Source organism: Papio anubis, chromosome 3, assembly GCF_008728515.1.
Source record: "Papio anubis isolate 15944 chromosome 3, Panubis1.0, whole genome shotgun sequence".
NCBI lineage: Eukaryota > Metazoa > Chordata > Mammalia > Primates > Cercopithecidae > Papio > Papio anubis.
In genome coordinates, this window is record NC_044978.1 from 23,387,790 (window position 1) to 23,964,505 (window position 576,716).

Genomic DNA, 576,716 nt, shown 5'->3' on the forward strand with positions numbered 1-576,716 from the left:
TTCAGAATGTCCATTTAGTTTTACAGAGGGCTTGCATAAATGTCACTGGGGAGCTTGTCACGTTTTTACCATGTCCTGTAAGTTGTATAGAGACAATAAACTAGAGGCTTTATTCGTAAACTAGAACCTGCCTGAAAATAAGAGAGATCAGAAAGACTAACTCAATGAAAGGCAGCTACTAAGAACTGTCAGAACTGACAGTGAAGAAAGTTCCTGAGAGCTGCTGCTTGCTTCAGCAGACCTTGGAACTGAGGGGAAAGGAAGAGACAATATTTGAAATAGTTGTTAAAAGATGGCCTTCCAACTGGGAGCTCTCAAAGATGGCAGGCATCAGGGTCAGCTGACTTAACTTCATCCAATAATGGCTGAAAACATGACACCAAGAAAGACAATATACATTGTCAATTTTTTAAAAAACATCTCTTTTCTTGGAGAGAAAAGAAAACGTTTCCTCCAGTAAACTTGTGGGTTTCAAGGCTTTGTAACTCTGGATATATAACTCTCAACTCAACCATGGAGATTTTGATTTTAAACACTTCCATTGCATCCTAATATAGAACATCGCCTAGGAAAATAAAGTCATTTTAAAATGCAAGAGCTAATTAAACAGCTCTGTAGACGGCCATGGAGTCCATCTGTGTTAATTTGAGACGGACTTTGGAAGGTAATGCAGGTCAGTCTCCTCAGCTGTCAAAACAACATGTCATATATACCTCCTGTTCATCTGGAATGTAAATCACATGGATACTTCTATAATCAACAGTGGGAGAAGAGCTGTACTTCAGGCACTTGTCAGAGGATGCAGCTATAAATAGGCTGTGATGCCGCACTTGCCTGAGGCTTACTGGATAGAGCTGATATATGATAGGCACAGTCTAACGACAGGCTAGCTCTTTATTCCTCAACTTTCTCCAAACTCTTTCCCTGTATTAAGTCAAATGTCAGATTATACATAGAAAAAAAATAAGAGCTAGATCAGATTCCTTATAATTCCCTGTAGAAAGAATTTTAGTGAACTAAAATTTTGATGTTATATTCTCTATCTTGCTCAGAGTCGTAATTTAAGGAATTCAATTTGAACAATCATTACTTTCCGTTTTGTAAGGTTAAATTGAAGACTTCAGAGAAATGTGATTTAAATATTCACAATCTGTTTTTCATAGAATTCAAAGCCAGTAAAATATTTGTTTTTCAAAATCAGAGTTTACAATATGGTGTGTAATACTCAGGAGTCCAGTGGGTTTAGATTGCGGCTCTTCTACTTACAGGATATTTAGCAGGTTACCTCCTAGGATGAAATCAGAATAATCACTGCACTGGCCTCCTAGGGTAAGGGTTAAATAAGTTAATATACATAAAGATTTGGGGTGACTGGTACATAGTGAACTATTGCAAAAGGGCAAAAAACATGACTGTTACTTGTACTAGGTAAGTAGCAATAAAGATGGGGCGAAGTGCACAGATTTTAGTGATTTAGGAGATAATATTGACAGGACTTGGTATGGAATTGGAGATACGGAATATAAAAAGGAAAAAGGATATCTAATATAACACCTAGGTTAGGGCTTAACTACTGGAGGAGAAATTGCATCATTCATGGAGACAGAGTACATTGAAAGACAATTACATTTAGGGGGTAAGATCTTAACTTCAGTTTATATGTCTTGAGTTTGAAAGGTTTTTGAAATAGATGGTAGTTTGATATTCAGATCTCAAACTTCATAAAGCAGACTAAATTGGTATACATGTAGACATTAACAGTTTCAGGTCAGGATAGGAGGAGAGGGAAAAGTTTCAAATAAAAATACACCTCGGACTGAGACCTGAGGCACTCTCAAAGGCATTATCACACTAATACACTAATCCATACTTTTAGAAACTAATACCAATTACTTAAAGATATGTACTTCATATCTTTTTAAGTCAACTTTTAAAAATCCTTGTTAATAGGAAGTGAAGATTGCAGACACAGATAATCCCAAACTGAAAGAAGCAAAATGAGACATTTCAAAGTATGTTATAAAATAGCTTTAATATAAATGCTGTTTAATAGTTAAGTATAATATTGAGGAATCAAACACATTTGATAATTAACAGTAACCCTGTTAAGGATAATATTCTTGACATATTCCATTATACCAAGTGACCTCAATTTAGTGAACCTATAATGAATACAGAATTATCTGATTATTCACAATTGAGTTTCATTTAGTTTATTATTCCCAAATATATTTTAAAATAAATTCTGAGTTCCTTAACACTCTTCTCAAGCTTATTTGAACATGTCTCTTAAATAAACTTTAATTGGTTAATAACCAGAAGATCAATGCAGATGTAGACTATCAAAGCAAGTAAGTCTCAAGAAAAAAAGAAAATAGCACCAAGTTAAGTGATTATTCTAAACAAAATTGCTAAATTATATTCTGTGAAAGATTGTGGAAGACTCAGAATGAATGAGGTGGTCAGAACTTTTTATTTTAAATATGCCACAATTTTTCTATTTGTAAAAATTGATAATATAATAGTATTTATCTTGTGGACTGTTCTGAGAATTGAAAGAGTTAATGCAACTAAAGATCTTAAATTAGTACCAGGCACATGGGATGAGCTTAATAAATATTAGTATAAATTATATGATTGAGAGATTTGGCACACTTTTGTGTAAACTAATGTGTACTTAATTATATTGTTAAAATTCTTATTTACTTAGAAATTAATTTTAGAAAGAAAATAGTCAAGAAGCAAAGTTGGCTCCAATTCATTAATACTTAGAGATAGCACTGAACTTTTTAAATATAAAATATTAAGTAAAAAGTAAATTATCATGAGTAATTAAAAAAATTAAATTCATTTGTATGACTAAATGCATGAGTGATCGTTAATATGAGAATTTATTGAGGAAGCAAACGAGACATAATAGACCAACTGCTTTATAGGAATAACTTATTGTTCATAAATTATATATAGATTAATACATGGTTGGCTACATAGTGTACAGACAGATATCGAGGTAGGTGTAGATATTTCTCTCGTGATAACCAGCTATAATAATAGATATAATTGGGGGAATTTGAACACTGACTATGTAAAATAATGGCATTGTATAAATATTACATTTTCTGAATAATGGAATTGTGCTGTAATCATTATAGGAGAATGTCTTTGTCCTGTAATCATTATAGGAGAATGTCTTTGTTTTAAGGGTATAAATTCTGAAATACTTAGGAATGAAGTGTCATGATGTCTGTAACTTACTCTGAAATTACATACGCCAATACATACACAAAGAAAGAGAAATCGAATGTGGTAAAACGTTAACATTTAGTGAATCTGACAATAAAGCAAAGTAAAACATAATAAAACAAAATAAATGGCACAATTTTATTCCAAAAACTATGCCAATCAGTCATATTCTATTACTTCATTAAATTATTTGTATTAACAACCCTTTAATATTTCATACGGGACAATATCTTTTCTCTTAGAATGTAATTTTCTTCTGTCTATACATTACATCTCCTAGTACAATGCAATACAATGCAAAGTAAAAGCCTAAGAAACACTCTTTTTTTTTTTTTTTTTTTGAGATGGAGTCTCGCTCTGTCACCCAGACTGGAGTGCAGTGGTACAATCTCTGTTCACTGCAACCTCTACCTCTCGAGTTCAAGTGATTCTCCTGCCTCAGGCTCCCTGGTGGCTGAGATTACAGGCACGCGCCACCGTGCCCAGCTAATTTTTGTATTTTTCGTAGAGACAGGGTTTCATGATGTTGGCCAGGCTTGTCTTGAACTCCTGACCTCAGGTGATCCACCTGCCTCAGCCTCCCAAAGTGCTTGGATTACAGGCATGAGCCACTGGGGCCAGCCAGAAATACTCATTTTTGTTGGTTACCATCTGTTACATCAATACCTATTTAAGAGATTCGTGTGGGATTTAATTAGTTACATAAAAATCTTATGGACACTGCTGATTCTCTGTCTAAATCCCCTTGAATCACTTTTACCCGTTCTACAGTCTTTTCTCTTGTTTCTGTGGGCCTTTGCTTCCATGGTCCATACCTGCTACTATCTTCCAAGAAGTGGCCCTTGGCTATAGATTCACTTGTAAACAAGTAAAGTCAGAAAATCAAGAGCCAGAAGTGCTTGGAGTTGATCCTTCCATTACCACCACGCTAGGATGGCCTTTACCTAATGGCTAATCAATGGGCCAGTATGGACACACAGCTCCTTTGACTCAGAGTGAGAACCACTATGAAATGTAATTTATATTCCACAACTTCCTTGAAGTCATATCTATCACTTGTTCTCTTCCCCTTCCCTGTTCAGTTTCCCCTACTCTCTTTCCCAGGCTCTTCCTGGAAACACGTTCTTAATACAATACTTGTATCCAAGCCCTTGTCTCAAACTCTACATTATTCTAAAAAAATATATTTTGTTGCAGAGTTTACCTTCTTTTTGGTACTTTTGTACTAAAATGAGCATTTTATATATTCCCTAAATCGATTATAAATTAGTATTCTTCTTCGATTACCATTTGTTTCAAAATAGTGCATATGAGTATACATAAACTTTTCTACTCTCACCTTAAGTTTTATTTTAGCAAAATATTGCCTGCGAAAATCACAAATTCAAATTTAAAAGCGTAAACAAGAGAAACTCTTAAAAGGTAGCAGATGGAGAAATTATAATTAAAAAATACTCAAACATTAAAATAAATCTCCTTTACTCATGAATATTCCAAAACTTTATATTTCAGGGGATTCTCTTACTCTCAACCACTTTTTTCCATCTCTGCCCCGCAAAACTAATGTACAATGATTCTGCTGTCTCAACTCTTCCCTCCACTCCTCTTCTTCCAAATTCCAGATATTTTATATGAATGTATGCACATATAACCACATGCACCAACAGATATTTTACAGATATACATATAGAAATAAATACAGATATAGATATATAAAATTTTATTATAATTTATATATACTTTTTTTTTTTTTTTTTGAGGTGGAGTTTCACTCTGTCACCCAGGCTGGAGTGCAGTGACATGATCTCGGCTCACTGCAACCTCCGTCCCCAGGGTTCAAGTGATTCTCTTGCCTCAGCCTCCCGAGTAGCTGAGATTACAGGCATCTACTACCATGCCTGGCTAATTTTTGTGTTTTTAGTGGAGACGTGGTTTCTCCATATTGGCCGGGCTGGTCTCATACTCCTAATCTCAGGTCATCCGCCTGCCTCAGCCTCCCAAAGTGCTGGGATAACAGGCGTGAACTACCACTGCCCAGCCTGTATATACTGATTTTATTGCAATATTTGTTTAACTTAACATGATGCACATTATAATTTCCAGCCATAATAGCCTAGCATTATATCTCCATCCTGAAAATTTGAAATTACTTATACTAAGAAAAAAAAAATCTGAGGTTAACTCTTTTTCTGTCTTCTAATATTTTCTTACTTACTCTTAATTCAACCACAAAAAATAATCTGCTTACAAAGATACACAAAATAGGGAAAAATAAACAAAAGAGCAATTGGTGATAAAATGAAAATAGAATATGAGAGAAGAGATATAAAATGGAGCATGGAAAGGAGTTAATTTTATTATAGACAAAGAAATAACAAATTAACCTTGGCCAGGGCCAGGGAAAGGAAGGTGAGTGTAGCAAGCATTCTACATTGCACCTGCCTATCCCCATTTTTCTTTCCAAGTTCCCCTTTGGCACCAGGATGAAAACTGTTGCAAAACTCATTGTTCCTTCAGTGACATCATTTTTAAATAAGTATTTCTAAGTGTTTTCTATTAATTAAATTGGCATAACTCAAGAAAAGAGACTATGAAATGAAATAATAGCCTTAAAAATGATACTAATAAGCTGGATTTTACCTAGTACCTAAGATTAAAAACAAAGGTAAATGTTGTAGATTATATAAAATTAAAGTATTTTAGCCACATTTAATTAAAGGGTATTTCATAATATTGTGCCATAAAGAAATGTAGTTAGTGTGAAAAAAATAATATTTTTCAAGGATGATTTTTTTTTTTTTTTCTTTTTTTTTTTTGAGACGGAGTCTCGCTCTGTCACCCAGGCTGGAGTGCAGTGGCCGGATCTCAGCTCACTGCAAGCTCCGCCTCCCGGGTTCACGCCATTCTCCTGCCTCAGCCTCCCGAGTAGCTGGGACTACAGGCGTCCGCCACCTCGCCCGGCTAGTTTTTTGTATTTTTTTAGTAGAGACGGGGTTTCACCATGTTAACCAGGATGGTCTCGATCTCCTGACCTCGTGATCCGCCCGTCTCGGCCTCCCAAAGTGCTGGGATTACAGGCTTGAGCCACCGCGCCCGGCTCAAGGATGATTTTTTAAAATATTCTAAATATTTTTAAATTATTTGAAAAGTGAAACGTGATAGTTGCTTTAAACATATATTTTCTTATGTATTTCATTTCAAAATATTTTCTTTAAAATCTCATTAGAAGTTTTCAGAAATGCTAGAAATTACACAAACCAGCTAGCAAAACAAACAAATGAAAAACAGCTACAAAAAACACAAAACAACAAAAAACCCAAAAAACAAAAACCAAACAAGTGCCTGAAAAGGGATGTCCTTTCTTACTTCCTCCACCCACTACTGCCCTCAGCTGTTTGGAATTGACCTAACATTTTTCAAGGGATTTGCTTTCTCACTGTATTAATTAAAATGCTTATTTTTCAGAGGATTATTTTTGATTTTTTGGGTTTTTTTTTTTTTTTTTTTTGCTTTTGTGATATTAAAGACAGCTGGCGTGAAACGGTCTCATAGCAAGAATTAGCACTTAGCTACAAATTGTATGATAACAAATGCAGTGTTTCTCTTGTTTCTATTTGGCTCAGAAACATGTTAAGGAATATTTAAGAAAAGGTAGTGGGAAAAAAAACTAGAAAACATGAGGATCTTGGCTTTAGACTTGTGCTAGATGGCAACAGCATGTGTTTACTACTAAAATTTCTCTCTCATGAACCCTGAGAAGCAAGTAGGAAAGGAAATTTAAATCCTACCACTATGTCATTTTCCAGGTCCAATATATGGTAAACATCTATATTTAGTAGACCAGCCATAAGCAATGCTTTCAAACTTTTATTTTGTTTTCATTGTTTCCTGGGATTGTGCCACAAAGGATATCTTCATTTGGTAACTTCCACTTGAAATACATCAATATCCCAATTAAAATAAAAAGAAAAAAATGCCAATTACTAAAATTAAATCTAACAATTTGAAATTCAACAGCTCTTTTTGTGTTGAAAGTTCTTTAGAAAATTTAAGGTGATATTACAGTAGTGAAAGTCACAAAGATAGTGTGGTAGGCAACCATGATTGATGCTTACCTGTATAATCCCTTTCTTTTGAGTGTGGGCTGGACCTAGTGAATAACTTCTAGCAAATAGAATATGGCAAAAGTGATGGAATGCCACTTCTGAAATTGGTTATAAAAAGGCTGTGATGTATATCTTGATTGTTGATGTATATCTTGATTGTTCTCTTTCTGTCTCTTGTTCAGTCACTTCTATTAAAGCTACATGTTGTGAACTGCCCTTAGGAAAGATACTCATATCTAGGAACTGAGGAAGGCCCCTGTACAACAGCCAGCGAATAACTGAATCCTGCTGACAACCACATGAATGAGGCTAGAAATGACTTTTCCCCAGTCAAGCTGTCAGATTAGATTACTGGCTCAATAGACACCTTGATTGGGGACTTTCAAGAGACCTTAAGGCAGAGGCACCAGGTTGTATCACCTTATTTCTAATCCGCAGCATCTTTGAGGTAAAAAAAAAAAAAAAAAAATACTTCTTGTTGCTTCATTTCAGGGTAATTTATTACACAGTAATAGATAACTAATATAGATGCCAACTGCAAATGTATTTGGTATTTTAGGTGGATATCTGTTTAGAACCTATTCTCATCTCTTTTCATAACTTAGCATACTTTCTGGGCTACAAAATTTAAAACTACATTTCCTAGAATTCCTTGCAAGCTGAGGTTTTGATTGAACATAATTAAATTCTGATAGAAGCAAATGTGTGAATTTTGGAAAACAAAATGAGGTAGAAGTCATCTCTCTGCTACTGTTTTCAGCTCAGCAGCTTGGTCATGGGTCTGTGATGATTTTCTCCAGCAGTGTTCCTGGATCTACTCTCCAGTTCTGAGGGTATCAGGAGGCACTAATAGCCATGAAAATCTCTTTATATTTGCAACAGCCATGTGTTCTTGAACCTAAAAACTCAACAGACAGTCTTCTGAGTTTCTGCCTTTCAGACTGTGGCAGTAGCACATTCTGTAGCAATTCTCTAGTAGGTTACTTTTGTGATCTCACAGAGACAATACTAGTAGCCCCTCTACTCTTTTCACAAATACATGAATTAATTCTATTTTTGCTTAAGATATCATACATAGCTTCTAATTATTATGCTGAACTCAGACTCATGCTTTTCATACTTATAAAAAGCAGGTGCTTTATCTATTGGGTTTTTTCCAATATCTCTTTATTTTTAATTTTAATACAGTTTATTCAAGCAAGGGACAATTCATGAATTGGGCAGCACCACGAGCCAGAAGAGCTTCAAGAGCTCTGTTCAGTAGTGTGAGCAGCAAGATCTGATAGTCCAGAAACAAAAGCAAAGTAGAGAAATCACCTGACTGACTACAGCTAGGCATTGGCCTTATTTAGGCATGGTGTGACAAGGCATTTACTTTACCTGGGCATGGCCTGATCAGGTGGCTTTTAAAAATTTGTATTTTTTAATTGTAAACTGACAAATTATAACGATATATATTTATGGAGCATGAATTGAGGTTATGATTTATGAATATGATGCACGTACAATTAAATCAAGCTAATTAACATATCCATTACCTCAATTTTTCTTATTTATTCATGGTGAGAATATTTGAAATTTACTCCCTTAATGATTTTGAAATGTACATTACCTTACTACCTACTATATACACCATGATGTGCCATATAGCTCAAAAAAAAAACTATTTCTATTTCTTCTGAATAACTGAGATTTTGTACTCTTTGGTCATAATCTTTACATTCTGCCCATCCCATCCCACTCCAGCCTCTGGTAACCATCATCCTACTATTTTTTTTTTAGTTTGATTTCTTTAGATTCCACATATAAGTGAGACTATGTGGTGTTTGTCTTTCTTTGCCTGGTTTGTGCCACTTGGTATAATATTCTCTGATTTTACTCATGTTGTCACAAATGACAAAATTTCTTTTATAAGGCTGACTCGTATTCCATTGTGTATATATACCACATTTTCTTTATCCATTCATCTGTTGATGAATATTTAGGTAGATTTCAAACTTGTCTATTCTGAATAGTCCTGCAATAAACATGAGAGTGCAGATATCTCTTTGACATAGTGATTTCAAATATTTTGGGTAAATACCCAAAAGTGGGATGACTGAATCATATGGTAATTTTATTTTTAGTTGTTGAGGTACCTCCACATAGTTTTTCATGATGACTGTACTAATTTACATTCCCACCAACAGTGTATAAGGGTATTTTTTCCTCCACATCCTTACCAACACTTCTTATCTCTTGTCTTTTTGATAATCACCATTCTAACAGATATAAGGGGCTATCTCATCATAATTGTAATTTGCATTTCCCTAATAATTAGTGATATCTCAAGAAATTAGGAAAAAAAAATGTACCTTGATGCAATAAGGGTCAGTTATAATAAAGCCACAACTAACATTATACTCAATAATGAAAAATTAAAACTCTTTCCAATAAGATCTGGAGCAAGACAAGGAGGCTCACCCTCACTACTTCTATTCAACACAGTATTTGAAATTTGTGCCAGAGCAAATAGTCAATAAAAACAAATAAAAAGCATCCATATAGAAAAGGAAGATGCAAAATTGTTTCTGTTTGCTAATGATATAATCTTATATAGAGAAAACTCTAAAGATGTCAGTAAAATCTTGTTAGAACTAACAAACAGGCCGGGCACGGTGGCTCAAGCCTGTAATCCCAGCACTTTGGGAGGCCAAGACAGGCAGATCACGAGGTCAGGAGATCAAGACCATCCTGGCTAACACGGTGAAACCCCGTCTCTACTAAAAATTACAAAAAACTAGCCGGGCGAGGTGGCGGGTGCCTGTAGTCCCAGCTACTCGGGAGGCTGAGGCAGGAGAATGGCGTGAACCCAGGAGGCGGAGCTTGCAGTGAGCCGAGATCTGGCCACTGCACTCCAGCCTGGGTGACAGAGCAAGACTCCGTCTCAAAAAAAAAAAAAAAAAAAAGAACTAATAAACAACTATGGTAGTGTTACAGGATAAAACATCAACACAAAAAATAGTAGCATTTCTACACAGTAACAACAAAGTTTCTGAAAAAGAAATCAAGAGAACTACTCCATTTACAATCACTACAAAAATTAATATACCTAGGAATACATTTAACCAAATAGATAAAAAGACCTTACACTGAAAATGTTGATGGAAAAAATTGAAGAACACACAAATAAATGAAAAAATCCCACATTCATGCACTGGAATAATTAAAATTGTTAAAGTGTCTGCATGACCCCAAGCAATCTATAGATTCAATACAATCCCTATCAAAATTCCAATACCATTTTTTATAAATTCATATGCAACCATGAAAAAACCTCAAACAGCCCAGACAATCATAAACAAGAGAAAAAAAGCAAAACTGAAGGCATCACACTACCTGATTTCAAACTATATTTCAAAGCGATAGTAATGAAAACAGTATCATACTAACATAAAAATGGATCAATCAACCCAAAAATAGAGAGCTGAGAAATAAACTCACATATGTGTATAGTCAATTGATTTTCAACAAAGTTTCCAAGAACAGACAAAGGGAAAAGGACAGTCTCTCAATACAAAGTATTGGGAAAAGTAGTTATCTACATGCAAGGAAAATGAAATTGGATGCTTATTTCAACCTGACGCTATCAAACTGCTAGAACAGAAATATATGTGAGAAACTACACAACATTACATAACATTGGTCTGGGTAATGATTTGTTTTAGATTTGATAACCAAAGCACAGGCAACAAAAACTAAAATAGGCAAATGGGATTACACCAAAATAAAAAGCTTCTGCACAACAAAGAAAACAATTGAAAGATTGAAGAAATAACCTATGGATTGGTAGAAAATGTTTGTAAGCCATATATCTGATAAAGAGTTAATATCCAAAATACATAAGAAACTAAGGCAACTCTATAGAAAAAAATATAGTTTGATTAGGAAATGAGAAAAGGGCCTGCATAGACATTTCTCAAAAAATATATACAATATCTATTTATATTTTTATAACAGACTTATGCATGGTCACCTTTATGTAATACTCTAGCATGCAGTTAATTTGGTTATATTAATAACACTTAGTAGCACTAAAAATGTGTATTAATTGCTTCCTTTTTATCACTAATAATCTCTTTTTCTGGCACAGTTTTCCACCTCTAGACAAAATTTTAATTGTTAGTCTTTTCATTTGACTTCACAAAAGCAAGACTTCCTCCAATATTATTCATTTCAGATGAATAGAGGTATTTAATAGCTCTCAATCTATGATAAAGTAGGCTCAGGTTTGCTGAAGATTAAGGTAGAATAAAAATGGAACTTATTTTCATCTCAAACTTCGTATCTCTGAATTTGCAATCTTACCTGTTATACTGAGATCCTTATCATTCTTTTCAGAAATTTTAAAGGAACAAAATGCCATTTTGAAAAAACAAATTATTAAGCGGAAGTAAAATATGTACACATTTAGCATCATTCTTCCGTATTAAACAAACAACTCTTACATTTACAGATTAAATTATAGGTTGATAAGCTAGTCTTTTTAAGGGCTTAAAAATGACTTATCTTTTCATACAGGTAGCTTAGGGTAGTTAAGAAAAATACTTGCTTAAAAATTGAAATATAAGTTTTCCTTATTGCTGAAAATTTATTTGAGTTGCTATAAAATGACCTTAGCATCTTAACCCAAATTTGTTTAAAATACACATGAGACAAATTGGAGAGAGAGAGAAGAGAGAAGTCTCATTTTTATTCTAAAAAAGTAATTTCACAGTTTTGTAATGTAACCAAACTAAACATACTTATAAAGAAAGAAGGATAACGATAACATATTTCATCTTCATTATTACAAATGACAATCTCTTTCTGTATTAGTCATGTGGTTTATTAACTTCATATCAGTGTTACTCAGAAAATATTCCAGATCTTAAGGTGACAAGTACTCATTTTTTGAATTATATAAATTTTAGCATATTAGATTAGTTCAACTTAATTTAATTCAATCCCATTTCAATTCAATTCAATTTAGCCAATCTATAAAGGAGGTCTTTTTAGTGTGCAGTTCTGTGTAAGTACAGAAAAAAAAAATAGCATCTACTTGCTTTTGAAGATCTCAAATCATTGCACAGAAAAAATATCAACGTAAGAATAAATGAAATCAGCATGACAAGTAATTTGGGAGTATCCTGAGAAGTGCACTCAAGATAATTTGCAAAACCTTTTCTGTAGTGCTTTCTAAAGCATATTATCTCATAACAAAAGCTATATATTTGACACACAATATAGTGCAAAATTGATTTACCTTGCCTTTCTCCACAGAATTACTTAGAGGAAACTGTAGCGTAAAATGCATATTATCTTTATAATTCATAGATCACATACTAACAGAAATCTTTTATAATAGCTGGCATTTGGGATATTTTTCTCATATTGAAGTACAATCCTGATCTCATTAAAATTAATAAAACAGAAAAATCATGATTAAAAATGATTTATAAATTTATCAGTTTAATAATGTTCCTTGAAGTTAGGACAATCCTCTGTAGAAGGCTAAAACTAAGAATAACTCAAATACATTTTTATTTCTGGATTCTCATTTGAGTTGTTAACTGTATTGATCGACTGAAAATTATCAGGTTTTTAAAATCTTTTTTGTATCTTAGCAACTACATCATTTGTTGTCTTTTTTCTTCTAATACACGATAGTGCTTTTAGGATATGGATTTCTTGTAATTTTTCAAAAAATAATTGTTTAAAAATATTTCCAATTTTCCTACAGTGTTCTGTAATTAGATATTTAATTGAATTATGGATTCAGCATTTTCTGTCAAGTACATTTTGGCAAAGATTAACAGTCAACCTCTGCACAGATTCACAGCCCCTCACTTTGCATCAAAAATGATCTAATACTTGGATAGTAAAAGTGCAACATAAAATGTTGCTTCATTTTTAACAGGTTCCTTTCTATCTGAGCATTTGATCCCTTAAGTCCTGGCTCTGTTGGAAGTTTGAGGATACCTTAAACACAGAATTATTTTCTTTTTAAAAGTTTTAACCCACTTTTCTGTTTATTCCTGATGGAATATATTAGTTTTAGGCAAACTACTCTATTATAACTCTAAATAGAAATCAACAAAATTTAATCAAACTGCATAAAATCATGTACTTAATGGGAAAGCGAATGGCTTTCCTTGCTTTTAAGGTAGACAACTTTGAACATATTAGCATTTAAAATCACACTATAAAAAGCAAAATGAAAATCTGAATTTATGATTACTTTTTACATTTAAATACAATTTATATATCTATCCCTCTTTAAAGGGAGTCTCTTCATCACAGACACCGTGTGATCTTGGAAGTTATGTGTTTTATATTCAAGATTCCCGTCTGTAATATTGGAATAATAATACTTATCTCACAAGGTTATTGTGCACTCTATAAATGCTGAATCTGAATTAAAAATATACATACACATGAATTATAATATTTTATTTTAAAATCTCTTGAAAACGTATTTTTAAAAAATCATAAATCATGTTGTAAAGAAGCTAAAGGGGAAAAAAGAGAAAGAAGAGAAGGAGGAGATTGGCATTCCTAGCTGGCAATTTTTTTATAATTTATGGTACATACAAATGTTTGTTTTTAATATAGCCAAATATTTAATTCTTATGATTGTGGATTTATTAAAATTGTGTAAAGGTCATAAATACATAATGTACATTTATATTCTAATATTATATCATATTATATACACCAATTGTCTATTTATTGCTTCTCAATTCTAAATATGTTTTTCATTGCCTGCTGTAGAAAATGGAGCTGGTCCCTTTGAACAATTGTCCTTTGCTCTCCTGATATGAAGCTGCATCAATACAGAACAATGCAGGATGTTGCTGGAGGAAGGGGCGTCTCCTCCTAGTTCTGGTGTGCTTCTCTGTTTCTCTCAGCAGGCTCTGGAAGACTGCACAGCTTCCCTGTAGCCCAGCTACTGGAGTTCAGGTGACTTCCTAAAACCAGTTCTAAACGAGTTTTTCTATACCAAGGAATTAAATTTATGGTCAATGAAAAAGAGCATCTGAAAATCTTAGAGTCAAATAGTTATCCAGAATGTTTGCATTTTGGATGCATCACTGGTTACATTCTTGTCAGCAGTGTATAAAAGTTTCTGTGCTACACATCCTTACAAACACTTGATAGTGTTTAAGACTTTAGTTACTAATGCAATAGATATAAGATAGTATAGTATTATTTAAATTTGAATTTTCCAAATAATAGCAATGTCAAACATGTTTTCATCCATTTTTTTTAACCATTCTGCCTTCATCTGTGAATTTCTTGTGTGTATCCTTTGCACATTTATCGATTACATTGGTTGCCTATCTTCTTCTTTAAAGGATCAAGTGGCATTTTAGGATTTCTAGGTCAACAGACAATGTCTTCAAGTCTTAACTTTTCTTGCCAAAAGGCTAACAGTCATTTTATGTATCATTCTTAGGTCGTGGAGTGGACGCAAACAGGCAGTGAGCTGAATTTGATTCACAGGATGTAGTGGACGCAAATAGGCAGTGAGCTGAATTTGACTCACAAGATGTAGATTGCCAATTCCTGATCCAACAGGGTTGTTTTGGCCGGGCGCGGTGGCTCAAGCCTGTAATCCCAGCACTTTGGGAGGCCGAGACGGGCGGATCACGAGGTCAGGAGATCGAGAGACCATCCTGGCTAACTACGGGTGAAACCCCATCTCACTAAAAATACAAAAACTAGCGAGGCCGAGGTGGTGGGCGCCTGTAGTCCCAGCTACTCCGGGAGGCTGAGGCAGGAAGAATGGCAGGAACCCGGGAGGCCAGAGCTTGCAGTGACCAGATGGGCCACTGCACTCCAGCCTGAGGCGACAGAGCAAGACTCCGTCTCAAAAAAAAAAAAAAAAAAAAAAAAAACAGGATTGTTTGTATCCTACTGAATTTGAGGGTTTTAAAAATAATCTGGTTTCTAATCCTTTGTCAGATATATATCTTGCAAATACCTTATATCACACTATCTCTCTTACCAAGATCTTAATATCTTCAGATTATCATCATGAATTATATTTTTATGATTTTGATAATTGTATATGTTTTGAGGCTCTAGATTTACATTAATCAAAAATTTTTAAATGTTATAGATGCATTGTTTCTTTTATCATTGGAGTTGCTAATTTTATTCCAAATAGTCTCTTATGCCTAAAAAACATCAGCTATCATTAGTTTAAAATATGCCCAATACATTTTTTCACTTTCAGCTTTTCTCATGCTGTTTCACAAGCATCTTTTCTAAAAGTTTATAGATGACACTTTAATCCAATCTGAATATACCCTTTCTTAAATTGGAAATTTTAGTGTACTTACATTTATTGCAATTACTAGTGTATTTTTTATTTCTCACTTATAAAATGGGGACAATAAATTCTAACTCACATGTCTGTGAGAATTGTATGAATATCTCAGACACTTAGTAAAATGCCTGGAAGATGTGTTTTACATTTTAAATATTACTTATTACTGTCTTTTTACCATCTTATTTTGTGCTGTCCATGTTTCTCACTTTTTCTATGCCTCTTAATCTTCCTTTTATAAAATCCTCAAGATTTATTATTTTTACGCTATCTTTCTCTCTACTCGTTTAGAAGTTATATATCCTACTTTTATTCTTTTGGTTAGCCTACCATTTTACCCTGAACATTTAACAAAACATTAAAGTAATCCACTTCTTAAACACTACAAAGACCTTAGAACTTTTCAACTTCAATTAATCCTCTCTAGTTGTACATGATATTATATTATTGTTTTATATGTACTTCCACTTTCTTTTAAAAATATTCACTAATATTATAATAACATTATAGCAAGATAATTAACATTATTTTATAGTAGTAAATATCTTAAATTGACACATAATCACCAATCCTTGAATAACTAATCCTTCTTGCATATCATATAGTTCGTATTTGTAAGTAGTATTTAACAGGGTATAAAAATTTAGGTTGACAATTATTTACTCTTGATATCTTGAAGACTTGATTTCACTATAGTCTGTATTGGAAAGTCTGCTATATTTCTATAACTACCTTCTTGATGATCTGCCTTTTTCTTTGACTACTTTTAAGACTTTTTAACTTTGTATTAATCACTTTCAGTACTATGTGTCTAATCTTTATTTTTATGTATTTTTATGTATTTAGCTTTAAGGGCAGCTTTATTTTTATGTGTTTTCTAAGTGCAGTCTTATTTTTATGTATTTTGGGGGGAATTTTTTTTGTTTCCCGAATGTGAGGATACATGTCTCCCAATAGTTTCAGGGCATTTCAGATATTTATACTGAATATTTTATTCTCCTCCATTCTCTATATTGTCTTCCTCTATAACTCCTAAAAATACATATTGAACATTCACATCTACTTCTCATGTCTCTTAAAATTTATTTTTTCATCTGTTTGTTTCTCTGTTGTGTCCTGTGATTCTTATGTGCTTCCACTTCATAAATGATATCAACCATATCAACTATATTTTTTATTTCAATTACTGTATTTTTTCATTTCTGCAAGTTTAATTTATTTAAAAATCTACTCGGTATTTTGAAAGTGTCTATAGCTTTTCCACATATTTCCATTTCCTTTCCTTAATCATTTTAATATACTTTTCTTTTTACTCTACATTTGATCATTTCGGCGTTTAAAATTCTTAAAAGTCTAATTCTGTTACTTATTATTTGGGATTACTCTTACCTGATCTTTCCATAGATTTTTCTGAATTGTGGCATCATATTCTATAAGCCGTTATCTGTGTGCATAATATGTTGCCTAGGATGCAGTTATGTGCTTCCAAATTCTTTTGTATATATACACGTGTGTGTGTGTATGTGTGTGCATGTGCATGCATGCATGTGTATGCGTGCTTTTCAGAGAGCTGGGTATTCTAGGGACTTTACTCATCTTTAAAAAAATCACTCATTGACTTGGAAGGGAAGCAAATAGTGAGACAGTGAGGCATTTTACTGTCCTGCAATCACACTATTGGTAAAAAACCTCCTTTTTCCCCACCAGTTAGGTCTCATTGATTGGAGATAGTGGGTTAAATGTATTTCATATTTAGAACTACAATTTGTCAAGTGCTGCTGGTGCTAGTATTAGGTATCTCTTTTTATAAAACATATTGTTTACAAAAAGCCCCAATTGTCCATCCTGAGATTCAGTAATTTATAAATTAAAAATAAAAGTAATACATGCAGAGAAAAACTTATTTTTATAGGACAACTGAATTTTTTAAAATGCTCAAATGCAGAACCAAGGATGTTTAAGCTGATGCTAGTCTCAAAATACAAACCACACAATTTGACAAAATGCCCCCAAAAGGCAGTAGAATACACATGTATGTTTCGTTATTGAAATTTCAACTTTGAGAGGTTACTTTACATTAGTGCTTATCTCTTTAGTATGTAAACTTCACGAGAGCAAAGATTGCTGCTTTTTTCTTTTTTATCTCGAATTCATAGTACTTAGCATGGTATGAAGTATATTAGCAGGCATTAAACAAATATTTCTTCAGTGAATAAATAAAATAAATGAATGAGTAAAATACATTGTTGTACTATGCGTTTTGGTTTGAAAATGGCAAAACTTATTATGAGTGACCTTTTAGTCCCAGGGAATTCAAACACAACTAATACACATATAGTAAGTATAACAATTGAAAACTTTATGAAAAATTTTTCATAAAGAAATGTTTCATAAAGAAACATTGAAAAAGTTATGATTCCCCAGGAAAATTTTCCTGTAATTTACTTTTAGTCTCAATTGTAGTTCCTTCAGGAATATCCACTAAATAATTTTTAGGGGAGGCTTCCATATTGAAGGCTTATTATCTATAATCCTTTCACTTTGTACTTTCTGGGCAGTCTTTCTGTTTAAATATTCTTAATGTCATTCCTTAAAGTAATTCCTCTTACACCCCTATTACCACTGTGACATCACCACTGTTTTTAATGTTAGCTATCACTTTTTTGTGGCACTAATTATAACATAAAAATATTACAAGGGAATATAGATGCACTTTTATATTTTGATGGAAATTTATTGTATTTAGCTAAATTTTTACAGTTGCTCTTCAAAAAAAAAAAAACTAACAGAGCTTTCAAATGATAATGCAACTTTTTCTTTGTTAGATTTGTTGTATAATTAAATATTGTGGCTAATATAATCATCCTATAATATTATTCAATAGAAGAAGCACCATTGAATCTATTTTTAAATATGTAATTTGCAAAATAGACTGAAGCATTGAGCACATGTTTAAAATAGTGTAAATCAGTTTAGTAACCTTCATTGCTATTTGTTTTCAGATGCAAGTATGCTCTCAAAATTTGATAGTTGAGCAAAAATAAAATGTTATATAAGTAACTTTCCAGATATGAGGACAACACAGACAGACAAAACAAGGTCAGAGGGACTGGTGAAGCTGTTAGCTTATATTCATATAGAAATATAACAACAGAAGCAATGTCAGTATTTACTCATATACCTCCAACCTGGCAATAAATAAAGATAAGTCCTGATGTTGGACCTTCTAAGTGCCTCAATCTGCGTAGAGTTTAATAGATCTCTTTTCAACTGCTTTTTATGCAGATACATTTCCACCTACAAGTTTTTTGAAGTTAGAAGTTGATATTCATGGTATTCATTTGCTGCTTAGAATATTGGATGAGAAGGAGGTCATATATAGTGAAGTGTGTTCACAGCCTTACAATTCCTTTGTTTTCATCCTGCATGGGTACTTGCATTAGGGTGTCATGACTGGAACTAGAGTTACGTGGCCAGCTTGGATTCAGGTTCAATATACTGGAGTGAGGGAAAGTTAGGCAAGTTGGAAACTTGACAGTGAAAATGTAGATGTCAGAAGAAAGTTTGGAGACGAATAATGCTATTTCACAAAATATCAGAGCCAGCATTCCCACTACTTGGTTCCTAATCTAATGACAAAGTTTCTCAGTTTTATAACAATAACATAAAACACCAAAAGCTAAATATTCATTGGAAACCAATTACCATGCATTGAAGGATAAAAACTTTCAATTCATTCACCGGCCACCTTTTTTCTCTTTTTGATAAATTCTTATTACACATTTGTTGTTGTAAAATAGAAAGCATTACTGCAACTCAAGTTATACATCTTTAGGAGGCAGTTATATTTTCTGCTTTCCTCCTTCCATACCTGATTTAACAAGTGGCCTTAAAAATTTTCCATAAGGCAAGTCTTATTCTTATTAGTAAATAATAGTTTCCAAATATTTGATAACTGTTTTAAGTAATTTATAATTTCACGCAGGGTTATACTCCCTCTAATTCTACATAAATATATAATTTAATGTTTCTTTTAAAAAATAAATTTTAACCTTACAAAAATAAAATTAGTTACTTGATGCTTTTAGAGATTTTTCTATATGGCAGAATGAAATTTGATATTTGAAGCTTATCACCAAAAATACAGCAGTATCACAAACCAAATAAAAGAGGCTAAGATATCTTAAAACAAAGTTAAGCAGAATTTGAATCTCATACTGTGACATATTAAAATGAGTCATACATAGCAAAAATCCAGCCATATAGGAATGGGATACTTGAGGGTTTTGGAAACACAATTGCTTCTCATCCATTTCTTTTAAAAAGTTATTTTGTCCATTTATGTTAAGTCACTATCTCCTGAATAAACTACAGTTATATTCAAAATTGACTTTTAAAAATAATTTAATAAAATCCAGTGAGAACAGTATTTTTTTTCTATGTATAGTCAGAGAGGACAATATGGGAGTTAGGATTTTGGCAAATATAAAGCACAACCAATATACTGATGTAGGGTGGAAAATAATTTAAAAAATTAATTTAATAAAATGTCTGGAGCAGTAACTAACAATTATTAACAACACAACAATGAAGCTGTCTGTATTTTCATTTAACAACACATTTAAGGCAAATGTTGAATTAATATAAAAATAATATGCGGTAAACTGATATCTGACATGATACAATAAAAATTAATTTTCATGTTGAAGACCTAGTTATGACAACATCTCTGTGTGCCTTCTAAATACCTAATTTCTCAGTGTGCAGAGCATAGCTCACCATGGCGTAATAAGATATCAATCAGAATATCCAGAATATTTCTTAATATAGACCAATACATTTCCCCTATCACATCAGGCAAAATAATTTAATATATTTATTTTCACAAAAGGTTCATACTAACTCCAAACTATAGTTTATTTTAAATTTCTAGTACTAATTCTGATTCTTAAAGACAGCTATCATTGATATTCTAAGTTTCATGCTGTTCTCGAAAAGAACAAAATGCCTATCTTGAGAGTTTTACTCTAATTCACCCCTAAAATTTACTTTATGTGGGAAAGTTTCACCATAAAAAATCTACTATTTATGTAGGTCAAGATTGATTCTACTACTTTTGTAGAACAAGCAGAGACTCTTATATAAGATAAACTGGGTTTCAACATCTAACTTTACACTGTGACTCTGGGAAGGTTAAATAAATTCTTTGAGCCTCACTTTCTGAACTACAAAACGAGAACATGATGGCAGTCCTCAGAGTGTAGCATGGAATTTAAAAAGAGCTAGTGCACATTCCTAGCACAGGGGTAGGAGTAGTATAGAACAGTATAGGTGTTAATGTTAATGATTTTTTCTCCTCTTCCCATTCCTGGCATATTTTGGCTAACTGGAGATTAGTGAGAAAATATGGAAGAAGTTACTGGAATGAATCAGCTCTACTAACAGGCTCATCTACATTGCAGGCAATAGTTATACATTTTCAAAGTAACATTCAATAAGATCAAAACGTTGGTTTTAAAAATGTATTTACATTTTACAATTCATATGCAAGAAATATTTTCAGGGCAACAATTTAAGAAAAAAACAGATAAGCTACATCTGTGTGTATAGTTTAATTTTGTAAAACTGAAAGAATATACCCAATTGTACTCAATGTTGTATGCTCATGGACAGGTAACAGAAACAAAGCTACCTCATACAGTAATCTATATTGACATCAAAATAGAGTTTCTCTAAAGGAAAGAGCCTTTCTTTAATGGGATTGATCATAATTAGAAGTTCCCATTATTTGTCCATGAAACCTAAGGAAGGTGCTATTTCAAATGGAATTCTAGTAGAACTTGGCACATACATTTTAACTTTTCAACCACCCATTACTTTTTACCTCTTGTAGTGCCACTCACTCAGACAATCACACATCTACATTCATTAATTTTAAAAACACACATGCCTTTAAAGCAGAAAATTCATCCTCAAATTACATTTTCTACAAAAAAAAGCAGGACACCTTATTTATATCCAATGCTTCAGTCATGGAAATGCATTTTCTTCAGAGAGCTGTTAGTTAACATACACTCTTATGTTCAACATTTCAACAGGTGTGTTTTAGGAGGATCTGTTTGATCATGTGCAAGAATTCTAAGGCATTATAAGTAGTTGTTCCACAGGACAAGGGTTACCCTTGCAATGATATACTCTTGATACATTTGACAAGTCGTTAGTCTTCAAATGCCACCAGCCATAGGGAGACATTCGTAGTCTACAGGTGGGTTGGCTCAAAGGTCAAAAGCTTGTTTAAAAAAAAGTTTATGGAATAGCACCATAAGAAGTCTTTCAGAAACAAACATTTTTTTCCAGCATTGCATTTTGAAAAAAATGAATCCCAGGAAGAGAAAAATGAAAGAGATCTTTCAGTTCTCACAAGACCTACTTCTGCTTCATTTCATTTTTAAAAAATAGATTAACCATGACAACATCAACAATAATAGCTACAACAATAACAGATCGACAACAAAGGAAAGACAATAGCAGCAGCAGTAACTTGAGTAATGAACCATCCAGACAGTCATTCAGAAGAATCCTGCTCACACCTCTTCGGCGTTTTCTCATAAGGTTCATAAGACATCACAGGCTTCTTGGATTTGGTGTGAAAGGCAGCACTTCCAAAAAAAAGAACTAAGTTTACCATTTCACTGGACATTTTCCGAGACAAAGAACTGATGTCTAGAATTTAACTGCAATAATAGACACCACTGACATTTCAAACTCATCAAAATGTAAGTACACTAAAGTGGTCTCAAGATCATTTGTGTTTCAGAGGTTAAGCTGGCCTGCAAGTGGAAATAATGAAGCTGAAATATCCCAGTTTCCAAACACCAGACACACACATACACATGGAAAGTACAAATCACCCTCAAAAGACTCCCATTTCACATCACCTTACATGGATCTGGTTTACACTGTATCCAAGATACAAAGTCAGCAATTATCCTAAGACAACCAGAATAGTGTTTTCCAGTTTATGACCTGCAAGATCATTTTATGTCCCCAAATCTTGACAAATTGTCAAAAAGAACACTGCAGGGTCACAACTCCTGAATTAAACTGTCTGAATTGTGAGGCATCGATTTCAAGCTGTGAACAAAAGCTTGTAGAGTCTTCCTTGAAGTATGTGATGCCCTTTCACCAGCTTTACTAATACCATCAAGCACGGAGTTCAAATATCCTTGTAATGCTGATGAAGGTTTCGCTGGAAACTTCTCTTTTAGTACAAAGATAATTCTGGTCTTACAGGGATTTTTTTTGTTCAAACTCTTTATATAAAACATTTGTGCCAATATCTTCAGTTTTTTAAAAAAAATATGTCTTCTCTCCATTATGCACATTCTTTTGTGTTCTGACAGAGGTTTTGGTGTTATTTTTTGGTATGTGTGGTATCTGGATATCTTATGCTTTTGTATCTTATATGAAATCCCTTCTTGTTGATTGTGTCATCAGTGTGGAAATGAATTAAAACTGCATCTCCAATTGAATAAATCTCTTCTGGGGGCTGAAGGAAAACAAAAACAACAAGCAAGTAAACAAGCAATAAAACGAATCACTTTTTCTTCAGTGTAATGCACGTTTGGGAATACTTTTCTTTGGAATATAATTTATTCCTCCCAACAACCTTGGAGAGTAGGTGTAATCTACTTCTTCACTTTATAGAGGAGAAAATGGGATTCAGAGAAGAAAGTGACATGCTAGAGCTCACACGGCTAGTCGGTGATGCAGCTGAGCTCTGAACATACATTATATTTTCTAAGTTCTGGGTACTTTTCTCTCTAGGACTTGAGTGTTTTTTCCCTAAGCTTTTAAGCCAAGTTCTCTTGATTTGCAAATCAGTAAAGTGAGGTTTAGAGAGTGTAGAGATACTAAATGCGTTTCAGAAGCTGCTCTGAAGCAGAGCCACTTCCAGAATCCACATCGTCCAGTATTTCTTGTTTTAATAATCTAAGCACCAAGAACCTTTTTCGTTACATTTCGGTTGTCATTTGGGCAGGAGTTCAACAGTATTACTGAAGCAATAGCTACTGGTAGACATTTGAAAAACTGGGACCAATATCTTCAGCACAAAATATGTATTCAGAAGACTATAAATATATAAATATTCATGCAGTGAGTCCTGGGGGAAAAACACAGAGAAAACCTTAGGTTTTTCTTTTCCTTATTTCTCATGGTGACCTCTTCTGACGTGTACCTGGCACTCCGCACCTGCACAGGTGACACTCTGCAATGGAACAGTATCTCTGTAGCATTGCCTGTGTACACACACCAGTGGCTGACCTTGCCACTGCCGCCAAATATATTTGTTAAGAAGAGAATGTGAATTAGAATGGTGTGCATATTCTTTGTTTCCTTTAAGCTTTAATTTAGAAACGTGACAGAATTGTCTATGGTGTGTGTTTAAATACGCTGCTGTTAGATTAAGTATTTAAATATTTATTGCATAATAAGAAATTAGAACACGGAAAAGTGATAAGAAATTATACCTACTGATTTCATCAGTTTCACCTGATATTCAGGCAAATTCATTAGAAGTGGAGAATTGATAAGGGAAGAGACATGTTATAATTTGTCAAGCCATTTATAGTACGATGTAACCTTATTTATTTTTTTTTTTGTAAAAGCATTGCCAACTTGTGAATGGTACATATATCAGTCATGAATCAATAGGCATCTTAATGGTGTCTAGGGTATCCTATTGGTGGTATATTTACCCCGGATCCACAGAATCGACCAAGCCCCACAGCTGTTGAATCGAGACCATCAAAGAGCTCCACATAGTCATAGCCACAGTCTGCTTCTTCTTCCACTTCAAACGTCTGGAAGGATAATTCAAGTCGAGAGCCCCGTTCTGATACTAACAGCCATTCACAGTCAACCTGCCCCGGGTAGTTGTTATCCCCAAACTGAGCATGTGAGTACAGATCTCTGGGTTTTGATTCTGCTTTCAATCGGCCACCACACTCTGCCCAGGAAAGAAAAATAAAACGAGTAAGGTCAATGGGCTTTAACGGGTCCAATTTAAATTTCAGTGTAGTTTCAGTGTAGCCCAGCCATTGTCTAACTTCTGTTTCTACTTCCAGTATCAGTTATGTTTTCCATAACTGAAGAGTCAGATAGTGTCATGAGTGCCCACCCAGGCCCCAGACATGGACGGCCTGGATTGGAATCTCAGTCCCAATGCCTGCGGGCCCTGTGACTCTGGGTAAGGGATGTCTTTGAGCCATGTTTTTCTCAAGGGTAAAATACAGATGAAAATAGTGGTACCAATTTTAGCGAGGTTTCAGAATTGACAACATGAAAATCACTTAGAATCTACCACTTAGGAACTCAATAATTTTTAAAATTGTAATACCTAACACTGTCTCTAGTCTCAAATAACTATTTTCATAGAGGAGACTCCAGAGTATTAACTTAAGTTTAATCGTAACAATTTAAGAAGCCCAAATGCAAAGAAGTGAGAAGTAACTTAAAATTCAAGAATAGATACAAAACTCCTCAGCGTGTGTTTGTGTTATATAGAACTTTCTATATAGAATATATACAATAGTAGTATTTTACTTCAACAGAAATATTTATCTCACTTGATGGGGAAAACCCTACATATATCATTAATTATAATTATCTTTGCAATTCTCGAATCTATCCAATGATAGTCTGTGTTTATTACAAGAAAAAATAGTAAATGCTCCTCACAGCTCCTTTAAAAAAGATAAATTAATAAGCACAGGCTCTACCAGTTATTATTGAGTGACCTTTGTCACTCAAGGTAAATGCACCAACGAAATAAGCAAGTGGGCATAAAATGTTTTAGTTAGTATAATTTAGAAAATAAAAGGTTTGAAACACTCTTCTCAGGAACAATTTGTAGTCAGAGCCCCAAAACTTTTCCTTTTTTTTGAGAAGAGCTCTCGCTCTATCATCCAGGCTGGAGTACAGTGGTGTGATCTTGGCTCACTGCAACTTCTGCCTCCCAGATTCAAGCAATTCTCCTGCCTCACCCTCCCAAGTAACTGGCACTACAGGCGCTCACTACCACATGTGGCTAATGTTTTGTAGTTTTAGTAGAGGCAGGATTTCACTGTATTGGCCAGGCTGGTCTTGAACTCCTGACCTCAAGTGATCCACCTGCCTTAGCCTCCCAAAGTGCTGGGATTACACACATGAGCCACCGCACCTGGCCAGAGCCCTAAAACTTTTTAATTACTGGAGATTAAATAAAGGCGGAGAGTCTACAATGCCCCACCAACCTATCCAAGCAAGTATGGTGGTTAGGAGGGAGATAAAAGAATGGGCTATGAAAAGTGTCAGGAGAAAGTAGAGTTTCTTTCTGTCCCTGTTTGTCAAGGATTGAAAGAGTTTCTGGGAAGCAGGAGTTTCACTGCTAAAATAAGGAACATCCCAGAAGAAATCCAATGTGGTAAAATCTGGAGAAGCAAAACCACTGGACAGCCAAGTACAACTGTAACACTGTCGTGGTAGTCTGTGACCAGATATTCCTTCGTGAAGATGGTTAGGCAGCTGAAATTCTAAATTGGACTTTTCAGATTTGTATATAGTTTACCCATATTGTGGTTTGGTGATTTTTAAAAAACAAAATGTTTCTGAATTATGGGTATTGAACCGCTTGTCTGAATTCATGTGTGCCCAAGCAAATCTATGGGCGTTGTCGTAAACAACAGCAAATTCAGAGACCTTTATGTGACTAACATATGAAGGAACTTCCAGCTAGGGTTCCAGTTACAAGAATGACTTCCCCATTGGGCTGTGTTACACGGTGAATGCAAATGTCCCTCCGTCTTCCAAATGATAGATGAGTATCTCACACAACCTACTGATAGAAGTGCCACTATTACAAATGTATTTATGTGAGGAAATAGTCCTGAAAGCTGGAATACCAATTACCCTTGGGATTTTATCTCCCAAGTCCCACAAACTGGAAGCCAAGCATCCTCCCTTTCCCAGTATGGAGCTTTTCTTATCTCAGTAACTCCAAGAATTATTTGCCCCTTCATGGGATGGAACTCCCAGTCAAATTGCCTGGCTGCAAATCTGGCTCTGTTCTTTACCAGCTGGGAGACTTTTTCCCACACTTTCATTTCTAAAAAGGGAATCATACATAGTACTCACATCATAGGGTCCAGATGAAGAGTGCATAGGTTCATATATGAAAAATGCTTGAAAGGTGCCTGGCATAGTAAAACCTATATAAACTTAAGCTACCATTATTATTGTTATTATTTTCCTATGAGCATATGCAAATGCCATCATCTGTACTCTAGGATCCACTCAGGTATGAAATGAAAAACCCAGAAAAATGAACAACAATTTAAAGCACTATTAATATTCTATTAGGAAGGAAAAATTCTACTTTTGAAGGCCAGTAAAATATTTTGTGAAAAATATTTCTGAATTCAACATATAAATATGTAAATCAGTGTAATCTCATTTACAGATTTTTAAAAATTCTACCTCTTCTCCAAGTTTGAGTATTGACTGATATATTTTGTTTTCAGCTTTTTAAACTAGCTTCGGCACTTGCATTACTTTTATTCCACGGCCCAGGAAGAGCAGCCGGGGAGGACCTGGCGAGCTGGTGCAGGCAGCCTTTTGTGTGCCTGCCTCACGGATATAAGGTAGCATTACAAGGACCAGGATCCAGAAGAAGCAACACTCTGCCAGCCACAACTTGGAACAAAAATCAAGGAAGAATTAAAGAAATTAAACAGAAGAGGAAAAATGACTTCACAGAGGCTTTATGAATCTGAAAATCACAGGAAGGTGTCTTTATGGGACTTTATTAAAAACTTCTAGAAAAACGACCTATATTTAAAAACAAATGCCTTAAGCTGCATTTAAGGACAACAAGAAGTTCTGCGCCCCCCGCTTTTGCGTCCGTTTTCTTTTATCTGTTGCAGTGCACACCCTCATTTCTGTGGATCACTGCTCAAACTAATAAACCTGGACTTAATTTCTAACCGTGACACACACACACAAACACACACACACCCTATGACAGAATTCAGTCCACAGGAATTAATGTTCTAACCATCATTCACTCACACACACACACACCCCATGACATAATTTAGTCCACAGGATGAATTTGTAAAGAATGAAATGAACATTTGAATGCTATATGCAAAAGAGGTGTGATTTTATTAAACTGTAATTACTGTTGCACCAACCTATAATATGCCCTGAGAAAATTCCAGAATACAATAGGCAGCCTGAGGGCAATTGCTTCTGGGTGTTTTCCAGAATCCTCCTGGCCATTCAAGCAATGGTCAATAGGTCCTTTATTGTAATAGGTCACTTTAAAAGATGACTTTTAAATACGGTGAACACATTTTCATCGAAACTACCTATTCATTTACCAAGTCAGAAAAATATAAAACCAGTTATTTACTATGTTGGCAATAGCATTTTTATATCATCTAAAGAACAGCTGCCAAAGCAGTTCTTACAGAATTCTGAGAAATGGAAAATGAAGCTGAAAAGGAAAGGTAAAAAGGAGGGAAGAGAAGCCTATGGTGAACTTCATTTTAATTTGGAAAGACAAGTTTGTTTATTTCCTGGTAAAGTATTAAACTCCAGGAGAACTCTTGTAATTTGACCTATAAATGCTTTTAGTGAGCAATCCAGTTTAATTGATTTAGATCAAAATAATTTCCTTTCCAAAGAGTTTAATAATATATTACTTTATTTTTAAATGTCATTGACACAGAATATGATGTTTTATATCACAGAAAAGAAGTCCCAAGAGACAATATTTTGATTTTAAAAATTATTTTCTCTCCATGTTTACCCCGTTTTTGTGTTTTGTAGCCATATCCTCTTAGAACTAAGACACAGGAATTTTTTTTTTTTTTTTTTTTACTAAAGATTTGCTTCCTTTAATTAAGTTATTTAAGGCTGGAGGAATATCATTTGTTACCTATTAAAATAAATTTGGAATTCGAATTTGAGCAAACTGTCAGAGGAAAAAAGAACTCTTTTCAATTAAGTCCATTTTCCGTGGACTTGTTTTTTTAACTTCTAAAGAAAAGCAGCCATAATTACATATTACATTTCTAGTCACCTAGTTTTAAAATTCATAGTGTTAGAAATTTCTCTTGGGCATAAAATTAAAATTGTATACAAAAATATAAATTTATCTAAGCAAATGAAACTATATACTTAAAGGATCCATCAAAAATAGCCATCCATATTCTAGAAGACAGTAAACAATGAATAAATGCTTTATACGTGTAGCAAAGGCTGACAGATATGGTACTGGACTTGGCTGTCTTGTCAGCAGAAATTGAAAGATAAACTGAAAATCCTAAGTTTAACTTATCAGACTGTAAGCTGTCAGTAGACAAGAATTCCTTCTATTGTCTTAAAAATTCCCACACATTTACATTGTCCAAAGCAGATGCAAAATAAATATTTGGTGAAAGAGTAGAATAAATGAACCTGTTAAAGAGACTTTGAGGAGAAACAAAAGCAGACTTAAATAAGAGTATTTCAACATGTATGATTACTAGAAAGTAATAGAAAAAAAGAGGTCTACCAGAAAAATTCCAACCTAGCTGAAAAAACAAACAAGTGATATCAAAAATTTTCAGAATAATAAAGGAACAGGAGTTGGGAAGTTGGGACTCTAATTTCAACTATTACTAACTTCTTGTGCTATTTCAGTTACCATTAAATTTTTTAGCCTTAAATTTCTCATTTCTGAAATGACAGGGCAGGCTTAAAGAATATCCATGGCCTGTTTTGCCTAACAAATTGTGATTGGGGTTCCTCACATGGTATCTGAATGGTTGTGAATGAAACAGGGAAATAAAATGAGCCTAGTCACTTCCATACTTTGAAGAGATTTGCTTAATATTTCTATAAAGAAGCATTCAATCTTCACCTTATAAGAATGATACTTTTATATTCATTTTCTTCCTAATCCAAAAGTTTTACATGAGAAAATATTACTATAGTAGGAAGTACATTATCTTTGGAGACAATCAGAATTAGAATAAAACCCAGGCTTTGACACTATTTTAGAAACTGCAAATTAATCGTCCAGATTTTCACTGGCTTCATCTGCAAAATGAGGATGATAGTATCTATGTCACACAGTTCTTTTGAGGATGCAATCTATGTAAAGTATGTGTGTAAGACTAAAATGCCCAGTGCATTCTCTACCATTGGATCATAATACATGACCTCCATTAAGATAAAATTAGATCCTCTTAGTGGAATGTTCATCACAATACAAACACTGCAAATGGCGTGCATGGGAAGAAGTCATGCAAATTAGGGAGGTATGGAGTTTTACTGCTGTAGGTAACCTTGGGATTATTATTTTACAGATGAGAAAACTGGGATTCAAAGAAATCTTTTCAAAAGTTTCCTGCTAGCTAAGGGTTCACTTGTAGCAGGAACCCAGATGTACTGACACACTGAGACATAATAGAACCTCAGTTATCCTGCTTACAAGGGGTAAAAAGAGACAGCATAAAAGTAAGTTTTTATAAAAATGAGTAAGAAAAAATAGATAATCTTAAAATACTGTATCATCAATTATTTAAACAGTTTCGACAGCACATTTTCACACTACATTTTTGGAACCTATGATGACGATGTTTTCCAGAATGTGATGAGCTCTGTGCTATCAGTGAAACATTGATTAAGTAATAGGATTTTATTTTTCCACCCCTTCATTAGGTGACAAATTATAAGAAAAATATTGAAAGAGTAAATGCCAAATGTGTGGAAAATCTCTCATTAGCATGACATTTCTCTGGTCTATGTAAGATTTTCCTCGTGTGTAATATTTATATTAATCATAAGAAGTAATTAATTTGTATTATTGATAGAAGACAAATGATTACTATTATTAATCAGATTACTATTCTGACAATATCTTTATCACGGACTTCAGTATAAATCGAATGTTCATAATAAAATGAGTGGAAAATAATGTTGGATAATGGAATAGCTAAAATTATGAATTACAAAACAAAGTGAAAGAATAAAAACAATCAGCAGAAATTCATGACAAAATTTCACTAAAATTATTTCATAGATGAATTTGTACGTTTTTATACTGTGTTTTCCAAGACAAATTTCTCCCATGTATCAATCTTTTATGCATCAGCAATACCACTAGGTGTCAGTACAAGCTAAATGACCAGTTAATATCTACATTTAACTGATACATTGTCTTCACTGAATGAAAAGGGGACATTCTATAGATATTTTATGGAACATATAATGAAACTGTCTCCAAACTATAAATAACATTACTCTATATTTTTGTCTAAAATTTTTCATATTTTTTCTAAATTAAATTCTATTTCTTTAAGATTCCCAGAACAGTTAGTTGAAATGTGTAAGAGTAAATTAGATTGTAGGATTAGGCAAAAGATCATGTTGCCTACCAAATAAACAAAGGAAAAATAGAGGCTCTGTCAAACATATCAGTCTTAAACTTATTTATAAAAATATATTAATGTAAAATCTAGCTGATCAGATAGGTTATTAGCTAAAACATACATTTTTAATATCAAGCCATAGATTTCTATCTGTTAAATATAACATAAAAATCAAACTGCTAATGTTAATATGAAATACATTATATGAATATTTCGGTACAGTTCTACTTAAACAAACTGCACTGATCACAAATCAGGCAAAAGCTATTGGGTCTTCCTAAATGCTCAAGAACTGCGAAGATCTTTAAGAGAAACACAACTCGAATTTGCTGACCTGTAGAATGTGTGGCTTGAAAGCCTTTTCTTTGAACGGATGCATCAGAAACAAACCGAACAAACATTTTATTTCCAGTAGCCACAAGCGGATCTGGTATCTTGTTGCCACATAGTCGTCCAAGAATTGGTGACTTTTCTGTTTCTCCATCAAATACTTCTAAGTGGTCATAAGCACATTCTTGATGCTGCTCAATCTCAAATTCACTAAATGCCTTTTTTAAAAAGAAGAAATAAATTTTTTTAAAAAAAACAAATCACTCAAAATGAGATAATTTTTGGGACAGAAATACATATTAATAAAATATGTTCAGGCCATACTCATAATTTAATACATTTAGAGCATTATTGAGAAAGACGTGAAATCAATAAAATACGTAATATCTGAAAAGACACAATGAGGAAAACAATGTAATAACTTCATAAGAAATTCCACTATTTGGCTATTAAAATTCTACTATTGGGCTATTTGGCTACTATTGCAATTCAATCTCAGAATTTAAACAGATTATTAAAAAATGGTATTTTATTCTGAATTTAATCCAAAGGATTCATCAGAAAATTTCAAGCAATCATATTAAAAGATTGGTTCCTTCTGGGTTTGATAATCATAGAACCCATTGGCCATTATCCTACCCTTGGGCACTTAAACTAAACTCAACAAAGTATTATCATACTTTTAGAAAACTTAAATGCAACAAATCTTCATAGTATAAATGAAAGGAGAATAACTTTCACTATATATTTCTTTATTTAGCTCTTACAAACCCTGTCATTAGCAAACACTGATAATACTTAATGCTAGAATATTTTTAATTTACTTTTCATGTAGATGGTACACTTATTTTAATATTGGACATCTTGGAGAGTTTGAATGTTTGGCTCTTATTTATGACATTTAAAAACTATTCTAATTTACCTGTGTCGTAATTTTCATCTGTGTGACTTAGCAAATTTAAAATAAAAAATAATTAAATGTATAGCACACTGTAGATCACAAAGCAAAGTTTAATTGAGATGGACTGAAAATAACATTGTCCAAACTATTAATAGTTACATAAATTACAGATTATTTTCCATTTCCAAAGGCTCTTTTCTTTCCCCAGAAAAACCATCATACCTTGAAGAAATAAAGCTGTGATTCCTACTTAAGTCTATAGAATAAAACTAAAATAATATAAAGAAAATAAACATGAAAAAGTATGAAATACATTTCAAACTTTCTTAAAATGCTATAATCCCTACAACAAAATATTGGCACATAAACTTTTAATAAACTTATTTTATTTGATACAGTTTTGCTGAAGTGATCATAATATTCAGTCTATTTGAATACATATCAAAAAAAAAAAAAAGACTACAAATTGCTCTGTCTCAGTGTGAACCCACTATCTATTCCATACCACACTACATCACCCACTATCACTTCTGACTTCGGAGGAGTGAAGAAAGAAATGAAAGAAACAATTCATGTTAACTAGGGAGTAGAAGAAAGAAATGGAGTTACTTAACAGAAGAAAGAAAAGGGGGAAAAAAGCTGATCTCTCTTTTGTCTCTTTCCACTGCACTCTACTTAAAAAGTAGAAATAAAACATGTTATAACCAACAAGTATTAGAGTAATTGTTTATTATAATCATGATGGATGAAAAGGAATGCTTACTTCATTTGAAGAAAGACGCTGGCTAGTACAAAAAGACTGAACATACCACAAAGAATCTCACTGGAAGGAGAAGACAGAGTAGGGAAATATAGTGAACAAGGAGACGTCAGTAGAGTCCATCTATCCTGAAGCACAACACACAAAGCAGGCGATAACTGAAGGAATGTGTCAACTTGTTACTCTCTGTAACCCAGTAGAGTACACACATTGAGTGGGATGCAGAAGATCCTGAATAAGTATGTGGATGTCTGCGTAAATCTGTCAATGTATTTACCCAAAAACCTAGCTGACGTTTATGGCCAACCTCAAGTATGAAAATTCTACAGACAGGGCCTACTAAATCTCATTTTCTGCCTCTCATGAAATAGCAGTCTGCTCCTATTACCATTGCGTACATATATACATTCCTAACATCGGTTTGTAATTGATAGGAAACCACTATGAGAAAATTGGCTTAACCGCACCTAGAGTTCTTTATTAAATATGAAACTAAGCTTCTGAATTATAAATGTAATGTAATTTCAAGAGGAAAAACATTGGTCCAGGAAAAGAATATCTAAAAACCACTGCATGTTGAGCAAGTATCTCTTTCGATTGTGATTTAAAGTCATTTATCTGTAAATATACAGATCAAATAACCAGGGAAACCTGCTGTGTAGAAGAGAGTATTTTAAGAAAGTTGGAGGTCATGGCATTCTAAAGTATTTACTATAAGTAGTGGCTAAAGCTGGGATCAGAATTTACAGACCACACATATTCAGTCCATTGATTGGTCCATTGAAGACTGAATGAGTGAGATAAATAGGTGATATTTTTCTTCCTAATGAAATGCAGGATGTCTAGCCTAAATCATAACATCTGTTTAACAGAACCAAGCAACACCACACAAAGTGGCATTGAGCTGGTGGGCTGGGGGCCATAGTGACAGCTGGTCTGGTGCCAACTGGCTACAGCTCTTTATCAAATTACTAATGGAATCAGACTGAGTCTCTAAGAGTCAAATTAGTCAAAGGTTCCATAGTGACATATACTCTAGTGATGCAAACAACTCTCATTCATTAAGGTATTAATGAATTTTCTTTTTGGAATAGGTAGCAACTTGTTAGGTCAAATGCCAAGGCTGGGTGGTTCTTTTCCAGAAATCGGTCTGAACTGAAAGTTCCACCACACACAAGCAAAGTTGTGACTAACTCACAGGCTGAGATCTCGGAAGCCTGCTCCTTGTATAGTAGAGATACCCACACAGAGAACCTTCCACACACAGTGACTTTATATCAACAGAAAATATTTCCAGGCCACAGAAATGTATTATAGGAACTCTTTGGAGAGGAAAAACTTCTAAAATATTTTTCAGAGTTCATAATGATAAGGCGTGATATGTCATGTATCACTTTATTCTACAACAGAAGCCGAACCATGAATCTCAATATCTAAATAATAAAGAATGTGCACATTTCCAGCCACCAGGAACCAATGCCGCAGAAATGTCCCCAGAAGACACTACTTAGGTTCCCGAAAAGCCCTGTAAGTTCACAATGGAGACAGGATAGCTGGCAAGGATGAATGTATAAAGCTGTAAGGAACTCAGATTTCCACTCTAACACTACCTTCCTTTGGTAGACTTAAATATTTTTCTTAAGTGTTGAAAACTTTGCAAGTATTTGGGTATTAAAAAACTTTAAAGCATACTCATTCCATGACTATATTTCTATAATTTTAGGTTACTAATCTAGGTTTTAGAAAGGCCAAAAAAAAAAAAAAAGTGACTAACCATGGGCCCTAGTCAGAAATCCTAATGCATTTCCCACAAGACAAGCAAGCTAAGAGATTAAGGAGTCCAATTCAAAAGAAATAAAATTGAACTCTCGATATAGGCTGTGGAAATAATAACTTTACTTCTGGAACACCCAAGCAAGACTAATTACCTGGCTGGCCCCTGGCCAGGCTTCCAGACGCTGTTCACTCATATGAACATCTGTAGAGGTTCTTTTATTAAAAATACTGGAGATGGCTAAAGAATGAGGCCTTACAGAGTAACTGCATATATTCACAAAGGACGAGATAATAAAATGATAGCACTTAATGCAGAAATAAAATTTAGCAAAGGTGAACATTTAAACTAAAAGCATTAAAGAGACTGTTGCAATTTGAGCAACTGTAAGATAAGCTTTAGAGGTCCCTAGTCCCAGCCATCTTTCACCTTTTCCTGTTTTTGGTAAAAACTGGCATTTGGTTTCCCACAAAATATGTGAAGGATTAGAGGCCACTGGAAAAACATGGCATCATGGAGTACAAACCTCAGTCTCCTGATTCAAAAGAACCTTTCTTCTCCATGAGTGCTCTATAACTGTGATCAAATATATTTTTATGGATTTATGATGGATAATTATTTAACAGTTGTAGATGTTTGTGTTTTTTAAAATCCCATATATAAAGCTATAATTTGTAACTGTATGTTATTTAGCAAAACTCAAGGATATGATAAATCAACTAAAAATGATATAAGCACATTAGCTTATTGCAGTATGCTCGGATGCCTAGAACTTTGTTTGTTAGTATTTTGTTTTGAATGAACATTAATTCAAAATATAAAAAGGTACTACCAAATTTAATGATCAGTTGAGTCTTTTAGAACCAAGACAGGATAAAAACAGGGATAACAGATACTTGTGACTGCAATTTCTTTGTACTTTAAAGCTATAATCATTCAGTCAGTACCTCATGATTAAATAAACACACACATGCATAATAAAAACAAAGCAAATGTGTCTTTTGTGTGTCTCTGCTGTAGCAGATTGCCAAACTCAATGCCTTAAAACAACACAAATTTATTCTTCTACAGCTGTGGAGGTCAGTAGTCTAAATTGGGAAGGCAAGGCTGTGTGTTTCTAGTTCAATTCTCCTCCCCTCGAATCCTGGCAGCCTTAGTGATTTGCTTTACCAACAGAATGTTCCGAAGTAATGTTCAAGGGCTTCTGAAGCTTCCACGGCCTCTTGGGACACTTTGGGGATCCAGGATTGACAGAAAAGAGTCTGGTTCCTTTGAGACCGCCATGTTGCAATGGTCACGTGTGGGTGCTACAGTTGTCCCTGCTGACTCAGGCTTTTAGCCCTCCACATCAGGATGACAGACATATAATTGCAACCACCTCGACCCTTCAGATATGCTTCCAGGTGAATCAATCAATGTCACATGCAACAGAAAAATTACCAGCAAAGTACTACTTGAATACTGATGCCACTCCCTCAAACTATGAGATACAACAGTGCTTGCTTTAAGCCATGAGGTTTTGGGCTATTTTGCTATGCTGCAGTAGATAACTAGATCAGTGCATAAAAGGTAATAACTGCATTATAATGCCTAAGTCTCAATATAAATCTACATTAAACTGACTCTGATAGTTCAGTTCTCATGTTAATGTACAATAATATATACTAGATTTAGATAATCATACTGTAAACTGAATATACATATGGTGAATGAACATCATGCACATGAATGCTCCTATCTCACAAAGGGCACATAGGAATTTTATTGTAATTCCTGTTATCTATAACTGCTAGATCATCTAAGTGTCTTTTTGAGATTATAGCCTTATAACCCAAATTAACCAAAATAATTGTGATCTCAGACACAGTGAAAGAAGGCTTGTTTATACCTATCAGCCACTACCTACATGTCACTCGACAAAACCATACATCAAGTTACAGGACAATTTGGGTTAGAAAGTACAGTAGGCTTTCAAAATTCATAAACTATGATTTAAAAAATTATCTCATAAAATTGTCTTCAGTGACAATTTTCTTTTCCTTGCTTCTAAACTGAATAGGGAACATGTAGAAATCTTGTGTTATCCTGATACCAAAACCAGACAATTACCCAACAACAGCAACAAAAATCCTGAAGACCAGTATCACTAATGAACATGGATGAAAAGCCTTCAACAAAATACTAGCAAACCGAATTCAACAGCACATTGAAAAGATCATTCACTATGATAAAGTGCGATTCATCCCAAGGATGCAAGTATCGTTCAACATATGCAGATCTATAAACATGAGGCAAGACATTAACAGAATGAAGGATAAAAATGATCTGATCATATTAATAGAAAAAAACATTTGGCAAATTCAATGTCCTTTCATGTTAAAAAAAAAAAAACTCTCAACAAATTAGGCATATAAAGAATGTGCAACAACACAATAAAGACTATGTATGACAAACCCACAGCTAACATCATAATCAACTGAGAAAAGCTAAAAGCTTTTCCTCTAAGATCCGAAATAAGACATCAATGCCCACTCTCACCACTTCTATTCAGTATGGTACCGGAGGTCCTAGCCAGAGCAATTAGGCCATAGAAATAAAAGGCATCCAAATTGAAAAAAAAGAAAAGTTAAATTATCCCTGTTTGCAGATGACACAATCTCATGAAGAGAAAACTCTGAAGACTCCACCAGAAACCTATTAGAAAGTAATAAATAAATTCAGTAAAGTTGCCAGATATAAAATCAATAGGCAAAAATCAGTCACATTCTTATTTACTAGCAATAAACTACCTGAAAAAGAAATCAAGAAAACAATACCATTTACAACAGCTCCAAAAATTATAATACCTTGAAATAAACTTAACCCAGTAAGTAGAAATCTCTACACTGAAAACTATAAAACATGGATGAAAGAAAACACAAATAACATTTTTTTTCAAAGGAACAGAAAAAAAACACTAAAATGTGTATGGAACCACAAAAAGACTGCATAGCCAAAACAGTCTTGAACAAAACAAAAACTGAAAAACAAAAAAACCAAAGTTAGAATCATCCTACTACCTGACCTCAAAATATACTACAAAGCTATTGTAACCAAAACAGCATAATACTGGCATAAAAACAGGCACATAAACTGACAAAACAGAATAGTGAGCTCAGAAATAAATCCACACATTTACAGCCAACTGATTTTTGACAAAGATGCCAAGAACACACGATAGGGAAAGGATAGTCCCCTCTTATCGTGTTGGGAAAACTGGATATCCACATGCAGAAGAATGACATTAGAACCATATGTCACACTATATTGAAAAATCAATTCTAAATGAATTAAAGACATAAATATAAGATTCAAAACTATGAAAACTACTAGAGGAAAACATAGGGAAAAGTTCCATGACATTGGTCTGGGCAATGACTTTTTGGATTTCACCCCAAAAACACAGACAAGGAAAGCAAAAATACACAATGAAATTACATCAAACTACAAAGCTTCTGTACAGGAAAGGGAGCAACCAACAGAGTGGAAAGACAACCTACAGAATGGGATAAAATATTTATGAACCATACATCTGATACCATGCTAATATCCAAAATATAAAAGGAATTCAAACAACTCAATAGCAAGGAAACAAATAAACCTATTTATGGGCAAAGGGCTTGCATAGACATTCCTCAAAAGAAAAGACACAAAAGACCAACAGGTATTTGAAAAAAATGCTCAACATCACTAACCATCCAGAATATGCAAATCAAACCCAAAATGAGATATCACCCCACACCTGCTAGAGTGACTATTATCATAAACACAAAAGATAACAAGTGTTGGTGAGGATGTGGAGAAAAGGGAATCCTTGCATACTGTTGTTGGGAATGTAACTTAGTACAGCCATTTGAAAAAGTTGCAATAGAATTATTCGGCCGGGCGCTGCGAAGTTCGCCTGTAATCCCAGCACTTTGGGAGGCCGAGGCAGGTGGATCACGAGGTCAGAGATCGAGACTATCCTGGCTAACATGGTGAACCCCCGTCTCTACTAAAAATACAAAAAACTAGCCGGGCGTGGTGGCGTGGCGCTTCAGTCTCAGCTACTTGGGAGGCTGAGGGGAGAATGGCTGAACCCAGGAGGCGGAGCTTGCAGTGAGCCGATCACGCCACTGCACTCCAACCTGGGAGCACAGCGAGACTGCCCAAAAAAAAAAAAAAATAGAATTACCCTATCACCAGCAATTTCACAACTACTGAGTTTACATCAAAAATAAATGAAATCAGGATGTTGAAGGAATGTCTGTTGATCCCATGTTCACTGCAGCACTACTCACAATAGCCAAGATATGGAATGAACCTAAGTGTCCATCAGTGGATGAATGGATTACAAAATGTGGTATATATACACAGTGGAGCCACTAAATGAAGGAAACCTTGTCATTTGTAGCAACATGGATGAACCCGCAGGACATTACATTAAGTTAAATAAGCCAGGCACAGAAAGATAAATACTACATGGTCACACTTATATGTGGAATCTAAAATGATCAAACTTAAAGAAGCAGAGAGTTGAATGGTGTTGACGAAAGGCTAGGGTGGTTGAGATGGGAAAGGGTTGAGTAGATTTAAGTAAAAAATACAAAGTTTCAGTTAGATGGAAGGAAAAAATTCAATAGAACTATCATACAACATGGTGACTTACAGTTAATAATACATTATACTCTTAAAAAATGCTAAGATAGTGAATGTTAAGTGTTTTTTCCCCCACAAATATGATCAAAACATGAATAATACATATATTAATTAGCTAAATTTTGTTATTAAACAATGTACATGTACTTCAACATATCACATTGTACATGGTAAATACATGCAATTTTATCTGCCAATTAGAAAACATAAATTGAAAAAAGAAAAAAAATTCTTTCTTATTTTCCCACCCTACCTATAGAAAAAGGAATATCAATCCATGAATTGTGAAGAAAGCTCCACTGTAAACATAAGGACCCAAATGTTTTCTTTGCCTTTCATCCCTGCCCTTGCCCATAATGAAGCCAGTTGGTAACCAAGTATCTACCAGGAGCTCTTGACCTAAGAGGATTAAAATGTTTCATAATTGTTCAAGTTTCATTGAACTCGTTTTCTAAATTTCAGTTTTGGTTGAAATTCTTCCATAAAAATTAAAGATCTATCCAGGCATGGTGGCTCACTCCTGTAATCTCAACACTTTGGGAGGTTAAGAGGGGCAGATTTCCTGAGGTCAGGAGTTCGAGAGCAGCCTGGCCAACATAGCAAAACTCTGTCTCTACAAAAATACAAAAATTAGCCAGGTTTGGTGACAGGCGCCTGTAATTCCAGCTACTTGGAAGGCCGAGGCAGGAGAATTGCTTGAACCCCGGAGGTGGAGGTTGCAGTGAGCCGAGATTGCACCTTTGCACTCCAGCCTGGGTGACAGAGGAAGACTCCAATTCCAAAAAACAAAACAAAACAAAAACCAAAAAATTTAAAGATCCTAAAGAAATCAGGCAAAATGCTTTTATTTTACATATTGTAACATCTTGATGAAATTTCCTGTATTATAAATGTCAAAGTACATGGGTCGGTGATTGAATGGTTTGAACTGTTATTATAAAGTATTGTTCACTAAATGACTATTGGCTGATATCTGCAATAATAGTGATTTCAGTTTTAAAGTAGATAACACTAGATAACAGTTACATTACATGCAGAAAGGCAATCAGGGAAAAAAAGCAATTATAGTGTGAAAATGGCAAGAGTTAAAAAATATAGAACCAAAATGTTACTTGGAGTGGGTGGCTAATCTGTTGTGACACACTTTCTACTAACCCTGGCTCTTAGGATGCTATTGAGAGTCTGGCTTTATATGAACATGATCCGTGGGATAGGATGGTGGCAATCAATATTATGCTATGAATCAGAAGTTCTGGTGTGGCAGCAATGTGTGTTTTCACAAGCCTTCCAGGTAATTCTGACACATGCTAGCATTTGAGAAAACCTAGCTTACACTATAACTACTTCCACAAAAAACACAAATTCCAATTCCTAAAATAAAGTTTAATACTTGCGTTAAAGCTCTCAGTTTGCTTCTGAATATTACCTTCTTAGGATACCAGCAGGTATGACCATGGTTGAACAGACATGCTTTATGTCCTAATTCTCAAGTTGAATATTGGCAAGAAAAATAAATCCTGCAATTTGTGAAGGAACAGATTGCCCTTGAGTTAGATGGGATGTTTCAAGCTGAAAGATATATAATTGAGAATGGATTGAGTATTGCTATGTTTAAAACCGGGGTATATTAGGAGTTCTACTTCCCCTTGGATATAGAAAGCTGGAACTAGTTTTACTTCTATCCTGACAACAAGAAAAAGCCATGATGTAAAGTGTAAAAAAAAAAACAAAAAACAAAATCACGACATTGGTTGAACACACCAAAGCATGGAAATCACAGTAGTCTGAAGTCTACTGAATGTCAGGCCCTTCCAAGGAAAGATGTGACAGTGGCAGACTACAAGAGGAAGAGATGTTGGTATCATACAGCCAGCTGAAAAGCATTCTGATGAAATTGGTGATGGCTTGGTGAAGGTCATGTGTGGATGAGGGGAAGAGGAAACTATAGACACGAGGGGAGCTTGTACACACTTGCGGATCCTTTTCCATGGACCTCCATCTCCTGCTCACAAGAACATTTGTGGAAAAAGCAGGAGGTGGGTGAGTGCCTTCCCTCCTGTTTCAGGCTTGAGAAAGGGAAGTGGTCACTGCCACGAGAAAAGTCTGAAGCCTCATTGTATTTCTTCTTCAGAAAACACAGCCTTAAGTCTCTGAAGGAGAAGCAGAAAACCCTGCCACCCCTACGACAAAGGTACAGAGCCACTGCAGGCAGAGGAAATGTCAAAACAAAACAGACACAACAAAATAAAACCAAAACCAAAACCTACTACCCCTAGGGGAAGTCCTGGATTCAGGATCAACTACCAGTAACATTAGAGATCTTCTACCACTAGGAGGCTGAAAAGAAACTCTCTCCCAAGGAAGATTCATAAGATATATAGACAGAGTTTCACTGCCATGAAGAGAAGAAAAAGGATCACTGAGAAAGCTCAACACCAAGACCCGAACATGCAGGGCCTGCCCAAGGTGGAGTCTGTACTGAAATAATAAAGAACCCTTTGCCTTCACCACCAGACTAGCAAGCACCAAGTAACAAGCAACTGCCATCTATCACTGATAAAGACAAAAAAGGGTGGAGAGGAACGATATTTGCGCTGGGGATGAACAGAGAAGGTACGAGTGAAACAGAAGCATTGAGAAAACACCTCTTAAATCCCAACCTCCACCCGAAGAAAAAGGAATTTGAAGCCAGTGGTGCAATGAAGATAATAATAGAACAAGAAAATCCAATCTTGGCTTAATTAGATCCACCTAACACCCTTCTTCATACACACAAATACACTAATAAGCTAACACAAGAGATGCATCCGTTTCCAGACATAAAGTCTCTACTATTGCACACATAATGTCTTCTTTTAATTAAAAAAAAAATGAGACACAAAAGGCAAGAAAAATCAAACACTGCTAAGAGATGAAACAATCAACAGAACAGACCTGAGCACATGGCCCCTATGTTTATATCAAATGGAATTTAAAGGAACTACGAATTTAACGTTGATAAGTTAAAGATCCTAGTGAAGATGCACAGAATATGCAAGAACAGATGGGAGATTTCAGCAGATAAACGGTGTTATGGATTGAATTGTGTTTTTCTAAAATTAATGTTGAAGTCCTAACCCCCAATGTGATATGTTTAGGGACGTAAGAGACACTGGAGCTCTGTCTCTCTCTGTGAATACACAGAGAAAAGGCCATGTGAGTATACAGTGAGGTGGAGGCCATATACAAGTCAGAAAGAGAGGCCTCACCAGACACTAATCCTTGTTAATTACAACTTAATCTTGGACTTCTAGCCTCCAGAACTATGAGAAAATAAATTTCTGTCGTTTAAGCCGTAAGTCTGTGATAATCTGTTACGGCATCCCAAACAGACTAACATAACTGGAAACTATAATAAGTGAAACGTAAATGCTAGAAATAAAGAACATGGTAATAGAGATAAAGAATGCTTTTGACAAATTTATCAGTAGATTCAAGACAGCTGAAGAAATAATTACTGAATTTGAAGATAGGTCAGTAGAAATTACTGAAACTTAAACTCAGAAAGAAGGGCAAAAAATGAACCGAACATCCAAGAGTTGAGGAATAACAGCAAACAATCTAGCCCATAAGTAATTTGAATCCCAGAAGAGAGACAATGGCACAGAAGAATTATAAGAAGAAATAACAATTGAGAATTTTCAAAAATTAATGACAGACCCCACAATACAGATGCAAGAAATTCAGATAATTCTGAAAAGGAAAAATACCAAAAAATTATTAAACGGAAACATACACACACATAAACACATACACCTGCATACATTATATTCAAATTGCTGATAAAAAGAAAATTTTGAAGACAGCCATAGAAAAAATAATCACGACTTATGATATAATGATAAGATTTACCAAAGAAGTATGGAAAACGATGTAAGCCAGAAAAAAATGGAATCATTCAAGATGGAGAAAGAAAACTGTCATCCTAGAATTCTATATGCAATGAAAACAGCTTTCAAAAGTGTTAATGTACATACTTTATACCAAATATAAAAATAAGTTATTCAGAAAGAAGGAATATGATATCCAACAAAAATTTGAATTGAGACAAAGAAATGTCTTCATGAAAATCAATTTTTCCAACTCTCTTAAGAAAATGAACTCCTTAAAAGAATGCAGCCTCTATATTTCAGCCCATAAGGCTCAGGAAGTTACCATAAGGTTCAGGGAATCATCCTCTCAATCAGGACCTTGGACAGGACTGGAGAGCAGTTGAGTTCCTCTAGTGCTGTCTCTCAGCATTTAGTATCCTTCAACAGTGTGGCTGAAATGAACTGATATCTCTGTCTGGGAAATCACTTACAACTATGGAGATTGGAAGGACCTCCATACTAAGAATATGAATTTCTTGGCAACTGTCTCTGATTTTATTATAATGTATATAAATAAGGCCTTTTTATTGGCCAATAATATTTACTGAGGGAAGAGTCAACACAAGAAATTTTAAAATTAAGCTTATGATTGGACTCATCTAGTGAGCTACCTTGGACTGGTAGCCTCACTCCTCAGACAATTTTTGTCATTATAGTGCCTGCTGGGCTCTTTCCTGAGCCTTGTTAGTTGGCACTGCCTTTTGCTTCTAAAAACAACATATTGCAGGAAATTGTTAACATTTCTACATTTCTATATTTTTATTTCTTTAGACTATACTCTTCAAACACTCTGTGGCCTATAATGAAATTTAACATTTATTATCAGGTTATTATTTATGACCAGGCCAGAATGCAAAATGCGAAGAATGCAAGAGAGATGAGACATTATACTCATATTTGAATTACTCATGCCCGATAAAATGTGGGCAAAATCCAAGGAAATCAGTATCTTTGTACAGAGGGCAATATATCATGCAAAAATAATATTCCGTACACCACAAGACAAAATTGATTCTATTATGAAAAATACATATGTATATGGAATTGGTATAACCAGTAGAATATGTTATGCTGGGTTTAAGTGAATTATTATTCTGTGCTTTCTGGCAAATTTCTGATTCTTTTATTTCTTCATTTATTTTCCAAATTTGAAAATATAATTACCAGTAATATATTAGGAAATAAAGACTATTGTTTTGAAGCAACTTTGGTAATGCCTTATAAAACATCCAGAATAAGAAACACTAGAGGAGAACAACGTGGCAGTCACCTTGATCTAGGAAGTCAAGTCAAGGATTTTAGTGTAAGGAGGAAAGCATGAGACAAAAAGTCTTTTCCAGCTGCCTATGATTCAATTCAATTAGATAAACTTCCATTTTATTTCCCAGTGCTTGTAATGCAAGACAAGGGCAGTCAGCTTAATGGAAAGTAAAAGGATGTGCTCACTTACTAATTTGATTCGGTGGCCGGGAGTGGCGCTGATCTCCCAAGTGCATTCTTTCCTGCTTGGGTACTTGTCTGGCCAGTTGGGACTGGTGATGAGGCCACTTGGACTGTGGATCTTCTGTTCACACTCAGCTGTACCAATAACCATAATATCAGACAGTGTGGCAATCCAGCCCAGGTTTGAGGCAGAAAGCAAGCAGCCTATTTGCCCACTGCCCTGCTGAAAGATTTTCCTGAATACCAGCTAATTATCACTTCCGTGTCGGTTATCATATTCATCCGCTCTGGGAAATCTGTTGCTGAGTATAATCGGCCAATGTTTGTTGTCTGCCTCACATGAAATTAAGTATTTACCATAAATCAGATAAATGCCTAAAATAAAATGAACTTTTATTTTAAACTGATGGGTCTGTGGCTCAGACTTTAACAGTGCAACATATATTGACAGTCAAGAATATCAACACTGGGTGTATTTAATCCAATGTCACAAACAAACATCATTGGACTATGCCATTTGCAACTTTTTTCCTATTAAAAGAAACATCATTTACAGCTAATTAACATCATGAAGGCACCTTTTGAATCACGTATTTACATTTTCTCTCTCCCTTAGTTAAATATACACTTGAATACCTGTATCATAATTTTAGCTCCTAAAATAAATTAGCCCTAATTTTATCAAAACAAGTGGAAGCACTAAGAGGAAAAATAAATGAACAGCTATTAGCCCTGGAGATGCTTCTGAACTTCAAAGGATACCTCATTCAATCAGTATAATTATTTAATGGTTTTTTTTTTTTTTTACAATTAAAATAAGCTCATTTTAGACAAGATCTTTCCACATGGTTAATGTTAAATTTCAAAAACACTTATTATCCTCAAGCTGTGTTCTTTCTATATAATTTAGGAAATTTTATAACATACATCCTTGTTTAGACTGGGATTATTTGTTATGTATTGTGTACATATAACTTTCTAAAATTTCCTGAGCAATACATTTGGTGAAATACTTTATTCAACGGAAAACACACCGGTTATACCCTTCGGGGCCACAGGGCAAGGGTAACATGGCCCAACATTAGTTAGTAGCACTTACTGTAGTTGCTGTTGGCCCCGCTGCTGCAATCATTCATACTAGACCTTCACCTTAATTGTGCTAGGTTTCCATAGGGAGATTTGTATTTGCAACAGAAGATTACAATAAAGTGGAAGGTAAAATTCAGTTCCTGTCTGATAATCTATGATTATGGTAGCAAGACATAGCCTTGAAAGTTTGGATCCAGTCATGACAAGGGTTTTCTAAATTTCATCGTCCCTGTCTCAGCCTTGCAATGTGAAATGTGATCTCTGCAGGACGTGGCGATGACACTGAGACTAGGTTGAGAGGCTCGTTGCTAAAGTGTACAAGGAGCATGTACTATAGTGAAGGTAAAAGATGATCCAACCCCTTTCCTGGCAATAGGACAAGTTTATTAAGGTGCGTCTGCATGTTGTTTTATCTATAATGAAGTTTCCTATATCATTTATGTAATGAACAGAGACATATTTGCTACCTGTGATCCACAGACTACATGTATAATCTATAATCTATAAAAGCTGTCTTGTTTTTTTTCTCTGAATTACCTTCAATGTCTGCAAAACAAAAAACAAAAACCTGGGCCAAGTGCGCTGGCTCATGCCTGCAATCCCAGCACTTTGGGAGGCCGTGGCCGGTGGACTGCTTGAGCTCAGGAGTTCGAGACCAGCCTGAGCAACATCGCGAAAACCCGTCTCTACAAAAAATACAAAAAATTAGCCAGGCATGGTGGTGTGCACCTGTAGTCCCAGCTACTTGGGAGACTGAGGTGGGAGAATTGCTTAAGCCTGGGAGGTCGAGGCTGCAATCAGTTGAGATCACCCCACTGCACTCCAGCCTCAGCAACAGAGGGAGACCGTGTTTCAAAATAAAAACAAAAACGAAAACCCCCAAAACCCACAAAAACCTGGGCCTATTTCCTAATCTATTGATTTAATAGCATATCGTATCTTACCAAGTTATAGATATTATGCTTATACATGAAAGGAGAGAAAGAAAAATTCCTGCTTGTATATGATTCTGCACAATGTCATTAGCTCAATGAAAAAAAGAAAATCCTCGACTTGTAACCATATTTCAAAGGAGCTGAATGGAACAAGGGTCAGCTCAGGATATTCTCTATTATTCCAATGTTTACACAAAACATTCTTATCTAACTGTGGTTAGAGTCAGGTACCTTCCAATGTACATATGGTGACTAAAGTTATAAAATTTGCCTTAGTAATTCTCCTCTCAAAACATGCATAAATCCAACTTAAGTAGAAAATTCGGGAACAGACTGTCAAAGGAAGAAATAAGAGCTGAATAACTATTTATTGTTCTTGTCTAGTTCATAGTGGCTAAGGGGATTAAGATTACTACTTTTAAAAAGTTGTGGAATTTTGTAAGGCCTTGGGGACAAAATCTGGTAGGGTATGATTGTGCTACTATTAAGCTTTTCTGGACCAACACCATGACTTCAAACTTTAAATGACACAGTATCTACCATTTTCAAATGTCTTCCTTTTGGTAGGCATTTGAGTTTGACACTCCTGGTATTTAAAGGGACATCACTTATGTAGCACATGCACAAGATATACAAGATATTTTTGGGAGGAGTATTACATCAAATGCAAAACATTTAGCAGAAGTTAAGTTTAACTATGCATGCTGTTATAAGGTCTGTTCCACAAAGACCTGGGGAGAACGTGGTGCTTTTCTGGCTACCAGATGGTATCCTAGCAGCTACTATGTCTGTTATACAAAGCTACTCTAATGCCACCTATATGCAAAGTACAGATCCAGTCATTTGCCTTGGATCTTTGAACATTACACAGAATTTTGTTTTTTGACATTTCGGTAGCCCACCATGAGATCACTCATTGAAATGATTAACTTTACTTGGAAGCAGTGCTTTATCCAAACCACATGCAATTCTACATGTTGTCAAGAAAAGTGTATTCCTTTCCATACCTTCCTTGCAATCATGTTTATTTTCATGCAGCACAAATCCATTACGGCACTGACACATGTAGCTCCCCATCGTGTTGACACATTCGTGCTGACATCCACCATTATCCTTAGAGCATTCGTCTTTGTCTAGCAAAGAGATCAATCCCATGGTTTAGTAAGTAACTTTAAAAACAAAGGATATCAAAGGGAGTCATTTAGTTGTGGTTAACACTGCCAAAGGGTAAACTAAGTCATGGTTTCTCCTGTTCCCAACATAAAACAAACAAAAATGTATGATCTCTTAGTTGTACCCTTTCCTTGTTTAGCTTGTAGCCTCGTACCATGAATCAAATTTCCAAGACCATTAGTACTATGATAATAACTTGTAACCCTCTTTTATTCCTATGCTGGAGTAGAAGTTTTAGGTAGGAGAAAGAGGGAATCAGTAGATCTTTCTTTCAAATTAACCCTAAACATTTACTGCTAATTTTAAAAAATAAATTTAAAATTGTGCATAGTTTGAATAGGGGCAAGAAATAGCATTTAAGTAGAGGGATATCCTTCAATATATTAACCATGGTATACAGACAGAGGCTAAACAAGGTTCCAAGATTTGTATGTAATCACTTAAAAAAATCACTCAGTATAATTACTGTAGTTGATTTTTTTTTCCCCATTAACTTTGCGGTTATGCTTAGCATTAATGAATTTGGACATTTCATAGCATTCCAAGCAGAAAAAAGGCATAATTAAACTATTCTACAGAAGAAATGAAATTTATGTATTTTAAACAAATATACTGTGGCAGACAAGTTTATTAATAAGTCATCCCCTAAAAGGGCTTTTAGTGTGCTAGAAGTAAGGTAAAGATTAGACTAGGAAATATGAGCCCCAAAAAATAGCCAACAAATTCACTACAGGGAAAAAAGCCAAACTAGATTAACAGGCAGTCAATTCGGTGAGGCATGAACCATCACTCATGTCACTCAGCTGTCATTCCATAGCTGGCCTGTCCATTAACGTCAAAACTGGCAGATTGTTCCTGACACACATTCATGATGGCACGTCACTCAGACTTTCATCACTCCCACACATAGAGAATGAAAAGGACGAGTTACATCATATGAGGAGTTAGGCTGAATTCAAATTGGACACTCTCAGCTGATTTTGCTAGTGAGCACTGGCAAGCTCTTGGTGGCATAGAAATTATACTATTTTTGCTTTTTTATCAAATCTATATTCATTCCATGGAAAAAATGTTTAGGGAAGGTATTTTTATCAAAGAATCTGATGATAATTTTTAAAGGTGCATCTATTTTGTCACATTTGAAGATTGATTACATAACACACACGCTTACAGGCGATATGAATGCATTGGCACTATCTGAATATTTTAAATACACACAGGCAATCTCAGTTTTTAAAGGATATATCATAATTAGTATATTTGTGAGTTATGTGTTCTCCACCTATCCTTGACACTTCCATTATTCTTTCAACACTTACTATGGAGAATAAGCCAAAAGCAAAACAAAATAAAAGCAGAACAAAGACAATCATTCTGTGAAAGAGCATCAAACACTGAAATGTAGAAAAAAGTAGCAGTTAATAGAAAATTAGATTTGTATAATCAATTTTAGAGAAATTTAACATAATTTTGAACTCTTATTCCATTAGCTGTATCGACAGTGAGAATTATAGTTTATGAATTACAAATGACTTATACAGAACGGGTGGACAGTAAACCATACTTCCTACCACCGTGGTATCAGCTGCCTGCATTTTCTAATGCAGACGGTTAAGCAATGAATTGCTTAAATTTGTTTTTCACTCTTACTTTCCAGAGGCTCTTTCCCTTACGAAGCTTCAGAAAAACGCTTCCTTACGAGTGAATGTAGAATTTATCTCTGCTAAATGGAAGAACCAATTAAGAAAATGCTGGTGACAGAATTATTCTGAAATAGACACATATTTCCTTTGAAAATGTTTATATAATGATGGTTTTATATACTTAATATAAGACCTGATAGAGTGAACTTTAGTTGTACCCTGGGTCAACCAGACTTTTGAGAGTAGCTTGGAAACCTAACAACTGTATGCAAAGTAGCTTAGAGAAAATTAGTTCACATTTGCAATTGACTGATAAACAGATGAACTGCTCAGAGACAAACAGTGAAGAGGCAGAGATGGCCTGAATCTCACCCTTTTATTGGTACCTATTTGGATTGCCATGCATGAAAGATACAAAAATGTTAAAATTCAAAGGTGAATACAAATGTTATTCAATAACACATGCATTATTGCTGTGTTTAAATCCAGTCATTTTATAATAAAAAGAATTCCAAAACATAAAATATCCCTAAAATCCAAACTTCATTCTAGTGGAAAGGTCATATTGCTCATATTTCGGAGTATAATTAATTTCAAGATCTGTTAAAAAATAAACTGACCTATAGTAATAGTAACTAAAGAGAGATAAAATACAAAATGAAACCAATTATATTTCCATGATTTTGTAGCCAACCATTCATACTCTTGCTGTGCTAAAGATAATAATAATAATAATTTCAGAATAATTTTTGGAAGAAGAGAAAGCAGAGGAGGAGGAGGAGCAAGAGGAAGAAGAAAAGAAAGAAGAGGAAGAAGATGAAAGACAACAAGTATAAGACAGGGAAGAAGAAGAGTTATTATTATTTATATAGTCATTATTCTCTAAGTATCTGTTATTTTTTACTTTCCCAATTTATCAGAGTTTCCTGCCTTCATTCGCACATCTGATATAGCATAATTTAATTTAAGGTTGCATGAAAATGAAAAGTTATCAGTTAGGTAGCTAGAATATACTTATGAGTTAGTCTAAATTTTAGCTAAATTCAAAACTGAACTAATCAAAATAGCATCTAAAGGCAACAGAAGAAAGTTATTATGTCCTGAAAAGTAGCATATAAAACTGTACCTCCATGTGTCAAATAGTCATATGAAAAGAGAAAATTTCAGGAAATCATTGGAATACCTAAAATTATCCAGATGTTTTACATCATTCAGACAAAAAATATTTTGGTATTTTGCACTATATTTTGAAAAATATTGTAATTCATCTGTGGAGTAGTAAATATGGTGTGGTTGTTTTAAAATCACTTGTTTGAACAGGAGTTAATAGAGTATTCTAATTAAAGTGAATGCAATTTTGGATTTCTTATGTTGATGAGAAATGGCAACTTCATACAAGATAAGTTCTGCAAATATATCATAGATTTCTTGTTTATGAAAGGCCATCAAACTTGGAAAAAAGCTATTAGCAAACACAATTAACTTCTGTTTTCACTTTCCATTTCTCCTCTTAGGACAAAAACTCTGTTTTGAAGAATACAAATCCAAGGAAAGAGAAAAGGGAGGAGGAGAGACATTTAAACATTTCTCATAATGTCTGCGTAACACATTCAATAACTGAAATTTCTATCAATAATTTATTTGAAATTTTCTGGCATTTTCATATACTAGACACAAAATAAAGAAAAAAGTGTTTTTCTTAGTGCTAGAAATAAATGTTTTATTGAGGAGAAATAAAAGCATTTATTTTCTGCAGATGGAAATTAGCCCCCTTCTCTGGAATGGACATGTCTGCTTTCCATTCCTTCATGTCAGATAAAGACAAGGCCCATCATTAGGAAAAAGGAAGGGGGTATTCTTCCATCAGAGGCCTGCAGCGAACCTCTGAGACTATCAGAGGTCATCAATCTATGAATGATACATACTGGATGGAACTGAAGTTGCAACCTGTATCAAGTTCTTGCAATATTCAAAAATAAAAATTTTCTCTTTGCAGAAAGCTTCCTTATCTGTAGGAAAAAGAAGTCAATTGTCCAAGCAACAGAACAGAAACATACAAGAGCAGGTATTCTCAAATTAAATGTTCAGGATCTGAAATAAATGGACACATGCACAGCACACACAGGCCTGACATAAAACTATCCAGTAAATAATCACCTACAAAAAAGCACCAATAAACACTAGGAGAGCTACAACAGAGATAATTTTCTGTTTCCATAAACATGCAAATATTTAAATATCATTAATGATGAAAACTTGGAAGCAGGATTCAAAATCATACAAGAAAGTTGTGTTACTGTGTGTAATTAATCACCTTAAAATTTTGTTAGAGTAGTATCATGTCGAATTTCATCTGCAAATGTCAACAACCATTCCATGAGAGAAACAGTGGACAAGAAGGACACTTACAAATATCAAGACACACTCACAGGAAGATAAGATGAGGAGCATGTCAATTGAAATTACTTGAATTTAGAGCTAGAAAGATTGCAATGCACACATTATTTTAAGTGACTCCTCCATTTGTTACAGACAGATGAACTGGGAGTCGGAAAACGAGTTTTAGTCCATTTCTGTCCTTGAGCAAGTCCCTAGGCTTATCAGCAATAGTTAGATCACATTCCTAATAGATTTTTCCCTGAGGGAGACTGCTACTATTCTTCACATTTTCTGTTCTCAGAATCGCAGAGTCATAACTGAATCTTTTCATTAACAGAGGGTTGCCTATAAAAGGCAAAATGCCTATGCTCAACGCTCATTGCCTGAAGTCATTTTTATATTATCTCCAAATAATGCTATAATTAAAATTTTAAAAGATGTCAAGTTCCCAAATGTGCTAATTTTTTCAGGTATAAAGTCCTACTAATATTTCTGTTATGCTTAACTCATTTAAAGAAAAGAAACTCTTCTGAGCGGAATACTCTTAGCTTTGCTTCCTCACTTAAAATTAAGTAAATTGCATCGTGTATACCTATGCAGACTTGCAGACTTGTGCTCAAATATGTCATATAAAATTAAGTTTGGTTTTACTATCATATAAACTAAATCATTGTGGTTAATCTAGTAACAAATCTCATTTAGTCCAAGAAAATAACACCAAGCTATCGTTGGACCATATATCTTCTAGAAAATGTCTATGCCACTATATTCTGAATTACCTGAAAATAAATAAAGCCACACATAATTCTATATAATGTTCAAATGGTCTTATGTTGGCTTCCTAATTTCTTTATTTGCTTTAATATTACTTCATTGTATTGCTCTTTAAATATACCCTTGAATAAGTATAGCATATTACACTGATTTTTACAGAGCAGCTTATAAATTATTTTGCTATAAAATCCAACGACTTCTTAATTTTTAAGCTACGGCATTTTCATGACTCATTTATGATATTTAGTCAGAATTGATAGATGAGAGTTTCTTAATTTTATGAGCATGGAAGTGATGTGAATTATTCTGCTAAAAAGTTCTTAGAGACATCCTTTCAATGTTATTTCTTAAATCTAAAAAGTGTTTGTTTTAAAAATGTGAGGCTATGTGCAAGGAAAGCTAAAATCTCTTATGCAATTATTTTATTAGACAATGATATGTTGAAAATAATACTATAAATATATTATTTCATTTTATGTTAAAACTTAAATATATTTGTCTTTTTCCTGATGTATCACTTAACTGAAAGAAAGCTAGAGTTTTATTTTTAATAGCTTTCTTTTCCAAATACTATAGAATCACTTATTACCAAATATTATTTTTTACTATTACTGAGTTCCTTGAAAATTCTTAGAAGTTCTTGGAAAAAGAATGTGGAACAAATAGCTGAACATGTTATATTCTGTGTTAAGGTTTCATAAAGCCACAACTACTTCTGAAATTTTTAGAACACTGGCTATAAACATAACCATTTTAGACTACGTGTTTATAAAATATCTCTTGATTGATGTATATAATATATTAACATCTTTATTAGATTGCCTGTAATAAAATATTTGGGAATTTAACTCAATTCGATACACTTGTATTAATATTAACTTGTAGTAATATTTATTAACTAATGAAGAAATAGGTGTCTATCAGGCAATGTTTGCAAACTAGAAATATTTGGCTAACAGTAATAGGTGGAAACATGATAGGAGTTTTTTTTCTTTTAAATTTATTTTTATATTTTAATTAAAAGAAAACTCTGAGAAGAAAATGGAGAAAACCATAATGCATCGTCTTTCCACCCTAACCAAGCATTCTTGGTATTTTCATATGGCAAATTTCAGGTTTGTTCCAACCTGCATTCTTAGCTATCTAGACAGTGCATGCACTGTTTTATGCCTAGATTTCCATTAACATTTTACCACCTACAACATTTTACACCATGGAATGGCTGAACCTTCTTTGTAGCACAGAAGAGTCCACAAAGTGCATTTGCCATAACTTATTTATGATTTTCCTGTTGTCGCAATATTAGGTAGCTCCAAATTTCTGTCACTATCACATCATTTTGAAATTCGTTTTCCAGATTTCGAGATATTTCTTGATGAAAGAATCCCATGAATGGGATTTCTGGGGCAAATGGAGTAGTAATTTTAATAACTCTTGAAATTTCATTCTGTAGAATTTGTGACAATAAATCCAGTAACACACTTTGTCAAAACCCCCCATAGTGAGTTTTAACATTTAAAAAAACTTAGATTTTGTTTGTGAAGTATAGTATCTTTATAGTTGGCATACTTACTTTCTAATAATGTAGTTACAGTGAATTACTTGGCTTTTGATATATGATTATATATTATCACACTGAAAGCATTATCAGAACTCTAATATTTGCAATGTGAACAGGCATCAATTAAAATGGATAATCTTCTGTAAATTATGACTTCATAAGATCATCATAATGAGGACACTTATTCACCTAAACTCATATTTTCTGCCATCTCTTGATAATACAATAGCAATTTATTACAAACATGTATTTAACCTTCCCTTTTCCTGGGTAAACATCTTTCCCTGGGTAAACTTCTTTCCTGCTAACAGAAACTCCCAGGAAATTAAATGTGAAAGAGATCTAATCACTCATCCAGAACCACAGTATTTTAAATATCAATCTGACAAACAGCCAAGACTTTTTAAAAAGTGAACCCTGAAAATTTATACTTAATAATAATTGTCTTGGACTTTACAAAACAATAATCTAATAAAGAAGTGAAAATTATATCCGCTGTTGTTTTCCAGGTCATAAGGAAAAGAACTAATGCCATTTGCCAAGGTCATGACCAGTTCTTATGGTTAAGAGAATGGTCTTCATACCAAGAGATACTAGGTTTAAATGTTCTTTGACACCGAGCAGCTTACTTAACTCCTCAGCTGCCTCATCTGTCATATAAATATGTGAATATAACAATATAAAATGAAACTTTGGGGTTTAATTTCTTCATGAACTTCATTGTTCAGTTTAGTTAACTAATCATCAAACAATCTAGGCTAGACTCTTTGAAAACTATTGTCATGTTAATTGATTTATATATATATGTATTTTAAGTGCACTGATAAATACTTAAAACATGGATGATTGTATGAAATCAATCATACAATCATCCATGTTTTAAGTATGCATCAGTGAACATGATTTACAGCAAGTTACCTGTTATTGGCTCAAGTACTACCAAGGTGCTCAGTTAATTTTACAAAGCACAGTTCCACAGAGATAAACAATAAAGACCATATATGCTCATGTGGTAGAGAACAGTATCTTCTGCACAAACCTTCAGAGCTGTATTTCAAAGAATTAAGGAAGCATCTCTTATATTTCAACAGTACTGTTTCTAAGGACATGAATAATCTGTTTTTATAACTTGGAAATTTTTTTCTTACCAAAAATATCAGAAAGCAAATTTTAAATTTTCTCAGTAACTAAATTTAATCATACTTTGTAGTCAGTATTTGTAGCATGTTTCTTGTCTTAAAACAATTTAAAATTAAATATAAGACTAAAGTAACATAAAAAGGATCCTGAATACATTATTTTTAAAAATTATTTTAGATTCATGTGGTACGTGTGCAGGTTACATGAGAATATTGCGCAATGTTAGAGTTTGGGGTTTCTACTGAACCCATCACCCAAATAGTGAACACAGTACTCACTAGTAACTTCAATTATTATGACAAAATTCATTTACTTCGTAATTTCAATTTTTAAAATAAATATTTAGATAGTGCTAAGTAACCTGTCTCTACCTAAACGTTGGGTCACTTAAACTTCATAAAACACATAATATTTATAAAATAGTGAAGTCTTAAAAAGTCTCATTTTCATTAAAATATTAAAACTGTACTTTGAATAATATGAAACTTAAATGAATACCTGAGAGGCATTTGTAAAAGGTCATTTAAACTGGGAATAAAGAAGGAAATGAGAAAACGGGAATCGAGGTCCATTGTATTCTGGAGGCACTTTTCTGTATGACTTGGAACTCAATGGAGCTTGTGAACCATTAACTTCAATTACACTGAAAACCCCAAACAAACCCTGGACATTGTAAATCTCATTAATTTTAAACACATGAGGACCAGAATAAATGGCCTTTGAATTAACTCAATCCAAATTACTAATATTAAAACATAATTGGAATTCAGTTGCTCTAAATTGCTTGCTAGTTGCAAAGACAGAATAGATTGCTATACTAAGGTTTGTTACAATTTTATCTACTTGGGAAGTTTCAAAATAATGTTTTTATAAAGTATGATGCTGAGATTGAGAAAAAAAATTCTTGTTTTTTTTTTATATATTTCCATAAAATCTGGGGAGTTTTATAAAATTTCAGATCTTTAAGAAGGAAATTTTACTTTGAGTTGCTTAAACTAAATGTTAAATTCCGAACACAAAAGTGCAAACCATTAAATACAGCTAACAATATATTATATTTAGTAAAATTATAATTTCCGTGTTTCTAGGTTTCTTACCGCAACCATTTCTATAACGATGAGGCTAAGCACAATTTTAATATTAGCCTAATAATAATGAAAATATATGAAAATAGGAAGAAATACATTGCTAAATAAAAAGATATAAAAGTGTTGCTAAAATGAGACTACATTTTCCAAACACAAAGAAAAATTATTTTGAAAAATCCGCCCCTTTTTGGAGGTCTTGTATCACTATTTCCATCCACCTGTAGAGAGCAAAGTCACTGTATAAAAGTATTACTATAATTAAAAGTGTTGTTTGTACCAGCCTTTATAATATCTGACTAGATTTTATGTAAGATTTAATTGTTTGCAGGCAACATTTCATCAGGGCCCCTCTTATTAATATCCTAATGTTAAGTAAAATATTACTAAACCTATGTCAAATGGTAAGGTCTTCTTCTTCAAGTTACATTTGCAGAAAACGATGAAAAATAGATCACATACCACTTAATCCAATCCACATTGAAAATCTGTAATATACACACACAACATGTGAATACTTATACCTGAGAAAAAATGTGCTTTGAAGCCCTTCTTGGATACAGTATTGTCAGATTTGAATTCGATTCTCATATTGTTGAACTGGGATGTGATCACCTCAGGCACTTCAGCGCCACAGAATTTGCCATGCAATTTAGACTCAGAGGAAAGACCACTCCAGATCTCCACATAATCATATTTGCAAACCTAGAAAAAAATGTAGTTATCAGTTGCCAGATGTGTGAGTACAAGATGATTGACATTTAGCTTAGAAAAATGTATCTTGTTTTTCCCATTTTACTCTTATGGTAGTCAAACTAGAACTAACAGGTAAGGAAAGAAATCAGGCCAGACACGGTGGCTCGCTCCTGTAATCCTAGCACACAACTACTATCAATAGAAATAGCTCTTTCCATTATAGAGATGAGAAAACTGAAGTTCACAGATTTTTATACAGCTCGTCCAAAATGATGCTTGTCATACATACATGGCACTGTGGTGATTAACAACAAGGAGTTTGGCTTAGTCCAGTGCTGTCTCCCAGAAACACCACATTCTAGTGAGAACAGTACCATTAGTAACTTTAAAAGAGAAAGAGGGATACTTGATGTATAATAATAAAAGTTATTTGCCTTTTAAACTTACTAACAGGACTGATATTTCTTAATTTCTTTTTGTTGCTGAGTGCTGTGAAGTTACTCTGTAGGACTGCTGCAGGACTGCAAACACATAGGAACGCTATTTCGTGCAAAGGAGGTAAGAATTTATATTAAAATAAGATAGCCTTATTCTGATTTATATATAATATACCAACACCACCAAAATGGAAGAAGCTAAATGAATACCAGGTATTTTTAAGCAATTTTACGGCCACTAACAGATGTTTCCATAATACACTTTTCCAAAGTTCCAACAGGGCACACGTTCAAGAACAAATCTTGCATGAATGACCTTATTACATAAATGTGTAATTAGCAAGGTTTAACAATGCATATGATTGAACCCTGGGGCATGATCTGTGCTTTGAAATATGTCAACTCAAATTACTGGTTCTTGTGATATTAATTAGGTGATAAATAAGCAAAATGCTGCTAGGGAAAATGAAATAAGTTTTCTACTGACTTTGTTACAATTGCAATTTTTGTTTGGAGAGTTCCAACATAGTATAAAAGACTGTTTCCAAGGCTAAAGATGTCGCCATTGACTTTCCTTTGCAATATCAATATAATGAATAAAATAATGATGTTTTAAGCCTAACCCATTATTCTGTAAGTCAAGTTTTTGCTCAGGCCTTTTATTTTAAATAGCTAAGTTGTCAAACTATGAACATACAGAGAATTCTGTAACAGCTTTCTACACAGTAGCACCATTATAAATTAAAGAACACAAGAATATGTGAACAGAGTTTGTAAAGAGAACTTCTATGAATGGTGACCCTATGAGAATAATGCTTAAAGAACACAAAACCTTAGTTACATAAAGCCATCTCCCCTGCTTTCTCCTGAAAGCAGACCTCTAGACTTACTACAAATATCTATCGATTAATAAATCAAAATGTCACGCCCAACACAGTAATAGCTTAAGGGAAAACGATGGGAGTAGATGTGATTCAACACTAAATTCATATCAAATTGCAGAATTGGTAAGGACATTCCCATTTTCAAAAGGTGCATTTTCAAAAGGTGTAGCTCAAAAAAAAAACCTCTCTAAAAATAGTATAAAAATTATTTTCTTTACTTATTAAAAGAAAATGATATTTCAGGTGGATAAAGTATGTTAAAATGATAAATTGCAGTCTTATTATAAAACTTACATATAATGTTAAAAAGAAGCTCAAGTGGCCCATTAAGTTCCAAGATTCTACAATTCCTTGAAATATGTAAGTTTATCCCTTTCCTTTTTCTTTTTTTTTTTTTTTTTACTTTTTAAAATTATACTTTAAGTTCTAGCATACATGTGCACAACATGCAGGTTTGTTATGTATGTATACATGTGCCATGTTGGTGTGCTGCACCCATTAACTCATCATTTACATTAGGTATATCTCCTAATGCTATCCTGCCCCTTTACCCCCACTCCACAACAGGCCCCTATGTGTGATGTTTTCCACCCTGTTTCCAAGTGTTCTCATTGTTAAGTTCCCACCTATGAGTGAGAACATGCGGTGTTTGGTTTTCTGTCCTTGCGATAGCTTGCTGAGAATGATGGTTTCCACCTTCATCCATGTCCCTACAAAGGACATGAACTCATCCTTTTTTATGACTGTATAGTATTCCATGGTGTATATGTGCCACATTTTCTTAATCCAGCCTGTCACTGATGCACATTTGGGTTGGTTCCAAGTCTTTGCTATTGTGAATAGTGCCACAGTAAACATGTGTGTACATGTGTCTTTATAGCAGCATGATTTATAATCGTTTGGCTATATACCCAGTGATGGGATAGCGGGTCAAATGGTATTTCTAGTTCTAGACCCTTCAGGAATCACCACACTGTCTTCCATAATGGTTGAACTTTATGGTTTACGGTCCCATCAACAGTGTAAAAGCATTCCTATTTCTCCACATCCTCGCCAGCACCTGTTGTTTCCTAACTTTTTAATGATCACCATTCTAACTGGAGTGAGATGGTATCTCATTGTAGTTTTGATCTGCATTTCTCTGATGGTGAGTGATGATGAGCATTTTTTCACGTGTCTGTTGGCTGCATAAATGTCTTCTTTTGAGAAGTGTCTGTTCATATCCTTCACCCACTTTTTGATGGGGTTCTTTGATTTTTTCTTGTAAATTTTTTTAAGTTCTTTGTAGATTCTGGATAATAGCCCTTTGTCAGATGGGTAGATTGTAAAAATTTTCTCCCATTCTGTAGGTTGCCTGTTCACTCTAATGGTAGCAAACCAATAAACGTAATCCATCATATAAACAGAACCAAAGACAAAAACCACATGATTATCTCAATAGATGTAGAAAAGGCCTTCGACAAAATTCAACAGGCCTTCATGCTAAAAACTCTGAATATACTAGGTATTGATGGGATGCATCTCAAAATAATAAGAGCTATTTATGAGAAACCCACAGCCAGTATCATGCTGAATGGGCAAAAACTGGAAGCATTCCCTTTGAAAACTGGCACAAGACAGGGATGCCCTCTCTCACCACTTCTATTCAACATAGTGTTGGAAGTTCTGGCCAGGGCAATCAGGCCGGAGAAAGAAATAAAGGGTATGCAATGAGAAAAAGAGGAAGTCAAATTGTCCCTGTTGCAGATGGTGTGATTGTATATTTAGAAAACTCCTTCATCTCGGCCCCAAATCTCCTTAAGCTGATAATTAACTTCAGCAAAGTCTCAGGATATAAAATCAATGTGCAAAAATCACAAGCATTCTATACACCAATAATAGACAAATAGAGAGCCAAATCATGAGTGAACTCCCTTTCACAATTGCTTCAAAGAGAATAAAATACCTAGGAATCCAACTTACAAGGGATGTGAAGGTCCTTTTCAAGAAGAACTATATGCCACTGCTCAACAAAATAAAAGAGGACACAAACAAATGGAAGAACATACCATGCTCATGGATAGGAATAATCAATATAATGAAAATGGCCATACTGCCAAAGGTAATTTATAGATTCAATGCCATCCCCATCAAGCTATCAATGACTTTCTTCACAGAATTGGAAAAAACTGCTTTAAAGTTCATATGGAACCAAAAAAGAGCCCGCATTGCCAGGACAATCCTAAGCCAAAAGAACAGAGCTGGACGCATCATGCTACCTGACTTCAAACTATACTACAAGGCTACAGTAACCAAAACAGCATGGTACTGGTACGAAAACAGAGTTGAAGATCAACGGAACAGAACAGAGCCCTCAGAAATAATACCCCACATTTTCAACCATCTGATCTTTGACAAACCTGACAAAAACAAGAAATGGGGAAGGGATTATCTATTTAACAAATGGTGTTGAGAAAACTGACTAGCCATATGTAGAAAGCTGAAGCTGGATCCCTCCCTTACACCTTCTACAAAAATTAATTCAAGATGGATTAAAGACTTAAATGTTAGACCTAAAACCATAAAAACCCTAGAAGAAAACCTAGGCAATACCATTCAGGACATAGGCATGAGCAAGGACTTCATGACTAAAACACCAAAAGCAATGGCAACAAAAGCGAAAATTGACAAATGAGATCTAATAAAACTAAAAGGCTTCTGCACAGCAAAATTTCATCATATTTCAAACTTTAATTATCTTTAAGGGAACATAGAAGTCAGCTACCTCTTTTTTACCCAAAAGCCACTAGTAAAAAGCTAAAACTTCCTTGGTTACTACAGGTAGAATTAAGAGGAAAAAAAATTAAAAGGAAAGAGGCCAGGCGCTATGGCTTATGCCTGTAATCCCAGCACTTTGGAAGGCTGAGGCAGGCAGATCACTTGAGGTCAGGAGTTCAAGACTGGCCTTGCCAACATGGTGAAACCCAATCTCTACTAAATACAAAAATTAGCTGGGTGTGGTGGTGCATGCCTGTAATCCCAGCTATTCAGGAGGCTGAGGCAGGAAGAATTGTTTGAGCCTGGGAGGTGGAGGTTGCAGTGAGCCAAGATAGCACCACTGCTCTCTAACCTGGGCAACAGAGTGGGACTCCATCTCAAAAAAAAAAAAAGGAAAGAAGGAAAAGTAGGCAGTAAAAAAGGAAGAAGCAAAGATAGACACACAAAAGCAAAACTATGATATAAAACCCACAAATACTACCAACAATTATTGCTTCAGTGGCACAGGTACATTACATTTCTGTTCTCTGATATACATCAGAGACAAAAGTGTCCAACTGACATACATCAAAGACAAAGTAATTTTTGTGGGTTAATTTTATTTTATAAATGGATAAAAATCATGTTCATTTAATAAACATCAAAAACTTTGTTCAGAGAAAGGATGCAAAGGAAGTCAGAAAAAGAAGAGAACGTACAGAAGATTAAACAAAACAAACGTTTATAACCTTTCCTCTGGAATTAAACCAGTGTTGACCAGTCATACAAAGGACATTTTTCTAAAAGTTCCCATTTCAGGCTTGACATTCCATTTGAATTTGATGTGTGTGTGTGTGTGCACTAGCACAAGGGAATTTTCAAATAAATGATTTCACTTGTTTAAATGTAATCACCTGACAGAAACTGTACCTTTAGTAGAGTAAACTATATTCTGTATAAAAAAAAGGATAACTTTAGATAAATACATCTTTTACTGAAATTAAAAAATTAATCTTTCTTTCTTTGTGAACTATGAGCACATTCATAATGAAAAGCTATGTATATAATGACAATATACCCATTTCCATAAGTAAAATATGCCATGTTCTTCCAAATGATATTTTTGTTATGACTCAGCCAGAGGGTTTTGGTTATTTTTTCTAAAAGTGTCTATGTGACATGAAGGTGATCCTAAACACTCCATAGTTATTTAAGAAATCAAGAAAATGGTAAATATTAAATACACTAAATAAAAACTCCCTCTAGGTAATCTTCAATCTTCCAGAAATAGTCTAAATTATCATCCAATGCCAGCAAGATTCATAAGCAGTTGCAGAAATGAGCAGTAGGACAAAGAAAGAATACAATGTCTATACTATTTTACTGCATCTTTCTTTTTCTTCTTCTGTTTCTTTTTTTTTAAATTTGACAGTTTGCCTTCAGAGAGTTCCAAAACATGATTTTTAAAAATTACAGTTATTGTTCACTTACTTCATTGCCTTCCAATTCAAAAAACTCAAACTTCACAGAAATTCTGTACTGGGTTGGTGCAACCACTTGCCACACACAGTTCTTATTAGGAGGATACTCCTTGGGCCAGCCAGGGGTGGTTATGGTGCCGTTAAGTTTGGTAAGAAGTCCACCACAAGCGGCTAGAAGAAAAGAAAAGAAAAAGATATATTCTCCCCATGAAGTCACCCACTTCTTAGCACCTGTCCATTAATTAATACCAAAACACCTCAGCACTAAATTTCAACCATCTTCTGGATTTTAATATCCAGAAATGGCAGTCTCTGTTCCTTGGTCTTTGTACAAGTACTGTACTCATAAAATCTCATTTTTAAAGTGTTATTTTGTAGCTTAAGAGCCGAGAATATTATGGCCGTACTAAATTTTAGTAGCTTTAAAGTAGGGGGAGTAATTTAAAAAGATGAAAAAAACCTGGATCTCAGTTTTCTTATCTTTAGAGTTGGTCTAAGAATATCTTGTAGTGCCTTGGCCACTGTAGAATTAAGGAAAAAATAATATTTTTTGTCAGAATTGAGAAGGGTGTTAGGAGATTTAAGGAAAATATACATGTAAAGCATGATATAGGCTGATGTAATAAAACCGAATCAATTGTTCATTTCCTCAAACTTTTTTTCCAAGACAAGTAATTCAATATTACCTGAGTTACCAGACAAGATAAATTAAGGTAAATAGAACATACTTGTTATTCCAAAAAGTCCCATTTAAATACTGATTTTCTTTTGAAATAGATCTATGATGATTTACTTTTAAAAGGTTCTATTTAAATTTCTTCTCTTCCTTATTGACAGTGAAATTAGCAAAATCATGGTATCCAAAAGCAAGCTGAGTGAAAAGAACATACACTGTACACTGTTCATAATTAATTCCTAAGGAGTCAAGAGTTACCTAAAATAACTGGTCCCTTTTTTGTCTTTGTGCGTGTGTGTGTGTGTGTATACACATATACATATATGCTATATTTGAGTACATACAAACACTACCTGTACATTTACCACTTTCTTGGTAAATTGCGATAAAGTTAGTATTTCTAGTTGCTCCACAAAAACAGTAGTCTTGTTATTTTTTGATTGTCTCATATACAATACAATTGTCCTCTTTTAAAAATATACTGCTTCATTACTAGGTCTTTTTTATTCTGGTAAAGGGGGAAAATTAGTAGTTTAATAGGTGGGATAGAGAATTCTGGAAGTCAAATAGGAAAGTTCAAACTTTTAAAAAGAAACAGGAAGTCTCTGATTTTTGCTGAATAGGTCAGCAGAGGGGTATGCATTAAGCAAATAATGCTTTCCCCTTTGCCACTTATTATATCCTCTATTACAGGTACAGTAGAAAACAGGTGCTCATTTTCAGAGGACTAACATTTTGGAGGGAGACACCAACAGTAAACCAATAAATACATAAATATAAATAATGTTAAACTGCTACACATTCTATGAAGATGAACTTTGCTGAAATTTTTAAAGAGGAATAAAGGAGGAATAGACTGGAGGAAGAAAGATCTTCCAATTCATCCTGCCTGTAATAGCAGTATGGGGCCTGTAATAGGATGGCAGTAGGGAAAATAAAAAAGAGTTAGCTTTAAAATCTGAAGGAAGAGATCATAGGTAATGATAACAAAACATTGTACAAGGAACCTCATCTTAGAATGTAAATAGGATATGCAGATAACCATGACAAATATGTCTTTTAAAAAAATCAATCATTTATTGATAAAACGCATATTTATATCCTGCTTTATGCCTGACTGTGCTAGATGTTAGAGATGTACAGATGATTCTGACTCAGGACTTCTCATTTTAATAAGGGAGACATACCTATAGACTATATTAAGAAAAGATAAAAATAAATGATGGATAGATGGATGGATGAAGAAATGGGAGGATGAATAGATAGATAGATGGGTGAATGAAATTCTAGATCTAGATAGAGACGGAAATATATCTAGATATATTAACGTACATATACATAGTGGGCTGGTATGACAGACGAATGAATGAATGATGGTAGGATGGATAGATAAAAATCTAGATCTAGACAGAGATAGTTACAGATATATTAATATATACAAACACAGTGGCCTGGTGAATGGATGGATGGATGGATGAAAGGAAGGATGGATATAAAACTAGGTCTAGATGTAGATTTATGTATAGATGAATCTAGAGAGAAACAGATATAGATAAATTTATTTATATATGTGTATATATGTGAAATGGTTTGGCTGTTTCCCCACCCAAATCTCATCTTGAATGATAGCTCCCATAATTCCCACATGTCATGGGAGGGATCTGGTGGGAGGTAACTGAATCATGGTGGAGGGAGTCTTTTCCATGCTGTTCTCACAATAGTGAGAAAGTCTTACAAAATCTGATGGTTTTATAAAAAGGAGTCCCCTGCACATGCTCTCTGGACTGCTGCCACATACGACATGCCTTTGCTCTTCTTTCGTCTTCTCCCATGACTGTGAGGCCTCCCCAGCCATGTGGAACTGTGAGTACATTAAATCTCTTTCCATTATAAATCACCCAGTCTTGGGCATGTTTTCATTAGCATAATAAATATGCTAATGTGTCTGTATTAGCAGCATGAGAATGGACTAATACAGTGTGTTTTACATATGTAAACAAGGTGGTCTGGTAGTCAAAGGAGGAAAGGATCGATTCTATAACAAGAATCCAGGTGAGGTTTCACATCAGCTGTGACTATGAATTGAGTCTTACTAATTGAAGAAAGAGGTCACTATAGGATAAGGATAAAGGGAAGGAAAGAGGAAAACAGATAGAGAATGAGAATATAAGAAATAAAGAATTGTGGGGGGTGGGGGTCCAGGAAGGAGTGCAGTCATACCTTCACAGCTCCTCCTGTCTGGGCCCAGCTCATAGCCAGGCTCACAGGCGCACTGGTAACTGCCCAGGGTGTTCAGACATCGCTGCTCACAGCCTCCACGGTCAGGTTTGGCACACTCATCTTCCTCTATGAAAATGACCATAGTTACAGAACAACTATACAGATATATATATGTATGTATGTGAAATGGTTTGGCTGTGTCCCCACCCAAATCTCATCTTGAATGATAGCTCCCATAATTCTCACGTGTCATGGGAAGGACCTGGTGAGAGGTAACTGAATCATGGTTGGGGGGTTTTTTTCCATGCTCTTCTTATATATATATATATGTGAGGGTGCAAATCTTTCTAAAAAAACTACCATGCTTAATGGTTCCAAATAAAATGGAAACAATTCTTTGCTTCCATTGCTTCCATCAACAAAGGAGCAGGAACAACGTATCAGCCCCTAATGGATAATGTATAAATTTCATGTTGCTGCTACCTAAGCATTGTCAAAGAACCCAGAGAAGGCCTGGAAACCTATAGCTGGGCCAACTGAAGATCACTTTATCTCAGACTCAGTGTGTGTTTTTCTGAATTTGAAGTCAAACGAGGATAATGAAGCCTAGGCTTTTTTCAGAATGAAATTTAAAAACTTACTAAAAAGCATAGCTTCAGCAACACTGATTTTACATTATAACTTGATAGAAATATCCACAAAAATTATTGTAAAGAAATATCATTATTAAGAAATAGATTGTAGTGAACATAAGTTAAAAAGTATAAAATTCAAAAATTGACTGGATCTCTTTAAATTTAAACATTGTGTTTCTTATATAGACATTTTGTTCCAGAAAATATGATAACTCCATATTTTAATAAATATATATACTGTATAATTGTATACTGAAACACAAAAATATACATAAATTATATATATATATATAAAATATATACTATTTTTAAAAATGTATGTGACAGGATACTCCATAATCTCACTCTTCAGGAATAATCTAATGTGAGACTAATAGTAAACATTCTCTGAAGAAATTATGCATCAGCAACACACTAAGCATTTTGATAAATAAATATATGAATATCATATGAAAGAAGCTTAATAGCATGTTTCTTCTATAAAATATATCACATACAGAAAATTTCAAACACGTAAATGGAGATTTTAATGAATTCTTTTAATGCCTGTAGTAAAAGTGCCAAGTTTTTCTACCTTGCAATTCCTATAATGAATAAAATAGCTCCCAGGGAAAAATCTACTCTACTGTTCTTCTTTGAATTATGGCAATATTTGCATATCTGTCACTCTAAGTTTTGCAATACACAATTGAATCCTTTATCCTATCCTATATCATTTATCCTATAAAAATCAATATGGAGGAAAATTTTGTTTTCTCTTCCCATAGAAAAATTTTATTCTATAATGACACACAACATAAGTGTCAATGAATTTCCTAAATCCATATGTGATGTTAACATTTTCACCAAAATATTTGCTTTCTTTTCACCTCACAATACATACAAAATATGGAACATAAGAATAAATTGAAATGTAGTTATGCAATTCAAAATCAAAGCTGATTAGAGATAATTGTTTGTCAAAAAGACATTTTAGATATCAGAATATTCTACTAAGGGGGCCATAAATTATTTCCAATGTGGGGGAAGACTAGTCTGAAAGGGAGTATGCTGGCACCTGGAAACAAATAGATAAACTTCATGTCAGTAACCTTCTTCTGTTCATGAATTCTTGGTTGGTTATTTGCATTACAAATATTTTCTTTCTATCTGTATATTCTTTTTTGGAACTTGTTGTTTTGACTATTTCATAAAAAACAGATGGTAGAATATCCTAATGGAATTCCTACCCTGTGCTACAAAGTTCTAAACTCTAGTATTTTGTTAATAACCTTTTGTATCAAAACTCTCCAAAATACCCTTATTCATATTCAACTTTCAATACAACTTTCTCTAGTTCTCCCCTAACTCAAAGCTAAACGTTATAATTATCCTTGATAAAGAAAATCTCACATTTGAAAATTATTTCAAATTACCTTTAAAAAAGTTGGCAGCAAACCCTGCTTTGTTCACAGTTCCATCAGAAACAAACTTCATCCACAAAGTATTGGAGGTAGATCTTATATCTTCAGGTTTATCATAACCACAGAAACGCCCTATCAAAGGGCTATTTTCACTGGTTCCATCTCTGACTTCCAGGTAGTCATAAGCACAGTTGTCATGCCTTTCAATCTGCAACAGAAAATAATATGTGAACATATATGTTTATAGATAAAATATTTTCTGTAGGAGGTTAGATGTCTTCTCAGTGCCATACTTTTGATTTATTAATGTAAAAAGTTATTTGTATCAAATGAGTATGCTTGAATGTTTCTCATGAGTGTACATTGTAATAGCCACGAACAAAGAATGTTATTCTAGTAGACAGGGAAGGATAAAAAACAACTATGAAACAGTACATTCACATGAGTCAGGATCAACAGAAATTAATTGCCTTTTAAAAGAAAATTAAACTACAAGTAGGAATTCTTCATTTAATAGAGGCTGAAAAAAATCCAAAATTAAAAATTATCACTAAAAATCAGGGCCAGATATGCTGCTACAAGTAATATATAATTTCTTCTGAATCATAATTATAAAAATTGCTCCACAGTCTTTCAATAAAATCATTATTTTATTCCTAGAAAATTTGGATTCAAATTCTCTGCACAAATGTAGCACTATTTTTGGTTATAAATCTCTTTTTGAAAGGAAAATCTGATAATATGGGATTACTGTTCTTCCTTAGTCTATTGAATTCTCTCTCCATAATTAACCTGGTTGTGTAGAGAAAGACTACTACATAGTAGAATCAACAGTGGTTTTCTCTTTCCCAAGGAAATATGGCCTTGTTTGGATGAGGCTTTTTACCTCAACACACTCCTCTCAGCCCAGATAATCAGGGCAAACTCAATCTCTTTCTTTAAAAACTGAATGCAAATATTAGGTCAGACTATTGGCCTATGACACTTTATGAAGGAACTACATGTTCTTGGACCCAAGTTTCAGCCCTGAGCTTCTAAAAACAAACCAACAAAAACAAATCAAAATTTATAAATTGTTTTAAAAATCGTAAGACAATTTTCATGTAAAATTCTTGCTTTTCACCTTTTACAGAAGTTGACCACTAGAGTTAAGTCTTCATAGATTCACCTGCTTATTAGTTATTTAAAACTAGAAAGCAAAGACATCTACAATTAAAACACCATGAAAAGTATCAAACGTTGTCAATTATCACTCAACATACAATTCACTAGTTTATGGAACTCTGTTACTAGTGTTAAGGAATACACAGAATGTCATGAAATATCGGGGAATGTCCACGGAACTGCAACTTGAACGCATGAAACCATGAAACTGCTGGTATAGTTGGTGGAAAAATCTGTTTTCTGCCTTATCAATACACTAACAATAATAGTCTTCAAATTAGATAGTATAAAGACAAACAAACAAAAACTCTTTGAAGCACAGATTTAGTTAGAACTAGGTACTACATTTGCTGCTTCCTAGTCACAAAATACTCAGTGCCTAGTCTCCACTAGGCACTCTCCCTGCTTGGTATGCATCATTCAGAAAAATGTCAAATAACCTTGTCCTCCTGGTGCTTGCATTCTACTGATGAGTAGCCAGAAAAGGAACAATAAACAAAATAAATAATTAAATCATAAAATGTTAGAAAGTCATCAATTCAATGGAAAAACAGAAAGCGTAGCAAGATAAGAAGTGTGAGAAGATGTCTATGGCCTTACCACTCTGAAGCTTCCTGATATGATCTGATCTCAGAAATTAATTAAGAACAGGCCTGGTTAGTATCAGGAGGAGAGAAGTATGAGAAGTTGGGTTGGGGAGAGAAGGCTGTAATTTTAAGTTAGGTGCTCACTGGGTACCTTTCATAAATCCATATTTTTCCTAAAAATAAATTCTTTGGTGTGTGTGCAATTATGGGAAAAAATGGAAAATATTTATATAAAGAATATCTAATTTTAAAAGCACTTTTTAAAACTGTAACTCAATTGGTCACCGGGGTGACAAGCCCAATTTGGCCAAATATATATATATATAAAATATATATGAATATATATAATATATGTATATATTATATATACACACACATATATTTTATGCACACACACATATACACACATATATATTATACATATATAATATATACACACATATATATTATACATATATAATATATACACACATATATAATACATATATAATATATACACACATATAATACATATATAATATATACACACATATATATTATACATATATAATATATACACATATACATATATAATATATACACATATACATATATAATATATACACACATATTATACATATATAATATATACACACATATTATACATATATATATATATAAAACCTCTTATCTCAGTCTTTAATAGAATCCCTTCAAAACCAGGGTTTTCTGTAAATATGAGAACATTTCCAGGTGGCCAAAGGCTGTTCTTGGTCAAGGGGACAACATAGAAAATAATATATCCGATTTCAAGTTGTAGAGTTTGATAACAGAATAAACGACAAAAGCTGTAGACAAAATAAGCAAAGGTCTTGGCAAACCAAACTATCCTCCCCTGCTTAAAGCAGCACAGAATGAACTGCACCTGATTCACAAATCATATTGGAAGAGGGGAGAGAAAGAATGAGATAGAAAACCACAAGAATTGAGAATACACAATGAAGGAAGCAACATCTTGTACTAGAAGGTCCATTAATAAAAATAATATTACAGCCAGGTGCAGTGGGTCACCCCTGTAATCCCAGGACTTTGGGAGGTCTTGGCAGGTGGATCACATGGTCAGAAGTTCAAGACCAGCCTGGCCAAGATAGTGAAACCCCGTCTCTACTAAAAATACAAAACAATTAGCCGGGCATGGTGGCGGGCACCTGTAATCCCAGCTACTTAGGAGGCTGAGGCAGAGAATTGCTTGAACCCAGGAGGTGGAGGCTGCAGTGGCTGAGATCGCGCAACTGCACTCCAGCCTGAGCAACAGACCTAGACTCCATCTCAAAAAAAAAAAAATAATAATAATGATAATATTACATTGCTTCATATTAGAAACCAGGCTACAGTGTAAAAATTAAAAAGGTTAATTACAAAGGGTTTCAATTACTATTTAAAGAATATTATTATTAAAAATTATGGTACTAACAGGGAAGACAGCATAGCTACCACTGGAAATGAAACTCAAAATTTCAGATTTCTTCAATGACTAAAAAAAGAAATAGGATAATTTATATTGCCTGGTCTATAAAACTCACTCTATTCCTTTAATAGATATGCAATCATTCACTTTACATTTTAATTTACAGTGAATTCACTGGTTACTTAGTAAAAATTGGAATTTTAACTATTTTATATGATACACAAAGAGTAAATATTTCACAGGTAAAAATAGCTAATTATAGGGTTAAATTCACTAGTATATATTTATGCATTACATATTATTTACATATTAAATATGTACCTGGTATTTGGGGTAACAACATTTTCACATAGTGAATGCCATAGATGTTGAGTTGCCTAGAAAATAATATGTGCCTCATCTACACAAATTTATGATATTTGGAAATACATTATATCTTTACAACAACAATTCTAGACATCTCATCAATTACCTGAATGGTCTTCAGTTACTTATTTTTCCAGTTTAATCCTAATGCAAGGCTTGCACAGTGAATTTGCTCCATTTTTACTAATTATAATTATACTTCATCAGCTACATCAACACATGAGTAATAACAATGAGCACAAATGAATGTTTGAGTTACTTTATTTGTGTCATTTGTGCAATAGTCTCTTGAGCTATATCAAATTACTTCATCAATTAATATATGGAATGGATAGAAGTAAATATGGTTGAAACTAAAATGTGAAACAAGTCTGTTGATGTTATGCCAGTAACTTTAAGCTTCATCAGTAAAAGAACACCAAAAGCAATGATTTATACAAAGAAAGAATGAAAGAGAAAGAAACAAAGAAAAGAAGGAAGGAAGGAAGGAAGGAAGGAAGGAAGGAAGGAAGGAAGGAAGGAAGGAAGGAAGGAAGGAAAGAAGGAAGGAGAGAAGGAAGGAAGGAAGGAAGGAAGGAAGGAAGGAAGGAAGGAAGGAAGGAAGGAAGGAAGGAAGGAAGGGAAGGAAGGAAGGAAGGAAGGAAGGAAGGAAGGAAGGAAGGAAGGAAGGAAGGAAAGGAAGTAAGTTAACCAAAAGTGATCAACTTCTCATTCTAAACCTGCCAACCTGTACGGAGTTTAGTGGTCAGTGCAAGTGGGTGAGCTCTGACACTGAAGGAAAGCCAGCCTGGAGGTAGGGGTCAGGCCCAGGTTTGGGACCCACTCACATGCTTGCCTTCATTTGATAACCAAATTTCCAAATCAAAATACCATTGCACAAATATCTATTGCAGTATCTACTTATTTATAAAAATATCTGAACACTTAGAAATTTCTAGATAATAATTTTTAGTAAAAGGTATCCCATGCTCCCTAAAAAATTAAAAATAGAATTACCATATGATCTAGCAATACCACTTCTGGGCAAATACCCCAAAGAATTGAAAGCACAGTCTTGTAGAGATATTTGCGCACATATGTTCATAGCAGCATTTTCCCAGTAGCCAAAAAGTGGAAGCAATCCACAGGTTCATTGATAGATGAATGGATAAATAAAATGTGGTATACACATACAATGGAATAATATTCCACCTTAATAAGGGGTACCTAAAGTTCTCTAGTTCATACAGACAGAAAGAATGGAGGTTGCCATAAGGCGTCAGGGGAAGGAGGAAAAAATTAGAGTGTTTTTGTGTGATGGAGATAGTGTTTCAGCTTTGCAAGATGAAGAGTTCTGGAAATTGCTTGACCATTTCTAATCTACTTAACACTACTGAACTGTACACTTAACAACTGGTTAAGATGGGAAATTTTATGTTATGTATATTTTACTATAATTAAATATAGCTCTCATGACTGTTACAATGTAGCTTTACAACATAGCTAATGTAATCAGATATAATTAATGCAATGTAAATGATACAACTTGTAGAGATAATAGTATTTTAAATGATACACACTTGGAGCAATGTTAAAGCTGTTTTATGCTTTGGGGGAAAATGTTAAACTGATTAATAAAAATAATGCAAATAAGCATTTATCATTAAAAATTAAAAATAATTTTTATAATGAGAAAAATCTAGTAAAGTCTAGCAAATAATAGTATAAACAAAAGGAATAATGAGTAAAAAGGTGAAAAGCTTAATACATAATTATTTTAAATTATGTTATCTTATTTAATGTTTATTAGCAGTAAAATTTAATATTTAAAGTTGACACAACACATGAATAATTACAGCTCAAAAAAAAGTTCAAACATGTTAAAAGCAACGTCACAGGTCTTGCTTAGGTTTATTTTCATGTGAACGGTTTATTTAACTGCTGCCACTTCATTTTTTCTCCATGATACAAGTATTTTTACTCATAAATTTAATCATTTTATTGTAAACCTGCTATGGCCAAATAATCTTCACTTGACAGTATGTGAACATTGGTGAATAAAACAGACATGCCCTGATTGACACATAATAATTAAACAACAAAAATGTACAAGAGAAGATAGTTACAAAAGGAAAGAATTGAATGTCATAATATTATATTAATAGAACACTGATGCTTCTCTTTACTACTAGATCCGGTGACATAAATGCACAGAGCCAGGCCTTGGTTTCGATCATAGTGCTACCAACTGTGGAACCTTGGGCAAGTTTACTGAAACTAACAAGTGCTAATCTTTCAGATACAATGATAGCCTAGGCCGTAATTCATGAAGAGCTGCATTACTCTTCTGTTTTACAGTCATTACCAAAATATATTCTCAGCTAAGCTCCCAGAAATAGTACCTGGTAAGCAGAAAATCCTTAACTAATTAAAACCTCCTTATCTCGGCTTTTTAGTTCATTCACAAAGACTAGCCTACTTATCATAAATTAATAAAAAATATTTAAAGGATTTAAAGGATTACTTTCAGACAAGCAGTCTACCAAGTACCAAGATAAAAACGTATGTACATAGTTTAGAATGTTTCAGCTCGCTGCTGTGATTGTTAAGGGTATTTATCAGTTCTGGTTTTCGTAAGGAAAGTATCACCAAATCAGAATGTGTAGTCATGTTGACAAGTACCTCAAACTTAATACCATTTGAACTAATGTATGTGGTAATTTCAATTTAAACAAAAGTAAGCTCCAGGTTTATTTCACTTCTTGTCTGCTTTGGTGACATTCCTTTGAAGTTATTACTGTAAACATTTCCAGCCTTCCAAACTTTTTCTCTTTTTATTTCTTCTTACTGAAAAAGTTCTCAAAATAATAGTACCAGAAGCTTCTTTACAAGTGACTCTGCTGCTAAATAGAAAACAAGCTTTCCAAATTACTTTCAGAGGGGATCTATATTCATATACAAACTCACTTCAGTATATTGGTCTTAAGAAATAATGTATCCAATGACTACCAGAGGAGAGAAAGTTTCCTATATTAGTCCATTCCAGATGCTATGAGAAAATATCATAGATAGTGTGGCTTACAAACCATGAAATTTATGTCTTATAGTTTTCAAGGCTGCAAGTTAAAGGTTAAGGCACTATCAGATTCAGTGTCTGGTGAGCGCCCTCTTCACAAGTGGTGCCTTTTCATTTTGCCCTCACATGGTAGAAGATTCCTAGGCCTTTTTTGTTTGTTTGTTTTGTTTTGTTTTTCGAGACAGAGTTTTGCTCTTGTTGCCTAGGCTGGAGTGCAATGGCACGTGCGATCCCGGCTCACTGAAAACTCTGCCTCCCAGGTTCAAGAGATTCTTCTGCCTCAGCCTCTCGAGTAGCTGAGATTACAGGCGCATGCCACCATGCCCAGCTAATTTTGTATTTTTGGTAGAGATGGGGTTTCACCAGGTTGGTCAGGCTGGTCTTGAACTCCTAACCTCAGGTGATCCACCCACCTAGGCCTCCCAAAGTGCTGGGATCACAGGCGTGAGCCACAGCACCCAGCCCCTAGGTCTCTTTTATAGGAGCACTGATTCCATTCACGAGGGCTCCACTCTCATGACTAATCACTTCCCAAAGACCCCACTGCTAATACCATCACCTCTGGAATTAATGTTTCACCATATAAATTTTGGGTGGACACAAATATCCAGACCACAGCACTTCCCAAAGGGTATAAATACAGAAGCATCAAGATTCTATTACCTCCCAAATAGTGATCCTTCCTGCTCAAAGATTCCTGAAACTCATTGACAAAGGCACATAGACTTTGTTTCAGCACTTTCATGAAAATCCAAATGGCACTGGCAAAGGTGCCATGACATAAATTCACATAGAGGTATAAATGATGGACAGCTAAGAAGTTCTTTAAAGTAGATTTCAACAGCATGATAGACAAGTTTATCTTTATGGTCCTTATATCTGAAGAGGAATACACTAACATAAAGAATAATAAACAAGGCCAGGTGCGGTGGCTCACGCCTGTAATCCCATCACTTTGGGAGGCCAAGGAGGGCAGATCACGAGGTCAGGAGATAGAGACCATCCTGGCTAACATGGTGAAACCCTGTCTCTACTAAAAATACAAAACATTAGCCGGGCGTGGTGGCACGTGCCTATAGTCCCAGCTACTCGGGAGGCTGAGGCAGGAGAATCGCTTGAACTCGGGAGGTGGAGGTTGCAGTGAGCCGAGATCACGCCACTGCCTTGCAACCTGGGTGACAGAGTGAGACTCCATTTCAAAAAAAAAAAAAAAAAGAATAATAAATAAAAATATAAACAGTTTTTGAAATAAGGCAAAGACTAGAATCAGTGAATAAAAACTGGACTTTGTCAGGTAAAATCAGAGTATTGGAAACACAGGTAAACAAAAGAATTGATATAAACAGATAACTGACTAAATTAAACAACCACCTAATGACTATTAGAACAAATAAGAAAATATATAAAGCTGATTCTTGATATTCATACTAGTTACATTATATTCAGTTGCTCAGAATACTGAACTAGCAAGTACTGATTCATTGCTCCCAGGGTTAGAGTTCCTGTGAGATTCTAGTCACAACATTTTGTTTTTGTGTGTTTCTGTTTAAAGACGCATTAATACAGGTTGCCCATTTATTAATACTGAACTTTCACCCAACAGCACTATATATACACCATACATGTCTGAACGAAGATAATCTGACACACATATTTTCTCAGTAAGGCACATGACAGCTGGCAATGGGCACATTAGGTGACTCAAAATTTGCTGCTGTGTACACATCTGTGAATGATCCAGAAGGCACTGCAAATATTAATTTTAGGCTTCCAAAATTTTAGTAAATAGGCAAATTTGCAAATAAAATCAGGATCAAATGTACCTGGGTTTTAATGCTCTTTTAGTACTCGCCTGTGTGATACTAGGTTAACGGCATAAACTCAGTTTCCTTACCTAGAAGATTTAGATGTTTATTAGGTACCTTTAAATCCTGTTACTTGTGAATTTCTTGAAACTCAGCACCTCTAGTCTAAATTCAGTCTAACTTCAGCATACCAGGTGCTCCATAATCTAAATCTTTCTTATCTATCCAGGCTTGTTTCCCTCTGCATGGAAACTTACAAGCCTTTAATAAAGGAAGGATATATTCATTTCCATTCGCCAACTGTCACACACTCAAACATTGATTTACGTATAATCTATCCATCCATTTATCTCGTCTATTATCAAACATTATCTCACAAACAATGTTGCTGGAGATAAAATGATCAGAGACACAGGTAAGAACCCAACCCGGTGGTGGACATAATCTAGTGAGAGAGCCAGATAATAAACATGTACATAAAGAGATCTGTAGCATACATTCCAGTAGTTGGAAGTGCAATTAACTAAAAATAAAACAGAGTGATGATTTAGAGATAATTGTAGGTAAGACAATATTTTAAGTAGTGTTATCAGCCAAGAACTTTTTAAGAAGGCAGCAATTAAGCAGAGATCCAAATAAAGCAACAGGAGAGTAAAAGCAAAGACCTGGGGCAGAGGAACATCAGTGGTAAACGCTGTGATATGGGAGTGAGGTTGGTGTTTCTGAGAAAGAGAAAGAGGGTGAGACGAGCTGACACAGAGGAAGTGAGGAGGTGCCAAAGACCAAATCACAAGTGACGTGGCCCATGATAATTGAGTCTAGGTGTTATTTTAGGTGTGATGGAAACCCCCTGTAAGTAGAGCAGTGTCATAATCTAACGTACATTGTAAAAGCATCACGCTGGTTGTGAGGTGACGAACGGGATATGCAGAGCAAGAGTAGAGACCCGAGATTCTCTCTGTGAATTCCAAGCAAAGAGGGGGACGGTGAGAACAGTGGTGGTGTAAAGTCATCGTGTATGGGGTATAGTTTGGAGACAAAGCAACTGAAATATGCTGATAGGTTGGCTGCAGGGCTTAAGAGAAAAGGTACAATTAAGGATGTTCCTTGGATAAGTGGTGACAAAAAGTACTGAAATAGTACTGAAATAAATAGAAGAAGAACAGGCTTAGTGAGTGAGACAAAATAAGCAAGGGTTCAGTTTTGGTCATTTAAAGACAAGAGATCTACCAGATATCAAAATATGTCTAACATATAAATGAGGGAGGCAGAAACATATAGAAATAAAGTAATATGAAGATAGGACAGGAAACTAGAGACAATAAATAAAATGTACTCTCAGCCATCCTATGACATGATTTTTCCCAGGTCGTGAAGTATAGTCATCACTGATTCATCCACTCAGTAAGCAAGTATTTATTAAGTGACTATTTTGTGTCAGGCATAATTATAAGTGTCTGAGGTACAAATCTTTTTCATTTGTCCTTATGCTATCTTATTTTTGAAGACTATCACTGTTATTGCATTGATAAATAAAAAATAAAGTACGAATCAACTAATGTAGGAATTTCATGCATCAGTTTTCAAGTTGATGGAATGAATGCATTTCCTGGCATCATGTCTATAATAGAATTCCACAAAAAAACCTGAATTACGTATTAAAAGATAGTTAATCTCTTTATTCTTGAAATATCACAAAACACAGCAAATACAGGCATTGGTTAGATAATTTTTATCAGCTTTTTTTTTTGTCTAAATCATGGGTGAAATTTTTCTACTCAATTTTAGTTCACTGTCAACCATAAACTGGTCTATTTGAACAGTATTTGCACATCTATTAGTCCATTAAAATAACAAAGTTCTGGCCGGGCGCGGTGGCTCAAGCCTGTAATCCCAGCACTTTGGGAGGCCGAGACGGGCGGATCACGAGGTCAGGAGATCGAGACCATCCTGGCTAACACGGTGAAACCCCGTCTCTACTAAAAATACAAAAAACTAGCCGGGCGAGGTGGCGGGCGCCTGTAGTCCCAGCTACTCGGGAGGCTGAGGCAGGAGAATGGCGTAAACCCAGGAGGCGGAGCTTGCAGTGAGCTGAGATCTGGCCACTGCACTCCAGCCTGGGTGACAGAGCGAGACTCCGTCTCAAAAAAAAAAAAACAAAGTTCAACTGTCAATCAAATAATGGCAGAATCAAAGATTCCAAAGGTACAAAAATAAATAAATAAATAAAGTGGTCAGGAGCATAAAATACAACATGATGATTAAAGTAGAAAGTATATATTTTTTGGTAACAAAAGGAAATACATCTGGGTGGTACATGCAAGGAGACAGAGACAAGTACTGAAGAAACAGAATGCACAGGCTTGCAGATGAGGATGAGAGATTCTCTGGGTTTACTGGCAATGCCTGGATTCTCCTGGTGCTCCTGCTGCAGGTGCAGACACATAACCATGACCATGATCACTGCCCTCAGTAGGTAGTGTTCACAGTGCTCATTACTACCCAATGGGTAGTAGAGCTCACTACTGCCTTCTGATCACTTAGTGAATGAATCTTCCAATCAGTAAAGTCTCCATCTCCAACCATGCATCTAAATTTCTAACCCTGGCTGGGACCTACCACCAGGACCTCATTGTTCCTCTCCACTTCAGCTTGAACTCTCCATTTCTAGACCAACTCTTTCATTTAAACATACTCTGGAGTTCCTGAGAAATTCCCCTATTTCCTGACTTTAAATCTTTAACTCAGTCCCTTTCATCCCGCAAAAATGACCCATGGGCCAGTGTGTTAATTCTGGATCCGGACTTTGATCCAAAATTTCTGATTGGACTTTGATTTCTTCTGGCCCTTCCTCTAATAACACAACGATGCTGCTGATCTCCCTGACGAATATTTTTAAGGAAGTTGAAAGCTCATAAGAACACTTAAAATCCCTATTTTTGATATAAACAATGATCTGTGTAATGGTAAAAAAAAAAAAAAAAAAAAAAAAAGTGAAAAATGTTTTGTTCCTCTTACAAGGAAGACTGTCTACCTTTTAACCTCTTAGTTTAGAAGAGAAATAAAACTTCTATTACTTAATGGACCCTCTTGTGAAATCAGCCTGTGCATTTGTCAAAAGAAACTATTGTCAGTACTTCAAACATTCTAATTCAAATAGCACAGATAATGTAAACTCACTTTAATCTTCTTGAAAATGTCTGCGAACGAGGAAAGAAGAAAAAAAAAACTCTTAGGCTCTTGATGTTGCATTTTATGAGCGATCCTTTGCTTCTTTGCTGATTAAAAGGCTGACTCTCTGTTTCTTTGCGGATTTAATGAGGATTCTCTTCAATGCCATTGTCATTTATGGAGAATATGTGCCAGGAAGATAGCCTAAAAGACTTTACCTCAAAGGACTGAAAGGTCAGCCCGACGTGGTAGCTCTCAGACACTGTTATTTTCCACACACATTCTTTCATCGGGCGATAGTCATCAGGATAATTAGGAGACTGAATCTGTCCTTCATTTTTACGTATCTCACCTCCACAGATCGCTGAAGAAAGCCAAAAAACAAACAAATAACTAAGCCTAGACATGCCATTTCGTTTTCATTTTCTTCTAGGTTAACATTGAAGTTCAGCTCCTGTAGTTCAGTACGTAAAGACCAGGCTATAAAAATCAAAGTTGACTGATTGTAATGTAGTAAATATTTGTATGGTAAAAAAAAAAAAAAAAAAAAAAAAAAACCTAGTCAAATAACTACAAATATTAGATAATGGTCAAGGAATAAATAAATTTTAATCCTATCTTAACCAAAAGGTATTTTTTAACCTTTAAAAACCTTTAGTGGCTTTGTGAATTTATTCTCTGTGAGTTTGTTCTGTGATCCTCTGAGCTGCTTCCTTTGGTCTTTCGACTGCAGGTAAAAGAGCTCATCAAAACAGGAGTCTCATCCTGAACAGAACTCACTGGGTCTCTGGCAGTGAGTTAGTGTCATGCGCGCAGCGTCTGTGACTCCCTCCAAATAATCCTCTTCACTACTAGGCAGTTAATCCTTAAAACAAAATGCTTCCATTTACTGAAAAGTTTAAGGGAAGCAGAAATCTTCTGTCTTCAAAATTACATAAACTGCTGCACTAGGAAGTGTCTCCTCCACCCACAACCTGGCAAGAAAGGAGCTTGGTTTTAAAGCCAAGAAAGCACAATGCCAGTTTATTGTTTTAGAGAAGGATAACACAAAGCGTTTTATAAGTCCTTCCTCAAATGCTGACTTTCTTATTTAGATAAAGCATGCCACAGAAATCGCCACAATTACTTTCTGTGCAATTTCCTCTAATAAAAAGTATTTCAGGAATACAGGGACCAAACAGACACAAAATCAGTACAAAGGAAAATGATAATTTCTTCATAATGTTTTAAAACTATCAAGAAACAATGAAACTTTAAGAATGCTTCTGCCATTTGCTTTTTTCTCCACACATCCTGAACACATTTAGATATTATTACATCACTGATACTAGAAAACAGGTTATTCTTGCAATTTAAATTTACTGAGTATTTTTATTAAAATGATCTGTATGAATATAATACAGATTCAGAAAAATTCATAATTTTAAAATATGGTAATAATGTCATTGTAACGAAATTAAGAAATGAACATTTCTGTTGAGGTATAAGATGAACTACTCTCTAAAATTCAATGTGACTTGCCTTCATAGACGGCTGCAAAGCCTTTTCCTACCCAATTACTGCTGCTACGAAACTCAATCCACATTCTGCTGTCTGTAGAAGTAAGAACTTCAGGCACTTTATCCCCACAGAATCTACCTAAAAGAAATAAAAGAATAAAGAGAAACTCCTAAATAGGACTGTATATTCTACGTTCTTTTCGTACTAGCCACAAATAATATGTAAACACTGATTTGGTTAACATTTCCATTCCAAGTGATTACAGCCACAACTATGCCTTAATATTTACTTACTAATGGTAGATAAACACAACAGTCTTTTCATATACATTTATAAAGCATTTGACTATCAGCCTCAGAGTAACTGACTGATGTCAGTATTGTTACCATATGTAGAAGTAAGATGGTTACTCAAAAACAATATTTGAAAAAGGTCAAATGATACATTAAGGTGGGGAATATTATTTAACGGGAAACAGAAAAAGGTTCAAGTCACCCTAAGAAAGTGGTTTCAAATTGTCAACCTGGCCAATAGCAGGGAAATGACTTGGTTAAGAATGTGCTCTCAGTCAGGCACAGTGGCTCATGCCTGTAATCCCAGCACTTTGGGAGGCTGAGGCAGGTAGATCACGAAGTCAAGAGCTCAAGACCATCCTAGACAATATGGTGAAACCCCGTCTCTATTAAAAATACAAAAATTAGCTGGTCGTGGTGGTGCGTGCCTGTAGTCCCAGCTACTTGGGAGGCTGAGGCAGGAGAATCACTCGAACCTGGGAGGCAGAGGTTGCAGTGAGTCAAGACGGCAACACTGCACTCCAGCCTGGTGACAAAGCAAGATTCCATTTCCAACAAAGAAAGAAAGAAAGAGTGTGCTCTTGGCTCGGAGGGGAGTTCTTAATTCACCCAGGTTCAGTAGCAACTCCTTAGGAAAACCCTGAGGCCGCTCTTGGTATCTTTTATCACTGCACGCATTCCATGTCATCACAAAGCTATAATCTGTGGTGTTATAGGCAGAATAACAAATGCTATCAGAAGATTTGAGCATGATTTCCAAAGTCTTCTAATTCTGTATCCAGAAATATGAATTACAGCAAAGGAATATAATACCTGTCATTCCTTCCTTTCTTCCCCATCTTTCCACAAATATTTATGCTTACTTCTGCCTCTATGCTCTAAGCTTTCACATGATCACAAAATGCTTAAATATGATAAAGCACATGCAACAATTCTACAAACATATTACAATGTTAACCATTCTAATGTGTCTCTGGAAATGGCATACATAGTTTTAGTGTATGAAAAATGGTAGCCAACTTGCATAAAGCAAGTTCATGCTAACAGCTAACAGGTGAAGACATATTTTCCTAAATTGCAAAGCAAATTAGAGGCAGGTAACACAGAGCAGTATGTTTTAAACTATAATGTGCATCTGAATTTCTAGGAAATCTATTCAAATGCAAACCCTAATTCAGAGGATATAGAGTGGGAGCCAAGTTTCTACAATTCTAACAATTTTCCAGATGATTTCGATGCTACCAATCTAAGTGCTGCACTTTTTGGAGCAAGGTCTTAGAAGAAACGGTAGGGAAAGCTTGTCACATAAAAACCATGATTACACTGCCTCACTCTGGTGGTCCATTATACATTGAGCCATGTAATGCTGATGGTGCTCTAAAAAGAAGTATTGTTCAGAATTTTAGCTCTAGGTTTGTTTATCTAATATGAATTTAATGAAATATTTTCTTTGGCCTATGCATACATATGTAAAAAATTGCCTTATCTAGGCTAAGAAACTAAATATAGAAGACAATGTTTTCCTCAATCTGACTTACCACATTCGTTCAATTCTTTATTTTTAAACATTTCTACAGATCTCTTGGATTTACTGTGGCTGCTGTCACTTTTAATACAATTGTGCCCATTCAGTAGGTGTTAGATGTTAAAAGAGCTGCACAGTTCATCAACTCGACTGAGCAAAACTACTTCTAAGAGTAAAGAAAAAGTTACAATCTCGGAAAAAGATCAATATAGAGTTATAGAGTGGATGCCTGCATGCTCCAAACAGCTCTCACCTTTGAGTAAAACAGAGGGCAACAGTAAACTGCCTATGCAAGTTACTAGTGTGGTCTGTGGTTAAATGTTGGCAGCAGACTTTCATGAGCACCAAATCTGACTATAGTTTATGACACAAACTGCAAATGTCTCTTCTCAGCCACAGAAACCTCTCTGAGAAGCAAAATTGTGACATCTATAATATAATAAGAGTGAACATGCTTGACATAGGAAGCCAGCTACCAAACATGTACCTAACAGTTTACACCACTGGCTTAGCAACAAAACAAAAACAAAACACACAAACACACAACATGTACACCCAAAATTAGTTTTTTTTTTTTTAAGTTGAAACTGATTCTTAAAGCAAAAATACAGAAACATTGTGATGCGTACTCATGATAGGCACAATACATGAGAAAGCTATTCTCAATCATTATGTTCAAATCCTAGCGGCCACCTCATAACTTAAGCTAGCTCAAATTAGTTGATCAGTGAATGTATTTATCCATTTGTCTTCGAATATTTTTGGTATGGTTGAAAAAAGTATAATTAACATAAAAATAATGTTAGTCACACACATTTTTAACTCTAAGATGTCTCTTGAAAGAATCAGTTGGTTTTCTTTGGACAGGACAGAATTAATACATAGCAACATAAGATGGAAAAGATATCTTACCAAGAAGAGGTGATTTTCTCCAGTACCCATCTCTTACTTCAATGTAGTCATACCAGCACAAACTACTCTTGTAAAGATCCATCGTTGTAAAATTTAAAACAATCTGAAAAATGGAGGTAAACAACCCACAGAGTAAAAATGATTGTATCTACATATAGTGATTTGATTCCTAGAGGTAAGGAAACCTGGTTTACAGTAAAAATGCATGTACAGCTAATTCTTTTTCAATGTTATAATTATCCTAATATTTTTTTCTGAACCAACACCTTGAAACCATGTTTTCCCATTTTCTTTAACTGTTTTACAATGACAGGAGAAGTACAATATGAGTAGTTGAACAAACTAAATATTTTAGCAATTAACAAAAAGTTTCTGTAAAGTTAATCTGGACAACTGTAAAGCAAACAAAGTTTTATTTAAATAGTTTATTTTGAATTTTCCCAAGATAAGCATGACTTGAACCATGAAGAATTCTAATTTTTCCATGAAAGCCTTTTTAAAAATAATTTCTTTCAAAGACGACCAGTCAGACATCTATAATTACGTTAAAAATAACCACCATGTGCCACATTCCCAGAACATATAATATCATTGTGTATGTTGAAATGTTTTAAATACAGTCCTAGAATTAGAATTTATCCATCTAATGATAATCAAAGGCAGATGTCACTATGTTTCTCTAGATCCAAAGATGTGTATACAAAGACCTTTCAATTTAGAGCATCTTGTACATGATCCTTATTTTGTGCTTTGTTTCAAAATGATGCTGTTGTGTAAAGATAACTCAAGAGACAATTCTAGGAAAGACGACTTTCTTACTGCTTTATAAAAGGACTTTACTTTTCAAACAACTCTTTTCTTCTTACTTGATTACACCGAAAGTAAAGCCAAACTTACACGAGAAATGTGCTTATCTGAGGCAATGAAATTCATTTGGATTTTTTTTTCACATTCAAAAACTCATGCTAACTCTATTCTACTTAAAACATCTGAGATGCTTACTGTTCATAGTACGCCCGTTCTCTACTCTAGAAATTGTGATGGACTTTGGTCAAAAGCAACAAATTATGAGTATTCGAAATGTTCCTACCACAAAACTATAGTTTGTAGCAATATTCAAAAATCTCTTTTGTGAAAATACAAAAGGCTGAATGTGAAAGAAGTCTCAAGGAATAACAAAGAAAGGAAGAAAAAATAATAAAGAAAGGGAGAGAAGGAGGAAGGAAAGAAAAAAGGAAAATAAAAACATAATCAATACTGAATCCATATTCCAGAAAAGTATTACCAATTCTGTGCTGGAAAGTATATGCTTCTCCCCTTTCTTGAACACAATATTTAACATAAAGGTAAGCACTAATTACTGCAAATCAGTGCTGAATGAACTTACTTCTTTCCCAAGTGACACAGGATAACTATAAATATTTCTCATGGCATCTCATATCTAGGTACCACAGTGATCAGTGATGAAACTGTACACTAAAGTTGGTTTCAAATATCCATATAAACTAACATGTACTTTCCTAGTAACAAAGAAAGAAATCTGCCAAGGATAAGAAAATAGGGATGTAATTTTACAAAAATGTATAACATTAAGTTGTGGAATAAGTTTTTGGTTTTTTTTTTCATTGGAGACGGAGTTTCGCTCTTGTCGCCCAGACTGGAGTGCAGTGGAGCAATATCAGCTTACCACAACCTCTGCCTCCGAGATTCAGGTGATTCTCGGCCCTCAGCCTCCTGAGTAGCTGGGATTACAGACACCTGCAACCACATTCAGCTAATTTTTGTATTTTTAGTAGAGATGGAGTTTTGCCATGTTAGCCAGGCTGGTCTTGAACTCCTGACCTCAGGTGACCCATCAGCCTCGGCCTCCCAAAGCCCTGGGATTACAGGTGTGAGACACTGCGCTTGGCCATAAGTTAGTTTTAATAGAATTGTTCATTTATTTTTATCTTCCTTCTTTGCAGTTTATCTTTTTTTCTGTTTTTCTTTGTCTTCACCTCATTGTAAGGTTCCGTTTTTTAAATGTTTACAAAAATTTTCAAAATACCCAAAGGCAAAGCATTGATCATTTTTTCCCAATAATCCTCAACACTTGATTTTCAAAATGCTTTAGTATCTCATTTATTTTTATAAACTTCCCAAAATATTTTCTCCTACATCTCTAAAAACCAATGTAACATTAGACTATATTCAGGATATAAGTAGGAAATAATATCTGGTTTTTGCCTTTAACTTTGTGTTTACTTTAAGTCTGCTCCAAACGGAGAATACTATCACTGCCTGATACTACTTTTCATTTTATATTTCCCCTATAGCAACCACCAAGATTTCAACTCTCTATGATTATATAAGAACTCATTTATTATAGCAGAGACAGCAAAACTTGAATATAGACACAAACAGAGACTCCCCCAAGGCTCACATTCTGGCTTCCTCCTTAGATTGAAAGAGTAGTTTTATAATGACATGCAGATAGCTTCTACTGCCTTCTTCATGAGGAAAAGAAAAGCTAAATTAGAAGTATGTGTATTAGCAGTTTCATTCAAAATTAAAAAGTGTGTTTGGATTGCAAAGAAATAGTTAATATTTGATCTCTTGAAACACACACACAAACACACAAACACACACACAGTTGGATGGGGATAACTCTAAGCAGAAAATTTTTCTAACTTGTTTTTAATCTTCTGGTTTAAACACCACGCACCGTGGAGGAACATAACTGGCCTGACATTAACATAAAACACAGAGCCCTCTAAAAGCAGAAAATGTAATAAAGATTGGTTTTCTAAAATCAAATCATAGGGCTCTGACTATAGACGTAAAATTCTGGCCTTCGACTAAGGTTGCTAGCAGGATTCGTACTTGAATAACAAATCAAACACACTTGGAAAATATCTGGTTGTTTTGCATTATGTTATTTTATGTAAACATATTGCATCTTTCCCCAAAGAATGATCAAATGAAAAATACAAAACACAACTTTATAAATATTTTATTTTTGACTTAAGTATAAGTAACAACTCAAAATTAATTATAGCTCCCTTGGAGTATGAGATCGAGGGAACAATTTTAAGATTTCCTGTGACTGTTAGGAGTCTAAGTTGCAACGTTGAATAGATGCCACTGCTGCCAATTGTGCTTATTAAAGACTTTGTTTTCCGATGCTGCGGAGTGAAGAATCCTGAAGAAAGGCAGATCAACATTTCAAGGGACTGTATGTCTGCGAGTCTCCAGAGAAAGATATATATAATCAATGAACTTTTTTCAGCACAATTAAACAAATTCCATGAGCACCACAAAAAGGCCAATTAGCATAATATTTGCACCATACCTTATAAGGCTGAGGATAGAGAATGTACAAACCTTGCCAATTAGATTTAAAAAAAAGCATCAAGATTAAATAGATTGCTATGCTACAGCCAGAAGAAACCTGGACAAGTCTAACAAACTTTCTAGAGTGACAATATTTTTCTTTCTTCAGAAATAAGGCACAGAGAGAGTAAATCAGGGATCAGTAAACTATAACCCATGGATCAAATTCTGCCTGAAGCCTGTTTCTGTAAAAGTTCTATCGGAACCATTCCTTTACCACACATTGTTTATGTCTGTTTCAATGCTACAGTGTTAGCAATCAGTATTTGTGACAAATACTGTGTAGCCTGCAAAACAAGTATATTTACTGTATGTTATTTCCAGAAATGTTTGCCAGTCTCTGAAATAACTGATCATTAAGGTTTTGTTCAGCTCTGAAATTGTATCATGTTATAGGAAAAAAAATACAACTTTTTCTACATCTGGAAGCTATTCTTGATTGGGAGTCAGAAGACCTGGGTTCAAGTTCTAACTTCTCAGTTTGCTGGTTTACTTAAACATTCCGAGGTTCAACGAATCTTACTGCTGTAAACAGAAGGTCACGATATCAGGCTTATCTCACCAGAATTAACTCGCAAGACTTTAGTTGAATGATGTGGAGAAAAATACTCAGGTAATCCCAAAGCACTTAAGATTCTTACATATTACTATTTCATGGTATATATTCAGACATTCCTCACAATATAAACCCTGAAAAAATTCATAAAATAAAGTATTACTCCATTTCCTTATTCTATCTATGCTCCGAAACATACAAACATCAGTTTGATGACAGGTGGAAACCAGGAGTCAAATTATTCTATTAAATATTTTTTCTGCTTAAACCTATGTGATAACATCTGACTTTGAAATTTTGATGAATCATCACTCACTATTCATCAGAACATTATTTATACCTCTCCCTTGAATGTGTATGTCCCTCCAAAATTCATATGTTAGAAATTAAATCCCAAAGTGATGGTGCTAAGAAGAGGCCACCGGAAGCTGATTAAGCCAGGAGGGCTCTGCCCTTAGAAATGAGATGAGTGCCCTTATAAAAGGGCTTGAGGAAACAAGTTCATCCTTTTATCCCTTTGTCCCTTCCAACCCTTCAGCCAAGTGAAAATGCAAGAAGTAGAAAGTGAGAACTAACCAGATACCTGAATCTACAGACACCTTGACCTTGGGCTTCTCAGCCTCTACCTCTGCGACTGGGAAATAAATCTCTATTGTCCGTAAATTACTCAGTCTTAGGTGCTTTGTTATAGGGGCATTAATGGACTAAGACTTGTTTTTCCTAAATTCCCACTGCACTCCTACATCTAGTTAATTGTCAAATTCCATAGATGATATTCTATAATATCCCGTCTTTTTCCTCTTTCGCCATCAATGCTGGCTGTACTTCTTTTCTGAATATAATGTAATAGTTTCACAAGATGTACTTTGGCTTTTAATTTTACTCTTCTCCATTTCATCCTATACTTTATGGCCACGGTAATCTCAATAGAGTTTGCTTCCCATCAGGGTTTTGGAATCAATGACTCTAGTAATAACCCAACTTTGCTGCCTCATCTTTCATGATCTCAAGCACATAAGCTTCATCCCACTCATCCCTAACTTCTTGCTATTGTGCTCTGACAAAGTATTCCAATCTCAGCTCTATTCCCATTCCTTTACTTAAAGTGAACATAATTCTACGTGGATTCTACTTTCCCCTTCCTTGTTCCTTGAAATTCTTCATGTCGCTCAAAATCTTTATGGAATGCTACCATCTCTTCAGTCATGCATGGATCTTCCAACAAGATTTGAGCTTTCCTAAAGTCCGTGAAAAATTGTATTTTCTTTTTTCAGTTATTTTTCAAAGTTGAACCATTATATTACTAGGTTATAAGTTTATAATAGCAAGAACTTATTTCACACATCAAAAGATACATCTATTTTAATAGAATAAGAATGTATTTATGCAGTAATTGCTAAATTGAAGCAATGTCTTTGGCAATATAAATATACTATTGTGAATTGACTCCATATGTGTAAATCATAGATGAGTGATTACAAAGAAATATCTGCAAAAAATAATCAATAGCTTCTAAATGGGTTATACAGGAAAATAGAAAGTATTAAGTCTATTCAAGACATAGTATTGACTGACCTTGTTCAAAGGTTAGTCAATTTTAAGGGATGCAAGAATCAATACTGTGCCCTTCTATCAGCTCAACACAGCTACCCTCTTAGCTGCACATTCTGAATTGTTGCCAGCATGAACCACGCGACATGAAGAATAGCCTTAGATTGAACAGAAATCCCTCTGTACCTTGGAAGGCTCAATCTGAGAAAGATATGCATGTGAACTGAAACCCTTATTTTTAAATTGTGGTATAATATGTGTGCACCATGTAAAAGTTACCATTTTAACCATATTTATGTGTACAGTTCTGCACATTAAGTACATTCACATTATTGTTGAACAATGACCATATTTACTATAGAGAATATTTTTCTCTTGCCCAAAATAACATATGCTTATTGCAGATAATTTTTTAAAGGAACAAAGAAGACATAAAAACTATTTGCAAACTCAGCAAGTAGAGATAAGCATCATTTTGTTATATATTCTTCCATAAATTTGTCTCTAATGTACATAATTTAAAATACAGAACTTCTCATGCCACTACCTTTTGATTTGCCTTAAATATTTCATAATATATTGTAAACATTTTCTCAAATCAGAGTTTTCTTTAAGTTTTCAAAATTTATTTTGTTTCCAATTTTCACTATTATAATAATCAGCTACCTTTGCACACACTCAGATAATTGCTCTAGGATAAATATCTGGGCAAAAGTGCAGGTACATTTTGTAAAGTGTAATACAAATTGCTCAATGTCCTTCTGAAAGGTTATTGTAATTTCTACTTTAAGAAGTTGCATATCTTTATGATCACTTGATGTTAACATTCAATTCCATCTTTACCAATATGACAGGTGAAACATGCCAAATTATTGTTAGTTCAAATAGCATTTCTCTGATAAAGAAAAAGATTAAAGAACTTGATATACTAATTAAATATCTATTTGCACTGATACTTCACTGAATTTTCTACTTTCTCAGTCATTTTCTGCTGGGGGGTGAATCTTATCGGTTTATAACAGCTCTTTACATATGAATGACTCAACGGTCCCTCAACCTTATGTGTTATAATAGTCTTCGTTTTCATTTTTATTTGTGCTTTTTGTATTTTTATAAAAACAATTTTATGTGGATAATCTGAACAAGTTATTTTAAATTTTCTTATTTTCAACTCATGTATTCAACATACCTTTTTCAGAAAGAAAATAAAGCACTGTTTTCTTTAGAAAAATATGCAGTATGAAGTAAAAGTTGTTTAATTTTTCACATATCCTTTAAAATGATTTAAGTATTATTTACTGAGAAAATCCATTTTCCCAATTTGTTTGAAAAATGATCCTTATAAGTATATGACAGAAGTCTTCTATGCCCTCAGGCATAATTCTGGTCTTTTCAGTTTGTCCATTTATACAGAAGACTTTTTTGACATTGCCACAGAATTTGAATTACTGAGGCTTCATAATGTTTTTCTGATAGTGCAATCCACTCCCCCACATTACCATTGTTTGTGAATTTTCCAACTATTTTAAGATAAACTCTAGAAAAATTTGACCTGGTACAAAACAAAAATCTGTTGGAATTTAATTTGGAATTATTATATGTTAATTTGACAAGAACTGATAATTTATAATACTACACTTTTACATTTCAGTTCATGATGTGTTATTCCATTTATTTTAGTCCCACAGCAAAGTTTCTAGTTTTCTAAAATATGTTATATTTTAATGTATTTGTTTTTATTTGAATACCTTTAGTATTAAATTAAGCAATTTTTGGTTGATTATTTTGATTTTAGAGAAAAGAAAACATATTCTCTATAACTAAAGAAAAAATTAATAAACTAGCTCTGCCAAATGTCAGATGCCACTTGTGTGATGTTAGATAGGTTACTCAAGCCTTTCGCAACTTCAATTTCTTTGTAATATGAAGATAATTCGAGTACTAACCTCAGTAGGGTGCTGAGAAGATTAGAGAAGCTTGGCACAGCACCTAGTATAGTGTAGGCACTCAAGAAACACTAGATTTTTTCTATTTATTGTATTTTTTAAAAATTCCTTCTACTCCTAATTATTCAATTCTTTATCATCAAACATACATTGAATTCTAATTCATTCAGTATTTGTGGAAATTTTGAGACAGGTTTTTGTTAAATTTTGACCTATTACTTTTCAAATTAACATATTTTATAACATTGAAATGCTCTCATATTATTGGAATCAAAAGAACCTAAGGCCAGGCATGGTGGCTCATGCCTGTAAGCCCAGAACTTTGGGAGGCCAAGGCAGGTGTATCGCTTGAGCTCAGAAGTTCAAGACCAGCCTGGACAACATGGTGAAAGCCTGTCCTTACTAAAAATACAAAAATTAGCCACGTGAGGTGGTGCACGCCTGTAATTCCAGCTACTCAGGAGGCTGAGGCACAAGAATTGCTTGAACTGAGAAGTGAAAGTTGCAGTGAGCTGAGATCATGCCATTATACTCCAGCCTTGGTGACAGAGCAAGGCTCCATCTCAAAAAAAAAAAAAAAAACAAAAAACCAGACCTTGCAATTGCCATAATTTATAAAATTTATAAATGATACAGCTTGATTTAACTTATTTATATAATAGCCATGTGTTTATATTCATATAATGAGCTATATATAGTTCTGTTTTTTTGGATTGTATGAGATGTGACTTTCAGAATTTTACTTGTTTAAAAAATAAATGAATAGACTTCACATTGATTTATAATACGTTTAAGATACATTTTACTACATGAGAGGTATCCAAGAATTTGGGAAAACTGCCTTGAGAAATCATCTTAAGCAGCTTCATTTTATGAGTAATTCTTTGTTCATTCATTTTATATGGGTATTAACTTATTAAATTTTTAGTGCTCGTTAAATCTCTTTTGATAACTTTAATGTGCAAAATTGTACATCAAAAATGTTTGAAATGAAGTTATTTTTGCAAGCTTTATTTACAACAAAGGAAAATGTGCAGCCAACTATATCCAGTGAAACTATACTTTTATAAATTCAAGTAAAAATTCCACATTTTCAAACAGAAAAAACAAAATGTTAATTTAAAAAAATCTATAATGTAAGCTATAGGCAGGACCAAAATAAGCCATAATGGAAGTCAGAAACATGAGCAGGAATGCTGAATAAAAACATTTAGTACATCTTTAACAAATGGTGTTGAAGAAACTGGACATCAACATGTACAAGAATGGAGTTTGACCCTGTCTCACACCATTAAAAGATTAACACAATATTGATTAAAGACCTAAATATAAGACTGGAAAACTATAGAACTCATAGAAGAAAATATAGGGTAAAAACTTCATGTCATTACATATGGCCATGATTTCTTGGCTATGATGCCAAAAGCACAGACAATAAAACTAAAAGTAGACAAGTAGTATGACATCAAATTTATAACTTATATTCATCAGAGGACACAATCAACAGAGTGAAAATACAACCTGTGAAAGAGGAGGAAATATGTGAAAATCATATCTCTAACAAGTGCTTAATAACCAGAATATATAAAAACTTCTACAGTTGAAAGATAAAATCAAATAATCTGATTTAAACATAGGCAAAAGACTTGAATAAACGTTTCTACAAAGGCGATATACAAATGGCTATTAAGCATACAAAAAGATGCTCAAGTTATCACTAGAAGATGTTCACTAGTCATCAGAAAAATTCAAGTCAAAATCATAATGAGATATTACCTGACACCCAGTAGGATGGCTACTATCAAAACAACAGAAAATAACAAGTGTTGGTGAGGATGGAAAGAAATTGGAACCCCTTTGCACTCTTAGCGAGGACTTTGAAATAATGCAATGACTATGGAAAAGAGTATGAAGGTTATTCAAAAAATTAAACATGGAACTACTGTATGATCCAGCAACCTCACTTCTGGATAGATAATCAAAATAATTGAAAACAGGGTCTCTGAGAGATATTTGCAATCCCCGGTTCATATCATTCATATCAGCACTATTCACAATAGCCAAGAGGTAGAAGCAACCTAAATGTCTACCAATGAATGAAAGGATAAAGAAAATGTGGTGTATTCATACAGCAGAATATTATTCAGGCTTAAAAAATAAATCATGTCACATGGATGAACCTTGAGGGCATTATGCTAAGTGAGATAATCCAGTCACAAAGGGACAAATCTATGATTCCAATCATACGAGGTTTCTCAAATTCACAGAAACAGAAAGTAGAATGATGATTGCCAGGCGCAAAGGGATGGAGGGAAAGGTATTTGTTTGGTTTAATGAGTATAGAGTTGCAGTTTTGCAAGATGATAAAGCTCTGGAGATCTGTTTCACAACAATGTGAATATACTTAACATACTGAACTGTACACCTAAAAATGGGTAAGATGGCAAATTTTATGTTATGTAGTTTTTACCACAATAATATTGTAGTTTATTTTACCACAATAAATAATAAAAATCCATGATAGTATTTGCACATGTAAAACTAGTGTAAAGTGCAAAAGGCAAGAGTATCTCATTTGTGTGATTAAAAAAAGGTATCAACAAACATGCAAACCAATATCTTACAAAAAGGGAATAATCTTATATGTTTTAAGATCCTTTTTTGAATTGGGATAAGATCCTTTCTTGAATTGGGAAGAGGCTAAAGATACAAATGAAATATAACTTGATTAAGAAAGAAAGCTGGTAGAAAGAGAGTACCAAATGATAGAGTATACGTTTAAAACTTTCAAACCAGTAGAGAGAAAAATATGAAATGAGAAAAAAACAAAACGTAATTCAATGCATAAGAAGGCAAAGGGGGAGAACAAAAAAAAGGATGTATTAAAATGCAAATAAGAAATAAAAACACACCAATAGTTACAATAAATAGAACTGCAGTGAGCATTCTGACTAAAGACAAAACCTGCCATCATGGACTAAACAAAAAATAAACTGGACTGTATACTGCCTAAAACACACCAATACTCACAATAAATAGAACTACAATAAGCACTGTAATTAAAGACAAAACCTGCCATCCACTGATTAAATAAAAATAAACTGAATTAGATACCTGAAACAAAAGGTTGGAAATGATTGAATGTCTAGATGTCTAGAGCAGGACAAAGATATACCTGACAAATATATTAATTAAAAGATAATTATAGAACTTTATAATATAATAAAGTACAGCTTTATTAATAATAGACAAAATAGAGTGTTAACCTGAACCATCTCTAGAAATAAAGAAATTCATTATACAGTGATAATAGTTTAATACATCAGAGGATAAAATATTGTAAACATGAGTATAAAATGATATAGCATAAACATATATAAAACAAAAATTAAAAAGGCTATAAAGAGCAATGAACAAATCTACCATAGTGACAAATATTTGTAAATATCCGATAAATCAAACAGACAAAACAATAATATACAGAATATATGACCATCACAATTAAGATGAATGCACCCAACCATTGCACAAAACATATTTTTAAAGCAAAGATTAGTCTTATGAATACTAGTCACTCTGAAGGTCCTATCAGCCTGAAGCTATTGCAAAAACTGACACACAAGGATAGCGCTTTACCTAAAGGTGACTCAAGGAGGGATAAATAAGAAAAGGATGATTGAAAAAATAATGTTTGCAAAGAAGAAAAACACATTACTGAAAAAAATATGTGGGTTAAGAAAAAATAATAGTAACAAAAAAGTAGAATTGAAACATAACAAATTCTCTATTTTAAGCTGGTGGTATTCAGGTAAAGTAGTTCTGAGGGGAAAATTACAGCCTTCAGTGTTTACTTTGGAAAATAAAAGATGCTTGAAATTAATGAGTTAAATTCCCAGCAGAATGAAACCAAATATTAGGAGAAAGAAAATAAGAAAATAATAAATACACAAGGACTAAAATGAGTTAAAATTGCTCACTAGATTCTTATAACACTCTAATTTATTCACTAATCATCATAAATAATATTAAGAAAAATAATAGATAATATGATAGATTTTTTCTTCCTATTTACAATATTTTTGGAAATATAGTTTTATAGATAATCACACATACAAGAAAAATAAATTAACTCTGAATGCTAATGGTGAGAGTTTTGGAATTGGACAGGAGAAATGCTTTTCCCAGATATTAACTTGCTGTTATGAAACAATTTAATTCGATTAATCTTGTTCCCAAACGTTTCATATTCTATGAGGTTTTCTTTTTAAAATCATGTATACTTTAAACTTGTTCTCAAAATTTGTATCTTTTGAAGTTCACTCTTCAGTGATTTTGTAAGAATGACCTTCATAATATATTTTCTGACTCTTATTAAAAGAACTTAAATAAAAAATGATCAACACGTATAACCATATTACGACAGACTTATACTTTTTAAATTAAAAATAACTATATCAAGAACTATGCATGCATTCATGTATTCCAAGTCAGTTGTAACTTTTTGCATCTAAAAATTATTTATGTTACATAAATGTTTCATTCAGAGTTTCCACTGTGAATATTACAAAAATCTGGACAACTCCATATGCATGATTATCTCCTCTTACCATTCAGTTATCATCAAGAACATCAAACTTAAAAAAAAAATTGCAATTGCATGACCACCACAGCTAATGAGAGAACTTAAGTTCTTCCAGGCAAATAAGAAACAAAGACAAAGTACAAACTACCCATAGGTCGTTTTTAACCCATTCCCCCTTTCCAGGCTCCCCTACCTAGTAGCCTTCAGTGTCTTTTATTCCCATGTTTGTGTCTATGGGTGCTCAATGTTTAGCTCCCACTTATAAATGAGACCTTGTGGTATTTAAATTTCCATCCCTGCATTGATTCATTTAGGATTATGGCCTTTAGCTCCATCTATGTTGCTACAAGGACATGAGTTCATTCTTTTTTGTGGTTGTATAATATTCCATGGTGTATATGTACCATATTTTCTTCATCCAATCCACCATCAATGGGCATCTAGCTTCATTCCATGTCTTTGCTATTGTAAATACTTTTTAATTTCTTCTTGAATAAGAACTTAGTTGTAATATTTTAAAGAAATTTGCCCATTTTATTCATTGTTTTTAAGTTATTGATGTCATGTTCAAAAGATTCTTTTATTCTCATTTTGTTGTCTAAAGACTGTATGGTTCTAATAATCTTTTAAATTTTTTCCCCAAATGTTAGATAATTGTGTTTTCTCTATTAGTCTTCATCTTTCTTTATCAAACATGTTTTCATCTTTTTCCCTGGGGTTTGTTCTTTTTTTTTTTTTTTTTTGGGACAAGAGTTTCACTCTTATCATCCAGGCTGGAGTGCAATAGCACGACCTAGGCTCACCGCAACCTCCGCCTACTGGGTTCAAGCGATTATCCTGCCTCGGCCTCTGAGAAGCTGGGATTACAGGCACGTGCTAACACGCCCAGCTAATTTTTATATTTTTTGTAGAGACAGGGCTTCTCCATGTTGGCCAGGCTGGTCTCAAACTCCTGACCTCTGGTGATCCACCCGCCTCGGCCTCCCAAAGTGTTGGAATTATAGGCGTGAGCCACCGCGCCCGGCCTTGCTTTTGTTTTTGACAGAGTCTTGCTGTGTTACCCAGGCTGGAGAGCCGTGGTGGGATTTCAGCTCACTGCACCCTCCCCGTCGGGGTTCAAGTGATTCTCCTGCCTCAGCCCCTTGAATAGGTGGGATTACAGCTGTGTGCCACCACGTCAGGCTAATTTTTGTATTTTTAGTAGAGATGGTGTTTCACCATGTTGGCCGGGCTGGTCTCGAACTCCTGACCTCGAGTGACCCACTCACCTTAGCCTCCCAAAGTGCTGGGATTATAGGCGTGAACCACCTCGCCTGACCCATTTCCTTTTTCTTTTTTTTTTCAAATCAATTCAAACTATGAACTTTGTTCATACTGCCTATCATATGTTGTTTTCATGTTATTAACTTTATCTTTTACTATTTACTTTAAAAATATCTTTTATTTTATTGCTCTTTTTCTAACCTCTTCATATGGTCGTCTAGGCTCATTAGTTTGGGGTCTGAATTTCATATTTCCTAACATAAGTATTTAAGTCTGTGAATTTTCTTTCAACTAAGTACTACTCTATTTGCATTTTACAGGGTTGGTATTCAATATTTTTCTGATATTACAGTTGAAAATAGTTTACAATTTTCATTATAACTTGTCCTGGTTGAACTGGACATCTAGATATATGTTTTTAAATTTTAAAATATATGGGGATTTTTCTAAGCGTCTTTCTGATACTGATTTTTACCACAATTTCATTTGTGTCTGAGAATATAATATGTATTATTTCAACCCTCCTACTGCATTAAAAATTTTTAAATTATATATTTCAAAAAAATTCCTGGAGTTTAAGAAATTCCCATTATGAATTTTCTGAACTTTTTAGTCTATTTGAAAAATCAAACAAGAATAAAGAAAAAAGCAAATTTATGTTTGAAGGATGATGAACCTTTGTACTTATATGAGAGTAAAATAGTGGGCTTGACAGTATAAACTACCTTCTCCCCTGGGGTCACAGAAACTCTCCAGATGCAGTGTGTGTAAGAAGGGTAGCCATTGGGAAATCCTGGAGAGGAAAGGTTGCCATTGGATTCTTGCAGGGTTTCTCCACATGCTGAAAGGAAAAAAATATAAGACCATTGGTTAATTTGCATAAAAGACATGAATATCATAAATAAAGCCTTGAAGGGTTTTTTTGGTATTAGACAAGACTAAATGTTTGTATTTTATAGAAGATGTTTCCTTTCTAAGTAAATTTCTTTTTATGTCCCTTACTGGAATTCCAGTATATTTAATGGCATCCCTATGACGAATCACCGAATAAGATTATAAGATAAATAATGTGACATTCATAAAATTCTTCTTCATGGAAACCTTTCTTATTCATTTCCAAGGAGCCAGTAGCCACTCTAAAGCACGCTCATGTTCAGATTCAGGCCAGTGATACCCGGATGACATGGCTCTGGGACCACATGAAACATTTCACTAATATATTTGATTTAAATTGAGGCTAAGTGTAAGTGAATACCATATCAAATTTTAAAAATATTAAGTAATAACTAATGAGTAGTCAGCAAAGATAATATCAAAATGTCAAACACAATAAACTTTTTTTTCAAAATAAGAAAACATATATATAAACATCATGGAAGATTCAAATTTTCCAAAAAGATGCAAACATTTATTTACTTTTCTCAGTTGAGGTTAAATTAAAAAAAAAAAAAAAGCAATTTATGTATTTTCCTCTTGCTAAGCTTGTCTAATTCCCTGGAACCAATTTTCAGTCATTTGAAATAGCAAATTATTAGCTGCACAGCATGAGGATCTGTGTTCATCCAAGGCCAATTGTCAGCACCATCCTATAATGGGCTTCCCTGTTGCTCTTGCAAGACATGCTATGTGCCACGAACCTAGGCTGCTTGAAGTATCCTTAACTTAAGAATAATTCCTCCACTGCAGCCAGTCCTCTTTATAACCTTCACTTAACAATTTGAAAGAACGGTTCGTTCCCTCTGAAGGACACTGCAATCAAAACGGAGCTATTATCATATTACAAGGCCTTAGCTACCAGCAAGTGAACTCTCATCTCATCAACTTCTTAATAAATTATAAATGGATCTGTATAGCTTGTGTTAAATAAAGAAAGATAGTGAATATGAAAACAAAGCATAGAGCTCTAAAAATAGATATGATATAAATATTCAGAAAAATAGGTATTATGTTTGTACAACACAATAAATTTAAAGTAGGAGTAATGTTTAGTCTGATGAACAGAGAGGTAAAAGCAACTTTAGGACAAAATTAAAAAGCTCAAGGTCAAGAATACATAAATCCACACTGTTCTATAAATCATCCAAGGCACTTGATACATGTAAGGTTAAAAGAAGTCTTAGAAAAATGAAAATGTATTAAGATTTCATTAATGCAAACAATGTGCTTCTAAGTAGGATCAGTTAAATGCTAAACAATTATTTGGGAGTTCAGTGTGTTTCTATAAAAAAAAAAACCCTATAATTAACAGCAGTTTAAAAATAAATTCTGTAATAATTTAAAACCCCACTAAGCCACAGAGAATGCCAGTATTGAATTTCTTCAAGTGCAATTAAATAAATTACATATACTTAATCCATAAATGTATGCATACAATACTGTTCTGATTAAGAGATAAATACATGCTAAACAAAATACAACATACACTAAAAATTAATAAGTCGATAATACAGTGTTTGATTATAATGCAAGAAGTAGAAACATGTTCATTCAAGTGGTGGTAATTACTTGTGAATTTTCTTCAATAAATGTGATTGTCCCAGGCTAGCTGACCCCTACTACATGTTTCAGAATTTGTTGATTTATTCTCAGATATAAAAGTCAAACTTTATTATTTAAAAAACTAAAGGAAAATTAGCAAAAAAAAAAAAAAAAAAAGTGGACACTACTAAGTCCAAATGCTTAGACTGTTCATTGACAGCAAGGTGAGTGGATGAGATGACATAAGTTTTTTTTATTTTATTTTGGGGAAAGAGTCCCAATTTGTCACCCACGCTGGGGTGCAGTGGCTCAATCTCAGCTCACTGCAACCTCCACCGCCCAGGTTCAAGTGATTCTCTTGCCTCAGCCTCAAGAATAGCTGGGATTACAGGCATGCACCAACACTCCCAGCTAATTTTTGTATTTTTAGAAGAGATGAAGTTTCACCATGTTGGACAGGCTGGTCTCGAACTCCTGACCTCAGGTGGTCCGCCTGCCTCGACCTCCCAAAGTGCTGGGGTTAAAGGCGTGAGCCACTGCTTCTGGTCAAGATGACATGTTTAAATGCTGTCATTGTCACTTCACTTGTTAATTACATTATCACATGCAAAGCTCAAAAGCTTTACCCCGGTTTTCTCTTCTGTAAAATGGCTATCATGATAATATAAACTTCATAATGGTGTTTCTTGTGAGAGTAATAATGTGTGTGCAATACAACTACTTCTGCAATAATATTAGGGAAAGTAAAAGCATAAAGGACGATTAATGTAAAGAGGCATACGAATGCTCTAATCACAAGAAATTTAAAACAAAACAACTGAGAAGTTAAGCTTATAAAACCTTTTATCATGTGAATCATCTCACTTTTAAATTAAGTAATCCATATGTATGTTCCTTCTAGCATACAAAATTGTGTTTGAATTGTGGAAACACCACTTAAATTGTGTGTTGTTAAGGAATTATTGTAATAAACTCTCATTCTTTTAATTACGTGGCTACTTTTTTGTTTTGTTTTTGTTGTTGTTGTTGTTTTTGTTTTGAGACAGAGTCTCGCTCTGTCGCCCAGGCTGGAGTGCAGTGGCACGATCTCGGCTCACTGCAAGCTCCGCCTCCCGGGTTCACACCGTTCTCCTGCCTCAGCCTCCCAAGTAGCTGGGACTATAGATGCCCGCCACGACGCCCGGCAAACTTTTTTGTATTTTTAGTAGAGACAGAGTTTTACCGTGTTAGCCAGGATGCTCTCGATCTCCTGACCTCGTGATCCGCCCGCCTCCCAAAGTGCTGGGATTACAGGCGTGAGCCACTGCGCCCGGCCTATATGGTTACTTTCATAGCTGTCTCCATACTGATCTGCAAATATTTTTGCTGTCTAATGTCTACAGCTCCCATCATATCTCAAAGGTTGAAAACTTCCCCTTCTCCATATTCGGCAGGAACACATTTATATAATTTTACTAAGGGTAATGATAACGTAAGTAGACACACAATAATTTGTATTAGGTAAATCTCCAAAGAAACAGATAAACTTGGCTGGGCACAGTGGCTCATGCCTGTAGTCTCAGAACTTTGGGAGGCCAAGGCGGGCTGATCACCTGAGGTCAGGAGTTCGAGACCAGCCTGGCCAACATGATGAAACCTCGTCTCTATTAAAAATACAAAAATTAGCCAGACGTGGTGGTGGCAGGCACTTTTAATCCCAGCTTCTTGCAAGGCTGAGGCAGGAATCATTTGAACCCAGGAGGCGGAGGTTGGAGTAAGTCAATATTGCATCACTGCACTCCAACCTGGGTGACAGAGCAATACTCCCTCTCAAAAAAAAAAAAAAAAAGGAATCTTTAGGGCAAAGAAAGAAATAAAAATATGTTGAATCAACTTAGTAGTTGGTTAATTTAAACAATTCATAAATCCATAGTTCCTTTCCATTTTAAATATCATAAATACAATTTTGGTTTAAAATTATGTTTAAATAAGCAAATATTAAAAGAGATAAATTACGAGAACATTTTAAAATACATTTCTGTTATAACTGCATAGCCAAGCCCAAACCATCCTTTAAAACGAAGCAACTTCAGGAAGCTTTTCTCATCCAGTATGCAGCCCAGACAACAAGCAGCATAGCTGGAGAACAGGTAGGATATAAAAATAAAGGCAAGAGACCAATGAGTCGTCCAGAAAAGAGAGGATGCCACCTAGACAAGAGATTCACCACAGGAATGTGAGATACTAAGAGGGCAAAAATAGACCAGGTGCAGTGGCTCACGCCTGTAATCCCAGTACTTTGGGAGGCTGAGGCGGGTGGATCATGAGGTCAAGAGATCAAGACCATACTGGCCAACATGGTGAAACCTCGTCTCTACTAAAAATACAAAATTTAGCTGGGTATGGTGGCACACACCTGTAGTCCCAGCTACTCGGGAGCCTGAAGCATAAGAATTTCTTGAACCCGGGAGATGGAGCTTGCAGTGAGCTGAGAGCACACCACTATACTCCAGCCTGGTGACAGAGTGAGACTCCGTCTCAAAAAAAAAAAAAAAAAAAAAGGCAAAAATAATAGTAATAACCCAGGAACTCATTAAGCATCAGGAGAGAAGCAGAGGAAGGAAGGAGGCAACAATGTTCCCCACAGTTCTGGCTTGTGCTGTTGGATGACCCTGGCTACCATTCACTAATTGAGGGAATGTCTGCTGGGTAGATGAATAAACAGATCCATCAATAAATTAAAAGGAATAGCTAAATGCATTTTTTTGCATCTTGGCAATATATTTTAGCCATGAATCATATACACAAAAGCAGCTATATAAAATATATTCTATTTGGAATCTAGGAGAATTCTCTCAAAATATAAGTAACTATGATTTAAGTAATTGAAAAGAAGCTTTAATTCATTTTAATGCTAAATTAAATGAAGCAAGTGTTTAAAACAATGCATTCAAACTCCATGCATGTTGAAACTGGCCTTCCACCCTACAGCCTCCACATAAATGTGCATCCATAGATATGTACATTCCATATAAGTATTGTTTGTTATTAAAAGTAGAAACACTTGTTTATTTGGGAACATAGGTGGTACATATGTTCCTGTGGGAATAGGCAACACTTTTAGATAATGATAGAGATTCTAATCCTCAAAATCCCTTTATTTTTAGATTATCAATTTATGTTATACTTTTAAAATTTTCACTATGTTACTTGACATAGTTAAGGAAGACTTACTGAGAGAACAGTAGGGCCAATAGTTGGTCTAAATACTAAGTAGTTATAAGCAAAAGATCATGGGATTATAGAAAAACTAAATTAAGACAAAAAGCAGACAAAGACAAAAGAGTAGCTAAATTAAGCATCTTAGTAATAAGAAGGGAAAGTAATCCTATGAGTAGGGTAAAGTGGAGGACAATGCATTTAGAAAATGAGAATCATAGAAAAAGGAGACCCCAAAAGAGAGAAAATATGAGAACAAATCAATCATTTAAGACAAGAGAAAATACGTTACCACTCATGTACCTTAGAAATCACCTCCTTCCAAATAAACTGCTAATTATTGGGTTAATGGGAAGATGAAGTGTTGTAGTAATGGCCATTCTCCTCCCCATGTGGACTTCTGTTGTCTTCACAGTATATGGAATACAAAGGATTACAAGACAGGCAAGTAGCATTAGCTACTAGGTGTCCTTTAAAATGCCTTAATGCTTGAAAGGCTTGGAAACCATCATAAAGACAAAGGATTTGTCTTTTGGAAGCAGTGTCCAGAAACCTGTTCAATCCCAATGTCAAGCAGCTCTACCTTCCTTTCCCACGCCGCTTGTGGCTACATGATCTGGCAATGAATGAGGGCGTCTTATAGTAGTAGAGTGCCAGAGCTCTAAAGGATCATATTCTTTCTTAACACAACAATGCATAAAGAGACTTCACTCTCCTGTCTCTAAAGCCAAGAGCAAGAAATAGCAATGAAAGCAACTGTAAACTGAAGGAAACATCTCATACTATCCCCTTCAAAATCTAACCTTATTTCTGTATTTAGCTTTTTCATAATGAGTATGCATTGACTGTACAATACAATAACTAATGTGGTTTCATATACCAACCTAATTTATATTTTTGGCATATATAAATAAATATAAGAATAGATTACAAGGTATTTATCAGCTATAAATTTCACAAAATGATAGTATTATTTTAAGGAAAATTAAAATAGATACATTTTAATGCCATCACTCTTCTGATACATTAAAAAATTTATATATCATTTAGTAAAGTTCAGCACTATTTATAGTCTTTCTGTGAGAAACTTGCCCTTTTGGACTCAAGGCCCCACTTATCACAGACCATAAAACCCACAGTCTTGTATAGCTAACTATATTCTTTACCAGGTCAGTATTTTTTTCAAGATTAACCTCTACAAAACAATGCCATAAAATGCAGATCTAATAAAGCTGGGAGCAAAAACTGATGAGAAAAAAAAAAGCTGGCATTAAAAGTAACCAAATATATTTTACTGGCTTCATTTGCCAGCAGGTCTTTCATTTTTTAATTTCAACTTTTATTTTAGATATAAATAGTATATGTATAAAATAGTTGCATAGGCATATTGCACTCAGGTAGTGAGCATAGAACCTAGTTGGTAATTTTTCAACCCTTGCTGCCTCCCACCCTTTCCCATCTAGTAGCCCACAGTGTCTCTTGTTTCCATGTTTATGCTCATGTGTGCTCAATATTTAGCTCCCACTTATAAATGAGGACATGTAGTATTTGCTTTTCTGTGCCTGTGTTAGTTGATTTAGGATTATGGCCTCCAGTTCCATCCATGTGGCTAAAAACGACATGATTTCATTCTTTTTTTATGACTGCCTAGTATTCCAGGTCTATAGGTACCATATTTTTAAAAATCCATCCCATCATTGATGGACACCTAGATTGATTCCATGAGTTTGCTATTGTAAATAGTGCAGCGATAAACGTGAGAATGCATGTGCTCTTTTGGCAGAACAATTTACTTTCTTTTGGATATATACACAGTAATGGGGTTGCTGGGTTGAGTAGCAGTTCTGTTTTACGTTCTTTGAGAAATATCCAAATTGCTTTCCACCGTGGCTGAAGTAATTTAAATTCCCATCAACGGTGTATAAATATTCCCTTTACTCCACAGCCTCAGCAGCATCTGTTGTTTTTCATCTTTTTAATAACAGCTATTCTGACTGGTGTGAGATGGCATCTCACTGTAGTTTGGATTTGCATTTCTCTGATGGTCAGTGATGATGAGCATTTTTTCATATGTTTGTTGGCTGATTGTACGTCTTCTTTTGAGAAGTATGTGTTCATATCTTTTGCCCATATTTTAAATGGGGTGATTTGTTTTGCTTGTTGATTGGTTTAAGTTCTTTATAGATTCTGGATATTAGACCTTTGTCAGATGCGTAGCTTGTGGATATTCTCTCTCATTGTATAGGTTGTCTGTTTGCTTTGTTGATAGTTTCTTTTGCTGTGTAGAAGCCCTTTAGTTTAACTAAGTCCCACTTGTCAATTTTTATTTTTGTTGAATCACTTTTGAGGACTTATTCATAAATTATTTCCCAAGGCCGATGTCCAGAATGGTGATTCCTATGCTTTATTTAAGTCTTCTTATAGTTCAAGGTCTCACATTTAAATCTTTAATTCATCTTGAGTTAACTTTTGTATATGGTTGTATATGGTGAAAGATAGAGTCCAGTTTCATTCTTCTGCACATGGCTAGCCAGGTATCCCACTACCATTTGTTGAATAGGAAGTCCTTTCCCCATTGCTTGTTTTTGTCTGCCTTTCCACCAGGACTTTCTAACCAAAGAGTAAGAATAAAACAAACTCCAAAGGAATATGCAGATTTACAATCCCCGCCTCTCTGTATGAAAACCAAACACAATCAGAACTCAGTTTATAAACTCTTACTGTCTTCTGGGTCATTCACAGATAAGTCACCCTATTTAGACTTATATGTACAGTTATGAATCTTTAACTCTATTCCATAACTTGCAGTTATTGGTAAACCTACTGCATCAGTGTAGCTTAATGTCATTTGGCTTGCGGTAAGTACATTTATGCCAGTATCATTGTCCTTATCCTGATAAGTCATGAGTGCACTTCATTTAAGGAAGAGAGAAGAACCTTAAACATATAACTATATGCAGGGCTCAAAGCTAACTACTTCAGAAAGAGAAAGAAACAAAAAGGGAGATAGATATATCCACATGCACGGAGTGGCTGAGAGGCACAGAGAAAGAAACAGAGGAAAAGAGAAAGAACAAGAGGAAAGGAGGGGGCTATTTGGTGAACATTAAAAAGTCCAGCTTATACCTGTCAAAATGGCTATTATTAAAAAAATGAAAAACAACAGACACTGGCAAGGCTGTAGAGAAAGAGAATGCTTACACACTGTTGTTGGGAATCAAAAGTAGTTCAGCCACTGGGGAAAGCAGTTTGGAGATTTCTCAAAGAACTTAAAACACCACTACAATTCAACCCTGCCATCTCATTACTAAGCATATATCCGAAGGAAAACAAATCGTACCACCAAAAAGGCACGTGCGCTGGTATGTTCATCGCAGCACTGCTCACAACAGCGAAGCCATGGATTCAACCTGGATGCCCATCGATGGTGGACTGAATAAAGAAAGTGTGATACATATACACCATGAAATACTACACAGTTATAAAAGGAATGAAATCTTGTTCCTCGTAGCCACATGAATGGAGCTGGAGGTCATAATGTGAAGTGAATTAACTTGGGAACAGAAGACCAAATACCACATATTCTCACTTGTAAGTGGGAGCTGAACATAGAGTATACTTTACATAACAATTGGAAGAATAGCCAGTACTGACTACTAGAGGGGAGGGAGTGGGAGGCGGCAAGGGTTGAAAACTACCTGTTGGGCTCTACGTTTAGAACTGAGATGACAGGATCATTTAAAGCCCAAACCTCAGCATCACACAGCATTCCCATGTAACAAACCTGCACATATAACCACTGAGTCAAAGATAAAAGTGAAAAACAAGGCCAAGATAGAAGAAAAAGTCATTCCCAAAGATTTGGGGAACTAAAATTTAACACTAAAAGATATATGTGTGTGTGTGTGTGTGTGTGTGTGTGTGTGTGTAGATATATAATGTGTGTGTATATATACATATATGTGTGTAGATATATGTGTACATATATGCGTATATATATGTGTAGATATATATGTGTAGATATATATATGTATATTTACATATCTCTTTTAGTTTTTCCTATTTGCTTTTCATACTGTTTCAGAAATACAAAATATCTTTTTCACAGATCATAGTGCTTTCTTCAATGTGGTTTTATTGTATTAAACAAAATAGTGTACACATTATTATTTCTATATTTCAAGTAAGAAAATGACCCATTAATGTGTGTTACACAATTGAAATCTAAAGTAGAAACTATACTTCTAATTATCTTCCTGTTTATAACTGAAATATCCAAGAATTTTAGGCTAAAAATTAAATTACAGTATCATAAGCTTAGTTTTTTATTCTTCCTGACTTCCCTACAATTCCGTGTGCATACAAATCTCTAGTGTGTTTCTCAAATGTAATGTATGTAGACATACATTTAGAGATATAATCAAGATACTTTTATACACAAAGTGGCCATTTACTTAGTTACTATTAATCAAATAATTTTCACTTTTTAAAAGTTGAAAAGTATATGCCCAACGTTACTAGACATTAGTCAAGGATCATCCATATCTTTTGTCGTAGTGTTATCATTCTCTTATAAATTCATTTTCTCCTATAGAAATTTGAATTTAAAAAATATACCACATATACATGTGTATCTAACATACATAAAATGTTTTCAAGGCATTTATGTAAATATGAATGCAACTTAAGTAAACAACACGAAGTAAATAAATTAATGAATATTAAGTAGAAATGTCTTTTGGTACATGGAAAAATTAGAGAGGCAGACAGATATATTTATACACAAAAAAATGTTGAAAACCCACTTTCATTATTGAATCATTATGATGTAAAACGTTTTATACACAGCTTTAAACTCCAAAAGTACCAACTGCCCTTTTAAAAACTTAATAGTCCTAAATTACAAGAAAGCTAACAATTACAGTAAAATTGAAAAAAAAAAATCATAATTTCTTACAATTTTCCTTAGCAAATCTAGTATTAAGGAATAGAAAATCCCTTCTCTCAGCAGGACTGTCAACAGAATCCACTGGGTTGAATCAATGACTTAAGTACCATCACATTCTGAATCATGAACTTCCTGGGAAGTTCCCAGGTATTTCCTGGGATTATTCAACCAACTCACTTTTTCTTGCTTGCACTTGAATTTTATCTGTCCAACAGAAGGGTTCTATACCATATGTCAATAAGCACATATTAAATTTTTATGAATGAATTAGCTAGCCCTCGTCTATAGCCTAAAAGTACCCTGGACTGACACCAGAAATCATAAAAATTTAATTAATATAAGAATTTCCCAATAACAATATATAAATAAACATAAGCAATTATAAACTCCAGTGATTAAGCTATTCATCAGTTCTCTGATTTTCTGCAAGCATTATCAGATTTGCAGCCAATTAAAACTTTTATAGTTATTGTTTTATTATATCCGCAACCTTAAGTATCTAGAACAATACTTCCAAAAGTGAATTCTACAAGTAAATATTGGGTAAAAGGAGGTTTCCTTGGACAAATAATTTGGAAAAGACTGTGTTATGCAAAGTTAAGCATGTTTCTTTGCTGTAGGTATACTGGAGATGCATAGAATCTAGATTTCTAATGTGGAAAACAGAATCTTTTTCTTTCTTGGACGATTAAGGCATAGTGTTCCCTTAGAATATTAAGACCTTTCATGAAACTTTATTTAGGGGCAAAACATACAGTAGTTCACTTGCAACTGGTTAGAACATTTTTTTTTTTTTACAACAAAGTTATAAATTCCTACTGATAAAATTGTAATTTATATGCCATCAATAATGGTATTTGTGAGAAAAGATCATCCAGGATCCAATTCTGAAGTTCAAATAAAGGATATTCTTTTTATGTTAGAAAGGACTATGAAATCATGCAACTATTTAATCAATGACTATCAAGCAACCATTCTATTTTGCTCTTTCACTCATTAAATTAAAAGAAATAAAACATGCTATCCCTGTGCTTGAACTTGGATTTCAACAACTTGTTTTTATTTACAGCAATTGGATGTTCCATAGTTCCCTCCTGTCTCATTTTATGATTATTGACTTTGAACTGTACACATCATTTGCCAACGGGGAGGGAGACAAATAAATGCTTGAGTAAATCATGGCTTATTCATCTGGAAGAGCACAATCAAGTACAATCATGCTCTTGTGTTTGTGTAGTGCAATACCTGGACATCTATACAGCTTTCTTGCCTGTGCGATATCTCCTTTGCTTAGACGGGTTCGCTGACCAATTGCAGGACGTATGCCATTATCATCACGGGAGGGGAGAATGGTATCCAGAAACATCCCCCTGAAAAAAAGCAGAAGCAAACCACACCTAAGTCACCAAATAAAAACGCATGAATTCCTTACATTTATAAGGTTATTTATTTCAAACTCAAGTCAATCAAAGAGGAACTACACCTTGTGTGCTTTAAGCAGTGTATCAGGCTTTCAAAACACTTTCATCAAAGTAGAAAAGAAAATATGCACATTAAATGTGTATGCCTAGTATAAACTCAATGATGTCATTCATTTTTTTCCTTGAAACACATATGTTCTTAAAAATATGGAATACCTTATAATCTTCCACAAGGTACATTACACCATGACATTTGTTTTGGTTTCCCAAGCAGATCTAAGAATTCCTTAGATTACCAGGTTGTAAAACAATGATTCCTCATAGAGGTCTATTTCCCTAATAGCAAACTACAATAAACTATGTTGAAGTTACTAAGATTGTAAGAGTAAAACAAAATATACATAGGTTAATTTTTCTGAATTAAACTACTAATTTAACCTAAGTATTCTTAGAAGTCCAAGTATTACAGCATATGTTTAAAAAAAAAAAAAGAATGTCAAAACTTAGGGCAGTTTAAAGCAATTTTTTCAATCTTTCCATCGTAAAACTAGTAAATAAGAAAGCCTAATCAATGCCCTGATAATGTTAAACTACAGATAGTGAGTTGTTTGGGATCAAGATTGTGGTAAAAGATTCACGAATCTTTCCTAATATGCATGACCTAAAGTTCTGAATATAATGCCCTAAAAATACTTTCTAATTTTTTCTTTAATGTATGTCAAACATTTAGAGCTCTAAAGAAGTGGGAGCTTAAAAGTTAAATGAACTGGGAGGCTGTTCCAAGGGTTTGAGGAGTATGAGTTGTGTGTTTGTGGATTTACCAAAAACAAACAACAACAACAATAAATCTTTATATAAAAATATCTTAAATTAAGAAATAAACTTGTCTAATATCTTTTAAATTGAGATAATGATGGAGCACTTCTTTCCAAAATTTATAAATGAATATAATGAATTTAAACTAACATTCGCATTAAAAGAACAGCATTTTCAGCTGTACTTAGCTTCCATTAGGAAACAGTTCCTAGGTACTGTTCTAGGTATGGATTTATGGCAGTAAATAAAACAAACAGAAATTCCTTCCTTTATGATTCTAATATTCAAATGCAAGGAAAGAGACATTAAACAAATGATTAATAATCCAGGTAGTAATAGGTACTATGGAGAAAAATAAAGGTGAGAAAATGGATATTGATTGTGCAGTGATAGACTGCTTTTAAATAGAGTGATCAAAATGAAACTCACTTGAAAGTTGACATTTTAGTCACACATGAAGAAAGTAAAGATCAGAGAAATATGGGTAACTGGCAGTAGAGTATTTCCAGACAGAAAGAACAAGAAACACAACAGCTCAGAAATGAGAGGACCCCTAAAATGTCTGAGTACCAGTCAGATAATTTAACTTTTACTCTCAGGACAACTGTTAATTTACAGGAAAATAGTAAGCAGATGAGTAATATGATCTACAAGCAATTTTATTACTAACTGCCCTAGCTGCTAGGTAAGGGAAAGGGCACTGATCTTTAGATACAAGTAATTCAAATAGGCAGACTGGAACTCTTTACTACAAGATCTAAACATCTACAGAACTCCATATGTATACTGTCTGAAAAGAGAGTAGAGGAGAAATAGAGCTAGTGATTTATGGGAATTGAACATCAAAAGTGAGAGTTTGTGCATATTTCAAAAGAAACCACTCTGGGCAGGCCAGTGTAATCGAAAAAGAAACAAATTATAAGGTAGCATTGAGAAAAGCTTTGTAACTTCAGGCATGAGTCAACAGATACATTAATTACGTAAACCCAAATTAATGGAGTATTAGATTTCTGTAGTATTTCAGTACTAACAAAGTATTCACTATTTTCTTTTTCTATTTTTAAAAACAAATTTGTGGTCCCTGGGGTTTGATTTTTTCCTAACTTTCAAAAAAAGATTCAATTTAAAAAGGTCAATGACATCTTGGAGAGAATATATTCAATTTCAGACAACAGAATTATGAATTTTGTTTCATTCTGTCTACTAAGGTAATCTCCCTTCCATTTCAAGGGAGTTAGTCACTCATTCTTTACTTCTTCTTTGTGGTCAGGAAGTTAACAATTATTTTTCTCCATATTCCAACAAGTAATACAAGATCTTACTGAACCTCCTCAGTGAGCCACTATCAATAGGCAGAGACAGATCATATCATGGTTCACTTACTGTTCCTGATTTGTTCTTACTACATTGAAAGAGCAAACTAGCTATGCCTTTAACAAAAACTTGTAAAATTTTACAACTTTTTTAATGAAAAATGGGCAGTCCACAGTTCAGAAGCATGTGTATTACAAAATAGTCACTCATAAAAGACCCTATATATCCATTCCTATTCTTCCCATAAGTGATTTCCTAAATATATTTATGGGCAACATCATAAAAACAACTGGAACTTCTATAGACTCTGTGGGTTCAGAATTTTTTAAACTAAGAAACTTCAAACACCTACATTAACAGAATAAAGAACAAAAACCATATGATCATGTTAGCTGATACAGAAGTATTCGACAGATTCAGCACGCTTTCATAATAAACACACAAAAATCTAGGAATAGGAGGAAGCTACCTCAACATAATAAAAACTATATATGAAAATCCCACACCTAATATCATAATCAATGGTGAAAAACTGAAATATTTTCTTTTAAGATAAGGAACAAGGCAAGGATGCCCACCCTTGTCACTTATATTCAACACAGTACTGAAAGCCCCAGCCAGGGCAATGAGACAAAATAAAATAAAATAAAAGCCATCCAAACTGGACAGACAGAAGTAAAATTCTCACTGTTTGGAAATGACTTGATCTTATACATAGAAAATTCTAACTATTACACACACACACACACACACACACACAAAACCCTGTTAGAACCAGTCAATGAATTAAGCAAAGTCATGGGATATAAAATCAAAATGCAAAAATAGCTGCATTTTTATACATTTATGGCAAACAATCCAAAAGGTAACTGATACCATTTACAATAGCATTAAAAAAATACTTAGAAATAAACTTAACCAAAGAAGTGAAAGATTTTACACTGAAAACTAAACACACTGCTGAAAGAAATTAAGGAAGAGATAAAGATCCCTTGGTTCCTGAATTGAAACACTTAACACTGTTAAGATGTTAATACAGCCAAAGTGATCTACAGATTCATTGCAATTTCTATCAGAATCCCAACAATTTTTTGCTGAAAAAGAAAAATTTATCCTAAAAATCCTATGTGATTTCAAGATACACCAAATAGTTAAAACAATTTTGAAAAAGAAAAAATATTTTAATATTCACAATCCAACTTCACAGAACTGATTTCAAAACATATTACAAAGATACAGTAATCAAAACAGTGCAGTACTGGTATAAAGACAGACCTATAGACCAGTGAAATAAAATAGAGAACACAGAAATAAATCACCATGTACATGATCATATTATCTTTGACAAAGGTGCCAAGATTCCTCAATTAGGAAGTGACAGTTTTTTCAACAAATGATACTGAGAAAACTGGATTATCTACATATGGAAAAATAAATTGGGCTCTTTTTAAAAAACACTTTTAAAAAATTAATTCAATGCATTAAATAAATAAACACAAGACCCAAACTATACAACTCCTAGAATAAAACACAAGGGGAAACCTTAATGGTGTTGCATGTGACCAGGATTTCTTGGATATGACACAAAAAGCACAGTCAATAAAACCAAAATAGACAAATAGGATGACATCAAACATACAACATTGTATACATTAAAGGATTCAGTCAACTGGATGAAAAGGCAACGTATGAAATGGAAAAAAAATTTCCAAATTACATATATATATGTAAAATAAGTGATTTAATCTGAATATATAAAGAACTACTACTCAACAACGAAATAATCAAATAACCTGATTTAGACATGGATATAGGACTTAAATAAAGATTTCTCCAAAGATGATATGCAAATGCCACCAAGCATATAAAAAGATGTTCACTGATCATCAGAGAAATGTAAATCAAAACCACAATGAGAAATGACATCACACTCAGAATGGCTACTATTCAAATACAAAAAATAACATGCTGAAGAGATATTTGCACACCTATATTCATATCAGCATTATTCATAAGAGGCAGAAGCTACACAAATGCCCACTGATGGATGACAAGATAAACAAAATGTGGTATATACTTACAATGAAATATTATTTGGCCTTAAAAGTGAGAAAATACTTTCACATGCTACAACATAGATCAACCTTGAGGAAATAATGCTGAGTGAAATAAGCCAATCACAAAAGGACTAATACTATATGCCTTATAGTATATGCATATGTATATGTATAATATACAATTATATGTATAATATACAATATCAAAAGCAGTCAAATTTATAAACAGGAAGTAGAATGGTGATTGCCAGGGGCTGAGAAGAGGTGGAAAAGGGAAGTTGTTTAATAGGTATAGTTTCTGTTTTGCAAGATGAAAAAGTTCTGGACATCTGTTTCACAATAATGTCAATATACTTAAATAACACTACTGACTTTTATGTCTAAAGTGGTTAATATAGTAAATTTGATGTTTTGTGTTTTTCCATAATAAAAAAAAATTCAAAAACTTTGAGGGAGTAGCAGAATGAGACCTGTGTCAAATTTTTCTTTTCCTGAAAATCATTTAAATATAAGTTAATAAACAGCTTCTTTAAAGACTCGAAAAATAAAATAATGTGAATGAAACAATGAGGCTATCCTCTAACAGGTGGATATGATCTCCTGTACTGTAGAAGTGTTGAGTTTATTTATGACAAATGCATAAGATGGTTTTGAAACAATAGGATCAGTTAATAAACAAAGGCTGATTGGCATTCAACGCATAAGCAGGTGTGGGTTAGGCGGACTATGGGCAACAAGAGCAGATTAATTAATGGGAAAATATGCAATGTAACATAGAAAAAGAGTATAGAATAAGGGGAAACATACATTTAGAACTTTGCTAAAGATTTATCAACTGTGAAGGACAAAAAGAATAAATCGTTTTTCTCTACTCTCCAGTACCTTCTCTGTTCCAAGGAACCAAAACTCAGGTTAGTTCTAAATAACATAATTCAGTAGCAGAAGAGAGGCACTTGGACTGAACTGGACCCTAAATACCCATTTATTACATGTTTTATAGAAAACGCCATTCCAAGCATTTACCAGAAAATAAAATTCTGTAACTCTTTATGATTAATTTCAGGTCAAATTACTGGGTAGGTATTTCTATCAAAACTTAAATTCATATTCTAGAAGAAATAAGCATTTGGATAGTTAATTATATTTTAACAAATGAATATGTATGTCTATAAAATAATGTACTTTAGAAAACAGTAATTTTAAAAACACAGTTAACACAAATTTTTTAAATATTAAACTTTGGTTTGGAAAAAATGAATAGTTAATGAATGTGTCCAAGTATTAAGGTTTCATTTACACACCCTTCTCCACTTTTTACCCAAAAAAGTTTTATAAAAGCAGCTTAATAAATTTGAATATTTTTCCCTTTTCCTGACCTTGCCTTCAGAAATAGATGTTAATGAACTGTGAAATGGACATAAGTGGGCACAAAAAAAAAAAAAGAGTTGAAATAACACAAGGGCATAAAATGGGCATAAATGGAAAAAGGGGGTGAATTCAATGGTTTAACAGTTCCAAATTCCTTACCTGGGAACTATTTGCTCGATGACATCATCTTTAGAATCAAGTAGATCAAAACCCAAATTTATTGCATTCTTTAAGAGTAGCTTTAAGTCATTAATGACATAATTTTAAGGTTAATGAGTGATGAACTATAATTCTAAATTATATGAGGCAAAATATCTTTCTAATCTGTTATTTGACAATTCATTTAGTAACATCAGTTTTTGAGTGTAAGTTGTACTTGAACAGTAGAAAATACACAGTATAAAGCACAAGTCGCCTAGACTGTAACATTCCAACTGAGATGCTAAATAACCTATTTAGCTTATGAATATCCAATTTTCATTAAAAAATGCTTTGCCAATTTAACATGCTGATTGGTTTGGTAATGCTTTTAATTCAACTTTTTAATGATTTGGAAGTATAAAATTGTTTACATAATTTATACCATCTTATCACTTTAAATTCACATTTTTGGTAGAGAATGTAAAAATGTATTTTTAAAATGCCTTTTAAATACTTGCTCTTAGCTATAAATGTTCATGAATTATTTTTCTACTTTCTGCAGTGAGGTAGCAATATTTGAAAGCAATTCTAGTTCTAATGTCAGGCATAGCTTTGTGAGGAGCCACATGGAGGAAAGGAATTAAAAGTCAAAAGGTATAACCTGAGACTCCAACCTTGAGAAGGTGTTCCTGGCATAGTGCATGATACTGTCAAAATCATATCTTTCTCCAAGTGAGTTTACTTCTCCAGGCTCCATCTTCAGAAAATTGTACTCTTGACCTAAGAACCAGGGATAAACAAAATCTCAGAAGCCTTTTAACGGACAGAAAATAGACCAGAAGGCCTTTCCCACACCTGCATCTGTTCTTTGTGAAATGACTGATCTTGCTGATCGAATTTACATACAAACGCACAGGCACATGCAAAAAGCATCTGTCTTCACTCTACCATCATGTTGAAAAGCGATATTGAATTGGAACAAAGTGTTAATTTCCGCAAAAAGGTGGACTACCAAAAATCATACTTGGACTTTGTTTCATACATATGCTCTTTTACCACCTCATAATATTTATTTCTTTAAAATCTTACTGTGTTTTTGGTAATGGACAAATAATTACAAAAAGTTACGTTTTTATCTAATGAGTTTCCCATTTTTATGACTAGGTCTGCCAGGTCCCACAAAAATTATCTTCCTATTTGGTTTAGATACCTTCTATGAAACAATGGGAAAAGATATAAAAGCAATATTAGTTAAACAAAGCTCTGCAGGCTTTAGCTCCATGATTTCATCACACAAGATAAAACAATAGCAGCCAATTCTCTACTTTCATTTAAAAATAAAACAAGTTTATTCTTGATGAAAAGGCAGCTCGCCTTTGAGATTAAAAAGAATATGCTTCAGAACTTGAATGTTTTTTTAAATCTCCACATCTGTTAGTTTAACTTCTGGACATCTTCATTTTTAATAGATTTTTCTTTTTTTTTATAATTATATTTTAAGTTCTAGGGTACATGTGCATAACGTGCAGGTTTGTTACATATGTATACTTGTGCCATGTTGGTGTGCTGCACCCATCAAGTCGTCAGCACCCATCAACTCGTCATTTACATCAGGTATAACTCCCAATGGAATCCCTCCCCCCTCCCCCCTCCCCGTGATAGGCCCTGGTGTGTGATGTTCCCCTTCCCGAGTCCAAATGATCTCAGTGAACAGGCAACCTACAGAATGGGAGAAAATTTTTGCAATCTACTCATCAGACAAAGGGCTAATATCCAGAACCTACAAAGAACTCAAACAAATTTACAAGAAAAAAACAAACAACCCCATCAAAAAGTGGGCAAAGGATATGAATAGACATTTCTCAAAAGAGGACATTCATACAGCCAACAGACACATGAAAAAATGCTCATCATCACTGGCCATCAGAGAAATGCAAATTAATAGATTTTTCAATTGCCTGTTTGTATCTCTATTGTAGTATTATTTCTCGAAATTTGAAAAGAACACAGACCTAAATTCAATGGTTCCAGAAAGAAACATTTCTTAAAACAGAGTTTAAGTTTTAGTGATTTCACAATTTAAGTACCCAAAGATTGTGCAAATCATACCACTTATGTAACAAAAAGCTTTGAAACATCAAAAGACAGAGAAAGATGAGCTATAGGAATTCCAAATTCACTTTTGGAGCTAAAAATGGAACTATTATGCCATTCATCTACTTAGGTTTTTAATTCCAATAGCCATATTTCAATTAAACATAAAAAGATCACATTAATAAAGAGTTTTCTAAAGGCAATAAAGAAATTGAGTTACGTCTCTCCTACATGTGATAAAGGAAATCTGGGGTATTTGCTTGAGAATTAAGAATGAAGAATCAACCTGGAGTTGAACCCAAGTCCCAGACCAAAGTGTTTTAGTCTGTCTTTAAATGAATTTAAACAAGACATAATTTAAAATTAACTAACCAGACCTTGTAATGAAATACGTGCTCCACAAATCTCTGATACATCTATTTATGTTATAACCATTCTTGGGAAATATTCAACATTCTCTTCAACCCATGATAGAGGCAAATGTTAAAACTCTTGTCTCATAAGGAATCTGAAGTCTAATATAACAAATCCACAATCAGATTCTCAAAAAGCTGTGGATCTAATTTTATACTTACTAACCTGTAAGATTTCAATTTAGAGTATAATATGGGACCAGATTCTCTAACTAAGGCAAAATGTTTCATAAAAATTTCTGAAAGTGGAACATTACGCAACTTCAGTAATATATTTCAATGCATCTAACTTGAGAACATAATGTGTATATGACACAATTTTTTTTTTTAGTTAAAAACAACATAGCCATACATAGCCCAAATAACAGAAAAATAGACTTATTACATTGAAAGAAGGAAAGAGAAACAGAATACATAGCACTAAGGGAAACCACATTTGACAATTTTAAAAATGGCAAGCCTCCTTCTTGAAATCATATTCCAACATGGATTAGATCCTTATACCAATTTGGTTCCTATCAAAATCACTGATTTTGCATACAAATGCGAAGCCAAAGTGTGTGCTTATTAGACATCACCCTCGACTAAGACTTGATCTTAAGTTTCTGAGTGACAGCAAATCACAAATTTGTTGAAGATTAATCTTCAACATGAACACTTTCATACTGGAATTGCTCTGTTGCAGTGGTTCCCATCATTCAGGAAATCTCATCCAATAAATTATTTTTTTCTGTTGGCTAGAAAACACCAATAACTCTTTTTAACAGCAAAGTTCTCATTTATGTGGTAGTTGAAATAACTTTCAGATTTATTTCTTCTTTATTTCCCTCCTAGTGATATATAGGATGAATCTTGGTAGTCGGTTCATGCATTAGAGTCTTCTATATAGAGAAGTATACTTTTTTAAACTAATTTTTGATATTTAACTCTACAGATCACTTTGCCATTCTTCAAATTATTTATTTCCTTGGCTTCCAGGACACCACAATCCACTGATTTTTCTCCTACCTTTTAGGCAACATATTCTTAGTCTTTTAGGACATTCTCTACTAAATATTGCTTAAATATTGTTTTTACCCATTTTATATCCTCAACCTTTTTTTCTTCTCCCTCTAGTTTTTCCCTAATTAGTCAAATCTATGTCAAATTTTTATCTTTAGATACATCCTGAAGTCCAGACTCACCTTTCCTTTCTCTACAAAATAAGGATCATATAAAGACTTTTTAAATTCAAGGATATGCTAAATTGAATCATTATTTGTCCTTCTCTTTCTCAAAAACATGCTGTTTTATCAATATTTCAATATCTCAAATGTTCCATGTGACAGTACCAACATTCATCTTCTGGCTTAAAAAGAAAACTTTTGAAGATTTCCCCTCACATGATATTCCTCTTAAAATATTTTTGAAAGACTATTTCCTCTTCTTCCTTTTGACATGTACTACCCTAACTAAGAAACTAGTCACCTCTCATATCTACTTATTTAGGTTTCTATTAGGTTTTCTGGACATCAGGCACATCCCACCACACCCAGTTAATGATCGCTGTAAGTCTGACTGCGAAAATGAGTTCTCTTTATTTTAATCTGAACTTTTCCTGCTTATAATCCTTTAATTATTCCCCACTAGCTAGAGAATAAAACCTGAATTTCCTCCCCAGGTTTACTAAGTAAAGGATAAGATACCAACTAATCTCCCACTTCTAACGGCATCAACCATAATGGTCACATAAAAATAATTCAATTTTCTGTAATTGTAGCTTTGCTCATGAAGTTCTTTTTGCTTGAAATTTAATCACTCTCCTGTCCGCCTGAAATACTTCTACTTTACTTCTGAATTTCCATTCCTTTACAACTGCTTTGACTCACTAAGGCACTTCTCGTCACGCCTTGCTTGGACGCTACAGTATTCTCAACATATATTACTAACTACTGTCACTTTTCTCACTCATTTGCAATCATTTATACATATGCACATATCCCACACTAAATTTTGTAGTTTTCATGACAGTATCTTCAATGCCTAAAATTGGCTCAATAAATAATTGGCAGCAAATATATAATGAGCAAATAAAGAGGTCAGTACTGCTAATTACAGAAGGAATTCAAGGTCTAACAAAACTGATCATGAATAAGAAAATAAAAACACATTTTTACTTTGCTTATGCTTAAAATACATACTTAAAATACCTTACGAGAAAATTCCAAACAACAGAATATTTTTTGGCAACTGAAATATACTAATGTTTATGTACATAAAAGTTAAACAAATAAAAAGTCTTACATTGAGGCCATTATCAAATATCAATTATCAGAGAAAAATGGATTTTAAGTAGAAATTATATTTCAATTACTGAAAACTTTCCTAAGAATTTGTCTTGAAGGTAGTCAAGTTTAAGAGGAAAATCTCAGAAAAAACTATTTATATTAGCTTGGAAATGACTCATTTCACTGGATTTTCTCCAGAAATTGTACCTGGTATAACACAGATTCCTATGGTAGCAGCACGTTTTATGGCAAACCCTGGGCCCTTTTAAAATCCTTATAACATAAATTACAGAACTTAGTACAAAAAACGTTTAAGTAAAAAAGAAATATTTAATAATATTAATTTATGGTTCAATAGCTCACACCCATTCTTGGAAAGCACCAAAGTTTAGAAATAAAACAGCTAAATCTTAAAAAAGAAAGCAAGTCTAAAAATGCATGAAATCACACAGTCTCCAGGAAAAAAATTAAAATATAAAATCATCATGGGTAATTTTAAATCAAGTAAAATGTTACTCTCTCATATCAAAAATATAAGTTTACATTTTTGGGAAAGTGAAATAATAAACTGCATAAATACGATTCAAAGATACCCAGTCAGCCTTAAACCCAACACATCCTATGCCTCTCACCTGGCTGGATGTTTTCTCTTATGATAGTTACATGGTTATCTCGATCTGGTCGTGTATGTTCATGCCAAAAGCCTATCACGTGGCCCAATTCATGAACAACAATTCCAAATTTATCACAGTTCTTGCCGATAGAGATTGCCTGAGGTCCATTTCCCCGCCGACCTACATAGGAGCAGCATCTGGAATAAAGGAGAAAGTGGAAATAGTGGTGGAAAGGTGGTGCCGGACAACTGACAATACGGTGAATTTTTTGTAAAGAATAGTGATGAGCTATGAAGTCCAATACATTCAGGAGTACAACAACCTCTTATTACTACATGTGACTAGTTTCTGGTATCCTTTCAAATTTAAGTTCAACAAAAGTTTCCAAATAATCAGTTCAAGTGCTTTTGTAATTATCTATATATTAGAAAATATGCTTACATCATTTTTAGAAGCATTCAGAAATACATCAGAAAATAAAATAATTATCATGATGATGACAATTATATCATGATGATGATGTTGTATTTCTGAAGACATATAGTTCAGCTGAAGACATCAATACACACTTATTTCTTTTCCTTCTTTTTTTTTTTTTTTTTTTTTTTTTTTTTGAGACGGAGTCTCGCTGTGTCGCCCAGGCTGGAGTGCAGTGGCCGGATCTCAGCTCATTGCAAGCTCCGCCTCCCGGGTTTTTACGCCATTCTCCTGCCTCAGCCTCCCGAGTAGCTGGGACTACAGGCGCCCACCACCTCGCCCGGCTAGTTTTTTGTATTTTTTAGTAGAGACGGGGTTTCACCGTGTTAGCCAGGATGGTCTCGAACTCCTGACCTCGTGATCCGCCCGTCTCGGCCTCCCAAAGTGCTGGGATTACAGGCTTGAGCCACCGCGCCCGGCCAATACACACTTATTTCTAATATAATTTTATCCTCAGAATTCATATTAATTACTTAGGTTACTACTTTGTCAGTGTGGTTATCTGATGATAATGCAATATTATTTCAGCATTAAATGTAAAAGTAAGGAAAGTTTATTTTTCCTCTTTGAGAAAAACAGGAACTTATTTATGAAATATGTTGGTTAATCAAAAAAAGAAATTACTTTTTCTACTCATGGAATAATTTTTTTAATAAAAGAAACGTTTCAAAGAAGACGTTAATTAAAGAAAATTATTTGTGGCTGGTTGCAGTGGCTCATGCCTGTAATCCTGGCACTTCAGAAGGCCACCCTGGGAGAGCTGTTTGAGGTCGGGAGTTTGAGACCAGCCTAGGAAACATAGTAAGACCCCCATCTCTACAAAAAATTCAAAAATTAGCTGGGCATGGAGGTGCAAACCTGTAATCCTAGCTACTTCAGAGGCTGAGGTGGAGGGATGACTTGAGCCCAGGAGTTTGAGTCTGCAGTGAGCTAGGATCATACCACTGCACTCCAACCTGAGCAACAGAGTAAGTCCCCGTCTCTTAAAAAACAAAAACAAAAGAAAGAAAAGAGAATTATTTTGTTTCTTTTTTTGTTTTTTTTGAGATGGAGTCTGGCTCTGTCGCCCAGGCTGGAGTGCAGTGGCCGGATCTCAGCTCACTGCAAGCTCCGCCTCCCAGGTTCACGCCATTCTCCCGCCTCAGCCTCCCGAGTAGCTGGGACTACAGGTGCCCGCCACCTCGCCCTGCTAGTTTTTTGTATTTTTTTAGTAGAGACGGGGTTTCACCATGTTAGCCAGGATGGTCTCGATCTCCTGACCTCGTGATCCACCCGTCTTGGCCTCCCAAAGTGCTGGGATTACAGGCTTGAGCCACCGCGCCCGGCCAGAAAATTATTTTCAAAAGATGAATTAACTAAGGTTAACGGTTAACTGGTGTTAAGAACTGAATATTTATGTCCTCCCAAAATTCATATGTTGAAACTTGATCTTCATGGTGATAGTATTTGAAGGCAGAGTCCTTGGAAGGTGATTTAGGGATAATGAGGACTCTGCCTTCATAAAGAGATCACTGCCTTTATAAAAAAGGCCCCAGAGAGCTCCCCTGACCCTATCCACCATGTGAGAACACAGCAAAAACACATCTCACATCCGTCTATGCACCAGACACCAATTCTGCAGTGCCCCGTCTCCAGAACTGTGAGAAATAAATGTTTGTTGTTTAAAAGCCACCCAGTCTATGACATTTTGTTATAACAGCCTGATCAGACGAAGACAAGTAGTACAGAAAAATCAACAACTGGGAGTAGTATAATGAATGATATTTCTGTGATTTGTGTCAAATGAGCATTCTAATAATTGAGATTAATTTTTTATTTCATCATCTGAAAGAATCTCCTTGACTGTCAAATAGAATGTGAAACATCCAGGAATGTCTTTCTGCAAATTTTCATCAATTGATTGATATTTATACATATTCAATGATGTGATTCTCCTGACTCAGCCTCCGGAGTAGCTGGGATTACATGCACCTGCCACCACGCCAGACTAATTTTTGTATTTTTAGTAGAGATGGGGTTTCACTGTGTTGCCCAGGCCGGTCTTGAACTCCCGACCTCAGGTGATCCACCTGCCCTCGTCTCTCAAAGTGCTGGGATTACAGATGTGAGCCATTGTGGCCAGCCTCAATGGTGTTTTTCTATCCAAATTATAGAAATTCCATCTAGTCATTGTGTGTGTGTGCAAGTATAAGTGTGTGAGTGTGTGACAGTCCCAAATACTCTTGGGACACAGGGTGGGAAAGACTGAGTACACAGGATGCCCACTTTAAAACAAATTTTAAATGGCATAATATTATAGTAGCTACAATTATAAATGCATCTAAAATGTTAATAATTAGAGTTTAAATTAAAATAGCATCAACAGCACAGCAACAGAGGGCACTAAATAGTTAGCTTCAAATAGTTGGGATCATGATGCACCAGACATTGCCAAACACCTTTTCTGATTTATTAAATTGGAAGAGAAAATTGCCCAAAACTAATTGACCGAATGATTAAGAGGAATTTCACTATTTCAGTTTCTGGGGTAAGTGCATTTGACAGCCCTTTTGATTTTCCACAAATATAAATCCCTATCTCCCTCTCCCCTTGCCCTTTTTTTTCATCTTCAAATTGTTTCTGTAGGCTTTAAACGCCTAAGAATTTTCATCCACACTATGCCAGTTAGATGAATTGATTTGTACTCATCATTTATAAATTTATTATAGCAGTTAACTGAGTTTAATAAATCAGTAGTAGAAAGAAGAAAGAGGTAACTGGTGGGTGAAAAGAGGAATCAATGAAATTTGTTTTTGCCCCAGGTAGTTGTTTTTATTTTTTTTTTCAAATAATATGCTTTACTTCATATATGGGTACTTATTATATATTTGAATATTATTACATGCCTAAAGATATATTAGATGAAGAAAAAACACAAAATTTTCAAATTTTGGAGATATTTAAACTAAAATATTTGCTACCTTAAGTCAATAGTAATGAAAGTGAAGCATCTGATAATTATACAGCAACTAAATTACCCCTATTGAGTCATTCTTGCTGGCTTTATTCAGGGAATAAAGTTCTTTGCAAGTCAAAATGTGGGAGACAGTAAAGCAATGTGGTCAATTTATTTCATCTAAAACATCCTTTTTAGCGTAATTGCACTCATAGCAATTTCCTATAAGATGGGGTTTCATAATGGAAAGGAAAAATAGACTTCACACTGCCTTATTCAGAGATATTATTTTACAATGGTCCTGTGAAAAAACAAAAATGTGGTGTTTTGATCCCTAACTAATTGAAGGTCTTGGGGACAGATGAATTCTAGACTCTCAAATTAAGAAAATAACTACATATATGCTTAGACAAATATTAGTCATGGAAAGACAAGGGTAATATGTATTTTTAATGTGATTTTAAAATGTCTGCATATTATCTTAGTTTCTAATGTCATCCAGGTTTGATGCCGTTTTCTCATATACAGCTGTTGGATTTTTGTTTCTCATTTGTATGCCACTTTTAAAGTTTGGATATTTTAAGGTCTACCTGTAGCCCCGAGCAAAACTTTCCCTATCAACAGAAGAGCCTCACCTCTCCATCAGTCATAGATAGTAATCAGGTAAATCAAAATCTGCTACTTCCTACTTTTGCCTTGGTTTGGTAGACCAAAACCCCTTTGGAACATTATTTGGTAGACCAAACCCTTTTGGAACAAAACCCCTTTAGAAGCTAATCTATTAGATTATCCATGAAGGTGGAACTGGTTCTGCCTTTTCATGTGCCATATTTGAAATAGTTTCAATTATTTAGGTTAATCACCATATACCTTTTCATTAAAATAACTGTTTCTTTTTTTGTTTTGATTTAAGAAGTTTTCCAGGGCTGAGCATGGTGGCTCATGCTTGTAATCCCAGAACTTTGGGAGGCTGAGGCAGGTGGATCCCTTGAGCCCAGGAATTTGAGACCAGCCTGGGCAACATGGTGAAACCCCATCTCTAAAAAAAAAAAAAAAAAAAAAAATTAGCTGCACTTTGTGGCTAATATGGTTTGACTCTGTGTCCCAACCCAAATCTCATCTCAAACTGTAATCCCCACGTGTTGAGGGAAGGACCTGGTGGGAAGTGATTGGATCATAGGGGTGGTCTCCCTTATGCTGTTCTGTTGATAATAAGGGAGTTCTCACAAGATCTGACGGTCTAAAAGTGACAATTTCCCCCGCACTCTCTCTCTCTCCTGGTGCCTTGTGAAGAAGGTACTTACTTTCTCCTTTGCCTTCTGCCATGATTGCAATTTCCTGAGGCCTACTCAGCCATGCAGAACTGTGAATAAATTAAACCTTTTTTCTTTATACATTACCCAGTCTCAGGTAGTTCTTTATAGCAGTGTGAAAACAGACTAATAAAAAAAAAATGGTACTGGGAGTGGAGCACTGCTATAAAAATACCTGAAAATGGGGAAGCAGCTTTGGAACTGGGTAAGGGGCAATGGTTGGAACAGTTTGGAGGGATGAGAAGAAGACAGAAAGATGTGGAAATGTTTGGAACTTCCTACAGACTTGTTGAATGGTTTTGATCAAAATGCTGATAGTGATATGGACAACAAAGTCCAGGCTGAGGTGGTCTCAGATGGAGAAAGGACTTTCTAATAAATTATTTTTTTCTGCTTAAGTTAGCCAGTCTCTGTTGTTTGCAAAGAAGAATCCTGGCTAGCACACCCCTCTGCCTAACTATATAACCTCGAGGAGAGAAAACACCTTATGCTCAACATTACATTCCCAAAACGTAGTATGGAAGTGGGACAAAATAAGAATTCAACAAGTATAGGAACAAGTGTCTCCTTTTTTTTTTTTTTTTTTAAGACAGAGTCTTGCTCTGTTACACAGGCTGCAGTGCGGTGGTGCGATCTCGGCTCACTGCAAGCTCCGCCTCCCGGGTTCCCGCCATTCTCCTGCCTCAGCCTCCCGCTTAGCTGGGACTACAAGAGCCCGCCGCTACGCACGGCTAATTTTTTTTGTATTTTTACTGGAGACGGGGTTTCACCGTGTTAGCCAGGATGGTCTCGATCTCCTGACCTCGTGATCCACCGCCTCGCCTCCCAGTGTGCTGGGATTACAGGCGTGAGCCACCGCGCCCGGCCTGAAAGTGTTTACTTTTATAACCTGAATAACCAAATAGACCAAAGTTAAATACCATTTAATCATTAAATTTAAAGATTAAACATAAATCTTTAATTTGTGTTTAATCTTTTAACACATTAATTTAAAGGTTAATCATAAAAATTAGTTAATTTTTATGTAATTTTTTAATTTTTTTGGCAATCATTAAAGATAAGTAGATTTAAAAAGTAAGATTGTTCTACAAAAATTATCTAATAAGAGAAGTCATGTAAATAGAATATATTTAGCTATAAAAGACTACCTAATAGACTGAGGTAATACACGTAGTTACATAAATCTCTCACAAAGAATGAAATCAATCTGTCATAAAATAATCTCACATTTTGCAAATAATAATCAATCATCTTGCAAAATAAATAAATACCGCTGATGACAATAACTATTCATTGAAAAATACTTCGTTGAAGAAAAAAATAAGGAAAAGAAGAAATAAGAAGGCAGTTAGAGAACCTCCTCTCTTACCTGTCTCTATAAGGATAAGTAGCTGAGAAAGTCTGATGAGCAGCCTGCTAATCAGCTACAACCAGAGTTCTCTCATATTGTTATACTAAGCACAAATGTAAATGAAATACTTATAGCTCAGTTCAAACCTTTTACCAATATAAGGGTGAAGGTTAAAGCATATGTCCCACTGAAGATGAATCAAAGAGATCATATATTTAGAAACATGCATGTGTCTATATGTACAAACATGCCTGCAGTCATACATAAACTATACTTGTATACAATTTAAGAAGAGGAAATGCGCTGGAGATAAGTGGCAAAAAGTTCCTACCTTCACCTTTTGCTTATTATATTTTATTATTTTCCCATCTACCAAAGGCCTGACATGGAAAATGTACCAATAATGTTAATTGAATAAGAGCTGACTATAGTGGAATAAGGTGGGAAATAATATTTAATGTTCTAAAAGACACAGGTAGTTCCATATATAATAGTCCTTCCTACAAATATGGGCAAGATTATTTTAGCTCTTATTTTAAAGAATTGCAAGAGTTACCAGTTGTCTAACTTTGTAGGAGAGCTGAATGAAAGTGATAAAAGCATTATTAAATGGTAAGATGTGTTTCTTATCAGATTAAATTCAGAAACAGAACTGATGTATGTTGGCATCAATATCAATTACACTACCTTGCAGGCTCTCAATGAACAATTACACTAGATATTGTTAAACGCTACACTTTTATTGCCACATTGTTGTCTTTTATTATGAGATGAAAGACCCAATATTGAAGCCCAATGGGAGTGTTAATGTGCTTGACTTGACAAGTATCTTATTCTAGTCGAGCTGAAGTACTTTGTGCACACCAACTCCCAAACTCTTAAACAATTTAAATGAATTTTTATGAGATTTAAGTGAAGCATTATCATAGAAAAATCATCATGAAATATGATGTTTTATGAAACTGTGTCAACAATGGTAATTCCAAATGAAGTTAGAATGATTATAATGTTTTGCCAGCCAGTGATCAATTCCTATACAAGTATAATCCTTCCTAGCACCAAAAACACAACACAGAGAAAACTGTGAACTGTAAAATGAGTAGCGAGATAAATTACCAAAATTCAGCATTACTGAATCTTAAGAAATAAATCTTACCTATGGACATTTAATTTTGCTTCTTTTAATTTATTTTTCCTTAAGTCAGTCCCTAGTTCTACTTACCCACAAGGCCTATAGGTGAATACAATGTAACTTTCTTCATCACTTCTTTCTATGAAAGTCACACATGTGTGCTTTTCCCAGTGCCTCATGGCCTGTTTGAACATGGCTCTCTGGCTGCCTAGAAAAAATGTGTGATGTTAATGAAAAGTTGGCTGCCCCAGAAAGAATGCTGCTTGCTGGATCCTCTACCTTAAGTCTGGCTGAGCAGTGTAGAATGCCACCACTATCATCAACCAAATAATACTAGTTTATGGCACCACAAATGAGTCATTGTTAAGAACGGACACTCCCTTTATAATCAGTGGGCTAAAGCTCACTATCTCTACAAATATGTGACTACAAGGCTCTATAAATGAGGCATACATTCTTCCTGTCAGTTGAACGAGATCAGCTTCCAAATTTGATAGGCACATCTGAAACTCTGTTTAAAAACCAGAACAGTGCTTTAAACTCTTAGAACACAGACCAAATATATTTTTTCAATTTCAAAGACACTCTACACTAATAACCTAAGTTAATGAAGTAGTTTTCCAACCTTGACTTCATACTATGTATCCTATGTTAATGTTCTATAAAAACAGACACTTAATCTGTGTGATAGTTTTTATTTCTTTATGAAAACAGACATTCTGGGAGTATCTTACCAGTGAAGTTGCCTGCTATAACATAAGGAATAACGCCTCCAGGCCATATTCTTTCCGTTCTTGATGTAGCGGCTCTGGGAACTCGATTTTTCTCATTTTGCCCTGAGAATTGTAGAGGTACTTTACCCTTAACTGTGTTGTTTTGCTCCAAGCCTGCAGTGACATTTAAAACATTCTGTGAAACAGAAGTTCTTGGTCAGGGAATCATTTACCTCTTAAAGGAAAAAAGTTAAAATGTCTTATTTACATATTTTTTGTATAAATGCCAGAAGTCAAAATGCATTAAAGAAAAACTTCAGTTGTATTATACTTGAACAAAAGCATTAAAATATTGAAGTCTTTCGTGTCAAAATACTATTTCTTAATGTTCTGTGAGTGAATTTTGATGAATAGCCATACAACAGCCTAAAGCGGACAGAAGTCAATCAGGCTTAGAGGACATAGAACATTTGTTTTCTGTTTCCTGTCTTGCTAGCTCACTACCAATTCACCAACAGTTAAAACAGATATTGTTTAATAAAGTCCCATGATATTTAAGATTCTTGTTACTCCTGCTAGTTTCCTAATCCTTCAAATCTGAACTGATAGTCTACAGTACAGTCTAAAATTAAGAATATTATATTATACAGATAGTAAATGAAGTAACATTAAGACAGATATGAGCTCAGTCTCCCATACAACAAGCTCTCTCCATTCCAGTTTGCTCAAGATTCATATTAAGGCATGCAGCACGATTTAGAGGTCGGTACACAACACGAACAAAATGCATTCTATTCTGGAGCAGCTTTCAAGTCTATAGTCTTTTCCTTTTCATAATGGCCTTTCATAATATTTTTGTTGCTGTTTTTGTTTTTCCTAAATTTACATGATTATTCTTTTTTATCTGTCACTGTCAATATGAATATCCTGCCACTGGTATATACTTTGACACAACAAATAGGGACTCTGTCTCTAACATGTCTATCTTTTCAATAGCCTGGAGCAAAGCATCTTTTCTTGGGAAAATTATTCCTTGGAAATACGTACTTCAAGATTTAATTAATAATCCATCAATTTAAGGAACGTTAGAATATGAGCTATGCATATGGGATTTTAAACCTCTAAAATCTACAAATAGTTTTTAATACATTCTATACTGTAAATATTAACTAATTATGAAACCAGAGGCAGCTTTTCTAAATGTTTATATATATTTGTAACTATTTTCTATTTTTTGAATGGTCAAAACATTTTAACTTTTTAAATCCAGCAATTAGTTTTTCATTTTACTTAAAGTAGATTTTATTTCAAAACAAATAACCATGATATTTTTTCATTGGATTAAAATTGATATAACTCCAGGCTTTATAAAAATGCCTTGGTGTGATGCCCAATTGCCTAGAAATAAGTATCAACAGTAAAATAAACACCTGATACATGTTTCAATAAAGCAAAGCTTAAAATAAAGGAACATTTCAAATTATTCCAAATGAGTTCTAAAAGGCTTTGAGTAGATATGAGCTAGCAAAATAAAAATTTTTAGAATATATCCTTTACATACTTCACATCATAATGGCACACTGATTTTAATAAACTGAACTGCTATGAGTATAATATTTACTGTACATCAAGTCAAGCGTCTGCAACTTTAAACATTGATATACCAAAGCCAATTCTTCTTATCCTGTCTATAAGTTGGTAGAGGGCCCCTCGCTTCTTTGACATAGCATGGTCTCCAAGTCCACCTTAAAGAATAAAAGGAAACAAGTTACACTCAAAATATGTTAAAGTTCTTGCAAATAAAAAACAGTCATAGGCAACAATGATTTCTTTTTGGTGTTTTTTTATATGGTCTTAAAGTGTTGAAATTATGAATATCCATGAATCTATGAAGAGGGTAAAAACTCTACAGTAACCAATGTTGGTAACTAAAATCAGGGGATGGGGAGACTCAGAGAGCAATGTAAATGACTTTATTTGGACATCATGACATTTGAGTCATCTATTGATAATTTGAAACATTTTTCTTTACTGTGACCTTGACATCACATAGTGCTATATAGAATGACAGCAAGTTGTTCTGCCCTGTTGATTGCATGCCAGCCATTTCCCCAATGCAAACTGAATATTTTTGGAGGCCAAATCAGCAAATGGAAATAAAAACATTAGAAGAGCAAATGTGTAATGCACGTTTTCTTCCAAAGCTTCCATGAATTTCAAAAACTTTTTAAAGCATATCACATTTTAACAATATATTCAACTACATTTTGAAATTTTAGTTGAATTTATAGAAATCAAAAACATAATTTGGAAAAAAGCCACAGGAATCCAAACGAATGTTCAGCTGCAAAATATATTGTTACACTGTGTAATCTGAAAAATTTATAAAAAACAGAGTGTAAAAAAGTCTGTACTGCAAAAGGAGTAGGAAATGGTAGGAATAAGAAAATGTGTGTTCTTGCAGTTTTACCAACAAAACCTGGAAAAGGTAGATTAGTGTCATAAGCCAGAAAGCAGAGCATTTGGCAAAAATCCAAGTCTCCAGATTCTCGTTTCAGGGCTTTCATAAAATGCTACTCTCAGTTTTGTCACCTATTTTCTCTATTCTTCTTGAATTTTTATTAGACAAATAAGAAAAAGTTTTCATTGAGCAAACAAGCAATATAACCACTAATGACATCTTAACAAGTGCCTATGAATTTGCAGTAACAAGGACTGTCTATGGTTCATAGAGTATCTTTGGGCTAACACAAAGAAAGCCATAATTCCATGAAGACAACAAACTATTTATAAATCACTTGAACTATTTCCTTCCAATATCTATTTTTTATTTAAAATTAGTACTGAACCTAATTACCTAGACTGAAGCTAAAATATAATGATAAAATCTATTGCTATATAAACCTCTTAAAGGAAAAATCAAACAAGTCCTTATAAGGCAGATAAGTTAGAGTGCTTGTTCTCTGACTAATAATCTACTTAATTACTTGCATTACATGGCCACATTTTTGCTGTGCATCTGAGAAACATTTTTGAAATTTTTTCATTGCACATTTTAGAAAGATGAGGTAATACTTAAACACACTCATTCCTAAGCAATTAGGAGAAACATTTTAAAAGTATGATGGCATCAATGATGTTTGAAATGACCATTATGTAACAACTATATTTATATTACATTGTTTGAAATTCAACTGAATAGTGCAAGTTACTATTGAACTTTCAAACATGTACCTTCCACAGAAAAATTTAGAATAAACATTTTTATTATTGTCATTATAATCTGTTTTATTCTATGTCTAAAATAGCACTATTTTTCTTCCACTTATTATGGTGTCAGAGCTTAACAATAACTAAAAATTAAATAACATTTAAAAAATTTAAAATCATAGAGAATTAACGTCTTCAAAATAATGGGAGAAGGGAGGTCAAAGAAGGGATCTAAAGATTAGAGCTAATGAACATTTTAATAAAATTTGGAAATGCAACTTATAATAAATCTAGCATTTTATTGTTGCATCATTGCTCTACTGTCTGGAACGCATTGCCTCTGTGACAGTGTTACAGGTGATACAGCAACTGGAGATTTGGCCAATAAACATAATCCACATGGACGCACTATCTGTGATGACGCTGCACAGCAATATTAGCACCCATATTGACATATGTTTCAGAAAAGATTGTCACTATGCATAACAAACACCAAAGCACACTCTTTTTAAATAGTATGTGTTATTATTTTAGGTGAATTCCTTAGGCTTTCTCTTATATACTTCCTATTTTAAATAAAGGTTTATATCTGATAATGGTATTTTGATTTAATCAGATTAAAATTTTACCAAATATTAAATATTAAATATACAGATTAAATATACAGATTAAAATATTAAATATACAGATTAAAATTTTACCAAATATTATTCTTACATAAAAATATTTATAGAATTTCAAGAGTATATTTTCTCCAACATAAAGACAAATTTTCTGAAACAATCAACGTTACCTGTGGTATGTCCAAGGTTTCCAAAGGGATTCTGCGTAAGGTCAATTGTCCTATCTATTTGAAAGATACTTAAGTCTTCATCATCTAAGGCAATATCGCCCCAAAATACAGCTACAAAAAGAAAAGTTGAATTAAAATGTAAAATATTTCCATGAAATCAATACAAACAAAGCTAATTAGAAAAACATTGTTAAAATATGGGAACATGGTCTGGATAGAGACAGATCTTTCAGAAAGTAATCATAACTGAATGCATTGGACCTGTTACAGGACAAATATTAGGCACCTATAAAGGGCATAACTCCATTTTTTTTACATAGTTGTTTGTAGAGGGGGGGAAATAGTTTCCTTGAATAAGAAGCTTACTGATTTATGGGAATTCTAAAGAAAAAGTAGGCAATCATGAGCTAATTCGCAAATATGTGAAAATCGGATAAGAATGTCTGCATCTTCTGTGGATTCTTATGACCAGCAGCATGACAGGATAAAGGAAAGGCAGTAACAATTAAACCATGTGATATTTTATAAACTAAGATAATTTTATAATGCAAGGTGCAATCAAGACAAAAGAATATATATAGTGCTATCGTACCAATTCATTCACCACATTTCATACAACTTATAATACACTTTAAAGATGGCATTGCCTCTGAGTCTCTGTAAAATGGATACATAACTACCAAAAGTAATGCTTAAGTCAACATTTATTTAGGCAACAACTAGATGCCAGATTTTTTTATCCTTAATGACAAATATAACATGGTCCATATTTTCAAGAGCCACCAAGTCATTACCCTAAAACCTGAAAACACTCTGATTCTATTTTTTTTTTTTTTTTTTTTTTTTTTGAGTTAGGGTCTCTCTGTTACCCAGGCTGGAGTGCAGTGGTATGATCGCGGCTCACTGTAGCCTCAACCTCAACCTCCCAGACTCTAGTAGTCCTCCTACCTCAGCTTCCCAAGTAGCTGCAACTACAAAGACACTCCACCACGCTGGGCTAATTTTTGTAATGCCTGTTAATTTTTGTTTTGTTTTTGTTTTTGTTTTTGTTTTTGTTTGTACAGAAAGGGTTTTTCCATGCTGCCCAGGTTGACAAAGAACTCCTGGTCTCAAGCAATACTCCTGCCTCACCCTCCCAAAATGCTGGGATTACAAGAGTGAGCAACTGCCCCTAGTCTGACTCTATGTTTTATACCTACTGTTTCATGCTACTTAAAAAGCAAAGCTCAATAAACCATTGTGAAATCATGGAAGAGTTCACTGATAACTAGTGTGTGAATTTCTCTTTTAAAGTTGGTCTTATACATTAGTGTAACAATAAAATAGTCTCCCTGTTTATTTGAATACAAGCTAGACCAACTAATCCCTTAGTACTGCCAGAGTCAAAGCACAGTAACTTTAGGAAGCACAAAAAACTTGAGAAATAGTATATTAATCATGAGAAAGTAGAACATTGAAAAATGCTTGGAAATACAGGGATATTTCTTTTTCACAGTTTTACCACTTTTCTTTATTTTTAAAACTTTCTTCAGATTTTCTTCTGTGAAACCAAAAGGAAAAGAAAGAAAATACGTTAAAATTGTAGAAAGTAACAAAATCCATGCTTTTCAAATTACTGTCTTTTATTGGATTTAAATCTTAATATTTATGAAGTTTACCACTACAGAGAATAAGTTATTTATGAAGTTTAAATTAGCTTATTTATGAAGCTTAAACTTCAGTCCTAAAAGCTGTGCAATGTTTTAGGCTTTGATCAAAGGTATATTATATAAAATTATTCATCCAGTGCAAAACTGACATGAGATAAGAAGGAAGGGGTTAGATTTACGTGTGAATCTAGAAAGGAAGAAAATAGAATTTAGTAAAATGTAGGTTATCACTTCAACATATGGAAAAATCTTTATTATAATTAGATTCATCTCTTAAACCCCTCATTGGCCCTATTTCCAATGGAAAGGCAGTCTAAAGAAGCAAAGAAATGCTAACTTTCGTTTACTATCATAGCAGCAAAGCCACAAAGAGTGTACAGAATAGTTTATAACACTGGCTAAGAGGGTGGTTTTGATGCATGAAATTGAATCAGGATTCTAATCAGCTTCATGCAGATGCAGCAGTAAACACTAATGCTCCAGCATCCCTAAAGCCAGACCCCCCAAGAAACTTACCCAAGTTAAATATTTTACCAATTATAATATAACGCTTGTTGGTTTTCATAAAAATACACTTTACACTTTTTAAGATTGTAAGGTAAATCCAAGTCGACTACTTATTTGAAACTTCCATCAGGTGTGTTTACAATGCAAATAGCTGTGGGCATGCACTGGCAGGGACTCTCAGCCTCTCTCTTCCTTTCTTAGTGCTGGTGATGTGGTGACCACTAGACACTGAAGCAGTGCTTCACTAACTTTAATTTGCATAAGAATCATAGCGAATCCGGCCAAAATGCAGACTCTGATTTGGTAGGTCTGGAGAGGAGCCTCAGATTCTACATTTTTAACAAGCTCCCAATCACTACAAATGATTATCATTGTCATCATCTTTATTGGTATTAATTTTTTCTGCAAGAATAAATTCCCACTCTTCTTTGAGTCAGATGGTTGACCTGAAAACTGAGGCACTCAACTAAGCAAAATGTACTTTGTCAATACTGCATTTCAAATAAAAGCAGTACACATAAAATAAAATCCAAATGTGTTTTAGATTTTATTTTCTTGTAAAGGCTTTTTATATACAGTAGGATTCATGTCTTGGTGGATTATATCAAACACAGATCAACAGTCCAAGGATAAATCACATCACAGAAGCAAAAACATTACTTCTGGGGAGAAGAAAGGGTACCAGGCTAGATGATACTTAAAAGGAGAAAAAAACAGTTCTGGAGGACATAAGCTCACTTATTTATAGGTATTTTTTCTAATGTTTACTTATGCATTGGTATAGTAAGTTGGACCATGACAATTTATACTCCTATGTATTAGAATACATTATAATCTAATATATATTTGATACTTAGGTGCAAAAATACATATGAAATTCTCGAGTCCACTGTGGAATTTTGTTTCGTTTTTATGTGGTATTTTCTATTTATTTTACCTCAGAAAACAAAGTTGGAGAGAAACAGTCTTAAAAGTATGAATTATTGTTCATTTGGCCCATTTAATACATGATTTGAGGTTAGTGAGATCAGAACAAAAAAATGGGAAAATGGTTATTGGGACAATACGAGGAAAATACCCAAGTGCAATTAGAATATTTACTATCTGTTTGGAATTCTGCTTGGATTCTTATGGTCAAATAGGGGCTTGGAGCTAGCCAATAGGCCAAAATTAAATGTCAGAGAGAACAATTTTTAAGCTACATGAAAAACCGCAGGGTTTGTTTTTCTCCTAAAGGTTATTTGCCGCCAACGCACAACAAACTTTAAAAAAAAAAAAAAATCAGAGACTAAAACAGAAAGATTGTTTTTATTATAGTATGCAGAATAAGTGCATTTTATAAAATAATGTATGACGAGAATAAGCAACTCAAGATTGTGATTCCCTAGGCCTTAACTTTAAAAAATGCCACTTCCACCCATGTCCCCAGTTCCTCAGTGAGCTCTAACTCTTCAGTCTGAAGCTGAGGTTGTCAGCTTTAAGGAGGCTTTAAGTTTCTGATTTCTAAAAACTATATGCAAAACTATGTACGAATTTATAAACACAAACACCATCTATTTTTCTGGGAAAAGTCCACAGTAGATTATCAAAAGGGGTCACACAAAGTAAAGAACCACTATTTTTGCCAAGGGTGAAAAAGAAAAAGAAAGTCTTTTGCCAAGACTTTCTATCCACTCAGGAGAACATACTTGTAAACTAAATACCCTCAAGAAAATGAATACATTTATTTGAATTAACACTAAGATATCTGATAGCTGGTTACCAGTCGAGAGCACACTGACAAGAAAATTGAGTCTCCTTAGGCTTTCCCACAAAAATCTTCCCAGAAACCTGCTCTTCCCATTTGCCCTAATTATGTGTCTCTACTTTCACGTCCTGGCTATGCTTCTGCCAATAATAAGGCAACACACAAGATTTCATAATTGTTTTCAATCGGCTTCCTCAATCTAATTTTGAAAATACTGACAACAGGAAGTATGTATTGCTCACCTTAAAATCCTTAATGCCATAGGACCAGAAATAAATAGGTCTTCAATATACACCTTTTGAGGCACAAAATTGTGAATGAGAATATACCATGAATTGGAGTATAACTTGTGTATAACAAGAGTCCATATAAGAGTTTATGAGGCTGCATGTGTTACCTATTTGACAAATTTACCTTAAGAACCAAAATATTAGATATTTAACTATTCCAAGAATAAATATTTCCAAGCTCCTCAATCTCCAGTGGATTAGTGTTATAAACATTTTTAAAGCAATTAAAAGACAACTGCCTTTCTTTTTTTATTTTAGTAGCATATATTATTAAATGTAATTACGGGAATTGTGTCCCCTTTACTCCAGACACCACACTTACATGCCCAGGAAATACATGATTGAGCTAGAAGATTCATTATCTTGAGATTTATGGGATTGGAAGAGATAGCTCAAAGATTCAACAATAGCCAAGAGCATTTGTTCATTACACTTTTTCCATATACAGTTTAAGCTTCCTGCTTTTATTGATATTGGATTTGGGAGGAAAGATGATGTCATGTGAAGGTCTGAGAAGGCTGCTCTGACTGTTCTTGCTCACAATGAAGGCATAATGAAAATTTTCTCAGACAAAGGCAACAGTGAAGTCTCAAAAGTCAACTATTTTTACATAATTGACAGCCACTGAGCAAATTCCCGAGGAAAAGTAAGACCTGGCAAAAGTTCTAAGACATACATTTTAGCTAATCTTATACCAGTTAAAAGAGAAAATAATTTTCTGGTGGCATTTCATGTGCGTAGAATAAATTACCCCCAACATGACACACAAAGTTATTATAAATCCAAATTTGAGAAACAATTATCAAAAATTTTAAAATCTCTTGATATAATAGAAAAATAAATACAAAAATGTTTTATATGGAATCAGAAATATTCTTCAGAAAAAAGACATGTTTTAAGGTAGTATGTGTCTTTCCTAAATTTCTAATAGAAAAGAAAGTATTTGCAGTCCACTTATTTTAGTGTTTGTTCACACAAAGGCATCCCATGCAATGTTTTATTTAAAACATTACCATATTTTTTTCAAAATCTACTTTTCCACTTTTACCATACACTACCACATAAAATCAACCAAATCATCTAATCTACAATTAAAAAGTGTGCTTGCAGTAAAGTACTAATGAGTTAATTTAAATTGTTTACTCATCCTTTCCTTGCACACTGGATTGGAAGGTGCATCTAGGTAACCTGATTTTTACCTGGCCATTTGAAAACAATATGTCTTTTCCCAGTGTAGAATTTTTGAAGGATGGTAGGAGTACAATATAAGAAAACTATACTTTTGATCATTGACTCTCGGAAGAAACAAATAAAGAAAGAAACTGTCCAAACATACTTCAAATTTAGAAGTTCCTTCAAAGAGCATAGAACTGCTCCTCGAGTTAAACACAGTCTTCTTCAACAGACACATGAAAAAACGCTCATCATCACTCGCCATCAGAGAAATGCAAATCAGAACCACAGTGAGATACCATCTCACACCAGTTAGAATGGCAATCATTAAAAAATCAGGAAACAACAGGTGCTGGAGAGGATGTGGAGAAATAGGAACACTTTTACACTGTTGGTGGGACCGTAAACTAGTTCAACCATTGTGGAAAACAGTCTGGCGTTTCCTCAAGGATCTAGAACTAGAAATACCATTTGACCCAGCCATCCCATTACTGGGGATATACCCAAAGGATTATAAATCATGCTGCTATAAAGACACATGCACACGTATGTTTACTGTGGCACTATTCACAATAGCAAAGACTTGGAATCAACCCAAATGTCCATCAGTGACAGATGGATTAAGAAAATGTGGCACCCTTTGTAGGGACATGGATGCAGCTGGAAACCAAAAACCAAACACCGCATGTTCTCACTCATAGGTGGGAACTGAACAATGAGATCACTTGGACTTGGGAAGGGGAACATCACACACCGGGGCCTATCACGGGGAGGGGGGAGGGGGGAGGGATTGCATTGGGAGTTATACCTGATGTAAATGACGAGTTGATGGGTGCTGACGAGTTGATGGGTGCAGCACACCAACATGGCACAAGTATACATATGTAACAAACCTGCACATTATGCACATGTAACCTAGAACTTAAAGTATAATAAAAAAGAAAGAAAGAAAGAAAGAAAGAAAGAAAGAAGAAAGAAAGAAAAGAAAAGAAAGAAAATGTGGCACATATACACCATGGAATACTATGCAGCCATAAAAAACATTGCGTTGGTGTCCTTTGTAGGGACATGGATGCAGCTGGAAACCATCATTCTCAGCAAACTATCACAAGAACAGAAAACTAAATACCGCATGTTCTCACTCATAAATGGGAATTGAACAATGAGATCACTTGGACACAGGAAGGGGAACATCACACACCGGGTCCTATTGTGGGAAGGGGGGAGGGGGGAGGGATAGTATTCGGAGATATACCTAATGTAAATGACAAGTTAATGGGTGCAGCACACCAACGTGGCACGTGTATACATATGTAACAAACCTGCACGTTGTGCACATGTACCCTAGAACTTAAAGTATAATAATAAAAAAATTAATATAAGCATCTTAATGAATTCCAATGAAAAAGCCAAAAAAAAAAAAAAAAAACCAAAAAAACTGTCCTCTTCAATTACTTTTTAAATCAGGAAATAGAATATAATCTCAATACACAATCAGATGTGAATCTGAAGTGTAAGAGAAACAAATCTATATACATATACAGATACAGACACATTCTGTTAGTACAAAGACTGTTCTGCCAGAAAATGAAAATATTTGATAATAAAGACATTTTTCATGATATTTATTAGTTTCAAGGCGAATCAAAATTGATCAATCCATTCTGAACTTAGACACAAGCAGCATGTTGCCTTTTTCAATCCTTTTCTGTTTTAACATAATTTTACATTGTGGATATGATTAAATGCTAAATTTCCAAATAAACATATCTTTCTATTTAGGTCAGAAAACAAAGTTGTTCCCCTAACAAAAGATCCATTGAAATATCATATCAATCTGCATTTATAGCCCACGATGTCTGTGGATAGGATTTCTCAGGACATTTTTAAAATATCATCCATACCACAAATATTCATTCTGAACTCTTTGTCTCAAAAGAGAAAACGTTGACAGAAAAGTGCTTTGATCCAGAAATGTAAAAATAAATATTGGAACTTTTTTGTGTGTATGGCCTAATATTTTCTCTCCTGAGCTTTAAGAAAATAAATTATTGTATTTCACAAGTTTTTTAAAACTTCCATTCTTGCACTGCTCAAATATTAAGTATACAATCAACCACTAGCAAGACTTGGTTTATTTATATTTCCCACGTCATACATTTTGTAAGGACAGGGCAAACATTTGTTTTTTCTTCCCTTATGCCTGTAATTGTTTACATTTGTGGCCAGGGTGGGAGTCAACCCTGATATGTCTTTTTGAATTAAATTTCCTTATTTTCTAAATATTGACACTAGGTCTTGGAGTAAATCTTGATCTCTTTCTGGAAGTAAGACTGTTCACACAAATTTGCTCTTTTTTATATATATGGTTCTATGGTTTACCCACTGGATGGTCATTTCTTCACACAAACACGAGAATCTTTTTTCTCATTTTTACCCATTTTTATTTAGTCTATTTTTATGATAGGTTGAGAAAAACTGTACTACAACCTTTCTGGTCATTATTGTCTTTGTAAAAGATTTCCCTTTCGGCAGAAATCAAAGTCCGGAGTCCTTTCTCTTTGGTTAATACCTCACACTGCACAGCCATAAAACAACATGGCCTCAGTGAAATAATCTCCCCAAAATTTAAAAACTCACCGATCCTCTGAAACTTGACTTAAATATATTGATTTCTATTTCTTCTTTGCATAGTCTTAGAGACGTTAAACAATAGGAAGAATATTTAAAGAGAATTTTACTCTAAAACAAGCACCTAATTGGATATCTATGAAGTATTCCTCTCCATATTATTTGTAATGTTTTACAGCTTTACTTTAGAAGTTTCATAGTGTCAGTAACACATATTGTTACTAAATGTATGATGCTTAATATTAATAAGGCACCCTCACTGACATTATTCTATTTGAGGCACAGAAAACGCTGATACCAATTAATTCTATTAACTTGCTGATATAATTTACATCTCAAAAAACTTCCCATTCTCTTATTGCCTATCATAGTATTTGGTCTCTAGACTTTGCTTAATATAGCAGAGTCTGTTAACTCTGATGACAGGTCATTTCTTAAAGTAAAATTATTCCGAGTCAGAAACATCGTCTATCTAAGAGTTTCCCTTTGAAATCACGCTGATGATCTATCTTAAACACAGCAAAGTCTCATATAGGGAATGAAGATATAGATGATTCTTTTCTTTTCGGGTTTGCAGAAACAGGAATGGTGGCTGCAATGGCAGACAGATATGATACACTTCATTGAAAAATGAAAGTGATGTGCAAAGCAAACATTTGCTAAAGGAAAATGGAGTTCATCATAATTTGCATACTGGTAGCAATAAAACCACCTAGGGCTACGCCCATGTTCTAGGTGTAATTTCAACGTTGAGTAATCTGCCAGTGTTGTTTCAAAGCTTGGTTGAGATAATAAAGGAAAAGATGTTGGAATCCAGATACATACGAATACTAAGTAAATAAAATCTTCATAAATAACTGCAAATCACAGTCCTTTGTATGTCCTTTTAAATTTTACATATTTAGAACTGACATGATAAGTTTCAGCTAGTAGATATAAATTGGAAATTTGGCCCATCCAAATTTCCAATCTCCCTGCAGCATTACTGATTAACTAATTTAAAATGCATACTTTTACTCAAAGCTTATCAACTCTGTAAATCTTGGACTCAAGATAGAACTGTATTTTTCCACTTAAATTATTCACAGCAAAAAAATTGTTGAAGGAATCCTTTTGTAATCTTTGGAAAACAAACAAAAAATCCACAGGTTTCCATGCATTTTATTTTGCTTGTAACAATGTAACATCCAAAACATTTCAGTAATCACTGTCTCTTGGGGAGTGAATGTCAAAATCTATTGACCTATCTGGTTAACTGAAAGAAAACCTCCTTTTCAGTAAAACGAGAAGAATCATGGGGGAAAAAACTCTGTAGAGGATGTAGAGGATCATCTGCTGCTGTTATTAACTGAGTTTCAGATAATTATATTGGTTACTCTCTCGTGCAAAATTTTAGAAATGCAATAGTTTACCAATTGGGCCTAAAATTTTGTAAAGAGCTCATTTATATTAAGTCACTTAAATGAAGCCATGGAGGCTTACAAAACGAACCAATGTCTAAAATGAAGCCCTCCAAAAAGAATAGAATTAAAAAAAAAAAAACTGTTTAAAACATTTTATTTTACTCAAACATTGAGACAATTTAATTATCTTTATAATGTATTGAACTTATATTTTGTGTCTGATATTGTGCTAGGCAACAGGAATTCAGAAATAAAGCAATGGCCCTTAGAGATGAGTAAGTTAGAACATTACGTAGGCTCTCTTAACGACTTAAACTCCATTTTAAATTGACTATTTTGCCTTCTATTTACCATTTTAAAAATTCCAGTAGGCTCAGGTATTTGACGGCTACTTTGAATATTAAAAATAGACTTCTCTGCCAAAATTAATCATCTTCCCGTAGCAACTGCTCACAAGGTGTCTAGGTTTACCAGTTCTGTACACTTGGTGCTAACTACACAGAATCCTGAGTTATTTCTGAATAACAGCCTATCACTACAATTGGCTGCGCATTTGAATTACTTTATTTTCTTAGGCTGTGTCTGCAACAGCCATTAATTTTCTACTTCACAGGAGACCACTAACTTAAATTCAAGAAGAATATGCTGTAGCGAATAGAAGGATGTTTCCAGGGAGATGCAAACTTTTGATGAATTTGCTTGAATTTAAGGTTTGGGTTGAGCCTTGCAGAGTCAGAAACTCGGTCTTGTCCATGTTCCAGAATCCATTACACTTGGAAAGACGGACATCCCTGAAGCAGCGCATATGACATTGCTATCGTGAAAATAAAGTGCCGGTTCATGATAAGAACCGTAAAGCAGATTGGACACTCAGAGTGTCTGCTCAACATATTCTCAATATCAATAAGAACATGTGAAGAAAAACCATACTCACAAGGGTGCTTGTTAAACATGGAGCCAGAACAAGGAAGATTACTTACATGCTTCCAATGTTTAATGATAACATGGATACAGTTCGGATAGGCACTTTCAACATTTGCCTCTGAAACTGTCTTTTTATCCTGGTTTTCACATCTAACCAAACCTTTCTGATTGTCACATTCATCATCCATGTTAATACAGTCAGTCAACCAGATGGATTCTCCCTCTTTATTTAGAAATCATGATGTATTTCAACTGTATAGAAAAGCATATTCACCATGCAGTTTTGCAAAAATCTGAACAGCTTGCAAAATTTGCCTCAAATCTTTGTTTATTTATTTATTTGTTCATTTATGTAGAAACGGGTTTTCGCTTTGTCACCCAGGCTTAAGTGCAACAGTGCAATCATAGTTCACTGAAAGCCTGAAATTCCTGGGCTCAAGGAATTCTCCTGCCTCAGCCTCCTGAGTAACTAGGAGTACAGGTGCACACCAACATGCCTGGCAAATTTTTTATTTTGTATCTTTATTATTAGAATAGTTCTTACACTATCTATGTTTCCCTTCTAATTACAATGACCCCATGTTCTCTCAGAGTAACCAGTATCACAAATACAGTATTTGTCACTCCTGTACATGTTTCTCTTCTTCCAAACTCATATGTATCTGTGGAAAAGTATAGTACTTCTTTTTGCTTAACAATTTTAAGTTTTATTTAAATATCATTAAACTCTATGTTTTCTTTTTCATCTATATGATTTTGCACAATATTGAAAATATAATGTTTGTTATACATATTTGACTATAGTTTTCCTGAACTTCTAAGTTAGTCTTTTATACGAAAATAACATTTATTTGTATCTTTTTCTATTCATATAAATTTACATAGCATCAAACTTTTCCCTAATACAAACAATGCTCTAGTAAACACCATGTATTGCAGAAGACTTGTCTAGGAAAAATAGGTAGTAGTTAATCAGCAGGTCATAGGATATGCACGTATACACCTTTTTTAGAAATTGCCTAGAATTTGAATACAGAGTAATAATGGCAGCAGCAATAGCCACATAATAATGGAATATTCTCTGATTCTGCTATAGAAACACAAAACAGCAAGAATTTTAAAAAAACCAAAGACCCTTCGACAATATATAGCACAGATCTAGGTTACAAAGTATCACCTCAAACTTTCAAATACAAGTGGATGGGAACAAACTATTTTACAACTATTCCTCTGTGAAAACAGCTACAAGAACCACACAGTATCGGCACATGAGTAAGGAAAAAAAGGATGGCAAGTAGGTTTCTGATGGGCTTGGGGACAGAAAAATGTCAAAATCGCTGACAAGATACTCATTGGAAAGCATAGCGGACCAACCTGAGAACAGCTAAAATTGGGAGAGAGTTTTGCATAATCCAATGTACAACCCAATGCAAAGAAACAAATGAACATATGCACATATTTGGTGACATAGCCACAAAGACAGAAACCATTCAAAGTTCTTTGGAAACAAACAAACAAAAACAAAAAACAGCAACTTAAATATATATCCTCACTGAAATGTATCCTAAAAGCAAAAGAAGTTTAAAAAGTAAACTTTTCAATAATCATATTATTGGTGGTAGGCAGTGATGGTGATATTATTTTGAGATTGCTTATGTGTTATAAGATAAAGTGTAAAAAGCAAAAACTGTTATCTTTAAGAACCCATATTTTTACTATGTTTGAAGAAGGTTGATTCTGAAATCAGGGAGGTTAATTAAAAGCTTTGGACCCCAAAAATGAACTGGAATTATCTATATAAAATTATAATTAATTTCATAACTAAAAATTATATGTACATATATTTCCTCTTTCTCACTAATAAAAAAAGTCTGGAAACAATGAACAACCAACACAGTGGTAATAAAAACCACTGGCACCCAGAAAACTCCCCAACTAAAAAGATCAGAGTTTTTTGGAAAAAAATGCTTTCAGCATTGAGGTAGAATCTGAGTAAAATAAGCCTTGGCTATTGTAATGCCAGAAAGCAATAAGGCTTCCAAAGATGAAAATGTTATGTTAAAAGATTTAGGAACAACTGTGTAAACGCCTGCTGTCCAAAATTGGGATAACGAGTATCAATAAAGAGAATAAGTGATTGGACTGAAACACATTATCAAATATGTTTAAACCCATTAGTTCATAGTAACACTAAAAACACAATTAGAGGATGCAAGGAAATCGACTCATCTGTTCTGCAAACATGTATATAGAGAAATATATTTTAAACAACACATTGCCTCATAACTAGTGAGACTGACATTTGTATTTATGCTTTGGGGATCCTTCCTTTTTGGTGAATGACCTATTCCTATCCTTTGGGATGTATTTTCTTTGTAAGATTTGTCTTATGCTTATTGATTATAAGCTTTGCTAGATATTAATTTTCTCTCATTGAAGAAGTTTTTCCCAGTATGGGTGTTGGGTTACACAGGATGTAGTTTATTTAGTGCATTCAACTTAAATAAATGTGTTTAATTTAATGCAATACATTTTATAACCATTTCTCCTTTATATTTTGGGCTTCTAAGTCCCATTTAAGCAACACATCTTTTCCTGAGACCATAGAAGTAGTTTACTATTCTATTAGTCAATTTTCACACTGTTATAAAGAAATGTCCATGACTGGGTAATTGACAAAGGAAAGAGGTTTAATTGACTCACTGATCCACATGGTTGGAGAGGCCTCAGGAAACTTACAATCATGGTGGGAGGGAAAGCAAGCACATCTTACATGGAGGCAGGCGAGAGAGAGTGTGTGTAGGAGGAACTGTCAAATATTTATAAAATCATCAGATCTCATGAGAACTAACTCACTCTCATAAGAACTCACTCAGTAAACTTTCAGCATGGGGGAACTGCTCCCCATGATCCAATCACATCCCACCAGGTCCTGCCCTCAATACATGAGGATTCTGGAGATTACAATTCAAGATGAGATTTGGGTGGGGGACACAGAGCCAACCATATCACCTATATTTCTTAAAACTCCTAAAATCTAACTTTTAACATTTATGTCTTTAGTCCGCATTAATCTATTTTTTTTCTTTTGTTATAGTTAAAGATTAAATATCTTTTCATTCAGGGATATCCAATCTTTTGGCTTCCCAGGGCCACACTGGAAGAATTGCCTTGGGCCATACATAAAATACACTAACTATAGGTGATGAGCTAAAAAGAAAAATGCAAAAAAAAAAAAAAAACCCATAATGTTTTTAAAAAGTATACGATTTTGTGTTGAGTTGCATTCAAAGCCGTCCTGGGCTGCACCAGCCCACAGGCCACAGGTTGGACATGCGTGATCTACATGGATAACTAACTGTCCCAGTTCCATGTAAAGAACCTCTATCCCTTTTTCAAATATTTTAAATACTGTCTCTGTCATATATCTAAGCCTTTTATTCTGTTTCATTGGTGTATAGCTTTAATACCCTACTATACTGGTAACAATCACTTTATATGACTCTTTATATCTAATAGAATTATTTCCATACCTATGTTATCAATTTTTCTCAGTTTTTCTTAGCAATATGATTTTCTACACAAATTTTTAGAAGCAGACAGTCAAGCTACAAGAAAACACCATTGAGACCTTGATTAGAATTGCATTATCTATGTAAATTAACATAAGAATAATTGTCATTTTAAAGATTATAGTTCAACTTATTTTGATTTTATTTACATCTTCCCATAAAGGTATAACTTTTTCTTCCTAATGTATGCCTTATTAAATTCATTTCTAGGTAAACTTGAAGACTCTATTTCTTTAACAAACATTAACATGTTAAATTATATTTTCTAAGTGTTCCTTATATGTAATAAAAGAATTGTTATACTTTGATCCTGTATTCATCAGACATCCTGAGCATTTCCATTGGCTCCAATGGATCTCTTGCATTTCCTGTGAAGTCACCTTTACCATCTGAAAGTAGTATTGTATTCATTCTTTTCAGTTGCTCTGTACATGTGTGTTCTAGCTAAATACTAGAATCCAAACCATAATAGTGAATATAAGTAGTGATGGCAGTAATACTTGCCTTCTAACCATTTTTTTTTTTTTTTTTTTGAGATGGAGTCTCACTCTGTTGCCTAGGCTAGAGTGCAGTAGTATGATCTCGGCTTACTGCAACCTCTGCCTCCCGGTTCCAGCAATTCTCCTGTCTCAGCCTCCTGAGTAGCTGGGGTTACAGGTGCACACCACCACACCCGGCTAAGTTTTGTATTTTCAGTAAAGACGTGGTTTCAGCATATTGGCCAGGCTGGTCTCGAACTACTGACCTCAGGTGATCCACCCGCCTCAGCCTCCCAAAGTGCTGGAATTACAGGCATGAGCCACCACGCCCAGCCGTCTTATAACTTTTGAAGAGGCTTCTAATAGTTTCTCACTGACTATGGTTTTAGCTAAAAGATTCTGGCAGTTACTTTATCAAGTAAAAGAAACCCTTTAGCTCCCATTTTGGATTTTAGCATTTAGCTTTATAAGAAATCTAACCCATAATATTTTTTCTTTTATTTTCATTGTCCAGTTATAGTATCAAAGTTATACTCACCTTATAAAATGAGCTGGAAGACATTATTTCCTTTTTAGTCATTCAGACAATTTGTATAAATTAGAATTATTTTTTCCTTAAACAGCTGGCAGAAATTGCTTGTAAATGTATCTAGGCATAGTATTTTATTTAAGGGCAGATTTCTTTTCCTATACAGTATTTCAGATGTTCCCTGCCTCTACTGCCCCTATAAATATGAAGAGGGTTTGGGCGGGGGTAGGGTGGAGAGGGGTACTACTACTAGTTTTTTCCATGGTGTTTTTTAGAGGATGCTTTGATGGTCTGCCCGGTTCCAACCTCAAGATTGAATAATTTATTCCCAGATTCTGGGAAGGCTGTTGACTGAAAGACTTCAGCTGTCAGCTCTCTTGGCTGAAAAGCTGCCTCATCCATAGCCAAACCCACTTCCTGTGGGTAGCCAGCATCTAATGACTGGTCCAGAAGGGTATATAAGGGCATAGCTCCTTCCAACCAACATGAGACATCTCTGATGGGTCATACTAGCATCAGGGTTTCAGATTTGTCTAAGACCTGCACTGAAACTACATTGCATCCAAATAAATTCCTCTTCCCACACCTGCATCCTTCCCTTCCTTTTCACAAGTGGTGATCCTAAGAACTGTCCCTAAGAACTCCCAACATAATAATCTCTATCACAGGGTCTGCCTCCTAAGCAACACAACCTGTGACAGTTGGTGCCAATACTGGTCCACATAAGCAGGCACTGCAATGGTATTTTCGCAATGAAGATTTGGAGCTGGCAATGGGAATCCCATCCTGGGTTGGAGCTTGAGTAAAAAACAGTCTCTGGCATATGATGTGAGTATAATTATTAAATCTTTCTCTTGTACTGATGGTAAATTGTAAAAATAAATGCTGGTGTTATATATCTGGTGTTTGTGCAATACAGGGAAAATAGTAACTCTAAGGATAGTAAATTGAGTAGCTAATGCTAAACTCCATTGACGCTTGTTAAATGTTAACAAAAGAATGGCCACAATTAATGAAACATTAAAAGCTATGAGTGAAAGCCAGATAACCTTCTCGGTAGTATATAAAAATACTGTCATCTCCTACAGCTTGATAGCAGAAAAAACTAAAGATGAGGTCCAGGACTTAATCCTAAGAGTTACAGAGTGCCCAGATAGGGTCGGCCTCTTGATCTCAGGAGGTCAGCTATGCCAGGGTACAGTTCTACTTGGAAACCCAGACACATGGGATGAAAAAATATAATCTTGAAACTCCACACTTCTCTTATCCTATTAAGAACTGACGCTGGTTGGGCACAGTGGCTCATGCCTGTAATCCCAGCACTTTGGGAAGCCAAGGCAGGTAGAACACCTGAGATCAGGAGTTTGAAACCAGCCTGACCAATATGGTGAAACCCCATCTCTATTTAAAATACAAAAATTAGCTGTGCATGGCAGCTTGCACCTGTATTTCCAGTTGCTTGGGAGGCTGAGACAGGAGAATTACTTGTATCCAGGAGGTGGAGGTTGCAGTGATCCAATATCATACCACGGCACTCCAACTTGGGCAACACAGCAAGACTCCATCTCAAAAAAGAAAAAAAAAAAAAATAGAAGAACTAATGCTTACTCCCTTGTTAAAGATAGTGCAATATTTTCTCTTCTGAAAGACAACACGCACCCCTCAAGATCTGCCCTTACTTACCCTTTCCAGCCACTAAACCAATAACAGGGTTAAATCACAACATAACCTAAGCAGAATGAATTGCGCCTGAAACAGGAAGCAAGGGACTGTAGCCAAAAGGATCTACAAAACCTTGCCTACTCATAGCCCAGAGAATACTCAAGGACTCAATTCCAAAGGTAGAACATGAAGTTGCATAAGAGTTTATTTATTTGATAGCACCATCCTGGGATACAGGATTTGATGCCCTTAAAAGAAGACTGAAAGACAATGCAAACATGCTTTAAGATGGTGAAGGCTGCACCATCAGCTTCCCTTCTTTGAGGCTTTTGGACTTGGACTGAGCCACTACTGGCTTCTTTCATCCCCAGCTTGCAGATGGCCTATCATGGGACTTCAGCTTTTGATAGTGTGAGCCAATTCTCTCTAATAAACTCCCTTTCATATATACATATATCTTATTAGTTCTGTCCCTCTAGGGAACCCTGACTAAAACAGATGTCTCCTGGAAGAAATAATAAAGCACGGACCGGCATTAAGTAATAGAGAAATGCCAGGGAGATTAAAAGGCTCAGAGAAGTAAGCATGCTTGAAAAAATATACTATTCTCAGCCAGAATGCCCATTAGATGACTATACTTCATACAAAGGCCCTAAAGATAGACCATTTACCAAGGCTATAAGAAACACGCTGGTAAAAGGAAAAACAGCATCACTAAGAAGTTCAGACTTGATGCTCCTCTGAAGGCCAAGACTGATGGTAGAAGGTGGTGTTATGGAATGGGCTCACTGACAACAATGGACATGATGGAATCCTGAAAAGCTACAGAGGGTAATATCCAATTCTTATAAGCCAGGTAGAGGCAATTATAATGCCTGTCAAGGTTGTAGTCACATGTAGGAACACTGACCCTTAGAGAGTTATGAGATAGTTAACAGAACATGGTGTCCAAGGAGCAAAATAGATGGACAGTCAACCAAGGGTATTATTCAGGGTGCACAATTAAAAGAATGGATGCTGGATGATCAGAAGATAGAGTGTATTTACTTCCCACCCCACCACCTACCATCCAAAAATATCTTACTGAGATTCAGGATATGAGCCAGTTTTCAAACCTGGAACCCATATGCTGAAGTAAAAAAACAGATTTCTAGGAGGAACAACCCTGTAGCATCATGAAAAGAATACATGATAATGATTCCTAAGTCCTTCCACAAAGGTGCCAACAGTCATATCTTTGGATAACCATATACAGGCATTTTAAGGACTGTTGGAAACAGGGTCATTGACACCGATATATGGAAAATCAAAGAGCTTTCATGGGTTCTCCTGGAACTAATAAACTGAGTCCTGTCCCTGGATTGACTCATAGTCTGTCCACTAGGTCTGTGATCTACCTGATGGTTATTTTCCGGGTCATAAAATATATAAGTATGATTCACACAGGTAGCTGGCACAACTTCCAGACTGCTTCCTTAGCTCAAGCAATCTGTCCTAGAGGGAAAGCCTCTTGGACTGCAATCCACATTCCCCACCCCAGGCAAGATATCAACTTAAAAACAATTATCCTGATGGTTCTACTTATATGTAGGCTACACAAAGCTGGAATAGAATGTTGTTCTCAATCTAACCATGCAAATGAAAAACAAAAAACAGATCACTAACAAAACTGTAATTTTTCTGGAACCCAGAGAGCTAACATTACAAAGGCCAGCTGAATTCCATCTAGTGGCAAGCCCCTCCAAAAAGAGACAGGACACACCAACTATTTCGCCTCTGGCAGAGCTTGAGAGGAAGAGGCAACACCCTTAAAGTGGACAAGAAGAAAGCATCTAAAGTTTTTAAAAAATTTTAAAAGGCTGAGTGTATACTTGCATCACAATAAAAAGCCAAAGGGAAAAGCCAGCACTCGCAGTGACCCACTGAGATATTTGGGCTTCTCATCCCCCACGTTTCCGGACTCTCAGCATTCACAGATCCTGATTCACAGAAAAGTACTTTTCTACCAGAAGCCATGGCAAGAATGCCACTGAATTTTAAGCTAATTCTGGGCACTTTGGGATCTTTGTGCAAAATGAGCAGCAGGCAAGATAAGGAGTCACCATCTTGGCAGAATCCTTTAACCTGATCATCAGAGGACTTGGGGTGCTGTCACACAACAATGAGAATGGAGTAATATGTCTGGCATCAGATGAAGGCCTTGGGAACCCTCATGATATTCTTGATCAATTTTGATTGTAGATGCAGCACCTATGGCCCGAAGGACCATGGGAAGCAGGGGCTTAGAGTCCTTAGGGACATGAAAGGGGGTGATATCACTAGCTAAGCTGCCTAGGCTGGCCAAGGGAAATCTAATACTGACAACACACACTGAATAATCTTGGGTGGGAAACCCCCATGAATTCCAGTTCCTGTTGTACATGATAGATTACCCGTGAAGAATAATTATAATCACTTAAAAAATGTGATTGATTGATTTATTTTAGAGTATGCTTCTTAACAATGTTAGGAAGCATACTGTAAAATGGGAAATCTGAATAGGTTAAAAAAGTAAAGGGAAAGACTCCTTGAGTCCAGTCATACGTGGTCAAAAGAATAATGTCTATTTTAAATGCTAGCATTCTTACGCCTCCTGTGAAGAAAAAAGGTTTTAACCCAACCTCCTCCTCCACTTCCACTTTCCAGGAGAAAATAAATATTGAGTATGGGAATTGACATTCTCAAACAGAGTTTAAATGTCTCAAATAAGTCACCTGCTTTGGAATATTATATACAGTCATATTTCAGTTAAACACTGTTGTGGTGGATTCCCACTGGTTCATCATTTCTAAAACCACTGTGAATGTTTATGTTTATATTCCTTCCTGATTTTGTTAGAAATAAAAAAAAAAAAGGTTCCACAAGAAAACAGCAATGTTTACAATATTTTAAAATATGTTTAAATAGAATAGAGCATCTCTAATCACAAAAGTAAATAATAAACATAAATATCGTCTGATTAGTTACAAACAATAGACAAAAGCAAAGACTAAAACATTCTTAACAAATTTAATTCAAAAAAGAGGTCTTCTACAGCCTTGGAACATTCATTAAAGCTCAATGTTTATGTCTTATAAAGTAACGAGACTTATTTAGCATCCTTTGTAGCATGTGTATTTCAGGCTAGTGAATTTCCTTAGAGTTATGTAGGATGAAAACCGGTGTAGGAACTACAAATTTCTGTAAAATTATACATACAACATTACACAGATTAAGACTCTACCTGGGAGTAACAACTTCTAATATACTTGATATGATAAGAATATGTCCAAGTGCGAGTTGATGGGTGCTGACGAGTTGATGGGTGCAGCACACCAACATGGCACAAGTATACATATGTAACAAACCTGCACATTGGGCACATGTACCCTAGAACTTAAAGTATAATAATAAAAAAAGAGAATATGTCCAAGTGAGAATGCATACAAGATTCTTCAAATGACCAGTTGAACTTTTAATAAGTTAATAAAAATTAATCAGTTAACACTTTAATAAGAAAAAGTCCATTCAAGTACAGTGATTAATAATTCCAACCTTGTGCTCTATTTTCATGACATCAAGAATGCTATAGATTCCTCAAGGGAGAGAAAAGCAGGCCCTGAATAATGTGCGTTAGGTTATCTCTAAAATAATAATCAAAAAACCCCACAACCAATTTATGACATTCTCTGCTATCATAATTTTTATTGGTTTGAAGAAAGAGAAGATTTTTTCATATCTTTTTTCTCAGAACTTGCTTTAAAGCTAGAACTGTTGACACTGGAACCCATTCGAATATAAACAACATATATGCAGCATTTTTCAAAAATGTGTGTACGTATAAATACTTATAATGTTATGCACTCCATCCCCATCAAATAAAAGATACAGCAATCCTGATGCTTAATGGCTTAGAGTTGTAAACTCTTTCTAAATGAATGGCTACTGAAATACATAAAGGTAAAACTACATTTATAATGATAAGATAGACTACTTAAGCATTTCAATAAAATTAAATACATAAAATGAATGACTGAAGATATCTGGTCAACCATCAAGAAACAAATTAAAAATTATAAACTGATCTCAGGGTTTCTGGAATAGAATACAATTTAATATTGGCAAGATAAAATTTCCAGGTTCAAAGAAAAACATCCCATGGTTATCAAAAATCTCTCATAACATGTTGAAAATAACTCAGAAACAAAAATAATATTACTTAAAATACTCAGAGGTATAAACTTAAGGGAGAAAGCAGTTTTCAAAATATGTTTTGAGTTTTGCTAAATGCAAAGCGTCTGAATGTGAAATTTAATTTTTCCCAGCTCAAAACACTTTGAGGTTCTACAAGGCTTAACACATACACATTTATATTCTTTCTTTTCACCACTCAGGCAGCAATAAAAGTAGCTTTCTAAACCACAATCAATATTTATTTGACTCAAGGTAACACAGTTCTCTATGTAGGTCATCATAACTATTGCTACAATCACAGGGTGGGAGAAACTCTGACTTTTAATTTAAAAGATGAACTACTACAGCAATCCTATCTCACAGACAGAAAAAAATGACATTTTGGTAGAAAACATTATGATTGAAATAGTTTTCTTTAAAAGAAATTGACATAGCGAAACTCATCATCTCCCCCTTTTAGGCCATTGAATGTGGTAAAATTGACTTAGATTGTTCTCTGGGATAAAGTTAATACTTCCACATTCAGTTAAATATTCATGTACCTAACTATTTTGGCAAAAATAGTCCTTAGCCCAAAAAGAGTAAGGTTTGAACCTTCAACAGATAACTTTACTCTATAGAATAGTGGGGGAAAAAGCGTTTTCACCAATCACTTGCTCAGTCTGTATTCCTATGCAGAGAATTGATGCATTAGGAATCAGAGATAAGAATTCAGAACTGGCAATAGGAACAGAAAAAGTGTATTCTGAAATCCTTTGACGACAAGCAGTTTGTTTACTATTACAAGAATGGCAGTCCTTTAGGTATATCATATGATGGCTACTACTGTAATATTTCTTCAAAAACAGTCAAAACAACCTCCGAAATTTAGATATTTACTTCTTGTTTAGAAATGTTACGTTGTAAAAGAAAAAGACATGTAAACATAAAACTCTTGTTCAGGGAACAAAATTTGGAGACCAAAGACAGGTAAAATGCTCATAGAAACTTTTCTCTGATGTTTACATGTTAGAGAAGGGATGAAAAACAGCACTGTATGTGCACTTATTTTCCGTAACAACTCCGCAATGATGGTTCTCCCCTTGTAAAGATAACTGAAGTGCAATGCAGTGAAGAAACTTGTCTAAATTAGAAAGTGGAATTCTAACTTAGAATTCTAGGCATTTTATCATTAATATTAAATAATAATAGTATCATTACTAATAAAAATCTAGGCATTTTATCATTATGTTATGTAAACACCCAAATAAAACTTAAATAGGCTAATCATGACCAGATAAAGGATAAACTCAATATAAAGTCTATCTATTGCCTTAAAATTGTTTTTCTTGCTAGTTATATCTTAGTACATCAGCTTTGCATTGCTCTACTCCTCTTCTCTAGCCAATGTTCAGTGTGAATCATCAAATTCCACTGACTCTGCCCTCTACACACCCCTAGTAACTTTTCTGCCCTTCTAATGTTCCTGTCAGCATGTCCCGTCACGCTCTCACCACCTCTGAGCTGAACTAATTAGTAGCTTTCATACTGGCCTCTGGCATGCCACTCAACCAGATTAATCTTTCTGGAACGCTTTTAACATCACTCTTTTGCAAAATCGCCAACAAATATCTCCATCTTCCCTGGTAAGATTTCTGAGTGTGAACATTAGAGTTAATGGAAAGTTGGAAAAAAATGTTGATTCTTGAACCTAACCTGTTGCCATTGGAACATATTCCCTGAAGACAGAACCAACAAATCTGCATTTTAACTGGAATGCTGGGTGATTTCTATAAGCCATAAAGTTGAGAGGTCCCCACCCCTCAAAGTCTGGTTTGATCCTTTGCTCCAGTCTCGTCAGCTTTCCAATCATCCAGTGATCATGGCTTTGTTCTACCCTTTTGTCTTTATTCAGGTGGTTTGCTAGTGCTCCCTGTCCTCTAATCCTTCTTCTTCTTTTCTTTTTTCTTTTTTTTTTCTTTGAGATGTAGTCTCTCTCTGTTGCCCAGGCTGGAGGGCAGTGGCATGATCTCAGCTCACTGCAACCTCCACCTCCCAGGTTCAAGTAATTCTCCGCCTCAGCCTCCCAAGTAGCTGGGATTACAGGCGCCTGCCACCACACCCAGCTAAGTTTGGTATTTTTAATATAGACGGGGTTTCACCATCTTGGTCAGACTGGTCTTGAACTCCTGACCTTGTGATTCACCCACCTCAGCCTCCGAAAGTGCTGGGATTACAAGCGTGAGCCACCGCACCCGGCCTAATCCTTGTATTTTCTAAGTTCAACTCAATATCCTTCATGCTACCACTCTTAATACTATGATGTGCTCTAGTATTTCAGGTAAGTGAGCATTCCACATCAAATTCTTAGATGGCAATATAGTAAAGTATGAATAGAAGATACATGTGCCTGTCTTCTTAAATAGTGGTTAACACTCTTTCTCAGTGACTCATTGTAGGCAATGTGAACATTATTGGAAACTGCAGGAATACGTATCTATGTTGACATGAAGGTCCCCATCTCCTTCTCTGATCATGTAGGGTCACTTCTCTCCAGCCATTGCTATTTACCTCCAAAACCTTTTCTCAGTCCTTTTCTAGTTCTCAGACTCAATATGATGTGGGTTAATACAGTTGATAAGTAAGCTTGTTAAAAATACTATGCTAAGAAAGAATCAATAAGACTGATAGAAAACCCAAGAAATAAAGTGCCCAATTTAACACAGGGTTTTGGGACACAGATTTGTGTTGGATATTGGAGTCCTACATGTATTGTAAAATTCAAAGTTGTGCTTTGAAATAGCTCTAAATCTGACTTTAAAGGGGAGTTGATATATAATCTTTTGTAAAAAGATTTTTGTATGTAGAGTTTTTAAAGTAAATATAACCTCATCAACATTTATCTAAATTTATCTACAAAGAAACATATTATATCTTTTCAGAGTCTAAATACTATCCCAACATGATATACCTATATTTAGAATTTAATTATTCTAATTTAACATAGAAACAAAGTTAAGGACAGACTAAAAATGCAGTTTTAGAAATCTAAATGATTTGAACATAACCAGATAACATCAATCAACATAATTTCATATATTAAAAATAAAAATATATAAATGCTTAAAATTATAAATAGGTAATTAAGATAGAGGAATCTATTTAATTTTATTGCATTTATTTATTTATTTATTTATTTATTTATTTATTTATTTATTTTTGAAACAGGGTCTTGCTTTGTCACTCAGTCTGGAGTGCAGTGGTGTGATCATGGCTCACTCTAACCTCTAACTTCTGGGCTTAAGCAATCCTCCCACCACAGCCTCCTGAATAGCTAGGACTACAGTCATGCATGACCATGCCCATCTAATTGTTATTGGTGATTTCTGTTTTGGCGGGGAAGAGGTTTTCTTTTCTTTCTTTCTTTTTTTTTTTTTTCTGTAGAGACAAGTTATCTTATTGTTTCCCAGGCTAGTCTTGAACTCCCGGCTTCTGGCTTCAAGCTAGCCTCCCACCTCAGCCACCAAACATGCTGGGATTACAAGTATGAGTCGTCACACCTGGCCTTGACTGTACTTTTGGAAAGTATCTTGGATATCCATACGACAACCTTCAGAGGTAAGAATTGCAACATATGAGACTAAATATAAGAGAGATTTAATGACTCTCCAGAGTTACCTCTCAAGCGTCAAGGCTGGAGGAACCCAGATCTGCGTGATGAATTTAAAGTCAAAGCTCTTAGGTGCATCTTGCCCAAACACATGCAGTCACAGATATACATACATAGAGGTATTAAGTTTGGATACCTTATAGCTTGTACATTACAATGTTGCTGTCATAACATTTTATGCACAATTGTCCTTGTAACTAACTTACTATGTGTAACTAGCACCAAAGTTAGTATGGTGCAAATAATTTTACACAACAGCCTATTAAATCATTCAGTTATTTTCCCCTGATTTTGAAAAACTGATGAAGATAATAATTAGTGATGCTGAGAATTTTTTCATGTTTGTTCACTACTTGTGTGTCTTCTTTTGAGAAGTGTCTGTTAATGTCCTTTGCCCACATTTTAATGGAGTTATTTATTTTTTGTTTATGGATTTAAGCTCCTTATGCATTCTGGACATTAGGCCTTTTTTAGATGAACAGTTTGAAAATATTTTCTCCCATTCCATAAGCTGCTTGTTTACTCTGTTGACAGTCACTCTTGTTGTTCAGAAGCTCTTCAATTTGATTAGATCCCACTTGTTAATTTTTGTTTTTATTGCAATTTTTTTTAGAACTTAGCCATAAATTTTTGCCAATGGCAAGAAGAACATTTCCTAGCTTTTCTTCCAGGATTTTTATATTTTGAGATCTTACACTTAATTCTTTAATCCAGCTTGAGTTAATTTCTGTATATGGTGGCAGGTAGAGGTCGAGTTTCATTCTTCTGCATATGGCTAGCCAGTTATCCACACACCATTTATTTAATAAGGTGTCCTTTCCCCTCTGCTTATTTTTGCCAAGTTTGTTGAAGATCAGATGGTTATAGGTACGCAGCTTTGTTTCTGGGTTCTCTGCTCTATTCCATTGGTCTTTGTGCCTGTTTTTGTACCACCGTGCTATTTTGGTTACTGTAGCCTTGCAGTATAGTTCAAAGTTAGGTAATGTGATGCCTCTGGCTCTGTTCTTTTGGATAGGACTACTTTAACTATTTAGGCTTTTTGGGGTTCCCTATGTATTTTAGAATAGTTTTTTCTAATTCAATGAAAAATGACATTGGTTGTTTGACAGGAATCATGCTGAATCTGTAAATTACTTTAGGCAGTATGGCCATTTTAAGATTATTTCTTTCAGTCATGAGCACGGAAGGTTTTTCCATTCATTTCTGATTTCTTTCAACTGTGTCATTTGTATCATTTCCGATTTATTTCAACTGTGTTTTGTAATTCTCCTTGTAGAGATCTTTAACCTCCTTTGTTAGATGTATTTCTAAATATTTTATTCTTTCTGTGGCAAATGTAAACAGGATCATGTTCTTGATTTGGTTCTCAGCTTGAATACTGTTAGTGTGTAAAAATGCTACTGATTTTTGTATGGTGAGTTTGTGTCCTGAAACTTTACTGAAGTTGTTTATCAGTTCTGGGAGCCATTTGGTGGGATCTTTAGGGTCTTCTAGGTATTGAGTCATATTGTCAGTCAAGAGACATAGTTTGACTTTATTTCCTACTTAGATGCCTGTTATTTCTTTCTCTTGCCTGATTGCTCTAGCTAGAACCTCCACTACCATGTTCAAGTAGGAATGGTAAGAGTAGGCATGCTTGCCTTGTTCCAGTTCCCAAGGGAATGGCTTCCAGTATTGGCCTGTTCAGTATGATGTTGGCTGTGGGCTTGTCAGAGTTGGCTCTTATTCTGAGATATGTTTCTTTGATGCCTAGTTTGTTGAGGGCTTTTATCCTGAAGTGAGGCTGGATTATATCAAAAGATTTTTCTGCATCTGTTGAGATGATCATATATATTTTTAAATTGTGTTTATGTGGTGAATCACATTTATTGATTTGAAAATGTTAAAGCAACCTTGCTTCCCAGGAATAAAACCTACATGATTGTGGTGAATTAACTTTTTGATATGTTGCTGGATTTGGTTTGCTAGTATTTTGTTGATAATTTTTGCATCTATGTTCATCAGGAATATTGGCCTGAAGTCTTCTTTGTTCAGTGTGTCTCTGCCAGATTTTGGTAACAGGATAATGCTGGCTTCCTAGAATGAGTTAGGGAGGAGTCCCTCCTCCTTGACATTTTGGAATAGTTTCAGTAGAACTGATACCAGTTATTTGTAACTCTGGTAGAATTTGGCTGTAAATACATCTATTCCAGGGTTTTTGTTTGCTTGTTTACAGTATTTTTTTTTTTTTTACTATTGATTCAATTTCACAATTCATTATTGGTCTGTTCAGGGTTTCAGTTTCTTTCTGGTTTAATCTTGGGAGGTTGTGTGTTTCTACTACATTTTCTAGTTTGTGAACATAGAGGTTTCATAATAGTCTCTGAGGAATTTTTTGTATTTCCTTGGGATCTGTTGTAATATCATCTTTGTCATTTCTAATTGGGCTATTTTGGATCTACTTTCTATTTGTTAATCTAACTAGTGATCTAACAATCTTGTTTATTCTTTGAAACAACTAACTTTGATTTTGTTGATCTTTTGTATGGATTTTTGGGTCTTAATTTCATTCAGCTCTGCTCGAATTTAGTTATTTCTTTTCTTCTGCTACTTTTTGGGTTAGTTTGTTCTTGTTTCTCTGGTTCCTCTGGTGTGATATTAGATCATTAATTTGACATATTTCTAATTTCTTGAGGTAGGTGTTTAGCACTATAAACTTTCCTATTAACACAGCTTTTGCTGCATCCTAAAGATTTAGATACATTGTGTCTCTGTTTTCATTAATTTCAAATAACTTTTTAATTTCTGCCTTAATTGTGTGTTTCATCCAAGTCACTCAGGAGCAAGTTGTTTAATTTCCATGCAATAGTGTGGTTTTGAAAGATATTCCTGTTATTAGTTTCTATTTTTATTGCACTGTGGTCCAAGAGTATGCTAGATATTATTTCAATTTTTTAAAATTTATTGAGACTTGTTCTATGGCCAAGCATGTGGTTGATCTTTGAGTATGTTCCATGTGGAGATGAGAAGAATGTATATTCTTTAGTTGTTGGGAGGAATATTCTATAGATGTCTATTAGGTGCAACTGGTCAAGTGTTGAGTTAAAATCCAGAATTTCTTTGTTGGTATTCTGCCTCAATGATCTGTCTAAAGCTGTTAGTAGAGTGCTGAAATTCCCCCACTATTATGTGTGGCTAAGTTTTTTCATAGATCTATAAGTGCTTGTTTTATGAATCTGGGTACTCCAAAATTGGATGCCTATATATTTTGGATAGTAAAGTCTTCTTGTGAATTGAATCCTTTATCACTATGTAATGCCCTTCTTTGTCCTTACTGACTATTGTTGGTTTAAAGTCTGTTTTATCTAATGTAAGAACAACAACCCCTGCTCTTTTTAATTTCCATTTGCTTGATAGATCTTTCTCCTTCTCTTTACTTTGAGCCTGTGGGTATCATTACATCTGAGATGGATCTCTTGAAGACAGCAATTGGTTGGGTCTCATATTTTTGTCTAACTTGCCACTCTGTGCTTTTAAGTTGGGGGGTTTAGATTGTTTACATTTAAGGTTAATACTGGTGTTTGAGGTTTTGATCCTGTCTGTTGTTAGCTGGTTGTTTTGTAGATGCAATTGTATAGCTGCTCTATAGGGTCTGTGGGCTATGTACTTTAGTGTGTTTTTGTGGTATCACGTGTGGTGGGAAGTCAGTGACCCTGAATGGAGGGACTGGCTTGAGCCGTGGCAGAGGAACATAAATTATGTAGATTTCATGGACATTTATCAGTTCCCAAATAATACTTTTATAATTTCTTATGCCTGTCTTCACTTTAATCTCTTAATCCTGTTATGTTTGTAAGCTGAGGATGTACGTGACCTCAGGACCACTGTGATAACTGTGTTAACTATACAAATTGATTGTAAAACATGTGTATTTGAACAACATGAAATCAGTGCACCTTGAAAAAGAACAGAATAACAGCAATTTTTAGGGAACAAGGGAAGACAACCATAAGGTCTGACTGCCTGCGGGGTTGGGCAAAAAGAGCCATATTTTTCTTTTTGCAGAGAGCCTATAAATGGATATGCAAGTAGGAGAGATATCACTAAATTCTTTTCCTAGCAAGGAATAGTAATATTAATACCCTAGGAAAGGAATGCATTCCTGGGGGGAGGTCTATAAACAGCCACTCTGGGAATGTCTGTCTTATGCAGTTGAGATAAGGACTGAGATATGCCCTGGTCTCCTGCAGTACCCTCAGGCTTATTAGGGTGGGGAAAAACTCCACCCCAGTAAATTTGTGGTCAGATCGGTTCTCTGCTCTCAGCCATGTTTTCTGTTGTTTAAGATGTTTATCAAGACAATACGTGCACCATTGAACATAGACCCTTATCAGTAGTTCTGCTTTTGCCCTTTGCCTTGTAATCTTTGTTGGACCCTTATCAGTAGTTCTGCTTTTGCCATTTGTCCTGTTCCCTCAGAAGTATGTGATCTTTGTTCAGCTTTCTGTCCTTTGAGGCGTATGATCTTTGTATCTACTCCCTGTTTTATAACCCCTCCCCTTTTGAAACCCTTAATAAAAAACTTGCTGGTTTGAGGCTCAGGTGGGCATCATGGTCCTACCAATATGTGATGTCACCTCTGGCGACTTAGCTGAAAAATTCCTCTCTTTGTACTCTTTCTCTTTATTTCTCAGCTGGCTGACACTTATGCAAAATAGAGAGAACTTACGTTGAAATATTGAGAGTGTGTTCCCCCAGTAGTGTTCTTTCATTCCCATATTTAGAACTCCCTTAAAGACCTCCTGAAAGGCTGGTCTAATGGTATCAACTTCCCATAGCATTACTTTTCTGGAAAAGATTTTATTTTTCCTTCACTTATGAAACTTAGTTTGGCAGCATATGAAATTCTTGGTTGAAATTTCTTTCAATAAAGATGCAGAATATAGGTCCCCAGTCTCTTCTAGCCTGTAGCCTTTCTGCTAAGAAGTCTGCTGTTAGCTTTACGGGTTTCCTTTTGTAAATGGCCTGCCCCTTTTCTCTAGCTTCCTTTAAGAATATTTTATTTCTCATGGACCTTGGAAAATCTGATGACTACATGTCATTAAGTTAATCATTTTTGCAATATCAGAGTTTTCTGAATTTACTGAATTTTCATGTTGCCCTCTCTAGTAAGACTAGGGAAATTTTCATTGACTATATCGTTAAATACCATTTTCCAAACTGCTTACTCTCTTATCTCTCAGGAATGCCACTAAGTCATAGGTTTGAGCTCTTTAATTTTATATTTCTTGGAGATTTTGTTCATTTTTAAATTTTTTTCTTCCTTTTTATTTTTATTTTAATTTTTTGGTCTGATTGGGTTGATTTGAAGGACTGGTTTGCAAGCTCTGAGATTCTTTTCTCAGCTTGCTCTATTCTGTTGTTACTGATTCCACCTCTATTATGAAATCCCTGCAATGAAATTTTCAATCCCAGAGTTCAACTGGTTTTTTCTTAAGATGGCTATGTTGTCTTTCAACTCCTGTATCATTTTACTGGCTTACATGGATTGTATTTCAACTTTCTTCTGAATCTTATGGAGCTTCCTTGTCATCTAGATTCTGAATTCTGTCTATCATTTCAGTCATTTCAATTGGTGGGGAGCTAGTGTGATAGCTTGGAGGTAAGGAGGCACTCTAACATTTTGAATTGCCATTGCCAGAGTTCTTGCATTCATTATTTCCCATCTGAGAGGGCTGATGTTCCTTTATCTTTGTGAAGTTGCTGTCAGTTGCATAGAGTTTTTTGTTTCTATATTCCTTATTTATCTTTGAGGTTTGACCATAGTTTATATTGAGTATAGTCAATTGGCTTTGTTTCTGGATGCTTTCAGAGGGCCAAGGCTCTGTATGGGATATTTACTTCCAGCTAGATTTCTGACTTGGGTTTCATAGACAATGTGTGCATTTTCTGGTTTCCAGAATGTCCTGACATCTTAGCTGTGACTCTCCCAATACCTGCAGGTCACACGGCAAGAGAGGTCTGGCAAAGTTACATAGGCATCCAAAAGCAGAGGACACAAAGCCATGAAGAATAACCCAGAATCCAGTTCTTTTCTTTCTTTTGCTCTCACACTCCTAATGCTGTGCTTTACTGTGTTTTCCCCTAGTACTATTATTAAGCTTTTGGTCATAATTTTTGCCAGTTATCTTTTTATAAGTCCATCAATATTTTCTCAAATCATAAAAAATCTTCCTTTTGGAGAACCGAATTACTCCTTCTAAGTGTATTTATCCCTTCCACACCTCTCAAGGGTGTAGGTGTTCCGGTTATTTCAGACAAATAGTTATAGTCAATCTCACCCAAAAACATTATTAAAATCCTCCTCTCCCCATATCCTTTTGTTTCCCTTCTTATTATTGGGTAACGTTGTGTAGCCCTTGGCAATATTCTGATATCCAGCCAATTAGCGAATATTTGAATGAAGCCAGCCACTACTTGAGGAGTTAAATAAAGATATCAAAAAATACATAATAAAAGTAAATCTTGAATTTAAAAGTAAAAACAGTAAGATAATATCCAAATTAGGAATTCAGCTATCAGACTAAAATTGAAAAGAAAGATATAAATTAGGTGAGTACCAATGTTTGAAAACAAAGATCACTTTTGAAAAGTAAAAATATACCAAAATATTATCACTTTTTATTACAAGAGAATTTGCCACCGGATCCCTTCTTGGGCTTAGAACCTTATGTTTCCAAAGTAATTATATTTTCAATTATAAAATGCTAACATTCACATAATTCCATTTCAGAAACACCTTCTCCCTTAAAAAGCTGCAAAAGGAGATTTAAAGAAAATTATACTCTAGTGTTAAATAAAGAGGTGTGTAAATGGCATTTTGTCCTTGACTAGACTGAGTGAAATTCACTCTCTTCATTTGTACAAAATATTTATATATATATATATATATGACAGAGCAAATGGATGACCTATCTCGAAGGTGTTTCTTTCTTTCTTTTTTTTTTTTTCTAAATGAAAAAGAAAGACCACTGCAGTTAACATCTCTGCAAATGGAAAGCAACAACAACAAAACCAGCTGGGTGCTGCAGCATGAGGTGATATATAAATAGATGCTCCGTCAAGAGAACATAGCTGAGGAGAGGCAGGTAGAAATTAGCTCCTGGTGCTGCAGTGTTGGCAAAGTCCACCAGACTCCAGATGGAGAGGGAAGCATGGGGGAGCTGCAGCATGTGAAAGCACAGGCTGTCCATCTGGCTGTACCTCACGGTTCCTGAAAACTGCAGGTTGGGCAACAACCCGAACAACAACAATAAATACCAAAGGACAAATACTATACACACTCACTTGGACCCGCCTCCCACACAATGACCTAAAGCCATAGTTTAGTTTCAACATGTAGAAGTCACTCATCCTTTCACCATGGCACTCTGATATTCATAATGTCAAACCTAATACTTTTTGTACTATGCCTTCAACAGGACAACAACTGCTTTTAACATCTTATTTTAACCTTCATTTTGATTTTATATCTTTAGCCTTGTTTTGTGTTTGAAAACATCTGCCAAAAAAAAGTTTGAATCCGCCAGGATTACAAGTAAGTAAATGTACATAAGTGATGTTGGAAATTGAAGCAAATAATGTCAGCAATGAAATCTATATAACACCTCAAGTTTTCTGTTTCTTTTAAACTCACTCTTGCTCTTTAGTGGGGGATGCTTTGTCCATTATAATTTGAAGGAAAAATGACATTTTTTCTTTAAATTTTTTTATTTTTTTGACTTCTGAAAACATTGATTACCCCCCCAGCCACCAATAATATGAAATATAATGAATGAATGAGGCCAATTTTATCATGCCTTCCACTGACTGCTAATACATTAGAATCGTGAAAACAATCCCTATTGGTGTCCTTAGAAGGTGTACACTATTCTGGGACTATAACTTCATTTCTTCATTTATATTTTCAAAACTTTGAATCCATCCATTCTCATCAGTATTAAAAATAAATCTGTGAGATGCAAGGGAAATTATTAAGTGAGGGGTCCCAGTTCATAAACTGAAAATCAATAGTGAAAACCCACGATTTCCTTCCCTGTCTACTTTATCCCATAACTATTCAAACCATTGTTTAATATATTCAAGTTAATGCACAATTTAGAATTAACTCCCAAGCAAGTTTTCTTCAAAACCACAATGCAATATAATGTAATATTCCAAATGCTTTCTGGAAGCTGTACAAAATTGTATAAAAGTTATATTGAATCCATAATATTTTGTAATTTTAATAGGTCAACAACATGGACAAGGAACTATAAAGTACTGTAGAAATTTAGTATAATCCTTTAGTATTTTTCAGATTTAGAAGAGCATCATTTCACATTTTCCTTGACTTGGCCAAAATTGTGGAGTTTGTAAGAATAATTTGATGAGCAGGAAATTATCCATTTTTAATCACACGGGAAATATTTGTACCACAAGTACTATTTATAATTTTGAAAAGTCAATTTTTTATTTCTATCCCTTAAGAGCTACCTCAACATAAAACATAACAGAACAGGCCAGGCCCGGTGGCTCAAGCCTGTAATCCCAGCACTTTGGGAGGCCGAGATGGGCGGATCACGAGGTCAGGAGATCGAGACCATCCTGGCTAACACAGTGAAACCCTGTCTCTGCCAAAAAAAAAAATACAAAAAACTAGCCGGGCGAGGTGGCAGGCGCCTGTAGTCCCAGCTACTTGGGAGGCGGAGGCAGGAGAATGGCGTAAACCCAGGAGGCGGAGCTTGCAGTGAGCTGAGATCCGGCCACTGCACTCCAGCCTGGGCAACAGAGCGAGACTCCGTCTCAAAAAAAAAAAAATAAAAATAACAGAACATTTTTTCAGATTTATAACAAAAGGGTAAAAATAAGTACAATGCCACATAAAGTATGGTACAAAGTAGATTAGCAGTGCTCTAGCATCATGCTCTTTTAAGATCAACAACATTGCTATAAAAAGAAAGAAAATGTATCAACAACTAAAATTAGATTAACTTGGTAATAATAGACCAATGATTACAATAGAGTTCTGGAATATAGCAAGATTGCCTGGAATCTTGCTATATTCCTGGAAAACTTCACTCTAGTATCTACTCAGGCCCACAGGAACTGTCTCCACTACCAGTAGCACCAAGACCTGAAGTCATACACAGCTTAGTCAAAATTCTTCTCCTCCACGTAAGTACTGTGTCACTAGGGTAGCACACCTGATATGGTTCTTTCTTTTTAACATGATATGGTGCCCTCTTGAGACTCCTTCTCTTCTTCAAAGATCACCTAGACCTTCTTGAATGTAGCCACTGACCACATTCACTGCCCATGGCATTAACTGTCTATATGAGGAAAATAACTGGCATTAGCTGTACACGGGCCAATTATGACCAAGACAGACTTTTTGTTAGGTGTTCCATTCCATTCCTGCCAGCAGTCTGCGTCTAAGAGTCCCCTATGTTTCAGCACTATACCACAGACTGCCCAGACCTCATCTGGCCATTATTTTTCTCACTCCGATTCCTTACACTAATCCCAACCCTCCTGCATCAGACATTTTCTCTGTTTGAAAGATTTTAAACAGTAATTCAATTTATTTAATAGGTGTAGGCTATTCAGGTTATCATTTCTTTATGGGTAAGGTTTTGTAGTTTATATCTTTCAAATAATTTGTCTATTTCATCTAGTCTGTCAAATGTATGTGCATAGAATTTTCATAGTTTTCCATTTTTTGTGATGCTAATATCAGTAATTACATCCCCTCTTTTTATTCCTGGTATTTGTAATTTGTGCATTATTTTTCACTTGGTCAATCTGGCTAGAACTTTATCAATGTTACTGATTTTGTTCCCAAAGAATCAGCTTTTGGTTTCATTGATTATTCTCTAATGTCTGTCTCTTTCAAGCTTAAATGACTTTTGCTCTCATCTTTATGATTTTCTTCCTTGTGCTTGCTTTAGGTTTCCTGTTCTTTTTCCAGATTCTGTAGGTAGAAGCTAAAATTATTGATCTGAGAACTTTTTAAATGTAAGCATTTAATGCTATAATTTCTCCCCTAAGAACTGTTTTAGCAACATCTCAAATATATTGATGTTGCATATATATTTTCTTTCAGTTCAAAATATTTCCTCATTTCCTTTGATATTCTTTGACCATTTGAATGTTTATTGATATGTTATATACATCATTAAATATTTCCAAATGTGTGAGATTTTGAACATATCCTTCTGTTGTCAACTTCTACTTTAATTTTATTATTGTAAAAGTTGAATAATTTCAATTTTTAATTTAGTTTTTTTAACAAACAATGTCATCTGTCTTGGTGAATGTTCCATGGATACTTGAAGGAATGTCTGTCCTGCTGTTGTTGGGTAAAATGTTCTATAAATATCAACTGGGTCATGTTGAATGATAATGATGCTCAAGTTTTCCAAATACATTTGTTCATTTCTTGTCTATTTGTTCTACCAAGAAGTGACAAAGGGAATGCTAAAGTCTCCAAATGTAATTGTGTATTTCTCTCTCTTTTCAGTTCTTGCTTCATATCTTGTGATAATTTGTGGTAAAAATAAATAAATAAAATAATAAACAAACAAACAAACAAACCTACATAAATAGTTCTAACTTGCTAAGTTGACCCTTTTTACATAATATTCCTTCTTCTCCCTGGTACTTATCCTGGTTCGGTAGTCTTCTTTATTTGATATTAATATTGACACTCTAGCTTTTGTTTTAATTTGAGTTTGTTGGTATATTTTTTCCATCCTTCTATTTTTAAGTTAATAGTAAAATGATAGTTAAGTTTCCAGTAGAAAGCATACAATTGGGCCTTTCTTTTATATCCAATCTGATCATCTCTGCCTTTTAATGGTGTGGTTACATCATTTACATTTAATGTAGTTATTAATATGTTTGGACTTATACCTGCCATTTTATTATTATTTTTCTACTTGTCATTTATGTTTTGTTGTTGATATAATTTGGCTGTGTCCCCACCCAAATCTCACCTTGAATTGTGTCTGCTGTAATTCCCACATGTTGTGGGAGGGACCCAGTGGGAGATAATGGAATGGCAGTGGTTACCCCAATGCTGTTCTTGTGGTAGTGAATAAGTACCATGAGACTATATTGGTTTCACAAGAAGAAACCCCTTTTGCTTGATTCTCACTATTCTCTTGTCTGCCACTATGTGAGATGTACCTTTCACCTTCTGCCATGATTGTGAGGCTTCCCCAGCCACGTGGAACTGGCTGGGGAATAAATCTCTTTCTTTTGTAAATTGCTCAGTCTCGGGTATGTCTTTATCAGCAGCATGAAAATGGACTAATACAGTTGTCTGAGTTTTCTAGCACTGCTGTAGCAAATTAGCAGAGTGGCTTAAAACAATACTCATTTATTATTTCATAGTTTCTGTGGGTCAGAAGTCTGGAGACAGTGTGACTCAGCTAGTGTCTCTGTTTAGAGCTTCATGAGGCTGAAAGCAAGGTGTTAGTAGGGCTACATTTTTTGTGAAGGTTCTGGGAAAAATCAGCTTCTAATCTCATTCAAGAGAATTGCAAAAATTCAGTTCCTTGCATCAACAAAGCTGAGGTGCCTGTTTCTTCACTGGCTGTTAGTTGGGAACATTTCTCAGTTCTTTATATTACCTGCATTTCTCCTCACCTTGCCCTCCAGTAACAGTGGGTTGGGTCTTTCTCACATTCCCAGTCTCTCTTACTTCCCCTTTTGATGAATTTTTCTAACTCTTTGCCTTGCTTTTCTACTTTTAACAGATCATTTAATTACAGTGGGTCCATTCAGATAATCCAGGATAATCTTCCTATTTTAATATCAGTTGATTACATCTTAATTATATCTGAAAGGTCCCTTCACACCTATACCTGTATTATCACTTGATTGAATAACTAGAAGAGAGGAAGCCTGAGGAAATATCTTTAGAATTGCGTCTACCACGGTCTTCCCTCTAGCCCCCAAAGATTCAAGACCCTCCCAAATGCAAAATACCTTCATACTTCTTTCAGTGTTTCCAAGAGTATTGCTATGCTTTGGATGTTTGTCCCCTCCAAAACTCTTATTGAGATTTAATCACCAATGTGGTGGTATTGAGAGGTGGGGACTTTAAGAGGTAGAGCCCTTATGAATATATTAATCCATTCATAGATTAATGCAGTAATGGACTATCACAAAAGTGGGACTGAAGAATATATAAAAAGAGGAAGAGAAGCCTGGGCTGGCATAATCAGCCCCTCACCATGTGAGGCCCTGCACCGCCTGTGACTCTGTAGAGTCTCCATCAGCAAGAAAGCCTTCATCAGTTGTGGCTCTTCAACCCTGGGTTTCTCAGCCTCCATAACTGTAAGAAACACATTCTTTTTCTCTATAAATTCCTTAGTTTCAGGTATTCTGTTATAAGAAAAAGAAAGTGGACTAAGACAAGTCTTATTCCATTACAGCAACAACTCAAACCATAAGAATCTCATTTAAATCTCATTTGCTCAAAAGTCCAAAATCTCTCAACTAAATCTAGTTTAGTTGAATAATCCATTGGGTATAACTCCTAGGAACAATTTCTGTCCATCTGTGGACCTGTGAAATTAAACAGACAAGTTATCTGCTCCTAACATACAATTGTGAGACAGGCATTGGATATCAGTTATAAATACACCAGTTCCAACAGGGGGAACATGGACGGTAGAACAAGCTGACAGGTACAAAGCAGTATCCATGTATAGGTCAGCAAAATACATTAGGTTTCTAGGCCTGGGAAAACTCCTCTGTGGCTCACAGCTCCATCCTTTAGGCTCAAAATTCTATGATTTGGGCAAGGTACTCTGCCCTCTGAGTCATCTTTTTTTCCTGAAAGGTAGCACATATTGGCAGCTAAGAGTTTCATCAGTAGTTTTATTTACCAGTAGAATTTGAGGGATCAAACAGCCTTATTTCATTTTATAGCCTCTTTCCCTTTCTGTCCATGCTAGCAGTGTTTTACTGGCATAAAATTCTCAACAATCTTGTGAGTTTGGCATTAACAGGGGTTCACTCCCTTAGACAAGATGCCTTCCTACAGATTTTTCCTAGATAATCTTTCTTGTTTGTATTCTGCAGAGATGGATAAGTGACAACACCCTTTAGATTTCTAGAAGCCCCCTGGTTTGAATGAGGGGATTCTGTAAGTCACATCCTTAATCTCTTTGAAGAGTCTTTTATGTAACTAAATACTCTGATCTTTTAATCTCTCTGAGATTTCACAGAAGAATCATACAATCGCATCATTAGCCTTTTCTCTAGTGCATTCTTTGCTGACAATGAATCTCTTAATTTTAGTCTTTTGCTGGGCAAAGTGAAAATTTCTAAAATCATTAAGTCTTTACTCCTTTTTGTTTGACAGTTTTCCCCCTCAGTTTATCTCTTTCCTCTCACACATTTCTGTAAGTTGCAAGAAGAAGCCAGGTGTTACAGACTAAATATTTGTGACTCTTCATCCATGCCCCCAGCCAAGGAAAGTGATATGTTGAAGCCCTAACCTCCAATGTGGCTGTATCTGGAGTAAGAAAGTAATTAAGATTAAGTAAAGTCTTAAGAATGTGTTCCTGATTTGATAGGATTAGTACCCTCAAAAGAAGACACATCCAGGAGCCCCCCCATCCCCACCAGCTCACACAAAGAAAAGGTCATATGTGTACATGGCAAGATGATGGCCACCCACATGCCAAGACAGCAACCTCAGAATGAACCTACTTTGCCTACTTGATCTTGGACTTCCCAGCCTCCAGAACTGTGAAGAATAAATTTGTTATTATTCCACCCAGTCTGTGATATCTTGTTATGGCAGCCCAAACAGACAAATATACTAGGTAATACCCTCAATATTTTGCTTGGAAATCTCAATATCCAAGTTCATCACTTAAAAGTTCTGCTTGCAACATAACTACAAGACATAATTTTGCCAGTCTCTCTTCATCATATAGCAATAATCCCTCTTTCTCCAGTTTGCAATCACATGTTTCTCATTCCCTTTTAAGTCCTCATCAGAAGCATTCTAAATTTCTACTATTGTCCTGTTCAAGGTAATCTAGGCTTTTTCTATAATGTTCCTCAAAGTTCTTCCAGTCTCCTCCCATCGTCTGATTCCAAAGTCACTCATGCATTTTTAGGTATTTGTTGCTGAAGCACCCTACTTCAGAAATGAAAATCTGCATATGTTTTTATTACTTCCTTAATAAAGAATGACAAATTTTGATGGGCACCATGGCTCACATCTATAATTCAAGCACTTTGGTAGAATAAGGTGGGCTGATTGCTTGAGCTCAGCAGTTCCAGACCAACTTGGGCAATATGGGAAAACCTCATATCTATAATAATAATAATAATAATAGTAATTAGCTGGGTATGCTGCCATGTGCCTGTAGTCCCAGCTACTTGGGAGGCTGAGGTGGGAGGACTTGAGCCTGGGAGGTCAAGGCTGCAGTGAGCTATGATCATGCCACTACTGCACTCAAGCCTGGACGACAGTGTGAGAAAAAAAAAAAAAAAACGAAAGGAATGACAAATTTAGTGACTTAACACATTATTTATCTCACAATTCCTGTAGGTCAGAAGTCCAGGCACAGTGTGGCTCAGCTGTTTTCATTGCTTAAAGGCTGATCTTGAGGTGTCAGCAGGGCTGCATTCCTTTCTGGAGGCTCTGAAAAAGGATCAGCTCCCAAGCTCATTCAGAGTGTTGGCAGAATTCAGTTCCCTGCAGTTAGAGTGAAGTCCCAGTTCTTTGGCTGTCATCTGGGAGCCTCTCTCAGCTCCTTAAGGCCACATGCATTCCTCCTCACCTTACCACTCCAGCAACAGCAAATTGAGATCTTCTTGGGCTTCAGTTCTCTCTGATTTCTCTCCTCTTCTGCTACATCTTTCCAATGGACCCTTCTGTTTTCTTATGCTTTTAAGAGCTTATGTGATTACAGTGGGCTCACCCGAAAAATCTAGGGTATTCCCTCAATTTTAATGTGTGCTGTTTAGCAAACTTAGTTCCATCTGCAGAGTCCCTTCAGAGCAGTACTGTACCTGGATTAACTTGACTGAACAGCCTATAGACAGGTATCTTGGAGTGGAGATGGGAAGACATCTTTAAAATCTATCTAACACATTTATGTTCCTGTTTTTCATTCCCTGCCCTTTTTTGAGAGAGAGATGTATATATATATTACATTTGCTTTTTAATTTTTCTGTTTTATTATAATCATTTATGCAGTTCTTTATATAATCTTTTTAGTTGTTGTTCTAGTGTTTACAATATACAATTCATACTTTATATCACCTATTTAGAATAACCTTATCATTTCAAATTTTAAAAAATGACAAGTACATAGCTCCCTTATCCTCTCTCATTATGACGTTGTCCTATACATCACCCTGAAAGCCCTACCATTATCTCTGCTCTCTGATGAATCTACAACAATTCTCTATTAGAGAGCTCCTGTCAACATACAAATTGCTCCAATATGTATCATTCTTTTTAAAGTCATCCCTGATTCCAAATGTCCCTAATACTTCTATACCATTATCTGCTAATCATTCAGATAAATTTTTGAAAATTGTCTAGATATGCTGCCATTCGATCCTCCTCTCCTACTTAATAAATCCTACACAATTTTTGTCCCATTCACATCACTAAAACTTCTCCTGCCAAGATTAGTAATATTTCAGTGGCATCAGGCAAGGCTGACCACTCATTCTCAGTCCTCACAATCCTACTTTTTCTCCTGTATCATCAGCTATTCTTCATCAGTCTATTTGCTGACTCTGCAAAATTCTATTTCCTAAATGTTTGAATTTCTCAAGCTTTTTCTCTGGACTTGCTTCCTTGTCAATACTGCCTCCCAGATTATTATACCCATGTCTGTGTATTTGAATAACAGTGATATATCAAAGATTGTCAAGTTAATTTCTTGAATTAAAATCTCTTTTCTGAGTTACCAACTCACATATCCACTGCCTAATTGATATCTCTACTTGGATGTCTAAGACATCTTCCACATAGCATATCTAAAATCTTTTGATCTCCTACCCCTAATGTGTAGCCTTAATGCCAGAATTACACATCTGCAGAAATCTCACAGATTTTATCTTCTCCCGGTTTCAATCTTATTTTTATTCCACTAACCACCACCACAAGAGTCACTGTCTTCTTCCCTGGATACTGCACAAGCCTCCTACTGGGTTTTTCCTGGTTTCACTCTTGCCCACATCTAAACCAGTCTCCAAGAACAGCAAATTTAAACACTCTAAAACTCACCTTGTCATCCCTCTGCTTAAAACCCCATAATTATTTCTCCTTATACTGTGAAAGAAATCCAATTTTTTAAAAGTACGGCCTGAAGTCCCTGATAAAGTTGATAATCTCACCTCATGCCATAGTCCTGCCACCCATTATGCTCCAGACACACTGGTCTTCCTTCAGGTGCAGTAACACATCACGCTTCTTCCTGCCTCAGGAACTTTGCATAAGGTGTTATTTATGTGTGAAGGAATATACTCTTAACCTCTCATTCTTTCTTTTTCTTACATTATTTGAGTATAAATCATGTGCTAATCACTGTGTTAGATGCATAGACTGCTGTTAAAAATACAGATAAATTCCAGGTCTTCAAAGTCTGCCATGTAGGGCAGAGAAGACAAATAATTTCGACTCTGTTGCTTAAAAGAACAATAGAGTGACAAAATTTGATGTATAAAAATAAGCTTAATGCAATACATTTTTTAAAATCTTTTCATCAGACACAGCTTAAAACCAGCTGTTGGGAGTACCAATAATCAAAGCATCTTCAAATGTTAAATGTACCCCAAAAGGGGCATTTCATTATTTCATTATAAAGATAAATCAGAAGATAGCTTATTCTCAAATAGCTGAGCCCATGAAGCATAAAACAAGACTTTATTTGAAACTACTAAAAATGTGTATGTACAAAGAAAAGAGATCAATTCCCAAAAAGAAGGTGGAATCGAAGAACCTAATAATATCATGACGAGCCGAAGCCAATATACACTGTGCACATGTAGCAGCAATAAAAACATCCTAACTACAAATGGTCAATTCTCAATAAAATAGAGAGCAAGAAGTCAGAAATAAAAAATAAATCCAATCTAATTTAGCAGCTTTATTTATATGGTACACGCATTTTTTTTTTTTCATGGCTTTTAAGTGATGAGGTCAGTAATAAGTATTTTGCTTCACATTTTCCAAAGAGTACATGTGGGTTAGGAAGACGATAGGAAACAATTTCCAAATAACCACAGCTAGAACTCAGACTCATGAGTTACTTAATACTCCCTGGCATGAGTATTTTAAAGGTTCAGTTTTTAAGGAGATAAGCAGTTTTATTTCAAGGAAGCATTCTCTTTTACACGCATTTAATCTATGCTTTAAAAAAATCACGTTGAAGAGTATAAGAAAGAAATCAAAAATATAAAATATTACCAAAGAGGAAAAACTTGTGATCTTTAAAATTTGGAACTCACAAAGCTCTCTAAGATGGTTTATAAGAGCATAAATAAAATTAACATTAGAGTACATACAAATAACGAAAAGAGTTTTTCTATCTTATCGTGGAGATGACTTTTAAGAAATTAAACATTTTGCTTTTTTTGCATGAAAGCTTAAAATTTTCTGTTTTGAATATAGGTTTTTAAATCACTAAATAATTAGCCTGCAAAGAAGAAAAATCCATTTAAGCAATGATTCTATTTGAATGAGCTAGCAATCTTTACTTATATGCTGAGTAAAGGAAATGAATAATGGAGTTAATCTTGCAATGCAATTAATTTTGATTTAAGGTCCCTAGACAAATTTTGCAAATTTAAAGGTGAATAAAGGGAACTTGAACATCCTATTCACCTTTGGTAACTGAAGAATGATTTTCTGCTCTTTTCAATAATTAACTGAAATATTCTCAGTGAAAATATCTAACGTGAAAATAAATGGTGCCCATGATCCAGGACCAGTGATAAACTACACATTTTGGTTTCCTGCGAAAACCTCTACATATGATTATATGAAAAGTCTCCATATAATCTAAGACACTAATAATGATCATAAAAACAGCTCTCACTTATTAAGTAAGCATTCTAATGGCATGTATGCACTTAACATATATTATCTTTATTCTTACAGTTATCCCATGAGGGTGGAATAGTATTGAACCCATTTTTATAATGGAAGAAGCAGAGGCTAAAAAAAAAATTTGTTCAAATTCTACAGCTTATAATTAATATATATATAGTATATACATAATGATGTAAAATATATACACACATATACAAAGACGCACACATTCTGCTCTCTATTACTTCCCTACGACTTTGTACTGGAAGGTATTCACTTAGGTTACGTTCTGGTTATACAAAGACAGATAGGAGGTTACTTTTGCCTCAACCCAATCATGGAGATAACAGTAATTGCAATGCAAAATGAAAGATAAAACATGAAGAATGACATGGGAGCCCCCATTATTGTTCTTAGCTCAGCCTAAGGTGGACAGAGAAGGAAGGCTTCCTGCTGTAAGTGATGCTGTTGTTCAAACTGAGTCTTGGGGGAGGATGGAGGGTTAGCTAGGAAAAAAAAATAAGGAAGGTGGTGAGAAGTACCTTGGAGGCAAATGTATGACAAAGCCATGCAGATATGAAATGGTCATTTCTTCTAGCAACCGCAAATGCCAATGTTGTTGGGAGCATAATGCTTGTGGAGAGAAATGGCAAAATAAATAAATAAATAAATAAAAATATATCAGCAAAATGTTCCTGATGAAGAAACTATGATTTGAGTTCTTTTGGGAATGCAACTTAATCTTTGTCTGAGTGCCCATTTCCATCTGTAAAATGGGTTAATAATATCTAGAGTTTCTGTGAGGAATAAAGGAGTTAATATCCAAAAATTAAAACATAAGAATGACCAGGACACCTTACACATTGAATCCTTTGCTATTACTAACAGAAGGAAAGTAACTGGGTCCAGACCATATACCTAGTAAGTGTAGTAGCCAGGACCTAAAGTCAGATTGAAGGAACGCTACGGTTGTTGATTATCGTACTACCTGAAGCCTAGTGGCCTATGAATGCAGCAATTATGTTTTATAATCTAGAAAAATAAACACTAATAAGCAGCTATTGGTTATAGGATTTAGTCCTTGTATGTGGGAGTGCTTTGTTTAGATAATTATTTCCTATATTTAGATTAATTTTAAGTTTTTTTCGAATGAATATACTTCAAATCAGGTACATTTTTATGTTGACACTGGGCATTAAATATCCAAACAATTTGTTAAGGAGTAATGCCAAATTAGATCAATTACTAAATCTCAGCAACAATGAATTATCAAACTATGTTAGTTTTATCATCCATTCAACAAGCTTGTCCTCCCTCTCTAACCTTCTGCATAAATTCTATTCTATGCTATCATGGTTTGCACTTTTGGTTCATCCATTCATGGTACATGTTATCTATGCTTTCAAATGATTTCTTCTCTTCCACTTAACTCTAGACTCTTCCCTAAAATGGGATTCTTGCCTCATCATTACAATGAATTCAATTTGTTCTCTAAGACATCAGAAAAATTACCCTTTCTCAAAGTCTCTCTTTTATAAACTGATAAATAAGGAGTAGAAACCATCTCTGCATCATTCTTTATGTTCAGAAGTAAAGGCAATAGTGCAAGAGTCATAAACAAATCATGCCTTTCAAACTTAAACACCAAGAAGGTATCTATTTTAAGTTTTATATAGGCTTGACACAATGACAAAGACCTGAAGATAGAGAAAACCTATCTGTCTCAAATCTAAATGATGTAAAATGATCATAAAATCTCTGATGTAACACAATTATGTTAAAGTCTGAGTTATTCTGTACAAATAATAAAATAAGCCATCTAAGAGACAGAGTTGAGCAAATGTATAGCATTTTCAGCTAAATGGTAGAATGTAGAACAGCCTAGGAAGAAATAACCCCCAAAATGGTGAAGGCTTACAAAATGAAAACAAGTCTGGCTCTGCCCAATATCATATTCTGTCCAGAAATTAAATAACAAAAGTTGGCCATGTGCATTCTGCTCTCTAATAAAATTGACGGTATAAGGAAAAAGTCACATATTCTCATCATATCTTTCCTAACAATAATATAGGAAGGAATATCTAGGAGGAAAAAATCTCATGGTAGTTTGCTTGGAACCATTTCTACTTTGCATATGTGCATATTAATGAGAAACTTTATTTTTTTGAACAATTAAGAAATAAATTTCTCCTTTTCATGTAATGAATTCAGCCACCATAAAATTACCAACCTCTTTGATGAATTTTATGCCTAATGAATGTATATATATATATGGGTGTGTGTGTGTATTGAATTTAATATTAATACATGTATGTATTTTTAAGTTCTTAGAAATTCCAACTTCCTTACATCAGTTTTATGAAATTTACACTCAGTAGATTTCTTTAGTATATGAATGTGTACTGTGTAGCTCTTATTAGAATAAAGAAAAAATAGCTCAAATTGGATTCAAGCAGCAGTGATGGAATGGAAACATTGAAAGCAATCACATACAATTTTGAAGAAAGAACCAGATTGATTTAATTGCCAATTAAATATATAAGGTATAGTTAAAGGTAATTCCAAAATGTCAAGCCTAATTACATAGAAAAAATGTGCTGTCATGAAAACAGAAAACTAACATAAATGAAAATGTCCAGAAAGAAGGTAGATATGTGGAATTTTAGTTTGGTCAGTGCTAGATGTGATAGTAAAAATGATCACTGATGAAAAGACAGAAGAGGGACAATAATAAAAATCTGAATTGTATCCATGTATAAGAGGTAGAATAGATTAAAAAAAAGTGGCACCATAAAAATAGACAAAAGAGAATGCAAAATTTAAAAGAGAGTAATGAAAATCAAAGGAAAAAGAATTCTAGCAAGAAAAATACGTTGTGTTGAATGCTGCAAAAGACTGCAGTTTATGTATAAGAATTCCATAGGAATATTTAAGTAAATAGCTGCTATAGACTTCCCATTTCAAGACTGATTGAAGACATTTCCATACCCTTCTACTCTCAAAAATCTGCCTTAAGCAATGAATAAAACAAGAAACCAAAATCTAGACACTGTCTTGAATGAAACTAAAAAAATACCTGTGACTCAGAGAAAAAGTAGATAGACAATATAGTGGCCTAGTAGAGGCGAAGAATTAAACTTATAGTAATAATGAAGAAGAAACAAACCAATTTGCCCTGTAGAACTCTAGAAAGCTTCAATAGCTTGAGGCTCCAAGGGTAATGGAAGGCTGGGATGAGGCTGGCTCTCAAAAACGGTGGGTCATTTGAAAATCTGTTGAAAAAAATGTCTGTGTGCCCAGATTTTACCCTATTCAGATCTATTAAGCTACATAGAATAAAGAAGTTTTATAGATGTCAGAGGAAATGCACTAGTCAGATGCAAGATATAGGAACACTAAGTATAAATGAACCTGCATGAGGTATAAGAGTCACAACAAGAGGGTTAAGTGGTATTCTGCATAGTCATCAATAAGATTCAAAGCCCCCTTTTCCTGCCTCATATCAATAAGGTTGGCAGCTTATATAATCAAGATGGACATTGGTGGCTATTTCTCTGAAAGTAGAAAACCACACCAAGAAGAACATTTACAGATAATTTTGGAGTCACGAATCAATGACCAGCTAGTTATTCAATCACTCTACAATGAAGCTTCAGAGTTTGCAAGATCCACCCATGCACATAGAGCTTCTGATCAGATTTTCTGCACTTCAAACTTAACGTGATTGTATTGTTAAGAACCATCAGATAGCTGAGAAACATATCCAACTTAAAAAAAAAACACACAGGCAAAACAAAGAGAGAAAAAGAATTCTGAGGAAATACAGAAAAAAATCTTCCAGGAAATCATAATTAATATTTACAAAGAGATACAATGACATTGCAATCATGAAGCAAGAATAGATGTTTAAAAAGGTTTAAATGTAACTTAAAGTAAAATACTTATTAGAGGGGTAGTTTTAAAACATTATCTACAGGTTGAGGAAACCTACAGAAAGGAATACAAAACAACAACAACAACAACAACGATTTTAAGGGGAAATTGTAGGAACAGAAAACAGTGGTTGGCAGGAGCCAAAAGTGGGGAAAGGGACTGGCTGCAAATGAGCACAGGGAATTTTTGCAATGACTGTGGGGCAGTTAAATGACTGAAATTTGTCAACATATCAAACTGTACACTTAAAAAGGGTGATTATACTTTTTAAAAAGCTGTCAAGATGGAAAGTAGAAAAGTAAAGATAAAAATAATAGAAAATTCATCCAGAAGACCAAGCATTCAACTAATGAGTTGTAAAATGAGAAAATGAAGGAAAGGAACAGAAAATTTCAAAGAAATAAGGGAAGAAAATCTCTCAAGCTGAAGCACCAGACTCTCTAGACAAAAATGGTTCACCTAGTGCCTAGTCCATTGAAAGAATGAAGACCCGCACTAAGCCACCTGTTTGAGAAATTTCAGAACACAGGGAATAAAATCAAGATACTGAAGCCTCACCAAAAAGAATCAGAAATAAAAGAGAAACATACAATAAAACATGACTCAGTATGGCTCCTGAAGTTTTACATATGACGCTAAAAAGCAGTGGGATGGTACTTTCAAAATAATTAAAGAAAAATGCATCCATTCTATTATTCTATCTAGGCCCTGAAGGGAACCAAACAAATACTAAAATTATAATTCAAAAAGTGTTTTTCTAAAATATATATCAAATTGTGTATCCAAAGAGCACATGGTGTACCTGAAAGTATCAACCCATAATGCCAACATTAATACACAATCTAGGAAATTCTGAAAATTTTTAAAATAAAATTTAAATTTTCTTTAAATTTAAATGAAAATTCTTTAAAGAAAAAATAATCCCATTGGTAGCTAGATAAAAGGAGCATATGACATATAAAAGAAAAAAGAAATCATTTTCTTTGAGAGCAATGCTTTTTTTGGGGGCGGGGGGGAACAAATCAGAAAGCATAATTAAGATGACCAGAAAAATAAAAATGTGAGTCAAAGATTTTAGACCTAGTAAAACAGCCTTCAATATAAAGGATAAAAACTGCTCATAACATTAAGTAGACCAGTAAATGTGGTTTCTGTTAGTCCTTCTTCAGGAATCTACTGAAGAACAAATTTCAAAAAATTAAAATAAATTGCATAAAAAAACATCAAAATGACTATAGGAAGATCAACAGAAGAAACTGTGCAGAGCATTCAATAAAAAAAAAAAAAAAACACTTGCAGAACAAAAATAAATGAAGATTAGAGAGAGAAAATATTGTATGTGACAGCTACAAGCTCTGACAATTAAAAAGTAGTAGGAAATAGATGTAGCATATACGAAGACATTTTGTTTTGCTGTTTTCAGTAATCAGAATTGGCAGTAATAGTACTAGTATAGTTATTCTGAGAATGTGTATGCAAAATGTGGGATAGAATCATTATGGAATATTCTAATTCTAATGTCCCCTGTGTCCTTGAGAGCCAAAGTGAAGTAAAGAGAATAACTAAAAACCCAGTAATCCAAAATTGGAATTGGAAGTATTTGAACAAACACATCAGGTATTTTTATTGTTCAAAATAAATAGATATGTCCTACTTCTTCCAGTATAGACTAAGAAACAGTAATAAATGATAAATGAAGGGATCTTGGATCATGAATAAGGAAGAAAGAGGAACAGAAGTAGCAGAAATTTGGGTGTACATAATAGTCTATTCTTTTCCTGAGTTTTATAAATCATACTGGATAATTGAAACAAAAATTGTAACACCATCTCTGATACTCAAGATAATGATATTTAAAAGTAGGCACAATAAAGAGACCTAAGTGGAAATAAGGTTTCTACATTTCTGGGTCTATTTTGTTTTTTGTTTTTTGTTTTTTGTTTGAGATGGAGTCTCGTTCTGTCACTCAGGCTGGGGTGCAGTGGGGACATCTCGGCTCACAGCAACCTCCGCCTCCCATCTTCAAGCTATCTCCTGCTTCAGACTCCCGAGTAGCTGGGATTACAGGTGCCTGCCACCACGCCCAGTCAATTTTTTTTTATTATTATTATTTTTAGTAGAGACAAGGTATCACCACATTGGTCAGGCTGGTCTTGAACTGCTGACCTCAGGTGATCCACTCACTTTGGCCTTTCAAAGTGCTGGGATTACAGGCATGAGCCACCACGACCGGCAGGTTTCTACATTTCATTCAATGTTGTAAAACGTGGATACCAGTAGAGTGTGATAAGTTACATATGCACACTGTAGTTGCTGTGGGCATTATATTGTAACTATACAAACAAATACAATCAAATTATACAAACAAATACAATCAAAAACAATATAAATAGGCTGTGCACAGCTGTAACTCTAGCACTTTAGGAGGGCGAGGCAGGCAGATCACTTGAGGTCAGGAGTTCGAGACCAGCCTGGCCAATATGGCGAAACTCCGTCTCTGCTAAAAATACAAAAATTAGCCAGATGTGGTGGCACATGCCTGTAATCCCAGCTACTTGGGAGGCTGAGGCAGGAGAATCACTTGAACCCAGGAGGTGGAGGTTGCAGTGAGCCAAGATTACGTCACTGCATTCCAGCCTGGGCAACAGAGTGTGACTCCATCTCTCTCTCTCTCTCTCTCTCTCTATATATATATATATATACATATATATGAAGCAAAATGAATTTCCAATTATTTTAATTGTAGTGGGCTAGAACACATCAAACATTTTAAATTATACAAATGAAAAACAATGATAGAGTATCATCATTTTGCAACTCTCAAGGAATCAACAATCTTTCTAACCATTAAGAATCAACAGCTGCTGACATTAAAAAAAAAAAAAGTTAACACCAGACATTATGTGTGTTCTGATAAAAGAACACACCACCACTCAAGAGATTAACTCAAATCTGATTACATCTCTGTATCCAACTGCCAATTGCTGGAAATGTAAAAGAGGAACAGGTTGAACGCATCGTAAGTATCCAAGTCAGCAACATCTAGATTAAGGTAAATTATACTAGTTAAAGGGTACAAGTACAAATTCTCCCTCAGATAGATTATAAGGAAAAGAAAGAGATTGAAGGAGAACCTGTAGATTAAAAGACTTAAAAGACATCAGATTTCTAAAAGGGGCCGGACTAAACTATAGTGTGTAGGAATGCACTGTTAGCTGATACAACCATGGAGAAAAATGGTATTATAAAAATCAAGATTGCAGTTACATATGAAAAATGGAAAAGGCCTATGATCATGAAGGGCACATGGATGGCTTTTGCGGCCAGTGGAAATGCTCTATTTGTTGACTTGGGTGGTAGTTACATGGTTATTCAGCTTGTAATTCGCTAAGCGGTATGTTTTTTATTTTTTGTCTGTTTTCCTCCATCTGAGTTTTATTTTATAATACTAAGGTCTAAAACGGTTAAACATAGATCATGTGCATTAAATTAGTACTACATTAAATTTATATACTGCTAGAGCAAAAGAGACAGATGCCAGACAGGTAATACTGACTCTTTCAGGATAACTTCCCAAGTGTGTTCCTAAGGTAACTAAGCAGTAAGCATTATTTATTTCTCACAAGGTTTTCTGTCACAGAGGTATTTCTAGCATGATTTATTTGCTGAGGCTTATTAACTTGAAAAGACATGGATGTTGATCTTAAACAGGTCTACATTTTAATCCCAACTCCACTTCCTTTTCGTTTTGTGACTGAGCCTTTCTGATTTTCCATCTCCTTATGTGAAAAATGAGAGGAACTCTGCATATGATTATTATTTTTAAAATATTTTATATAAAGTGCCTAGAAAGAGTTAAGGCACTCAAGAAATATTACCTGCTATTCTGATTACAGAAATTCCTTTTATCATTCCAGTACTCACCGTAACAAAATAACAAACCCCAAAATACTGACTCTCCACCGCAGTATTCTATAACAGAGAAAATACAGATCTTTGGTTCAGGTTAGTTCATCTTAATATTTTTACTCCAGTTTCTATGATTGGCTTGCAGGTATTTTTAATCAATAAGAAATATTACAGCTATCTTTTTATTATGGAATCCTATGGCCGTTGTGACAAACATGTTAAAATGTATCAGTTCCCTGGAGCCACTAAGGAACCACAAAGACCACCAGGAGATGGGTTAGAAATGATCCAAGGAGTCTGTTGGAATCAAATCAACCCAGGTGTTAAAGAAAGAACGTGGTAAAGAATATGAAGAAAATCTGTTCCTTTACCTCTGCCCCTTTCTCTTTAAGGGAACCTCTTCCTCACTGCCATCAGCACACTGGGACATTTCTTTAAAGGGGGATGTCAGGTCTGTGTGTCTGATTTGTAAACACCACTTTCTGTCATCTTTACAAGGTATTTTATCCCCACTTAACACAGAGGCCTCCTCTTCCAACTTCTAGTTGTCAGGATAAATGAAGTCAGTTTAAGTCACATATGAAAGGCCGGAGATTAATATTTAAAAACATCATTGTATTTTTTTTTAATTTCTTCTGTCATAAAAAGTGTATCCCAGCAGGCACTGAGAACTTAGGAAGGGAGAATGAGGCCAGGCATGGTGGCTTATGCCTGTAATCCCAGCACTTTGGGAGGATGAGGCAGGTAGATCACCTGAGGTCAGGAGTTCAAGACCAACCTCCTCGTCTCTACTAAAAAAAAAAAAAAGAAAAAGAAAGAAAAAAAAAAGAAAAAAAATAGCTGGGTGTGGTGGTGAGCACCTGTAATCCCAGCTACTTGGGAGGCTGAGGCAGGATAAGTGCTTGAACCCAGGAGGCAGATGTTGCAGTGAGCCAAGGTCGTGCCATTACACTCCATCCTGGGCGATAAGAACAAAACTCCGTCTCAAAAAAAAAAAGAAAGGGAGGATGAACATCACCAATGGAAGGGGGATGAGACACACAGGAATTTCCCGTAAAACAGAAAGGAGAACTAAAAGGAGCTCATAACAATTTGAGGGATAAGAGGAGCATCAGCGGACTCATTCAAATATGTCCCAGCTCCCACATCAAGTGATGAAATGGTGAAGGTTGCAGCGGAGGGGAGCTGTTTGGACATGCTGGAAGAACAGCTGAAGTGGAGAGCGCTTGAAAATCTGAGAGGGAAGGGTCTGTGGGGCGGACCTGCTCTGAGGTGGTGTGGTCATGTCAGAATAAAAAGACAGGGCTACTGTTCTAGGTAAGAAGGGATCCAAGTTAGCACTCCAGGCCTTCCTCATCTCCCATGAGGCAACGATGACATTAGGGATTCTTCTCCAAGCCCTGTGCAGGAGGCAGAAGGTAGCTGATGTGGCTAGATAAAATTTCTAAGGATGGTCACTGCAACAGAGTCAAAGTGGTTCTGAAATTAATAGCTGACTGACAGGCTGCCAGGATGGAACGGACTGCAGACCTCGAGATGCGCCATGATGATGAGTCTGTGCAGTCTGCCTCAGTTGGGACACACACCCATCATCCCTGATTTCCATAGTGAACAGTACTGGCCTCAGGGGAGGCCAGAGAGAACCTGGGGAACAACACTCAGATCCAAGGCTTCCTCTGCCCACAAGACCATGATGTCACAGGACAACACTGCGCTCTATGCACCCAGATAACATCTCAGGGAGTGTATGGGGGAAATTAATCTGACAGGGAAGTGAACCTACTGAACAATTCTGCAGAATGAGGCAGAGATAACTCGATGCTTTAAGCACCCGTTACTGCAGTCACCACCACCAGCAGCAAACAAAGTAAGCTTGAAAAATACCTGTGATAGGCTAGAGTATTGGTTTTGCACATATAGCACAGTATAAAGTTGTGATGCCTCATACAAAATATGATGTCTCATATTTTGAGAAAGTTCATATACTTAAAGATGTTTTAACTTTCTAATCGGAAGCTGTAAATGTACCCAGGTAACGTAAGTGTCTTATGTATAGTTGTTGAGAGTGGTATTATGTCCAACTGGAATTTACACTGCAGCTTTAACAGTTCTTTTCTGTATATTGAACTATTGAATATCACAATTTATTCCACAGTTCAGCAAGTTTATTGTCTCGGAGGAAGTTTAAATGGTCAAATCAATGCATACAAAGTAGAAGGCCTTTTTTGCAGAGTCAAGAAAACAAGGAATGCAACTGACTTTAAGGGATGTTTTAAAATACTTTTCTGACAGGTAATTCCAAATCTCCTCAATAACAACAGATTACAAATAAACTCTAAAAATAAGAAGGAAATCTGAAGCTTAAATGTCACAACACCCAGTTAAAAGCAGTACTAACTTCCCATTCTGTCTTCACTTCTAGCCCCATGCTGAGCTCCATCCTCAGTTATGCACAGTTATTGCAGACGCTGATGGGCATTACCGATCTGAAAGATTTATAAGTCATCCTTATTCACTAGCCTGCCTTTGGCCTTGATGTAAACAGTTGCAGTGGTAGAACTTTGCAAAAATGGTATTAATCAGGAATGAGGAATACTTTCTATTAGAAATACTTCCTATTCACACAACATTTTTTAATCAACTGAGAAACGCTCAGTATAAAGAAACCACTCAGAAGAGATGGTGCTATGTGGAACAAGTCAAACAGTGTTTTCAGAGTTAAAAGCATATAATACATGTCAAATAGCTGAAACAGCGGTGCTATGGGTTCAAAAAAGCAGAGTAGGGTGAATCTCATGAGTGTGGACTGCCTAACTAACTAGGAAATCTTCTGATTTTGAATGTCTCTGGGGGTGTTTTTTTACCTTTGCTTCTCACCTCTTTTTATTGTATACCTTGTGCTTTCTCAGGACAAATTCCAGAGTAGGCGAAGAAGTGGTGTGAAATACAGAACTGCAAACATCTGCTCATCACCTACTCCCAAATGTCCAACCATCACCTGGCTTTCCAGCAAAGGAAAGTCCCCACTAGGGCTTCTACTCACAGCCAAACTCCAAGTCACTTGCCTGACCTCCTTGCTAATCAACGTAGCATAGCTTCTACTTTACTACTAAACGCCATTGTCTGCTTATCAATGATCAAGCCGTCTGCTAAGAACTCGTCTTTGCCTCAGGCCACTTCCTCTTTGTGCAACTGCGGTATCTTGAAATGAGCTGCTCAGTGGAGAACTACCCTGTGCAGTATCTGAAGTTAATTATTTCAATTTCTAATCACATCTGAATGTTTTTAACTTTAAAGAATGAGAAGAGTAAACCCAAAAGAAACCTAACTGTATAAAGTTAAATTAGGCATAGAAGAAGCGTGAGAAAATTAAATGAAGCTCAGAACTGAAAACTATCAAATTACTATTCAAGATAACTCTCCTATGCAATTAAAACTATTCTCTATCATTTTAATGCTTTAATTATGGAATATAGTCAATGCCTTGACTTTATGATCTTAATAAATATAATTATTTTTGTGTCCATAAACCTATGAAATCCATTACAAATGACATTTTGTTAGTTGTTTTTCTTACCAATTATATTCTTCAACTTTATTTACAACAACAAAATGCATAATTTATGAAAGAGAGATAACAATTTATCCTACTTTAAATGGTTGCTGAAAAAGAAACGTAAAAGTTCTTAGTGCTTGATACCCAAGGAGCACTTTAGAAGCATTTGCTAGTGTTATTGTTATTTACTCATTTCCCTAACACAACCGATAACATACTATTCAAGATCACTTTACAGTCACTATACTACATATATGCATTTTTTTTTCTGGAGTGCTTATAAATCGTAAGAAGTGTTTCTTTTGACATTATTTAAACAATTGCATTTTAAAATAATTTCTCAAGTATTATAAAGCAAATACGATGCGAAAAACGTATTTGTTATCACTTTTTCAAAAGAAGAATTTCATTTGTCTAGGTGAATAATGACCCTGAGAGAATTGATCTCAATTGTAGAAATTCATTTTTGTTTTAAAAGGTGTTTATTTAATGCAGGAGTCAGTAAACTTTCTCTGCAAAGAGCCAGATAGTATATATTTTATTTTTGTCTTTGTGGACCATAAATTCTCTGTTGGAGGTACTTCACTCTGCCTTTGTGACACAAAAGCACAGAAAATTTTACTGTATTTCGGTAAAATGTCAGCTATCCCTGCTCTAAAGCATGCAGTAAATGTTTATTCATTTAGAAAGCAAAATCTAACAGAATAAAAGAATGTAAGTTATCACATATTATATAAAAGTCTTTAAGAACTCAGAATACTTTAAATTCTCCTATATCATACTTAAGATTGATCATCCATTAATTGTTCATTATAACCCCTCTACAACTACCGCCAAAGGTCTATACACATACCAGAGGAAAAAGTGGTGTCTGCTATGCATTTATTTATACCTCCCCCTCCTCTCACCAGGCTAATAAAACCAGCTGAGCTCCAGTGATTTCTGGGAGAATGCACCCAGACCTTGATTTCTGAACATTCCCCCTTAGCTCAATCCAGATTAAAAAGTATGGGCTTAACTTAGTGGCCAAATCAGTAAAGCTGTACTGATTCAACTCCGGCCAAGTCTGCTCTTTCAGGGATATTTATTAGGTTAAGCGAAGTTGTGACAAATTCATAGCGAGCAGTGAGTTAATCATGAATTTTAGCTTCTGGTGGGAAAAAAAAAAAAGAGTTTGCGAAATGTCAGGCTACTTCAAATTTAATCATATAAACAAGGAATGAGCTGATATCAAGAGTGGAAAAATACTTTGTGTTATAGAACCTTTTTCTTCCCGCATAGCCTGCAGATATGACTTCAGAAGTCCTAAGCAACAAACAGCAGGTATACTAGATTGATTTCTAGAAAGAATCTCAGACATCAACGAATAATGTATCCCAAAAAATCATCTGCTTGGCTGGAAAGAGAAGTCAGATTTCCTGAACTTTCTTTAAATCACAGTGATATCTACTACAAAACTTCTTTTTGTAGCTGGATGTTTCTAAAAGAAAGCAATAGAGTTATTCCATGTAAATCTCTTCTCCTGAGAAAAGTCAGATTTGCTGAGGGAAAACTCAGGCAAAATTTATCTACTTTCTTTTCTTTCTTTCTTTTTTTTTTTTGTTTTTGATATGGAATCTTGCTCTGTTACCAGGCTGGAGTGCAGTGGCGCGATCTCGGCTCACTGCAACCTCCGCCTCCCGGGTTCCAGAGATTCTCCTGACTCAGCCTCCTGAGTAGCTGGGATTACAAGCATGTGCCACCACGCCCGGCTAATTGTCTTTGTATTTTTAGTAGAGACGAGGTTTCACCATGGTGGCCAGTATGGTCTGGATCTCTTGACCTCGTGATCCGCCCACCTTGGCCTCCCTCTACTTCTTTAAACAATAGAAAGATGAATTTCCCTCAGAATACACCATCTCCTTTTGTGACATTCTCTAAGCTGACTTTCATAGTTACCAAAGAAAATCGTGTTGGTGGCTTAGTTCACACTAAGAACCTCTTGTTAAACAATGCTGAGCAGCATTTGATTGCCTGAAGCCAAAAATTAGTGCTGCCTGTCATCAGATTGTGCCAGAAGTCTTGGCACTATTTCTGCCATCAACCTCTCCACTTAGCGTAGAAGGGTTCAATGGGATGGTCCGACACTTGCTTCTCCTGAGTTTGTGAATTAAATTAGCATGTTTAATTACCCAAATCCACTGTCCCAAGGGGGCTATTAAAATTCAAAAGTACTTCAAGAGAATTTGATGAGGAAAAAAAATCAGACACTTTTTAAAAAATTGGATTTGTTGTACTTGAACTTGTCTGAATCACAAGTCCCAGTATAAGCAATGAGGTACAAGACAAGCAAAGTAGGAGAAGGAAACTCGAAGGAATCTCAGGACTGTAACTGAGGCTATTTGTGCTTGTGATGCACACACTCTAGAGGAGTGAACAGCTAAAGTCTAAGAGCAATGGCTAGATGGGAATATTGTTCCTGGCTTTAGACTCTTTTGGAAATTTTTGATATGTTCAAGCAATACAAAAAGAATATTTTTATTCATTGATCTTCGTGTTCCAGACATACAGAAGTTTTCAACATTCCAGAACATCCCAGGGCTTTTTGTAATTCTAAGCTTTTGCTTTTGCTGTTCCTTTTGCCTGAAATGCTCTTCCTCCTTTTCTCCTGGCAAATCCCTACTCTCCTCCAATAGCCAATTCAAATTCCATCGTCTCTCAGAGGACTTACCCAAGTCTCCTATAGATAGTGACTATCCTACCCTGTTCTACTGTAGAACTTTCATTGCAACTATTATAACAGTATATGGTTACTTCTGTTTACATGCCTGCCATCTCCCCAACTAGATTCAGGCATTTAGAAATTAGGAACCATGTCTTCTGTATCATATGAGTCTTAGAGCACATTGTTTGACAAAATAGGGCTCAAGTCCGGTTGAGTCAATGATTTTGCCAAGTTTGTTTGAATTTGTTGCTCTAAAAGAAACCTTGGATCTCATTTAATTCTGATTTTTAGAAATAAAGAAATGAAAGCATGAGTGACATGCCCAAGGTTATATAGGTCCAATGTATGGCTTTCGACTCCCTTTCCACTCTGTACAAAACCACACCCTGAGAAATCAGTCTGAAAATATTACATTTAGCATAAACCAGAGAGACACTTACTCATCTCCATACCAAGTGACACATACCTATTTAACCAAGAGGAAGGGAAAAAGAAAGAAAGGAAAGAAAACAGAGATAAAGAAGAAACCACACTGGAAATATGCCTAGTACAAAGGGGTCTCAACCTCAGCTCTAATGTTATTTTGGACAAGATAATTCTTTGTCGTGGAGGGCTTTCCTTTGCATTGTGGATTTTTTAGCCACATCTCCAGGCTCTATTCCCTAGATGCCAGTATCAACACACTCCGCCCCCAAATGTAACAACCAAAAATGTCTCCAGACATTGCTTTAGGTCCCCTGGAGGCAAAATTGCTCCTGGTTGGGAATAACTGCCCCAGATGAACAATCTTAGAGGAGATAATCTTCTACATTACTTCAAGTAAAGTAGCAATCAATTAGCATGTATGGTACACTGGCTTCAAACCAATATTCTCATATTAAGCATAGAAGCCAGAACCTGAAATGCTTAATCCTCTTACATTTTTATTAATCTGTTTTATTAAAAACAACGATGTTGTCACTTGGCCTATGGCTGCTAATACAACAGATGAAGGGAAGAAAACTAACTAAAACTTTCAGTTCATAAAAAATTTAAACACATTTAACAAGTTCTGAAGATAATCTTAATAATTTTTACTTTAGCTTGACTTTAAACTTGCTTAAAGTTCCTTGCTCAGTATTAAACATAAGAACCACCAATTCAGTATTACTACACAACATCGCCTAAGGAAATAAAATTACTAAGAGAGTAATTGAATGTCCTTCACTTGCTTTTAGTGTATATCTTCCAAAAGCTATCTCTTCTTTTATGGTACATAAAGCTTTTTAATTGAAATTTTTATGCATACATGTGCATTTTAGGAATTTGGGATTTCCTCTCTTTAACCCTTAAAGTTGCTTCATAGTTTGTGGAGTTCTACTCTAGTTTCTAAATGTGCAGCATAACATCAAATTCACATTTCAGGACTATAGGAACAAATATAAATAGTCAATGACCAGAGCTAGTACTTTTTATTTTTGAAAAAGAAGCTTAGATTGTTTTTTGAAAAAATGGGTAACATTAACCTACCATATTTTATCCACCTAGTGCAAATAAACTTCATCATTACAAGTAGATACAGTCCAAAACCACCGTTGTTGAATTGCACAAACCAGGAGGTTCCATTACTGCAAAGTTAATGAAATGACAGAGTTACCAGTAAAGCTAGCTGGCTGGGAATTCTTGGAGTCTGGCTTCCAGCTCCTGTCTTTGGTATGGCACCACTAGGTGGCAACTGTCCACTCTGGCTTAAATATCAATAAATACGATACCTGGCACTAATGCCAGCTTTGATGTCCAAGACAGCAGCAGGGATACATGGAACTCAAGTGATTTTATCACTAGACTTTGCAAATTAGACCCAAAAGGTACTTAAGACAGAGGACTTGCCCCCTGCCTTCTGCCTCCTGAGACAGAGTAGGATCCCATTTCCTATCCACATCACCCTCCTCTGTAGAATTCCTGTCCCCACAAAATAAGAACTTTAACCAGAGATGAGAATAGACTGAAAATCGTACTATATCCAAATTTCAGTTCTCATGGAAGTTTTAACAGTCACTCATGTGTTTAAAATGTATTTAAGAGAAGTATCACGACTTCAAGTGTGAAGTTTTTAACCAGAATTCGTCCCCATCCTAATTTCTACCTCCTCTGTATTGTCTTAAAACTGAACGAATGTGCCAAAAAACAGACAGATGGGCAGAAACATTATTTGGTATAGTAACTTCCATTTCAATCCATACTTTCCAAACTTTCAATCTTTTGTTTAAATTGAATTGTTTTTCTAGCCCCAAATCTCATCAAAAACCATAGAAACAATTCTTATACAGGCATACCTTGGAGATGTTGCAGGTTTGATTCCAGATCACCACAATAAAGTGAAGGTCACAATAAAGTGAGTCACACTAATTTTTTGTTTCCCAGTGCATATAAAAGTGATATTTATACTGTGCTCTAGTCTATTAAGTGGCAATAGTATTATCTCTAAAAAAAATGTATATGCCCTCATCTAAAATTGCTTTATTGCTAAAAATGGCTAACAGTCATCTGAGCCTTCGATAAAGAGTAATCTCTGTGCTGGCAGAGGGTCCTGCCTCAGTGTTTATAGCTGCTGACTAATCAATGTGGTGGCTGCTGAAGGTTGGGGTAGTTGTGGTAATTTCATAAAATAAGACATGGAATTTGTCGCATCAATTGACTCTTTCACAAGGAATTTCTCTGTATCATGTTATTCTGTTTGGTAGCATTTTACCCACAATAGAACTTCTTTGAAACTTGAAGTCAATCTTCTCAAACCCTGCCACTGCTTTATCAAGTAAGTTTATGTAATATTCTAAATTTATTGTTGTCATGTTGACAATGATCAAAGCATCTTCACCTGGGGTATGTTCTATCTCAAGAAACCCCTTTCTTTGCTCATCCATAAGAAACAACTCTTTATCCACTCAAGTTTTATCACGTGATTGCAGCAAATCAGTCACATATTCGGGTTTTACTTCTAATTCTAGTTCTGTAACTATTACCACCACATCTGCAATTACTTCCTCCACTAAAAATCCTGAACCCCTCAAAGTAATTCATATGAATGGGAATCAGCTTCTTCCAAATCCTGTTACGGTTGATATTTTGATCTCCTCCCATGAATCTCACTACTCATAATGGCATATGGAATGGTGAATTCTTTTCAGAAGGTCTATGATTTACTTTGTTCAGACCCAAATCCATCAGAAGAATCACTGTCTATGGCAACTATAGCCATACAAAATGTATTTCTTAACCAATAACACTTGAAAGTCAAAATTGCTCTTCTGTGAGATGTAGAAGGGATGTTGTGTTAACAGACGTGAAAACAACATTTATCTCCACGGACTTTTCTTTCGGAGCTCTTGAGTGACCAGGTACATTGCCAATGAGCAGTCATATTTTGAGAAGAATCTTTTTCTTGGAGCAGTAGGTCTCCACAGTGGACTTAAATATTCAGTAAAACATACTGTAAAGAGGTGTTCTGTAATACAGGGTTTGTTATTCCATATACAGAACACAGGCAGAGTAGATTTAGTATCATTCCTAAGGGCCTTCGAATTTTCAGAATGGTAAATAAGCATTGGCTTTAATTTAAAGTCATCAGCTGCATTCGTTCCTAACAAAAGAGTCAGCCTGTCCTTTGAAGCTTTGAAGTCATGCATTGACTTCTCCTCTCTAACTATGAAAGTCCTAGATGGCATCTTCTTCCAATAGAAGGGTGCTCCATCTGCACTGAAAACCCGTTGCTTAGTGTAGCCACCTTCATCAATGATCTTAGCTAGATTTTCTGAATAACTTGCTGCAGCGTCTACAGAAGTGCTTTCTGCTTCACTTTGCACTTTTAGGTTATGGAGGCTTCTTTCCTTAATCTTTCTGAGCTAACCTCTGCTAGCCTCCAACATTTCCTCTGCAGCTTCCTCACCTCACTCAGCCTTTGTAGCCTTGAATAGAGTTAGGTACTTGTCCTTTGCATGCGAAACTTGGCTAACTCTGTGGTCCAAGAAGCCTTGCTCTTGGCCTGTCTCAGCTTTGGACACACTATCCTCAGTAAGCTTTATCATTTCTAGCTTTTGATCTAAAGTGAGAGATGTGAGACTCTCGTTTTCACTTGAACATATAGAGGCCACCGTAAGGTTATTAACTGGCCTAATTTTAATACTGTTGTGTCTCATGAAATAGAACCAAGGAAATGGAGAGAGACTGAAAAATGGTTGGTAAGTGGAACAGTCAGAAGACACACACAACAATGATAAAGTTCTCTGCCTTATATGGGCATGGTTCATGGTGCCCAAAAAATTCCAAGAGTAGCATCAAAGATCATCGATCCCAGATCACCGTAACAGATATAATAATGATGACAAAGATTGAAATATTGTGACAATTACCAAAATGTGACACAGAGACATGAAATGGGCTCATACTGTTAGAAAAATGGCATTGGTACAGGGTTGCCACAAACATTAAATTTTGTTTAAAAAAAATGCAGTATCTGTGAAGCATCATAAAGCAAAGTGCAATAAACCAGGTATATAGGTCTGGTGCAGTGGCTCACGCCTGTAATCTCAGCACTTTGGGAGGCCGAGGCAGGCAGATCATGAGGTCAGGAGATCGAGACCATCCTGGCTAACACGGTGAAACCCCGTCTCTACTAAAAACACAAAAATTAGCCGGGCGTGGTGGCGGGCACCTGTAGTCCCAGCTACTGGGGAGGCTGAGGCAGGAGAATGGCATGAATCCAGGAGGCGGAGCTTGCAGTGAGCCAAGATCGCACCACTGCACTCCAGCCTGGACGACAGAGCGAGACTCCATCTCAAACAACAACAACAACAACAAAACAACAACAACAACAACAAAAAAAACAGGTATACCTATATTTCCAATGTACTTTCCTACTAATATCATATTACTACAATATTACTTTATTTAAAACTTTGAATATCTGACAGATAAAATATTGATAATCTCTTACTTACAAAAGTCAGCAGTGTCTGATTATTAACTAAGACTGAAAAAATTTTGCTGTGGTTTGAAGACTTGATAATTTATAAAGCACCATCATTTTGAGAGGAAAAAAAAAAATCACATTTTTCCCTAGGGATTACTTCATATGATTATATTGTTTATTTATGTGCAGAAGTTCCTGGGTGGCATGTGGGGGTCTAAACTCAGCTCAATTTCAATGCCAAGCCAAACTGAAAAGTGGTTTATAATTCTTTGGCTCAGAAGAGGCACTTTTTTTGTAATGTTTCCAAGACAAGTACAAGCCAGCTAATGATATCCCTACTTGAGAGAAAGAAATACACTACAGGAGCTCGATAACCACTCAAATGCAGCAACCAGGTAAACGAAGAAATCTCAAGGAATCACACACTGATCTTCCCAAATCCTGTGCTGGCTACCAGATACTAACCTTCCGTAAGATTAGGCTCTATCTAAATATCATAGTCCAAAATTCCCAGTGTTTACATACGTATAAATTCTGAGAATCATAAGCTAATGCTCACAAATAGCCCAAATTTCTGAATATTCTGTTTTTAACTTTTATGTTTTTCTCAAATACTAGTCTCTTTTCACAGTAGGAAAAATCTGAGAATTCAAAGTGACACATTAATCTTCCTTCTTTGAGTTGATATTACTTACGATTCATATGCCTGAAGAAAAATATTTCTGAGATTTTACAGTGTCATGTAAAGACTTGTAAGTCTGAATAAATCATTCTAAAATTCTGGAGTAGGGGAACAGAAAACAAGTAAGCAAAGGAAGAACAAAGAGACATGGGAAGAAAGGCAGGGAAGAAAAGGGATGATTACATTAAAGAAATGAAGGAAGAAGAATAATAGAGAAGAAGCAACCCCAATTTTCTGCCTTAGGGTAATAACAGGATTGCAAACCACGGCTACGGAAATATTGAGCTTTCTAAACCATTCTTTCAACTAGAGGTTTCAAAAACAAACAACCAATAACAAAGAATCATAGCAAGTATTTGATACTAATAAGTTTCAATAGTTTCAAAACAGATACTCCTCCTAAGTTTATGCTGTTTAAACTACGAATGCCAGAATAAATGAGTTCTTACCTTCTATTACCCATTCACTCTGGCTTTTTCTCCCTTCCCAGTGTTCTTGGCAGAGGTCAGCTGGGGAGCCCTGATTCCCTGGGTTCCAGAGCCCCAGTCAGCTTTTCTGAAATAAGCCCTGAAAAGCTAGAGCAATCCTGGTAAAATCAGTTTTCTTTTCTTTCCCTCTCATCCAAGTCTTCCCCTCATCTCCTAAGCTAAAAATTCACCTTTGCTATTTTCATTCTATAATTCAGCTTTCTCTGTATTTCTTCTCATGCTCTGTTTACCTTTCTTTGTATGCATTACTTTTCTATGTTTCTGCTCTGAGTTACTTTATTCTAAACATGTAGTGATGCAATTTTTAAACTTTAAGAAAAAAACTGTAAATGGTATGGCAGATACAGCTAAAGAGTTTCAAACCACAGAACAGTCTCAGCTGAAGTGTGACTATACACACCTGTCAGAACTACCTGTAGTTTCATCACTCCTTGGGGACCAAACACTGCTTTTCCTGTTTCCGGTCCAGCAGCTTAGAACGTCACCTTGTCTAACTATAAGACATCAAGGGAAGGGTGTCAAAAATGCCTTATACAAAACCTGCCAGAATAACTAAGTGGTATAACACTTTGAAAGAAGAGTCCCCAGGGTATAAAGCTTAAGGTCAGGAGACAAATAGAAAACTCTTTCCAACTTTGGAAAGCAGGAAAAGATGGAAGAAACAATGTTGAGAAAGAAAGAGAAGAAAGGAGGAGAAGTTAAAGAAAGGGGGATGTGGCCGGGCGCGGTGGCTCAAGCCTGTAATCCCAGCACTTTGGGAGGCCGAGACGGGCGGATCACGAGGTCAGGAGATCGAGACCATCCTGGTTAATACGGTGAAACCCCGTCTCTACTAAAAAGTACAAAAAACTAGCCGGGCGAGGTGGCGGGCGCCTGTAGTCCCAGCTACTTGGGAGGCTGAGGCAGGAGAATGGCGTGAACCCGGGAGGCGGAGCTTGCAGTGAGCTGAGATCCGGCCACTGCACTCCAGCCTGGGCGACAGAGCGAGACTCCGTCTCAAAAAAAAAAAAAAAAAGAAAGGGGGATGTGTGACTAATAAAAACAGTTTGAATCCAGGATATGCATGGTAACTGAAGCTACTTTACATTTTGATGTTGCTGTGTCATGCATTTTAGCCCATTCTATATGAATTACTTTGTTTCTGCTTTAACCAAAATACACATATAAAAAAGACAACCATCTCTAAGGCTGTTGGATAAAATATCCTGATTTTTGTAAAAATTTTGTTCTAAATGTTGCATCCAAAAGAATGACGAATTTTATATAGCTTGTTATACTTAGCAAGGCACTTTCGCATATGCCATATGTCATCTCATTTGGGCCCCATAAGAACCCAGGAGGGTAGGCAGGACAGGTTATCAGGTCTGATGCTGAGAGAACTTAAATAACACTGTAGTAAACAGGGGAGTCTTAACTTAGAGTAAACCTGAAGCTTTTGAACTGTATGTTCCATGCTCTTCCCAATACACATGATTTTAATGTGTTTACAAAATAGATTCAATTAAGGAAAGTACTATTTGTAAAACATTTGTTTGTATAATATTCATTGCTCAAATTTATCTAGGTTAGATCTAAGCCATGAAAAAGGAAAAAAAAAATAAGCTAATTTGAACTTTTACTTATTGTAGACCTTTGTTTTCCCTCCTGTTCAAATTATCATAATTTTATGCAAAATGTTCTAAAGTTGAACTGTACTAGATAAATGATCTTCACATGATCTCCAAACACCGTTACCATATAACTTATAAACAAAAAGAATATTTGAAAAGAGATTGAGATCCTCAGGAATTGATGAGAATGAAACTTGATGGGATTGTAATATTTTCTATTCTTTCATCACTTTCTCATCTATCTCTGTTTTTAATGAAAATTCCATCTAAATACAAGCATCAAATTATTACTTCATTATGTTGTCTTTTAGGAGAAACCTAACTCTATTCACCTATAATTTCTCCCAAATAAACATTATTTCTACCATTCCTATTGTCCATTTGTGAACATGGTAAGTATTTTCTGATAGAATATTTACTGAAGTGTTACTTTTGAGAATCATTACATGATTGGGAGTTCCTGAAGGAACATCATTGAAATGATACTAAGCTGTATTAAGCAACAATGCTCAACAATTCTCTAACTCTAGCAAAATTAAAACTATTTTCAAAGTTATAAATGTTTCACCTTTGCCCACATATGCATTTCTGCCTGACAAATACAGCTCTCTACTTAGTTATAAAATCCAAGACATTTTAAAATTAGACTTTCTAAGTTTTCTCTTAATTGATGCCAACGTTCAAAGCAACTCCAATGTCTTCAAAGTAGTATTTTCATGGAATTAAAAATATCAATGGATAACTCTAGGGAAATGATGCTTTTCACAGGAGACACATGGCATTTATTATTTGAGAAACACTTCTGAAGTTTTATTTTAGGTCAATGGCAGCATTTTGGGGTATGATGCTGACATAAAACACATTGGAAATAGCTATTTATATGGCTGACTTCATACAGACCTCAATCACTGAAGGGATTTAGCCCCCCAAATTAGGAAGTCACTTACATTGACTCTGACCTGCCCTCATGAGAAGTCCAGGTGCTTCTTCTTGAACTTCAAGGGCTCGGGCAGCCCAGGCATTGCCCCAACACTGCTTAGAGCAGTGGTCAGTCTGGAAGTAAAGAAGCACAGTAGTATCCCAGAGTGAGTGTTTTAAACAAGGCCTGCAAGAGGCACTAATACTGCATCCACGTCTGGCCACATGCCATTTCAGACTACAACATTATCCCGCCACAGCAAGAAATGGTGATGAAAGTCTAGAATAAGCTGTATTTATCCAAAGAATCTATCATAAGTGAGTTACAAACACATTTCTCCCTATTGCCATTCATTTGGAGGTTAGCCTTGATGGCGTGATAATATTACAACTCCATATTCAAAATAATTATGGAATACACAGAAAGTCAGTTAATTATATATATACTATTTGAATTATATTATCTGTAAATAAGAACAAAATTGTAATAATATCATAAAATAGATAAAATTATTTTAATTAAGTAATTAAGTTGCAATTACAAAATATATTGATTTTTGTTTATTCTTCCTTTTTTTTTTTTTTTTTTTTGAGGCAAGGTTTCATTCTGTCACCCAGGCGGGAGTGCAGTGGTGTGATCACCACTCACTGCAGCTTTGACCTCCCAGGCTGAAGTGATCCTCCTGCTTCAGCCTCCCAAGTAGTTGGGACTACAGGTGCATACCAACACACTTGGCTAATTTTTATTATTTTTGTAGAGGTGGGGTCTCCCTATGTTGCCCAGTCTAGTTTCAAACTCCTGGGCTCCAGTGATCCTCCTGCTTTGGTCTTCCAAACTGCTGGGATTACAAGTGTGAGTCACTGTGCCTGGTCTATTCTTCCATCTTTTCAAAAAAAACCTAATATACGCCTGAAACTAAAACTAGTCTAATACACATATATTCCATTATTACTGAACAAAGTACAATATAATTTAATTAATACATAGTGCATACGATTTAGAGTAACCAACTAGAAACACCACAGGGTTTTCTCCCTACCACAAAAGAACTCCATTTACACAGCAGTTTGACTAGTCCAGTTGAGGTACACTGGAGCTACACCAGGATCTTCATTTACTCTCCAGTGTTTCAGGAAATGCAAATGGGTGATTCCTCTGGGGGCATCCACCAAAATCAGGCTTAGCTACACCCCAATGGTTTTGGGGACCCTCACAAACTCAAAATAAAAAACACAAACTGGAAGAAATGAAAATGAAAGCATTGTGGGAGAGAGGAGAAACCACTGTTTAAGAAGAGACCAAGATACTATTTCAATTCTAAAGATAAATAGCTCTACGACTTTACCAAGATTTAGAGCAGGGATCTGTTTCCTCTTGAAACAGTGGCAAAGAAAAAAAACCCCAGAAAACGGTTTTTATAATTGATATGATGGTAGGATCACCAGATGAGCCTTTCAAAAACTAGGAATATTCAGGACCCCTCACAGAGATTCTTATTTCATGCATCTGGGATACAATCGAAATATTAGTTTGTTTGTTTATTTATTTATTTATTTATTTATTTATTTATTTATTTTATTTTATTTTGAGACGGAGTCTCGCTCTGTCGCCCAGGCTGGAGTGCAGTGGCGCAATCTCAGCTCACTGCAAGCTCCGCCTCCTGGATTCACACCATTCTCCTGCCTCAGCCTCCCAAGTAGCTGGGACTATAGGCGCCCACCACCATGCCCGGCTAATTTTTTGTATTTTTAGTAGAGACGGGGTTTCACCGTGTTAACCAAGATGGTCTCCATCTCCTGACCTCGTGATCCACCCGCCTCGGCCTCCCAAAGTGCTGGGATTACAGGCGTGAGCCACCGCGCCTGGCAAATATTAGTATTTTTAAGACTCCCCCAAATAATTTCAATGTGCAGCAAGTGTTAAAAGCCACAAATCTGAAATTCCAAATGATCTCAAAGCATCTTCCTTGACTCCAGAGATTCTTAGCCTGTAAGTGTTCTATGACTGTGTGCCTCCGAATTCTATGATGCTGTACCTTAAGCTCATTCTGTCACACTTAAATCTAAGAAGTACCACATTATTTTTAAAAAGGATTTAAAATGATGGGCCAAAAAAGGCATTACACAACTACTGAACTATAATAAACATAATCTTGACGTTTTTTCCTTCAAATGGTATACTATTATCTTATATGTATATTACTTATTATACTATCATCTTACGCATGTGTATATGTATGCTGTGGTGGGTAAGATATGTATCCAATAATCTTCCAACTAAAATTTCCATTTGTCTAAAATTACATCTTCAAATAACACCAATATTTTTATCAACTTAATAAGAAAAAGTAGGATCTTTGCACTGCAAATTTTTAAAGTTACACTAATGATAAAAAAATTTAATCACTCACTAATTTGGCCTTATACATTTCTCACATTTTGAGTTATGCAAGGCTACAATTATATAATTCTTACATTTTGGATTCTAGAGAGGAAGTTGAAAAAGCAGTAATCAATGCCAAAATCTAAGAAGGCCAAAAGAGTCATTTAAAGGACAACAGAATTAGGAAATAAATACGCCCAATCTTAACTAAAGTGTGCTTTGTAGATGACTCATGCTTCGGGGTAAACAACTGTAAGAGCGAACACTGCACAGGCAAGATGTAAATCCTGTAAATATACAGAAGCACAATCCCATGTAGAGGTGAATATCAACAATAAAAATAAGATAATAAAATATAAAAATATAAATAGATGTTATAAGTACAAATATAATATGACAAAGATATGTCATTCACTAGCAAAGTCTAAGTTTACTTCTAATAAAAGTTACACCTAATACCTATTAAATACTAAGAATCATAGGATACTAGTATTATTCCCATTTTGTACCCAAGGAAAAAAGGCTCAAAGAAGTTTAGTAACTTCCCCATGTTCTCACATCTGGAAATACCATAATCAGAATTCAAACCTAAGGCAGCCTTGACTCCAGAGATTCTTACCCTGTAAGTGTTCTAGAACAGTACAAGACTAACGGAGAAATCACTTTTAGGTTGTCCTTTATCATAACGTGCTAGTCAAACACTAGAAGCAAGACCATTTTTTTTTTTTTTAATTTCAGAAAGACATCAAAAGAATCTGCAGAACGTTCATGGACCTTTTCGAAGACGTTACCTTCATTTCTGTACTTTCAAAGGAAGATATTCATCATAAAATATCATGCATTTATGTGCTTGCGAATTGAAAATGAAAATTTAAGCCATAAATGCTATATAATATATAAATTCACAATAAACTCTAATGTATTAAACTACAAGAAGCACAAAAATTGCCTCAATGTTACCAGAATAAAAATTAACAAAAAAAGGTGGGGGGTGGGCATGAGAAGATAGCATCATGAAAGTAAGAGTTCCAATAATCCTGCAAAATGCCTTTTTTCATCATTAATAATACTATTATTTCATCAAAAATACATGATTTTTCTGGCATTCATGCAAAAATTCTTGGGCAAATGCTCAAATTTGAATGTACAGAAAGGCAGCAGAATCAGTTCTCTGAGGATTTTTTGGTACTAGGTCTTACTCTGCCAATGATTTAATCATATTCTCCTTGAGCATCACGTTCCTTATTTATAAAAATGAGAGGGTTAAACAATATTGGTGAGTTTTTTTTCCCATATAATATTTTAAGAAAGTTTTCAGCCATGAAGCAAAGTTGAAAGAATCATACAATAAGCACCCCTACATATATCTTTCACCTACCTTCTACCATTACTATGTTACTATACTTGCTTCATTGTGTATCCACCCTATATCTATCCATCACTGCACCTTATTTCTGGTTCACTTCAAAATAATTCAGTCACTGATGTACACCTTCCCCTAAATAGTTCAGCGTGCCATAATTGAGTTCAGTAATTTTTTTCATCTTTTTATATAAAATTTATAAATCTTAAGTGTGCACTCAATTAGTTTTAATAAATGCATGCACCCAACACCTATCAAAATATGAAATATTGTATTAGTGTGTTTTAAAATTTGTTTTCTAAGTAACAGAGACCAAGATATAAAACAGGTATAAGCAAAATGGCTTTATGAGAAGTAGGTAAAAGTGAAGACCTTCACCCTCAGGGGGTCCTTCTACCCTGACTCAGGGATTCCAAGAGCTCCAGTTCTTCAAAATGGGGAAAATCATCTGATCAGATGCTCTCAAAGATCCCTTCCAGCTCTCTATGGAAATGCCTCTGACCACAGACGAAAGTAATTAAACTACTCTGCCTTTCACCAAACATGAAACAAGGCCAACTTCTCAAAGCTTGCAAGTTTTACTGGTAAGTTATAATTGGTTTAATTATTTGTTTATTATGCTTAAGGCAATCCCGGGTTTGTGTCTTGGATAGTCATCTTTTTTTTAAGTGATTTTGAATAGTAATTAATATTTTTCTATACTAGAGCCAAGCTCTAGTCACAAACTGGAATACACCTTCATACATTATGGCCAGTTACCAAATACAATACTACTATGGGTAGGTATTTACAGTCAAGAGTGGAGTTTTCTATACATAGAGGAATTACAATTCCTGCTGAGATCAATCAGTCTTGGGAGCATGCACGCTCCCTCTGTCTCTCTGACCTTAACATAAGCTGTACCCTTTGAATAAACAAAGCCCCTCCAGGGAAATGAGAGCGGCTAGCCCTGCTCCTCCCTCACGTGTAACTTTAGGCAAGTCTCCCAGCCGTCCTGGGCCTCAGTTTTATGGTTGGTAACACTGAAGGAGGGGTGACTAAATAATCCTCGGCATTAATAACTTCAATCATATGAACAGTGAACACAAAATTCACTTCAAAAAAGCCAACTTCCTGCAGACAATTAAGTACCTGGAAAAGAAAGCTATAAACCTGTAATTCATCAGATCACTCAATCATCATAAACATTCAGTCCTAACCACAGATTTGACTCAGACTGCAGGAAGACTTAATCCTGTTCTCAGTATTTACATAGATATTTTTAAACAGCTCAATCTTGTTTCTCCGACACAAAACTTTCTCTTTTTTTCCCCAGATTATCTTCCTTAAAAAGAATTCCAGTTTGAGCTATTAGTATTTATTGAATTTTCTAGAACTTCACAAAGGTCAATATTACTTATAATATAGTACATATGTATGAAACGGGGCCCAATGAATGATGAGCTCTCCTCTGTACTTCTTGTTATTTATGTTTTAGCCAGTCTATTGATCATCAATAATGCCTATGATAAAGGTAATATAAAAAGACACACTCCATGGGTAACTCAAGTAAATCAGAATTAGTAGACTGGAGAGACAATTCTGGTGGGAAGAGTTTGAACCATGAGCATATTCATTGCTCAGGACTGTTGGCAGACATTCTCCATGGATCTCTTGGGTTTCTGCACATTTTGTCAGTAGACGTACTGATCTGATGTCCTTTGTTCTAGATTATATTTTTAAACATTTTTCTATAGGGAACAACCTAGCCAGATACAGCAGAGGACAAATTTGTTTGCTGATCAGTGTAACAGCTCTTTCTGGGAAAAATCTTGGACAGGTTTGCTTGCAGCCTATTATAAAAGAGTTCCCTAAGTTCAGGGTCCTCAGTTGTGACAAGGGTCCTCTGCATTCACAGTATCCACCTTCCCACTCCACATCACCCCCAAGGGACTTAGGGTGCAAGAGGAACTCATCACAAAAATGAATTTCATACTGTTTGCTATGCTAGACATAATAAAGGTCTTCATCTCTGAAGAAAGAGCTACTGTGAGCATCTATGAAATTGTGGCAGCCTGACAATTAAATGTCACAGTTCTTCACAAGGACATTGTCATTATCCATGCTTGTTATCTGGGTGCAACCTCTGTTCATCTAAAGAATCACTCAGTCTTTCAGGTAACACTGAACTGGCTTAAACATCATGCCTCTGCATAACTTTCCTGACAGACAAATTGCAGTTCATAGAATCAAAAAATTGTTAATGTTTATTTAGAAAACAAATTCTGGGGGAAAAAAATAACATGAGTAAGTTCAAGACTTCTTTATATCTATATAAATATAACATTTTTAGTAGAGGCTATTGTTTTCTGGGGTAGTGATGGATAAACAAACCCTATGAATATTTTTCACATGGGAATAGAAAAAAAGCCAAACAGGAAATACTACCTAATGAAGGTAATGATCGTAAAAAATAGGTAAACATTCCTGAAAGAGTTTAAACATCATTTCTTGAAGGTGCTAGAAGCAACCAAAGAAGGCAAAGAATGAGAGGATTCCAGAGATTTACTACATTGCCTTCTCTCTCTCTTTTTCCTTTTTTTTTTTTTTTTTTTTTTTGGAGACAGGGTCTCACTCTGTCACCCAGGCCTCCAGGCTGGAGTGCAGGGGCCATCATGGCTCACTACAACCTCGACCTTTCCAGCTCAAGAGATCCTCTAACCTCAGCCTCCTGGGTAGCTAGGACCACAGGCACACACCACCACACTCGGGTCATTGTTTGTACTTTTTGTAGAGATAGGGTTTCATCCTGTTGCCAAGGCTGGTTGCAAACCCCTGGTCTCAAGCAGTCCACCTGTGTTAGCCTCCCAAAGTGCTGGGATTACAGATGTAAACCACCGTGCCCAGCCTACGTTGCCAAACTTCCCCAGTGGATGCTATAAATAGTACCCAAACTTCCCCAGTGGATGCTATAAATAATTATAAACTAAAATATAAGTGTTTTACATAGTATCTCAGTTTAAATGGCTATTATAAGACAGCTGTTAAATTGTATGACTGCAAATTAAGGGCAAGATGCAGAATGGGAAGGCTCAGTGATATAGGATTCTGTTTCGCAACACAGTACTTGCATATTTTCAACTAGACCTTCACACTTAAAAAGCATCAGCTTTGCCCTGAATTTCTCAGGTGAGTAAGCTACATATCATTGATTTGCTTTAAGCAGTTCTTTCTAATTAAGCCATATTTCAAAAAGTAACATCTATATGCTATCTCTGAGAAACAGTATGAGATACCAAACAAACACTCAGCTCTGAAAAGGCTTTCTCTCACAATAAAAACAGACAACATTCTGCAACATGAGGATATAAACTATGTTTCTTTCTAGAATCTATTAAGATTCTTAGAATTTCAGAGACACATATTAAAGATTCACTGAGTTAATTAGCATAAATAATTTCATTTTCACAGAAGACTTTAATCATAACAAACTATCATGTACTAAGGGAATTTCGTTGGTATTTTTTAAGTCAATGATCTGGACTTGTTACTTAAATAAGAAAAGTATCCATTGGGAAATTGGCCGAAATCTCTTATTTCAAAAACTGCTTGGAATAAACATGTAATTACTTCATAGTTCATGTGGCATGGTGATGATTTTTTCAAATATTTGCTCGTGAACTCCAATGCATAATTAAGGTATTTTATATTTGATTAAAGAAGAAAAACAAGAAAAAGAAAAGAACTCAATCCAAAAGCTTTTTTTTTTTTTTTTTTTTCATTCTATGGTAAGATAAGCACCTCTATGGGAAATGTGATTTCAAATGTAATTTTCTATGATGTGCTTACACAACAGTAAGTATAAACAGATACTTTTTTTAAAAGGGAATAGAATGCAGTCTTGTAATAATTATCTCTCAATAAAAAAGTCCCTAATGAAGATACCCTGACAGAATGATACCTGAGTCCCTAACTTCTCACATTCTATTGAACAACTATGGAACGAGGAGGAAATCTACTTGGCAACCTGCTTCCAGTGAAGCTATCTCCTGGGCAGGGATTCTAATCAGGCTGTGCCTGAAAGCTCTCTTTTCAATATAGATTTCCAGATCCCAACCCAAGCAACTGGTTTTGCACTTCTGATTTGTACTTCAGAGTCTTTAATTTTAAGAAATGTCTCCAGGTGCTTCTAATGCTCTGGCAGGTTTGAGAGCTGTTGACATGGGTCACAGACACTGAGTAGGAAATCAGAACAGTAAGCAAACCAAATCAAGTTTTAGAATGAAAAGTAGGAAGCAACAAAGGAGTGGATCAGATCTGAGAGGGCTCCGGGGCTGACAATGAAGACAGAAGTGGAATTCTGACATCTGAATAAGACAGTGTGTTAAGACCAGGAACACAGTCAGGAAACTAGGTGTATGGGCCCCTAGATTGCTAAACAAGGCAACAGTGCTTCCAACAGAAAGTCTATTGTCTTATTTTCTGGATCCAGGGACAACACCATGTTTAAGAACACCATTACTTTGGGAGGCCGAGGCGGGCGGATCACGAGGTCAGGAGATCAAGACCATCCTGGCTAACACGGTGAAACCCCATCTCTACTGAAAAATACAAAAAATTAGCCGGGCGTGGTAGTGGGCGCCTGTAGTCCCAGCTACTCGGGAGGCTGAGGCAGGAGAATGGCGTGAACCCGGGAGGCGGAGCTTGCAGTGAGCCGAGATCATGCCACTGCACTCCAGCCAAGGTGACAGAGCGAGACTCCGCCCCCCCCCCCAAAAAAAGAACACCATTTACTTAATTTTTCCTGCAGCATGAAGAAATACTGTCACATTAAACAGATCCATTAATTACAAGACATTTGGGTTTCAGGAACATTCAAGCTGGGGCAATGCATTTTATGAATGAAATACATGAAGGCAGGGTTATATGAATATGAGGCACTGGAAGAACATTGAGCAGTTTACTTAGTTAACTTAAAAAGTCAACTTGAAAATTAAAAAGAGGGGGTTCAGAAATGAGGGCACTTGACAAAATCAAGCAGATTCTGGTTTCTCTCTTTGTAAACCAAAATAAATCATTGCTTTCCTATATCAAGGAAGGTGTTTACCACCAAAAAGACTGAGACAGCAGATGTATTTAGTGATTATGATTTCAGGCTTAGACTACTCTCCACATCAAAGATATGAATCAACCTAAGTGTTCCTTAATGCATGAACGGATAAGGAAAATGTGGTGTATACACAAAATGTAATACTATTCAGCCATAAAAAATAATGAAATCACATCATTTGCAGCAACATGGATGGAACTGGAGATCATTATGTTAAATGTAATAAGTCCAGCACAGAAAGACAAATATTGCATGTACTCACTCACATGCAGGAGCTTAAAAAAGTTGATCTTATGGAGGTAGAGAGTAGAATAATAATTATCAGAGACTGGGAAAAACATGGGTGTGGGAGGGATGAATAGAGACTGGCTAATGGGTAGCAAAACACAGATAGAGGGAGTAAGTTCCAGTGTTTGATAGTAGAGTAGGGTGACTATAGATAATAATAACACATTATATATCTCAAAATAGCTAGAAGTGAGGACTTGAAATGCTCTGCACATGTAGAAATGATCAATGCTCCAAGTGATGGATATCCTAAATGCCCCAAGTTGATCATTACACATTCTATTCATGTAACATAATATCACATGTACCCCACAAATATGTACCAATATTATGTGTCTATCAACAAAAAAAAAGATTTCAGGCATAGCACTCAGGCTTGGGTTTCATCACTTAGCAGCTATATAATCATGGGCATGTTATTTAATCTTGATAAGCCTCAGTGTTCTCATGTATAAAATTGGATAATGGGCTATAATAATATTAACTGATTCAGGTGATGGCCATAGTTATTTGACATAATGCATTGTTTTATTAAATTACTTAGTACTGGTCCAAATTCCAATTTTAGCCTTATAGTGTTACCAGAGCATTTCAGTTAACTGATTTTCATGAAAACATCAGTGCAAAGATTGTCTTCTATATACTAGTTACAAAAGGGCCCCACATCTTGAAATGTATGGCTCTACGTAGGATTACAAGATGCCAGAGACGGAATTGGTTTTAGGGACTCTTGAAAATTCCCTAATTTTATAGCAGAAGAAACTAAGACTTAGAAATCAACAGATATCAGCCACATTTTTCTGCTGGTGTCTAGAAATTGCTTAACTGAATTTTGTCTTACAGTTTTTCCCATTTTCAATTTTTGATTAAACTAAAAAAAGTAGCACATACACATTATTAATATTATTAATAATTCAAATAATAATGAAGAGGAAAGTAAAATATCCTCCATTTGTTGCCCCCTCTAAGCCCATCTGCTCCCAAGAAGTTACTGCTGGATCTAGGCATCCTCCCAGACCTTTTTAATGAGCTTACATCCTGTAAGAAAGTCATGTTCTCAGAAACAAACTAAGCCTTAAGAAACTAGTTTCCAGGCTTTCCGAAAGTGAAACAGCCAGGACTGGTGTCCAAGTTTCCTGATTCTCAGCTCGTGCTTTTCACCACACCATGATTCCTCCTGTCCTTGTAGGTCATACTTCTGTTTGGGTTCCAAGTGTTCTCTTATTTTCCTTAATGGCAGCTCCTTTTCTCTAGTTTGTTCTGGCCTCTGTTTCCTGCTTATAAAATACATCACCCTAGAAATTCATAAAGATCTTTGTAAGTAGGTATCTGGGGAAAATAAAACTGTGCTACTATTCTTGCAAAACTACATGTAACCCTCTCACCTCTAGTCTCAGTTCCTTTATGTTAAAAATGAGGATAATGATCCCTGTTACATACTTCTCACTCTCTTGTTATGAGAACTAAATAATGGCTTAATCCCATAAATAAAAATGTTTGATCACTATAGTCTTTTATTACAGACTTTTGTTGGACAATTCAATGCCTATCGTACCATGAGGCCCACAGCATGGTCTACAGACAAAACTCACTAGGTTGCTTTGAAGTTACATTTCATCAAACTCTCATAGCTTTTCCCACATTCCGTGGCCTCACTTCAGCTCATTCTAAAGCAATTGCATTAGGATCAGGCTCCTTATTGGTTCCTCCTCATTTTCAAGAACTCAAAACGCTGAAATTTTCCAGACCTAAGTCCTTGGAACTCTTTTCTTTATCTACAATCATTCCCCTAGTGATGCCACCTAATCTTACCACTACGAATATCACCTGCATTCTGACGGCTTCTAAATTCATGACTCTCCTCTGAACTTTAAACCTGTGTCCACCTGCCTACTTCAACTTACTGTTTGAATATTTGACTGGCATCTCAACTCTACATGTTGAACTCAACCCTTACCTCCTCCTTTCTCAGTTGTTTCCCATCTCATTCAACCATAATTTTATGCTTCTAGTTGCTCAAGTTTTAAACTTGGCAGCCGTTCTTCTCTTTTTTCTTTCTTTTTTTTTTTTTTTTTTTTTCCTGAGACGGAGTCTTACTCTGTCACCCAGACTGGAATGCAGTGGCAGAATCTCTGTTCACTGAAACCTCTGCCTTCTGGGTTCAAGTGATTATCCTGCCTCGCCTCCCAAGTAGCTGGGATTATAGGCATGTGCCACCACGCCCGGCTAATTTTTGTATTTTTATTAGAGATGGGGTTTCACCATATTGGCCAGGTTGGTCTCAAACTCCTGACCTCAAGTGATCTGCCTGCCTCGGCCTCCCAAAGTGCTGGGATTACAGGCATGAGCCATTCTTGATCCCTTCTCTTAAAACCCAACAATCAGTTCATCAACATATCCAGTTGGCTCTACCTTCAAAATACATGCAGAATCCACACACTTCCCTCCAACTCCATAACTAACACTTTGGCCCATGCCACAACCGCGCCTGGCCTGGATTACTGCAAGGGTCTATCACAGTCTCTCCTGTCTCTGTGCTTGACCTACCTCTTCCCATCACAGGTATTTTCTCAGCCATTTAAAAAGCTAAATATCGAGTCCCTCTCTGCCTCTGTATCTCCAGCCTCCTTTACCTGAATTCCATGCAGACTGATATTAGTTTAGTGCTTTCCACTTTTCCTTTTCTTTTCTTTTTCTTTTTCATAGGGTCTCACTTCCCCTGTCACCCCGCCAAGGTTAGAAGTATTGCAGCACGACTACGGTCACAGCTTCTCTCCCAGGCTCAGGTGATCCTTCCTCACTTTGCCCCGTGTAGCTGGGACTACAGGCACATGTCACCACACCTGGATAATTTTTAGTACAGATAGCTTCTGTCGTTTTCTCATGATTCAGCAAACCCCTAACTAGTGATCCTCCTGCCTGTCCTCCAAAGTGCAGGCATGAGCCACCGCGGCTCTGACCCATCCTTCGACAGTGGTGCTGCACCGGTTGATTTTGAGTTGGAAGACTCTAATGGTAGCACCTCCACCACTTACCAGCTGTGTAAGAAAGTCATTTAATTCTTCTAAATGTCAAATTATTTTTAAAATGAGAATAACAATTACTACTTATTCTATCAAGTTGCTGTAAAATCAAATTACATATTTTAAATTGCTTTGAAAAACATCAAGTGCCAGAGAAACATTTAGCATTCGTTGTAATTTTATCCTTCCTATCTACTCAAAACCCAGCTCATAACTATTGTGAAGCACTTCCATGGTGAACTGGTAAAGAGTATCTCTTCCTTTACAGGCCTATAGCACTGTTTGTTGGAAACATTTGTTATACTTTGTATCAACTGATATAATTGTCCTGAACATGTGTTTCAATATTGGAATGCTGCTTATCAGAAGTTTATAAAATTGTCTTATATGGCCGGGAGTGGTGGCTCACGCCTGTAATCCCAGCACTTTGGGAGGCCAAGGCAGGTGGATCACTTGAGGTCGGGAGTTCAAGACCAGCTGGCCCACATGGTGAAACCCTGTCTCTACTAAAAACACAAAATTAACCGGGTGTGGTGGTGCATGCCTGTAATCCCAGCTACTCAGGAGGCTGAGGCAGAATTGCTTGAACCCAGTGAGCTGAGATCGCGCCATTGCGCTCCAGCCTGGGTAACAAGATCAAAACTCCATCTCAAAAAGAAAAAAAAAAAAAAGTCTTGCATTAAGTTAATCTTACTCTACATTTTATTAAACTAATCTGTATACTTATTGTGTTACTCCTGACCAGACTCTCTTTGCAGGACAAGACGCCTTCTACAAGTTACCCTTTTAATTCCTCACATATTCCACACATACCTAGTGAAATAAAATACACACGTTTTTATAGCTGTTGTGTGTACTTGGATTCAATGAACAAGCTGTTTAGATTCAATGTATCATGATGAGCAAAATCATGCTTCCCGTGTTAAAAGAAATGTCTACTACAGCCCTAAAAAAAAAAAAAAAAAAAAAAAAAAAAGACTTGAGTCCAAAGACAGTCTTTTAACAAAAACATTACTATGACATACTCTTAAACTATGAACATAGTTTAGTTCATGCTAAACTGGGGTCACAAGTGTACTCTTCATGAGGACAGACACAAAACTGTATGTTTTTAATTTTTAAACTTTTTTGAGACCGTTGATATATTTGTGTCAAAAACACAAACTGAATTTTCAAGAAAAATATGCAAGCTGTCAGAATCTCTTGAGCCTGTTTTGTTTCACGTGTTTTCATTGCAAACAATTACTGAAATAAATGTTGACTGATAGCTCTATTACAATGATGCAGAAAATAAAAAACAGGTTTCAAGAAAACTCAAAGTTATGAAACTAAAATTTTGGAAATGATTCTGATTCTTTGGTGGAACAGTTCCTTGGATATGACACTGAACCAAACAAACAAACAAACAAACAAATTGGAGAAATAAACTGACAAAAGGATCTGTAGTCTGCTATCCTATAAAATCACTATACTAAGATACGGGCCTAACTCAAACAGATGACTTACCAAGAGCCAATAATACCAAATTTAAAAAAAATTACCTACTCACAACTCTTTCATGGATGAGCCTGAAAAACTGCAATAATTAATCTAAAGCTAATTAAATATATCTCATCTCCTTTCTTATAATCTAAATAATTCCGAGATTTTCACCTAAACTGGTTGGTTGTATAATTTCACCACTTATTAAAATAGTTTGTATTTCCTCTATTTCTCCAAATGGAGCAGCAGTACAAGAAGCTATTAAAAGCCCAGGCTTGGAGTCAAGCCACTTTTGTTCAAATCCTAGCCCTCGTATTTCTTAACTTTGTGACAGGGAAGATTAACCTCTTTGTGTCTCAGTTTCCTCATGTGTTAAGTTGGTATTGGAACAATATCTACCTTATAAGGTTATTATGAGTATTAGAACTAATATTTTTACTTAATATATGACAACACCCTGGCACATAGTATATACTATGTGTTTGCTATTATTAATTTTGATTAACTATAGAGGTTAACATGCATTTTCTTAAAGGGCCAAAAAATAAATATTTTAGGCTTTCTAGAGGCTCACACTATCTATAGTGGCTGCAACTAGTCAAATATGCTGTTGTAGCATAAAAGTAGCCATAGACAATACAAAAAAGAATGAACACGGCTATGTTCCAATAAAACTTTTTGAATGAAAATTTTATTTGCCAAAACAGGCATCGGGCCTTAGTTTGCTGACTCCTGAATTATAATATGTACAAAACTGCTCGTATCCTAGAAATGAACTATGGCATTATGACTCTCAAAAGGCAAGCAGAGTCATTCCTAGAACGTAATGATGGTATCTGCCTCACCAGACATTTGTGGGGGTGTCTCACTGGTGAGGGACTGGGAAGTGAGTCAGAAAAGCAACCGATGATGCTTTTCAAAAATAGATTAGGAATCTTAATGTTTGTTTTAACACACTCAGACACTTTCTCTTCACTTCAACCCCTAATCCTAACCAGTTCCAACATTATCACTCTTAATTGTTCTATGCTCACTTCAAAGTTGTATGTGATGCTAATTTTAACCAAATTTCACCTCTATAAAAGTAGGAGTGTGTGTAATTCCAGGGAAGAGGTGCAAGCAGGGCATGGCAGTGAACAGGAAGACAACAGGAGGAGAAGATGACGAGGTAAATAAGGCCCAAGAGATAAGATCTAAACAGGGGTCAACAGAACGTCACAATAACCAGGAAGAATTTAGTACATGAAATCTTTGTGAATCGAGACATTATAATACAGGGCTAAAGGAAAGTGTAATATGAGTTTAATCTGATGAGGGAAATATTTAAATTTTTGTTCAATTAAAATCCAACATAAGTTGAATTTCAATCTCAACAACTTTATTGAATAAAATCAACATAAAGTAATCCACATTCTAAAGTGTACATTTTGTTGACTTATTCACCTAAGGATGGGCATTTTGGTTCTTTCCAATTTGGGACAATTACGTATAAAATTATTGTGAATAAAGGTTTGTAGGGACATATGCTTTCGTTTCTCTTTGGTAAATGTATGTGAATGGGATAGCTGGATCACATAGCAGGTGTAAGTTTAAATTGTTTAGGAATTGCCAAATAGTTTTCCAAAATTCTATTGTTTTACACTTCCACAGTATTGTATGAGCACTGCAGTTACTTCACCAACACTTGGTATTTATTATCAAGCATTTTGAGGGGTACTGGTCCAGTATTTTGTAAATTGCCCTTCATTTGCCTAATGGTCTATTGGAGCCATTCTAATAGGTTAAAGAAGTATCTCATTGTGGCTTTAATTTGCATTTTCCTCATAGCTGATGTTAAGCTTATTTCCACGTGCTTATTTTCCATCAATTTCTCTTTTTGATAAAGTGTATTTGGTAAAGCATTTAAATACATTGCTTATTTTTTATTAAGTTGTTAGTTTTCTTATTAGATTTTGAGAATGCTTTATAGGTTGCATATGCAAGTCTTCATCAGAGATGTGAATTGAAAAGATTTTCTCTAAATCCATGGCTTATATTTTCATTTATTGAAATGATTTGTGAAATTAGAAAATATTTACTATTACACAGGAAAACAAAACATGGTGCTTTTATTAATTAAGAAGTAACTGATTTGGTGATAGATAAATCTACATATCAGAAAATATTCTACAAATTATAATTTATGATAGAATTATATAAGGGTTCAAATGAGACAGAAGTCTTCATTCTGTCTCCTCTAATTCCTCCTTCTTCCCTGACTGCTAATAAGGGATACACACTTTGGGCAAAATATCCTGCCCATCATATTGACAAAGTTTATCAACTTCACCTTCACAGAACTAAGAACAAATGCCAAGAGAGCTAGTGTAATACCAAGACTGAATTAGTCAAACAAACAGGGACAGAAACCAAATTAGAAACCAAGAGACCTGGATACAGGTAGGAATGGGTGAATGAGAAAACATGGCATTTTTCCAGGAATAATGAAGTAATAATCTTATTAGACTTCAGAGCAATTAGTCGGCTGAGTAATCAATGTAAGATTGTACTCATAGGCAAGTTATTCCATTTTCTAGGAAACGTTTCATGGATTTAACTGTTCTAGACTTCAGAGCACAGAGAATGAAGGAAAACTTGACTGCAACATTAATACAGACTTTTTTGAAAAAGATGCCATATAAAAAAAAAATCACAAAATAACGAAAGATACATGCAAAATTCTAACATATTAACAACAAGAAACTAGTGTTTGTTAAACATGTAACATAAAAAGACTAAATGAGATTTTTTCCTGAAATATAATGGCGGTAAATGTATTTTATTTACTTTTATATAAAAAAACTACATATTTTATGTATACCGCTTGATGAATTTGGAGGTAAGCATCCACCCATGAAACCTATGCCATAGATTTTACCACAATACATGCCATAAACTTCTTGTCATCACCAAAAGTGTCTTTCTGCCCTATTATTTATTACTATTATTTTGTGTGTGTGTGTATGTGTGTGCGATAAGAACTTAAGATCTACCCTCTGCCAGGCGCAGTGGCTCACGACAGTAATCCCAGCACTTTGGGAGGCCAAGGCAGGCAGATCACAAGGTCAGAAGTTTGAGACCAGCCTGATTAATATGGTGAAACTCCGTCTCTACTAAAAATACAAAAATTAGTTGGGCGTGTTGGTGCACACCTGTGGTCCCAGCTACTCAGGTGTCTGAGGCAGAAGAATCGCTTGAACCCGGGAGGCAGAGCTTGCAGTCAGCCAAGATTGCGCCACTGCACTCCAGCCTGGGTGACACAGCAAGACTCCATCTCGGGGGGAAAAAAAAAAAAAAAAAGATCTACCCTCTTAGAAAAAATGTTAGTATCCAATACAGTATTGTCACTTTCTTTGTTTTGTTTTTGAGAAGGAGTCTTGCTCTGTTGCCCAGGCTGGAGTGCAGTGGTGCGATCTGGGCTCACTGCAACCTCCACCTCCTGGGTTCAAGCTATTCTCTTGCCTCAGCCTCCTGAATAGCTGAGACCACAGGCATACACCACCACACCCTGCTAATTTTTGTATTTTAGTAGAGATGGGGTTTCCCCATGTTGGCCAGGCTGGCCTTGAACTCCTGACTTCAGGTGATCCACCTGCCTCAGCCTCCCAAAGTGCTGGGATTATAGGTGTGAGTTACTATGCCAGGCCTATTGTCACTTTCTTAAAATTATCTTTTGATGAGCAGAACTTATTAATTTTGATGAAGTATCATTTATCAATTATTTTACACACAGTGTTGTTGGTATCTTAAATCTTTGCCCAACTGAAAGTCACAAAAATTTTCTCCAATATTTTCTTAAACATGTTTTAAAACTTTATTTTTTACATCTAAGTCTTTGATTCATTTTCAATTAATGTTTTATATGGTGCTGTATATGTATCAACATTTTGGGGGTGGGTTTTACACAGAGATATCCAATTGTTCCAGCCCCATTTGTTGAAAAGACTATACTTGGTGTGTGTCTAGGAAGATGGCCAAATAGGAACAGCTCCAGTCTGTAGCTCCTAGCAAGATCAACGCAGAAGATGGGTGATTTCTGCAGTTCCAACTGAGGTGCCCGGCTCATCTCATTGGGACTGGTTAGACAGTGGGTGCAGCCCACGAAGGGCAAGCCAAAGCAGGGTGGGGCGTCACCTCACCCCGGAAGGAGAAGGGGTCAGGGAACTCCCTCCCCTAGCCAAGGGAAGCCATGAAGGACCATGAGGTGAGGAACGGTGTATTCCGGCCCAAATACTGCTTTTCCCACAGTCTTTGCCTATCTGCAGACTAGGAGATTCCCTTGGATGCCTATGGCACCAGGGCCCTAGGTTTTAAGCACAAAACTGGGCAGCCATTTGGGCAGACACCGAGCTAGCAACAGGAGTTATTTATTTAATTTTTCATACCCCAGTGGCACCTGGAACGCCAGCAAGACAGAACCACTCACTCCCCTGGAAAGGGGGCTGAAGCCAGGGAGCCAGGTTGTCTAGCTCAGCGGATCGCACCCACATGGAGCACAGCAAGCTAAAATCCACTGTCTTGAAATTCTTGCTGCCATCACAGCAGTCTAATGTCAACTGGGATGCTCCAGCTTGGCGGGGCAGGGGGTGGGGGTGCCACCATTACTGAGGCTTGAGTAGTTGGTTTTCCCCTCACAGTTTAAATAAACACGCCCGGAAGTTCAAACTGGGCAGAGCCCACTGCTGCTCGGCAAAGCCACTGCAGCCAGACTGCCTCTCTAGATTCCTCCTCTCTGGGCAGGACATCTCTGAAAGAAAGGCAACAGCCCCAGTCAGGGGCTTATACATAAAACTCCCATCTCCCTGGGACAGAGCACCTGGGAGAAGGGGTGGCTGTGGTCACAGCTTCAGCAGACTTAAATGTTCCTGCCTTCTGGCTCTGAAGAGAGCCATGGATCTCTCAGCACAGCGCTCCAGCTCTGTTAAGGAACAGATTGCCTCCTCAAGTGGGTCCCTGACCACAGTGCCTGCTACCTGGGAGTCACCTCCCAGCGGGGGTTGACAGACACCATACAGGAGAGCTCCAGCTGGCATCTGGTGGGTGCCCCTCTGGGACGAAGCTTACAGAGGAAGGAACAGGAAGCAATCTTTGCTGTTCTGCAGCCTCCACTAGTGATACTCAGGCAAACAGGGTCTGGAGTGGACCTTCAGCAAAATCCAGCAGACTTTCAGCAGAGGGGCATGACTGTTAGAAGGAAAACTAACAAACAGAAAGGATTAGCATCTACATCAACCAAAACGACATCCACACAAAAACTTCATCTGAAGGTCACCAATATCAAAGACCAAAAGTAGATAAATTCATGAAGATGAGGAAAAACCAGCACAAAAGGATTGAAAATTCCCAAACAAGAACACCTCTTCTCCTCCTCCAAAGGATCACAACTCCTCACCTGCAAGGGAACAAAACTGGGCAGAGAATGAGTTTGATGAATTGACAGAAGTAGGCTTCAGAAGGTGGGTAATAAAAAAACTCCTCTGAGCTAAAGGAGCATGTTCTGACCCAATGCAAGGAAGCTAAGAACCTTAAGAAAAGATTAGAGGAATTGTTAATGAGACTAACCAATTCAGAGAAGAACATAAATGACCTGAAGGAGCTAAAAAACACAGCATGGGAACTTCATGAAGAAAACATAAGTATCAATAGCTGAATCAACCAAGCAGAAGAACAAATGTCAGAGGTTGAAGATCAACTTAATGAAATAAAGTGTGAAGACAAGATTAGAGAAAAAATAATGAAAAAGTATGAAGAAAGCCTCCAAGAAATATGGGACTATGTGAAAAGACCAAACCTACATTTGATTGGTGTACCTGAAAGTGATGGGGAAAATGGAACCAAGTTGGAAAACACTCTTCAGGATATGATCCAGGAGAACTTCCCCAACCTAACAAGGCAGGCCAACATTAAAATTCAGGAAATACAGAGAACACCACAAAGATATTCCTTGAGAATAGCAAACCCAAGACACATAATTGTCAGATTCACCAAGGTTGAAATGAAGGAAAAAATGTTAAGGGCAGCAAGACAGAAAGATCGCATTATCTGCAAAGGGAAGTCCATCAGAATAACAGAGGATCTCTCTGCGGAAACCCTACAAGCCAAAAGAGAGTAGGGACCAATATTTAACATTCTAAAGGAAAGAATTTTCAACCCAGAATTTCATATTCAGCCAAACTAAGCTTCATAGGTGAAGGAGAAATAAAAACCTTTACAGACAAGCAAATGCTGAGAGATTTTGTCACCACCGGACCTGCCTTACAAAAGCTCCTAAAGGAAGCACTAAATATGGAAAGGAAAAACTGGTACCAGCCTCCACAAAAACATACCAAATTGTGAAGACCATTGACACTATGAAGAAACTGCATCAACTAACAGGCAAAATAACCAGCTACAACCATAATGACAGGATCAAATTCACACATAACAATATTAACTTTAAATGTAAACAGGCTAAATGCCTCAATTAAAAGACACAGACTGGCAAATCGGATAAAGAGTCAAGACACATCGGTGTGCTGGAGACCCATCTCATGAGCGAAGACACACATAGGCTCAAAAGAAAGAGATGGAGGAATATTTACCAAGCAAACAGAAACCAAGGAAAAAAAAAAAAAAGAAAAGAAAAAGAAAAAAAATACAGAGGAAACAGGGGTTACAATCCTAGTCCCTGATAAAACAGACTTTAAACCAACAAAGATCAAAAGAGACAAAGAAGGGTATTACATAATGGTAAAGGGATCAATGCAACAAAAAGAGCTAACTATCCTTAAATATATATGCACCCAATACAGAAGCACCCAGATTCATAAAGCAAGTTTTTAGAGACCTACAAAGAGACTTAGACTCCTACACAATAACAGTGGGAGACTTTAACACCCACTGTCAATATTAGACAGATCAACAAGACAGAAAATTATCAAGGATACTCAGGACTTTAACTCAGCTCTGGACCAAGTGGACCTGATAGACATCTACAGAACTCTCCACCCCAGATCAACAGAATATGCATTCTTCCAAGCACTACATCACACTTATTGTAAAATTGACCACAGAATTGGAAGTAAAGCACTCCTCAGCAAATGCAAAAGAATGGAAATCATAACAAACAGTCTCTCAGACAACAGTGCAATCAAATTAGAACCCAGGGTTAAGAAACTCACTCAAAACTGCACAACTACATGGAAACAGAACAAGCTGCTCCTGAATGACTACTGGGTAAATTACAAAATTAGGGCAGAAATAAATAAGTTCTTTGAAACCAATGAGAACAAAGACACAACATACCAGAATCTCGGGGACACAGCTAAAGCAGTGTTTAGAGGGAAATTTATAGCACTAAATGCACATAGGAGAAAGCGGGAAAGATCTAAAATCGACACCATAACATCACAATTAAAAGAACTAGAGAAGCAAGAGCAAAAAAATCAAAAGCTAGCAGAAGACAAAAAAGTAACTAAGATCAGAGCAGAACTGAAGGAGATGGAGACACAAAAACCCTTCAAAAAATCAATGAATCCAGGAGCTCGTTGTTTGAAAAGATTAACAAAATAGATAGACCACTATCCAGACAAAAGACAGAAGAATCAAACAGACACAATAAAAAAATGACAAAAGGAATATTACCACTGATCCCACAGACATACAAACTACCATCAGAGAATACTGTAAACACCTCTACGCAAATAAACTAGAAAATCTATAAGAAATGGATAAATTCCTGGACACATACACCCTCCCAAGACTAAACCAGGAAGAAGCTGAATCTCTGAATAGACGAGTAACAAGTTCTGAAATTCAGGCAGTAATTAATAGCCTGCCAACCAAAAAAAGCCCAGGACCAGACAGATTCACAGCCGAATTCTACCAGAGGTACAAAGAGGAGCTGGTACCATTCCTTCTGGAACTATCCCAAACAATAGAAAAAGAGGGATTCCTCCATAACTCATTTTATGAGGTCAGCATCATCCTGACATCAAAACCTGGCAGAGACACAATAAAAATGGAAAAATTCAGGCCAATATCCCTGATGAACATCGACGCAAAATCCTTAATAAAATACTGGCAAACCAAATTCAGCAGCACATCAGAATCACAAAAATCTCATCCACCATGATCAAGTTGGCTTCATCCCTGGGAAGCAAGGTTGGTTCAACATACACAAATCAATAAACATAATCCATCACATAAACAGAACCAGTGACAAAAACCACATGATTATCTCAATAGATGCAGAAAATGTCTTCAATAAAATTCAACACCCCTTCATGCTAAAAACTCTCAATAAACTAGGTATTGATGGAACATATCTCAATATAGTAAGAGCTATTTATGACAAACCCACAGCCAATATCATACTGAATGGGCAAAAGCTAGAAGCATTCCCTTGAAAACCAGCATAAGACAAGAATGCCCTCTCTCACCATTCCTATTCGACATAGTATTGGAAGTTCTGGCCAGCGCAATCAGGCAAGAGAAAGAAAGAAAGCGTATTCAGATAGGAAGAGAGGGAATCAAATTGTCTCTGTTTGCAGATGACATGACTGTATATTTAGAAAACCCCATTGTCTCAGCTCAAAATCTCCTTAAGCTGATAAGTAACTTCAGTAAACTGATTTTATACAAAATCAATGTGCAAAAATCACAAGCATTCGTATACACCAATAATAGACAAATAGAGAGCCAAATCATGAGTGAACTCCTATTCACAGATGCTACAGGCAGAATAAAGTATCTAGGAATACACCTTACAATGGATGTGAAGGACCTCTTCAAGGAGAACTACAAACCACTTCTCAAGGAAATAAAACAGGACACAAACAAATGGAAAAACATTCCATGCTCATGGGTAGGAAAAATCAACATCGTGAAAATGGCTATACTGCCCAAAGTAATTTACACATTCAATGCTATCCCCATCCAGCTACCACTGACTTTCTTAACAGAATTAGAAAAAACTACTCTAAATTTCATATGAAATCAAAAAAGAGCCCATATAGCCAAAACAATCCTAAGGGGTAAAAAAAAAAAAAAAAAAAAAAAAAAAAAAAAAAAAAAACAAAGCTGGAGGCATCACACTACCTGACTTCAAACTATACTACAAGGCTACAATAACCTAAACAGCATGGTACTGGTACCAAAACAGATATATAGACCAATGGAACAGAACAGAGGCCTCAGAAATAATGCCACACATCTACAACCATCTAATCTCTGACAAACCTGACAAAAACAAGCATTGTGGAAAAGATTCCCTATTTAATAAATGGTGTTGGGAAAACTGGCTAGCCATATGCACAAAACTGAAACTGGACCACTTCCCTACACCGTGTACAAAAATTAACTCAACATGGATTACAGACTTAAATGTAAAACCTAAATCCATAAAAACCCTAGAAGAAAACCTAGGCAATACCATTCAGGACATAGGCATGGGGAAAGACTTCATGACTAAAACACCAAAAGCTATGGCAACAAAAGCCAAAATTGACAAATGTGATCTAATTAAACTAAAGAGCTTCTGAACAGCAAAAGAAGCTATCATCAGAGAGAACAGGCAAGCTACAGAATGGGAGAAAATTTTTGCAATCTGTGCGTCTGACAAAGGGCTAATATTCAGAATCTACAAGGAACTTACACAAATTTACAAGAAAAGAAAAAACATCAAAAAGTGGGTGAAGGATATAAAAATTTCTCAAAAGAAGACATTTATGTGGCCAAAAAATGTCTGATGAAAAGCTCATCATCACTGGTCATTAGAGAGATGCAAATCAAAACTACAATGAGATACTATCTCACATCAATTAGAATAGTGATCATTAAAAAGTCAGGAAGCAACAGATGCTGGAGAGGATGTGGAGAAACAGGGATGCTTTTACACTTTTGGTGGGAGTGTAAATTAGTTCAACCATTGTGAAAGACAGTGTGGCAATTCGTCAAGGATCTAGAACTAGAAATACCATTTGATGGCCAGGCTGGTGACTCATCCCTGTAATCCCAGCACTTTGGGAGGCCGAGGCGGGAAGATCACGAGGTCAGGAGATCAAGACCATCCTGGCTAACACAGTGAAACCCCGTCTCTACTAAAAATGCAAAAAAATTAGTTGGGCGTGGTAGTGGGCACCTGTAGTCCTAAATACTCGGGAGGCTGAGGCAGGAGAATGGCATGAACCCAGGAGGTGGAGCTTGCAGTGAGCCGAGATCATGCCACTGCACTCCAGCCTGGGTGACAGAGCGAGACTCGGTCTGAAAAAATAAAAAGAAAGAAAGTAAAAAGAAATATCATTTGGCCCAGCAATCTCATTACTAGGTATATTCCCAAAGGATTATAAATCATTCTACTATAAAGACCCATGCAAACGTATGTTTATTGCAGCACTATTCACAGTAGCAAAGCCTTGGAACCAACCCAAATGCCCATCAATGATTGACTGGATAAAGAAAATGTGGCACATATACACCATGGAATAATATGCAGCCATAAAAAATGATGAGTTCATGTGCTTTGCAGGTACATGGATGAAGCTGGAAACCATCATTCTCAGCAAACTAACACAGGAACAGAAAACCAACCACTACATGTTCTCACTCATAAGTTGGAATTGAACAATGACAACAGATGGACACAGGAAGGGGAACATCACACACCGGGGCCTGTTGGGAGTAGGGGGTTAGAGGAGGGATAGCATTCAGAGAAATACCTAATGTAGATGATGGGTTGATGGGTGCAGCAAACCACCATGGCACGTGCATACCTATGTAGCAAATCTGCAGATTCTGCACATGTATTGCAGAACTTAAAGTATAATAATAACAAAACAAAAAAAAAGACTATACTTTCTCTGCTGAATTGTCTTTGCAACTTTATCAGAAAGCAACAGAAATGGAAGTATACACCTATTTCTGCATTCTCTATTTCATTCTATTTGTGTATCTGTCTCTCTTGATGCCAAAACATGCCCTGTCTCGAGTACTGTAGCTGTAAAATAAGTCTTGAAGGTAAGAGTTATAAGTCCTCTAATCTTCTTCTTCTTTTATAAGATTATTTTGCCTATCCTAGGTTTCTTGCATTTCTATATGAATTTTAGAATTACAGTGTCATTTTTTACAAAAAGTCCTACTGAGTTTTTTGGGGGATTGTGTTGAATCTATAGATCAAGTTAGAGAACATTGCCTCTAACATCTTAACAATATTGAGTCTTCCAATTGATGAACAAAGTGTATCTTCCGATTTACTTAGGTTTTCTTTAAAATCTCTCAGCAATATTTTGTAGTTTTCAGTGTACTGACCTTGCACATACTTTGAAATATTTATCCTTAAAATCAAATATTTTAATGCAATTATCAATGGCAATTTTGGCAATTTCAATTTCTGATTAATCACTCTTATTATATAGAAGTGAAACCAATTTTTGTGTGTGATCATATATCCTGCAATCTTACTAAACTCACATAGCAGTTTATAAGAACCGTTCTATTGGGAATTCCATTGGATTTCCACATAGACAATCACACTGATGACAAACAGAGTTTTACTTTATCCTTTCCAATCTGTATTCCTTTGAGTTCTTATTCTTGGCTTACTGCATTAATTAGAACTTGACTTATTGCACTGACAAGATCAGGTGTGGTTTTTCCCAGGAATGCAAGCAGGCCTTAACAAATTAACATGTGAAAAGCAATCAGTGTATTTATCTCATTAATAGATTACATATAAAACATGTAAATGTGGTAAGTTATATTGAATAATGATCATACAATCTGTTTATTGTATAATTTTAAAATTATATTGTCAATTTTTACAGTAGGCATGTGCATGTATACATCACATTTTACATTTAAGCTGTTAATGTCACACATGTGCACACACACACACACATCATTTGACAAAATCTAGCATTCCTGATTAAAAACTTTAGAAAGGTAGTAACAGAAAAGAACTTCCTCAACCTGATGAAGGTCACCCATGAAAAATCTCCAGCTAATACTACCCTTAGTGATGAAAGATTGAATGCTTTTTCCCTAAAGATCAGGAAATAATAAGAATGTCTGCTCTCACAACTTCTATTCAACAATAAATTTGATTCTAACCTATTTAACATCTACATTAATCTGTTATTTGCCACAACTTAAGGGACTTCTTTTAACATTTCTCATAGGTTAAGTTGGATGGCAACGAAGTCTTTCAGCTTTTGTATATCTAGAAAAGTATTTATTTCACTTTCATTCGTGAAAGATATTTCTGCTGGGTTGTGAATTCTAAGTTGATAGTGCTTTTCTTTCATTATTTTAAAGATGTTACTCTACTATGTACCAGTTTGCATTGCTTACAATAAGAAATCTGCTGTCATTCTTATTCTCCATGAATAACTCTTCTGTATGTTCCTCTGTAGTGTGTTCTTCCCTCTGGCTTCTTCTAATATTTTCTCTTTATCACCGAATTTAATTCAACTTGATTGTAATGTGACATGGTGCAGTTTTCTTCATGTTCCTTGTACTTGGGGATTTGTTGAGATCATTAGATCACACAGATCTACTGTTTTCACTAAATTTAGGAATTTTTGGCCATTATCTCTTCAGACATTTTTCTATATTTTGTCCTCCCCTGCTCCAAACTATCTCCTCTCCAGCAACTTTGATTACTTCAATGTTATAATATAAGATATTCTAGCAACCATTTGTCTAATGATAAACATTTCCACTCTTTGCAGGATTTTTTGACTCTTAAAAGAATACTACAATACTAATTGGGTGCAAGACAACAATGACTGAATTTCAATTTGTTGGTTGCAGGAAATATTTATATTTCAATAAATCTTCTTCAGTTTTATCCTAGGAAGCATTAAAGTTGCTTGGATCCCTTCTGGGTTTTTTGTTTTGTTTTGTTTTGTTTTTCTTCTAGCTTTTTAAGGCAGGACCCAAGTGTTTAGATTAGGGCTAAGATTTCCTCCTTAACTGTGGCAAACTCTTCTCAATATTCTATGTGATGCTCAATAAATTATGAAGTTGTACAAGTGTATTGCATGAGAATAGGTACCATTACCTGCTCTGGGTGAGCCCCAAGGAATTTTTTTCTCTCTCTCTCTTTTTTTTTTTTTTTTTTGGTAGTTATTTCCTCAGCCATAGAGAGTGTTCTCCCATTCAGGTACTAATCAGCAGTGAGGTTAATCTTTGGGTTGGAAATTCTGAATACAAGGTAGGGATTCTTTACGTGTCTCCAGAGTTCTTTCTCTATGCAGCTTTCTCTACTCTGATGCTTCACCCTGGAAATTCTAGCTGCATTGGATTCTTTGCATTTCCAGCTCCACCTCTTCAACAGAAGGAGACTCTGGTTTCTGCCTGGATTCCTCAACCCTGTTGTATAGACAGTAAACTGAGGCAATCACAGGGCTCACTTTATTTCTTTTCCATCTCCCAGCAATCACTGTTCTTTGCTGCCTGATGCCCAATGTCTTAAGAACTATTGTTTCATATATTTTGTCCAGTTTCTTAGTTGTTTCAGTCACAAAGATAAATGTAGTCCCTGTTACTCTATTCTATACAGAAACAGAAGTTCACATTGCTTGAATTTATTAAGATTTTATGTAGTCCTATATCAAGAAATATAACTCAATTTGGACCAAATATCTTTAAGTAGCAAACACTCAATTACAAGCCCTTATTAACGATAGAGTTTTACAATTATCATCATTCTTTGGGAGCTAATTTGGCTATAGAATGATAGTCTCACTCAAATGCTCACTGCTGACTTACATGCAGTCATTAATGACTCAGTGCAAGCACAATTTGGATTTATGTCAAAGAATGACATTGAGGGAAATAGCTACCATCTTGAAAATGAAATCTAATATAAGGTCAGAATAATTTCTTTACAGAAAAAGAAAATCTCTGTAACCAGATAAAGGCTAACAAAGAATGAACGTAATGCAAAGGCATCCAATATAAGGAATGCAAGAGTTTAAAGGGTAAGAGAGTCACTGAGGTGCTCAGACTATAAGCTGCCCCAAAACAAACATGTGAAATAGGCTAGAGTAATTATCAGGTTTGCTTTCCCACCTTCCTAATGAATATGTTCTTAGCGCATTTATGAAATGGGCCTGATCTTTCACATTACTGATTTTCAGGTTAAGGACTTAATAGCTATTCAGAAAAGAGTATTTGAATTTTAAAAGAAAAGGGGCATAAAGGGATCAATGCTTAACTCAAAAAAAAATCATTAATGGCATATTTATAGGAAGCACCATTAATTAGTGAATGGCACCTTGTAGGGCAGTGAGTGATCATTGTAATCAACCTCTATTCATACATACAAGTCAAGCATGATAATTGGAATTTGCTTATGACTTCAGAATAGCATTATGGTGCCTCTTACATGAGGAATTTGGGGTTATAATCTCTAGCAGTCCATTAAAAGATACATTGCCATAAATTAAACCATAAGATTACCTTTGAGGCCCTGTAACTGAAAGTTATTAGAGGAAATTTTGAGTGGGTGTTGATATGGTTTGACTGTTTCCCCATTCAAATCTCATCTTGAATTGTTCTCATAATCCCCATGTGTCATTGCAGGGACCAGTGGGAAGCAATTGAATTACGGGAGCAGTAACATCCATGCTGTTCTCATAATAATGAGTTCTCATGAGCTCTGATAGTTTTATGAGGGGCTTTCCCCCCTGCTTCACTCTGCACTTCTCCGTGCTGCTGCCATTTGAAGAAGGATGTGTTTGCTTCCCATTCCACCATGATTGTAAGCTTCCTGAGGCTTCCTCAGCCATGCTGAACTGTGAGTCAATTAAACCTCTTTCCTTTATAAATTACCCAGTCTCAGGTATGTCTTTATTAGCTGCATGAGAATGGACTAATACAGTAAATTGGTACTGGTAGAGTGGGGTACTGCTGTAAAGATACCTGGAAATGTGGAAACAACTTTGGAACTGGATAACTGGCAGAGGCTGGAAGGCTCAGAAGAAGATAGGAAAATGTGGGAAAGTTTGGAACTTCCTAGAGACTTGTTGAATGGTTTTGACCAAAATACTGATAGTCATATGGACAATGAAGTCCAGGCTGAGTTGGTCTCAGATGGAGATGAGAAACTTATTGGGCTGGGGCAAGGGTGATTGTTGCTATGCTATAACAAGAAGGCTGGTCCACCAGCCTAGAGATCTGTGGAACTTTGAACCTGAGAGAAATGATTTAGGGTATCTGATGGAAGAAATTTCTAAGCAGCAAAACATTCAAGAAGTGACTTGAGTGCTCTTAAAAGTACTCTGTTTTATTCATTCACAAAGATATGGCTTGGAATTGGAACTCATGTTTAAACAAAAGCAGAGCATAAAAGTTTGGGGAATTTATAGCCTGATGAAAAAGAAAAAGAAAAAAGAAAAAAGAAATGATGATAGCCTGATGAAAAGAAAAAGGAAAAAACCTCACTTTCTGAGGAGAAATTCAAGCCAGCTGCAGAAATTTGCATAAGTAACAAGAAGCCAAATGTCAGTCTCCAAGACAATGGGGAAAATGTCTCCAGGGCATGTCAGAGGTCTTCATGGCAGCCCCTCCCATCATAAGCCAGAAGGCTTGGGAGGAAAAAATGGTTTCACAGGCCAGGCCCTGGGCCTTGCTGCTTTGTGTATCTCAACACTTGGTACTTAACATCTGAACCACTGCTAAAAGGGAAAAATATGCAGCTCGGGCCATTGCTTCAGAGGGTGCAACCTCCAAGCCTTGGTGGCTTATGTGTGGTGGTGGGCCTGGGGGTGCATAGAAGTCAAGAGCTGAGGTCAAAAACCTCTGCCTAGATTTCAGAAGATGTATGGAAATGCCTGGATGTCCAGGCAGAGGTGCGCTACAGAGGCAGAGCCCTCATGGAGAACCTCTGCTAGGGCAGTGTGGAAGGAAAGTGTGGGGTCAGAGCCTCCCACACAGAGTACCCATTGGGGCACTGCCTAGTGGAACTGTGAGAAGAGAGTCCCCAGACCCCAGAATGGTAACTCCACTGACAGCTTGCACCTTATGCCTAGAAAAAGTGCAGACACTCAACACCAGCCCATTAAGGCAGCCAGGAGAGAAGTTGTACTCAGCAAAGCCACAGGGGCAGAGCTGCCCAAGGCCATGGGAGCCCACCTCTTGTATCAGTGTGACTTGAATGTGAGGCAGATGGTCAAAGGAGATCATTTCAGAGCTTTAAGATTTGACTGACCCACTTGATTTCAGGCTTGCATAGGACATGTAGCCCATCTGTTTTGGCTAATTTCTCCCAGTTGGAAGGGGTGTAATCACCCAATGCCTGAGCCCTCACCATATCTAGGAAGTAAGTACCTTGCTTTTGATTTTACAGACTGATAGGCAGAAGGGACTTATCTCAGCTAAGACTTTGGAATGTGGACTTTTGAGTTAATTCTGGAATGAGTTAAGACTTTGGGGGACTATTAAGATAGCATGATTGTGTTTTGAAATGTGAAGACAAGAGGTTTGGGAGGGGCCAGGGGCAGAATGACATGGTTTGGCTGTGTCCGCACCCAAAACTCATCTTGAATTGTAGTTCTCATAATCCCCATGTGTCATGGAAGGGATCTGGTGAGAGTTAATTGAATCATGGGGGCAGTTGCCTCCGTGCTGTTCTCATGATAGTGAGTTCTCATGAGATCTAATGGTTTTATAAGGGGCTTTCTCCCTTTTGCTCTGGACTTCTTGCTGCTGCCATGTGAAGAAGGATGTGTTTGCTTCCCCTTCCACCATGATTGTTAGTGTCCTGAGGCCTCCCCAGCCATACTGAATGAACCATGAGTCAATTAAACTTCTTTACTCTATAAATTATCCAATCTCGGGTATGTCTTTATTGGCAGCATGAGAACAGACTAATAGAGTGTAAACATTAATTGAGGTCAAAGCTGTATTATTAAAAGTTTCAATAACCATACAACAAGTTAAATCAATTCAACTTATTTTAAATAAAGAAAAAATGGAAACCTTATTAATTGTTTACAAAAAACTGAAATGACTAGTGATGGTGAGCTGCTTCTCTATTAATATCAATAAAACTGAATGCAATGAGTATCAAATAAGCATCAAAAGTTGCACAAACATATTTCCCAATCCACCTCACTGACAAAGAAAAGCATAATCCTACCTAGCTGTTCTACAAAGTTAAAGAATAACCAAATCTGCCTGAAGGCAGCACGTCAGTACAGGTAACTTGTGACACCACTTTAGGCAAACACCGTCTTTCCTCCGCAAATCACAATGGGTAGTTTGAGTTACATTTGGATGTTCTTCCCATGAAATTTGAATTGAATCTTTTCAATTGAAAGGTACAAAAATTTTTACCCTTACAGTGAAATGTTTACAAATAATTCAAGAAACTTCTGGATTTATCACACATACACAGGACTGAATGAGTATCCTCAAAAGTCAGCTTAAACAAATGGTGGTTTGATTATTATAAAATCCCCATGTTTAGCAAATTAGATATATGATATATTTTCATAGAGGACCTTATGATTATATTTGATATATAATGATAAATGAGTTTCGAATAAAGCCATTTAATCATAAAATCTAAGTTCTGTAAGAAAATGCCCTGATGATGTTTAACATTTAAAAGTCCTTGTTAATGACTGCTGTTTCTGTCACAATGACAGACTAGGTACTGGTACCGAGCTTTCTGCATAACTCAATATGCTAGATGAAGTATTTTTTTAAAGCACTGAATGTATCAATAGATGACAAAAGAGTGAAATACATTCATTGCTGGGAGAATGAGAGAATCCAGAGAGATAAGCAGAAGACTAAAGCCAGCTTTCAACTGAGGGCATTTGCCAAAATTTGTTGGCATGACCATTGAATTTTGATGTTTCATGGGGCTTTAAGGATAGAAGACATAGTGCAAGGTCCACCCAAGCTGGAAAGTGTAATACAATAATCCCCCCAAAATCTGGGATTCCCATATCTGGGGCTTCTAAGTATAAGGAAGAATGAAAATTAAACTCATACCACCCCAGGTACTTGCACACAAGAATTTTCTGGAAGCTTGAAACTAAGTAGAGCGGAGAAAAACAAATATCTTCTGAGACCACATAAGCAAGAACCACACCTAAAATAGGTAATAGGTCTGCATTCTGAATTGATATTATGACAGAAGCCTAATACACTCAAGCAGAGAATTTAGTTTAAAGTGATCTTGTGCTGTGATGGAGGAAAAAAAAATCTTTTCAAATGTACTAAAGGAATGAATGAAACCCAACAGGAATAGCAGAATGAGGAGAGTTTGAATCTAGAGATGTAAAAAAAAAAAGAATAGATTATGCCCAAATTGTCTTCATCCCAGGAATGCAAGGTAGGTTAATATTAGTAAATTAATTATTCTAATTTACTATTTAAATGGTGAACTAAGGATAATTATATCATTTTTAGTAAACACAGAATTCCTAATTTGATAAAAAGTGCCTATGTTTAAAAAAATACCAAATAGAATAACTGGTAAATAATTGAAAGCATTCCCTTTAAAATTAAGAACAGAGCAAACTAGCCCTCAGTCAGCACTTCTGTGCAACACTGGGATGCTGTCAGCACAGCAAAAAAATAATTAAATTAAATTAAAAACATAGGGACTATAACGGAAGAAATAAAACCACATGTTTATTTGCAGATAATCTCATTACCTGTATGAAGAATATATATATAAATTATTAAAACGCACAAGACTGTTAATGTTGGATAAAAGGTAAAAATATAAAAAATCAAACATATTTCTACACAATAGCAACAAATGGTCTTAACAATAATTTTTAAAGCTACATTATATCATCAAAAAATAAAAATATATGAATAAATCTACATCAAAAGCATGCACAAATTACAGATAAAAGTATTAAATATTAAACAGTATTTAAGGAGGCCCAAACAAATACAGATATATACCATGTTAATGGATTAGAAGGTTCAATGTTATAAAAATAATTCTCTTTAAAATAACCCATACATTCAATGCCATGGCAATCAAAATGTAAATGTTGAGACTTGACAAGTTGATTTCAAAGTTAATATGGCATCACAAAGTCCAAATTTAACCAATATACGCCTGAACAACAACAACATGAGGGGACCTGTAATACCAAATAAAGGATTATATGCAAGTCAAAGGGTTCTCAAAACCAAATTCAATTGCTTTACAAAACACAAACTTGTTTTTTTTATTGTTTTATACTTTGTTCATCTGTATCACTGTCTACCCAGTCACTAAAGTATGAAACCAAAAAGTCATCTTTGACTCTTCCTTTTCTTTACTTTTACTTTCTTGACCTTCATCCCAAGGTCATCCAGCTGGTCACTTGTCTCTTACCTCCAATCCCTCTTTTCTGTGGCTACTGACATGGTGCAAACGCAAGCACTCATCCAGTGCTTGCCTGTACTTGTACTATAATCTAACAAGCCTCCCTCCTCCCACTTTCTCATTACTTCTTCCACCAACTACATACACCAGCTCACTCTTTACCTCCTAACATCTCTTTACAACATATGACTATAATCAAGCCAATGATCTGCTTTAAATTTTCAGTAAGTTCACTTCTCACCGCCAACAGGATCAAGGTCACAACCCAGGCTTTAAAGATCCTTTGCACTATCTTTCAGAATCATTTTTTGCCAAAGCATTAACCCTTACACATCTTTTGCTCTGTCCACATTAGACCATTTGCCACTTCCTATATTTTCATAAAATTGAAGAACTTTCACAGCTTCAGCTTTTATCTTAGTTATTTGACTCTAAAGTTTTGCCCCGTCTTTTCTCCAGGAAGAAAATTACAGGACTTCAAGATCCAGCTAAAATGTCACCTTCCCTGAGACGCATAATTAATGCATTCCCTCCTCTGTGCTACCATAGAACAATCAGCCCTCCATATCCACAGATTCAACCAACTACAGATGGAAAATATTCAAAAATAAATAAATAAATGCAATGGTTAAAAAATATGAATTTTTAAAATACAGTATTATTATTCCCATAGCATTTATATTGTATTAAGTGTTACATGGAATCTAGGGGCGATTTCAAGTATATGAGAGGATTGAGTGGTTTATATTCAAATACTATGCCATTTTATATATGGGACTAGAGCATTCTCAGATTTTTGCTATCTGCAGGGGTGCTGGAACTAATCCCCCATGAATACCAAGGGAGATTGTACTTTGTTTACTGCATTTTTATCTTGATAGTTAAAGTATTTGTTACTTTTGGCCGGGCGCGGTGGCTCAAGCCTGTAATCCCAGCACTTTGGGAGGCCGAGACGGGCGGATCACAAGGTCAGGAGATCGAGACCATCCTGGCTAACACGGCGAAACCCCGTCTCTACTAAAAACACAAAAAATTAGCCGGGCGAGGTGGCGGCGCCTGTGGTCCCAGCTACTCGGGAGGCTGAGGCAGGAGAATGGCGGGAACCCGGGAGGCGGAGCTTGCAGTGAGCTGAGATCTGGCCACTGCACTCCAGCCTGGGCGACAGAGCGAGACTCCGTCTCAAAAAAAAAAAAAAAAAAAAAAAAAAGTATTTGTTACTTTTTTCTAGTAGATTTTGAAATCCTTTTAGGAAGAGAACACATCTTATTTGTGTACCCCCCAAGCATATTCCTGAAACATACCATGTGCAAAATAGTGCTTTTATTAATTTTAGTCTGTGCAGTGCATCATAGTTTACCAAGACCTTACACATGTAATCATTCCATGTTTCATAGACTAGGGATCACTATCCCCACATTACAAATGTGTGAACGTAAGCTCTGAAGCATTACGTAGGTAGACCAAGATAATATAATTAAACAAAACAGCCAACACTTGCACCTAGGTCTCCTACAGAATATCCAGCGCTCTTCTAATTCAATTACACTACCTAGATTCATGTTATCGATTTCTATTGGGCTTCCTTCTTACTATTATAAAAGCCACAAAAGTGAAACTTGCTTTGGTGATGATTTGTTTGACAATTTAAACTCATCAAAAAAAATACGTAAAATGAGTTAACAAGAATAGTTCCTTACTAGACACTTTAAAAAAAACAGAGGTTTGTGGAGCTGAATTTTACGAAAATAAATAACAATATCCAATTATGCCAAGTAGAAGTATATTTTCAAGGATATATTCAAGTAATTAATTAATATAAGGATATATCTGTTAACATGTCATGTACTTGGTAAAATGCTTTCAGTCAGAACAATTTTCCTGCGGTTTCGTTGCCTGTAGTTCTTGTTCTCTCCATTATGAACACTGATCTCAAACTTGACAGAATAGGCTTTCCTCATCGCAATATACCAATCCATTTTTTCCTGTGAAAACAATCCGACTGAACAACCTTCAATTCTGATGGTAATGTGACACTAACATGTTCTGATACATATGTAAGATACCTGCTATTCTCACACACCTTGATACTCTTTTAGTAGTTTTTTTTTGGCGGGGGGAAGTCATGAGGTAGGAAGAGGGAGGGAAATTTAGGCATAGATTGCTTTCAGGGTTAATTCTGGCAGACAAGTCATGAAATTGCATGGCCTACTTCAGGGCCTACAGTGGCTGCCATGATATGAACAAAACCGTCAGAAACCTGAGGGTTTATCAAGAGTGACCCCTGGAGAGATGTGAAAAACTTCCCCTTCCTCTCGGTGTACAGCATTAAGCCCCCAGCACTGCAATTTCTTGGTACCACTTGAGAGGAGCTCTTGCTTCCAATGTCAGAGACACCAGGATTCAGATTGCTTTAGGCCTTGAACAGCCTTAGAGACTTCCAAACCTCAGAGGCTGAGGCCCAGTAAAACCAAGGGATGTCCTGAGGGCAACACAAATACAGCTACAGAGCCAGTACTGGAATTTACATTTCTTGACTACCAGTCTAGTTTGTTTCCAGTTTTCATACCACTACCCAGATAAGATTATTTTTTAAAAAGCAAAACTTACATTTACTTTTCAAAATCACAGTAGAACAGGAGAAATAAAAAGAGTAAACATTCACTTCATTCATTTTACTGTTTATTTTGGCTTCTACTGACCTATAAATGTAGAAAAAGTGAACCCGGTAACTTCAAATGTATTTAAGAATAAGGATATAGTGTGAAGAACAGAATTGTGCTCTGCCAAATAATGTGGGAGAACATGAGAAACAAGTTGACATTTATTTTATTTTATTTTATTTTATTTTATTTTATTATTATTTTTTTGATACAGAGTCTCACTCTGTCACCATGACTGGAGTGCAGTGGTACAATCTCAGTTCACTGCAACCTCCACCTCCCAGGTTAAAGCAATTCTCCTGTATCAGCCTCCAGAGTAGCTGGGATTACAGACACTCACCACTGCACCTGGCTAAATTTTATACCTTTAGCAGAGACGGGGTTTCATCATGTTGGCCAGGCTGGTCTCGAACTCTTGGCCTCAGGTGATCCATCTGCCTCGGCCTCCCAAAGTGTTGGGATTACAGGCATGAGCCATCGCACCCGGCCACAAATTGAAATTTTAAAATCAAGTTGTGTGATTTTAAAACCAAGCTGCTTACACAGACTACTTCCAAATATCTGCATAAGTAATTATTGGTTACACTCATACTAGTCCTCTGTCAAATAACAAAGCCTACAAAGTACTTACTTAAAAGTTGCAGTGCTCTCCACAAAGCATTACATTGATATTATATTAATCTTCATTTATCTTGAGTAAAGAAAAATCCAGCAAAAATGTGTAAGAATACATATTCAGATTATCATAATTTATAGCAGTATCTATTTTCTAATGCTAAATTAAAATAACTTTAGCATGCAATTGTGTTATTAATACATAAACAACTATTTATACGTGAGTAATCATCCACCTGCAAATGGCAATGTGAAGACTATACTAGGTGAGGCACACTTCTGTAAACCCCAAGGATAAATCTGTTTCCTTCATAAGAATGTTGAAAAACTGTTTAATGAATTAATGAATATTTGTAGTTTAGAGCCATGTGCTCAAACTTAGCTCTATGTAAACATAGATTGTGAATATCTAAGCTCTTCAAATTGATCCAGATGGCAAACACAATCTGAACCAGAAATTACCGAAAGACTATATATATAGCCAAGATTCTATTCACACTTCAGTCAACGTGAATTGAAAATTGTCAATATATTTTGAGTGTATTAGGCATATGAGCAAATAGCCAAGAGAACAACATCTGAAAAATCTTTCTATTGGTTGCCTCTGGTATCTTTTCAAACAAGGTCTACTTGGGGGATTTATCTTCTCAGTTGAAAAGTTCAGAGGACTTGAGATATGAAAGTGTTTTAACACATGGGAAGAAACAAAGACCTTTATCCCACAAATGGTTTCATAAAGATCATCTCTCCACAAATGAGTAGTTGTGATTAAAAATCCTCCACATCTTACACATTTATACTACTGTGAATAAAATAATACAGTGTTTTTTATGTTCCAGAAAAATTGATATGTGCTTTACAATTACTTAATTGTTATAACAACATCATGAGAATTATAATATCACCTTTATTTTATAGCTCAGAAAACAGAAATGTAATGGGGTTAAATAACTTGCCGAAAGCCACACATGGTTATTATGTGGGGGGTTTAGTATTGGAACTAATGGCCCTGTCACTCCAAAGCCCACATTTTTAATAGATTATTATTCTGCCCCCTTGAAACCTGAAAAAAATAATTTTTAAACCAAATCCAACCTGCAAAAAAGTACCCATATAAAAAAAGAAAGAAAATGAAAGGCAGATCTCGGCAGCCCATTGAGTCCAGAGTTTTGAATTCAAAATCTGATTCTATCACTAGGAGATATAAACCAAGTTACCTTAAAACACTCAGCTAAAAGTGCCATTCAATACAAGAATAAGATTTAATATAGGACACTCGTTTTTGAAGCATACAGTTTTGTGTATGAAGCCCCATGCTATTTCTGAGTTCCATTGTATACACCAGAGATCTGTTCTTACTATAACTATTTTCATCGTGGAACAAACTGGAAGTATATCCTATAATCAATATCTTCTTTCTGTGCGTTAACTCTTGGTCACTAGTTCATCTGTTCTTACTGTACTATTTTCATCCTTGAACATGTATCTTCTTTCTGTGTGTTAACTCTTGGTCATCAGTTCACCCAGCAAACTGCTCACAAATATCTTTCTAAATAGAAACATACAGTAACTTGGAAGGCTGGGGCAGGCGGATCACCTGAGGTCGGGAGTTCGAGACCAGCCTGACCAATATGGAGAAACCCCATCTCTACTGAAAATATAAAACTAGCCGGGCTTGGCGGTGCCTGCCTGTAATCCCAGCTTCTCGGGAGGCTGAGGCAGGAGAATCCCTTGAACCCGGGAGGCAGAGGTTGCAGTGAGCCGAGATCACACTACTGCACTCCAACCTGGGCAACAAGGGCAAAACCCATCTCAAACAAAAAAAAAAGAAACATAAAGCAACACAGAGGCCCTGATTTAGGTCATTATTTCCTTTACCCGTTCCAGCTACCAAAACCCAATTATTCTGACCCTGGTGACTGCCTGCCAGCTACAATGCATTCAGGTTTAGTGATATACTATTTCTTCTCTTGGGACTAAAGAATATACATATATAAAAGAAAATTTTCCCCTAGGTCTTAGGTAGAAAAGAAGGAGGCAAGAAAAAAATGAGAAGCCTGTTTTACCAGATTTTGTTCTACCACTTGTTAGGAAACAAGTACAAGCAGGAATTCTTCATCCTAGAAAATATGATAATTTGCTAAATAATAATATGTTTCCTTCAAAAAAACTATAATACCCATATAGTAAATATTACATATGGTATACATTTTGAATTTGCCAGACTTCCTCCTCTTAGGAAACCAGGCCAGAGTTCCAAGAAGTTTATTTGATCCTATTATCTCTAAAAGTTTTCAAGCATTTGACCTTAGGCTTTTAGACAAGTTAAGCTTGAATAAGGTGAAGTTATTTAAGTAACTTCACACAGCATATTTGTTTTCTCAAAAGCATTCACACATCATTTACATACATAGTGTACACTGTAAACCACTTTCCTGAATTTTTTTCAACTGCATTTGAAAGGATGTTCTTGCACTCTGTATGGGCTCATAATCATGAATTCAATGAATACTCAGCAAATTTAGAGTGTGAAACAACACATTACCACACAAAATGTCAGAGCCTGTGCCAGCAACAGGGCACTCACGACTGAATTCTACCCACATCCAACCCAGCCCCTGTCTTAATGGACATGGAAGGCCTGCTTTCACAATGCATATACTTGAGGCTACACACAGCATTGTCTCCCCTACACTATTCACCCTCAAACATGTCTCTAATCCTGTTAAAATTAGTCATTTGCATTTTTGTTTGTTTCATCCATAAGTAGGTGTTTCATTCGTAACTTCTCACGCTAAGAGAACACTCTCGAGAGGGAGGAGGCCATGCACCACACTCCATGTGATTATAAAGTTCTGGTCTTACTCTGACAATACAGTACGTGGCTTATAAAAACGCAAGAACACTAAAAGCAAGATGCATTCTCAACAAAGAAATCACAATGGATGGATGTCCACCACCATGTACACTGACAGTCTCACTACATTTGCGCTGGCTGCAGAGCCAAGTGTGAGAAATTTGAAAAAGGAAAGTCATCAGAAATATAGAAACTCGAGTTCAAGCCCTCACCACTTGTCCGTTTTCCTCATGTATCCAGAAGGAGCAATAATGTTAATTGATGGGAATACGGTGAAGACAGGAGACTAGATTTTTTAATGCAAAAATGTAAACTATGTTATGATGACGTGAGCCATGAAGATACTTCCTAGATATGCAGGGTACTTGAGATAGGTGAGGACTCCTTCCCTTCTTTAATAGTCTCCATTTGGTGTTTCCGAATTATTCATGGTGTTCCTCCCTGGGATATTTGAAAGGTTTTAACTTCCATGCAATGAGGCATATACTTAATTATCTTTAATTTGAATATGAAAAACAAAATACCATAAGCCCCAACTGTTAGGTATTTGTGCTCTGAAAAGAATAGGGCAGAAGAACAAAGTTCCATCTTTTCTGAATGGTCAGTCAACTGAGCTAATGCCAAGGTGGTTTCCAACACTTTACAATAAACTGAGATTATTCCAATAAACTCTTCAAATACACTCAGAGCCAAAGAAGATTGCTCAGAAGACACTTACAGCAGCAACCGGTCCAGGAGCTACCAGAGGTGACTGTGTGGTACACAATCCATGTGCTGACAGTTTAACACAGATGAGAAATGTAAGGAATGAGGGAACTATTCCACCCTCTACCCCTCCAACTCTGCCTCACCCATCACACAAATTAAATGTCATCATTGGAAAGCTCAACAACGCAGAATATTTAAAACGCTGAGCGTAAATATATGCCTTTTATCTCCACCTCTGTAGCAACTCCCCTGACTTGTAAAATGGTACAGTGTGTTAAAAACTGTTGAAGTCTTTTTTAAACACTGAGTTGAATGTTTTGAGTAGCATACCAATACATAAAACTAGATTTGAGTTGGGAAAAAATAATATATTTAGAGCACTTCTGACCCATTTAATGTATGGTTTCAACTTTTTAGAATTATCATTCAAGGAAGTTCTTTTAAAAAATATAGTGGATAGCAATTTTTTAAGCTTAAACTCTAAATGTAAGTTGCAGGAGAAGAGTTGAGTAAGATAAACACCACCTTGCTTCACTTTCTGGATTTCAGTTAACACCTAATTTAGTAGACTTCTTAATACAAAATATGTAGTTGAGCTCTTTAGAATAGCTTGACAGGATTAGCACACATTCTATAAAGAACTGACAAAACTAGCAGTCCATTAGCCAGTCCACAATATCTCCAAGTCCAATAGTCAGTATTCCATTTTTAGGGCTCACAATGGCAAGAATGAAATAAATAAGCAAGGGATTCCCTCCTCCTGCTTTCTGGAAAAGAACACAATCTATGTCATTCATTCCATAGCTTTGAGGTTATATACATTTTTAAGTTTTCCTCCCCAAGTGTTAGTATTCAATAGATAACTAAAGACAAAAACCACGAAAGCCATATTGCTAAATCATTCTGCCATATCCAGGGTTGGGGAGAGGACTCTGCACTCCTCAATTTAGGAAGGATAAGTCCACAATTAATTCCAGATCCTGGAATATGAAAGAACTGTAAGAGGTTTCCAAACTCCCCTCATCCTGAGGATGAGGAAATCCTACATCCTCAGGAACCTTGCCAGGCCCCTGAGTCCTGGCCTAAGTCTGAGCTCAAGATGCTGCAGGGGGGAGTTCTCACAGTTCAGGGGAGCAACATGGCTCCCCCACCCCCACCACTTCCCTAGACACCAGATGGTCTCAGCAGGATGTGCAATGCCTCATTTTAAATGGATTATTTGCCTCTGTCTTCTCTAAGTGTTCTTAGAAAAGCTTAAGGAGGGTCCTAGTTTTACGTACTTTAAGCAGATGGGTCTAAGGCACTATTAGAATAAATAATATTCTAAAATGAATGATGGCAAATTATCTGCACTTGATACTACCTACCTGAGTTCCAGAAGAATCGCTTTTCTATAAGCGATCACGTCAAGACCTCAATGATTGAAAGGTGTGAAGGATGATTAAGGTGACTAATAACCATAAGAAGGTTTGCAAAGAATATGGTTTTAACTATTGGCAAGTAAGTCTCAATTTCACATGAGAGAAAAATGCTAAGATGTTCAAAAATAGGATTCCTGCATACACAATAGAGGAAGACAATATGGTTTCTGAAGGAGGAACCATACATGGCTTATACTAGGCTTTCATAGAAAAGGAAACTGTCAGTCGGGTGCTCACGCCTGTAATGCCAGCACATTGAGAGGTTGAGGAGGGTGAATCACTTGGTTCAGGAGTTCAAGACCAGGCTAGGCAACATGGTGAAACCCTGTCTCTGCAAAAAAATAAATAAATAAAATACAAACAATAAAATTAGCTGGGCATGGTGGCATGCACCTGTAGTCCCAGCTGCTACAGAGGCTGAGGTCGGATCAATCGGATCGGATCTTTCTTTCTTTTCTTTCTTTCCTGCGTTTCTTTCCTGCCAGGCCTTTCAGACGCCGCCATTTTCTGTTTTCTTTCCGTTTCGCCATTTTCGTTTTCTGGCGCTAATTTTCCGTTTCTTTTCACGAGGAGGAGGAGGAGGAGGAGGAGGAGGAGGAGGAGAAGAAAAAGGAAGCCATCATCAGGGTAAGAGGGAAAGCTGTGGAATTATATGTTAACTTTTCCATATGAACTGTTTCACCTTGATCTAAGGAGGCCTACATTGAGTCAAGTAGGGTTGACTGGGCACCTACTTGAAATAAGAATTCTATGCATTATTACACCAACTAGCTAAGAGAAGGGGTTCCACTTAGGTTTTGAATTTGTGAATGAAACTATCCAGAAGCAAAACGTGGGAGGATCTCAGGAGACTATGTAAACAAACAAAAAGGATGGAAAAGAAGAGCTTTTGACTTCGCTCAGTCTGAGGGAATATATTTAAGGAAAAAAAAAATCTATCTTTTTCATACCTAATAACAGTAACTGCCATTGTGGACCAAATATGGATGTAGGCCCTCAAGACAAAGACTAAGGAATTACTGTTGACAAAAGAGGAGCAGAATTCAAATATACAGAATATAATGCCTTATTCATCCCTTTTGCAAACAGCGTATTTTGGCCACTTCTGAGTTGGCACCCAAGGCAAGAAGAGAAAAAAAAAAATCAAGATCTGAGGAATGAAAATTAAAACAGAAGAAACTGACTAGGTGAGGCAGCTCTATGAAACACATTTGTAAATGAGAGTGCAGCAGTCTAGAGAGGCACCGACTAAGAAATAAATGTTTGGACATCTAAAACTACGATGGAATAAAGATATGGAATAGGACATCAAATTCGAAAATGGCCAGTTCAGCTGGAAAGTACAACACTGAGGGCCAAAAGAACGAGGCAATGTTACCTAGAAATTATAAACTGAGGAAAATTATCACAAGGCCTAGCATACTAGGACACTGGAGCACCGACTATAAAGAAAAGCAAAAAGAGTTTTCTAAAACACCAAAAGCCTATTTCTATATAGACAGGCTTGCAGATGCTCCTCTACAGGCAAATTTCACCTTGCAAGGCAGTGACCTTTAATCATGCTTGGGATTTTTTTTTTTTTTTTCCAAAATTAGGAGTCATTTACTCAGGAGCTTCTAGGTAGAAAATCTTTTGTCAAGGTGTTCACAAATGTCTACAGAGAGTAAGGGTATCATTCTGCATACACATCTTACTCCACCAATTCTATATGCCTCTACCCAAGATTCAAAACACTAATTTCTTCAATTTCTCCTATTAGATATTCTATTTGCAGTTGCCTGAGCTTTCCTAATATTCTCTTAAATATACATAAAAAAAGATGGAAAGAAAGAAAGAAGAAGGGGAAGAAGGGAAGGGAGGAAAAAAGCAAGGAATGGAAGGGAGGGAAGAAGAGAAGGAGAGAAGAGAAGGAAGGGTATGTGCTAATACACAGTTACTTCATCAGGTATCTGCTTTTCCATGTAATCTGTACACATACTTGGCAGAAGATTAACTTACAAACTAAATTTGCCCAGCTCTTCACAGATATTAATACTCAGATTAACACTTATTTCTATAGTACGACAATGAAACAGGACACCTCAGTCTCTGCTCTGGAATGAGCGCCTGCAGCATCAGCTTCCCAATGTCCCTTGGGACCTTCCTGACCTAGAGAGTAAGAGCAATGTGATTACATATTCAGGTGATTGTGTACTGCACTGATGAAAGACAGCCAGACATTCTTTTGAATTATCTGTATCTTTGTGTATATCTACTCACATAGAGAAATAAAATACCTCTATTTTATCCTAATGGATTTGGCTACATAAATATATCCGCAGTTGTGTGGGTATATTTACCTACTATCACTTATACCTATAATGTCTTTCTGAGTAAAAATTCTATCAAATTAACACAAGGATTCCTTTCTACCCTATCGTTTCATGAACTTGAAATCAGAGTTCTGATAGGTAAACAAATTGCATTCTATTTCACAAATGTGTTGAGGATAGTACAATTTTTAAAGTTGTAATTGAGAAGCAAATCTCATTGGGTAACATACATTTGATCTTGTTTAGAAAAGAAGTTTGTAAATGGCAGTATCAACCAGTCTATAGATATCAAGAAGGTATTGAGAACATATTAAATTCCTAACAGTAGTAATCCATTCCTGTGATAAACATTAAAAACCAGTTCTGATTTCTGTCCTCAAGGATTTGAGTTTCGAAAATCTGAAGCTATGTTCCTCACTTCACCTATATCAGATATGCAAGTAATTGCATCTCTGTTAGTCTGGATTCTTGGTAAACCTGGACTAATTCCTATTATCTTCTCAATGAACGCCTCCAAAAGGCCCACAAAGAATGTAGTGTAATTGTCAAATACAGCCAGACTTTGCAGCCAGGAAACTTGGAATGGAGTTCTGAGTAATCCTAACAAAGACATGTAACCTCACTGGGTCTCTGTTTTCCTATGTGTAAAATGGGAAGAGTAACAAACTCTACCATATTGAGCTGTTGTGAACACCAGCACTCAAAAGTGCTTTAAAACCACAAAGCCATGATTGTCGTTGTGATACCAAGCCACTGTGTATTTTAAGGAATATGAAGACCCTGTTAGAGAAGCTCAGACAGGCCCCTTTATTTCATGGGCCATGCTCTCCAATCTGTTATTTGGAAAGGGCAGATCAAAGGTGCCCCAAGTGTCTGGAAAGTACCTTCTCTTTTGCTTTTGCATGGCTGTCTTTCACAGACCTGTCCCCATCTTCCTTATCTCAGTGACCTTTTTTTTTTTTTTTTTTTTTTTGACTCTTGCTTGGGATTTCAATGTATTATTTCATTTTTTTCCTGTTATTGGAACTTTGATTTGACTTTCCCAGTGCTAGAAAGGAGGCACTAAAATTTTGCCTGTCTTTAGCCAAGACGGTAAATTGAAGCCTAAATTCAAAACAGGGTGGTAATTTTAAAAGGGACTCATATTCTGTGCATACTTCTTAGCCCTCCACTTAAGCCATTCTTATTTCTCTCTCATTACACACACACATGCATGCGTGTGAACACACACACAGGTGTGGACTGGTATGCCTCTTCTCAAAAACAGAGAAGAAATAAGATTAGGGTAATAATCCATTCAACGTTGGTTTTGTTGTTGCTTTACTTTCAGCAGCTTTATTCAAAAATAAACCAGCATCAAAGGGGAAACAAAAAGTAAATGCTATTAAAGTGTTTCTCTTTTTTTTTTTACCTAGATGTTTATTTGCTAAAGAAACTAAACATTAATGTCTGAGGTGTGTTTCAATACACATGGTGCAAATACTTATCTGCTTGAATCGTTCACACAACAAGGTATCAAAGTAGATGTTTTCCTACACAATCTGTTGAAATAATGTACTTCATCTCTACCCTACCATAAACAAGAAAACGCACAATTTTCAGCAAGTTACAACATTATTCAAAAGAAATTTCTTAGCAAAAAGTACATTTAAGGAGTTGCAGAGAGCAGATTCTGAATGCCCAGCCACTGGTCACCCACCACAGCAATCAGCATCTCCTTGTCCAAACCATCCGGGGTGGCCCAAGAAACTTTCAGTGGGAAAATAGATACAGTTATTAAAAGTGACAGCAAAACCGAATTAAATCAGAATTCTGAGTTCCAGCCTGACAGGCTCCTGCTAAGCTACTCTGAGTTTTGAATAAGTATCTGCACTTAAGGGTGCACCGAGAAAGACATGATAATGTGAACAGAACACACATACCCTTTTTGTCAGAACAATGTGTCATCAAAGGTAAAAATTAACTAGGGAATTTCCAGCATTGTTCTTCATTGTGTACACCTCTCCTTCCTCCAGGCCCAAGAGAGGATGAATAATGCTTATCTAGTTATGGAAGGGAAGAAAACCCAGTCACCGAGCACGGAATCTGGAGAACCCTAGGTATATTTGACTTTGTCCACTCCCTTCCTCTACGCTTCGCTAAAGCCCACACCTCTTGGGATGGAACCCAGCGTGCCTTCCGCTTACAAACCGCTCCACTAGGTTAGCCGCAACCACCGTGCAACCTTTACGAAGTTATTCGTGCGTCCACACTGAGCGCGGATCACCTCAGCCACAGCCCAATACAGCAAGGAACCAGGAGTTCACGGAGCCCGGACAGGAGCCTCCGCCAGCGCTGGGCGCCCCCGGGCGCTGCGCTCACGTGGTAGCGGCCCTGGGCACGTGCGTCTCCGACCTTAGGCGGCGAGAGGGAAGCGCCGCCCCGCGCACGAGAGAGGCTGGCAGCGGCGCCAGAGGCGTAGAAGGGAGGGGAAGGACCTGGGACATTCAGGGACCCTGCGAGGCGAGAAGCTGAGCTTCAGGCAGTGCTGGTCCGACTGCATTTCCCTGGGGTGTCAGCAGGAAGGAAGACACAAGTTTGAATGGGGTAGCAACTTAAAAACATTTTTTTTTTTCAGTTTATTTTAAATGGGCAAATGCATCAGAATCCCGTCTAGAAGTGAGTTCTTCCGAGATTGTCACAATCCCCTTCTAGCCTGGAATCCACACTTGAAATTTCTGGTAAAAGAGGGAGCCAAGGTGTCTGGAGGTAGCAATGCCATCCTCCAGTATCTTTTGGGGAACCCTGCCCACTCGGTCTCGAACGAGCGCTGGGAAACCGCGCCCTGGTGGGGGGCGGGGGGAAGAAGGCGGTGTCCCTTCCAGATGCATAAAGCCCGCTGAGTGTTGGAATTTAAAACCTACAGCAGCCAGCTATATTTACGACTTGTTTCATTTCGGTGGGGGAGGAGAGAGGGATCAGAAACTCCAGGACATTATTCCCAAACTGGGAGATGGGAGCTTGGCAGCGGATCCCACTAGCATAGAACTCTCGTTAACTGGGGCCGCAGCGGCTGCCACTCGCGGGTGGGGAAGGGAAGAGAAAGGAGGGGGAGAGAAGGAGGGGCGGCGGAGGGGCTGACGCGGGAGGGAAGGAAACAGGTGAGCTCCCACCGCCACCCATCGGAAACCCAGCGCAGCGGCCCCCGGCGCGCCACCGTCCCAACCTGGAGAGCCACTTACCGGCTTTACACGGGTCCTTGTAATCTATAGTCTCTGTTTTATCCTCTTCGTTCCCATCAAAAGTGTAATCATAATCGAGGCCAGCGCAGACCCATAGCTCCCCGTAGAAAACAATCCCCGAGGCCACCAGCCACACGAGCATCCTCAGGGAAAGCTTTTCCAACCCCATCCTCCTCCCCCGGAGGAAAAGGAGGGGACGGGACCCGGAGGTTAGGCAGCCGCGGTCCGCGCTGATGTGCGGGGCTAGGGGCACCGGTGCTCTTCTCCCCACCGGGAGGCTCCTCGGCGGGACCGCGGTGCTCAGGTGTCCGGAGACATGTGGATGCCGCCGGGACGGTAGAGAGGGCAAGCACTGTCTGTTACCCCCAGTCGCAGGGAGAAGTTGGCTAGGGGCCCGCGGGTGGGCGGAGGGCAGGTAAGGAACTCGGCATTCGGAGGCGGGGAGGGCGCAGGCAAACTCGGCTCTGGCGGCGCTGGCGCTCGTAGCCTGCCAGATCGTTCTTCTGGCTGCCGAACTTCCCGCGGCCGCGGCTCGGCCAGCGGCGCCCCGCGGGTTCAGCTGCCACCAGTGCTCGGGCTCCCGCGCCGCGTCCCCGCTGCTGCCAGGACTCCGCGGCCGAGCGCGAGCCGCCGCCGCCTGAGCCCAAAGCCGCCGCCGCCGCTCCGAGAAGATGAATCCGGTCTGCACATCAGCACATCTGAATTGAAAGGGGAGACCGAGGAAGGGGGTGGGGGCCAGGCATTTCTACGCCGCGAGACCTTAAAAGCCTGCAGAAGCCAGCAAAGCAACTGACTGCAAGAGAGCAAAAGTGTGAGGATTTGGGGATGCACTGTTTGCCTTTCCCCCGCCAGCCTGTCTTTTTACCCTCTTCCTAACTTGAAAAAAAAAAAATATTCGCACCATCTAACCCAATCACTTGCATCCTGCTTACTTATTCATACAATCAGGGTCAGGATCCGGGCCACAGCCTCCTCTCTTGACTTCTTTTGATAGCCTTAGACAAACAAACAGACAGGAGCGCGCTGACAATTCCATTTATATTTTACCAAAGATAAAAATGAATATATTATGTATCTGAGTCGGTAAACAACAATTAATAGATGATGTACGTGTCAGTTGAAAGTGCCAGACCGGGGGTGGAGCGAAGGATCGTGATAACTTAGCTGCAAATCCATATTTCCCCTCCCCCCAAATAAACAGCGAGTGTGTATTTCTTTCCTTTGCTGCTGTTTAACCTTAGAGCAGGGCAGGAATGGAGGAAAAGTGTGCGAGTCTTCACGATTTTGGTAAGAAAATAAACAGACTACTGTAAAAGTCTCCTAACCAACAAAGTTTTGCTAGGAACTAAGATCCTCAGAACTGCAATTAAAAAAAAAAAAAAAAAAAAAAAAATCCAAAATCGAGTTACAGATTGCAGCAGCAGGAAACGCTGAGACCTTGCCGATGGGCTGGCGCTATGGCTCACGTGGGCGCAGGAAGGGAAGTTGGATGGAATACTCGGGAAGCAAATTTTCTGTGACAGTTCTGGCGCCCGTGAGCAGAGTTGCTCTGTATCCTTCGGCTTCAGTAATGTTTTACTTCTTCAGAGGAGAGGGTGTAAAACCTGGCAGGAGGGTCAGCGAGGTAAACCACATGTCAGCCGAGCAGACTCAAGACAAACACAGGTTGTGGGAAATTGGGGAGGAAAAAAATCAGAGGAAATCTCTGCAAAACCCCTGTTGTGAGCAATTCCGAGGTTTCCCCACATCTGCAAGTAGTTTCCAAAATAGGTGAGATGACTTCTCCCCCAACAAGCTTCGAAGGGACTAGTGATTGGGAGCTTTGCTTTTCCAACTAAATCTTTAACTGTCACTTTAGCAAGGACTTGTAAAAAAAAAAAAAAAAAAAAAAAAAAAAAGCCTTACATCTTATTTAACTAGTGTTCCCCGGATCCAAGTTATCATCTAGAGAAATGTATGAAGGTAAACACACAAACACACACACACACACACACACACACACACCCCTTTGATGATAAAGTCATCTTTGGTTTGGAGATTTTACTAGGTTTTATTCATGTTTGTTAGAGAAAAGTAAGAAGCCAATCTTGAAAAAGCACCAACTATTTTCAACTTAAAGTATAGCAAGGCTAGGTGGAACTGAACTGACCAAATGTTCTTTACAAAACTGGGTCTTTCTCAGAGGTCACTGCAATAATGGAGCTTCCCTTCCATAGATCTTAAACTCCTAATGCCCAGATTTTTAAAAGAACATGTTCAATCAGCAGGTACAGGCGTTTGATTTTGAAATCTCTTGCTGAGTCATTCTCAAATTCTCTTATCCATCCAAAAAAAAGTTTGCATAATTAATAATAGTGTTGCCCTAGTGCAGAGCTCAACAAGAATGAATCCTGCTTAGCCCATCTGAAAGCTCAGAGAATGCAAATGTCATCTGGAGGATTCCTGCTCTTGAGCTGCTGACAGTGTCCCCATTCCCTACCCCAAATCCTTAAAAATGTCCCTTGTTACTCTAAATGCCTGCAAACATCTCCTTAGACTACTTGATCATGTGTAAATTTGCAAGAGGTTTTACCTACAGTTTGCCTAAACATTGCTTACTTTGCAGGAATAAATATGCTTTATACATTTGTTCTGGGGAAAAAAAGTACTGTATAGGGATAATAGCCTCATTATGTATAATAACACCTATTACTTTTTACATGTGTTTCATTACTTGGTTTTATAATTTTATAAATTTGTAGTCCAGAGAGTTAGAATGATTATCATAGTAGAACCTCAAGTCAAAATACAGGAATGTTTCTTTACAGCTAATATACTTGCAGAGAATACCTACATCACAATACCCAGGCTTAATCCCTGATTTATTTTTAAATATTACATCTAACTCTAGGTTTGTAATAAGAAAATTCATTTTTTAAACTAATTTTGTCTCTGCAGTTGTTATCATTACAAACTAAAAATAGATTTTCCTTGTCCATGAAAGAAACATAAATTTGCAAGAATATGTATGTGAGCAAGGAGTTGATTGATTGCTCTGTCATAGTATAGCTGCAGACACATAGTAGGTGAATTCAGTCTGCTCAGGAAGACAAAAAGGAGAAATCGATTTCCTTAGTAAGACACGTGCTAATGTTGCCCTGGCTTCTAGCTGGCAAGCGCTGTTGATCAACATAGCCACCTGCAACAGGACCCCATCACTCTCAGCAATAACAGGGAATGAAGCTGCCCAAGAGTGCCGCAAAACGCAAGCTCTATGCCAATTGGTGTATCACATTGAAAATACCAATTAAAGTAAATTTCCCTTGTAGAAAATATCAATTAGATATGTGTACTTTCTAAGCTAGATTTGTGCAAAGCTAGATGTGATCTTTTTGTGTTATAAAACCAAATAATACATGAATGAATATATTTCCCTTTTGTCCCTTGTGAAAAAAAAAATCAAACATATATGAAACAAAATGTGAGCTTTCCTCTTCCCTCTGGTCTCACTCCCTCCTCTGACCTAAAAACCATTAACTTGTTAAGCAAATAGCATGTATATCGATTGCCTTCTCAAAAACAGCAAATATTGGCAATCTCATACTACTTTAAACTTTTAAAAAGTCCTTCTTTGTGTTAATGCTACTGTTATTCTGAACCTATATGCAACTCAGTCAAATACTTTTAAGTGAGGAGATGATCTTAGAGTCTTGATGGACTTTGACTTCCACATTTTCTTTTTTTAAATCTTGCACTATATAATGTTTATATTGCATATATATATATATATATATATATAAAATATATGTATCACCACTGATGAATGCTCCCAACTCTTCAGAATTAGGATGACCCTATAGTAATCAAAATCTGCCCATATTGCTATTTCCAAAAGAATAAATAAAGTATCTGAGAAAGAATGAAAAAAGTAAGCAGAGGGCCATATTTGCTTCATTCACAAAAGTGTGGAAGAAGGTTTCATTAAGAAAAAGGCATACACCTCCCCTGGGGGATAAAGGGAACTTTCCTTCTGCAATGGATTCCAGATTCTAAGCTGAGTTGGGGCCCCTAAACTGAATCTCTGGTTATTCTTCAGTAGTTTACTGTACTAGTCTTTCTACCATGCCCTCGCTGGCCCTCACTGTGGGGGACAGAGATGCCCTTTGTTTTTATGGCTTTTAGCTACTCCAGACCATTCAACTCTTATTTTCACCCCATTCTGATGTGACTACTGGATACATATGGCTTTATTTCATGAGCTTTCCTTCAGTTCTACATGGCATCTCCTAATTCTAGAGTTCAGTGTCCCAAAATGGTACTTAAACTGCTGAGAGTACATGAAGTCATTTTAGGTACTGTAGTAATAAACTACGTATGAATGTGTATGTATATCAGAAAAAAATAGTTACTAAATTTGTCATTGCATATATAGTTCTTACAATCATGCTTAAGCTTAAAAACAAGGCACTGGCTTCGTGAAATTAAGCCAGTAATGAAGGTAGCAGGTGAAGGTTGACTAATGTTTGATAAACACTGACCTAGTTCGGCTCCTGTCCTCTGCTACACCACACTGCCCGCGGGTTCCTGCCATTTGCCTCTTCCATCACACCTGTCCCACAGTTGCTTCCTTCTCGTACCTGTTTATCACTCATTTTCACTTCCAGTCCTTCAATACAAAAGGTCTGAGTCTAGACGGGGAAGCTGCATGTATTTATTGTTGGCACTTCGGATTTGTTTGCTGTTTTAGGCATTACTTGCTGTATCACTCTTCAGAATATCCACTGACTTGTGTATTCAAAAAACATATATAATTGCTTAATGACATCCAGAAATAATTGCATTCTTCCTTTGGGCAACGGCTTGGCCAAAGTGAAATGGGGGCAATGGAATGGAATAGGAAGGAGGTCTTCCCATTTCCAACCTAATGGCACTCAAAGGCTTGAGTCCACTAGTAGGTTTCCAATTATGTAACTTCTGCTCCTTTACTGAATCCTCACTGTTGTCCCCTGAACACCTAGTTAAGGAGTCACAAGAGTATGGAGCTTGAAAACAGTCCCTCAGTGCAATTTCCAGCTCTCTACTTCCTAGCTTGGTGACTTTGGACCTGCTTTTGTAACCTCAAGTGTCCTCAGTTTTCTCATTCATAAAAAAGATATAATTTTAGGGATAGTGATATTTCATAGAGTTGTTACAAGGAATAAGTGAATTAATATATGTGATATGTTTTATAGTCCTCGTATATAGAAACTATATATATACTAGTTCCTAGTACGTAAGAACTTTTGGTAACTGTTTATTATTATTATCATTTTAAGTGAATTCTAAAACCAAATTATTTCCAGTTCCTCTAACTACATTATTTGAAAAGAGGCTTCTCTTTCTTCACTTGACCTAACGCAGAATAATTTACTCAAAGTGACGCTGGAGAGAAGCTACGAACAAATCGGTTGAGAGCACAGAATTCAGCCACAGAAAACACAGACTTAATATGGAAATTTCCCATTTAGTAGCTATCTTGCCTTGAGCAAGTTACTTCCCTAGCTACACTCTCCCTGTTTTTGAAACAGAAATGAAATACCTAATAGGGTTAAACTGAGAATTAGAAAAAATTAGGGATGTAATGTACTCCCTAGCAGATGTAAGCTAGGAACATTTTTTAAAAGTTGGTTATTATTATTAATTGGTATTTTTCTAGTGATCGGGCAAAACCTATACATAGTTTTTTCACTGGCAGGCAAGAAATTCAGCATACACACACATACACACACACACACACGCGCGCGCGCAAATCTGGCTACAGATTAAATAAAACTAGGACAATTTTCTTTGAAAAAATCCATCAATAATACAAAATCCCTCAATCTGAAATAAACATTAATGGTGTTCTTTATAAATTCCCCAATGATATAGTGACTGACATTAGAATGCCTCTCATCTGGCCATTTTCTGTCCCGTTTATTTAGCTAATATAGTACTGTTTTCATATTTTTATATTATGAACATAAAATATGTCTCCCAAGATTTCCTAAGCAATTTCCCTATAAAATGAAGTTTGTATTTTATTTTATTTGCTTCATAGGTGATTAAAAAATAGACTCTGAAACCTTTGATGGATCGTATTATATACTTCCAATGCAATGAGAATAATTTAGTTTTAAAGCTATAATAATGGAGTATTATCAGCTTCTTGGAAGAAAGGAATGCACTCAACTCCTTAAGGCACATTATCCAGGTCAATCACTTGCCAAAGGTTTTAGGGTCTTAAGCTATTTTGAAGATGGGGAATGGGAGTGGAAATGAGTGAGTGATTCATGGACATAGTATGGTCGCCTTATAACCCCGACCCTCCACTGGCTCCTTTGGCTGGCCACTCTTTGGGAGCCTGTGGTTCTACTAATCCTGCTAAACAGGTGCTGGGCAGTGGAGAACTCTATGCCTGACAGTGGCCAATGACCTCCATCCCCAGCTAAAGCCCATTCTTCCTTCCAGCCTGGCTACATTGTCCTTCCTGACTCCACAGATGATAGTCTCCAAGGAAGTCCCTCTATTCTGCCTTGCATTCAAGTTGTCCATCTCATAGAGGATAGGAGCCACATCTTTTCCATAAATAAATCCCACAAAATACTTTGTATGTGCAAGATGCAAAATAATTTTGTATGGACAAAAATAAAATTATCTGGATTTCATAATCTAAGTAGTATTCTAAAAGATTCCATCACTGGAAACATTGAACACTAGAATACCAGTGAAAATTAATTTTAAAAATCTATACATTCAGTATAAAAGCAGGGTTTGGGATGGGAAAACGTGTTTAAGTCCTTGTTGCTCCCCTTGTTAGATATCCTTGGACACTTATCCTTTCTTAGCTCAATTTTCCTCACCTTTAAAATAAAATGCTTATCTCATATGGTTATTTTGCAATGCAAACACATCAAGTATTTAAATCACTTCGCATGCAGCCTGGCACATGACAAGACCCCGTAGCTATGAAGTCCTCACCTCTTCTTCTGCCCATTGATAAGGAATTCTAGAGCACCAGCAATCCAATCTGAAAGGAAATTTGTAATAAGTATTTACGAAACAGTGGAGAAAAGCAAGATTTTTCCTTGGCAGGTAATAAAAGATGATGAAGAAAGCAGTAAAGAAAGTAGAAGTTTTAAATTTCTAACAGGACTCATTCACTTGAGGATTCCATCTGTCCTTTCCATTCCCACCCATAAATAACTAAATGTCCAGATAATAGTAATACCCTATGCTAACTTTATTAATTCACCTTCACAAAGTAAACCTTGTGAAAATAAGTTGATAAAATAGATTTTGTTCTGGATCTACGAGAACAAACATCTTAATAATCAGTAAAACACAGTGTGCTGAAATAAGTTAAACTGAAAAGGCTGATATTGTTTACTGACCTCTTGAATGCGTTGTTGGGTAATTGGCATAAATTTAAAACTTGTGTGATTTCATTTTTTATGATGCATTGTAAAATCACCAAGTTATTTTATAACTTATTTAACTCTATTCATAATATGCAGCTGCACTTGAACACTAGTTTTTCTGTATTTCTGAACTCCCCATTATACTCTGTGCTTAGTTCCGGGACCCAGCAAAATTTATTTTATAAGCTGCACCGGGCTTTCAGGTGGCAATAATTAATGACCTTGGCCTTCATCTTCCAGCATTATAACTCACTTTGGGTGGCTTTTTCAACCACTAAAGCAATAGTTTTGCACTATAAAAGCACTCCAATCAATATGAAACATCTGAAGTGTGTTTATTTATATATTTATTGTTTTTCATCTTCAAAGCACTTTAACAACATTAACTAATGGTCCCTAAAATAGGTGAAGATGGTTTTCTCTAGGCTCATGACACCAACTCTAAAAGCCTGAGACACTGAAGTGGCTACAACTCAGAGGGAACAATTTCCTTCATAATTTTCTTCTCCCTCACCTCTTGGGGAAAGAGTTCATTCATATTTACTCTGGGTCTGACAACCAAAAAAAAAAAAAAAAAGAGGGAGAGAGAGAAAGAAAGAGATCTTGCAAACAGAGAAGAGCACAGTTGGGGCAGGGATGTCAACCATCTTAACAGTGGATTCCTACTGTCTCACAAGTCAGTAGATCACTAGCACATCCACAGTGCTTTTGCCAGGGTACACAGGAGACTGGGTTATCAAGAGCTAATTACTCAGACAAGGTTTTGATCCTCAATTATCTAGCTATTTCAGATGAAAACGGGTGTGGTGTTTTAATTTTTCCTAGCAAGAAAGTGCTGACATATCTGAATAATTTCCTCAGCTTTCTACTTTAGTTTGCGTGTATTCGACAGAAGGTTATACCGGTGCTTTGTAAATTATTACCACTCCTCTAAAAACACCACCACTTGTGAGTTGAGGTCACAGTTCATCTGTGAGTCTGAGCCTCATATCTCACACCTCACTATTAAGTATTCTGCTTGTAACATAAAAGCAGAGCGTTGCTATCTTTTCTTCTCTTGCACACTGCTCTTTAGAAGAAATTTTAAAAGTCTGCTCATTCATTTGGTCTCCAACATCAACATTAAAAGTAATTAAATGCTTTGCTAGAATAATTTTTTACTACAGCTCTCATTTAAAAATAAAACACTTTAATAATTTCAAAGAATTAGATTGAAACATTTCTAGAAAACCTGTAAAAATTAGTTGGTTCTCCTTTGTTTTCTTGCTCTATAGTAATAATTGCTATGAGAAATGGAAATTGTCATGCGTTTGACTATAAAATCAGTGCAAAGTTTATGGCTTACTCTTTTAAAACCATGAGACCACATGCAGAGAACCTGAAGCTGTTTGCTCCTAATTACTAGTAAAACAGGAAAGCAATTATTAGAGCAATTAATTCAATATGTACTGCGATCTTTTATTAACCATTTTTATTCTAATATAGTAAATAAGTGATTCCTTTCACAGGACATGCCCAGCAAAATAAATAAAATTATCATGAAATAAGAAGCACTTCATAAAATTGGCGAACATATCTGTTAATGATCTTAACTATACAAAAAGCATGACACAGTAGATCAGTCTCTAACTTCGATTCTTCCAACACCCCAATTAAATTAAATTAGATTAAATTAAATTAAATTAAAATTGCTCCTATCTAATGAGTATCTGACTCATTGCTAATAAATAGTTTCCCAAAATAATACACATCAAAGTGAACAATGGGATGATACGCTTTAATTTAGTGAAATATAATTTATTTTATTGCAAAATTAGTTACTTCTTCTTTCAAATATCAAGCACTATAGGCTAAAGTAATGGTTATATTTTGGAACTATAAGATTCCCTATGGCTTTTGAATTTCTATTAGAGGTTAAAATCTGTTTTTTCCTCAATTTTTATAATATACGTTTTCATAAGATTAATTATTTAACTATGTCACTCAGGGTAAGTTTTCAAAGTGATTTCTCTGTTGAAAATTACTTTGTACTTTTATAATTTATCATTTCAACTTCCATATTTATAATTTATACTTCTATTTCACAATTGTGAGGGGTTTTTTTATGTGTTTTAAGCAATATTTTATTAATGTTCTAATTAATGTGATGAGCAAAAAACTAAAAGTATGAGCTCCACATTAAAGTTTGAATATTGAAAGTACTGTCTAAAATGAATCTTGAAAATTAAGATTACCAAAGGAATACTAATATTTGCATATGGAACCTAAGTGTGTGAAGGATAGGACAATATCATCTCTTCTTCAAACAAAATGATTAGAACGCTCAAAGAAGTATTTATTGATTTTGTAAGTGTTGAACTTATACCATTGATAGTGATGCTAATTAAATGTCTCTAACACTCCCTAAAAAGGGAGAGAACATGATAATAATTAAGTCATCAGATAACCTTAACTAGATTGAAGCATTTGCTCTGGAGAATGTTATAACAATCCTTCAGATCCTGTTTTTCTACTAGGCCTTCAAAGGCTGCATGGCACTGAAACTCTGAATTTCAAAGAAACCGTTCACGAGTCAGGACACTAATTGGCCCTAATGTGCTTTAGAATATGGTGTTCTAATTGGCACGCTGTCGAGGCATTACCCAGATGTACAAAAAGGATGCTTTATGTAGACTAAGGTTGGCAGCTGTGTCCTTGTTGGCTGGTCAGTTTTTTGACATCCTGCGACCTCTAGTGAGAACCAGAAGTTGTCAGCCAACATAAATTTCCTTGCCCAGTCTGAGTTTCTATAGGAGCTGCAGAGAAGGAAAAACCCCTCAGCTAGGCTCATACAATACTTCTGCATTTCTCAGATCACAGCGTTTTTTTCGGGTTTGAGAGGGTGAAACTATTTTCTTAAATACCTTTAAATTTTTTATTCAAAATCTCTAGAAATTTTATTTCAGTCCTTCAATTACTATTTCAGTACCTTCAATTATTATTTCAGTACTTTCAATTACTACTCTAAAGTTAGTAAAAATAAGAAAGGGTGAAAAGTCCAATGAAAATATGAGATGAGTCTCAAGGGTAAAAATAGTGTCTCAACTATATATTACAAATAAGTGAAAGTAAACTGTTATCACACATATGGTTTTCAGCAAACATTTTTACAAATTATATGCTCAAATTTTAGAATGACTCAATTATACTATATTTTTGATTAATCCTAAAAGCATAGTATTATTCACTGAAAATAAGATATAAAACAAGTGGATTTCGACATAAAATAAGTACATAAGGTTAAATGAGACAAGTTCTGACTTTAACTCCCAAAGCATGTATAGCATAGTACCTGGCACACTGCTCATTCTGAAAAGTTTCCTTGCAATAGCTATAACTTTTATAAAGATGCCTAGTTGCTTAAAGGCAATGTGTATTTATTAACAATAAAATATAGGCACAGAAAGATGAATGACACAAGACCACCACCCAAACTGAACATACAATCTAATGGGCAGACGACAGATATAACTTCACAGAATATGGTAAATACCTGACACGAGGAACAAATGAAGAACTCTATATGTTCTATGAAAAAGATCATTCTCGGCCGGGCGTGGTGGCTTACGCCTGTAATCCCAGTTACTTGGGAGGCTGAGGCAGGAGAATCACTTGAACCCGGGAAGAGGAGGTTGCGGTGAGCCAAGATTGTGCCATGTCACTGCAGCCTGGGCGACAAGAGTGAAACTCTGCCTCAAAAAAAAAAAGAGAGAGAGAGAGGAAGGAAGGAAGGAAGGAAGGAAGGAAGGAAGGAAGGAAGGAAGGAAGGAAGGAAAGAAAGAAAGATCATTTTCACTTTAGGAAATGAGGGAAGGATTTATATAGCAGGTGCTACATGACTTGGACCTAAATAGAGACTAAGGAGAATGAGGGAGAATGAAAGAAGCAGCAGTAAATATCTTTCTGCCTTCTTTGATGTTCTCTAAATTCTGTTCATCCTTTTCTGCCTTATTTTAGCCTCACTTAATCTGTAAGGTAAATGTGGAAAATATACCTTGGATACTAATCATGCATTTTTCCCCAAATTTACCTAGACTTTCAACTTTCTGCATTTTCACTTCTTTTGTTGTTAATAACAGTGAACATATTAATGCATTGTGCACCAGGACATTTGGTATAAATAATACTCATTGAAAATGGATTTTACACTTAAACACTTAAAAATAGTTTTTCAATGTTTCCGAACCACAGTTGCTATGGAAATTATAAATGTTATCTTCATTTAGAAAAACTGGAACACTTCATACCTATTCTTTAGTGCTATCACATTTAACAGTGTTCCAAAACCATGAGTACAAAGATTTTTCCAGAAAAAAGGTAAGATTTCTTGATCAAATAAACCTTGTACTGGAAATTTGTAAGATATATATATTTAATATACACAAGATATACATTATATATTTAATATGTATAAGATATGTATTTTATATTTAATATGTGTTATATATATCAAATTTATTTAATTTAATTGAATCTCAAACTTTTTGACAATCTCTTAAAATTTCTGTTCCAGTGATCACTTTTTGGGAAGCATGCCTATAGATATTTATACACAGCAGTAATATTTTATACTCACATACACATATGACACAATATATTTATAATGTTCTGACATAATTACATAACTAAGTAAAAATAGATATGTATATGTATGTAGGTATGTGGTTATTACTGGAAACATAATTTTTCTTAGATTTCAGTATGGGAGATTTGAGCATGGGGATTTCATTAATTCCTAAAGATTCTATTAGATAAACTCTACTAACTTAATGACAAAATATTTTATCATTTAGTCAATCAATAGAATACAAAATTTATTGATTAAATTTGGCCATATTATGACTTGTCTGCCTTGATTGTCTTTCTTCTTTCCTCCCTTTCTCCTTCCTTCCCTCCCTCCCTTCTTTCCTTTCTTTTTAGTTTTTTTTTTTTTTTTTTTTTTGGTAAGGAATCTAGTCTAAATAGTTCTAGAGATTCTTTTTGATCTAGCATCCTAAAATTTTTTTAAATTCGTTTTAAACTAAATAAGAATATTGTAAGAAACAGTAGAGATTTGCATTTGTTTTCTTTATAACATTTGGCAGTACTGAGCTAGTTTCCAATTTTGTAATTAGTAATTTTGAAAAGTAATTTCAGTGAATCACCCAATATAATTCAACTAAACACAATGTATGTAATGAGGGGACATAGAATCAAAAGTTATGTTAAATTTAAAAACATTCGTTATTTGACTCTTTTAATACTTTTTTAGCATGGATCATCGGAATCATAGCAATTAAAATGATCTTGTTCAACTCCCTCATTTCTAAAATGATTGAAATCCTGTTAATACCTTGTAGATCTGCAAGAGTGGCAGGTAGCCAATAAAAATCTTAGCTATTTTCATTTCCTTTGGTTTTAGACTTCATTTTTTCCTTTAAGTTTATGAGTCACGATCTGAGCTAGACGACTGAGTCTTCATTCATCACAAGTTCTTTATAATGTACGTGAATATTCGAAACTTTGAGACTCATTGCAGCCTGCCATAGGGAGCAGCATTACTAAGCTCTGTCTCCACATATAAAAGGAGATGGACAAAGATATTTTCTTTTATATAATTGATGAGGGACAACTGAGCAATGGCATTGTATTCTCTATGTCTCATGTTTATTAAGTCATCTTATGCCTGAAACAGAATTGGTCACTTGCAAGCTCTCTATTATGCAGAGAGAAATTGATAGCAGGTTTACTGCTATTCAAAGATTATATGGCATAATTTGTTCCTGTAGTTATTTTACTGCTCTATGAAGAACCTGACCCATAAAGTAAACCAATACTGTGAAGTAAATTCAGGTTTATTTTATTTCCAACTCAAGTCAACCAGCACTTTGTTATGTACTCCAAGGAATAAAATAATAAGGACATGGTTTCTGACCTAAAGGAAAGTGCACTTTTATAACATAGAAATTGTCACCTAGTAGCTGATTATTTGAGTGCCATGGAAATCTAAAATAGCTTCATCACCGTAAAATGAAGAGTAAAAGGAATAGTATGTTTTAATTTTGATGTTTTCTGTGTCTGTTTTAATTCGTTCTTTCATGAACACAGCACTAGGTAGAATAGACTCTCTGTATCACTTCCTTCATAATTAAAGAATAGTTAGTAAACATTATACTACATAAATCACATGCAGATATCCAATCTCCCTTCTTAAGTAATTTCATCATCTACTTTGTTGATTAGCTAAATTGAAAGCTGCACTCAATTTGACAATGCCAGTAAGTTGGAGAAAATATTTTGCTTCTATTGGCCTGTCAAACAGTGTTTGCTCATAAGTATTAAACTGCTATGAGAAAAATAAAATGTTCAGCCTTTTTTTTTCATTGTTTGGATCATACTTTTTGTCACTTAAAATTCTGGTTTTATTTGCTACCTTTGATAAATATTTCTGAGTGCTAAGTGTACTAAGTGTCAAGGCTAGCAATATGGAATCTAAACAGTTTAAACACTCTTATCTCAACTATTTTTTAATTTTTTTGGATTTTTTCATTTTGTACAGGGATTAAGAAGAGTGATTTTTCCACCAGTGGAAGTTCTTTTTTAGAAAGATGATGCTTTGTCATCTGAGATGCTTGGTTCTTTCATGGATGTTCAGGTTTTCCCCATGTCTTGAATCAAATCTGAAAATTTTATTTTTCTTAGAAAAGTATGGAACCCATTTCATTCGTTTTATCAATGTTTTCAAATTTGTAAATACTTACATGTACAGTGTTTTATCATTTCTCTGTTTTTGTACATCTCATGACTTTTTCGTTCCCAGTTTTATAAATTTCCTATTTTACTTTATTAAACTAGTCAAAAATGTTCTTTTTCTAGTTAATTCATCTATTTCTTTGTTAATTCTTTTTAATTTTATGTTCATTTTATTGAAGTTTTTTAACATCTTAAGTCTTCAGTTCATTTATTTCCATTTCTTCAGGAATGAGCAGATTTATGATGGTATAGTATACATTTGGATTTCAATTTCAGGAAGCAAAAACTTCTCTTTTAAGCAGAAGGAAATGTGATGGAATTGTATGCTTAAGAAGATGTTGGAAGGCCTGGAGAAATAGACTTGATTCTGATTCAAGAATGACCCCAGAATAAGATCACAAATCTGGCCTGCAAAGGGAGGTACCCATTGGATAGATTCAGAGAAGGAAGAATTAAGCTATCTCTGGAAAGGCTGACTTCAAGAACACACCCCTTTAGCTTTGATGCAGAAAATCAGGAAGCTGTTATTACCTTCACATCTTCCTCTGATGGATCTCTAGAGTACGGCTGCAGAAATAGTTTCTACCCTGAGAAACTGCCTCAGCACCAGGAAAACGTCTCCTTGACTTTCATCTTCTAGACCTCTGCTGCCCAACACAGCAGCCACTAACCACATGTGGCTACTGAGCACTGGAAATATGACTAATTCAAATGGAGACATGCTCTAAGTTTAAAATACACACAAGATTTCAAAGACATAATGGGGAAAAAGAAAGAAAGTAAAATATCCCAATTTTTAAATCTTGACATAATGAAATGAAAATATTTTGAAACGTATTCAATATTAAATATATTGGGTAAAATAGAATGCATTCTTAAAATTAATTGTGTCTGTTTTCTTTTTACTTTTTGTAATGTGATCACTAGAAGATTTTAAATTGCATAGGTGGTTCACACTATATTTCAATTGGGCAGTATTGTTCTGGAACTCATAAGAACACATCTGTTAGCCAAATCAATTTCACACCTAAAAATTTAGGTGCAAGAAAGTCATGGAAAAGTAGATTTTAGCTTTCTAGTTTCTGTCATTAAGAAAAATCCCCCTAATTGGAAGCTGATAGATATTGAGTGTGCTAAGCCACTATATCTTCCACATAAAGTTTTGTTTGTTGTTGTTGTTGTTGTTGTTTGAGGCGGAGTACAAGCTCCGCCTCCTGGGTTCAAGCCATTGTCCTGCCTCAGCCTCCCGAGTTGCTGGAACTATAGGCGCCTGCCACCACGCCCAGCTAATTTTTTTTTTTTGTATTTTTTTAGTAGATACGGGGTTTCACTATGTTGGTCAGGCTGGTCTCAGACTCCTGACCTCTTGATCCGCCCGCCCCGGCCTCCCAAAGTGCTGGGATTACAGGCGTGAGCCACCGCGCCCGGTCCACATGAAGTATTTTTTAGGGAAAAGTTCAGGCAGTACTTCATGAGGTTTAAAACGTAGTTTTCTCATTGCAATGATCTTTGCTACTATGTAGTTTTATCGTAATTTTATTTTATTTACCCAAAGTTATTTAGAATACTTATTTTTTAATCTTCCAGAGAGTTTATTTTTTTAACTTCCAAGTACTGCGTTTAAAATTTTAAGGTTTCTTTACCAATTTATTATTAACTCTTACTTTATTATATTTTTGTGTTGTAATCAAATAAGGTAATCTTGCACATTTTTTTTTTTCTGTTTGGAATATATTTACATATTCTTTGTAGTCAAAATACAACCAGCTTTTGCAGAAGCCCCATGGGCATGTGAATGGAACAGATTTTTTCCTGCAGTAGCATAAAAAACTGAATTTGTATGTGTGAATGTCTTTATTTACATTAATCCAACTGTCAGCACCCTTGCTTTTGGTCTTGCTTTGTTGTTGTTTCATTATGTTGTGTTTTGTTTTGGGCATGACAGATCTTTTAAAGACAGGGATATGTAAACGTCTCCAATTTCGCTAAAAATGGCTTACAATTAGGAAACAAAGTAAAACATTTAGCATATGAACAAAATATAGGCTGGTATGAGGTAAATCTAATTAAAAAGGTAATAGGAAACAAGAAATTTTTGTAAAAAACAAATTATCTGTGGGGATTGGAAAAAGGCACCATATAGGACAAGATATTTTATGTGATTTAAAAGAGGAGGATTTGAGATTACAGAAAATGAGAAGTTACAGCCCATGAGAACAAATAACGATGGGCTTGTGACAATATAGTGAATGTTTGCCGAATCTAATGATACAGGTTTTCTGGAATAGAACTGTATATTGGGAAAAACAGTAATGTTGAACAATGTTTTCTTTTATTTTAATATTTTATTTTATTTTATTTTATTGAGACGGAGTTTCACTCTTTCGCCCAGGAGTGCAGCGGCGCGATCTCGGCTCAACGGAACCTCTGCCTTCCGGTTTCAAGCGATTCTCCTGCTTCAGCCTCCCAAGTAGCTGGGATTACCTGTGCCCACCACCACGCTCACTGTTTTATTTTATTGATTGAACATTTGTATTAGTTCTCCTGGAAATGACCTTTTGTTATAATCCTTGACTAGTTTTCAATGGAATTTTTTGGATTTTCCTTAAGGATCTGTACTTTTTACATAATCACTGCAAGTATTTTCCCCATGTTTGTTATTTTCTTTTTAATTTGTGTGATATATTTGTGACATGCAGAAATTTTCATTTGTGATCTCAATTTAATTGCTCTTTACTTTGTGATTTCATTTTACTTCATTATCTGTTCATTGCTAAAGTTCAAATATTACGTGCACTTTGCTTTCTGCATTCTCTATGTTTTTCCTAATTTAACAAACTGGGAAATCAATTTTCCTAACACATTTTTATTAAATATTCTTCCTTTCACTACAGTTTGTGACATTACAGTCTACTTTTCAACTATAGATCCTATTCTTTGGAATTACCTGCCCATATAATTCTGTATCTACATTGTTCTAATTATTTTGGTTTCATATTATATATGTTTAATACGGTATATAGGGCCAGGCGTGGTGACTCACGCCTGTAATCCCAACACTTTGGGAGGCCAAGGCAGGCAGATCACCTGAGGTCAGGAGTTCCAGATCAGCCTGGCCAACATGGTGAAACCCCGTCTCTACTAAAAATACAAATATTAGTCAGGCGTGGTGGCAGGCACCTGTAATCCCAGCTACTCAGGAGGCTTAGGCAGGAGAACTGCTTGAACTCAGGCGATGGAAGTGGCAGAGGGCTAAGATCACACCATTGCACTGCAGCCTGGGTGACAGAGCAAGACTCCGCCTCCAAAAAAAAAATATATATATATATTTGTATATGGGGTCCCATATATATATATGGGGTCCCCAATTCCCTGGCTGTGAACCAGTAACTGCCTGTGACCTGTAAGGAACCTGGCTGCACAGGAGGAGGTGAGGGGAGAGCAAGTGAGCATTACTGCCTGAGCTCCTCCTGTCAAATCCGCAGGGGTATTAGATTCTTATAGGGATAAGAACCCTACTGTGAACTGTGCATGTGAGGAATCTGGGTTGCACACTCCTTATGAGACTCTAACTAATGCCTGATGATCTTAAGTGGAGCAGTTTCATCCAGAAACCAGCATCTCCATGCCATCTGTGACAAAATAAACCAATCTCTGGTGCCAAAAAGGTTGCGGACCACTGGTATATCGTATATATTATAGAAAATACATTTTATTCGGTATATAGTTATTTGCTAGCACTATTCTCTTTTTAATCTTCTTGTTAAAAATGCATTTAGCTGTTTTGTCCCTGAACTTCTAACAAGTTTAAGCTATTGAAGCATCCATGGATTTTTTTTTTAATTATATAAAACCACAGTTAATTAGGAGATAATCAACATCCCTATTCTCATATTTTTATTCAGGAACATGTTTCTTTTATCCATTTAAGTGAGCTTTATTGTCTCTCAGCAAATTTTCATACTTTTTTTCATAGAGTCAATGAACTTTCTTGATTAAAGTTATTCTTAGGCATTTTTATTGCAAATAAGTGGGATATTTTCTAACAGAATTGCTGGTAGCATATTCAGCTTTAAATTACAATCTGTGGACTCTGATTTTTCATCATTGTCACAGCCTAATTTCTTCATGTGATTACGAGGCACTCAATAAATAATAAAAGATATGATTTTTGCCTTCCTTTAGTTAATACTTATTAAAGGGGTAGTGAGTTTTGCTTACACACAAAAAAGTATTCTTTGGACCAAGTTCATGCTCTGCCTTAAATTTCTGGAGACTAGTTCTACTACAATATTGAATTAAGAGGCAGTAGAGAAAACATTGGACAAGGGTAGTTTGTGCTTCTCCTCGGCCTCCAGTTACTTATTCTGGAACATTCTATCTTAGCTCTCCCAGTGACAAGACAGTAGCTCTCCTTTGCTAGAAATACTACACAAATGTAGGAGAGAAAGGAAAAAACATATTTGTTTCTCATTATCTCTTTTACGTATATCATCAGTTTGCATCAGCAGATGGGTCCACAGCAATGGAGCTGTTCAGGTAGGCCCCACCTTTGACTATTAAAATATTGACAGTCAAACAATAATGTTACAATGTGAAGTTTATTGAAAGGATAACAAAATGAGCATTTTCATTACAAATTAAATGTCATTTTAAATGTACCACATCAAACTTAATTTGTCTTGTTTTTATATATAGAGGTAGTTGTAATTTAAAGTACTAACACCAGTCAGTAAAGCATATACCAATTAAACTTGGATATTTGCATACATTCTCTGTAGGTGTCAGCATTGCTTTGTAATAGTCTTATGCACAGAACTGTGTTTTCATCATGTCATAGGATGTAACTTTCATGTTAAATTCTAGTTAAACACCAGAAGGGCCTCCCTAAATCTCTAAGACAGCTCCTGGATTATTCTATATTTCTTAATCACAAACATGACTGAATGATTAAATTTCAGCTTGGAAAAAGTGGATATTTATTGTCTTTCTTTAGACATGGATAAGTACTTTCAAGGTTTTACATGGCATTCTCTGGATATTAAAATAAGATGCTTTGAAAATATACAATACAGCATACATAGAACCTAATTCTATTTGGCATATTTAGAAATGACATTCATTATTTATTTTTGGGAGAACAGTTAACATAGCATTCTATGGAGTGATTTAGATTGCAGATGCCACTGCATCACTGTGTTCACAGTTTGAACTAATTATACAGACTTTTTATTGGATAAAGTTATTGTAATTCAATCTAGGGAGTACTTATTTAAGAAGGAGAGTCATATACAAATTTATGTTCACACTAGGAGGGTATCTATTCTTGGGGCAATTTTCTGATTCAGAGACTTAGAGATGAATAAAATCCTAAAGTGGTAGAATCTGAATGCTTTGTGCATATGAACTTGCATCTGCAAGCAGTCCTGCTATGGACAGCCTCTGTCATGAGACCTGTATTCATTGTGTACATGGCTCTCATTCTCTCTCTTTTTTTTGAGACAGAGTGTTGCGCTGTCGCCCAGGCTGGAGTGCAATGGCGTGATCTCAGCTTACTCACTGAAACCTCTGCTTCCCAGGTTCAAGCAACTCTCCGCCTCAGCTTTCCGATTAGCTGGGATTATGGGCACACACTGCCATGCCTGGCTAATTTTTTTTTTTTTTTTGTACTTTTAGTAGAGATGAGGTTTCACTATGTTGGCCAGGCTGGTCTTGAACTTCCGACTTTGTGATCTGCCAGCCTCACCCTCCCAAAGTGCTAGGATGACACGCATGGGCTGCCACACCTGACCATGGCTCTCATTCTCTACAGGATGGTGGATAATACAAGCATGTTGGAATTACTGTGGAGGTACAAGGCTTACAAGAAACTCAACTTGCAAAACTAAGATTGCAGGTACTTATAATTGTAAATGATTGTATATTATAAATCGTAAATGATTACTGTAATTAAAAATGTAACACAGAAAAATCAAGGTCTCAGAAAGCACATAGCCAGGTGTAACTATTCAGTGTGGAAGTCATTTTTAGTAAGGGACAATAAACCTTTGGTTCACCCAGTTTCTTTAAATGGTACTCTAGTAACCAGCAAAGTTACTAGCTGCCTTCTTCTATGTAATGGTGTGAGAAAATGTTAGTAAATACTATCCATTTTTTCTTCAGTAAATTATGCCAGAATAATTTTATAATGTATTTTGCAGCTCCTTCTGAGGTAGACATTCTTTGGAACATCTGCAATAGAGTAGTTCAGGTGTGAAAAAAAATCAGGAGCAGTTTCTCTTTATATACCACACAACATATGGACTCTCACTTGTAGCTGGCAGAGATGCTTTTGCAAAGAAAAAAAAAAAATAGAAATTTCCTCCAAATTTCTCCAGAAAGTGAATCCATATGAACCAAATTTGATTATTTTCTCATATAAAAGTGAAATTTAAAAATGAGACATGCTGAAACACAGTACTTAGATAATGCCACTCAGAGCAGCTGATTGCCAACATGAAGGTATTTGGAGGGAAACTATTAGAAAGGTACGATCATTCTAGGTTGGAAATCCAAACCAAAAACTTTTTTTTCTAGTATTCATTTAAATACAGTTAACTTTTGATGCATTTCCATGAGAGCCATTTTCTGACTCATAAATGCTTACAAGGTAAGAGGATCATCTTCTAGAGACTAATGGTCAGATAACAGTAAAACAGTTTTGGCAGTTTGAATCACTGGGACAGAAAGTATACAATGCCAGAGCTGGAAAGGACCTGAGGGACAATCTAATCCAGTTCTTTCCTTCTTATAGGTTAGAAAACTAACTCTCAAAGAGACTTAACCATTCACCCACAGTTTCACAAGACTAGTTCCTTCCAACTAGGCCTCCTGGTTGTTATTTCGGTATTCTTTTCATTGATCCCTGAATCCTATCGATCAATTTTAGATTTGGAATGTCTAGACAGAGATTGTACCGCTAGATACAACAGGTTTAGGTGTTTTAAATAATTTATTCAATTAAAACTCAAAGTGGATGTTTGTATTTACTAGTTTTCCCTTGGATAGAATAAACTACCTTTGGAATATTTTAGTGACATATCACAGTTTCACATAAAAGCAGCCTTAAAAATTAAGGTGGCAATTGGAGGAATAACTAAATTGGGCCTAATCTTTGGTGTTTATGTGTATTTTAACACTATTTTTGACAGATATTTCTTTTTTCCTAAATGATTTCTCGATAGTATTAATTATGACTACTGAATTCTCTAGACTGATTGTTAAATATCCTTCTACAAAACAGAAACGTACTGGAATTTGAGTGTGGGGATCCATACATATACGTTATTGGAATTCCCACAATGTTCTGCGGGACTTTAAAAACAAAAACTGCACCCTAGGATAATTCTACTGATAGACCTACATTTATACCAACATGTTTCATTTTACTTGCAATTCATACAGGAGACTCCATTTCTGATACTTGTTAGACCATATTATCACTGTCCGTTGAATACAACTTTTAAAACATTGTGGCTGAAACGTGGGTGAAAACAGATCACTTTTTCTTTTTTCCTGGCAACAAATCTCTATGTTCACCAAATTTGCCAGTTGAACTTATTTACTGTTAGATTGTATCACAAATTAGAACCTACTATTCAAATCCCAGAGGGTACATATGCTGTAATAACATCTTTTCATCATGAGTATATTCCTAGCATGACTATGTAGTCTTACTTTCCACAGACAGTCTCGGTTTCTTCCTCTTCCTGAATAATAATAATAGGATCACTGTTATTCTCAAAAGATGATAATACGTGATCATTATAGTGATAATGCAAACAAGAAAAGTACAGCATATACAATCTTTCTATGTTCAAAAAAGGTAAAATATGGAGGAGGTTCTGCTTAGAGTTTGTGTGAGTCTGCTGTTGCTGCTATAATTTAAAACAAAACCTCTTGTCACTTCTGTCTAAGTACTTGACTATTGTTTATAGTCATAATGAGGTTATTTTGGGGGTCAACATGTTATTTGTTCCACAAAAGCTTCAGTTTAGCCTAGGAATAATTACAGTGGATTGCAAGGTCAGTTATGCTAATAATCTTTATCTTTTCTCTCTAAAAAGTTCTGACTCTTTTCCAAAAATCTATATGCTATGGTTTCTGACCTTCCTTCATTACCATAGATACAAAGCTTTTCTGCTTTCTCCTTTATTCCTTATCATAAAAGAACATCTGAGGGAGTTCTGAGTTAAAAGAGCTTTCAAACATTGGCCAGCATCTTCAGACAGTACAGTTGGCAAAAAGCATGGTAAAAATAGCTCATATACATCAGCCTCTCTGTCAGGACTACTTTAAAATTAGTAATACATTAATTTTTAAATATTATGTTACTTGAGCTTATAATCTTGAATTATTTAACTGGAGGTTTGGAGATGATCGAAGTTGATAGCAAAAGATAACTCACAGAACCATATGTAATTATACAGTTTAACTTGCAGTTTAAGAGAAAAAATATGATATCTCGATTGCTGCCAGATGTTGTAAGATGACTGATAATGATTATAATACTAATTTGCTAACTGGGCTCTGGCAAAGGGGCATTGTTTCTTCCCATGAAACTGTGTGGCATGTCTTAGCAGTCACAGCAGTCCTGGCACGAAAGATCATGAATGAAAAATTCATTATCTTAGGGGCATTCCAAACATTCTTATACCTGGAATTCCTCCGGATCATTACAGATTAATAGCAGCTTTCTGTGCGTGCGTGTGTGTGTGTGTGTGTGGTATATGGCTATATGTGACAGTGTGTATATGGGAAAGAGACAGAAAGAAAAAATAGCTTTTAACCACATTCACCTCCCTGGAATGGCTCTTGCCAACCAAACCACCATAGTAGCTCACAGCACAAGAAATGATTTCAGAGGAAAAAAAGATTTCACTTCTAAACTGGAAGATACAGAGGAAGATAAAAATGACAGAAAAAATGAATACAGTTAAAATGTTAATGTGCAGTAATAGTTTTGGTATAATATATCCTTAAATAAGAAAAAAGGGGGGCGGAGCAAGATGGCCGAATAGGAACAGCTCCAGTCTCCAACTCCCAGCGCCACCGACACAGAAGACCGGTGATTTCTGCATTTTCAACTGAGACTCCACCTCTGGGGACAGGGCACAGCTACACAACAACAACAACAACAACAACAAAGCAGCAGAAAACTCTGCAGACGAACGACTCTGTCTGACAGCTTTGAAGAGAAAGCAGGATCTCCCAACACGGAGGCTGGGATCTGAGAACGGACAGACTGCTCTGCCTGGGCGGGTCCTGACCCCTGAGTAGCCTAACTGAGACATCCCCCACTAGGGCAGTCTGACACCCCACACCACAGGGGTGGAGTATACCCCTGAGAGGAAGCTTCCAAAGCAAGAATCAGACAAAGTACCTGTTCAGAAATATTTCTATCTGCTGCAGCCTCTGCTGCTGATACCCAGGCAAACAGGGTCTCTGAGCACCCCAAGCAATCTCCAACAGACCTACAGCTGAGGGTCCCGACTGTTGGAAGGAAAACTATCAAACAGGAAGGACACCTACACCAAAACCTCCATCAGTACATCACCATCATCAAAGACCAGAGGCAGATAAACCACAAAGATGGGGAAAAGCAGGGCAGAAAAAAGCTGGAAATTCAAAAATAAGAGCACATCCCCGGCAAAGAGCGAGCGCCCATCGCCAGCAACGGATCAAAGCTGGACGGAAATGACTTTGGACGCAGATGAGAGAAGAAGGCTTCAGTCCATCAAATTTCTTAGAGCTAAAGGAGGAATTAATGCATCTAAAGAAAGAAACTGGGGTAAATCTGAAAAAAGTGGAAGAATTGACGGCTAGACTAATTAATGCAGAGAAGGTCATAAACGAAATGAAAGAGATGAAAACCATGACACGAGAAATACGTGACAAATGCACAAGCTTCAGTAACCGGACACTGATCAACTGGAAGCAGTTATATCACATTGAGGATCAAATGAATGAATGTGAAGCGAGAAGAGAACCAAAAAGAAAAAAGAAGAAAAAGAAATGAACAAAGCCTGCAAGAAGTATGGGATTAGTGTAAAAAGACCAAATCTACGCCTGATTGGGGTGCCTGAAAGAGGGGAATGGAACCGTTGGAAAACACTCTTCAGGATATCATCCAGGAGAACTTCCCAACCTAGTAGGGCAGGCCATTCAAATCCACAGGAAATACAGAGAACGCCCACAAAGATACTCCTTGTAAGAGCAACTCCAAGACACATAATTGCTAGATTCACCAAAGTTGAAATGAAGGAAAAATCTTTAAGGGCAGCCAGAGAGAAAGGTCAAGCTACTCCACAAAGGGAAGCCCATCAGACTCAGTTGGCAGATCTCTCGGCAGAAACTCTCCGCCAAGAGAGTGGGGGCCAATATTCAACATTCTTAAAGAAAAGAATTTTAAACCCAGAATTTCATATCCAGCCAAACCTGTCATAAGTGAAGGCAGCCAAAATCCTTTTACAGATAAGCAAAGGCTTAGAGATTTTGTCACCACTAGGCCTGCCTTTACAAGAGACCCTGAAGGAAGCACTAACATGGAAAGGAACAAACCGTACCAGCCACAAAAAACATGCCAAAATGCAAAGACCGAGGCTAGGGAAGAAACGTATCAACTAACGAAAGAAAAATAACCAGTTAATATCATAATGGCAGGATCAAGTTCACATAACAATCTTAACCTTAAATGTAAATGGACTAAATGCTCCAATTAAAAGACACAGACTGGCAAATCTGGATAAAGAGTCAAGGATCCATCAGTCTGCTGTGCATTCAGAGACCCATCTCACACGAGAGACATAGGCTCAAAATAAAGGGATGGAGGAAGATTTACCAAGCAAAATGGAGCAACAAAAAGCAGGGTTGCAATCCTAGTCTCTGATAAACAGACTTTAAAACCATCAAAGATCAAAAAGAGATGCAAAAGAAGGCCATTACACAATGGTCAAGGGATCAATTCAACAGAAGAGCTAACTATCCTAAATATATATGCACCCAATGCTAGGAGCACCTAGATTCATAAAGCAAGTCCTTAGAGACTTGGCTAAAGAGACTTAGACTCCCATACAATAATAATGGGAGACTTCAACACTCCACCGTCAACATTAGACAGATCAATCCAGACAAAAGTTAAACAAGGATGTCCATAGGACTGAACTCATCTCTGCAGCAAGGTGACCCACAGACATCTATAGAACTCTCCACCAAATCAACAGAATATACATTCTTCAGCACCATCGTGACTATACTCCAAAAATTGACCATATAATTGGAAGTAAAGCACTCCTCAGCAAATGTACAAGAATGAAATTATAACAAACGGCTCCTCAGACCACACAGTGCAATCAAACTAGAACTCAGGACTAAGCAGAAACTCAATCAAAACCGCTTCAACTACATGGAAACTGAACAACCTGCTCCCTGAATGACTACTGGGTACATAACTAAAATGAAGGCAGAAATAAAGATGTTCTTTTTGAAACCAATGAGAACAAAGATAATAAACATACCAGAATTCTACACATTTAAAGCAGTGTGCAGGGAAATTTATAGCACTAAATGCCCACAAGAGAAAGCAGGAAAGATCAAAAATTGACACTCTAACATCGCAATTAAAAGTGAACCAGAGTAGCCAAGAGCAAACATTCCAAAGCTAGCAGAAGGCAAGAAATAACCAAGATCAGAGCAGAACTGAAGGAGATAGAGACACAAAAACCTCCAAAAATCAATGAATCCAGGAGTTGGTTTTTGAAAAGATCAACAAAATTGACAGACCACTAGCAAGACTAATAAAGAAGAAAAGAGAGAAGAATCAAATTGACGCACTAAAATGATAAAGCCGGATATCACCACCGGACCCCACAGAAATACAAACTACCATCAGAGAATACTATAACACCTCCTAATGCTGAAATAAACTGAAAACCTAGAAGAAATGGATAATTCCCCTGACACTTACACTTCCAAGACTAAACTAGAAGAAGTTGAATCCCTGAATAGACCAATAGTAGGCTCTGAGAAATTGAGGCAATAATTAATAGCCTAACAAACCAAAAAAAGTCTGTGACCAGATGGATTCACAGCGAATTCTACCAGAGGTATAAGGAGGAGTTGGTACCATTCCTTCTGGAACCATTCCAATCAATAGAAAAAGAGGGAATCCCTCCCTAACTCATTTTATGAGGCCAACATCATCCTGATACCAAAAGCCCGGTAGAGACACAACAAAAGAGAATTTTAGACCAATATCCCTGATGAACATCGAAGTGCAAAAAATCCTCAATAAAATACTGGCAAACCGGATTCAACAACACATCAAAAGCTTATCCACCATGATCAAGTGGGCTTCATCCTGGGATGCAAGGCTGGTTCAACATTCGCGAAATCAATAAACATAATCCAGCATATAAACAGAACTAAAGACAAGAACCATGATTATCTCAATAGATGCAGAAAATAAATGGACAAAAATTCAACAGCCCTTCGTGCTAAAACGCCAATAAATTCGGGTATTGATGAACGCAATTTTCAAAGTAATAAGAGCTATTTATGACAAAACCCACAGCCAATATCATAATTGAATGGGCAAAACTGGAAAAATTCCTTTGAAATCCTACAATAAGATTGTGGGATGCCCTCTCACCACCCTCTATTCAACAAGTAGTACAGTTCTGGCTAGGGCAATTAGGCAAGAGAAAGAAATCAGGTATTCAGTTAGAGAAGAAGTCAAATTCTGTCCTGTTTGCAAGATGATGATTGCATATTTAGAAACCCCATTGTCTCAGCCCACCTGCTGATAAGCAACTTCAGCAGTCTCAGGATACAAAATTAATGCAAAAAATCAGCCATTCTTATACACCAACAGACAAACATTGGTGACAAATCATGAATGAACTTCCATTCACAATTGCTTCAAAGAGGAATAAAATACCTAGAACTAACTTACATAAGGATGGAAGACCCTCAAGGAGAACTACAAACCACTGCTCAGTGAAATAAAAAGAGGACACAAACAAATGGAAGAACATACCATGCCATGGATAGGAAGAATCAATATCGCGGAAAATGGCCATACTGCCCAAGGTACTATAGATTCAACAGCCATCCCCATCAAGCCACCAATGAGTTTCTTCACAGAATTGAAAAACTGCTTAAAGCCCAAGTATGGAACCAAAGTAGTTCATGATTCCAAGACAACTTCTGCAGTCAAAGAACAAACTGGGAGCACGCCACCTGACTTCCTCAAACTATACTACAAGGCTACAGTAACCAAAACAAAGCATGGAAAATGGCACCAAAACAGATATAGACCAATGGAAATGGTAACAGAGTCCGAAATAACCTGCACACATCTACAGCCATCTGATCTTCACAAACCTGAGAAAACACGAAATGGGGAAAGGATTCCTATTTAATAAATGGTGCTGGGAAATTGGCTAGCCATAAGTAGAAAGCTGAAACTGATCCTTTCCTTACTCCATAATGGTAACTAATTCAAGATGGATTAGAGACTTAAATGTTAGACCCAATTGCTGGGAAAATCCTAGGGAGAAACCTAGGTAGGTACCCATTCAGGACATAGGCATGGGCAAAGATCATGTCTAAAATACCTAAAAGCAACGGCAGCAAAAGCTAAAATTGACAAATGGGATCTTACTCAAACTAAAGAGCTTCTGCACAAGCAAAAGAACTACCATCAGAGTGAACAGGCAACCCACAGAATGGGGAGAAAATTTCATAATCTACTCATCTGACAAAGGGCTAATATCCAGAACCTACAAAGAACTCCAACAAAATCTCTACAAGAAAACAAACAACCCCATCAAAAAGGCAAGGATATGAACAGCATTTCAAAAGAGGACATTCATACCAACAGACACATGAAAAAAATGCTCATCACTGGCCATCAGAGAAATGCAAATCAAAACCACAATGATACCATCTCACACCAGTTAGAATGCATGCATCATTAAAAAGTCAGGAAACAACAGGTGCTGGAGAGGATGCGTATGGAAATAGGAACACTTTACACTGTTGGTGGATTGTAAACTAGGGTTCAACCATTATGGAAAACAAAGGACTCCCCCAAGGATCTAGAACTAGATGTACCATGATGACCCAGCCATCCCATTACTGGGGATATACCTAAAGGATATAAATTATGCTGCTATAAAGACACATGCACATCGTATGCCATTGCAGCACTATTCATTACCAGCAAAGACTTGAATCAACCCAAATGTCCATCAGTGACAGATTGGACAAGGAAAACGTAGCGCTATACACCATGGAATACTATGCAGCCAAAAGGATGAGTTTAAGGCCCCTAGGACATATTGATGCAGCTGGAAACCATCATTCTTAGCAAACCATCACAAGAACAGGAAACAACACCATGCCTCACCTAGGTGGAACTGAAACGAACTAGATCACTTTGGACTCAGGGAACACACACCGGGCCTATCATGGGGAGGGGGGAGGGGGGAGGGATTGTATTGGGAGTTATACCTGATGTAAAATGACGAGTTGATGGGTGCAGCAGACTAACATGTCACAAGTATACATATGTAACAAACCTGCATGTTATGCACATGTACCCTACAACTTAAAGTATAATAATAATAAATAAATTAAAAAAAAAAAAAAAAGGAATCTATATGTAATTTTTCATATTGCTTAAGAAAATTCATGATAAAATATTTCATTTGACTGGTGCCATATCAACGTAACATAAAAGACTCAATTAGAGGATGGCATGATTTTTCAGAATTCAATAAGAAACTTGAAAAAAATTAAACTCCTTACAGTTAATACTGAATTATAAATAAAATATCAACTCTGTCAAGGAATTGCAATATAATCAAGTCATACACTGGAGAGACCATTCGCTTAATTAAACTTAAGGCTAATATGAGGAGATACACTTGTAGGATCTCACATTTCAAAGACATAATACTGAGATTCAGCTTCCCTAACTGCAGAGAGGAGAAACAAACAAAGCTATATACTTGAACGGCCTGTGACACTGCCTTCATTGCTTGGCCCAGAAATTGCGGCATCAGGCAAATGACCTGGTCTCTTTTAAGTGTATTCTTTTCTCAGATTGTTGCCCAATATTGAGCCTGCATGACTTTCAGTATTCTTCAACCTTCATTAAGTTATTAAAACTCTAAGCTGAATTATGAAAATGAATACTATTAATAAAGAGAAAATTCTAATCTGGCAAAGTATCCAGATTAGGTAAAGCACAAAAAAAAAAAAAAAAAAAAAAGAGAAAAAGAAAAGTACAGCAATATCCAAGAGATTACTGAATAGAAACTAGATAGTTAAATTATACTGATGCCCTCTTTAAGATTTCAATTATTATTTTAACTTATTTTTAAAATCTGTGCACACTTGGTCTTCCCTTTAAGCTCTTTACGGTCTCCTTGGGAGCCAGGGAGTCCTGACACACTTGGATGTCACCGACATGGTGATATGGTTTGGCTCTGTGTCCCCATCGAAATCTCATTTTGAATCGTAATCCCCAATGTTGGAAGTAAGGCCTGGTGGGAGATGATTAAATCATGGGGGAAGATTTCCCCCTTGTTGTTCTCAGGATAGTGAGTGAGTTCTCACGAGATCTAGTTGTTTAAAAGTGTGTGGAACCTCCCCGCTCGCTCTCTTCCTCCTGTTCCAGTCATGTAAAACATGCCTGCTTCCTCTTCGCCTTCCACCATGATTGGAGGTTTCCGGAGGCCTCCTCAGCCATGCTTCCTGTACAGCCTACAGGACTGTAAGCCAATTAAACCTCCTTTCTTTATAAATTATTCAGTCTCAGGTAGCTCTTTATAGCAGTGAGAGAATGGACTAAGACAATTGGCCTTCACCTTAAGTTCCTAAATGTGGGTGTACCTGCTCCCAGGTTCTACACCTTTTTGGTCTGGGCTCTGAAGCTTCTCAATAGTGGGCCCTAGGCTTTCATCCAGGCCACAGGGAGAAAGTCTGGCATCATTTTTCCCTTCCACTGCTTTCCAACTCACTGCTTAGGTAAGGAGAGGTAGATACTATGAACTTGGGAGTTGATAAGGTGGACACTTTGGGCTTAAGTTTCCTAGAAAATTAGGCAATCATAGTTGTAATATTCCATATGTCTATAAACATCAAATGACTCTGCTGCAAACAAAATGAACAGTTATCTTTTTCTTGAAGTCTAGTAAGGAAAGATTAGAGAGCTTCTGATATTTCAAAGTAGGAATTTTCCTATCATATAAACCTTGATTATATTAATATGTATATCAACATGTATTACATTAATTGTATGTGCACACTATATTAAATATATATCAATATAGTATTTATTTGTACATTTATATATTGAGAAAAATTATCTTTGAGAATGTATTGTAAGTTAGCCCAACATAAGAGAAGTGATCTTGTTTTAATTTAACTTAATGAACATTAAAAAATCTATTCTCTTCTATGTAAAATAGCATATACCTGTAATCTCAGCACTTTGGGAAGCAGAGACAGGAGGATCACTTGAGCCTGAGAGTTCGAGACCAGCCTGGGCCAGATAGTGAGAAGTATCTCTACAAAAAATAAAAATAAAAATTAAGCCAACTGTGGTAGTATGTGCTTGTAGTCCTAGCTATTCAGTTAGCTGGAGCAGGAGAATCACTTGAGCCCAGGACTCCAAGGCTGCAGAGAGCCGGGTTGGTACCACTGCACTCCAACTGGGGTGACAGAACAAGACCTTGCCTCTAAAAAAACCCACAAGCAAGCAAACAAACAAAAACCTACTAAATTAGAATATTCAACAAGGTAGTTGTTTTTCTCTCTGCTTTTAAGTTCTGGCTAGTCCATTCTGGAAAGACAAGGACTCTTCCAATAACCATACTCTGCTTCCTCATATATGGCTAAATTTTCACTAAGAAAAAAATTCTAGATCTAATTAATGTAAATATCTAATAGCAAATCATAATCCATCTTCACAATCTATAAAATGTTTTAGACTACGATGAGAACACACTATTTTCTAGCCTTCAACATCAGCCAATTATCTGTTGGGAAAACTGAGACTAATAATTGCTCCAAAGTTGGCAAATTTGAAGCCAGAATCTTCTGACCTAAAGATAATGACAAATTTATTGTAAATATTTTTTCTTTATATACATTTATTTATTCATAGAGTGGTATAATAGGAACATGTTTTCAAAACTGTTACATTATTTGTACCTATGAGAACAGAAGATTTATAAATTGATTTTTAAAAAGTTGAGATTTTCTTTAAAAGGCAAGGTATTACAATTTTAAGTTGAAATTCCTCTGGCAAAACATTTCCTATTGATGCATAATGATGATCATATATATTTATATTTATGGGGTAGATGTGATTTGAAAAATGCATACAATGTATACAATGTATAATGATGAAATCAGGGTAATTAGAATATCCATCACCTCAAACATGTATCTTTTCCTTGTGTTGAGAACATTCTACTTCTTCTCTTCCAGCTATTTTGAAATATAAAATGCATTGTTGATATCTATAGGTACCTTACTGTGCTATCAAACACCAGAAATTATTTCTTCTATCTAACTGTATTTTTGTACCATTAACCAATCTCTCTTCATTGCCCGCTTCCCAGGCTCTGGTAACTACCATTCTACTTGCTACTACCATGGATGAACTTTTTTAGACTAAGTAGGATTTTTTGAGTGAATATTATTTTGTTTATTTTTGTTTGTTTATGATACTTTTAAAGGTTCTTTTAAGGAACCACAGCCTGAAGAAAAGTAATTTGCAATAATGCCATGTCCTCAGTAGGTACTTGATAAATTCTCAGTGATGATGATTAATCCACATCGTAACACAACCAAGACTCCAGCACCTCACACTGAATTTGGCTGAACTGTTGAAAGAAGAATGTCAAGTACACTTCTTTCCTGTTTTATTTTGTTATTTAACCTACTTAATTTACAGGCCTTTTAAGGAATAATAGCAAGCCTAACTTTTCAAATGTCCATATAGGGAAGCAGATTGTGCATGCGTGTATGTGTGTGCATGTGTGCGTGTGTGCTGTGGTGTGTGATCTACAGGACATACAAACAGATTCCCATGGCTAGGCATCCCTATGGTTTTGCAAGTGTGTCCACTCTTGTGATTGTTCACGTGAGTGTGTACGTTTGTAAGTTACAAAGAGAAGACTTATCAACACTCATGTGTGGTACACGTGGAGGAGCCAGCCAGATAATTCTTCAGGCAGTTTCCACTAGCTTGCCTACAGTCTTCTAGAGTTTTCAAGAGGGTATTATTGTTTTAAGATCAATGATTACATTTTGGCTCAAGAAGATCTGATAACAAAACAGGATCAAAATGGATGTACATCCTTTATAAAAATGTTTTGCAAAGCGTATTAAATTCACTTTCTTATTCTTTCCTCAAGTAGTCAAAACCCACAAATGATTGAAGCCAGAAGATAAAATCTGAGTGTGTATTGGCCCCAGATGAAAATACTTAGTTTTGAAAATACTGACTTCATGCTGTGAACACAGCCATTGATAGAAGACCTAGGTCAGGCATGAGAGAAGGCAAATGAGAAGAAACATGGAGATTGACACTTAAAAATCCTTTTTTTTTTTTGAGATGGAGTGTCGCCCTGTCACCCAGGCTGGAGTGCAATGGTGCGATCTCGGCTCACTGCAACCTCTGCCTCCCGGGTTCAAGCTATTCTCCTGCCTCAGCCTCCTGAGTAGCTGGGATTACAGACATTCAGTACCACGCCTGGCTAATTTTGTATTTTTAGTAGAGATGGGGTTTCACCATGTTGGTCAGGCTGGTCTCGAATTCCCGACCTCAGGTGATCTTGCCTTGGTCTCTTAAAGTGCTGGGATTACAGGCGTGAGCCACCGCGCCTGGCCGACACTTGAAAATCTTAAATGTCAGTTATGTCCACCCTTCCTCACCTCCACTCACAAAACATTTTTCCTTCCAAAAAATTGTACTTTAATATTGTTGAGGCCTGAACAGTATTGCATCAAGGAAATGGATTTTTTCGCAAATGTGATTGGAGGCCTAAAGTCCAGATGCAGATGGAGGCAACGCCACGGAGGACAATTTCCTGATGCTATTGGAAAGAAAAGCAACTAATTTAAAAGTATTTTTAATCTTATTATCTATGCCAAAATGTCAAGTTTTATCAAATGATAAATGTCGCTTCTTCAAATCCATGATCTTGAGTTGTTACTGTTTTATCAAAGATTTTCAGTCTGACCTAGATTAGTGATATGAGTTAATTATTTCACAGTACAATTTGACAAGTACCTCTATGTCTTATTGCTTAAGAAAAATAAAACTTGTTTAAATATCTCTTTTATTAGAATGAAAATATTAATGATGGCAGTAATTCATGCAGAGTATGAATGTTTTATTGATCGGTAACAGGTTCTTTAAAGTACAAATCTTTCCTTTTAGGTTGAAAGTATTGACCAATTTTTAAAATATATAAAACCTAGTACTTAGTTTTCATTTTATTATTTATTACTTTTTATAAATTACCATTCCTGAGTTAATAGTTTATATATCAATGTGTTATTTAGTTTCTAGCTACAATATCTGGAATTTCCGAAAGAGATAGTGAATTAAACTTATTATGGAAGATAGAATTTGGAGTTCCTAATGTCTCCAAATTTGAATACAATTTAAAATATGCCTCTTGACTGTAGTTAAGTTTTAGAACTCTGGCTAATGGGTAAGAAAGCAGGGAAGAAAGAAGTTAAGTACTAAAAAGTTTTGTTGCTTAGGACTTCAAAATAAGTAAATTCTTGAGTTTACACACTGAAATTTAGGATAAATGTTAGTTAGGTCGTTCTCTTTTTTGTCCTATTGTTTGTGCTTGAAATAGAACAAGTTATTTTTATCATTTTGTAATTAAATGCTATGATATTTTTGGTATTTTAAAACCTTAAATTTGATACTCCAGAGACAGAAGGATTTTGGAAAACAATGAGAATAAATAAGAAAAGATTCATTCCAAATCTTTACTTTGAAAATAAAGAAATTTCAGGAGCATTCAATTTCACATGATTATGTTTTGAGTAGCCTCTGGGAAGGACCAATAATTACAATGGTGCATCTTAGAAGTCTCTATATATTTTGAAATTTTTGCCTATTGGTATGTTGTGTTAATTCCAAACTGTTTTTTTTTTTTTTTTTTTTTTTGAGACGGAGTCTCCCACTATCGCCCAGTCTGGAGTCCAATGGCACAATCTTGGCTCACTGCAACCTCCACCTCCAGAGTTCAAACAATTCTCCTGCCTCAGCCACCAAACTTTGGTGCACAAGACTAGATTGAACTCTGGCAAGCCATTCTTCTGTAACATTGTATCTGAAGATGTGTCTCTTGAAATCAGTGTCTTTGGAAGCTTTCAGGGATACAAGTTCGCTTATACATTTGTCCATGTTGCTGCAGAAACACTGTTCCATAAGGTTGCCTGAGGTGTTTTCCTCCCAAGAATATGTATTATCTTTGATTCTGATTCAAAATAATGCATTTACTAAAGTCCTGACTTAGCTGTAATATTCCTAAAACATTTTTGCTGAGATAAAAAATATTTTGTCTTGTAATATTTCTAAAATGTTTTTGCTGAGAGAAAAATATTAACTATTTTTATTATTAAATAGGACATAGCCTTTTTTTCAAATTAACCACAACAACAACAAAAAGCAACCCAGGCTATGGTGTCTGTCAGAGAGGCATGGAGCTGTGCTCCTGTCTCCTGGAAGGCCTGGGTAGAATTTCCTTAGCTGCTATAAATGTTTCAGAGATCCTGGGAGCTAAAATATCTTCATGTTAGATGGGACTGATGATTGCTTTTAGCCAGGTTAAAACAATACACACTTAATTATAGTCCTTGTCTTCATCATAAAGATAACACCAAAAACCAGGAATGATAATAGTAATAATAAAATATCAACTACTATTTATTGAGTACTTGGATACTGCTAAATCTCATTTAATCTATGTAACAGCATTATGCGGTAGGCACCAAAGTTTTCCCATTTTGTAGATAGGAGAGCTAATAGTCATAGAGATTGAGTAATAGCCCTCATCATATAGCTAAAAACAGTTGAATCATGAGCAAATGTTGTCCATTGTTAAGCCTGCACTCCTCACCACCACCCTGTTCTTTGCCATCTAAAGGTTTTAGTTTAGTCCAAAATTACTCAGAACAAGTATCTGGGTAAGTGAGAGGAGATACACTGCGAGTTTTCAGTGTCTCCTCCGACTGTGCATGAGAGCACGGGAGCAGGGGTTTTTTCCTAAATATAACTTAAAGTAGAGCTTTCGAAGAGCAGGAAGGAAGAAATTACTATTTGCAACAAAGCTGTTACAATACGACCACCTTAAAACTGATTTTCTGATGCCATGTGTGTGTGTGTCTGTGTATATGAGTGTGTGTGAGTATGTGAGCATGTGTGTGTGTGTGTGTGTGTAGGATACTCAATGAACAATCAACCTCAGAAATTTGGCTCTGATCCATCCTGGGCTGCCAATAGAGACCTGGCCGGAAAATGAACTCCATTAATTAGAGTGCAGAGTCAAACATGGTTTTATTCACTGGACCAGACACAAGTCAGAAAACAGGCTTGCTGCTTTTCACATTAAAGAAAAAGGATGCACAGAATTTACATTATTAGGAAATTTTTAAAATTTGATTGAGAAATGTTCCAAAAATGTCTATTTAGGAAGGAAAGTATTTTTCACGCAATGTGTGTGTAAAATTAATTAAAATATAATACAAATAAATCTTTCTATTTTAATTAGCTGGAATCCAGTGTAAATTTTTTAAAAGGCAATAGTGGGAGACAGAAGGGCTTGCATGCTAGGAAGAGGATACAATGGGGTGTCAACAAAAGAACGCAGCGTTCTGAATAGGACTTAAGATTGAAGTGAGGGAGTCAAGTGCTTCTCTGGCATTCAGGAGCAGGAACCGGGCTTGATGAAGGCCTGAAAATACTAAATGTGAATACTCACCCCCAAACTAATTTTAAACATATTCATCAAATATTTTACGTTTCCAAAAATAAAACATTTTGATTTTTTTTGAAATAGCAAATAATCAAATTTTTAAAATGGTACCCGTGCTTTGCTGTCACTCTTGGCATAGCACAGTTTACTTATTGGGTAATCCTGGATACCGCAGCACTAGGAAAGGGAACTCGGAGGTGCAGAAGGTGCTGGAGGCCAGCATGCATGCTGTGAGTGGCACAGGCATCATGCTAATGAGAGTGGAGCTTTCCCATAAAAGAGGGGTATTGCTTCTAGGGGAAAAGTGAACTAATTGGTTCTGAGTTGAATGGTTCTAACAGAGAAGGTGTTTAATCTTGGTTTGCAGTGAGGCATATGGTACGTGAGATGTGGAAGACTGTATTTCTTTGTTTAAGTAGTTCTGAGAATGATATCAGGAAGTTAAACCATGATCCAAAAGGTATACTGTGAATTCCTCTATCCCATCCATAATAACTTTCATTCTTTCTTTCAAATTTCTTGTGGCTCTTATTTTCCAACTTTATTTGTTTAGAGGAGGTTTAGTAAGCCTAAATCAAGGCATTTGAACACACACACACACACACACACACACACACACAATTTCACTCACTATTACTCACACTTGAAAAAATACAGAGGAGAAAACCTATTAGATTCATTTTTATAGCATTTTCAATATGGATATTGTTACCATTATTGATCTTTCACTATAAACCTTTACACAAATAAAAAGTGAGGTTTGAATTTTATAGGAGTCTTGATCCAGTGGTCACACATGATATTATGAGTTTAGTTTCTCTTAGAATGGTAACTAACCAGAAATGTAATCTACAAAATTGTCAATAAAATATTTAACATTACATGTTCTCCCGTAGTGAGAGATCAGACACCCTTTTTCTGTCCTTCAGACAATTGAGTTTAGAATAAAAACAGTCAAGACAGCAAAAATGTCACTTTCTATGAGGGCATTTATTCTTCCTTGACAGTGATGGAAGTGTATTCAGAGATCTAGAGTGCCCTTGTGTGACATTAACCTGCTGATGATCCATTCCATTCACCTAAGCTGAATTAATAGTCAGGAAAAAAAAAAAATCTCAGGTAAATATTAGCAGAGGAGGCTTTCTTATTCTTTTTATTTTTTATTTTTTTGGTGGGGAGTAGAGATGGGGAGGAGCCAACATTTTGTGAAATATTCATTTAACAGAGAAACTACATAAATAGGATCTGAATCTGTTTTTAGTGCTTCTTGCTCACGATTTTACAAAGAATGAGCAACAGGCCAATATAAGCCCGTGTATTTAGAATCTGTTTCATTTGGAGAGGGAGGTAAGCTATGACATCAGGTTACCAGGTACTTTACCTGCTTTACATCTACTTATATTTGTCCCTCCTGGCAGTTGCTTACACTGATTAGGTGCATGAATTCAAGGGCAAAATAACTTAGTCACAAAGAAAATCACATTAGTGTCCAATGACTAGGGGATCGTTCAGAAAAATAACCTAAGGATTTATGCAGCACCAAGTTAGCTGGATGTTTGTCATTGATATTTTAATACAATTGAATTTTCTTAAAGATTGAAGAATACTTCTCCAACCTACATTTACTAGGTAACAATTTCATGAGTCTTTTGAATTATGTTTTTCTCCATCTTGAAAAAAAAATGAATATTAGTTTTTAGATTAGACAGGCAAGAGAAAAGAGAGCTTACACTTGAGCATACCCTGTGTATACCAGGAATTCCACAAGATGCTTCCCATAATTTTTTTGATTTAGTTCTCAGAAAAGCAATGTGCAAGCATTATAATCTTCACTTTATGGTTAAATAAACCAAGAGTTACAGAGAAGGTTATTTGCGCAGTCACAGTGTTTTAAATTCAAAGGGCTTCTGTTAGAACGTATTATGATGGATTTTAAAAGTTCTGCCTATCATGCTGTAGTGTACAACCCCACAGAAACAAGCATTTGCTGCTCACAGGTCACATGAGACACTATAGTTATGATTCAAAGTACAAGCATTCAGTATGTGAATGAAGTTTTTCTGCATTCTAATCCTAGATGTGAGCTCACCATGATTGAGTGTCTTTGGTTATATGGGAATTTAAATAATACTAATCTGATGTCATTGTTATTGCTGTATTTTATAATATTGTTAGACATATAAGCAGAACTGAAATGTACTACTTTTTTTTTTTTTTTTTTGGTCATTGCTCAGTTCTCCATTGACTCTATCATGTAAATTAAACTTTAGATTCCTCTAAGACTTTTTTTTCTTGGCTGATACTTCTTGTGATTTTTTCTCTCTTTTTCAAGGCAGTGTAATTATACCTACTTTTGAATATACTGTTATGCCAGCTCCTTCTAGAAACTAGTCTCACAGGGTCAATAATTTCACACCGAGTAACCCAAGAAAATGTTTGATGATACACAAATTTACTAATAAACCATATGGTTTTCTCACTAAGGGTGATTCTATCACCAATGATTGAAATAGCTGCTTTTTCCCTCTGCCACAACATTCTGGATTTTTTGTTGTTTCTCTTGTCTTTGTTTTTCAGTGATTTCGGCCTCCCTCTCTTCTCCCTTGCATCTCTTCTCCTCCTCCTTCACCTCTCTCTCTCTCTCTCTCTCTCTCATATGATCTCTCTCCCCCCACCCCCTTGAGTAATCCTACCTCTATCTGTATTTCTCCCCCTTTCTTCCCTTCCTCCAGTAAGGTAGCTTTTTACAACCCCGGCTCTTTCCAATTAACACCTACAATGGGCTGGCCACCATCCTAGACTTTAAGCACACAAAGTATTGACTCAGTTCATGTTTCCCTTGTTTCTTATTCTTTTAAACTTCCTTTCTTCTTGAATCCTGAGGAAAAGACTCCAAGAGAGCTCCCTCAGTTTCCTCCAGACAGAAATAATCCTTCTGTATTTCTGCTGAAAGAGTATATTAATTATAATATTTTTGCTACAATGAAATAATGTTAGCTGGAGTTGGAGGTGGTATGATGTGTGCCCCATCATGGAGATTAGCACAGGATTAGAATTTTGTGGTAGAAAATTTACAAATGGGATATGTTAAAAGGTGACTACATCCCATAGCTACTCAGACTGCCTGTCACTTACTCTGGAGAGCAATATGGAAGCATGGAAGATGCGGGAACGATGTTAGTCTCAGCATCCAGAGACCCTGGTCCCGGTCTTGCTTCTGTTTCTTGTTAGCTACATAGCACCGAGGAATGGATTTCATCCTTTTGAATCTAAATTTCTGTACCTCTGTATTCTGAACATCTGTAAAATAGATGAACTGTCTAATAATTAGACAACTCCTAATATCCTTTCCCTTTATAAATGCTAGGATGTGAGAAACTTTAAATGCCTCGAGGGAGTAAATCTTGGTAGTTTATCCACTCCTGTATTATAAACTATCTTGTCTCCAAATGCCAGCAAGCTTTAAGTATACCTGATTTAGTAAAGTTATTTTCTCTTAGTCTTACTTGCTGTCTGGCTGTGGTAGGTAAGGTTTTTGTTTTGCTTGGGCCTTGTTCCTGTTGCCTCACACTGTGTCTTGAAAACAATACAGTAGTTTGAATGAAGTGAGATGAGGATAAATATTGTCCTCACAGCAATGGTAGCCAAAGTTCAGCAAGTAGAGAGTGGGATAATGGCCCATTTCCTCTTGTGTATAAGCATGGGTGGTAGCCAAAGGTGCTCTGTTGAATTTTGCTTCCTGTATACACTATGTATCATTGTGTGTGCTGCTCGGGCCAAACTTTAGAGACTATGCCAAGTGGAATTTCACACCAGGTTTGGAGGAAGGGAAAGACAACAAAATGAACTTACTTCCCCTCTCTTCACCCTATTCCCACCATTTACCAAACAAGAGGGAAGACTCATGTATAACAGACATTTTCAATGGATTACAACTCTAATTGGCCAAAAGGATGAATCAAATAACAATTTGTTTTTTTGCCTTGTGTTCCAGCAAGAATTCCAGGCGGTCGTAATCAACGTGATCATGACTGAGGGAACAGGCTTTCCTGCCCTCTACTGACAGAAACACTCATTATGACTAATTTCCCAGCTTCCAGTTATCTTGTGATCTAATAACACACCTGTAAATGGGGCCTTGTGTACTTCCAGATTTAGTACAGATTCCCAGATAATACTGAGGATGTATGAGATGAAAAACAAAAACAAAAACAAAAACAAAAAAAAACCCCACACACCTCATCAGTTAAGTGGATAGGGGATTTGGAAGGAACTAAGCATAACTACAGAATCATGTCAGGAAAAGTCAGTGCAGGAAAAAGATAGAGGACAGCCAGCAAAGGAAAAGAACCTCCAGACAGCTGCAGAGGTTGAGAATCACTGTTTAAAAGAGAGCTTTGGCAAAAATCAAATCAGTGAGTAAGTAGGTGAATTGGAGAGCAACCGAAAATGTGAGGTGGATGGCTTATGCTCTGTGCCTCACAGTTCCCATCTTAAAACGGTGTCCACATGAAAGGGTTGCTTTGGAGGTTGACGGAGGTAACACAAAACATTTAGCTTCGTATATATTAAGTGGTGCAAAAATAGAAATTATTGTTATGAGTATAATGATAGTAAAGAATGGGTGATTATTTCATGAACAACTTAAGAAAAAGCATCATTCTTTTGGCCTAGAAAAGGGAGAGAATGTGGAAAATAAAAGAGTGTAATCATCTTAAACTCCAGAAAGAAGAATGGAGGTAAATCGTAGGGTGAGAAAATAAAATATAAAAGACTTCAGAAATAAAATGATGTATAATTTTGTTTTATTTTAACACAGAGAAGTAAATTAAAAAGGGGAATTAGAAGCAAATCTAACAACCCAAGGTTTTTACATTGAGAATTTTAAATTTCATTTAAAAAAGGTCTTAGGCAGGAGTCAGAGCAACTAAAAAAATAATAAATATGGAGGCAAAGGCCAAACAAAGGAGAACAGGGAAATCCTGGAAACTTCTATTAGCCTGCGTAACTTCCTTCCCAATTATACTCATGGAAGATATATTAGTAGAACAATTTGTAAACAGCTTGATATATTCCAAATCTGACCAATCACGGCTAGCATTTTTTTAAGCCAGGTCATCATTGTCCTTACCGGGGATACTGGTATCTCTATGTGAGAAATTTCCAATGACTGTGGAGATAGAATTCTCTGGCAGAATCAATTGGCTGCTTTCCATGGTAGTATATCCTCTCCCGACTGAGTAAAGGCATTGTCTTATTTAAATGAGCTGAAAGTGTGTTTCGTTATGAGATGGAGCTCTAGTGTGCAGTAAATAAAATAATTTATTAAATCAGTCTTTGACTTTCATGAGAGTTTTAGATGTCTGGTGAAAAAAGGGCAAGAAATATATATACACAAAAAAAGCTTATGAATAGAAACATCTTAGGACGCTCTGTGTGTGTACCCCACAGACATATAAAGGTACCACAATATGTATCTGTTTTCCCACAATGGAGGGGCATTGTTATTATAATTGTTGTTGCTGCTGTTAAGAAAGAAAAATGGGCTGGGCGTGGTGGCTCATTCCTGTAATCCCAGCACTTTGTGAGGCAGAGGCAGGCAGATCACGAGGTCAAGAGATGGAGATCATCCTGGCCAACATGGTGAAACCCCATCTTTACTAAATATACAAAAATTAGCTGGGCATGGTGGTGCGCAAGTGTAGTCCCAGCTATTTGGGAGACTGAGGCAGGAGAATCCCTTGAACCCGGGAGGTGGAGGTTACAGTGAGCTGAGATCACACCATTGTACTCCAGCCTGGCGACAGAGCAAGACTCTGTCTCAAAAAAAAAAAAAAGAAAAAAAAGAAAATAAAGAAAAATGAAAAGTTGGAGAGGAGGCTAAGCATAAATTGTGGAAATGCAGACATTGGAAATTTGTGCTGTCCCATATCTGCAGCTATAAATAATGATGAGAAATGAATGGATAATGAAATTCAGTTAAATTTTGTGTTTGGAGGGCAACTTGAAGATGAGACTGAATATGAAAGTGAGCCATAGTTCAGATCTGTATGAAGTCATAGTATGCTTAAAAATCCTGGATATCATCTAGAGTGTAATTTTTGTAACTATGTAAGTTTTTAAATAGATCTACTTACTGAATTTTCAGATATTGATATGTTTAGTTCATGCCTCACTAGATCCTTGGTTCTTTCATAACTGGGATTTCTCAATTTGAGAAAAACTGTTGTTTTACTATGTGGAAATTATCCTTTATTCCTAATAAAAATGCTGCAATATATGTCTTTTTATATTCCATTGGTGTATAATAAGTTGAAAAAGACTGTCTTGGATTCTCCATGCAATTAATTTTTATAGGAAAGGGTATCCATAGTATAAGAAAAGAGATACTTTTCACGTAAGGAATGATAGGAAAATGTTACTTGTATATGCACAAAACTTACTTGACTAGATAAAAGGGTTAGCATATAAAATATTATCCTTGCAATCCTGAATATGTTTAAATCCCTAGCAAAGTTTTCTCTTATTAATATACTTGTTGTCAATCTTTGTATTTACAAAAGAGAGTATGTTAAATCTAAATGTTTATGCCTGTCACAGACTCCAACTGGAAAACCTGACCTGAGCTGTACAGAGGTCTTGATTGTGTTTCATGAGGCATTAAGACAGTTTGGTGAATCAGGCAAACAGATTCAGGAGAGAAAAGCTGTACCCGGAAAGTCTTCTTTCCTCCGTATTCCCTGACACATTATGTCCATTCCCCACAAAAGAAAATTTAGAACTTACAGAAACTTAAAATACTTTGAAGAATACTTTAAAGCTCACAACTGCTCTACTTGAAAAAATATTCCACAGTAGCCTGAGTTTCCTGCTCTGGTATTGTAAACGAAACATAATTCTGGCTGGGCGCCGTGGCTCACACCTGTAATCCCAGCACTTTGGGAGGCCAAGGCGGGTGGATCACCTGATGTCAGGAGTTCAAGACCAGCCTGGCCAACATGGTGAAACCCGTCTCTACCAAAAATACAAAAAATAGGCGGGCGTGATGGCAGGCGACTGTAATTCCAGCTACTCAAGCAGGAGAATCGCTTGAACCCAGGAGGCAGAGGTTGCAGTGAGCCAAGACCGTGTCATTGCACTCCAGCCTGGGAAAGAGCAAAACACTGTCTCAAAATAAGTAAGTAAATAAACAAAACATATTTCTAACAGGTATTTGCTGCTAGATTTTTGTTCGTTTGTTTGTTTGCATTAGAATAGTTTTCTAGTATGCACAGAATTCAAATGAATGAGTGGTCTACATATTAGCAAACCAGTAGACTGGAGATTGGCATATGTAACTAAAGATTAATTATTTGAAATGGAACATAATGAAAAGATAAACGAGACTTGAAAAAAAGAAGGTATATTGTCTAAACTGTCAATGATGGGTAAAAACAACCAGAGCGAAGGACTTAATGATAGGTAATGAACAATAAGGGAATAATTAGGTGCTGTCAGAGGGATGAGAACAGCCTAATTGTATTTAAATCTGCCTTAAAAGGTAAGCAGCACTTTAATTAAATGTATAAATAATACTAAATTAACAGATATTACAAACCCCAAAGGTTCGTAGCTTGCTTTCCCCTCCAACTAATTTTGTAGGCAGATTAAAAAGACTGCTTTAATAATTCCTACCTGACTAATCTAACTTCTAAAAACTGAAAAACATTCTATTCTCACATTCTCAATTCTGTACATTTCCTCTGCTATATCTCTAGTAGATCTTAGGGATTTATCCCAAATTATGTTGAAACAGCCACATGGGGAGACTTCTGGTAAGCATCGTGGAAAAGCTAACACAAAGCTGAGACAACAGAAGTTACAAAAACTACATCTAAATGTAAGCCAAATATAGATAGAAATTTTGATTCATTCAGAGACAGGCAAATTAAACTTGAATGTAGGCTATAATCTAAATGATGTGTAAACATCTGGATAGTAAAGGAGCTTTAACCAGTGGTCTATTAACCTAAGCTTAAAGACACATAAGACCTTAAGGATCTAGTCAACATTAGCTACAACACAAAGACACTCAGTTAATGCAGATCACCCTGAGGACTTCTCAGGTAGGCTAATGACGTGTTTAGATAGGTGCACCTGGATGTTTATTCCCAGACTCAGCTGTACCTCATTACCAAATGCCAGAAGAAACTGTCATCGGAGAAGTTTGCAATTATATCCCTCACTTCACAAAAAATTTTCCATTAGAAACTCAATTTTTTCCCAAACCTAGAAGCTCATCATTACACACAACATCACAGGAAAGTCAAGGTGAACTCACTCAGAAGGATTCCTAATACATTTTAAATAGCCTATGTGGTCGTGTCATGTTGGCCAAAATCCAGTGATGCTGGCTCTATGAAATCAATATATTTAGTAGAGAATTTGAATCCCAAACAAACATTGAAATAAATACTTTCTTCAAAATGGAGAAACGTCATTATTTACCCAACATTCACAACAAATAGTGTTTTGATTATTGCTCATATTTTTGCTTCCTGAAGGAAAGCTTTGCAACTAGAAAAAAAAAATGTTAGGTCAAAGCTCAATTATCTAAATACCTTTATGATTCTAACTTGTTTACCATTCTCTAAGTCATTTCCAGGCTTAACGAATAATAGTAGCTTGGAGCTTTTCATCGTCTCATCTTTGGACTTGTGGGAAAATTATTAGACAATGAAATAAATAATATCCCACCAAAACTTACAAACTTTAATATAAACAGCCTTTACCAAGAAAAAAATATAGAAAGATTTTTTTTAATTGTCTGCAGATCTGGTCATTGTTGACTCTGGGAAACAGTTGACTTCGGCCTCTAACTAAAGGCAGCTTCACTCAAAGTCTCATTTGTTCACACTGCCCCTATTTCCTAGGAATTCCTCAATCTCTCAGCATCTTTTTTGATCATTGTACCATCTACACATTAAGCTAAACTTGTTCCTTGTTTCTCTAAGTCTCTTCTGCCAACTTTTCCAGGAGATAAGTAGTTAATTCAATAAGCAAATTTGGCTGGGTGTGATGGCTCACATTTGTGATCCCAGCACTTCCAGAGGCCAAGGCAGGAGAATCACTTGATGCTGGGAGTTTGAGACCAGTCTGGACAATAGTGAGACTTCTGTCTCCACAAAAAATAATATTAAAAATTAGCTGAGTGTAGTGGCATGTGCACCTGTAGTCCCAGCTACTCAGGAGGCTGAGACAGGAGGATCACTTCAGCCCAGGAGTTTGAAGCTGCAGTGAGCTATGATTGAGCCACTGCACTCCAGCCTGGGTGACACAGACCCTGTCTCAAATAAATAAATATATAAATAAATAAACAAAAGGTGAATATTTATTAAGCAGATACACTTGCATATAAATAGTAGCTTTGGTGGGCTACTGAAGAACTACGTTTTAACCCTAATAAGGAAGGTACAAGGCAGTCAGGACTCTGATTTGTCCGTATTTTCCTAATTTTAACATCTAGTCTAATATATTAAGGGTCAGCATTCTTTGAAATGAGTTCCAGTAACATATTTTAAAGCAAAATATCATTGAAATATAATGGAGGTAAGCTTCATTCCTACTACTTGCACTAGTAGAATCACTACCAGGTACTCAGAAGGATTTCACATGAGAGACACTTATGCAGGGAATTATTTCACTGGATCTATTTTCAAGAATCTTCCTTGTTCAAGAGTTAAATCACTATTGCTTTTGTAACATGTGACAGATTTGTTCTCTTCCCTCTCCCTCCCTCTCTCTCTCTGCCAGCATTGGCACCCTGGTTATTCTCATGCTGCTTTACATAATTGGTCTCTGAATAGATGAAGCTGCCACCTGTTCACAAATATAACAAATCACTGTCCTTTGAGAGTATGGTTTTACTGAATTGCGATGGGATAGTGGGCCTGGACAGCACATTCACATCTGTGTAAACATATATTCACCCTTCACTCAGTCTGGTCATTTCTCATAATAGTGTAAGTATTATATTTAAATGATAACAATGTAATTATTATCTTGATCTTATTTTGATTTTAAGTAATTCTTCCATTTTACCCTTTTCACTTTTTTTCTTTAGCTACTTTACCTCGCTTCCACCGAGAATATGCTATGTCCATATTATCCAATCAAAAGCAAAGTTAACTCTCCCCAAAGACATTCCCCCAATACAAGATAAAATAATCAGGATATCACATTTCTGGATCTCCATTCTTCGTCTTGCCTAGTTCTGAGAATACAGAGTTAGCAAAATAATAATTTTATTCATTTTTAATACATTGAAGTCATCTAAAGGTTTTTGAACAATGGGGAAATCAGCATTAGTACACAGCTGGAAAGGCATTGTGTCTTCCCATTGTAAAGTGTTTTAAAAGATTTAAAAGGATTAACTGTCATTATATCATACAGCAAGATTAACTGGCTAAAGAAAATCTCCTTGCTGCAGGGTATTTCTAACCACATCCAAGGTGGTAGGCACTGTCATCTGTAAAAGAAATAATCAGTTGATGGGTGCAGCACACCAACATGGCACATGTATACATATGTAACAAACTTGCACGTTGTGCACATGTACCCTAGAACTTAAAGTATAATGATAAAAAAAGAAAGCCTGAAGAAAATTTACAAAGCCTTCTCAGTTGAAGTCTTGGTGACATGTAACTTCTACTTGAAAAAAGTCATTTAAGAGCTAAATCAGACCCCACTATATCAAGAACATTACCCTATTTTCTACCGGAAACATTCCCAGTACTATTTGCAAGATACACATCAGAAAAGGACTTTAACATGATGGTGAAGTTGACGTGATATCTAGAAAGATTACAGACACCCAACAACAACAACAAAAGTATAATATGCAAATTTCCCCATCTTTGAACGTCATCTAAATTATTGATTCCTAAAAGGAAGGGTAGTATTTTTATCCAAAACCTCAAAAAGATGGAGGAAATGTCTGATAATGTCTTTGACTACCATACCTAAATAGCAAGTGAGTTTTCCACCCTCAAACTCCAAGTTTTATAATTATCATGTTTTATAACATAGTATATGTGAAAAAACATACATATAACATAACAGTCTATATAATGCATAACTTAGCTCAAGTCTCTAATATAGATATTTAATCTTACAAAGTGTGTCCTGCTTATGAGTTTTCATAATTTTCAAATTAGAAGGAGCCTTTGAAATTATATAAACTTTTATTTTATAGATAAAGAAACTGAAATTATCTAAAATCTGTAAATCCAAGGAGGATTGCTCCACAAAAGGAGTGACTACATCTATTTTGTTGATTCGTATATCCCTATTGCTTCACAAAGTAGCATGCAAGCACTTGATAAATATTTGCTGGAAGAATGAATGAATGACAACCAAGACAAGAAACCACGATTGCCCTCTATACTTTTGGCACTTGAACTTCACAAGCAACATCTATTTCATCTTTAGAGAACTCCATTTAATAATCATTGAGTTCTTTCTCATAAAGGAGTATGCAAGGTAATAGAAAACTATTGGTTAAGATGAATGGCATAACTTTTTTTTTTTTTTTTTTTTTTTTTTTTGAGATGGAGTCTCACTCTGTCACCCAGACTGGAGTGCAGTGGCACGATCTTGGCTGACTGCAACCTCCGCCTCCCTGGTTCAAGTAATTCCCTGCCTCAGTCTCCTGAGTAGCTGGGATTACAGGCGCCTGCCACCATGACCTTGCCCAGCTAATTTTTGTATTTTTAGTAGACATGGGGTTTCATCATCTTGGCCAGACATGTCTTGAACTCCCGACCTCGCGATCCAACCGCCTCAGCCTCCCAAAGTGCTGGGATTACAGGCATGGGTCACAGCACCTGACCAACTTGTTTTAATGAAATTAGTTATGTATAGTTTACTGTAATATTATTGTACAAGATAAATGCTAAAAGACAGTTATAATGGAATACTACACAGCCATAAAAAAAAAAAAAGATCAAAATCATGTCCTTTGCAGCAACATGGAAATTTGCTTATCCTGAGTGTATTAACTCAGGAACAGAAAATCAAATACTGAATGTTCTCATTCACAAGTGGGAGCTAAACATTGAGTGCACATGAACTCAACGAAAGAAAAAAGAGACACCGGGGCCTACTTGAGGATGGAGGATGGGAGGAAGGCGAGGATTGAAAAACTACTTACACTCATTACCTGGGAGACAAAATAATCTGTACACCAAGCCTGCAAGACACCTAATTTACCCACATGGCAAACCTGTTCATGTACCCACTGGACCTAAAATGAAAGTTACAAGGAAAAAAAAAGATAGTTAAAGATGTTTAAAAAGGAGAAATCATTTCTGATTTGGCATTTGGTAAGTCTTCATGGATGAAGTGGTATTTGGCCTAGGCCTTGAAAACTTATTAGAATGTCAATCAACAGAACTGTTAGAAAGGTCCTAAGGACATTCCAGGAAGAACAGATTTGAGCAAAATCACAAAGGAAGGATAAGCCATGACTTGTTACAGTAATGATGGGTGGCTGGCAAGAGAGTCGTCTGCAAAAAGTTAGAAATAGCCTGGGAGAGATGGAGTGAAGCTGGACTGTGACGGCCTTGAATGTCTGTGCAGTCAGCCTCCATATCCACTGGGTTCTATATTCACAAATTCAAACAACCACCAATTGAAAATATTTGGAAAAATAAATAAACAAAAATAACCACATGACCCTAAAAAATAATGGAAAAAACCCAATACAGTATAACAACTACTTGTATAGTATTTACATTGTGTTAGGTATTATAAGTAATATAGAGATGATTTAAAGTATACAAGAGAATGTGTGTAGGTTTTATGCAAATACATTTTATGTGAAAGCCTAGGTATCCGAGGAGGGGGCCTGTAACCAATCCCCCGAAGATATGGAGGAATGTACTAAATATAGTAGGCAGTGCAGAAATAAGGCTTTGACCAAGGAACTAACAAACTAAGCTTGTTTTGGTTGCAGTGTTCACGACAAAGGAAAGCTTAGACCTTTCCTTTAGGATCTTTGTGTAAGGGACCGCATGATGTGCTGGGTTGTACAGACAATAAACACTTTCTCTAAAATATCCAACATGGTTGTCTGGACACAATCATTTTATTTGATATGAAATGAGTACCTGTAGCATGGAGCTAGGAGAAGGACGTGATTTGTGAAAGAAGAGGAAAAGAGGAATAGGCTTTTGCATTTTGAGGTCATTTATTGTTTTGAGAAAGAAAATGTTATTTATGCTTTCAATAAATGCTTTCAGTATTGAAGATTTTTCTGAGACATAAATGCTGTCTCTCCCAGGAAATCAGAGGAAATAATAGAAAACTAAAATAAACATGATGCAAAGAACCTGATGTATGCACTCTCTTGAGTGCTTATAACAACCACTGCAACCGCGTCACTCTGCTGTATTATAGTCTAGATAGCACCAGATGCCAACATCTCTGAGGTTATTTCACATCACATCTAAAAGCGTGTTTGCTTTGTTTTAATACTAAAGTGACTTCAACCTGATTGTGAACTCTTATCTCATCATCAGACATGAGGAAAAATATAGGATCACATTTGATGAATTTTAAAATACTTGATCAGCCAATTCCAGTTTGAACATTGTTGTTAGAATCCAACAGCATTAATGGTTTGACAGACTAAGCAGTGTAAGTATAGCTATTGATACACATTTTGTGTGTACATGGTATATCCCAGACATTGTAAGTGAAAATTGAGACATACAATGTAAGTTGAAATGGATCTCCATATTTAATTAAATGCTAGCCTGTTTAATATTAGTGTTGGGATGGAATGCTATCTGTTCTTATAAGTAAATATATGTAAGAATCCTCATTGCTTTGGCATAAAAGGTTCAACGTTTCCAAATTACCTTTTCCTTTCCCCTGGCATCCTGCGGTAGTCTCCCATTGAGATTTAAACTCAAGACCTCCAGAGAACAGATGGTGAAGACCTTATCTTCTTGCCGATCACAGCATGGTGCAGTGTAACTTGGTCTGATAGTTTAGTCACTTGAAATATAACATTTCTTTGAGTCTTCTATTTGTCTCCATTTTTAGATAAATGTTTTATTTTTATCAACAATGAATATTTCATTTCTACTTGGCCTGTCCCCACAAACCAACTTGGAGCAAACAAAACTCACAGAAACAACCCTGTCTATTAAGTTTGGGTTTGGCTGGTAGTTTGCAATTAGTAATCCAAATTTCTTCCTTTTGGTATTGATTGCCAAGCAGATACAATTCAAATTGTGTTTTTAAGTTCTGCTAAGCACAAAGTAAACTGAATAAATCTTTTAGAGAAGGACATGAGGAAGGACAAGATAGATACTATGACCTAAATAATTCCTTAAGTTCAACAGATAAATGATAATCCTGATGAGACACTGTAATGGATTTTTTCCTTCCCATTTTGTTTTTCTCAGACTTATAAGGGTATCTTATGCGGATTACATCAATGGGCATTTGAGTGGTATTAACATTTCTATTCATGTCTCCATTAAATATATCTACACACATATACACAAACACATATGTTAAATTTTGCAATAGAAACTAGTTATAAAAGACGGAGCATTTGAGAACACGATCAAAACAAAAAACTCTAACAATGATAGAATTACCTTATTATTATTGGATGTCGTTAATACTTGGCTCAATTTTCAGCCTGTTTATATTATGCTTGGAAGAAGACATAAGATATAAAGAGATGAGAAAGAAAAAAAAAAAACAAAAAGAGTCTTGGAGCACTTCTTTATGCTCTTTAAAACACATTAAAAGTAGCATGTGAAAAAATGTATATAATTATACCAGAAATCACATCACATTATTTTCAGTCATGTTCTAATGAACAGCATGTCCTGAAGGGCCTGTAAAAGATAAATTAAGAAACAAACATAAAAGTGAGCAATAATTCTCGTGAAATGAACTCAAAGCCTGGTAGATCAGAAGACATTTTAGAATATGTCAGAGCATGCTCAAGAAGATGGCACTTGGCCAGAATCCTATCCTCGAGGGAGATTTTTCACACTTACAATCTAGGGAATAGCCTAATTGACATTCAATGAAAAGATAGAGAAGAGGAAAAAATAGACAAATGACGTGTAACAAAACATTACTTTTGAGGTGTTTAATCTCACAACACTTGAAGACAACATGCAATAAAACTATTTCTAAAAGGAACAATTTGGTAATGCCTTGCTACTTCTAGAAAGGAAAATATATTTGTTGTTTGTCTTTGTTGTACACTATTCTGACAAGCATTTGTCAAGAGTTTTTTGTGACGTATGTTTTATACAAGATGTATTAAAAGCAATTTACACGCATCCAGACAAAGTGACTACTGCAGGATAACTAGTTTTCTTTTCTTCTTTTTCAATTCTACTTTGGTAATTATAATCAAATTTGCATATTAGATACCTTTTTACTATGGTTCTTTGAAAAAAAAGCAGAAAGTATTCTAAGTTAATAAACTCCTCTTTATGTATACCATCATCTGGTAGGAAAGCTGTTGTTCACGGTAAATAACTTACTAGGTAGAAGAGTTTTTAAGGCCTTTTAAGTGTTAAATCTGCACTATGCTACTTCTGAGTTTAAAATTGACTCCTAATTGAATTAATATTTTAATACCTTAACAAAAACTGCAGTAGCTTTGGAAAGCTTCTATTTCTATTTTATCCACAGAAGAGGTTAATTCTCCTACTCCTAAAATCTGGTTCATAAAACTTCACCAAACTTCCAAATTTGCCTTAAAATTCACACATTACATGAAAATGTTGAGAGTAAAAATTGTAGTTTCACAAATAGTGTATTAAAATCACACTGCAATTTTAACTTAAGAAAAAGCTATAAATATTGATGACATCAGGATAGGAAGCAACTGTAAAGCAGATAATTTTGTTCAAGAAGTAACATGGGTCAAAATGATTTATACACATAGCATATAACAGATAACACTGAGCATAACTCCTGTATAAAACAAATGCCTCCTATTGTCACAGCCTGGAGAGTGACCTTTTCAACTTCTAAGGCTCCACTTTTGTGAATTATTGGCAATTTCCTCTCTATTGGGAAGGCATCCCCTTCCTCAGCACCATGCTCTTTCTGCCTCTCTCTGTATCTGTGTACACAGTAACTAGATGAAAAACAAGACAATTGGCAGGTTGAATGTATTTGCAGTGCAAACCACAGTTTTTGCTGAAACTCCTTTTTAACAAAAATCTGGAATATTTGAGTAGCAATTATAACGTTAGAGAGTAGTCTGAGAAGTGCCCTGGAAATGCTCTTGTTGCTTAGTGCTTGTTAGAGAATCATTTCAGATGATCATTGCAAAGGACTGGAGAACAGAGGACATTAGAATGCAGAAGAATAAACAGTATTTTATTAAACAGTGTTTATTAAACAGTGTTACACTACTGGTCAATAAACAGTAGTTTAATAAACTGTTATATTGTTCTTAAGGTTTTTAGAAATTAACTCTTAACCAGCCTAACAACCCCCAGCTCACAGGGAAGGACAACAAAAATGCAAGCAAGATTTGAGGCACCCCAGGCTCCTGCTTCTGAGGAGCTGTTGACCTGGCTGAGTTTCCAAAGTCACCTCAGCGCTGCTTGGACTCCATAGGCCCCTGCACTGGCTTAAATGGTCTCAAGCGACTTCATTTGTATTTATAACAGCTCTTGTGTTATTTTACATGTCTGTGGAACTTTTTCCCTTTCCAAAGTGTTTTTCATCTATTATTTTATTTGTTTTCTTGTAACAGCTGTCTGTTACAAAGGAAGAAATAAAGGTAAACTGATCTTTTCTGCATGAGATCATGAACACAGAGTGCCAAAAAGGCCCAGCTGGGGTCAAATCTCAGCTTCTTAGTCCTCAGTGCTTGCTGTTAGACAGGTCTGCATCCTTGGAGCTCCCAACTGGCTTCAGGGTGTTCCTGTTCCTGACAGGAACCTCAGAAATGTAGTAACACTTCCACTGGACTGGATCCACTCAGGGCCTTTCTGAGTTCTGATGGCTTTCTAAGTAATTGGAAAAACTACCAGAACTACCCAGTTAAATTATCCATGTCGGTGTTTTCTATATTTGCCAGTTGCTACGTTCCTTATAAATATAAGTCAAGGGCTCCAGAACCACATTTGGGAGAGTCAATACTCTCTGTAGGGACAGGCAACACTCTTTGAGAAAAATTTAGCAGGGACTTCTGATTCAAATAATAAGGAGAATTAGAGTCCCTGAAAACCTTGCCACCCAAACAATGTAAAACTGCTAGTTAGAATTTTAAAGAAATTATTAACAAAACAAAAACAAAACAAAACAATGTAGATTGTTTATTTATTTATTAAACATTACACATCCCACAAAAATAAAATAGAAAATAGGAAGGAGGTGGGGAGGCAATGTCCACTGGACTAAATCCTCTACATTTCTTTCCAATTTCAGTGTAGATAACTACGACCTCAAAAATTATGAGACATCAAAGAAAACAGAAACAAGGACTGTGTTAATATTTTAAAACAACATGTGTCCCTCTGGTCAGTTTAGAGATGCTAAAATAGACTTAAATTGGGGTGTAGTCAAGAGAATAATCCCTGAAGCTCAAAGTCTCAGAGAACATGGGGTAAGTGGGAGAGTAGGCGGGGAGGAAGGGAGGAACATTGAGGTTAAATAATAAATATAGTACAAAGGTAGAAAACCTACATGTGACTCATTTTCTTCTTTCAGTACCTCCACCTCCACCCACTGTACCCTTTCTCTGTTTTTCTAAGTCCAACATTACAGGGTTGACAGCAGAGAGTAGCTGTGGGTACACTGTGGCTTTGCCACAGTTCAAGTGCAAGACACAAGGACACTGAGAGGAAATCTATGTGAGTTCTGTGGTGGAATAAAGATTGTAGGATAAACAGATCAATGGCAGTCTCATTAGGAGTATTTCTCCACTATGGAATGGGACAGATTACAGAACACTGATACTTGATATATTACTCCATTTTCTTGCTGCTGATAAAAACGCAGCCAAGACTGGGCAGTTTACAAAAGAAAGAGGTTTAACTGGACACACACTTCCATGTGGCTGAGGAGGCCTCAGAATCATGGCAGAAGTCAGGAGGAGCAAGTCAAGTCTTGGCAGGCAAACAGAGAGAGCTTGTGCAGGGAAACTCTCCCTTATAATACCAGTAGCTCTTGTGAGACTTATTTGCTATCATAAGAACAGCATAGAAAGACCTACCCCATGATTCAATTACTTCTCATTGTGCCCCTTCCACAACATGTGGGAATTATGGGAACTACAAGATGAGATTTGGGTGGGGACACAGAGCCAAACCATATCACTTGATATTCCACAGGTGGAATATCAGGTGACAAGCAAATTTTCCTTTTGTATTTCATTGTTTCTCTCTTCTCCCTAGTTCAGTCATTCTTTGGAATGGAAGTTTACCTGTAGTATTTTCCTTTTATTTTTTTTCTACTTTCTTGCTTGCTTAAGTGATGCTTGTGATAGAATATTTTTTAAATATTCTTAATTTACTGCTAAATTGACAAAAAGGAAGGAAATGTAAGAGGACAAAAATAAGGTAAGAGCAGGAATCCAGAGAGGTAAGCGAGCTCTGAAGGTGGCTTCTAACTTGAGACCATTCACCAATTCCTGGAGACTTTCGGCATTGTTTTGTGTTCAAAGGCTGGGGAAACAACTTCTATAGGCTTCCCAGTGAAAAAGGCTAACAGAAACACTGAACTAAACTGGAGAACACAAACAGCTGTGTGTTTTTGGAATAAGGGAAACCCAAAATGAAACTAAGAAGAGAGATATACAGCAAGAAAACTTGTTTGTCTAGCCTTGGTAGAAGCATATCCCTAATGATCAGTGATCTTGTTTTGAGAAGTGTCTGCTCATGTCCTTTTCCAATATCTTTTTATTTTATTTTATTGAATTTTTTTTGAGAGGGAGTCTTGCTCCATCGCCCAGGCTGGAGTGCAATGGTATAATCTCAGCTCACTGCAACCTCTGCCTCCTGGGTTCAAGCAATTCTCCTGTCTCAGTCTCCCTAGTAGCTGGGATTACAGGCACACACCACAGTGCCTGGCTAGTTTTTGTATTTTTAGTAGAGACTGGATTTCACCTTGTTGGTCAGGCTGGTCTTGAACTCCTGACCTCAGATGATCCATCTGCCTTGGCCTCCCAAAGTGCTGGGATTACAGGCAGAAGCCCCTGTGCCCGGCGGTATTTTTTTATTTTGTTTATCTGTAAGGTATTGGGGTACAGGTGGTATTTGGTTATGTGAGTAAGTTCTTTAGTGGTTTGTGAGATTTTGGTGCACCCATCACCTGAGCAGTATACACTGCACCATATTTGTAGTCAAAACCACAGTGAAATGCCATCTCATGCCTATCTGAATGGCGATTATTAAAAAATTGAAAGAACAGATGCTGGAGAGGTTGTGAAGAAAAAGGAACACTTTCACATTGTTGGTGGGAGTGTAAATAAGTTCAACCATTGTTGAAGACAGTGTGGTGATACCTGAAGCATCTCTCAAAAAATGGTAGACCAAGCAAGAAAAAATAATTTGTGAAGATATCTCAGACTGCAATAGTGTAATAAACATGGTTTATCTAAAGGGTGTGTGCGTGTGTATGTGTGTCTGTGTGTGTATGTGTGTATGTAAACCTTGTACGTAGAAAAACATATTCATTTTAAGCCCAGAAATAGTGACCATGAACTAAGCCATCAACAGATCCCAACAGATATCAAAGGATTAGAATGTTTCATATTATATTATCTGCCACAATTCAATTAGGTTAAAATTCAGTAACATATACAAAATCAGTTGTAACACAGAGAAAGAATAAAGCAGAGGCCATGACCAAATTAAGTGGTTAAATTTCCAGGCAGTTCCAAGATGGTAGAATAGGAACAGCTCCAGTCTACAGCCCCCAGCGTGAGTGACGCAGAAGACGGGTGATTTCTGCATTTCCAACTGAGCAAACCGCACACCAGGAAAGTATATCCCGAGCCTGGCTCAGAGGTTCCCATGCCTACGGAGCCTCGCTCATTGCTAGCACAGCAGTCTGAGATCCAATTGCAAGGCAGCAGCGAGGCTGGGGGAGGGGTGCCCGCCACTGCTGAGGCTTGAGTAGGTAAACAAAGAGGCCAGGAAGCTCGAACTGGGTGAAGCCCACTGCAGCTCAAGGAGGCCTGCATGCCTCTGTACACTCCACCTCTAGGGGCAGGGCATAGCCAAAGAAAAGGCAGCAGAAACCTCTGCAGACTTAAATGTCCCTGTCTGACAGCTTTGAAGAGAGTAGTGGTTCTTCTAGCACCAAGTTTGAGATCTGAGAATGGACAGACTGCCTCCTCAAGTGGGTCCCTGACCCCTGAGTAGCCTGACTGGGAGGCATCCCCCAGTAGGGGCAGACTGACACCTCACATGGCCGGCTGCCCCTCTGAGATGAAGCTTCCAGAGGAACAATCAGGCAGCAACATTTGCTGTTGAGCAACATTTGCTGTTCTGCAGCCTCTGCTGCTGATACCCAGGCAAGCAGGGTCTGAGGTGGACCTCCAGCAAACTCCAACAGACCTGCAGCTGAGGGTACTGACTGTTAGAAGGAAAACTAACAAACAGAAAGGACATCCACACCAAAACGCCATCTGTACGTCACCATGATAAAAGACCAAAGGTAGATAAAACCACAAAGATGGGGAAAAAACAGAGCAGAAAAGCTGAAAATTCTAAAAATCAGAGCGCCTCCCCACCTTCAAAGGAACGCAGATCCTCATCAGCAATGGAACAAAGTTGGATGGAGAATGACTTTGACGAGTTGAGAGAAGGCTTCAGACAATCAAACTTCTCTGAGTTAAAGGAAGAAGTTCAAACCCATGGCAAAGAAGCTAAAAACCTTGAAAAAAGATTAGACGAATGACTAACTAGAATAACCAGTGTAGAGAAGTCCTTAAATGACCTGATGGAGCTGAAAACCACGGCACGAGAACTACGTGATGCATGCAGAAGCTTCAGTAGCCAATTCGATCAACTGGAAGAAAGGGTATCAGTGATTGAAGATCAAATGAATAAAATGAAGTGAGAAGAGAAGTTTAGAGGAAAAAAAGAGTAAAAAGAAACGAACAAAGCCTTCAAGAAATATGGGACTATGTGAAAAGACCAAATCTACGTCTGATTGGTGTACCTGAAAATGACAGGGAGAATGGAACCAAGTTGGAAAACACTCTGCAGGATATTATTCAGGAGAACTTCCCCAACCTAGCAAGGCAGGCCAACATTCAAATTCAGGAAATACAGAGAATGCCACAAAGATACTCCTCAAGAATAGCAACTCTAAGACACATAATTGTCAGATTCACCAAAGTTGAAATGAAGGAAAAAATGTTAAGGGCAGCCAGAGAGAAAGGTCGGGTCACACACAAGGGAAGCCCATCAGACTAACAGCAGATCTCTCAGCAGAAACTCTACAAGCCAGAAGAGAGTGGGGTCCAATATTCAACATTCTTAAAGAAAAGAATTTTCAACCCAGAATTTCATATCCAGCCAAACTAAGCATCATAAGTGAAGGAGAAATAAAATCCTTTGCAGACAAGCAAATGCTGAGAGATTTCGTCACCACAAGGCCTACCCTCCAAGAGCTCCTGAAGGAAGCACTGAACATGGAAAGGAACAACCAGTACAAGCCACTGCAAAAACATGCCAAATTGTAAAGACCATCAGTGCTAGGAAGAAAGTGCATCAACTAATGAGCAAAATAACCAGCTAACATCATAATGACATGACCAAATTCACACATAACAATATTAACCTTAAATGTAAATGAGCTAAATGCTCCAATTCAAAGACACAGGCTGGCAAATCGGATAGAGTCAAGACCGATAAGCGTGCTATATTCAGGAGACCCATCTCACGTGCAGAGACACACATAGGCTCAAAATAAAGGGATGGAGGAAGATCTCTCAAGCAAATGGAAAACAAAAAAAGGCAGGGATTGCAATCCTAGTCTCTGATAAAACAGACTTCAAACCAACAAAGATCAAAAGAGACAAAGAAGGTCATTATATAATGGTAAAGCAATCAATTCAACAAGAAGAGCTAACTATCCTAAATATATATGCACCCAATACAGGTGCACCCAGATTCATAAAACAAGTCCTTAGAGACCTACAAAGAGACTTAGATTCCCACACAATAATAATGGGAGACTTTAACACCCCACTGTCAACATTAGACAGATCAACGAGACAGAAAGTTAACAAGGATATCCAGGAATTGAACTCAGCTCTGTACCAAGCAGACCTAATCGACATCTACAGAACTCTCCACCCCAAATCAACAGAATATACATTCTTCTCAGCACCACATTGCACTTATTCCAAAATTGACCACATAGTTGGAAGTAAAGCACTCCTCGGCAAATGTAAAAGAACAGAAATTATAACAAACTGTCTCTCAGACCACAGTGCAATCAAACTAGAACTCAGGATTAAGAAACTCACTCAACACCACTCAACTACATGGAAACTGAACAACCTGCTCCTGAATGACTACTGGGTACACAACAAAATGAAGGCAGAAATAAAGATGTTCTTTGAAACCAATAAGAACAAAGATACAACATACCAGAATCTCTGGGACACATTTAAAGCAGTGTGTAGAGGGAAATTTATAGCACTAAATTCCCACAAGAGAAAGCAGGAAAGATCTAAAAATGACACCCTAACATCACAATTAAAAGAACTAGAGAAGCAAGAGCAAACACATTCAAAAGCTAGCAGAAGGCAAGAAATAACTAAGATCAGAGCAGAACTGAAGGAGATAGAGACACACAAAACCGTTCAAACAAATCAATGAATCCAGGAGCTGGTTTTTTGAAAAGATCAACAAAATTGATAGACCACTAACAAGACTAATAAAGAAGAAAAGAGAGAAGAATCAAATAGACGCAATAAAAAATGATAAAGGGGACATCATCACTGATCCCACAGAAATAAAAACTACCATCAGAGAATACTATAAACACCTCTACGAAAATAAACTAGAAAATCTAGAAGAAATGGATAAATTCCTGGACACATTCACCCTCCCAAGGCTAAACCAGGAAGAAGTTGAATCCCTGAATAGATCAATAACAGGCTCTGAAGTTGAGGCAATAATCAATAGCCTACCAACCAAAAAAAGTCCAGGACCAGACAGATTCACAGCCGAATTCTACCAGAGGTACAAGGAGGAGCTGATATCATTCCCTCTGAAACTATTCCAATCAATAGAAAAAGAGGAAATCCTCCCTAACTCATTTTATGAGGCCAGCATCATCCTGATACCAAAGCCTGGCAGAGATACAACAAAAAAAAGAGAATTTTAGACCAATATCCCTGATGAACATTGATGCAAAAATCCTCATTAAAATACTGGCAAACCGGATCCAGCAGCACATCAAAAAGCTTATCCACCATGATAAACTGGGGTTCATCCCTGGGATGCAAGGCTGGTTCAACATGCGCAAATCAATAAACATAATCCAGCATATAAACAGAACCAAAGACAAAAACCACATGATTATCTCAATAGATGCAGAAAAGAACTTTGACAAAATTCAACAGCCCTTCATGCTAAAAACTCTCAATAAATTAGGTATTGATGGGATGTATCAAATGTATAATTTTAATATATATAATATATAATTTATATATTTATATATTATATATAATTTATATATATTATAGATTTATATATATTATATAATTAGGTACATATTATATATACATACATTATATATATTAGGTATAAATATATATATACACACACACACATATTTTAGGTATAAAAAAATACACTGATGGCTTATTAGTCTGTGACCTCAAAATGGTTACTTAACCTTTTGGAATTTCAATAATAAAACAGAAATCACAATGAAAACAAGAAGAAAAAGATCTGGAAACCCATATAACATATAATCGAAAATTCTAATATGTAAATAGCCCCAAAACCAATAAGCAAATGGTAAAGAATGCAATAAATAGTCAAGTATTATTGTTCAAAAAGGAAATATTTTTTAGAAGAGGGAAATGTATTATTATCTAGTTATTATAATTAAAGTATGCTTAATTAGTAACTGAAATATAAATATTGGAAGAAAACAGAAAAAGATAAGGAGAGATGGCAGTGTTTAGTGCAGTTCACAATAAGGAAGCTGATGGTACAATTAGATTAATCTGTTTATATCCATTCTCAGTGACATCAGTGATTTATCAAGCTAAAGATATTAAAATAGAAAATTCCCAAGCAAACAAGTGTAATTGGAGCCAGAGCCATGTGTCACATAACTTTTTCTACCTCAAGGGAAGCGTCTGGGGGAGGTTGTAAGAGGCCTGGGACATAGATTACAATAGGAAATCACAGGGAATGCTCTTGGGTTGTTGGAAAACTTAAGAAACTTCTTGGGAGCTGCAGTCTTCATTCTCCTGCTAATAAAGATATGGTTAATGCAAATCAAAAGATAAATAAATTTCCATCATTGATTAAAGATGTTACTTCTTTGAGTTGAATAAAATAATCACTAAAAAACAAAAAGAAGAAAAGAGAAAAATCCTAAACAACTCACAGTCAAATAAGAACTCATTGAAAGTAGAATATATTACAGAATACTTCAAAACCCAGCAAAAGTTTCAAAGTACACAGACCAAAAGTTGAGAGATAATTGCTGATGCAATTCTTAAAGGAACATTTATAGCTTTAAACATTTTCCTTAGAAAAGAAGAAAAGTGGAAAAGTTTTTAAAATACTCAGTTTGTGAGTTAGAAAAAGCGCAGTAGAATAAAACTAAGGAGGTAAAAATGAGAAGATAATAATACAGTAATGTAGAATAGTAACATACAATAGAGAAAATAAAAAATCCCAAAGTTGGATCTATAACAAAGAAGAAAATAATGTATCTAACTGTAGATGCTAACAGATTCAAAGAAGATAAAAGATATGTCATCAATACATTTATACCAATAAATTTGAAATATTAAATAAAATGGAAAAAAATTTAAGTGTAACTTGATTAACTCAAGAATAGAAAACCCATGTTGGCCTATAACTATTAACATACTTTCATTAAAAAAAAAAAACCATAGACCCACATCGTTTTCTAGGAATATACTAAGAAACACTCAAGGACTTAATTATCCTAAAACTAGACAAAATAATTTTAAAACATCGAGAAAGCAGCAAATTTTCACAGACTTCCCCGCACTTTTTTTTTTTTTTTTTAGTCTGGCACAAATTTGAAATAAAAACAAACAGGCCTTTACAATAAAGGAAAAGAATAAACTAAGATCTCATTTCTTTTTATGGCTGCATAGTATTCCATGGTGTATATGTACCGCATTTTCTTCACCCAGTCTATCATTAATGTCCATTTAGGTTGATTCCATGTCTTTACTATTGTGAATAGTGCTGCAAAGAACATACATATGCATGTATCTTTATAATAGAATGACTTATATTTCTTTGGGCATATACCCAGTAATGGGATTGCTGGGTCAAATGGTATTTCTTCCTGTATATCTTTGAGGAATTGCCATAGTCTTCCACAACGGTTGAACTTATTTACACTCCCACCAAGAGTGTAAAAGTGTTCCTTTTTCTTTGCAACCTCTCCAGCATCTGTAGTTTCAGCTTTTTAATAATCGCCATTCTGACAGACATGCGATAGTATCTCTCTGTGGTTTTGATTTGAGTTTCTCTGATGATCAGTGATATTGAGCTTTTGTTCATGTTTGCTGGCCACATAAATGTCTTCTTCTGAGAACTGTCTGTTCGTGTCCTTTTTTATTTTGTTTCTCCATAAGTTATCGGGGTACAAGTGGTATTTGGTTACATGAGTGAGTTCTTTAGTGATGATTTATGAGGTTTTGGTGCACCCATCACCCGAGCAGTATACACTGCACCATATTTGTAGTCTTTTATCCCTCGCTCCCCTCCCATTTTGCCTATTTCTTAATGGGGTTGTTTGTTGTTTTCTTGTAAATTTGTTTAAGTTACTTATTGACTTTGAATATTAGACCTTCGTCAAATGGATAGATTGCACAATTTTTCTCCCATTTTGTAGGTTGTCTGCTCTGAGGATTGTTTCTTTCTTTTCCTGTGCAGAAACTCTTTATAGTTTACTTAGATCCCATTTGTCAATTTTTGCTTCTGTTGCAATTGCTTTTGGCATTTTTGTAATGAAATCCTTGCCCACGCCTATGTCCTGAATGGTATTGGTCAGATTTTCTTCTAGGGTTTTTATAGTCTTGGGTTTTATATTTAAGTCTTTAATCCATCTTGAGTTAATATTTGTATAAGGTATGAGGAAGGGGTCCAGTTTCAATTTTCTGCATATGACTAGCCAGTTCTCCCAGCACCACTTATTAAATAGGAAATCCTTTCCCCACTGTGTGTCCAAAAACTTATTTCTTTAAAAAAAAACCCCAAATTTCCACTATTGTGAACAGTGCCGTAATAAACATACATGTGCATGTGTCTTTATAGAGGTAGGGACTAGCGGAGGGATAGCATTAGGAGAAACACCTAATGTAGATGACGGGGTGATGGGTGCAGGAAACCACTATGGCACATGTATACCTAGGTAACAAATCTGCATGTTCTTCTACACATGTACCCCAGAACTTAAAGTATGATTTTTAAAAACCCAAAATTTAAAGAAAGGCAACCCACAAATGGGGAGAAGATGGTTTTAACACCTATAATGGAAGATGCATGGATATCCAGATTACAAAAAGAACCCCAAATTAGTTTTTAAAAATAAAGAAGAAAACACCATGCAAACTAACAAAGATCACATCAGAGGAATAAGGAAATACAACATCTGGGCAAAACCAAAACAAAATAGTCCTTGGAATTCTGAGAACACAATGTTAAGGTGAGGGGCTTAGTCCACACACCTTGTAAGTATTATCCTGTATTTCTAGTAGCCAATATCAATTTCCTTTGGATGTGTTTTGTCTTCAGAAAACTGAAAGGCATAGAGGAAAACTGGACACAGCTCCCAGAAAAATAAAAGTGGTCAACATAAGGGAAAGGAGATCTTATGAATAAATAACAAACCAGGATCTTGTCATATTGGAAAAAAATAAAGAAAAAGAAAAAGATTAGATTAACCGAGAGTCAAACTGTGAATAGTGACATCTAGCCTGCTTGACTCTATCTCTCTGTTTTCTCGATACTTCGAGAGTGACAACAACTTTCTCTTGCTGAATCTTCTATTCTCCTCCCCTTGCTCAATCCTAGGGAACAACTATAGTTATCAGTTTTTCTATCACTAGACTTGAAGCATGAAAAACAACAAGTTTTGGGATTTTCTTGCTCCTCTATCTTGCCCAGGAACTTTCTACTTGAAGGCTAATGAAAAGGAAAATTAAGTTGTAAATAACTAAAACAGAATTCGGTATTTAACGTCATTACCACCACCCCCTAGCCCCCACAAAAAAAAAAAAGAAAGAAAGAAAGAAAGAAAGGTGGAAAATATTCTTTTGTATTAACAACTTAAGTCCTAGGTGACAGATCCCAATATGGAAAACCACTAGGTTTTCATGATTTTACAATGCTGTTTATGTGTGTGAAGGTGGACCCATTTTAATAGTGTTTAATAGGTATTAATGGAAAAATAAAATGAAAGATGCCTTCTGAACTACATCACAATTTTGGCAGTCTTAGTTTTACTATTAATTTATGTTGTCGTAACAAGCCTTATTGAAGAGAATAAAAGAGGATTAACTAAGATTCTGTACTCACTGAGAATGGAGCTACCTCTGGTGACTCTTTCTGATTCAGTAATTAGTAACTCAGAAAGCAAAGTCATGGATATGGTTGGAGAGTGTATTACTTTAATATTTGGAATTAAAGATTGAGGATATATCATTTTGCCTCATATTATTCTAGAAATATTTCTGATGACATCTATATTTAATACGTAAGAGACTATCTTTAAGCTGAGTTCGACGGAGACCTGGAGGAAAGACATTTACAGTTAGGCTTCCAAGACCAAATGATTTGGGTTAGATACTCTGTTTCTCATTGGCTACCCAGTCTTGAGCATGTTACCAACCCAAGTTTACTATGACTCAGCTTCTCACTATGAGGTGAGGACATAATGAAATCATACATATTCAGTGCCAGCTCATGGCAAGTACACAGTAATTTAATAATGACAAGCTGACATTCAGCCAGGTTCTAGGTTCTAAGAACAGCTGGGAGTCACAGAGAAATTAATATGCAGGAATGACATAGATTCCATTTCTTAAGTTTTTTATTATTTTCAAGTTCTATTCTACCCACATATTAAAAATAAGGGCAAACACTGATCATTTATGGCATTAAAAACCACAGCAGATTCAACAAACTACAGCCAATCGACTTGCCATTGGTTTTTGTAAATGAAGTTTTATTGGAATAGAACCACACACATTCGTTTACATATTACTTGGGCCACTTTTGAAATACAACAGTACAACTGAGTAGTTGTAACAGAGACGGTTTTGCCTGTAAGCCTAAAATATTTACTATTTTTTTTCCTTTAAGAAAAGTTTGCCAACTTGTTTCTTCGTAAGTCCCAAACAGCATTTTTGTTCCTTGCCTCCAAGATCCAACTCAGCCTTCAAGATCAAGCTCAAGGTACTTCTCATGAAGCCTATCTGGAGCTAAAATTCATACTCTTCTTTCTCCTGACCATTAGCACATATTTAAAATTGGTCCTTATACATCAGTAGAGTGAGCCTGTGCTTTCCAGCAATTTTACCAGTCATGGCTCACACTGAACATTTGTGGCTTACTGAGTTGAAACAGATGAAGCTTATCATGGCTAGATGCTCACTAACTCTGGCCTCTTGAGAACTAACAGATCAAAATCATGAGCTACATATATAACTAATTCTTGGCAAAGTGGCCAGCACATCTTTTGGTGAGCTATCACTTACGTTGATAAGAGTGACCCAAGAAAGGCACTTCCAACACAGATACATGACCTACCAGTTCTTCAAAAATCAAGTTGGTTCTTGGATCCCTAGATCATATCTTTTGACATTCAGATACTCCTGAAAAAGGTGAAGTCTTCCTGTCTTTTGGGTCAGATATCACCTCCTCTCCCTAACATCATCTCTCCTCATAAGGCCAGATAAAGAGAGAGAATGTTAATGGAGTCCCCATACAATGACTCAAAAGGCTGACACATGACTGCAATGCTAAACTGTTAGGAAGGCCAGCATGGTGACACATGAGTCTTCACAAAAAAAACAAAAAAAAAAAAAGCAGAGGAAAGGAGAAATGGAAAGAAAAATAGAATGCTCCATAATTTGCTAAAAACCCACGACTTTATCACATGTTTAACTCATTATTAAATTCTTTCACTTTTTTCATATTCTTCTCCACTGGTTTTTGTTTGTTTGTTCTCTTATAGGAAAACTGTGTACAAACGAAAGTTACAAGCATTTTCAAACAAGCATTGCTCTAATTCTTGTGTGTCTCTCATAAGGTCTATGGCACTGCCGAGAAATGTGCTTCTGGGGATCTAAATGACATAGGATACAAAGGGAATGGGGACCCTAGAGTTGTTCAACAAGGTGTTCTTGATACTGAGCACATAGAAGGGAACTCTAAATGCTTCAATTAAATGAAGTGCCTCAAGGTTGTAAAGTGGTAAGATGCCTCTTAAATGCAGTTCTTGACTTGGTCAACAACATTGCATCTGAATATTAAAACACAGTAACTTGCAGTGCTGACTTGTCTCAGTCATTATTGCAAGTCTTACAGGGGCATAGATTTTAGTGTCAACCTAAAAATCTAAAAAAAATCTAACAAATCTAGGTTCAAATCCTAACTCCTTCACACATCTTTGGTGGCCATGGGCAAACCGTCCACTCTCTCTGGACTGCAGTTCCCTCAACTATAAAATGTTAGCTTCTGAATCTTTTCCCACTCTTTTACTATTGTAGAAAGTTGACTTAAGTCTATAAACAGTCATTATTATTTATTACTATTATAATTATTCTTAAACATATGATTTGACAATGTATAAGAAAAAATAAAATCTTCCAGACAACTTTCATACTGGATACACTTCAAATGATTGTAACTTTTGGAAATACTCATTTAAATAATATTAAATATTTGACCATTCTACACACAAGTAATTCTGTTCTCAGAATGTGAAAAACTCCAAACATCTTTGAATTACAAAAGTTGTTTCCTGTAAGAATGCTAAGTTATTTGCTTAGCATTCTTTAATACTTTAATCTGTGAAATGTCAAGTTTAATATGTCAGGAGAACTAAGAGTTTACCAAAATAGAAAAGGTCTGTGATTTAAATAAGCTAAAAATAAGATTGCTCTTCAGGACAATGTTCTGCTATCAACAGTGAGCAAATAAGGACGATGATACATGCATATGGTGACTATAATGTACATAATACACATGTACATCAATTTTAAATCCAGGACTGGGCACAGTGGCTAACAACTGTAATTCCAGTACTCTTGGAGGCCAAGGCAGGTAAATCACCTGAGGTCAGGAGTTCGAGACCAGCCTGGCCAACATGATGAAACCCCGTCTCTACTAGAAATACAAAAAAATTAGCTGGGCGTGGTGGCAGGCGCCTGTAATCCCAGCTACTTGGGAGGCTGAGGAAGGAGAATTGCTTGAACCCGGGAGGCAGATATTGCAGTGAACGGAGATCGTGCCACTGCCCTCCAGCCTGGGCAGCAGAGTGAGACTCTGTCTAAAAAAAATAAATAAATAAATAAAAATTAAATCCAGACTGTTAGAGAGTAAGACTGAATCCCTCAATGCTAGCCTTATGTGAATGTCTAATAAATACAGTGCACATTGGTTTGTTAGCACATTCTCTCATAAGTCTGTGATAGAATAATACATACATTTTTATTTCTGTGGTAGGATCAGCTATAAAGAATGCATTGTTTATATACAGGCTGTTTTTTAGATGCAAGAAGTCATTGCAGGAAACAATAAATCAAATGCACTTCCTACTAAGGGATTCACTTTATAGCAGCCCAAAAAAACTAGTACTTAGGCCTACTGCTTTCCAAGAGTGTACTCTTACCCCAGTTTGGCGATATTTTTCAAAAAGAATGCTTTACAAATGCTTCATCAAGTAAATAATTACAAAGAAAAAGGTACAAAATAAAGGCAGAGAAAGTATTTTACGATTGAATTAAGTTATCAGCATAATCTACACTCCCTATTTTACATTTGTGTGTATTAAAATTAAAAGAAGGTAATCTAATAGCAATATGTGATAAAACAAGAGAACAGGGAGTTCATCGAGATAAGAAATGCAGTTTTTGATTACAAAGAATTTTTAATGCCTCAAATCTTTCAATTATTTTGTGTTCCTAATGTGTAATCTTTTTTCTTATCTCTGCCAAACTTCAAACAATTCTTATTGTTTGTACAATAAAGAAGTTTCTAAATTGTAAAAGGTTTTGATAAAACTGCAATCACTACCCAACATTTTAGTTAAACACTTTCTAAACTCTAAATATTTAGACATCTTTCTGGAGTGAAAGGATAGTAGTCTAAGGTTAGAGAAGCTTTTCTGCTCCTGAAGTGGAGATTAAATAAAAAACAGGTTGCCTGAATAAAATACAAGTATGATGAAAAACACTAAGCTTAGAACTGGTTGTGTCATAGTAAACTCGGAGGATGGTTTGTGGGTAAATCAATTAAATTCTCTTCAGATTTATTACTTTTCTGATGATGAATTAGATTTCATATATCACAGTAACCTTGTGTGTGTGTGTGTGTGTGTGTGTGTATTAGACACACACAGACATACTCTCTCTCTCACCAGGCAAGAAGTAAGACAAATAGAAATCGAATATATAAGGATGTCTTAATACATACTTAATATGTACTGAATCATCTTATATTATTGCACCAAATCCTCATTTGCTATTGTTCAATTTTAAAAATAAGAATAACAAAATCTGACACTATGCTTGCCTTCCCCGGACAAGGACCAAAACTTAAACTGCTCATATAATTCTTTAAAAACTCAAATTACTTTTTTTCTTAAGATAAACAAACAAACAAACAAAAAACCTCTGGCTAAATTCTTTACTTGATAAGCCTGCTACTGATTTAATTTTATTAACTCTCTATTAATTTAAAGTGATGCTTAGAACTAAAAGATATTTCTCAGCATCGCTCCAGACCCTTCAGTTTTTCCGGAGGACAATACTTCTAAGTAACAAAGGCAACCATTCATTACTGCCAATGGTTTCCCAAAGACTGTATCATCTCAGTAGGATATCCTAAATATTTCCAACCCATACATGAAGTAAATTATACATGAAACTCACACAGTGAATAAAATAATTAAATTATTGTGTATTTGAATTGAGAAAGATGAGTTACGGACTTGACCAAGAAAATCAATGACTGTCTACTGCCAGTTAGGGAACTTAAGCAGACCTGAAAGGATTAAACCACTGTGCCACAATAAATAATGATCATAATAACAATAAATTAGACAGACGCTGGAAAGCACTTAAAAAAAGAGTGTGTTTGTGTGTATGTATGTGTGATTTTATGGCTTCAAAATATGTTAAGATCTCAACACATCAAAGATTTTAATGAAATCTCCAATATGTTAGCAAAATTTAGCTGGACACAGATTATCTAAGCCATATCTAATCTGATGAGCTGAGAAACAACCACCACCCTGGTAGTCTCACCGCGTTTTCTCTTCAAGGCCTAAGACAAAAACTGTTTGGAAAATAATTTGTCTAGAAAACCAAATACTAATAAATGAATGTGGATTTTATTTTATTTGTGAATATATTCAGTTGAGATGCCCATCAGATGGTTTGGGGCCAAGCCTTGTACTTTTATGGGTAATAAAATTACTGTAAAAAATAATAAAAACTTATTAATTTTCACTAAATATTATGTTTTGTTAAAATGGAAACCTTTATAGCATCACTCAAATCCTTTAATTTAGATATCTTTTTCACTTTTATTTTATTAAATTATTTGTTGCCATTACAATCATTATTATCATTATAGTACTTGCTGTTCCTTTCTTATTATTCATTACTATTACTATTACTATTATTATTGTCTTGAAGAAAACAGGGAAAATATATGTAACATTGAGAAGCTGGTATTTTTTATACTGTCAAAAATTTCTACCTTGTTGCTAAATGTGGTATGTGGAGATTAGACATTATAAAGGATTCCATTTTGGGAGTCCATACATTGTTTCTTCTAAGGGTAAAAGATGGACTTGGTGTTTTAGGCTCTATCTCCCCTAGTTCTTGGGCAGATTAGACAGGAAGATGTATGGTTGACCTCTTTCTAATATTGCAGGGATGAAGGAATCTAAATGTAGATGTTTCTAAGTGAATGTTAAGTGACTTGTTCTTTAGGGACAAAATTGGATTTTTGCTGAGATTATTATGAAGGCAACTGATATGGTTTTGATCTGTGTCTCTACCAAATCTCACATTAAAATGTAATCCCAAATGTCAGAGGTGGAGCCTGGTGGGAGGTAATTGGATCATGGCAGCAGATCCCTCACAGTTTGGTGCTGTCCTCATGATAGTGAGTTCTCATGAGATCTGGTTGTTTAAAAGTGTGTGTCATTTTCTCACTTGCTCTCACTCCTGCCATGTGACATGCCTGCTCCCACTTTGCCTTCTGCCATGATTGTAACCTCCCTAAGGCCTCTGCAGAAGCCCGGAATGTGCCAGCACTGTGCTTCCTACTTATGCAGTCTGCAGAACTGTGAGCCAATTAAACCTCTTTTCTGTATAAATTACCCAGTGTATTAGTCTGTTTTCATGCTACTGATAAAGACATGCTGGAGACTAGAGGTTTAATTGGACTTACAGTTCCACATGGTTGGGGAGGCCTTAGAATCCTGGCAGGAGGAAAAAGGCACTTCTTACATGGTGGCCGCAGAAGAAAATGAGGAAGAAGCAAAAGTGGAAACCCCTGATAAACCCCTCAGATCTCATGAGACTTATTCACTATCATAAGAATAGCATGGGAAAGACTGGCCGCCATGATTCAATTATCTCCTCCTGGATCCCTCCCACAACAAGTGGGAATTCTGGGTGATACAATTCAAGTTGAGATTTGGGTAGGGACACAGCCAAACCAGGTACTTCACCCAATCTCAGGTAGTTCTTTCCAGCAATGCAAGAACAGCCTAACACAGCAGCATTTTCTCATTTTAGATTACTGGAAGTAGAGTAGCTTCTTCAACTTTGCATCAGCACACCGCTAAGAATACAAAAGGCCAATGAGGAATGATAGGCATCTCTGGAGCACCACTCTTGATGGACAAGAACGATATAGAATACTTAGCATTTAGAATTGTCTCCTTTTCTTTGCATTTTAATTCCACTCCGTTTTCCTCAAGGCCTTCAATAACATTTTATTAAACTCTAAGCTTAGTGTTAGTTGAGTTTTCAAAAATTTAAGGGGAAAGCTTCTATGCACACTCAGTATGAAGTCAATCAAGGAAATTTGCTACAAAAACACAGAAGTTTAACTGTTGGAAAAGCCCAAAGCAGCATCCAGGAGACGGAGATGAGAGATAAATTTGTAAAAAATGTAAGCCAAAAATGAGTTAATACTGCACATTCTCTTTTATGATCTACTTTTTCATTTAACTTGTTTTGTAAACGAATTGCAAGTCATGAAACATTTTCCACTGTTTTTTAAAATGTGTCTTAGCCAAGCAAATCTATATTCAAAATAAAATTTACTAGAATATTATACAAACATATGTTTTTTAAAAGACAAAATAATGACACTTGTATGTACATAAAATAAGTACATCAGTGAATTTATTTTACTCAATCATTAATGAGGAACTAATGAAGTGATACGGGAGTGTTAAAATGCACTTTCAAATAGATGCAAAATGTCCTAATCAATTGCATTCTGTGAAGACCCACTTAATTTGTATTTCCAGGGACCAAAATAATATGCATTATCAGTTTTCTACAACCTCCAGAGTTGTTAAATAGCTCAAGGACCATGAAAAGCAGATACAAGCAGGCAGGTGTGCCTAGATAGGACAATCAATCATCTGTATTTCCTCCATTTTAAAGTCTTTCAAAATTTTTCCTGACATTTAATGAACATTTTTTATTGTTTTTTCTCAATGTTTTTTTAACCATCTAAACATATGTCAAAAAGTAAATATTAAACATAAAAATCAGAAACATCAGAATGCCTCTTTGAAACAAGGAGGCAAATGGAAGGTCCACAGTTCTGTTGCCCTCCTCCTAGGTGACCTCTGTGTGTTCTCATAGAATCACTGAGGCTCTCAGGACCACACCCGAGAAACTATTCTTCCATGATGATATTTTAAAATGGCTACATACAGTTGCATCCTTGCACATATAAACATTTATTTCTGAGGAGCCCCACCCCCTTTTTCCTAGAATAGATGAGGTATTTGAAAACAAACTTCCTCTAAAGGTTTATCAAGAGACATATTTTCTCAGACTTTACACGTAACAACATATCTTCAAAAAATGATTTCCAAGAAAATAAACTATATCAGCATTAAAGGCTGCCACAATCCCATATTGTAAAACATTGAGGCTGTTTCTAATATTTCAGCAGATAAAGCTGTGAGAAACATTTTTAAATATATTGTGCCCTTAAGTCTAAATTCCTAGAATTGGAATTTCTGAATTAAACAATATAATGTTTTTTAAGACTTTTGGTACCTATCTTCAATTTACATGCCAGAAAAAAATTGCACCTATCAGCAGTATATGACATTTATCTAAATCGTCAGCAATATTGTATTTTACAACTTTTTAATATTTGCCAATTGCAGAGTTGAAAGAAAGCTTCTTGTTTTATTTGCATCTTTGACCAGAGAGGATTAACTTTTTTAAACATATTTTTTGGCTGTTTTACTTTCTATTATAAATTGTTTTGTATATGTATTCTCTTGTAAGGGAAAAGAAATATCTTTCCATCTTATCCTAGGTTCATGGCTGAGGCCTGTACAACAAAAGATAGATTAACACAAGAAAAGCATACAAAATGCATTTAACATAAATTTTGTGTCACACAGGAGCCTTCATAAGGAAACGAAGCCACAGAGAAATGTATAAACCTGGGTATTTTTTATGCTAGCTTTGATAATGAGTGGACGGTTGTAGAGAAATATGATTGGCGGACAAAAAGGTATGACACAATAGTAATAAATGGGGAGAAAACTACAAAGGCTTATTTGTTCAGATTCTTGGTGTCTTTGTATCTTGAGCTCATTTCCTCTAGGCACATATTGGGCACATCTAGAATGAGGGTTTCATGACCTGTTTCAGGATAGAATCAGAAAATCCCTCCTAGGATTTGATGACCTGTGGAGATGGGAGAGGAGAGGTCAGAGAAAATTTCCTGCTTCTGCAGTTTTCTAAAATGCCATATTTTGGGGTAGCATGTCCTATAACCTATAGCTCTCTTTTTTCATATATCTAAAGTTAATAAAACTGGCATTATCTAGCCTGTCGTTCAGTCTTGTTTGAACCTGGAAATCTTTTATCTCACCTAATACCTCCTAATACAATCTAGAATTGGTGTTCAATAACATACTTCAGAAAACACTGAGTTAGCAACCTAATTGAATACCTAAAGAATTATTCAAACAACTAATCTTTTCCTAACCCAAATGAATGCTATTATTGTAATAAATAAATAAATAAATAAATAAATATTTACTTAAACGTGAATGTCTATTCTATTTCTTATTCAGTTCTAATTGATTTATTTGTTTCCTGTTCCATACATTTTTATTTAATGCAATTTTATGATACTTTCAAAATATAAGATAAACTGGCCCCTTCTCAGTTTTCGGTTTGGAGGATCTTTTTGTCACTCTTAAATAGTTTTGATGAACTTTGATTTTTTCAGGTTTCCAACTTGTTTTTGTTACGTTTGGAAATTCATATTTTATACAAAATTCTCAAATGTAATTGTCTAGTGTGTATAATTTTCAAAATTTTCCAAAACCTTCTAATTATACGTTCCTTCTAATCATTGTGTTTTAAAGTTATGTTTTACTTATTATTTGACTATTGATGTAAATATATTGCTTTTTTAATAGATTTACGTGTAATTTTTTAATTTTCAAGATTGTTTCCATTTTGACTTATGGTTTCATTTTAAAAATTCTTCCTTCTGTTTCTGTTCTTTTTCCAAATTCTTTGTATAAATGCTTAATTTAGTCCCTGAATTTCTTATTCTAAAATAAAGGTCTCCGAATGCTCTCCTGAGAACATTTGACCTCATGTCATTTTTAATTTCTATTCTATAAATGTTTGAATATATAGAAAAATATAGAGAACAGTATAATGGACTTGAGAACCCTTGACCCAGATTTAATCATGATCACGATTAGCATTTTACTTAGGACATAGTAAGTACTCAACAAATGTTAGCTCTTCATTATTATTGAGATGTTGAGGGCAGCTTAGAATTAGCATTACTTTAAAAAATACTAATAGATGAGGCAATTGTTGCCTCTGAAATGGATGATAGGTATTTTCTGAAACATTCATGAAGAATACCATAGGTATTCCCTGTCTCCTTATTATTCATTCTGGAATAATTACGTGTTAATTCTGGGGATGAGGTGCAGAGTAGGATAAAGAGGCTAAAATAGCATGAGAGGTAAAAAAATGTAGGGGAGGCTTTCTAGCAGAGTAAGGATTACAGTAATGAAACTGATTCAGCAGGCAGCATCTCAGTTCTATTAGACCATCGGACATATGGCACCCACAGTGTGGCAGCTGCCAAACTATTGCCGGATTCATTTCAAGTAACAAGGTTATAAGGCATCTGGTGTGATCTTAGTGTCCAAATATTTTTCTTTTTCTTATCATGTAAGTATAGAGAGTACCGTTCTCAAGCCACCACAATTGCATCATATAGTATTTCATCAATTTATTGTACCCTGCCCCAAAACTTTATTATCTCTACTGTAAACTTTGCTCCAGAACACAAGCATTACAGTGAATTGTCTGGAATGCTAAATATAAGTCATCTATTACTTTCATTTAAGGTGTTTAGATTTGGATGGTATAGAGCCCAGTAAGCTGAGCCAGAGAATAATGAATTTGAACTTTGAGTTCTAACTTTGACAGGTTAGAACATTGAGTTCTAACTTTGACTGGACTTCAAGTTCTTTTGACACTTAAGGATAAAATTTGACACATTAGAACTTTGAGTTCTAACTTTGACTGGACTTTAAGTTCTTTTGACAGTTAAGGATAAAATAGTAAAATTAACTATATATGTAGTGGTTGTAAGGTCTAGAGTTTAAAATTATAAATTAATTTTAAAAACTGAAATAAAACTGAAAATAAGTTTTATGGCAATAAAGAATGAGATCATGGAATCTAAAGACCAGAGTTTGTTAATTATCTCAGTGCCATTTGCATTCATTTCTGAGATATGAGATATTAAATATATGAAATAGCAAAATTAAAATGATAAAATATAAAAAAGAATGTTATAATGATTTAAAACTTTAGATTTTCGATAAATGTTATCAACACATTTATCAGCGAAGTATAAATATCCATAAAATTTAGAACAACAGGACTTTAGGAGTTACTTAAACAATGATCCCCAAAGTATATCTCCTAGTGTCATTGTTTCATGGTAAAAAAAAAAAAAAAAAAATTGAGAGACACGAATTAAACAAAGTTACTTGGTTTCTTTACTGCTAAACTTCTCCAAGTCTTTCAAATGTAAATTTCTTCATGAATTAATAAATGTGATATCAAGAGAATATAGCATTGATGTTTCCTGAACTTAGTTGATCAGGAAACTCTCTGCCGTAGATCTTGAAGAGCTAGGATCCAAGTTTACTTTCAGAAGTGCTAATAAAATTGAGCACTTTATGTTATGCAACAGAACTAGAGTCCAGAAAAATTAAGTGGTTGAAAAATGGCAGAGACAGAATTAGAAACAGGAAATCTTGACTTTGTCTAGTGATTTTTTAAAAACTTATTTTCTGACTGATATTTATATAATATGATGGTGAACTAATATTTTTAGGAGGCAGTTTTGACACATTTTCTTATTTCACAAATTATTGTCATTGACATAGGTGGAAACTCACTAAAACTCTTCATCTACTTGGGCAAAAATGTATCCTCCCACTCTCCACACACAAAGTGCAAAATATTATTAACTTGATTTCATTTACCTAACTTAATCAGTTCTTAAATCAGGGAAAAAAAGAGGTGTGTCTGCCTAAAGCACACACTTAGTTCACAGCCCTTCACATCACATTTTCTTTTAAAGTATATTTGAAATTGCTTCTGAGAAGTTCAGAATGCCCAATGACATGGAAATGCATTGCACACAGCAGTGCACATCACCATCTGCCTCGGCAAAGTTGTCCTTTTTGCTGAGTTGAGTGGAAAAGTTAGTTTCAGCTTAGCTCTGTGTGTGGTTGGGCAGTCCCCAGCTGCAAACCAAAACAGCACAGGGAAATGTTTATTAAAAAAAGAAAAATTGTACAATTAGTGTGTGTGGCCAGTGTGAGCCGGATTAATTTCCTATGTGGGTGAGTTTGTTACATGGATAGGCTCAGGTGGCTGAGAGAAAGGTGTGGCTCTCTTTTAGGGCTATTGAGGAAACCTTAAAAAAACAAGACATTGCTTATGTACTTGCAAAGGTTGACAGAGGAATTGTGAACAGTTTACGGTACAAAACCAAGACACATTTTACCTACTATGGAAGTTAATCTAAATCGGGATCCAATGGAAGTAACGGAGAATATTTGTCTTGAACATTTAGCCTGCAGTAAGTTAACAGGATCTCTGTCTTAAGGAGAGATGTCAATTGCAACAGCATTACTTATTCTCCTGTGCACACAGAAAACCAATTTGGTTGCTGACAGTATCAGAAACTGATCATGTTCCTGAATCATTTATTTTTGACAGCAGAGCCATAGGCCATGCTTCACATGTGTACATAAAATTCAGATGGCATGTGCAAACCTGCCAGTAAAATATCATTTAAAATCAGAACTGAGGTTCTAGCCATTCTCAAAAAGAGATGATTTCACAGTCTGGTGATAAATATAGAATTATGGCATCTGTTCACTTCACAGAATTCACTCTTTGTTCTCTAATTTAAGAAAAGGCATACAATGCACATGTCTCTGGGCACATTTTCAACAAAGAACAATGTGTTGTAATGAATTAAGAAAAGAGCTGAGCTTTTGATGAATTGTAGTGAAAACTTGATAAAGATAAATTGAGCCTTTCAATACACCCTTAAGTGCATAATTCACAAATTATGAAGGAAAAGGAGGAAATTTTTTCTGCGAATATCTAACCTCCATGTCTTCCAACTTATAGAACAAATCAGACAGCACAAATTTCTGCAACTGTCCACTATTCTGGGAGTCCATCGACAACCGTGATAGTAAGTCTTTAGTAAAAATATGTAACGAATACCCAAAATTGCTTATTTCCTATTCGTTGACACAAACAAGCAAGATGAAATGCACCTGTTCTGAAAACTGTTTATGTATAACCTTAAAATTTCTTTCCATCACATTAATTCCGAGTACAAATAAATTGAAGAACAGAATAACCTGTTACAACAGTTATATAATTATAACTTCTTGCAATTGAAGAAAGACTAAAGAGAGATGGAAGGAAGAATATCCAATAAAGCTGAGTGCTAGGGAAAATATTCTAGATGAGTGGTTTCTAGAATTTGGCCTGGCAAGATTTCTGGAGTCTTACACGAAGCCCCATTACCCTAACCCTTGTGTTGAGTAAATTCTCCTAATGTATAATCCTGTTGTAAAATCTAGATCAGGTCAAAAGAATGTATATTTTTGAATATAGTTAAAGAGAGCAACAAAAGGAGTACATTACAATAATATCTCATCTTGAAACTACTTGAAAATAGACTTCAGATTTTGTTGATATGTTTCATTATTTACAAATTCAAGGTAACACTCTTCCTTCTGAATCTTTAAGATTAAATGAAATAGTGTAAGAATATATGTACACATATAGTTATATAACATATCCTGCAATGTGTATAATATATAGTATATACAATGCTAATATGTATATATTGCATTCCATGTGTATATAATATATACATATTATGTATAGTGTAGCATATATATGTAATATACGTATTACATATAATATATAATGTGACTAAATAGATTATGCTGATTATATAAGTGCATACAGATGTATAATATTTCTATGCGTGTAAAACATTAATTAGTATCTCACTCAAGTTAATAACTAAACCTATATACATTTTTTTATTTTATAGAAATATATTTTGTGTTAGACATGCAATTTTAAATAAGAAATTATCAAGGGATTAGCATATTGTTTTGTCTACATAGTGTCCTATTAAATGAAATTTAAAATAAATATAGTAGCAAAAATCTATGATATTTTCCAGTTAAATTTAATATCTTCAGTCATTCGTTCATATTTGTTCATTAACTATTTTGAAAATTAGTTATTAAACAACTATGCTATGCTAGGCTTTGTGATCGCTGTTGCCTATCTTAGGTAAATTGAAAGCAGTAGATAATGTAGTCAGCAAATAGTTAATTGCTGTTTAATGTTGTCAATGAAAAGGAGTGTTACACAAAATCAGAGGTTTTATTACTAGGCTTCTTAATTTTTAAAAAATCAATAATGTTAACTCAGCTCTCCAAATGATTTTACAATACTATGGAATCTCTTCACGTTAAATACAACACTGAAGATTTTGAGTATTATGTCAAATGACTTAAAATTATGTTTGTTTTGCAAAAATGACTTTCTATAGGAGAATGGGGGAAAAAGAAGTGGGTAAAGATCCCTTATTAATGATCATTTAGCTTCTTTAATATCATATACTTCTCAGCAAAAACTTTGATCAGTTAATTGTAAATAAATCAGAAACTTATGAATTAAATTTCTTCTGAAATGTACTTGGGTCTAAAAATAAACGGGCAACGTCCTTGCCAAAATGCATTTTAGATTTTATTTTACCCAAAATGCTTGAATAATAGTTCAAGATGTTCAATGAAACCAAAGCACAGCTGGTTTCCTCCATCCTTAATACTGTAATTATAGAATTACTGTGGATGAGATGAAGCCATAACTTTAGCAAGCATTCTGTAAGAATACAAATAGCCAGATAATACCTAGATTAAGCAGTTTTTAGTAAAACTTGCATCACTTTCATGCTTGAAGTACCATGATATAAAATTAATTTCAAAATATCAATGACAGAAAAAATAGAAGCTTACTAGCTATTGCGTATTTATGCAATAATATATTCAAAAGGACCCAATATTTATAAAATTGTATAGCAACTAACACTGCCAAATTCTACTAATTTCTACTAATTGAGAAAATTAACTCATTACAGTCTGTGGGAAATTCTGTTCATAGTTTCAAAACAAGTATTCCCAGGTCTGAAAGGTAGTCCTTTCTATTTTTGATATTTCTGTGTTATTAGCTTTACTTCAAATATCGTCACTATTCTGAAGGTTTTCAGTTATAAATTAATATTATGGGGTCCCAGAAAAGAAGATTTCTAGATAGGATTGCTTAATTATCATTAAATGTCTAAATTCTTAGTATGTATGAGTTTCTTACTTTTGTCCCTCCCACCTCACAACCTTGGGCTTGGAAAGGTTGCTTAGATATGATTGCCCAAACAAGCACTGTCTGGTAGAAACATAAGGTGAGCCACATGTCATTTTAAACTTTCTGATATACACATTTTAAAAACATTCACAAGTAGGTGAAAATCATTTTAATAATACATTTTAATCTAAAAGATCTATTGTCATATTAACATGTAATCAACATTTAAAAAGTACTGAGATATTTTATGGGTTTTTGGTAAAAATCTTTAAAGTCTGATGTCTATTTTCTACTTACAGCACATCTTAATTTCGACTATTTCATGTTTCAAGTGCTCAATAATCACTTATGGCTGGTGATTACAGTACTGGTTAGCTCGCAACAGAATTTAAGTCTCCACCATCTTTATCTGCCAGGTGCTAATCCATTTTTCTCCCCTTTAGCAAGACAATTTCTTAAAAGAGTTATCTCCAATTTTGTCTCACATTTAAATACAATTTTCTTGAAAGCTCTTGTTTCCAGTTACTCTTCACCACTTAATTCGATCAGTCTCTCACTGCCATCTTTCAACCAAAGCTGCTTGGGTCAAGGTCATCAATAGTTATCTTCATGTTGTCAAATCAGTGGTTACTTTTCTGTCCTCCACACGCATGATACACAGATAATTAACTCTTTATCCTTTGAACCTCTCTTCACTTGAACTCAAGAATACCACACTGCTGTTTTCCCTCCTACCTCACTGGATGCACCTTTTCTTTTGCTTACTCCTCCATGTCTTAGCATTGGAGTATTCCAAGGGTCAGCCCTTGACCCTTTTCCTCTCTATGTACTCATTCCACATGGAGATTTCATACAGTTTCATTGCTTTACTATCATCAATGTGTAAATGGCTGACAAATACAGAGTTCTTTCCTGAATTCTGGACTCACATATTTGAAATGTCCACATGACGTCTAATAAGTACGACATGAACATATCCCGTACTAAAATCCTATTCATTCCCAAATGTGCCTCATTTATGATTCCTCATCTTAGTTAATAGCAGATCCATCTTTCCAGTTTTTCAAGCCCTGGACTCCTTCTCAAACTTGACTCCTCTTTCTCTCATTCTCGACATTCAATCAGGAAATATTGTTGGCTAAATCTTGAAAATACAACTAGTACTCCTCACCAGCTCCACTGCTACCAACCTATGAAATTCACCATCTTCCCTTACCTGCATTATTACATAAGCACCTTAACTATTCATTTGCTAACTATCATGTTTGTCCTTTTATAATCTTGTTCTCAACAGAGCCCTCAGAGGCAAAATAAAGACAATTACAGTTAAATAAGAACTGGGAGAAAATTCTCAAGAGAGCTGCTCTAAAGAAACTTCTAAATAAGCCATTTAAGGTAGCAAAATATAAATAACACTTTCTGTATCAAAAAATAGTGTTTAATTTGTGAGGCTAAATAATTAAGCACTTAATATTGGAGCTAAAATTTTGTAAAATTTTATTGTTTATGTAGGGAAGTCTATTTTTAAAAATTTTACTTTGGACTTTGACAAGTTAAAGACTCTTTATAAAATTAAGATTAACCACAAACAAAGAATAAAAATAGAGTTATAAATTTTTAACTAGTGCAACTAAAAAATGGGAGAAAAGGGAACCAAAAAAATCAATCATTCCTTACAATAAAAGAATAGGTGGGAAGAAAATTATAATAATCTGAATAAATGTAAATCTGAAAAAAGAAGGTAGAAACAAGTACATATATATCAATAATTAGCATACATGTAAGCTTACCAGATAAAATGCAGTATTTTTCAGATTTCATTTTTAGAAACCTAACTATATGTTGTTTATAAGAAATAGACATAAGTATAAAAATGGTTTAATGAAAAAACTGAAAAAGATATGTATTAAGCAAATATTAAGAAAAAATAAAATCTGGGCATATCCATTTTAGTTATGAGCAAAATAGATCTTAGGACTAAAAAACTCTGGATATATTTACTAATTATACTAGAAATGCCATTCACCAGAAAAATACAATTCTAAACACTTTTGCACTTAATACAAGAGACTTAACATATGTAAAACAAAAGTTGGTAAGACTACTGGGAAAAATCAATAGAACTACCAGCAGAGTGAGAAAATCAATACAACTCTCAATTATTGATGAGTTAAGCATACAAGCAAGTCAACAAAGATAGGGAAGATTTAAGAAGTAACACAAATAAAATAAATTATCTAGTAGGTATATTTAAAATTCTGCATACACTTAAGTAAAAATACGTATTCTTTTTAAGCACTCATGGAAATTGCCTGAAATTGACCAAGTAGGCAAACACAAGGATAGTCTCTATAAATATGAGAAAAATAGATGCCGAAAGATTCCATACTCTTACCACAAAGCAATTGTGTTAGGAAGTCATAAAAAAGATAAAAACCTCAAATTCCTGAATGTTTGAAAATTAGAAAACACATTTCTAAATAACCTATGTGTTACAGAAAATGTCATAATGAATGTTTACACATACTTATAACTGAATGAATAAGAAAAGATTATATATAAAAACAAGAGATGTAATGCAAATTGAGATACAAAAGAAAATTATAGTCTTAAGTGCTGGTAGTAATAAAACAAAAAAGAAAGACTAATAATAATCTGCCCCAGTTGAAGAAGGGGAGAAAAATAATAAATATGAAGGAATTTGATAAAAGGAAAAGTATATAAACAGAAATGAATGAAATAGACAACAATAATGAATTAGAAAAGACTTAACAAAAACATACATATTTAAAAAATAAATCTGTATGAGGCCAGTCAAGAAAGATAAAGTATAAATGAATAATATTTTCATTAAAAGAGGAATACACTGATATAAGAGAATAAAAAGACAGTATTATAATCAATAATGAAGAGGTTAAATTAATGGAAAAATATTACATCAAAAACTAACCCAAGAATACATAGAAAATCTAAATAATGCTGTAATTATTAATGCATTTGAGGCAGTAATTAAAATCTTCCTATAAAGGAAACACCAAGATAAGACCGTTTTGTAAAATTGTTTTACTAACTTTCCAAAAACATGTTATTCTAATCTTCTATAAGCTTTTCCAGAGAGCAAGTTAGACTATTTCTCAATTATTCTATGAGGTGAGAACTGAAAAGGAAATTTGCAAGCCCATTTTACTTATACAAATTGGTTAAAAAGAAAATAAAACGCCTAACAAAATATTAGCAATCTGAAATCAGCAGTATGTGTGTGGGGAGAGATGGTGAGCTGGGGGAAGAAGGATAATAAACCAGGACTAACTTAGTTTATCCCCAAAATGCAAGGATAGCTTAATTTTAGAAAATCAGTAAATGTTCTTCACCAGATTAACAGATTAAATAATAAAAGAATTTTTTATTAAATGAATGCAAATAATTTAACACCCACTTACGCGCGCGCGCACACACACACACACACATATATATTTAAATAAATAAAAATAGAAGGGTAATTCTTTGACCTCATGAGGAATATATAGGGCTATCACATGTGGTTTTGCTGACTGTGCACTAAAATTCTCTATGAACATACTGCTCTCTGGAATTGTGCTCTTGGGGGAAAAAAAAAAAACAACTGTCACATCACAATGGGCATGTTTTTAGGCGAAATGTTAGAATACAAGTAGGCCAGTTATCATTACTTCCAATATATATTTTGTTATAGAGCCTATTTAGCATATGAAAAGATAAAGAAATTTAAATATAAATGTAATTTCTTGAAGATAATATACTACTTAAAAAGAAAATTCAAAAGAAACTTCAGAAGTCCTTACACATAATAATATATGTCAACAAAATTTCTGGAAATAAAGTCAGCATATAAAGATAAAGTGTACTTTTATACAACAAGAAAAACACACATAATACAATTTAAAATAATGCCACATACATTATTAACAAAAATAACAAAGTATCAAAGAATATATCTGAAAAAAAAGATGCACAATCTTGAAGAAAATGATAAATTTTACTAAGAGAAGTTACCTAAGACCTATATAAGTGCAGAGATAATGCATATTCATGCACAGGAAAGTGAAATATAACAGATGTCAGTTCTTCCCTGTTGACTCATAAATTCGCTCTACCAAAGTAATTTTCATGAAATTTGCTGTGTTGTTTCTAAAATTATATGGAAAAGCAAATAGCTAATTATTACCAATCTACGTTTATTTAAAAAAAGAAATAGGGACTTCCTACAATACAGTAAGCCTTGTAGTAAAAAGATGGTTATTAAATCACTGTACAATAGATGTAGAGACAGGTAAACTTCTCAGTGCAAGAGACTAGAGATCCCCAAACAGGCCCACATACAAAAGGAATATTAATATTGTCAGAGGTATCACGGTAGATCAATATAGTAAATACAAACTAGGAAAAGTAGTTAGTAGTAAGGGGGAACAAATGAAATTATATCCTTACCACATAGCTTACATAAAATTAACTCCAGATGGATTAAAGAGTTAAAAATATATCAAAGAGTAGACGGGTGGATCACGAGGTCAGGAGATCGAGACCATCCTGGCTAACACGGTGAAACCCCGTCTCTGCTAAAAAATACAAAAAACTAGCCGGGCGAAGTGGCGGGCGCCTGTGGTCCCAGCTACTCGGGAGGCTGAGGCAGGAGAATGGCGTAAACCTGGGAGGCGGAGCTTGCAGTGAGCTGAGATCCGGCCACTGCACTCCAGCCTGGGCGACAGAGCCAGATTCCGTCTCAAAAAAAAAAAAAATCAAAGAGTTAAATATATATCAAAAGCAAAACCCTTAAAAATTTTTTAAAGAATACACATCAGACCTTAAATCCAACCTTAAATAAGCTATAAAAATTCCTGTAAAAATTCTGAATAAAAATACAGGCATACCTCATTTTATTGAATTTCGCTTTATTGTGTTTTACAGATATTATGGCTTTTACAAATTGAAGGTTTATGGCAACCCTGAGTCAAACAAGTCTAACTGCACCATTTGTCTAACAGCATGTGCTCACTCCCTGTCTCTGTGTCACACTTTGGTAATTCTCACAATATTTGAAACTTTTTCATTATTATTACATCTGTTATGATGATCTGTGATCAGTAATCTTTGATGTTACTGTTGTAACAGCTTTAGGACATCATGAACCACACCCATATAGACAGTGAACTTAACCAATAAATGTTGTGTGTCCTAACTGCTCCATCGACTGGCCATTCCTCCATCTCTCTCCCTCTCCTCAGGCCTCCCTATTCCTTGAGACACAGCAATATTAAAATTAGGCCAACTAAGAATCCTACAACGGTCTCTAAATGTTCAAGTGAAAAGAAGAGTTGCACATCTCTCATTAAATAAAAAGCTAGAAATGATAAAGTTTAGTAAGGAAGACATGCCAAAATTGAAACAGGCCAAAAGCTAACTCTTGTGCCAAATAGTTTGTGAATGCAAAGGAAAAATTCTTGAAGGAAATTAACAGTGCAACTCCAGTGAACACAAGAATGATAAGAAAGCAAAGTAGCCCTATTGCTGAGTTGAAGAAAGTTTTAGTGGCCTGGATAGAAGATCAAACCTGCCACAACATTTCCTTAAGCCAAAACCCAATACACTAAAAATTAAAAAAAAAATTTTAAATTCCAAATACAGAGAAAAGCCCCAACTTATTCAATTCTACGAAAGCTGAGATAGATGAGGAAGCTGCAGAAGAATAATCTGAAGCTAGCCGAGATAGGTGGTTCATGAGGATTAAGAGAAAAAAGCATCTCTAAAACATAAAAGTACAAAGTGAAAACAGTAAGTGCTGATGTAGAAGCTGCAGTAAGTTATCTAAAAAATCTAGCTAAGACAATTGACAGTGATGACTACACTAAATAACAGATTTTCAGTGTCAGTGAAGCAGACTTTTGTTGGAAGAAGACGCCGTCCAGGATTTTCATAGCTATAGAGGAGAAGTCAATGCCTGACTTCAAATCTTCAAAAGACAGACTGACTCTCTTGTTAGGAACTAACGTAGCTGATGATTTTAAGTTGAAGCCCATGTTCATTTACCATTCTAAAAATTCTAAGGCCCTTAGGAATTATGATAAATCTACTCTGCCTGTGTTCTATAAATAGAACAAACAAATCTCACTAACAGCATATCTGTTTACACCATGGTTTTTGAGCTATTTAAAGCCCACTGTTGGGATTTACTGCTGAGAAAAAAATATTTTTTCTCAAAATATTACTGCTCATTGACAATGTATCTGGGTACTGGAGAACTCTGAAAGAAATGTACACGGTGATTTATTTTGTTTCCACGCTTCCTAACACAATATTTATTCTGTAGCCCGTGGACTAACACAATACTCTGCAGCCCGTGGATCAAGGAATAATTTCAACTTTCAAGTCTTATTAGTTAAGAAATACATTTTGTGTGGCTATGACTGCCATAGATAGTGATTCTTCTGATGGGTTTGGACCTGACCAAAGTAAATTGTAAACCTTTTGAAAAGAATTTACCATTCTAGATGCCACTAAGAACACTGTGATTCATGGGAGCAGATCAAAATATCAACATTAACAGGAGTTTGAAAGACGTTGGTTTCAACTCAAACGGATTACTTTAAGGGGTTCAAGATTTTTCATGGAGGAAGTAACTGCAGATATAGTAGAAATAGCAAGAGAACTAGAATTAAAGCTCATAATTAAAGATCATAATTAAAGACAGGCTCCAAGTGTGAAGTGAAATTGAAGCCTGAAGATGTGACTGAATTGCTGCAATCTCATGATAAAACTTGAGTGGACGAGGACTGGCTTCCTATAAATGAGAAAAGAAAGTGATCTCTTGAAATGGAATCTGCCTCTGGTGAAGATGCTGTGAACACTGTTGAAATAACACCTCAAGATTTTTACCTACACTTAATTGAAAAAGCAGCCACAGAGCTTGAAAGAATTGACTCAAATTTTGAAAGAAGTTCTACTGTGAGTAAAATGTTATTAAATATCATCACATGCTACAGAGAAATTTTTCATGAAAGGAAGAGTCAATTGATGCAGCAAATTTCACTGTTGTCTTAATTTAAGCAATTGCCACAGCCACCCCAACCTTCAGCAACTACCACCTTTATCAGTCAACAGCCTTCAAGACAAGACACTCCATCAGCAAAAAGATTATGACTCCCCCAAATCTTAGATGATCATTAGCATTTTTTTAGCAATAAAATGTTTTTTAATTAACATAAGCACATGGTTTTTAGACATAATGCTATCCACACTTAATGGACTACAAAATAGTGTAAACATAACTTTTAAAAGGAAATGAAAACATTTATGTAACTCACTTTATTGTGACACTTGCTTTATTGTGGTGGTGTGAAATTGAACCTGCAATGTACTTCAAGTACATCTTTAATGATGAACAAATTAAACTACATGAAAACTAAGAACATCTGTTCAACAAAGGAAATGTTCAAAAAGGTAATACAACAATAGCTATAATGATTTTGCAATATAAATAACCATCAAAGGATAAATGCTGTAGACTATATACTAAATCCCTACAAATGAATGAGAAAAAAGGCAAAAAAAAAAAAAAGGTAGAAGAATGGGAAAGATATGAATATTTATTCTAAAAGTAAATGCATAGAACCAATATTACATATTAGAGAAATTTAAATCAAGCTTAATTAGCTACCATTTAATCATTAGTATTAATTATACATTATTAGTGTGAGTATAAATTGGTACAACCACTTTCAAAAGACATGTGGCATTATCTTGTAAATGTTAATATTTGCATATTCTCAACCTAGCAGTGCCTCTTCTGGGTTTATAGCTAAGGAGACATATGTGCACCAGAAGACTGCAAGGATCTTTATACCACCATTTTAGTAAAACATTAAAACCTGGAAATAACCCAGATATCCATCATTAGAGTGAATAAATACATTTTAGTATGTTTAGAATTAAATTTTTTCAGAAGTAAAAATGAATGAACTACAGCTATATCCATACATCCATTACTGTAAGATTACACACAATATACTATTTAAACCTCAAAAAGATGTAAGATTTAAAATATTTTATCATATATATGACAAAAACACTTTCTAAAAACAAAGGAAACAACATTCAGAGTAGGGATTACTCTTGGCCAGGCCCGGTGGCTCAAGCCTGTACTCCCACACTTTGGGAGGCCAAGGCAGGAGGATTGCTTGAGCCTGGGATTTCAAGACCAGCCTCGGCAACACAGTGAGACCTCATCTCTACAAAAAAATGTAAAAATTAGCTGGGCCCATGTAGTTATAAATTAGTGGTAACATCCTAGTTCTTAAATTGAGTGATAGGCCCCCATACAGTCATTATAGAATCTTAAACTTGTTAAGCAAAAGATGGATTCCTACATGGCCCAGTGATTATAATGTGCTGTAAATTGAGGATTTGCCTAAATTTTATAAAGTTATAAAAGGAGTAGTATGTTTAGTTAAAAATGTTCTCATAATTTTCAGATAAACATATGGAAGACGTCTTTCCCTATTATGAGAGATGTCAAAACATAAGAGATACTCATCGCTGTTACTTAGAACATGACCTTTGATGCCACTAAATTCTGTAGGGAGGAGGCAAGGGGTAAAGAAACAGTTAAAAGCTTGGGCTCAGAAACTGGGCTTCCCACATTTCAATTTCTGATGCCTGTCTCTACATGCTGTATGACTTTGGACACGTTATTCACTTCTCTGTGAAATAAGAATGACAATGATCATGGGGTAGTGTTAGGGCTTAAAATGTGTCAAGTGCACCAAAAAAAATGTTAATCACCAATATTAGTAGTGAAAGTGACTTGGAAGGGCCTAGCTGCCTGGCCAACAGCTGAATGCTGTCACTTCCTCCTTGCTACTCTTGGACTGGGCAGCCAGGACCCCCCACCATGCTTTCCTGGATTCCAAATTGAGCATGTTAGGGAGTGTTCTGATGGCATTATTGGGGTTCCCAGATGAGAGTGGTGTCTGAGGCCTCTGATCTAAGACTCCTGGTTATTAAGGGGAACTAGATGGCCTCCCCTTAAAAGGAAATCTCCTCTCCAAAACTGAAGTCTCCGCATCTGTGGAAGGCAGCTGGGATTACCATTCTTCTCTTTGCAATCTTTAGTGTCAGAACACAAAAGGCTAAGCATCAACAAATACCCACAAATTATCATAGCACTTTATCAATGTAGGAATAAAAATAACCCGTTTGGGGCAAGAGGTACCAGGATGCAATGGTAACACATGACAATTAGTTCATGCCTCAGTCAGCCTAAGACTTGACTTGTTGGGGTTCCTAGATGAGAGTAGTGTCTGACAAGTCAAGTCTTGACTCTTCTGAGAGTCAGTGCCTTTTGCTGCAAGAAATTCTCCAAGAAGTCAGAATTGTTTTTCCAAGGTCCTTCTGAGTTCCAGAATTTTGAGTCTTCACAAGCAGTAGAAGGTTTTCCCCAGTGGATATATTTTCACCACAGACATAATCAGTTAGCCTTGCACATTTGCCATTGTCCTCACCGAAGGCTCTGGAAGAGTAATAGCTGGTGACAGGAGAGAGGGAGTTGAGTGGGTTTCACAGATACCCAACTGGAAAATATCTTCATTGCACCAGACTATAGCTGGGTTACCCAACAAGATTAGCTGTTCAAGTATCCAGATTAAATTATTTCTTTTTCCATTAGTTATCTGAATACAACTTAAGTTTCTGTGGGTGAATAAAATCACACGACGTTAGTGAAGATATGACATTTTAAAACAAGCTTAGGTACTTCCTTAATAAGCAACCTAAAAATAAACAGAAGAACAGAATGGAGGAAGTCACCCTAATACATTTATAAATGTGTGGTATTTCTCATCGTGAGAGTGAAGAGTAAATTCTGTATCTACTTTGCACACAGCCAAATGTGCTATGAAATATTATTGATGTACTTGACAAATTCCCAAGTATAGCATCAGCCTTGCTAAAATACTTGCTGGCACGACATTGCACTTCCAAATTTAGCATTATGGCTGACAGCATTTTTCTTGGTCTCTCAAAAAATGACCAGCCAAAATTGTACTGCATACATTTCCAAAGGATCTGATACTTAATTCTCTCTTTTTAGAAACTAAATTCATTGAGTATGAAATACATAAACCTTCAGATACAACTGTTAACCTTTTCAGGTTTAGGAAAGGAAAAATATGGCTATGTGAGTATTATCCAGTAATGTATTAAAAGAATTCTACCACTTGGAGGGATTAAGCTGAGATGAAGTTTAACTTCCGAAAAATCAAATATGCATATCAAGACTATAACAGCAAATTAGAAATTAAAATATTTTCTTTCATTTTATGTAATAACAGCTACCACCCTCTTATCTAATAAAAGGTTTTACAATCTCTCCTGGTTTTAAGTGTTTTATGAAGAGGAAGGATAACTGGAGATAAGTACTCAAACAGCATAAAATAAAAGATACTTTCAAGAATAAAATCTTTAGGAGGCAACTGAATTAAAATAAAAGCACTAGTTAATATTCACTGTGATAGAAATTAAATTGATACTGCTTAATGTGATAGCAACCCAGACTTTAAAGTAAATCTTAAAATGCAAATAAATAAATAAACAAGTACATGAAAGATGAGTTAGGGGAATCCATTGACATTTGAATGTCAACCTCTTGGTTCTTCCAGTTGAATCCAAACTTTGTTTTGGCTCTACGTTTCCACTTCAGTATCTACACTGTCATGCTCATCTTTAAAAATAGTAACATACTGCTGTGCCAAGAAGCAAGGGCAATGCCAAACCTAGAAAAATCTATAAAATCAGGTTTAGGAAAGAACTGAATTGCTTATAAATGTCAAAAGCTCTGTAAGGAGTAGTATTTTAAAAAATAATCACAACAAAATCTTCTACTGCTTTGCTCAGAAGGCCCAAAATACACTGAAGCCAGTGTGGCCAAGAAATGGAAGGTTTATATCTGAAAACCAAATTTCCATCTTCACTCACATTTACAAGCAAATACTGCTCTGTAGTTTGAGGAAGTATTTTTGACCTAAGAATGATACTCATGCCCCTGGTGTGTAATCAGGATGATCTAAGGTATCATAATCAAAGACCCATCAAAATCACTTGCTCTGTGGTAACCACTGACTGGTACTTTTTTCTCAAGAAGGCACCTGGGACTATGTGGGGAATGTGCCCTTTGCCTGTCTCTGTGCCTGAGGCAAGTTACTAAGCTCTTTGAGAGCTTTGGTTATCACCAGAGAGAAAAACATTGACATTGAATTATAACCCCAATGCAGACCAGGAAAATTTCTACTTGGAAGTATGAAGAACACAAAACACTTAATGTACCATAGAATTCTGACAAATGTCCACTTGCTAATGAAGTTAGTTCCATTTTGATATTTACATTAGCATAATAGAAATGATAATTCATAATATTAATTTCCATTTACTGAGTGTATATTGTATGTCAGGCACTGTATACTTAATATAAAGTACTTTATTTCAATCCTTAACTAACCCATAAAGGAGATCTGGGGTTCAAAATGGTTAAGCTATTTGCCCAAGCCCTTATAACTAATGAGTGGCAGAACTGGGATTTCAGACTAATCTATCTGGTTCTAAAAAAACACTGTAAAGTGTCTCCTGTTTTATTTGTCTGTGGCATAAAGTGAGATTTTTTTCTACTAAGTTTCACTTGGCTTATTTTATTAATTCAGCTAATATACACAATTATTAGCTAATATTAGCAGTTTAATTGGACAATATGAGTGCCTTGCACATATGCATGATTAATAATTACTGATCAATACTTATCATTTGCTTTGGGTTGAATTGTGTCCCCCCCAAAACCCATATTTTGAAGCTCTAACCTTCCATGGAACTATTTGAAAATGGGGCCTTTTAAAATTTTCATTTTGTTTTTGAGATGGGGTCTTGCTTATTGCCCAGGCTGGTTTCAAATTCCTAGGCTCAAGCAATCTTTCTGCCTCAGCCTCTGGGATTAGAGATGTGCATTATCACACCCAGGTTGGAGATAAGACCTTTAACTAGATCACTAACCTAGAACTTAAAGTATAATTTAAAAAAGAAAAGAAAAGAAAAAGAAAAAAGAGTAAATTAAGTCATAGGAATGGGACTCTGATCCAATAGGATTGATGTCCTTCTAAGAAAAATAAGAGACACCAGATATCCTTCTTTCAGAGACCACAGAGACACGAAGGCAGCCATCTGCAAGCCGAGAAGAGCGAGCTTACAAGAACCCCGTCGTACTGATACCTTCATCTTGGACTTTTAGCTTCCTGAACTTTGAGAAAGTAAATTTCTGTCATTAAAGACACCCAGTTTGAGTGGCTTTTATTTTGTTATGGCAACCTCATCAAGCTAATGGGGACTTGACAACTTCTGAGGACAATGATGTTACATATGCAAAACCGGGGAAAAAAAGCACTATGTTCATAGGGCAGAGCTTAGAGCCCTCTCAGATGACCTACATCTACCATGCAAATCCCTGATATGTGACTGGAAAAGGCTAGTTTCTCTTTGGGATCAATTCAGACCTATTTCTTTCTGGCTTATTTCTCATTTCCTTTGCCGGAGGCTGTCAGTAAGATATTTGTGATAAGAAAATATTTCTGATAGACTCATTCTTAGAATGGGGAACTGAGTCATAGAAAAACCAGCTGCTGAAAGACTCTGGCCAACAGTATATGCTCATGTTTTGTGCTTCTAGCTGTATGTTGTCTTCCATCTTCAACTCTAGCTCTTTACTTCATTGAGGGCTTGAAAAACTAGGATCCTATGGCAGCAGGTGGGCTGAGAGGAATGCACTATGGGTGAATGTCACAGGCCAGAGCTCTCTTAGCAGGACTCAGAGGACTCAGGCATAGGATTAACTTGGCTTTTTAGAGTAACTGTTTTCACTCGTGGAGTTTTTATGAGAGTCTGAGTAGGTTTCGCTGGGTCTGTAATTGTGCTTGTTTCTCTACCTCGTACCCTGCGGTAACGCGAAGGTTCTTAAAAGGAGACTAAGCTGGGTGATTTGCGTTTCAGAATATCAGGAGGTTTTTGTTAACCTTCTGCACTTCTAAAACATTTGGGATCTCTAAAGTGACCACGTTATTGTTTCCAGTGCATCACAAGGTGTGAGAGAAACATTTCTCTTTCCCCACCTTCCATTTCGGGACATCCATCCCTTCAACATCTCTACTTTCTGAAACATTTTTTTTCCCTCTCTCTGCCAACTGCAGAAGTCAAGGATAGTACAAAAACATTCAAATTGGGAAGCGGCCAGTGGATTCTGCTGCTAGGGATGTTGTACCACTTGGGCTGTTTGTGGAGTATCACTGTGCCCAGGAGCTGTCACCCCCGTCAAAGGGTGGGGAGAGTATTTTATTACTGTTCACCCGCATGATTCTAATTGCACAAACATAGGCAAAGGTCAGGGACCTTTTTTTCCCTCTGTTCTAATAGCAACAATAAAAAAGAATTTATATGTTAGCATCCTGATTCTTTGTAGGGGAAAAAATTGTGCTCTGTTCTGTCACTGCTGTTTATCTTCAAAATCAATTTTGTGTACTATAGACCACACCTAATAATCAACTACTACAGGGCTAATTCAATTTATAGAAATCTTAGATAGCTCGATGAATTTGCATAAATTCTTCCTCAAAAAATCCCGTGCTTTACAAACCAGTGTACATAACAATCTTTCTAAAAAGAAATTGGTTTTTAGAAGCACACCATGTAAATCCAGGTATAGCGTACCCCTTTGACTCATTTATCAATGCATGTTAATAGAAGATGTTCAATAAATATTTGTTGATTACAAGGATAATTTTGAATGAATTCTGTGACAAAGAAATCCCAGTGAAGTGTGGATATTTCCCAAGACACTACCAATCTGGCTTCAGTTTGAAATAAGCAGTGGTTAGCTTTATTGAGGGGACTAGACAGAGGTCACTAGAGGAGTCAGCCAGAATTTGGAAGTGGAATACTGCTGGCTCCCAGCCCTGTTTCTAGTAACTACTCCACCCTACTGTTCCCAAGAGAACAAATGTGCACTTGATAGCTGAGCAGGTGGCATGGACAGCACTAATAAACAGCTCCTTTCCTGTAAGGGAGCGCTGGACTAGGTTTATGGATCCATGAGCTTTCCTGTGGGGAAGCCATTATGTCTAGTTAAAATTGTAACTGAAAACATCCGTCTCTATCAACTTCTCAGTAATCCTACTCTGGTTTAGTCCAAAGCCCCTCAATACTGCTCCCCTCATCAATTCAGTTGAGGGCATGTGCAACCTGCTCCCAGGCTCAAAGACAGCATGAGAGACAACCGGAAATTATTCAGTTCATCTGTTTGCCATGAGGAGCGGCTGTGGATTTAGTCCACCTGCAAATTAATGCTGGGAAAAGGAAGCCACTTGGGGTTCAACAGGTCTCTTTCCCTGTGTGTGTGGTTTTGTTTTTTTTTTTAAAATGTGTGTACTTCCTCTGCTTCCCTCACGAACTCCATAGCTTAGGAATTCCAAGCCATTAAATGAAATTAAGACACAGGCTCATTATTTATTTAGAGCCAAAAGGTTACAATCAACTCCCCTCCAACAATCAACCAATATCCTTTTGTTTACTGGAAACATAACAGGAAAACACTACCTTATGTCTAAATGACTTGGGTGGGGGGGTGGTATTTTCATAAATGCTTGCTGAATTTTCCTAATTAATCAGAAGTCTTTGGCACAAATCATCAAACTGTTGGGACTTGAGACCCAGGGCTGGCAGAAAACTTGTCAGCAGAAACTGTCTTTTGTGCAATCTATGTGCTACCTGGCACAAAAAGTACTTAGTCAATCTTGATTATGATTACATTACAATGGTTAATTAGCAGAGCTTTTCTTTGTCCTTACAAACTTCTTTAGACTTTGTCATTAATGAATTGAGGAATGAGAGTTTCCCTGGATTTGTAGGCAAAAAAAAAAAAAAAAAAAAAAGTGAGAGTGAGTTTTTGTTATTTTCCAAAGGATATCCCTTGTGCTGACAGTATTCCATGGCATGAGCCCCACAGTCCCAAAGCCAACCACCCAAGCTGGCCAAAGAAAACGCTGACCCTACTGGACTTGAGTAGGTCAAGGAGTTTTATGGTGAATGGAGAGTGACTGTAAAGTTAATCTCTTATTTATGTTACACTGTGATAATCCTGCCTAAGAGTAACAACAGCCGCAAAAGTCAGGAAGTTAAAAAGAATTAACAACACAAAAAGAGTCTTAGGCCATCTTTTTGTTTTGACAGTTATTGGTGTAAACTTGACGGGAGGTTCAGTTGTTAAAAAAGCATTTTTAAAGTCTAATTAAATGCTTATATCTTATAGTAGCATATATTCTATTTAAAACAATATCAAATACTCTGAACTATAAAACTATAAAAAGAAAAACAAATTTGTATAATGCAAAAATTTTTAAATTACAGCTAAAATGGGCACCTTATTTGGAAAGCATTCAGAGTATCTCAGAAATGATTTAGGACTTTTTTTTTTTTTTTCAAGACTTGAGTTGGATTAAAGAACGTGGGCAAGGAGTAATTTTTAAAAATGGGTTTCCAGTTTCCAGTTATTTTATAGACATTTTCAGTGAGGACACAGTAAAAGGAAACATTTAAGCACATTGTGAAATATTGAGGTTAGATGAAAAATAATTTCCTGAAGAGATTTAGTCATTGGAATAAGTCACCAAAAGTAAGCTCTGAAATCTTTTTCTCTAGAGGTCTTTAAAAGCATGATACATTTCATCTCTCAAGGACAGAGCTGTATGTGAAGATGGATAATCACAATAAATAATTTTAAGGAAAATATGAATTTTTCTGACTGTAAGTAAAGATTTTATTTCTTCAAAAATGCTTAAAATGGAAAAAACCATTAATTAGGTTCCAATAGTGACTGGGAAAAGGCCATTTTATAGGAGCTTTCACAGCTTCACTCAAAAGAAATATCTCTCAGCATATATGTTGTTGTTGTGGCCCCTAGAAAACCATTAGCTTCGATTTTGGCTCTCTTTCTACGTGGACTTAACAACCCATGAATTCATATTTGGAATCTCAAGCAGTTACATAACTTATTCTATCTTGCCAAGATCAGTAATGTTTCTTATTGTTGAGTAGTTTGTTTATAAGAAATAGTAATCGTATATCATAGGTGAAAAGAACCCAGAAAATCAGATTTGATATTAAAATTGTCATGGGATCCTTTTTAGAATAATTTCGCCCATAAGAAGATTGTTCACTAGTGAATGAAGACTGGTTTAATTCCAGTGGTGTAACGTTACACTAATCTTAGAGATGCAATACAGCCTTCTGAGGGATTTATGTACCAATAGCTATGCCACTGTTTCCCAGTAAAATAGATCAAAGCAACTCACAAATATATGGCTTATTCCTCTATACATCTCTGAAATGAATGGATAAGTGTGGCAAAGAAGCTATTGTCAGAACAATAAAAGAAAAGAAGGAGAAAGAAAAAAGCTTAAAGCACACATGAATGTAAGGGAAGCGAAAATAAGGAAAAGCCAGGTGAACAGACAAAGAAGAGTGGTCCCAGCAACATAGGAAGAGACAAAATATCATGGTGCCACATGGACCCAGTGAGGAGAAGTTTCAGTAAAAACAGGGGTGCACACCTGACTCAAGGACTAAAAAAGAGATGAGGACTAAATATGACCATTTGACCTGACAGGACATTATTGACAAGCTTTGACGGTTAGACACTACAGTGGGTAGAAGAGAAGAAGGAGGGATGCCAAGTGAGGAAGTAAATATAGAAGTTATCTAAGTATTTTGCTGGATTATCTAAAATTGATTGTGGGCAGTGGAAGCATTCACAGGGAAGAGCGGAACCAGATGAATCAAGCACGCTAATCCCAAAAAGAAAACTCTGGCACTGCACAGTAAAAGTGTGCAAAGGGACTTAGAACAAGTCCTCTTCCTTTTACTCTATCTGAGCTCCAGTGGGCACCACATATTCATGTTCCTCCTCCTGAAAGGGTTTGTGATGTGATTTTTAAATAAAATTGACTTGCATGGTGTGATATTTATATTATTTGTTATTTTTCTGAATTGAACACAAAAGTTTATAAATTTCCTTATTATGCAACTTTTGCTAGGTTATGCTGAGGTAGGAAATAGTCAATGGCTTCTAACAACAATAAAAGCCAATGGCTTCTAACAACCATGCTTTATTTCTTGTCTACATTGCATGTGATCTCCATGTGTGTTGTCAATTCAGGGGTCCGCAGTCATGAATGGCCCCTTTCTGGACACACTGAGCTCACAGCAGTTAGAAGGGAAGCAAGAACAGAGCCTCAGGGTGGTTCTTGAGCTTTTACTCAGACATGGCAGAAATTAATTCACTCACAATTGAGCAAAGCAAGTCACCTACCTGAGAGATAGAGTGGAAAAGTACAATTATGTGACATGGAAGGCAGAGAACACATGGTAACAATCCAATCTATCGCAACTGTTAAAATTTTAGAAGCCATATCATGCACAGAGAAATAAATTAATTTTTTTTGCATCTTTCTAATTAGTTTACTGATGAGATCATAACATGTGTTTTCTTTTGATCCTGCTTTTTAATTAATACTGCATTGTACATTTTCCTCTACGTCATTTGGTATTCTTTAAAATGTGATTTTAAAGGCTGTACTTTATTCCACTGTCTGGAGGTATGTAGGTAATGTGTTGGTATATATACACATACATTATTCCATTTTCTGGATATGTATATTTACTTTCCCTTGACTTTTCTGCTTTGCTGTTGTTGTTGTTGTTAATATATTGTCATGCAGAAGTTTAGGACACATTTTCTAAACTATTTTCTAATGCAAGCTTTGAGGAATGTTAACGACCTGAAACAACTGTGACCACACCTTTAATAATGGCTACCTTATCTCTCCTCCTGAAGAATTAATACTCTATTTACAAAATAAGGTTTTTAGTTTCGGTTGAACACTTGCCTGGAAAATGAAAGCAATGCTCAGGAGTGCTAATATATTTTTGGTGTTTCACTCCCATGATTTGATTTATTGTGAAATTCTTTGAGTGACCAATAATGCTTTCGTTAAGTCCAAAAACTCCTTTCCAATCATATAGCAAGAAAGTTAGCACTTCAGGTACTGTCTGTCTCAAAATATGTATTAAGAATATACATTAGAAGTTTTAATTTTGAGATTATATGTGTTCCCTATAACAATCTGGAGTCTAAAGAAATAAATCAAATATTTTAATGATGTAGCTGACACTTGTTTGCCTACCCATTATCAATTCCTCCCTTTCTTTCCCTGATACAATCTTCCCACAGTCATCTGCATGCTTCTGTGGAGACCGACCACACCCCCTGCTCTAAAGAGCAGGACTGACTCTTCTAAAAATGACCTCAACCTCATTGCCAATGATTGACTCAGGAGTGGGCAGTTTGCTCCATTCTGCCAAGGAGACAAGAAGAATATCTGATTCCTGAGAGACATTCTTTCTCTGTTAGAAGAGAGTCACATTAAAAGTCATTCTCCTTCCTCCTGACATTTTCATGTGCGTAAGTGATACCTGGTACAAATACAGACAGTTTCCCGGCACTTTAGGAGAAGCTAAAAGTGAGGGTGTCAGACACAAGCAGTGGAAAGAACTTGGGTCTTTAACGACCTTGGGGAGCACTGAATCAACCTGGAAATGAGCCTGGCCTTTTGAAGTCCTGTTATGTGAAAGTTAGTGCATTTTCTTATTGTTTAACCAATTTAAGTGGACTTCGGGATACTTCCAGGAGAAAGCATTCTAGCTGATGCAAGGCAGGCAGAGATGTGAGAATATGCTCAAAACTATCAATCAATGAATCAAAATCAATACTGAATATCTAAAACATAATTCCATCTGATACTGACACTGATACTAACAGGTACACACAACACAAATCTATACATACATTTTGTCTCCGACTTTTACTCAGTTACTGAAAGGTCTGTCATGTTCGCATGTACTGTGATGAATAAAATAGGAGGCAAGTTAAATTGTGTATGTAATCTCAAAATGAAGGAAGATGGACAGGATGATTTAATTCCAAAAGTGTAAATTCATGTACTTTAAAACAAATAAAATAAATTCTAGCTCAAACTCTTGCAAATGATATCCCAGAGGTGTCCACGATTTGCGATCACCACAGATCATAGCCTAGGTAACAAGAATGGTGCAGACAACTTTAGTGTATTTCCCACAGGGCAATTAATAGAGCTACATATAACAGACATACAATCAGTTGATATGATATACAAATAATTCCATGGTGGCTCATGCCTATAATCCCAGAACTTTGGGAGGCTGAGGTGGGCAGATCACTTGAGGCCAAGAGTTCAAGACCAGCCTGGCCAACACAGCAAAACCCCGTCTCTACTAAAAATACAAAAATTAGCCGGGCCTGGTGGCGCACGTCTGTAGTCCCAGCTACTTGGGAGGCTGAGGCAGGAGAATCGCTTGAACCTAGGAGGTGAAGGTTGCAGAGAGCACCCCAGCCTGAGAAATGGAGTGAGACTCCGTGAAAGAAAGAAAGAAAGAAAGAAAGAAAGAAAGAAAGAAAGAAAGAAAGAAAGAAAGAAGGAAGGAAGGAAGGAAGGAAGGAAGGAAGGAAGGAAGGAAGGAAGGAAGGAAAGAGAAAAGAGAGAAAGAGGATTCTATATTATTTGTGAAGAAAAAGATGTATGTTGGACTTGGATTGGTGAAAGACACAAGTAATATAAAATCAGATTTCCATCACTGGCTTTCAAGTCTTACCTTCCAAGTATTTCACCCAAGTTTATGATGGCAAAACTTATAGAATCATATTCAGTTTCATGATTTTGCGTTCCATTCTGTAAATCTCATGGAGATACAAATGAAAAGAACTGTCTAAAGTTGAATAAACAGATGTCTATAATTTAGATAACCAAATCCTATAGAATTAAGCCCTGACTATAAAGATTTATAAGCAAATACGAGCTCCCTCAATTGGTTATACATACAGTCAAAATTTTCTGACTTTCTAACTCATTCAAGCTTTCCTTTTGGCATATTAAACACGAAGAATGCAATCCAGAAATCTCATTTGCATGTATATTTCAATTTAAAAATAAAGGTTTTTATTGTTGTTTTTACCTCTGAACATTACAATGTGGAAATCAGGAGCAGGAATTGAAGAATAAAAAGTATTTTTCCCCAAATTATGTAATTGTGTATTATTTTTCCCTTAAATTAAGAAAACATAGCTGTATCTGCATATAAAAGTGAATTATTCAGAGAATTAGATTAATTTCCAGGGTTTTATTGCTCCCATGCCCTAAGAGGAAAACATCCCCAATAAGGCCTTACAAAAGTCCTACAAGTTAAGATCAAGAAAAATATAAGTTCAAAATGTTCTCACTCATTTATGGAAGAAGAAAAAAAGATGACATCATAGAAATACAAAGTAAAATGGAGGATGCCAGAGTCTGAGAAGGGAATGAGGTAGGGAGATAGGGTGAGATTTGTTAAAGTATACAAAATGATAGCTAGATAGAAGGAATGCATTCTGGTGTTCTATAGCACTGTGGGAAGACCAGAGTTAGCAGTAATATACAGTTTTTAAAAGCATGAAGGAGGTTGTTGAATATTCTGAACACAAGGACATGATGTTTGAGATGAAAGATATGCTAATTACCCTGATCCGATCACTATATATGTATTTCAATATGATTATGCCCTGTATATACCATATCTATAATTACTATGTGTCAATTAAAAAATTTTAAAGATAGTATTACCAAGCATAAGTAAGTCATAAGAGCAATAGCCAAAAGACCCTTAAAGACTTCAGATATTAACATACAAAATACATCTATGTATTCATTTTTATTGCTGCTGTAGCTAATTACCACAAACTTAGTGGTTTGAAACAACATAATAGAGTTATTGGAGTCACATATCTTAAAATCGGGGCCATGTTCCTTTCTAGAACTTAAGGAATGGGTCTGTTTCCTTGCCTTTTCCAGCTTCTTGAGGACACATGTTCCTTGGATCTGACCCCCTTTACTGGTCTTCAAATCTAGCAATCTCCCTGACCATGCCTTTTTGTTTTTTTGTCATACCTCTTTCTCAATCCACTTCTTCTGTCTCCCTTTCCCACTTTTAATTATTCTTGTGATCATATTGGGACCCACATGGAAAATCCAGGATAATCTTCTTATCTGCTGATTAAAATCATAATTCCATCTACAAGCCTAATTCCCCTTTGCCATATATGCCAACACATGCACAAGTTCTGGGAATTAGCACAGAGATTCCTTTGTGGAGGACATTATTCTGCCTACTACAAGCTGTATCCTAAATGCTTAAGAAAATAAAATATGGAAACACAAATGTGAATAAGCAATATACAACCATTGGTAATGATCAGAAAGACTTTAAAATAAACAAGATGGAATTTCTTGAAATAAAATATACAACTTTTGAAATAAAAAATCTCCATAAATGAGCCAAATAGATTTTTAGATATCGTTGAAGAAATAATTAGTGAACTGAATATGTATCTGATGAAATTGTCCAGAATGTAATGCAGAGGGACAAAAAGAAATAAATAGAAAATACAGAACAGAAGTTAAAACATATAGAAGATAATGAGTAGCTCTAGGATATGTGTAGTTGAAAGCTAAAAGGAGAAAATAGAGATAATGGAAGGAAGAAAATAGGTGAAAAGATAGTAGATGAAAAGTTTTAAAAAAATTTAAAAAAACGTGAATTCACAGATCCAGGAAGCATGATGAATCTTAGGTGGTATAATTTTTTTTTTTTTTAATAAAATCCACACTTGGATGTGTTTTGGTAAAATTGGAGAACACCAAAATCAAAGAGAAACTATTAAAAGCACACAAAAAACTATCACCTGATAAAGGCTAAAAATAAGACCAATTGAAGAATTATCAACAGCAAGTCCTGGGCTGATATAACTATAATTGAACTTTTTTTAACCTGGAAAAATTATTTTTCAAAAATCAGAGTGAAATGGAGTCATTTTCGGATAAAACAAAAATGGAGTTTACCACCAATTCTTTACTTCAGGAACTTCTAAAAGATGTATTTCAACAAGATGGAAAATAATCACAGAGGTATAAACTGAGATACAAAACATAGTGAAAAATAAAATGGTAAATGTACATTTTAATCTAAATAAATATGTGTCTGCATAAAAAATTGTCTATAGTTTTATTTTAAAAGTCAACTCTAAAATACTGCGCAAAATAGGATGTAAGTCAGAAGAAGAGTTCTGTATTCTAATATTTAGGATACAGATATCTTTAGACATTATAAAGTCCAGATTATGATATAATAACCACTGAATGAAAAGTAATATAGTATAAATGTTAATATCATAGAAGGAAAAAATGAAATAAACACACAAACCAATTAAATAAAATGGCAAAAAAAGAGAAAAGGAGCATCAAAAACAGACCAGTTTTAAAAATAAGATGGTACAGATAATTCAAAATGTATCAATAATTTCAATAAACCAATAAAGTCCCCAATTAATAAATAGATTATTGGATTACATGCTTACCTTAAGATAAGGTCTATCTCTATCTATTTATTGCTGCATAACGGGTTAGTTCAAAACTTTGTCTTAAAATGAACACGCATTATGTTTGTGAATTGACATAATGTGAATTGAAAATTTCATTTTCTGTGAATCGGGAATTAGGAAGAGGTTTAACTGAATGATTCTGACTCCGGGTCTTGCAAGAGATGCCCAGGATCTCAAGGCTTGACTGAAGAATTTGTCTACAGCCTTGGTATCCTCAGAACATGGCATCTGGCTTTCCTCAAAGTCAAAAAGCCAAGTTGTCTTATTGTCTGCACCCAAAACCCCATACTGCCATTTATGCAATGTTCTATTGATTAGGCCGTCAGCCCTATTCATTGCGGAAGAGGACTATGTAAGGATATGATCACCAGAAGCTGAGGATCACTGGGGGCCATCTTGAAGACTGGCTATGTCAAAATACCCCAAGGTAATACTATCAAAACAAAGTTGGGGTAGCTATGTTAATACCAGGCAAAGTTTATTTTAAGACAAAATCATTGTTACAGATTAGAAAAAACATGATTAAATAATGAAAATAGCTTGAATTCATAAAAAAACTAACAAATCTAAACTCAGATCTCTGTGGAAAAAATTAGTCTTAAAATATAAGAAGCAAAAGTATATTGAACACAAAAGGGAAGAATTGACAATCCATCATCCGTGGGAGAAATTTAAACATATTTTACTCAATTACTGACATGTCAAACAACAAAAAATTAATAAAGATAAAGAAGATTTGAACAAGAGGATTAGTAATTTGGTTTCCATGTGCAGCAAATAGAGAATATAGAATGTCTAAAGTATACATGAAGCATTTATAAGAATTAACCAAATGTTAGGCCAACATCAGGTCTCAGGTAGTATAAAAATCATTTTCTGAGACCATGTTCTCCAAGTACTGTGCAATTAAAATGCAATAACAAAAACAACAACAATACATTTTGTAATCTTAAAACACAGTTTTAAATAATTTATGGATTAAAAAGACAATAATGAGAATTTTAAAAATGCTTAGAACTGAATAATTATACAAATATTACAAACTACTGTGAATTGCTGTGAAAGCAATACTTTGGAGTATATCTGTATATAACTGAAAAGGTCATATTCAGAAGAAAATAAAATTAATGAACTAATTATCTAACATAATAACAGAAGAACAACAAAATAAAACCAAAGAATGTAGAAGTTAGGATTTTAGGATCAACCAAGCCAAAACACAAACCCTGAAGAGAGTAAAGAAGAAACTTTGAGAGGCCGAGGCAGGCGGATCATGAGGTCAGGAGATCCAGACCATCCTGGTTAACACGGTGAAACCTCATCTCTACTAAAAACAGAAAAAAAATAGCTGGACGTGGTGGCAGATGCCTGTAGTCCCAGCTACTCGGGAGGCCGAGGCAGGAGAAAGGCATGAACCCAGGAAGGTGGAGGTTGCAGTGAGCCGAGAACGTGCCACTGCACTCCAGGCTGGGCAACAGAGTGAGACTCTGTCTCAAAAAAAAAAAAGAAGAGAAGGCACAACCAGCTATCAAATCATAGATATTAAGCACAACACAAAAATATAACTATAATAAAAAGAAATTTTTTAAATAACAAGAAGATCTTTATGTTATTCACAATATATACAAAATCAGCAAATTCTTAGAAAAATCAGCATTTATAAAACTGATCCAAAAGAGAAGAAATACACTAAATATAAAAGTAAGAGAATCAGTAGTTAAAACATGCATATAATAAACATTCTGCCAAACTAGTTTCATAGACAAATTGGACAAAATTTTCAAAGTACCAATTGTTTTGATCTTGTATACCTTTTTAAAGATAGTTGAAAAGGAGAAAATACTCCCCAACTCTTTTTTTGAAGTTAAGAAAACCTCAACCCCATCAAAAAGTGGGCAAAGGATATGAACAGACAGTTCTCAAAAGAAGACATTCATACAGCCAACAGACACATGAAAAAATGCTCATCATCACTGGCCATCAGAGAAATGCAAATCAAAACCACAATGAGATACCATCTCACACCAGTTAGAATGGCGATCATTAATAAGTCAGGAAACAACAGGTGCTGGAGAGGATGTGGAGAAATAGGAACACTTTTACACTGTTGGTGGGACTGTAAACTAGTTCAACCATTATGGAAAACAGTATGGCGATTCCTCAAGGATCTAGAACTAGATGTACCATATGACCCAGCCATCCCATTACTGGGTATATACCCAAAGGATTATAAATTATGCTGCTATAAAGACACATGCACATGTATGTTTATTGCAGCACTATTCACAATAGCAAAGACTTGGAATCAACCCAAATGTCCATCAGTGACAGATTGGATTAAGAAAATGTGGCACATATACACCATGGAATACTATGCAGCCATAAAAAAGGATGAGTTTGTGTCCTTTGTAGGGACATGGATGCAGCTGGAAACCATCATTCTTAGCAAACTATCACAAGAACAGAAAACCAAACACCGCATGTTCTCACTCATAGGTGGGAACTGAACAATGAGATCACTTGGACTCAGGAAGGGGAACATCACACATCGGGGCCTATCATGGGGAGGGGGGAGGGGGGAGGGATTGCACTGGGAGTTATACCTGATGTAAATGACGAGTTGATGGGTGCAGCACACCAACATGGCACAAGTATACATATGTAACAAACCCGCACGTTATGCACATGTACCCTACAACTTAAAGTATAATAATAATAAAAAAATAAATAAATAAATAAATAAATAAAAATAAATAAAAAATAAAAATAAAAAAAGAAAACCTCGATATTAGAATCAGACAAGGATTATATAAAAGAAGAAAATTATAGTCCTGTCTCAGTCCTGAATAAATGCAATAGGCCCAAAATGAAAACATCAGTGAATAAAAAGCATAATTAATGAATGACCAAGAGTTTATCCCAGGAATGCAAGAGTAGTTTAATATTCAAACGACTGTAAATGTCATTCACCACATTAAAAGATTAAGTACACACAAAACAAGAATTTCATACAATTCAGCACTGTCAATGATAAAATTTTTTAGCAAACAAGTAATAAAAGGAAACTCTTTTAACCTGATAAGGTTTTCATCAAAATTCTAAAGAAAACATCATTGTTAATAATAAAATATTAGAAAAATTCATTTTTAAATCATGAGCACATTGACACATAATACAACTACTCCATTAAACAGGGTACTGGAAGTCCTAGCCAGCATAGTAAAGCAAGAAGAAGACATAAAAGTCACATAAACTGAGAAGAAAAAAACAAAATTGTCATTAGTCTCAAATGATATAATTTGTTTACACACACACACACACAAACTTGCATACAAGTTTACAAACTATTATAAGAATTTAGTGAAGTGGCTAGTGATATAATTAACAATAAAATACTCTTTATTTCCTCTATATTAATATCAGGTATCTAATTTTTTAAAAGCAGATTTTTAAAATGTTACCATTTACAATAAAAACAAAATATATTGTTTCCTAAGACTTCTTCTAGCAAACGTTGTGGAAATCTTTCATGGAGAAAATTATAAAACCTTTTTGAGAGGTTTTAAAGTTGATCTAAACAAGTGCAGGATATACATTTTATTGTGTAGGAACATGGTATCACAGTTTTAATTCTCACTCAAATTTCTCTATCCATTTAATATAATTCTCATCAAAGTCCCCAGAGCTTTCTGTAGAATATAACAAGTGATTCTATAGTTTATGTGAAAAGCACATAGCCAAGGAAAAAAAAAAAAAAAAAACCAGTCCTGAAGGAAGAATAAGGTGGGAGGAGTTGCCTTGTAACTATTCTGTTTTACTTAAAGCTCTAGTAAGTTGGAAGCTGTGGGGTGGTGCAGGGATAGATAAATTGGTCAGTGAAACAACAGATGACCCAGAATCAGATCCATGATTATTTGGACATGTATTATATGGGATAAGGATGCTATTTAATAACTGTGGAAAGGGATGCTGTTCAATAAACAGGGAGAGTTGAGTGTCCATGTGGAAAAAATAAAATTGGATCCCAATCTCACAGCACATGTGAAAATCATTTCCAGATAGATTAAGAATTTGTGAAAATCAAACTTAAAACTTTTAGAGAGAGAAAAAAAGAAGGAAACCCTGGCTGTGGGAAAATTCAGTCTTCTCAGAGTAGTAAAGAATTTCTCAAGGACACAAAAAACCTTACCACAAAAGTAAAGACTCATAATCTACACTACTATGTTAAAAATTTGTATTCACTGAAAGACACCATAAGTAAAGTGAAAAAAACAAGCCACAATCCATAGAATGTATTTACAACACACTACTAATAAAAAGTATACAGAATATAAGAGTAATATATAAATGTACTGATTTTCTATAAATCAGTAAAATGCAGATAATGCCATAGAAAAAAATAGGAAGAAAATAGTGACAGGCATTTTTGCAAAGAGGAAACAAGAATAGTGAAAAGGTATCTAACATCATTAATAATCAGGAAAATGCAAATGAATAGCAGAATTATATTTTATTTTATTTCCCTAGACTGACAAAAATCAAGAAGTTTAATAATACCAAGTACTGGTGAAGATGTAAAAGCAACAAATTTAGGGAAAAAAAAGAGAAGATTTCCCACTAAAATTGAAAGTGTTCAGGCCAGGCGTGGTGGCTCACGCCAGTAATCCAGCTATTTGGGAGGTTGAGGCGGGTCACTTGAGGTCAGCAGTTCAAGACCAGCCTGGCCAACATGGTGAAACCTAGTCTCTAGTAAAAATACAAAAATTATCAGGGTATGGTGGCACAGGCCTGTAGTCCCAGCTACTCTGGAGGCTGAGGCTGCAGTGAGCCAAGACCACGCCACTGCACTCCAGCCTGGGTGACAGAGCCAGACGCCATTTCAAAAAAAAAAAAAAAAAGTGTTGATAAACTATAACTCCACAATTCTTCCAGGGACTTACTTTAGAGAAATTTTGTATATGGGCATCAGAAATAAAAGAATATTCACAGTTCAAGTATCGAAAACCTGGGTGATCTCAAATATCTATCAGTAGCAGAATGGATAAATAAATTACAGAGTATGCATACAACAAATCATTGTAAGTCCGTTACATACAACAACGATGACTCTCAAAGATATGATGTTGAATGAAAAAAGTAAATTTCAGAGGACTGTGTAATAACATTTTTAAAGAATGGAAGAATATACAATATGGTATTTAGGGCTGTACACATATGTAACACAAATAAAATTGGTAGGGAGGATGTCAAACATTCAGAATAGTGGCTATGCCTAGAAGGTGGGGCAGGGAAAATGAATAGGAACAGAGCGCAGAGTACTGGATATGTGCTCGTTCATTTTGTCAATATGCCTTGTAAATCAAATCTATTTCACATGTATTTTTTGAACTTACAAAATATTGTGAAAAAAAATGAAAAGGAGAAAGCTGGGCATGGTAGGTAGCTCATGCCTGTAATCCCAGTACTTTCGGAGGCCTATGCGGGAACATTGCTTGAGACTAGGAGTTTGAGACCAGCCTGGGCAACATAGAGAGATCCCATTTCTATGTTAAAAAATTTAAAAATTAGCCAGGTGTGATGGGGCACACCTGTAGTCCTAACTACTTGGGAGGCTGAGGTGAGGGGATTGCTCAAAGCTACGGGTTTGAGCCTAGTGAGCAGTGATCATACCACTGCACTCTACCTTGGGAAACAGGGCCAGACCCTATTTCAAAACAGAAAGAAAGAAAAAAGTTGAAAGACAAAAGTAGTAAGAGCTGATTAAATGGAGCCTAAAGAAGAATTTTAAACTGAAGAAATAAAAATAATGTTGAGTCACTATTTCTCTTTTTTGGGTTTCATGTATATTTTATGGAATGACAGGGGAGGCAAATCAGATGTCATTATTTCTCCACATTACAATCCAGAATTCCAAAGATTGGATACTTTAAAGTTAAGTTGCATACAAATTGTATTTATTGTTCATACTGATAGCCATTTTTGTTTACTATATTTATTTATAAATATTAGAAGAAGGCTTTTTTGTAAAAAAAAATGCAAATAAAGAGTATCTACAAATTAAAAATCTACAAATGTGCATATACACACAAATTATAAAATATTTATACAAAATATTTTAGAAAACTTACCCCTTAAAATAATATGATTTTTTTAAAGGGCTTATGTTTTTAAAGGTGATTTTAGCGTGGAAGATTTGAGGTTTAATTCTTAGATAACTTAGTCTGGGAGTTGATTCTAGAGTTGCAGAATCAGCGAATCTTAGTGATCGCTTATGCGGAGCTCAGGGCCAATTGTCATACCACGGCTCTCCTTCATCAGAAGATTGTTTGCGTTTCTGGAGTCTGATAGCTGACTTCTTTCTGTAGATGGATACAAATACCACCAAATCCTTTCCTCATTCTTGCTTTCCTTATGACCCATCCACCCTGTTCCTATATAAACACAAAACTACTCAGTGAAGATCCTGAGAAGTATTTGCAAGCAATTTGCAGGATTTTTGGTGTTTTGCTGTTGTTGTTGTCCCTGTACATTGTGACTCCTGTGAAAAAAATGTTTTCCCAGTTTTATTGAAGTCTAATTGACAAATAAAAACGTGTATTTCAAGTGTACAGGGCCAGGTGTGGTGGCTCATGCCTGTAATCTCAGCACTTTGGAAGGCTGGTGAATCACCAAGGCAGGTGAATCACTTGAGGTCAGGACTTCTAGACCAGCCTGGCCAACATGACGAAATTTCATCTCCACAAAAAATACAAAAATTAGCCGAGTGTGGTGGTTCACGCCTATAATCCCAGCTACTCTGGAGGTTGAGGCAAGAGAATCGCTTGAATCCGAGAGGCAGAAGTTGCAGTGAGCCAAGATCATGCCACTGCACTCCAGTCTGGGAGACAGAGTAACACTCTGTCTCAAAAATGAATAAATAAATGAATATGTGCAATGTAATGATTTGATCTCCATATACATATATATAGAGAAAAATGATTACCATAATAAATTTTATCACATTCATCACCTCACAGTTACCTTTTGCATGTGTTAGAATGCTTAAGATCTACTCCCTTAGAAATTTCAAATACACAAGATAGTTAAGTGTAGTCACCATGCTGTACATGAGATTCCCAGAACTTGTATTTTTCATCACTGAAAGCTTAAGACAACCTTGTCACCTGCCCAATACTTCCTAAAGTATTTGTTCTGAGGGTCTGGGGCAGGTGGTCATTGCAGGATGCTTACAATATTGCCCCCCTAAATTCCATGATGAACAGTCACTTATTCTGAATTGTCAAGAATATGGTTTATAAATTTGGTGATACAAAATGTTACTAAGGATGATACAATTTAAGTTACCAGCCAGCATCTTTTCCATGCCACTTAAGAACCAGCTCTGAGAGTGAGGCCTTTTGGCTTGAGATAGACCTAGAGGACAGGGCCAGATGGAAAGGTGTGTGGTGTGTGGTGTGTGGTGTGTGGTGTGTGGTGTGTGGTGGCTCATGACTGTAATCTCAGCACTTTGGGAGTCTAGGAATGGCACCAAGGTCAAGTTTCACCTATGTGGCAATTCTGTGAAAGTTCTCAGTGTTTTTATTCCAAGATGAATTATTTCATCTCCTATTGTTATAACTGGAAAACAGAAAGGAGTGTATTCAAAAACTACCTCCAAAAGTTAGATTTGTAGATTAGGATGAAAAGTATAAGGTTTCTGAAAAAAAAAAAAAAAAAAAAAAATTCCAAGAATTTCATAGGAGGGTCTAGGAGTCTCAGAGGGAAAAGTACTAGAATCAGAATAATAGTACCTTGTTGAGAACTTCCCAAATCAATTAATTGGTTCTAATTATTCCTAAAAATTAGGTGGAAACTCCTGCGCTACCTTATCTTAACTACCGTGAAGAAAAACAATATAAATGTTTTAAAGGGCACAGTTATTTAAAACGTCATCTTTCTGGTAACAAAAAATAATTGTGATAAGAGATCTAAGTTGTAAACTCAGAGGTTAAGGACATTTATTTTTTTAATGCATCAATATTCATTACTTTTATTTGTAGTTTCTAAATGAATTCCTAAATATATTTCTAAGTATATTAGGTGATCATAGTCAGACTAAGGTTTTTTTCTTTTTCACTTTCATCTCCAGGAAAAGTCAAATTGTAATTTGAAATAACTATTCAACAGCTTGCTTTTTTTTTTTTTTTTTTTTCAACTTTCTAGCTACAGTACTTGTTTCCAAGTGCTGCTGGTAGAGAGAGGAAAAGTTGAAAAAATAAATAAATCAAAACAAGGGGTCTATGTAAAATGTCCTCTCTCTATATTTTGCTCTGATTTTAATGAGGCGATCATGAATCTGGGAACTTTCTGTAACAAACCAAGGTTAAGAAGATTCTGAGCAGCCAGATCAGCCTTATGATATAGACAATTAGAATTTCTCACCATGAAGTCTTAAAATACAAGACATGAACATGAATCAGAGGAAAATAGCAACTCTTCTGAAGGGGTAAGGAAATTATGGTAATAGTAAGAGAAAATAAAATGGCCATTCGTTCATTCATTCTTTCACACATTTAACAAATTGTAATGAACACATGTTGTGTCAGGCAGGAGATGTAAAAATGTCTAAGGCATGACACCTAATTTTGATCTCTAATCTAATATGTGTGGAAATAGGATAAGATGAAACATATGTGGAAATAGTAGAACTAACAAATTGTGGGTGAAACCTATGTGCCTTGTGTATGAATCTAAGTCTTTATGTATTCATGAGTGGTAACTATTCTTGCAAAGAATGTTACAGAGAAAGGATATTTTTTTCTTCATGCTGAAAGTATAAAATGATCGAAATTGCACATTTTAAATTTCATAAAGGACAATATTACTTGACCAGAAAATATAAGCTGATCCTCCTAACCAAAACAAAGGGAGATGTTTAGCTCGAGTCCATCCTTTGATGAAATAATTGGTAATTGGGAATAGGGCAGTGAGTGGTGGCACACATCCCAGTTCTAAGGATTTAAGAACATAGCTAGATATCATGCAAGCTTCCTGGATCTACTTATTTTTGACTATAGGCCAATAAGGTAGAGAAAACCAACTTTGAAAAGATGGCCCTCATGTGATCCAGGAACAGGAAATGTCCATCCTCCACTCCTCTTTCTCCTCACCACGACCTCAACCTCAGCTGAAAATAAAACTTACAATTCGAAAATGTTATTTATTCATCTATTAAACAAATACTCATGAAGCACTTAGCAATGGACCTGGAATAAATGGTAAGCATTAGAAATGTCGTGTTGAACAAAATGGTCACAGCACCTGCCCTCATAAAGATTACAGTCCAGTGTTGAATGTAATTTATCAAATATTTATTTGTCTTGTGATTCTTATTATTTGTAGGCTCTGAAAGAAGCATGACACTGTCTCTGCCTTCCAGGAATTGACAGTTTGCAGAGACATCAAATTTTAAAATATAAGGCAAATCAAAAAATATAAGTGATTAAAGGCAAAACTAAATAAAATTAGGTGCCTGAATGTACAATTATATAACAACTGAGCCATTCTCAGTGACGGCTACTCTACTCAGCATGACACTCAGAGCACCAGCCAGGTAATGTCTTTTGTCAGACAGGTGGTGTCTTCCTCTGCCATCTGTCCCTGGAGTGCATATAACAGAGAGTCAGGGACCCTGGAACTTCCAAAGAGAAAGAAAAATCACACTGGTGTGGATAATTGCAAGAGAATCAGAAATTTCCATCTAGAAGCCAAAAGTAGTTCGACTGGCATTCAATCAGTGAGGAAATAGAATGACTTGCTCCGTTTAAAAACATCAGCCAACCAAACATTAAATAAACAAAAAAGACAAAATAATCATATTAAAACTAATTTGAGGACAACCACTCAACCGATCCATTTTGTCTCCTATCTTAGTCCTGCTCAGGGGCTTATTCTGAACTCAAACGGAAAGTAGGAACGTTTTCTTCAGACCTCCACTGAGAGTGAGTTGTTCTCTTTTCTTTTTATATTATAGTACAGTTTCCTCGGGTTAGGCTTGTTCAGAGACCCCATCCCAGGCACTCTTTCTCTGTGGAGAGCCCTTTCTTGCACCTGTCAAAATTATGTTAATCTACCTGTGTTCAAATCCAGTACTGTGATTTTGCCTATTGCCAATTAATTTGGAGCTGTTGATTAAGGATATTCTTTACCATGTGACTGTATAAGATGACTGGATCCTTTGCCTCTAGATTTTTTTTTTTTTAATTTTTTGCTGCTATCACTTCATTTTCTTGCTCATGAGAACAGCTCTGTCCTCATGGAGCAGGAAACACAGTCTGGAGCTCACTTAAGTGGTAGCAATGATAACACCACAATAACAAGGCTTTTCAGAAATAAGCAGTTACTTATTTCTGCTACTGCCTACTTCATCCCATTTCCCCCCACATCTAAGAAGCTTCTACTTCCTTCTGTCATTCCAATCAAAATAGGTTGTATACTGCTAATCACTGAGAGCTGGTTATCCTAATCCTTCACACCGTGGCCATTGTAATAATTCTAATAATGTGATAAGCCTGAAGGGCGAGGGCGATCGTCACACTTCCAAGCAGCTGTGCTAACTGTTCTCTCCCCATCTGGGACAGTTAATGTCTTCCTTTCTTGATATTTATGTCTGGGGATTTGTTTACCTTCTTTTATTTATTGATATGCTTCTTTTCCCCCAACATGCTCAAAATAACAACTCAGTTATGTTTTCAAAAATAAAAGACAAATAAGAAAAAAAAAAAAAACAAGCTTATGAACACAAAGTCTGAAAGATATTGCATTATAGTTCTAATAAATACACTTTGGACTTGAAAAATTTGTCAGTTTCCATTAACTAATCATCACACATAAATTAGCTTTTCATGAGTTATCATATTACAAGGTTCATATTCAAATTTTAGTTGCTCCTACTCTGTGCAGCCTCAAAGACTATATGCTGGACAGAGCATGCAAATTCTTGAATAAGGTATAACGTGCACAATAAGAAATTAATTTATTTTTTATTGATAAATCTTTAGACAACACTATATATTGTTTAAAATGTATCTTGCTGATTTTTAACAAGAAACAAATCACAGAAAAATCTAATGTTTTTTTTAAAAAAAAAGAAAAAATAATATTTTGAAACAAAACAAAATAAAAATGACTTTATCTTCCAAAGCCAGAGTGGAGCGTTAGCGGCTGAGTGGCTGACCCTAGTTTTCAGTATATTCTCCGTTCTAAGGACATTGACAGGAAACGGTCAGCCTGGAGATACAATGAAAGGAAACCCAGCAGTGAAGGTTTCACTGATAACATGTGATTTGAAGTCAGTGAACAGACCTAGCGGTCATTCACTCGCTTAGGCCAAAGTGTATAATAATCCAAAGGCTCCATTAAGATCTTGTCACAAAAGCGCACGGAAGATGGTATTTGACTCACGGGGCAGGGCAGAATATTTTCCTACTAATAAGTGTGTTGCAATAGCTGCTATCAATATGAAGGCATTATTTTACAGCACTGTATTAATCTAACAGATGCGTGTCCTAAAAATGCATATGTTGTACAATTAAAGAGGCCTAATTTTTAAAGGGAGTTCCTTTAATAATAAAGCCTTGACTAACCAGAGCAAAACCTCTTTCTCATCTGCTGTTACCTCTCTCCATCTATCCCTATTCTCCCCTTTACCTTGGGGGAATAAGTTACTCTTAGTAAACAAAATTACTGAATTTCAATATTTTATTTTCACCACTTTGGATAGAACTCTTCCTATGATATGATGCCACTATTCTGTTGTTTTAAATGGAGTATGTCCTATGATCAATCACTTAACTCTTTCTAACTTCAATGACTACTCTGTACTACATTGGAAAACCCTCTTGTTCCTAAACTATACACACTATGCAGCCCCCAACAGCTTAGATTTGTTGTTTTATCTTTCCATACTGTTTGTATTACCTTGTTATCAAGGTCGCCAGCTAAATAAGAGTGAAGGATTAAGAGTCTGAATTCTCAGATATAAGTGTGCAAGCGATTGGTCAGCTTTCTCAACTTTGTTCGTTTCTTTCTTTGACCTTAGAAAGTTAATAAATGAATGTGTTAAATTGTGGGTAGAAATAAGATACAATGAATGCTCTGGAGACTTGAGGACTTTCATTGAGTAAGTTTTCATACTCAGATTCTTGTAACAGATTGTTGTTACTCAGATATCTCTTTGGCAGCTTTCCCAGTTTTCAACAGGTGAGTGTGGCGTAAAACAAATCCTACCAAGGTAGAGGTTTTTGCATCTGAGTTATACCAAAGAGCTGCACTATCCAGTGGAAACATAATGTGAGTCAAATATTAACTGTAAATTTTCTACTAGAAACAATAAAAAGGTCAAAAGAAACAGGTGGAATTAATCTTAATGATACAGTTTATTTAATTCAATAAATCCAAAACAAGGCCCGGCACGGTGGCTCAAACCTGTAATCCCAGCACTTTGGGAGGCCGAGGCAGGCAGATCAGGAGGTCAGGATATTGAGACCATCCTGGCTAACACAGTGAAACCCCGTCTCTACTAAAAATACAAAAAGAGTAACCAGGAGTGGTGGTGGGTGCCTGTAGTCCCAGCTACTCGGGAGGCTGGGCTGGGAGAGTGGCGTGAACCCGGGAGGCGGAGCTTGCGGTGAGCAGAGATCACACTACTGCACTCCAGCCTGGGCAACAGAGCGAGACGCAGTCTCAAAAACAAAAAATAAAAAATAAATCCCAAATAGTATTATTTAAACATATATATTTTAAAACAATGAAACATTTTCATTTTTTTCATAATAAGTCTTTGAAATCTGGTGTATAGCTTGTAAGGACAGCATATCTCAGTTTGGACTAACAACCTTTCAACTGCCCCGTAGTCAAGGGTGCTAGTGGCTATTGTATTGGACTCCACAGATACACAGGATTTTTTTCTTTTAATCTTTATATGCCTATGAATCAAACCTATGGCATTTTAAAAAGTCATATGATGAGGGATTTAATGGAAAGGTCTATTTAAACCGACCTTGTTTGCCGAGAATTTTAGGTGGAAAAATGTGCTCTGTTCACTTGGGGCAATAGAGTGTTTATTTTGCTGTTAAATTGTGATCTCCTGAGTTTAGATTTTTCTGTGTAATAGTATCTGAAGGGGGTCTTTAAATTCGCACTTCATGATAATGTCAAAAGTATTCATGTAGAATGGCTGAACTCACTCCTTTTGGATATTAATTATAATTAAAGTGCATTTTCACATACAATTTATCTAACGAATCTTTGTCATTCATTTCCTTTGTGGCAGGCTGAGAGATGAAGAGTTGCAAAAACAGTTTCTGCCCTCAGGGAGAATCCATTCAAATAATAAGAGAGGTATGAATCAAACAATCAGGTAAATAAATATAAAATCACAACGGTGAGAAGTACTGCAAAAAACTACACTGTCTCAGGAACATTACAAGGAGGTTTGACCTAGTAGGCAAGGTCAGGGAAAACTTCCTTGAGGAAATGGTGCTTGAGCTGAGATCTAAGGGATGAATAAGCCTAACCAGGCAGAGAGGAACTGGGAAGGATACACTGTGAAGTTTGATATTAATCTTTAGTTTTGTTTCATGAAGAAACTATGGTTAGGAGAAAACTTTTCATTGTGCCCAAGAGAATAGTTCTCGCCCAGATTGAATTCTTGGCATTTCTTCCCGAGAGTCTCTCATGAGCCCAGCACTGTCTTTTCCTGTAACGTTGGTGCCAAGTTACCCTTGTCTCTGCTTAGACATTGAGTCCACTCCAGGACTGGACACGCCTTTGATTTCTCCTTTAAAATGTAATGCGTGGAATAGACATGAATAGGAATTTCAATATAACTAATTCATCAGCTGGTGTAAAAGCTTTTGAAACATATTAAACATATTTGAAGATAAAGAACTCTTACAAATCAGGGTTTTGTTTTCTTGAGACGGAGTCTCACTCTGTCACCAGGCTAGAGTGCAGTGGCGCGATCTCGGCTCACCGCAACATTCGACTCCCTGGTTCAAGCGATTCAACTGCCTCAGCCTCCTGAGTAGCTGGGACCACAGGAGCGCATCGCCACGCTCAGCTAATTTTTGTATTTTTAGTAGAGACGGGATTTCACCACGTTGGCCAGGATGGTCTCCATCTCTTGACCTCGTGATCCATCCGCCTTGGCCTCCCAAAGTACTGGGATTACAGGCGTGAACAAATCAACTTCAAAAAAAGCAATTCAATAAATAAAATTGGCAAAAGACAAAAACAGGCAATTCACAGAAGACACACACATGACAAGAGCACATGAAGCAGTTATCAAAGAAATAAACAATAAATCTTAAATATTTATTTAGCTTGACTTACTGACAAACACAATAAAGAACATCGCGTGTCTCTAAGGAAACAGTCACTCTAAGACACTGCTGGTAGAAGAATAATTTGCAGCAACTTTACTGGAGGACAATTAGTCAATACACGTTTAAAAACTTAGAGTCTTAAATGTGACCTAGAAATTCCACTCTTGGAATTTATCCTGAGAGACTAATAAGAGAAGTGAGAAATAAACGTATAAATTTAGGGCTATGATAGCTATAAAATGGAACCCACCTAAATATCCAATAAGAAGGGAATGGTTAAAAATTATGATATGTTAATAACAGTAAATATATGGCAAAATGTGAATACATGTGCATTTATTCATAGAGAAGTATATTCACAGTATTCTTGTAAGTGAAAAGCACAGCAGAATAGAAAGAAACATGAAGAATATGATTCCATCTTTTATACACACTCACAATTTTTGAGTATCCTTACATTAGAAAAATTTAGAAAATATGGCAGATTTTTAACATGTAATGGTGTAATTAATTATGTATAATTCATTTTATTTTTACTTATCTAAAATTTCTACTTTTTGTAGAAATGTTTTCTTATACTTAAGAAATACATTGTTTTTATAACAATTCTTCCTCTTAAGAAAAATTTTGAATAAAAGAGTTGTAAAAAAGAAAAAGAAAAAATATTACCTATTATGTTACCATCCAAAGACAACTGCATTAATGTGAAGTATTTCCCTTCAGTATTTTTAAGGATAACTGATTTTTGAAACATATTTAACTGGGCTTCTGAGACCAGTATTAAGCCTTGCCTGAGGGACAAGCTTTTACAGAGAATTTTCTAGTATCCAATTACAGGGTTTTTCCATAATAGGAGAATAACAGTATATAATTAGATTGACACTTTAAGCTCTGTCCAGATACCCTCGTGAAAGGAGACACCATCTCTCCTCATTCTTGGCGTGCTCAATTCAATCAGATGTGGTTTTTCTAAGTCAATGATTCTCCTTAGGAATTTTGGCTGAATTGGGCAAAGTGCCTATTAATAATTACACAAGACACTCCTGTAAATACCCCGGGAGACTTATGGAATACTTAGCAATAAGAATAGTTATTAGTAGTCCTATTAAAGGATCACTGCACCAGTGGCTAAGACTCTGGAGCCAGATTGCTTGGGTTCAAACTCTAGCCCTGACACCTTCTAGCTATGTAATCTAAGGGTTTTTTGTTGTGTTTTGTTTTTGTTTTTGTTTTAACTTTCTCTCCCTTAATTTCCTCTTCAGTAAAATTGGAAAAATAAAAGCATTTACTTCATAAATTCTTGGGAGAATTAATTAATACAGGTAAAACACTTACAGTGGTGCTTGGCACGAAATAGAAGTATCCAAGAAGTGTTGGTTTCTATTATTATTCAGAAATCATACCTACTTGGAAATGATGTTGGATGCACAGTGGTTGAAGGGTGAGGAAATGTGATTTGTGATCTCAACAGTACAATTCATTGAACAAATGTGTGCGCTCCCTGAATATAAGGTGTTCTGTACATATTATCACACTAATCTTTACAATCACACTCTAAAGTAAATGCTTTTTCCAGTCAAACACAGTGGCTCACACCTGAAATCCCAGCACTTTAGGTGGCCGAGGTGGGTGGATCACCTGAAGTCAGTAGTTCGAGACCAGCCTGGCCAACACGGAGAAACCCTGTCTCTACTAAAAATACAAAAATTAGCCAGGCATGGTGGCAGGTGCCTGTAGTTCCAGCTACTCGGGAGGCTGAGACAGGAGGATCGTTTGAACCTCGGCAGTGGAGGTTGCAGTGAGCCAAGATTGCGCCACTGCACTCCAGCCTGGGTGACAGAGTGAGACACCATCTCAAAAGAGAAAAAATAAAGTACATGCTATTTCTATCTTCAGGATTATAAAACCAGGGTCCGTACAGTTAAGTAACTTGTTAAAGTCACACATAGTTAAGAAAAAGTAGAATAGGAAAGACTGAGAGGGGAGGTGTTCCCTTGGTTTGCACCTTTCACTTTTTAGAGGAATTTCTGAATTAGGAAAACTCTAAAGGCAGAAATAAAGATGCCGTAATTTTTTTCACAATCTACCCCTTCCTTCAATAACAGAGAGTTTCTTTTCATTAATTCAACAATACCTATGGAGCACCTGCCATGGGCCAGGCACTGTTCTAAGAACTGGAGCTAGTGTCCCTAAAGAGTCTATCTTCTAGCTAGAGACAGGCAATAAGTAAGGCTGTGCCAGTTAAGTTATTGTCTCTCACCTCCAAACCAGCCTTCTATACTCAGTTTTGCTGTGGTGGCTCTGGGACTCTGCAGACGACTGGATCCAGCACAGTCAAAAGAGAGACAGCCCATTGTTGATGGTGACAATGAGCAGGAGGCCCCCATGGTGGGCAGTGTCTTGTCCAGCCTGCAGCAGGCAGTGGCACATGTGGGCAAAGCCCCATCGGCCCCGTGGAGGGCTGGAAACATTCTTCTCCATCCCTACCCAGTCCTGGGTACCTGTTCTGTGGCACCTTAGCCAAGGTGGCCCTTGCCCACTGAGCAAGGCATAGGCTCCTATTCAGTCCTGCAGCAGCAGGGGCCTCCCCGTCACACCTAACCCACTCTTGATTTTCCAGAAGCCCTCGGAACTGATGATGGAGAAGGTAGGCACCCAGATGGACCAAGCACAGCCTGAAAAGTCCTGCTGTTAGGAGTGCAGGGAGGGGCCAGGAGTTTCTGCTATGATAGCTGGTTCCCTGTTAGGCTCTGCCTAGAGAGGATGCTTCAGGGAGAGTGGAGCTCTACAGGATAAGGGAGGGACTGAACTCCTTCCTTTGTGCTTTCTATCTCCTTCTTGTGTCCTGAACATCATTCCAGAGATGCTTCTTTCACCCTACAAATGGCAGCGCCCTGCCAGAGCAGTGGGTGGATGCAGTTCGCAGTTGTTCCCACGCTTAACAGAACCAGCTTCAGCACACACCACCTCAGAAACATCAGCCTCAGTCAGGGTCCTGACTTTTCGGAGGTCTGGGCTATGGGTCCACAGGGATCCTCCACAAAGGTGCTCAGTTTCAACTTCAATGTCTTCCTTTTTCTCTCCCAGCCCCAGGAGCCACAGATGCTCCCTGCAGTTGGTACCTCTGTGATACCTTAGAGTTCTCTTGTTACCTTTTCTTACCTGTTCAGTTACTTGATTGACAATACTGTTTTCAGTAAGTGAACATATCACCAGTTCCCTAAGTTATTATCCTGTGTTGAACAGCCAGCTATTTTCAGTTTTTTACTTCTAAATCCTGCTGCCATAAAGATTGTGCAACAAACCTTTTTTTCAGGATTTAGGATCCATCTTTTTTCCAAAAGAGATTCCCAGAAGTAGAATTACTAGGTTAAAGAATGTGGCAGCTTTATTACTTTTTCTGTATATTTATATACCACACATATATGCCTAAAGTACATTATTTAGCTTTTCTAAATATTTTTGCCACTTATTTTCTCCAAGTAGTATAAGGGAATGTTTATATGATTTTTCACAATCAGTTCTTAGTAAAATTGTATTTTAAATCCTATCTTGCTTTTGTTTAATTTACTAGCACTGAATTACTAATGTGCTCTAGCACATTTTTATGTTAATAATGTAAATTTTGAGATTAGTAGTTAATTTTATTTTCAATAAATCACTATTATTCTAATGTTCAATGTCAATAGTCTAATGAATTTTAGATTTTAAGTCATGTTCATGATGGGAATTGTAAGACTCTGGATGTTTTCATTCCTTTTAGTTCTCAGAACCCCAAAGAGCAATAGTCATAATTTAAGCATGCTTCCTTAACAGTCTCAAGATACTTACAGGAAGTGATTCCTGTAGAGGAATAACATAGATTTTTACCAAATTCTAGTTCATTTTTTACTGCTATGATATAGTCTCTGATCTGGGATGGATACTTGTCGATTTTCAACTGTCACTTTCACTCTATCTTAATTTTGTTTTATCTGATTACATTTTTATTCAACCAAGGATACTCTTTAAACCATTAGTGGGACTTTTTAAAAAAGTATGTGGGGTAATAGTTTGGAGGGTTCAATAGATTCTGTTCTTAAAAGTAGGGAAACCGTTTATGGAAGAGTGACAAAAACAGCAAGCTGTGGTTCCCCACACCATTCATCCTTTCTTCTTCAATAACAAATCCCCAGTCTTAGCCCTGCAATGATGAGCCATCCAGGAGTCTACTGTTGCCTTGTCCCCTGGAACTAGGATGTCCAGTGAGATGTAGATAGAACAATTATTGAGTGGGACTTCTGAAAACAAACCTTTTGGTTTTTCTTTCTTTTTCTTCTGCATCCTAATAGAAAATGACGTCACAATGGCTGGAGCTCTGATAACCACCCTGTGCCCTGAAAATGGAAACCAAGTGTGCTGGGAATGGCAAAGCAGAAAGGAACATGTAGTTCCCTAATAAATAGTATATACACAATATATATAGCATGGTTTCCTCAACCTGAGCTGTCTGCTTTCAGATTTCTTTAACATGAGACAAAGCTGTATGTCTCTTGTTTAGGCTATAACTACTGGTAGCCAAATATAATTCTTAACAACATCTCTTCAATGATGAAAGAGTATTGTCACATGTTTAGACATCAACTAGATGTATTATCATTTTGTCACTCCACTTTAATTGGTTTACAACAGTGCAGTGGAATACACTTACAATAAACAAATGTCTGACACTTCATAAAAAAGAACAATCAGATAGACTAAGCTTTTTGAATTTTTAGAGTTTACCGTAACATCTTTGGGTAACATCTGCAAAAGCAATCACCAAATGTTTGTGAAATGGGGATAAGAGAAATACCTACTTTGCCAGATAATATTTATGTAAGCACTCAGTAAACCTGAAAGGAACACATAAGTATTGGCTCTTATCCAACCAGATGGATCACATGAAGCCAAAGTTAAATCATAAGGGCTAAAAATAATTACATTAAAGGTAAACCGGTGAAAGTCATTCTGAGATTAAAGAGTAAGTATATTCTTACATGTTTCAGTAGCATGGTATTTCAAACAAGTTGCCTTATGCTGTATTTTTTACAACCCTGCTATTAGAAAGGGAGGATTTATTTTCTTCATCAGAGGCATATTTTGTAAAGATTACACTATCAATACTGACCCATGTTAAGAAAAATTTGTGTGAAAATACAGCATATTCCACCTCACAGGGCTGCATGCTGTGCTGTGAGAACAGCAGGGAAGTTTTATAAAAAGCAACTTCACTCGAATTTCTGAATATATTAAAAAAATGGTTTGGTTTCACTAACGTCAACCTGTACTCCAGCTGTTTGTGCATATTTTTGTGTGTGTCTACATTTTCCTTGGAGATTAAGATGGACTCAAAAGGAAATCACCCTTTCCAAAACAGGCAATTTGCTTTTCAATACGTTGCATAACAGATGCTCCAAATGAAGAAAGGTAGAGAAGCCTGAGCTGGAGGAAAACACAGTCGTGCAATGTTTTAGGACCCCAGACCTGCAAGGGAGAAGCTGAAGGTAGGAAATGAAGATGCATGCATTTATATTCAAATGTATTATTTGAAGCAGAACAGTAATTTCTATGTTGTAAAAAAAAATCCAGCATTGTTTTGAGAATTATCAAAACCCTTCAATGTAGCTTGAACCATTACACACATATACACACACTCAAATGTCTATGGCTATCAGCTCAATTCATTGTATAGAACACCAAATTTTACATAATTGATAAATCTGGGTGTTCTGGGTGTTCATTCTTTGCATTGAATCTGAAGACTTGCATTTAGCTTTAAAATTTCCATTGATGTGTTAATAGAGTTGCTTCATATACTTTTTACTGTGTCTAATTTTTAAACTAATTGTAACAAACAATTTCAGCACCTACACTGTGCAAAGCCTTCTGTGGGGCACGAAGTAAGTAAAATCTTGATCTCCAGGCTGTTACAATTCACTAAGAGAAGGCACACACATCCAACCACTAGCTTGGCATAAGCAAAACTCAAGCCATACAGTAATTCAGAATAAAGAAAAACAATCAGGCAGGCAGGCTCAATTGTTGCCCAGATTCTTGTTACATCTTATTGTTCCATCAGACTAGATCAACCTGTTCATTTCTACAAGTATACAACTTTTACAGAGAGCAAAGAAATAGGTTTTGGACAGACAAAAAAGGAAACATATTATTCTATTTTAGAGGTAAGACAAGAGTTGATGGAAATTTTGTTAAACAATAATCCCTTTTAGACTTTTAATCTAATATGCAAAATATAAAATATACATCTATATTTTATGATTTAGGCAACGTTTGTTTTCATGAATGCTTCAGTGAGATTTTATTATGTCTTATTCCCAAAAACTTTTCTAAAAGAATGAATACTCAATTTATTATAAACTTTGAAATAAAAATCTAGACTTTAACATGTATATCGATTCACAGGCAACATTTTAAAAGCATAACTTTTGTGTTAAGTAAGATAGACATATTTTCATCTTGTCTCTACATACAAAAGATCAGATTTTAAATGATCCACTTTTTATAGTATCAAAAGCCAAATTAGGTAATAAGAGACTATGCAAAGATTTCTTTAAAACATCACTAAAAACACAAGTCAAGTGAAAAACTGTTGAAAAACTGCCATATGTAGAAATCTTCATTATTAAATGATTAACGAAACCCCTGAATGAATAGAGTTTACTTCAATAAGTCAATATTAGCTATAGAGCCATGACTGAGGTGAAGAGGCAGGAATAGAATGTAGTCTAATGTGTAATTATTTTATTTAAATCACTATAGCAGCAGTGTTGAAAATGGATAGTCAGAGACAAGAATGAATTAAGGGAGAGCAGTTAGTAGATTCCTGGATGTGTCCAGGTGAGAGTTGTCTAGAATAAAGGTTGTGTTAGTATATTCACTAATTTAAAAAATATTTGTTGAATGTCAAATATTTGCCAGAAACTCTTCTGTCACTGGAATTAAGCCATGAGCAAAACAAATAAAAGTCTCTATCTTGTGGAGCTCACATTCTACTGGAGAAGACATACAATAAGATAAATATACAAAATATATAGTATACTGGCCCAGTGCAGTGGCTCATGCCTGTAATCCCAGAACTTTGGTAGGCCGAGGTGGGCGGATTACCTGAGGCCAGGAGTTCGAGACCAGCCTGGCCAACATGGCGAAACCCTGTCTCTACTAAAATTACAAAAATTAGGACAAGCGTGATGGCTCACACCTGTAATGCCAGCACTTTGGGAGGCTGAGGCAGGCAGATCACCTGAGGTCAGGAGTTTGACATGAACCTGATCAATACGGTGAAACCCCATCTCTACCAAAAATACAAAAATTAGCCGGCCATGGTGGCAGGTGTCTGTAGTCCGAGCTGCTCGGGAGGCTGAAACAGGAGAATGGCTTGGAACCAGGAGGCAGAGGTTGCAGTGAGCCAAGATCACACCATTGTACCCCTGCCTGGGCAACAGAGCAAGACTGTCTTAAAAAAAAAACAAAAAACAAACAAACAAAAACAAAAACAAAAATATATATATATAACATAAAAATAATAAAATAAAATAAGTATAAATATATGCATATATAGAGTATATTATAGGCTGATAAGTACATATGGAAAAAAGAAAGCAGGGAAAAGGGAAATAATATGCCACTATGAGGTGAAATTGTAGGAGGAAAATCGAAAGAAGGCCTCACTGACAAAGTAATGTTTGAATGGAAGGAAATGAGGGAGTGAGCCATGAAGATCTCAGGGAAGAGAGTTCCAGGCCAAATGAACAGTGAGTGTGAAGGGTGTGAGATGAGAACATGCCTAGTGTGTTCAAGAAGGATCAAGGCATCTCTGTGGCAGGAGCAGGAGGAGTGAGATGAAATTGAGAGTGACAAGGGACTGGGTTATGGAGCAACTATAGATCACTGTAGGATTTTAGCTTTTATTCTAGGCAAAATGGGAAGTCTGTGCCAGCTACTGACCTATTAGCTCTTGGTTCTAAAGCACCCTTCAGGACTCTTCTCTATAATGACTCTGTAAACTACATTTTCCTGTTAGTCAAATGGTTTCCCGTTAAGTTTTGCCAGTAGAAGGCAAGGAAAGAAGAGAAGGGACTTACACATCTCTGTTTTTTCTATATTGGTCAGTAGCAGCTAAAAACTTCAACCTTCCTTGAGAGCTTCCAGGACCAGTTGTCTGATGAGATGCCAGGTAACAGCAGTAGCCATTTGGGATGTGTTCTCAGAGGTCTGTGTACCATCTCCATGGTACTTCTTTGTCAGCCTTCTGGGTTCTGTCCTTGGTCCTATATATGTAGAGATGCCAGCTTCTTTAGTTTTTAATATCTGGGTTACTGAACTATCCCAATTTTGTCCTTTTGCTATCAAACACCTATGTTACCAATTCTCTGCTTAAATGCCCTCTGTTCCAAATCCTTAAGGTGGTTTCTATTTTCCTCATGGTTACAGTGTCAGGTACTGGGAATGATGCCAGAAAACCCTCAAAGATGGGATTATGGAAATGTTTAACATATGTCCTTGACCTTGAACTTAACGCAAAGTTCTTTGTCAGTAGAAAATGAGGATACTGACATAGCGTGCAATATTTAATTAAATTATCACCTGGAATTGCTTGGAATAAAATGCTTACGTAAATGAGTATGTTGGGGGGATAAAATGACTGCTGCAGGTGATGGATATGGTGGTAATAATGACTGTGATGACTTTCGGGTAGAATGGCTATTTCTGACAGTGCTGGAGACTATACAAAAGGAAAATGACTCAAGAATTTAATAATCTCAATGCTTCTCTTGTGATCCTAGAAGAATCTTTTTTTTGTACAAATGTATTTATTTTAGTTTGTATATAGCAGGGCAAATATATCTGAAAACCAAATTCAACATTTAACTATTTAGGTGAGTTATGGAATTACAATGAAAGGGGCATTCACAGACTTTGCAAGCGTCCTAAGTAAAAATTAAGACTCTGATTGGAAAGAAGTAGGGATATCTGATGGAACATAAAGTTGAAAACCTTGAATCCACTCTGAGCATTCCTCTCAATGAGATGCTTATTCTCCTCAACACTCACCACCTCTACTGTGTCTAGGCCTGTACAGCTAAAGCAATCTAAGTATATTCCAACAGGGCCAAGTGAAAAATCCAGTGTAAGAAGAAATAAGTTATACTCCAAAAGAATTGCTGTATTTTTCTAAATTATATTGACATGAACCTAGGGGATATATGTGATTATAGCACATGTATAATAATATGTTAGACCAAAGAGGATGGAATGTGACATTGTATCACGTAAAATTTCTTAACATAGTTATACTTCTTCCAGAGTTAATATGATAGGTTGAGCAGACTGAAGTTGTTCTAGCAATTGTTTCATTTATTGGATTCAATGGTGGCCTTCTTTCAGGAAGGCTGGATGAGAATTTTCTCGGCCTGGTGTCAAAAATGGCTTAGGGATGTAGGAACGTTAGAATGGACTTTACTTGTGAAATTTGCATACCCACCACCCCTCTCTATTTGTTTAGAGGGCCTGGAAGACATCCGTTTTTCTAGGGCATGTGCCACTATCTTTGTAAAGTTCAATGGCAGCCATCCTCTGAAGGGTAAAGATGGCAAGGGCAGATGTTATTTTTGAAAAAGGATCCCTAATTTCAATGCATATCATGGGATGGCAGAGTAGTGCAGTCAATACTCACTTCAAGAAATAAGAGTCATGCAATTTCTGTGAAGATAGCTAGGAAGAATTAAAAATCAGAATTGACCTGCAGAGACCTTTGTCTATGCTTACTTAATTCCTTAGGAACGAAATGACTTAGGAGGAAAATATATAAGCAAATTTCTAAAGTGTTACTTAATCAGCATAATAGGAGAACTCTGTTTGATGGGCAGAAATCTGACTTGAGTATTCACAACTTCTCACCTACTTCCCGAACCTAAAGGCATTCACAGAATTGGAGTTCTTTGATCAAAAGGAAGACTAGGTCCTTTTGAGAAAGTACTCTGCAACACTGCCGCAACTGAATGCTGTAAAAGTTTTCTAGATCTTCCTGAGACATGCCTGCCTGCCTTTGATAGGTGATTGTACACTAGAACAAATTGATTCGTATCCTAGGGACTCAAAAAGCATTTTGGACTACTACTCAAAAAGTGGGTACCTATGGAGTCAAAAATCCATGTCACAGTGATCAATTGAAGGGGAAAATCTAGTGGAAAAAGGAAAGCTATGTATGTCTTCTTTCTTGCTTATGTATACATGTAGCATGTTGCAAAATAACAATCTTTGCAGTGCCTCCCTTCAAGAGTTGTAAGCTATTTTTCAATGTCTTGAATTTGGATGCCTTTGTGATTTGCTTTAGCCAGCAGAATATCAGTGACATTGTGTGAGTTCTAAGCTTGCATCTCAAAGACTTTCTATCCTCCTTCTCTCTCTGTTGGAACCCTGCAACTTCCATGGAGAAAAGCCTGCACTCACCATCTGGAGAAGGGAAAACCATGTGGAATAGAGACAAGCTGTTACAGCCAAGGCCCCAGACACAGGAGAGATCCAAAGACCAGCACAGTCAGCCCAGCCGCTGACAATGGACTCACCAGTGAGTCTGTGAAACCATAGGAATCACGTATTTTTTTTCATCCTTTATTTCATCCCTATTACTTCATGTAAGGATTGTTGGTGTGATTGCAACCGAATAAGAGGATTTATCATCACTCCCAGATGGGGCATAGTAAATATTAGGACGTTGAGTCTCTTCTATATGGAACAAAGTACGAATGACTTCATGTATATAAAAAAGAGTTGGATCCTGCTAGGCGGAAGCATGAAGTTGTTAACTGTTGTTGCATGGAAGTTAAAATACATGGAGAGGAGTGGTTAGGAGTGCTGAGAAACCAACGAAGGTGACTCTGCGATGCTGGGAGGACTCTGAAAATTACATTTTCCAGTTACCCTTGCCAGCAGGCTTCCTTTTAGATTCCATCTGCAGGATGCATAGAGAGAAGAGCAGAAGGAACTTCCTTCCTGTTTTTCCTGTCTTTGACGGCACTGCTAGATCCAGCCTCCCATGAGTTGTGGCATTTCCAGCACAGTGCTGTGGCACACTCTCAGAGAAATCAGCAGCTCCGGGGCAGCCACTCTTTTCCTGGAAGTATAGAACTAGCTATGCAGAGCCCTCTTCTAAGCCCCTAGATTCTGGTAACCCCACCCCTTCCCTTTTGTTTCAACAATGAGCAGTGTCAGTTGTTGCCTGAGTTTTTAAATCTCTGTGTTACACTTTTTCTCTTTCAGGCACCCAACATCTATGGAAAACACCTCTTAGTTTGAGATATCCATTGTGGCTTCTATTTTCCCGGCTAGAATCTAACTGATAGGAAGTCATGGAGGGTTTTCAGATCTCAGATGATTTGTCTTGCATTCTGATAGCATCACCCTGGCGGCTGTGTTGGAATTGACTGAGGGACCGACCAGCTAGGAGGCTATTTCAATCAAAATAGATGGGGGTAAAGAAGTGGTTACATTCTGTATATATTTTGAACATATTAATGATGGGATTTGTAGACAGATCAGATGTGAGTTTCAAGGAAAGAGTAAAAAGTATGAACTATTGTCTAGGAGAGTAGGAGACTGATTAGAGGACTCTAGTGTTAATGCTGGGAAACAATTAACATCAGTGATTATGAATTTAAAGGTTAGACCAACTGGCAGCTGAGTGTGCAGACAGCCATGCCTACAGACACAGCTCTACGGTGGTTTTGTTAAGGTGATGCTGTGACAGATAAATCCTGAAATCTTAGTAACTTAATACAACAGAAATTTCTATTCTAGTAACATAAAGCCTAATAGGTAATGGGACATAGTGAGGACAAACTCCTAGGTTATACAACTGAGTCTTTCAATGATCTTGGCTAATAGAAGCTCAACATATGTTTTTCAAGTTTGTCCTGGGAATTGATACCCAGTTGGAAAATTGAGGAAGGGAGAAAATGAAAGATTTCAATAAATTTTATTTATGCCAGTCCTAGAGGTAGTATGCATCATTTCTACTCACATTTTCTTGGCTAAAATTCAATGTCATGACTGCACCTTAGGTGAACAGAAGCCAGGAAACATCGTTTAGCCTTATGCCAAAAAGGAAAGGAAAATAGGTTTGGTGAACTCTTTTAGCCAATCTCTAGGAAAAGGAGAGATAATCTGTGTTGATGCAAGCAGAGACTAGGCAAATAATTTTAAAAGGTTGTTGCTTTGCCAAAAGTACCACAAAAGTGAGAGAAAAGCAAAGGGTTTCAGAGCAGGTTCAAAGAATAATTAGAAGGACTGGCCATGAATTTAAGCTAGGTAAGGAGATAGGAGAAGACACAAGGAGAGAAAAGAGTTATTAAGATTGATGTGCTGGGGTGATAGATTGGTGAAATAATTGTTAGAGCTCCATTCTGGTAAGCACTGGCAGGCAATGGAGGAGGTGTTAGTTGGAGAATGTGACGCTTGAAATTGAAAATTTGGAGGAACTTCAGGGCTTCTATTGACAAAGATGACAGCAGACCCTGAATGTTAGCATCTGGGATAGGGTACAAGAAAGATCACTGGGAGAGAGACTGCCAAGGAATTTAGAGTCCAAGATATTGACAGATAATCTACACAGATATCACATGTTGAAAAGAGTGGTAGTGTTTCAAGTGCTGAAGTATTTGAGGAATGAGGAAATGTGAAAATAAGAACAGTGAATGACTTAGAAAGCTGTTAGCGGGTAAAACGGCAAGACTTGGTGATTGGTTATTGGCAATGAAGATGAAGGAAGTGACGAGAGTCAATCCCAGTTTTCTCACTTTTGTGAATGGGTGGATACTCTAGACATTTGTAGGACAGGAACACTCTAGGGCGTCCATCTTTAGGAGAGGAATGATGAGTTTATTTTTGGATATATGGATTTTAAAATTTCTCTCTCTCAAATATCCAAATGGAGACTTTGAGAAGATTCTTTGAAATCTAAAGGTGTAAGACTCAGAGAAAAAACAGCAGTGGATATATATATTTGAGATTATTGGAAAATAAATAGTATATAAAACCAAGTATTGGTAATATTGTCTAGGATGCTAATAGGAAGCACAGAAAGAAATAAGTCACAAAGAGAACACTCTTATCTGTTTAGCCTACCATATTAAATCTGAAATAAGTGCACCTGTGTTGATTAATTTGGCCTGATCCAATGTTGTATTTTATGCTCCTTGGTTTAACACCCTACTAACTTATTCCCATGTAGCTCCCCTAGGTTTACGCCAATATAATTTAGAATAATACTATTCTAATAGTACTATTCTAATAATTCTAAATACTATTCTAATAATACTATTTACTGAATAATACTGCTATCTTTGGAGTATAACCTCTTTCTTCCTAGCTCGGATTATTCACTTGTCTCTCTTGAAATGGACTAAGATTTCTCTAGCTATAGGTCTAGACACAATAAGGGTGATAGGAATAGGCCTTAAAGAGAATAAGCAGCCCATTGAAAGAATGCTTAAAGTAGATTCACAATTTTCACTTTTATTCATGTGTATTTAAATATTTCTATCCCTTCATAATCAATGCGCTAATTTTCCACTCAGGAAACTTGGGAAGTCTGTGAATACCTCTTACATGGTAATTCTATACTAACCCAGATTCTTAAATGTTGAGTTGAATTTTTAACTATATCTACCCTGGTATATACAAACAAAAATAAATTCATACGTACAAAAGCAAGAGATTTTTCAGGATCACAGAGAGGCTTTCTATTTCAGTTGACATTGTTAAACCCCTGAGTATATCATTTTCCTTTTGTATGGTCTCCAGTGCAGTGATAGATAGTCATTCTACCAAAACGAATAGAGTGTGAAGTTTGGGAAACTAAGAACAGAGTTATTCAAGAAGAAGGGAGTGTGTCAATAAAATTAAAGTGGCATTATTGAGAATGTAGTAGGTATCAGGCTATGTTCAAAGAACTTCACAAATATTTATTGTATTCTTATGCCAGTCCTAGGAAAAGGTACTATTATTACAGGTATTCCTCTTTTACATGGAAGAAAACAGAGGAACAAACTTACCCAACTTAAGATGATTTGATTTAGTCACAGAAGTCGTAGAGCAGAACACAAGGCTTTGAGTAGCATAATTTAATTAATTGCTTGAGATCCCAGCTAGTAATTGTCAGATCCAGCAAGCCATCCTAGGCCATCTGACTCCAGAGTCCAGTTTTAACTATTTTATATTAACTTCTAACCCAAAGGGATCAGCACTACTCAGAGAAAACCAGGCCAAGAAATAGAAAACTGCTTTTCGGATTGAGTGGCAGGGAGGTCATTGTTGATGGTAGTAAGAGATTTGTCAGTGGAGCATGGAAGTACATAGTACTTAAGTACATAAGGCAGATTAGAGTCTGATAAAGAGAGAATGCAGAATTAGAAAGAGGACAGATGTACTTTGGATACTCAAGAAATTTGACTGTCAGAGTCGAGAAACAGAAGATGATAGGGGTAAAATCGGGTTCAATGAAAGTTGTATTTTTATTCTGTTTTGTTTTTAAAATGAAAAGAAGTCTTTAAATGTTCACAGAAAGGAGCCACTTAAGAAAGAAGGGGATTAATTACACAGGAGAGAAAAGAGACAATTGACTTTGCATGCTTCCTGGGAGGGTGGGAGGGAATTGAATTTAGGGCAGTTGTGAAAGGACTGATCTGAAACAGGAAGGGGGACAATGTTTCTCCTCTTTGAACAAGAGAATAATAGGATGAGTGCAAATGCTATCCAATTAAGGGAATTAAGAGTGTATCCCTATGATACCTTCTATTTCTCTCTTTTAGAAAGTGAATTCATTTGGGTCTGAAAAATGATGGCTCTGGCATGGTGTAAATTGAGAGTGAGAAAAAGTTGAGAAAAGTGTGAATAATTGAGGCTAGTGAGTGAGAAATATACTGGGCTATGCAGGCACTGCTAATGACCTAGATGATAATGATAAATTTATAGTGTTACTTTGTCCTACTATTATTTCCTAAGTGTCATTCTAAAATACAGAAAATGGATGCCTTTAGGGTTTAGTTTTGCTAATAAAGGCAATGAGAAGGCAGAGGAAATTGGAGTTCAGAGGGAAGAAAAGAGTAATTGAAAAAATGGACCGTGGAATCCAAGCTGAAGAGGAGGGCAGTGAAGTTAAGAAGCATCATGGTTATGGTTATGGTTATGGTCATGGTCAAGGTTATGGTCATGGTCATGGTTATGATATTGGCTATGGTCACGGTTATAGTTATAGGCATGATCATGGTTATGGACATGCTTATGGTCATGGTCACGTACCTTTATTGCAGCACTATTTACAATAGCAAAGACTTGAAACCAACCCACATGCCCATCAATGATAGACTGGATAAAGAAAATGTGGCACATAGATTATATTAATACTATTTTTTTAAAAGGAGGTCACTGAGGCTTTGGATATTGACTGGATTAAACAGGAATTAAAAGCCCAAGAATTCAGGAATTTAGTCCTACCAGCAGTCTCTTTGAAGGAGGTGGGACAGAAGGACTGGAATGGTAGACAGCTTTTGGCTCACCCAACTTAAGATGATTTGATTTAGTCACAGAAGTCGTAGAGCAGAACACAAGACTTTGAGTAGTGTAATGGCCCCATCTCTGCGGGCCAGCCTATTTATTATTTATCTAAATGTTTATTACTTTGGCTACAGTCTGTTATTACATGTATTGTTCTGTGCTGTGTTTGTGTATTTATATATCTCCCCTACTAGACTCTGGCTTCCCAAAGTCAAAGCCTGGGTATCATGTTTTTTTTTTTTTTTTTAACCTTGGCACTTGTGTTAGTGCTTGCCCAATAAATATTTGATCTAATGACTTTAAGCACACTATTTCTATTCCATTGCACTGTCTACTATTTAACATAGCTTATCAATGCTGTGCATTGCTTTGTTAGTTCATGATTTCTTCCAAAAAATGTTAACGTCTAGATATATAGAAAAGTTAGGTACAAACAAGAGGAAGAATGTGGAAGCATTACTTACTGTGTACGGATCAGTGATAAGAGAGAAAGGAAACCAATTAGCATTCTTTTCATTATCAGTTGTTTTCAATTGTGTTATGATGACCTGGATAGAATTTCCCATAAGAACTAAGCAGTAAAAAAACAAATAAATAAAAGAAGAACAAGTTGATTGCTTTATTGCATTTGATACTTAAGTAATCAGTCTGAAAGAATGATTTCAAGAATAAACAGTTTAATGGATTCTGGTTGATGGTTTACAGTTAATGTTTTTGCAATAAAACACCTTCTTCCCTCATTTGCCTCATCAGATAATATAGTCAAGCTTTCATAAAATGAGTCCAATTTCATTCGTTATGTCAAAATTGAATGAGCGCTTCAATTTTTGAGTGTCACTGGTTACAATTTACATCTTTCCTATTGAATGAATTTTTTTCTCCTGTAATTTTTTTCTTCTATAATTTTGAGCTTTCTTTACACTAGTTGGATTATGATTCCTGACCATGGGTTTTGCAAGTCAGTAGGTCATGTGTGGTTTCATCAAACACTATCAAACATCTCTTGCCAAATTCCAGTGGTGAAAATTTGTAATAGTTTTATAGGTAGAAGTGATTAACATTTTCACAAGATGAAGTTTAAGCCAGTATCTAACACAGTTATATACTTCTCTTTTTAACCATAGATTTCTCTGTTAAAGTTTATTAATACTAAAATAAATGCACTATAATTATCACTTATCAAGTGCCTACTCTACTTGAATGCTTGACAGTATCTTATGAAATCTTAAAAACAATTCTAAAAAGTTTTATTTACAGGTCTCAATTATAGTTGATAAAACTTAGGTTCAGAACAGCTGAATTATTTGCAATCATAGGTTTTTAAGAGAGAACTTAGAATCTGAGACTAACCCCCATCTTCATGCTCTTTGTACTGTATCACATTACCTCCATTTTATACCATGTCTATCAGAGTTTCCTTAGGACATGGAGGCAGAGGTCCATACACGCACCTGTGCCTATAAGCACTGGCCAGGACACAGAAGATATCAGGCCCGGTTGAATGAGAACTAAGCAATGATTCAAGTGAAAAATGTAACATTTAAGACTAAAATTTAGTCTTCAGTTCCATGGTAAACTTTCTGATTTTTAATGGGAAAACTGTATTTTTAATAAAGAGATCCATCATTTTTTACAGTTTTGTGTTATGGGTATACATTTTAAACTGAAAAGTAAAAGGACGTTTCATTCAAGTCAAAGAAATGTTACTTTATCCTAACTGTAAGTCCACTGAAACCAAAAACTGTCTTCGTCTGGGATTAAATTTCCCCACTCAAAGAATAATGCCATGAATTTAGTATGAGCCAAAATTCCTATACTTGACAACAGTCCCAGTTCATCACAACCATGTATATAACCTTGGAACATGGCAAGCATGTTCTCTATTAAGCCATTTTAATAATCAATGATAAATTGGACTACAGGTCCATAGTTCCTTAGTCACAATTCCCAAATCCAAACTAAAGATTTGGCTAACTGATACTAGAACTTATTTGGCTAAAAAACGTGCTCTGAACTGACATGAGGCTATAAATAGTCTTAACTTAACTTACCTTGTATGAATTTTCATATGTTTCACAACAAAATATTAATATATTAATTAAGGGTTGCTACAGATGGGGTTTAATACATGCACCACATTACTATTCTAAAATCCAAACAATTCTGAATACCAAAACACATCTAGCCTCAAGAATTTTGGGAAACAAATTTTGAAATGTTTCTCTTTCATTTTCTGCTGTGTTGCAATTAAAGAAAAGCTACCATGAGTGAATTTTCAGTATGATTCACTTTGAAATGATTGTGATAGTTCCCTAAATCAATATATTTCAATTAGTTTGAAATAATAGGATATATGCCATAATTAATCTATTACTGTAAAAATAAGTAGCCTTCCAGGGAAGGGGGACATTCACCCTTTGTAGAAGTAAATACAATCTTTTCTCTTTTACACTGTGCAGTCATAAGAGTTGAATGATCAGGATACAGCACACTCCCATCACACCAAAAGCTTCTTGAAGTCTTTTTGCAGATAATCCCCTTTCCACCCTCAACATGGGAAACATTTCTGCCACTATGGAATGGAATCGTGCAATATGGATTTCTTTCAGTCTGGCTCCTTTCACTCAGTACAATTTGTGGATTCATTCATCCTAATGCATGTATAGTAGTAATTTTTTTTTATTGTTGAGTAGCACTTTGTTATGTGATATTTTACAATTTATCATTTACCTAAGAGCATTTCAGCTGTTTCCAGGTCGAGTAAGTTTGCTATAAGCATTCATGTATAAGTCTTTTTGTGAGTATATGTTTTCATATTTTCTTGGGTAAATACCTAAAAGTGAGCTACTGGGTCCATTTTTAAAAGTACATATTTAACTATAAGAAATTGCCTAACCTGTTTTCCAAATTGGCTATTTTATACCCCACTAATAGTGTATGAGAGTCCTATTTGCTATATGTATTCAATACAGATGATGCTGTCAAGTTTTTACAAGTTTAGCTAATCTAGTGAATATGTAGTAGTATCTTATGGTGGTTTTAATTTGCATTTCCCTGATGACTAATGAAGTTCAGCATCTGTTTCTAATCTTATTAGCTATTTGTATGTCTTTTTGTGAGGTGTTTGTTCAAATCTTTTCCTTTTTTTTTTTTTTGCCTTTTTATTGTTGAATTATGAGATTTCTTTCTATATTCTAGATTCAATGCCTTTATCAAATATATGTATTGTGAATTATTTTTTCTATGGCTTTACTTTTCATTATCTTAGGAGTTCCTTTTGTGCAGTCAAACTTTTTACTTTTAATTAAGTCCAACTAAAAAAAATTTTTATATGGTTTGTGCTTTTATTGTCCTAAGAAATTTTGGCTTATTCTAATGCATCAAAGATTTTCTTCAATTATAATTGTTTAAAAATGAAACCTAGTCTCTCATAAAATGTTGAGCTCTTTTTTTTTTTCTTTATTGAGTGAGAAGTTAGGCCAAGTAAATGTTACATTCCTTCTTAACTAGCATTTTAAGAATTAGTTCCTGAGATTTTCTGTTAGAAAGCTATACCACTATTTTTCTAAATTTTATGGTTTATCTGAGGTTGATATTCCTAGTTCTCAATGAACATATACTATACCAGAAAAAAAAAATAGAAGAAGTATAGTTAAGGGGCAAATGTCTTAAGTGCCTATAAACCAATATAGCCTTATTTCCAAAGCTGTTCTAGGCATGAGAAGATTACTCCTGATTGGGCAAGAAAGGCTGTATGACAAAGGCTGCCCTCAAGCTGGGCTATGAATGATGGCAGAATTTCGATAGACAAGAATGAAGAGAAGTTTTATTTTTGATTCTGTGGGTGTAGGCAAGTTGCATTGGCCCCAAGTTCTCTCAAGTTCACTTTCATTGGCTCTAAAATGAGAAGTTTAAATGAAATAATTCTAAGGTCCTTCTCATTTTGAACTGCTATACCTTGTTACAGGATCAGTATATTATTTCTTCCTTACATATCTTTTGATGTGAGATTGTTTATGTGTGAGTTTTGAAAGCAATTATTTTAAAAGTGCTCCTAAGGCCAGGCTATAATCCCAGCACTTTGGGAGGCCTAGGCCGGAGGATCACCTGAGGTCAGGAGTTTGAGAGCAGCCTGACCAACATGGTGAAACCCCGTTTCTAGTAAAAATACAAAAAAATTAGCTGGGCATGGTGGCACATGTCTGTAATCCCAGCTACTCAGGAGGCCGAGGCAGGAGAATTGCTTGAATCCAGGATAGAGAGGTTGTAGTTAGCTGAGATCGCACCACCGCACTCCAGCCTGGGGGACGAGAGCGAAATTCTGCCTCAAAAAATAAATAAATTTAATTTAAATTTAAATTTTTTAAAACGTGCTCCTAAAAAATGTTATCCCAAGATTAGCATTTAGAATGAACAACGTAAGTCATAAAATGTGGAATTTATAGGGCGCTGATTATCTCTTTGGTGGTGCAGCCGTCAGTTTTTGATCCTGTAAATGTTTCTCAGGCTCAATTATATGTATGCTTCTACGATACTATATGTTGATGTAATATAAAGTGGTGATATTGTGACATAGTTTCAAATTCTTTATTTTTCTTTTCCTTTAAGTGCTTAAATCCATGCATCTTGCTTATGGGTTTAGAAGACAGGGCTATCACCTATTACTTTTCCTCTGCAATCTCTTACCCACAGACTTGAAGAAAGGAAGGGAAAGAAGAAGGAAAGAAAATAGACCACCGGTTCATAGGGTGTTTTGGGGTTAGAAGGAGAAATGACAAAAGAGAAGAAAACCTGAATGGATCCTATGAAAATTAGAAGTGAACTATGATTTCTTTCACTGTCCTCAGTTTGCTTGATAAAATTAGTTTTTTAGAAATTTACATTTCATTTATGATATACATATATGGTGAGACAATTGAATTACAATATTATCTCATTTGCAAATTTCTGAATACCATTTTCCAAGGAACTATATTGAAATGTATTAATTTAATGAAAATCGATATACATTATATAAAATAATAGGCAAACTAGTTGCTTAATGACTTTAAAAATTAACTTTTATCTTAAACTTGAAAAAATCCTAAACTTTCAATATTTCAAGCAGTTTACTTTGCATTTTAGGTAGCAATAGAAATAAGAGGTTCTTCAGAAAAAAAATGTTGTGTAAGCAAAAATGTGTTCCAAAGAGGCTGTGAAACTCAATTGGTACTGTTATCTGCTAAGAGAGTAAATGAAATTATCATTTCATAAAGCCCAGAGAAAATCTGATGGTCTCTCAGGTAAAATGAGTGATCTTCGTAAAGGAAAAGTACTTCACAGAAGCCGGAAACTGGGATACCAAAGAGAGGAAACTGGTACTAGAATATTTCACTTAATGACTGCATGACAAGTCCATCAGAGGTCATTATTTATAGGTCATTTTCCTGTCAATTGTAGGAATCCTGGCCTTAATCATTTGTGTCAACACACACTTCCGTATAAAAACTTCCAACATGATACAGATAATTCTGAGAAACACGATATGCGTTCTGACAATTTCGTGCTTTCCTTTTGACTCTGAATTTGCCAAGATATTTCCTGTTAACTCCTTGGCATGAGTATTTTTAAGCGTCTGATATTGATGCCAGCTCTGGGTGTCATGCTGGGAAAATCCAGTTTTCGTAAGGAAAATTACAAAGCATTGTGGTCAGCATTAAATTTAAAGGAATAATGCTACTTTTAAAAACATTTCTACACTTAGATATTTCATTACTTAACATAGGCTTTCTCCTTACTTTTTTTTTTTCCTTTGATGGGATGTCTTTTCCCACTCTGCAATTATTTTATGAGTGAAAGTGATAAAATTACTGGACTGTTATGTGCCATGCACTTTCACTATAGGAAGAATAGAGATTTCCATTTCTCAATGCAAAAAAAAAAAAAAAAAAATTCTGTATGATCAAAATAGTTAATATTCTAAAAAGTAAATGCATTCTCAGGAATTATTAGCTGTGATCAATATTCAAAAATACTCCTCAGCTGGTAATAAAGGAAGTCCCTTTTTTAAGCATTAGTTGCTCTACCTCAAAGTTACCTACTTTCAGACAAAACTTAGTCTATAAAGAACGCACAAAATTTAGTTTTATTAAATATGATCACTTGAATTAAAAATCCAATGGGGTAGTAACCTTCCCCAGTGAAGTTTCTGATTTTTATTTTTGATACATATAAGGAAGAGATTAAGAACCCTTTCTGGCCCCCGTTCTGTCTGAACAGGGACATTGAGAGTAACAGTGGCGATAGCTAAAGTTAGTAACTCAGTGAAATTTCTGATTCCAGAACCAATCAGATTGAAACTCTCAGATCAATACAGTGTTTTCCAAAGGAGATATTAATAACATTGTAAGTGATTATGTCGCTTAAAAGATTCTAGGGTCCAGATTAACATAATAGTTTACAGATAAAATAAGACATAAGTACATTATGGAAAAGAGCCAGCTACAAATCAAAACAGTTAAAATCCAGGTGGGAGAATCCCCACTTGGATGAGGCAAAAGAAAAAAATAGGGAGCAGAGATGTGAAAGAATAAGGGAAGAAATAGTTTCATAATTTCATTTGTTGATTTCTGAAGGCCAAAATGGAAAAAAGCCCTGAGAGGCCAACCAACAAAATAAAAAATTAATCTTATTAAAATGTAATTTAACTATTTCTAAAGGCTCTGTCATTAACATTCTAGAAAAAATAATTTTTAAATAAAACAATCAATGAAGATTTATCAAATAATTGGGAGATAAAAATTGGACACAGGATACAAGTGTGTAGTTTTTAATAGAGCCAAACAATTATTTATTGATCAGATGTACCAAATGCTTTCACTGGCATCTGCAGGGTAAAAATTATACAATATTTGGCAAAGAATCTTAAAATCTATAGCAAAAGGTCCTAAAATCCCAGAATAATAATTCAAATTTATTAAACACATATTGAGCATAAACTAAATCATTATCCCTGTGCTAAGTGTGAGTTATATAAATGATTAAGGCATAATCCTAATCATAGAAGAATCAATGATGTAGTTAAGGAATTAAATAAATATAATACAATAGGAAACTGCCATAATGATAGTGAAGAGGAAAAACAAAGTATAAGAGGAATTTCCCAGGAAATGCAGACAAGTCTCAGTGCCTCTAAGCCAGCATTTCTCAATCTTAAATCTCATGATCTGATTTCATTTCATTTGAAACAAAGCCATGCCTTTCTCAAACTACACATATAATCCTTGAGATTTTTTTCTGTGCTTTCATTAGAATTATGCCTTTTGCTCAGAGTCACTACACTAGATGTAGACTAGATTTGAGTAGATACATTAAAAGTTTTAAGATATAAAGTATGCTTAAGCTTAAACTAAACTTACATGCTGAAGAGGATCTGTACTCTCTTTTGAGGCAAAGGATCACTTTGCCTCAAAACCACAGTCTGAAGAGCTTTCCTTATGCCTAAATGTAGAGAGTGAGCGTCAGGCAAATATTTAACTAGTGTCCTCACCCGAAATTGTGGTCAAGGTAATGTAGGTGTATTCATTTTCTATTGCTGTTGTAATAAATCATCACAAACCTAGTGGCTTTAACAACACAAATTCATTCTCTTACCAGCTCTGCAGATAAGAAGGCCAAAATGAGTCCTATGGAGTATTTGCACAGCCAGTTTTTTCTGGAAGCTTCAAGAGAGAGTCTGTTCCTTGCCTTTTCTAGCTTCCAGAGGAAGCCGATACCCCTTGGCTCATGGCCACATAATTCTGACCTGTGTCTATTGTCACATCACGAGCTCTTCTGACCTCCTACCAGGACCGTTGTGATTACATTGGGCCTGCCTGAATAACCCAGGATAACTTAAGGTTGTTAATCACATCTGCAGAATGCCTGTTGCCATATAAGTTAACATATTCACAGGTTCCAGGAAGGACATGGACATCTTCCAGGAAGATTCCGTCTACCACAGTAGGTGAATGCATGTTGTCCCAAGTAGGCTATCTTCCGATAAAATTTAACCAGATACTTCTGAGTCTCAGAGAGGATCTTCCCTTTGAGGGAGAGAGGAAGCAGATAAGCCATGCTGTGATTTGGTCCATGTAACTTCAGTTCTTTTAAAGATAGTACCTCATCTTTCTTTTAAGAGATGGCTGGAGAGCAGAAGCTTTTGCAGGGTAATATACTATATACCCTAGTCATGTAATAAGCATAGTTTTAAAAAATATGATAAATATACAGGTTTTTCATTCATAATATTCTTAAGAGGGGTCTCTAGTTTGGGCTTATTCTTTAAAAGGGAAAGCAACCAAAAACACTGCAAATGATGGCAACAAATTCACTAAAGGCACCCATTGGTCAATCTTTAATAAATATTATATATGCATCATTCATTTATTCAATAAATAATGACTGAGGAATTAGAACATGCCAGGTGTTATTCTTGGTGCTAGAGATATAAAGATAAACAAGAAAGATAAAGACTTATTATCATGTATGTAGCCTACACTAAGTGGGGAATTCTCATAGTAATACTTAAATAATAGTTAACACCTAAATCACATATTAATAATAAAATAACAATCTCATTAGAAATTGTTACATGTACAATGAAAAAAAATAAAGCCAATGAATCAGTTAGGTTGTAAAGGATGACATAGGATATTTTAGATATAGTGTCTAGAAAGACCCCCCTGAGGAAGTGACATCTGGGCAGAAACATAAAGGAGGTGACACCATCAGGCATGTGACGATCAGGAGAAAGTGCATCCGAGGCACAGAAGGGTAGAGCAAGCTCCTGATATGAAAGGAGTTTGGCATGCTCAAGAGAGAGTGAAGCCAACATGGCTGGCCCACGTGAGCAGGAAGGAGAGCAGTAGGAGACGAGGTCTGTGTAGCAGCCTGGGGCCATGAAGTTCAAGTTGATTTTATGGGCAATGGAAAACCGTTGGGGGTGTTTTTAGCAGAAAAATGACATGATTTGACGTCTGTTGCTGACAGTTCCCTCTAGCTGTGATGTGGTGGATAATGGCGGGCCTATGAGACAAGACACTGTTTTAGGCGAAAGATGTTAGTGACTTGGAATAGCAGGTGGCGTTGGAGCCTGAGGAGGGATTGAAGTTCTCAAAGCATGATTTGATGGAATTCTTTTCATCCACGATTCTGATGGAATTCTTTTCCTGAGGAAAGCTGATAAAAGGAAAGGGACAGGACAAACTATAGCCCACATTACTGGTCTCAAGGCCACCACCAATACTCATTGTCTTCTTCTGTCCATTCCAGACACTGCTCACCCTCAGTTCTAACTTCTGCTGTTCTGGGCAATTTACCTGGTGGCATGGCCTAGACTTTCATCCCTGAGTTATGTGAACGTCTTGTCATCATGTCCCTCTCAAGTGGCAGCACACATCCATTTGCCATCAAAATTGGGCAAGGAATGCCCACATGGATCACCTGCTTGCCAAGCACATTCCTGCCTGCCCCTGTTGTGTGTCATCCGCTGTGCCTCCTTCTGATGATCATGGTAAGTTATGTCTGCCATGATGGCAACTCTTCATCTTGCCTGCTGGCACCTTGGCCTGAGGATTCTGAAGTGTGTAGGTAGCAGTGTAGCTTTAGGTTCAGTGGGATGCACACTGGGCCACTTGCTGGAAACACTTCCTTTTTGGGAACCAAGACATGTAAACGCACAGAACCCCAGAGATTTGGGGAAGGGAAGCAAAGTTTCTCCAAGAGGACAAAAGAATGATGGTTCTCACGCTGATTCATTCTATCCACTGGGGGCACAACATCATAAAACTATCAATTTAGAGAGTATGCAGCATCCTAAATGATTAGGTTGGTCAGCCTGCAGCTTCTGGGGGTGTGGTATGGGACACCAGATTCCATGGACCTGTGCCCACTGCCCCATTTCCTTCGCTATGAAATGAGCATCCTTGATATTGTAATAGGAATAAGCGGAGAGAGAGGCACTGGGGCATCAGTGATAGGTATCATGGGGTTTCTAAGATCTGGACTACCTGCAGCTTATTTGTGTGTCCTAGCCTTACACATGTCTGATTCTGGATGTACGAATCCACAGCCTTGTGATACCTGAGAGCTGTCAGTCAGCAGCACTTCCAGTAATTAGTAAAACTAGTCCCTCATTCAAACAGGAGAACTGGGAACAGCACATCATTCCCTACATGTTCTCACGATTTTAGATGCTAAGTAGATGTTCCCTCATTGTTTCTGGCCCAAAGATTAATAAAATTATAATCTTTCAGAGTAGGAAACTGAGATGCAGAAGAAAGCATCCCCTTTTATGGAATTGTCTAACACATCTCTTCTCTGTATTTTCACAAATGAAGCCACGGAACCCTACAGAATAATGAATCCCTCTTCCATCTGACAACTACTTACCCTAAATCCTTTCTCCATATTCAGTTCTTTCAACTTTATATTTCCCAGACCATTCATCCTTCCCTGCACAAAGTGAAGTTCATCAGTGTTCCCACTAAAGTGTGATTTTGTTTATCATGAATATATATATATTATATATATATCTATATATATAATATAGATATATAGCAAGGACTCTCTAATTCTGTACTTTGCATCTGGTATTTCAAAATGAAGTCTAAAAGTGTACAATTTCTACTCCTACACAAGTTTCCTCTTCTTAGATTTGACCTCCTATTCTGGACTATGAAGGTATGTAAAATTATGTTTTTGTGATCCAACCCATTATTTAGCTGAATGGACTATTAAGAACACTGTGCTAGTGTGAGAAATGCTTCTAGTCTTGACTTTTACCATTTATTAGCTCCTGTACAAGAGGAGCTGTATAATATTGTTCAATCACTGGAAATCTACTAGGATTATGGAATTAAAGTCTTTAGCAAACTTAAGTATCATGCTAATTTTAGTTTATGCATACCAAATGTTAGCAACTATTAACAGTGCACTTCAGATTTATCGAGTGACCTCCAATGATACAAGAACATAGAAGTGGTCCAAGAACATTCAGACCACCCACATGTAGGAATGAAGGAAAGGACCTGCATGTCGAGATCCATTTCGAGCCTCCACGGATGAGTCTCACAACTCACTGGTCAGCCTTGAAGTATGTGTTGGGAGACATCACTTAGCATCTACTTCAATCTATTCATTTGCATGTTTTGAATCTGCTTGACTTCTCATGGAGTCCACGTTTTTTATTTCATTCAAAATGGTATCATAAGACTCTCCTTGCTTCCTTCCACTTCTCTAAGTGGAAAGAGTTGTTCTTAGTTCATGTATGTATCTGAGAGGCAGCTGGAATAGTTGAAGAGAAAGAGAAGAACTAACCTGGGCACCCCAGGAACCTACTGACATCTATAACACCACTGTGTGCTCCTTGCCTGTCCGTCTTAGTAGGTCTGATGAATGCCCTAAATTCTGAATATTTACTACCTCAACCACAATCTCTAAAAAATTATGCTAGTGACTTACACAATAGACATTATTCCATAAATGTTTTAATGATGCCAAGTATCTGAACAGATTGTACAACAGCAGATTTTTGCTGCAGTCAGTCAACTTACCTCTCTCTCTCTACATGTATCTATGCCACCATTTCTCCATAAATCACAGTCTAGTCCATGTTACTTCCTAAATGAGCATTGCCCCAACATAAGCCTTGGTTAGAATGCTTTTTATTATTGGTCTTGGAGGTATATAGGTGAACCACTGATCCTGGGTCTACAGATTCATTTAATGACATTCACTCGTTCTATAGATTTCAATAGGCTTGGAAATCTCAGGAAAATTAGCAGCCTCTGTAAGCTAAGGTGGATTTTGCTGTCCAGAGAACACATCTAAATATGGCAAGGGCTAGACTGTTTGTGTGTGTGTGTGTGTGTGTGTGTGTATGTTTTGCACATGTGTGTACAGAAAAAGATATACATAAAATATTTCATACACTTATAAAATATTTCAAAGTCCAGACTATTTTGTTTAGACTTCCTTATTTCAGGAGAGGAAATTGATACAAAGGAAAGCAAAAGAAGATAGATTTTTCTTGGCCCTTTCACCGCTGATGATAAAATTCCATAAGGAAGGAGGGTGTCAAGGGTTCCCACTGCCCTCTTTTGCTTCCTTGCTCTTCCCTCGAAATAAATCTCAACATACCACCATGATCTTTGCAATTAAATTACTTTACCCAAAGCAGATGTTCGCTAGGAGCATTTTCCTTCTGCAGCAAGGAGAGTCGTAGCTTCTCTGCTCCTTTGCCTTGTTAACTCATATCTGAAAGAACACATGGAAGTGGCGTGGTCAGAAAGAAATTGGATACGCAGAGAGAAAGTTGAATTTTTGCTTGTAATACTATGCTAAATTATTAAACTAAAAGTCATGTAAAATAGCTAAAAGACTAAAACAGACATAAATCAGCCACCACCTATGTATTTTATTTCATTGCTCTTTTTTTCACTCTTCTAGTATTTTTCCCAGTTTGAATAATGAAACAAAATTAATTGGTTTCACTTTTAAAGCAATGTTATTATAGACATGTATTTAACGTTCTGAAAAAATATTTTATATATCAAAATATGTATTTTTAAGGCAACTCTTAATTTAATCCAGACAGTGAGATCTACTTCCCTGTAGAGCTCAATGGCTTTAGTCCACTTTAACTTTCATTAAAATTCTCAGAAATCTTTCTATTAGGTTTTAAAAATGTTTTTCTTTTTAGATTTTAGGGAGCCAAATTGTGACCTAAAATATAATAATATTTTTAATTAAATATCAGTTTAGCATTAGAGTTATATAGAAAAACTAATAATATACATAACCTTAACATATTGTCATTTGGGATATCTGAAATTAATATACTTTGCTCTTTATATTTAGTGAGAAATACTGGTTGAATATGTAGATTAAAAAATATGCCTTAGTCATTTAGTTTTATGTAGAAATTTAAACTAAAGGCAATACATAATAAAAACATAAAAAATGTTAAGAACTTACATAAAGTAAGACCATCTTACATTCCTATGCAACTTCCATTAATTGAAGAGAGAGCAGCCTATATTTTGATTCAAACACCACTGAAAGTTTTATGAGTCCCTTGGACTTACTAATGGTGAAAATAGCTTTATTTTTCCTTTGAATCACTTCCAAGTTACTGTTAACTAATATATATATTTTAAAGTTATTGATTTTTATGACAAAGACTTTCTCCATCTGGAAAATAAACTATACATTACTGTCATATTCAAGGACAAATGTACAGGATTTGAGTTTTGCAAAACAATAACATATGGGATTTTCAGAGGGCTTTGGCACGGGAGTTGGAAGAGAAGAGGAAGGAGTTTACCTAACTGTGGGAACAACGTACGAGGTCACACATGATCCACTTTAAGATGGACTCCTGTGTCCAAACCAATTTTTGATACTACTCTATGCACGTGATGCACTAGAAGAAAAAGAACCAACCTTCTAATGCTCCCGTGAGTGCAGAGGAAACTCAACACACCTCAGAGAGACACTGGAACCGAATAATCTATTCTTTGGAGAGCTTACTCTATATTTCTTTCCCTTACACTTTGACAAAAAATTATTTGCTTTTTTTAAATGTATCTAACAGACCTCAGAGAGGGGTTGGAACCGAATAGTCTATTCTTTGGAGAGCTTACTCTATAATCCTTTCCCTTACTTATTGACAAAAGTTTATTTGCTTTTTCTTTTTAAATGTATCTAACATTAGCCATCAAGTGATTTTTCCTTGGAATTTTAAGGTTTTCATCAAAATACGTATGTTTTTCTGGACAGATGGAGACTCCATAGAGAGAAATTGAAGTAACTGAGAAAACAACACATTGCCAGTTGCTGTGTTCTAGGCTAGACTCTCATTTAAGGCTGTATACGCATACTGGATAGTGGGTTTTGAATGTGTATCATTCAAAAGTGGAATGTTCTGCAATGATACCTATCTTTTTACTACTAGAGAAGATGTAGAATGGTATAATGCACACAGTGCTGGAATAGAGGGCAGGAATCCTAGGGAGGAGTTTTAGCTTTGCCATTACCTAGATGTATAATCTTATAAAAGTGATTGGATCTTTGCGGGCCTCAGTTCCCTCATTTAGAAAATGAACAACACAGACTAGATTATTTCTAATGTCTTTCCCAACTCCAAGAATTAAGGCCCCCTCATTCCACTGTGATTCTTTTTTAAAATTAATTTATTTATTTTATTTTATTATAAGTACCAGGATACATGTGAGGAATGTGCAGGTTTGTTACATAGGTATACATGCACCAGGTTGGTTTGCTGCATCTATCAACCCGTCATCTAGGTTTTAAGCCCTTCATGCATTAGGTATTTGTCCTAACGTTCTCTCTCCCCTTGCCTCCCACCTACCGACAAGCCTCGGTGTGTGATGTTCCCCTCCCTATTTCCATGTGTTCTCATTGTTCAGCTCCCACTTACGAGTGAGAACATGTGATGTTCGGTTTTCTGTTCCTGTGTTAGTTTGCTGAGCTTCCAGCTTCACCCACATCCCTGCAAAAGACATGATCTCATTCTTTTTTATGGCTGCAGAGTATTCCATGGTGTATAAGTGCCACATTTTCTTTATCTAGTAGTCTATCATTGATGGGCATTTGGGTTGGTTCCAAGTCTTTGCTATTGTGAATAGTGCTGCAATAAACATACGTGTGCATGTGTCTTTATAGTAGAATGATTTATAATCCTTTGAGTATATACCCAGTAATGGGATTGCTGGGTCAAATGATATTTCTCGTTCTAGATCCTTGAGGAAATCCAACATTGACAAATGGGATCCAAATAAACTAAAGAGCTTCTGCAGAGCAAAATAAACTAGCATCAGGGTAAACAGGCAACCTATAGAATGAGAGAAAATTTTTGCAATCTATACATCTGACAAGGGCTAATATCCAGAATCTACAATGAACTTTAAAAAATTTACAAGAAAAAAAAACAACTGCATCAAAAAGTGGGCAAAGGATATAAACAGACACTTTTCAGAAGAAGACATTCATGCGGCCAATAAACATATGAAAAAAAGTTCAGTATCACTGGTCATTAGAAAAACGCAAATCAAAACCACGAGATACCATTTCACACCAGTTAGAATGGCAATTATTAACAAGTCAGGAAACAACAGATGCTGGTGAGGCTGTGGAGAAATAGGAATGCTTTTACACTGTTGGAGGAGTGTAAATTAGTCCACTGTGATTCTTAAAGATAGGCTATAAAAACTGCTTTATAATCCATTACACAATGGTTTTGAAATAAGGAATGGATTGACTAGCAACTATCCTCATTTTTTATGTGGAAGTTTGTTTGGCAATTACTTCCCAAATATCTTTCTCAGATGATGCTCTCTTTATATGGTGAAAAATAAAATTATAGTACCTTAATACAGGAGTTTATTTGGCACATCCAACTATTTTTATGTTGCATCTTTAAGAATCTGTTGGATCATCAATACTCTGAATTATTAAAAGAAACAGTATTTTTAAGGGAGAGTCTAATAAAGATTTTGAAGAGAGAGGAAAAAAAAAGAGATTTGAAAAAGTATAAAAAGTTGGAGAAAACATTGGATAAAGCACAAACTGTATCTGAGAAAACCAGGTCCACAAATAAGATCTGATTATCCTACCACCTGCTTCTTTAATCCTCAGGGTAAAGACTTCCCAGGGCTCCATGACTTTATTGGATGCCCTGTGTCTTTGTTTATCTTTTGTCTTACTATAAACTTACTATGGAGGATTGAAATTCATGAGACTAGTGGTATGAAGATAGGATTTATCCCAAGGCAAAGCAGTTTGGAATGTATATGTTTGTTTGAACCCTGACACTAATTTGTATTGACAGCTTTTTGACTATGTTAAAACAGACTACTGACTCCCCGTGTTTAGTCATAATTATTTGTTGGGATCAGCTGATAGTTGCTAATAAAATCTTCAGAAGATCTCTATCTCCCAATTTGGTAAAAACAGTCTCACCTTGTTTATTTGTGGTTTTAGTTGTCTAATAAAATTCAATTTCCAGTCATGTATTGAAGCATAATTTTACAAAACAAATTATCTGCAATAAGATATATTCTTACAATTGTATTACCTAAGATTTTTTAAATTATGTATTCACTTGATTATATCAAAACTTCAGAGAGAGCTTAAGAACACATAGTCAGGTTATGAGAGTTCTTTGAATGTATTTCATCTTTGTTGGTTTATTAATCTTTTCATAATGTGTCTATTTCCAAAACTCAAAATGGAAGCGAGGATTTATCTGCAAGGTAAATAATAACACAATGTAGTACAGAAAGTTACACCTGTACAAAATGCATCAGAAGTGTCCATGACTAATAGCTTTATTTCTTCTCTCTTTGTCTCAAGTATTTCTCCAGGTATTCTTTCATGTTTTTGTCTTCATGTGACCAAACACCACAAGTTTAGTTGAGGATTTGTAAATATTCCCCACCCTGATAAACTCTGATAATTTGTTTTTCCCATACTATTTTAAACATACTTCTGCAATGCCAAATTTGTACAGAAAACCTTTGAACAATACAACAAAATCAATTGTAAGAGAGATAAATGAGATGTTTTCATGGGTTTATATTAAATCAAAATGAAATTTATTTTCACAAAAGGATCCCTATGTACAATTAGTTTCACAGTGTATTCCAGAGTCTTACGAAAACATATCAGCAACAAAAAACTTTTTAAAGTTTCTATCAGGAGTGTTTTTTCATGGACCATAAATATAACTTAAGGCACTTTATGTCATCCTTTTCCAAAGGGTTTGGTTCAACACACACTTGAGAACTATATTCAAAATATTTTCATCCAGACATTGCCAGCCAGAATGTGCCCAATTAGAACTGATGGCCAGTGAAGGCGTCAGGCCCTCGTTCTTCAGTGAGTAGATCTTGGGAGGTGGGATAATGAGGGAGGGATTGAGCAGCGGGGGCAGGGCTGCTGGTGGTGGGGAATTGTTTTCCAACTTCTTTTAAAAATCACAGTAATTTAACAACTATTCAGCTAACAACAATTTAGCTGGACCATGCATTCTTCACCCTGTACTAATTGAGTACCTTTCAATATTAATCATATAGTACACACAATGGACATTTTTTAAGTTGGGTATTTTGTTTATTAATCCAACAAATATTTATTGAGACCTAGTAGGTGCCAGGCACTACACCAGACCCAGAAGAAAAAAACACTAATAGGGCAACCTCCTGCAGAAGGAATTGCACTCAGAGGAGAACTCTTATATAGTATATATTAGATAAATTTTCTACCCAACTTTCTTCTGCTCATACTGTGTTTATATTACTCTGCATTTGATTGGAATAAGAAGAGGACTGATCCAACATTGTCAATCTTCTCTATTTAAAATAAAGCCAGTGAAGCTTATTTGCATAACTAGAAAAATTGATTTTTCAAGTCTACTGCATTGATTCCAGACAGATCTGCTGAGTTTTAGAAAGTGTGGCCCATAAACCTTAGATTCTTGTACTGTTGTGTCTGTCCTATGGAAGGGCATTCTCCTTTAAAAAATTCAGCTTTTTATGCTGATGCTCTATATGCTGCCTTCTAATGAGGATGGTGTGGGCTGGGGTCAAGTTGTAGGTTAAGTTGCAGAAAGCCCTAATGATCTATCTGGAGCAAAGCTTAGCACCTTGGGAAAAATGCGTGGCCCTTTAAATTTATGAAAAATTCTCCTCTGGGAGAGAGTGGGAGTGAGGAGATGGAATAGAGTAGAGGAACAAAGATAGCCATCCACTTGGATAAAGGAAGAAATTTGAATCGCAATCAAAGAAAAAGAGTCTGAACTTATCTGCAATATATATTTTAAAGTCATAAAAATAAATTACATAGGGCTTAGAAAATAAATTTGTTTTAGAGAGCTGGGTGGCTGTGATGGTTAATACAGAGTGTCAACTTGATTGGATTGAAGGATGTAAAGTATTGTTCCTGAGTGTGTCTGTGAGGGTGTTGCCAAAGGAGATTAACATTTGAGTCAGTGAAGTGGGAGAGGCAGACCCACCCTCAATCTGGGTGGGCACCATCTAATCAGCTGCCAGGGCAGCTAGGATAAAAGCAGGCAGAGGAACGTGGAAGGGCTACACTGGCTAAGTCTTCTGGTCTCCATCTTTCTCCCATGCTGGATGCTTCCTGCCCTGGAACATCAGACTCCAAGTTCTTCAGCTTTTGGACTCTTGCATCTACACCAGTGACTTGCTAGGGGTTCTGGGGCCTTTGGCCACAGACCGAAAGCTGCGCTACTGGCTTTCCTACTTTTGAGGTTCTGAGACTCAGACTGGCTTTCTGGCTCCTCAGCTTGCAGATGCCTATTGTGGGACTTCACCTTGTGATCCTGTGAGTCAATTCTCCTAATAGATTCCCCTTTATATATTCGTCTGTCCTATTAGTTCTGTTCCTTTAGAGAACCCGACTCACACAGTGGCTCAAAGGAATCTCAGTAAATCTGAGAAAGAAAAACCACCTAACCAGGCCCTCTATTTAAGGCTGGTAGCCACTGGTGAAAGTGATCATTAAACACTTGGAATGTAGCTGGTCCAAATAGAAATATGCTGTAAGTGTATGAATTTCAAATATTTAGTACAAAAACATGTAAGATATTTCATGAATAAGGTTTATATTGATTACATGTTGAAATGATTATGCTTTGGATATATTGGGATAAATATATTGTATTATTAAAATTAATTTCACCTGTGGGGGGTTGTTTTTCTGTTTTTTCCTTTGTTTTCAATGTGGCTAGTAGAAAATTTAACATTATATGTGCAGTTCACATTTGTGGCTCACATTATATGTCAATTAGACAACACCAATCTACATTATTAGCTCATTATGGCCCAGAAGGAGTTAACTAATTGAGAGCTTTTTACTGAAGAGAGAGTGGTAGTTAATATAATACCTACCAGCCTATGTCAGGAGTTTCTAAACAGGCCATGATTTCCTTCTAAATAATAGAGACATTTGCTTTAAATCTTTAGAATTCACTCTGGCTTTCGACCAGACATCAGGGTTAAAAATCAGCACATCTCATTTCTATTAGTCTCTCAGGGCAATCTGAGCTGACAGGTCTGGATAGAGTTGATGGAAGAGATCAAAATCATTCTAACTACTATTCTTGTGAAGAACCAATGCTGATCCTTTAAGAATGAAGATTCCAAAGTTAAACTGTATTTGAGAGCATGAGCAAAGAAAGCTAACATTTCAAGGGAACGAGGAGAGTAGAAGAGATGACTGGATTATAACCAGAGTTGTCAAAGAGAAGGAGCTCCTTCTTCTCTAAAGGCTGCCAGGCTCACATGGAGGGGATCGGGGAGGCTAAACTTGGGGAGCGGGGTGGGACTTTGGGACTGGTTTAATGCTAGGCCAGGAGTGGTTGCTAGCCCCACAACGTTTTCATTCTCCATTTGCTCTCTGATTCCCATTCTGCATCCTTATGAAAGTTTCTTTACAATAAAACAGAGATTCTTGGCTATTGGCCATAAAGCACAGAGACATATTGCCTCCTAGACTGGAAATAAACTTGACTTAAGGGAGGAATTCAAGAATGGTACTAAGTTCATGCTTCCCTTTCTTTTCTTTTTTTTTTTTTTTTTTCTGAATTGTTATAAAGAACAGTGACTTTTCCTGACCCTGTCCACACTCTCCTCCAGTTGTTTTTAGTTAGCATCACCTGTACTCCTATTGTCAACTTCTACTGGAATTGACAATAACCAGGGAGAATGACGAAACGAAGTTGAGGTTAGGAAAACTAATTGTTCCGAGCCCTTTCTCAACTTTTGGTGTTGCATCTATGTTCTTCAATTGTGTTGCTTGCCCTAGCTCACCCCTTTCCCATAGATGCCATGGTTAGAAACCTCTTGCAGGGACTTTGGACCTTTGGTCTTGCTCCACACTCTTCGTGACTTCTCAGACTTTGTCATTTACCAGGCCATTGCAGCATGACTGTTCTGATGCTTGTATTTGGTCTGCTCTGCTTTTCTTGGCCTGCCTCTTGACTTTTTCCCCTCAAATCATTGTGACAGACACCACTGCATGGTGAGATTAAATTGTTCAACTGATAAAAAATAGCCCCCTTTTCTATTCTGCTAACAGAAAAATCAGCCTGCATGTTGAAAATTCAATTTTCACTTCTCCTCGTCAAATAGGTAACATAGATCTTCTACACACCTGTTGTATCTGTACAAACATGTAGTTTATTATTAATTATAGAGCTTAAGACTTTAGCTCATGCACCAGGACTTCAAAACCAGGATTCCTGCTTCATCTGAAGTTATAAATATTTAAACGTTGGCAATGAATCTTAAAGAAAACATAGAATGATTTATTCTGTAAGAAGGGGCCACTGTTAAGAAGTTTGGCATGAAGCATTTTTCTTAGCATTTGTAAGACAAGCCAACTTTTCAGCTCATGCACATTACTGGGATGAATGACATAGGGCTATTGTGATTCTGCATAAAGATATTACTAACCTCATACAACTTAGAGAAGCAGGCCTGTGATGGAGCAAAAGAAATATACTAGCAACATCCAAAATTAAAGACAGAGCCTAGAGAAATGTTTCTGCCAACATGTCCTATGATTTATTACTGAAAATCATTTCCAAATCTGAAAAAAATATTTTAAATCTGCACTTGGAGTAAACAGAGGGCCTATTTAAATTGCATAGTTATAATTAGAGTAGATCCATGACATTTTCCTATTTTGAGACTACAATTACAGTGTTACATATATACGCTACCATAAAATACAGACAATGCCACATGGAGATGTGGGTGTGTGTGGTCTGTGAGCCTCACTAACTAGTGAAGTCATTAATGTTCTAACTACCAGTTTCCCACCATGTTTGATCCAATACTTGACTCAGCCCAATTATGAATTACTCTATTCCAAGGATCTTTAGAATGAGTCACAAACAATGCGAAAATGTTAACCCCACAATTAAAATTAACATAAAGATAATTTGGTCGTTTTTTAAAAATTGCCTCAATATGGGACACAGAAGCAGACAAAGACCTGGTGTGGGTTAGGATGGCAGAGAGTCATGTCATCCAGCACTCTCATCATGCCTTACCAATATCCTTCATGATATCAGTTGAGACCAAGGACCAGGATCTTCTAAGCTAGGGATGTTAGAAGGTGGGCTCCCAGGGCTTATCACACAATGTTGAATTATTCATTGCCTCTTCTATTATCATGAGGACCATTTACTATATGCTCTTGAGTGACAGTCCAGTTAACTGTTAGAAATGGATGTCCTAGTAGGACTTTGAGAGACGCGTGGAACTCCTGATGGAGTTCTAGCAATTTCCAGAAATAGATAGAACACAAAACTAGAAATTTAATTCCCAGCAAATTTTCTGCAGAGTTTCAAAATTTCCAAAAACTATTCAACATATCCTGGTTAATTTTAATTCTTAAGCCTCTATAATGGGGGAATGGGAGGGAAGAGGTTACAAATTAAAATATCTAAAGGTCCAAAGTAAAACAATACAAGTTAAGGGAAACATATGACACAGGAGAACTGAGATTATAAGAAAGCAACCCCTCATCAGCTCCAAAGAATTATTGCCAAGGGTTGCTCAACCTCCTGAAATCCAGAGAAGTTGGAACTCCAGATATTTTTAATGCAAAATTCCCCATTATAAAAATATTTTGTTTTCAGCAAAACATGTATTTTATCTGTGCATTATCTCAAGCCGTATAGCCTCAAATTCCTGGTCTGGGGTCTAAAGATTCTTAGAATTACCAATCATCTACTGACGTTCTCTCCTTAGTGTATTAAAGCATTGAAAGACGGCACTCTCTGAGTCACTGGGAACTCAGACCAAGAACAATTGATTCATGAAGAAAACTCATTTTTAAATTATTGTTTCACAAAGGTTACATCCACTCTCATCTGTAGCATTTAAACTTGCAAATTGTGTACTTGAGTGAGTTACAAAACAAGGGGTGGCAAAACCTCATTTAATTAAGAAGGTGTTAATGAAATAATTTCTCTATACCAGGCATAAAGCAAGTCTGTATGGAAATCGTGGAAAATGTAATTTGGTTTGCATCTTGAAGGCGCTCACAGTTCATAAATTCATGAAGGAGTTAAAATGTTAGCAGTGTTGTTGTGAAATACATACACTGTAATGCAATTTGTCAAAGAAATAGCCAGGTAAACACTGGGTGTTTCCCCACTGACTTGGCAAGCATCCTGATAATTTTATTGAATTTGTGCCTTTTTCCCCCTCAGTTGCCCATTATCTGATAGACATTACACATGAACGGTGGAAAAACCCAAAACCTTTACTGAAAAGTTGAAGAGGAGAGTAAAAGCTTAGGAGAGGTGGGGGGACTGACTAAATACCTCATTTATACACACAGACTCATTAAGGTCTCATTGCCTTTACCGAAAAGTAAAAACAAAGATGTGATTCATTCAGACGTTAAATTTTGCTAGTTATTACAGGTTAGTATTCAGCACTGAAATAACCGACTCTTCAACTCTATGCTTTGCTTTGAATAAAAGTACCTGCTTTCTTCATTACTTCTTCTGAATAACTCCTGGGAAAATGCTGAAATCGAGTCCCTGTTAGCTAATACTTGTCCTAACTGTTGGAAACAAAATCAAAGATCATACTTAATGGTCATTTAGCTCTTCAGCTAAATGATGTGTTCTCAGATTAAGACCTAGTATAGAAGCTCCAGATGACTGAGAAATTCATTTGACATTTGTCTATAATAACAGTCACCCTCAGAAACATTTTCAGTGTGTTTAGGTATTTTCCTTATCTCTCTCTAGCAGATGCCTTAAAGGAATAAGACCTGCAGTGTTCCACAGTTTAACATGCTTGGTGATTGTTTCCTATTATAATGATATGAGGGAACTGTTTGACTTTGATTCAGACAGGGATTTTTAACATATTCATTATCTCATTAGCATTTTCCTTAAGGATTTTGACAAGAGGCTAAAGAGGTAAGAGGTACAAAGTTATCTCCTATCAAGACTGTATTAATTCTTCTATTGAAAGAAAATTTAAGTACAACATTTAGAGGAATGCAAATTCAATGAGAATTTCAAAAAGAAAAAAACAAAAAAGTATAATTATTTCAAAGACACTTCTCATTTAGTAAAAATGAGACTTTTCAGTTATTTGATAGAGTAAAATCAATTGTTTTAGAACTAAAATTGGGACATCAATGACAGAGAAAGTTTTCACCAAGACATATAGATATTCAATTTATTGCTTTTCTTTCAATGTTAAGACTGAAAAACCATCATACCATGGGTCAGGTAGTTAGAGTGTTTCACACATCACTTAGGGAGTAGGGGCAGGGAATAGGGAAAGGAGGACCTTGGAGCATCTGCTGGTGCTTCTAGTCGTCCCTGGGAGGGCGCTCAGCTGGGAGTGGACTCAGGCACGGTGGCACGCAGAAGAGAAGGGTGGCAAAGCAGCTCTCAGATAAAGAACGCTGGGCCGAATGATTATCCTGGTGACAGTTAACAAGATTTCCTCTGTGTCTACATAGTTACAGTCTCCAGGCTTCTTTAACTAAAAAGCCCCATTCAAATTGTTGGCAGTTCCTGAAAAGGTTTCCAAGGCTGGGCCTCTTACACAAGTTTTGCTTGGCCAGAGTGGTTTTCCTCTTTTCTATCATTTGTCTACAATGATATGTGGAAGGATCTAGAGACCTTCTTGAGTTACTTCTTAGTCCCCTCTGCAAAGGGAGACCAGGGAAAACAAGAGGGCTTAATAATGTCCCAAACTCTGTAGTTTTGCCTTGAGAAGTCTGTTTGAGGAGATAGCAACAAATTCCAAAATGGAGGTGAAAGAAATGTAAAACAATCTCCCAAATTTTGAGGTGATCATCCACAAATGTATGCTATAGACCAAGCCAATTTTCCTCCTCAAATTTTGGTTGCTGTCATTGAAGAGCATCCTAACTATGCTCTTTAAAATATCAGTTTCCTATTTTAAACAGTAGTTGTCCTTTGACATAGGAATACGTGTAACCTGACAGGAACATGAGTCTGCTTTTTTGTTGACAGTCATATAGAGGGCATGCCACACTAAAGTGGTGGTCCTTCAACCTTGCTGTGGATAATATTCACTCCTAAACTTGAAAAATGCCGATTATTAGGCCCACCCCTAGAAATTGTGACTCAGTAAGTTTGGGCTGCACCTCAGAAATCTTTTTAACAGTGAAACCCAAGTTATTGTAAAGTAGGTGGGCCATCGATCTTGCAGAAACACTGGAGTAGAGAATATGTCTTTAGAGGGGAAATGAGCAGTTGGAGATCTAGCAGTGCATATAGCCTTGAAAGATTTTATATGTCTGTATGTATGCATATGTGTGTGTGTGTGTATATATATATATACACATTTATCTATAAAACATGTGAATGCTTTGCTTATAAGTCCTCACAGAGTAACTCCAGTGAGCAAGGGATGGGACAGGAAATAATAATCTATCGGCAAGGTTAAGTAATTTACTCAAGGCAAGTTAACAAATCTGTTTGAACAGCTGTTGGAACTAGAGCCTCCGGCTTCTTGAGTCCTATGCTCTCTGTATATGAGGTCTGCATTTTCACAGTTATGAAACACATGCTGCATTCCACGAGATCAGTTCCTCTGAAATATTATATGATACTCCCACTACATCTATTATATAGATATTCATATATCATGCCAAATATCTCAAATGATAGTAGAATTTGGAAATGTTCCTATTGTCCAGGCCATTGTCTGTACTTGCTACGGTGGCTTCAACATCTACTACTTACTCTTCAACCCGCTAAAATTTACATTCTTTCCACCAATCCATTAAACCTGCTATCGCCAAGTTCACTAACAATTTTCTTTTTGCAAAATCCAAAAGGTGCCATTTGGATCAAGGTTATGGAGCAAACATTATTTTGGATCTCACTTTCTGCGGCATCATTCTCGAGATGATATAAAGATTTTTAATAAAGGATAAATCTACAATTTCACTAAGAAATGAGGAAGGTTAAAATCAAAATAGCAGAACATTTGAAAAATTACTAAAATATTAACAGCAAATTGATAGATTGAGAAAGAATAAGAATGGAGAAACTGGGGACCACAATACCACACAGAAGAAAACTACCACAGGCTTCAGTGATACTTCAAAGTAAAGAATTAAAGATGTTCCTAACAGTTTTGCCTCCATTGCTACTTTCCACTCTCCCACTGAGCTGAACGGCACTATCTTCAAATAGGTCAATAACCTTAAAATTGCTCTCTAGAAAGAGGAGGTAATCCTCCTAGGGAAGTCTTCTTTTAAGAATGCTGAGTTCTGGCCTGGCGCAGTGGCTCACGCCTGTAATCCCCACACTTTGGGAGGCCGAGGCTGGCGGATTATGAGGTCAAGAGATTGAGACCAGCCTGGCCAACATGGTGAAACCCTGTCTCTACCAAAAATACAAAAATTAGCTGGGCGCGCTGGTGGGCGCCTGTAGTCCCAGCTACTTGGGAGGCTGAGGCAGGAGAATCACTTAAACCCGGGAGGCAGAGGTTGCAGTGAGCCGAGATTGTGCCATTGCACTCCAGCCTGGCAACAGAGTGAGACTCTGTCTAAAAAAAAAAAAAGAATGCTGAGTTCTAATTTATGCTATTATGAAGATAATAACATAGTTTACAAGCAGTACTAATACTTATAAAGCACCTATTATGTGTTGGGCCCTGTTTCAAGCAGTTTCCAAGCACTATTTAATCTTCATGATAACCCTATAGTGTGGACTCTGCTACTTTCCCTGTTTTAATGAGAAACAGAGATGTCAAGTGACTTGCCCAAGGTCACACAGCCACATACCATATATGCACAGTGTAGCTGTGATATATGCCCAGGGAGCTGTGTAAGTCTGTGTTTTTAGCCGGTGTGCCACTTAGATCTCAATAACAATCATAGAAAGATGGGGAAAAACACAACTGGACCCAGGAAGAAAGTGCATGAAATGCTGTACTGCATGGACCTTTTTATTTTGGAAATTGGATGAGGTAGTGTTTAGTCCAGTCCTATATTCCGACAATGGGAAAAATCCATAGTCACTACCTATCCCAATCAGGCTAGCTTTTCATACAAAGGGACAACAGGTATTTGAGAAAAGTTAATCAGGAAGGAACAAAAACCAAGATTAATAAACAATATCTGATGATGAGAAAAATAAATTATATAAAGAACATAAGAGAACTTTTAAAATATTCTGAATAGTACCCTCAGGAATAGAAGAGAAGATTTAATCCATAAAAGGAGAAAAGTTTGCAATCAGAGTAGGAGAAGGAGTTCTCTGAAATGAAATGTATAATTACTGGAATAAAAAACATCCAAAGATGGACCAAATTCTAGAAAGGACATAGCTGAGGATTAGATTCATAATTTGGAAAATGAAGTCAAGAAAGTCTTCTAAAACATAGAACAAAAATTACAAAAAGCTTGAAAAACTGAGACATGAAGTGTTAGCATAAGAAGTTCAACATCTGCTCTGGGCGCGGTGGCTCACACTTGCAATCTCAGCGTTTTGTGAGGTTGAGGCAGGCGGTATCACTCGAGGTCAGGAGTTCAAGATCAGCCTACCCAACATGGTGAAACCCCTGTCTCTAACCAAAATACAAAATTAGCCAGGCATGGTGGCTCGTGCCTGTAGTCCCAGCTATTTTGGAAGCTGAGGCAAGAGAACTGCTTGAACCCGGGAGGCGGAGGGTGCAGTGAGCAGAGATTGATCGTGCCACTGCACTCCAGCCCAGACCACAGAGCAAGACTGTCTCAGAAAAAAGAAAAAAAAAAAAAAAAAGGAATTTCAACATCTGTCTAAAAGAAATTTCCAAAGAGAGAACCAAGACAAAAAAATACGGAATAATAAAATACAATTTCTCTAAACTGAAGAATGACACAAGGCTCAGACTGAAAGGATTCATTGAATTCTGAGTAGTGAAATAAATTCCAGTGATGGAGAAAGAAACAATAACTTTGAGGTACATGAGAATAAATCCACAAACTACTGTGCAAGATATAATAAAATAACATTGAAATACATAATAGAAGCCCTACATACATAGGAAATTCCACTATTTGAAGGTATTAAGTCTCCTTAAATTGATCTATAGCTCACCGAAATTCCAGTAAAAATCTTAGTAGGAAATCTGTAAAATTTCAAAAGATGATGATAAAATTCACATGGAAGAATAAAGAACCAAGAATAATTAAGAGAGTGCTGAAGAAGAATAAGTTACCTATAATATATTCAATCTTGTTATACAATCAGAGTAATTAACACCACATAGTATTGGCACAGAAGCAAATGAACAGTGGAAAAGAATAGGGAACTCAGAAATTTGGAAATTTAGTATACAACAGAAGTGGAGTAAAATCAGTGGGAAAAGGAAGAGCTAGTCAATCAGTTTTGTTAGGACAAATGATTTTGTATGTCAGTAATGATTCTTACCTCACACAAAACAGAAAATTAATTTTAGATGGATTAAAACTCTAACTGTGCAAGGTTGACTTTGAAGCTTTTGGAAGACAACACACTGTAAGATCATGTGAGTAAAGCTGACCTGACAACGATGAGCTTTGACCAAGCAATTTCATTTTCAGGTTAAAAAAAAGAAAATGGGAGGAATTTCCACTCTGCATATACAAGAAGGTATGTACCAAAAAGGCTCATTTTACAATTTCTTATGACAGTAAAAAACTAGGAAAAAAGCTAAAATAAAGAAATTGAGGTATATACATACTTACAGTGAAAAGAAAAATAAATAAAATTGAATTACATGAAAGCATATACTGTACATATAAATGTTTTTAAAAGCATCATGGAGCCGGGTGCACTGGCTCACTCATGTAATCCCAGCACTTTGGGAGGCCAGCCAAGGCAGGCGGATCACGAGGTCAAGAGAACAATACCATCCTGGCCAACATGGTGAAACTCTGTCTCTACTAAAAAAAAAAAAAAAAAAAAAAAATACACAAATTAGCTGGATGTGGTGGCATGCACCTGTAATCCCAGCTACTCGGGAGGCTGAGACAGGAGAATCACTTGAACCCAGGAGGCAGAGGTTGCAGTGAGCCAAGATCACAACACTGCACTCTAGCCTGGGTGACAGGGTGAGACTCTGTCTCAAAAACAAACAAACAAACAAACAAAAAAGCATCATGGAAAAAGTGCAGACTGACACATATTTTAAAACTGCAGATCCCTCATATATGAAATTTCAAAACATGCATCATTTCATATTATTTACGGAAATACATGCATACAGTAAAAATACAAATTAATGCATAGCAAAGAAACAGACCAACTTTAGAGGAATGGCTCCTTTTGAGAGAGTGAGAAGTAAACAGGACCAAGAAGAGCTATCCAGGCCTTTCAATTAAATCCGAAATGCTTTATTGTATCTGCAACATTTTATTGTATCTGTAGCATAGTGGATGTTAGTTATATTATCTGTGATTTTCTGTATGTTTTTAACACTTCGTGAGAAATTTAGCTTGACAAAAGACACTGCACTTATTAAAGTGAATAGTGTGTTTTCTCATAGCAAATAAGTCAACTTCTCCAGCACCTGGGAATGTCTCAGCAGGAAATGTCTAATAGTAATTGCTCACACAAACGCTTTAATATGCCCTGAACAAGAATATAACCTCCTATAATGATTTTGAGTGCACACTTTATATTCCAAGGGCCTCTGGGGAGTAACAAAGGAAATTCAAGTGGAAAGCCCCATCCAACTGGCAGCTCCTGGTCCCCTGAGGCAATCTGCTACTCTGAGCAGTAGTGGAGGAACAATTCTCACACTCTCAGGGAGGATTTAGACCATCTTTGGTCCTGTATTTGGATTCATTATTGGGACTGCCTACTGGAAAGCCTACTCTAGGGACCAGGGATAACTGAAAAGAGTGGGAGTGGGAGAAGGCAGTGCACTTCTTCAAAACTTGATACATTTCTCTTCTAATAATAGTAAGTTTGAGGGAGTCGTTATCATCCACAGACATAGACAATAGTGAGAACACACAGCTAAGGTCCTATGTGATGGGTGGACACCATAGGTGAGGTCCTAAGACCTAGAAAAGCCCAGGATAGCCCAGGACTGAACCTTGACATCTAGTTACAGTGGTGGAGCTCTGTGCAGCCATGGAAAAAGAATCCCAAGGACCTCATGGTTAGTCATCTTCAGAGCTAACTTTCCCACAGAACAGCTCTGTTCTTGCCAAACAACGAATGACCACACTGTGGGTCCCAAAGAATGCTGAGCCTGGAACTCAGAGATACACTTCTATGGGAGGACATTGGCTGCTGTTCTTTTATATCAGTTTGGGATTAAAACAGGGCTTTGTTCTCTTAATATGTAAACTAGAACTCTTAACTTTTATAAAGCACTTTCAAATACACAATTCATTAGATGCTTACAATCTCCTAGTTTCGCTGATTTTGGATTGTTGGGGAAAGTCAAAAAAGTTGATAAGAGGCAGAAATAGTGGCATTCTTAGCCTGTTTTTGCTGCTATAACAGAATACCTGAGACTGGGTAATTTAAAAGGAACAGAAATCCATTTTCTCATAGTTCTGGAGGCTGGGAAGTCCAAGATCAAAGTGCTTCCACCTGGTGCGGTTCTTCTTCCTGCGTCCTCATGGGGTGGAAGGAAGAAGGGCAAGAGAGGATGAATGCTGCGTCCTCACATGGCATAAGAGCAGAAAAGAGAGAAGTCATTCCTGTAAGCCCTTTTAATAATAAACAGCATTAATTCATTCATGAAAGCGCTGTCTTCATGACCTAGACATCTCTCAACACTGTTGCATTGGGGATTAAGTTGCTGACACATGAATTTTGGGGGACACATTTAGTCCATAGCACAGGCTCTAGGATAAGGTGGAGAAACAGAATTTTTAGGGGCTGGAATGCTTCACAGGCACATTCCTTGGCTTCAGGTCAAGATCTCAGGCACTACCATTCTTTCCCCACCGTCATCCCAGAAAAAGGCCTGTCTTGTTCCTTTGTCCACAACCAAGTGTTGCTTCAAAACTTAACTCAGGAACTAATTATTCATCTAGTACAGAAAAAACAGTCTCACAACTTTTTTCCAGCTCTCTAGTAAAAAAAAGCACAAAACCAGCCCATTGAGGTTTTCTAGTTGTTTCACATTGAAAGAGTGAGAAAAGGCTTCTATCTCAATTCCTATTCTCAATTCAGTCTTATAGAGCAGTATCTTCCAGGACAGCAGAAGTGCTAGGCTGGCTGTCTGTCTCAGGATAGTCTATGATGCTTGTTAAAATAAACATGGATGGGTCCTATTGCTAGGGATTTGTATTTTTTGTTTGTTTTTTTGGTTTTTTGTTTTGAGACAGAGTTTGGCTCTTGTTGCCCAGGCTGGAGTACAATGGCGCGATCTCGGCTCATGGCAATCTCCGCCTCCCAGGTTGAAGTGATTCTCCTGCCTCAGCCTCCGGAGTAGATGGGATTACAGGAGCACGCCACCACACCTGGCTAACTTTGTATTTTTAGTAGAGATGGGGTTTTGTCATGTTGATCAGGCCGGTCTCAAACTCCCTACCTCAGGTGATCCGCCTGCCTTGGCCTTCCAAAGTGCTGGAATTACAGGTGTGAGCCACTGGGCCCGGCTGGAATTCTTATTTAATAGGTGTGAGGTGGGGCCCTAACATCCACATGTTTTCCCAAAATTTCATATGTAATTCTTAGGAATAGCTAATTTGAGAAATCATGATGGAAGGAAAAGACAAGATCACTGTGAATGTTTCAAGTAGAGGTTTAGGGTGCACATAGGACTGAAGATTCATCTATATTTCAAAGAAGTTCTCATAAAATTTTGGCAAGGGCTTTCAAACGAAGGAACTTGAAAAGAATGTAGCCTTCACATAATTTTATTTTGACATTCAATATTACATGATATAATAAGTAATGCACTGGTACTGGCTGATAGAGATTGTGAGAGCCAGTTGTTAAATTTTCGGAGATTTTGTCATTCATTTGTTAAACTATTGGTAGCTTGAAATCAGCTGGGGTGAAAGTATTCACATTCTGGAAATCAGGAAATGCTACAAATTAGGGCATTAACCCCCTGGGGAGTTTGTTGTAAATTTACCATCCATCCCACTGGCTGTAGAGGATGTATGGAACAATGTATTATAAACATGAACATTTTACGTAGTACTATTCTGTCACTCTTTTAAATGTATTCAATTGAAACTAATACCAAAAATATTTGATACCCACCAACCATTATCCACTTTAAAAATGCAAAACCATCTCTTCTTTCATAGACTCAAAATTTACATTATCCCACTTTCTTTCTGAGTTCATACTTCCTTTTGACAATCCATCATAGGATTTTATTCAGATATAACATTGTAAGCTTGAAAACCTGCTTTTGTTCATCTAATTACATTTGTCTGTAATAGAGGAGGTACAAAAATTGAAATTAGAGAGTTTTAAAATTTTCTGTGATCACAATGGTCTAAGTTTTAAAAATCTTTTTTCTGGATTGAGTTATTAGTACTGTGATTAGACAATTAATCCAACAACATAAATGTATTAGCAAGGTAAAAAGGATTATTCATTATATAAAGCATTTTTTGGAAATGCATCTTTTGATACAATGAATGGCCTATTAAAATTAGTTATATATGCAAGGATAAATATTATCTATTGCTAGCATGAGACAGGCTTTACTGAAAAACAGTTGTTAATAAATAGAAATTAAAATAGTTTAGTTATATGAATGTCCCTCAAATCTCGAAAGTCCTTTTTAGTTACAGGCCAAAAATCACATAGTGATTTGGATCTCAAAAATGGTCCTTGATGTGTGAAATATGTGGAAGCTGCATGTTGCAGATGCAAAATAGGATCTGGGGTCATACACTCCAATTTTAGTCACTCAGCATCCTGCCTCTGTGACCTCGGATCATTTATGAAGTTTCTGATTCTTTCACATTACTTATCTGCTAGATAAGTGGATAATATCCCCATCATGTAGGGCTGATGTGGGGATGAAATGAAGTAATAAAAAGAAAATGTTCTTGCCTCACTTCACATAACATAATGTTCTCTAGGTTCATCTATGCTGTCACAAATAGCAGGATTTCATTCATTTTTATGTCTGAATAATATTTCACTATGTGTATATACCACATTTAATGTTGAGTCCTTATCTCGGTTATTGCGAATACTGCTGCAATAAACACGGGCATGCAGATATCTCTTTTAACAAATTGATTGCAATTTCCTTGCAGATATACCCAGTAGTGAGGTTGCTGAAACATTTGGTTGTTCTATTTTTAGTTTTTTGAGGAAACTCCATACTGTTTTTCACACAGGTTAATACTGCCTGATCTCACACATATGTGGAATCTACAAAAGCTGATCAAATAGAAGGAGAGAGTTGAATGGTAGTTAACAGGGGCTCAAATGATTAAGGCTTAGGGAGGATGGGGAGACGTTGGTCAAAGGATACATAACTACTGTTAGATGGGAGGAATAAATTTCAAGAGAAATTTATTTACAACAAGGCAAAATTTATACCTTACAGCAAGGAGACTATAGTTAATGATAATATAGTACATTTTTGAAAAATTTAGAGTGGATGTTATGTACTCTCACCACATAATTCATTTGAGGTAATTCATTTGCTAATTAGCTAGATTTAACAACTCCACAGTGTATGTATACTCATGTTGTATGTGATGAAAACATACAATATTATTTGTCCATTTAAATTAAATAAACTTAAAATTTAAATTTTTCTAAGTGCAGTGAGAATGTGAGTGTTCAATACATGGTAGCTCTCATTTTTTAAAATTTAATTATTTTAGGAACTTTTTTATTTCATGATGTGAGATACACAAGTAGGCTATTCTTATAAAAGGTCATAAGGAAATATAAGATCTCAGTGATTTAAAAAAGGAGGATTTTTAGAGTCTTCCAGGAGGCCCAGGAACTCCTTGGCAGGCCTAGGTATTTAGAATATAGGCTGCTTTTTTTTTTTTTTTTTTAAATTATACTTTAAGTTCTAGGGTACATGTGCACAACGTGCAGGTTTGTTACATATGTATACATGTGCCATGTTGGTGTGCTGCACTCATTAACTCGTCATTTACATTAGGTATATCTCCTAATGCTATCCCCCCCACCCCCTCCTCACAATAGGCCCCGGTGTGTGATGTCCCCCTTTCTGTGTCCAAGTGATCTTATTGTTCAGTTCCCACCTATAAGTGAGAATATGCGGTATTTGGTTTTCTGTTCTTGTGATAGTTTGCTGAGAATGATGGTTTCCAGCTGCATCCATGTCCCTACAAAGAACACGAACTCATCCTTTTTTATGGCTGCATAGTATTCCATGGTGTATATGTGCCACATTTTCTTAATCCAGTCTGTCACTGATGGACATTTGGGTTGATTCCAAGTCTTTGCTATTTTGAATAGTGCCGCAGTAAACATACGTGTGCATGTGTCTTTATAGCAGCATGACTTATAATCCTTTCGGTATATCCCCAGTAATGGGATGGCTGGGTCAAATGGTATTTCTAGTTCTAGATCCTTGAGGAATTGCCACACTGTTTTCCACAGTGGTTGAACTAGTTTACAGTTCCACCAACAGTGTAAATTTGTTCCTATTTCTCCACATCCTCTTCAGCACCTGTTGTTTCCTGATTTTTTAATGATTGCCATTCTAACTGGTGTGAGATGGTATCTCATTGTGGTTTTGATTTGCATTTCTCTGATGGCAAGTGATGATGAGCCTTTTTTCATGTGTCTGTTGGCTGTATGAATGTCTTCTTTTGAGAACTGTCTGTTCATATCCTTTGCCCACTTTTTGATGGGGTTGTTTGTTTTTTTCTTGTAAATTTGATTGAGTTCTATATAGGTTCTGGATATTAGCCCCTTGTCAGATGACTAGATTGCAAAAATTTTCTCCCATTCTATAGATTGCCTGTTCACTCTGATGGTAGTTTCTTTTGCTGTGCAGAAGCTCTTTGGTTTAATTAGATCCTATTTGTCAATTCTGGCTTTTGTTGCCATTGCTTTTGGTGTTTTAGACATGAATCCTTGCCCAAGCCTATGTCCTGAATGGTATTACCTAGGTTTTCTTCTAGGGTTTTTATGGTTTTAGGTCTAACATTTAAGTCTCTAATCCATCTTGAATTAATTTTCATATAAGAAGTAAGGAAAGGATCCAGTTTCAGCTTTCTACTTATGGCTAGCCAATTTTCCCAGCACCATTTATTAAATAGAGAATCCTTTCCCCATTTCTTGTTTTTGTCAGGTTTGTCAAAGATCAGATGGCTGTAGATGTGTGGTATTATTTCTGAGGGCTCTGCTCTGTTCCATTGGTCTATATCTCTGTTTTGGTACCAGTACCATGCTGTTTGGGTTACTGTAGCCCTGTAGTATAGTTTGAAGTCAGGTAGCATGATGCCTCCAGCTTTGTTCTTTTTGCTTAGGATTGTCTTGGCAATGCAGGTCTTTTTTGGTTCCATATGAACTTTAAAGCAGTTTTTTCCAATTCTGTGAAGAAAGTCATTGGTAGCTTAATGGGGATGGCATTGAATGTATAAATTACCTTCGGCAGTATGGCCATTTTCACAATATTGATTCTTCCTATCCAAGGGCATGGTATATTCTTCCATTTGTTTGTGTCCTCTTTTATTTCACTGAGCAGTGGTTTGTAGTTCTCCTTGAAGAGATCCTTTACATCCCTTGTAAGTTGGATTCCTAGGTATTTTATTCTCTTTGAAGCTATTGTGAATGGGAGTTCATTCATGATTTGGCTCTCTGTTTGTCTGTTACTGGTGTGTAAGAATGCTTGTGATTTTTGCACATTGATTTTGTATCCTGAGACTTTGCTGAAGTTGCTTATCAGCTTAAGGAGATTTGGGGCTGAGACAATGGGGTTTTCTAAATATACAATCATATCATCTGCAAACAGGGACAATTTGACTTCTTCTTTTCCTAACTGAATACCCTTTATTTCTTTCTCTTGCCTGATCGCCCTAGCCAGAACTTCCAACACTACGTTGAATAAGAGTGGTGAGGCTGCTTTTTTTTTTTTTTTTTTAAAGGATCTTACATTCTTTTTGTGGAACTAAAGCCACAGTGGTGAATTTTGGTGGAGATGAACACATCAGGACTCTTACACTCTCATGCAGTGGGATGTCTCTGCCAAATTCCTATAGTATTTAATGGGAAATATTGATACAAATCTTTTTTCAGGTCAATGAGAACAGTTGGCCTCCTAAAAGTCCTGGTCCTTAGGCAATGAGGAATGGATCTGTTGTCAATTTAGGGTTGTGTAGTCAAGATTATAAACAGGAGTAGGTTAGAAAATGCTTATTCAGCAAAGCGCAGAGTGGCTTTGGTATAAAAAACTTTTAAGAAAACTTACAAGAGCCTTTGGATCACTGCTCATCCCCTCCAAGTGACACAATGACTAAATGTTTGTGAATTTAATAACTTGAATCACACAAGACTAAGAAGAAATATGAAGTCTAAGTAAATCTTATTTCTTTTTTTCCCTGAAACCAATGAAAAAAACTATATTCACTACACAGTATTTCCAAAAGTCTGGACCAGTCAAGGTTTTAATTAAAAAGCCAAATGTCTCTGTTGATGAATTTTAAGCCAATAGGAAATTGAAGATCAAACTTCAAACCTCTCAGGAAAACAGTTTTGAAAGGAAATGCTCACAGACCCACCGCTGGGTGCTGCTCTGATAAACAGATGAACCCTTCCATATGTGCCTAAATTCCAGTTACACCCATTGGCCAGAGCCATTATTGGCCAAATCCTGCTGCTAAAACCGCTAGGCACTGATGAGAGAGGTGCCAGAAATAATAAGCTGGAGCTTAGGCAAAACCCAAGAGGAAACACTCGATGTCAGATATGAGTTTGCCATTGTTTTGAGGGAACATGGATGGAGGAAAGAGTAAATGCCTGTGTGTTTGAGAGTCAACGTATATACCTTGACTATCAGACTGGATCTTATTTTCCTTGGCCGTTCAAAGCTGACACGAGATCATCTTTTGCTGATATTTACTTAAGTGGTGACATTCATTTCCAGGCTGCTCTCCAGAGTTATTCTAGTGTTAAGAACGCTTTTTAAAATAATAAATATATGAAATAATAAAACATCAAGCAGATGTTTATAAACATTAGCCAAGCTCAATTAGTGTAATTGTGACACTATATCCACTCAGGGGAAATTCATTTTGCTAGAGGGGACAAATAATCACCTAGGCTTCCCATGCTTATACTGAGTTTTTATCATCACTAGTATGTGGCAGGGAAGCTGCAAGCAGGAAAATCTCACAAAACACAGGCCTACTCTCTCTCCTTATATGCTCCCATGGCTGTTTCTATAAAGATGCCCCACAAAAACCATAACTGAATCCTAGATGGACAAACCAGTAGTTCCTTTAAACAACCAAAAGCCACATAGACTTTGAAAAGCCGATAAATGTTAAGCTGACCCAGAATCATGTAGTTTCTGGACTTGGCTTTCCTATTTAGCTAGCCACAAGACAATTTAACTCGCCACTTAGAAGAGTTCAGAGAAGCCACTTCCATCTGAACTGTATAATAATATTTATAATCCCCATAGTACCACTAAGAATCACAGAATTTTAGAGCCAAAAGGGACCTGGGAGGAGATAATATCCAACCGATAAAATTCAGTAATATTCAAAAATTACTTAGTATTATGTGCCAGAATTGTATTGCATTGTTGTATGTCTACTAAGTCCCAGATCTTGCAACTACAAAAATTGACATAATTGGCCCCACCCTTAGAGAGCTCACAGTATGGAAAGAAGAAAAATTCATACAGAACAAAATTAAACTACAATATGAGCAAGCTCACCAACAGAGATACAGACACAGGAGCATGAAGGAGTTAATAATTAATGTTTTCAAAGTTAGTGACAGTTTCCTGGAAAATGTAAATTTTTGTTCTGTTGGGAAGGAGAAGGAATATGTCATCCAGCAGAAAGGTGGGGGAGAATGATAGGGGGAAGAACGCCAGAAGGAAAAGGTATTCCAAGAATAGAAACCAGCAAGAACAAAATAAACAAACACACAGGTGTTAGCCTGTGTGCTGTATTTGTGTAACATGAGTAAAGTCTGCAGTGACTGAAATGTAGGTGGGTGGCAGAAAAATGCTGTTTGACTACTTTACTAAGAAGCCTAAGCTGATCCCCAATAGGGAGTAACCTCGGATGAGTTTTAGCAACTTAGGGTAGCATAAAGGGTGATTGAAAGAAGATTGAGGAAGAGGCTCTGAACATTGTCAGCGGCAAGCAAACTATGGAAGTACTGATGAGTTCTAAATTGGAGCACTGAATGAAATCAGTTAATGAGAGGCCAGTGAAGTCTTAAGTTTCCTTTTCCTTAATCCCAAGATTTTTGTTTTCTGTCTGATTCTACATACTGAGAAAACACTGGGTGAAAAGTTACCCGAGGTTCAAGTAAAAGTGCAGCACGGCACCCTATTTAAGAGCAGAGGTTGCCTCCTTTGACATCCTGGCACTATAGTTATCTGCAGGGTTCATGTTCAAAGCCTGGCGTCAATTGCAATGTGGGGAATTTGAGGGAAAAATCAGTCATAGGAAACCAGAAGAAGACATGATCCTCAGCTGCTTGTGGAAAACTATCCTCAGCAGGACTTTGGTATTGTGAAATATTTTAATAATAATACAGGCCTATGAATTCTTGGTATTAAACAATGTGCCAAGTACCTGGCAGCCAGCACAGCTGGAGCAGCGGTGGGACTGGAGCCCCAGGGTTGCTGCCGCCCTGCTCTTGAGCTCCCTGCTTCCATGTGTGGGTCCCACAGAAATGTTCTTCACTGAGGCAAAGGGGACATCGAGGCTTTGTGGCTTGGGGACATCGAGGCGATCTCCTTGTACCAGTCTCTGATAGTTTTGCTTAGCCTCTGCTTGCCTGCCTGACTTCTGCATACTTCTGACCACATTTAACCAAGACCCCTGCTTTGCTCACATCTGGCTCTGTCATCTGTAATTTCTTAGCCCGCACCCCAAACCTAGAGCTCTTCAGGGATCTGGTACAAATAACTAAAATGGCTCTGAGATACAAATATACTTATATAAAGTAAATTTTTAATGGTATGATTTGAATTATGACCACTTAAAGACAGAAATATGGTTGGCTTTTACCTTCTTTTTCCTATTCATACTTAGAAATGATTCCAATTGTTTTAGAATGTTTTGCCAAATATTCTCTGCCTCTATTTTAATGATATCTGCCTAGATTTTTTTTCTGTCTTTCAGCTTAATAAAACGAACAAAAAATATTTTCTGAAGTTAATCATAAATATAAAACTATGTAAAAATCTAATAGATTATTAGAATTAGGAGAATGGGGGCTATAAAATATGACCTGTCTCCCAATTTATGAACATCTTCTATGAAATCACGGACAATTTTCACCAAGACACTCTCACGGACAGCTAAACTATAAAACAAACAAACAAAAATGAACAAACAAAAAAATTTGTATCACCTTTTATCCATTTATCACCTTTGATGTATAGATAACTTCAGCTACAGTTGACCCTTGAACAGTGCAGGAGTTAAGGGAACCGACTCCCTGCAATGTTAGAAATACAAGTATAACTTTTGACTTCCTAAAAACTTAACTACTTAATTGCCTTCTGTTAACTGGAAGCCTTGCGGATGACATAAACAGTCAATTAACACATATTTTGTAGGTAGTATATATATTATATACTGTATTCTTACAATAAAGGAAGCTAGAGAAAAGAAAATGAAGGCCATTATCTTTAGCAGACGAATGCAGGAGCAGAAACTCAAATACCACAGATTCTCACTTGTTAGTGGGAGACAAACGATGAGAACACATGGACACAAAGAGAGGAACAACAGTCACTAGGGCCTATCAGAGGGTGGGAGGAAGGAGAGGATTAGGAAAAATACTAGTGGGTACCAGGTGATGAAATGATCTGTACAGGAAATCCCCATGACTGAAGTTCACCTGTATAACAAACGTGCACTTAAAAGTTAAATTTGTACTGCTGAATTAAAAGTTAAATTTTTAAAAAATCATAAAGAAGAGAACATGTATTAATGAATATGTTCATCAAGTGAAAATGAATCGTTGGAAAGATCTTCATCCACTTCATCTTCACATTGAGTAGGATGAGGAAGAAGAGGGGTTGCTCTTGCTGTCCCAAGAGTGGCAGAGGCAGAAGAAAATCTGCATATAAGTGGACCCTCACAGTTAAACCCTTATTCAAAGGTCAACCGTATATAAAGTTGGAATCTGCTTACCTCTGTCTTCCAACCATTGGTCTTATTTTGCCTGTTGAGACCACATAAAGTAAGTCTATGCTCTCATTCATAAGATAGAGAGAGATGAAGAAAGGAACTGTAATCACCTAGATTTATATTTTCCTGAGCTCTGTATTCCCAGGTCTATCAATCATTACTTGTGTGAGTCTTACAAATCCCTCACCCTTTTGGTCACCCCTCCTGTGGAAACTCATTATTTTGTCAAGGTTATTTTGGTATTTCTAGAGTATTGTCAGAACATCTGGAGATGATACTTCTGTTAATGCTATGTAAGATTCCATTTTTTTTTCAACATCTGTGTCACTGTTGATTCATTTTAAGCTTGGAGCCAAATGAAATCCTTAGGTCAATTATTTACCAAACTATTTGCTTTTAAACCAAATGTTAACTATTTCTTCTACTAGCAAACCAATAGGGAAGGAGGTGTAAGGACTGAGAAGGAATTAGCTAGTCTAGGCAAGTCTCAGAAAATTTTGGAGAAACACATTTCCATTTGAAATTCTCTGTTTGTAAGGTAATTTATTATTTTTTTCATTTGAAAACATCATAAAGCTGAGTGATATGGTATTCTCTGGGGTAATTTGAATTCTGTCTGACATTACAGTATGTATGATAAATTGATTGCTAATAGTGCTAGAAATATTTACTTTCTAAATAATTTGTATCAACAATCTTATTTAAAAGTTACACAAATGCTTACTAGGAGAACTGAAATATATGTGAAGCACTTTGGTATCTTCCATTTACCAATTCAGTGTTTATTTTGTTTGGTTCAACACTGTTATACCAGGACCAGGGCCAAGAATGGACAAGTTGTTGAATAAATCTAAGATAGTACTTTCTGTCTACTGTGTATTAAAATTCCATTAGCAATCTCTAATTTCTCTCTTTCTTTCTTTTTTTTTTTTTTTTTTTTTTTTTTTGAGATGAAGTTTCACTCTGTTGCCCAGGCTGGAGTGCAATGGTGTGATCTCGGCTCACTGCTACCTCTGCCTCCCAGGTTCAAGCAATTTTTCTGCCTCAGCCTCCTGAATAGCTGGGATTACAGGCACATGCCACCATGCCCAGCTATTTTTTGTATTTTTAGTTGAGACGAGGTTTCACCATGTTGGCCAGGCTGGTCTCGAACTCCTGACCTCGTGATCTGCCCGCCTCAGCCTCCCAAAGTGCTGGGATTACAGGTGGGAGCCACCGTGCCCGGACTCAATCTCTAATTTCTTTTCACTTCGTTTCGTGTTTGGAGAGTGCTCCTTGTGGGGCAATTATATATTTTACCTGTGTTCTGTTTTTCAAATGCAAACACTTTGTTAATATGCATGGGAAAAGAAACTTCTTTCTATAATTGGACCAAAATATTATCTTTTCACAAAGGAGATTGTATATTACACCTATAAACATAAAAGTATTAGCTCTAAAAGACAGTGCTGTGGTGTTGGAAAATCAGTTTCCCAATTTCAGTTTCAAAAATTGTATTGAGTTATTATACATGAAAGACCTGTAGCTACTAAGTGCTGTGGTCTCCATTACAGCAAAGTATAGCAAAGTATCCCATAGTGAGGGATATATATATATATATATATAAATAAAACATTTATGTCATTGCAGAAAGTTCTACAGGCCAGCACCAAAGGAATTAATATCAAAATTAAGAATACTGTACTTTGCCACTATGATTTCCAGGTACTTCCACATGAATAATTGTGAACTGCCATAAATTATATGAAAATTAGATATAAATGCCACTCAGAAGATGACAGAGGACGAGAAAAATCTATAATGTGATACTGATCACATTATAGATATAGTTTTAAATGGTTTATATATATATATATCCAATTCCCATAATATAAGTTTTTAAAAGATCCATTAATTTAGGTGTTAAGAAAATATTAAGATTTACTATTTGGCTTCATAATCTTAGGCACTTTGTTAAAACCTTTGGCCTGTTTTTGAAACAAAATTTCTTTGAAAAATCTACTTGCTTTCTCCAGGACAATAAAAAAAAAATCCCTTCCCAATATTACGTTGCTTTTGTTGAAAAAAGTCTTTCCTTTGAGAACTTGAGATCTCTGATATTCTCATGCCCCTGGTAAGTTCCCTGTCCAATTACCTATCATCGCCCAGCTGTGATTCACACCGTGCACTTAGATTTAGTGACTAAAAAAAAATTTATACCCAGAACAGTTCACATGACACAGGTCAAAGGGACAGCATGGATAATTCTCAGCACACAGATGTTCAACAGAGACAATGCGGAGACCAGCATGGAAATATTACTGCATTTGTAACTCCAGTGTGCTGTGGCCATTAACAAAGAGAAGCAGTGCAACAACGTGTGTTCACCTGTCTACTCTGGCCTGCAACATTTCAGTTCGCCATGTCATTGTTTTTCTAACTACACCACTGAAGATTCAATCTGGAAAGAAAGTCACTAAAGATTGAATAATAAAGAGAATATAATAGTGTTTCCTCTAATAAGTCCTAGTGGTCACTGCTAGCTTACTGTAACACTTTGTAAAAATATGAATTAAAAGACAACGGCCTTTGCAACAAAAGTGATTTGCTTTAGAAGCCAAAGACTCATTACAGTGCCGTGAGTTTCAGAGGCAAAATGGCAAAAGGAGGAAGTAGAACAAAGTAAAGGAAATATTCAAGCTGGTCACAGAGGAAGGCCGTGTCAAATAAGTATGAAGTCAGAGTTCACCAAAGCCACTTGTGGATAGAAATCAAAGGTAACCTTTCCAGGTTGAGGCCATGCATTTTATCTGAGCTCTGGCCACACAGTGGAGACTTTGGGAGACCTCCAACTGATGGTTACCTTTAGAATGTTCACCTCCACAGGAAGACAGACATTTCATGCATCCAGCCAGTATTTATTGTTTAAGCTACTACGCTAGGTGCTCTGAGGAATGCCCAAATCAGCCAGGCTTCTGTTCTGAATTCTACCCTCCAAGTGTCTAGAAAAGGATAAGCCAGGTACACAAATAACAATAATACAGGGTAGAATTTGACAAGAACTATGAGAGTGGCATAAACTGCCATGGGATTGAGAAAAGGAAAGAGATCCCTGCAGGAGGCCCAGGGGAGGCAATTCTGGAAGGGTCGCTGGTGGCTTCACGGAGGAGATGGCACTTTTTAAATTCGGTAATTCACTAATTGACCTATTCATAAACCTTTTCACTTTCTTTTTCAGGTCCTTCTGGAGGTTTCCTCATGGAAAGATGGATGAAAACAGAATGTGGCCTCCATCAATGTAGCACAACATTAGGTAACAAAATTAACGCTACTTGATAGGGGTCAAGTTATGCTTAAGCAGGAAAGCACGTGAATCCTTCCTAATCATCTAGTGGCGATGTCCAATATGGGGTCCACTAGCAGCATATGGCTACTTGTATTCAAAGTAATTAAAATAAAAATAAGTTAAAAATTCAGTGTTTCAGTTGCACTAGCTAAATTTCAAGTGTTCAATAGCCATGTATGGCCAATGGCTACCATATTGGACAGAGCAGATATAGAATATTTATGTCATTGCAGAAAGTTCTACAGGCCAGCACCAAAGGATTTAATATCAAAATTAAGAAGACTGTACTTTACCACTGTGATTTCCAGGTACTTCCACTGAATAATTGTGACCTGCCATAAATTATATTGAAATTAGATATAAATGCCACCAAAAGATGATGGAGGACTAGAAAAATCTATAATGTGACAGTGATCACATTATAGATATAATTTTAAATGGTTAAAAATGAAATTATTTGAATTTTAAAATGCCTTAAGATACTTACCATTGAAAACATTTCGAGAGAGGTAAATCAATTAAACACAGCAGTAGTCAAGAAGGAGGAGTCACGAGAAAAAGATCAGAAGTGCTTAAGGAGGCCAGGTGCAGTCGCTCACGCCTGTAATCCCAGCATTTTGGGAGGCTGAGGCCGGCGGATCACCTGAGGTCAGGAGTTCACCTGAGGTCAGGAGTTCTAGACCAGCTTGGCCAACATGGTGAAACTTCGTCTCTACTAAAAATACAAAAAAAAAATTAGCCGGGCGAGGTGGCAGGCGCCTGTAATCCCAGCTACTCAGGAGACTGAGGCAGGAGAATCACTTGACCCTGGGGGTTGGAGATTGCAGTAAGCAATCAAAATTTCACTCAAAGAAATTTTGCTCCACTGCACTCCAGCCTGGGTGACAAAGCAAGACTTTATTTCAAAAAAAAAAAAAGGAAAAAGCAAAATGGTTAAGATGGGTAATCTGAGTTAAAAATTAGAAGAAAAGAGGCAATGAAAAAAATACACTTTAGTCAAGCATCAGGAGGGATTTTTTTTTAAGTGAAAATGATAGAAAAGGAGAAATACTCTGGGGATATAGAAGACATCTTTTCTGAGGCCATTATCCACATAATCTAATTCTCTGGATTTATCTAAATCATCTACAAGGAGCCCACTTCCCTTACCCAATTTCTTTTGTATGACAAAGCGCTTGCTATAAATTTGTCTGCTTATTTTTTTAATTAAAAGAACATTTATGTGTAATTTTAATGCCTTATTGAAATTAGTCTTTCAACTTCAACATTATAAATCAAGTTATAAAGCCCCAGGGGATTAAAATATTGGGTCACAGATCAGTGGAAATTTTCTTAATGATTCACAGCGAAATACAACTGCCTGAAACTGAGCAAAAGTTTCCTACTGAGAATTCAAAGAAGACATAATAGTTTGCCTCATTTATATCTCTATCATAATTAAAATAAACTCTGAAGGAACAATCTAAGATTTATATATATATCTTAGGTAAACAATATTTAAATTTTGTATTTTGACATTTGCGGCACTGAGGAATGTACACTTAAGTATCTTAAAGAAACCAGCAAAATATCTTTCTAAGAAAATGAACTAACTTTCTTCTTATTGTGAAATTGGGATTACAAAAGAAATGTGTGCATTTAGAAAAGGTAACCCAACACACAAAAACTTTAATGATGTAGTTAATGCTTTTTAATTAATGGAAGTGAGCCTCTTTAATAACCCAAGTTTTGAAGAAGGTCACAATTTCAAAGCTGCTTGAGTGGGAAGCAAAAACATATTTGATGTAAGACATCATAAGTAATGAAGACATTTTATGGCTTTAAATATTATTTAAGGTCATTTGTTACTTAATGTAACAAACAGGATATTTTTACATGTTAAAGTAGCACCATACGAATAATCGATCAAAAAATAGTGTTTCATGAGAAATTGGAGGTTGGGGGATTAAAAAACCCAAATATTAACACTATTACCTATTGTATATTTGAATAGTGTTTTCAAGTTGCTTTTAATCCTTAAAACAGTAATATCTGAGATGCATGATTACATCCTTCCTACAGGTGGAGGAACAGGACTTAGAGAATCCACATAGACTTGAGGTGTTAAGCCACTTTCAAATCAAAGCAAAACTTTCCCAGTGGGGAGCCCAGTGGATTGAGAGCTAAGAAGTGGAAAATTTGGTGTTATGACCTAGTGTTCCAGGTTTTCTGTTCATAATTCAATTGTGGTAGACATTCGTGCCACTAATGGCTATCTCCTTCAGAGACATGGAAAGTTTATACTTCCCATCGCTTTCAAAGCCTGGCATGGCCATGTCCCTTGTTTCAGCAACTATATGTCCATGGAAGTGATGTCACATCTTAGCAAAAGCATTTAATTGACAGCACAAGACTCTCTAGCCTTCCCTTCTCCAGCACATGTTGATATGCATCTGTCCTGGACCCGCAGAAAGAACTAAATGTTTATTTTCTTGAGTCTCTGAGACATTGTAATTGTATATTACGGAGCCAGATCTAACCTATCCTGGCCAAAACATTTTGCACAGTCATGCTGCATAACAACTCTTCAGTCAATGACAGACCACCTATATGAGAGTGGTCCCAAAAGTTTATAATACTGTATTTTTACTGTTCCTTTTCTATGTGTAGATATGTTTAGATACACAGCTTCTTATGACTGTGTTACAATTGCCCACAGTATTCAATACAGTAGCACGCTGAACAAGTTTGCAGCTTAGGAGCACTAGGCTATACCAATTAGCACAGGTGTGTAAAACCTAGATGGGTTTGTGTAAGTACACTCTGTGATGTTTTCATGATGAAACTGTCCAATGCAACGCATTTCTCAGAAAGTATCCCCATCATTAAGGTATGCATGACTGTATTTTAAAACTAACTGGGCCCCAATTTTATCACACACTTAAAATGCAGCCTTTTCTTTTAATTACTATAATATAAAAATGTTTGATGGGTGCTTTGGTGCACTCAAAACAAATTCTCTGAAATTCCTTCTCTAATTACATTCCCTGCTACTTTTTATAACAAATCAATTTACCTCCATTTGTTTTTAAGAGGCTTCCTCTTAGAACCAAGCCTCAAAATAGCAATTTTTGTCTTCGTGCTGACAGTCAATGACTGTTCCTGAATTTTCATTCTTTCTCTCTTACTATCATCTTTTTCTCTTCTCTAGAACTTAACACTTGGCTGTTCTGTAGCTACCAGATACTAACATTAAAAAGTTGCCTCTGCCACTATTCTGTCTAATAGTAGGTATTTTTTAAAGAGATTACAACTGCAGCTGAGAACATACTGGTACTTTATTCATCAGAACTCAAAGTCAAACTCATTTAGGCCAAGGGAGGGACTTTACTGGATCAACGAGTTCGAGAAAGAGCTAAAGAATGAGAAGGTGTTTCACCAGGCTGGCCAGGCTGGTCTCAAGTTCCTGACCTCAAGTGATCTGCCCACCTCGACCTTCCAAAGTGCTGGGATTACAGGTGTGAGCCACCAGGCCCCAGAGGCAGAGGTTACAGTGAGCCAAGATCATGCCATGACACTCCAGCCTGGACGACAGGGTGAAACTCCATCTCAAAATAATAACAATAATAATAATAATAATAATAATGAGAAAGTGGCATGGACAGAGGGACAACTGTTCCTCAGAAAACCTGGAACCGGTGAGAAAATCCTGTTTTTTCCTCCCTCCAGTTTGATTCTATTTCTTTCTGTGTTCTAGTTTCATTCTTGAGACCTATGGACAATTGCTGTCACATGACAGTGGCAGCTCACACATTTCACATCTCATAGACCTCTCCACCTGATAGATACGAATTCTTTTTCAATTACAGTATGAGGAATTCCAAGGGAGGTCTCAGGTTGGCTCAGTTTGGGTCAGATGTCTGTACTTCAACCAACCAATTAGGACAGAAAGGAGGATATCTTGCTGGCACTTGGGGCAGGTCTTCCTCTAGCCTCCAGGTGGCAGGGCTGGTCCCACAGATGGAAGGACAGCAAGGTGAACAGACAAAACTATAGATGCCCACTATAGACCTACCCCAAAATACTGATGTAGTTTAATCTGGTGTTAGTTCTTAAAATTAAGATGTTGAGTACAGTAACTGTAGTATAGTTTAATCAAGTAAGTTAGATTACAGTGGGTTTTATACAGCTATACTTCTGCTGTAACTGAAAATCTGCTTTTTAAAATTATTATTATTTTTAAAGATAGGGTCTCTCTCTCTCTGTTGCCCAGGATGGAGTGCAGTAGCATGATTATAGTTCACTGTAACCTCAAACTACTGGGCTCAAGCAATTCTCTCACCTCAGCCTCCCAAGTAGCTAGGACTGCAGGAGCATGCCACAACACCCAAGGTGATTTTTTTGTTGTTGTTTTGTTTTTGTTTTTGTTTTTGTTTTTATTGTTGAAGAGACAGGGCTTCACTATGGTTCCCAGGTTGGTCTTGATCTCCTGGCTTAAAGCAATCCTTATGCCTTGGCCTCCCAAAGCACTGGGATTACAGGCATGAACCATACTCGACCTTCTCCTTTTATTTGAAGGTAAAACTGGCTTACAATTGCTTTTAAACTAAAAACTAACAGTGAAATCTGGAAACCATGATCCCAACTTTGCATGAAGATTAAATGGAAAAAAGCATAGATCTGAGACAAAAAGGCTGCTGATCCCACCTGCAGGTCAGCTCTATAGTCAGAGTGCTCTTAATCTCACCTCTTCTGATCATCCTTCCTCTTCTACTTTAACCACTTCTGTGTTTCAGTAGGTTGAAACGACCTCTTACTGCACATTGAAAATCACGTTTTCAAGATGCTCCTCAATTCATATATGGATAAAAAAGGTATAGAAAAGGGAAATTCACTTGTCCTGCTCTTGTAGGAAAAAAAAAATTAAGTATTCTCATTGAAATAATTTAAGAATAAAATATGAGAACACAAGAATTTCCTTGGTAGAGTCTTTATTTCATAAATTAGTTCCTAAAACTGTAGAAGTGTCTGGGTGAGCTTTTCTAGGGTACTGGGGATGATTTTCATTTGGTGGGAAGAGTTTCAAAAAACAAATGTCTACATCTTTTAAAATCCTAACCTATTTTCTGTATGCTACCATTTAAAAATATTATGCCTACTTGAAAATCAAAAGGTATCTATATATGTAAAAATAGGATGATCTTAGAATTTGTTGCCTAAGCTTGAATACTTTTGAGATTGAAAGGGGGGCATTATTAAAAATACGGCTGGACAGCAGAGTAAATTGAAACAGTTCTGCCCAAATCAAATCTTAAAATCACTCTACTTAGAAACAACAATTGATCAGTTTGGCTTCCCATTATGCTCCATTTTCTACTCATATTGTAAAAGAAAAAAATCCTTTGCTTTTTTTAAAAATGGGGAACGCTACAATTGACTTATTTTCCATGAAACATTCACATGGAACTGGCAAATTTTTAAAAAGAAAGCCTGATTATGTGTATAGTCTTAAATCACAGAGATGCCATTTAGAATCTATAGTTTCCTAGCCCAGCTAGAGTCAGTAAGTCAGGCCGTTACACACTGTTACCATTTGGACTTGGCCGAAAGAGAACGAGGCCTTGAAACTCCACAACTGTGGTGGACCACAGCCTCGCCCCTCTCCCACGGCTCTGGAGATTTCCAATGGGCTGAGGCCTCTGTCCAACAGCAGAGATGAAGCCATAAATCAGTCTTTCCTTGAAATCATGGGGAGAGGACTGGGGCAGTTACTGGCTATGTTTATTCTCCACAACGGCCATTCTATCCCGACTTGTTCAGAGCAGTTACTTTCAGATTAAAACTGAAAGGAATGCATCGACTGAATACTGGACAAACTGAAAGTGTAAAAAGAAAAAAGCAGAAATTATTTTGAAGTAATTCTGCTTGCCAGAATTACGTATGCTTTGAGCTTTTCTTTCAACTCATTTCCAATTTCTAGCATTATGTTGTCGTTATTCAATTATGATCTAAAACAATATAGATATTGACACAAGGCATTACTGCAGTGCACATTCTGACGGCTGTGTTCTGCCCATTAATTCCTGTACTTCTCTTACTCTCCAAAAACTATGAAATCTCTTAGTATTGGTCATTATTTAAATCCCTCATCGATATTGGAAAATCTCTTCGCTTTCTAAGTGTGCTTTCGTTCTGTTTCTCTCCGAAGGTTTTCCCATATTCTATTCATAGAAATGCACACTTCGCTTACACAACTATGAAGCACATTTTTTTAAACTTCATGGCCTGCTTCCCATAATTCTAAGGCACTCAAATAGAGATGTCAGATAGACATCCCATTTTCTTCCTAAATGGAAGGTAAGGAAAAGCAGGTGACATTCCAAGAGCCACGCTAAATAAAGAAAAAAAAGTCTCTGGTAACTGTGTGTTGAGATATGAAGGCCAATGGTCCAATTATACACTATGAAACTCCATGAGTGAGTACAGGTTAGTTCCTTTATCTACAAGGACCACCACAGTGCTGGATGAAGCCACTTAAAAGTGAATTCTGTCAACTTGTGAAGAGCAATTCTCTAGTACCGTAAGTCTTTCAAAGTATGATTTATTACCTCCAATAATACTTAAATATAGGCTGAAATCATTCAATCATTTTTTCACAGATTTAAATAAATTTGTCAGAAAGTTATAAATCATAGCCCAAGGGGAGACAGTGAAGCCTATAATATTCTGCACAGTATCCATTTGGGGTATGAATCAATCAATCGTGCTCACAATAAATTGGACAACTTATGTGCCTCACACTATTAAAAATAATTTCAGTGAATGGGTCATATAATTTTCTTAGTGGTACGCAATAGTCTCTTTTAAGCTTGTGAAATATGTTAAATGTTAAAGAAGGAAAGGAATACATACCCACATGTATATATAGGCATATATGTATACATCTTTATGTGTGGATACATGCATAGGCTACACATATATGTGTTGACACATATAGATACAGATAATGATAGAGAGATAGAGGGGGAGAATAGATATACATGTATAGAATGAATTAATCACGGACAACAAACAGAGATGTTTAGAGTTAAAATAATTATTTACCAATGTGGTATAGCGTTTGATGCATGACAACTGAGTGAATGATCTTTTCTCTCCCACAAGCACAGATCTCCACAGTGCTAAGTTTATGAATTCACTTTTCTACAGTTGTAAAGACTAAATAGGATATTTCCAGTTCATCATTATGAGCTCCTAATTTTATGAAATGTAAAGGACTCACAGATACCCAAGGTATGCAATGGAAGTCATCTCTTCAATAATAACAGGCATTAGGATTTAACTTTAGTTTTAAGATCTTAGGGCTTTTATGTGTTTAGAAAACCATTCAAATGATAATAAAACTGAGAGAACAGCTGCTTTTGACAGTTTAGTTTTCTTCTAAGCATCACGACTAACTGCGACTAATCCCTCCAAATGAACTTAATTTTGCAGAATGAAGCGTATTTGATATGAACAAATATTGAACAAAATGTTTCCTGTGAAGATGAGCCAGAGTCGCGCATTCACCCTTCTTGACTGTTGCAAAGTCACCTGGGGACACTTAACATTCCATAATTCAACAACCCTGGCCATCTTTTACTTCTAGGGAGTAGTAAACTTTTACTTTCTTATTGGAATATTTTATACCTGAATATGGTTTATGTCCCAGTTTTTACTTTCTTATCTTACTAATAACTCACTTTTAGACAGAAATAAAGAAAGGGGACTTCAGCTGACAATAAGAAAAATGACTTAAGTGAACAACAAAGAAATAGATGCCAAAAAAGCCCTCTTCTTATTTTTCTGTTTTAAGTATTTATAATTTTTGCATTCTAATAATGCCTTTGTAGAATTTGGCGTGTTGGCTGGATGATTTTAAAATGGATGATAATTTACATTCCGATGCATCCCATACCCACATAGCAATGGGATTGGAAAATACTTTCCGGCCACTCTCAACAATGGTTGTGATTCTCTGATTCTCAACAATTTACTCTGAGCAGGTAAAATAAATTATGAGTAGCAAAGGAGAAGGTCATAAATTTTCCATAATATCATTATTATAATTGGGTTATCTACCTATGGAAAAATGCAAGTTCAAATGCACAATGTTCTAGATGCTGGATTGATAAAAGCCTGAAAATTAGTCTTTAATAAAAACGGTTTGTAATCTAACCCAGGGTATGTCAATGAACCAAATGTGCATGACCGAAATGTGCAAGAAAATCTCTTGGAAAATAATAACTCAATTTTTCTAAGTACTTTGCAAACATTTTCTCTAAAAGTTTTATAATCTGACTCATTACAGAGGGCCCTCAACGGCCCCCCCTACCCCGCAAAATTATAGCCAAAACCCAACAACAAAAATTAACAGTTTTTGGTTGCCAATGTTGAAATTACTTTTTCTGTTCCAACCCCCTTTTTATCTAAGTGGCTCCCAGAGACCAACATCTGAATGAATGCAGGAAGGTTTCCTTTGAATGTGCGATTATACTGGCCCAAAATAAAAACTTAATTTTTCCCTAGATCTTTTCCTAGGAATCATATTATTTCGTTGTATAATATGTTCAAGCTCTGATGGTGTCTATTTCCGCAATCACATCATGGTATCCTAACCCCTTACCTCCCTGAGGTTCACAATTAAGCTGCCCAGCAATTTGAGAATAGAGCCCATGTATACTCCACTGGATAACCAGCAACCTTCTGCTGAACACTATGAAACTCCCACCAGTAATGAAATGCATGCTTTGCTAGCAAGTACTATCCAGCTTTAGAGAACAACATTTTCTTTTTTCAGTTTCGCATGCCATAAAAAACCAGGAGAAAAATATTTCTTTTTTTCTTTATTTTCCCCTTAGCTCAGAAACATAAATAGTGTTTCTAGATCTTTGGCCCCACTATTTAAAGACGGTGATCATTGTGTACTTAAGACTTTTTTTATTATTCAAATTATTTTATTTCTTGGCAGAAAATTAGGTCAAAAAATAACCAGAGGCTTTAAAGAATAGGAACAAACAGCCGTTTAGGGCTGTTTTCTGGTTTTTAACCATCTTTACAAACATATCAAAAACCCTATATGGATCTTATAGAAATAAGTAAGAGTATATCAAGTAAGCCTTTCAAGAACAACATGCTACAGACTGTTCTGTAAAGCAAAGAGAAAAAAAAAGTGTGAATGTTTTTGCATGTGTTTATTAAGAAGGCTGGGCAAATGTACTCATTCAATTAGGAGTCCCAGATATCCACAAGCCTAGGAATCAAGGCACATCGGGATGGATTAACAAGCACCATGGTTGAACATCTCCAGTTTTGGGTTTAACATACCTGTAGTCATGATTTGGGGCACATGAAGGGCACAAAAAATAAAAGCTGATAGGAGAATTATTCTGAAAGAGAATTATCTTTTATAAGCAAATCAACTTGACTGCTGACTTTGGTTGTAAAAAGAAAACCCTCGGCACATGGATAGGGTAGTTGACAATTGAGAAATTAATTAAATTTTACATCCTAACATAAATTTGGGTTTCCAACAGTGGCTCAAGAGGGAAGGTATTACGGGCAGGAATAGAGAGGACAGTGGGGTGCAGAGGGAGAGAGTTGGGGAGAAGCCAGCCCAGACAGAGCACAAGGGCAGGGGCCTAGGACCTAAGAAAAAAGAGCAGTCTGAGAGCAGTGCCTGGAAGAAGGAATGACTGGTGGAATCCTAGGAACCAAATGTTTAGTATTTACTGTAAGATTTTTTAAAGAAGATTTTTTTCTTCTTGATGTTGGGCTAGGCTCTACGACTTAAACATCTAAGGAGATGATAACTGTTCTTCAATGTAGCTCCCCCAACCCTGTCCAATGACCTACAAATCATTCCTAATAAACCTGTCACTAAAGTATATGAGTGGCATTTGAGGAAATAAAAAAGTGGCTGGATTCCATTGACCTGGAGAAGAAAGGAGTCCCCAGTTGGTAGTGGAAAGGCTCAAGAAAAATAGAAACTTGAATGGTAAAAGGAATTTAGAAGAAAAAGTGACCAGGAGAAAGTGCCACATATTTTGTGGGGACACATTGGAACTTCAAGCCATTTTTATTTAAACATCAAAGGACCATATGCCCTCCACAAGCTGAGACTAGAAGAAGTCCAGGCAGTTGGCAGAGGGCCTACTTATAAAGTAATTGGCATGGGTGCTAAGTCCGGTTAGCATTCAGTAAGTCAAAGAAGAGCCATAAAGTGGGTGCATGGAGCCATTTTTCTGGAGCTACTTTAGTAATGTTCACCATAAGAGTACAGTCACATGTCACTTAATGATGGTGATGCTTTTCTGTAAATGTGTTGCTAGGTGATTTCATCATAGAGTGCACAGGCACAAACCTAGATGGTAGAGCCGACTACACACGTAGGCTGTATGGTAGAGCCGATTGCTCCCAGGCTGCAAACCTGTACAGCATGGTACTGCTTTGAATACTGTGGGAAACTGTAACACAGTGGTGTTTGTGCACCTAAATACATCTAAACATAGAAAAGGTACAGTGAAAATATAGTGAAACCCCTCCTCTACTAAAAATACAAACAAATTAGCCAGTTGTGGTGGCGGGCGCCTGTAATCCCAGCTACTTGGGAGTCTGAGGCAGGAGAATCACTTGAACCCAGAAGGCAGAGGTTGCAGTGAGCCGAGATCGTGCCACTGTACTCCAGCCTGGGCAACAAGAACGAGACTCCATCTCAAAAAATGTATATATAGTATAAAGATAAAAAATGCTACGCCTATATAGGGCACGAACCATGAACAGAGCTTGCAGGACTGGCAGTTGCTCTGGGTGAGTCTGTGAGTGAGTGGTGAGTGAGTGTGAAGGTCTAGGACATTGCTGTATGCTACTGCAGAGTTTGTAAACTCTGCACACTTAAGCTACACTAAATTTATTTTTAAAAATTTATCTTTCCTCATTAATAAATTAACCATAGCTTACCATAACCTTTTTACTTTATAAGCTTTTTAATTTCTTAAAACTTTTTGACTTTTTTATAATACCATTTAGGTTACAACACAAACACATTGTATAGCTGTACAAAAATAATTTCTTTTTATACATTCTTATTCTATAAGCTTTTTTCCTATTTTTAATTTTTTTTTGTTTTGTTTTGTTTTTTACTTTTTAAATGTGCTTTGTTAAAAAGGAAGACACAAACACACACATTAGCCTAGGTCTACACAGGGTGAGGATCATCAATATCACTGTCTTCCACCTCCACATCTTGTCCCACTGGAAGGTCTTCAGGGCCAATAACATGCATGGTGCTATCATCTCCTATGATAACTATGCCTTTTTCTGGAATACTTCCTGAAGGACCTGTCTGAGGCTGTTTTACAGTTAATTTTTTTTATAAGTAGGAGGATTAAAAAGAACAATGAAAGTGTAGTATATTAAATACATAAACCAGTAATAAAATGCATTTATTATCAAGTATTACATACTGTACATAATTGTATAGGCTACCCTTTTATATGACTGGCAGCATAGTAGTTTCGTTTACACCAGTGTCACCACAAACACATGAGTAATAAGTTGCACTAAGATACGACAATGGCTTTGCTGTCACTAGGTGATAGGAATTTTTCAGCTCCCTTATAATAGATGGGACCACTGTTGTATATGTGCTCTGTTGATGACCAAAATGTCATTATGCAGGGTATGACTGTATACAGCTACCTCTTCTCTCAGCCCACTTCCAGATAAAAATAAACTCTAAAAGAGCAGCAAGGTCATCTCTAGGAAAATAGAAATGAATGATCATCTAAGACCCCCACACCCCAAAATCACCTATTTTTGACAAACAATCTAGAAGGCAACATCTCTAAAACCCTTCAGGATACTAGCCTGATAATAAACCAGACCCATCAGTTAATTAATAGAGAAGCAATGTTTCTGGCTTATATTTTTAAAAATTGGATATAGCAAAAATATGTTATTTACTATAGATATACACCCTCTGCCTACAAGAACTTGAAAATGAGAGAAATAATAGTGCCCTATGGACAATAAGTGTTAAGTTTAAACCATTATGATTTAAAGTGAAGAGTGTAAAAATCATATTTAAATGTAATAACATATGTAAAGAAAGAAAATAGTAGCCACAAAGAAAAAAAAGAAAAAAAGAGAGATTTTGAAAGACAAAAGTAGTGAGTACTTACTGAAGCATTATGCAAAGAATGCTGCGTTTCCTTAAGGTCTTGACCTGTTGAGTCAATGGGCATGAGGTGCATTTCGTTGAGGCGCCCTTAGTTGACATCTTGAAACACTCGAATCATGAGCCTCACTCCACCATTACTCACCAAGCCAACTCCTTTTTATGTAGCTTCCCTGTAAGGAGATAAATACTGATCAGATGTAAACAATGCATTGTGCATTTGGTGTTTTTATGTGCTGCTGCAGGTTAATAAATTGGCCATTCCTATTTACACATCAGGGTTTTCAGCTTACAGTTTAAATCTTTTTCTGAGAGGAAAAAACACTTTTAGAGAGTTAGAAAACCAGGCCACTGAGCTTAGAAGGCTAGAGGTCAAGGTCTGGATCATCACAAATTACCCAGGTATTCCCACTCCACAAGGCATCTATGAATAGCCAGAGTAGCTTTTTTGGTGCTACCCTGACTGTGCAAAGGTCTACCTTGAAATTCAACAGAAAAATATCTCACTAACGTTCATTATTCTCTTAATATATAACGACTCAAACTACTGCTATCAAATACACTTGGCCTAAAATAAAGAATAGGAAAATAATGAAACAACTGCATTGAGTTTCACTCAATAAGTATGTTATTAAAGACAACAGAAACTGAGTAGCTAGATTAAGAACTAAAATACACTTTAAAAGAATAAAACACCTGCAACTCTTAATTTACCACTTTAGCCTGAAAACTAATATATCTACATCTGTTATTAAGGTAGAATTTGGCTAACTGTAAACTAATATAGTAACTTTAGGTTCTCTTTTTTTAAAAAATATGTTATGCTCAAAGATCTAGGTGGTATCATTGCGATGTTTTTTTTTTATTACTTCTCATGTACAGAAAAACTTGGCTATCTGGGAATAACATTATTTTTGGCTTGGACCTTATGTGGAGAATCGTAATGACACATGCAACTGTTGAAATGAAAATGAGAAATAGGTTAACCACATATGGAAACTACACTTTTTATTCCACCTCTCTGCTCCTTTCTCTTAGTTTAATAAGCCATATTCAACTTCTGCTTAACATAGAACACTACTAAGTACTGTCTAGAAATTTAGCTTAATTTTTTAGATTTCATATCAATTATACCATTTTCACAGAGACAGAATTTGAAAAGATCAAATAATTAAGCTAAAATGTACATTAAATGTATATTAAATGAAAAGATCAAATAATTAAGCTAAAATGTATATGAAATGATAGTCCTTTGAAGCGTATCTAGAACACCTTTTATTTCCCTGTCTGGAGAAGTAAAGGTTTCTCTGTGTGTAAAGTGATGTGATACGTATTCATAAGTAGAGCCCATGTTACATACTGACTGGCAGAATCAAGACAATAGTGACAAGGCTTTGAGACCGGAACCCACAGAATCTAGCATATCAAAGTAGAAAGCAGCTTACAAAGTTTTCTTTTTGAATTTTGAAAGCATTTGTTAATTCACCTGTTTAATAAATACGTATTGAACATCTTCAATGTCTTAGGCCTTATTTTGGTGCTGGGATACATAAACTCTGTGTTCCCATTACATTCTAGTGTGAGAGACAGACACTCAACAAGATCAATTAAAATGAGTTGTCTATTAGAGAGAGATAAATGCTAAGGCTGAGGGGGGAAGAAAAAATATAAAAACAAAGCAGGGAAGAGCTGTTTTGCCGGTGGATTTTGCAATTTTAGATAGTGCAGCCAAGAAAAACTTTACTTGACTCGAAGCCTGAAGGACATTGGTTAAAAACCAGCAAAGAAGTGGAGAAGAAACCACACGGATTTGGGGAAGATCACTGTCACAGAGAACAAGGCCAGAGGTGCTGAATGAGGAGGAAGCATGTTAAGGATGACACACGCAGGGCGCAATGGCTCACGCCTATAATCCCAGCACTTTGGGAAACTGAGGCAGGTGGATCACAAGGTCAGGAGTTTGAGACCAGACAAGCCTGGCCAATATGGTGAAACCCCATCTCTAGTTTAAAAAAAAAAAAAATACAAAAATTAGCTAGGTGTGGTGGTGCCCACCTGTAGTTCCAGCTACGTGGGAGGCTGAGGCAGAAGAATCTCTTGAACCCGAGAGGCAGAGCTTTCAGGGAGCCAAGATCGCGCCACTGCACTCCAGCCTGGGTGGCAGAGAGAGACTCCATCTCAAAAAAAAAAAAAAAAAGAAAAAAAAAAAGTATGACACACGAATCCATGCGGCTGGAGCAGAGTGGAGAAAGGGAGAGTAAGAGGAGCTGTGGCGAGAAAGGAAACAGAGCAGGGTGGGAAGAAGATTCTGTAGGGCCTTGTGGGTCACAAAAAGGACTTTGGCTTTTACTCTCAGTGACATGAGAGCCACTGATGGGTTTTGAGCACACGCATGCCACAATCTGAATCACCTTTTAAGAGGATTACTCCGAGGCTGGGCGCAGTGGCTCACTCCTGTAATCCCAGCACTTTGGGAGGCCGAGGCGGGCAGATCACGAGGTCAGGAGATCAAGACCATCCTGGCTAAGACGGTGAAACCCCGCCTCCACTAAAAATACAAAAAATTAGCCGGGCGTGGTGGCGGGCGCCTGTAGTCCCAGCTACTCGGAGGCTGAGGCAGGAGAATGGCGGGAACCCGGGAGGCGGAGCTTGCAGTGAGCTGAGATCTCGCCACTGCACTCCAGCCTGGGCGACAAAGTGAGACTCCATTTCAAAATAAATAAATAAATAAAATGAATTATAAAAAGAGGATTACTCTGGCTGCTGTGTCAGGAAGAAAATGAAGAATCAAGAGAGTCACTGATTGAAAAATGCTGCTATTTGGAAAGCAGCTCATAAAATAGCTATTAGCCAATTGAAGAAAAAGAATTGTTTTTGAGTACCAAGAAGTTTTAATGATAAACAAAAAAAAAAGATAATCAAACATTTCTCCCTCATACACATGCCACATGTAGAGCAAACAAGGATTCTTAATCTGCATTTTAATGATTGTATCCAATTTAAATACCTACTTTTCATGCACATATAGTAATACTTTCTCTTTCAGAGCATGCCGTGACCTTATGAGATAAAATAATATTTAAAATGTATATTATGCCTTCTTTCCAAGTATGATATTATCACTAATTCTGAGAATGATTTCATAAACTTTTTGGCTAGAATGTAATTTGTATGTGGTTTTAATATAAGAACTGAAAATTTGAATCTATCTTTAGTCTTCATTTTGGTGACAATACTCTTTTTTTGTTACTTTTTTTCTCATTATGAAAACAACTGATTTGTCAGATTTTACTACATAATTATGAGAACGACATAAAACCTTCTATGGTTTCCTTTCACTATTTGAAAAAGTTCTGTAACACACAACACACTAAGGACAAGGTTCAAATAGCCCACGGCTTTAATAAAACTTGGTTTGTAAACGTTCATCAACCTGTCTCTGACTCAAGCTTTTGCTTTCTGATTATTCTCATAAAATCATCATACTTACATTTCCACTTGTCCCTGCAGCAAAAGATTCATATTGCATAATCAAATTGAAATCTTCTTTATTCTTAATGCTTAAAAAACTACTTTGTATTCAGCATTTTTACTAATATTTTACTATTATTTTAATGTTTTGGTGAACTGTATTTTGAGTCCTTGAGCCACTTTGCAAATTTGGGATATAAACAGCACTATGATCCCAGCAACAACAAAAATAGGATTACCGATAAGCAAAAGCAATAATACACAAATATGTGAACATAAGTTATTTAGAGAAATTGATGAATAAGAGCTTGTAGCACATACACAATCCTTGAAAACATAATTATTCAGAACATAAAGACATTTCTGCAAAAAATCATTATTATTGTTACACTTCAAATTTAAGAAATGTGAGAAAACATTTCAGTCTAAAATGACTAAAACACCTATGAACCACCCACAGATCATCAGGGGCCACCGGTGTTCCATGGACTATGCCTTGAGAAATTGCCCTAAGGATTATTGCCCTAGGTTATTATGGCTGGATGGAGACGCTCTCAGAACAGTAAGACATCTCATTTCAACAAGGGGATTAGGCTTTCATCTAATTCACATATTGGGTTTCTGAGGAAAATTTTTACTTCAAAAAATGTTTCTGCTGATTTGAAAAAAAAGACTTTAAGAAGCATAACCACTAAGTTTGTCTAGAAGCAGAAATATGAAACAATCAAAGACAAGTTATTCGAAGAGAACAATATCATACCAGCAGCTAGAGGCACAGCTAGAATAAGAATCTAAGGTCCCCTAACACAAGACAGTGGTTTTTCACTGTATCATGTTCTCTTCTTTATACAAAAGGAAGGAAATCGGGATAAGAACCTCTTAAAGCAAAAAACTATTAAAACTGTGCAACGAAGGCCTAAAGGAAATGCCTGAAGTAAATAACATGTCCAGTAAAACTTCTGGCATAGGCAAGATAAAGAGAAGAGAAATATACAGAATAATCTTTATGCTACTTCATGCTCTAAGAAAACAAAGAATATTAACAAAATGTCTCATGTTATACTGTTTCAGGACTTAAAACCAAAAATAGATTGGCAGATTTTGGCATGCCAAATTGATCGTTCATTAAATTTAATGGATCTACCATCTCGTCTGCCCACATTTTTTGCTATTATTGAAGTTCTTTCTGTGGAAGACTTAGAATTCACTTGCCAGAGTTCCATTCTCTGATCATACCATTTCCCAGTCAGAACTACACTAAAAAACAAGTATCAACTGCTGACCTTTCAAATTCATCCCTCTTTGAAACTCCAATCACAGAAAAATACTTAGGAAAATGTGCCTCTTTCATCTCTGTGTGGTGGATGCTTAGTTCTTCCTACAGAAGCTGGCAACCCCGGTTCCTTTTCTCACTTGTGAGAAATGCTTTGAAAAAGCCATGTCCAGCCAAAGTTCTCAGCCTTCTATTTCCTTCTTTACTTAAAATGAGGAAATGATTTGTAGAAAGGGGAAAAAAAACAATAATAGGATTCATTTATTGTCTACTTAGCTGGTCTGAATTATCTCCTAATCCACATCTTTGCTGACTCTAGGAACTCAAGTCCATTCTCAGCACTTGACAAAGGCACCTATTTTGCAAAACTTTGTTCTCATAACCAAGCTGGGAGTTGGTAAAACATAAATGCTAAACTTTCTTCAACATACACTAGATGCTTAGGTTAAAGTTACTATATATATAATAGAGAGCCAAGGAATAGACAAAAATTAACATTGTGTATGTGTACACACACGTGGGTAAGCTCAGATATATACATTCAAGATTTTGCACTGCTTCACATTATTTGTTTTCACATCAAATTACCTCTGTATGCATAGTGATTGGAGCTAACACTGAAGTGCCTTTGCACTCCCCAAGTAACCACAGATCAGTAAAAACTAACACTTATCGAGCACTCACCAGGGGCCAGTGGTTTTGCTGGGCATTTCATGTGCACTGTCTCATTTAATCCTCGCCTCATATGAGGTGGACACACTTTACAAATACGCAAACTGGGACTTCATAAGTTAAATTAATTTCCTGAGGTCACAGAGCCAGTGATGAAAGTACAGAGCCTGTTCAAGTCTAGGTCTTACTAGGTAGCTCATAAACTGGACCACACTGTCTCCATAAAATGTAAGGAGGCCACAAGGATATTACTCGTTAAATCGCAGTTTCCCCTTTATGAGGGCTCATGGGAGAGGCCACTGTCAGTTTCAGTACCAAGAATAATGGGGCTTCTCCTGAGCAAATGATTCCTTTTATCCTTATATTGTTTACTAAAAGTGTAAATGAAATTCATGAGCCCCTTTCAGCAGGGAAGAAACCTTAAGCATTTACCTAGCAGCATATTCCTGACTTAATGATTTTGTTCCTATTCTCATTCTGTGAGCCCATTTTCTTTATTCATGTAATTTGGTTTTCATTTAATCTTGGGTTACTTTCTGTATCCATATAAGCCATCTTAATGGTTCTCTGGGGCTAAAAGGAGATAAATGTATGAAAGAATAAGCAAAACTGGATGATAAGCGTTTAGAAATGTGAAAGATATTCCAGAAAAGACATCACCTTTTGGTAAAAAATTGTTTCAGATAACTCGCATGGTGAGTAAATCACAAGTGTCAAAGTGATAACTTATTCCGAGAGACTGACCTATGACATTGCTGATATGCTTTTCTCAGACAGTAGGATTTTGGTTTTTCACTAAAGAGCTTCACCATATCAGCAATATGTTGGAAATACAGACTTTAACTTTTCTTCTAGAGTTGTCTGGAAAGCATAAAAATAGAGATCTCTAGGTGGTGGGGATTTGGGTAGCTGATAAGAGAACATGTTGCTGCTACTAATTTCTGATTTTTTCTTTCAGTTCATAAAACAGATAAATAATATGTTTCTTTTTTCTCTTCTAAAACTTTATATTAGAGTGTATTTTTAGCTAGACATGTAGTTGAATACATGCATTACCTTTCTCTTAAAAAAAATTGCAGAAAACCCCAGAATAAAGACGAAAGAAGCTCTATTTTCTTTCCTTTTTCCTTCAGTAGTCCCTGGCAAATAAGAAGAAAGAAGGATTTCTCCTGTGTAAAAACAACTGATGTACTGGTGTATTCAATAAAAAAAAAAATCATTTAATATTTTAAATATTCAATATAATATGAACTTACTATAATTGCCAATATTCATATTACAACAAGACAACACAAATTACCAATGATTACAGGCTTGTCTTCCATATACACTATAATACTGTTATTAAAATCATGAAAGGATAATATGTCTGTATGAACCAGTACAGAAATAAACTCCATAATTTACCAGATTTTTGCCTCTTTACCATATTTATTGTATTTCTAAAAACAAGTGAAATTATAAAATTGTAATGTTCCATCTTCTTGACAATCAGAATTAGTGTCTTCTCTGTAATTTTAATTTATAAAAAGTTGGCATTTTAACATAGAGTTGAACAATATGTTGTGTCCATCACATCAGTGGGGTTCCTCACTGTATATCCCCTATAAAGAATTCATGCTACTTGTGTTAAAGAATATGAGAATAATTTTTATTTTTTTAATTATAATTTCTTCTATGGTTGGATTATAACATGCCCATGGAAACTTTATAGTTAAAACGCATTTACAAGAACAATAGAAGAGTCCTGAGGTGTGCCATCAGTCTTTGGTTCAGTACAGTGCTTTCCTTGGGTAGTTTGTATCTGGATTCTCCACCTTAATTCCCATTGAATTAAATGATTTAGCTGAGTCTATTTTGAGAAAATGTAAAACAAAGAAAACATGTATAAGGATTCCCTGACAGTTTAATTATCCAAGTTCTCTCAAATCCTTGAAATGAAAGTTAATTGCCATAGACCTTACCATCATTTCTCTTTTTCTATCAGGACACATCGATCCCAAGATCCCTATAAAAAGGAGACAACTTAGACAGCCCAGATTAAATTGGTCCACTGGAGTACCTATTGAAGAGCCATGTCGAAATTCAGCCTCTTAAAGCACAGCCTCTTAAAACCCACGCTGTAGTCACTCGCTTCTAAACTCTGCTTTCTTAAAGATTGACTTACTTTCTTTACTGGGGATCTTGGACGAGAAACTTCTCTGGAGAGAATTCAAGTCTGGGCAGTATGGCTGGCACGGGCCTGGGGAGAGATCACTTCGGTGACCACTGAAACAAACAGCACCTGTGAGCTAGCACACGGCAGTTGTTTAATTAAGCACAGCATCACATGCAGAGCGATTTCTGATGGGAAATGAAGATCCCACTGGAAACTGCTAGGGGCATTAGACAAGCAAAATGTAATTATCTGAACTGAAATCCAGCTGACATCTCTGACAACAAATACCAGGGGATCTTTAAGGATCAGATGCTCCATTTTAAGTCAGTGCTTCTGGCTTCAGTGTTCTCTGCTCCCCCTTCGTCCCCCCAAGGTGGAGAGAGCACCTCACACTGAGTCACCAGCATGCACTTTGTCTGCCAATTCTTTCTGCTAGCAGAGAGGAGGTCGGGCTTACACTAACAGAGTAATTGAGACATGTATCCAAATATTTTAGGCCAAATGAATTTTGATTCTTTCCAAATTAAAAGAATCATGTAATATTTATAGAAGCTAGAATTCTGCCTTGCCCTCTTTCCTATCCCAGATAGAGCCAATTTCCCTTGACTTTTTAAAGTAGACACTTGGAGATAGGGTATCTCAGATTGGCCCTTTGTGGCGCCCAGTGAAGACATTCATTTAAATTGTGTCTTTTGTAAATGAATCTTTTAGGAAAGAACTCTTGGACCTTTCAGCCATGGATGTTGCTGTTGTTGCTGTTGTTGTTGTTGTTGTTGTTGTTGTTGTTTTAAGACAGAAACTAAGTGAACAGATTAAAACCAGGATATGATCTGAGCTGTGCAATGTTTGGTCTTGGGATTTTAAGTACCTCAAGTGAGATGAGAGACCACAATCACAAAGAAGGACTCTTTGCCTTAAGAACAACAAAAAAATGAAAACTTTGAAAGTTTTCAAGAATATTAAGAATTAGAGATAGAAAAGATGTCTTTGTTCAATTATCTTTTAATGGTGAAGCATAGTTCTTCTGGTATGTATATCACGGATGTTCTCCATTTTAATTTTTAATATTTCAGTTCACATTAGCTGAAGTGCCTTCCCTTGAGAGGATTTTTATAATCTGTCTTAGCTGTTAGAAAATTGTTGCTGGTACTTTACTTAGCTCAATTTTTCCTCTGTTTAGGTTCGTGCTACTAGTCTTAATTACATTCTATTGGACTTCTCTGAATAGTTATTTCCTTTACTCCTTGATTTATTTACTTCATCATATGAAAACTACTGGTTACTTGCTGAACAAATTGTCATTGTCTCTCTCATTATTTTATTTGCTTTGAGTCCTCTCCTCATTGCCCCTTTAAACAGAGTGAGCATTGGTCCTGTTTCATGCCATTATCTGGCATAATGATTAGCACCAGTGAACTGGTTTGAATGATGATGTATATAGTTACCTTAAGTGTAAAACACTGATGGGGTTGGTAACTTCCTGTAAAAAAAAATTACAATCTCAGATAATGTACATGAGGAACTCACTCTCACCATAACCTTTCTTATGTAGAAAGGTTATGAAACTGAACATAGGGATTGCCTTTTTCATGCTGTACTTCTCCACGTGCTAACATATTCAGTCTTAATTGTGTAATTATTTGTTTAACATCTGCTCTCCTCTTTAGACTGAAGCTTTATGAGAGCAGGGCCATATTTCTCTACTTTTTCTCAGAATCTTTAAAACCCTGCACAGTGACCATTACATCATAACATGATAAACAAGTATTTGTTGAGCAAAGAAGTAAATGAAGTTGGATCTCAGAAACTCACAGAGCCTTGTGTAGCCTGTCATCTCCTTTATCTTCTCTATATTACTCCAGTCCTTTCACCACCTCTACCTTTTAGTTTGGTGTTATAAGATTATTTGTTCTCTGACTCATATTTATGGAAATATAACTAATTATCAACAGATACTATTTCTACTTCCCTGAGCTCCTGAAATTCAACACAAAGGAATTTGTGGTTTTGGATTAATATTTGTCAACTATTCAAAATAATGAACTCATCTAAAAAACTCAGGTCCTCTTAGCAAAATTGACCTTATTTAAAATGACTACACCACCCATTCACATTACAGAATTCTAGATTTTATTCTTTGCCAAATTCCAAAAGAATTTGCACTTACAATTTTTTTTTTAGTTAGAGTCTTGCTCTGTCACCCAGCCCAGACTGGAATGTAATGGTGTGATCTCAGCTCACTGCAACCTCTGACTCCTAGGTTGAAGGGTTTCTCATGCCTCAGTCTCTGGAGTAGCTGGGGCTACAGGCCTGCACCACCATACCCAGCTAATTTTTTGTGTTTCTAGTAGAGACAGGGTTTCACCATGTGGGCCAGGATAGTCTCAAACTCTTGACCTCAAGTGGTCCAACCACTTCAGCCTTCCAAAGTGTAGGGATGAGAGACGTGAGCCACTGTGCCCAGCCATACATTTATCCACCTCTAATAGCACCTCTAAGTCCTTTACATGACCCTCTACTGCATCCACCCCAACCTGAGAAGTGTGATTCTACTGCCTTGTCTGGGTACCACATGCCTTCTCTCCTTTCATTGCCAGGATCTTTAAATAGGTGCCCTAACTTTTTAAAATATATTTTTTGTTTCAATAGCTTTTGAGGTACAAGCGTTTTTGATTACGAGGATGAATTGTTTATTGGTGAAGTCGGAGTAGTGTACATTGCACCCAATATGTAGTTTTTCATCCTTCCCTCCCACTGCCCCCTGTCTGAGTCTACAAAGTCCATTATATCATTCTGTCTGCCTCCACATACCCATAGCTTAGCTCCCACTTGTAAGTGAGAACATACGATATTTGGTTTTCCATTCCTGAGTTACTTCACTTAGAATAATGGCCTCCAGTTCCATCCAAGTTACTGTAAAGGACATTATCGTTCTTTTTTATGACTGAGAAGAATGCTGTGTAGTATATATAGCACATTTTCTTTATCCACTTGTTGGTCGGTGGGCACTTAGATTGGTTCCCTATCTTTGCAATTGTGCTGCAATAAACAGATGCATATAGGTGTCTTTTTTATATAATGACTTCTTTCCCTTTGGGTAGATATTCAGTAGTGGGGTTGCTGAATTGAATAGTAGATCTACTTTTAGTTCTTAAAGAAATCTCCTACTGTTTTCCATAGAGGTTAAACTAATTTGCATTTCTACCAGCAGTGTATAAGCATTCCCTTTTCTCCACATAACAGGCCTAACTTTTAATTGGAAATTTCCTCAGGAATATGCTGCCACCAGCTTATGCCAATCACATCCACTCTGATGCTCAATATTCTGGTTGCCTTCCTAGCTTTCTTCTCTTGGTTAGTAGTACTATGACAGAATTCTCCCAATCACTAAGACTTGAGACTTTCGGATAGTCTTTGGACTAGTCCTCTCCTTCATCCTCTAGGTCCAATTTTCCAAGCCCTTCATTCTTTGTCTGAATAGTTTCTGATCCATTATTACTTTGTGTTCATTCTCACTGATGGCACCCAGGCCTGACCCTCATCATCTGACATCTGGATACTGTGTCACGGGAGTTCCCTAAGAGAAGTCTCACAGACTTTAGTCCATCTCACTTTTTAAAATGTCTCTTCATCATATACAATGCATCATTCTCTGCTTCAATTTCTGTTCCTAGCCTTATTTTCCCTTATCTTTCTCAGCTGCCTCAGGCTGCCTCTTTGAACTCCTTTCCTCCATACTCCTAGCCTCTTGCCCAACTCCAGTCATTCTGGTGGAATCCTACCCTGGGGCTTGTGGACTTCCTTATCCCTCTGCCTGGAATGCACGTCCCTTCATCTTCTCTAGGTCACTCCTACAACTGTCAGGTTTCTGCTCACTTAAGTAAAAAGAGCTCTGTCCTGTCCCACCTTTCATCACTATCCCCTGCCACTGCATGTACTACTTACCTATGACGTATTTATTTATTTCTTGTTACTCTCTTGCTAGAATGTAAACTTTATGAAAAATAGATTTTCTTTCCTTTATTTTTCTTTTCCAGAGCATCTCCAGAAACTACAACAGATGGGAGCTCAATAAATATTTGCTGGATGAATAGATAAATTATGTTTCATTTTATTATTCTGTATCATATATAATATATAATAATAAATTAGGCCGGGCATGGTGGCTCACACGTGTAATCCCAGCACTTTGGTAGCCAAGGCGGGCAAATCACCTGAGGTCAGGAGTTCAAGACCAGCCTGGCCAACATGGTGAAACCTCATTTCTACAAGAATACAAAAATTAGCTGGGCATACTGGGTTCCTGTAATCCCAGCTACTCGGGAGGATGATGTGGGAGAATGTCTTGAACCCGGGAGGTGGAGGTTGCAGTGAGCCAAGATGGCGCCATTGCACTCCAGCCTGGGTGACCGAGGAGACTCCGTTTCAAAATAATAATAATAAATAATGATGATAAATTTTAATATTCACATGTTCTCTAGTACTCTGGGATTATCATTTTCTTTCCCTCACTGCAGCATTAATATGAGTAATCAATGAGTATTTTAATAAAATCCAAAAGATGAAGGAATGTGGGGAGGAAGGAGTTACTTGGCCTCTTTTGTGTTGTTTCTTCGTCTTACAGGAAGCTGCTGCTCCAGGCTTTCCTTCAGTAATGCCTGTCTATCCCGTAGGCCACACCTCTTGGGCATTCTCATTCTCTGAAATCTGCTTCCTCACCAAAGGTGGACTAGTGTCATAGATTTCCTTTGCATGAACAAAGTAAAATTTAGTATGGCACCCAAATTAGCAAATGAATCTTGCTACCATCTCTGTATATTTTGTGTGCGTGTTTTGTTGTTGTTGTTTTAGAGACAGGGTCTTGCTCTTTCCGCCACATTGGAGTGCAGTGAAGCAGCCATGGCACACTATAACCTCAAACTCCAGGGTTAAAGCAATCTTCTTGCCTCAGCCTCCAGAGTAGCTAGGATGATGGTGTAGGCCAACACACCCGGTTAATTTTTTTATTTTTGTAGAGTCTGAGTCCTGCTATGTTGTCCAGATGGGTCTCAAACCCTTGGCCTCAAGTGATCCCTCATCTTGTCCTCCCAAAAATGCTAGGATTACAGGCGTGAGCCACCACGCACAGACCCTGCATATTGTTAAGGTCTGGCACTTGTTCTTTCTGCTACAGTAAGTTATTAAAAACTATTAAATCATAATAGTGATTAACATGAATTATTTCCCAACATGCATTCAATCCTCACAATCACTCAATGAAGTAGGTATTGTTATTAAAAACTCCATTAACAGAAGAGGAAAATTTGGCTTAGCAATATAACCAACCAACTTAATGTCATGAAACAAGTTTGTGAGTCAGGAATCAAGCCCAGGTCTGTCTGACTCCAAAGCCCGCCATGCTTTACCATTTCCAGCATAAAGTACATTAAATCTCCTTTGGAACCAGGTGAAAAAGTGAATGAACAAATGGATGAATGATTAATTGCATCCATTTTTTTCATCTTATTAATGGTGTTTAATAACCTGATTTCAAACTAACTCAAGGAAGGACTGGTTTTTGTCCAGGGAGAGCATTCTGCAAGTAGCGGCCATTAAGCAGACAGCCTGAAGGACCACCTGCCAAAGATTGAGCAGAGGATGTGTCTGAGCTGCGTGGGAGGCAGAACTCCATAACCTCCAAGGTCTCTTCAAGGTCAAGTGATGCATTCTATGACTCCAAGAGGTTTTTGAAAAATGGAAAATTTAAAATATATACAACCTATGTAAATAGAAATAAAATTAATCTAACTTCATCTTTCTTTTATGCTTTTCCAAAAAAGAAAGTATTATTTTAGGGTGAATCCAGGAGATAACAATCAGAATATCAACATTTTGAACTCTATCAGCTTTAATTCATTTTTCCCTTTAAGTTTATACTTTTGTAGCACTGATTTTTCTCGAGAGTCAAAGAAAATAACAATGGTAAATAACGAGCTCTTCGTGTTCCTGGAACAAACGACTCAATGCTAGAAATGCCGGCTTCAGCATGTGCTGAGAAAGCATCCAGATGTTAGCCAGCTGAAACAATACATCCTAGCGCATCTAAATAAAAAATTCATCTTCATTTAAAAATTGCAAGTCAAAAATGGGGTTTAGGATTCCCAATAAGGGTCAAGAAACTGCAAGTAGTTATGAATCTCTGAATCTGCCTATTGCCAGAAGGTATCTCTACAGTTCCTAGAACACTGAGAATTAAAAAGTAAATAAAATGCTGGATATAATAGCTGACTTTCTGATTACCATAAATTGAGCTAACAATAGTAAAAGTGCCTAGTATTTATTTAGTTATTACTTGTGAGTTTCACATACTATGGTCATGGGTTGCTTGGAAGAATGAGCTGTGGGAAATGCAAGAGAGAGGAGAGGCGATAGAGGAATTGGGAGTTGTGCAGATCATTAGGAGATCTAGGGACAGGGAGAGGCATTCTCCACCCACTCCCCCTAAACTCTTTAAAAGAGCACACAAATAAAACTGTCAAGCAAACAGAACAAAAGACTAAGGAACCTTGAAAACTTTAGAAATAAACATTGCTTTTCAGAGTCACAGAAGAAGAAAGGTTCATTCCCATAGAAATGAAATTGAGGAAAAAATGAATTACAAATTGAGACATAAAACATGGATGCTTTGATTTTTCATTAGCACTCCTGCCATCAGTTGAGCCAGGATGGACTAAAGTGTGTTTTACAAAGTGTGACCCATCCCCCAGCATTACAATCATAGAGGGAGTTGATTTTTTTAAAAACATAGTGAAAAAAAAAAAAAAGAAACCAATTTCTGAGCCTCACATTAGACTCAATGAATAACTATTCCTGGATGCTGGGCTCAAACAATTCACATTTTATAATAATACCCAAGTGATTCTTATTTACACCATAGTTTGAAATCCTTGGGACGTGAATAGCATTTTGTGGTAACTAATATTTTAGAGAAATGTGAAGTGCAAGGCCATGATTAATTTTGAGCACAAGAATAAAGGAAGAACTAGCTTAACTTTTAGAAAACAGAAGGCAAATTTAGCAAAGAAACAAAAAAAAACTGTTGAAAAGTAAAGAAGGAAGCTAGAACGAAGTTTCTCTTTTCTAAGGTCCCTTTCTTCATTCTATCTTAGAACATAAAGGAGAGGCAGGAAGTAAAAGAGGTTGACTTGTTTGTTAACAGAATATTATCTCAGTTTACCAAGATTCTTCCACAAAGTCACTTTGCTTATCTGTTCTTTTTCATGTTGGGACAACTTTAAAACTGACAATAACCCTGAGCTACTCGTGGGCAAAACTGTGAAATAACAAGTTTTCCTAAATAAGTAATTGAGAGGTTGCGTTAGTGTCCTGTGCCTGCCATAACAAATCACCACAAACTGGGTGGCTTAAGACAACGGAACTTCATCATCTCGCAGTTCAGAAGGCCAGGAGTCCAAAATCACAATGTCGACAGGGCGGTGCCCTCTCCAGAGGCTCCGGGGAAGAATACATTCCATGGATCTTGCTAGTTCCTACTGGTTGCCAGTCATTGTCGGTGTTTCTGGCTTGAGGATGCACCACTCAATCTCTGCCTCCCTCTTCATGTGGCACTCTCCTGGGTGTATCTCATCTTCACATGTCATCCTCCTCTCTCTGTCCAAATTTCCTCCTTCTTATAAGAACATTAGTCACTGGGCAAGGCACAGTGGTGCATGCCTGTAATCCCAGCTATTTGGGAGGCTGAGGTTTAAGGATCACTTGAACCCAGGAGGCAGAGGTTGCAGTGAGCCAAGATTGAGCCACTGCCCTCCAGCTTGGATGACAGAGCAAGACTCAGTCTCAAAAAAAAGAAACATTAGTCATTGGATTAAGGCCCACCCCAATGCAATATGACCTCATCTTAACTTGATGACATCTGTAAAATCCTATCCTATTTCCACATAAGCATAATGTCACATTTACAGGGACTAGGAGTTAGGAATTAAACACGTCTTTTTGGAGTATCCAATTCTACCCAGTACACTGAGTGAATGTTAAACGGATGCTGGGAGACAGAACTGAAGTTGTGTTGTTTTTATTTCATATTGCCTTCTTCTCTGTGTGTCTATACCATTTTCCATTTTCTATTCTGTCTCTTATGAGGACACTCGTCATGGGATTTAGGCCCACCCAGATAACCTGGGATAACGACCTCATCTAGAGGTCCTTAATAAGTTTATCTGAAAAGGTTCTTTTTTTGAGTAAGGCAACAGTAACACATTTCAGGGATTAGGATGTGGACATATCCTTTTGAGGACCACCATTTAACCCGCTACAAGGTGATAAAAACTTTTTTTTTTTTGGTAGAGATGAGGTCTCCCTATGCTGCCCAGGCTCATCTCAAACTTCTGGTCTCAGATAATCCTCCTGCCTTGGCCTCCCAATTTGCTGAAATTATGAGGTGGTGGAATTTAAAAACAGACTATATCTTCACCTTTTCTGAAATTGTTTGAGTATATTCTTGCCTAGAGCAGATAAAATTACTCTTCAAGGTCATTCCTAACTTATTTAATTCTCTATAATCTTATGAGAATTTGGGTTATCGAGACCTTAGTTAAAGCAGAGAAAAAAATTCTAGGCAAATCTATTTTGAGTAAGTCAGACACAAGTATTCTATTTTCAATAGGTTTAAGTTCACGAAAATGATTTCTTCAGAAGGACAATGTATGTTCATACTTAACTCTGAATAAGGAAGACTTTTTTTTCACATTTAGGAGCTTATAAAACGAGGTATATCTGAAAGGCCAAGTTATAGCTTGAATAGATATTTATTCAGCATTAATCTCTCAAATCATTGGTGACATATAGGTCAGACCTGGGCAGTGAGAAGATTTAAAAGACACAATATGTGCTAAAACCAAGTCTCGGAGGGGAAATTGTGTCCTTTCTGTGTCTGTACAAATGCCCTCTCTTATCTCTAGCCCAAAGTTTGAAAACTTCTCATGTGTTCCAAATGACTTAATTCTAGTGAAGACTTAAGGAAAAATGGAAGATGATTGTGATGAAATATATCAATTCCTATCATCATTGTTTCTAAATCTTGAAGTTACTCAGGCATTCTAGGTTTTATATTTTAAGTGTAACATAACCTGGAAGGTAAGTTGTGTTTCCAAAATACTCTAATAGGCAGCCAACTGATTGAAAGACTCAACCGTAGTGAGTTTCAAACGGGAACTGCCTAAGAGAAGAGGACTGCCGACATGACAGAGAATGAAGTCAGTTTCTTCAGACTTCTTAGGACCGAGCCTTAGACCCTGCTTTCTAATATTTGGAGTATTCAGAAATATTTCTGAGGGTGAGGTACTCAAAATTTTCCTAAAAAATTCCCAATTTCAGGATTAAAATCAGGAAAACCAAGAAAAAAAAGAACAAACTCATGTAGATACACACATAGTGTCATGTCCTGTATTGACAAGTCTTTGAAGGCTATTTCCATGAAGTAACCACACTGAGCCCAGAAACCAAGTCAGCCCATCAAAATCTATAATTTTCCTGCCAAAGCAAAGTAAATTTACCATGTTGCCAAAATTCATGTGAAAGTATATAGCATCTATTTCTCTTCTTATGTCATAGTTGTTCAAATCAGTGGTGTCTAAAACAGAGTATGCGTGATCATCTACAAGGGTGAAAAAGAATATCTGTTTAAATTTATATTTATTTTTAATATGAAAACATTAGAAAGAAATCAAGCTTTACTTATATTTAAAATGTATTTCTATAATTCATAAATTTTAAAATGCTTATATTGAGATACATAGCCATAATGTTTTTACTCATTTAAATGTGTAATATTTTTACTTACATAGATACATGATTAAAATGAATTGGAGGCTCCTGATTTAACCAAATTGGAAATAATTTAATCACTTTCTTCTTTCCCTGTGAAGCACGGATCTTCATAGTTTTTTGGATTTCTGAATTTTATGAGGATATAAATTATATAATATAAATTATACTCATTTCAATATAAGTATACATTATATGTAAGATCTTGAAAATTTTTTGAGTCATTGTAGGCTAAACTGGTCCACATGCTTGTACAAACAGTTCAACAAGATGACATTTACATAAAAGTGTCCAACATATTACATCTCTAGGAAAATCTCTTCCATAAACATGAAGAACATTAAGAAATTATACCCCAGTCATTCTTGTAGTTTAGATAGTATAGAGAAAACAAAAAACAAATGAGGTCAAGTTAGTGATTTCTTCAGTCTTCATAAAAAAAAAAAATCAGTATTTACTACAGCTACATAGGAGACCTCCTGCAATTTAAATGTTGCAGTCTAAATCTCAGGGATTTTTGGATTCCATTTACTATCTAAATTCTCTTTCCCTCCCTGACATTTTTAAGTCACTGAAGAAGCATGTGAACTACCTAGAGATTTGTTCTAAGAATTGACCAATGACCTTTATGGGCAGGGACTGTCTTGCCCTTGTTTTAAAGCTCACTAAAATAACTATGCCCGGCTGTCATGTCAAGATAAACTGATGTGCCATGGTCACTTACGAGAGGTGCCATGAACATTTTATTTCTAATAGTAGTTTGAGTACAAAAATTGAAGAAATAATCTGTGCTTTCTGCATGCCACCATCCCTCCCTGCTCTTCTAGTACAAAATCCTTTTCATCTTGTAAACTCCTCCTGTTTTTTTGAGTCTGCTGTCAATAAAAGGACTTGTCCTCCGCACCTACAGGGGTGGGCATGTGATGGGCCACTTCAGACCCCTAGGCACATTCATCAGTCCAAGGGTAAGAAATTGGCTACACAAGGTCAATTAGAGTCATTTTCAGTATTAAACTAAAATGCTGTGATTGGGGGAGTGGGAGGGACTTATTTTCCTTTTAGATAATTGGTACCAAAGACTGGTGCTACCAGAGCCATTTTTTGCCACGAAGTGGAAAAAGCGTACTTCAGAATAAAACCAACATGGAAGAAAGAAGAGTTGACAGAGGAAGGGAAATAGAAGGTACTCAGTTTTATGTCTATGCTTTTCTATTAGGTTGATGCAAAAGTAATTGCAGTTTTTCCATTTTGATGGGAAAACCACAATTACTTTTGCACCAACTTAATATTATATGGAGGCAATAAAGTTTCTCTTAGCATTAGATTTCCACCAGGTGCAACTGAGAAAAGTTCTCTTACCACAGGAATGATATGCTAGAATACATCCAGGCTACTGTTATAATAAAGTCACTCTTACTTTCTAGATATATTTTCTTGAGTGGTATAAAGGTAAATCTCCAAATAGCCTAAAATCATGGCTGTGGCTATAGTCACTGAGTGTGTCAAACATGTGAACATACATTACATGTCTCTTAATTCACACATACATGTACGTGCACACACACAAACACACCCCTCTGAATATTGCCCTAACATAGCTAACAGAGTACTATGCAGAGTTGTTTATTCAACAAGCATAACTGACTAACAATAACATAATGCTCAAATTTTCTCTAGTAATACCTATCCACCAAATAACATATTTATTTCTATTTTGGCAGCATTCTTTTATTTTCCTGACTTCTAATTTCTTATTGTCCCATATGGTTTCTTTTGGGCCACACAATGTTAAAAAAAGATCTAAGTCTGGATTTTTATAATATTTTATGACTTGACAGTTTTTACATGCTGAAGATCAGGGAATGGAAATTATCATTGACACCCTCCCCCCACACCAAAAAAATCAAACATTTGTTCAAGACCTTAGTCAATTTAAAATATTTTGCTACGTCAACTAAATAAGCACTATTCTCTGAAGGCCAAAAAATGATTTCACCTTTTCTTAGATTATTATTACTTGTATTTCTTAAAGAATAGGGCCCAAGGGGAGAACTCCTTTAAATGGGAAATAGAAGGAGTAAAATCACTTTCAGATCTTTCTCACTAGAAAAAGCTGATTCTTCTACTATCTTCTTTCTCTGCTATGATGTATTATTAAAAATGGGAAGACACTGTTGATGGCATGTGTTGTATAATAGCTTTGTGGGGTACCATTTATTTTACTTTAAGGAGAGCTCATTTCATGTTGGGCCAACTCGGAAAGCTTTTCAGAGGCCATCAGCCCACTGGCTTTCTTCATATTAGATAAAAGCAAGGACATTGCTCATACAATGATCTGAAGTTATTCAAAGCCTGAGTTGGGGAAGAGAGAATTTCCTTCCTTGGTACAGAGTAGCTTTCACATCATATCAATGCATTCAAACTCTGAAAATCCTTATTAAATTGAGAATGTCAGTAGAAAAATTTCACCTTTTTTGAAGTGTAAACTGAAAATGTGGAAATTTTATCAGATCAAAAAAGGAATAAAATTAAAATAAAGTTTAATATCAACTTTAAATGTCAATGTATTCTAAAAGAGTAAATAGTGAAAAACTGGATTTAAACCATACAAGTTATCTGTATATCTTAAATTACTGATCTGTGATTCATAAGTTGTAGGTTATCATAAACTGTTTGCTTGTAGAATGCTGAACACATGGCTCCCAGGGAATATTTTTCTGGCAAACATTTTGTTTGAATCGCCAGAAAATAAATGTTTTAGGCTCTGTGGGGTATCTAGTCTCTTCTAAACTCTGCCTTTGTAGCCTGAAAGCATCCATAAATGTTACATAAATAATGTGCATGTTCTGATAAAACTTTATTGACAAAATCAAGTCGGAGACTGGGTTTGGCCCACTGTTATGGTTTGTCAACCTCTTCTCTATGCCAAATTCTGAATTATCATTTGAGCTGCTAAGAATGGGATGGTGTATGCATTTAATAAATGGAACATTTTCCTGAAAATCAAAAGATGAGTTATCTTTCTGAATTGACCAATATCATGTTAATCAATTCCTTTTGAAGGTGTTCCCTAAGGCCTAGCTTTGTTAGGTGAAGGAGAGAGATTTTTGGAAAAGAAAATGAGGGGGATTGTCAGTGAGGGAAGCTTTAGGCTCATGCTCCCTTGCATTTGTCTACTTTATATGTTTGAGCTGTACAAAATCTCATTTAAAAAAGATTCACTTTGGAAGGATTGGGTAACTTCTGTAAGTTATTTGCATAAGTCACATCTAGCCCTAGTTGTCAAGTTGTCAATTAAGATCATATCACAGAAAGGGATGCCTCAAATGTAGCATGAGTCTTGTGTATAGGAAATTCAAGGAGAAAAAAAATATGTATTTTAAATGCAATAAATGTCTTTGTAGAGAATTCTGGAGAGTTGAGGAATGACAACTGGATACAGACATTAGCCATCTCAAGGCAAGAACACGGTTACACCGGTGCTTGCGATTGCTGGCTTGTGGGGAGTATCCCACTTTGAGGTTTTCAGAAGCTGCTCCCCACTGATACAGACTTAATAGGCATCATGGAGAAAAGGATGCCGCTTTTCAGCACTGCTCAGATCACATGTGACAGCCATAACTGAGTAAGCAAAGGGGGTGCTGAGAAGCCGGTAATGGGCCATGCAGATAGAAGAGCTGAGCAAATACTTAGTGGTGATTCTCACTGACAGCAGTGTGAAACTGGTAGGTGTACACTGAGCTCCAAACATTCTCCTAATCCAGAGATGGAAGTTATTATCATTTTGACAGGTCTGCAAACCATGGCCACTGTCTAAATGCCATAACACAGAGAGAACTAGAAATTAGGTTACAAATTTCCCCTTTTAGGCATACCAAAGGAATTGGAAGAGCTGGCAAAACTGGGAGCAAACAAGATACTTTAATTAAAGATTACAACATGTAAAATTGTTAACTCACTGGCCAGCCCTAGGACTCAGAAATTTTGGAAAAGAATTACAAAATTTCTGAGTAAACACCATTTTGTGATCTCCGTAAATTTCATCCTCTAAGTTCTCTCTTCATCTTTGGGTTTTAGTCCATTAACTTAACTCTTGTCTACTTCACAGAGGCAATAAAGATATGAGATCCCAAGGCAGAGTAGTTCCTCAATGGGGTTTACTAAAAACAGAGCATTCTATTCAAATGGGGAAAGGTAAGCTTCTTTTAATCTCAAGAACTGGGTGAGAAAATCAGAGGAATGCAGATATGGTCTCACTTCTGAGCCATGATCCTGAGAAATGCTCTACAACCAAAGCACTGGATATAGTATGTACTTTGGCTAAGCTGCCACCAGGTGAATGGTATTACTTATTTAAATTCTTGTAATCTAATCAGAATGATTTCCTATAAACATAACTTACAGATTCAAGGAAAATACAGTCTAATATCCTAAATTACCAATAATGTTTCTATAAAACTATGTATTAGAATAAATACATAAATATTAATTACCACTAACAAAATGTGTTTGCATACACACACATATACACACAGAGTAAAAGCAAAAGTTCCCAACTTTTCTGTCTATGGTACCCTTATTGTTTTAGTAATTTTTTCACAGCACTCCTAGACCAAAAGAAATGTCTAATAATTATATTTATTAACGAATTAGAAATCATAAAATACTCAGCTTTATAAAGATATGATATCAGCAAAAAGAACGTAGCATGATCAATGAGGAAACTGCAAACTATCTCAAGCTTCATTGTGACCAACAGGTATCGAGAGTCACTGTCTTTTGCTGGAAAATGTAAAACGTGCTGCAGCCCTCCTGTGAGTTTGCTGTAGCACCCCAGGGTGCCTTGGCACACAGTTTAGAAACCACTGGATTAAGACAAATCTGGGAACTATTCTGTGTCTGCTCTCCCATCCCAGTTAAGTTACACAATAGCTAGTATTTTAATGTTTTCATTCTTGGCTCAGTCTAAAATTGATCGTTCTCTTAACTTTAGTGAACAAAACAAAACTTGAAATTGATTTTACTTTGAGGCTTCAAAGAGAATCAATGGTTCTCAGTACTATCTGTTTAAGCCTCTTTCTTCTTCAGTGGGAAGGTCTCAATGGCCTTCACATAACTTATCGAGGAAAATATGCAGTTGTCCTTTGTAAGGTCACAATTAATAGTCTTCATTTTTCCCCAGAAGCAAAGCTGAAAAAAACAGATGAAGAATATTTCCTACATTCTGACTAGATTTCTTGACTGAAAAAATCTCATGACCATCCTTGATTAATCAGGATATTTCTAAATTAATAATCTCTTACCACACAAGAAGCTTGTCGTTCACCTGTAGTTTAATCACAGGTTTTAACACATACTGTAAGATTTCAACTCTCAGTTGTAGGTGGAGAGAACGGTTTCTTTATAGCCTTGTGTTCTCCATCAAGTTAGGCCCTTGAAAAAATAATTTAATTAGAATATTTTTATAGAACTATGGTTCTTCACAAACATACAAGAAGTGTCATCTAACTAGAGAAGAATCTTGGATGCCTCGGAAGAAAAGCTAAGAGTGAGTGTGTGTGTGTGTGTGTGTGTGTATGTTTGCGTGTGCCTGTATGTCTGCCTCTATCATGCACTCATGACAGAGAGAGAGATAAAGAGGAGAAAGATAAAGATTCACATTCCTTAAAGGTATGTGAACATGAACATGTGACAATGTGACTTTGATAGAATGAGTGTAGACAGGCAGGGAGGAAGTGAGTAGGAGTCTACACTGAAAGGGTTGGCTAACCAACTGTGGTAGGCCATAGGGTTTTCTCAGATCACTGGCAGTTTTCAGATAGATCTAAAGAGATTCTATCAAAACATGTTAAATACCAACGATAACCAAGGACAAATTGCCACATTCCAAAAGCAATCAGAGTTGGCCTGCATTATCCCTTCCTCCCCACATTCCTCGGAGGCTTATCACAACAGCAACCACATGCATTGTAAACAGTGTTACCCTTCAGCTAGGCAACTGGCTTCTTCCCCTGCAGTAGTTTAAAACCACCCTCTGCTCCCACAGCCTGTAAGATGGTCTGCATTAACTTTGCACTGATCTCTGAAGGCAAAAACAGGATCCTTTTGCATTAACAATTAGCAAAAATGCCAAAGGCAACAACTTTGACAAGGACCATACTACAAGCATAAGTTTGCGTTGATAGTTTCTCTTCAATATAGTTACAAGTGCTCTGCCATCATCTATGAAACATATCAGTGCACATAGACCACCAAATCATGCAACAAATCCTAAGAGTTTATTGGAAATAAATTACTGGATTATGTTTATCTAACCACAAACTTTAAACTCTGAAAAAAAAAAAAAAAAACTGGGTAAAACTGCTAAATGTGGTATTCATTACACATAGAAAGATGTTTAAAATTGATGTGAAAACATGAGTACATTGCAATTTAAACTTAAATTTCAGTAAGTACCTAAATTTAAAAGCCCATAATAATTATAGGATGTGTAGCCTTAAATTAAACAAGACTACTCTTGAATTAAGTAAATGCTAATGTTGTACTATCCGCTAAGTAAATACTAATTAGTTGTCACAGCAATTTTTCTGAATCTTCTCACAGTATACTAAGATATGTGTAATGTATAATATGTGAAGTCACCAAGGGTGGAGTCTGGAAGACGTAACAAGCAAAAATAAAGCCAGATGTCAGTAAAATGCTCCCTGTTACTATGTTTTGGAGCTCCATATGGGAGGGAATAATTACACTTTGGCAGTGAGAACCACCCAAAAAAACATATTTCTAAGTTTTTAGCATAATACATTTGGAACTTTCTAGAAATAGTAGCAGAAATATTATAATAAATCCCAGAAGTTTTGATGTGTAAGTAGTCATGGCAATCCCCTTTTCCCTCTGGTGAATCTGAAAGATGTCTTGAAGATTGGTGATATATCAAAACTTTCTTAAAAATGTCTTTTCAAGGTATTTTCTAACCAGAGGATTGCAGACTTTAAAACAGTCATTATTGGTAAATATTCCTTTCCCAACCTCTGTGTTTCAATTGTTTCTCTGTAAAATGGAGATAATAATAGTGCCAACCTCATAAGGTCTTGGCAAAGACTAAATGAGTTAGTACACAGCTACAAACTCACATAGACAGAAGTGTCTCAGAATGTGAAGTTATTTCTCTTTTAGAGAGATAATACAGTACATTACCATATTAGGTCCATTAGGGATAGTTTTTGATACCAAGTGAGTTCAGGTCATGTGTGGTCTTGCTGCTAATTGAGCTTAAAACAAACTTTTCTTGAATTTTAGAATCATGGATGAGGAATTGTAGTCCTGTATATGTAGAATACTTAGCACTATATCTGGCATACAGTAAGAATTAAGCTTGTATTTTCTTTTTTCTTTTTTTTTTTTTTTTTTTTTTTTTTTTTGAGATGGAGTCTTGCTGTTGCCCAGGCCAAAATGCAGTGATGTGATCTCGACTTACTGCAACCTCCAACTCCCAGGTTAAAGTGTTCTCCTGCCTCAGCCTCCCTAGTAGCTGGGATTACAGGCATGCACCACCACGCCCGGCTAATTCTTGTATTGTTTAATAGAGACAGGGTTTCACCATGTTGGCGAGGCTGGTCATGCACTCCTGACCTCAAGTGGTCCACCTGCCTAGGCCTCCCAAAGTGCTGGGATTATAGACATGAGCCACCGCACCCGGCCAGTGTGTATTTTCAATCATTATATTAGAGTATTATTATTACCCAATATTAAACTTGAGAGGATAATATTTTCCTTCCTTCCCTCCTTCCTTCCTTCCTCCCTTCCTTCCTTCCTCCCTTCCTTCATTCCTCCCTTCCTTCCTTCCTTCTTTCCTTCCTTCCTTCCTCCTGCCCTTCCTCCCTCCTGCCCTTCCTCCCTTCTCTTTCTTTCAACAAATAACTAACAAGGGCATTTTACTTATAAAGCACAATGCTACGTGACAAGATAATTTGGGTAGTATTCACGTAAAATACAATTCCTTTCCCTGGTCCAAGGATCGGTAAGATTTCTAAAATTATAATTTTTTTGTTGCTATATAAATTGTTTATCACCCCAAGCAAAAATTGTAGCCTTTCCATAGCCATACTTAGCAGCTATCACACATACATTTAAAAAGATAATAATTGAATTAAATTAGCCAGTAAATGTCAGCCAGTCTAATTGTGTCACTATAATTGTTGCCATAATTGTGACTACCAAGGTTTTCTCTTATTACCACTTATAATAGAAAAAATGAAAAAACTTTAACAAATCTTTTATAAACCACTCTTAAAATGAATAACTAAACAATACACAGTTAAACCTCACTTTGACATTTTCCAAGGAATCCCCTCCCCAAGAAAATGAGATTTTCAGTGTAATTTCTAATTTAATACCAGGACTGATAAAATTAAAAAAAAAAATGAACTGGAGTAATACCCTATCCTTATTCAAAGAGTATTGATCAAAGCCAAATTCTTGTTAAATAATGTTTTACACTGAAGAGATGAAAATCTTCAAAGCATTCCCCATGAATTCCCTAAGAAAGTAACTTATGTTTGGTCCAAATCTTACAGGGAAAAAAAAAAAAAAAAAAACTCTTGGAGCAAAAAGCTAAGTATTCCTTTCAGCATAATGACAATCGATCATATCCCAGGGTCTCTCTAAATCCAATTCTAATGCCTAAATGGGACAGACTCTTCTACTGAAGAAAATGGTGAAAAATTCTCACCATTTTCCCAGTTGTTCAACTGCTGTATCTACATTCTTAGAATCTAACTAAAAGACGAAACTGAGGCTTTTGTGCATTTATAACTAACTTTGCCTACTTTGAATATAATATCGTAAAAAGCAGAGATAATATCTCTTACCTCCTAGAGTTATTGTATGAGTCAAATTTAATTTTAACAAACATTTACTTTCAACTTTCTACTGACCCAATAAAGATATATGAAAGGTTGTTGAACCCATGAAACAACATAAAATGATAACATTATTTACTCTTAATCTATTGCAAATCAAGAGAAAAAACAAAAAATAGATGTAAAGAATCACATGTATACATTTCCTTTAAGTAGTGAACTTTGGTAGATTCATCTTTAAATTCTTTAATGAAAAACTCACAAGAGCTATTTATTAGTCATATTCTAAAAAGCCAGATACAGGCTATTTTGCATGCTCTCTCTCTATATATATAGGTCATTATGGGATTTACATTATATTCTCTGTGCTGGTTAAACCAATGAGACTTTGCTCTTTTCCTTAACCATCTGAGGGAGGCAGGAACAAAGGAGAATATTGACAAATCTGGAAACAGGGCCGGTGAGTGTCAGAGAAGGAAGCCTTTGGGAAGGTGAAGATGTGGTAGCCAGCACTCATGTTGTAAAAGGATACAACTCCAGCCTCAGAGTCCAGAAACACTCCCACAACCAACGGCTGTTCACACAGATGAAGGGAAGTTAAGGGAGATGTAAGGGCTACATAGCATTTCTTTTTGCATAGTCTGAGGGTCCACAATCCAAACTGAGGTTCTTGCTTCATGCCAGTGCCTCTCTGCACGTTTCCATAGAAACTCCTAAATCCCACCCGGTTCCTTCTCCAACATCCATTTCGAAGGAACATCTTCCTGAGAGGTGAAGCCCTCACAACCCAGGACACAGGGGAAGGCACTGAATCTCCTGGAAGGAGTGCTGTGATGGTCCTGGGGATATCCACAAGTCACTTGTCTCCGATCCTCAGGCAGAATTAGTTCACCATGAGCTGTATCTGGATCCAGAGTCACCTTGACTGTAATTCCAGTACTGTAGGAGGCTAAGGCAGGTGGATCACTTGAGTGCAAGAGTTCAAAACCAGCCTGGGCAACATGGCAAAACCCCATCTCTTGATGGCTCCTTAACATTTTCTTCACATTACAGGAAATAAAGCTCAAAAATGTTGCACATAGTATGAAGCTCCAAGGAGAAGACCTCTGATGTTTCCAGCTTCACAACCCAACTCCTACTCATAGTGTCATTCACATTCTGCAGCAATTTTTGGAGTGAGTTCTGACATTTTTCCTCCAGTTCCAGCATGTGGCTCTTGAATTCAGCCCAGACTGGTCCTATGGTCCCTCAGTCTACTCAGAATCTATTGTTCTTCTTTCTCCTGTCTCCAGAGATAAGACTTCTCCTCCTCATGTAGGAAACTCTGGAGATTCTCAAAGTCAAACTCGATTTTTTTATCTCTGCATTTGTGTCTTCTCATGAGGAGATATAAAATTGCAATTTCCATTATTGCTGTCTAAATTCATGCAGTGAGTGTGTATAATCTGGACAACTTAAATCTATGCTTTTGAGTTGCAGTCCTCAAACTTGGCCCAAATAAACTCTGTACTTATTTTCCATTTAGTTATGTGCATTGCTGTGAACAACTTCTGCTCTGCACACTCCTCTTCAAGTTGCCTCAATTTTGTCACAACTTTCTGGAGCTTTTCCTTGTAGCCCCGGCATCGTCTTCAACAAGAGCTGTGGTATGCCCTTCGTGCTATGGTGCCCGCTCACTGTGCCAGCAGATGAGCTGCCCCTCATCTTCACAGAACAGGTGGAGCTGTTCCTGGTATCCCAAGGTATCACTGAAGCAAGCCGCTGTGCTGAGTTCATTACTGGAGTTGAAACAGATTTTGTCCTTGGGTTACATTAGAATCATCCATTCCACTTAGTCTTCCAATTGCACTATGACTGCAACACATTCATACAATGGCATACTGGGCTGCAATAGAAATGCGCAAAACGGAACAACATGATATGGCACATGTGGTAAATCCAACAAAAAATGTTAAACAAAATGGCAAGTTGTAAAATATATACAGTATATTACACATATGTAGTTTAAAATATGCAGAATAGAGTCTTATGTTTTATATAGAACACATATGTATAGTAAAAGTAAAAATATATAAATAAGAATGATCAAGAGCAAGTTCAGGATGGTTCCATCTCTGGAAAGGGAGAGAGAAAAATGACATTAGGGAAGAGACACAGAAGGTTTTAACCAAATCTAAAATAGTTTATTTCTTTAACATGAACATTTGATATGATTATGACAGAATGCTAAGATTTGTTCAAGCTATGTGTGGATGATCGTAGACATATATTGTTTTGTTATACTTTATGTTTGAATATTTCATAATTTTAATACCAAAAAAAAAGCCAAATAGATGTGTGCCTGATAGGTGAAAAAAAGACAAAGAAGAGACCATGCAATGTAAGTCTTTTCTCTTGGAAACTGTTCATGTGCTACATACCACTCTGATCTTCTGGCAATCTCTTTAGCAGCAAAACAATGCCAAAATTATCTGAAGACTAAAAAAAAAATGTGTAACACTGAACACTCAGTATGACTCACAGTCTATGCTCTAATGCTCTCTTTTAATCATTTCTAAAATCTTGTGTAAAATTACTACCATTTTACACATAAGGAAATCCAGATGCAAAGTAATCTACTCATGATCATGCAGCTGTGGCAGAGTTGAGACTCGAACCCATACAGGTGTGGACCCAAAGCCCTTTCTCTTTCGTCAATACTGCATTGGGAAGCCATAAAAAAACAGACAGAAGAGAAAGGAAGCCATGCGAAGTTCTGTCAGAGAAGCAGTTAGGGACATAGCTGACGTAGAGTCTGCTAGAAGTCAGTGTAGGTAGAGAAATTCTTTTAAAATATGAGATCTGAGCCATGCTTCAAATAATATCTTATTACTGACTTAAAAGCAGAAAGTGGAACATGGGTGAGGAAAGTTTCAAAAGGAGTGTGAAATCATGGCAGAAAAGGTCCATTTGCTTGGAGCATGAATGGAGAGTGAGAATTATACAAAAGAGAAAACAGACAAAAGAGAATAACCCTCAAGGAAAATTAAAGCAAAGAGATCCAAATCAGAAAAGAAATTAAGTGATAGAAAACAGATGAAGACTATTACAATATAAAAATAAGGAAAGTAGAAGAATCAAGCATGAGCTTCTGAAATTTGAATTATTCCAAACTGTTAAGACAGAAAGAGAAGCTGAATCATCTGATTTCAAAGGTAGGAAAATTGGAACAAATGATTAAATTGAGGGAGAAATGGGGAGCAGAATTGTGGTTTGTTTATTTTTGGAGGTTAAATGGAAGACTCTTTTGAAATGTATTAAAAGCATCTGATTCCACATAAGGAACTTTGAAAAGTGGAGCAGGGAAAAGAATTCTGCTTCTGTTTTCCCTGAGCCTTCTGCAAGTACTTAGGTGGGTGTGTTTGGGTGGAAACATGAGCTTTTTGTTGAACACCCTCTGATTCTCCCCCTCCCACCTGAAGTCCTAAAGCTGTGTTTATGACAACACAATCATTTCTACAGTAACTAAAGAGCTGTCAGCAAAAGAGGATTATTGCTTAAGTTGAGAAAGAAGCAACTAAAAAACTCTTAAACCACAAAGCACAGGCTCCCATGCGAATATTCAAGTGACAAAGCCAAAGTAATGCAAATACGGAAAATGTTATGTGCTGGACAACCCCAACTGACCTTCTAGAAACTGGTCTTTAAACTTCATGGAAACGTTTCTACAGAGTAACCCAATAGTGTCAGAGTTTGATATATTTTGCTGACCTCCTCAAACACAAATTTATCAGTGGGTATCTAAACTCAATATATGGCCTCTGGCTTGTAAACCATTCTCACTCCCGCGTACGATATTCAGAATTCAAACTGAGCCATTTGGATTCTGTGATAAGAATTATGAATTCCTGGTCGGGAACGGTGGCTCACGCCTATAGTCCCAGCACTTTGGGAGGCCGAGGTGGGTGGATCACCTGATGTCGGGAGTTCAAGACCAGCCTGGTCAACATGATGAAACCCCGTGTCTACTAAAAATACAAAAATTAGCTGAGTGTAGTGGCATGCGCCTGTAATCCTAACTACTCAGGAGGCTAAGGCACGAGAGTCGTGTGAACCTGGGAGGTGGGGTTGCAGTGAGCCGAGATCGTGCCAATGCACTCCAGCCTGGGCACAACAGAATGAGACTCCGTCTCAAAAAAAAAAAAAAGAGAAAAAAGAAAAGACAAGAAAAATGAATTACGAATTCCTTGTGAAGGTTTGAAATGGCCCAAACTCCAACAAAAAATAAGTCTTTATTTTTTGAAAAGTAAACTATCTGTTCAATGGATGTTGCCTAAGAGCTCCAGGAAAAACCATCGTGTATTGCCATTGTAGGAAAGATATGAGACCATCTACCACTGCAGTAGTAGAAAGGCTACCACATGGCCTTCTGCAGTGAGCTCACTTTCCTTCTCTTTGCTAATTTGATTTTAGAGTGCTTCACCCTTCTCTTTTTCCCATGTGTTGCTACTAACAGAGAAGAGTTTTAATATTGTTGACAATAAGTTATTTATATGCTTAGCAGGTTATAGTATAGGAAACATATCTTTTCAGTAAGTATGCTAGTACATGTTAAGGAAAAATGTAATGGGAAAAGAAAAGTTATCTACCTTAAACAAATATTCATTCTAAATAAAAGAAAGCTATGCATTGCCTCCTTTACATTTTTTGCTGCTAAAGCATGTCTTAGACCCTATATTTCAATCTGCCAGAGAGCAAGTCATAGTTGATACAGAACAGGACTGATATCATGAAAGGAACTTACTTTTAACCACTATGTTTCTGGAGAATTAAAATTGTCAAAGGACTTTTAAAAGAATTATTGTGTCATTATTTTCATAATTGTAAAATACATATGAAATTTAGGATTTTTCTAAAACTGAATAGATGCAATCATAGTAAAACCCGCAAAATGTTGGCATTTCCCATTCTTCAAGTTTTGGTAACTTAGAGAACTTTAAGTCTGTTGAGCCACTAGTGTGCATTTCATGATGGAGAAGGCTCCTTACTCATATTAAGGAGTTAAGGGGTTTCTTTTGATGCTTCCTTTGAAAGTAGCTACAGAAAGGGGTAGTGTGATTGCTTTGAAAAAAGCTAGAATCTGTTCTAACCCTAGCTATTTTTACAAGCCAGGTGACCTTGGCTAAATGAATCAGTCCTCAGAGCCTTCATCAGCAAAGCAGGAACAACTGTGGAAACCCAATGAAAGCCTCAGGCATACTTATCTGCATATGCATGTATACCTCGCCTCCAAAACATTTGTGTGTATATGTGTGTGTGGAAAATAAATCTAGAACTTGTGACAATGTGACAGTGTCAAGTCAGAAAAAGTCAGAAGGTCAGCATGTGGAAATTTATGCCAAAATATATGCAAAACAATGACTAGAAGGGGCAAACAATAAGATGGTAAGATTCCAAGAAACCAAAGCCGAGACAGAAACAGGAAAAATTGTAGGATTCGTGGTATCTATAAAAACAAATCACTTACTAAGCGGAGACCCAGTATTTTCTGATTCTGAAATTTCAGAGAAATTTCTCTAATGGGAGTTCAAAAAAGTGTACTCTGTATAAATAAAAGTTACAATGTCCTTCCAACTATTCCTTTAGACCCATAACATGATGAGTTACACAGGGCTGTTTATTGTCACGAATCTTACTATCATCTTACATAAGGATTACAATGCCAAATCATAGGTTGACAGAAGCAACTTTTTGGTATATCAGAAAAAAAGTGGCGGGGAACAGTGGCACACGCCTGTAATCCCAGCACTTTGGGAGGCTAAGGCGGGTGGATCACAAGGTCAGGAGTTCAAGACCAGTCTGGCCAATATGGTGAAACCTGGTCTCTATTAAAAATACATAAATTATCTGGACGTGGTGGTACATGCCTGTAGTCCCAGCTGCTCAAGAGAGTGAGGCGGAAGAATCGCTTGAACCCCGGAGGCGAGGACGCAGTGAGCCGAGGTCATGCCACTGCACTCCAGCCTGGGCAACAGAGTGAGACTAAAAAAAAAAAAAGACCGGGAGCAGTGGCTTATGCCTGTAACCTCAGCACTTTGGGAGGCCGAGGCGGGTGTGTCACGAGGTCAAGAGATGGAGACCAGCCTGGCCAACATGGTGAAACCTTGTCTCTACTAAAAATACAAAAATTAGCTGGGCGTGGGTGGTGGGCGCCTGTAGTCCCAGCTACTGAGGAGGCTGAGACAGGATAATCACTTGAACCAGGGAGGCAGAGGTTGCAGTGAGCCGAGATCGCACCACTGCACTCCAGCCGGGCGACAGACGGAGACGCTGTCTCAAAAAAAAAAAAATAGTAAGGGTCAGATACACAGCTTGCTACTGGCTGCAGTGGGCTTATTATAAACGTGTTTATCTAGAGCAGCAATTCTCATGTTTTAGTCTCTGGATCCCTTCGCAATCTTAAGACTTCTTGCGGACCCAACGGGCTTTTCTGTAGCTGGAATCTGGGTCCCCTTGGTCACATGGTCCCAATTTATGCTACTGGGACATAGAACAGTCAGCTTTAAGGTTCAATGCAGGTCTTTTTTTTTTTTTTTTTTTTTTTTTTTTTGAGACAAAGTCTCTCTCTGTCACCCAGGCTGGAGGGCAGTGGTGCAATTTTGGCTCACTGCAAACTCCACCTCCCGGGTTCAAGTGATTATCCTGTCTCAGCCTCCTGAGTAGCTGGGATTTCAGGCGTGCACCACCACGCTTGGCTAATTTTTTTGAATTTTTAGTAGAGACGGGGTTTCACCATGTTGGCCAGGCTGGTCTTGAACTCCTGATCTCAAGGGATCCACCCCCTCAGCCTCCCAAAGTGCTGGGATTACAGGAGTGAGCCAGCACGCCAGCCCAGGTCTTCTTACTCAAAGTTATTATCCATAATTTTTCCAGCGTAATAAGAATTTTGTAATAAGTCTGAATTTGATTGGAACCTGAGTGGCCGCTTTCAAATTTCTATTTCCTAAGACTCAAAACCAGCAGCCGTCATGTTATCAATCATTAGGAAAATGAGCTCTACATTTGCCAAATCCAAAGTTGATAATACTGTATTGGTTTAAATCTGAGAGCAAGTCATTGTAAAAAGTCAGGGGAGACTATTTTTGCCAAACATTGGAGGCAGAGTTCCGAGCTATCCTCACATAGCAATAGATTGCCATTGGGATTCAATTCAACTTTCTTAAGATTCATTCTTTTCAACCATCGTATTAGCAAATGTACAGAAGTTATTATAGTTAAGTTATAAATAACAATTTTTTAACAAAATAAATGTTCATTGGTTATATTAATAGATAATAAATAATTTAGAAAGAGTATAAAAAAATAAAAATTCTACTGTTTACCTTCAACATTTGGTATACAGTTGAACCTTGAACAACACAGGTTAGAACTGCTTGGGTCCACTTATACGTGGAGTTGTTTAAATAAAGGTTACACTGAGTGTGCCTGCCTCTCCTGCCTCCCCTTCCACCTCCTCCACCTCTTCCTCCTCTGCCACACCTGAGATAGCAAGAGCAGCACCTCTTCTTCCTCATCTTACTCAGTCTACTCAACTTGAAGACCATAAGGATGAAGACCTTTATGATGATCCACTTCCACTTAATGAATAGTAAATATATTTTATTTTCCTTATAATCTTCTTAAGCTTTTCTGAAGTTTATGTTATGGAAAGAACACCGTACACCGTATATACGACATACAGAATATATGTTAATTGACTGTTGAAGTCATTGGTAAGGTTTCTGGCCAACAGGAAGCTATTAGTAGTTAAGTTTCTGGGAAGTCAAAAGTCATATGTGGATTTTTTTACTGTACTGGAGCCAGTGCTCCTGACCCCTGCGTTATACAAGGGTCAACTGTATAACTTTCTAGACTATATAGATGTATTTATAGGTGGAGAAATAGATATAAAAACTAAAACAAGATAGTAATAGATATATGTATATACACATACATATATAATTAGTATCATGCTGTATTTAGGGTTGTGTACTTATTTTTAATCATAATTTTATAAAAAGCACTTTTTGATCAATTAACATTCTTTGAAAATATTTAACTTCATGCATCATAATTTTAAAACTTTTCCTTTGCTGTTAGCTATTTGTGTTATTTGATAATGCTTTGAAAACCGTGTATTAGGTACAAGTACAGAAATAGAAATTATCATGATAACCACTGTAACAGTAACAGGCAGATTATAATGCAACTTGGATATCATCCTTTGTTCTATAAAGATGGCCATATTTTACATTGACATATGAGTAAGTTTCACTGAGTGGAGAGAATAATTTATTCAAAAATAAATGCTTTGACACTTAACAAGTCAGTTGTTTTCTTAAAAGTCTGCTATAGAATAACAGAACGATTATGGAATAATTACTCATTTCTTTTCTTACTCAGTGTTATTTCCTAATGAATTTTTCTAAGTGGTTTGTCCTGTCTAATTTTATCAGTCTAATAAGAATCCATGCTTCAACTTTCTCACTGCTCTAGGCAGAAATTCCTGTGAACATGTCAAATCCATGGGTGAATGGACAAATTGGCATAGTGGGAGAGCACACACACAAAAGTGAGATGATGGCTGACCGATTTCCCTAATTACTAGAGTTTTAATAAGACAATAAAGCCCTTGCTAAGGATTTCCTAAGTTTTATTAGAAGTCAAGACTCTCCATTTGCAAAATAAGGGGAGCCCAAAGTGATTCACAAAAGGGCAGTGTTACATTCCGTTTACAGTTGAGGGTCACTGTTAGTGCCAAATGAAGCCATAATACCCAGCATTGCTGAACATGCAAACAAAGCAAAGCTAAACAAAACAAAAAAATTTTAAAAGGGGAAGTGATCTCAGATGGTAAGCACGGCAAAATAGTGAGGCCAAAATGATTGAATCTCACCCGTCCTTTAAAATTGTAGCCCCAAGTCTCCACTCCTCTGGGCATCTGAACCCATAAAAACAATTGAATTATGTCAATTCTCTTCTTACTCTGCACAGTCCATCTTTCCAACCAGCAAAGATCTTAAGAATATGTTCTTTTCTCATCTAAACTAGTAGGGCTTTACTTAAATTAATCCTGCTGGTGTGCACTGTTCATCATACCCATCCTCCACCCTTCTTATTAGTTTCTTAAATGTCTACATATTATCTCTAAACCCTAATTCCTATTATTTCTTTTTTGAAGGTTGCACTTAGAGAGTTTCACAACCATGAATAGGTTTCAACTTTTTCTGACATTCTCTATTTTTTTTTTTTTCAGATCAATGAAACAAGAACAAAGAGGAGAATCAGGAAGTCAGCAGTGTGTCTCCTTTATTCCCCCAGGCTTTAGAATAACGCTTTCTTTGGTAACCCAGGGTATTTACTAGCCTCTTATTAGGTTCAAAAGCCATACAGCAAGGGATTGCAGTCTGCCCTGCAGACATAGTGTGGACAAATGTACCAGCTTGAGAAAAGTCCATAGCTCCAGCCTTGTGTGACTAGAATTTATGATCCTTAGTTTTCTGTTGCTTTTATCTACATTTGACAATCAGACCCTAGAAGGCAGGGTCACTTGACATGAAGAAGTAGTAAGTGGTTTATATAGTTATTATGCCCAAGGAAAGGAAGCATTATCTTTATCTTCTTAATAAAAAAAAATACACAAAGATTGATTATCCATTTTATTGTATAACTTATTTTTTTAGCTTTTACAAGAACATGGTAATTCCCCGTACTTTATAAAAGGTTTAAAGCTTGCCAATACAGATAATATGGTATTTACTGTATCTAATTTTTAAAAAGGCATGAAATGCATATTTTGCTTTTTAGAACTAACTACCAAAGTATATTGATGTCCATGTAATGCTGACTTGTAGGGTACACTCACTCAATGAATATTTTTCTTTCAGAAAAAAATCTTTGGAAGTGGCATTAGTGGTCATGTTTGTTCAGATAGCACTAACTGGTCCCCAGAGCTGTAGAAAATTAAGACAGGTATAAATATCTGATCTCGGTTTGATCACTTAGATTCTTTTCCATAGGAATTTGGAATTGAAATTGAGAGAAAATCATTTCCTTAGCTTATATTTCAACTGAATCTTTAAACTTGGATGATATGGGACAACCATGTTTGCAGAGAAAATCATGCTACAGGGAGAGAGAGAGTTTGAAGCACATATGTAGATGAAAGCAGAGACAAAAAGCCCTGTGGTCAGAGTTAGAGGGGCTGAGAGAATAGTTAGCTTAACTTCTGTCTGTTTTCTTGTTCTTGATTCCAAGGACTTAGTGTTATGAATAACCCGTAAATTTTCATATTTACTTTTCATTTCTATGCTCACTTAGAAGGGATTATGTAATTGTTTATTTATAACCAAAGAGACACCGAGGTTTACAGCTGCAGAAGTAATAGTATTTTTCATTTTGTATTTTGTACTTTTCAATTCAAGGATTTCCATTTGGTTCTTTTATATGGTTTCATTTTCTCTGCTGAGATTACCTTTGTGTTTCCTTATTATATTCATTTTGCATAGCTATTCTGTAGTCCTTGTGTGCTAACTTCATCATTTTCATAATGCTAAATCTCTGATTTTTTACTTTTTTTTCTCCTGGCTATGGACCACTGTTTTTTTCTTTTTCTTCCTCCTCTTCTTCTTCACATATCTAGTAATTTCTATTGTATGCTGGACATTGTGAGTACTGCCTTGTTGCATGTCTGAATTTTGTTGTCTTCCTTAAGTTTTGTTTTGTTCTGGTAGGCAGTTCATTCACGTGTAGCTCTGCTCAATCCTTTCAAGGCTTGTTTTCAAACAATGTTAGCATGGCCTAGAGTTGCCTTTACTCTGGGGATATGTTAGCCCTATTCCTAAGTGATGGCCTGCCTGAAACTTCTACTGAAATCCCAAGTGTCTCCTGATATTCCTCCATCCAGTTAGTCAAAATTAAAGCTTGCAATAGCTTCCGGCCCTTTGCAAGCTATTGAAGTTGCTGTGTTCTTAGCTCCCTGGTAGGTGCTCGCTCTCTCTCTCTCTCTCTATAGAGAGAGAGAGAGAGACTATTCCTGTGGAGTCTTGCCCTGAGAATGTGTAAGTTAGATTTCACAAATTCCTTCTTTTTGCTGTGTTCTCCTCTCTGATAACTTTCTTCATACATCCCAGCTGTTTCACTAGCCCAAACTGTGATCTCTGCACTTCAACTCAGCAAACCCTCTGTGCTTTATTTGAGTTCCATATGCTTGCACAGTAGATTAGAAAGTACCTCCAAACAGAAAGTCAGGGACACCACACAGCTTGTATCATATACTGCCCACCACTGGGAATCACTGTCTTACACCTTTAATCACAAGGCTGAAAGCAGTCATTTTGTATATTTTGTCCTATTTTATAGTCATTTAAGCTGACTGGCTAGTTTCGGACCAGTTAGCCTATTGCAGAGAACATCTAAATACACATATTATTAACTTGTTTCTTAAAATTAATTTATCTACAATGAGTTTATGTGCTTACTACATATTTTGTTTACTATCTTGCTTATTATTAAGTTTCTTCATGAATTTTAGAATTCCGTTTATGGGCGGCCGGGCGCGGTGGCTCAAGCCTGTAATCCCAGCACTTTGGGAGGCCGAGGCTTGTGGATCACGAGGTCAGAAGATCGAGACTATCCTGGCTAACATGGTGAAACCCCGTCTCTACTAAAAATACAAAAAACTAGCCGGGCGTGGTGGCGGGCGCCTGTAGTCTCAGCTACTTGGGAGGCTGAGGCAGGAGAATGGCGTGAACCCGGGAGGCGGAGCTTGCAGTGAGCCGTGATCACGCCACTGCACTCCTGCCTGGGAGCACAGCGAGACTCCGTCTCAAAAAAAAAAAAAAAAAAGAATTCCGTTTATGGGCTTAGCTTGGATCAGAGAATTTCTATAACTTTGATCTTATATGTGTTTTGTCCATGCTTCTTCCACCCAACCCAAGGGCTGTCTCTCCAGTAGCAGGTCTTGTAGTGGCATTTTGGGTCATCTATCCTACAGCCATTTGTGAGATCTGGACACAGAGCATGTGGGCATCTTGGTTTGTTCATGATCACAGGGTCTCTGTGAGTCCTCTAAGTCTATGGCTTACTAAAATCTGTAGCCATAGAAGCTATCAGAAACCATGATTGTTTTCAAAGGCTTTTTTCATGTACTTAGAGTCCTCCTATTTGCAGAATTCAAATAGCATACAAAGCCCTCATACCTGTTCACTTTACCCTGTGGGAACAGAGTTCAAAGCTACTCCTACAGGTTTGTGTATCCAAAGCCCAATAGGTCAGCCCTCTTGTCATTGGTCAATAATAAGATTTATCTGTTCAGTTTTGGGTTAACTTTTTTTAAATTTATCTATCATTGCTATGTGTTTAGAGAAATGCATGAAATTACTGAGCTGTCTGGACCAAAATACATCTCTAACTACAAATCAGATTTCTTTCCCTGAAGTTTCCACAATTTGAATATAAGACAGACCAAACAGTTCTGATTTTATGGAGTAAAAACATTATATAAGGATGTCAGAAAAAATGATAAATCATCAGATAGCATACCTTCATCAGAAAGTAATACCTTGTATTATAGAAGGAACAGAATTATCATATGAATTGTAACTAAAATGTTTTTAAAACTCCAACTTGTCTCCTTTTATTCTGTACTCATAATGAACTAATATCAGTTTTGAAATAAAGTGTTAGAATTACTGTTATACTACATATGCTTCAGACATGATTAGCCACAAATTTTTAAATCCCTCCATGGTTATATATTTCTATGGTATAAAATACTAGAATTGAAGTAGGTACTCTCTAATGTTCCTTCCATCTCTCTTTTATTCTCTATGTAAACTTATTATCTCAATAGAAAATTGACATGATATTATAGCCTCTTAGTTTATTACTATTAGACAAACTATTCGAGAAAGATTCACTGAACAAATTAAGACACTCAAATCACACAGCTTATTGTATCAACTTAAAGCACTTAAGATGTCATGCAAGTGGAGTAGAATGGCCACACTACATGAGTCCTTTGTCAGGCCAGTGTTTACGTATCCTGTCTTCTCTCTTTTTCTCTCTCTCTTCCCGGCCTCTTGCCTCCCCGCAACCTCAGCACAGCAACCAGTGTGATTATAAAGGCCATAATTGAGATTGAACAAGTTGGCTTAGCAGATAACGAGGTGCTGGGAGTAAACGCTCTTTTTCTATTCAGAAGACACAAGAGCAAGTATACTTGCCATAGCTCAAACTCACCAATGACTAGCTGAGCAGCCATAACTTTGATCCGTTTGTTTTGGGAAAGTATATATAGGGCCCGAATGGATGCCACCAACAGGTGCACAAAGTGATATAACCTGAAAATCATAAATATTCAATGACTTTATTTGGTTCTTCCCCTCTTTGTACCTATCTTCAACACATATGCTCTCTTTATTAATTCCTGTGATGTTTACTAAAGGAACATTAGAGAGTAACTACTTCATTTAATCTGTGTCTAGCATGCCTCAGAGACTATTTTTACTTACAATCAACACTGAGTATTTTAGTCTATTTGAGCTGCTATAACAGAATGCCATAGATTAGGTGGTCTATGAAAAACAGAAATTTATTTCCCACGGTTCTGTACGATGGGAAGTCTAAGATCAAGTCACCAGCAGATTTGGCCTCTAGTGAGGGACCTCTTCCTAGTCCATAGAAGACCATGTCCTCACTATAACCTCACATGGCACACGGGGTGATTGAACTCCCGCATGCCTCCTTTATAAGGTCCCTGTTCCCATTCATGAGGGCTCTGTCCTAATCACCCATGACCTAATCACTTCCAAAGACCTGACCTTGTAATAGCATCACCTTATGGTTAGGATTTCAACACATGAATTTGGACGGGAGTGATGAAAATATTCAGATCATATCACTAAATTGTATTTATCTGTTTATCTTATTATTTGTAGCAAATTTGAACTTTTTAGATAATACACCAAACATTCATTAAACATATGTTTTCTAAAGTTGTAATGATATCTAGTAATTATCTCGTGTTGATTTTGTCAAGCACTTGACTAGAGAATCACATACCAATAGAAACCCTTTGTTGCCTGTCTGAGAAGCCATCTTCTTCCATAGAAACAGAACGTGTTTGAGTATTGGCCCACCATGTACCTTCTGGTGCTGGACTCTGCTCCAGATATGGGGACAGTATCATGACTAGTTCCAGCTCATTGAGATAATCTCATTCCCCTTGCCAGGGTTGGCATTTGACACAGTCCTGGACAATGAAACCAGTGGAGACATCTGTTGTGGGGATTCTGGGGAAGGTTTTCCTCACTGATATTATGAGCTTAGTAAGAAACATTTCCTTTTCAGCACATTTTTCACCTTCGTATGCATCTCAGATCTGCAGGAACCTCTTGGTGACAGTCAGTTTTTGAAGGAAAAAAAAAAGCCAAACAATGAGAATGGCAGAGGAGAAAGATGGAAAGAAGCAGAGGATTTGATGGCACAGTGATGTCGCTGAATTAATCAACTCTGGAATGACCCTATGTCCAATATTCTTGTTATGTAAGAGTTTCCTTGACGTTTCGGGCACTCATGGCTGAATTTTCATAATATATTCATTTAAAAAACTTGACTGATACAGAAAAGGACTCCATTTTAATCTTCCCAATACCCCTAGCATACAAAATTGTAAGTTGTAGAGCTGTGATTCAAATATTGCTTTCTCTGACTCCAACACCCATTAAAATATCACACTAAATGAGTGGTTAGTGATACATTGATCCATACAGTTAAAATGTTTTCATCTTCCTTGATTTCTATACATGGGTTCCTTGACAAGCCCTGGGAGGCTATGCTCTCACCTTTATTCATGTTTCCCACCATCCCAAACTCTTGAGCTGGCTCAGGATCTTGTTACCCTTTTTTCCTTTATCTACCTTTTGTGCCTTCAAATTTTTTATATTAATGACAGTAGGTAAAATCAGTTAAACTGATAAGTTATACAGTATGCAACTATTCTCTATTTTTCCTTATTCACTAATATTTTTCATTTATTTTTGTCTTAGACAAACCACATCACTGATCCTTAATGACCTCATTAACTAGTAGTTACTGGAACAGCTGCAGCTTTTTATTCAACTAGAACTTTTTTATATGCTAAACATAGCCCAGGAAAAAAAAAGTGCCTCCATAGGAAGGCACTCCCTTAGGAGAAACCGTCTGTGACGTTCTTTGCCTTGGCACTAGAATCTTTTCTAAGTGACCTTGAGTTTCACTATTTTCTTTTTCCATGTAAAACTGTCTCATGATAGTTATTTTTTTTTTTTTGAGCCTCACATAAAATTTTTTCCACTTTAAATGTGAGACTCATGATTTTTATCCAGAAGATGAACAATATTTTTTGTGAATAGTTAGTTGAGCCATGTTGAGATATCATTTGAACTTCTAGAAGCCCCAGCATGTTTCATGGGGCTCAGAACCCTTGCTCCCTGAGAAACATTCATCTTCAAGATTTCACCAAGACTGTCAGAGTGAATTAGCATTAAATGCTATATTCATTATCTCTTCAACTTTAGAGAGGTGAGAAAGAAGGTTCAGTTTCTATGCCAAAGATTCCTCTTTTTATGCAGTAAAATCAACAAAGTAGTCATGTATAGGCCTAAGAGGATACATTTGGAAAATATTACAGTAAAACTACACTTATCTGGATATCTCAATCACCTAAGACATAACAAACAATAGGTAAATAACCAAAAATTTCCCTAAACAAAATCACCAAGTATCACAATATCAATTTGCTAAAAGTGACATACACCCTTTTTAGAGCAGTCCTTCAAGTTCTTCTGAGAACTCATATTTTAGGCATTATTGTAATAGATTTGACTACGTTGTTCCTAGCAACGTCTGTGAATAATATATTATTCCTATTAACTGAATATGAACAAGTTTATTATTCATCTGATTGCACAACAGAAAGACATTCTTAGGTTTCACCAAAGCTTTGAAAGATGTATTAAACAAGTAACTTGTACAAAAATTTTGAATATGAACTCAAGAGAATTAACAATTGAATTTAAGAAAAAAAAGACATGAAGATAGTACTATTGAAAAGATGTATAATGATTGTTGAATTGATATCGAGCCTTTGCAGAGATGAGAAAACAAATATCAAGAGGAAAATATCATTGTTAATAAATGCGATTATCAAAGTTTTTTGCTAAAATGAAGTCATAAAAGAACAGCTGCAGAATATTAAATTACATTTATATATACAAGAAGAAGAGTCAGGGATAAAATAAATAGATAAAAAGAGAAAAAGCCAAATAAAATACATAATTTCTTATTTTCTATAGAGGGTGGGTATTCCTTATCCAAAATGCTTAGGATCAGAAGTGTTTCAGATTTTGAAATTTGTTCAGATTTTGAAATATTTACATATAGATAATGTGAAATCTGGGGGAAGGGGCCCAAGTCTAAACACTAAATTCATTTGTTTCACACATATCTTATACATATAGCCTGAAAATAATTTTATACAATACTTTAAAATCATTTTATGCGTGAAACATAGTTTGTGTACATCAAACTATCAGAAAGCAAACATGTCTCTATCTCAGCCATCCATGTGGACAATCTGTGGTTGTTTGGCATCATCAGCATTCCTGAATCTGAATTTTTATATGCTATTTATATGTATGTTTTTTATATGCTATTTTTGTGAATGTAAAAAAGCAAGAATTTTGTGTACATATTCACACATAAGCATTTAACAGTCAAAAAAATTGACATACTATTAATTCAGAGAAAAGATAATGTGCTCAGGTTAACTAAACGGCACAGTATTATCACTAGAATGCCTGTCGGCTATTAATCAATAAGAATAATAAAATATGTGATGCAAAAACAAACAAGGGCAGGCTTCCAGTCTCCACCTACAATGCCGTATTTTGATTAAACGGTTACTGTACACTGTATTTTATTTTTTTAGGTGAGAAGAAATATCAGAATCCGGAACCAGGAAGTGAGTCCTCTAGGGATGAGGAGGTATTCAGCTGGATGGCTTTTTAAAACATTTCCTTCAGAGTCTTCTGCCTCATTAACAACAGTTTTTGTCCTAGAAGCCTCTTTTTGATTTTATAAACTGACGTGATCTCTGTTATACATGCATGCTGCTCTAGTCCTTCAATAAGCCCATCTCACATTTTCACCATGCCATACGTAGGTACTTTTTCTGCAGTGTTAGCAACATCTTCTTTGTCTTCATTAATATGATTACCTTGATTCAGAGCCATTTTGGCTACTTGACCATCCGTCAATGAATGAATAACTAGAACCTCATTTCTTTCCATTTACTGACAGACTCTGAAGGGAGATTTTTTGCACATGTAAGGAGGTAAGACTTTTTCTTCTCACTTGACTTAAGGAATTCTTCAAAGTCATTACCTTGTGCCCCGTCATTTCTGAATACAGTTACAATCACTCTGTGCCAAGCATTGGCAAAAGCATGTGTGGCATCCTTCATGCTAAACTTCTCTTGAAAACCTTACACACCCAGGCCTCTGTTCACTGCTGCTACCATGCTGGTCAAGAAAGTGTTTTATATTTACCTTTTATTATTCTAAGAATACTCTGGTCACATGGCTGAATTAATGAAGTCACATTTGGTGGAAAGTACATGGCATAAACATTATTTTTTATGATGTTTCAGCTGGAAGATGAGCAGAACATTTGTCAAGGATTAACAGAATCTTGCAGTTGACATCCAGCCCAACTTCCCTGCAGTGAGCATGCACCACTGGTACAAAATGTTTATGAAACCAATCAGAAAAGATATCTCTGGTGATCTATACCTTTTTATTAGCATAATAATGAACTGGTAAAAAAATTCACTTCTTGAAAACAGCAAAGACGCAAACTATTGCCTATCACAACAAGTTTACACTTAGGCATGCTGTTGCATTAGCACATCCCAGCAGAGTTATTCTGTCCTTGGAATCCTTAATTCCTATAGGAGCTGTCTCATCAGCTGTAGTTACTGTCTTTCTGGAGTGATAACACCAAAATAGTAATGTTTTATCAGCATTATAGACTTGTTCTGGTGCCAGATTTTCATCAGTGATCATCTTAGCGAACTCATCAATGAATTTCTCTGTTGCTTCATGATCAGCAGATGCTTTATCACCACAAATTTTTAAAAATTTATTGCTATGTTTTTTCTCAAATCTTTGTAACCAGCCTGTTACATATTCATAGTTCCTTTCAATTTTCAGTTTATCATGGTAAATCTTTGTTTCATGATCGACATACCATTAAGTAATATGTGTTCACTGAGACACTGACAGATGTACTCTGCCCCAGCCCAGAGCATATAGAATCTGTATATATTTTGATAAATTTATACCTAAGTATTCTTGGTGTTATTGCAAATGGTATTTTTTATTTCAAGTCTTAATTATTCATTGCCATTATAGTGAAACATAATTTATTTTTGTATATTGACCATGCATCCTGCAACCTTCCCAAACTCACTTATTACTTACAGGAGTTTTTTGTTTTTTTTGTTTTTTTTTTTTTTTTTTTGGTAGATTTCTTACAATTACATAGATAATTACACAGCATATGTAAATAGAGATAATGCTACTTCTCCCTTTCCAATTTGTATGCTACCTATTTCTTTTTCTTGTATTGTTGCACTGCCCAGGACTTACTATGATGTTAAATAGGAATAGTGAGAGTCTTTACCTTGTTCCCAATCTTAGTAAGAAAGAAATCCATCTCTCACCTTTAAGTATGCTATTAATTGTAGGTGTTTTGTAAATGTCTTTTATCAGATGAAGTAAGTTTCTATTTCTAGTTTGCTGGGAGATTTCTCATAAATAGTTGTTAACTTTTATCAAATATGTTCCTGCATTTAAAAAAATGATCTTATGATTTTTTCTTTTTTTGATATACATTTTATTGATGGAGTTTTCAAATGTTTAAACAATCCTGTATCTCAACATAAACCTATTGGCCATACTGTATTATCATTATTTTATACTGTTAAATTTGATTTGCTAATATTTTGCAGAAGATTTTTTTTTCTGTGATTATGAAAGATACTGGTCTGTAGTTGTATTTTTCTTATTATGTCTTTGTAAGGTTTTATAACCAGGATAATACTGGCCTCATAAAATGAGCTGGTTCTCTTATGTTTTCTAGAAGTGGTTGCGTATATGATTGATATTATTTCTTTTTAAATTGTTTGGTAAAATTTGCTGTTGAAGCTATCTAGGTCTGAAGCTTTCTTTGTTGGAGATGTTTAACTATGAATTCAATTTCTTCAGTAGATATAGAATTCTTCTGGTATAACAATGTTTTTTAACTATCATTTTCTACAGAGAGAAGAGAAAGATTATTCAGTATTTCCTCCAGCACAAGTGATGAAAAAAAAATTTTATTTTATTAGTGATAGTTGTGATGCATAAAACACGAACCTTCACATACTGACATATTCACTGTTTGTAGTATAGCTACAGGTTTTTGTCCTACAACCCAGGAATTCTGAAACATTTTACACAATTTTTGGATAATTCCCATCAAAGAAGAAAATATGTAGTATTTTTAATTAATACTACTTTACTATTTTATACTTTATTAAAAGTATACCATACATACTTATAAAAATACACCTTATTACAATTTAGATTTAATTTTTCTTAGACATCAGTGAGACCCTATTTTTCCATTGACAATTCATGTCATGTTTGGAAGATTCCACAGACTAGCTTCTGCCTCATAAATTACACTTTTTCTTTCATACACTTGGAGCTCACCTATTGCAAAATGTCACACATTAGGCAACACATAATGGTTATGACTATAAATTTATAAATTCTAACACTGAAAGTCCCATGATTTCATGGAGGCTAAAAAAACCAAATCCAACAATATTCTGATAAGGCAAAAGCTACAAACAAGAGTTGATGTGAAGCTAAATTGGTCTTGAATAAGAGGAAAGCAGAACTGGCAACAACAACAATAATAATAGGACCAAAAGTCTTATGGAAGATAGAATCAGGGTATAATTGTAGAAGTATGATAAATAGTAAGGCAAATACATGAAAATAATATATGGCAAATAGTGCAGAAAATTTATTAACTAAAATCTTTTAGCAATGAGAGGAGAAATATACAGAAATGTAATTATAGTTTTGTCCATAACTGACAACCTTACAAACAGAAAAAAAAAAACAATTGAAACTATAATTAATAAAATAAAAAATTGCTGTGTATTACATTTCAACTTCAAACAAGAAATATATATAATTTTCAGTGGCAATATTAGTGAAATGATCATTTACTAAGCCACACAAAATATCATATATGGACATATTAATTTCTACTTTTAGTGTTCTGATAACAATATATTCATTTATACTTATTTATAAATTAAAACACTTGTAAATGTTTTGAAATATTTCCTAATATCATTTTGTGTGATCATAAAAAGGCTGTGATTCTAGGTTATCTTTGGTCAACCTTAAGAAAAATTGACAGTACAGCTAATGTGATAACTTTTGCAAAAAATACAGTGCTAATTTGCAGACTATTGTCTAAAGAACGGATAACTGAAGTAGAGAAATTTTATAGTACCAGTTGCTATTAAATGAATTATAAAATTATTGTATATTTATTTTTTAGCAAAAAAAGAAATATTTCCTAATAAAGTAACTGAATTGAAAAAATATTTAGAAAAATATTTCTAAAAAATATTTAGAAAAAGTTGAAAATACTGAATATAATTATAATAGGGTACAGCTAAAGCATTTTTACTAAAAATTTTTTAAATGTACATTCTTTTATTATTTAATTAACCAACACAACTAAAATTGGCTGGAGTAATAAGAAAATTTTCTGATTTAAAATTTAAACAATACCACACATAAATTCAATAAATTTGAAAATCAAAATAAATGTGATGCTTCTGATCAATTTTAATATGAAATGACAAAAGTAAACTAGAAAACCAGAGGACTATTCATGTGACCATGTGAAAATCATCCAAGAACTGCTGCCAAACACAGTTGGGGAGGGGAGGTCAATTAAACATGACGAGCCCTTTAAAGAAATCCTTCAAGCATTCAAATTGATGATTTCCTTGTAATACACATTTCAAAGACTAGAAAAAAAATTACAAAATTATATCATGAGTCAAACGTGTTTTTCCACCCAAATCTGGTTATGTCATGCAAAAACACTCTATCTTACTTATGAATATATGAATATAGGTATGAAAATCTTTTTTAAAAAATATATAGAATTAATACTTGATAATATAACCCACTGCAGCTAAGCTTGGGTCATCTAAGAAATGCAAAAATTTTCCAATATAAAGAGGTCATTTTAAATAACATTTTAGTTAAGTAACAAAAAATGTAATAATCATAGCAGATGCTGAAAAGATTTAGGAACAGATTGTGAGACTTGACTATGCCCCATCCAGAAGCCCTAGAGAGCCATAAACTGAAAGGAGGGTTCCTAGGGCCATTATAAAGAGGATGCTGAGCTCTGTTTAGTTTTGAATGCATGCAACCAAAGAGAGGCACTTGCCAGAGTCAGCAAATAAAGGCAGCTGGTCAGAGCAGGGAGAACAGCCAACCATAGATTGTGCTAAAGGGACTGGGTACCAAAAGGAACCAGAAGATAGGGATTGCTATTTATGATATGGACAAAACCGAAGCAAGCGTGGGCAAACTGAAAGTTAGGAACTTGATCTGTAAACACAGGCCTAGGTCTATAACATGCTCCTTCCTTCTGGTCGTGGTAAGGAGTGGATTCCCAAAATGGCTGAATTAGGCTGGAAGAGTTACCTAATAAACCCCAATACATCCTTTGTAAAATTCTTTAATTTGATAAGATAAAGAACACCTATTCTAAATACAGAATCAGCATTTTAAAGACATTTCCTTTAAATAAAAGCATAAACTCAAAATTATTCGTTTGTTTTGAAAATTCTGCATCTACAATAAATGACGAAAGTATTGGTTATAAAAGAAATAAAATAATATTGGAAATGAAGAGAGAAAAACCATCATTTTTACTATGACTTCTACCTATAAAATAAAAAAATCAATTAAGACAAACCATTAGAGTTAGTTTTTAATTTAATAAAGTCCAAAATAAAATAAACATACACATATCAAGCATGATTAATACAGCCTAAAATGTTAAGGAATTTTGCATTTTTATTTAGCGAAACAAAGAATGCATACTATATTTCCAATATGAATTCTATATGTAATCAAATCAATTATGGTAAACAAATGGTACAGATTTAGTGCAAGACCAGTCAAAAATAGATAAATAGATATAGTTGCCAGGATAACTATGGACATGGACAAAGATATAACTATAGATATAATTATTTGATCAAAGAGAAGCCAGAAATATCAGGTGATTAATGTAAACTATTTAACATTTCAAAGACTAGCAATAAACCTAACTAAATATAATAATTTAATATATGATAAAATATTTGCAGAAATAAATGGTAAAAATATGTCTTACTTTTTTGTCAAGAATTGAGATAACCCAATAAAAGTTTTGGGGATTTTTTTTCCATAGCATATGTGGTAAAACAAAATGCAATTCTTCTCTTTGATCACAAAATCCTAACTTCATACACGCTTCACACTCTTGCTGCAGAATGTGCCCTTGACCTTCATTATGACCCTGAAGCTCCTCATCCCACACCCTTGGCATGGTGTCATTGGCCTCTCTGTGCATTTGAGGCAATAATTTTAAGATGGTACCCACTAAAGGTACAGCATAATTGCCACTCAGTTCATTTCTAATTCTAGTTAATTCCAACTGCCAGTTTATCCCAATATGTAACTGTATATTATAAACTATAGATTACCACATACACGCCACCTATTCATTTTATTTCTTGATCCTGCTCCCAGAATCCCAAGTGCTGCTGGAGAAGCTGCCAATCCTGAACTGCAGAACCATGTTCTTCGAGATCAGATGGGTAACACTGCTACTTGGAAACTATTTCATCCATATTTGTATAATGCTCTACATCATTTTTCCACAATCATTGTTACAAATCCTTTTCACTTTCCTTACATACCCAACCCCACTCAATATCTTTATTCTAAGCAGATGTCCTCATTTCCCATCTGACCAAGCAAATTTGGATCATATGTAACAAAATCCCTCAACTTTGCTATCCCTTACTATGTCTATAAAATTTCACTGGATACTTTTCTATGCTGAGGAGGAAAAGACTTTTTTCTTTGCCAAAACTAATCCACTCCACTCATTTTTAATCCCATTCACTACTAACACCCCCTTGGGATTTTTTTTTTCTAGCTTTTTCCTTTCTCTTCCTTACAACTTCAGTATGTTCCTTGATACTGATTTATTTCCTTATACCTAATGCCCTTGTCCCTTTATCTTAAAAATGACACTTCTGGATGATCAAATGTCTTAAAAGGTAGTCCTCTCTTAACCTTGATTCACATCTACACAGTATTAACAGTTTATAACTGGCTTCTGCTGCCAACTTAGTAAAATCATGGATAAATCCTAAACACCAAATCCAATATAGTTTTTCTCACTATTCATCTGCCTTGACCTCTCAGCAACATGTTAAGTTTTCTTTTATTTTCTGGAATGCAATATATTCCTTGTACTTACAAGAGATGCTTTTGTGTTTCCTTCTCCAAATCATTTTTTTAACTTCTCCTTAAATGCTGATTTTTTTCCCTAAGACTGATTTTTTTTTTCTCAATCACAGAGGTTGCACTCACTATATTTTCACAATAACTTAATTTTTCTCAAAAGTAATTGTCTCTCTACTTCTAAATCCCATGTAAACTCTACATAGGCAAAATTAAAGTCATCTTTCTCTGACTTATGTCAGATTATCATCAGATCAGGTTATTCTTCTCTTTGAAAACATTTGCTAACTTAAATGCTTATGCATAAACTTGATTAAGAAACTTAAGGCCACTTTTCCTCTACTAACACCCTTATTAACACAGGGCTCCTCTGAGAAACCAGGTGTACCTGGAATTCTCTGCATTTTCCATTTTCACTCTCTTTAGTCCCTGAAGACTGATCTTCACACCACCTCCTTTATAAGAGCTTTCCTATTATTTTGATCTATTAAAAATATTTTTTTCTTTTATTAAAACTAACATAGGCCGGGCGCAGTGGCTCATGCCTGTAATCCCAGCACTTTGGGAGACCGAGGCAGGCAGATCACCTACAGTCAGGAGTTTGAGACCAGCCTGGCCAACATGGTGAAACTCCGTCTCTACTAAATTACTAATTACAAAAATTAGTTGGGCGTGTTGGTGGGTGCCTGTAATCCCAGCTACTCAGGAGGCTGAGGCAGGAGAACCACTTGAACCCAGGAAGCAGAGGTTTCGTGAGCTGAGATTGCGCCACTGCACTCCAGCCTGGGCGACAGAGCAGGACTCCGTCTCAAAGAAAAACAAAAACCTAATAAATACTTATTATATAAACTTTAGAAAATATAAAGTTCAGGCAACATAAATATAAAAACTATACATGGATTTAAAAATTTTTGCACCGAGATATGTTCATGCTAACTTGTTACAAGATCTCTGAACAAGATCTATTTGAGGCACTAATAAGGAAAAGACAGCACTTTGAAAAGAGTCCCAATCAAAACAGTATGAATTCTGCTAAAATTGAAGCAGGAACAAACACCAAATTTATGATGAAGCTTGGGTGGAAAATCGTGAAATTATTGATGCTTTATGAAAAATTCATGGGGACAATGTCGCCAAAGAAATCAGCAGTTTACAAATGGACTAATGTTTTTCAAGGTCACTGTTCTTTTAAAAAAAAAAAATTATTTCAATAGGTTTTGGGAGAAAGGTGGTGTTTGCTTACATGAGTAAGTTATTTTGTGGTGATTTCTGAGATTGTGGTGCACTCTTCACCCAAGCAGTATACACTCTACCTAATGTGTAGTCTTTTATCCCTCACCTCCCTCCCACCTTTTCCCCCGGAATCCCCAAAGTCCACTGTATCATTCTTATGCCTTTACGTTCCCACACCTTAGCTCCCTCTTACGCGTGAGAATATACAATGTTTGGTTTTCCATTCCTGAGTTACTTCACTTAGAATAATAGTCTTCAGTTCCATCGACGTTGCTGCAAATGCCATTAATTTGTTCCTTTTATAGCTGAGTAGTATTCCATGGGGTGTGTGTGTGTGTGTGTGTGTGTGTGTGTGTGTACATATATATATATATTACATTTCCTTTATCCACTCATTCTGTATTTGTTCCATATTTTTGCAATTGCAAATTGTGCTGCTACAAACATGTGTGTGCAAGTATCATTTTTGTATAATGACTTTCTCTAGGTAGATACCCAGTAGTGGGATTGCTGTATCAAATTGTAGATATACTTTTAGTTCTTTAAGGAATCTCAACACCGTTTTCCGTAGTGGTTGTAATAGTTTACTCCCTACCAGCAGTGTAAAAGTGTTCCCTTTTCATCATATTCACGCCAACACTTATTGTTTTGGATTTTTTGATTATGGCCATTCTTGCAGGGGTAAGGTGGTATCACACTGTGGTTTTGATTTGCATTTCCTTGATAATCAGTGATGTTGAGCAGTTTTTCATATATTTATTGGCCATTTGTATATCTCCTTTTGTGGATTGTTTATTCATGTCCTTGACCCACTTTTTGATGGTGTTGTTTGTTTTCTTCTTGCTATTTGTTGGAGTTTCTTGTAGATTCTGGATATTAGTCCTTTATTGGATGCATAGTTTGCAAAGATTTTCTCCCACTCTGTGAGTTGTCTGTTTACTCTGCTCATTATTTCTTTTGCTATGCAGAAGCTTTTTAGTTTAAATAAGTCCCATATCTTTATCTTGTTTTTTGTTGCATTTGCTTTTGGGTTTTTGGTCATGAAGACTTTGTCTAAGCCAATGTCTAGAAGGGTTTCTCCAATGTTATCTTCTAGAATTTTTATGCTTTCAGGTCTTAGATTTAAGTATTTGATCCACCTCGAGTTGATTTTTATATGAGGTGAGAGATGAAGATCCAGTTTCATTCTTCTACATGTGGCTTGCCAATTATCCCAGCACCATTTGTGGAATAGGGTGTCCTTTCCCTACTTTGTGTTTTTGTTTGCTTTGTCAAAAATCAGTTGGCTGTAAGTATTTAGCTTTATTCTGGGATCTCTATTCTGTTTCATTGGGCTACGTGCCTATTTCTATACCAGTATCATGCTGTTTTGGTGACTACAGCCTTATAGTATATATAGTTTGAAGTTGGGTAATGTGATGCCTCCAGATTTTTTTTTTTTTTTTTTTTTTTACTTAGTCTTGCTTTCGCTATGCAGACAATTTTCTCATTCCATATGAATTTTAAGATTGTTTTTTCTAACTCTGTGAAGAATGATGGTATTTTGATGGGAACGGCATTGAATTTATAGATTGCTTTTGGCAATGGTCATTTTTGCAATACTGATTCTACCCATCCATGGGATGTGCTTCCATTTGTTTGTGTCATCTATGATTTCTTTCAACAGTGTTTTGTGGAGGACTTTTATCTCCTTGATTATATATATATTCCTAAATATGTTTTTCTCTGTTGCAGCTATTGTAAAAGGGGTTGTGTTTTGATTTGATTCTCAGCTTGGTTGCTGTTGGTGTATAGCAGTGCTACTGATTTGTGAACACTGAATTTGTATCCTGAAACTTCACTGAATTCATTTATCAATTCTAGGAGCTTTTTGAATGAGTCTTCAGGGATTTCTAGGTATACAGTCACATCATTGGTGAACAGCAACTATTTGGCTTCTTATTTACTGATTTGGATGCTCTTTCTTTCCCTTGTCCGATTGCTCTGGCTAGTACTTCCAGTACTATGTTGAATAAAAGTGATGAAAGTGAGCATCCTTGTCTTGTTCCAGTCCTCGGCAGGAATGCTCTCAGCTTTTCCCTGTTCAGTATTATGTTGGCTGTGAGTTTGTCATAGATGGCTTTTATTATCTTAAGGTATGTCACTTCTATGTCTATTTTGCTGAGGGTTTTAACCATAAAGTGATGCTGGATTTTGTCAAATGCTTTTTCTGTGTCTATTAAGATGATCATGTGATTTTTGTTTTTAATTCTGTTTATATGGTGTGTCACATTTTTTGACTTGCATAAGTTAAACTATCCCTGCATCCCTGGTATGAAACCCATTTGATAATGGTACATTATCTTTTTGATATTCTGTTGGATTGGGTTATCTAGTATTTTCTGGAGGACTTTTGCATCTATGTTCATAAGGGATATTGGTCTGTAGTTTTCTTTTTTGACTATATCCTTTCCTGGTTTTGGTATTAGGATGATACAGGGTTCATAGAAAGACTTTGGGAGGATTCTCTCTATATCTTGTGGAACAGTGTCAGTAGGATTGGTGCAAATTCTTCTTTGAATGTCTAATAGAATTCAGCTGTGAATCTGTCTGGTCCTGAACATTTTTTGTTGGCAGTTTTTTTTACTACCGTTTCAATCTCACTGCTTGTTATTGGTCTGTTGAGAGTGTCTATTTCTTCCTCGTTTAATCTAGGAGGGTAGTATATTTCCAGGAATTTATTCATCACCTCTAGGTTTTCTAGTTTGTGCATGTAAAGGTGTTCACAGTAGCCTTGAATAATCTTTTGCATTTCTGTGGTGTCAGTTGTAATATCTCTCATTTCATTTCTAATTGAATTTATTTGGGTCTTCTCTCTTCTTTTCTTGGTTAATCTCACTAATATTCTATCAATTTTGTTTATCTTTTCAAAGAACCAGCATTTTGTTTCATTTACATTCTCTATTTTTTTGCTGTTGTTTCCATTTCATTTAGTTCTGCTCTGATCTTGGTTATTTCTTTTCTTCTGCTGGGTTTGGGTTTGGTTTATTCTTGTTTCTCTAGTTCCTTGAGGTGTGACCTTAGATTGTCTATCTGTGCTCTTTCAGATTGTTTGATGTAGGCATTTGATGATATGAACTTTCCTCTTAGCACTGCTTTTGCTGTATCCCCGCAGTTTTGATAGGTTGTATCACTATTATCATTCAGTTCAAAGAACTTTTTAGTTTCTATCTTGATTTCATTGTTGACACAATGATCATTCAGAAGCAGGTTATTGAGACCAGGCACAGTGGCTCATGCCTGTAATCCCAGCACTTTGGGAGGCTGGGCGGGCAGATCACCTGAGGTCAGGAGTTTAAGACAAGCCGGGCCAACATGGTGAAACCCTGTCTTTACTAAAGGAAATACAAAAATTAGCCAGGAGTGGTGGTGCACACCTGTAACCTCAGCTATTCAGAGTACTGAGACACGAGAATCGCTTGAACCCAGGAGGCAGAAGTTCCAGTGAGCTGAGATCATGCCACTGCACTCTAGCCTGGGAGAGAGAGCAAGACTCCATCTCAAAAAAAAAAAAAAAAAAAAAAGAGGAAGCAGATTATTTAATTTTCATGTATTTGCATGGTTTTGAGGATTCCTTTTGGAGTTGATTCCCAATTTTATTCTACTGTGGTTTGAGAGAGTACTTGTTATAATTTCGATTTTGGTAAACTTACTGAGACTTGTTTCATGGCCTATGACATGGTCTTCTTGGAGAATGTTCCATGTGCTGATGAATAGAATGTATATTCTGCAGTTGTTGGGTAGGATGTTCTATAAATATCTGTGAAGTCCATTTGTTCAAGGGTATAGTTTAAAGCTCATTTTTGCTTTGTTAACTTTCTGTCTTGATGACCTCTCTAGTGCTGCCAGTGCAATATTTAAGTCCCTCATTATTATTTTGTTGCTATCTATCTCATTTCTTAGGTCTGGTAGCAATTGTTTTATACATTTGAAAGCTCCAGTGTTAGGTGCATATATGTTTAGAACTGTGATGTTTTCCTGTTAAGCTAGTCCTTTTATCATTATGTAATGTCCCTCTTTGTCTTTTTTAACTTTGATGCTCTAAAGTCTGTTTTGTCTGATATAAGAATAGCTATTCCTGCTTGCTTTTAGTATCCCTTTGCATGGAATATTTTTTTCTACCCCTTTACCTTAAGTTTATGTGAGTCCTTATGTGTCAGGTGAGTCTCTTGAAGACAGCAGATACGTGGTTGGTGAATTCTTACTCATTCTGCAATTCTGTATCTTTTAAGTGGATCATTTAGGCCATTTACATTCAAAGTTAGTATTGAGATGTGAGGTACTATTCTATTCATCATGCTATTTGTTGCCTGAATACCTTGTGGGTTTTTTTTATTATTGTGTTATTGTTTTACAGGTCCTGTGAGATTTATGCTTTAAGGAGGTTCTATTTTGGTGTATTCTGAGGATTTGTTTCAAGAGCTACCTTTTGCGGTTCTTGCAGTGTTGGCTTGGTAGTGGCAAATTCTCTCAGTGGTTGTTTGTCTGAAAAAACTGTATCTTTCCTTCATTTACGAAGGTTAGTTTGGCTTGATACAAAACTGTTGGCTGATAATTGTTTGGTTTAAGGAGACTAAAGATAGGACCCCAATCCCTTCTACCTTATAGAGTTTCTGCTGAGAAATCTACTGTTAGTCTGATAAGTTTTCCTTTATAGGTTACCTGATGCCTTTCCCTCATAGCTCTTAACAGTCTTTCCTTCATCTGGACTTTAGATAACCTGATGACTATGTGCCTACCTATGTCTTTTTGTGATGAATTTCCCAGGTTTTCTTTGAGCTTCTTGTATTTGGATGTCTAGATCTCCAGCGAGACCAGGGAAGTTTTCTTCAAATATGTTTTCCAAACTTTTAGATTTCTCTTCTTCCTTGGGAACGCCAATTATTCTTAGGTTTGGTCGTTTAATGTATTCCCAAATTTCCTGGATGCTTTGTTCATTTTTTAATTCTTTTTTCTTTGTCTTTGTTGGATTGGGTTATTTAGACAGCCTTGTCTTTGAGCTCTGAAGTTCTTTCTTCTACGTGTTTGTTTCTTTTGCTGAGAATTGCCAGTGTGTTTTGCATTTCTCTAAATGTGTCCTTCATTTCCAGAAGTTGTGATTATTTTTATTTATGCTATCTATTTTTCTGGAGATTTTCCCAGGCGTATTCTGTATCATTTTTTTTTTTATTTATTTAAGTTGGTATTCACCTTTCTCTGGTGCCTCCTTGAATAGCTTAATAATTGACTTTCTGAATTCTTTTTCTGGCAGTTCAGAGATTTCATCTTGGTTTGGATCCATTGGTGGTGAGCTAGTGTGATCTTTTGGGGGACATTAAAGAAACTTGTTTTGTCATATCACCAGAATTGTTTTTCTGGTTCCTTCTCATTTGAGTAGACTATGTCAGAGGGAAGATCCTGGACTGAAGGACTGCTGCTCGGATTCTTTTGTTCCACATGATGCTGCCTTGATGTGGTGTCCTCCCCGTTCCCCTAGGGATAGGGCCTCCTGAGAACTGAGCTGCAGTGATTGTTATCACTCTTCTGGATCTAGCCATACAGAAGAGCTACGGGGCTCCAGGATGGTACTGGGGAATGTCTGCAAAGAGTCCTGTGATACAATCAGGTCTCTCAGCCATGGATACCAGCTCCTGCTCCATTGGAGGTAGCAGGGGAGTGAAGTGGACTCTGTGAGGGTCTTTGGTTGTAGTTTTATTTAGTGTGCTAGTTTTTTGTTTGTTGACCTCCAGCCAGGAGGTGAGGCTTTCAAGAGAGCATCAGCTGCCATAGTATAGGGTGGATGTAAGCTTGCCCTAGGGTTACCTGGATAAGTATTAGGGTTTCTTAGATGGTGGGCAGTGCCATGGAACTCCCAAGAGATTATGTCCTTTGTCTTTGGCTGCCAGGGTAGGTAGAGAAAAACCATAAGGTGGGGGAGGGTTAGGCATGTCTGAGCTCAGACTCTCCTTGTGCAGGGCTTGCTGCAGCTGCTGTGGGAGATTAGGGTGTGGCTCTCAGGCCAATGGAGTTATATTCCCAGGGGGATTATTGCTGCCTTTGTTGTGTTGTACATGGCTCCAGGGAAGTTGGGGAAAGCCACCAGTGACAGGCCTCACCCAGCTTCCACACAGCCAGAAAGGCCAGTCTCACTCCCGCCATGCCCCCATAACAGCACCAAGTTTATTTCCAGGCAGTCAGTGAACAGGGTTGAGAACTTGCCCCAGGCTACCAGCCTCCCCACTGAGAAAGCAAGGAGGGCTTTCAAGTTTCGTACCTCCCCATCTGCCACAGCTTCTGTGCTTATATCTGCATTCCCTGTTTACTGCCTCTCCTGGATTCTGTCCAGGAAACTTCATGTATGGTAAAAACTGTTACAAAGTTCAGCTGGAAGTTCTCATCTACCAATGGTCTTTCCAACTAATTGACCCATTTTAAGATAGAACAAGATGTTGTTGAAAATGAAGCCTGCAGCACCAGACCATCCACATTAAATTTGGGAGGAAAAAGTTAGCCTTATTTGTCTGCTAATTGAAGAAGACCAACAATTAACAGCACAAACAATAGCCAACACTACAGACATCTCAATTGTTCAGCTTACACAATTCTGACTAAAAATTAAATTTGAACAAGCTTTCCACTCAACAGGTGCCAAAACCATTGCACCCAGATCAACTGCCAACAATAGCTGCCATTGCAATGGAAATTTTAAACAAGTGGGATCAAGATACTAAAGCATTTCCTCAAATAATTGTAACAGGAGATGAAGAATTGCAACATGGTTTTACCAGTATGATCCTGAAGACAAAGCACAATCAAAGCAATGGCTACAAAGAGATGAAAATAGTCCTGTCCAACCAAAAGCAGATCAGTCAGGAGCAAAGATAATGGCAACAGCTTTTCAGATACTTGAGGTATTTTGCTTATTGACTTTCCAGAGAGCCAAAGGACAACAACATTTGCTTATTATGAAAGTGTTTTTAGAAAATTAGTCAACGTTTTAGCCAAAAAAACCCCAGGAAACTTCACCAGGAGTCTTTCTCCACCATGACAGTGTTCCTGCTCATTCCCTCATCATGCCAGGACAATGTTATGAGAGTTCTGATGAGAAATCATTAAGCATCCACCTTACAATCCTGATTTGGCTTGGCTCCTTCTACCTTTGTTTTCTTTCCTAATTTTAAAACATCTGTAAAAGGTGCCCATTTTTTTTAGTTAACAGTATGTGTATATATATGTATATGTATGTATATACACATATATATACAGTATGTGTATATATGTATATATAACACTATGTGTATATATATGTATTTGTGTATATATACACACATATACATATATGTGTGTGTGTATATAAATACATAAATAATTTGGGATTAGAAAGCTTTGTCTTTGAGCTCTGAAGTTCTTTCTTCTACCTGTTCGATTCTTTTGCTAAGACTTCCCAGTGTATTTTGCATTTCTTCATTTCCAGGAGTTGTGATTATTTTTTATTTATGCTATCTGTTTCTATGAGAGTTCTGACAAGAAATCATTAAGCATCCACCTTACAATTCTGATTTGGCTGTTTCTACCTTTGTTTTCTTTCTTAATTTTAAAACATCTGTAAACAGTGCCAATATATAATAATAATATATTGTGTTATTTAGAAAGCTTGGTCTTTGAGTTCTGAACCTAAATGTTGGGTTTTTAGAAAGGCTTGTCTTTGAGTTCTGAACTCAGAGCTGTAGTCTTTTATATATACATACAAACAAAGGTAGAAGTCATTCATGTATATATATATGTGTGTGTGTGTGTGTGTGTGTGTGTATATGAGTACATTGACATGGTTAAATTCCCAGGACTCAGTTATTTAGGGATGGAGTAAATGGCTCTTTAACTTGACGAAGCTTATGCTGAGAAATAAAATACATATTTTAATTTTAATTTAATTTAATTTAATTTTTTAATTCAATTTTCCATGAATTTTTTGAAGCCTCCTCATATAAAATGCAATTTCCTACCATCTCAAGGTTTTAAGCAAAGTAATTCAAAGTAAAATAATCGAAAGTGATATGAAAAGCTTTCTTAGGTGGTGCAATAAAGGAAAACCTTCCTGAGCAGAATATTACAATTTTACAGGAGCTGGCAGATCATATGCCATTTTATAGTTGTTCTTCCTACTTGTCAATATATTCTAATCAGTTTGTTTGGATTTGACCAATAAGTTTAGCCACTTTTTTCTTTTAAGAAAAAAGAGCTAAGAAGGAGTTATAAAGAGATAGAACACTGACATAGACAGAATTATTGCTTCTTCCTGATGCATTTATTTTAATTCAAATTCTTTCAATTATTATTGAGGCTAAATATGTTTCCACATATTTATTGGCCATTATCATTTATGTGTATGTGTGTGTGTTTGTGTGTGTGTGTGTGTGTGTGTGTGTGTGTGTGAATTGTCTATCATGAAGTCTTTTTTGATCCCCAACCAAAAATGATTTAATTTACTTGGAAGTAAAATAGAATTTTATTTGTACCTCTTTTGACACTTATCATACTTGACTTACTATTTAAAATATTTTTGTGCTTGTCTTATCTTCAGCATGTAAATTCTTCGTGGTGTGAAATTATTTCTTTAATCTGCATTCTCTTTTTACCTAAGATAACATAATGTAGCATAAAGTAGAAGCTCATTAAGTATTTCTTGAATTATGCTGAATCATGAGTGGGTAGGGACCTGGTCTCAGAGAGCCTCACCTAGTCTTTTCTAAGTCTTTAGGTATTTTTTATTTACTCTGTTTTATGAGTTTAGTAATAATCCTTGTCCTAAGACAGCATATAGTATAGATTAAAGAAAAAAAATTGTCATATCATTTTTAATTTTTTGATGTTAAGCACAAGTTTATTTCAATATAATACATTATTTTCATTTCTGTCTCTTCATAAATATCTGTCCCCTTGCTATCATCATTTCTCTCTCTCTCGATTTGTATTTGTCCTTTATCGACATGTTGATGCTGTCTCTTGTGGCAGTGATGACTGTGTTCACCAACCTGCTTCAAGAGTCACTACCAAGCCTTGTCTTCAGCTATTTCAACTTCCTCCAACTGCATACAAAGCCCAAAGGAACCATTTACGAACACAACTAGTTAAATAAAATTATCATATTAGTTTTAATAACATAACAGATAACAATATTAACCTCAAGTACACAAACTTAAAGTGGAATCAGGTTGCTGACCCTGCCATTATTCTAAGTATATATAAATAAATGCTGTAATCAAGGGAACATGTTACCAAATAAAGCTAAAATACTACGCTATTAGAAATGGTGAGGTTAGAATCTTTGTTTCTCCATGGCTTAAGATCATGATGTCTAGAGAATTCAGCTTTGTCATTGCTACTTATAATCCTTTAATATGCTGTGCTCGAATGGATATAAACTAGTCCCATACATCCATGGGTCTGCAACAGCTGAACCTCAGCAGGTAGCAAGAGGATGATATTAACTGGGTTGCGCGACGTCCTACAAGCCCACACAGAGCTGGTTGCCATGGTCGTGGCTAGAACAAAACTACCAGTCACAGGCTCCAGAGACGGAGAAGGTCAAAGGACGCCAAGTGGTGCAAAAAAGGTGGCTGAAACAGATCCTTTTCAAGTGGTGAATTGTCTCTGTTGATTAGGATCTGGAGTCTGCTATCAGAGATCAGGCAAATCTCTTGCCAAGAGAATGTAATTTGAACAAGGCCTGTTTCTATTTTTATTACACAAGAGAGCCTGTCATTAAGAAATAATTAGCTATTTCTTGCCAGGTGGGCAAATCCATCTCTTTTGAGGTGACATAGGTGCTTTAATATTCTAAATGTAGAATCTCAGACATGCAGAACCCATCTCTTAAGCCTAGAAGAAACCCAGGGCAGAAATACTTGACTTTCAGAGCAGAAACCTGAAACCCAGAATGTTTAAGCATAACTTGTCAAAAATCACAGCTACTAAATAGAAGGATCAGAACAGTAGCCGTCATAGGTCTTCCAATACCCTGGTCAGGGCTTTTAAGAGTGTGCCTTACCTTGTAAATATACCTTCCTTGAGCCCCTCTGGTAATGGCTGTGGGACAAGTTGCCTGGCCCCTGGTTCCCATCATGCCACGCCCACACTCACGTGTCTACCGCCAAACAATACCCTGATGAGCAAGGCCCCAACCTTTATGCCATTTCCTAGGAACATAGCTAGCATCCAAGAGTCATCATCACTTTCCCCAGTTTGTGTAAAAAGTTTTGGCTGCACCCAGGGAACAGCATGATCTGCTACACTCTAGAAATACCAAGGACTGTGTGTCATGTTCAGGTTTTTGGTGAGTACAAGAGGGCTGTCTTGACAAGCCTCAATAGCAGGAGTGGGCTGCATGTCCCTCAAAGTGGTCTCTCCCCCCAGAGAGAATGTCAAGAGAAAGTTCATCTGTGGCCAGAAATGGCCCAACCCAGATTATTAAGTGCTTTTTGTGAGAGTCCAAAATATTGTCCTCAGGCTAGATGTAGATCCTAATAACAACCATACCCCTAAAACAGGGCTCTGACCAGGCAATTGGCTTTTTCCTCACTGCTTCAATTTAGGAAACTGACTGAGAGGCTTCTTGTCTCAGAGATTTGAAAACTGTCACTACCCTTTGATGCCTGAGATGCCTTAGAGACAGCTGATGCACATCCCCTACAAGTGGTGATTTCTCCCTGATTATAGGAATCTGGATGCTGCTATCAGAGATCTTGAAGTGTCTGTCTAAAATACTATGTCTAATCAGTAGTCCTGGAATCATTCATTCATCACGTACTAAAAGAATGCGCACCTGGCACAAATTTCTGCTGATGCTAGGCTCTGTGCAGACACCAGAATCTAGGCAGGACAGAGAGCTTACCATCTCCTTTTGTCATAGATATAAGAATAGTTAGCAAAGCAGTTTGAAGGGTTTATACAAATTTGTTTTAGGTAGAGGCCTGAGGAAGTCAATACTTAGGAATAATTAATGTACTGAATTCTGATCTAGGAGAAATATTCTGACAATCTGAGAAACACAATATAATGATCCATCCTTATGCACATTCTTACCAAACAAAAAAAATCTATCAATATCCGTCAAAATAGAATTTGTAATTTTTTTTGGCTTTTTTAAAAAATTGAGTAATTATCAATTTTTTTAAGACCATTCATGTGGGTCAGTATTAGTTCAATGAAAACAAGTGTGAGCAACAGGTAAGTGAAGAGATAAAAATTATACATGAATGAAAAAGCAAACCCTTAGATCAGGCATCCTTTACCTAATAAAGGTTCAAATGGCACTGACAAATGACAATGCTGAAATTACCAACAGTCCTCCTTGAAAACTAAACCTATGGCTTTGAACACTGTGCATCACATTAACAATAAAGAATTCTAAATATTTTTTCAAATATCAACATAAGGAAATGTTGACATGATATCAAACTGTAGTAATGAATAAAACATAGTATATATGAAATGTACAAATAGTCTTGTCTACTTTGATAATTGTGTTGAAAACATTCAGGTAGTCCGACATAGATATAAAAAGCAGCTAAAATTCCCACTGGGTAACTCTTTTATTGTATTTATTTTAATACAGGAAAAGGCGACAAATGCCTGCTTCTAATTCTCCCTAAAATTAAAAATTTATGTTAAGATTCAGCAAAAAGTGGATAGAAAGGAAAATATGTATATGTGATTTCTTTAGAAACAAATTCTCATCTAATTTTAGATGAGGAGTGTATTACTTTAGGGAATGTTTGTTTTTAATATTTACACTATGAAATATTTTACCCCAATCACTAGGATCCTTTAAGTATGATGGGGTAAATGTTTATTTAGCAGAGACCTAGAGTACTAAAAGTCTAGAGCACTCCAAAAGATTCTCAGTTCTCTTTGGATTGATTTAATTTATAATTACTGTGGTGGGTTGAATAATGTCTCCCCAAAACTTCTTGTCTATTGAGAACTTCAGAAAGTAAGCTTATTTGGAAATAGGGTCTTTGCAGATGTAATTAGTTAAGGATTGGCGTGAGATTATACTAAATTAGAGTGGGCCCCAAATCCAATGAAGTGTCTTTCTGAGAAACAGAAAAAGGACACACAGACAGAGCGAGAAGGCCATATGAAGAGGGAGGAAGAGATTGGAGTTATGCTGCCACAAGCCAAAGAACATTAGTAGCCATCAAGAGCTGAAAGAGGCAAAGAAGGACTCTTCCCTACAGCTTTCAAAGGAAAAGTGGCTTTCCGGCTTCCAGAACTGTGAGAGAATAAGTTCCTGTTGTTTTAAGCCGTGGTTATCCCAATTTGTTATGGTAGCCATAGGAAATGAATGCAATGGGCATAATCCATTCCAGTGTCGAAGTCTTTCTTTAATGTAAGTTTCGCCTGTAAGCAGACAAATCTGTTCCCTTTACTATTAGATCTCAATTTAACACATTACTGATTTGGTTGTAAATAATGTGTAACAATGGTGCTCAAGAATCAATTCTTTTTCCAAAGGTCCTTAATTTGAGGAAAAGTTAGTTTACTAATAAGATGTATCATAGATCTCGCTACTTACTGGTATTCTTCATGTTTCCTCCTCTTTAAATACTTTTAAAGTTAATTTTAAAGTGGCAGACTTAATGAATTAATATTTTTCAATATACTATGTTTGTTAATCTCAACTTAGTCTTTACATTTTACAAGATGCAGTAATCAAATTGCTTTTTTATGTAAATGATATTTCATCTCTTGAAAACTATCGAAGAATAAAGAGCAAGCTCTACACTTGCCATAGGCAAGGTGATCTCAACTGTCACTTTACAGGCTGTACCTGAGGGGGACTTTATTTAATCCTCCCTAATATTTCCTGTGGTGTATAAAATGACTCATTCAGGCTTTGCCATTCCAGCGTTTGTTTCTTGCCCAGGAACCGGTAAAATCTGTGTTTCCATCTGAGCTTCCTCTAGGTCTCTTGCCTGTCAGAGTGTCAAGGCCAGCAGGAGTTCAGTATCACTTACCCTTTATGGGATCTTGTTCCTACCAACTGTATTATTCTTTTAGGTTCTCACTTAAAGGGCATGTGAGACTTACAGCTAATTCAATGGTTCTAAGCCGCAATTGCAGGAGCCTTTAAGAGAATATGTCTTTAAAAATCATAGGTCTGGTTGGCCAGGCACAGTGGCTCACGCCTGTAATCCCAACACTTTCGGAGGCCATGGCGGGCAGATCACAAGGTCAGGAGTTCGAGACCAGACTGACCAACATGGGGAAACCCCATCTCTAATAAAAATACAAAAATTAACCGGGCGTGGTGGTGTGCACCTGTAATCCCAGCTACTCAGGAGATTGAGGCAGGAGAATCCCTTCAACCCGGGAGGCAGAGGTTGCAGTGAGCCAAGATTGCACCACTGCACTCCAGCCTAGGCGACAGAGTGAGGCTCCATCTCAAAAAAAAAAAAAAAATCATAGGGCTGGTTATAAGTTGCTGCCTACAAAAGCTACCAGGCCAGATTACAGTTCCTATTAAAATAAAATCAAAGTGATACTCCTTGCCAATCGTGTATTAGAATACTTGAAGTCAAACAAATGCTTTGTTCTTTAAAATGGAGACATGTCTTAAGTTTTGAGAAGGCACTCATATCGTTAGTCTCACATGAGGGTCTAAAACAGGGAACTTCTCAGTAATATTTTCTTCAATCTCATGAGGGCAGAGAGTGTGATCCTCATTCCACAGGAGTAGGGTTTCTTATCAGTGAGCCTCTGAGTTCAGGTGGATGAGATCAAGTTAATGTGTTGACGGAGGCAAGGCTAAGGAAACATTTAAAAAAAAACAAAAAAAGCAGCCCCTGCCTTCGGCTCCTGGAACCTGTGGTGCAGAACAAAAACGACATGGAGAACGATGCCATGCAGAACGAGTGCTCTCTTCCTCACTACACTCATATCTCCCAGCATCTAAGGATCCGTTTTATAAGAAAAACAGTTGGTTCCCGTCCTGTAATATGTCAAAGTATGTGCCTGGAAAGATGAAATATCAGCAGAATTAAACGGCACCCCATGGGTTCCTGACACCTAGTATAAAATATATCTTAATCACTTGATTTCCCTTCTTCTGTGACAGGTTAGCAATGTAAATTATTACTGCATTTTAGGATGTTTATGAGCTCTACTTTATACTGAGTAGAAGTTTGAACTATAACCAAACTCCTTAATGTGGTGTTTAAGATCTTTCAAAATATGACCCCTTCTTACAGCTTTAATTCTTTCCCAACTCCTCCCCTTGACTTCTGGCTCCAGCAAACCTGAAGCTCTTTCATATTAGGAAGAGTTGTGCTAAGTGTAAGATTACAGCAGTTGACCACACACCATTCTTGCCTTCAAGAAAGTAAGAAGACTTATAAATACAATAACCATCCCTATACAGGAGCACAGGACACCTAACCTAGTCTTGGAGTCATAGAAGGCTTTCTAGGGAAAATATCTATAGCAATATCTGAACAATAACCAAGGGTTAGGCGATTGAGGTTGTGTGGACAAGTATTCTTTACATAGAAAACAGCCTGTACAAATTCTTGGCCATCGGAAGTTCCTTATAAACATCACAAACATTCTTTAGTTTATCCACAGTTTAATCTGTCCATGGTTTCTAAGTGCCAGTTAACGTGGGTGAATTTAAAGTGAGTTCTCAATATGAGGGTTCTCCCCTGTACGTTCTCTTAAGTTTCATCAGTTTCCTATGCTCAAACCAGTTTTACGAAAACAAGAAACACGCCTACAGATGTAAGACTGGAATGCTGTAGGTACTATTTTGTGAATTGTGAATGCCCCAAGTACAATATTCTTCCCTAAACAATAATGCCTGGGCCTACATGGCTCTGTTAATTGTTTTATTTCACTCACTTTTCAAATTGTTCTCACTCTTCGTTAGATTGAAAACCTGTGGTCTCCATAAATGACCAGTCCTGAATGCAAACTTAGCTTTGAACAGCTGTTTCTCTTCTGTAACTTTTTATATTTCATACAGCCCAGCTTCATTGGTCTCCCTGACAATATCCTCCTTCAAAATACAGAAGTAAAGCAGAAACAATGTTATCAACCATGCGTGCTAAAACATGACATTTCCCCACCTCCATATTGGCCTGACCCTTCTCATTTGTCATACCTTGGCCTCATCTCAAGTTCCTCTAGACATCCCCTATGCTACTGGAAAAATATGTTGGAGGAGAACTTGGCAAAATACGGCCCTTCTTTGGCTAAATATACGTGTGTAATACACATATATGTTCAGAAAATAAGTAGGCACAACTGATTTCACATATACCAGAGTGGCACCATATCTGGTCTCCATAAATGTCAGTTAAGCAGGAGAATGAGCTTGGAGTTGGTCCAGAGACTAGAAACTCTTGTATGTTCAATTCTTGGCACTTTCTTTTGACTTGCAACGTTATGTTTCACAAATATTTTATCCTTTTTGGCACTCAATTGTCTTCCTCTCTTAAGTAGCAATAATGGCTTCCTGGTCTCCATTCTCACGTTGTGTTTACTTCCCAATTTCTGTGTATACTTTACACTGATTTTGATAGGTGTTCAATTTAGAGAGAGGAAGGAAGTATATGTACATGAGGAAAAAGCACAGCTCTTTTTGGTTTGTAAAACTACTTGATTAAAATCAGGATATGAGGTACATATATTGTCCATGTAAGCCAATTTTGACTGCCAAAATCTGATGCTGAAATATGCCCACATTTTTACCCATCACTCATGGCATTTACTGTATACTCCAGAAGATAAAATACCATGTTATAATGCTAGAAGTTTTGCTAGGAAATATCTACATTCTTCAATTGAAATTTTAAAATAAATTTCCTATACTAAGAATAAAGACACAAAAACATAAATCAGTAGACTTTTTTAGTTCCAACCGTAAATAAATTCTGATTTTAATTACCTTCATTTGCTGCCTGGTTTTTTAAAAAGGAAAAAAATAATAAAATTAAAACAAAAATCTGTGGCAATGCTTTTCTTCAGCAGAGCTCAAAGAAATCTATAAATACTCCTTCAACCATTTCTGGTATTCTAATTTAAAATGTTCCATCATGCAAGACTGACAAACAATTGTTTCTTATAAAATTACTTCCCATACAAAGTTTAGTATCAGCTCTTATAAGTCATTTCCTATGATTTCTGAATCATTTGATGAATAGTTATGCATCTGTGCATAACTGAGTGACCTAAATTACTTTAACTTCTGATTCAACACGACCCTATTTCATTTTTATATTGAGGTCTATTTTCTTCCCAAGTTTCAATGTCAACATAGAGCAAGGATAATCATGAAAAGTCTTTAAACTATAGCTTTTTTGTTTACTTCCTCAAATAAAGTTTCGCCTCTTTTCTTCTGCTAAATTTCTGGTTTTTTGTCTTCTAAGCCATCTTAAACCCGGAGAGGAACCTCAAGATAGGTTGACCAGTTTGACCTCCTAACAAATGTAGGGATACCTTTTAAAATTCCCTGGCAGGTAATCCAGACTATGAACAGCTCCAGAACAGAGAACTCACTAAATCACAACGAAGCCAATTTCTTATATTCTCAAAGCAAGACTTATTATGTGCAATTCCCTATGCCTGATGAGAACAAACTTACTCCAGGTCTCTGCATGGCTTGGTCTCTAGATACATTCAGTTATTGGCTTACATGTCACTTTGTCAGAGAGACTTGCCAGTTATTCTCTATTCTCTTACCTATCTTAATTTTTCTTTATAATACTATTACCTGACATTATACTCTAGGTCTACTAATTATTATCATATTAATTATATTATATCATGTCATAGCGTATCATATTATTAGCCAATTACTAGATGCCACAGAGAATATAAGCTGAAGCTCTAAGAGAGCAGGAGCTGAGTTCTGTCATCATTGTATCCCCAGCCCCCAGGGGAATACCAGGTATATAGGGAATACCAGGAATATTTGCTGACTGACAGAATGTTGAGCTGAAAGGTGCAATCCTGTAACTTTCATCCACTGATCCAAGTTCTGCTTTTTAGAATCACATGAGAGTGAACATTCTTCCACATAAGAGCCAACACCCAAATATTTGTAAACAGCTTTCAAACCCTTTTCTTTCAGAACTATCAATCATACATCAGGCAGTAGAGAGCATTTCAGGAGTATGATATTAAAATACGGTTTTTTCACATCAAAGCAAACAACCAGAGAAGTGAATTTAGGGATTAAGAGTAGGGGCTTATGGATATTAGAGAAAGTACTGTGATCTGGGGTTAGAAGATGGAACTGGGCAACAGGAAAGGAATCCAGACTATTGCTGTTTCTCTTATTTAAAGAATGTTATAAAGGGAAGATGAATTGCTAACCCAATACTACAGCTCTTTGACAGAGTAATATACATTTCAACATGTTGAAAGAAGAGCCTCAATGTTAATTTTTTCTTGACAACAGTTTTCCGTTTTACACGGGGAATTAACATCTAACCCTAGCTTCTTTATCTGTAAATTGAGGAGATAGACAAGATTATCTTCAAATTTTCTTGCAGCTTTGAAATTATGTTTATAACCAACGTCCACCTAGTGAATAAGTCATCCCATAAGGGACACAGTATTCTGCTGAGATTGGAGATGAAGAGCTGGCTGATGATCTGAGGGACATAAAAGCTCTGGAACTGCAAGAGGAACTTGAAAGATAATAATAATAGTAATAATAATGATAAAGAAAATATTAAGCATCCATGGAGAATCCTTTTAGAGGTACAGAATTGGAGTAGACCAACATTTCACAGTTTGGGGTGTTTGCTGATGCTATCTGGACCAGGAGGAGAGGGCAGAGAGCGCATCATGCAAGTGACTCAAGCCTGAGACTAGGCAAAGCAGAGGCCATGAGGTTCTAACGTAACCATGAGAGTGGTATTCTGGTCATGGGTACATCTTGAGAGAGAAAGTGCAGCCAGAAATAGATAAATGAATTAGTCAGATTGAGAGAAATGAGACAGGGAGAGTAAATGAACATTTTATTTCAACAATAACATACATGGCAGGAAGCTAGAATATGCCCTCCAACTATTTACACTGATGGATGCCTATGATGTATGTCTGTTCTTTACTCCTTTCCTCTTTATAATCAGTGCTGACTCTCAAAGTATCTTAAATGCTTGTGTATTATAATTATTTCTAAAATCTTATTCTTCTTTGAGGCATCTTAACTCTTATTCTGCTTTAGAATAATTCTGTATTTGGAAAATTTTCTCTATTTTTTATTCAGGTTCAATGAGTGTCATGAAAACGACTAAAATTGGGTTGTTGCATATTATCCTGTATGCTTGGCATGTATAACTCAGCTTTTTAAACATTTTCATATAGCTTTTTTACTAAAGGAAGTATAGCATATTCTCAATAATCAATGATAATGGAAGAGGAGACTAGTATGGATAAATTAGATACACAAACCTCATTATAGTCAATAGTTTGAAGGTTCTCTTTGACAGATATTTACCAGACTTCCCAGCAGGAGCAAAATTATTTGGTTTTCAGTCTTATTTGATTCCCTGAAAAGCAGGCAATGAGGGCTAGGTAAGGGCTAAGTGTGGATATTCTGCCACAGAGTCTATCCTATGTTCAGTGACGGCGTCCACTGGGCTCTCCTGTGTGCTACTCTCTTCCCTCCTGAGAAAGTTCCATCCACTTTCTTTTCTTTCAGAATGTCAACTGGCACGATTAATCAAGCAGCCTTCAGCACACTCACCAAGTTATTTTCATTTGCATTCTTAATATTCTCATTAAATTATCTCCATCTTCTCTGTTTTTTGTTTAGTTTTGTTTGTTTGTTTTTTGAGATGGGGTTTCTCTCTTTTTGCCCAGGCTGGAGTGCAGTGGCACGATCTTGGCTCACAGCAACCTCCACCTCCCCTGTTCGAGTGATTCTCCTGCCCCAGCCTCCCGAGCAGCTAGGATTACAGGCATACACCACCATGCCCGGCTAATTTTGCATTTTTAGTAGAGACAGGGTTTCAACATGTTGGCCAGGCTGGTGTCGAAATCTTGACCGTGGGTAATCCGCCTGCCTCGGCCCCCCTAAGTGTTAGGATTACAGATGTGAGCCACCGTGTCCAGCCTCTATCTTCTCTTTGGAAAACTGGTCCAGCACTGGAGTCTCAAATTTATCATAGCACTTTTTTTTTTTTCTGCCTCTTTCTAATCCTCGAATCCTCTTTGCAGTTCTCTATTTTTCATTATCATTTTTCTTTTTCTAAAACAATGAGCACTTCATTAATGACGAGGCTGTGGCCCAGGCTTTGTTACCTTTCCTTACTCACAAACACTCACATGAAGGCCCTGTCATCCAAATATTTACAGATGGCAGCCACAATTCCTTCCTCTTCAAGTTCCCAGTGAGACTTCTTTCCCCCGCCAACACTATCTTCCACCAGATAAAGTCATTGTTACCTGGAGGAAACTGGTTTCCTGTCTGCAGTTTGCTGAGTCACATCTAGCCATTACCCTGCTATGATCATCCAACTCTTTTTTTTTACTTTTTGCACCACATACTACATACAGTGCATATCCTCATGCAGCTCTTCAAGGCTTCCTTAGCCAAAACTGAATCTCACCTTTCACATCATGGGCCCTTCTTTCAAATTCTCACTGGCCATTTATCTCATCCACATTCTTTCTCCACCTACTTACTCACTCCTTTCCTATTTTCTACAGTTACCTGGGAGCTACATAAGGAAGCATGACTGTCCCAAACTTTCCAGTTAAAAAAATAGATGCACTGGGCCAGGTGCAGCTGCTCACTTCTGTAATCCCAGCACTTTGGGAGGCCGAGGAGGGCAGATTACCTGAGGTCAGGAGTTTGAGACCAGCCTGGCCATCCTGGTGAAACCCCATCTCTACTAAAAATACAAAACTTAGCTGGGCGTGCTGGTGGGTGCCTGTAATCCCAGTTTCTTGGGAGGCTGAGGCAGGAGAGCTGCTCGAACTCAGGAGGCAGAGGTTGCGGTGAGCTAAGATCATGCCAATGCACTCCAGCACTCCATCTTGGACAACACAGGGAGACTCCACAAAAAAAAAAACCACCCTGACAAGGTAGTTAAATTATAGACCAGTCAAGTGTTAATCTACTCTAGGTGGTAGGGTGGTAGTGACTCCCTGCAGTCATTAAAGTAGCATTGATGTTTTGGAAACAAAAACTGTTGGACAACCTCTTGTGAACATGTTTTATTAAGACTTTAGGCAAACAGCGAACAGCGAACACTTGGCTGATTCTCTACTACTCCTGCCCCACCTGAGTTCAGAAGTGTATACAGCATTGGTCCCATTCCAAAGGGTGCAGACTAGAGCATGATAAAACTCAATGACACGTTTGCTTGGCTCCCTCGGGCCTTCTCTCCAAGAATTCAAACATCCAGCCTGCCCTAAGGTCTTGGTGAGTGAGAAGAATCATATTTCTTAGAGCTGCTTGACAGATGCATCTTCCTCATTATTCCATCCTCAACAGGTTTCCTCAGCTTAATGTCCAATTCTCTCTTTTCTAATAAAACCACTTGCAGCAAAGTGAGGAATGAAGCCTAGTATTTCATTTAGAGATATCTCAAATTCTGGCATACCTCAGAGATACTGTGTGTTCGGTTCCAGACCTCTGCAATAAAGTATCACAATAAAGTGAGTCATATAAATATTTTTGTTTCCCAGTGCATATAAAAGCCACAATTATACTATGTTGTATTGTATTAAGTGTGCAATAGCACTAGGTCTAAAAAAAGCAATGTATATGCCTTAATTAAAAATTACATCATTGCTGAAAAATGCTAAGGATCATCTGAGCCTTCAGAGAGTCATAATCTTTTTGTTAGTGGAGGGTCTTGCCTCAATGTCAATGGCTGCTGACTGATCAGGGTTGCTGAGGGTTGAGGTGGCTGTGGCAATTTCTTAAAATAAAGCAATAATAAAGTTTGCCACACTGACACTTCCCCTTCCATGAAAGACTTATCTTGTAGCATGTACTGCTGTTTGATAGCATTTTACGCACAGTAGAACTTCTTTCTTTTATTTCCGTTTAAACTTCCAGGATACATGAGTAGGATGTGCGGGTTTGTTACATAGCTAAACATGTGCCACGGTGGTTTGCTGCACCTACTAACCCATCACCTAGGGATTAAGCCCTGCATGCATTAGCTATTTATCCTCATGCTCTCCTCCTCCCATCCCCCAAAAGGCCCTGGTGTGTGTTGTTTCCCTCCCTGTGTCCATGTATTCTCATTGTTCAGCTCCTACTTAAAAGTCAGAACATATGGTGTTTAGTTTCCTGTTCCTGTGTTAGATTGCTGAGGATAATGACTCCTAGCTCCATCATATCCCTGCAAAGAGCATGATCTTGTTCTTTTTTATGGCTGCATAGTATTCCATGTTATATACATACCACATTTTCTTTATTCATTCTACCATTGATGGACATTTGGGTTGATTCCATGCCTTTGCTATTGTGAACAGTGCTGTAATAAACATACGTGTGCATGTATCTCCATTAATAAAATGGTTTATATTCCTTTGATCCAGTAATGGTATTGCTGGGTCAAATAGTATTTCTGCCACTAGGTCTTTGAAGAATCACCACCCTGTCTTCCACAATGGTTGAACTAATTTACACCCCCACAAAAGTGTAAAAGTTTTCCTTTTTCTCTACAACCTTGCCAGTATCTGTTGTTTCTTGACTTTTTAATAATCGTCATTTTGACTGGTGTGAGATGGTATCTCATTGTTTTGATTCACATTTCTCTAATGATCAGTGATGTTGAGCTTTTTTTCATATGTTTCTTGGCTGCATAAATGTTTTCTTTTGAGAAGTGTTGTTCATGTCCTTTGCCGACTTTTTAATGGGGTTTTTTTTCTTGTAAATTTGTTTAAGTTCCTTATAGATTCTGGATATTAGACCTTCGTCAGATGGATAGATTGCAAAAATTTTCCCCCATTCTGTAGGTTGTCTGTTCACTCTGGTGATAGTTCCTTTTGGTGTACAGAAGCTCTTTAGTTTAATTAGATCCCATTTGTCAATTTTTTCTTTTGTTGCAATTTTTTTTTCATGAAATCTTTGCCTATACCTATGTCCTGAAGGGTATTGCCTAGATTTTCTTCTAGGGTATTTATAGTTTTGGGTTTTACATTTAAGTCTTTAATCCATCTTAATTCTTGTATAAGGTATAAGGAAGGGATCTGGTTTCAATTTTCTGCTTATGGCTGGCCAGTTTTCCCAGCACTATTTATTAAATAGGGAATACTTTTCCCATTGCTTGCTCTTGTCAGGTTTGTTGAAGATCAGATGGCTGTAGATGTGTGGTCTTATTTCTGAGATTTCTATTCTGTTCCATTGGTCTATGTGTCTGTTTTTGTACCAGTACCATACTGTTTTGGTTATTGTGCCTTGTGGTATAGTTTGAAGTCAGGTAGCATGATGCTTCCAGCTTTATTCTTTTTGCGTAGGATTGTTTTGGCTATATGGGCTCTTTTATTGGTTCCATTTTAATTTTAAAGTAGTTTTTTCTAATTCTGTAAAGAATGTCGATGGTAGTTTAATGGGAATAGCATTGAATCATGAAATTGATTCTTCCTATCCACAAGCATGGAATGTTTTTCCATTTGTTTGTGTCCTCCATTTTTTCCTTGAGAAGTGGTTTGTAGTTCTCCTTGAAGAGGTCCTTCGCTACCCTTCTTAGATATATTCCTAGGCATTTTATTCTCTTTGTAGCAATTGTGAATGAGAGCACAAGAGAATTTCTTTCAAACTTGAAGTTAATCTTCTCAAACCCTGTCATTGCTTTATCAACTAGTTTATGTAATATTCTGAACTGTTTGTTGTCATTTCAACAATGTCGGCAGCATCTTCACAGAGTAGGTTCCATCTCAAAAAAACACTTTCTTTGCTCAGCCATAAGAAACAACTCTTCATTCATTTGCTCCACTTCTAATTCTAGCTCTTTAGCTATTAAAACCACATCCACAGTCACTTCATCCACCAGTATTGAACCTCTTAAAGTCATCTATGGACGACGGGATCAATTTCTCCCAAATTCCTGTTAATGTTCATATTTTGATCTCCTCCCGTGAATCTCAAATGTTCTTAAGGGCATCTGGAATGGTGAATTTTCTCCAGAAGGTCATCAATTTACTTTGCCCAGATTCAACAAAGGAATCATTATCTATGGCAGCTGTAGACTTACAAAATGTATTTCTTAACTAATAAGACATGAAATTTGAAATTACTGCTTGATCTGTGGGCTGCAGAATGGATGTTGTGTTAGCAAATGTGAAAACAACATTAATCTTTTTTTATATATCCATAAGAGCTCTTGGGTGACCAGGTGCATTGTCAATGAGCAGTAATATTTTGAAAAGAATCTTTTTTTCTAAGCAGTAGGTCTCAACAGTGAGCTTAAAATATTCAGTAACTATGCTGTAAACAGACTTGCTTTCATCTGGGATTCATTATTTCATTTAGAGATCACAAAGTAGTTCAGCATAATTCATTCAACTTGAAGTCACCAGCTGCATTATCACCTAACAAGAGAGTCAACCTGTCCTTTGAAGCTTTGAAGCTAGTTGTTGATTTCTTCTCTCTAGCTATGAAAATCCTAGATGGCATCTTCTTCCAATAGAAGGCCATTTTATCTACATTGAAAATCTGTTGTTTAGTGTAGCCACCTTCATCAATGAGCTTCACTAGATCTTTTAGATAGCTTGCTGCAGCTTCTCCGTCAGCACTTGCTGCTTCACTTTGTACTTTTATGTTATGGAGACAGCTTGTTTCCTTAAATCACATGAACCAACTTCTGCTAGCTTCCAATTTTACTTCTGCAACTTCCTTACTTCTCTCAGCCTTCATAGAATTGAAGAGTTAGGGACTTGCTCTGGATTAGGCTTTGACTTAAGAGAATGTTGTGGCTGGCTTGATCTTTCATGCAGACCCCTGAGCTTTTTCCACATCAACAAGAAGCCTGTTTTACTTTCTTATTATTTGTGTGTTCTCTAGAGGTGCACTCTTAATTTCCTTCAAGAACGTTTTCTATGCAATCACAGTTTGGCTAACTGCTGGCACAAGAGGCCCAACTTTCAACCTATTTCAGCTTTTGACCTTTCTTCCTCATTTAGTCATTTCTAGTTTTTGATTTAAAGTGGGAGACATGCAACTCTTCCTTTCACCTGAACACATAGAGGCGATTGTGGAATTATTATTTATTATTTGGTTTAGTTTCACCAATGCTGTGTCTTAGGCAACAGAAAGGCCTGAGTACAGGGAAAAAGATAGCAGCGGGGCTACTTGATGGAGTAGCCAGAACACACACATTTATCAGTTAGGTTTACCATCTTATGTAGGTGTGGTTCTCAGTGCCCCAGAACAATTAAATAGTAACATCAAAGATCACAGATGGCAGATCACTGTAACATAAATAATAATGATGAAAAATTTGAAATATTGTAATAATTACTAAAACGTGATACAGAGACATGAAGTGAGCACGCCATTAGAAAAATGGTGCAGGTAGACTTGCTCGACACAGGGTTGCCACAAACCTTCAATTTGTAAAAATACAGTATCTGTGAAGCACAATAAAGTGAAATGTGCCTGTAGGTGGAGAGAGTTTCGGTGTCCTGCTTTGCAAAGTACTAAGCCATGCCTTTCGTTGCTCTGCTTTAGATATTCAACTTCACACTCCCTCAGATAAAATGATGAGTGGTAGTCAATGGCATGTTTCTTAAACAAGTCTCAGATATTCTATCTGACAATGTCCCACAATGTCCAGACATAACTTGGGCAAGTTTTAGGAGCCGTGATAGAACACAAATTCCTAGGTAAGAACACTTTGATTAGTTTTCTATTGCTGCCCAGCAAATTATCACAAGCCTAGTAGCTTAAAACAAGACAAATGTATTATGTTATCACAGATTCTGTGGGTCAGGATTCCAGCACATTTCTGCCGAGTCCTCTACTCACAGTCTCACAAAGCTGCGATCAAAATGTCAGCCAGGACTGCACTTTAAGTTTGGCTTAAAGTTCTAAGGCTTAAGTTCTTCTTCCAGGCTCTTGGGTTGTTGGCAGAATTTGGTTCCTTTGGCTAAAGGACTGAGGTACTCTCTTTCTTGCTGGCGTCACCTGGAACCTGCTTTTGATTTCCTGGAGCCCACTCATGGTTTCCTGCATTGCCTCTACAGCATGGCTCGTTGCCTCTTCAAGGCCACAAGGACAGCAATTCTCTTGCTGTCTCTCCCTCCCTCCCGCTAAGATGAGGTCTTCTATACCATAATGTAATCTTAGGACAAGTTCATCAGAGGCACAGGTCCCACCAATAATCAAGCAGAGGGGATGGTACAGGACAGGTGCACTTGGTGGGAAGAGGTAATGCCTCAGGGACCGTCTCAGAATTCTACCTACCTCAATGGAACCATTGGGCAGAAGTTTCTTCCAGAAGAGACACAAGTCATCCATTTTTCTAAGGTTATCACAGTGGACAATTAATTAGATTAAGCAAATCACAAATGCAGCAATCGCTTTTATCAGTGGACGTTTTTCCAACACTGTGAGCCTGATGGGATATTCAAATTGGTCGTGAGAGGCCTGTAGGAACTGTTGTTCATAAACTGAATGCTATTTTGAAAGTCTTCGAGAGAAAGAAAATTCAATAATTTATGCATGGGCACCAAGTATTTTCATTTTTGGCCTAAACCTGATAAGGATTGAAAAAGCAATTGCCTTAAAGTTTTTGAGCAAGGGTGATTCTTTTTGCTGGTAGTTCTAGCTAAGCATTGAGGAGAAAATTCAAAAGATAATCCTCCAAATAGTCTATCACTTTTAAGGCTCTTTGAGTCATGAAGTAACAACAGTCTATCATAAACTTTTCTCTACTAAAATTTTAGGCTAAGCCTGAAAAATTGTGGTGTTTGAAAGAGAGCAAAATCCTAATAGTCCTCCTCATTGGTATTTAAAAGCTCAAGCTAGCAAAGCTTACAACTACTCTGTGTATGCATTGCATACATAGAGAAAAAATGATTAAAATATTCTAGAGAGACCAGGTGCAGTGGCTCACACCTGTAATCCCAGCATTTTGGGAGGCCAAGATGGTGGATCACCTGAGGTCAGGAGTTCAAGACCAGCCTGGGCAACATGGCGAAACCCTACCTCTACTAAAACTACAAAAATTAGCCAGGCGTGGTGGCGGGTGCCTGTAATCCCAGCTACTCAGGAAGCTGAGGCATGAGAATCGCTTGAACCTGGGACGCAGAGGTTGCAGTGAGTTGAGATTGCACCACTGCACTCCAGCCTAAGTGACAAAGCGAGACTCTGTCAAAAAAAAAAAAAAAAAAAAGAAAAAGAAAAAAAAAAAAAAAAAAAGCCAGGGAAACATATCCAATTTGCAGTGCTAGGGTCACATTAAGTAAAATGCAGCATTTTTTGTTGTTGTTTAATTTTTTTATGTTATTGGATAAAACTTTCCACAAACTGTACTAGAATAAAAGACATTTTCTTCCCACAATATGTGTGTTTTGAGGTTTCAATATGTGTGATTTAAACAGTGCCAGCTAAATCAATTAAAGCAGCAAGCTACTACCTCCCTAGGTTGTGAGATTGTATACTGTTAAATGGTCATCAGCCTTCCCCAGCGTACTGATGCAAATTCTCTTTCTACCACTGCCAATCCATGCCTACCATTATTTGCTCAGGGAACTCAGTAGGAATATGATGATTCAACAAAAACCCACCCAAGTACTACCAAGAAATGACTCAATGCATCTAATCAATAGATACTGGAGCAGTAGCTTTATCTTTGAAAATAAAGGATCATCTTCATATTTCAACCTCAAGTAAAATGCTGCAGGTTTTTATTGGTATTTTCTAGTTTGTGCAATTTGTACCAATTCGGTTATAGCTGACAATTCTGGCAGCTTTTCTCCTTGTCTGCTGAGGTTTGAGAGGCTTTTTTGTACCATGGAATCTTTCACCATCAATCATCTCATTCCATGCAAAGTCTGTAGGGACTCAAGGGCCAGAGATGTTGCTGGCCACAGCTCCATGAAGGACTTGGCTTGCTGGCATTGTTCTTGGCTCTTCAGGAACTTCTCAACAGTGTCCAGGCTTCTCCAGCAGTATCCAGCCCTATCCAGGCCTCCTGAGGGTTTATGCAGCCGGTTTGACTGCTCTCACTGTATTCTCAGCATTCTTTAATATCTGTAGCTCTTTGGGTGGTGGCAGATCCCAAAATCGAGTTTAGATTGCTCCTGCTGTTTGGTTCTGTGGTAATCCTAAGTACATGTCTTTTATTCTACACCTATACAAATCATAGATTCTGAATCTCTGTCTTGGGATGTGCAATCCATACCCAATGTCAGAGGACATAAAAAAATAACATAAGCGGATTTTTCTATGCACAAAACTATTCTGGGAAAATATATAAAAAACTGCAAATAGTTGTTGCCTTTGTAGAGGAATGCCAGAGAATTAAAAAATTATTCTTTTTAAAGAAAAAATATTCTTTTTTATATACTCATTCTATTTGAACGTGTTCTATTCATTTATTTAATAAATATTTGTACATTTAATTTTTTCCATTAAAATGAAAATGAAGTTTAAAAATATTGAATAATCAGAAGGAGTCCAGTGTATTTTTATTTAAGAGGAAACTAGACAAGTTCACTGATGTACATCTATGTTAACTAGGGCTAAAGTGACAAACAACCTCTTCTTCAGCAAGGAGCATTTCTTCATTCAAATAAATCCTTGCCAAATACTCCTCTGAGTGCTATGAAGATTCTAATGAACACTATGTTTCCATTTTTGGCCTCCAGGAAGCAGAGATGTGACAGGCGCATGAACAAATGAGTAGAACATAAAGCAGTTAATGGTTAAATGCCAGAGTCTCACTTTGGCACTCAGTGCAGAATTGTTAGAATCACAGTCTTATGGGTTGAACTGTGTCTACTCCCTCCAAAAAAAAGTTGTGCTGGAGTCATAACCCCCGGGGACCTCAGAATATGACCTTAATTGGAGATCGTGGATCTTTACAGAGTAATCAAGTTAAAATGAGGAGATTGGAGGGGGCCCTTATCCAAAATAATTCATGTCTTTATAAAAGGGGGAACGTGGACATAAGACAGACACACATAGAGGGAAGAGGATACGAAGAACCAGGGAGAACATAATTTAAAAGCCAAGGATTCCTGAAGCCACCAGAAGCTAGGAAAGAAACCTGGAGCAGATTCTTTCTCGCAGCTTTCAAAGGAACCAATGCTGCAAACACCTTGATTTTGGACTTGTTTCCCTTAGAACTGTGAGTCAATAAATTTCTGTTCTTTAAGTCACCCAAATTGTGGTATTAATACTCTATTCCAGCAGCCCTCGAAAACTAATACACATATATTTATTTACTATAGTTAAAATGAAATTGAACCCATCCTTCTCATTCAGTCCCTAAACTAGACTAGAAAACAGAAAGCTACGTAGGAAAAACTCAATTATGCTAATTGCAGCTTCCTTTCTCATCAGTGGTTCTCAGCCAGAGGAGATAGGCCACCCAGGGGATATTTGGCAAAGTCTGGAGACATTATTGGTTGTCACAGCAGGGGGAGTTGCTACTAGCAACTGGTGGGTCTAGAGGCCAGGGTTGCTGTTACACAACCTACAAGGCACAAATCAGCCCCTCACAGCAAAGTACTCATTGATAAACTCAGTTTCTGATGATATCAGACCAATTTTTTCTTTATACATAATGAATTGCTGTTTTCATTCAACAAACAGTTGAGTGCCTACTATATTTCGTGTGCACATAAAAAGACATTTATTAAAATATATATTCACTTAAATGTCGTGAACAATGGCAATATGAGATGCCATATGCTACAAAAAGTGATTCTTCTGCCAGTGTCATGCCCGTTTGCTTACTGCACCCTGTTTATTTAACTAAGGTGACGTTCATTATTCTGTTTCAGTTTTGCAATTTAAAGTAACATATCACTCCTTCCATGAAATAACTTCTAAATCCTCTGTAATAAATTAGCATGTGTCTGAAGAAAGTAACTGTTCAGAAGCTGGTTTTGGATTTCCTGTTATTGTAAACCTTGTGGGAGGTGACCCAGGCTCAGAGAAAAGAAATTAACAGACAAGCTGCCCGCTATGTTCTAATAGACTGAATTGAGACCACATATTTGGTGGTCTCTCTCCTGGTCTCCTGTGCAGTCTTCCTCGTACAGTGTATCTGCCTTCCTAGTTCATAAAGGGACTAAAGCTTTTGTTCTTCCTTTTGAAATACTGCAAATCCATCTGACATATATTTAAATGTTTTTGTTCCACTGTCAGAAAAAGTTAAATACTGAATCTTTCTTTAGATAACGTGTAAAGTGTTAATAGGGGGTTTTTTCTTGCCTTTGATGAGTTTAGATTCAAATTTCAAATTGAGATGACTGGTGAAAAGATGTCATGTGGCTTCATATAAATGCCTGATGGTCTTTTATCCACATTGGCCATTGTATATTTGAATCTGATGGACAGTTTTTCTTAAAAAAGAAAAAAGATCGGGTCCTAAATAACCCGCAGATCAGAATAAAATGCATCGACAAGTTTCTTCCATGCTGTTAGCATTTACTCACTTATTTACCCTACAATTTTATAATATATTTGACTGAGAGGAATCTGTCAACAGCTCCTGCTGCCTATGAAAGGGGACCATTTTCTTCCACATAAATGTTTTAGAGCCATTGACCTAATTAACAATAACTCTAAGTTGAAGAGTTTAATATTTAAACTCTTCAAGTTTACACGTTAATAATTTATTGCAGACAAAAGAAGTTGGGTACATTTTTAAAATTAAAGAGCAAACACCTGTATTATATACAACAAAACTGTTGCATTAACTCAAGATATGATGACCTCATGTCACATTTTTAGTTGAATATTATGCTGTTGGAAGGATTTTATAAGCCATGCAACAAGCGTAAATGGAATGAAGAAAGTTTTCAACTCCCAGAGGTAGGAGGTCCAAGTCTTTTTGTTTGGTATGTTTTTTAAAGTGCTTTCACTGCAGCTTTGAAATGCTGTAAATAAAAGAAAAGAAGAAATGTTAAGTGCTACCTAGAAAAACGTTTGTATGTGTCTGCTGTTTACTTATTTGTTTGCTTGTCTCTTGGAGCATGAGCTCCTCAGGACTCCTGTCAAATACACCAGTCTTATTCCCAAAAAAACAGTGTTTCCTCGGGGAAAATAAGTAAATCCTTTCACCATCACAGAGTGAGAAATAAACTAAAGGATGACAGAGATGCATGGAGTGTGTAAGCTTTCATATAAATGCTGTCAGCATAAATTAGGTGTGGTTAGGAATAGAGAAAGAGCAGTAGCACCAGAAAGAGTTATGTGCAGGCTTAGAACTGAAAAGAGAATGAGAGAATAAAAAGACAACAGTTCGTAGTGTAAAGCTTGGAAAGGGCAGCCTGCAGGGAAAAGAAATATACAAAGATTTTATTGTCGTGCAGGACACAGAGCATGAACAGGCTGCAAGAAAAGGACAGCTCCAAAGAAGAAAGTCAACCAGAAATAAAAAGTACAGGACAAAGAGCTCGTGAATGTCTGAGGATTCACAGCAAAGGCAGCAAAGCCTCGTTAGAGGAATTGGAATCGAATAGAGATTGAATGAACCTGAAAAGGGGTCGGAGCGCCCTCTCTAACACAGAAAAGACAACAACAATGGGTAAAGATACACAGGTCATAAAAGCAGCTTTGAAATGCTGGCATCACCAACAGGGTTATTCCCTTAATAATAGTAGATACGGAACTACTATAAACTCCCTGATGTGAAGGGATTAATGATGTCAAACGAAACTGAAACCTCTATAATATACTTCTAATGTATTCTTCTATTTAAGTGATGTTCTTACCAGTTTCATTATTGCAGTCAATTTGATTATTGTCAAATTATCCATTTTCATTAAAGTTGCCATCTAAATCTCTAATTCGTTTAGCATCTAAGGTAGAAGTACTTGAGTGGACTCCTTTGAATAAGTGATACCAGTGATGACAGATAATGGTGCTACTTTGATTGATTTTGTTTACACTCTTAGCTATCTATTAAAAAGGACAGATTAAATACATAGCAACCCAAAATGGTTACACGAAATTGTTTTTAACCTGATAACCTCCCTTCTGTGGAAGGTGATAGGTCCTCAAGCAGTCAGAGAAACTGAACTGATTTACTTCTCCCCACATTACCCTGCTCCGGATTTTCCTTATCTTGTTGATTAGAGTCAGAAATTGCTTAGCAGTGACTGACAATGCGTATATTATTTCTGGCACAACACAGAACAACGTGGAAAAGTTCCATTGAGTTCTTTATGGCCAATGAAAGTGTTATTGGGCAAATATTTTATATTTGTGCGGGGCTGGTTTTACAACAGGTATTTATTTAGTCACTCCTCTCGTATTTATTGAGTTAAAACCTAGGATCTGGCAGATACTGAGTAGTATTTTCTGCCCACCCAGGATCTGGGCTCATATTCTAAATGCAGCTCCTGTAAGGTTCCTAAAACTACAGATTAACATAATCTATATGCTATTGACATTCAGAGGGAGATGTAATTGCTTCTAAATGGGAAGTCTAGGAAGGCATCATGGAAGAAACAGAGGTGGAATTGGTTGGAAGTGTCTCAAAAGGCATGTACTAATGTTTGTGTATTACATACTGAAATAATGTAATAATCAGAAGTGCAAAGTTTAGAAAGCAAGTGTTTAGGTAGGAGCCATTCAAGGTTGCCTAGAAAGCAGGATACTGTGGGGAAAGCAGAAGAGACACAGCATGGGGGTGGGCATCCGGGAGTGGTTAACAAAAGAGACCAAGCCCCCCTCAACAGTTTGAATTTTATTTAGCAGGCGATGAAGAGCCAGTGAAAGCTCCTGAGCAAAGGAGTGACTTCAGTAGGATACTTTTTAAACAGTATTTTGAATGGACTGGCAAGGACATCTGTAGGTACAAAATTCAGTTATTGGACCATTCTAGCAATTCAAATATCAAGTTTTATTGGAAACAAGAAGCACACAACTACTTTAAAAGTTGCTGATGGCAAGAGCATTACTTTTTGTATCCACGGAGCCTAACATGTTCTGTGAAGAAGACTCAGTGTTTTGCTAACCGGTAATCAGAGAGTTAGGAGAGGGATCAGGAGCATCCACGGAAAAAATGAAAGCCAAGGGATAATCAGCGCCAGGTGCTGTGGCATGGCTAAGAAGAACCAAGCTGGTAGATGGCCAGTGGATTTTACAAGAAGATCACTAGAGACAATGAAGAAAAAAGGAAGGAGTTAGTCAGTGGGTTGAAGGAAGAGGAGAGGCGGAAGACTTGACTGCTATTTTAAGAAACTTGAAGGAGAAAGGCAAGAAAAAAAGACACTCTTTGGTAAAAGGTAAATAACAAATTTTTAAAAAGAGCTTTGTATTTCAAAAAAGACACATACCTGAGAAAGACTTAGGTGATGGGAGAAAACCCAGTGTTCAGGGACAACAAAGGTTCCAGCAAGAGAGCAATTAATTAGATAAAATTAAATAGAAAAAATCCAGGAATGGATGTTTGTTAAGCACTATTATAAACTGGGAAGTATGCTAAGCAATGGAAATATGAAGATGAAAATAAATGGTTTCTGCCCTCACAGAATTTATAATCACAGGGAGAATCAGATAAGATGAGCACACAAATATAATGCAATACTGGCTTTATTTAAGGTGTGTACCAACTGTAGTAAGAGCAAAGGAAAAGCCAAAGAGTGCCTGGGGAAGTTATAGAAGGTACCAAGAATTCTTTTTTCCTGTTAACTGAATTATTACATTGTTTTTGCAGAATCATCCCCACTCTACCAAGTCTGTATGGTTTGGTACAATTGACCATGATCTCCAGCATCAGGATAGGCACCTGGCCCTGGGCCACCCAGTCAGAGTAACGCATCCTTCAGGGACATCCAAGGATGGACATGAGACCCAGGCTAGGCCAAATGAAATCCTCCCTGAAACTTTTAACTCTCAACTATCAGGAAAGAGCCACTCTCTCTTTTAAAGATAATATGCCAGAGCCAAGCAAGCCTTGGCTGCTGGAGTCCCTTTGCCAACATAAAGCCAGAGCCTGCCTGATAATGAAGGCATCCAAGAGGAATAAAGAGTAGACAAAAGAAGAGGAAGAAATATAATTTAAAAGACAGACTTCCAACAACATTTTTAATATTTCTAAGACCTCCTAAGACTTCGTTCAGCATAACCAGAGGCAACCAGCCCATGCCATTATACACACTAGTCTGATAAAAAGATGCCAAACACGTGGTCCTTCAGAAACTTGCCTCTTACAAGTATTTGATTAGCAGTACCTAATGGTATTATTTATGTGGTACTATTGCCACATTATGCCATGGAAATCAGTGCTCTCTTTCCTAATGGAAATAGTCATTGGCACCTTTAGATCTAGTAAAATTAAAGAACCAATTCCAGAAACCCCAGAACCAATCAGGAAACCTTATCCTTAAGATTCTGTTCTGAATAGAGAACCCAAAACTAAGACTGCACACCTGCAGCCACCTGACCTTAGACAAACCTGACAAAAAACAAGCAATGGAGAAAGGATTCCCTATTTAACAAATGGTGCAAGAGAACCGACTAGCCATATGCAGAAAAACTGAAACTGGACCCCTTCCTTATACCATATACAAAAATTAACTCAAGATACATTAAAGGCTTAAATGTAAAAACCAAAACTATAAAACCCAAGAAGAAAATCTAGGCAATACCATTCAGGATATAGATGTGGGCAAAGATCTCATTACAAAAACACCAAAAGCAATTGCAACAAACACAAAAATTGACCAATGGGATCTCATTAAACTAAAGAGCTTCTACACAGAAAAAAAATAAACTATCATCAGAGTGAACAGACAACCTACAAAATGGGAGAAAATTTTTGCAATCTGTCCATCTAACAAAGGTTTAATATCCAGAGTCTACAAGGAACTTGAACAACTTTACAAGAGAAAAGCAGCCCCATTAAAAAGTGGGCAAAAGACTTGAACAGACACTTATCAAAAGAAGATATTCATGCAGCCAAAAAACATATGAGAAAAAGCACAACATCACTGATCATTAGAGAAATGCAAATCAAAACCACAATGAGATACCATCTCATGCCAATCAGAATGGCTATTACTACAAAGTCAAAAAATAGCAGATGCTGACAAGGTTGTGGAGAAAAAGTAACACTTTTACTGTGTTAGTGGGAGTGTAAATTAGTGTAATCATTGTGGAAGACAGTGTGGAAATTCCTCAAAGATCTAGAACCAGAAATACCATTTGACCCAGCAATACCATCACTGGGTATATACCCAAAGGATTATAAATCATTCTATTACAAAGACACATACAAACGTATGTTCATTGCTGCACTATTCACCATAGCAAAGACATGGCATCAACTCAAATGCCCACCAATGACATACCAGATAAAGAAACTATGGTACATATACACCATGGAATATTATGCAGCCATAAAAAGAAGTGAGATCATGTCCTTTGCAAGGACATGGGTGGAACTGGAGCCATTATTCTCAGGAAACTAACACAGGAACAGAAAAACAAACACTAAATGTTCTCACTTGTAAGTGGGAGCTGATTGATGAGCACACATGGACACATGGCAGGAAACAACACACTCTGGGCACCTGTTGTAAGGAGGAGATTGAGGGGCAGGAAGAATAGCTAATGGATGCTGGGCTTAACACCTGGGTGATGGGACTATCTGTGCAGTAAACCACCATGGCACATGTTTACCTATTTAACAAACCTGCACATCCCGCATATGTACCCCTGAACCTAAAAGTTAAAAGAAAAAAAAAAAAAAACTTCATTCCTCTAGAACCACTCTCAGTGCCAAAATCTGTACCAGTCAAGGCTCTCCAGAGAAACAGAACAAACAGAAAAGGAGAGAGAGATGTGTTTTAAGAAATTGTCTCACACAACTGTAAAAGCTGGCAAATCTGCAATCTGCATGGCAGTCTGGCAGGCTGGAAATGCAGGCAAGAGTTGACACTGCAGTCTTTAGTCTGAACTGGGGCAATCTGCTTACTCAAAGTCTACCGATTTAAATGGTAATTACATCTAAAAAACACCTTCACAGCAACATCTAGGCTGCTGTTCAAACATAAACTTGCCAAGTTGACACATAAAACTAACCATCACCTCCACACAAAGACTTGAACACAAATGTTTATATCAGCCTTATTCATAATAACCCTAAACAGGAAATATTTCAAATGTCCATCAGCAGTCAAATGGATAAACAAATTATGATAGATCCATACATTGAAATATGTCTCAGTAATAACAAGGACAAGCTATTGATACAAGCAACATAGATGGATCTCAAAATTGTTATGATCAGTGAAAAGCCAAACAAAAAAATACGTATTGTTCCATTTAAATGAAATTTGAGAATATTCAAACACATCTATGGTGACAGAAGGAGAGCAGTGCTTACTAGAGAGAGGAGGTGGAAGGAGGAATGAGTTCTAAAGGAGCATGAAAATATTTTGGAAGATGATGGTAATGTCAGTTACTTTGTGGTGATAGTGTCATGTACACACGTGTCATAATACATTGTGGTAGGCAGCCTGTAAAATGACCCCCAGTGATCCCCACTTCCTGGTATTCATGCCCTTGTAGAATCCCTTTTTTTAAGTACTGGCTGCATTTAGTGACTTCCTTATAGTGAAAATAATGTAGTAGAAGTAATGATGTCACTTCCAGGATTAGGTTACAGAAATGATGCATGCTTTCACCTTGAATTCATTCTTCTCTCTCTCTTTCTGTCTTCTTCCCTCCAGGACTTCCTTCCTCCTTCTCCCTATTCTGTCTCTTTTTCATGAAAATATTGGTCTAAGGGAAGCAAGTTGTCCTGGAGAGGTTCATACGGCAAGAAGGGCCCTCATGAGTGAGCTTGGAAGTGGATCTCTGAGGCCTGCCAACAGCCATGTGACTGAGTTTCAACATGGATCCACCCTCAGTTGCACATGGAAATACTGTGACTCTGGCCAGCACTATGGCTTCAGCCTCGTGAGAGACCATGAGCCAGAGTACTCAGCTAAGCCCAGATTCCCAACTCACAGACATGGTGAGAGAGAAAAATGTTTGTTGTTTTAAGCCACCAAGTTTCGGACTATTTTTTAAATGAGGCAATAGATAATATACCTACAAAATGTCTTTCACATCACGTAAGCTTCAATAAAGCTGTAAAGAAAGAAAGAAAATAAATAAAAGAAGGGAGAGGGGAAGGAGGAAAAGAGAGAGGGAAGGAGGTGTGAGGCAGAGACCGAGAAAGAGTTGACTAGAGGGAAGGAGGGAGACAGACAGAAAAGGGGGATGGACAAAAGAAGAAACTTTAAGGGTAGCTGTAAGAACAATCATTTATGATGATGAAGTCTCCAAGACCATGGAAAGAATAAGGATGGAAAGGAAGAATATGATATACCTGCTAATGTTCTTAATAAATATGTCATTGTCCAATTTTTGGAAGGGAAGTTAGAAGTTTATCTAGTTGGAATACTTAAGTCTTAAAGAGGAGTGGTTTAGAACAAGAGTCAAGTATAATGGCTTAGAAACAGTGCTGAGAAAATGCCAACTCCCACTCCTGACCCATGATGTACTGGAAATGGAGCAGGAGCATCTTCTGTGAAAGAGGGCTTCATACAGAAGCCAAGGGCAGGCATCAGGTAAGGCACAGACCTAGACAGAGTGTTTGAAAAGCATATGAACATGCCAAGGAGCATGAATTCCCACAGGAACAGAGGAAATTGTTAGGTGGAAGAATGAGACCAGCGGAAGATGTATTTAGGGAGAGAATTGCGTGGCAATATTTGAGTTCCATTACAGGAAGAACTGTTAACTAGAAAGGCTTACATTTGGAATACAGACAAGGAATGACAGGATAAAATAACCAAATCAAACACAGGCAAAAACTGTTATGATTAAGGGTAGCATGGAGGATTTAGTACTAGGAACATGGGAGAGCCATCTTTTCCTCTAAGACAGGAATGGACTGTATATACAACATGGTTTATACAAAAAGACATTTTGAATCACTGAAAAGAAACTGAAGACAAGTGGGAATTCAAATGCTGGAACCTGAGTAACTTAATCTCCTACATGATTTTATCCCATGTATTCCATGGTCTGGTAGACTCTCTTAATTACCCTCTCAACACCTGTTCTCCCCTTCTTCCTTACAACCAGAACACCAATTGTATTCAGGTTTCCAGCCTCCAGGGAAAGAAGTCCTATCCACAAACCACAGATTAATCCTGGTTAGTCTCCACCAATTGTGGTTATCCTATTATCTTGACAATGGGTGGCTTAGCAACAGGCACATAACCCAGTTTGAGGCAACAAGACAGACATAAGCGGAATCTCAAGAGTAGAAGACAGCCTGAGAAACGTTTTCTCATTCTTAAACTAGCACACAATACAGCACTTCCTCTTTCTGTTCAGTCTTGCTGTGTCAGGGTGCAATGCCTGTAACGAGGATATCTTATGACTTTGAGAGAGGCTAGTCTAAGGACCCAGTTAACTGGGGATGGCAGAACGGAAAAGTAGAAATAGTGTAGAATTAACCAAACCTGTAAACACTTACCTCATAATATTTTGTTATTAAGTTTGTCTTTTAATTTGCAGTTAATGACATACTCATTGACTTATTAAAAATACCAACTACATAGTAGGTTAAAAAGTATGACATGAAAAATAGTTCATGGTCAAAAGTGTGGAATATCATGTGTAAAATATTTTTATACCATTTGGAAATCTGTTATTGGCAAATAACAGAAATTTTAAAAGAACATTTATTTCCTTTCATATTAAATTGAAGAGATAGTTCTGGCTTCAGACATGGCTTAACCCAGGCTAAAATGATACCTAGCCTTTATGTCTCAGCTCTTGTCCACGTGAGCCTCCTCCTCAGGCTCCACATGGTGTCAAGACAGCTGCCAGCAGTTCCAAGGCTACATTTTTAGGGGTTGTTTTTCTTAGCAGCTCTGACATAAATCTCTGAATTCACTTTACGTGCACATACTTGTGATTGCTCATACCTGAGCTGTGGCCGGAGGAATGGAATTATAGTACAGCTTGCTTATGTCAGGGGTCCCCAACCCCCAGGCCAGGGACTGGTACCAGTCCATAGCCTGTTAGGAAACTGACCATATAGCAGGAGGTGAGCGGCGGGTGAGTGAGCATCACTGCCTGAGTTCCACCTCCTGTCAGATCAGCTGCCGCGTTAGGTTCTCACAGAAGCACTAACCCTATTGTCAACTGTGCATGTGAGGGATGTAGGCTGCATGCTCCTTATGAGATTCTAATGTCTGATGGTCTGAGGTGGAACAGTTTCATGCCAAAAGCATCTTCCCACCCCTCCACCCCACTGTGCATGGAAAAATTGTCTTCCACGAAACCAGTCCCTGGTGCCAAAAGGTTGGGGACCACTGTTTTATATGACCACACCTGGAGTCAGGAGTGGAACCATAACAGAATATAAGGACTAAGATGGAGCAGATGGAGGGGCTGCAGGAGTAATTACCTAGAAGAAAGGCATGGAACTGTTTACTGAAGAAGGAGTAATGGGTGTCGGGCAGGCAAAAACATGAAATTTTCATTTTGACTACCCAAAAGCCCACATGTGCTTTCCAGAAGAAGACAACCCAAAGATCATCAAGTCATTACATTACCTTACATTACCTTACATTACCTTACATTACATTACATTACATTACATTACATTACATTACATTACATTACATTCATGCTAACTCCAGGACCTCTAGGTGACAAGCATCTTTCCAAGTTTTGTCTGGACATGGATCCTTGTGATCTGGCAACCTATACAACAAACACAACCACACCCATTGTTGGATAGTAAGTATAGAACAGGAAGCACTTAGGAGGACTAGTGAGATAAAGCTATGTTGTCTCCTATTGTATTTCCTGTGTCCTCACCAATACTTGCACTAATCTTTCATTGAAAAGAGAATTCAACTTTTCCAACCCTATGACTCCATGTTGTTGGGCTTTCAGCTTATTGGATTATGAAAAGCAGAAAGAAATTTGTCTTTTAGTAAAACTTCATTATTTTACAACTTTTATTTTAGCCATAGATTCAGACTAGCTTGTCTTTTATAAAGGCTTACTGAGGTATACGTGAGATATTTATATTGTTACATAATGTATGTTTTACCTTACATGAGGTATAACAAAGATTTCTAATGTCAATCTTGAGTAGAGCAGACCTCAGGGAGACTTCACTCAACCCTGGAACTCTATCAATCTCACAAGCCCATATTCACTTGTCATCACTACTCTTGTATCAATTTCTAGATCAACTGGGACTCTTTCTGTTGTGTCAGAAAACCCTGCCTAAACTGATCTAGCAAAAACAGAACATATTGACTCAAGTAACAGAAAAGTCAAAGGATGTATGGATTCAGAGGAGTTGACCCAGGAGTTCAAGCAATGTTACCAGTATTCAGGCTCTCCTCTGCTCTGATTCCCTCCATAATAGCTTCCTTGCTCAGGTTCCACATGGCTTCAGGATAGCAACCAGATACCTAAGCCTAAAGCCTCCTAGATTAAATGTGGAGGAAAAAAGTGGATTCACTCTCCAACCTGCAATTATATGCCCGTTCTTGAGCAAAACATTGTCCAGGAAAATGAAATTACAGTACCTGATCACACTTACGTCATGTGACTACCTTGAATACATCCCTGTGGCTAGGAATATTCACTAAAATTATGTCAAACAGACAAGACAGGAAGTGGTTTCCTCAAAGGATATTTGAGTACCAGTACAAGAATGAAGAGTCATGAATATGGACCAAAAAATTAAAGATGTCCACTATGATCTCCTTCCTGGATATTCTGAATGTGCATCAGTATATTGATGTCAAAGACCTTTGTTGACCTTTGTTTAGCCCAGCATTTCCCAGTCATATTTGATACCTTATTCTGTTTACTCTGGGCAACTCATGGGACTAGTATTTAGTAAACACTCTATCAAATTAAGTAGGAGGCAAAGTTATCTCTTGGGAAAAATAGAAGGAATGTGACTGAGACTTTAGGAGTACATAAAAAGTGTTAATTCCTTGTTATAGAAAGTATAACACAGAGTTCATGAGACTAAAGAGGGAAGTTCAGGAAGAGTGACAGACCCATTGAAATTAGGTCATCTGACTCCATTATGAGGTTTTTATGACTCATCTATAAATGTTTCACAGCTAGGAGTGACAGAATTGAAGATTGGTATAAAAAGCTGAGAGAAAATTCAAGGGGCTAAATGACTCGGAAGGCTAGAAAGAGTAACATCAAGATAACTTGTCAGGAAGCCTGCATGAATAAAGAGGCAAGTGAAGAAAGCAGGATAAAGTGATCTGGTTGAATGGAGATGGTAAAAGCTCTGGACTGTCAACTTGAGAAAATATGGGAGAATCAAAGGCATAGACACGTAAGACAAGCCACAAGCAGAGTAACTGGAGCAGTGATGGTGCAGATGTTCAAAGAGATAATGGGCTAAATTGTGGCTATTCCATGCAGTAGATTAAATTTGTAGAAGAAACTCCAAGATTGAGGTATGATATTATTCATCAATGTAGACATGAAACCCATCAGTTCAGTGAAGGAAAAAAATCAATGTGTTAAGAGAATATCTGGAAGGTCAGACGAAAAGAAAGGAATGACTCACATGGTATAGACTGTGCAAAAGAGACTTAGTCAAGTAAATATTTGCTGAGTTCTTACTTAGTGTATCTGTTTGCTAGGACTGCCATTATGAAATACCACAGACTGGGTGGCTTAAAAAGCGGATTTGTTTTCTTGCAGTTCTGGAAGCTGGAAGTTCAACAAGAAGGTGTTGGCAAGGTTGGTTTATTTTGAGGAGTCTCCTTAACTTGCGGATGGCCATCTTCTTCTGGTGTCTGCACAGGGTCTTCCTTCTTTGTGCACACATGTTATCCTTCTTACAAGGATAATCGTCACGCTGGATTGTGCTCATCTGTATGACCACATTCTACTCAATTACCTTTTTAAAGCCACATGTCCAGATAGTCACATTCTGAGGTACTAAAGTTTAGGATTGCAATGCATGGATTTCAGGTGGGTCAAAGTTCAGTCTGAAATGCTTAGTACCTGGCACGGTGTGAGGCACCAGGGATGGAACAGTACATGGGACAGTCGTGGTCCCCGCTACCATGGCACTTACATTCTAGCAGGCAAACAGCAATCACACGTGAATAATTACAAGCACAACTTGGAGAACAAAAAGTATGAAGAGCATTTAACAGAGGTACTTACCGCAGTCCAGCGGTTCTCAAGACTGGAGGTAATGTTGCTACAGGAGACATATGGCAGTGTCTGAAGACATTTTTTATTGTCACAAATTAGAAGTACTGCCAGCATCTGCTAAACATCCTACAATGCACAGGACACCTCTCCACAACAAACAGCTCTTTGGTCCAAAATGCCATCTTGCCACTGTTGAGAAACTGTGACCTGTAGACACAGTGATCTGTAAGGTCATGGAAAGATCCCTTGAACCAACTTCTGAAACATTTGTACTAATTTACTGGGCGAGGCAGTGTAGAAATGGAATTCTACGCAGAGATAACAGCCAGTGTGGAAACCTTGAGTTAGTAACATGGCTCACATGAATGGAAAGAAGGCAGAATGTGAAGCAACACAAGTGAGGAGAAGGTTGAAATACAACGAGGTACATGAGCCCAGCTCACGCACACCCTAGAGGTCATATCTAGGATGCCAGTCTTCATTTAGATTGTAAAACAAGGGGTATGAAGGAGCAAGGAGAAGATGAAACCTCCTCCCTTTGTGATTTAGTGATATTTTTATAGTAAATCTCCAGGAACTGGTGAGAAAGGAGATGTTATTTGTGATATGCCAAGTTAGTTACAGAAAGGAGAAAAAGAACAATCAGGGAAATTTTTGAAGTACAGAAGATCAAGAAAGTATGAAATACTGTTTTGCGTTTGGAGAATCCAATAATTCTATGGGCCTAGAGCAGAGATTGCAAAGAAGGAGCGGTGCGGGATGAAGAAGCCTCATGACAGGGTAAGTGTTTAGAATTCATACTATAGGCCAGACTCTCGTTTGGGTAAAATGAACTAAAGCATAAATTCCTGGGCCTTGTGTGAATGTGAATTCTCTTGTGAGAATTCTAATTCTCAAATCTGAGTTTAGCTCCAGAAATTTTCACTTAAAAAAAAAAACAATCCCAGGTGAGTTTAGTGAAAGTATCAATGCTGTACTTGTAGAAACTCTGCAGAAAAGAAATGTGATCTAATTTTCACTATAGAAAATGTCTGCTGGCAATGTAAAGGTTGATCTTAAGGAAGAGATGCTGAAATTGGAAGCAGACAGACCAGATAAGAGACTGTTACTATAGGTCAGGTGACTGAGAAGAAAACCTGAATTCAATAGTAGCAACAAAGGTAGAGAAGGGATGGGAGGAGTCAAGAGAAATGTAAGAGGTGTAACTGACAGAGTTGATTACCTGGTTGAATGTGGTCATAGGTGACTTCCAGGTTTCCAAAGCGGATTATGGTATAACAGTGGTACCTTTAATTACAATGGAAAGTCAAGGCAGGAATCAGGTTGGAGTGTAGGCAAACAGTGACAAGAAACACTCTAAACATGTTGCTTTTAGGGTTCCTTAGTCCACCAAACATTTTTCTTAGTCCCATAGATAGAGAGGCGGACTAGTGCTTAGAGCAGACAGCTATACTTTAGATGTAGAATTGCAGTCATTCGTGTGCAGGTGATTACGTAAGCCCCAGGAGTGGCAAGATTGCTCAGGCAAAGTATGTAGAATGAGAAAAAGAGAAAGCCAAAATGGAGGACGCCAACAATTAGACACGGAGCACAGGAGACACTGGTTGAGGAGACACAGGCCAATGGGAAGGGACAATCAGGCAGAGAACAAATGAAGGAAGACGGGGAAACTGGGGAAGGAAGGATTTTCATGACTGTTGCCATTTCCAATATGCTGATAAATGAGAATCTAGGATGATATATGATATGATAAATGATAAATCTAGGAAACACTACAATTATAATTGTGTAAATTTTCATATTTACATAATTATAAACAATAGTTATACCTATATAATGCCTACTATACGCCAGGTACGGTTGTAATATATATCTTATTTAAACTTCACTAAACTCCTATGAAATAAATACTACTATTATTACTTTTTTATCAATGAGTAAACTGAGACACACAGAGTTAAGTAACTCGTTCAACATCATACACTAGTGCCATACAGTCTGACTCTGAAGCCCATGCTCTTAACCGTTACACTATAATCCCTTCCTTTCTCTGTTACAGAACTTACCATACTAAGAAGGATTTGCATTTCTATGTGTTCCCTTCTGTAACAGCACATACACAAGACTTAACATATATAGTAAGTGCAAAGCAGTTATTTGTTGAATTCTCTGTATAGCTAAAACCATGAAATAAAAGGGAACCTCTTGTAAAAGAACAGAGAGGATAACTTCTATTGAATCCACAAGTAGATGATGTTTCTGGGCAAGTAAGGTTTGGGGCAAAAAAATACAAAGGGAAGGAAGGGAGGGAGAGAGAAAGGGAGGGGGAGGAAGGAAAGAAAAAAAGATTTCTCAAAGCAAATAGCTACAGTATATGCACATTTTTTTTCTATTCCCACTTTTTTAGAAACTATCATTTTTCACTGTCTTTAGCTATGATTTGGTGTCCTGAACCGCTTAGTCTCTGTGATTCAGGAGCCCTGAGATTTTTTTTCCTTGTTCTGCATTTAATTTACTTTGGAATATTGCAAAATCCATCTGACCTCTCAGTATCTCTCTGTTTTGCACCAAATAGGGGATTAAATGCTGATTGATCACTAAAATACTTAGAGATCCTTGGGGTAAAAATATTATCTAACCACAAAAGAATATTTGATTGCTATACTTACAGGCTATTGCTAAAGGAAGATCAAAAAAATATTTTTAGCTATAAACTTGCTGTGTGGAAAAGAAGCAACACATTTAAATAAAAAAATTTTGGGCCAAGAAAAAATTCTAGACAAGCTAAAGTTTTCATTCATGAAGATATTCTTCAATCATAAATAAAAATTCAAAATAGATTTATTACCCTACAGCACTACTTATACATTATTTATATATTATTTACCTCTTTTGATAATCTAACACTTTGACCCTTGTCTTCATGGTTTGATGTAGTTGCCCTAAATATTAAACACACCAATATGAGAACAAATATCAACAGACTAATCAAGTATTAGAATACGTTGGGAGCATTTGCTGACCGTTCTATTATCAAAACTATGGGGGAGAAAAACAGCTTCCTGAGTGACTTTGATCATGGCTTGAGCTGGCTAAGGAGGGTGTTGCATAGAAGACTGAAGAAGTGCATACAAGTAGAAAGGTAGTTTTTTTGTTCCAGCAGCCCCACATCCAGGAAGACAGATTTGTTTTCTCTTCCTGTGGGAATTAAAGGAGAAATCAGCTGTCTTCTTTTTTTTTTTTTTTTTTTCTTTTTTTGAGACGGAGTCTCGCTTTGTCACCCAGGCTGGAGTCTGCAAGCTCCACCTCCTGGGTTCACGCCATTCTCCTGCCTCAGCCTCCAAGTAGCTGGGACTACAGGCACCCGCCACCACGCCTGGCTAATTTTTTGTATTTTTAGTAGAGACGGGGTTTCACCGTGTTAGCCAGGATGGTCTCGATCTCCTGATCTCGTGATCCACCCGCCTCGGCCTCCCAAAGTGCTGGGATTACAGGCATGAGCCACCGCGCCCGGCCAGCTGTCTTCTTTAAGAGTCCACTTCAGTGCTTGTTAACTTTGCTTTTTATGAGTTCAAAGGTATTCATTCTTCTTCCTTATGTTCATCCCTGTACTCACTAATGAACATGTGGCACTTTTTCCCTCTTTCTAATCTCACTCCTCAAGTGAGCCCATGCAGACCCACTAACTTAAACACCGTCCTTTCACTCAGCCTCGGACAACAGCTCTTCCCTTTCTCTTATGCTCTATCCTTGAATACACAGCATTTGATATTTCCTTCTGGGCATCTAATACGTATCTCAAACTTTGTATCTTCAAAAGAGGTCTCTTGTTTTTCTCCTAAAGGAAATCACAGCTCACCCAGTGGCCTGACCAAAAAAATTAGCAACAATAGATTCTCCATTGTTGCCTTCCCCCACACCCGATTCATTAGCCAGTTCTGTCAACTTCATTCTAAAATATACCCCAAATCTCTCCAGTTTTCATTACCTCCCACTGTTCCTCTTGTTCCCCAACTCCACTGTAACTCATTCTCCACAGAGCACGTAGAATACATTTTTTAAAAATCAGATCTTGCCATTTCCCTCTTTAAACCTTCCAAAAGCCTTCCATTCAATTAAGTATAAAATCTAAACTCCTTACTCTGACCCTCATAGCAGGCATTAAAATCACTTTCACCACTCTATTTCTAACTAACTTCTCTACTTTCCAGCTGGCAAATTTTTGAGCCACTATGGTCTACAATCCATAGATCCTACCGTCTCTCACTGTCCTTCACCTCCATCACCTCCTCATTCACATCCTTGGAGAGTTTGAAATCCATGTCAATAAGTGTAATCAGTCCTATTTATGTATCTTTAAATCCCTTGCTCCTCCCTTACTACTTCATACTTACTTGACAAACTTCTAATCTTGGTTAAACCCAATTCAACTGTGTACCATGCCTGCATCCACATACATGAAATAGCCAGAAAAAAAGCACGCACTGATACTGAGGGCTCCTCTAGTATCAAGGGTGCCATAGTGCTGTCTGGGAATCCTTCTGTGTTTCTCTGGCCCATTGTCTTTCCCAGTATTCTAATCTCTCAACACAGAACCAGGTTTCATATTCCTCTGAGAGCACAGAAGCAATTAGAAGAGAATCTTCATAAACCTCCATGATATCTACCAAGCAACCCACCTCTGTGCCCATATACCGTGCTACTCCTGAAACTGTGAATAAGCTGTCCATTATCCTAGAAAAACCCAAACCATTGTATGCATTAGTTCCTACTTTCCCTCTTCTACTTGAAAGCATTTCTTCATCATTATTCTATTTCATCCCTGTATCATTAAATTTTTCTTCTGTACTAGCCCTTTTCCTATTGCACATAAATATATTATCACTTTGTCATTTTAAACAAAAATTTTACTTGATCTCACATACTACTCTAGCTACTGCTCCATTTCTCTACTTTTTACAACATGTCTAAAAACCATTTGTCCTCAATATTACTTTTCATTTTCTTGAGTCCACTTTATCAACCTTTATAACTATCCTTAATGCAAAACTACCCTTACCTAGGTCACAAACTGCTTCCAAATTATTAAAACCAATGCTCCATCCCCAGCTGTCTTTCATGGGACATCCAGTAGAAGTTGAGACAATTTCTTACTCCTTCCTAATTAACATTTTATTCACTTAATGTCCAGCAAACTACACTCTCCTGCTTCTCCTCTTATCTCAGAGGCCACTCATTTTCAGTCTCCATCACTGGTTCCTCCTAATCAACTTGCTAATATTGATGTTCTCTGGGGCTGAGTCTTCAGACAATTTCTCTTCTCTTTCTACACTTGCTCCCTCGATGACCTCATTCAGCATCACAGTCTTATGTATCATCTATATGCTGATAATTCCCAAATTAATGATCCTAGCCTGGACATCTCCCCTGAACTACAAGTTCATATACCCAAACACCTACTCTATAACTTCACTTGGATATCTAGTAGGCATTTAAAACTTAACATGTCCAAACCTGAGCTCTTGATTTTTCCCTCTCAATCCTTCTTCTCCTAGTCTTCCCTATTTCAGTACATATCAACTCCATCTTCCCAGAGACCTGGACTGAAATCTCTCTTCTCATACCACACATCCAGTCTGTCAGCACGCCGCACTGCTACCGCCCTAGTACAAACTAGGCTTCCTGTTTCTCTACAAATCACCATCACCTCCTGTACTGATTATCGTAATAGTCTCCTAACAGGTCTCCTTGTCTTTATATTTGTCTTTTTATAGTCTTTTCTCAATGCAGCAAAGTAACCCTGTTAAAACATAAATTATCCTATTGAAACCCTCTAATATCTTCACATTTTTGTAATAGAAATAAAAAGCAAACTCCTTAGAATGATCTGCAAAGCCTTAAATGATCTGGCCTCCTCTACTGACCTCATATCCTACTACATCCAATGTTTACCTTTTCCGCTCCATTCCAATACCTGGGTCTTACTGCTCCTGGAACACGTCAGGCATACGCCCATCGTAGGACTTCCATACTTGCAATTCCCCTTCCTACATCACACTTTCCCTAACTATTCATGTGACTCAATCCTTTATCTCTTTCAGGAATGTTCTTAAGTGCCACTATTTAAAATTATAAACTCCTTGCCTACACCAACACTTCCTATACCTTTTTTCTGCACTGTTTTTCTCCGTAGCACTTATCAACTTCAGTCATTTCAAAATTAGTTTCTCTGGAATTTCTTCAGCCCGTGTGTGTGTGTGTGTGTATTTTAAAGGAGCAGACTATAAGAGACCTGGGTCTCTAATCTAAATCCAGACAGACTACAGTACATCTTCTATGGTTTCCTAGTCAATGTCATAAATTACAATCTGAGATTCTAAGCAATGCCTTTTGGTAATAAACATTGCTATCACAATTTTTGAAGATGAGAATGTCTCACAGAGACTTTAGGTGACTTGCCTAAGGTTATGCAACCAGTAGAAGAGCCTGAGCCAGAATTTAAATCCAGGACTTCATGGCCCCAAAGCTCCTACATGTAGTCACTTTTCTAGACTGCTCTGCCCTAAAGCCATGTTAAGTATGTGATATGGTAGTTCACAGAAAGGCACTTTCTTTTGTAATTACTAATTGCTGAAAAGTAAGTTTACCTAACACTTCTTAAATACATGTTATAATCTCTTCGTCCTTTTTTCATGTGTAATTCTTTGTGATCATAACCTGGAAATTTCCTCCATTCTAGAGAGAAAAGCTTTTTATATATAGTCAGTACAACAAGTATGTATTTATCTTAACATCCCACATTACTGTTTTTACTCTGTTTATTATACTGAGGAATAAGCTCTGATTTTTTTTATCTTGCCCAAATTCCTATCTAAGGGGTCTGGAGAGTCATGCCCTACAAACCATAAATTCTCATCAGATGGATTTTATTTAACCTTGTATCTCCTGACTTACTTTCCAACCTATCTCTGGCATAACATTATGAGACAAGGAAGAAAATCAAAATATTGTACCCCAAAACATGTTTATTTGCCATATCTTGAAATGGCCCTGCAAAGCTGTTCTTTGTAGGGGAAAATTTGTGTCTGTAAAGAATCTTTATTAACATAGCTAGATCTTTTTTTTTCCAGGCCCTCCAAATCCTAAAGAAATTAACTAAAAGTCTAGCACCTTTTAAAGATCTGAATATGAAACATTTGTCATCTGTTGTCTGAGGGCAGGCACTATAAGACTTCAAAAGAATCTTGGTCTCCACAATCTTTTATCTTAACCTGAATATTTTCTTTCTTTCTATCCATCCCAGGTCTTTGGACAAACTCAACCAATTGTCAACCAGAAAAAGTTTAAATCTATCTATAGCCCAGAAGCCCCCTCCCCTGCCCTACTTTGAGTTTTCCTGCCTTTCTGGACCAAACCAATGTATTTCTTAACTGTATTTGATTGATGTCTCATGTCTCCATAAAATATATAAGACCAACCTGCACCCAAACCACCTTGGACACATGTTCTCAGGACCTCCTGAGGACTGTGTCGTGGACCATGATCACTCATACTTGGCTCAGAGTAAATCTCTTCAAATATTTTACAGAGTTTGACTCTTTTCATTGAAAATACTCATAATTTCATTATATTAATTTAGGCTCAAATTTATCTTAGACACAGATTTGCTCACTATGAGAATGAACTATGATTCATACCCTCATAAATTTCTCCAGACTTTATTTGGGCAATAGCTAAAGACATCTAAAGATGTGTCCCCAAAATATTTCAATCCCCTCATCTCCCTTTACTCACTGCCAGATTGATGACATTGATGTTTGCTTCTCAGCAGGGAGGCAGCAATAGACAATCTTGCTGACACTCCATCTGGGATGCACTGAAAACCACCATGGTGAATATCAGGGCCAGTTCTGTCCCTTCTGATCAGATCCTTTTCTTCCCTGCTTCACATTTGGCAACTGTTCCTTGACAGTTGGCTAACGCTGATACACTCCTGAATGCAATTGCCCGGACAAATACCTTCCATTTTCTGGAAAGAGAAAACTTTTCAAATAATGGGGATTCCTGTGGTCTGGCACAAATAACAGTAATTTTGTATTCCCCATCCTAGCATATGCGTATGTGCTGAACTTTGAGAGGAAAACCACTTCCTAAAATCTTTGTTCTATTGACTGGAGAAGCCTGAAAGTCTACTATTGCCTCCCTTTCTTTGATTTTAGCATTGAGCCCTTCCTGGGATTATGCTAAATGTAAATATTTCTGAGGAAAGTAAAATGTTGTGAATAACACATTCTTGCTAGTTTATCAGATGTTTTCATAGGCAGAAGGTATAGAGGCTGCATTAGGGTGCCTTAGGGGAGAGTACTTTATGATTGAAAAGGGACAGTAGAAGTGCTGGCCCAGAAAGGGGAAAAAGGAACTGCAAAAAATCAACCCAGTCTTCCTCGAAAGCCCCCACCATTGGTTAATTCAAGGGAGAGAGGGAGGAGAGAAGGAATGGAGGGGTGAAGGGAATGAACAAAGAGAAAGAGGGAGGAAAGAAGGGGAAAAGATCCAATATAATTTCAACTAAATTCAACCTAATAATTGTATTAGAACTTTTGGTAGTTTTCATTGTCTCTTGGGAACACACACACACACACACACACACACACACACTTTCTCTCTCTCTCTCTCTCTCTCTCTCTCTCTCTCGCTATCTCTCTGTGTCTCTCAAGTAACCAGTGTCCTTCAGAGTCTTTGGACACTAGCATCCTCTGGCTTCACTGGTCTCCACAGCAATATTCCCTGGCACCAGCTGGTCTTCAGTCACAGCCATCATGAGAGTCACTCTTTTTGCTCATGAACTGCTCCGAAAGAGCTCCTGCACTAACGCGCATCTGGGCTTTCACTCATTTCGGAGAGTCTTGCATTCAGACCAGGCAAGCACAGTCTGCTTTGCAGCTCTAATTTGAAACTACTTCACCCAAGAAGAACAACCCCCATGAAAAGCTTCATGTCCATACCTTCAGCTACTTCTAAGGCCCATGTATGTCACTCAGGAATCACAATGTAGGTGGGTGGATATACCACAAGAAGCAGTCTCTTCTTCAGAGTCCTCATGAAAGATGGCCACAGCCACTTCTTTTCCTTTGAATTTCTCATAGCATGCATGATATGGTTTGGCTGTGTCCCCACCCAAATCTCATCTTGAATTGTACTCCCATAATTCCCATCTGTTGTGGGAGGGACCCAATGGGAGATAATTTGAATCATGGGGGCAATCTCCCCCATACTGTTCTCATGGTAGTGAATAAGTCTCACCAGATCTAAAGGTTTTATCCGGGCTTTCCACTTTTGCCTCTTCCTCATTCTCTCTTTGCCTGCTGCCATCCATATAAGATAGGACTTGCTCCTCCTTGCCTTCCACCATGATTGTGAGACTTCCCAGCCACGTGGAACTGTAAGTCCAATTAAACCTCTTTCTTTGTAAATTGCCCAGTCTCAGGTATGTCTTTATCAGCAGCGTGAAAACGGACTAACACAATACTGTAAACCAAAAATAAAATCCTAAGCCCCACAACCAACTGAATGGACACCCTCTTGGCCAAGAGGATTCCAAAGAAACCTGAAAAACTGAAATCCCAGCCATCATGGGAAGGGAGGTTAGACACACCTCGTTATACCCCTGCCTTTTGGAGTTTAGATACAACTGGCCAGCATTGATGTTAAAATAGGGATCCTAAGACTGACAAAACAGGCTCTTTGCGGCAATAAAACACCAAATTATAAACAAGACCTAAAGCTATGCAAGGTAAAGATTAAGTCACACCCTATGAACCATAAAATCTGATTAAATAAGTTGTTTTAACCCAGTATAATGTGGCTTACTTTCTAACCTGACTCTGGTTTAGCATCACATGATAGATAGCAGACTCTAAAGGAAATCAAAATATTTTACCATAAGATGTATTTCCTTGACATATTTTGAAATAGTTGCTGCAGGCCAATGGATTAAAATGGTTCTACAAAGTCATCTCTTGTGGGGGAAATTTGCACCTGTAGAAAATCTCTATGAATGTCGCCAAACCTTCCCTTTCTAGGCCTTTCCCTGGATATGGGAGAGGTTAATTGAGAGCCTGACATCTTTAAGGTCTGAAAAGTGACATTTACCATCTATTCTCTCAATGGACTGCTACCTGTAAGGCTTCATCTTATGTAACAAGAACTTTGGCTTCCACAACTTCCTTATCTTAAGTGAAGCATTCCTTTCTACTGTTTTCAAGTCTTAAGACAGTAGATAGTAGCTTAACTCTCTCAACCAGTTGTCCACTAAATAATCCCTAAAACTTACCTATGACTTGTAAGCCCCCCTTAGATATGTCACACCTTTTGGGTCCAATCCAATGTATACCTTCCATGTATTGGTTTATGTCTTTGTCTGTAACTCCTGTCTCCCTAAAATGTATAAAACCAAATTATAACCTCACCACCTGGGGTACACTTTCTCAGGACCTCTTTAGACTGTTCCCTGAACGATGGTCACTCATACTGGCTCAGAATAAACCTTTTAAAAATACTTTCCAGAGTTTGACTTTTCCGTTAATGTTGCTAAGCAGGGGAAGGAAAATCTAGACACACAAACCTTAAAACTACATATTATTCCTTCCCTCCTCCCCTCCTATTTTTATCATGCCCATGGCCTGGAAGAGATGAGCTTTCCACTTGTTGCATTCTCCTCTTCTTGAATCTAACCTCCTAGCCCAAAGAGGGATTTTCTCTACACAGTTGGAGAACTCTATAAAGTAATTCTTCCAGGACTGGCTGTTGATTCTAGAAAAGGAGAAAATAAAGAAGTTCAGAAAATTTTCTCAAGAAAATGATCTAATTGGAAAGAAAATTACATTAGTATAGAATGCTATTTTGCATATCAAAAGCTTAATGATTTCACATTCTTTCTGTTTACATTTGTTCCATAACAAATCCTAATTTCCACTTAGGAAAATAGCTATTTGAAGATATTATGGCAAAAATCATGTCCTCAGACCAGAAACAATTTTCAAATTAATAGTTTTCAAAATTATTTCCAATATAAATAAACTTTCAGAGATAAGGCAAAAAAACTAATAAATATACCTTATAAATATATCCTCTCAACTTATGTAAAATTTTTAGAAAATGAAAGAAAATTATATAACCTCTTTGTAGAAATACAATGAACCCAAAGACTTTTTTTCTTGAGGCTTCCAAGAGTTAAATTTCAACAAGACTCGACATTACTTTTGTGTCCCATGTTCAACATTTCTTATTTTCTAATTATAGTTTGAATTCAAAATTTCATTTTGAATTTTTCCTGGCCCTTTCTTACCCATCATGCCAACTTAAAAATTATTGTTCCATCGCCAGGAACTACCCCACCCACCCCATTTCAGATGCCTACGATCTGTAAAGTATCAGTTGTCAGTTTCATCCCCATCTCAGTGTTTCCAGGACTAAGCTCTACAGAACTACTGGCTCCCTGCCCAAAGACTTAGGGGTAGTCTGCATGCTTTGTATTTCTCCACTGTGCAAAGGGCACAGCAATGCCTTGAATTCTAGAAACTTAATCTGATCCCCTGACATCGAGGGAATTAACTCTAACAGCTTTGTGAAGGTCACACAAGCCTGATCACTCCCTGTGGAATATTGGAAAAGACTTCAACCCATTTTAACCTTTGTTTGCCCAGCTCCTATCAACTCTTTCACTCTCCTTGAAATTGTCTAAGAATTCACAAGCAGTTGGCTGTAAAAAGAAAAGATCCTATATAAATACTCACGTTGTTTTTTCTATTTCCTTCTTCCAAGTACATTGAAAAGGACAGGATTTTGCACAGGAAACACTTAATGATAATATTTGGAGGAAACCTGCTGACTTGGTAAGACACAGTTGGCCAAAATTCAGGTCAGAAATACCCAGGGAAGTCGAAGGCTCCTAGAATTACCGGGATGAGGTTTCTGCAAGCAATGAAGCCCTCTGTAAAGGACAAGGGATACTATTGCTTACAAAGGGAAAAATGGAAACATGAGCAAGGCTGCAAGCAGCCCACGGGTGCTGTGCACAGGTGTGCCAAGAAGTAACTGAAGTGTGACTTTGCAATGAATTGAGGAAATACGGGCTCTCATATTTAGTGATAATAAGAGACCGGAGGGGAAAAATAGAGAGGAAAAGGGGAAAGGAGAAAAAGATGAAGATAATGCCAAGAAGGGATGCCTATCTAGGAAGGAATTCAGCAAAGTCAGATCGACACTCCACAGTTATGTGGATAATTCTCTGAGACACCAGTTGAGAGATTTCTGGATGAAAATCCTTTACTAAAGGACTGTTGAGAGTGTTCTTGTAGTAGTTATTAGTATCCTTAATAATTATAAGCTGCTAATCCCACAGAGTAAAATCACTTCTTTTGTTTCCTAAGGGAGTAGGTACCAGAGAGACTGTTCATTTATGTCTTCCTAAAGGATTATGAAGAGCGGTGTATTTTTTGCCTATTAAACCAACTGGAGAACAGTTCCATTTGACTGGTATCAAAACATATGAAAGGATGTATTAGAAGCTTAGACTATTAGGCTTTTAAAGCCAGAAGGTATCTTAAGTATATTGTAGGTTAATAAACAAAGGATAGATGGCAATCCAAGGTCATAGCTAGCTGGGGAGAGAGGTGACATTTTAATATCCAATTATTGTGAGTTATGACAGTAGGCCATTTCCAAGGGTGTTAGGGAGGGTAAACAGAGGAAAGCCTGTTATCTTCTCAGCTCCATCTGCAAATGGTGCCCAACACTAGGCTGAGGACTGAGGAGCTTGAGCTGGGGGAGAAGACAAACATGAAACAAGCACTTAAAAGTAACCAAAATCTGTGAAGACATATACATGATGCTATGAGAGCACATAGCTGGGGTCTGTATTCTGGGGATTTTGGAGAAAGATTATGAAGGAATGAGATTATCAAAGGCAAAGAGGGGCATGAGGAATAGAAACACAATATTAAAAGATCAAAACTTTCCTTCAACTAAACAGAAATAGCTTTTGTCTCCTCAGCTCTTCAGGGAAGGCTGAATAGGAGAATGAGGGGGTGGCCTTTGGATCTGGAGTGCCCCTGTCTGGGCCCCGCAGATGTGTGATCCAGCATTTTAAACTGGCACAGAGCCCAGGCTTACAGCTGACAGGTGTGTGTTCAGAAGAACGAGGGGAAGTCCTGTTCGGCTTGAGATTCACACTTCACTCCTGAAATTCCTTTCCTAATGCAGCTTTCAGGTGCATAATCACTGTCTCCATTAACTCCTCTTGATCACATAGCCAGCATGTGATCTTGAAAGTTTCTGAAAATCAAAGAGAGTCTCTAAAGTCCTCCTTGAACCATTAAAGAGTTTAATTTGTAATAATTTTACTAGTGGGCCTTTGGGCTCTGCCAAGTGGTCAGGTCTTGGGCCCATTCTATTTAGTCCCAAAAGGCACTGAAGAAGATAAGCCTAAATAAAGAATAATCCTTTATCTTTCTGAAGATGTGTCAAGAGTCTTACATAATATGGTTGAGATAGAGGAACTAGAACAGAAATTACCAGTAGACATGAGGCTACTGGACTTCCTTTAGTTTTGCACAATAGTCCCCACTTCTTTTCGGTTTTGCTTTCCGTGGCATCAGTTACCCACAGTTAACCACATTCAACTGCAGTAGAAAGCTATTGCAGTATTTTGGGAGAGAGAGAGAGCAAGAGACCACATTCACGTAACTTTTCTTATGATATGTTGTTATAGTTATTTTTATTTTATTATTAATTGTTGCTAATTTTTAACTTTGCTTTTAGATTAAGCTTTATCACAGGTATAGGAAAAAAACATAGTATTAATATATAGTAGGGTTCAATACTATCTGTGTCTTCAGGCATCCACTGGGAGTCTTGGGATGTATCACCTGCAGATGTATTCCCTTGTCCTACTGTGGACAAGATAATCTGTTCTTCCTGCACCTCCACAGTTCTGTATATGTGTATTACCAAGCACTATGCACTACATGCTTGGTGGGGACTAAAGAAGGGGTTAGAGCTTGGAGAAAGCAGTGATGCAATGGCGTGATACATCATCACATCACAATCAACAAGTAAGGGTCAATGTTTTCTATATAGCGGATGGGAAGAAGGGGATATTGTTTTTCACATGGTTCTATCAGTCATACACTGTGAAATATCACCTGATGATTTCATACCTGGTAATTCTTGCTAATACCTAGTCTCCTAATAGGGCTGGGTCTTCCATCCTTTAAGAGGAGGACAGAACCCAGAACCAAAAGAGAAATGTTCATCTTTAGCGTTACAAAAGAAGCTCTAAAAGCCCATCTCAGAGACAGACTTGCACTTGGGAGAGTCCATCTTTGTTCCAAAATGAAAGAATTGATGTAGCCTGAGGAGCCAGTGTGAAGAACTAGAACATAGAGACTACAAAATATAACAAGAGCACGTGGTAGAATGCCAGGGAGGACAAAATAGAATTTCATCACCCAGCTGGGAGGAGAAAAAGCCCTTCTTGGATTAGGGAAAGATGCTGGGGAGGAGCTGGAAAGGATTGAGACATTAGTACAGAGCCTGTTCCCTTCCTCCAAATCGGGATTAAAATTTCAAAGAATAGATAGAGACTCTCAAATGGGTTTGTGAATCTCATGTCAGAAGATGGGGAAATTGCCCTATATCAACTACCAAGATAGGGGTAGGCCCACAAAGGGGAGGATGGAGACACTAAGAAAAAGTCCTGGTTGCTCCTCCATTTGGACAGAGTTAGCTGCAGAACATATCATCATCATCATCATGATCATCATCATCACCATCATCATCATTATCATCTTACTCTGTCTTGTCTTCCTCTGACCTGCTCTGAAATGTTGGTTATTTTGGGGGAAACACTTGTTCTGGTCTCGCTTTTCTATGAAAAGGTACTTCACCTAGAGCAATTGTTCCAGTTTCTCTCCAGCTCCTCTTTATTATCCTCCATGGTAAGAAATGTAGCTTATTTGACTGATGAGCTTGAGAGAGGGACAAAGCTCTGTACTTCTGCCTTTTCTCTCCAGAAACTCTGCCTATGAACCAACTTATGTGATCTGTGGAAGTGGTGGAGGAGAGAGATATATGTGCATATGAATATTCTACCAGGCTTAAGAGCCAGAATCAAGCTCATCATTATCATAATGATAATTAGCATTTTGTTTACAGTTAATCATTTAAGATTTGACACTGCTATATTTTAAGGGGTCTTTGTATTCAGAAGCAATGTAGTTTTGTAAATGTACATATGGTCAAACACTATTGCTTGTTCATGAGGGCTATTGCATTTTGGATTGGATTGGATTGGATTGGATTGGATTGGATTGGATTGGATTGGATTGGATTGGATTGGATTGGATTGTCTAGTGAGTGAATGCTTAATGATACCATGCACTTAATGGCAAACCAAATGTATCTAATAAAAGCTGAGTGCTCTGTTGTGTTTACTTGAGAGCACAGAGTTGCATAGACAACATAAAACAAGTGAACAAGCAGTTTTTAACTTTAGTTTTGTTGCCAGATTTTATTACTATCAGCACTTTTTGAAATACGTTTTTGAAAACCTAGATTTTATACTATTGCTAGTTTTCTATACAGTCAGAAGCACCTACTGTTTGTAAATTAAAATCTAGCAGGTAAGAAATTTCAAAATTTACAGATATTTGTACCAAAGATCTTCAGAGACACAGGATGCTGTAAACTACAAATGCTTACAAAACCATTTTTGCTTGTTCTGGAAGACAACAGCCTGCTGTGGTATTCTTAACTTGTCTGTCAGGACACAATTAAGGAGATATATACCATCTTGATATTTCCAGCTGAGAATAGCCGAGGAAACTGCAGACAGATGGCCCAGGTGCAGCGCCCTAAAGAGCTGTATATGCTGCTTTGCAATTAAGGAAAATATTACCTCACGGAGTACCATTTGGAGCTGTGTTTTTCAATAAGTCAAAAGGTTTAAATATGTTTGCTCTAGCACACAGTTCAATGTGAAGATTCTCTGTCTTGCACTGAAGTCATGTAATTTAAGCTGCAGGGTTCCTTGAAACAGATATTTCACAAAAGCAATAGGGACGTCTGACTGATTTCCCATTTTTCACAGCAGAAAGATCCAAGAAACCTAGTTTCTGTGATGGTGTTTTTCCTGGCATCTGTAGTTGACAATGATAGTAAAAATGAAACTCAGTGAGCCTCCAATCCAAGTTCAAAGATTCATGATTGATAGTGTTTTGTAACTATCACTGTAGGATACTATGTGTAGAATATATATGTTTTAGCCCCATTTTGGAAGGGGTGGGGTTAGAAAGGTTAATTTAATTCTTTAAGGCAAAGGCAATACCCAAATCCAAACCTCTTGATATCTAAGGCTCAACTCACATTGGTTGTGCAAAGTGCAATGGAAATATTAAGGTTATATAATTAATTTGATCTTTGTAGACAACTAATAATTTTGTTTTTTGCTCATTCAATTTAGCACACCTTATGTTGAATTAATGGTTAAAGACTATATTTATACAATAAAAAGCCACTGTACTTAAACCTTAATAATAAAAAAATTAAAACATAGAAATTTCATTGATTCATGATCTTCAGATGTTTACCTTAATTTTCCATGAATTAATTCTACTAATTATTAATTAATTAAAATAATTTCCATTAATTTGGTCTCCATGTTAAAAAGTTAGGGTAAACAACTGCTTTTTTTTTCTTTATACTTTGTGACTCATAGTGTCAACAATATATTAAGTCACAGCATGGAGCTGGAGATCTGTAGTTACATCCTTATTTATGCTTTGTGTTGACCGGGTGACTCCCTCCTTTCTCAGTCTTGTGTCACCATGCTCTTCTTTATTATTCTTCTCCTGCTTCTCTGAATATTATTTCTCAAGAGACAGTTTCTGAACCACACTACTTGTATTCAAATCCTGCTTCTGCCACTTTGTTGTGCTTCCATGTCTCTACCTATAGCTCATGCTTACTATGAGGATTAAAGAGGCCCATGATTATGATTATAAAGGACTGGGAAGCATACGTGGCACATGGTAAGTGTTCAGTATGTTAGCAATTTTCATCACAGTCTATATCGTCATCATCGAGTTGCTGCTCTGCATTCTTTTCCTTTGCCCTCCTTTCAAATGTAGGCTACTGGAAGACTATTGATTCTGGCCTCATGTTTCCATGTGAAGGCACTTTACTTAGAGCAACACTTCTAGTTTCTCTCCCCCAGGGAGGCAAGAGTGGTTGTTTCATTGGCAAGCTTGGAAGAAAGAACCTCTTTTTTCTAAACTGCATGTATGCCAGCAACTTATGCTCTGATTCATTCTCCCTCTAAGCCAGGGGCAAATAAATATGTCTAATTACTGGGTAAAAGGCTAATATTATCTTTTAGCCTCAGAAATAGAGCCATTTTCAAGTCATTGTAGAAGTCCAAAAAGGGAAAAAAAATAAATAGAGCCATGTTTTCCATTTAGCTTTACCAGTAGAAAAAGTAATATTTCCAACTTTGACTCTTGTGTCTAGTTCCACACTGGTTACAAACTTTGCAGGGGAAGAGGAGTGTTTCACACTGACCTTCTAGGACCTCAGCATTCACATGTACCCCAATACTATCCTTGCTTCTGCATGCGCAATCTGCCTCCTCAAATTCCCTCTCTCATTCAATGACACACCTGCATATCCACTTCTGGGGCAGACCTGTCCTGGTATCTCAAACACTGTCCAAAACTGAACATATATCTTTGTTCCAACTATGATCCTCTTTATTTCCAGCCTCAGTGACTTTGCCTTTCATCTTGTCTTCGAAGCCAAAACCCAAGAGCTTTCCTTGACATATTTCTTTTGTTCAACTCACACGTTCAGTTCTATCTCCCTTATATGCTCTGTATTCTTCCTGTTCTCCCCCATTTACCTTTCTATGTCCTATTTGTGGTCTCTCTTCAGAGCTCAGGCCTAACAACCTCTCGTACTTTTGCCCTACCAGCAACTTTTCCCCGTCTTCTCATTCTCCAACTGCTATTGGGGTTATCATTCTAAAATAACAACCACAAAAACCCGTGTCACATCCCTTGTGGGTAAAGTTTGAACTTCTCAGGGTAGCAGCTTCCATTATGTGTGTCCTATCTAACTCTCCATCCTGATCCTCATGACCAGTCTCCTCCACTACTAGCATGTCCTATGTCTTGGCCACACTACACTCTTACGAGAGTACTAAGATTCATTCAAGGGGCTTATTTGGAGGTTGAAGCACAAAAAATAATTTATGTGATCAAGAAAAAATTAATTTTACTATGACTAAAGATTCCATCTTACCTAATGTGAATAAAAACCTTTGAGTACTTCAAATACATATTCAAATAATTTGAATAATTTAAAAGTAACCGTGGCTAAATCAAATAAGCCTGTTGAGCAATACTTTCCTTTATAGCACATCAATATTAACTTCTCTATTGTCTGTGAAAAGAAGTCCAGTGGATCACCTCTCCAGTCTCATGTCACACAATCTTCAATGTGGGGCTCGCCGGGCTCAAAACAATGTCTTGGGCCTCGGATGTTGTATGGCTGTTCCTGTCCCATGAAAGCTTCAGCCTCATTATCCACTCAACCTGCTGGTCTCAGGTCAGACATCACTTCCTTCAAAGAGTCTTTCCTCACTCTTCCATCCCCCAACACATCTCCCTGCACACTCTACTGGGCTCTATGAGGACATTTCCTGAACCTTCTTTCCCTTGCCTCTTTACCTTACCTAGATGCTCCCTCCAGGCTCATTTAGTCAGGCACTATGTTGTGTTGAGCAGTAAATACCTATTACTTATCATCAGGCTGACATGTAGTAGGTGTTTAGTAACTGCTTATTAAATAATGGATAAAGTGTTTATGTTATATCACACATCATTATACAAAAGATAGAAGAATAAGATCAGATAAAGTAAAATGGTACTTTTACAAAGTAAATGGTATTGACTTTTAGAAGCTTATGACGTACACTGAGGAACAAAATTAAGTGGGAAAGATCGGTTATTTTAACGATTTTTTCTTATTCTTAGAATAATAAATGTCAAAAATCATTTTTCAAAATACATTTTAATGCAGCAAAAAAATTAAAGAGTTACATTTATTAATTATAGAGAATTCAAAGGAAAGTCAATTCTTGTGTTTTTAACAGGTCTAAAATTGTTTGTTGCCTTTGAGACTCCCAATCAAGAAAAACTGACTATTCCCTTCCACACTTGTATTTCTCATTTCCTTAATTAAATGTGAGCTGCACAAGCTTGTTAAAGCTAGTTTATGTGCAGTGGGTTTGCATTACATTAACTTGGACAACAGCTGTTAATAACTTTTCCTGTGGTCTTAAAATTTCACTGTTACAAATACCCATAAATAATGTCACCCTGTTTTGGAACAAGAGTTTGTGAAACACGTCATGTTGAAGCTAATCATAGCTCAGGCTGCTGTCACTAATTCCAGGCTTCACTTCTTAACAGCTTGATAAAGCCCTGGCTGTGAGTCTACCTCTGGTTCAGCACATGATTAGGGCAATGTCACTGATTTTATCAACACCAAAAAGTCAGCCTTGAGTCATTTCACTTTTTGAACAGAACATCGTGAGCATTTTCCACCAAAACTTAATTAATCATATTTTTAATCATTGCCTTGTTTCAACATGCACAGCAGACGGTTCTAGGAAAAACAGTAGGTTAGTCAGATGGCTAATAAAACTCCACTGGTAAATTGCTGCATTTACTTCTTACTGCATGGGCATTTAAGTCAGATGTTCCTGGGTCTTCAGACATGACTCAGAGGCTACAAAGGTCCAGGCACATTCATAGACAACTCACCAAGGACCATTGAGACACACACACATACACACTTACACACTTGTGGGCTCTAAATGAGCTGTAAGAATTGGGGGAAATCAGTTGCAAAGCCATTATACCTGATGTCAGAATGATTGCCTTGTGCTAGTTGAGAGTCAGGGAAAAGACCTGCCATATCTACCAAATGTGTGGCCCCTTGAGATTTGTGCCTGGACTTGCAACCAACCCATTACGTTAATTCATCATGTCTATTAAAGAGTACTAAACATAACCAACTCAGAAAGTGGTAGTCCAAACAACACCTAAATGTTGCTGACCAGTAATTTTTTCTTCATAAGTATGTCTCCAACTTGTCAGGGTTGACAGTTGATTTTCTGTCTTCTCACAGCTTCAGTCAAGGCAGCGTATCTTTTGCCAGATATGTGATGAGAGAGTAAAGAAAGAAGAAAATGGGAAGATTCTGAATATTTATTAAACTAACACAATCTATAAGTTGAAAATGCATATATAGAGCTTATAACAATAATTTCCTTCAAGAAAATTATTGTAGAGCCTAGTAGGCAAACTATTGTATGACAAACAGGTCCTTTGTTATTTAGTAATAACAGTGTTTCTCAAATGTCTCCAAATGTCTGACTTAAATGGTACCTGACTTAAATGAGTCTGGAGAGAGCACACTCCCAAGGTAAAGCAGCAACTATAAGAGAGTGTATCAAGTGTCCTAACAGAGAGGTAAGTAAAAGGTGCTATGGGAGTTATGGCTAGGAGATAGATAAGTTAGTAAACGCTACTTAAAGGAAGTGATGTCTAACTCAAGACTACAAGATAATGAGGACTGTAAGGGTGAAAATGTCAGGAAAAAGGCCCATGCCATGCCCAGAGGCCTAAAAGACTGTGTTTTGAGCCTGATATGCCCAAGTTTCTCAAATAGGGTTGAAAAATGTCCACTAATTATAATGGTCAATTATATAGCGGAGAGGGGACAGTATATATAACTGTTATAATTTGGATTTAGTCTGAATATTCATGGCTAAAATTAACTGCCCACCAGCCACGCTGGCTCAGGCCTGTAATCCCAGCACTTTGGGAGGCCAAGGCGGGCAGATCACTTGAGGTCAGGAGTTTGAGGCCAGCCTAGCCAACATGGTGAAACCCCATCTCTACTAAAAAACACAAAAGATTAGCCAGATGTGGTGGCGGGCTCCTGTAATCCCAGCTACTCAGGAGGTTGAGGCAGGAGAATCGCTTGAACCCGGGTGGTGGAGATTGCAGTGAGCCAAGATCACGTCACTCCAGCCTGGGCGATAGAGTGAAAATATGTCTTAAAAAAATAAATAAAATAAAGTCAACTGCCATATACACCCACTCTGGAGCCTTGTTTTGGCATTATCCTGATGCACATCCCCTCGGGCTCCGTTGGAGAAATGCGTCTTTTTAATTCTTTGATGTGTTACATCCCACTGGACAGCAGGTGAGGAAACCTTGGTTAAATTGAAGTTCAGTTTCTAAAGCAATGCATTATTGGCAGACTCCACGATATTGGCTTCCTCTGCCCACCCCCAACCGCCACCAACATGCACAAGATTTTCCAACTTTCCAAAATCCAGTCATTCTAAAGTTTTGCAAAATACTAAACATTTTTTAAATCCTCCTTAAGATATGATCTTATATACTGAGTGCTTTTTTCTTTGACATAACTATAAATTGGCAGTACAGAACTAGACTTCTATCTCATTTCTGTCTAACTTTTCAACTAACATTGAAGCACAATCCTTCTATGGTAGATCTATAATTGCTTATAATTTGATGTATTTGTCTCTCTTCTGTTAGACCATCAACTCAGTCTTTATATTTCTCATGTGCATAATAAAATTTCTTACAAACAACAAGCAATAAATGAATTATTGTGGATTGAAAAGACATATGAGATAACCATAATAGGTTTTATTCAGAGCCTAAAGTTGGAAACCAGCTTTCTAGCCAGAAAGGACAGAAAAGCACTGAGAATAACAGATATCTTTACACCTTCATTTTGAATCTTAGCATAAAAGAAAATGGTTTTTAAATCAAAAGGATGCCAGACTATTTCAAATATTTTAACACTGGACCCCAAAGCAAAACTAAGAAGATTTGTAATGGGGCATAAAGAATCCTGCCAGTGATACAAACAGTATTAAAATTAGATCGTAAAAGCGAAAAGTTTGTACATCTGTATTACCTAAGCAAAAGATTATTTATGCCAAGAAAATTACATTATGTTTCTAATAAATACATTTCAGAGCTGTGTGTATGTTTGTGAGAGTATGTGTGATTAGTATTGCTACTTTAAATATATGCCTATGTTTCATGAAGACACAGAAATCACTATTAAGCTTGAATTAAAAAGTAGCCTGCTAGTAACAATCAAAACTTGCATTTATGAGAGAGTTTAGAACATACCTGGTAATATTCTAAAGCTTTACATTTATTAACTCATTGTGCTATAAAAATCTTATGAATTAAGTGCCTTTCAAATCTTTACCAATGAAGAAACAAAAGTATAGGAGATGAGGTAGCTTGTTCAAGTCACACAGCTAACGTGTAGCCGAGTAAGAATCTCACCTAGCCGGTCTGAGTCCAGTGTTCCCACCCAACCACTGTTATAATGCCCTAAAAGAAAAAGAAATGATTTTGAGAAAAAGAGTGATTTTTGAAATCAATAGTTTTTAAGTTATCCATATTGGTATTATGTAATAATTTTGCAGCAATTTAATAAATGCTTGCATGGATGGTGTAATGTTAGATTAATAAGGAGATATATGGCAGAAAATATTTTAAATGTGTCCATTTATTTCGTTTAAAATAGTTTAAATTGAAATTTAATTTTAAAATTAAACTTAGTAAGATATTTTTTAAAAGAAACCAATTTGGAAAGAAAGTTTTCTTTTTTTATATTTTGACATTTAACAAAACAATAGATAACTATAATTTGAACAATGTTGTAAGAAAACAAGACAATTCTCAGAGCTGCCTTCTCCTTTCCTACCTCTGAGACCACTCAGGTGACCACCTGAAAATCATTTAGTTGTTCTGTTTTTGCACTATTTCTATGTTTCTAATGCTATTTTATCACTTTTTTCTATTCCTGACATCATCTACTGATTTTCTACCATGTAAAACACATCTCATGATTTGTGAACTTCCAGTATTGCTATTGAGAAGTTCAATACCATTCTCACTTCTGAGGTTTCATATTTTTCTTTTCTGTACCCTTCTTTCTCTCTCTTTCTCTCTCTCTCTCTCTCTCTCTGTCTCTCTCTCTCCCTTGTTCTATGAAAGTTTTTTATGATATTCCTTTTTTCCCCAGGATTTTTAAACTTTACGAAGATGTCACTCTGTGTGGGTCGTTTTGAAACGGCACTCCACAAACCATTTCAAAATGAAAAACATGTTCTTCAATTCTAGGAAGTTTTTTTATAGTATTTCCTGGGTAATTTCTCTCCTTCCAATTGTGTTCATTCTTTCATTTAAAAGTGTTCCCATTTAAACATTCAGCCTTATAGGCTCATTCTCTAATATTCTTCGCTTCCTCCTCCTGTTTTTCAACTTCTTGCCTTTATAGTCTATATTATAGAAGATTTTCTCAATTTTTGCTTTCAGACTTTCTATTCATTATTCTCATTCATGAATGCAATATCTTTTATCGCTTTAAAAATCACCTTTTTTGCTTTCACTTTTAGTTTCATTCTGCTACTTGTATTATCTTTCTTCTTCTTAAGGCTCATCTTTCTGATTGTTCTGATTCCCAGTTTTCCAATAAGAGCCTCTCCCCAGATTCCTGGTTTCACTGACTATTCACAATTTGCATTTCATAGTGAGATGCTAAAACTCAGTTGAAAGCTCTTTGGCTTGTCAATAAGTAGGTTTCACAAAAGTGTTATCAGATTAAAATCTCACTCTCAGTAGGGACTCTGAAATATCAGTATCATCAAGTCTTTTTCCTTAGGTTAATCTAACTCTCCAGAGAAATATTACCCCATCTCCTGCCTAAGGGATGGGATTGGAGTGGGTAAAGAGTTGGCAGGTGGCTCTGTGTAATGTTTTTCTAATTCTTTTTTTTTCTTTTCCTGCTGGCCCTTTCCACACTCAAATTGTCCTCAGCTGTGCCTAGTGTCTCCTCATTCTAGACCCTGTCTTACTCATTATTTTTCTGGAAAATAAATCTCTATTCTCCTGCCAGAAAAATATATGTATGTGGAAAGGTCAGGGGGCAAGTGGAGGTTCATTGGGCGTGATCATTGCTGGTTGTGCCAGATACTGGGGAAAATTTTCAGATTTAGATCTCATGTGCCCCGTAGATGTATACACCTACTATGTACCTGCAAAAATTAAAAAGCATTTTTAAAACCCCAGATTTACTTGTTCTTTATATAGACTCTTAATCTTCTCATTTTCCTTCTTACCTATCAAACCCATGCTTTCAGAGGAATCTGTTCCCTGAAATTCCAGAGCTTCTTCTGGGGTCCTGATATGTAAATCATTCTGTTTCTTGTTGGCTGCCCCAAGCCATTTACCACACAACTTTCTTGGAGCAGGCAGGGTGAATACAGCACACACACAGACAATTATGGATATAGGAACTATTATTTTTTTAAAAAATAAACATGTACCTGCCTCTCAGCCTAATAAACAGAGCATTCCTGCTGCTTTTCGAAGCTTTCCTTGGAGAGTCCCTCCCCAGTCACATCCCCTTCTTCTGTTCTGAGTATAACCATCATGTCAGTGGCTTGTACTCATCATGACCTTACTTCTTCATATAGTATCTCTGCATACACTATATATGTTACTGCTAAATAACATACTTTTTTATTCTACTTGATTTTTAACAGTATATATATATATATAATATATAAACATTATATAGTGTTTATATATAATATCATAGTGTTTATATATAATATTATATATACTGTGCTTATATGTATAATATTATATGTATAGTGTTGGCCAGGTATGGTGGCTCATGCCTGTAATCTCTGCACTTTGGGAGGCCAAGGCAGTCGCCTGAGATCAGGAGTTCGACACTAGCCTGGCCAACATGGTGAAACTCTGTCTCTACTGAAATTACAAATATTAGCCAGGCATGGTGGCACATGCCTGTAATCCCAGGTACTAGGTGGGGCTGAGGCAGGAGAATCTCTTGAGCCTAGGAGGCAGAGGTTGCAGTGAGCTGAGATGACACTGTTGCACTCCAGCCTGGGCAACAAGAGCTAAACTTTGTCTCAAAAAAAAAAAAAAAAAGTCTGTTATTCATATATATAAAAATGGAATTATGTTATTTATATATAAATATATGTACATAAATGGAATTAATGTTATTTATATATAAATGGAGTTTTATATTTTTAATATTTTCATTTTGTTGCTTTTAGATCTAGGCTATTTATTTTTAATATTGCTATATAATTTTCCTTGTATAAATATCCCACAATTTTATTTGTTCTTTTGACTGTTGATGCAGAATTTAGTTGATCCAGTATTTGCTGGCATGTCTTCTGGTTCACACTTGCAATTATTTTTCTGAAGAATTCGACATAATATTACCGGACTGTGTGAATTTGTACCTTCAGCTTGACTAGGCAATTCCAAATTGTTGTCCAGGGGTTGTACCAATTTACATTCCCCCAAAATACATTCACTTCTTAGTGTTCTTCATCCTCTCCAATCTTGATGTTGCCACACCTGCTTTGCAACTTCCTGAATTTGGTTGACATCTCTCATATGTTGTGTGTGGTTCTTTTTTTCCTTTGGCGGATTTCTACTTATTTTGCTCTGCTGTCATTTTAATGGGCTTTCAGAAGGAAGCAGAGATAAATGAATACAAACAGCCCATCATATTTAACTGGAAGATCCACATAGGAGTCTTTTTTCTTTATTTACATCTGGATTATGGTAACAATGTGATTGGTCTCCCTGCTTCAGCCTTTGACACCCTAAAGTATATTCTGTACAAGGAACCCATGAAAATCCTGGAAAATGTGAATCAGATCATGTCACTCCTCCACTCAAAATCCTTCATGGCCTTGCATCTTAGAGTAAAAGCCAGTATCTTATCATGACCTGTAGATTCCTACAGCATTTAACCCTCACTACCTCCTCAACATCATCTCCTCCTACTACTCTTGTTATCCCATCCAACCACCCTGGCTTTTTCACTATTTCTTGAATATAACATATGAGCTCATTATGTAGCTTTGTCATATAAATTAGAGTACCTTGGTTTATAGTTGATTCCAAGACTGCAGTATAATCAGGTAAGGATAACATTAATGTGTGAAATAAGGCATCTATACAGGTAACAATTGATTTGTGAAAATGTAACACATTATTTTAGAAGAATAATAATTTTTAAAGCTTTTACCTTTGTTTTACAAACTAAATAAACAACATAGAATTAGATTTAAAGATGTAAAACTATACCCAGATTTTCCTTAACAGTTTTGTTTACGTTTTAAACTTCATGTCTTGAAAAGTACTGGAGGTAGGGATTGGGAAGGAAGCCTTAACATTTTAGATGTATACTTCTGTATTGAATGAATAAGGGAAAATATTTAAGAAAATTTATAACACTGTTGCAATGAATTTGACGGGCTGACCTACACACACCCCTGCGTATGCATGCACCCACACATCATCTAAAATCACTTACTGAATAAACACCGTAGATTAGGATAACTAAGGGGAAAGTCCATTTGAAGTTATGAGAAGAAAACAGACATTTTCAAGCACTTTGCAAGGTTAGAGACTGCATAGAAAATTATTTTGATAAAGGTAAAATTTGAGAAATGGTAATTATTTCCATTTTGGAGATTTACAATGACTCACTCTACACCATAGCTATTCTCGATCATTGCTTAATTTTCCTCCGACTAGTTCACCAATCTAAGAAGTGTTGTGTCTTTCTTCTTAAGGTCAGAAAGGACTATAATTTCTGGCTCAGGGAAATTGCATTTTAGCTTGGTGATGAAAATGTACTGTATCAGCATGCTCTTCTGCTTCAGCTTGTTAGAGACCCAAGCAGTATCAAAAGCATTTCTATTTATTCGACCTAACTAAAAACATACATATACTCTTGGCTCTAATTTTTAATTTGCTTTTACCACGAGGATTAGGATTCTTGTTCTGTTGCTCCCACTGCATGGTTTGAATCATCAATATGGAATCTACCTGCTCTTCTTTCCAGAAAATTCCACCAAAGTCAGTGCTATATTTCTTTTCTATATGATCCTTTGTCTCAAATTATGGGCGTTAGTTTCAGGAATTGTGGTTGCTCAGCTCTCCTTCCCTTTTACAGGAAATTGATGTTAAGTTATTTTCACAAAGATAGAAATGGTATTTGTGTTAGCCATAGAGATCCTCTGCTCTGATCTCCCTACCTGCTATGATAGAGGCACTTGGGCAAGCAGCTTCCAGGTGCCGCCCCTTCCAATCTGCAGGAATATTCACCTGAGGCCATGCTCTCCACAGGTTGAGTGGAGAGCAGTGATTGAGCACTGGGGCACTACTCAATTCAAGACTCCTCTGACAACTTTTGCTTGTCAACAGCCTAGTCAAGACTTTCTCAGAGCCTCAATGCAGTATGAAACTCAGCCTACCCAAGCCACTTTCCTTCCTTCTCTTCTATCACAGTTGTCACAGCAGCATAATGGTCTGAAGTCTTCCTGTCCTCCTCCTCCTGCTCCTCTTCCCTTCATCCTATAGCACTGATCAGCTCATAAGCACTTTGTAAATTGGGCAATGAGGTTGGTTATGTGGACATCGTTTATAAACAGTGATTTACACACCATTTTTTCTAGTAGACTGGATAATCTTCAGTTGGATCCCTCAGCTCTGCTAGTACTCAAAGCCTTTTACAGCTCTACTTTAAGAAAACTAAAAATGAGATAACTATATGCAAAGTTCCTCCCCAAAGAGGCTCACCCTATCTATGCCCTCCACATTAAAGGCAGACTTATTCTTCCTCCTGGGTCCACCCGTACAGCAAATCGACTCCCTTGAACTCCACTATCTCTAACATGTTGGCACCCACAATTCACATTTACACTCCGCTGGTTTTTGCATTTTGAATATCCCTATAGCAGTTTCCAACCACACTGAATTGACCTCTCTGTTCAGGTTGTTTAAGATACCAATTTTTTTGGTTCTATGGTTACAAATTGAATAGGTATGCAGGTTTATTAAGCTATTGTCTTTCAGCTCCAAACTGGCCTGCATTGGTTTCCTAACGCTATGTAACAAATGACCACAAATTCTGTGGCATAAAATGTCATCCTTTGATTATTTCACATTTTCCATGGGTCAGGAGTTTGGACAGGGCTTAGGTGAATCCTCTGCTCAGGATCTCGCGGGGCTGCAATCTTGGTATAAGAATACTGTGATTCTTATTTGGAGCTCAAGAGTCTTCAGAGTTCATTCATGTTGTTGGCAGGTGGCAGCTGCAGAGCTGAGGTCTCTAATTTTTTCTCTAATTTTTTAGGCAGGGACCACTCAGCCCCTGTAGGCTGCCTGCAGTTCCCTGCTATGTGGCCCCTTTAGGCAGTTTGCAACATTGTTGCTTGCTTTCTTCTATGTCAACAGGAGAGTGCCTCGCTGACTTCCAGTCTCTCTCCTGTTGGTTGTGACTGAGTCTTAGATAATTGCTACATAACCACTAGAGTGACTATCCCAGCACTATTTGCTGTATTATGTAACCTAATTAAAGAAGTGACCGTCCCATCATATTCACAGGTTCCGCCCACACTCAAGGGTAGCAGTTGTCTACAAGGCAGGTACCCAGGAAGTGAAAATCTCTAAGGTCCTCTTAGAATTCTACCTACCACACTGCCCTCTGGACTCTGCTTTATGATGTTGGGGTTGAAACTCGGCTAACCATGTTTCTTCTTGACCACCAGCTTCCTTGGAGGTTCTGTCAGTGTTGGGCATAAAGAGAGGTGGAAAGACTGGAGAAGAGAAGGGTCATTCCTTCCTGGTTATGCTGTTCCTGTCAGCACTGCTTCAGCAACAGCCCTTCCCTCTGGTAAGAGTGGTTGGTTTCAGTCTGTAGTTTTTTGGCAATCCCCAAAACAACCTCATTATGTCCCCTCAAAGCTCTAAAACCGTGTTCTATGAGACATCTCCAAGCACTTCTTTTGGTCCCTTCTAGTTTCTAAGAACCCCATTTTTGTTCCTTTTTCCCCAAAACCTAGGTTGGGAACAATGTTCTTTTGTTACTCCGTTTGGATTATCTCAGTGTTTCCTTTTTACTTTTTCAGTAAAACGTACAAGTACTCCAGTACTTGTTTAATCAATTTCTTATATTAATTTCCTTCTGAAATATAATTGATGTAGTTTCCATATTCATGACTTGACTCTGGCCACTGCAATACATTTTAAATAGTCTGCCCTACTGCCATTTTTTTCCTAAGGTCTCTTATTTTAGTGGAAGATATTGTTGAACACAGGTTCTTCAAAAATGCATATATTGGGTTATAACAAACATGTTTGTAATCATCTAAATTTTTAATGACTAAATCTTCTTCTATCACATGTATGCACCATAATTTATTTATTCAGTCTGCCATCTTGGTTATTTCGAACGCTTTGCTATTACATATAATCCCATGATAAACATCCATATATGCAAATGTTTGCCCACATCTCAGCTTCCTCCTTAGAATGAATTCTTAGAAGTGAAATTATGAGGCTAAAAGATGAAAGTCTTTTTTAAGTTTTGGATATCAAATTTTCTTTCTGAAAAGTTATGACAATTTAAACTCCACTAACCATGAATGAGGATGTATATTCCTCTATCCTCTATGCTCTCACCAACACATTGCTTTCTTTATCTGTTAAAATAGCTGACATTTTGATACATGAAAAATGGCATCTCATTTTAACTCATTTTTAATGTTCAAAAATCTTTCTATATGTGTGTTTGACATGTTTATTTCTTCTTTTGTGAATTGACTGTCATTGTGCCTTTTCTAATCACTAAGTGATATTATGTTCCTTTCAGCATCAATAATACTTCATTTGCATTTGGCATTTACTATACTCTGCTACTACTCCACCACTGGTATGGGAACATTTTTGTTTCTTTTTTTTTTTTTTTTTTTTTTTTTGAGATAGCTCTATCACCCAGGCTGGAGTGCTGGAATGCAGTGGTGTGATCTTGGCTCACTGCAACCTTTGCCTTCGGCGTTAAAGCAATTCTCCCGAATAGCTGAGACTACAAGCCCATGCCACCACACCAGCTAAATTGTTGTATTTTTAGTAGAGATGGGGTTTCACCATGTTGGCCACACTGATCTCAAACTCCTGACCTCAAGTGATCCACCTGCCTCCATTTTTCTGTTTCTCTTAATCATTATTACAATCTATTACTTTTCTCAAAAGCTTACTCTTCATATCATTTACTCCATTTTACATCCTGCATAGAAATTCACCATCCTAGCAGAATTTGTGCTATACCAGTAAACCCTCCCTATGTAAGGACAAACTTAAAAACTTGCAATGGGAATTAGACTGGAAGATTCCTTAGACTTTCTCCAGCTCTTATATTTTGTGTTTCTCTGGTTATATTTCAGGTCCTTCTCTGGCAAGCTGTATTCTTCAACCCGTTTGATAGTTTCTGAATATAAACTATGCATAACTTTTAGAGATCTTTCAATTCCAATGAACTTGAGTGAGCACCTGTAAAGCGGAAACACTCAACTTTATAAATTAACCATTATAAAAGTTTATTTCCATGAGATGCCAATATGTCAAATATTTAGTAATAACTCTCTAAGATATATTCAAATATATTATTCTACTAGTTTATTGACTTTAGATAAATTATTTAGTATCTCCAATGCTCACATTTTTCTGGATGAGAGATGGGTATAACAATAATTAATTTTAATTGAATAAATAAATAAAGCACTTTTAAGAAAATTAAGTGATAAAATACATGTCAAGTCTTTAGCACAGTGTCTGACAGAATTCAACAAATATTTAGGGAGTTCCTATTATGTTTCAGGTACTCTTCTAGGTTATGGGAACATAAAAATCAGTAAAGCATAGACTTTCTGCTTGACTACTGCCCTCACTGAGCTTAAATTCTAATGAAAGAGATGAGCGATTAACAAATAAATAATAAAATATGGAGTGTGTTCAATGGGGTAAATAAAATGGAGAAAAACAAAGAGGAGGAGTGAGGAGTGCAGGCCGATGCAGTAGGGGAGGAGGAGTGAAAATTTTACAAAGGGCCATCCGGAAAAGCCTAATCTAAAGGGCACATATGGATAGAAATCTGCGGATATTGGCTGGAAAAGCTAAAGAGAGAAATTGGCAAGTACAGTGTTCGAGTAGGGGAGGGCAGAGAAGAGCATGCTAATCTTCTGATACAAATGACAGAGACCACAACAAATAAGCAAATAAAAAACCAAACAGAAAAAGACGATTAAGACAAATAGAGACCATGCAAGGAGAATAAAATTTCAAAGACAGAAACCTACCATTAATATTCTCTGAACGCTAACAAAAGAGATATTATAAAAAGTGTCATTCAGAGATTAAAAAGAGAGCTGTTAGATAATGTAACATGATAGACATTTTTAAAAATCAGTAGAAGGTTTGGAAGCTAAAACTGAAGCAATCTTCCAGAAACCAGATGAGAATAAGAGGTGGAGGAGATTGCCAGGATAAAAACTATGCACCACTTCAGAGATGATCTGTCCTCATTGACTTCAAAAGACAGAAATGTTGAGGGTCGCCATCAACAAGATGACCTCTTGTTGAACCTTCTTTAAATGGACAATAATTAGGTGAGCCTGCCCAAGTTTTATCTGCCTATGACTTGCCCGGACCATGTCCTGATGAAAGTTTTATGCTCCTCTTTATAGTGAGATGTTGATTCAGCTGACCACACTTATTTCATCCCATAGAAATATTCTACTTTGAGCTACTTCTGAGAGCTGAAGGTTAACCAATGTGAACTTAAAAGAGAAACTTCAGAGCAGCCCAGTTCCTTAACTATATTCTTGCTGGATGAACAACACCTGACTCATACGACATCCCTACCAAATGCCCCAATTTTGGTAGGCCCTATTCCCAAAGCCTTGTTCACTAATTTCCCCAGGAGATATTTTTGCAAGCTCTCCAGGAAACTAAAGTCAGTAAATAGTGCAGGAATTTTGTTCCATTAAATCTCTTTGGGGAATTTTCAATTCTTATTAACAATATTGCCTTTTTCCATAACTTGGTTTATGCTTGTACTTAATTTTTTATTAATCATTCTTCATATTTGATTATATTTAAAGAATTGTTGACAAATTATAAAATATTTTAAACATTTTTTGAAAAAAAATAAAATTGAAACTTAAAAAATACTATCAAGGAAAAAGCAGATTCAAAAAATGAACCAACTAGAATTTCTAGAAATGAAGAAAAGAAGAGAGTAATTAAAATTAAAACTGGCAACTACATTGATTAACCAGTAGGAAAAAAAAGTACTTTTGGGAGTTCTGCTTCTAGTATAACTGAATAAACTGTTAACAAATTGACCTCCTGCAGACAGCACTTATATATCTTGGACAAAATATAATACTCAACGACCTGGCTGGGCGTGGTGGCTCACTTCTGTAATCCCAGCACTTTAGGAGACTGAGGCGGGCAGATCATGTGAGGCCAGCAATTGAGACCAGCCTGGTCAACATGATGAAATCCCATCTCTACTAAAAATACAAAAATTAGCTGGGTATGGTGGCACATACCTGTAGTCCCAGCTACTCAGGAGGCTGAGGCACTAGAATTACTTGAACCCAACAGGCAGAGGCTTCAGTAAGCTGAGATTGCACCACTGCACTCCACCCTGGGCCACAGAGCAAGACTCTGTCAAAAACAAACAAACAAACAAACAAACCAATGACCTGAAGTATTTGGAGAATAAACAGAAGCAAGAATATTCTGGAGGATAGAAGAGATCAGAATAGCGTGAGATTACTGATGTATTTTTCTTTCAGCCTGTGGAAAGCTGCAGTCACTGGGCAGCTAAAATGATGAAATCCTGCATTATATACACCAGGAAGATCCAGAAAAAAGAGCAAAGGGAAACAAAGTCACTGAAAAATAATGTAGAAAGACAGAAAAGATGAAAGCCAAGGATTAGGAATTCCAAATTCTGTGTGTAAACTTTCTGTTCAAGTATCTGTCTACCCCTTGTACCGTGTGTGTAGGGAAGACTGTGAACATTCCAGCTAAGAGGGGAAAAAATTAAAATGATATTTTAGCTGCTTCCAAATAACACAGAATGCAATTTTAGTCTGAACAAATTAATTGCCTACCAAAAATATGTATATTTACTCTCTTCTTTAAAGGAACATGACAAAAAAATTAACAATCTTCACTTCATAATATTCAAATTTTCCAGGATATAATCCAAAATTATTCAAAATATTATTTCAAAAACAGTAAAATGTGACTCAGTATCAAGGGAAAAGGCAATCAATGGAGACCAATTCTGAGACATAAGATCCAAATGTAGGATTTAATAAACAAGTGTTTTAAGCAACTACCGTAACTATCTCAATGAGGCAAAAGAAAATATACTCATAATGACCCGATTAAACGAAAAAGCTTCTGCACAGCAAAATAATAATAATAATAATCAGCAAAGTAAACAGACAACACAAGGATGGGACAAAATATTCACAAACTATGCAACCAACAAAGAACTAATATCCAGAATCTATAAGAAACTCAAACAAATCAGCAAGAAAAAAAAGCAAACAATCCCATCAAAAAGTGGGCTAAGGACATGAATAGACAATTTTCAAGAAGACATACAAACAACCAGCAAACATATGAAAAAAAGCTCAACATCACTAGTGATCAGGGAAATGCAAATCAAAACCACAATGAGATACCATCTTTTTCCTGCAAGGATAGCCATAATTAAATTAAAAAACAATAGATGTTGGCATGGCTGTGGTGAAAATGCAACACTTTTACACTGCTGGTGGGAATGTAAACTGGTACTAGCTCTATGGAAAGCAGTGCGGAGATTTTCCTTAAAGAACTAAAAGAAGGTCTACCATCTGATCCAGCAATTCCACTACTGGGTATCCACCCAGAAGAAGAGAAGTCATTATATGAAGAAAACACATGCACACACATGTTTATAGCAGTGCAATTCACAATTGTACAAGTATGGAACCAACCTAAGTGCTCATCAACCAACAAGTGAATAAAGAAAATGTGGTATATATACACTATGGAATACTACTCAGCCATAAAAAGGAATGAAATAAAGTCTTCTGAAGCAACTTGAAAGGAGCTAGAGGCCATTATTCTAGGTGAAGTAATTCAGGAATGGAAAACAAAATTTCATATGTTTTCATTTATAAGTGGAAACTAAGCTATGAGGATGCAAACGTATAAGAATGATACAAGTGACTTTGGGTACTACTTTATGGTACTACATATTTGGGTATAGTGTACACTGCTCAGGTGTTGAGTGCACCAAAATCCCAGAAATCACCACTAAAACACTTTTCCATGTAACCGAAACCACCTTTATCCCAAAAACTGTTGAAATAAAAATAAAAACTAAAAAAAAGAAAATATACTCACAATGAAATAAAATAAAGGAAATCTCAGTAAAAAAGTAGAAAATATAAAAAGTAAACAAATGGAAATAATAGACCTAAGTTAAATTTAAAATATCTATATTAAAGCATTCACAAGGTGATCCAAACAGAATAATGAAGATGATAAACAGCCAAAGAGAAACAGAGGCAAAAAACAAAGCAAACAAATAGGAATAAATAACAAAATGATAGAGCTAAATCAGTAGATGAGACTTCTTCAGTACATTTTTTCAATATAGTTCCTCTGGACCTAAAGACCTGCAAACTAAAAGGACCAGTTATTCACCACTCCCATCAACTCTTCTCCTTCAGAATGTTTCCTTTGGCTCTGTCCTCTGAGCAAAGCACTGGGTTCTGCCCTCTGAGTCACCCTTTCTTTTCCATAAGAAATGGCCTGAGTTTGCAGCTTAAGAAGCAGACTGAGAGTCTGCTTCCTGCACACAGAAAGTTGGGGAACCAAAGGTCTGTTTTTACTTTGCACTAGCTCTGTCTCTTCTAGTCCTCTTTGTCAGTTCCATCAATATAATCTCCATTAAAAACTTTGTGGATTTTCTATGAATGTCATTGGGATTCACCTATTAGATAAAAGAGCACTCATGATCTTTTTGAGACATGCTACTCTCTATCTTGGGTCAATGCTGTCAAGACAATTAAAAATCCTATTGTTTATCAGAGAGGGTCTATGAGACACACCCAAAAAACTTTAGAATATGAACAGTTCATTCTTTGGTTTACCTCCCTCTTCTCCTACTTCATCAGTGGCAAATAAAACCCCAAGTTGCCACTTTTTATATTTTTCATGCAAATCTCCCCAAAAAGATCTAGGAGTTCATTGGGAACTCCTTCTACTTCCATCCTGTGGCAGGTGACAACGTTACCCAACTTTCCACCATTACAAAATAAGACTCCTAGCTTCTCATATTTTTCTCACTGTCCTTCAAGTCCTCACAATAATCTCTTTGAGGCCTTTCCAGTTTTACAGTTTCATGGAGGCTTTTTCCTGCTTTTACTTACCACCTACATGCAAAGGCCATGCTTTAACTTCTTTTTATGGGGATACGCCCTTCCCATTACCAAATTCTCAGTCAGCTTTTTATTGCTATATGAACTCCCCAAAAAACTGATGGCTTAATAAACAACCGCTTCATTACATCTCACATTTTTGTACATCAAGAATTCAGACAGAACTCACTGTATGGCTCTTCTACTCCATGTGGCATTGACTGGAGTCACTCAGTGGTTTTCAGCTGGTGATGCCAGTGAGCAGAGCCAGAGGATACAAGGCAACTTCACTCACTTGGCAGAAATGACATGGCGGCTGGACTCAGCTGGAGCTCTCTTCTCTCTCATTTGGTCTTTCAAGCAGGATATGTGGATTTTTACATGGAAGGTGAAAACTCCAAGGGACCTGGGGGGAAGTTTTCCAGCCTTCTTAAAGGCAAAGCCCGGAACCACCTTTGGGTCACCTTTCTTGTGCTCTGTTGATCAGTCACAGACCAACCCAGATTCTAGGGTAGGAGAAACCGACCCCATCTCTTTGTGGGAGGACTGTCAAAGAACTTTCAGTCCTTTTGAATCTGCTATACCAAGAGAGAAGAATATTTTCCTAATAAAAACAGCTCCAAAAATCCTAAAATCCATGGTGAAAAACTGAAAACATTTCCTTTAAGGTCAGGTAAAGATAAGGATGCCAGCTCTCACCATTCCTATTCATCATTTTACTGGAGTGTCAACCAGTACAGTAAGGCAAGAAAAAGTTCTTAAAAATCTGAACAAAATACTGCCTTTATTTGGAGACGGTACGGAAGAAGACAAAGTAATATTTAATAGATTATTAGAATAGTTTTAAGTTTACCAAGATTTTAGGATATACGATAGAAAATTGTATTGAAAATATAACTGGTTTTAATATACCAGCAAAAATTGGTTAGAAAATATAATTTTTAATGATATAATTTACAACCGCAAGAAAAAATATTAAGTACTTGAGAACAAACTTCACAAAGCACACATATGCCCATTATAAAGGAAATTAGAAAATGTTGTTGAAAGATATTAAAGAAAACCTAAATCGATAGATAGGGAGCAATACAACATTTTTTAATAAGAAGATTCAATATTCAAATAGAGTAAATTTTACCTAAATTCATCTGTAGATTTCATGTGATACTGATTAAAACCTCAAGAGAGTTTTCCAGCAAGTTAAGCAAGCTGATTCTAAAATTTATCTCAAATAGTAAAGGAACAGGAAAAGCCAAAACACTTGTTAAATAACAAGAAGGTAGGTGGACTTGCCCTGCTAGATATCAAGTTCTGTTATAAAATTGTAATAATTAAGATAGTTCAAGGATAGGCAAACAAACTAGGTTAAAGGAATATGGAAAGCAGAAACAGTCCTATAAAGAGAAATATACTTAATTTATGGAAGATTATACACTTCAGATTAGTGTAGAAAGGATAGAAGTTCAATAAAAGTTCTAGATTAATTGGTTATTACAGAGAAGAGAATAAAATTTAATCTATACTTCCCAACATGTACAAAAGTTAATTTATGGTAGACTAAAATATTTTATTTGAAAGGTAAAACTACAAAACTTTTAGAAGGTAATATAGAAAACTATCTGTAGGACCCTAGGAGAGTAAATGATTTCCTAAAGAAGACCAAACAAAGGCTAACTGTTAGGATTCTCCAGGGAAACAGAAGCAATAGAATGTATGTATATATAGAAAATGATATAAGGAATTGCCTCACACAATTATGGAAACTGAAATATCCCAATATCTGCAATCTACACACTGAAGTCTCAGAAGAGCTAATGGTGTAGTTTCAGTCCAAATTCCAGCAGGCTTAGAACTCAGAAAGAGCTCACGTTTCAGTTCAAGTCCAGGGAAGGAAAGAGCCAATGTCCCAGCTCATGGCAGGTAGGCTGGAGGAATTCTCTCTTATGCAAGGGAGGATCAGCCTTTTAGTTCAGTTCAGGCTCTCAACTGACTGGATGAGTCCCATCCACATTAGAGAGTACAGTTGTTTTGCTGATCTTCCAATTCAAATGCTAACCTCATCCAGAAACACCCTCACAGACACACCCGGAATACTTGACCAAATGTCTGGGCACTTTGTGACCCTCACATTGACATATAAAATTAGCCATGACACTCACCATAAGGGAAATATTTGATAAGTTCAACCACATTGAAATTAAGGACTTCTGTTCATCCAAAGTTACCACTGACAATTTAAAAACAAGCCACAAAGGAGGAAAGAACAACTGCAACATAAGTAACTGTCTTAGTCAGTGTGGGCTACTACAGTAGAATACCATAGAATGAGTGGCCTCATCCACAAACATTGATTTCACGCAGTTCCAGATGCTGCGATGCCCAAGAGCAAGGTGCCAGCAGATCCAGTCTCCAATGAGGGCCCCCATCTTGGTTTTCAAACAGGCACCTTATTCTTACTCTTGTATCTGCACATGATGAAAAGAATGTGCTCTAGTCTCTTTCTCTTCCTATAAAGACACTAATCCATCATGGGGGCTTGACTCTCATGGTCTCACCTACACCTAGTCCCCACTTCCGAATACCATCCCACTGGCAGCTAGGGCTTCAACACATAAATTTAGGGAGACATGAACATGCAGTTTGTAATAGTAACTAAGAAAGGATTAATATCTAGACTATGTAAACAGCTCCTATAAATCAACCTGACTTATAATCAAAGAAATAAGATTAAAATAAAAAAGAGATCACATTTCACACCCAAAATGATATAGGAGTTAAGAAGAAATCACTTAGGCATATAGTAAGGGCATGGGAGTCCTTGGTAAGGCTTTTCTCTTAATGAAAAACAGCCCCAAATCATTTTCTAACAAAGAGCAGCCTGTAAAGTCGGGCAACATTGATAAGCAAGCTGGGAGCTTGCACAGGTAAGTGCTGACAGGAACTAGGGACTAGACATATTCAAGATGGAGGCTCCATCTTCCCTTCTCTTTGTCAGCCACCTGTAGAGTAAAGAGCAGACAAGATGGCCTGATCAACTGGAAAGCCCATTTGCATAATAAGATTAGGATGAGGCAACCAGCCTTCCCTACATGCCATGTAAATGTCATATTTGATGGAACCAATGTACATAAATCAGACACTGCCTTCAGCTTGCATATAAAATCTGCTGTGGTCTGCCACCTTCCTCATTTTTCCAACATCTCTCTCTCTCTCTCTCTCTCTCTCTCTCTCTCTCTTTCTATTGCAAGGGGTTGCTCTCCTCTCTCCTTTCTTCTGTCTATTAAACTTTCCACTCCTTAACCCACCCACATGTGTCCATGTCCTAAATTCTTTCTCGGCACGAGACAGCAAACTCCAGGGTATATACCCCAGACAAGGTGGCCATTTCAAAAAGATTAGTAAGACAACATCAAGTGTTGGTAAAACTATGGAGCAACTTTTCTACATGCCAGTTGGGAGATAAATTGGTATAATTGCTTTAGAAAATTATTTGGCACTACCTAGTAAAGATGAACGTGCACATATTGTGACCCAGCAGGTCTACTCTTGGGCATATAACCTAAAATCTTAGAGCAACTCTTATCCTTGTGTGACAAGACCTGTACAAAAATATTCTTACCAGTAATATTTATAATAGCCAAATTCTGGAAACAGTCCAAATGCCCATCAGCATTAAAATGAATACATCAATTATGGCATATACATATAGTGAAATATTATATGGCAGTGACAAACTGTAGTCACATACATCACCATAATATGAGACATGAGTCACTGAAGAATGTAATCATAATAGTAATGATAACGATAACAGTGAATATGTAAATTGCTTACTATTACCAAACTCTTGGCTAAGTGCCATATATATAATTTAATCCCACAAGAATGCTATGAGGCGTGTACAGTTACTGTTAGCATTTTATGGATGTGGAAATTATGACTGAACAGATGAAATAACTTTCCCAAGTTGATACAGCTTCCCACCGAGGTGATGAAGTGGGATCTCAAGCCCAGAAAATTTGAATACAGAGTCCATTGGGTGAAGTGAGGCATATTCAAAAATTGGCATAACCAAGCACTGTATTTGAGAATACACACATACATGTTCATTATGATATGAAGAAAGCTATGGGAATCATTTACAGATTATTCCTCTGAGTGCAATTGAGGGGGAGGACAATTTAATAATTTTCAAATTACCAGAATTATTTTATTTCTTAGACTGAATGATGGGCATATGGTTGTTCAGTTTATTATAATTATTTAATCTTTACCTATGCACTGGATATATATATATATATATGTATATAGTATGTGAACACACTTCATGCTATTGTCATATATGCTTTTCTCTTTATCATCTACTTTGCTCTCAGATTTAAGCAAGATTTGTCCTTAACACAAACGTGCAGTCTATAATAGTAACTAAGAAAGGATTAATAAAATATCTAGACTATGTAAACAACTCCTATGACTCGACTTCACTTATAATCAAATAAATACAATTGAAAATAAAAATATCTCATTTCACACCCACAAGATTGGTAAAACAACACCAAATGTTGGCAAGGGTATGCAGCAACTCTTCTACTCTTTGAAAATCAAAGCCAGCATATACACCATGGAATACTATGCAGCCATAAAAAGGGATGAGTTTGTGTCCTTTGTAGGGACATGGATGCAGCTGGAAACCATCATTCTCAGCAAACTATCACAAGAACAGAAAACCAAACACCGCATGTTCTCACTCATAGGTGGGAACTGAACAATGAGATCACTTGGACTCGGGAAGGGGAACATCACACACCGGGGCCTATCATGGGGAGGGGGGAGGGGAGAGGGGTGGCATTGGGAGTTATACTTGATGTAAATGATGAGTTGATGGGTGCTGACGAGGTGATGGGTGCAGCACACCAACATGGCACAAGTATACATATGTAACAAATCTGCACATTGTGCACATGTACCCTAGAACTTAAAGTATAATAACAAAAAAAAAGTAAAAAAAAAAACAAAGAAAGAAAATCAAAGCCAGCAGGAGACTTCTTTCTTATCACACCCCTTCCCTGTAGAAGTGATTTGGTGTCATCTTGCCCGTAAATTAAGATAGGAAAAAAACAAAACAAAACAAAATATGGAGGAAAGATTAATGAATACTTATTTTTATTACCTTTTATTTTTAATTGACAAATAATAATTGTATGTGATGTACAATGTGATGTTTTGGTACATGTATACATTGTAGAATGATCACACTCCACATGACCTCACATATTTATCATTTCTTTGTGATGAGAACATTTAAAATCCACTCTTTTCGAAACACATTATACAATGGTAGAGGAAGGAAATATGATTGAGGAGAAAAAAAATTGATAAGGTAAGAGGAAAAGAGTAGAAATGAAAGATAGACCTGGAGATAAGGTGACACCAGAGAGAGACAAAGGAAAGAAAGATTAGCGCGTGTTTTTCTGAGTACACTGAGTACACTGCATGGTTTATCTATGAAATGCTGAAAAGAATTCACTTTATGGCTTTAGACTCTTGGATATGGTCCACTGTTGTTGCCTGCTGGGAGAGGTCTAATATACATCCAACTATCCAGGGTGCCCAATGAACATCAAATGATTGATTTCTACCTTAACTTTAGCCACCTCAGCCACTATTCATCAATAATTAAGGGATATATTCATTTGACATCAAATGCAAAAAGAAAATCCAAAGACATCAAGGCATGGGTTTAAATAGATGCATTTACACTGATATTAACTTCAGCATATCAATCAATCTCACCCTGGGAGGGAGATAGGAATTAGTCTGCTCCTAGAAAGCATTTATTTGAACATTTTACATTCTTATAACTCTATGCACTGAAAAAAGCTATTCCTTGGACACCAGCAAGTAAACTTATAAAGTATGACATGTCAGGCCCTGATTTATCACCGTATTGGGTATTTTTCAAGACAAAACACTAGAAACCAAAAATCTATTAAAAATTCCAAACTTACAATAATCAAAGAAATATGGATATAATCAATGAGACTTCAATACATCATATTCAAGCAGATTATTATAATATCTAATTTTGCAGAAGGTGAGAGAAAATGTACATTCTCACATCATAATGCTTCATAACTTGTATAAGAAGACTTAATGATGTGCCTATTTTTGACATAATAATTTCATATCCAAGAATTTGACCTAAGGAAATTATCATCAATATCTTGAAAGTTTTCACTACAGGAATGTTCATTTCAATGCTATTACAGAAGTGAACAGTGAAAAGTAATGTCCAACCACACGGGATTAAATGAGGGCACATTTATTGAATGGAATAAAACTGCTTAAACGATAGCAAAAAAACAGAAAGTAACATCAAAAAATTAAAATATGTTAAATGGAAAAATAATTTTTAAACTTCATACATAAAACTCTATTGTTGGCTTGAAATAAAGGTTTCAAAAGAGGGAGTGGGAAGGAAAAATGGATGTGAAACCTGCTGACAAAAAAGTGTGAAAGCCTCCACAATTGCCTAAGTCCATCCTTGTCTAAATATCTCAAAACCTAACTTCTTGTTCTGAATCGTATTTTATGAAAGATAAGCCATGTGTCTCTAAAAGCATACTCTTCAGACAGAAATGATTAAAAATATTAAAATGACCTTGGGTTATTGATAACAAAAAGAGAACAAATGTAATGAGAATGCATTTTGCATACTGCCCCATTAAGACTTTCTGTGCATGGCTGATGCAGGAAACTAAAATGATCAGTGGTGTCAAATCCCACAGGAAAGTAAAATCTTGGGCCAGCCGGAGCTCTGTAATCACAGGTGATCGTTCATGAGAATGCCACTAGCCCATCTCCTCAAGTGATGTATTAGCCCTGGCTGATTGATTTAGAGCTTTGCAAGGGCAATTCTAAAGACTTACACATTTTTATTTAAAGGAAAGTTTCTTTCACATACTTCCTAATGGAAGTTTACATATTCTTTTCCATGAAAAACAGGGTTAGGGTAAATCCTAATTGTATTCAGGATTGTCTACCCCTCTCATATAAGTTTAAAGAGAAAATGATGATGAAGTAAGAAGGCAAAGATTTTTACATCTGAAAGACAGAATAGTTGAAGAGGTGTGTTTTAAAGAAAACATAAAAGTGATGAAGATCATGCTTTTGTTGACCATAAACACAGCCACCAAATCCCAAAATACTAAACATGAGCCAGAAAGGAGGTAGTTCTGGAACAACTTTACTAAACATATGGAACTCATTTTCCCCAATAAATTATGTGAGACAAAATTGGAATAGTCCAAGAAGGGGTTGGTCAGGGCTTTCTTGTCTATGGATTTAAAACAGAAAGAGAATAGTAATGTCCATCCATGAAGACCATCCCAGCAAAAATAGCCAAGCGCCTCCAAACACATGTTCTTGTGTCATTGACAGTCAACAAATAGATTCTGTGAAATGGCCTTTCTTGCATTTTTATCTGCATTGGCACCATGCCTGGTACATGGTGGATACTCAAAGCACATTTCTTCAATGACATTGAATACAATCTGCATATCCCAGCTCCCTCCAGACCATCATTAATCTTCAATCTGCTGTGTCCTTGCTCTTAAGAGAAGGAAAACTGGAAGTCAAAGACCCTTATGAGAATTAGAATCCCCCAAATACTTCTCAAACTCAGTAAAAACATAAAAGTCAGATATTCTCCCTTTATAGAAACATTAAAATGATTAAGATAGTCACTAATGTATTCTTGAGTTTCTTAAGGACAGAAGTTTCCTAATGTCAAGTTATTATATTAAAAGGAAGCACATATCAGGAATTCAATTAATAAAAATCACCTAATATTTGTATCTGTAATTTTAATATAAAAACTCCATTTAGCAAAGAATCTTATAGCACCACACCTTCTCTTTTATTCAACAATTGTTTAATAAAATTGTTACTTACTGATCAGTTTTTCAAAAGGTATATAACTACAAAGTTATGATTTGAGTTTTATCTTATCTTTGGAGAAATAAAATTTATAAGAAAATGATCCTCCTCGCCCCTGCCCCAACCCCCAATTTTTTTCTCTCTACCATCTTTTCTTATGTGGAACTCAAGATGCCCCATGCAGGTAGTTCAAAATGCATGACTACCATGCCAAGACTTCCAACATCTGTCACTGAAAGGAGGCAGACAAAATGCTATAAAATGCACTGACATGATGGCTTTTACAGACTTGCATATAAAAAGTCTCAAGGTATTTCTTTCCAAATCGTTCCAGAGATCTTTCAAGCCTTCTGCTGAACCATAAGGAATGTACCATGTATTTACCACATTTCTTCACTGGCCTTCTGGAACCCACTCTTGCAGCTGCAGGGAATAACAAGAACCAAGACCTTCACAAGGTCCCTTGCTGTCACTTCACATATTAATCAAAGAAAAGTCCCAAAAGAAAATGTGTCCAAGAAATCTAAATTCACTGTTTCTACAACATCCTGATCACCTGCAGAGATATAGGGTGAGTCTAAGTCCTCAGAACTAAACTCCATACGTCAGACAAAACTAACAAATCAGAGCAGGGCTTTCATGTCATGAAATAATTACTAAGTGTAGAGGACAACAGGCATAAAAAGTGGAGGGAAAAATATTTTCTCTTGATTCCCATAGATACTATTTTTCTTACTTTGAAAAATTTCAAATCTACACAAAAATTAAAGAAATGTCTAGTGAATATAGGTATACGCTTGCCTATACACACCAACTATTAATAATCTTGTGGCTCCTGCTTCATCTCTCTATATAGGTATCGCTATGGTCGGAATGTTTGTGTCCCCCTGAAATTCATATGTTGAAATATCTAACCCCCAGCATGATGATATTAGTAGTTAGAACTTTGGGGAGGTAGAACCCACATGAATGGAATTATCGCCCTTATAAAAGAGGTCTGAAAAAGACCCTTCATCTCTTTTACCCCATAGGGACACAGTGAAAAGGTGGCATCTATGAACCAGAAAGTAGGTTCTCACCAGACACCAAATCTGCTGATGCCTTGATCTTGGACTTCCCAGACTCTTGAACTGTGAGAAATAGATTTCTGCTGTTTATAAGCACTCCAGTCTATGGTATTTTGTAATAACATCCCAAAAGGACTAATACGGGAACCTACACACACCTCTTTCTGTCAAGCCATCCTAAAGTACGTTGGAAACAACATGACAGTTTATCCCTAAATATTTTAGCACATAACTCTCACAAACAAGGACATTCTCTCACACAACCTAACACCATTACCAGGCATTTGTTTGTTTGTTTGTTTGTTTGTTTGTTTGAGACAGAGTTTCACTCTTATCGCTCAGGCTGGAGTGCAGTGGTGTAATCTCGGCTCACTGCAACCTCCGCCTCCTGGGTTCAAGCCATTCTCCTGCCTTAGCCTCCTGAGTAGCTGGGATTACAGGCGCCCACGACCACACCTGGCTAATTTTTGTATTTTTAGTAGAAACGGGGCTTCACCACGTTGGTCAGGCTGCTCTCAGACTCCTGACCTCAGATGATTCACCCGCCTCGGCCTCCAAAAGTGCTGGGATTACACGCATGAGCCACCACACCCGGCCTACCAGGCCTTTTAAAAAGTGAAGTCAGGGGCTGCAGCAGTGCTGGCTGTAGGTGATGACATGGTGAGGAGTGGGTTTGGGGCATGAGAATCACAAGGCAGTTTCCAAGCCTCTCTCTTTACGTCTCTGGGTCTTCTCGGAGAAACAAGGCTGAGAAAATTACTTTTCACACTAAAACACACCAAGTATATGCCCAGCCTTCATGAAAGTGAACAGAGAAATGAAGCACCTTTATGTGGGTGGCCTTGGCCAGGACATTTCTGAGACAGACCTACAAAATCAGTTCAGCAGATTTGCAGAGGTTTCGGATGTGGAGATTACACGGAAAGATGACCAAGGAAACCCACAGAAAATCTTTGCATATATCAACATCAGTGTAGCAGAAGCAGACCTGAAAAAATGTATGTCTGTTCTAAATAAAGCAAAATGGAAAGGTGGAGCATTACAAATTCAACTAGCAAAAGAAAGCTTTTTGCACAGATTGGCCCAAGAGAAAGAAGCAGCAAAAGCTAAGAAAGGAAAATCAACAACAGGTAACACCAACTTGTTAGAAAAGATAGGAGTGGAATTCCGTATGAAAGCTGTGCCAGGGACAGAAGTGCCAGAGTATAAGAATTGGGTTGTGAGCAAATTCGGAAGAGTGTTACTTGTTCTTCACCTTAAAAATTATCATAAATATAAAATTATAAAATATGATCCCTCAAAATCCTGCCACAACCTAAAGAAGATAGGGGAGGATTTCACAAACACCGTTCCTATATCCAGCTTGACTTGGGAATTGGAAGGAGGGAATGACCCTATGAGTAAGAAACGGTGAGGAGACTTCTCGACTTCCACAGCCCTCCCAAGAAGACAATAAAAGTGCAGAGGGATGAGAGTTCCACTGGGTCTCTGACCATGAGTCCAAGGCCCAGGTGGGTCATAGAGATACCACCCTTAACACAGCAACAGGCTGCACAGAAAAGAACTTGTGATTGCATTACTTCTTCTAAATCACCTCCTGTACCTGTTTCTGATACCCAGAAACTTAAAAATCTACCTTTTAAGACTTCTGGCTTGGAAACTGCCAAGAAGAGAAATAGCATTTCTAATGATGATATTGATTCTGAAGATGAATTAAGAATGATGATTGCAAAAGAGGAAAACTTATAGAGAACCATACAGCCCTCAATAAATGAATCTGAAAATGATCCCTTTGGAGTTGTAAGGGATGATTTCAAATCAGGAGTTCACAAATTGCATTCTTCAATAGGTTTAGGTATCAAAACTAATGTCTCTTACCATGACAGTAATGATATTATTAGAAACGATTGTGAGTATGACTCAGGAGATACAGATGAAATCATTGCGATGAAAAAAAATGTTGCTAAGGTCAAAAACAGTACAGCATTTTCACAATTGGAAAAATCTACAGACAAGAAAACTTCCTTCAAAAATAGAGAAATCTGTGAGCTTTCTGATCACTGTATTAAAGTACAAAAAAGAAAAAGCAATGTAGAGTCAGCCCTCAGTCATGGATTAAAGCCTCTTAATCGCAAATCTCCCTCTCAGTGCAGTAGCGGTGAAGATGCTGATTCTGCATCAGAATTAGCTGACTCTGAAGGAGACAAGGAGTATAATGCCATGATTTAAATAAAAAAAAAAAAACTGCCTTCGTGTGAATCTTACTTTACCTGATTTGGAACAATTGGCTGGCACTGATCAGAAAGTTCCAAATGAAGATACTGAGAGTGATGCACCAGAAACCATGACACAATGCAAGTTTAACAGAGGCTTCAAGAGCCCCAACACTCCCACTGGCCTCCACAGACGCAGACAGTGTATTTGTCCTGAGGACATTGTGGCTTCCCTGTTAGAAGGAGAGGAGAGCACCTGTGGCAAACAGAAACCAAAGGAAAACAACTTAAAGCCAAAATTCCAGGTTTTCAAGGGAGGAGTCCATTTATATGAAAAGGAGTCAATAAAAAATAAATCACTGAAAGATAATGTTGCCTCTAACAATATTAATAAAGATCAGAATTCCATGAAACATGTGGATCCCAGTATCATATCCACGGAAGATGGGTCCCCATATGTTAATGGCTTTTCAGGTGAACTGCCTCCATGCCAACATGCAAAGAAGGCGAATGGCCCAAACTATATTCAGCCTCAAAAAAGACAGAACACTGTAATCCCAACACTTTGGGAGGCCAAGGCAGGGGGATCACGAGGTCAGGAGATCGAGACTATCCTGGCTAACACAGTGAAACCCCGTCTCTACTAAAAATACAAAAAAATTAGCTGGGCGTGGTGGTGGGCGCCTGTAGTCCCAGCTACTCAGGAGGCTGAGGCAGGAGAATGGCGTGAACCTGGGAGGCGGAGCTTGCAGTGAACTGAGGAAGCACCACTGCACACTCCAGCCTGGGTGACAGAGCAAGACTCCGTCTCAAAAAAAAAAAAAAGACCACTTTTGAGAGCCAGGATCGCAAGGCAGTGTCCACTAGCAGTTCTGAAAAGAGAAGTAAGAATTCTATTTCTAGTTTATTGCCATTAGAAAGTAAGAAGTCCTTAAGTCTTAGTGCAAAGACTCACAACATAGGCTTTGACAAAGACAGCTGCCGTAGTGCCACAAAGACAGAAGCTTCAGAGGAAGAGAGGTCTGACTCAAGCAGCCTCACGTCTCTTGAGAAATCACCAAAGGTCTTATCCAAGGACACCGAGGAAATCAAAACTGATTTCTCACTTTCTATTAGTAATTCGTCTGATCTGAGTGGTAAGGATAAGCATGCTGAAGATGATGAGAAGCACTTGGCAGCCTTGGAAACGAGGCAAAAAGCAAAAGAAGTGCAGAAGAAGCTGCTGCACAATGCTCTGACAAATGTGGATGGTCATGCAGAGGATAAGCTAACGCACATCATCTTCAGTTCTGATAGTGAATGTGAAACAGAGGAGATATCTACTCAGGAGGACAGATGTCCAGGAGAGGAATGGGTGAAAGAGTCTATGGGTGAAACATCGAGGAAGCTGCCTGATAGCAGTGATGATGAGGAATCTGATTCTGAAGATAACAGTAACAGGCTCAAAATTAAACCTCAGTTTGAGGGCAGAGCTGAACAGAAGCTCATGGATGTACAGTCGCACTTTGGCACTGATGACAGATTCTGCATGAACTCTTGATTTCAAGAAAGTGCCAGTGAAGAGGAACAGGAAGAGTTAAATGAAAAGAAGACTGCTAGGAAGAAGAGAGCCTGCTGAAGAAGAAAAGAAAGCCCTGAATGTTGTACAAAGTGTTTTGCAAATCAACTTAAGCAATTCTACAAAGAATCAGTAGCTGCTAAGAAATTTAAAGACAGCATACATTATGATCCAACGAAGCAAGACCGTGCCACTTACGAAAGAAAAAGACACGATAAACCAGAAGAAAGTAAAGAAAAACAAAAAAAGAAAAGGGAGGAAGCTGAAAAGCTATCTGAGGTGTCCAAAGAAAGGTATCATAACATTGCTATGGATCTGAAAGAAATATTTCGAACTTCAAAATATACCAGTGAAAAGGAAGAGGACATACCCTGGAATGAGGAGTGTGGCAAAGAGAAACCTGAGGAAATCCAGGACCCTGCAGCTCTGAGCAGTGGGGCTGAGCAGCCCAGCAGGTTCACATTCTCCTTTTTTGATTCAGACACTAAAGACATAAAGGAAGAGACTCACAGAGGTGAAACAGACGGGTTCTGGAGACGAGAAAGACCCGTGTTTCCAAGACAGCAGTTCCGAAGAGGAAGATGTTACTCAAGGAACAGATCACAGAAAGTCCAGTCCTGGAGAAGCATCATTACCTGAGAAAGAGACCACTAGATTTTTCTTTCTCTCTAAAAATAATGAAGGACTTCAGGCAGGTTCTGATTTATTCTAGAGAGGAGCGGGAAGTAATATTAGCAGGAACTCTTGGGACACCGGAACAGACAACCTGCCTATGGATTGTCGGAAGAAACATAAAGATGCAAAAAGGAAAATGAAACCAAAATAATAAATATCAGCATTGAGTATGATGCCGAATGTGAACAAGGCTCACCTAAGGAAACGGACCCGGAAAATAGTTTTAGCTGACAAAAAAGAAATTTCAGAGTGGAGGAATTTTAAAAATCTGGCTGATGGAATATCATTCTGGTTGTCACCTTTTTCTGTGGAACTCCTCTGCATTTCTTCCTAAGTAATTACTTCAGAAAGTTAAATTCAACTTCTTAAAAAGGAAAAAAAAAGTGAATTCAATAACATCATTAAACATCTTAGCCATACTCAAATTGCCCCACTTGTCCTCAAAGTGTCTCTTACAGCTGTTTAAAATTCAGCATCCAGCCAAGTTCACACATCACGTTTGGATGTTGTCTTTCTTTAGTCTTCCATTGTGACCCTCTGATCTTCCTGACACCAAATCCTTTGACAAGTCCAAGCCAATTGTTCTACAGAATGTTCCATCTCCTGAATGTATTTGACAGTTTCCTCATGATTGGATTTAGACAAGACATTTCTGGCAAGGACTCCACTTAGGTTATGCTGTGTACCTCCCACTCCATCACATCCAGAGGCACCTAATAGCCTGACCCATGGTCGCAATGGGGAGTTTGATGATTTGGGACAATGGTGACTGCCAGATCTCTCCATTGCAAAGGCATACTCTATCACATCGTAATTAATAAATAATACATGGTGTGATTTTTCAAAACTGTGTGAATACCCCATCCTTCAACAATCTTGCTAAAAACCTCTGAATGGTTTTTAGCATTCAGAGATAGTTCTCACCTAAATCAATTATTATACCGGGAAGTTTGCAAAACAGATTTTCTAATTCTATAATTCTTTCTGTACTTATTAGCTGGCATTCTGCTTTAAAGAAAACCTTTTCTTTTCTCCTTTATCTTCCTCCCTCTCTTTCTTTCTTCCTAATATCACTTTGCAATCAAGAAATGTTTATATTTGTTATATTTCAGTATAATTACTACTGTTTTTGAAGTTCAAATTATACCTAATTAGGTTAATAGGAGCCCTTTTCAGTCAGCTCCTTGGTTTTTTGATAGCTCTATCATTATTTGAGCATTTTCATAGTTACCTAGTCAATAAAATATTTCAGGTTAAACCGAGACTTTTCTTCCTCAAAATCTGGAATCAGCCATTTCTCCAAACAAGGCTAATTCATCTGGGTGGTAATGGGCACTGGATATGCTCACACTTAGGAGATGTCTAATTTGAACTGAAAACACAAAAGATAATTCTCTCCACTAGCAGGTCGAAAAGTGTCGAAATTTAAAAGAAAGTGATGACTGGTCCAAATTTCTGAAGCAATAGAATTAACAATCAATTCTCCCTTTATTATTATTATCAGTAGTGGTACTGATATGTATAATATGTCTACAACAATACTCAAGACATTATATGTGTCCAGTAACTGAAAACTATACATTATTCTTGTTAATAAAAAGAAGCATCAATATCAGTGTAAGTTTTATCAGACAAGAACATAGAGTATGTGCTTACATTTTGACACTAACTTTACACCCAAGTCATATTTTGCTTAAGCCCATTATAAATTAGGCTCCTTCTTGGGGTTCACATTGACCAGTACGAAGCAAAGTGTGCCAGGCCCTTATCACAATATACGAAAAATCACCTTAAGAGAATATCTTCCGAAAGTAGCTGACAAATGAGTAATCCACACTTCTCCCACTTCACCCCCTTCTTTGAATTGCTGCAGCCCTAGCTGAGGCACTCATTACCTCTCACTTGGATGTTAGCATAAAGTTCTAAACTGTTCTTATGTTTAAGATACACATACTGGAGTATTTAGCAGTGACAAGTCGTGAAGCCTGAAATTTACTCTCAACTGGCTCAGGAGGTTAAAAAAAAAAAAAAGTATATAAAACAAATATGGCATAATGTTAACAATCGAATCTAGGTTCTGAGTATACAGGTATTCATCATATTGTTCTTTTGTCTCTTCTGTGTGTTTGAAATTTTTCACAATAAAACAAGGAAAAAGAACTGCCGAATGGAGTCAACTGATTCATCCTCTAAGTTTTTGCAAAGCCATCAACATTGTCTTTCTCAAACCTAACGATGATCACATTACTCTTCGGTTCAGAAACAGCATTTAGGGAGCTGTGTATTATGTGGATTAAAAAATAGACCTTGCAGTCAGACCACTTGGGTTCAAACCCCAGAGTTATCACTTATTAGCTTGTGACCCTGGACTCAGGAAGGTTTCTTAGCCCCCCTGCACCTCAGCTTCCACATATGTGAATGAGGATAATAATGGTATCTACTTCACAAAGTGTGGTAAGGATTAAATGAGCAAACAGGCTGGGCGCGGCGGCTCACACCTGTAATCCCAGCTCTTTGGGAGGCTGACGCTGGCAGATCATACAAGTCAGGAGATCGAGACCATCCTGGCTAACACGGTGAAACCCCGTCTCTACTAAAAATACAAAAAATTAGCCAGCCGTGGTGGTGCGCACCTGTAGTCCCAGCTACTCAAGAGGCTGAGGCAGGAGAATCCCTTGAACACAGGAGGTGGAGGTTGCAGTGAGCCGAGATCATGACACTGCACTCCAACCTGGGCAACAGAGCGAGACTCCTTCTCAAAAATATAAACAAATAAATAAATATAAATAAACGAGCAAATACACATAACACACATAAAACAGTGTCTAACACATAGTTATACTATGTAAGTGTTAGCTCTGTGTAGACTCAAAGTACTTCCTTCCACAGTATTATTTTTTAAAGAATTCTGTAGTCAGACACCTTTAGGAAATGTTGGGTTAAATAAAGAAAGGCTAGAACCATTTTGTTTGTTTGTTTGTTTGTTTCTTTGTTTTTTAGACGGAGTCTGGCTCTTTCACCAGGCTGGAGTGCAGTGGCGCCACCTCGGCTCACGGCAACCTCTGCCTCCCGGGTTCAAATGATTCTCCTTTTTCCTCAGCCTCCCAAGTAGCTGGGACTACAGGCACATACCACCACGCCCAGCTAATTTTTGTATTTTTAGTAGAGGCAGGGTTTCACCATGTTGGCCAGGATGGTCTCGATATCCACCTCGCGATCCCCCTGCCTCGGCCTCCCGAAGTGCTGGGATTACAGGCGTGAGCCACTGTGCCCAGCTGGCAAGAATCTTTAACTGCAGGACTGATCAGAGCTTTTAATATTCTAAAGTCTATGATGAATCTTCAAGTATGTGGATCTCACATTCAGTGCCTCTCATGGGGCCAGTACTTTGAAGATCGGTCTTAGGAAAATGCTGAGCTAGATGATGAAATCTAAACTCCTTCACTTGTTTTTGAAGGGCCTCTACTACCCACCCATCAGTCTCACAGTCCCCTGCTTTCATTCACTGAAATGTCCTTGGGCAAACTTCAAACTCTGCTACCTCCCAGTTTAACCCTAATATTTCCATGAGCTCTGTGCCATATACCCCTGCAGGGATTTTCCTCCCCTCTCCACCCATCAAACCCAGCTCACGTGGCACTGCCTCTACAAAGGCCACCCAGATTCTCCCAGGTAGAATTAATTTTCCCATCCCTGCTCCCCTGAGTGTTTTAAAATTCTAAGAAAACACATGACATTCTTTCTTGTGTTATGAGCTTTTATTTCTAGGTTTCAAAAATAATTTACTTGGATAATTTGTAACTACGTAAGATGAAAAGCACATTCAAGTTACAGAGAGTCTCTTGTCCACCACTGATCTTCATCTCTTCCCTAAAAGCATTGTTTAATTCCTTGTGTGACACAGAGCATTTTTAACACATCTGTTTTTCTACAAGACCCTAAATTCCTAGAAGGCAGAATGAAATCTTGTCCATTTTTACATCTCTCATCATAGCTAACAAAGTTCGATAAACATAGTACATGCTAAATAAATGTGGGGGAAGTAATAAACTGTACCAGATCTGTGCCCACAGCAACTTTGAATCAAAATAGAAGAAAGAAAAGACGAAGAAGAAATTTAAAAATAATAGATATTTTAAAGCTCCAACTGTTTTCTCTTTATTTAAAGATTCCTCCATTTTGGATGGTTTAAATTAAAAGAAACTTTGCTGCTTCTCATTTTGAATTGCATAAACTACATGAAGACAGGAATTCTGTAAACAAACTGAACATTTTTATTTCATTTTCATAATTGGCAATAGGCAAGATGCAAGAATCAGAAGTAACTAAGGAGAAAGTAGATGTCATTTGGACAGAAGCTCAGCCCCTCGTTGGCATTAATCCCAATGGGAAATGGTAATTAGATATGTTCAGATTCTGACCATCTGGAACTATAGGAAGCTTCTAAATTTGATTTGTGTTGGAGGAATTGTGGTCAAGAAAGGAACATGCACACAGTGATTTGGATATATTCCAAAATATGGCCTTTTGGGACCTCCAAAACATGTAATTCTACATGAAAAATGTGAAGAGAATAATGCCCTCCTTTGCCCTAGATCTGGTTCTTGGAAACCCGTCTGGAGAACACACAGAGTTAACTAAATATCCACCCAGAATTT

At 36.3% G+C, this 576,716-nt stretch overlaps 1 protein-coding gene, 2 long non-coding RNA genes and 2 pseudogenes across 4 annotated transcripts; 3 read left to right on the top strand and 2 right to left on the bottom strand.

Moving 5' to 3' along the window:
- Positions 1-18,472: 18,472 nt before the first annotated feature.
- On the bottom strand, positions 18,473-245,621 carry TLL1 (tolloid like 1). Of its 2 annotated transcripts, XM_031664180.1 has the most exons (22): positions 244,115-245,621; positions 197,359-197,464; positions 132,055-132,165; positions 129,716-129,796; positions 128,073-128,225; positions 127,429-127,546; positions 120,149-120,327; positions 115,417-115,522; positions 108,871-108,995; positions 97,727-97,842; positions 83,732-83,834; positions 81,023-81,139; positions 79,720-79,865; positions 67,919-68,114; positions 65,869-65,994; positions 62,983-63,143; positions 57,263-57,443; positions 47,991-48,116; positions 44,967-45,094; positions 31,498-31,711; positions 24,462-24,712; positions 18,473-23,251 (listed from the first exon to the last, which is right to left on the bottom strand). In XM_031664180.1, exons 2-22 carry the CDS (start codon positions 197,378-197,380, stop codon positions 23,117-23,119), a joined length of 2,895 nt encoding a protein of 964 aa, XP_031520040.1. In that variant the 5' UTR covers positions 197,381-197,464; positions 244,115-245,621; the 3' UTR covers positions 18,473-23,116. The 2 variants fall into 2 exon arrangements, with proteins under 2 accessions (XP_031520040.1, XP_031520039.1); XM_031664179.1 differs by lacking the exon at positions 197,359-197,464.
- A 119,356-nt stretch (positions 245,622-364,977) lies between these two features.
- Positions 364,978-440,334, top strand: LOC110743355. The gene is made up of 4 exons (XR_002522292.2): positions 364,978-365,050; positions 365,447-365,573; positions 418,226-418,300; positions 437,933-440,334. It is a non-coding gene; the product is annotated as an uncharacterized LOC110743355 (long non-coding RNA).
- Positions 440,335-456,669: 16,335 nt separating this feature from the next.
- LOC116274119 lies at positions 456,670-458,211 on the bottom strand (annotated as a pseudogene).
- A 64,762-nt stretch (positions 458,212-522,973) lies between these two features.
- Positions 522,974-553,638, top strand: LOC108586144. The gene is made up of 3 exons (XR_001903010.3): positions 522,974-523,875; positions 551,888-552,012; positions 553,562-553,638. It is a non-coding gene; the product is annotated as an uncharacterized LOC108586144 (long non-coding RNA).
- A 14,773-nt stretch (positions 553,639-568,411) lies between these two features.
- Positions 568,412-572,255, top strand: LOC101016783 (annotated as a pseudogene).
- Positions 572,256-576,716: the final 4,461 nt, after the last annotated feature.

Coding starts and splice junctions, on each gene's coding strand:
- TLL1 (XM_031664179.1), bottom strand. CDS start 244,283: ATGGGGTTGGAAAAGCTTTCCCTGAGGATGCTCGTGTGGCTGGTGGCC. Junction 127,547..128,072: donor TATAGCAGGCAACTTCACTG/GTAAGATACTCC, acceptor CATTTTTTCTAG/GCAGCCAGAGAGCCATGTTC. Junction 48,117..57,262: donor CAAAGCACATTTTTTCTCAG/GTATAAGTATTC, acceptor TCTCTTTGCTAG/ACAAAGACGAATGCTCTAAG.